This window comes from Lepidochelys kempii, chromosome 14 (assembly GCF_965140285.1).
Source record: "Lepidochelys kempii isolate rLepKem1 chromosome 14, rLepKem1.hap1, whole genome shotgun sequence".
Lineage (NCBI taxonomy): Eukaryota > Metazoa > Chordata > Testudines > Cheloniidae > Lepidochelys > Lepidochelys kempii.
Genome location: NC_136393.1, coordinates 16,285,240 through 16,819,292, shown reverse-complemented (window position 1 = coordinate 16,819,292; position 534,053 = coordinate 16,285,240). Strand labels below are relative to the sequence as shown.

The 534,053-nt window shown below is 48.1% G+C and overlaps 8 protein-coding genes and 4 long non-coding RNA genes across 23 annotated transcripts; 6 read left to right on the top strand and 6 right to left on the bottom strand.

The window, feature by feature from the left end:
- Positions 1 to 19,268: 19,268 nt before the first annotated feature.
- On the bottom strand, positions 19,269 to 44,188 carry LOC140897641 (uncharacterized). 2 transcript variants are annotated; one of them, XR_012154774.1, is made up of 5 exons: positions 43,829 to 44,188; positions 43,349 to 43,463; positions 20,793 to 20,849; positions 20,065 to 20,142; positions 19,269 to 19,714 (listed from the first exon to the last, which is right to left on the bottom strand). It is a non-coding gene; the product is annotated as an uncharacterized LOC140897641 (long non-coding RNA). The 2 variants fall into 2 exon arrangements; XR_012154773.1 differs by lacking the exon at positions 43,349 to 43,463 and having other exon boundaries at positions 43,829 to 44,184.
- Positions 43,508 to 80,834, top strand: CYGB (cytoglobin). Of its 2 annotated transcripts, none has more exons than XM_073310504.2 (4): positions 43,508 to 44,029; positions 65,918 to 66,149; positions 68,341 to 68,469; positions 80,394 to 80,834. In XM_073310504.2, the coding sequence occupies exons 1-4, from the start codon at positions 43,887 to 43,889 to the stop codon at positions 80,496 to 80,498; spliced, it is 609 nt and encodes a 202-aa protein (XP_073166605.1). In that variant the 5' UTR covers positions 43,508 to 43,886; the 3' UTR covers positions 80,499 to 80,834. The 2 variants fall into 2 exon arrangements, with proteins under 2 accessions (XP_073166605.1, XP_073166604.1); XM_073310503.2 differs by having other exon boundaries at positions 68,341 to 68,501.
- Positions 80,835 to 111,263: 30,429 nt separating this feature from the next.
- Positions 111,264 to 194,724, top strand: RHBDF2 (rhomboid 5 homolog 2). 4 transcript variants are annotated; one of them, XM_073310152.2, is made up of 18 exons: positions 111,264 to 111,410; positions 168,849 to 169,004; positions 169,742 to 169,869; positions 176,660 to 176,852; positions 177,019 to 177,231; positions 178,768 to 178,896; positions 180,113 to 180,243; positions 180,533 to 180,736; positions 181,355 to 181,466; positions 182,513 to 182,587; positions 183,202 to 183,363; positions 184,926 to 185,032; positions 185,812 to 185,875; positions 186,184 to 186,278; positions 186,944 to 187,019; positions 187,699 to 187,799; positions 188,278 to 188,431; positions 191,229 to 194,724. In XM_073310152.2, exons 2-18 carry the CDS (start codon positions 168,873 to 168,875, stop codon positions 191,646 to 191,648), a joined length of 2,496 nt encoding a protein of 831 aa, XP_073166253.2. In that variant the 5' UTR covers positions 111,264 to 111,410; positions 168,849 to 168,872; the 3' UTR covers positions 191,649 to 194,724. The 4 variants fall into 4 exon arrangements, with proteins under 4 accessions (XP_073166253.2, XP_073166254.2, XP_073166252.2 ...); XM_073310153.2 differs by lacking the exon at positions 111,264 to 111,410 and adding an exon at positions 112,402 to 112,492 and having other exon boundaries at positions 168,849 to 169,001; XM_073310151.2 differs by lacking the exon at positions 111,264 to 111,410 and adding an exon at positions 112,402 to 112,492.
- A 3,732-nt stretch (positions 194,725 to 198,456) lies between these two features.
- On the bottom strand, positions 198,457 to 221,404 carry AANAT (aralkylamine N-acetyltransferase). The gene is made up of 5 exons (XM_073310593.2): positions 219,707 to 221,404; positions 209,300 to 209,383; positions 203,055 to 203,332; positions 200,094 to 200,248; positions 198,457 to 198,762 (listed from the first exon to the last, which is right to left on the bottom strand). Exons 3-5 carry the CDS (start codon positions 203,209 to 203,211, stop codon positions 198,457 to 198,459), a joined length of 618 nt encoding a protein of 205 aa, XP_073166694.1. The 5' UTR covers positions 203,212 to 203,332; positions 209,300 to 209,383; positions 219,707 to 221,404.
- Positions 221,405 to 221,632: 228 nt separating this feature from the next.
- Positions 221,633 to 314,458, top strand: UBE2O (ubiquitin conjugating enzyme E2 O). The gene is made up of 18 exons (XM_073310945.2): positions 221,633 to 222,050; positions 273,859 to 273,918; positions 284,120 to 284,230; positions 285,359 to 285,456; positions 286,841 to 286,904; positions 289,067 to 289,210; positions 289,525 to 289,634; positions 290,591 to 290,741; positions 291,824 to 292,329; positions 296,751 to 296,905; positions 299,300 to 299,412; positions 301,360 to 301,488; positions 303,052 to 303,141; positions 305,163 to 305,823; positions 306,820 to 306,956; positions 307,601 to 307,804; positions 308,819 to 308,876; positions 310,499 to 314,458. Exons 1-18 carry the CDS (start codon positions 221,691 to 221,693, stop codon positions 311,275 to 311,277), a joined length of 3,930 nt encoding a protein of 1,309 aa, XP_073167046.1. The 5' UTR covers positions 221,633 to 221,690; the 3' UTR covers positions 311,278 to 314,458.
- A 4,688-nt stretch (positions 314,459 to 319,146) lies between these two features.
- Positions 319,147 to 350,566, bottom strand: SPHK1 (sphingosine kinase 1). 2 transcript variants are annotated; one of them, XM_073310947.2, is made up of 5 exons: positions 349,935 to 350,566; positions 327,097 to 327,246; positions 326,202 to 326,296; positions 325,187 to 325,365; positions 319,147 to 320,903 (listed from the first exon to the last, which is right to left on the bottom strand). In XM_073310947.2, exons 1-5 carry the CDS (start codon positions 350,539 to 350,541, stop codon positions 320,087 to 320,089), a joined length of 1,848 nt encoding a protein of 615 aa, XP_073167048.1. In that variant the 5' UTR covers positions 350,542 to 350,566; the 3' UTR covers positions 319,147 to 320,086. The 2 variants fall into 2 exon arrangements, with proteins under 2 accessions (XP_073167048.1, XP_073167049.1); XM_073310948.2 differs by having other exon boundaries at positions 325,187 to 325,302; positions 349,935 to 350,560.
- Positions 349,939 to 360,494, top strand: LOC140897835 (uncharacterized). Its single transcript, XR_012154825.2, has 3 exons — positions 349,939 to 350,666; positions 352,553 to 355,830; positions 358,208 to 360,494. It is a non-coding gene; the product is annotated as an uncharacterized LOC140897835 (long non-coding RNA).
- On the bottom strand, positions 355,628 to 380,909 carry LOC140897836 (uncharacterized). 2 transcript variants are annotated; one of them, XR_012154826.1, is made up of 3 exons: positions 379,789 to 380,909; positions 378,320 to 378,500; positions 355,628 to 355,878 (listed from the first exon to the last, which is right to left on the bottom strand). It is a non-coding gene; the product is annotated as an uncharacterized LOC140897836 (long non-coding RNA). The 2 variants fall into 2 exon arrangements; XR_013634540.1 differs by lacking the exon at positions 355,628 to 355,878 and adding an exon at positions 377,525 to 377,942.
- PRPSAP1 (phosphoribosyl pyrophosphate synthetase associated protein 1) lies at positions 379,866 to 422,016 on the top strand. Of its 5 annotated transcripts, none has more exons than XM_073310952.2 (11): positions 379,866 to 379,933; positions 381,220 to 381,331; positions 392,853 to 392,905; positions 395,215 to 395,281; positions 403,211 to 403,383; positions 403,851 to 403,966; positions 405,359 to 405,414; positions 406,099 to 406,244; positions 416,037 to 416,107; positions 416,920 to 417,066; positions 418,290 to 422,016. In XM_073310952.2, the coding sequence occupies exons 2-11, from the start codon at positions 381,249 to 381,251 to the stop codon at positions 418,446 to 418,448; spliced, it is 1,071 nt and encodes a 356-aa protein (XP_073167053.1). In that variant the 5' UTR covers positions 379,866 to 379,933; positions 381,220 to 381,248; the 3' UTR covers positions 418,449 to 422,016. The 5 variants fall into 5 exon arrangements, with proteins under 5 accessions (XP_073167053.1, XP_073167052.1, XP_073167051.1 ...); XM_073310951.2 differs by lacking the exon at positions 379,866 to 379,933 and adding an exon at positions 379,937 to 380,018; XM_073310950.2 differs by lacking the exon at positions 379,866 to 379,933 and adding an exon at positions 380,077 to 380,193.
- Positions 422,017 to 429,982: 7,966 nt separating this feature from the next.
- QRICH2 (glutamine rich 2) lies at positions 429,983 to 482,512 on the top strand. Its single transcript, XM_073310790.2, has 16 exons — positions 429,983 to 430,809; positions 438,268 to 438,372; positions 441,815 to 441,895; positions 443,077 to 443,193; positions 446,341 to 447,592; positions 452,196 to 452,290; positions 459,216 to 459,338; positions 460,043 to 460,117; positions 460,977 to 461,141; positions 463,239 to 463,360; positions 466,038 to 466,103; positions 468,115 to 468,216; positions 473,017 to 473,182; positions 477,778 to 477,865; positions 480,042 to 480,168; positions 482,017 to 482,512. Exons 1-16 carry the CDS (start codon positions 430,288 to 430,290, stop codon positions 482,204 to 482,206), a joined length of 3,396 nt encoding a protein of 1,131 aa, XP_073166891.2. The 5' UTR covers positions 429,983 to 430,287; the 3' UTR covers positions 482,207 to 482,512.
- A 15,202-nt stretch (positions 482,513 to 497,714) lies between these two features.
- Positions 497,715 to 500,778, bottom strand: LOC140897607 (uncharacterized). The gene is made up of 3 exons (XR_012154759.1): positions 499,859 to 500,778; positions 498,705 to 498,744; positions 497,715 to 498,240 (listed from the first exon to the last, which is right to left on the bottom strand). It is a non-coding gene; the product is annotated as an uncharacterized LOC140897607 (long non-coding RNA).
- An 8,736-nt stretch (positions 500,779 to 509,514) lies between these two features.
- On the bottom strand, positions 509,515 to 523,887 carry UBALD2 (UBA like domain containing 2). Its single transcript, XM_073310335.2, has 3 exons — positions 523,313 to 523,887; positions 521,816 to 521,878; positions 509,515 to 511,157 (listed from the first exon to the last, which is right to left on the bottom strand). The coding sequence occupies exons 1-3, from the start codon at positions 523,430 to 523,432 to the stop codon at positions 510,837 to 510,839; spliced, it is 504 nt and encodes a 167-aa protein (XP_073166436.1). The 5' UTR covers positions 523,433 to 523,887; the 3' UTR covers positions 509,515 to 510,836.
- Between the last annotated feature and the right edge of the window lie 10,166 nt (positions 523,888 to 534,053).

Here is a 534,053-nt window from a genome sequence, read left to right as displayed (position 1 = left end):
TGCTGTTAGACCAGGGCATTCAAGTGTACGTATTGTACAGCACCAAGGAGGGAAGCAGCCTGGAGAAGGCACTTGACAAGGGAGTTGGGAGATCCACATTCTATCCCCATCTCTGCCATTGACTCACTGTGTAGCTTCGGCTAAGTCATGGTGCAGCTCTGTGCCTCAGTTTCCCCATCTGTGTACTTCCCTTCTCTTTGTCAATTGTTTTGAGCTCTACAGATGGAAAGTGTTATCTAAAAGCTAAGAGCTAGATTTTTAAAGGTCTTTAGGTGCCTAACTCCCACTGCTTTCAATTGGAGTTAGGCACCTAATACTTTAAAAACCTTGGCCCTAAGTTTATTCGCAAATAGCAATTATCTTAGAGAGCCCATAGTGTGCTAGGTGTTGTGCAGAACAAACAAGATGGCTCAATACCTGCCCAGATGTGCGTACAATCTCCTTTTAGCCATGACGCAATGAAAAGGAGTAATAAAAAAACAGGGAGCATAATATATTAATACATTGCGTCTTGCCACACAGACTGAAGACGCTGGTCAGGGCTGGGCTGGCCCTTGAAACCCAGGCTGCTTTCTGTCCATTTCACGCTATCCATCATTAGCATCCATGTCATGTTTCGTGTCAGGCCACGGCAACGTCAATGGCACTGAATAATAGCAGTAATGATAATAAAGAGAAGCAGCAGCAGTTCAGTTTACTGGCTGGCTTTTCGTCTGTTGACCCTGAAACGCCTCCTCTGCATCTCAGCATCCTTTATCTCAAATGTGCAGGAATTCTTTCCTGTCAGGGCCTGGAAGGGATTTCAAACAAACAAACAGAGATTTGCAGCCAGTCAGATAATTAAAGTGAATCGGCCAAGTTCTAATTCCCTTTGTACTCGGAACAGACATCTAAAAAGAGGAAAACAAGAATGGAGGCTGCCAGTGGGGGAGGCCGGCCTGCTCTCTCCACTCCATCCCCCATCCAACCTAAGCGGTTTGAATTCTATTTTGTCTTCCTTCAGCCTCCCAGGGGGAGCGCTCGGTGCTCGGGTCCATATGCCTGCCCGATGGCCAGAGTCAGCTCATGCAGCCCATATTCTGGGCTACACTGGGAGTGGGACGATGGGCCTGAGTCAGGGTGTAAAAAACACCCTGACATGACACACCTATGCAGGCCATGCAGGCTTTGGGCCCCTGGGAGTACCTGGTATGAAGTGCCAGTTTACCCCTTTCTGGGGGCAGGTGGGAAGGGAATGGATGGACCCAGGGTCTCCCTCCCTCCTCCCCCCACCCCATGCACAAACTTTATGGCCAGTGCAACTGCGGTAGGGGGCATTATTACTGGAATAGGGCAGGTGCTAATTACTACTTCCCACACACACACAATTCCCCCTCGGGCAAGGAGGAATTGTAATTGACAGAGGTGTTTCCGAAGCATGTTTTCTGGGGAGTATTTCTTATGTATCACTCCTTTTCAGGCCTGTGTTGAAAGGCATAATCTAGCCCTATATAAATCAACAGTGGCCACTAAAGCAATATTATCCCTGGGGCATGGCCCAGTTTAATCTCTGAGGTGTAAGGATGGGATTTGTCACCACCTCCTAAGCCTGGTCTGAATGGGCCAAACTCAGGCCAGGTGTAAATGGGGGAAACTCCATAGACATTGCATTTGGTTACACCAGGTCTGAATGTGGGACATCTTTTCTCAACCCTTCTCCCGCACGTTGGGTCTAGCAGGGATCAAGGGAGGCAGAGAGCCCTCCCCCAACACCCCTACATAATGGCTCAGCTATGGCATTGCAGGAAAGCATCTCTCTGCTCCCCAGCATGCTGCAGCTGTGACGGGCTCTGCCCAATGAGCCAATGCCATGTGGGACTGTAAATGGGCCTAGTTTGCAGTGAGAGTGGCTGGCAGTGAGAATGAACCCATGACAGGTTTTGCCCCAGATGGTGGAGCCTGGAATTAATAGAGACTAAAAATTCAGTGCGGATGTCAGGAGTTGGCAGGTTTAGTGCAAACATCCACTTGGACTGGATGTCTGCACAGGCTTGAAACACCCACCCCTTGTCCCAGCCTTCCCTAGAGCCTCTGCCAAGGTGGGCAGGGGGCATTTGGGGGTGGTTTGTTTTATCCTGGTAAGGAACATGGAGGCGGATTTTCCAGGTCATTACTTCAAATTGCTCCTCTTTGGCCTCCCCAAGTCCCAGTTCTCCAGACTCTGTCATGTGCAGACCAGACAAAGTGTTCCATTCTCATCCTTACACACCACTGGTTTTCTGTTCATTGGGAAGGCTCCACTTCAAAACCGCCCTCCTTGCCTTTAAAGACTTCCCTGCACTCACCTACAGCTTATCTCATAAATGGAGTCTCTGTCTCTCTTCCTGCTTCCACCACTCACTGCTCACCCATCTCCTCTCTGTCCTTTTACTCGGACTTAGCAATTGTGCAAGAGCCTTCTCCTCTGCAGCTTTTGCAATCTGAAACAGCCTCCATGTCTCAGTAGCTCTCCGTCTCTTTCCAGATTTCAGCTGAAAACATATGAACCAAACCTGGGCTGCAAATCCACGGAGGTTTGCCCAGGACAGTTCAGGTGCTTCTCTTTCCAACTGAACTACAAACACATTTATTGTTGTTTTCTTGTTGATCTAATAACTCTGACATTGCTAAAGGCTGAACAGTCTTCAGATGCCTTTGTAGCTGCACATTGCAAGCACTCCCCTCCCCCCCCAAAAAAGCTGGCTCTAAAACAGTCTCTCTGCTGAAGGAGGATGGGAGAGGAACACATATATTATGCGAGATGGTTGATCTTTTATGGCAGTCGTGTTTACTTGTGAGGAGAGAGGGGATAACTCAGAAGTGGCATCCTCCTCTCCACACTCAGGGAGATAATGTCCCTAACAATCATCACTCAGCATGTGTTCTTGATGTAGACAGTACACTTCATGCTGGGTTTCTCAGCCCTTGCTCTCTTCCAGATGCTGCCGCTGACTTGCTGCGTGGCTTTATGGGAGTCACTTCACTTCTGCTTCCCCATCAGTAAAATGAGGATTATGCTACTTTATGTACCTTGTAGGACAGGGAGCTGTGAACCATTAGCTAATGGTTTTAAAGTATGTTGAGATCCTCAGGTGAAAGGAGCTAAAGAAGAACAAAGTATTTATTATTAGTAGCACTTAAGTACTTTTCATCTCAGCTCTCACAGCATTTTGTTAAGAGAAGTCAGAATTGCTGTATCCACTTTACAATAAGGGAAAATGAGGCAGGGAGAAATTAAGGGACTTGCCCAAGGCTCACAGTAACTCAGTAGCAGAGTCAGGAACAGGCTGCAGCTAACCTGCATGTTAGTTTAGTGTCCCAGCCATTGACTGTGCTGCCTTACACTTCCACAAGACCACAGTGCTGCTGAGTTAAGGTGTGATTAAACTGTGGGAGAAGCTGCAGATTGATTTGAGTGCCCCACAGTAATATAAAGAAGAGATTACAAGCTGGTAAATGCCCAGACTGCATGTAGAAAATCCATACATTGGGAGAGACTCCAGCTAAAAGGCTCATCTGGGACAAGCGTTTGTGGACACGTGTACCTGATCTGCATGGGAATTTACCTCCCAGAACTTCATACTCCCTCGAGTTATAATCTCTGCATCCGTGATCATCACAGCACTGCCTGAGCCCCTTACAAAGAAACACCAACCCAACAACAAGGATTTTTTTGTGAGAGAAAAAGGTGGGCTTTTTTTAATTGAAATTTTTAATGAAAATTTTGAATTATTTTCATTTTGAGGGGGAAAATGTGCAGTTTTAAAATATTTTTCAAACATTAAACAATTTTGATACTTTTTGCTATACATTTTTCAACAAATAGAGAAAGCACAAAAAATTTAAAAAGAGACGCCATTTTGAACACTTTGAAAGGAAAACAACATTGACATTTCAGCGTCACCAAAACAGGTTTTGGGTCCAGCCTGCATGCCCCACCAGGTAGTGGCTCAGAACTGCCAATGCACATTTGTGTATACCTGAGCTACTAACAGATACAATTTGGGGCAAGAACTGTCTTTTGTTGTGTGTTTGTACAGCGCCTAGCACAATGGGGTCCTGGCTCCTAGATGCTGTGGTTATACACATAATAATAATATAGGTAAACCACAGGATGCAAAGTGGTGGAAGCACCATAATTTAACTCACTTGGCTTTTTACTTTCAAGGACCTGGGTTCAAATCTTGATTAAGCCCCAGGATGAAATGGGTTTAGCAGTCTCAATGCCTAGCCTGTGCTGGAAAGATCATAGTTATGCAGCAAATCTGGTCACCTATTGGGGGCCTTAAGCAGGAATATTTGACACCCCCCCCACACACACACCAGACACAACACATACTAGTAATTAATAGGAGGGCCCCTTGAGCTGCTTGGGGCCTGAAGGAATTGCTTAGTCTGCTTATGCCTAGCGCTGGCTCTGCCCACAAGAACCTCAGGAAGCCCCAGGCCTTGGGGGAGGATTTATATTTTGCCAGCTGACCCTGTTGAGACTCTGTTCCCATTTCCTCCAGAAAACAGACCCTGTCCCAGGAAGACTCTGAGACTAAACTCCCTTCTCATCCTCCAGGTCGAATATCGATGAGGGAAACACCGGGGAAGCTTGTATGACAGTCACCATCCTAGTCAACCCCCAGGATCAAACCAGGGTGAGCCCGACTCATGATTTCTGAACATTTGGGGTTGGCAGTACTGGAGCACACCCTGACCAGTAGGTTACAGTTGTTCTGCCTGTTCCTGTTGTGTGGGCAGAGGGCTCATTCTCTGGGGATGGCCCCTCTCACTGGCACTGCGCTCAGCAAGCAAGAAAAAAAACACACACTTTCTTCTCTTGGCTTGAGAAGTTTTTAGACCAATGGCCTGAGCCGGGGCTGTGACATGCGGTGACAGTTTGGGAAAAACAAAACTGAAGAAACATACTGAGGCTGTCAGGAAACATGACAGGCAGGTTCACAGCCCCACCAGGCCTTTGGCTTCTTGTTTCCTTCTGCTGATCTAGGAAAGAAGTCATCTCTGATGACCGAGCTAGAGACACCAAGTGAATAATGCAGCGGTCCCGTTCAGACACCCGCTCAGTGGGTGGGGGAGCATGGATGGAGGCAGGGGCCTAACATTTTCAAAAGTGGCTCATCATTTTCGGGGCCTCAATTTTTGGATACTCAACCTAAGACAACTAAAAGAGGCCTGATGTTCCAAAAGGGCCAAGCACCTGGGCTTTGAAAATCAGGGCACTGGGATGTGTCTCAAGTCGGGCACTCACACTTTGCCACCCAGGCCCACTCTAGTGCTGGGCGGTGGAGAATGTGGCATAGCTTCCACCTAGCCTCAGATCATGCCCCCGTTGTGCGATGGCACTTGTTGCATGAGTGTCTCATTAGCACGGTGCAATCAGCTAAGCGCTCACTGCTGCCTAGCCCACACCCTCTGCTGCACAGTGAGCTCTTTCCCTCTGCTGTGACACGCACGGGAAGGGCCAGTGGGGCCCCAACAGTGTGGGCAAGTGAGGCAGAGACACTGGGACCCAAATCCTGCATTCCCGATGCACCTAAAATGCTCACTGGCTTCGATGGGGGTTTGGGGTGAGCCAGGAATGCAGGAAAGGGCTCTGGGGGAGGAGACAGAACCAGGCCTTGGCGACATTAGCAATGAGACACACAATTCACCGGGGTGCAGGTCTGCTACTGGTAGCAATGGTGGAGGCTGTAGTGCAGAGAGGGACCAGGCTTTTGCTATTTTGTTATTGCCTAACAGCTTGTTTACAGGCGGGTTTACTATGCACTGATTTGGGTTTGTGCTCACTGAAATGACCTGCATACACAAGCTGTAAACCCTTAAAAGTGTACTAGCTCCACCATTAAAGCGTAGTCTCTAGTACGTGTTGGCAGCGTAGCAAGTGCAATGCATACTGACGGATGTTCGCATGCACACATTGCTAATTCAGACTGGTCTGGCAGTGCTCCCGCTATTCCCCCACTGCTTTGCGTGGCTCTGTGACTGACTGGTCTGTTCACCTGCGTGCCCTCCCATGCTCTGGGGTCCAGCTGACCGGCTGTCACCTTCCTGTTTAAATGCTGGTGCGATGCCAGGATCGGGCTATTTGCTGCTGGATTCAAATCCCTCTGCATTACAGCAATAGTATTAGGGAGGCCGCAAAAAAAGCCACCTAATAAAAAACAAACCTTGCGTTGTTTCTGAACTGAAAGAAGGTGTTGTGCAACACAAAGATACAGCTGGTTCCTCCAGCATCATCCTGACCTGCGCATTAGCTATCAGGACAGTAACTTCATTGATGCTGGGCAATCTATTCACGCATGCATCCGGCTGATCAATTAAGTTCCTCAGCAGCTTCCTCCAGCATTCAGGCTTGGATGGTGGAAAGAGTTTGTTATTCTAGGCACTGCTGGAATGGCATAAACTCTATTGAAAGAAAATTGGTTGTGCTCTCCGTGCGCTGGCATTTCTCGCTTACGGCTTAGCAATCTGGTTTCCCCCGCAGTCTTCTCTCCATTCCCCCAGTCGACTCTGGGCACAGACCCTTCCCTTCCCACTATCATATTCCTCTTCAATAGGGCTGGCTTGATAAGCGTTGGGTCAGTGCTAGATTGTGGCCATTTATTTCTGGGACTGGGTGTCAGGGTTGCTAAATGTCCCAGCCAAAGGGAGAGGACACTGTGTATGGGGAGGGTAAATTTGACCATCACCTTTCTAGGGCTTAGCTCTTTGCATGCCCCCCCACTCAGTCCTGCAGCTCCTTCCTGAGCCATATGCAAATACTGATGATGTGCAATGACATCGGTTTAGTTAGAGACAATAAAAGTGGGAATGGTCCCAGGATCCACAGGCAACACAGTGGGGCAGGGAGTGGGTCTCAGAGCTCTGTGTCAGCAGACACAAAGCCCCCAAGATGACTTCCTTCAGCATTTCCTTCCTTCTCTGATGGGGGACCTTAAAAGACTGCCCCATGTGAAAGCTCACTGGTGGGAGCAAGGGAAGGATAGGCAAGAGGGCAGTGGGAGAGAGCAAGAGAGAAACTGGCCTACGATGCTCTGCAGAGTCACATGGGTTACTCTTGTCCCCTCACAGGAATGTGCCCCTGATTTGGCTCTCATTTACACCGGTGTCACTCCATTAACCTCACTCCTGATTCAGCCCAGCAGCAAAGGAGCACTGGGCCCTGAGGTCCTCTGCTACGCTCCCAGCCCCTGCCACCGGGTGGCAAATTCTCCCCTCGTCTCAGTTCATCCCTTTAGAACTGAACCTTTTCTGACCACTTTCTCTCTTCCTCCTTTTATTTTACTTTCTCTCCCTTGTAAGCTCTCTTCCTCGCAGAGCCAGAGCTGCGCATAAGCAGACTGAGCAATTGCGTCGGGCCCCGAGCAGCGCAAGGGGCCCCCTTATTTGCTGTTTTAGTATGTGTTGTGGGGGTTTTTTGTGGGGGGGGGGAGGGGAATGTACCTGCTTTGGGCCCCGATGGGCTAGCACCGCCTCTGCTGCCTTACCTTTCCCCTTTCCCACTGTATTTCACGCCCCTCTCCCCCGATCAGAAGTGGCAGCTGTTTGATTTACACGCTGCTGCCCGGAGATACTCCTCAATCTTTGTGCATACGAAATACAAGAATGTTAAGTGGAAGTGAAAGGATTCCATGCACAGGCGGGGGTCTGGGGGTGGAGGGAGGCAGAAGGACATGGAGAGGAGGGTGGGATGGGGAATTTGAGGTGTTCCTGGGAAGATTAATGGCTGACAGAGACGAACAGGAGCTTCTGCCAACTGGGCTGTAGCCTGGGTCTCTGCTAGCAGAAGTGGGGATATGTTTTCGTCTGTGTATAGCAACCCAATGGCTTGCGTATGGGAATAACAGGGCAGCTGGGGGTCAGGAGAGGCAGCCGAGGTTTAGCAGGAATTCAGCAAATTATACATAATGGTTCTTGCTCCCCAGACTCCTGCGTCTCTGTCTATCCTGTGACACACAGACACAAACACCACAGGCAGGCCTGGATCAAAGTACAGGATCCCCTGAGCATGGCCACTGCTTCTGTTGGCTGGGGGCTGGGTAGCCTAGCTCAGCGGGTGGGCAGACGAATACAGAGCCTTTCACTTCAAGGCCACTGGCTGGGATCCAGCTTAGGTTGGTAATGAGCGACCGTTCTTACCATCTGGTGGCCTCTGTGAAATAAGCCAGCGCTCTCTGTTTGGTTCCCAGTGGAAATACTGCAAAAAAGAATGCCACCTTCACGGGCAATATCAGCAGAAAGGCCAAAGATCAAGTGGCTGTAGAGAATGAACTACTCTCTTATCAGGGCACCTTTACAGAACAAGGCTGGTGCACAACGATAGGACCAAGTCCAACCGAGTGTACTCCTCTCATCTACGCTGACGCAGCCTTATTGCTGTCAATGGCATCACAGCTGTGAGCTAAGTACCAGGTCCATTTTACACAAGCATTCGTGGTGAAGCCAGGAACTAGAGCCCAGGAGTCTCCTGTTCCAACCATTACCTGACACGCTTTCTCCAGGTTTAAGCCAATGGGAGATGTCTGGCAACGCTGCAGCTTATTCAGGCTTGGGAAAAACGTAGCCGGAGAAAGTTTGAAGCAAGTAGCTTCAAAGACCGATTCTGTTAAGAAGCATTTGGAAAAGTCTGGAAATGAAAATGAGAGAAACAGCTACAGAGAGTGGGGAAGTATCACGAGAGGGCCAGGGAGAAGCTGAAATCCCCCAAGGAGCGAGTGACCGTCAGAATTGATGAGAACATCTCATTTCCCATTAAGCCATGAGACATTAGAAATTGCATTTGACTAAACAAGACTGCACAGGCTGGGGCTCCCAGTGGGAAGGGAGTCAAGGGAAAGACCACAAAGCTGCTTGGAAATTCCCCTCTGGAATGGAAACGCACATAAAGTGAATGGAACTGCAGTGCCAGCCCTCCAAGAATCCAGTGAAGGGCATGGCAAGGTCTGCAACAATGTGGCCGCATGCCTGCGTAGAGAAGAAATACCTGTTAATTCTAGGAGTGGATTTTGAAGGCTGTTGGACTTACAAAGGAAATACAGGGCTAAACTCATCATTGGCATCGTGCCTTTGGCTGCAGTGGCAATGCGTTAGGGAAGCATTTAGCCCATTGGTTTTGCTTTTGAGAACTGCAGAATACACATTTTTCCAGACCTGGCAAAGGTGGCCCAACTGAACTGGGAGGAATGAAGATGGGTCCCCGAAGTCTGGCTGTACAAACTCTATCAAGCTGGAGCCATTACGCGAATCTCACCTGGGTGGCACGTGGGGTTGACCTTGAGATGGAGTCTGTAAGCAAGGGAAACAGCCTCCGGCTGACTGCTGGGAGTATTGAGCAAGGAGGACACCCAGGCTGCATCTTGGCGCTGTCTGGAGTGCGCACGTGTACCAAGTTAAATGCAGTGCTCCCTCCTTAGGCACTGATCCCACGCTTCTGAATTCTCTTATGTACTGTTCCTGCTCGTCTCACAGATGGAGGAAAACTAGGCAGCTTCTCCGTAGGGATAAGCACGGGTGCAAATTCCCTCTTCCTCTTTTGTTATAACTAGGATGGCAAATTTGTCACATGGATTTTTGCCTTATGATCACTGGTGATTTATGGGGGCTTTATGGAAAAAAGCCACAGTCATCATGAGGCAACGCTGCCCTTCAGCAGTTTCCATTCCTCTCCCCCGGGCTCCTATATCACCTACTTCTGCTTCCTAGCTGCCAGCTTCTAGTCTCCCTCCCTTCCCCCACCCTGGGTTTTGCACACATGCCCGTCAGTCATTGCAAGAGCTGCTAAACTAACTCCCAGCAATTTCAAAATACCAGCTCCCCACCATATCTTTGGCCCAGATCTTCCAAATACCACCTGGGGAACAAAGTACTGGTGTGGATCTGAGTCCAAGCCTGCTGGTCCAGAGCTGGGCTTGGAACCACTTGCTAGAAGTGAAAAGGCTGGAGGAGGAAGGAGGAGAAAGGAGAAAAGGCAGCTGCCTCCCCTCGCAGGGACCATGCTTAAAGAACCATGGAATCTGTGGCTGCCACAGCATCTGTGACAAGTTGGCCTCCCTAGCTACCCTCGCAAATGAGAGCCGATATAAACCTCACACTCGATTATTTCCATGGAGTATTAGAGACTCTCATTTAGTATAAACATTTTCATCTCCAGTAGAGCATGAACAACAGTAAATGAGATAGTTTAAATGTTTCAGGCCAAATATAGCCCAGGGGTAACTCCAGTAGAGTTACACCAGGGACGAATTTGATCCGTTGAGCTCTACCTCCCTTCCTAAACTAGGATTCCAGTGCGGGTACATTATGTTCTGTCTCTGTAAATTCCTGCCCTTTTAATTGGATACCATGGACCAGAACCTCAGCTGGTGTAATTCAGTGTAACTCACATATGAGCTATGTTGATTTACACCAGCTCAAGATCTGGTGAAATATTATTGTTCATTTCCTAGCCTATTTTCCTGCATAGGGTTCCTGTGTACTATCAGACCACTCCTACCTTCCACCCCAGGGGCGGCTGCACTGATCCTATATATACACTATTGTTTGCAAAGCACTTTGCTGTTCTGGAGCTGAGAGATATTATTGATCTCTGTCACTTGGCTGATACTGACCCCAATTATCACTGTTATACAGTGCAGATCTGAAGCATCCATATATTCCAATATAATCTTTGGGATTTTTTCCCCTTGCTTTTCTCTCCTTCACGCTTAGAAATACTGCAGTGTTATCATGAAGAAAAGACCATTTCTTCCCCCATCCATTTTGCCCTCCGCTCTTAAGGAGAGATTTTGCCAGCGGAGACTGGTGATATTTGAAAGCACGTGGGTGAAAGTGATGCAGAAAAGGTTAACTCAACACCAGTTTACAGCAGAAGGTGAAGATCAGAAGGTATTTATTTCAAAACAGGCTAGGGCGTGCCCATGCTGCCTGCCTTGAGGAGCCTTCACAGAATTCTGGTCCCAGCAGCATCTCATGGGGCTGTGTGCGTTTAACTGAGAGTAGAACTTGGCTCCTGACCTGTTTCTAATCTGTTTACGCTAAATGCAGCGTCCTTTTGTAAACATCCTTGTCTATGGACCATCATTGTTGCTGGCGCAAGCAAGAGCACAGAACTCTAAGTGAGGGGCCTGGTTCCACGTTGCTATGCTACTTGGCCCAGATACTCAAGGATATTGAGGCATCAGGGCCCTTGTGTTGTCATTTATACCAGTGCACAGAGAGTGTAAAATGCAACCAAAGTTGTTGTTCTTAACGTATGTGCAACATGCCACAGGTGGCACATGACCAGACAGGATTCATCACGAAATTTGGTCCGCTGGTTGGATCATTAGCTTTCCCGGCTTGGACCGGGTACTGACGGAGAGTGCGATGTGAACACTGATCCATGCCCCCCACCAAAGTACTGTGCACTTGTGTAAATGATGACACCGAGTACCTCTACACTGCCTTCAGAGGTGTAACTGCAGCACAGGTAGGCATACTCATGTTCGCTTTAATTTAGCTAGTCCCACTACAAATAGCAGGGAAGACATGGCAGCAGGCCCCCCTGTGCAACATGAGTACATATCCAGGGTGCCAGGTGGGCTTGTATACTCCGCTCTACTGCGGCTTCACTGCTATTTTCCACTGTGCTAGCTAGATTAAAACTCACGTGGGGAAACCTACCCAAGCTGTGTAGATGTTACCGGCAAGGTGTGGGCCGCTGATGAATCAGGTGCAAAGAGCCTGGTTTTCAGGTGTGCCTTTCCTGCGTTTGGAGCAGGGATGGCTTTCAGTCATCTTTGCACTCCCCATAGTCCCCTTTGCTACCTCTTGCAATTTTATGACGAGTCGGGTGATACTCTGGGTTTATCAAAGCCACAGCCTTTGGAGACAGGTGATTAATGGAGAATCTCAGATTTCCTTTTTGTTAAAAAAACTATTTATTTCGGAAGTTTTAACAACTTTACAAATCCTTGCCAAGTAAATATCAGAAACAAAACAATCACCACAACAGTTAGCTTTTGTTTAAAGAGACATTGTACAGCAATCTAGTCATCAGATCTTTCTATTTAACAGGTTGATGCTATATTATTGAGTGAGTGTCATTACAACACCTATGTCATTTCTAATGATTTTATTAAATGGAGTAAAATCTCTATATACATATTTAATAGACCAGGTGTGTCTGTCAAATGTTAATATTCAAAAATAATTGGACAGGTATGCTGGGTTTTTTTTGCCAGAGAATGGGCTGTGTCTTGAGTACTGAATAAAAGATAAAGAAATATCTAAGTATCTATCTGTCCTTTGTCTATTTTGCTGGGTGCATAACTGGTATGTTAATTTTTCTATAACCACAACCTCCTATGGTTTTTTTTTTTTTTTTTGAACCATTCCTCTATGGTTGAGCTCTTTTTTCTTTTTCCAGATTTTAAGAAAAATCAGTTTCTAGCACTCGTGGTTGTAGAGGAAAAGTTGGGGTACATGGCCTAGGTGCTCCCCAAAAGGCTTAGAAACCAGAAGGCAAATAAAAATACCCCAAAATGTTTTTTTTTTTAAAAAACCTTTGTGATTTTTTAAGCCAATCTCATGATTTAAATGTTTGGGGTTGGCAGTAGAGCATATTCTAAGCTGTGCAGGGGCCTATGCAACTCCCCGTATGAGTTTTCACAGCCTCAGGGTTGCTCTGATTTACACTTTGCTTCTTGTAGCCCAGGAAGCAGAAAGTATCTGGGGTGCAGAGTGGCTCCAACGTGGCTCAAACCCAGCACAGTCTGTGAGCAGGGCTGGTGTAGAGCCCTTATGCCATCTCTGTGCTGGGCAAGGAGGCACCTGAACAGGGGTATTTTCAGGGTGCAGTTTACACATCCTTTTTAGTACCAGAATGGCATAAAGGGGCCTTAGCAGAACTGAGAATCAGGTGCCAAGTTTTTAACGTAACTGCTGCTATAAGCCATCAGAGGAAATGAAAGGATATGAGACAACTTGAGCCAAAGTCTGTCCATGGGATACAAGTCAGGGAGAACTGAGCTCTTTTTGAGTCAGTCCAACCCAAATTGTGAGCTAGTTATTTGCTTTGGTTAAAAAAATCCAGAAGATCTTCCCCACCATCCCGTTTATTACAATAGTAACATAGGTCAAATTTCAGATCTAACCTACTTCATTATAATCATGATACAGCCCCTACTTTTTAGACTCGCTAAATCCTGTGCAAAACTGTCCCTTCTGGCTACAGACTCTGACATCTCAAATGCAAACAGACAGGAGGTGAATAGTCCCTCACCTATGTGCGTGAATCAGAATCCTGGCTCCAGATTTACTGAGACAGGCAGCTGGAGCATCTCCCGATCTTACTGCCTGGCCCTCTTAATAAATCAGCATTAATTAGTGGTGTGCAACCCCCTCTCTCCCCAAAGCAGCCTGAAAGGGCATGCTTTGTTCCATGAAATACTGGGAAACTTGCAGTCAATCCCTTTCCCCGCACCCGCTTTAGCTTTTCGGCCCTAAGGAAACATATAGGAGGCAAGTTACCTTCAGAACACTGGGCCTAGAACACAGGCTGCAGTCTTCTAACTGGAGCAGGGGGAGGTAGCACCTAGGGTACGTCAGTCTGGATGGAGGTTCTCTGAGTAGGACCAGCTTTGCCACAGAGAGCAAGACATAGGCAGCACTGTAGTAGGAGCCATTCAGTGTGTGTGGGCTGGACTGGCACTTCCCCCTTGGCTAGAGCAGGAAAAGCTGCCACTAATCAGGACTTAAATTGATGGAGCCTCTTTGCTAAGATCAACCCCCTCTCCCTCCAAAGTCTGCATCAGAACATCTAGGAAAGAAACCAGGAAGACTAAGGGCCCAGTTCGACTCTCACTTGCACCTGTTTAACCTACATTGACCGGCGGGATGGAGGTGGGGAAGGGTGTCATGAGGTAGCAGAGCAGCATTCAGCCTTAATAGTGTCCTAAATAGCTGGCAAGCTAAGAAAAGGCCTTGTAATAGCGCCTCTCAGGGCTGCAGGAAGCTCAGCTCTTCCCAGGACAGCGCCTAGGGGTGTTTCTTCAGGCTCAGTTTGTGTGGGGTTTGCACCTCACCACTTTCATTCCCTCTTTGGGGGTTGAAAGAACTCTGAGAATTCCAGCCATAGAGGTTCACCTGCTTTTGTGAAGCTCACTGAGACGGCAACTGCTTTGTGAAGGCCCCCAGGCTCACTGGGCTCAGCGGCCCTAGAGTAGAGAGATGGATCTAAACTAGCCCTCCAACATGGGTGCCAGGCTTGTATAATTTTTGGTGGTGCCCAGAACGGGTCCAAGCAGAGCCATCCTGTCCATAGGACGGACCGGGGCAACCACCCTGGGCCCTGCACTTTGGGGAGCCCCGTGCTTCAGGGGGACACAGGGTCCAGGGTGGCCTGGGGGGCTAATGGGGGGGGTGGCACCAGCAGCAGCGAGCGACCTGGCCCCAGCCTGCCCCGCTCCGCTTTGCTGGCTCCCAGCGTCGCTCAGGGCAGGGGTGTGGAAGCTGGAAAGAGGTGGGGCTGGGGCAGGGGCTTGGGGGAAAGGGTGGAATGGGGGTGGGGAAAGAGCAGGGGCAGAAAGAGGCAGGGCGGGCTGGGGCTGGGTTGCTCACTGCTGCCAGTACCAGGCCCCCCCACTATCTCCCCAGGCTGCCCTGAACCCTGAGTCTCCCTGAAGCGCGGGGCCCAGGGTAGTTGCCCCAGTCCGTCCTATGGACAGGATGGCTCTGATTAAATATAAGCCCAAACACTGATGGAGCCCAGCCCATGTTCCTGAATGTTGGTGAAGCATGGGCACCACAGGCCCATATAACTCATCGCCTATCCAACCTTAAGCATCCTAGAACTCTGGGCTCCAACCCGAGGTTTGCCGCCAGCCCCTCTTGCTAATGAGCCTTATCCAAAACCCCCTGGAATCTGGATTCCCATATCTAGACTGGGCTGAACTCTGGATCCACATGCCCCTGGGATCTGAGGCAGTTCAGATTCAAAGAGGGAGGCAAATAGGCCTGAAGCCGTGGGAAACTGGTTGGCGTTTCAAACCCCAAAGCAGGCAAGTTTTGTGCAGTTCCAGATCTCATTATGAACACTTCTTTCCTGCTCTGCTATTTCTGCTCTTCCTTTAATGCCCTTGGGCAGAGGCCTCCAGGCCAAAGTATCACAGCTCTCTTTAATGAGATCTGCTGCATACTGGAGATGGCTCTTATTCTTTTTCCCAGAGGAACACATTGGCTGAGCTTCTGCACAGCTCTTCTCCCCATGTGGTGAAGAGAGGGAAGGAATTATAAAGGGAAAAGCCCAGCTGGCCCCAAAGAGACAGGGACCTTTCAGCCTCTAAGGAGAGGTTCTGAAGGGCAAGAAGTTTCTGTAGAAAAACCCCTGCCCCACACACACTTGGTTTCAGTCAACTGGCAGAACAATGATGAGCATGGCAAGGGGCTGAGGTCAGGTGCACATTGAGGGAGAAGCCTAAGGACTGAGGAGGAGATGAGACTTGGAGAGCATTCAGGGGAGAGGTGGACCAGTCGTGCATGGAGATAGGTGCCTTCCCTGCTGATTTCCTGGACTTTGTACTGCTGTATGGTCCCTTTATCTCTTCATAGGCACACTGGGAGAGATGATAAAGCAGCGGCACATCCACCAGTTCTGAAGTAAGCCAAAAATTCTTTCCTGGGAGCAGGTGCCAAGATCTGCCTTCCCACCATCATTGCCAGCTGCACAAGCAAGTTCTTCCCAGCCGACCCCATTGCCTCATCCCGCATCCACTCAGAACAAGATGGAGTCGTCTTTGCTGCATACTGGTTTCATTTCCCTTTGGCCCCAGGCACGTCTATTTTAAAGAGGTGGTGAGAGAAAAGAAGAAGAGAAAGTGAGTCACAACCCTTCTTTCCTCCCAGCACTCACAAGGGTCAGCCAGGAGCAGCCAGCAAGGGGAGGGGCCAGGATGGAGGACAGCGCTATGGCCGGGAAAAGAACTATCTTCTTCTCTAAAGGCGACGGCTGTGTAACATGGATGCCTTGACAAGGCTGCGGCCTGGCTCAGGACTTTGTTCCATCCACCTCAGGCCACCTCTGAGCTGCGGGCTGGAACGCATGTGACTGGGGCCGTGCCCCAGCTGAGCCTTTCCAGGCAGCATCTCAGTTCCAAAGAAGCTTGGTCGTTGTTAAATGCCAAAATGCAGAATGCCAGCGCAGCTGTGTCAGGCCAGGAAGGCTCCCAGAGGATTGGCAGTTCCAGTTTTGTTTTTCTTGCTAAGTGGAGTGTGGGTTTGGCCGGTAGTGAGGATGTGGATAATAAAATTACGCAAATTTCCCTCCAAACCATCAGGGGCCTTCTGAGAGCCACACAACTCTTAGCACAGACAGCAAATGCCTCATTGTGGGCCAGAAATCTTCAGTCAGCCATTCACTGAAAGCGGCTCCACCCATTATTAGCTCAGCTTCTGGCTGCAACTAATCAAGTAACTAAAGGGCTTCTCACGGAATGCACCTCCTTGGAGACTCCTAGGCAGGGAACTGGCCTTTCCCAAGACTCAGGGAAACGTCATGTCCAAAATCCACTATGCCCCACACACAGCCAGTGTTTGTTTACGAACCCATATCCCCATTCAGTAGTTCAGCAAGCCCGATCTCTCATATGCTTGGTGCCACAGCTGCCCATGTACTCCTCTCTTCTCACCTGTCAGTGCCCACTGCCCTCTTTAACTCCAGCTTATCCCACAATACTGCTTGCTAGACACTTTCATTACAGCCCTGAAGACTGAATGTAGAGATGGACTGGAGCTGCAACGTTCAGCTCCAGATCTGAATCCAGACTTTCCCAAAGTTCTGCACGTGGGGAGTAGGGATTCCAGTTCCAACTCATCTAGGGTCTACTGCTAATATGGTTGTGGTTACCTGAAATGTATCTCCCCTCCACACTGATACTGTAACTCTGTAATAGCACTGGTCCGAGAGCATCCTCCTCTGCAGCTCTTAACATTTGGGGCACCTCTGTCTCTGCCTCGCTGGCTCACCAGCTTTTTTGCAGCTCTTAACTGAAAATATATATTTCTTGGTCTAGCTATTAGCTTCTTCTTTGCCTCTCTTTTTACTGGAAGGAGAGAGTGGTTGGAGCAAGGGGCTGTGAATTCAGAGCTGTGCCTTGGGAGAACTGCCACTATCTCAACATTTGTCCTTGTGCAAGTTGCTTAGGCCCAGATTTTTAAAGATACTCAGTCACTGCTGCGCTCAATGCCTAAATGATTTAGGAGCCTGAGCTTATGCTACAAAATTAAGTCCACCTAAGTTAGGTCAACATACAGCCACCACAGTAATTAAAGTGGTGGTTCATGTCCACACTTGCTTCTTTTGTCAGCGGCGTGCGTCCTCACCAGGAGTGCTTCCACCGATTGACATGAGGCATTGTGGGGCATTGACAGCTGGACCCCTGAGGCTGACAGCCAAGTGCCCCATTGCCATCCCTTGATGAGGGACTGGGGGGGCTGGGAGAAGGCGAGTCCAAGTCCAGCAGCCTCCTAGTGAGGAATGTGGGGGGAGCAGCTCAAGCCTGGGAAGTGGCTGGGCTTGGGCTCTCCTCCCGCCACAAACCATCATTGGGAGGCAGCTACAGGGCTCTGGGCTGTGAGCCCAGTGCAGGGCTGACAGCTAACAGGCAATGTAAGTAATGCACTGTTGATGCAGACGCTGCATTGTCCCAGCTACGTGGACCTATGCACTATGCCTATCGCGGAGCTGGAGTGATTAGGTTTGTGTAATGGGCAACGTTCATAGGCGGACCCAACATGGTAGTGTAGACACACAGTGTTAGGCCGACATAAACTGCCTTACATCGGCCTGACTCTGTAGTGTAAACCAGGCCTTTTAAGTCTAATTTTCTAAAATCCCATTGATTCCTAAGTGCTAAAATCCCTTTGGAAAATGAGAGGCACAACAGCACCTAAATACCTTCAAACATGTGGGCCGACGCCTCTTTGTGCCTCAGTTTCCCCAGTTGTTTACAAAAGTAGGTGAGGATTTCTTTTTTAATGTACTTTGAGATGCTCAGCTAAAAGGGGCTCTGTAACGTATCCTGTAAAGTCTGTGTGAACCACGCTCTTATTGCACTAGAGCTAAATGTGATCATCAACGAGGTAACCCCGATACTGGCCATGGGTTTAAGCCCTGAGCTGATTAAAAATAAAAAAGCCAATACAACAAAAAATGTAAGGCCTCATAGAGCTAGGTCCTCAGCTGATGTAAATCTGCCTAGCTCTATTGAAATCAGTGGAGTCAAGCCAATTTACATGAACCCTCTGGGCCCTACTTGGGAAGCTCTAGTGTATTCTAGCTTCAGCAGAACAGTCCTTCGCTTCATCAGCTTTGCCCTCACTGAATGCACGGTGCTGCCGCTTCCTTTCACCTGATCCTTCTTATATCTAATTATCTGCACCTTCCATGTCCTCCTCTTTATTCCTAATCTGCTGTAAAAATGGAAACAGCTCCAGCTAAGCAATGACTTTCTTTGCCCCAAGGCCATTGTTATTTCCAGACAAAAAACCATCATTACGATTGAGCTGAGGTTATAAAGACTTAATTAAATGCTTCAGGGGAAAAAAAAATCCATTAGAAAACATTTTGCGGACATTAACAAAAGTCTAACTATGGAAACTAGGAAATTATTGTCTACATTAGAAAGTTTAGTTAAAGCACTACAACCCCTTAGTGTGGGTGCAGTTATATTAGTATAGCTCTTCTGTATAGTCAGGGGAATAAGCTAAACTGGGATAAGACACCTTTACACTGATATAATTGTGTCCACACCAGGGGTTGAATCGGTATAGCTATTTCAGTAAAAAAAAGCCACACCCCTAATTAAACTGATACTTTTGAGTGTAGACTAGGCCTAAGGTAGAATTAAGAACAAGTAAGTGTTTGAAAGTCTAGAAGTTCTAAGTGAAAGTTCCATAAATAACTTCAATTGGGCAGGTCAAAATTTTTCCATCAAAACTTTTTTTCAGTGGAAAACTGGGTTTTTAATTAAACAAAAGATGTCATGGAAAGTATCTGTTATCCTCAAAAACAAATAGATTTTTCATTGGAAAACCAAGAGCCTGAGCCATTTTGTCCAAAACCCAACTATTTCCCAGTTTTGGGCTGTTTTCAGGCCCTAAGTTTTGATGCAAAATATTCCCCACTGCAGTAACAAGGGTCTTGAACGCTGAACGTGATGGTCACTGCTGCTAATAGGCAAAATAAAACCACCAAGAGATTGACATTTAACAGAAGCAAATGCGCCTTTAATGCTATAGGCTAGAGTGAGCTGGACTTCAAAGTGATCTTTTATTAACATACTTATATAAAAGGAAACCCTCTCCAGGGCATGTATCCCTGATCACTGGGAGCAGGACTTTCTCCCAGGTGAACTGTGATCACTTCCTGGTTACCGCAGACCCTGAGGTTGCATCATGGCTTTTGGATGGCATTGCTGAGGTGACCTCCATGGGGCTGTCGGCCATCTTGTAGTTGCTGTATATTAAAGGCATGGTAACCTCTTCCCCTCAGCTCCAGCTGCCACAATAAGAGCCCTTGGTTGCATGGGGTTTGTCAGAAGTGTAGCTAGTTGTCTTGGCCAATATCTTCCAGCCACTGCTGCTTGTACCACGGCTGGTGTGAAGTGAAGGGCTGCTTCCAAACAAGCTGAGGTGATGACACGATCAGCACCTGCAGTCAGAGTGGGGGGAAGATCCAGAGATACTGAGAAACAAAATGCAACAAGATTTTATTTATTAAATAGCAGCATGTCCTGAGATAGGGAAGAAGCTTGGAGACCAACGTCCCCCCTATATACACTGAACAGGTGTTAGGTCCCTGTACGCTGCCAGGGTTTACAGAGAGTCCATTGTTGTGATCAAGCCAACTGTGAAATTTTGCTGTGGATCTGAGTGCACATACTGAGTGCCCATCCCCTACATACAACCCTGGTGTCCCCGGGTTATCCCGTCCCCTCCCCTCCCATGTGAGAGGGTCTCAGTTTTCTGCCAGTGGCTAGTAGCATGCAATGAGGTGCTTACTGTTCCTTTCCTGATCCTTGGATCAGAGCCGTGGGGGGACAGCCTCCTGCAGGGATGGGAGCTCACTTTCTGGTTTCCCTGCACAAAGCACAAAACCATGGGTCGTCCCCAATGTCCAATACAAATCTCCCTCCTACATACACACCTGCTGTGAATCATGCACACAGCACCTTCCTGGCTGGGCGGGATGTGTCCTGCTGCCAGGTTGAGTTGCTCCCTATGGCCTCTTGGAAGCCTGGGCACACTCACAGTCAAATGGCAGAAGTGGGCTGATTCTCCTGGAGGACCCAAATTACGACTAGGTATCCACAGAGAAAGGACTTTTGCTGGGAACTGAAGGAAACCTGCTGCTTTTCCTCAATGGTTACTTGAAACAGCAACAACAGGTTCAGGACAGGGTTACTCAATCTCCAGTGTGTCTTTTCCCCCCGTGAAAGGCCCATGTCATGAAGCTACCTCAAAAAGCGACATTTTATGGGCCCGAAATTGTTGTGAAAATTTCCATGGGAGAAAAAAGCCCTGTCACCATTTTGCACAGCCCTGGTACAAACACTCAGATCTGTCCCTGAAAAGACAGCGAGGAACAGAAATATAATGATCATACTCTATGCCAGGCTAGAGTTTTGCTTCCAAGATTTTCCCAACTCTGGGCTCGGAAGTCTCTCACGCCCACACGGCCTTCCTACACCCAGCCACCATGCCCTGCTTTTATTCTGAAGCAATGTTACCTTGTGAGGGAGTCCGAGCCAACCTCCTGCCTGGGCTCCTCAGCTCCCCCAGGGTGTCTGAAAGAGGGAAAAGAACAGGGTGAACCAGCATGTACTCACCTCCTGGGGCAGTGCCAGGGAACAGCCAGGCACCCAGCATTCCCTCTTTCCCCTCCAGCTGGCCAAAAGCTTTCTGCTGAAACTTTTTGACAGAAAATGGACTGAACTCATTTTGTGTGTGAAAAGTGTCTGCTTTCCACGGGACATTTCGGCTTCTCAGTGAAAAAACCCAGCTCCCAAATTTCAGACTGGAAATGCCACTGCAGTGCCTCCTGGGAGCTGTGATTTGGGGAACTCATGCCCCATTGATCTCTGTGGGCTGAGTTCCCTGCCTGGACAATGTGTCCGCTGGTGACCTGTGGCCAGGGACTCCCACGATTCACTGCAGTGGCTTGGCAAGAGAGGAGGCCGGGGTGCAGCGCAGGCGGTCCCGCCAGGAAGGCAATCTCATAGAGAATGGGGAAATGGTCCTATGAAGTGCTGCAGCATCATTTCTGAATCAAAATACGAGTTTTGGGGTGAAAAAAAGACATTTTTTTTCACCCAACCCGCATCCCCCCCATCGTTTTCCAACCAGTTCACCTTCTCACCCTTATCTCACTCAGCCCTTCACTGGGGCTTTTGGGCTAGAATTTTTAAAGGAAGCCCAAAGGAGTTGGGCTTCCACTGAAATTCAATGGGAGTTGGGCACCTTACTCCTTTAGGTGTGTTTGAAAACCTCAGCGGGCATATTTAACAGTACAGTGGGGTTAGAGTACAGGGCTTTCCTCTTTGAATAGGGCCCATTCCTCACGCCTTTACATTGCAGAGTGCATAGAGACTAATGATGGAGCAGGGTAGTAGGCACTGCCTAAGCAGGTCTTAATTTAGCTCTTGCATAATCCAAGAGAAAAGCAATCCTGCGACATCCTGCAGTACATTGTGGGCAGGCATGTAAAAATACTTAGCACTTACTCTCTTCAGAATGCTTTACAAGCACTTGCTAATTAATCCCAGTCCATCCCTGGAGAAGCAGGTCAGTAGTGTTACCTTCATTATTGAGATGGGAAAACTGAGGCACAGAGACTAAGATGTTTCAGGTTGGGTGCCTAAGAAGTGAGGTGCGCAGACTCAGTGGCCACATTTGAAAATGGAGGCATAAGCAAGTTGCCTTCAATTCTAGCGCGAGCCAGTGTGAGAGCCAGAATTAGAACTCAGGAGCTCCTGAGTTCAGAGCATTAGAGCAAAATTGCCTGTGAGGAAGGCAAGTTCAGGAATTAAATGGTTTTTTTTAAAATTTCTATTCTCATGTGGTACAGACTTTTTCACCTGTGTTGTGATCAAGAGCACTGCCTCCTGCGGAGAGGGTGAACCAGCCTGGGCAAATACAGGGTCCCCTTACCTTCTGCTCCCAACTCAAACCTTTCAGAACTTGAAACAGTTCACTTAACCTTTGTTTGTCCCCTTTATTTTTATTTTTGCTCTGCCCGGTCCTGACACAGCCAGCAGTCAATATGCTGCAAAAACCAAATCCGCTACAAAGTTAAGGATTTCATTTTGCAACATGCCAGATATTTGTTAAAGTGACACCAGCACACTGAAAGGGAGACAAAAGGGCCCCACGTGACCTTGAGTCCCCTCACCAAAGTCTGTGGTTTTACAGTCACATCTTTTAAAAAAATGTTTGTGTACCTGGATTGTAAATTCTCTAGGGCAAGGACCATCACTCACTGTGCACGTGTACAATGCTTAGTACAATTGGGGCCCTGATCTTGGTCGGGGCTTTTAGGTGCTATTGTAATACAATCAATGAATGAATAAAGAATGGCTTTGAAAACAGAGTTCCTTTGGGTGTAGTGGGTTCAGCATCATTCTCTGCCAAGTTACATCTGATAGTGGAGAGGAATAAATACTTATCTGTTATGGTCCAGATTTTCAGCTGCTGAACACCCATAATTGGGAACAAATTTTTCAGCGGATCAGCTTTCATTTAGGCACCTAAACAGGGCCAGATTTTCTGTAGTGCTCAGCAGCCAACCTATTCTTCAGAAAAATCTGGCTGCCTGTTAAATGAGAAACTAAGCACTTTTGAAAATCTGAGCTTTATTAGTTAAGTGTTGATGGAGGATTGAGCCCCATACAAGACACACACTATACAATAGTCCTTGCCCTGGAGAGTTGGCAATCGATCAGATACAGCAAACAAGAGGCACTGGGAACCAGAGAAGGGAATGGTTAGGGTTATTTACTGCTTTTAATGGTTGTTAGTGTTCTGGTAACTCAATCAAAATTAAAAGAAAAGAAAAAGTCGTAGACGATCAGGGAATTATTACTAGGAAATGCTAAGCTTCTTGATTGTGAATGAGGGATTAATTACATTCTACAAACAGAAGTTTTATCTGCATTGAAGGTAAAGAAAGCGGATTTTTATTCCAGTCCATGGTATGCTAGTAAACAGTGTTATGATAGATGTAAGAGTTTAGTCTTCTTGTCACTGTGGTTTAATCGTCAGAAAACCTCTTCTTTTCTAGTACAAGGTACATTGAGAATTCTTAATATTTACACACAAGCGGGGCTTACTTCTTTGTTGATATATTCTGTATTCACTTGCCAGGCTATTAATAAGCATTGGCTGGTATTAACTGTAAAATAAATTCTTTTAAAAACCTATAAAATAGAAAATAATCCAACAAAGAGAGGGCTAAACAAACATCTATCCAGTTTGAGAGATAGCACCCTCCTAACCAGCAGCTCTCGAAATGGCCTTCTGCACAGATTTTTCTCTAGACTAATTAAAAACAGGCGCGTGACAAAACATTAGTTGCAACCAGTGTATCATCACCAACTTCTGTTTGTTCACAGACATTTATACAAGAATTGTTATAATTAATCCACAGACTAACATGGAACTGGCCCTGCTGATGCTGCACTAAAACATGACAATAGTGGAAAGTGCGTATCTAGCAACCTAAATGGATACAAGAAACAACCCCGGGGGTGGGGAGGGGGGGGAGGAAGTCATTGCTTGACAGACATTCTAGGAGAAGGAGGCTTTTCGCTTAGTTGTGCCATTTGCATGCATAGTTGTTTTGAAATGTATTTTTGGCCTTGATAATTTGAGAATATTTAAAGTCATTCAGAAATGAACAATACAATTGTTGTCTGTGCCTTTCTGCTAATGCTGATTGCACTGTTTGTAGCTACAAGCTCCATAGCACGGTTGAAAGAAGCTGCTGCTCCTGTCTGCAGTTCAGCCAGCCATGCTTCAATGGTGGAAATTATCTGAGGTCATACCTCCATTTCCATATGGGACTGAGCTGCACAACTGTTAAAGCCAAGAGATGTAAAGCTATTGAGTCCATTTTCACTGACCTGGGGTTCTGAAGACCCCTTCTTTAGCAGCAGTTTAGCTCTCATGCTTGCAAGCGACTTCTCAGGTTCCCCCTCATTAGCCCACCGGCAAGACTAGGAGAACTTCTGTCCTTCTGAGATAACAGACATCCAAATGAGAGTCCAAGCCTTCCCCCGTCACCCCCACAGTCAGGATATGAGAGCCCTATACATCCTGCTGGACCCACTCCATCAAAGGGGAGCTCATGTCCCCCTTCCTCCCCAAGCGCCAACCTTGGCAACTGAGATAAAGAACAGGCAGCCTCCGAGGGGATGTCTACGCTGCAGAAAAAACCCCAAACCTGGCAGCAGCGAGTCTCCAAGCCCAGGGCAGCAGACTCAGGCTCACGGGGCTCGCATGACAGGGCTCAAAAAGCGGCATAGACATTCCCACTTGGGCTGAAGCCCAGGGTCTGAGATCCAGCCCAAGTGGGAACATCTACACTGCTATGTTTATGTAACACCAAATCTCACTCCTCCTCCCCCAAAGCTATGTCCTTTGCTCTGCTACCATCCAAGCACCCATCCAACAGGTCCAAAGTCTTTTCTCCTTCCCAAATCTCCCCTGTTCGGTTGGAAGCCTCCTTCTCATGCTACTTCCCACATTTCTTTCTAGCAGGCCTACAGTTCCCATGCAGTCTGGGAACTACAATTCCCAGAATTCCCCTGTTCCAAACTGGGACTAGGACCTTGTTGGACAGGTAGCCAGCCTTAAAGGGCTAGCATACCATCCTATAGCTTTCCTTCAGCCACATATCCGTCTACATAAAACAATGTATTATTAATAATTAACAGATAAACAGATATTACTGAAAGGCAGCGCCATCTAATGAGAACCAAGGAGGGGGTGCGAGAAACAAAGACAAAGCAGAAATACCCTCTGACATACAGCCTATAATCTCTATCATCTTCCCATCAACTATTGGCTAAAACTAAGAATACATCATAACTTATATAGAAAACAAAAGCTTTAAAGCCCAGGAAGTCACATTCCTGATCCCCTTTCCTTCCAGGGAAAGACTAGTTCAGCTTAGAATTTCAATTGGCTTTTATTTTCCCATGGACAGAAATCTCATGTGTACATTTGATCCATCCTGGCAAACACACCTGGTACCCTCACCCCTCTGGCAGCTGAGACCTGGAGGCAGGAGAGACTCAGCAAGGAGCAGAGGCAGGGCCACGCCAAGGCAGAAGAACAGTATCCACTCCACTCATGAGACTTTAAGCTGAGGACACCAGAAGCTCAAGGGCTGACCCCTGCAACCATCAAGTTGCATAAACCGCAGACAGTGTACAGAGAATCTTACATAAGTTAATCTTCACTCTGCTGCTCGTTTGTGTCTGCACTCATCCTTTCTCATAACACACGCTCTGATTTTTGGTGCATGGGCAGAGAAAGAGGAAGGCCCCTATGTAGCAGATATCAGAGGGGTAGCCGTGTTAGTCTATATCCACAAAAACAACAAGGAGTTCGGTGGCATCTTAAAGACTAACAGATTTATTTGGGCATAAGCTTTCATGGGTAAAAAACCCACTTCTTCAGATGCATGGAGTGACACTGCCTGGACACTCAATAACAGATTTAAAAGTAGCCATACTTCGACAAAAAAACTTCAAAAACAGACTTCCAAGAGAAACTGCTGAGCTACAATTCATTGCAAATTAAACACCATCAATCTGGGCTTGAATAGGGCCTGGGAGTGGCTGGCTCACTACAAAAGTAATTTCCCCTCTCTTGGTATTGACACCTCTTCATCAATTGATGGGAGTCGACTACATCCGCCCTGACTAAATTGGCCTTCAGCATTGGTTCTCCACTTGTAAGGTAACTCCCTTCTTGTCATGTGCCAATATATATTTATGCCTGTATCTGTAATTTTCACTCCATGCATCTGAAGAAGTGGTTTTTTTACCCACGAAAGCTTATGCCCAAATAAATCAGTTAGCCTCTAAAGTGCCACCAGACTCCTCGTTGTTTTTATGTAGCAGAGTGGCTTTTTTCCATGTCGTATTAGGTTGATGAGAGCTTTGCTTGACTATGGGATTGGTTTTCAGATGGGAACGTCTTCATCATGAGACGTATAATGACTAACCACCACAAGCATTGTGGCCCGCACTTTGCAAGTGGGTTACAGATGGAAAGCATGGTCTTGTGCCTTTGTATGGAATTGGAACCCCTGAATGTGAATCCTTCCTCTACTCTGGGCTAGCCCCGTGACTGACTTACTGGGGCTTAGTAGCTCAAACCTGGAGTAAGACTCAGGGAGATGTGGGTTTCATTCCAAAGACGTTATGGGCTGGATGCAGAAATTATCGGGTGAAGTTCTCTGGGCTCAGTTGTGCAGGACTTTAGACTCGATGATCACAATGCCCTCTTCTGGCCTTCAAATCTTCTGCTCCTGCTCCTATGACAACATCACACACACTTTGGAGTCTTTTCACCTCCTCACTGGCTCCTACTGAAGCAAGTTCAAACTTCACACTCTCACCCCAGACATCTTCGACCTACATTCCAACCCTGATCTCTACCTATTTCCCTCCCCATGCCTAGTGTTACGATTCATGTGTTGATTTAGGCCATGAGCTGAGAGCAGGGACCGGGTCTTCTTTTATTTTTTGTAACACCCCATGTACACTTACAGCTGCAGGGAGTAATAAATTATAACTGCAAGCCAGACTCTCTCTTTGCTTTGTCCCCCTGGGCTGTGAAACGAGCTGTGTTCTGGCTACCCACAAAGAATACTTGTGCCGAGAGTGGGAGTTCTCCAAGCAGAGTATCAGGGCGGTTGACACTCAAACCTACAGGCTACTGTAGTGACATCACCATGGTGGAACACACCCTTTGACAACCATCTACAGTGCAACTGGGAGGTGTGATTGCTGCACGTGTAGGCATGTCCCAGCTAGCTGTGATCTAGCTAGATCAGGGGTTCTCAAACTTTATTGCACTGCGACCCCCTTCTGACAACCAAAATTACTACATGACCCCAAGAGCGGGGACCAAAGCCTGAGCCCACCCAAGTCCCACCGCCCCAGGTGGGGAAGGGGTCAAAACCAAAGCCCAAGGGCTTCAGCCCCAGCCCGGGGGCCTGAAACTGACCCCGCCACCCAGGACTGAATCCCTCGGGCTTTGGCTTGGGCCCCGAGCCCCAGAAGTCTAAGCCAGCCCTGGTGACCCCACTAAAATGGGGTCACGACCCACTTTGGGGTCCCGACCCACAGTTTGAAAACTGCTGAGCTAGATGAACACTAGCTTGAGTAACAATAGCTGTGAAGACGCTGCAGCTGGCTACAAGGAGTAGCCATGCTGGCTTGGGACCCTGGGTACACACTCAAGTGGCCACTGGACCATGCTGCCACAGCTTCACTGCTGTTGTTACCAGGCAGTGTCCTACCCTTTGCAACTCAGCATGTGGAGGGCCTGCAGAATGTCAGCTGTGCAAGTTCCTCAGCCCTGTCTCCCTCCGTGCAAGGGCATTTCCCTTCCTGACCGGATAGCACAGAGCCAGCATGTGGGCTTTTATTTATAACATGTTTTCTCGGGCAACCAATTAGTCTTTAATTCTGTGTCTGCTACCGGCAGTCCAGGAGGCAGCTTGGACCATCCAGACCCTGCTTAGAATCAGACACTTTCTCGTCTCTGCCCTGACGGAAGCTGGCTCTTTAAATGCCAATTTCACCGACCTGCTTTCAGATGTCTCCAGTCTCCGGCGGTAAATAGATTTCAGTGTCTACAAGAGAAACCTCTTCAAGCTGAGTCTCTCTTTGAAGAGAACAGCTGCGCTCTCTGCAGAGGCTCCCCCACTCCAGCTCGGCCTGCTAGATTGCAGCGAAGCCATTTGGGGGCTTTCATCCCTCTCCGCTGCGAGCACGGTCCCATTAGCGCTGAGTTGTTTCCATCTGAGCCAAACTGGGGCAGGTGCTGACCGAGAGCTGAAAACCTCAGCCACCCACTAAGCCCTCCTCTGTGAGAGGCGATGGAGTCCAGCAGACAGGGCAGTCTGCTGTGAGTTCAGAAACCTGCTGCTGGGTGACCTTGGGCATGCTCTTTGGGGTGGGGACTGTCTCTTAGCGTGTGTTTGTACAGCACCTGACACAGCGATTGCAGGTGGGGCCTCTAGACGTGACTATAATACAAATAGCAATATTACTGAAATCAATAGGCTTTACAGGTGCTCAGTGCTGCATAGGCAGGTCCCGCTGTACAAAACAAACCCCTGCTGCATGTGTCCAGAGAACTACATAGTGACCCTCACATTTACTTGAGTGGGGCTACTCATGGAATACGTAAGAAAGTGCGGCAGCATCTCAGGCTTACCTATTAAATGCTCATTGCCAAATTCAGCCCCTTATAGAGACTGCCCTAAATCATAACCCTCCCTGCACAGAAGGGACATTTACATATTGCCAGAAAATGTTACAGAGCAGCACTAAAACTGGCAGCAGGATCTTGCACCTGCAGGGTTGCAGGTCTGCACTCCACAGGGCTTGCTCCTGTGAGATCCCTGAGAGCTCTCAGCTCTCGTTAACGTCAGGGGGCTTTGAGGGTGCACACTCAGCACTTCTGGACCACACACGGAGAACACAGATGAAGGCTCCTTTGGAAATGCGGTTCTGCTGGTATGTAATTAGCGGCAGAAGAATGTCATTCCCAATGCACACACAGAGTCGGGCTGTGTAGATTTCTCTAAACCGAGACACAAAATTTATATACACGGCAATGCTAGTCGCAGCTTTCCCAATCACAGTAAACAAGGGCAAATGCGGGTTAATGTCCATACAAAACCATCTGCGTTATCAGATACACTGAGTCATGGCATTGGGCATACACATTACGGAAAGGAAACAGCCTTACACTCTTGATCCGCAGACATTTCCCTAAGGTCTGAAAAGGGTTCAGGAGTGACGAGAACACAGCCCTGCCCCAAGCCCAAAGTTGTGCTAACAAGGCCCATAAAAGAGATTCAAGGATCCCGAAATGGGATTATAAGAGTCAGAGAAGGAAAAAGCTTGTTGGATAACAGAGGCCATGGATCTGCCAGGGCATGTATGGGACCTGATCCTGATCTCACACCAGTTATACAGCGGTGTGACTCTTGGTGGAGTCACTGATATAAGTGAAATCAAGCCTACCTCTGTATCAGGTGCCAGAGAGGTGCAGTCCCCCTGTGTCTGGTACAATAAATGGAAACTACCCATAACCTTAGATCAGGTGCTGAGCAGTAGCAATAACCACTGTCCCCTGTGGCTGCAGACCCATACATTTCAAGCACACTAGATAGTGCCGGTGCAGCCGGGTTTCTTAGAAAGAACCAGCTCCCGTGCCCCCTCCCCTCCCCACTGCCCACCACAAGGCAAAGAGAGACAAGGAAGGACGTACGGTTCGACCCTGTTGAAGAAGTGGCGCCGCAGCAGGATGGCCAGGGTGCTGATGACCAGGAGGGTAGTGCACATGGCTCTTCCTCCATCACCACAGAAAGCAGGAGGCCGGCCACATCCCTGGCACTACCGAGGGGGCCGTGGCAGAGCAACTCTGCTGCCCTCAGCCTGGTCCCGTCGGCTCCCACAGCTAGCGTGCGAGCCCAGCAGGTTGTTTCCCAGTCACTCAGTCACCTGCAGGTTCTCATGACCGGTTTTAGAGGGGATTAGAGCAGGATCAGATGTAATTAATGGGCAACAAATGAGGACACACTCCTCTGATCTTTGGGTAGGAAGGGGCTGGGCAGCCGGGCCATGAACCCTTTGGCTCTTAATTGGTTTAGGCTTTTCACCCCATTCTCATGTAATGGGCCAACCCCAGATACGTTAGGCCGGAGGCAAGTGTCCCCTCTGTGTAGTGATCCTGTCCTGCATGCACCCTTCCCCCATCACATTGGCCTCCCCTCCCCAACTTGCTGTCTCTGGCCATAAGGTTTCCATATGCTGCCTTCTGTCTTCTACCTACTTATCTCCTATCCTTCTGATCTGTCTGAATGCCCTACAGTGCTCATCACAGCCATCTGCAGGTACTCCACCCCTGCTTTCTCCCTCTCTCTGGGTACATGGCTCCAGACTCCTTTTCCATCCCTTGCCACCCCCCATTCCCGTGCTTACAAGGCTCTGAAGCCTGGTTTCACCCCTCTCTCCATAGCCGGCCCTCTCCCCACATCTCCCTCCCTCGCTGCTAATCTGACAAGCTGCAGACTACATATAATTCCCCATGGATTTGCTCCTGCAGCCGATCTGTTAACCCTCGTCCATCTCCACTCCCCTCCTCTTTTCTCTGTCCCCTCATGCAGGCTCGAAAGTGATGCAGGTGCCTTCCCCTCTGCAGCTCCTGTCCTCCGAAGGAGCCGTCTCCTCATCAGACCTTTGTCCCTTTTCAAATCTCATCTGAAAACCTGCTGCAACGTCTTCTCTCTTCCCCATACCTCTTCATTCTTTCCTTCCACTGTTGGCCTTCTGAGAGTGTGCTTAGCTTATGCACCATCCCATTTCACTTTCCCATGCAAACCATGTATATCCTAGGCAAGGTGACTTTTAGTTCAGGGTCAGGAGAGCAACCAAGAAAGACGTCTCCATGAGAAAGACAAAGGCAGGGTCCAGGACACACATGTTTAGGCTTTATTCTCACTGCTAAAAGAAGGCGCCTTTAACCACAGGCCGACTCACATGTGAGCTGTCCCACTGTAAAATCCTGGTGCAGACAAGCACAGTCGTTTTCACCAGAAGGAAAAGTCGTGAGGTCAGCCACGGGCAGAGGGATAGCACTGCCTCCTCTGGCTACCTCGCAGGAAACACTCCAGGTACCTTGTCTGCACCAGGATTTTACACTGAGATAACTGCTGCATGTTACTTATCTGGCTGAAAACCACTCGCCTTTTTGGTAGTAGCCACAGACCGACGGACCGACCGACAGATCACAGTGACTCAACCTGCCCCATTCTGCATCCTGAACTGATGGCAGCTCACAGCGGCCAAAGGGACTCCTCTGGGTTTAAAGGTCCAGCTTACACAAAGCAGAATGACCGCTTCCCCTTTCAAAAGCACATCTACATGCACTGCACGTACAGTGCCTTTACCCCACTGCTTTCATGTCCATATCTACATGCACCGCACAGTTCTGGGTGCCACATGTCAGGAAAAATGTGGACAAATTGGAGAAAGTCCAAAGAAGAGCAACAAAAATGATTAAAGATCTAGAAAACATGACCTAAGAGGGAAGATTTTAAAAACTGGGTTTGTTTAGTCTGGAGAAGGGAAGACTGAGCGGGGACATGATAACAGTTTTCAAGTACATAAAAGGTTGTTACAAGGAAGAGGGGAAAAATTATTCTCCTTAACCTCTGAGGAAAGGACAAGAAGCAATGGCTTAAATTACTGCCAAGGCAGTTTAGGTTGGATATTAGGAAAAACTTCCTAACTGTCAGGGTAGTTAAGCACTGGAATAAATTGCCCTGGGAGGTTGTGGAATCTCCATCATTGGAGATTTTTAAGAGCAGGTTAGAAAAACCCCTGTCAGGGATGGTCTAGATAATGCTTGGTCCTGCCATGAGTGCAGGGAACTGGACTAGATGACCTCTCGAGGTCCCTTCCAATCCTACAACTATATAAGTGTATGATTCTATAAAGTTAACAAAGCCATCAAACTAAACAAGCAGGGGGACTGCTTAGTGATCACACCAGCAGACAGTCTGCACCTCAGGAAACCTTCCTGGCTTTCGAAACAGAGGCCAAAGGCTTTGGGTAACATAAGGGGGGGCAGAGACATTTTAGTTATCCTTCTCTAAGGGGACAACAGGGCACAGCACCATTGCCCTATGAAAACTGGATCCTCTGGGTCTGGGAGGCAAGAGTTGCTGGAAATTTAACACAAGTGAAAAACTTGCTCAGACTCAGACTTTAACTGTCTGAAATGAAGTTTTACTCACCAGAGAGCAGGTTTTGTTTAGTTTCTAACCTGTCTGTCTCTTTTATTCTTGCTTAGCATCACTTAAAGCTCTGTTCTTTGTTAATAAACATATCCTTGTTTTATTACACAACCATCTGAGGGCTGTGTATTAAACTGGAGGGTGAGTCCTCAGCTAGCCAAAGAGACTGGTGTGTGTCTGTCTCTTTGGGGGCAGCAAACTCAGTAACTTCTGCAAGTGTCCAGTGAGAGGAACTGGGCACGGCAGAGAGACGTCTCTGGGGAACTCAGGGATTGGGGTGCACTCATTGTTACCTGCCAGGCAAGGCTTGGCTGAGCAGAGTGCTGAAGAGTTTGCTGGCCAGGCTGACGAACAGGTGTGTCAGGGAGCTGACACATATCTTAGCAGCATCAAAGCTCTCACTTGCTGAGGATGAGAGGGGTCACACAGGGGCTCACAGTTCTGAGTGTCGTGAGCAAGAAGTCGCACCTCCCAAAGAATCCAGTGCAGGACCTGAACTGTGGCTGGAATAGCTTCCCCAGTTACCGGGTCTTGATCTTCGGCTGGTATAAATTACCGTAGCTCATGGATTTGCACCAGTTTCCACCAGCTGAAGATCTGTGTTAATTGAACAGAGGGGATTTCTGGCCATTCTTTGGAATGACGAAACAGCACTTTTCCGCAGCCGGACTCAGCCCAGAGAGCTCAATGAACTCACTTTAGGACACATCTTGTCCTGGGATGTAGCCTATCAGTTCCAAATGAGCTTGACTGACATGGCGAGAGACCCAGTTCAAAAGCAAGGTGATGTAAGCAGCCTAGTTAATGCTTCCTGCCCTAGACCTCGAGAGCAGGGATGGAAGGGAAAGGCAGACTTAATGGGTTCTGAAGGCTTTTCCTTTTAAGATTTGAATCAATGAATCTTTCTGGGGAGCCTGGGTAATGTGATCTGAATAAGAAATGGGGCTTGTCTTTGAACCTGAGCTAGGTTCCTTGACAGTGTTTGCTTCATGCTCTGGCGCCAAATGCAAGACGACAGGAATCTCTGAGCAGGCTGGCTTTCCGGCGCTCCCCCTGCCACGAGCAGACCAGCTTCACAAAGTAAAGTTTCAACAAAGAGAATTCTGTTGAAAGTGTTGGCTTGTTTCCCAATAGCCCTGTCGCTGCGGCTGAGCTGCCTGCCCCTGACAAGGGTTGCATTTATGACCACTCTGGACTCGTGGTGGGGTCAGGCAGTAACATTTGGATCAGGTTCTTGAACATTGGCGCTTGGATCAGCTCAGGACCTTCCCTTCATTGTTCCACTAGGACTCCAGGAGGGGGCAGATTACCTGGCCTCACAAAGTACGGGGTGCCCTGCCAACACGGGGCATAGACCTAAGCGAATGCAGCAGGGCAGTAGTAACTGCGGAAGGACATTTGAGGGAAAGGCTTTGCATGGCAGCCTGGAGCCTGAGGTGAGGAAGGAGAAATAGGAGGCTGATCAGGGCCCAAGGAGGGTTAGCAGCACAGCCTGGGGTCACAATCCTGTCCCACATGGCCTTATCTAATCTATCTATCCAATGTGGAGTGTTTTTAAAGCACCCTCTTGGTTACCCCCTACTCTCACCTGCCGTGCTTAACCACAAAGTTTCAGTTCTCCAGATCTCCATCTGGGAAGTTGGTGGTTTCACTTCAGTTCTCCCAACGGGTGAGTTTTGCACCAGTCACAATAACACACACCCGGTTCCCCTCTCAGCTTCTCTGCCCTGTCTATGGAAATCTAACCTGCCACAAATCCAGAGGCATCCAGGGCTCTTCCTGCTATAGGGAGGGCAAGCAACCACTTACCCTGGCTCTCCATCACCCAGGGACCAGTCCACCATGCCTGCTTCAACACAAAGTGTGGCAGGGCCTCAGGCCCCCATCCATTTTCTTTTCTCCTCAAGACTTTCCATAGAGGCTCGAATACTCTTTTTTTACAAGCTGGCTAAGCCGTTAGTCTCCGTAATATCGGATGGCAGCTCATTCCAGGGGGGGATATTTTTTTTTATTTAAGAGTCACCAGCTCCCTAGATGCTCACACTTAAAGAGGTCAGCAGGATACTGTACTTCCCCAAAAAGAACAGGAGTACTTGTGACACCTTAGAGACTAACAAATGTACTAGAGCATAAGCTTTCGTGGGCATCGGATGGAGTGAGTTGTAGCCCACGAAAGCTTATGTTCTAATAAATTTGTTAGTCTCTAAGGTGCCACAAGTACTCCTGTTCTTTTTGCAGATACAGACTAACACGGCTGTTACTCTGAAACCTGTACTTCCCCAGACACTCTCTTCCATCCTTCCCAGCTGTACCTATGCTGCTGGTCTGGCGCTGGGTGTGACAGTACATTACCGGCTTCCCAGGGCCCTCGGGCTACTCTCCCCGCCTCCTCAGCACTACTCCCCCGTCTCTGCACCGTTTCTCTGTGATGCAGATGTGTGGCCGTTGTCATCTCCCAGATGGACCCTTGCAAGGACCTGCCTCAAGACCAGAAGCTGCAGCTAACTCAGGACGTGACTGCTGCCTCTTGGGGTATTCTCTGAAGCGGCACTGGCTTCCTGTTCAGGATTTCGCTATGGATTTCTAGAACCCTACATGGTCGAGATCCCTGCCATCTGTGAGATCTGCGCTCTCCCCAGAGCTGCGGGAAAGGCTGGTCACTCTTACTAATGGCACTTGACTTAAACATCTGGGCCTGGGAGCTGGGTGTTCTCACTGGAGGGGCGCTGGCTCTGGAATTTCCTGCCCCAGTTGATCCAACAGCGCCACAAGCCTTGTCTACATGGGAAAGTCACATTAGTTTTTAAACAGTTTAGTTAAACTGGTGCAAACCCCTGGGTGGACATTTCTATTTCAGTTTAACAGAGGCTTTTGTTTAAACCTGTTCCCAATTGACTATAGTCAGATTTCAAAAGGCCTGGTTTAAACCACAGTAAGAATGTTCACCCAGAGATTTGTGCTCCTCTAATTACATCAGTTTAAATTCATCCCTTAGGTTAAACCAGGGCTGCCATGTCATGTAGACAAGCCCTAAAGTTCTTGCCCTTCTGGCTCTTCTGTTGTGCCAGGCTCTTTCATGTGCAGGCAGTTGTGGGGGATGGGACTCCCCTACCCCCAGGAATGGGGGAGCGCATATGAAGATGGCCTGTGTTGGCAAACTCTGTATTTAGTATCTAAATTACCTAGTCGGATGGCTGAATAAATTAGCGGGGATCCTGTCACACTCCATGTCAGCCACTCCTCCTTGTGGCCCCTTCATCACCACCACAAGGCTCTCACACTCCTAGGGCTACAGCAACATAGAGTCCTGGAGTTCAAGGCCAGAAGGGAGTGTCACATCATCTCATCCGACCTCCTGCAAATCCCAGGCCACCCACCACCAGCCAGCACTTGCCCACTAAACCCAGCAACCAAAACAAGACCCAAGTATTACAGCCCACAGGAGGCCAAATGCAGAGAAAAGGAAGGAGAGAGGTGCACTGACATCCTGAGCAATGGCTGGGAAATGATTAAGTGACCCAGATAATCCTGGCAAGTGACCTGCACCCACATGCCTCAGAAGAAGGTGACCCCCCCGCCCCCGTTGTTGAACGGATTCAGATACCTGAAGGCTTTGAGCTTCTCTCTGATGGGTGTGTGTGTGTGTGATTTCCCCACCCTCCTGCACTAATCACACCCAGAAAGGAGTTCTTCTAATTGCTAGACAGGCAGCGTGCTCAGCTCTGCACTGGATAGGCCCTGTTTGCTGCCCAAGACAGGCACAGAAGTAGGACGCTCTGGGAAGCCCCCAGGACAGGGGTGAGTAGGATGTTTGTTTCCAGTTAAAATGTTTAACTTTTTGCGGGCCTCGCAGAAGGAGCGAGTCTTCAGGTGGGACCTCAAGGAGCTGAGGAGGGTGATTTGGTGGGCTGGGATGGAGAAGGATTTCTGGGCCTCCTTCCACTTTTATACCCACCTGGTACCTATTTCTTAGCCAGGCTGAGGAGCCCGTCAAAGCCACAGCATAACCTGTGTATGTTCCACGCCCTCCCATACTCTTCACGCTGCTCCCTGGGGCAGGGCTGCCTCCTGCAGGACAACCTCTGATGAGGGTTCTGCTCCCTGCTCCACAGGTGTAGCACACACAGGGCTCTGCAGAGCTGGCCCAGCAGCTAGGAAGCTGCAGGAAGAGCAAACTAGGGTGGGCATGAGCAGAGGAGGAAGCCAGCACAGAAAGATACCAGAGTGCTGCAGCAGAGCGAGGTTATCTCTGCAAAGAAAGGGAGAGCGAAGCAGCTAATGTCACAGCATTCGGCAGGCTCTGCAGGGCTTGCATTGGCTTTTGCATGTTGCTTTAACCTTTTCTTTGAAGCTCAAGCTTGTGCTGCGGTGTCAGAGACAACACACATACACACAGGCACATTCTGCATTTGGTTATACCCTCGAATCCCCACAGAGCTCAGTGTAAGCGAGGGCACAACTTAAGCTACAGTTTACACACAAATCTCTTGGTGCTCAGTAATGACGGAGGAAAGAAACCTACAATGAGTCCACAGCATTTAAATGGGCTTTAGGCAAAATCTCTCCCTCGCAGGGTGCCTGGCTGTGGTGAGAACTCGTTAAAGCCTCTCTCATTTCCTAAAGTCTTGTTAATTTCTTTTCACCCCAGGCCTTCCCAATCAACAGCAGGGTTATATTCAAGAGAGAGAGAAATTGCACTACACAGCACCGTGGGTAATGCGTGCAATCCGTTCTAGCAGCCAGAGGGCTTAGCCTCAGCAGCGTTAGAGGAGACAAGCTGAAAGATCCCAGAGCAAAAAGAGCAGCGACACTGAGCAGCGTTTTTTCCCTCCAGAGAATACAAGCACTGTCTAGGGTGGGCAGCAGGACCGAGATGGGCCCTGGGATTAGAAAGTCTACCCCTATACACACAAAAGGGTGCCCCCTCCTCCCAAAACACTCTTCAGGCACGCTGATTCCGATATGGGGTTGCATTCACACAGCATGCCTAACACACCATGCACACAGTGGAGAGTCCTCAAACACACACCCCCTTTCCTGGGGATTGCCTTGATTCTTAATTACAGTAACACAGGCCTAAGACAGGGCTGTACATACAGACACGAGCCCCAAAACTCTTTCCGGACAGGGCTGGTAGGATTTCTCCCTGCACGACCAATTGTCCCCCACCCCTTGAATTCTCTGTCACATCAAAGAGACTCTCTACCTTTAATGGAACTAATGAGACTCCCCTGTTCTGGCTGTCAGGGTGAGTCAGGAGAATGGCCCTACACTTCCATTCACGGACCTGAGACATGACAGCCAGTTGCAAGAAGTTACAAGGGAAAAGCAAGGGCTGGCACTTGTCATAAATATAAAGGGAAGGGTAAACACCTTTAAATCCCTCCTGGCCAGAGGAAAAACCCTTCACCTGTAAAGGGTTAAGAAGCTAAGATAACCTCGCAGGCACCTGACCAAAATGACCAATGAGGAGACAAGATACTTTCAAAGCTGGAGGGGGTGGGAAACAAAGGGTTCTGTCTGTCTGTGTGTTGCTTTTGCCAGGACCAGAGCAGGAATGCAGGGTCAGAACTCCTGTAAAGGGTTAATAAGCAATCTAGTTAGATATGCGTTAGATTCTGGTATGTTTAAATGGCTGATAAAATAAGCTGTGCTGAATGGAATGTATATTCCTGTTTTTGTGTCTTTTTGTGACTTAAGGTTTCGCCTAGAGGGATTCTCTACGTTTCGAATCTGATTACCCTCTAAGGTGTATTTACCATCCTGATTTTACAGAGGTGATTCTTTTACTTTCTCTTCAATTAAAATTCTTCTTTTAAGAACCTGATTGCTTTTCATTGTTCTTAAGATCCAAGGGTTTGGGTCTGTGTTCACCTATGCAAATTGGTGAGGATTTTTATCAAGCCTTCCCCAGGAAAGGGGGTGTAGGGCTTGGGGGGATTTTTGGGGGAAGGACGTTTCCAAGTGGGCTCTTTCCCCGTTATATTTGTTAGACGCTTGGCGGTGGCAGCAATAAAGTCCAGGGAGAAAAGGTAAAATAGTTTGTACCTTAGGGAAGTTTTAACCTAAGTTGGTAAAAATAAGCTTAGGGGGTTTTTCATGCAGGTCCCCACATCTGTACCCTAGAGTTCAGAGTGGGGAAGGAACCTTGACAGCACTCAAAGTCAGGACTGCAGCATCCACAAAAGAAGTGCTTCATCCTGAGAACTAGAATTAAAGGTTAAACTAGAAGGTTAAACTGAGAACTAGAGTTAAATCAAACTGGGCAGCAATGCACAGGAATATCTAATGGGCAGACTCAAAGCTTTTGGGAGTTGGAGGAGGTCTTGGTTTGAGCTTCCTTCCCCCTCTGAGACCAGGAGCTGAGTAAATGTCACATCTCTCCCAGCATATCAATGGAACAGGAGAGCAAAGGCAGTGGAAGAGGCAGTGGAACTGGGGCAGAAAAGGGAAGGGAGAGAGGCTAGAACATTAAAGCTGGGGAATTGGAAAGGGAACATGGGCTGAGGAGGAGCAATGGACAATGCATGGTAGCATCGCTTCAGCACCTCCTGTGGTGGGGAACATGAAGGATGTCCTAGCAAGCACTTGATCTTGTAGGGCTGTGCTGAAACGAAGCAAGGAGCCAGCACTGTCTGTCTCCAAAGCAGCTTGAAACTGACAAGACTCTGCTTTCTTCGCTCTCTGACTGGTGGCAGGTCAGCATCCTGTCATTTCCAGGACACTACAGAGGCAGCTGTGGTGGAATGGCTGGCAGAGCATGCTCTGGTTCAGAGGGGGGCAGGATGTGAAGATGGGAGACCGAGCAGAGAGGCAGAAAAGAGGGGCTGCCGAGGAAAGGAGACTAGAGTAACTGAAATGGAGAATGGCAGGGGCGGACAGAGAGAGAGAGAGACTGGGCCTGCCTAAAAAATTCAGAGGAGAGAGTGAATGAGACAAGGCAAATAGGAAGATAAATGATGCAGGAGGGAAAGTGACCAAACATAAATGGAACAAGGAAAAGCAAAGAAGGGAAGTGAAATGCCTGCAAAGAAAACAGGGGGGACCCCTCCCCCACAAGTAGTTTCAAACCCTCACACAAATACAAGCACACATATCTGGAACAACTCTTCCAGCCGACTGGCCCACCTCTGGCCTCGCCTGCCATCAGATCACCTCCAACTTTCTTTGCTCTGCCCGCGGTGCCAGCCTGGAGGCCTCACCTGTTTGTTTCATTCCAGGTCATTCTCATGTCTTTCTCCAGGCTGCCCTTTTCCCACCCCAAAGAGCCCTTTCCCTAGTCCAGCCCACCGCGTCACCACTCTCTCTCACTCACTTCTCCTACAATGCCCACAAGAAAAGAGTCCACAAATGACTGGCCATTCCCTCCTCTGGGCTTCCTGTCGTGAGCTGTCTACTCTGCCCGGTTTAGACTGTAGGCCCTTCAGGCAGAGACTGTGTATCTTGTGTTTCGTACAGTGCAAGGCACAGCAACAATCCATAACGATAAATATGAGGCCACCGAGGAACTTCATGGTTTGTACAGCACCTAACACAAAGGGATCCAATCCTGCTGGGGGCCTCTGGGTCCTACCATCATATAAATACTAAATAATAGGAAGGGAATTATATGAATAAATAGACCTGTCAGGTATTAGCTATCCAAACACACCTTTTTCACTAGTGTAGGCAGAGCCCTACACATTCAATAGCATCTCTGCCTATCTCAGGTACTTTTATTTAGCCCCCTTCACCGCAGTTTCAGAGCATCTCACAATCTGTAGTGTATTGATCCTCTCTGCACCCCTATCAGGGAGGGCAGTGCTCTTCTCCCTATTTTGCAGATGGGAAACTGAGGCACAGAGCAGCCAAGTGACTCTCCCAAGGTCACACAGAGAGTCAATGGCAGAGACAGAAACTGAAGCCAGGTCTCCAGCTAGCATGCTAACCTGTGAACCACCCTTCCCCTCATTTGGTACCTACTTTGCAAATATATACATATGATACCATGTGAGCTGATCTAACTCCTAATGAAGTGAATTGAAAGACTCCCATTGACTACACTGGGAGCTGGATTGGGCTCATAAGGGGACGAATCAGGCCCTGAAAGTACTGTACCGTGCTGTACGTATATTTCACACACAATACTAACTTTACCTACCTTGCAAAACAATATTGCAATGACACGTGACAATTAAATGAAAATGCTGATTGGATGGTAGCATGACCAAGGTCCAGGATTTTAAAGAGACAGTGTCATTTTGAACTCAATTTTTTAAAATGAGTTAAAAGTGATTCATGTACTGAACCTGCCCGGAGTGCCCTGTACCTGCCCGGAGTGCCCCGCCTGTTGTTGTAACAGTAGCCAATGGAAACCATGGAAAATGACCACTGCCGTGTGGCAAGAGGTACAACATGTTGTCCCCCTGACTCATGTCATGTGACCAGGGCCAGGCAATAAAGTTCAGGCCCTTACCAGCCCATCTGTGTGTCCCATCCTTATTACAGTGTTACAATCACATGCTCTTGTTTTTAAAAATGTGTCCTCTGTCCTGTTGCTGTGTGAGAGATTTGCTCATTGAAAAGTGGTTACTGCAGTATTGCCAACCCCAAATGCTCAAAAAACAAGTCGGATTCCCCCAAATAATGGGATTTAGATTGTAAATTCTTAAGGGCAGGGATCTGTCTTTTTGTTCTGTGTTCATACAACGCCTAGTACAATGGAGGAGTCCTGCTCCACAGTAATACAAATGAATAAATTAATACTAATAGTGAGATTGGCTTAAAAATCATGGGACCTTAAAAATATTTTTGAGCCTTTGAATGCTGTCAGGTCTCATTGTTAAGCTTTTCTCTCAACCAACGGGGCTAGACACTTTTTTTTTTTTTAATGAAAGGTAAGATTCTCACATCCTTGCCTCCAGAAGCTGGGGCTTTAAGTAAAACAGCCAATATTGCCAGATTTATGATCAAATCAAAAGTTGGCAACAATGTAACTGACTATACTTCGGAAACAGTGACTATACATTCATCCTAGATTATTTGCATGCACTTTCATATTTTCAGTAAGTGCAATTTCTCATTTTTCAGTAAGTTGAAGGTTGCCCTAATGTTTATTTCTCTCTCTAATTTGGAAATTGATTAGGTCATGATTTCCTATATTTTCAATGGGAAGATGTAATTACTGAAATTATGAATTTACTGAATTCTGCAGCCTTTTTATGCAGTGTTGCCAACTCATGATTTTGTCATGATTCATTTTGGTTAAGGCCCCAGCTCCCAGAGTCTTGTGATTTTGTGAAAATCTCAGATTCCCAGAAAGGGGGGCCAGGGGAAGAAAAAAGAAAAGTACGTTTCTAGCCCTCGTAGCTGTGGAGCAAAGCTTGAAAATGCAAACCCCAAAATCTCAAAAACCAGAAGGCAAATCAACCCCACCACAGTTTACGCCTTTCTTTTTAGAAATCTCGTTATTTTAAAGCCAATCTCGTGATTTTTGGAGGCCGGCCTGATTTTTTTATTTTTTTTGGGTTGGCAATATAGATCATGTGCAGTCGGGAGTCTCTCTTCCTGGGCAAATAAAATGCCCCTATAGTCTCCTTCTGATTGGCGAAAGAAAACACTTTGTCTCACCAAAATGGGGGAAAAGTTGCTCCACCACACCCATTCTTCTATCTTATAGAAGCATAAAATCATAGAACTGGAAGGGACCTCGAGAGGTCATCTAGTCCAGTCCCCTGCACTCTTCTCCCTGTTGCTGATCAGAAAAGCCCTGGTGGGAGGGGCAGGGGTCAGCAACAGAGACAGAAGTCAGGACCCAAAAGAGAAAAGGAAGAACATGAAACCCCACTGGAAGCAACAGGGAACTGCCAGTGCAACAAAGGGGGAAAGAAAGACATACAGTGACAACAAAGCACCATAGTACAGCCAAAGCAAATTGCTTTAGAGGGCATCTGCTGCTCTGGAGGATGGGCCAGTAGTGAGAGTGCTAGTCTAGGAGTCCCTAGCCATGAGTTCTATTTCCAGTGCTACCCTAGACTTCCTGTGTGTGACCTTGCATGAGCCACTTGGTCTCTGTGCCTCAGTCCCCTGCCTTTAGAATGGGGATAATAGCACTTTCCTCCCTCAGAGGGATGCACTGAAGATTGTCAGGTACTCAGATCCAATGGGGATCAAAAGATAGCACCGCCCACTTCACTCTGGATTCAGGCTGGAGTGCTGACTGCTAGCCCAGGTTCTGCTCTTCGCTCCTAAGTTATGGAGGTGATAGCAACTCCCAGAGTGCACTCCACGGGTACATGCTTGCTCCAGCAATGTCCCCTGTGCACAGCTGCGTTACAGGCACATGATACACGCTCTCTGCTTTGTGGTGCACGTGTGCTCCAGCAGCCCGCTGGGCTCAGCATGGACCTGGCTTCAGAAAACAAATCAGACTGCACTGTGTGGCTATCCTCATGTAGCACCAGTGGGCCTGTCTTTCATACTGGTTCTGTCTGTTTATCTGCCTGCTTGCTGCATCTGCCTCTCCCTCTATAGCATTGGCCTGTCCGTCAGTCTGTCTGATCTATCTCTCTCCCTGCAAGAGAACACACAGACAGGCAAACAGATGAAGGAGAAGAGAGAGAGAGACTGATATGTTTACACACTTTTTCAGTCTGTCTATTTCTCTGTCTCCGATCCCCATCTGGGTATTGTCTATTATTACACGTCCCTGTAGGATTTTCTCTCTATCTATGCAAATGTCTGTGCTGCAGGTACAATATTCCTGATTTTCAATTAGTTTGAAATGTCATTTGGTTAAAAAAAAGCCCAAACCCACAACACAAGTATTTCTCTTCTCTTCTAATTCAGTCTCCTTCCCTACCCGAGAGGTGGGGTGGGAATATCTGAACAATGCAATCTTCATTACAAAATTATTAACACTAATTAATAATAATACACCAATACACTTTCTCCCAGCGTGCCCTAAGCCTACCTTCCTCTACCACTGTGTTTGGAGAAAGGAAGACAAAGCAAAATCTTATCATTAAAAATATCCCCTTGGGACAGAAAATAATTTAGCTCATGTTGAAGTTAAACTTTGATTTAACAGGTATTTCTCTCCTTTGCCTTCCACCCGCAGCCTCAAACACACAGAGTAGAAATCAGAAGCAAGCAGGGATTTTCCCTTCAAAACACAATCTCCTGCACCATTAGGTAACGCAAGAGAGAGAAGAAAGAGAAAAGGCTAAGCCAGCTGTTGGGATAAGTTTAACTGCTCACTTTGGATGCTGCATTTCCTCAGAGTTGTTTACAAGGGCTGAAAAAAGACCTGTAGTCATAAAATCCCCTAAGCAGACGATCCTGATGTTCCACAGAACCTCTTTTTCATCTCTCCCTGTTCAAGGAGCGAGAGAGAGAGAGAGAGAGAGAGGAGGAGAGAGAGGGAGAGAAAGTGAGCTCACGTTCACACATTGGTAAAGAGGCTGGTCTTGCAATGCCTTTGAATATTTTACTTTTAGTCAGTTTCCCATCAGAGTCAGAATCATACACGCACACGCTGAGCTGAAGCAAACTACAGCTATGGACAGCACTAGAAGATTTGAAATCTAATCACATGCATTATACCTCTTGGATATATTTTTAATCACACACACACACACACACACACACATATATAGACACACAGATATAGACAGAGACAATATCATCCACACCACCACCAAACAAACACCTTTTTCTTTTCTCAGAGGATACACATACCCACACATCTCTCTTTATCTCCTCCTGGCTTCCTGGAGGATTGTGCCGGCTGTTTTTCATGGAGAAAGTCCAGGGAGAAATGGAGATTGAGAGATGGGAAAGGAGCGAAGAGCTGTCAGATGCCGAGAGAAAGGTGATTCAAGAGACCTGGAGCAGAGTGTACACGAACTGCGAGGATGTTGGGGTCTCCATACTGATCAGGTATTTTAAAAGAAAAGAAACAAACAAAAAAAAAAGAAAAAGAAAGAAAATGAAATGAAATGAGTGACAAATAGACAGGAACCATTCTCAGTCCCTATTGGCTCTGATCATGGACAATTTCGCAGCACTTCTCTGATTTCAACATATTGGGGGGGGAGCCTTATAATGTAGTTTGTGGGAATTGGTATTTCAGTTGGAAAGGTCACCTTATACCCTGTGTGCAGTGTTGGTGGGGGTGGGGAGGGTGTAGAAGGAGGAAATAGCTGTACACAGTTTTCTGCTCAGTGGTTTCTACTCACATCCCTGCTGATGGAATTATATGTACTAGGTTCCTGGGTGAAATAATGCAACTTACAAGCCAGGATGAAACCAAAACAGATCTGTCTCTGACAGCACCATCTGTTTGTCGGACGACAGTGTCAGTATAAAGGATAATGCTGAAGTTGCCTGCTAAGGCTGGTACGAAGGTCATGAGGCAGGAGGGGGGCATGTGGCAATAGCTAATGAGCATTGGAAGAATGAGGCATTATTGCATTGGGATTAGGATACGGAAACTACCTTACAGCACCATACTGTGTGTTGCACAGACCTTCAGGTAAAAGGAAAGATGCGTGTCTGTCCAGGGGTAAGAAAGGGGCAGGTTGCTACCTGGGTTTCTCATTCTAAAGTAGAAGGACTTGTTTTCTTTCGAAGAAGCTTGAACTGTTATTGAATGTTTATCTTGTTTTGTGCTTCTGAACCCTCTGGGTACGCCCGGATGAGCAGCACAGACTCCGGGACCGAGTCTCATCTCGCTCACACCAGTGTAAATCAGGAATAGCGCTGCTGAAGTCAGTGGAGTTACCCAAGTGCACCTCTGGTGTAGGTGGGATGGGAATCAGGCCTTAGGTGTAAAGGAGCATGCAGAAGAACTGTAGAAGGAGCTGGGGAGGGGAAGCTGGGGCTGTAGAATCATAGGGTTAGATGGGGCTGCAAGGTCATCTAGAGTAGACTAACCCCCTGCAGATAGAAGCAATGACCAGTTGCCACTTGATTTGAGCAAAAATGTTTGATTTAAGGATGGACCTGAACTTCAGCCTCCAGCTCCAACCCCCCATGATTGCTGAGAGAAAACTGAATCCAGATGCATATTTGGCCAATGCCCTCCTTCCCTTACAATGGTCCAGGATGAAACCCCAGACGGAGAAAGCTGGGGTGCTTGAAATCTGGCTGCAAATGTTGTTCCTTGAGATTAGCAGGTTGTGGTCTTGGGACTGATCTGTGTTATGAGAAACACTTGGATTGGTGCATTTCTCACTAGTAAGAATTACAACGTTTCCTTTAAGTTTGGGGGAGTGGCAGAGGTAGCAGAAACTGCCTCAGATGTGCAGATGACCCTTCTTGGCTTTCCCCTTGTCTGACTTATAGGAATTACTACAGGATTTCCTCACAGCATTCCTGTGCGGGGAACCGGTTTGGATAAAATACAAAGACGGCCTCATCCCACAGCCCTCCCTGAACCTCTCCCTACTCGTAGAGCTGGACATGGTTTGAGACGGAAATATTGAGGTTTAGTCACTGCTCAGAAGATCTCCTGCCTGAGTTCATAAACTCAAGAGGTTTAGCGAATTTAGGTAAACATCAGGGGTGAGAGCTTGGCTCCATTGAAGTCAGTTGGAGTTTTGCCATTGACTTCAATGGGGCCAGAATTTCACTCCAGGATTTCCAAGTGTCAGTCTAAACCAAACCTTCCCTGTTCCCTCTCCTTGCGGAAGATCACCTCCAGATCTAAATCATCCAGCTGCCTCTCCCTCCCCCTTTCTAAAATGGGCCAAGCACCAGCCCCACAAAACACTAGGCCCCACGCAAATCCAAACAGGACCTGAGATCTGGATACTGTTAGGTCCATTTTCTGTTAGTCTTCTGAGCCACAAGTAGGGGCAAGTGGAATTGCCAATGATCTGATCTGCGAAGAGGGGCCTCAAACCTGCTGCTGGGAATTTCCCTAGGGCCTCCCTACGGCTGATCATTCTTCCTCCCAATGTGCAACGAAACACCAAAAGAGTGCTCTGCTGGCCTACGCTCGTGCCCGACATGACTGGCAGCTGCCACCTGCTTGCTCACTAGTGCGCAGCCCGTCCAGCTGTGCCAGTCACAGGGGGAATCCAGACTGGATATTTAGTGCCACTTTTCTGATTGTTAGAGATGGAGCTGGAGTAATCTGAGCCCAATTGCTTGGGCAAATCTCTGCTGAAAGCAGGCTCTTGCCATGTTCCTGCTGTAGGGCTGTCTCCTTGGACATCTGCCCCCGCCTCTAGGAAAACTGCTGGTGGTGTTGTGTGCATGCGGGATGGGGGGGGGGTCAGTTCTTTGGTCCGGGGGAGGGGAGCAGCTGTGGACAAGTGATAGAAGTGGCACCCGACAGCCTATCCTGGGCACTTTAGCATGGTAAACACCCTGGATTCCTATCTGATATGAACCACATGAAGACAGAACGGATCCGGTCCATCGGTGGTTGCAGGGAGGGTGTAAGTGACGCATGGGATGGGGATGAGCCAGAACACAGCAGTGAATGGCTGGTATCGATGCTGGGCAGCATGTGTGCACAATGCGTGTCATGTACATGTTGAGGGGGCAGGAAAGGGCTGTAGCCTTCATAACAGGATGGTGGAAGATGGTGCAAGGAGAAGCCAATAGCAGACATGCACCGGGGAGCCAAGCTCATCTCTCTTGGAGTAGAGGTGCTAAAACAAAGTTATTTCCCAAGTAGATGCAGCAATTCCAGCGGGAAAAGCAGTGGCCATCTGGCATGTGTGGTCTGGGGTGTTACACAACAGACCGAAAACCAGACAGAAACGGGAACAGGAGAGGGTGTGAAAACAGCTGGCAGAGGGGCCCTGGCTGCAAAGTTCCAACCTGGAGCTGAACTTCCTCAAAGCTTGGGGTGGTTTCTGTTCCAGGGTGGTTTCTAAAGACCACTGCATTCTGGGATTTCCCTGTCATTGTGCCAAGAGGAAAGCACCACCTCGCAAAACCAGCGCCAGTCCCTGGCAGGAGTGCGGACTCCTGTGGAGATGGAAGAATTTGTTAGCTAACGCTTAGCACCTGGGATTTACCCAAGTACAGGCCACTGCCAGAGACGGCTGCTGGGCTAGACGGACCATTGGTCTGACCCAGTATGGCAGCTCGTAGGTTCTTAAACTCCAGCTGAGATCATTGCGTTTGTCTCCAGGAGTCCTGCAGGCAGAGGCGAAGGCAAGAGGCATTTAGGAAAGGATGAGGCAGTAGACAAGTGACCCATCCTTTCCCCTGGTGCAAAAGCAGCAGCTCACATTGTCACCCTGACATGACACGCTGCAGGTGACTCACTGCTCCTCTGCCACTGAAACCATGGAGGGAGGGGTGCTGAAGCACAGCCATAAGCCACTCACCCCGTGAATGCCAAGTAGTGAGCGGGAAGAGAGGCAGCCCCGGTCACAGGGGAACAGCAGAGCACAGGCTTGTCTCTGAATAGTGAGGACCGATCAAGAAGCTCTGAAATTGCATGTAAACCCTCCTTTGCTGGGAATGGATTCACTCTGCATAGCTCCCCACCATCCTCCCCGAGTTCATGCCAGAGCTCTCTGGGGAAATGCGGGCAGTGCAGAAACACGACAGCCCTGGTTTGAATTGTCAGTACCTGTGAGAACAGCTCTTGCCCAGCTGGCTCCTGCATGCCTTTACATTTCACAGCTGGCATCAGCAACAGCTCCCTCCAGGAGAACTAGGTCATGAGCAGAGGCTGTGGGGAGGCCCAGGAAGGGAAAAGGAGACGGACTCACACGCTGCTTTTACTTTCTTATAAATGATGCAGCAGCTCAGCAACTACAAAGGTCACTTTCTCGTTCGCTTTGCTGACCGCATGCAGACACACTTAGAACTATGTGTGCTGGGGAAAACAATCACGTCTGCCCATCACCCGCAACCACAATCCACCGGTATACACTGGGGTATAGAAAACCCTCCCCTGTAGGCATCATATGCTTTGCAGTGATACAGCCCCTTTCACCTGCAGGTCTCAAAGGGAGTTGCAAAGGAGGGGTAGTGTCATCATGAAACCGAGGCGCAACGTGACTTGCACAAGGTCATCCAGCGAGTTGGTGGCAGAAGTAAGGAAAATAGGCTGACTCAGGTCTCTTAACCACAAGCTCGAACCAAGTCAGAGCAAACCTGCACAAATGAGCAACTATACTTGTTGCCTGTCAATGTCAGGTTTGAGGAGTAACTCAGGAATCATCTTCATAGCCTATTTAAAGTTTATCTGTATGTATTTATGCATTTCTTGACATGCCTGTGTATATGTTGTACCCTTTCCCCCTGCCCTTTCCATTCAGTTCTCTGCCTGTAGATTGTGAGCTGGCCAGGGCAGGCAGGGCAGGGTGCCTTATTTTTTCCATTTGGAAAGAGCTTAGCACGTTGCACCCCTGGAAATAAATAATACTGATAAATATAGGGCCTGATCCTGTGCCCAACGAAGTCAATAGGAGCTTTGCTGCTGATTTCAACAAGAGCAGGAGCGGGCCTACAGGACAGGAAATCCAAGATCACCCAGCAAGGATAAGCACGTATCATATACAAACAGAGGCAAGATACACAAACACATGGCAACGGGAATATGTACAGCTGCATTGTGCAGTGAAACTGCATGCTGTATCAGCAACCAGACTCAAACAGCCCACAGGGAAATGCACAGTGCATGCCACCGTGCAGGCATTCTGATCAGTCACCACCAGACAGCTGCCCCTTTGCCATGCAGTAGCAGATTGTGGGTGGGTTAGTTTCCCATTGAAAGACACCGAGGTTCCTGGGAGCCAGGGTATTTTCTGGAGCACCGCATTTGCGCAAAAGTCCTGCTGATCTGGAAGAGAAGGGCCAAAACCGCAGCTAAGGCACCACTAAATCCAGCCCTGTTTCAAGGAACAGTTCCCTCCTCTCTCTCCTCCTTGGTCTATGTCCCTTTGATTCCAGCACATGCTGTCTGCTCCTATCTCCTGCCCGTACCCTGTATTTTATAATGGTCAGACTTAAACAAAAACCTCATGCTTCAGGATATAAACCCTACTCGTCTTTAAATGAAAGAAACTTTCCCTGGATCATAACCGCCTGGTGCAGGGGCTGGTACACAGGCTTGTTCAGGTACTGGGAGAGAATGGAACAGAGCACCCTGGTACGAGACAGTGGGTCAGTGGCAACTCAAGGGATTGGGCATGTGTTTGTGGCTCTGCGCTGGCCTGCTGTGTGGCCATGAGCAAGTCACCCCCATGTCTCAGTTTCCCCTCCCACTCATTGTGTCTTGTCTCTTTAGACTGTAAGTTCTTCAGAGCAGGGGCTCTCTCTTACTGTGCACGTGTGCAGTGCCTAACATCACATCTGGTACTCAGCTAGTCTGCACCCTCGTAGTAGCTGAGCACCTCACAATCTTTAGTGAATCTACCCTCCCAACATCCCTGCAAGGTAGGGCAGGGCAGTTATTCCTCTTGACCCGAGGCACAGAGAGGGTAAGTGACTTGCCCCTGGTCACACAGGAAGTCTGTGGCGGAGCAAGGAACGGGACTCTTGTGTCCTAGTCTGGTGGCCTAATCACTGGACCATCTTTCCTCTCTGAATCTTCCTTCAGGACAGGAAGGTTCCAGTCTTGGCTGGGGTCCCCAGGCACTACTGGAATATAACAATAATAATGCCATTTGGCTAAGTTATCCCTAGACTGTGGGAATAAAAGTTGTGTGGATAAAAGTATTTAAATAATTGATAGTTTCCTTTGCTGGGGAACCTCCTGCCTGAGGAAACACAATATCTTCATCTCACTCACCATCCTCCCCTGAGAAACCAGAGGTCTCTGCATTTAATATTATTATTATCTAACCATATGCTTAACTTTTAACAGAGCACAAGCGGAATCTAACTTAGGACCCAGCTGTGCCTTGGACAACCATAGATGCTGGAACTAGGGTTGCTGGGGGTGCTGCCACACTGCCTGGCTTGAAGTGGTTTCCATCATAGACAGGGTTTACAGTTTGGGTCAATGTCTCTTAGCACCCCCACTATAAAACTTGTTCCAGTGCCCCAGGGACAGCACTAAATAGCACCTTATTGGGGCAACCAGTTCCACAGATCCCAGTACCTGAACTTCAGTGGGATTGCTCACAGCTGTATGGGGAAGTAGGGTAGCCCCAGTAGATCAATCACGTCCCCTCTCTCTGCCTCAGTCTTCCCATCTGTAAAATAGGTTGGCTGATATCCTTTCTTTGTAAAGCATTCTGAGAGCTGTAGATGAAAAGCCTCAATGTAACTGCACAGATTTTGCCCTGCTTAGTAGATGTTTCCATTGATGGTGTATTTGTAGATCACAATTTATTCTTATTTCTGTAAAGCATCGGTCTATATTGTTCAGGGTTATTAATAATTCAAACTGAAACCTTGCAAAGTGAAACACATACACATGACACATATCCTCACAATACACGCACACAGGCAGTGCCCACCCCAGTGCAGCTAGGCTGGGAGTTTTAAAGACACCAAAGAAAATAAGGTGCCCGCTTCCATTACAAGTCGATGCGTCTGGAGGCCTAACTCCCTTAGGGACCTTGGAAATCCTACACCAATGCGCTTCTCATGGAAACACACACAAGGAATGCAAACACACGCATTCAGTGCATGTAACAATCACAAGGAATGCAAACACAGGCACTCAGTTCACATAGAACACACACACACTCAAACCTATGCCACATGCAGTTCATATGTGCCATCACCATGCATGTAGAAGATACACACGCAGGTGCTCCATGCTCGCAGGGCTAAGGCTCAAAGGCTGGAGCCCGCTGGATGCCCCTTCAAACGCTTTGGTGAAAAACTCAGATTCTTTCATTAGCTCCGTGCAGCAAAAGAGTAAATCAAAGATCGCATCCAATTTGACAGTTACACCCAGCAACAGAGCTGTCAAAACCATTGCAAGATGTACTGTCTCCTACTGAACCAGGTAGTAATTGTGTGTGTAAGGCCCTGGCATTTCTTCACTAACTTTCCATAGTTCAATGCCTCGTCTCTGACCTTGCAGGGAGACTTCTCCCACATGTTCACAGCTCTAGTTTTAACTTCTCAACCTCGGAACATCTTCCTCCCTGTTTACACACCCTTCTCTCTCCTACCCCCGCTCTGTCACACAAACCAGAGCAGTGTAAAGTGGAGTTAGTACACATGGAGAATCAGGTCCCATTGTTTTCAATAGGCGTTCTGTCTGAGCCAGTCCATCAGGGTTTGCCCTCCCCACCCCCACTTGTAAAGGGCGTTGAGCATGAAAAGCACTCAATGAGTGTTAGACTTGTTCGCATTATTAGGTGTCTGGGGTTTAAACACCAAGCAGCTTTACTAATGAGCGGACATGGTAAGGAAGCTTATGAAAACACGAGAAAGGTTAAGTGGTTGTTTTCTCCTGGTTTAACTAGTGTGTACAAGAAGTGGATCTTTTGTCTGAGCTTTGGGAAAGGCCCTTCAGAACAGGAGAGGCCAGAAAACAGCAAAACACAAACATGGTACGGTTTTACCTCGAATGCCCCAGTTCACCCATCAACGATCACTGTGGATGTTGGTCAGCAGCAGGGAGTCTCACTACGCCAGCGCTTTGCACCGTGTGGCTTGTGCAACACCTGCTGGCCTCATGCTACCAGTGGCCTCCTTTTCCTCTGCTGACCAGCTCTGGAAGATACTTAAGTGTGTTTTTAGCTGCCATTTTTCCTTGTGTGCGACTACTTTGAGGCTGTTATACGGTGGCAAACAGGAGACGGGAGGTCAATTTGATGGCCAATGGGAGGGAAGGTGTCTGCATAATGTGGAATGCTAAGGGAGGAGGTCTTAGTGATGGCCAATGGGAAAAGAAGTGGTTTGTGAGAAAGTGACTGAGAGAAGGCCTCCATGAGACACTCTTTCTATTAAGTTGTGACCCCCACTTTTATTATCAATCTGGTTTATTTATTTGTATTACAGCAGTACCTAGGCAGAGGCTGCAATTGAGATCTGGTCCCCATTGTGTTAGGCGCTGGACACACACAGAATAAGAGACATTTCCTGCCTCATGTGTTTACTAGCTAAGTAGACAAGACATAAGATTGGGAGGGGAAACAAAGTTGTAGAGAGGTGTAGTCGTGTGCCCGATATCACACAACAGGGCAGTGGCCCAGCAGGGAGCGGAGCACAGGTCACCTGACTCCCAGCCCAGTGTCCTATCCGGTAGACCCCTACCCTCACAGTCACATGTAACATTTCTGTTTTAAGCTGCCACCCCGAGATTACGCATCCAAATAATTCATATTACATGTAACTGTCAACCGATCAGCTTCATTTCAAAACAAGTGCCCACTGGGGAAGAAGAACACAGGACATTTTAAAGTTGGATGCTTCTCTTCTTCCTTCCCCATCCCCTTTGAGACCTTTGTTATAATGATTACTTTTAACTCTGATCTGCTGTCTATGAAAGTTTCCCCTCCTGCAAAGCTCCTTCTTTAAGAGACATTCTGATGAACCAGAACAATTGTGAGAACCCCGCAGGGACTATTTCTCAGACTCACACGTTTGCCACAAAAGGACAATTCAGCAGCAGCAGTTAAGAAATTAAATGTTAAAGATAACTATTGATCAGCATGTGACGCGTCCTTAGGTGAACTGATTTGTACCAGCCCACGAGAATCCCTCATTTAGAACAGGGTACGTGGGCCACCTTCTCTGCTCCATTAAAGTGCTCTGTTTAATGGGGATGCTGGGCTGTCACTGCGAAGAGCAGAATGTGGTTCTCGGCATCTATAAATGCATGTAACGTCTTTGCTGTGGGCTACAAAGTGCTCCTGTCTGTTGAGCTACAATGCTCATTAAAATCACTGAAAGGTAAGGACATTCCTTGTGGATTTGGCAGAAGCTCAGTGTTTCATACATTTGGTAGCAATGGGCAATGTTGATTAAACAGCATACATCTCTCAACCTTCAAAGTACAGGTTGACTGAAAAAGACACTCTTCCTAGGCTGAATCATCTACCTTGGCTGAAACATGCAGCCTTGGAATGTGGGTAACTGTCCAGGGTCCTTGGGCACCAAGGTATCAGACAGGACTTCTGAGCTGTGGAGCTGTCTATGGTATGTTGCCCATCCTTGAGGGTTTGAAAAGTCCTGAAGTATATCTAGTACTTGTGTGCTCCTGATGATCTGGGACCTGATGCGAAGTGTGAGGCACCCACTAAGCATATATTGCAGCGGATGTGGTTTGGGGATGTCAAGAACTCAGAGAAAATCGTGATCGTCAAAGGGCAAACCTCAGTCCCTTGCAGGGGTTGTGTGCCTCTTGAGAAATGCAAGTCTGAGCAAGGATGCATGCCACACGCATTACCATCATCTGGCAACTACAGCATACGCACTCTTAAGAGGCACAAGCAGGATGTAAGATCAACCTCATGAGCAATTGCCTCAGGTCTAAAAACGCCTAGCAGCGCGTGAGAGGAGAGTTATACAGGGAGCCTCGCACGCATGCCACCAACATTAACACAAAGCGAGTGACAGGCATGATGTATGTCTGCTGCACTGCAAAGGGGATGTATCGGCAACGCTCCCCATGCTGCTCAGAGACTACAGCAGACTTCCAGCATGCTTCAGAGAAAGGCCAGCTGCCTGCCTGCCCACTGCACCTAGCCGGCTGTCCCATGCGATGCTAGCGAGGGGCTGTCACAGAACTAGTCAAAGGCCCCTCCTTGGGTACTCACCAGACAGGTGTGGGGGAAGCAGCTGCTGCATCCCACATGTTTTAAACCTCCAGAGCCTGAAGAGAGTCCAGGCACTGCCCCTGGGCCAGCACCCACTCCCCACTCTTCCCTCCGTAGCTTAAACACACCGTCTCCCAGAACTCCACCTGTGTGGGTGTCTTGGGTCCACAGTTAGCTCTGCAAGGGACACGCGATAGGTGTCACATGTAACACGCAGACAGACTCCGCGCAGGATTCTAAGGCACCAATGCTCTAAACAGATCTAAACAAAAATCATAAAACCTACACACATGCCCCTGCCTCAGTTTTCTCACCTCCCCAGAGCATTCTTTGGGCGGGGGTCAGAGTCTTCCGGGGGCAGCCAGTGCCCTTCTGCTGCAGTGCCTGGCTTCTCAACCATGGAGCCCTCAGCCCCACCCACTCAGCCTGCTTTGACTTTGCTCAGCCCTGCAGCTAAACTGGGTCCCCCGCTACACAAGCCTGCCAGTCTCTTCCCACATCTTCTGCCCAAAAGCTTCCTGTGAGTCTTTCCTTCAAGTTTATACATCCCACCACCAAGACCTGGTTCTTTTGGCCTGCTGCTGATAATTTTGACTATTCAAACCCCAACCTCCTACTGACAAACAGGAGGAGTGGCTTCTCCCTGCTCCAGTAAACCTCCTTAGCATATCTATTCACAGGTCAGAGTACAGTGGTTACGGTTAACTATTGTCCATTGTATCTAGTCTGGGATGTTCATGCTACAGGCCCTGTCAGCCCAGAGCAGATAAACACAGGCATAGAGGCAGTCCATGAGACAGCAGGTTTCATAAGAACAACTTCCCAGTATCAGCCAGAATCCATAAATTGTACAGAAAAACTCCCCAAATTATCACAGACGGCAAGATTCCTTCCTGACCACTCCAATGAGCAGCTTACACTTTGCAGCATGGAGACTACATTCTGTTTAGGATAATTATTATTTAATATTATACTGCAGTACTGCCCAAGGCTCCATTCAGGATCAGGGTCCGACCCTGTGTGAGGAGGGGAACGTGCACATAATAAGAGACTGTCCCTACCTCCAAAAGCTTACAATTTCAATAGACCAAGCAGACAAACAGTAATTAAGAGACAGCAAACAAGCAAAATACTTGATGTGATGTCAGATATGCATGCAGGGCCCAACCCTGCAGGCAGCCCCAATGGATTTCAATTGTAGGATATGAACCCTAGTTATTTCTTTATTTCATCTTTACAGCTAATCATTAATAATTTCATTTTATGCTTAACTCTTATCTATACTATTCCTCCTTTTCTTTTGTTCAAGCCAATTTTTTCTTTCATTTTAGATTTTAAAACCATTGTCTATTTTTCATTTACCATTTCTTTAGGGAAATGGGAGAGCCTTGTGGATCAGGCCTTAGACTAAGCCTGTAGAAATCTGGGGTCAAAAACCTGGCTGTGCCACAGATTCCCTATGCTACCTCAGTCAAGTCCCTTAATCCCTCTTACAATAGGAAGAATACTACTTCTACCTTGTCTATTTAGACTGTGAGCTCCTGGGGCAGGGGCTGTTTTGTACAGCACCTAGCACAACAGAGTCCTGAGTTTGGTGGGGGCCTCTGTCATAAAAAATCATCTCTATTTTTCTGCTTTGTAACAGTATTAACTATGTTAATGTCATGGCTGCCCTTGCTGGCTTTCTCCTGAAACGTTCATTCATTTCCATTTCCTTCTGCAGCCCCCACCCCCCCGATTTGTTATCCCATTATTAGCCTTTCTCAAATGTCTCCCCCCTTTCAGTCTAAACCCTGACATCCTTGCCTCTCCCCATCTCAGCTGAGGCCCAGAGATCACTGCCCCCACTCTCCTGCGCGATCACCCTTCACTGACAATTCCCACCTATGGCTGTCTGAGAGTTGTGGGGAATCAGTGCCAAAGGTCTGACCTTAGGTGGGTCCTCACCCACTGCTCTTCCTCCTCGAAATCTCTCAGGGCCTGATCCAAAGGCCATTGGCCTTGCTGCCAGTGGGCTTTGGATCAGGCCTTCTGAGGGCGACACCTGCTCCTCTGGGTTGCGGAGCTTCTCACTGGAGCTGGGCTGGGGAGACAGGGCTAGAAGCTCCCTGCAGAGTCTCGCTTGCTCCCTCCCAAGGCAGGGAGCACCTCCGCAGGCCAGCTGCTTGGCTGGGAGCTGAGAAGAGGAAAGGCAGTAAGACAACCCTTTGGCCGGACGATTTGCAGAGCTGTGTTGCCGTAGCTCTGTGTCACTGGCAGCATGGCGGTGCAAGTCGATGGCTTGTGAAAACCAGCGCAGACAAGCTCTGTTCACAGAGAGAGAGAGGACTGAACAACGGGAAATGTATAAGTAATAATATTAAACAGCGCCAGCTGAAACCACAGCTCCAGTGAGACTTTTGGAAACAGGAATATGGGTTTCTTAGCGTGAGGCCAGATCACTTATGCCCGGAACTGAAGTAATTGCTATAATGGCTTTTGCAAGAAGACACTGCAGGAGCCATGTGCCTCCAAGAAAACCAAAATAGATACTGTCAGAATTAAGAGCTTGCAGAGCACTGAGTGGAAAGCTAGATTTATGCATCAAGGGGATGTTTGGGTCTCTGGCAATACCCACAGCTTTAATGAAGACAGAGTGAAGCTGAGGCCCATTATGCAGTGTAGCAGGATGAGCTGCCTGTGGTGGCGAAAAGACTATACATGGCCAGGGTTCACATTGTGAGGCTGGTAATTACTTCAGAGCACAGCAGTGGCCTCTGCTCTTTGAGGCGAGCCTCTTAGAAAGCCGCTGAGCAAGGAAAGCCAGAGCTGCTGAAATCTAGACAACAACATTACTAAGGACAGGCGGCTGTCTGCCGAAGGTCAACCGTGCAGTGTAATGCTGAGGAAGGGACGGAAGCAGTTCGTCAGTTGCTAGGTGTTCCTTATTTTGCTGCCCTTGGGGGAACGGCAGAAACCATGAAAAGACAAAGCGGGAGGGAGGGGGAAAATCCACCCCATTGGATTTTGCTTTTTACAGAAGCGGAGACGTTTGAAACAGGGAAGACCTATGAGGTCATCCCAGCTACTCCCTTCCCCTCTCCAGTCAGGGCAGAATATTTTATCAGGCTTTCCATGGTCCATTTCTAAATACCCAACCTCTTCCCTTGGGAGATTAGTCCCAGGGTTGCTTCGTGAAGAATTGCTGGGAGCTACGGCAAGCTCCACTTTGGCACCTGAGACCATCCAGTGGATCTTAGTTCGAATATTGTCACTTTGGGTCACTTTCTCTGACAACATCCTCGCCTTCCCTCTGAGGATTTGTCCTTTCTCGTGTTCAGTTATGTGTCCCTCTCCTCATATGGTGCGTTTCTGCAAAGTCTGGAATGGGCGAAGGGTGCTCAGCGCCTCATGGTAGCAGCCAGCAAGACAAGGCCCTTTGCTGAGATCTCTGTGCACACATGTTTAGTGGGGTGAAGCCAGTCTCCAAAGAGGCATCTTACTCTGAGACTCCCAGCAGCAGCAGTTTCTGACCAGGCCAGACTAATTTTCTGCCCTGTATAAAGGTGAAGCATTGAGGACGGTGAACTATTGCTTTGAGCAGAAACTGTTCAGTAATTTACTCTATGTGCCATCTCCTAAGTCACATGGTATTGTTTCCGCTCCTTGATCGGATGACTCACAAAGCGCTTTCAAGATGGCCATATGAGTGCTCCTGGTGCAGATACAACTTTGCACCTGCATTCAAGGGAGACTCTTGTAGCTGCTCCTGGACCTTGAGAGTGGCCTTTTCTCACCCCTGCAATCAGAATGGACCAGGAGGGGAGAGGAGGTCTTTAAAATTGTCCCCTTGCTGGGCCTGATCCCCAGTGCTGATGACAGTCCTCTGCAATGGGAGTAGAGGGTTCTCAGCACGCCACAAAATAGGGTGACTTTGATACTAGTGCTGCTCCTGGGTCCTGAGACTGGCAAGGCAGAGGGAGAAGTTTTGGTACCTCACAGTGAGCAGCATACTAACTGTAAGTTAGCTTTTAGCTTCAACTTTTGCAGCCGCTTTGTCCTTGGAGCAACTCTGTGGGCCTCGTAGCACATCCCCTTCCCACAGCTGTCACCACTCGTGGTGTTATGACTCATCCAGCCTGTGTTTTGTTGGGCTTGACGTCTAGGGATGAGCGGTTAAAAATATTTGCACCGCCAAACAAGATAGCCTGTGCGTATCTTCACAAAGAGCACAGCCTGAAGGAAATCTGTTGTATTTTATTATGTATTCCCGCTACTAATTAACTGTTGTAATGCCTGGGACCCCACCCTCATTTAGCTAGGCAATGTACACACATGCAACAAAGAGAGAGTCCCTGCCCCAAACAGATTACAGTCTAAGAATAAGACAACAGGGGAGAGCACCCGATAAAGAGTGAGACAATTATAAGTCATTTGCAGTGTTGCTATAGCTGTGCTGGTCCCAGGATATGAAAGACACAAGGAAGCTAAGGTAATATCTTTTATTGGAGCAACTTCCCCCAGTGGAAGGTACAAGTTTTAAACTACAGAGAGTTTTTCAGATGTGGGGAAAGAAATCAGTGTCCGGGCTAAATAGAAGTTGGGACAGATAGATGAGCATAAAGAGGTGACATGTTGTCAGAAGTCACTTGAAATGAGGTGAGCAAAAAGAGGTCTGAAGTGGGCCATTAAGGGTTAGCAGGCAGGCATGTGTTACGGCTCATTGTAATGAGCCATGAAATCAGTGTCCCTGTTCACGCCATGGTTTCTAGTGTCTAGTAGCATTATGAATTTAAGCCCCGGCTCATCTTTTGAAGGTGTTGTGCAGGCTTCCTTTGAGGATGAGTATTGCAAGATCACATGGAGTGATCCCTTTGTGAAAAGGGTTTGCCCATGGGGGACAGAGTGTTTTTGGTTTTTTATCATTTTTCTGTGTGAATTTTCTGAGTGTAGGGATTGTCTGGTTTCACCCACAGAGTTGTTATTGGGACATTTGATGCCCTGGATGAGGTATGTCACATGTTGCGATAGGCATATGTAGGACCCCTGGATCTTGAAAGGTGTATTGTGGGAGTGTTGATCATTGTAGCAGTGAGATTTCTGCAGGTTTGAGTCTGTTGTTCTGGCAGGGTCTGGTGCTGCTTTGAGTTGGTGGATCCTGATCTGATGAGAGCCTGGTGAGGTTGGGGGGTTGTCTGAAGGGCAGAAGAAGGGGTTCAGGAAAGCTTTCTTTCAGGATGTGGTCCTCATCAAATAGGGGTTGTAACTGTTTGATGATACCCCACATGGGTTCCAATGTGTGATGGTAGGTGACAACTAAGAATGTGTCGTCAGTGGGTTTTTTTCCCTGTACTGAAGCAGGTTCTCCTGGGGTATCTGGATGGTCCTTTCTATGATGCAATCTACTTCTCTGGTGGAGCGTCCTTGTTTAATGAAGGCAGTTTTAAGTGTGTTTAGATGAGTATCCCACATTTTCTCTTTGGAGCAAATTCTGTGGTATGAATACCAGGCTGTAGATAACAGATTTTTTGGTGTGTCTGGTATGATTGCTAGGGGCAGCAATGGAGAAAACACTGTGGGGCCTGTAGGAAACTTTAACAAATGGCTTCTAATGCTCAGTGCTTACGGGGCTCTTTTTATCTGTAGATCTCAAAGCACTTTACAGAGGAGGGGATCACTATTATCCACATTTTATAAATAGGGAAACTGAAGCAGGGGCACCAGAATGGGGGGGAACGGGGGGGCAGGGGCCAGGGTCCTCCCGCTTTTTACTGGCAATAAGGGCCAGCAATGGGGGAGGGGTGGAGAGGAACGAAGGGGGGGGTGGGGTCTTGAGGGGAAGAAGTGGCATGGGAGCAAGGCCTCAGGGGAAAAGGTGGCTCAGGGGCAGGGCCTTGAGGGGGATGGGTGGGTGCGAGGGTGGGGGCAGGGTCCTAAGTTCCCTCTAAGCTGTGCAGCCATGCAGCAGCCTATCAAGGGCCATGCAGGTGCTCAGGGCTGTGGCGGGGAGAGGTGAGGAGAGACGCTCCCCCACAGCCCGGGAGCTGCTGTGGCCAGGGAGAGGTGCCTCTCCCCCGGCCCCAGCCCCAAACCTGCTGTGGCAGGGAGAGGCAAAAAGAGATGCTCTCCCCCAGCCCTGAACCTTGCACGGCGGGGAGAGGTGCCTCTCCCCGACCCCAGCCCCAGATGGACCTGTCGCGGTGGGGGGAGGTGCCCTGCTCCAGCCCCGGGCTGCTGCAGGGAGAGAGGGCTGGGGGAGTCCTCTCTCCCTGTCACAGCCCCAGAGCAGCCTGCACCCCAAATCCCTCATCCCAGGTCCCACCCCAGAGCACGGACCCCTGGCCAGAGCCCTCACCCCCCTACACTCCAACCCTCTGCCCTCGCTCTGAGACCTCTCCCACACTTATGTGCCTGCTGGGTTGGGACTTCAGAGCAATAAAATGACACGTGCTGCTTCTTCAGGTGTGTGTTTTGCAGGCTGTTGAACTGAATGTGGATAAATCAGATACTCGTTCAAATTCACAGTCAGGCATTTGTAGGTCATTTTTTAAGGTCAATGATAGATATGAACTAAAGACCACCACATTGTCCAACCTCAGCTAGGTTGTCCTAAAGGGCCAGGCTCTGATAACTGCTCCCATTGAGTAGCAGGGGAGGCAAGCGCCCATCACCATAGTGTCTGACCACGTCACAGTCTTTCATGTATTCATCCTTGCAGCACCCCTGGGAGGGACAGCAACATTATGCCTAGTATACCGTTGGGAACCTGAGGCTCAGAAAGCCAGATTTACAAAGCATTTAGGCACCTCACTAAGGAAGAAAGTGGGGATTTACAACTAACTCCTGTTGACTTACATAGGCACTTTTTGTAAGCCCCACTAGGTTCCTAAATACCTTAGTAAATCCAGCCCCTGCCCAAGGTCTGTGACAAAGCAAGGGACTTGAACCGGGCTCACCAAAGTCCCGGGCTATCGCCGCAATCACTGGACCATCCTTTCTCCACTATCTTCCCCTGCAAGTTGCCCCATTGATTACAGCAGGGCTACTTGTTGAGTACCTTCTACTCGGTGTGAGTAGGGATATCAGAACATAGCTCAGAGCTGTAACAAATTCATGGATTCAAGAAAATACACCTTTCCCTAGAAGAACTGAAATTTCAGAAAACAACTCTCCCGCTGCTAAACAAGTGAGTATTGCAATTACTGGAAGGGGAATCACCTTCTAAATACTTTCCTCGATCAAATATTTTATAGAAAATTCACTCCTCCGCCAACATATTTCAGATTCCAAACAAATGAGAACAAAGAGCCGATTCCCAGTGCCTGCAGCCATCTTGCACTTTAATTATTTCCTTTAGTTCTGCTGCTGATAAAGGTCATGTACCTAAAATGGTTAAACGGGAAGAAGGAAAAAAATGACACTTAGGACATCCTGTCCATTTTGTCCAGATGTGTCTCATGCAATACAAATTAGGGGCGCAGAATCGAATCACTTACAAGGAATTTAATGAAATCGGCATGCAGGCCTCTGTTTTGTATCAATCGCCATTTTGCTTATGCAATGGTAAATATTATATTTGTAATGATCTTGGATGAATCAGAAAACAATATTCCAGACACTGAGATGTTTGAACTACAGGAAAAGATGCAACAGATAGAAAAAAGATCCCTATTCATCAGAATGTGTTATTTTTTTCTCTTCCTCCACCCCCTGCTTTTGTTTGTCCTTTATCAAAATGATAAATTAAACTTCTAAGTTAATTAACAACTACTGATGAACTGCTTTTTTTAAAAGTTTCTTGAGATTCAAGTGAATTTTTATTTAATATGCCTTTCTTGAATTTAACACTAGTGTTTTTCTTCTGGATATAGGCCAAAAGTTTCAGTTTTGAATGCCCAGCTTTATTCACCCAGAAACAATTTTGGTCCAGTGCTCAGGGTACTAGCTTGCAATTCAGGAGACCTGACTTCAATTCCCTGTCTTGTCACAGACTTCTTGTATGAGTCACATAGGCCATGTCTACACTACAATAGCACAGCTGTGGCGCTGTATTGTAGATGCATCCTACATTGACGGAAGGGGTTTTCCCGTGTATGTAGGTAATCCAGCTTTCTTAGAGGCAGTAGCTAGGTCAACAGAAAAATTCTTCCATCCACTTAGCTGCATCTACAGTGGGGGGTTAGGCTGATCTTTTTCTATCCTTCACTTTGAGAGAGGGGAGGTTCTGATTTCCTAGTCATGATACACATAGTGGCGGTTTCTTTCTACCCCCTTAGCCTCTTTCCCAGACACCATTTTTGCATTCGGAGCAAGTAATGCTTCCCAAGTACCTAAGAACATCACCAATTTCCAAGGGGGTTCCTCTTGATTTATATTGGCATGAGTGAGAGGAGAATCAGAACTTATGTGCTTTGAGTTGGACACACATTTCAGGATAGATGGTTTTCATCTTATGTGCCAGGTCAGCTATTCTTCTGGCTGCTGCTCCCCACTGCCCCTTCTCCGAGCCTGAATTCCCCTCATTCAGCCCTGTACAGAGGCAGTCGCTGCTGAGGGGACCAGATCTCTTTGTTAGCTGGGCTGCATGGGAGAAAGGCCGATCCTCTGATATTACAGCTTGCCATGATGGGTGAGACTCCAACACCCGGGATCCTCGAGAGGATGGTGCCATTAGCACTCACACTGGCCAAAGTGCCCCTGGCCCCACGAGGAGGAGAGATCTGCTAACGTGGGCATGGAGAAGACCAGCTCGGTCACAGAGAAGGACTTCTAGATATTGACATTGGGACTGATCCTTTCCTGTTGGCTCCGTTTTTTATGCTGAGTGCTGTAGCCTCTCTTATCTCCTGTGACAGCATGGTCAGGGGAAGGAAGAGAGAATGGGGGAAGAGAAAGAACTTCAGAATAATAGAGCCAGCAGGTATCCAGGCTTAGAAACCAGGGCTCAGGGTGAAGCAAGGATAACAAATGAAACCCTATTGCTATGGAGGGGGAATGTCTGTCCTGCTGGGAGACATTCTAGGCCGAATCCTTGGAACTCGGGGAAAAGGGGAACATTAATAGCGATGCTTCCATGTATATATAACAATAACCCAGACTGCTGCTTCTCCCCAGCCAGAGCTGCCCTGGCCTAATGAGACTCAGAGATCTCCCTAATGCTCTGTCAGAAGGATGCACGGGACCACAAGGCCTAGTTCCCGGGCCCTGGCACCGTGCGTATTCCACTTCAAAGCCCTTTCTCAGGCTCAGTCTCTCCCGGACAGCTGTGAACGGACAGAGATTGGCTAAAAGAGGCGGGACGGTGAGACCTGGGGTTCAGGAAAATGATTTCCTCTGGCAAGGAGCAGACATGCCGTGAGGAGCCACTTTAAGCTTCTGCCAGGAGAGGTTAAAAAATAATCCAAGGAGCTTGTTCGCGGCTCCCTCTCTGATGTTCAAACCGATGCCTTCCCCCCCCCCCACCTTCCCTCCTTCCCCCTGCTGCTCACTCTTCACACATTGAAACCTATTTTGGGCCCGCTGATGAATCCCAGATGCCTGAGGGAAGCAACAGAAGCGATGTACGTTCCATTCGCTGCTTTCTTGGCAGCCCCCCGGATCCTCCGGGAGCCAGTGGAGGGGTGGGGGGAGAGGACAATGAGGTGGCACTACGAAGAGCAGGCTCTTGTTTGTAATTGCTCACGGGCTGGTGGGTACAGAGGATGAACCCACCTGGCCCTGGAGGCAGTGTGTACATTGGCATGGGGCCGTGCAGTGCCTCCGAGGGGTTGCACCAACCTGGAAGAGGGAGGAGGCAGATGGCGGGAGGGAGGTGTTTGTCGGGAACTGCGGACAAAGAAGACATCGGGGGACAGCCCTGGGAGCTGAGTCTACCAGCTCCCGAGCAGCCTACGCTGGCTCCCAGCCAGTCTAATGTACACACATAAGGACGCAGAGAGAGCCCAGCTGCTCAAACCTTGGGCTGTTCGGAGTGGAGAGGATGGGCTGAATCCTGATCTCGCCCCCCCTCCCCCCCGTGTAAATCTGGAGCAATTTCACTGAAATCAATGGAGTTACAGACTGATGGAGGTGCCCCGCTGCAAGTGACAGCAGACTCTCACCTCTCATGCAGGGATTAAGTAACTCAGCAGAGATTTTTAGGATGTAGGTTCCTGCACACACACACACACACACACACACACACACACACACTCCTCCGGCCCCAGGCTTCTGCCTCTGTTACCAAGCGGTGTATGGGTTCACTAGCCTATCGTAACAGAGCCTTCGCCCCTCCTCAGCTTGGAGTGGGACCCCCTGTGCACACAGCAAGTGGACTCAGAGCTCAGCAAAAACTTCCCTTTCACTCACAGCATTTCAGATCCATGCCCCGGGGGTTCTGCCCCAGGCAAAAGGATACCTGTTCCCAGCACAGAGCAAAGCTGCCCTTTCTATGCAGGGCTGGGGCAGCCTCAGCAAATTTGGGGAGTGTGTGTGAGACTCTTAAACAACCACAGCAAAGACACATGGACTCCCCCCTCCCCAGCTCTTTTCCTACTGGGGAATGGAGAGGGAGTCGAGGTTTTAGCTCCAGGTGGCCAATTCAACCACAACCCCTTTTATTTCAGTTGTGATTAATTTGTCCCGTGGCTTTAATCCCATCAGATTTGAGGGTCTCCTGTACCCCTTTCCTGGGGTCCAGGAAAGAGGGTTGGCCCCAGAACCACTCCACTCTCCAACAGGGGATGAAGAAGACATCCCTGTAGGATGCAACTGTAACCCACACACCTTCTGTGTGTAGTGTTCTGTCCCATCTAGTGGCACCAAATCCACTTAGAGAGAGTTAAATGAGTCTGCTCTTCAGCCTTAGCTAAGAGCCAGTTGGCTTTTAGCTCACGTGGTAGAGGCTCATGCACTAAGCTCCAGAGGCCCCATGTTTGATCCCGCCCACCGACGACCGGGGTCTGTCGGCATTAAACAATAACCTAGGATCGGTACATTGGAGACCCAGAAGCCCTAGGGCTCAGCACCGCCCCCCAGCAGGAACATTGGGAGCACTGATTTAATTTCTCATTGTGAAGCCCAGCTGGATTCTCTGGGCCAAGTGCTGCCCTTGATTCCCCCTGTGAAAACTCAGGGGAATCACGGGGGTGGCCAAGGGCAGAATTATTCAATTTGTGTGGACGTGCAGGGGCAGAGTGCAGCTGTTTCATTCATGAAAGCCATTGGAAAGCTGCTGCCACTGAATGGGCTCTGGAGGAAGGAAAACCTGTCTGCTGGGGGCTTTGTACAGACGGGAGACGGGCTTTGCAAATATCAGATTGCAAGCTGTGTGGGGCAGGAAAAATCTTTCACGTTGTGTGCATCGAGTGCCCCGCACAAGGGGGCCATTAGCCACAGCAGTAATAATGACTATGACAAATTCAGCCCCCCCACTCTGCTAGGTGGATGAGTATTTACTGACAGGCCCCTGTTATAGCTGGGAAAGCTCCCAGAACATGGGTGGCAGATGGGCCACGCACCCCTGCCCCCACTGAATTACCGGGAGATGCAGATGCTCAGGACTAACGAAACCTCATGCCATTGCAAGCCAGGAGGTCACACAGAGAGTATGTGGCACAACTGGGAATAGATCCGAGCTCTCTTGCCTCACTGGGCTTTGCTCTAGCCCCATGGTCAGGGGCTCTCAACCTTTCCAGACTACCATACCCCCTTCAGGAGTCTTATTTGTCTTGCGTACCCCCAAGTTTCACCTCACTTAAAAATGACTTGCTTATAAAATCAGACATAAATATACAAAAGTGTCACAGCTCACTATTACTGACAAATTGCTGACTTTCTCATTTTTACCATGTAATTATAAAATAAATCAATGGGAATATAAATATTGTACTTACATTTCAGTGCATAGTATATAGAGCAGTATAAACAAGGCATTGTCTGTATGGAAGTTTAGTTTTTACTGACTTTGCTAGTGCTTTTTATGTAGCCTGTTGTAAAACTAGGCAAATATCTAGAGGAGCTGATGTGCCCCCTGGAAGACCTCTGCATACCCCCAGGGGTATGTGTACCCCCCGTTGAGAACCACTGCCCTAGGCCACTTTACCTCTCACTGAAATTCACGTGGCTTCTCTCTCTTTCCCTCTCCTTCTCTCCCAACTGCACTGTGCAGGTTTTTTGTCAAATTCCCATCTGCCAAGCAGTACTTCAGTCAGTTCAAGCACATGGAGGACCCCCTGGAGATGGAGAGGACCCCGCAGCTGCGCAAGCATGCCCGGCGGGTCATGGGCGCTGTTAACACCGTAGTGGAGAACATCAACGACTCCGAAAAGGTCTCGTCTGTTCTGGCCCTGGTAGGCAAGGCCCACGCCCTCAAGCACAAAGTGGAGCCTGTCTACTTCAAGGTAAAGGACTGGAGCGAAAGTCTCGGACACTAGATGGAAAGGGAAGGAGGGCATAAGGCCCACACTGATAAACGGGTGCTGGCAAGAGATGGTGGGGATGCACTGGTTTATTCTAGCCTCCAGGATGCTGGCCAGTCCTATGGATTTTTACATCAGGAGTAGTCAGCTTCCTGGGTATCCTGAAGGGGGTGCTATACAAGATAGGGTCTGCTGGCACTGGGAAGAGAGGCTGGAGTCGGTGCTACAAGTCAGCAAGTTCCCTCCCTGCTCATCTCCTCTCCTTACTCACTCAGCTGGGAGTTTTCTTTCGCTCCCGTTAGTAGCCAAGGGGCAGGTGGCACTGACAGGCAGCGAGAGAGCGAGGGAAGGGGTGAGGACTTCACAGGCTGCACCCCAGAAGCATCTCCATGCCCAAGAAACTCTATTGTAAGGCAGGTGCTTGCCAACAGTAGGGGCCTATTTTGGTGCTTCTGGAGGTGGGGGAGTGCAGGGGAGGGCTGTTACAGTGCCAGGGGGTGTGTCAAGTGAGTGGAAGGGGCTATGGGGCTGCATGCCAATGAGATGAAGAAGAGGGGAAAAGAGTTGGGATCCTCATTTGAGGGTTATCTCCTTTGCTGGGAATTGACCTGCCTTCAGATGGAAATGGCCAAAGGGTTAGCAGACAGAGCAATCAGCTGGCTAGTGTAAGTGCAGCCTCCGAGCACCTCCGCATCCTCCGCTGAAATGCAGCTCGCAGGAAACGACCATGCTCCTGCCAAGATGGGGGGAGAATTGCTTTCCAGCTTCCTCCAGGCACCATCCCCCCGCCCCGTGCCACACGGCGCCAATACCCAGTTCTGCTCTCACAGGCAGCACGGGTCCGCGGGATGGTTTTTAAGATGAACCTCAGGGGAAAAACCCCCGCCTCTGAGCCCATGAGGTCGGATTGAAAAGGGCTGTGGCCTACAGCCCTGGGAGCCTCGCCGCCATGGGCCACCTCCCCCAGCCATGGGCATCAGAACCCATCAGTGGAAGAGACGTTGGGTTTTCATTGTGAAACTGGGAGGGGTGGATTGTGGAAGAGAGAAAGCAGACAAGGGGCTAGCTCTGGACCAGGTCACCTACAGCTGTTTTATTTGCCATGGCAGTGGGGTACCGAGCTGCCCCAGCCCATGGAAGCCTGCCTTTCCCCCACAAGGAAGACGCAGGGAACTCCTTCTCCCACAGCTTCTGATGGAGGTAAAGGATTTCCTCCCACTACCAATTGCTAGCACTCCAGTGGGGGAATGGGATAAAGACCCTGGGAAGTAGGGGAAAGCCGCTCTGCCCCTGCACGGCCAAGCGTGTCAGAAAGCAGTACTGCAGAGCAAAGATGAGGCGACTCAGGGCAGGCAACTCCTACTGTGTCCGTGGGCAGCCGGCCAACGTTCTCCTCTGCCGCACCTGGAGAAGCAGAAAGGAGAGGAAGTTGCCGAGCGCCTAGAGAGTGCACCTGTCCAGAGCTCCACAGCTGTGCCGTTAGAGCAGAGGTGTGGGAGACAGGACACCGGGGTTCTATCCCTGGCTGACTTGTGGCGTGACCTCAGGCAAAACACATAGGCCAAACTTCTCAAAAGTGGCCCCTCCTTCTGGGCACCTGTGGGCGGGCAGCGCGAGATGCCTGGGGCCTCAGTACTGATTTTCAGTAGCGCTGACTCAGGAAGGCAGTGGGAGCTGTGGGCGGTTAACACCTCTGAAAAGCAAACACTATAGGACAGATTTCAAAGTGCCTAGTACCCAGCAACTCCCACCGTGACGCTTGTGACCTGATTTTCCAACCAGCTCCATACCTGCCGTACAGAGCTCTTTGGAAAGATCTGCCTTGGTCTCTAGTTGGGAACCCAAAAAGTGGGGCCCCTAAAATGAGCGGGCTCAAGACAATGTAGCTCACAACCTGCCTGGGGTTCAGTTTCCTCTCGGCACAGTGGGGCTAATAACACGGCTTTACATCTCCTGGAGCCTAATGAGCATCTGTCAATCTCTCAGAGCAATGGCTGGGGGTAATGCAAAGCAGAGTAAAGTATCCCTATGGACCTGCTCAGCAAGATGGCAGAAGCCCCCTGAACTCAGCCACAGTGTTGCTTTGGAAAAGGGGCTGCCCCAGTGGCCCCTGACCACCTCCCCTTGTTTCCCGGAGAATCTAAGAAACCTTTCCTGTCTCCCTCTCCCCCAGTTCTTCACCGGTGTCATGCTGGAGGTCATCGCTGAAGAATATGCCAACGACTTCACCCCAGAGGTGCAGAGAGCCTGGACCAAGATGAAGAGCCTCATCTACACCCACGTGACTGCCGCGTACAAGGAGGTGGGCTGGGTGCAGTATCCAAACTCCACCATGTGAGCGGACACAGGGGCAGGGAGGGGCGGGGAGGGACGTGCATCAAGACTTCACTTTGGTCTCCCCTCAAGAGCCTCACAAGCTGAGCAGCCTGGTAGGGTTAGCTCTGTAATGGCAGAGGACAAATTTGATCTCCCTGTGGCAAAAAAAGTGGGTTGGGAGTGGCAGAGGGTGGGAATGGGGAATCATTTCGCTCGGTGGCCCAGTCTTGTTCCAGAGGCCAGTAAATTATTGACCTCCCCAAACCCAGAGCCTGGCTTTGATTTGATCCCTGAGAACTGCATTGGCTCAAATTCTGCGGTGAGCCAGAGACACACTGCCCGAATTTACTGAAGAATTAAAAGCCCATCCTAACCCACTACAGTCTGCAGTGCCCCCCGCCATCCTGGGCTCCATACCCATGGGGTTTGTGATTTATCAGGGTCATGTCCTGCTCTCCTGTCTGGTTTGCAAAGGAAACACGTAACTGTTGCATTTTTTAAAGAAAAAGAACCCAGCTGGATAGACTCCAGCCCGGAATTCGTGTGGGATGCAGAGAACCTCCCACTAAACTATAAATCTCTGGTACAGGAGCAGCCCACCCCCTCGCCCATTCTCACCCCATCCCGAGGCAGCAGAATTTCATTGGCACAGAAACGCTTCTCCACGGCTGTCTGTTGCCCGTAGTCCTGGGGGCTCAGCCCACCTGCAAGGTGTGCTGCTGCATTTTCAGAAGCAGTTCCGGCACCACAGAGCATGTCATGGGATGCCATTTATAGGGCTTGTAGCACAGCCTCGTGGGTAGAGAGTATGCCTCCCGAGGCAAGGGGGAGGGGAGGAAATTAGCACAGGATCGGGGCCCTGCTCTCAGAGAAGTGGCAGCAGCAAGAGAACAGGCAGTAGGCAGCGGATTGCTGCTGGCCAGGGAAACGCAGGCTCCGGGGAAAAGGGGAGGCACTGCGGAACCAGGCTGTCTCCCTTCAACTCCCTCAGTCATCCCATAGGAGGTGTGAGAAGCTGGGACAGGCCCCTGAATTGACTTAGCCAGTAGGTTCTACTCACAGTGGCCATGACCCAGGGAGCTCGCAACTGGCATGTGTGCGTCTGCAGGAAGAATGGGGGGTTTAGTGCACCTAAGCCCTGGCTACTCTTAGCACCCTCTGGTTGGGGGAAGGGGAATTATGCAATGAGCAGGAAAGGGGTGAAAAGATGAACTGAACATATTAAGGGTCAAATCCTGAGTGTGATGAAAAGTCTCTACTCACTGGAAAAAAAGCTTTGCTCCTTGAAGCATACATTTGCCCTCAGAGTGAAACTGGGTTCCTCCATATAAAGTGCCTGATAAAAATCACTGCATGAAAGACACTGATTCCGTCCTCGTCAGTATCATGAGCACGTGATAAATCCCCACATTAATTTATAACAAATGACTCTCCAGCATCCCCCTCTGGGAGAGACACATAGTTTAGCACAGCAGTTCTCAAACTTTAGCAACCTGAGGACCCCCCATTTTGATTTAAACATTTTCATGGACCCCCAAGCTTCCCGCTCAGACCCAGGCCCTGCCCCTACTCCACCCCTACCTCCAAGGCCCCCCCACCTCTTCCCACCCCAACTCTGCCCCTCCTCTTCCCCACTTCTTTCCACCCCCTCCCCCATGTGTACCCCGTCCCCGCTCCTCCCCCTCCCTCTGAGCACCTCCTGCACACCACTGAACAGCTGTTCTGCAGCATGCAGGAGGCACTGGGAGGGAGGGGGAGGCATTGATCAGCGGGGCTGGCAGCCCTGGACATGACTCACAGACCCCCAGGGGTCCAGTGACCCCAGTTTGAGAAACCCTGGTCTAGCAGCAGGAGCTCCTTCTGCAGCCTTGGACAAGTCCCTTACCTTCTCTGTCTCAGTTTCCCCACTTGTCAAAAGGGATAGTAATACCCCCCATCCCAATGCACAGGGGTGTTGGAGGGATTAATCAGTGCATGTCTGTAAAGCAGTCTGGTGATGAAAAGCCAATCTGCTCAAATAACTCTCAGAGAAGCTTGGCATGTTTTTCATCCAATAATTATTTCCAAGTAGATGTCTCCCGGATACATCCAGCTCGAGTGGTAAGTGCTACTGCTCAAAGCAAGGGGCAGGGCTCTTTTCCTCGGAGGCTCCCATCTGCAGCAGACTACCCACAAACCTCAGATGTAGTCTGCACCTGGGGAGAGACCTGTTCTTATTCTGCTCGGCATGAGTGTCTCCAGTTATATTCCTCCCAGACATTCTCTGAGGAGCCGACAATGGTCAGTTCCTTGGGAGTGAGGCTGGGACTCTCCCGTTATCAGCCACATAAGAGGACCAAAAGCGTGGGGCTGGGCTGAGTGTGCTCCTTGTACCATGAGTGCCAGTCCTACCCCCTCCGCAGTAGCTCCCTCTTTCCAGCCGGTCCTAAGAAAGTGGCTGTTCTCACTAGGGCAACTCTGTTATACGATCTGTGCTGGCAGCGAGCCCAGGAGCTTTCCCCATGGGCTAAATCGATAGTTACACCAGGGATGGATTTGGCCCCATGCAGCCTCTATACCAGGGGGCTGCTCTGAGCAGGTCTGGAGCCAAATGACAGTTTTAAGTAGTAACTGAAGTGATGTCACTTCCCCAAAACTGCACCCAGTTTGTGAATTAACTTTCCTTACACCTCCCCTCATTTTGTCACTCCTCCAGCTCCTCCATTTGCCCCCGCCCCGCCCCGGCGTCTTTCTCCCTTTCATCTCCCTGTATGATTTACAGGATAAGTAATGTAGTTGGGCCAATAAGAGATATTACTTCACCCACCTTGTCTCTCTAACATCCTGGGACTCACATGGCTACAACAACACTGCATACAGAGTACCACAGAGTCTGCTACCACATGGGACTTCCCTTGAAAATGCCCTACCGGTTATGTGGTGCTCACCCAGCACAGTACATTGTTCTGCCTTTGTAAATAGCCTGCTGCTACATCATACTTCTATCGTAACTACCTGCCCTTGGATGGTACTTACTCCACACACGTTCTGCCTTGTTTGTCCCAGGCAGACCAGCTAGTAGACAAGCGAGTCAGAGAGCAAGAGTCCTATTGAGATTGGAAGCTCTTTGGGGCAGGGACTGTCTTCTCCTGGACTGAGTACTGTTGATGCGTAATTCACAATACTGAGTAATAAAGAGCTGCTGGTGCATGTTATAGGCCATGAAACTCAATGATGAAGTTTGACCAAACAGGCATTTATCGTTCTCTCACCATTTTCCACCAATGAAGAAGAGAGTAATTCTGCTGTGAGTTAAATCCTTCCCCTTGTGCATTGGCGGTGGCCGGGTCCCTTTCTGTGAGCGTGGCTGGTAGAGCACAAGTCTCTTCGCCTCTCACAGGGAGGAGCAGGGTGGAAAGGAGCAGAATGTTTTGTACGTGGGCCCTTGTTTATTGCGTTTCTCTGTAACCTTCCCCACAGGTTTGGAATTCCTTGGGAGACAGAGGGCTGGGGCAGGGGGGTCATGTATGGAGGAAGCTGGGGGCCACATTTCCCTGTCGCGCACAGTTCTCTAAGCTGCTCGTCTGGACTTGGGTCCTTCAAAGTTCTGAGCCCTCTAGCCCCAATCTGGCAGAGCATTTGAGCACCTGATTCACTTTAAGCACGAGTGGGCCTGATCCAGATGTCAGCGGGTCTGGAGTGCTCAGCATCTTGCAGGATTGAGCCCTTGGTGCCTCTCTTCTTTCTCAGCATCCCACAGCTATGAAATGGCAAATTCCAATAAGATTCCTAGTGAATCTAACCTCAGCTGAGCTGATCAGACACTAAACCCTTCTTAGGCTCTGGGGCAGGGCCCGGCCCTCCGTTCCTGTCTTCTTGTACCAATGGCTGTAACACCTCCGGTTTACAGACACCATCATGTCATTGTGTTACCCACAACCACCACCCTTCACCGTCTGTGCAGCAGCTCTGCTAGCAGACACATCCAAACCCCATCCTCTTCTGCCAGAAGGAAGCAATCTCTCCGCGCAGACCTCTCCCTTTACCCTGGGCCTACCCACCTTTCCCATTCTCTCTCATTCCCCCTTTGCCCTTCCTCCCCATGTGCCTTTCTACTCTTCCGGCTAATGGGTTAACTAGCTCTTTAGCACCCCGCAGCTCAGACTGATCTAGTAACTAGCCCCAGCTTCCCTGAACCAGGCCCTTCTCCGGGGAAACTAATTGAGCGTACAGTGACCAGAGTGCTGGTTCAGCTGTTGGCTCTCAGCACTGTCAGACCCGTCTGATCCCAGTGCCATAAAGTTCTAGGTACTATGGCTTGGATTTAGTCATGGGCTATGCCGAGATTTCGTAAAAGCCTATGGAGATGTCCTGGGATTGACACATCAGACCCATGGCTCCACTTGCTGAATGTTCCCCCCTGGCATTTTGAGCCAGTGTTTTCATTATGTGCAGTTTCTGAAGAGTCCAAGTGAAAACTGTGGGGATCAGAAAGAGGGTCTCTGCAGATTTTTGGCGTTATCCCCAACCCCAAGTTCATCTCCTTTCCTTGTCTAAAGAAGAGGGGGAATTTCTTATGCATGGGGAGAATGGTAGCAAAAAATTCCGATCCCAGATTTTGATCAGAATTGCCAATAAAAAAAAAAACATTCTCTTATCACCCACAGATAGGTCTCTTTCGGCCTTCTCTCTCACTCGCGAAGAACCTGCACTGTCTCCTTGAGCCAACCTGAGACTAACCCAGGGTCCTTTAAAACATATATAAATGTAGTGCTGGTGGAAGGTACTGGACAGACAGTCCTGGAGACTGAAGTCCTCTGCTGTATTTATCTATTGCAAAAGGACAGCATGGGGAGCAGCAATGCAAACTTCCCTGCACCATGCTACCAGAGCACCACCTTGACCTTGACTTGGAGGGACCGTCTTGAGCAGAGAGGCCAGTTCAGCCTCCTTCCTAGTCTCTCTGCTGAGAGCATCAGTTCAAGAGTTTAAGGCCAGAAGAGAGCATCAGATCATCTAGTCTGACCTCCAGTATATCACAGGCCACTACATTTCCCCCAGGTACACCTGCACTGAACCCAATAACTTGTGTTTGGCTAAAGCATCTCTTCCAGAAAGGCAGCCAGTGTTAATCTGAAGACATCAAGAGCTGGCAAATCCCCCAGTCCTCTTGGGAGCAAAGATGGCTCAGGGTATTCTAGGGCATGGAGCCCTTTACCTCAAAGTCAACGGTTGAAATCCCCACCAGCTTGGTGGAGACAGAGAGAATTTTTTAAAGGCACAAAGGGCATTTCAGCACCCAATCCTCATTAAAAGTCAGCGGGAACCAGACACCGATTTCCTATTGTGAACTTTGAAAATCTCCCCCAGAATTATTATCCTCTGATTGTTAGACAATGGCCTCTGTGGAATAGCTCAGTCTCAGCCCAGACTCTAGCAGACCGGTGTCCATGATGTCACAGTACCCACCACTGGTCTATCTTACCCCCAGCTGGCAGAAGAGAAACTCAGGAACAGAGGTCTGAGCCTGCTTAGGCTCTGTGCTGCTCTCCAAGCAGCGCACGGGGAGAGAGAACAGCTTTTTAGCTTCAGACATGACATGACTTAAGGGTAGCGAAAGGCCAATTTTTATATATATATAAAAAAATCCAAGCGGGTTGAAGAGAATTAAGCCGAATGAGGGAGTTTGTTCCAAGACCGAATGGAAGGCAAGCCTGTGATAAATACATTAACTCTCCCAGGGAATGATTTCTCCCCGGGTGGCAAGCAGCCAGACATTCCTGACTTCACTCACTAGCAGCCAGATTGATTTATTCTTTGAAATAGCTCAAAGGGTTTTTTTCTTCAGTGCATGAAATGCTCTGGCCTCTCTGTATTGGCTGCCCTAGGGCCAGGTTAGGGCATGTCTATTACGTACAGCACTGCAGCTGGACCAAAACAGCTTTGCTGCTGCCTGGTGAGGACACTCTGTGCCGATGGGAGAGCACTTTCTCGTTGGCGCTAAAAAGAAACAACCCACATCTGCGAGCGGCATAAGCTATGTCAGCGGGAGCAGCTCTCCCACCAACATAGCACGGGGCACACGAAAGCTTGGGTCGGTGTCGCTCAGGGGGGTGGAAGATTCACGCCGCTGAGTGACACAAGTTTTGCTGACATCGGTGTAGTGTAGATACAGCCTTAGTAAGAAGCCCAAAAAGCAACACGTGCACATTGCAGTCTTCCCAACCAAACACAGTGTCGGCAGCCTCTGCATTTGCACGACTCAGGAGACTTGAGAGTAAGAGGGACAGGGCTGCGAATGAGTCCCTCCACAGGGTTTTCATTAGGCACCTTCATGAGCACCCCTGCCTTTCCTGGCACTAATGGGGGTAAAGATATTAAATAGGATTCTCTACCTTGTTCACTAGCCAGGTGTGGGGTGCAGAAAGATCCCCATTCAAGGTCACCCCACTCTGATCCTACCAGATAGGAAATGGATCCTGCCAGGGATGTGTGCCATGCCCACTGAATTCTATTAAACAGAGCTGGTTGCTTTCTCCTCCCATCCTTTTCCCCTACAATCACCTTTCTCCCTCTCTGCTGCCTAAGACACTGAGAACCCCATAAGACTTCTAGGATCGCCCAGGAAAGGAATGCGAGCTGACACAATGTCCAGATGCGGAGAGAGCAGCCCCTGGGCCAAGGCCCAGTTAAAACAAGATAGAAATGGAAACATTATGAACAAATTTCTTTTCCCCCCCCTCTTTTTTGAGCCCTGGATTTTAGCCAGGGTTTGGGCTTATATAGATCATAGATCATTGCAGACTCTGGTGTAAACTAGCATTTGTGAAACATTATAAATCACCTGGCCTCTTTACACAGCCATTACTGTAGCACCCAATCATCCCCACTCTCCTGGATTAGCTTCATTCTGCCACATATGGCTCTGCTCACTGGCTGCAGCACTAATAGGGAACACCCAGCACAGGGGCCTTCAGACCTTTCAGGAAAGGTAGAGATTTGACAACCAGGAACACAGAATACAAATTTGTCCGGGAAAGGAACAAAGGATACTTTAAAAATCAAATAGCTAGAAGTAGGTCCACACCAGGCCACCAAATCTGATCCATCCCAGAGCACTGGAGAAGTTAGAGCCAGATCTCAAACTCAAAAGTGGACCATGTCAGGTCATTGGGGCGGAACCCCCAGGTGTGGGATGCTCTGGATTCATATCCCCTTCTAGAGCTGACCTTTGTGAATCAAACCCATGCCTAGAATGACAATAGCCCCATGAGTCATTTTGCTTGGTGCCTCTCTCATGGACAGTGCAGAGCTGCAACCACTCTGCTTTGCAGCTCTTTCCTCCAGAGCACAAAGGCAGAACGGATACGTTAAGAGATACCCTTCCAGACAGTGTGTGTCTAACCATTAATGGCCCTAGCAAAGGGTATTTCCTGGGGATAAATGACCAGTTGGATAGAAATAACCATCTGACCTGCCTACCTGTCTTTCCAGGTACTTGTCTGATCTCTGTCACTAGAGTATCTGAACCCCACATGGTCATAAATCCCCAGTGTGGAGGCTGTTATAAGATTAAAGGGTTTAAAAAAAACCCACAGGAACATGGATTTATAATTAGGGACAATGCAGGGTCACTTGGAACGTAATGGGCTTGATTTAGAGAATTAATACCCTGTATGTGCACAAACATCTCAACAGCTAAAATCTGAATGTCTATTCAGCTGCTAGCCATTTGTATGAACTTCAGGGACGTGTTCCACCTGTCAGCTAAGTTTGCAGCTGGGTCATTTCATAGCTAGGACCATATTAATTACAAATGGGGAAAGAAAGCTGTTAATTCATTGAGTTTATTCCCGTGGAAGGGCAAGGATAGGTATCTAACAGGTGATTTCAGATGTCGTCTACCTGGCCCCCAGGCGTGTAGTGTGGGTTAATGCATTAATTTTTGCAAAGCCCTTTGCAATCCTTGCCTGGAAGGTATTCTAGAAGCAGAAACCACAATCAATTAGCTCATGTTATCTAAGTGCTATGCAGACAGTGGACCAGATCCTCAGGTGATGTAAATCAGCATAGCTTCACATACTTCTACGGAGCAATGCTGATTTACAGCTGGCCCATTATGTGCTAGGTGTTGTTACAGTCTATGAGTAAGGTGAGTTAGTAAATATGTGTTTTCAATCATTGTCTCCTTGAGGGAATTACCCACCCCCATCAGACCTTTTCTCTCCATAAGACGTAATGGACCAAATTCCCCCTTGGTGTAATTGGGTGCAACTCCACTGACTTAAATCCAGTCACGGTCACTTACTCCAAGGCTAGATTTGGAGCTAGGACTTTGGTCCTGACACAACAGCCATTGAAATCAACAGAAAGACAGGTCAGTGGGAGTGAGCTTGGCTATGAAAGGCCCGGAGGATTGTGACTGTGGAGGTATGGAATTCATTGCAAAAGTCTGGCATGGGAGGTGCACAAAAGCCACAAGGTTCAAGCGCACAATCAGTCTGAGGGCTTCGGTTTCTTGATGGCCAACGGGAGACACCCAGGGCTGATTTTCAAAGGCGCTGAGCACCCACAACTCCAGCTGAAGTCAAGTTAGGTCTTCGTGTGGTTCAAGCTGTCCCCCACCAGGAAACTGTGACACCCAGAATTAGTGGACACTCAAAAATGTTGGTATTTTGTGTCCTGAGCAGATTGTCTGTAGCGTCTGGAACTCAGCGCAGCAATCACATTAGAAAGACACATCACAACTTGGCGTATTTTTTTTAAGATACATTTTTCTTAATAACATCCAGCTGTGCACAGCTGCTGTCCCTGGAGGATCCACCCAATAAGCCAAATCGCAGGCCACTCAAATACATGCAAACAAAAACGTTTATTTTTACCAGCGCTGTAGGAAGTAGAATGAATGGGGCCGTGCCAGAGAATAGACACAGATAAAGTCAACACCCCCTCTCCACCCCCAAAACAGAACAGGGCTTGCTTAGATCAGGAAAATCTCAGCAGAGAAGAGACAAAACCAAGTTGAACATTGGAAGGGAAATAATTCCTGAGCAAGACAGGAATGAGAAAGGCTGTGAGGGAGAGCAGAAGGGAAGAACTGGTCTTGGCTCTGAACGTGGTTTTCTCTTGCATGCACAAACATACGCGCACACACACAGCTGCTGCATGTTCCCGACAGCTCTGTTTCGTATCCCAAATGGTCTCCTTTCACCACCATCCAAAATTTTGAAATGGAGATTCTTGGAAACTGGACTTCATTTATCTCCAGCTCCATCTTCCCCTGCCCAGTGGATGTGCAGTACATTGCTTCTTGGCTTGTCTGCAAGCCGCCTGTTACGAAGGCATGTTCCAAAGCAAATGCAGGCTGAATATACTTCGGTTTGAATTAATGATGAAGTTGCCTAAGCCCACATAAGTAGGGGTAGCAGAATCTGGGCCTATGGCAAAGAGTATCTCACTCAGATTAGTCTATAGAAATCTGGGAGGCTACTTGCACAATAAGGTATTATTCATTGTAAGGGTAGCCAATTCAGGATCTTACGGCCTGCTCCAAACCCCACAGATGTCAACAGAGAGGATCCCATTGAACTTGGGATCAGGTCTCCTTTGCATTCCTCTGCTATCCCCCATCTGAGTCTTCCTGTCCCTTCACAACATGGCCATGTCTACCAGACCCAGGACACTACCTGTTCTTCTGGTTTACCGGGTCCATGGAGTCCTTCCCCTCCCATCAAAGTCTCACCGCTACCCTCTCTGCTCCAATAACTTCAGTTCACTAAATGCTCTTTAGTTCAACTTTAAAACCACTGATTGACATGCCAAGCTGTACCAGCGTTGCTGTGACAAGGGGAGCAGCTGCCTGGAAAGGATCCCTGCCTGTCACATAGCTGGGCATACAAGGAAGAAGCTGACTCCCAGAGGGGAAGGGTGTGTGCGCTTTTCCCATGGCTGGGGGCGGTAGGGAACCTTTAACCCTTTCCAGGCGACTGCCTCACTTTCTCAGAGGCCAAGGGTAAAAGTGAGAAAACACAGGGTATCAAGCACATGCCCAGCACATCGTTCACACTAGGTTTTGGGTTATATATCTATCCATTTCTGTTTCAATGGCAGGCTGCTCCATAGTGCAATACCACCTCAGCTGTCCCTTCCATCTCAGCGATACAGTTTTCTGCCCCACTTTTCAGTGGAAAGGCTTTGATAATCCTTTGAAGAACAGTTTCCCTCCTCTCCCTTCCTACACAGACAGACTAGAAAGGGCTTGTTTAGCCTCATCTCTCCTCTCACGTGGGTTGCACAGCTGTTACTCTCTGTGCTTGCACTTCTGCCTTGGGCCTTCCAGCTCCCACCTCTAGTGCAGCCCTGGGTCCGTATTTGGTAAGAGTCTGGTGCAGTTTGGCATGTTTTCCTGCTGGGGGGGTGGGGGGAGGTAGAGTCTTTCAGATGGAGGCTCTGTACAGGGGGGTGCAGCAGTCTAGGTTGTCTTTTTAACCTGTTCTCCCCAGTGGCTCCAGCAGAGTGGTTTGAGATTTGGGGCTGGTGATTTGGACGCTGTTCCAGGGTGGATGAGATTCAGGCTCCTCTGAAGTGACTTTGGCGCATTGAAAGTTTTTCCTTAGGACTCTTCCGTGGTGTAACCTTGACTCCATAGAGTGAGCGTGCCCTGACTAACAAAACCCAATACATGAGTGACATGGGTAGAGAGGAACTGTTGCAGTCTAACCCTCAGGTCTGAAACTCCCCACCATGTGCCCCACTCAAGGTACACACACCAGCCACCTGTTCCAGGGGTGCTGTGTCTATGATGCCCCTGTATTCCTAACTCAATAGAGGCAGTTCATGCTCCTTTTATTATCTCAAAACTGCCTCTGCCCCATCTGCTGCACCGTACAAGCCCTGGCAATGGCCTTCAGTTCTTCTCCTTCATGCATCAGTGTTGTTGCCAGAAAACTGAGCTGCCCAGCTTCATCCCTCGTTATGGGGCTATTGAGGAAGGAAGCTAGAGGAGCAGAGAATCCTCAACAGGGAGGGGTTCTGCACCATGAGAGCAATGATCAAACACAACAGATAGCCCGCATATGGATGTCATCTGTATTTATTTGTAGCCTATATACACACACATTTTTTATAGCTACAGAGGAGTTTCTGTATGAAAGCTAAATAGAATACCTGCATGCTAACTTCAGCATTATACATGCTAGTGGGCGAGCATAGAGATATATGAATATGTAGTACCCATGTAGCAGAAGTATAAAACATTGTGGCTGACATTTTTAAACCTCCCAAAACAATTTGGGTACAAACAAGGGAGCAAGCAGTGCCCACTGTACAGGTGGTATCTCGCACATGAAGTCCTGTCCTCTCCCAATGGAGGCAATACCACCCATTCCTTTTGCACAGGCTGCCAAAGAACCTTCAGAGGGAGTCTAGTTCACCTCAGTGCAAATTGGGGACCTGGACATGAAAGGTTTTGCAGCCTATGGCTTATCCCAGGATGAATGATGAGGATCTAGAAATTAGGTGCCGGGGGAACAAAAAACATGCTGCATAGGAAGTGGACAAGGCAAAGGTCCCATCTACCTGGTCTCCCCACCCTATGAGATTTGCTTTTGAAAACACAGATTTCAGAGCCAGCTAAGACCAGGACACCAAATCCCTTAGGGATCTTACAAAACTCTCAGCCCTACTCTACAGGCTATACTCAAGGGCCCAAGCCTGCAGCTTACAATAGCGATATGGCCACATTCAGACTGTTACAGTAGAATCCTGCTGTAGTTTGTTTTTTTTAGTTTTGGATCAAGGAGATCTTAGGTTCATTGAAATCTATGGCGGAATTCCCATTGACTGAAATGGGACCTGAATTTCCCCTCCAGAGCATGTCCTCCCTACTCACTGCTGTAGTGAAGCTGTGCGGTTGTGTTGGTGTCCGCGCAGGTGTTGCCATGGTCAACACAGGCGATGTCAGAAGAAGGTTGGATGCTCAGACAAGAGAGTGCGAAAAAAAGCTTCGACCAGCTTTATAAAGAAAGCGTGGGATAAATAAGTGTGAGTCTGAAATATTTAACGACCTGTAACGATACTATTTTCCATAGCTAAAGTTGTCTGTTAGTGTGTCCTTAGCTGGTCCCACGGTGACCTGCACTTGTGAACCCATTTGGTCAGATGTAATTCTGTGTCTTCAGTGTTAAGAATACTATAATGGGTACTGTTCATGTACGTGTTATCGGAGCTCATGTGCTTTTTTTCTACATGCCGTTTAGTGTACTATGGATGTAATTTTTCTTTTTGTAGGTTTTTAGTATGTTTGTAACAGGACAAAATTGTGTCATTAAACTGAACTTGTACCTTCCATCGATAAACCAATCAAACCCATTATCCTCAGACTCTTCCTGGTTTCTTTCATACTGGTGATAAATATAAGGTGGCTGCTAGATTTAAAGAGTCTTTGTTTAAATTTACCTAGCACAGCTACCCTACTGTGCTCCTCTCCAATCCTCAACCCTGCTAGTTCAGAGTTTAATTACACTGCAAGGCTCTGCCACTCCCTGAAGTATCTTCATCCCTTAGCACCTTGGCCAACTCCCATTGAAATAAATGGAAGTCTTTAGTTCATTTCAATGGGAACTGAACGGGTCCCTTGCAACAGTGGCGCTCAACCTTTTGGACTACTATACCCCTTTTCAGGAGTCTGATTTGTCCAAGTGTCACCTCACTTAAACTACTTCCTTACAAAAGTCAGATATAAAAATACAAAAGAGTGTCCACACTATTACTGACAAATTGCTGACTTCCTCATTTTTACCATTATAAAAAAAAAATCGATTGGAATATAAAGATTGTACTTGCATTTCATTGTATAGTCTATAGAGCAGTATAAACAAGTCATTGTCGGCATGAAATTTTAGTTTGTGCCGACTTCACTAGTGCTTTTTCTGTAGCCTGTTGTAAAACTAGGCAAATGAGTTGAGGTACCCCCTGGAAGACCTCTGCATACCCTCATTGCTACTGGGAGAAAGACTAGCCCCAGGCCACACAGCAAATCAGTAGCAGAGAAAGAATGAGAACCCAAGAGCTCCAGTATCTTAGGGCTTGTCTATGCTTGAAACACTATAGCAGGTAAACACTCATTACAGCGATAGGAGGGGTTCGCCCATCACTGTCGTTAATCCGCCTCCCCAAGATGTGGTAGCTAGGTTGATGCAAAAATTCTTCTGTCGACCTAGTGCTGTCTACACCAGAGCTTAGGTCAGCTTAACTACATTGCTCAGGCAGGGTTGGACTGTCACTCCCCTGAGCAATGTAGCTGAGCCAACTTAACTTCCGAGTGTAGACCTGGCCTTAGTCTGCTAGATCACACTACCTTTCCAACGTCTGACGCACACAAGCCCCGTCCCTAATAGTCTAGCAGAGTGACCAAAAATGAGCGTTGGCTCAGTGTGGAGACTGGGCTAACCTGTTCATGCCTTTCAGGGCTTCCTCCCAGACAGGGCTAGAGGCACCATGGTGGGGTGGCCTGGTGGTAGCTTGCACTGTGGTTGCATCTGCTCCCTAGACAAAGATCGATTCAGTCTGTGGGGCTGATGGACTAGCGCCAGCAGGACATTCACAAAAAGGAAGTGTTGGGCAATTTGAAACAAAATGAAAGGCACCAGGATCAATAGCAGCCTGGAAAGCTGTGGGGTTACCATGCAAAGAACCCACCACTGCCCTACATCAGCTTTACACTAAGGTAACTTAATGGAGTTACAGCAGCAAACTGGTGTAAGAGTGGGGAACTAGGCCGAGCTCCCAAAGTCACTAACCTACTACACCACAAGAAAAGGGATAACAGGAAGTGTGGGGTGGGGAGGGACATTTGTGTGCTAGTAATATGAGGGACTGCTGAGTGGGAAGTTATTTTTCCCTAAAGGACCCCTTTAGTATCGTGCTACGGTCATCCTTTTATTCATTTCTAGAGCTAACATACAGGGCTCTCCCCAACGCTCTCCTGCAAATAACCCCGGCCACCACTCAGCCTCCCACAAGTTATGCACAGACCCCAAATCTCCAGCCAGAGATTGTAGAGGGCCAGGCTCGGGCCCTCTATAATCATACCCCAAAACTAAACAGGTTCCCCTTCCTTTGTGAGCCGCATTGAGCTCTCCTTAATGAGATCTCCCCAGTGGCTAGGATAGGATCAACTTGCAGACACATTGTCCCCTCCCAGGTCAACCCTGCAGATGTGGAGTGCTGTGGGTATAAGCGCAGGTTAAAGAGTGAAGAGCAGGAAAAGGAGCACAGGGGGATACTAGGCTGCCACGTTACTGAGGCCTAGTAGCTCGAGTGGGGCCTAAATGCCTAGCTGACTATCCTCCTTGCAGGCAAAAGCTTGGTGTACTTGAGTGCAAGTGAGGGAGAATGTAGGAGGCCTGAGACTTGCATCCCCTCGGTGCAGAAGCAGTGCCGGGGTTTAACCTTTCTTGGGCCCACATAGCACCACTGGCAAGCGACCGCTTTGCTCTCCCTGCCATGCATTGCGCAAGGGCTGGGAGGGTCAATGCTGCTATGACACTACTTGTGTCAGCAGCTCATGGGGCCCTGTTGCCCTAGGCATAGTCTGCCTAAGAGGCCTTTGAATGCATTCCAGCAGTAAAGTTACCTCAGCAGCCATGGCGGCAGTTGAGAGCCTGTAAAACAGAGAGGGCAAAGACTTCTCCTCTGCAGCCTCAGTGCAGAACCGGTCTCCCGCCAGGCTGGTGGTGCGACAGTTCCTCGTCCCTGTGCCTGCGTGGAGAGATTAGGCCACATGCTGCTCAGCTCAGAGCGGCTAGAGCGACTTCCAAGTTCCACGCTTAATAGCCGCAAACAGCTCAGTGAGCCCCCCAAAATCCAAGTCCAATGAATTATGAATACTTCAGAGTTTGGTGCAGAAACAGTCTGCTAGGTAGCCTGCCTCCATCAGTGAGCCTCAGCTCCCTGCCTGGGTCCTAGCACCTCCCTTCATCACAGATTCAAGAAAAAGCTATTTTGAAAAAGGGAATGGGAAGAAACTACACAGAGAGGAGAACAATGGGAATACAAGAGGGAAACATTTGTAAATGGAATGAGATTTAAAACAAACAAACTGAGAAATAAGACAGAAAAAGATTTGGGCCAGAGAGACCTTTCCCTGACTGTAAAATGGGGAGAATATCATTTGTTATTGTTTTATTACAATAGCACCCAGAGGCCCCAGTGTGCCAGGCCCTGTGCAAACATTCAGGAAGAAATGGCCCTAAAGAGTCTGTGTAGCCCCTCCTTTAGAAAGCACTTGGATGAAAAGTACAACAGAGGCATTATTATTATTACTGGAACAGCAAGCAACAGTCTTCTTGAAAGTACTTGTGGGAGTTTGGAGTGGAGCCCTCCACTCCCAACAGAGAAGCACTCACTGCTGAGTCTTCAGAATAGGGCCCAATGGCTGGCAGCTCTGCCTCATCAGCAGGGGGTTTGCACATCCCCTAGTCCTGTTCAGCAATGCCTGTTTAGTTTGGGTGAATTTTCATGAACGTGTGCCATACTCCAGGCCTACCCCTGACTTCCACAGTTAGTGGTTACAATCAACTGGCTATTTTTTGCCAAAGAACATCATATACAGGAAATTTCTTGGGGTTCTCTGTATGAAGGTGGCTCTTTATTTAATGGCCTATTCCAAAGAGTGTGGGGGGTGGGGGAAAGGATGGCCTAGTGGGCAGAGTGCTAGCCTAGGACTTTGGACCTGGGTTCAGGGCCCTGCTCCACTACAAACTTCCTTGGGCAAGTCATTGAGTGTCTCTGTGGCTCGGTAGATAGACAACTATTCCTAATCTGTCGTCACTGGAAATGGGCCCCCCATCATTGCTCAGAGAGTTCACCTAGCTGGAAGAACGGGCATGGGTTTGTAGTGAGATGTGACCAATATTGTGGACTGCCTGCACATTTCTCATTCCCACCATACTTTGTGGTTAGCCCACTGAGGCTATGTCTATACCACAAAGAAAAACCCGCAGTACCGAGGCTCAGAGCCAGGGTCAGCTGGCTTGGGCTGGGGCTGGAGGGCTATGGAGAACAGTGTGGGCATTCCCATGTGGGCTGGATTGCGGGCACAGAGACTCTCCTTTCTCATCAGGCATCAGAACCTGGGCTCCAGCCCAAGCAGGAACACGTACATGGCTATTTTTAGTTCCACAGCCTGAGACAACTGACCCAGGTGCTGAAATGCAGTGCCAGGGGGTTTTCTTTGCAGTCTAGACTTACCTGGAGACCTTTCAATTAGAACCCAGTGTCTTCTCCACTCTAATGAGGAAGGACAATGCCAAGAGGATGGATTCTGCTGCCATAAGTGAATGGAAATAAGGCTTTTTTAAAAAAAAAAAAACAGTGAGTAATTAACCATTAGAACAATTTACTAAGGGTCATGGTGGATTCTCCATCCCAGGCCATTTAAAAAAGCAAGATTGGATGGTTTATTCTAAAACACCTGCTCTAGGAATTATTTGGGGGAAGTTCTGTAGCCTCTGTCATACAGGAGACCAGACTTGATGATCATGATGGTCCCTTCTGGCCTTAGAATCCATAAATTTCATTTATTTCTACCTTGGCTTCTGTTTCCTTCTTCTGTCCTTTTATTTCTGTATTTTTCCAGTTCTCTCTCTTCTCCACTATCATTTTCCTCTAACGTCTTTATTCTGCCACCCATCACTGTAGTACCTGAGCTTCTGCCATGCCCCCCCTCCCTTTTGTCTTTTCACCATCTCCCTTCTACCATTGCTTCTATCCTTTTCCTTCCAGCAGTACAAAAGGACAGACCAACGAACCAGTAACATCTGGTCCCTCCATTGGGACCACTGGCAATGCACTCAATTACTACTAGTAAAGTGCTGAGCCCTGCACAAAACAAAGACAGATGCTGCCCAAAGGAGGTTACAATCTAAGGCCTCAACTCAGGAAAGCTTCCTGTTCAGGGAGCATGGAACTGAACTGGGGTTTAAGAAGTGCTGTCAGACTGATTCCAAGGCATGGCTATTGCATTCAGCCTTCTAGGCCTGATTCTGAGCCCTCATACACTGCTGAAAATTAGGAGTCGCTCTGAAAACACTGGAATTACACCAGCATCAAACCAGCACCTGGGAGGTCACAACCAGACCACCCAGTGTCTTAAAACACTACAGCCAAGATTTTAAAAACTAAGTGTCCAAAGTTAGGCTCTGAAGTCCACATTGAGTTGCCTAAATGAGATGTCCAATTTTCAACAATGCTATTGACTACTGGGGGTTGGGGGAAGGATGCTAGGAGCTCTGCTGAAAGTCAGGCCACATGGTTAGCTTCCCACATATGAACTTGGAGCCTAAAATCTTAGGCTTAGGCTAGCATGCTGGCAAAAATCATTTAATAGTTTAGCAAGGATAGACACTAATTGGACCATTCTTTTAGACTAATATTTAAGTATGGAAATGAGTACTTGGCACACTGCAGAATGGAAGGAACCGACCAAAGCTCCTGATGTGAGCTTCTCATTATATGCCTGCAACAGGGGTCTTGGGGCAAACATCTTCCAACCATCAATGAAGTGCCAGGAGTTGCAAGCCACCCATTATATTACAGTAGCACCTGGAGGTATCAACAGAAGTTGTCAGCCCGTTGTGTTAGATGCTGCACAGATAAAGTGAGAGACTGTCTCTGCCCCAAAGAGCTTGCAAGTCAAAAAGAGAAACAGAGGCTCAGACAGGTGAAGTGATTTGGCCAAGGTCATCCAGCAAGTCAGTGGCAGAGCAAGGAATAGAACCCAGGTGTCTTAACTCCCAGTCTACCTCTTAGCCATTGGATCACATATTTGCCAGAGGTGGGATTTTTAAATGCTCTTAAGTCAGTTCAGAGCACGAGTCCTGCTGAGTTGAGGGACTTTTGAAAATCTCACCTTTTAGAGGAGGAAAAGAAGTTGTGAACTCTAAGTTAGATTTCTTCCAGGCTGATTCAAGTCACCACCTAGAACCACAATGGGGCAGAGCCTCAGCTGGCGTAAATCATCATAGATCCAGCAATAGAGTGGTGACACTTTACAACCTGCTGAGAATCTGTGCCTGTGCCCTATGTTTTTTTTCATGGAAGGGACTTGCTCTGTATTCAGACTGCAGGGACATCCATCCCCCCCACCTCCCTTGCAGTCAGCCCAGTATAAGTGGGTGCCAACATGGGATGAACACATTATGTTAAGTTGAAATAGTGTCTGTTCAGGATACTTGTTGATTCCCTCCCCCCACTTTTCTTTTCTCCAGTGTCTTTCACCCTCCCTATCAGCTGGTCCATTTTTTAAAGCCATATCCCCCAAAAGAAGGGTGGGCTCATCATTGGCACATCTCTTGTGGCTGGGCATGGTGTAGCAGCTCTTTCCTTTCTAGCGCCTCTAGTTCTGCAGCAGTTTGCCCAGCTCTCCACCAGGTCACAGGTTAGTCCCATTCTTTCCAAAGGGACAAAGTCCAACAAACAAGAGTCCTTATGTCAGATCTTCAGCACTCAACTCTGGGCCCCTGGGTCCCTACACCCCTTTGTCCAGGGTGTTCAGTCCTCCACCTCCCCATCTCAGAGGCCTCATGCCACCTTCCCCAGTGGCTAGTGGGGAACCCAGTCCTCCCACCATACTGGGTTCTAGTCCAAGGACCCTATAACCAAGCACTGAAGGTCTGCTCCACAAGACTCCTTGCGGTTTCCTCCCTGGATTTCTTCCCACCATTCACTTTTTCAGGCCTTCTCTGTAGCCCCTTTCCAGGCTTCTCTAGTGAAGAATGCCTCCCAAGGCTTCTCCCCAGTTCCTGCCCTAGGCCACACTCCCAATCCATCACAACCCTCATGTCAGGGCAAGCAGGCCTACTGCCTGGGCCACTGTGAGTCCAGCCCCTACCACACTCCAAGGTCACACTCCTGCTGTTGGCTGAGCTACTTCTTCCCCATCACCTCATAGCCCCACACAAGCCATCTACCCTAGAGGGTACACCAACCCCGGCTATCTCTTAGACCACCTTCCTGTTCCTCTACCCCCAACTGAGCTCTTCCTTTGCCTCCTGCTCCTTCCTTTATGAAGACCTACCTCCTTCCCAGCTGGGTTTGATCACCAATTATGCCTAGCACCCTGGACCAGGTGCCATCCTGCTTACCTGGGCTCAGGCTCCTGCTAACCCCTGGCTAACCAGGGTGGGGTTTGTACACCCCATCATATTCCCCTTCACTGGATTTTTTTCTCCTTCCCTCCCACAAGCTCAATAAAGCCAGAGTCAATCCTTTAAACCTAGGATGCTCCAAGCGGTTTGACACCAGCTGGGTTCCCCCAACCTCAAGCCTGGCATGATGATGTATCTGCTAACCCTGAGCTCACAAACAGGTACAGCTGGGCAGCTAGAATGAGGTGGATCCAAACTTCTGCCCAAACCATTCATCCAGCTCTCAGATTTGCCTGGCCTCCCTGTCCCATTAAAGTTATTATCATTAAGGTGACTTTATTTTTTTAGCTGTAAGGGCTCTCAGCCACTCTGTAGTGAAAGGCAGCTGTAATATGACTAAGGCAGGCTCCAGAGACAAGATAAATATATCACGCCATGCTCAAACACTCAGAAATTCATCTCCCACCCGGAGCAGCTTTCACTTCCAGAACTCAAAAACTTTTGACTCCCTCCTGCCCCGAAGGAGAACATGAATGGAAAAGTCCAGTTTAATGAATGGCTAAGACAAAGCCAAGTTCAGCTCTACACCTGTGCTCAGATCCTCAGCCCCCGCAGCTGTCCCAGTGCAAATTCCTCACACCAGTCTGCCATTGCGCCAGGACAGTTATCCAGCAAGCAACGTGCCACTGCCCATCCAGTCCTGCACCCTGGCGCGTCATTGCGAATCAGAGCTGGTCCAGGCAAATCTAGCCCTCTCTGCAGTGTCCTTTATTTGGGAACACGGCAAAGACCAAGAATCATTTTGCAAATTTCTTCTCCCTCCACCCCAGAAGGTGAATAGAAGATCATTTGAAACAGCTAACATGCCAACCAATAGAAATGCATGCAGAATCAATATTTCATTATTAATGTAATATGGATAGATAAATCCTGCAACCTCAAAGGAACTCTATCCCCTTTTCTTCATCTTCTCCTTTATTGTATTGAACCAGGCCCCCATTGTGTTAGGCGCTATACAAACACAGAACACAAAGCCCCAGCCCCAAAGAGCATACTTGCCTGATCTCAAGCCCCCATCTTTAGTGGCATCGTGCAGTGTTTTGGATGCTGATTAAGTTCTACTACACTTTATGAGCCAGGGCCCAGATCCTCAAAGATATTTAGGTGCCTAACTCCCATTGATTTCAGATGCCAATCTGGCGTAAGCTGAGACAACTCAATCAATTTCATTGAAGCTGCACTTGACTTACCCTAGCTGAGGATCTGGCTCTGTTTTCCCCTCAAAGAGCTTTGCTAGAAAGAAAGAAAGAAAGAAAGAAAGAAAGAAAGAAAGAAAGAAAGAAAGAAAGAAAGAAAGAAAGAAAGAAAGAAAGAAAGAAAGAAAGACTGTCCCAGCAATGATACTAACCACGAGTCCATTCCCATTCCCTGTCTTCTCTTCATCTGCGCTGGGTGATATGGTTTATCTGAACAGTACTTACTGTAAACTCTGTCAGCCCAGACCAAGATTAATTCTCTGCAGTTTGGCAGCAAAGAGATTAAATAACAAGGGGGGGAAATACACATCTGAAATTGAAAAATTCTTCAGGGCTAATTTACAATCAGGTTCCTCTTCTCCTCCCACATTTTCAAATGCTAACACAGGAGAGGGGAGGAAAGATAGGGAAGGAAAGGGTGTGGGGAGACTCTTTTGGTTGTACCCCCACCCAGTGAAATGGGAAAGCAGGGCAATGACCAGAACTTACACAGCACCAGGCTGCTGGTTTCACAAGAGAGATGAAGTGTGGAAAATTCCACTTCTCCCCTATGCACAGCCATGTCAATGGTCCCACAGGGGCCCTGGAGTCTCTCAGTATAATACAATCACCAGCTTGGAGCTCTCAGCTCGCCTTGAAGGATTGGAGTCCCCACCACCAATTGAAAGAAATATTCAGATTGCACCGTCTGGTTAGTAATAAATCCATCAGGCCCACTTGCCCCCAGTAAAGGAATTTATAAAGCACTAAGGAACATATGGTCCATCTAATGGCTCGATTGGCCGGCTGTCCTGGCCTTCTCATTTTGAATAGACAATGTTCTGTGCAGCCTGGGAGTTCAGTGTTACTCTCACTCGCACTGGTGTAAATCTGGACTAGCTCTGCTGCCGTCATTGGAGTTACTCCAGATCTGGATGGATAAAATGCCAAGCAGAATTCAGCCCCCTGTCCATATCCGTGAACGGTTCCGTTGGGCCTTCACAGAGGCCGGTTGGAGGGATACAGAGAAGGGAGATTCCCGGCTTTATTTAGGGTACAGATTGGGCCAAAACACAATGCCATCAGGAATCCTGATAACGTTGCCACCTCTGAGAGACAGAAAAAAAAAAAGCCACTGCCTCCCCCGCCCACCAGCCTGATCCTCCTCTTGCCCTCCCAGGCACCCCCCCAACAACCAGCCTGACCCTCCTCTTCCCCTCGCAGGCACCCCCCCAACAACCAGCCTGACCCTCCTCTTCCCCTCCCAGGCACCCCCCCAACAACCAGCCTGACCCTCCTCTTCCCCTCGCAGGCACCCCCCCAACCTTCCCCTCCTCTTCCCCTCCCAGGCACCCCGCCAACAACCAGCCTGACCCTCCTCTTCCCCTCCCAGGCACCCCGCCAACAACCAGCCTGACCCTCCTCTTCCCCTCCCAGGCACCCCGCCAACAACCAGCCTGACCCTCCTCTTCCCCTCCCAGGCACCCCCCCAACAACCAGCCTGAGCCTCCTCTTCCCCTCGCAGGCACCCCCCCCAACCTTCCCCTCCTCTTCCCCTCCCAGGCACCCCGCCAACAACCAGCCTGACCCTCCTCTTCCCCACCCAGGCACCCCCCCAACAACCAGCCTGACTCTCCTCTTCCCTTCCCAGGCACCCCCCCCAACAACCAGCCTGACCCTCCTCTTCCCCTCGCAGGCACCCCGCCAACAACCAGCCTGATCCTCCTCTTCCCTTCCCAGGCACCAACCCCGCAACCAGCCTGACCCTCCTCTTCCCCTCCCAGGCACCCCCCCCCAACAACCAGCCTGACCCTCCTCTTCCCCTCGCAGGCACCCCCCCCCAACAACCAGCCTGACCCTCCTCTTCCCCTCGCAGGCACCCCCCCAACAACCTGACCCTCCTCTTCCCCTCCCAGGCACCCCCGCAACAACCAGCCTGACCCTCCTCTTCCCCTCCCAGGCACCCCCCCAACCTTCCCCTCCTCTTCCCCTGCCAGGCACCCCGCCAACAACCTGACCCTCCTCTTCCCCTCGCAGGCACCCCCCCAACAACCTTACCCTCCTCTTCCCTTCCCAGGCACCAACCCCGCAACCAGCCTGACCCTCCTCTTCCCTTCCCAGGCACCCCCCCAACAACCAGCCTGACCCTCCTCTTCCCCTCCCAGGCACCCCCCCAACAACCAGCCTGACCCTCCTCTTACCCTCCCAGGCACCCCCCCAACAACCAGCCTGACCCTCCTCTTCCCCTCGCAGGCGCCCCGCCAACAACCTTCCCCTCCTCTTCCCCTCCCAGGCACCCCCCCAACAACCAGCCTGACCCTCCTCTTCCCTTCCCAGGCACCCCCCCCAACCTTCCCCTCCTCTTCCCCTCCCAGGCACCCCGCCAACAACCAGCCTGACCCTCCTCTTCCCCTCTCAGGCGCCCCGCCAACAACCAGCCTGATCCTCCTCTTCCCCTCGCAGGCACCCCCCCAACCTTACCCTCCTCTTCCCCTCGCAGACACCCCCCCAACAACCTGACCCTCCTCTTCCCCTCCCAGGCACCCCCCCCAACAACCAGCCTGACCCTCCTCTTCCCCTCGCAGGCACCCCCCCAACCTTACCCTCCTCTTCCCCTTGCAGGCACCCCCTCACAATGAGCTGGGGAGTCAGGCTGCTGAATCCCTTCACCATCCCCTCCCCCACCCCGGTCCCCACTATGTACTCCTCCCTGCTGGTGAGCCACGGGTCCATCTTACTTTCCAGCGCCATGAGGAACAGGAGCCTCAGCCCCCGTATTGGCATGCTGTGGGCCCGGCACATCGAGCAGCACCCGGATGCCATGCCAGCAGCTCTCCCAGGTGCCATGGGACCTGCGCTCTGTAATGGAAGCAGCCCCTGGCACCCCTGTACATGCACACGGAAGTTGTTGCCAGTTGCAGCTTGCCAGGGTATTTTCACTAGTGCCAAGTGAAGAAAACCCCAGCACACTGCAACCGGCAACAGAACTAAAACCAGCCAGGTTGGTTTAAAATCACCCAGGTGGCAATCTTAGGCCCAATCCTGGTTGGTGGCCCCTGAGATTGGGGGCCCCGTGCAAGCGAACAAAGTGCACACTGGTTCATCCAGGCTGGATCCAGAATCAGGATTCCTGACTCTGCCACTGACTAACTGCAGGACCTCAGGCAAGTCATTTATGGCCACATTTTCCAGAGCAGCCACTGCCTTTGGGTATTTTCATGGATGGCTGCCGAAGTTGGACTTCAGAAAATGTTGGTCCCAAGGGGCTGTATTGTGTTCTGTCTAGCAGGAGGCTACCAAAGGCCCTGGATCTGAACATGCCCAGGCTTTGGGAAGTCCAGAACCAGATCCAAATTTTGCAGCTATTATAATGGACCAAACCAAAACTCTGAGGAAATTCTAGATCTAAACTGTGCAGCCCAGGACCATCTCTACCTAAGAGCCCACCTAGTGTCTGGGAGCTGGGATGAGACACCTTGAACCAGCTCTTGCCAAGCACGGGGTTAGCTACAGGATGGACACGGACCATATGTTGGAGCAGTGCCACTCTAGCGGTCCCCCGGTTGCAGGATCAACCTTGCGAGCAGAAGAGAAGTTGAGCTGGTTGGTGCTTTTCTGCTCCCCCCTGGAGGCAGATCTTCAGGACAGAAGATTTAGCCCTTACACTGGGAGGGACGGGAATTACTGACAATATTTAAGGGGGCAATGAACTAGCAAGATGCATCCTCTGGTTTTTCAGGAGCCCCCTGGTGGCAGTGGTGGTGGCAGCAGCAACAAGGTGACAGAGACTCCACTGCCAACCTGAAACACTGCTGTCCATGAAGAGCAGCTTGCACTGAACCATAACAGTGCCCAAGGGAACTGCATCTGTCTCATTCAAAGTGATTATTCAGTATATGTATATTAGAATGTGGGAGAACCTCAGGGAATTCCTGTAACCAGACCAACAATGTTATACGCATGCATCAGCATTCCCCTGACTGTGCTGTGACTGGGAAAAACTAGCTTCCATTTCCTGATATGACCATTAGCAGAATGAGATCATCTGACTGTCATGAGACCTTCTATAGTTCCTGAGAATTAAGATGCTATCGGCCCTGCAGTGTGCGTTACATTGAACAAACACTGAGTTCTTTTAAAAAGAAATTCCAGCCTGGAAGAATGGGAAAGACCTTCAGATTGCAGAGCTCCTATCCTACAAACATTTACACAGATAAGTAACTTGACACCCAAACATACTCACATACAAAAAGTTATTCATGACCATCAGAGTTTTCAGGATCAAGACTGTATATGCATGATCCATTCTAGCAACATCCACATGATACAGCTGATCACAGCGAATCTGGTCTAGATCTCAACTCTTAACAGTGGACCTAATTCTGACCTTACTTAATCAATTTCCAAGTCGATTTCTTTTATTTACACTGGATTAGCATAAAGCAGAGTCAGACCCAGATTTTACATCATTTTCATGTTGTAATTCTTTTCCTTATGATTAGTATTGGAAGGATTTGACTTTTATCTCTGGTGAAACTCAAAAAGAAATATTGATGTTTATTTCTAAAGCTTTTACAAATGATTGACTAAAATGTTTGCATTAGTGGGAAATAAAGAAAAAAACAGGTACTAGTTATTCAAAAAATTAATGGTTTAGAAGCTGAGATTCAAAAACAGCTTCAGAAATAAAATCATGATCAGATTCCATGATGTGGACGTCCTTATATTTTATTTTTAAGCAGAGTAAATAGTGAATTTTTTAAATGAACACAAATTTTTTCATTTTTTCATTCATTTCAAATTTATTTTTTTCATTTTTTAAATGAACACAAATACTTATTAGCCTTTAAGCACTATTTTAAAATAATTAACTTTCCTTTTTTTGTACATTTTAATTAGTAACTACACATATTTTCTCTCTTCTTCTATTTATTTATTTATTGGTAGAAGGAAAGATTGACTCTACACAAAGAACAGCCATAAACTTTCAGGCTAAATTGCTTTTATTTTAGATTAAGGGAAACAACAAAAGAAGAAAGAACAAAAAGAAAGTTTCCCTGAGAGATCACAGTGAGTACTTCTCTCTAACAATCTGTACTAAAGTCTGAGAACAAAATAGCTGTTGTCTCTGCCTGCAGGCTGAGGTCTTAGATATTGTAAGATGCAGGACACAGAACAATGAAACATAGGCTACTTCTACCCTAGGGATGTAATTCCTAGCTCACATACATACATTTGCACTAGCTCTCAGCTCTCAGTGTAGCTGCAGTAGCCCTGGCGGAGGCAGCAGCGGCATGGGCTAGTCACCCCGAATACAAACCCGCACACATCCCATGGGTAAGTACTGGGGACATCTAACCCACACCGCCGCCTGTACTCCTGTGGCTTCACTACAATTTTAAGCATGCTAGCTTGATAAGAGCTAGTGCGAGTATGTTGGCTTGTGCTGGGAATCACGCCCCCAGCTCTAAGTGTAGACATAACTTTTGTTCCATAGCTACCAGCACCACACCATCTACTCAGCCAAACCTAATCCTTCCAGCCCTGTTCTAATCTGCAAAATCCACAACTCGTCTGTCATTTGATTTGTCTGTCAAGTGTCATGCACAACTATGGGGTTGTATAAATAATAAATCCATAAATATTATTATAATGTAATAGTATATTTTATAACAAAGTTGATTTCGGAACGTGTGGGATGCTTCATTCTGGGTATGATTCTCCTAATGAAAACACCCTCCTCTTCGCCGTCCTACATACTGGTGACCCCAACTGTACTTCTTCTCCCTTATGACCAGTGTTTGCACCCAGGACGCTGTCTTGTGGATTTGTTTCATCTTGATACATTTGTTCCTCGTCACACGGTGTCACAGCCTTGTGTGTGTTGGCGCTCAATACAGCATAGACAATGCCAAGCATTTAAAAATCCCAAGTCTGACCCCCAAAAATTCATGAGGAGCCAGAAGTCATGAGATTTTAAGAAATCATAAATGCTGGTTCTTTTCATTTGCATTCTGGTGCATGGGATTTCATTTTGATTTTGGCTTTTGGGTTTGTTGGTAGTTTTTTAACCTTTAGGGGTCCCCTTTTTCAAGATTTCTTTGCGGCCATGAGGGCTAGAAAGTCACTTTTTTTAAAAATAGAAGCTAAGATTTTTCCCATAACAACGTGACTCCAGCAGCTGGGATTTTACAAAAAAACACCGAATCTCACAAGATTCACAATGAATCACAAGAGCTGACACCACTTGGAATGCCCAGGAACCACTATCACCTGGAGGGGGGAAGGGGAGGCCTGGCAGCCGGAGGGGACCGAGTACAATGCTGGGTTGGTAAGAAACCAAAGGGCAGATGGTGGCCCTCACCCACATAAAACACTGAAGTCCAAGAGTCCATTGAGGGGCTGGAGTGAGGGGGAGCAATGCATTTTGGAAGCATATGGCGAGGGAGATCAAGGAATCCAGGACAGGGAGAAGCTAAGGTTTGGTAGTTCTGGGTCCCATTTTGTATTAAACACCTTTTAACAGGTTGCTCTGCCTTTTAAAGTGCTGGTGTGGGGGGTTGGGCCTTGACAGCCCTGTGCAATTATCAGAACCAGCTGGGAAGGGATCAGTCAGGTGTTTTCTAGAAAGGGCCGAGAGAGCCCAGTTGGCTGGGTGCTGTAGAAGGGAGGGTTGTGTGGAGTAGATGGATGGGTGCAGGGAAAAGGTCGCCACACCCTGGGTTGGTCTGGGGAATGGCTTTGTTTTGTGTTACTTGGTGTAGTTTTGATTTAATTAGTAACCTGGGCCCTGAGGAAAGGGCATGAAAGAGCCTTTGGGCCTGGTGTCAATAGTTCCTGGCCTAGGGAGAGGGCCAGCAGCCTACCGCCCACCCCACCCCCAATTGGTAGGTTAAAACATCCTCCCACTATTGATCCTGATTTGGGGCTACAAACTGCCCTGTTCTGTCGTCCTCGCTAAGATTAAGAATCCAGCCTGGTTTCTGCCATTTGAGCATGGGCCTCTTCCAAACCAAAGGGATTCTCATTAGCTCCTAGCAGTACAGCATCTATGACACACATAGAGGGCAGTGTTGCACAGACACATTAGCCAGCTCATAGGGGGAACAGGACATTCTGGATGGAATGTCTTTTGTGATGTGCTAGCTGCTCTGAAACAGCTGTTCCTGTCCCTGAGAAAATGACTGGCAAGTCACCTTTGAGAGAGTGAGAGCTGATGGTGATAACTATCACCTGTTACTACCGACTGGCACCTCAGCATTAGCCTAGACCAGGTAAAAGAGCATTGCAAAGGGCAGAAGCTGGTAATTCTGTGCAGTTTCTAATCAGCCCTCTAGGATACTAATTGCTATTCCTGACGTGCTGGGCGAAGAGGGAAATGCCTTGATTTTTTTCTGTGCTGATGCGACACCACTGCAAAGTGCCCGAAACGTAATTAATCCTCTGTTGACCCAGCTTGGTTCTACGGCTGCCCCTCTCCCATCACCTTCATGCTGGACCCAGAGAGACAGCCAGGGATAATCAGCTGTCAGAAGGGCACAGCACTGATTAGAGAGGGGGGAATCAAAGCCAAACAACAAAAGGATGTGGCTGAATGAAAGCATGGCTGTCTGTCTCCAGCCTCCTACCCACATCAGGCATGACTGGCTCAAGGACATTGGCATCTAAAGCCAAGGGGAAGCTAGAAACTGGTGCAGGAAAGGAACAGAGCGAGATCTTAATTCCAGCTCCAGCTGAGTTCTGCTGTGCTCATTTAACAAGACCCCTACCCACCTTCAGCCATGTTTAGTCCACACAATAGCAAAAGCAAGGGTGAGAATTCAGAACCCCCCGTGTCAGAAAGTCCTCACTCCTCTTATTCCTGGGGCAGGGTCACGATTTTTCTGGTATTGAAATACTGATAAAAAATAAAAAGGGAGGAAAATGCCAATCACATTGTTGTTAACTGTTTCCCCTATTTTTGACCAACCATCGAACAAAGGGAAACATTCTGAATTTAGACATTTCAAATTTCAACAACAAAAACCCAGGCATTTATTTTTAGACAAAATGTTCAATATTCCTTCCCCCACCCTGTGGTGTTTGAGTAGCCCTAATTATTTAAATTAACCTTAACTCTGCCCATTCAGAGCTTCCAGCCAACCTTCATTTATGAAGCCTCTTGATATGGGCCAGAGACTCTGACCTCACCTCAAAAGGGGCTCCAGATCCCAGTACTTTCCCCCCATTATTCATGTCTAGAAACTTTCCCACACATACTCTCTTTCAATTGCCACCATAGGTGCTGGAACTAGGGGTCCTGCTGCACGCCCAACTTGAAGTGGTTTCCATCATAGACAGGGTTTACAGTTTGGTTCAATGGCTCTCAGCACCCCCGCTACACACATTGTTCCAGCACCCCCGATTGCCACCCCAAGCTTCACCTTGCCCCTTCATTCATGAATTACAATGGTATGGTTTTTTTTCATTATTTGGTACTGTACAACCTTAACCCACCCTCTGGCCAATAATCCATGTAAGGAGGGGGATGGCGAGATGAACTATAAGTCTCCAACTAAAGTACATTGTAGTCAGGACCTTGGTCTTGAACCCCAGTCTCAAATTTAGATTCCCTGGGTTGAGGAAGCAGCCTTGGCCAACACATCACACCACACCACACCAACTGATCAAAGAAGTCATACACTTGAGTGGCCAACTTTCTGCATTCTGCAACCTGCTTCCTGATTGGCCACATAGTCTTGACCCTGATGGGCTGGTGACCATATATAAAATTCCTGCTTTCTTTCTGGCCTTGTCTGAACAACAAGCCATTGCCTGCTAGCTGCTACTTGGACCTGGCTTGACCTGGCCTTGCTGCCCCACCCAACCTCACCAGCTGCCCTGCTGTACCTTCCCCTTGGATTGGATCTCCTGGCTATCAGAACTTCTTGCATGAACTCCGACCACTGATATAGACTTCTCTTTGACCTGCCTGACCCCTGATATTACACTTTGACTGATTGGGGTTCAGAGCATGACAGGTGGACAAGGGCACAGGGTGCAATCTTCAACCCAAAGCAAAACTGTTACAAAGCTCAATATAAATCTGACCCCCGTCCAAGGTTATGCTCACAATGTGTCATCCTGGAGTTGGGTTTGCAAAGGGGTGGTCAAATCTACGGTGACCATAACCATCTAACGCATTTTAATAATTTCTGTCCCAGACTACATCCAGGACAAAATCATGCTTAGCTTACACATTTTAACTAACATGATGTTAACACATTTTCCAACATGGCACATTTCCCAGTGTAGACATGGCTACTGTGACAGTCACTCTGAATGAAATGTAAATGTTTAGGTTCATCCCAAACCCAGTCAAGCCATCTGCCCTGGAGCAATTAGATAGAACACTCTCAGCAAACCAGTCCGGGGGATGTCTCTTCAAAACCCAGTGCACACATTGGCCTAAATACAGACATAGCGTAATCCCGTGGATGGAAGCTAGGATAATAAGTCTACGTTTGGTCACCAATCTACATTCAGAACATGGCCAAGATCCAGCTCTCAGTTTCCATGGAATCTGATAGAATTATACCAGTGTGAATGAGAGCAAAACCTATGGTTCTTGTCCGACCTCCATTACTGTAGTATCTGAGCACTGGACAACCTTTGCTGTATGTATGCCCACAACTGCCCTGTGAGGTAGAGTAGTGCTGTTACCCCCATTGTACAGATGTGGAACTGAGGGACTAAGGCCAGATCCCCTAAGGTGGTAGGTGCCTAACCCCCACTGAAATTAATGGGAGTTGGGTGCCTCATCCTTTGAGGATCCGGGCCTGAGTGACTTGCCAAAGCAGCAAGAGCAGGGACACACTTCTCCTGGGTTCTAGCCTGTGGTCTTGCCACTGGACTATCCTTCCTTTCTGACCCTCTTAGCCTGAATCCACCTCTTTCAACACACAGTCCAGCTATTCACGGCAACCCTCTGAATAGTCATTCTAAACCCTGTGCAGATGGGTGGAGCCCCAGATCCATGCAGAGTGGGAGGGGAAGGAAAGGCAAGAAAACCGAAGGCACCAGAGCCCCCAGCCCAGACACGATGGGGGTGGGGAGAGGCCCTTTGCAATGTGTCAGACTGTAGCAGCGAGGTGGAAAGCACATAACGGGGGCGCCAGCCTTCGTTACATGCTTCCACCCCAGATGCACGGCAATCTCAGTTTGACTGGGGATTTCAGCACATTGTCATGTCACTGGCGTCATGCTGATCATTGTCTCGGCAGATCGGCTGCACGCTTATCTATTCCAGAAAGGCCGCTGACACTTTCTCTGCATGCTTGTCTGCCTCTGAGGTCTAAAGAGCTGTGAGAGCCCCGTAGCATTCTCATTAGCACCTTGATCACAATGTTTACCTTCAGCCATCTGTCAGGCAAAAATCAGATTTTTCATTTGAGAAAAGACAGCAGGAAAAGGAACCGCTGAAGTGTCTGGGAGCAGTGCACGTTATTTACACAGGGCACCTCTCCAAGTCCAGAGGGCTTTCCATCTCCGTCTCTCTCCCCCTTTCTTAGCCTTGCCTTGTTCACTAGTACAGGCCAGATTCAGAGTGGGTGGAGGAGAACAGAGCTCCATCAATTTCATCATCACACTCTGCATGTTGCCTGTTCCACGCTCTTTGCAGACACCCCCAGTGTATTAATCCCTCAGAGCTAGCCCCAGATATCATGTCATATTAGCCTCATTTTGTAAAAGCAGAAATGGAGGCTTGGAATGCTGAAATGGCACAAGGACACAACGCGAGTCAATGGCAAAGTCCTTGGTATTGACGTGGAGGGCTGGTGCCAGGACTAATTCCTTGCAATCTCTGCATAGATTGGGTAGGACTTTTCCAAATCCCCCTATGATGGGGTGGGACTCACCACTGTGGCACCTCCTACTGGCTCTCTTGGGAATTAGCTCTGCACCCTCTTCTGGTGGTGTCTCGCCTGCCATCACCTCTGCTCTGTCCAGGGTGCTGGCACTCCTTCCTCCTACTAGGAGCCTGATCTTCCCTCCTCAAGCTCCAGGCAGCTACCGAACTCTGCTCTGCCCTGCAGCCCTACTTATATGAGCCTACCGGGCCATGATTGGCTATTCCTCTCAACCCGTTTCTAATTGACTGTCTCCAGTCTGCCAGTGAGGTGCAGCCACCCCATCACACCTCCACAAAGGACAGCAGAGCGCACCAGGCAGGTGGAAAAACAGCTTTTAGGGCTTGGGTGGATGGGACAACAGGAAGGGTCCTTTATTAGCAGAGACAACAAGACAGTCCAATCTGAATGGCCTCAGGGTTCGAGACAGTTTGGCTCCAGGGCTCTGGTTTGCGCCCATTTCCATTTTTTACACATAACTCATGGACCGTTCCTATCCAGCAGTGAAGACTGGCCCTTCACCCTCCAGGGCAAGGACGTGCAAAGTCAGATGTTACTGGCCAAGAATGGCTCAAGCTCTATGGACCCCAAAGGCAGATGGAGCGCAAGTCAGTTCCAAGCACTGCTCTGGATTGCTGTGTAGGATCTCAGGGAACAGGGTCACTGATCCCAGCTATGAGGCAATCCCCATACTCTGTAACTACTGCAATAGGTGGCCCTCTCTGCAGGAGCTGGCTGAGCAGCTGGTTCTCTGGATGGAGGCAGCGAGGTTTGGTCTCTTGGTCAGCTACTGTGCTAACAATAAATGTTAGCTTAATCTCCACAGACTGGAGCACTCTTAAGCCACAAAACTGCTAAGAGACTGGCCCTGCACCAGGACAGGACAGAGGTAACATCTCCAATGTCCATAGGGTTGCTTGACCCAGGAAACACCTCCAGGGCTGAAGCCGAAGAGACATTATTTGCTGGGATCTCTTTTGGCTGTAACAGTGTCATAAAGTCAGTGACAGTTCTATGGTGTGAACTGCCCTCGTTTGTATTATTCCCACAGCAGCTGGAACTGCCGGCCCCTGGCCTCAGTGCATTCACGTGTGTTCTCCCTGGTCCGGGTATCCCAGAGAACCGGGAAGAGGAGCCTAATGGCAGCATTGTCTTGTGCACATAAGCTCAGGTACAGCATAATTAGTCACTGGGAATGGCAAGTCAATAACAAAGAGGGAGAAGGAAGGCCTTTCAAATGTCTTTGCCTTCTTAATGCCACCGTGAATTTGACCTGGATCTCCATGGCACTCACTCGTCACATAGCTATAATGCTCTGGCTTATTGTGATGCTTTGACACAACGTAGCCTTCTGCCAGCCCATTATTTATTTGTCTTACTGTAGTGCCCGAGAGCCCTCATCAGAGACCAGGAACCCATGTGCTAGGCGCTGTGCAACCACTGAACAAAAAGACAGTCCTCATGATGCAACACAGCGTCATCTCATCCCATCAAAATGTTGCCCTGGCACAGTATAACTTTGCAATACAATGACACTTCTTGACTAGGGCCCTAAAGTGAGGTCCTGTGAGCACATGGGATCTCCCTGTTACAAACGGGCTACCCCAGAACCGCTGGGATGGTATTTTTACCCATGGAGGAAGTCCCCTGAGCTCTCTCCAGCCCCATATTCACTTTCCCGCCCTTTCCACATATACAACCCTCCCTCCCCCCAACAGACATTGCTTGACAACTCCACCTGGGACCTTCAGAACTGATCAGTGCTGCTTTCATGATGGCCAGAGGGGTTGATACAGAACAACAAAGGAGAGGATCCTGCTCCAGTCAAGGGGTTCAGCTTGCCACGTCCTCAGCTGTCCCAGCCATTAGTATCGCCAGAGCGTGGGGCTGGCTTTGAGACTTCAGCTATGATGCCCCTATCCCCTGTCTGCCCCCAGGCCACCCACACAGCCCTCCCCCCGCACCGATCACACACTCCTGCACGTCAGAAAAGGGCTCCTTTGGTGTCTGGAAGAGGAGTCGTCGCTGCGAATGGTTTCCGGTGACTCCCACCCATGGCCCTCTGACCACGTGCACATTCCCCTTGTTCCCCGTTCAAGCTAATGGGAAGTAGCTGAGATTTCTTGCTTTCACACTCACAACCCAAGAGCAGACCCTCCCTAGCCAGCCTGCGTCAGAGTGAGTCTGGCCAGGCCCTCTCCCAGACAACCAGCCCCCTTTGCCTGACCTTGCCAGTGCTACCTGATGCCTCCCCCTAATCCTGCGAATGTGCCTTGCGGATTCCAGGCCAATGGGGGCAAGGCAGCCTTCTACGAGCAGGCCTGGGGGAGTCTATTTATAGCTTCAGCCTCTCACCGAGCAATCATTTATATGGGAATAAAACCCAGCCAATCTAAACTATCATCCGGCAAAACGTGCCGAAGGTAGCGTGCTGCTTCCCATCCCCTTGGCCTTTTCCTGTTTAACTAAATACTCCCAGACCTCTCGCAAATGTTTATTCTTTGGGAAAGCAATAAAAAAGCTCCCACCAGCCCGCTTTATTTTTAATACTTTCTTTCCACAGAACAAGTGGGAGGATAAAAATAATAGTTACCCAGAGAGACCTGTGGGTAGAAATGTCTAACAGTGCGCTGGGCCAGCCTTCCAGCCAAGGAGCTCTTGCTGAGCATCTCAACAGTCACTTGGGATGACGTGGCTTCTGGTTCCCACAGCAAAGCTCTCAGAGGCCGAGGGGCTTCTCAGGGGAACCTCGCCAAGTGTGGAATTCCCCACCCCAGGAGATCAGGATGAACATGAGTCTTCCCAGTTTTAGGGCCTGGTGCAAGACCCTAAAAGTTGCAAAGTTGTTACGGAGCTATAGAGAGTGCATCCAAACTTTAAGGTGAGACGTGCATTCACATGAGATTGCATTGGATTAGATCTATCCAGCTATCATCTGGAAGTCAGCCATCAAAATCAGCTCGTTGAGGACAGCGAGTGATTGAAGGGAAGGGTGAAAGAGGCAGGTCCTTTCCTTGAGCAGCATGTTTCTCTTGGTTTGGTAGAGAGGCTCTAGATACTATGGCAGCATCTCTCAAACTGGGATCTGCAGGCCCCACTGATCAACTCCTCCCTGTCCCTACCTCAACTGTTCAGTGGGGTGCAGGAGGCACTGGGAGGGAGGGAGGGGGAGGAGCAGGAACAGGGCACATTCGGTGGAGGGGGCGAAAGAGGCAGGGAAGAGGAGGGGCAGGGGTGGAGCAGGGGTGGGAAGAGGTGGGATGGGTGTGGGGCCCTGGGGGAAGGGGTGGAGTGGAGGCGGGGCCTGGGGCTGAGACGGGGGTTGGGGGGGAGTCCGCAAAAAATTGTAAATCAAAATGGGGGTCCTCGGGATGGTAAAGTTTGAGAACCGCTGTACTCTGGGATGAATGGGGTTGGAACGCAAGAAGATAAACACCGCGCTTGGTCGGTATTGTTATCCCCTTTTCACAGGTGGGGAAAAGGAAGCCCGGAGAAGCTGAGGGGTTTGGGCCAGGGCAGTGTCAGAGCCCGGTTGAGAGCCCAGAGCACAGCTTGGGTGCTGACCCCAGTTCCAAAATGTTCCTGTGGAAACATGGGTCTGAAGATCAACTTTCCCGCTGAAATGCTGGTTGGATGCAAAAGCCCCCTCGGTTCTTCTGTTGCTGTGGTGGCAGCACCCAGTCATGGCTCAGGGACCCCGGGAGAGGCGCTGGACAAACCCCAAACTGAAAGGTGGCATTTGCCCAAAAGAGCTTCCGATCTAAGTAAAAGCCAAGAGACAACAGGGCAATGCAACAGATGGAGGGGAGCGCAAGGAAAGGCTCATAGAAACGTAGGGACCTCAAGGAGTGATCATGCCCAGCCCCCTGCACTGAGACAGGACCAAGTAATCCTAGACGATACAATACAGATCAGCATGCTAGGCAGAGATCACACACTGACCTTCTGGGGTCAAAAAAACTGCAAATACATGCTCAAAGAATGGGCTGTTTTCTCCCAACCAGTTCTTACCCAGCTCCCTCCTCCCAGCGGCCCCTTTGACGCCAATGGGCCTGTTCTCCAGCCTGGAGGAGTCATCAGTTGGGATTGACTTTTCCCTCTTGTGGGGAATCAAAGAGCATTTGACTAACATGTTACACCAGAAAATCCCATTTGAGACCCTAGTGTCCCAGGGTAGGCAGTTTGGTTCTCAGGCCAATGGATCTGATTCTCAGAGGTGCTGAGTGCTCACAGCTCCCACTGACCTCAGCTGGAGATGAAGGTGCTCCAAACTGCTGAAAATCAGGCCCAGTAAGACTGCTAGTGTAAGGTGGGCGGGGTGTGCCCTGAGCTGTGGACCTGGTTCAGAAACGACAAGAGAATATTGCAGCAGGAATAATGTGGTGACACACACAAGCCAAGAGATCCACCGTTAACGCTGGCACTCATAAGCCCAGGCAAACACAAAGGCCAATGGCAGGAATTCAGGACAGACTATCACCAAAGCATCTCTACAGCGAGCAGTAAATAGCAGCTAAGAACTGAGGGGGCCATGGTGCCTGAACTCCTCTGTTCTCCCTCAAAGAGACCCCTGCCCCACCAGGATAGGTAAATGATCCGGGGCGGGGGGGGGGGGATCTCGCTCTGTCACTGCCCAGGGCTGTGCTTACTCTGTGGACAATCAGCTGATTTCAGTCGTCAGGGCTCTCTGTCCACACTGAATTCACTTGAAAACAGAAGACGAACAGAATCTAGGCAAGGAACTGGGATAATCAGTTTATCCGACTTCCTTGCCCAATTTTAAATGATTTCAAAATCCTTTTGTCTCTGTTTTCCCCCTTCATTGTTATTAAGTGTTTATCTGGAAGGGTCTGCAACCACTCTAAGTGGCTGGGCCAAATGTCTGACTCTAAAGGTTGGTCTACACCTGGACATTTACCAAAATAACTACTCCTGAATAATTATAAGTGCAGACAAGCTCTAAAACCTGGCAGTCTCACCCACCTCTGGTTGCTTATAAGTCCTTTGGCAGGGTAGGACATTTTTGATAAGAGACTGCAAGGTGGAGACACTCTGTAATATCAGACTTGCCATAGGCTGTATATCTAGGCTTTTATATCACATGTAGGCATTTATATCACTATGGTATAAGCATTTGACATTGGTCCTATGTTCTGGGTGGCCCCTCACTCAGTGGTGCTGGAAATAATCTTTACCGCTACTCCAACCAAGAACCAAAGTAGGCTCAGTCTGCCCTCTGCTGTTCAAGGTGAGAACACTGGCAAAATGAGGAGAGAGAAATGCCACAGGTATATTACCTAGAAAGACATCAGGGCATGCAAAATGCAATTGACATTACATGGGAACAGTAACAGACACACTGGAGAGAATAAGGAGTCTTATTTTGTTACTATACAGTGACAGAGAAGGCATCAGAGATATGGGGATTCCAACAAACGTATACAGAGAGTAAGCCCCAGAGGATATGGGAAACTGCATAGATATTATAGAGGACAAGATATTAGATGGTGCCCTGGGGTATCCTGCAGATGGTGCATAGAATTAAGAACAGCTGCCAAGATTCTATGGGCATGGGAAATCACCCAGCAGCTATAAAGGATAAAGTCAATACACCAGACATGTGAGGACTTCTAAAGGCTGAGTGCGAGGATGATAAAGGTTATATGCATTACTCCTGCATCTTTGGGCCTATTGTACATCATACTGCCTTGTGCTCTGAGCCTCCCAGATCTGAGGGCCAGGTCTGGACTTGGATGGGAGACTTTCAAGCAATCCCCTCTTGTTACAGGGAATGGTCAATTGGTGACACGCTTTCTTCTAGGTCAGTTCTGAACCTACTCCCTAGGCTGCTGTTAGTGGTTCTGAGCTGCCGTGTCTCACTGGCTGCACTATCAGACATTTGATCATGAAAGATGCCACAGCACTTTCCATAACAAAAGGGGTATGAACTGTATCATAGCCCTCATGTCCTGGCTGAAGTCCATTGAAGCTAATTACATACTGCTGACCTAAATTCCCTCTCTTGGTTAACTGGATTCTTCACTTCCGGTTCTAAGGAAGTGTTCTGTACTGTCACAGGGCATTGTTAAACAGGGGCTGTATTGTAGCGGTGGATTCACTGTGTCGTTGCGTGTTCTATCTCGAGAGCCGAGTACATTACTCATGCCCTTCGAATTCACAATATGACTTTCAAGGGATGAGAACAACATGAAGAGAACACAATAAAAATAGAAGTGAAGCTAGCCCGGTGAGTATGTTCTTACTTACCAGCCACAACCACCCTACTCCATTCTTAGGGCAAGTCTCCAATGCCAGCTGTGACCCCCTGCCACCCATCAAGTCCTTTGAATTTAGCCCTCCCAGAATGCTGCAGAGTCAGACCTCAAAAGTGCAGGCACCAAATATTTAAAGCTCCAGGCACTCCATTCAAGTGTCGGAGGAGCCTTAGGATGAAAGGCGCTAGCTAAATGTGAAATGATGAGGTTGCTACAATACCAGTAGGTAACATATGTCTGGGCTTGACCAATTAATACTCTAAAGGACAGTGGCTAGTAATATGGACACCAAGGCCCACAGTTTTCAAAAGCGTCCATTAATTTTAGGTGTCCACTTAGAGACACCCAAGACCACATTTCTGAGGGGCTGCTGAGGATCAATAGTTCCCATAAACTGCAGTGGGAGCTGTCAGTGCTGGACACCTCTAAACGTTAAGCAAATTGGGGCCCCCAAAACAGAGAGCTCCAAAATCAATAGCCACTTTTGAAAATTTGGCTGAGCTGGGGTTAGAATTCCAGAGTTTCTGGATCCTGGGCCTGTGCTCAGCCAACAAGGTTTGTTCCACCTTGCTCCTTGTAGGGCCTTGATCTCGTCTCATAATCACGTCCGTAATAATGACTCTTATAATCCAGAAGGAGAGAGAGTCTGACTCACTGCTGCAGGAATGTGTGCTATGGGTTTACGTTTTTAACAAGACTCTGGCAGAACAAAGGTTAAAGCTTGAAGAGAAACTTAGTGGGATGGTTACAATTATCCCTCAGATGTGTGAGATTGTGGTGCCCATCTCAGAGTTCAGGCAAATAGCTACCTTCCTTCCTCCATGTCACCTTTATTTAAAACTCTGTATTGGCACTGGCATGAAACACTCTTTTTCTGAGCTGATGAAACGTCAGTGAACTAAATCTTAACTAATCACAGAACATGTGAAGGGATGGTGCAGGGACTGCATTACCTAGCACTCCCAGTAGATGGTGACACTGTCTTATAATTGGCTCACAGGCCATCAGAGGAAACCGCTTGCGGGAGATGTTCAGAAAGTCAGTTTCGCTCTCAGCAACCAGATGATCTTCCTCTGCCTGCCGTGGCCAGCCATGGCTCAGGAATATTTATCTACCTAGGTTCTAACACCGTGTCCCTCAGCGTGGTGGTATCTAAGCACCTGTGGTGTCCCCTGTATGTGTCATTCATTCAAATATGGTGCTGACTTCTGAGCAACCTTAGCCTTCCTGTCCAGCCCTGGGAATCGGAGCAATAGGCATCCTGGAAAAGCTTGGCAAATGGGGCACCAACATTTGGAAGGTGAGAGCCTTTTCCCCCTTCCCGAGAGAGGGAAAATCCTGACGCAGCCCCTTCTGAACAGATGTCCCCTCTAATAAAACGGAGCATCTTCTTTCCCATAGGACCACCTGCAGCATGAGGAGTGCTCGAAAACCCATAAAATCCCATAAAAACCTGATATGAAACTGCAACAGGCAGGGTGAGCATGGAATAGTGCTGGATTTTATCCCTCCTCCTAAAATCACCCATTCATTACTCATTGGAGAGGAACCTGAACCAAAACCTTCTCCCCACCCCGCCTTGAGCCTTGGGGAAGTTTCAGAGCCCATGTGACCTTTGCAGCACAGCCCCCTCTCCAGTCCTAGTGCTCATGGTAGGAACATAGGACCTGCCACAGTGGATGAGGCCAACCATCCAGCTGGTCAGGTATCCTGACTCCAACAACCAATTCCAGACGCTTCAGAGGTAGGTGGGAGAACCCTATAATGGAGAAGGATACAATAGCCTGCTCCTGCAGTAGTTTGTTCCCCAAGCAGTTAGTGGTTGGAGTCTATCTTGAAGCAGGAGGGTTTCAACCCCAGCTAGTGTAACTGTGGATATTATTATTCATGGTAATCTCCTTCTCCAGGATATCTAGTGGCAGTGAGTCCCCCTGGTTAAATCCACGGTGGGCAATCGAGTGGCTTTCTTAGGCTGATGGTGCAGCCACCCCCACTCAGATTAAAGCTCTTCCACTGTACATCCTAGTTGCAGGGCTCTTTGCATTTTCCCAGCATCTATTTTCTGATCAGCTTTGCCACAATTACTTTGGCCTGCAGCCCAGCTGACACTTTATGGATCTTCGATCTAACTATGTTGCTGCAAAGGGCTGTTTTCAGATATTCAGTGGCCCATTCCCATTGCACTGCTGCGTGCACTAACCACTCCATGGTAGCCACATAATTAGCACTCAGGCACCTCAATGCAGCAGGATTATGACTTTGGCTGGGTATTTATCATGCTCCTTTATTGCCCAGCACACAGGACCTGCAGAGCCCTGCTATAGTTCCCCATTACACTCTCCCTGCTTTCCTGCTGCAAATGGGGACTGGTCTGAACACCCTCCTCCCCAAACTCTGGAAAAGGTCTGTTTAGATCCAAGCCTTGCGCCTACCCCTACGGTGGACCCTGCAGTGTCTCTAACAGTAAAAAAGAGACAGGACTCAACCAGAACGAATGTAAAAGAGATTCTCTAGTGAGGATACTGCAAACAGTCTGTCCCTTTGGTTCCCCAGCTCCCAGCCTGTGCTGTCACAAACGGCCTCCCTAAGCCTTGTTCGCACTGAACAGTCACATGAAGAATGACTGTTCCCACCACAGGCTGGTCTGAACACTTCCACACATGGGAAAAGTTGCATTTAGTCTTTGTGGCTCAGGCCCACAATACCCACCTGCAGATCGTTTCGTGTCCCAGCCTGCAGCTCTGTCTAGAGTGGTCTATTATACAGTCAGTGGCTGAAGACCATGCCTGGGATCATTTTGCCTTGCCCTGTAGGGGTCTGCCTGTTCCCACCACACTGGGTTATGAATGGAGCGAATACTGTACACTTGAACCATGCTGCATTCGGTGTCAGGATTTCACTGCTCAGTTTCACAGCCCAACAGGGCCAGGTTACAGCTCTTCCCAGCTATGAGAACATGAGCAGCAGCAGTAGGATCTTCGCAACCCCATCGCCCCCAAATAACGACGTTGATCAGGAGAGTTACGTTCTTAAGGTCTGTGACTTGGGGCTGGGCACCACAGGGTGAGACACAGGGTTTCCCTCAGGCAAGAGATGTTTATCTGGCTGGCTGGCTACTTGTAAACTGAGCATTGTATGGTTCACAAGGGATGCCCATTTCCAGCCTGAGCTGAATGCCAGTGAAGGGATTGTGAAATCCTCCAGAGAGGGATTTACAGGAAAAAATAAACTGGCAGGAGTGAGTACTGTTTATCAGTGAAGACATAGATTTTTGGGCTGCAGCTGTAGGTCCAGAGCTATGCTCTGCATCCTCTATCGAAGGGACAAGCTGAGAGCATGGTTTGTTTCATGACAAAGGGATCACAGCCCACCTGGCTGAGAAATGCAGCTGAGCGATACTAAGTTCTAGAAGGTGTGTTATGGTTTTATTTTATATGTAACTCTTTGTTTCCCATACTTCCTTCAACTTGCCATTACTTGCATCTCTGTTCATTGTTAAATACACATCTTGGTTTTATTACAAACATCTCTAAGCACCGTGTGTTGAGCGGAGTGGTGATTCGGAGGTGAAACAGGTAAGCTGGTGGGGTTACTCCTTTGGGCGTCTCAGAGCTATGAATTCTGTGAGTGCCCAAGGGAATGGGGGCTGGGCACTCTAGGTGGGATGCTTAGAGGACTCAGGGGCTGGGATGTACGGGCCATTCCCCTGTACAGAGAAAGCAGGGCCTGCAGTGACCTGGAAGGCAGTGGTTGTGTTGCCAGAGGTTGGTGGAATTGGGAAACTGACCCACAGCAGGCACAGACGTGGTTCCCTCTCTCTACCAACAGGTGGAAGTAAGGTGCCTCCCAACTCTGAGTACCCACAGGAAGTGTCTCACAGGCACTGAATAGGAGGATGTGGCTACAGCATGATGTCCCTGCATGATCTCATTATGATTAGAAGTCTAGATGGGGCCTAACTGTGTCCTGTAACTGGGCTAAAGCTTTGGACAACCCCACTTATAGTAGGTCCCATTTACACTATAGCTTTTAACCACTTTTCAACCAAGTCCCCCTTACTCAGGTATAATGGCATAATAGACTTAGCCTAAGGGCTTGTCTGCCCAGGGAAAGGTTTCAGAGTAGCAGCTGTGTTAGTCTGTATCCGCAAAAAGAAAAGGAGGACTTGTGGCACCTTAGAGACTAACAAATTTATTTGAGCATAAGCTTTCGTGAGCTACAGCTCACTTCATCGGATGCACAGGGAAAGTGACTGTCATAGCTATAGTGGAATAACTATAGACAAGCCCTAAGAGGAGAAATGGAGTTTGTTCTCCATGGCCCATTTGACCCACAGCCTCCCTGCTGAGACTGCCTAGCCAATGTAGACCCTCAAACTTGTTCCACACAGTCCTTTGAATGGCCCAGATGACAACAACTTGTAGCTATTACTGATCTGGGCTGAATGAACCTTACAGTTTCAGTGCCTACAGCTGGCCCTGAGGTTAAGGCACTGTTGCAGGACACAGAAGAGCTGTGTTCAGTTCACAGGTGTAACCTCCCTCAGTTCACCATCTGTAAAATGGGGAAATAATCCTTTCTTTGTCAGTTGTATGTAATTAAACTGTAAGCTCTTTTAAGGAGGGACTATCTCCCACTAAGTATATGTACACATCACAATGAAGCCCTGATCTTGGCAGGTGCCTTAAGGCACAGCTATAAGTAAAACTATTATATCACAGTCTAAGGCCAAGGTGCAAACTGTGGCGTGGGGTCAATTATTTACATCCCACAAGTTGTATGCCAAAACTGGGAAACAATTCATCAAATTAAAGACAGCCACAAGTAAAACCTGTACACAAATCTTAACTCAACAATGAAAGATTTCTGCTAGGAACCAACTTCATCTTTAGAAACTGAATCAGCTTAAATTTAGGATAAAAACAAACAAACCAAAAAAAAACCCCAAAACCATAAGCCTGTGTCCCATACACAGAGTATTTCCTACTCTTCAACTGATCCTCTTCTTTAAGCCATTTTTGCAAGAACAAACACTAATTGCTTTATAATCCAGCTCCCAGAGTAAACTTGGCTCCAGTATCTGAGGCTGACTTTGGAAGAAGCGTCACCTTACAAAGGAACAAAGCCCTGAATGCAATCAAACGTTGTATGATGATACTTGATGTGGCTCTGCATTGGCTGCCACCGAACATGCCTGGACATGAGCAGCTATTCCAATAAGCCCCACCCTACCCTGTCCCTGCTATTCACTTCCAGTCTCCCCAGCGCAGATCACCAACACCACACTCTGTGCTATGGAGAGGCAAACGTCTACAGGTCTCCTTTCCCCATCAAGCAGTTACATGGGACGTTCCTAAGAGAGGGTGGAAGCCACATAAAGGTCTTGAAGATGCAGACAAAGGTAACCTAAAATACTACTTAGCTCTTTTATTGGCTCAGTTCTAACATTAACCAAGTCATCCTCAGGACACCGGTGCAAGGTGAGTAAATAGCACATCATAATGTATTCGGTGAATGCTAATGCAGACCATTAAAACACAGAGACAAGATAAGAAAAATGTATTTCCTGGGGCTGAGGAGTTACTGACTTCTTGGAGCCATGGATAGATACTACAGAGGGCGTATGCATTCATGATTTCCTCTGCCTTTTGTCCTTCCAAATAACACTGCCCACTCTGTATTTCCAAAGCCCTGTACAAACATTAGCTAATTAAGCCTAATTGTACTTTGGCGAGGTAGAGCATAAGGATTATTATCCCCTTTCACAGACAGAAACAAATGATTAACTCCTTCTCTCAGTGCAGGATTATTCCTGTGGATTTACTAATGTAGTCCAGTTCCAACTTTCAGTAACGGAGCCCCCGGCTCCAGCATTTCCCGAAGGAGCCTAGGCTATCCCTCTTCCAGATTTAACTCTCTCCCGATCAGGAAGGTTTTCCAGGTATTCACTCTAAAATTCCCATTTCGTAACGTCACCCCCCTTGCTTGTAATTACCACTATGCTGGCCTCCTCCCATTTCCTAGATGGGTAAACGGAGGCAGGGAGAGGTGAAGCCCCAGAGCCTACTGCGGCCCCGAACTCCCACTGATGGCTGGGGGCAGAGCCCGACCCAAAGAGAGAAACGCCCCCCCGGGAGAGATGGCAATTCCCACAGCGTTTTCTGGGCCCCGTGAACCGGCTGGTCACAGACCGGGGAAGCGCTGCCCGGGATTGCGCGGAGGGGACATGTTTTAGGACTGGGGGAGGGGGAGAAGAGACTTTCTCCACCCCACGTGCCTCTCACCTGCCGCCGCTTAACAACCAATGTCCCGCCCGCCCCAATTAGCCTGGCCACGCCTCTCTCCTCCTCCCAGCGCAGCCCCGCCCCGTTCCCATTAGCCCCGCCCACCTCCCCAGGTAGAGGAAGGGAGGGTGGCGAGTTCCGCCCCGCTTCTGCCTTAGCCGGCCCGAGGGACAGGACGGATCCTGTGCGGGGCTGGGCGGTGAGTTGGGTTCCGCGGCCAAGGAGGGGTCACGGGGGCGGGCTGGGGAGGGGCGTGCAAGGGGCAACTAAGGGGGAGCGGCGCGGCGCGGCAGGAGTGGGAGTTGAAGGGGGGCAGGGCGAAGGGGGCAGAGAGAGGCGGCGAATGCAGGGGGCAGCTGAGGGGGAAGGGGGTTGCAAGGCAATAGAGAGAGGAAGGGGGAGTTCAAGGGGGGCAGGGACAGGAGGGCGGGGCAAGGCGGCGAATGGAGGGGGCAGCTGAGGGGGAAGGGGGTTGCAAGGCAATAGGGAGAGGAAGGGGGAGTTCAAGGGGGGCAGGGACAGGAGGGCGGGGCAAGGCGGCGAATGCAGGGGGCAGCTGAGGGGGAAGGGGGTTGCAAGGCAATAGGGAGAGGAAGGGGGAGTTCAAGGGGGGCAGGGACAGGAGGGCGGGGCAAGGCGGCGAATGCAGGGGGCAGCTGAGGGGGAAGGGGCTTGTAAGGGGGCTGGGAGAGGAAGGGGGAGTTCAAGGGGGGCAGGGACAGGAGGGCGGGGCAAGGCGGCGAATGCAGGGGGCAGCTGAGGGGGAAGGGGGTTGCAAGGCAGTAGGGAGAGGCGGGGGTTGCCAGGGGGAGCGGTGGGGCAGGCGGAGGAAGGCGTTTCCGGGGGCGGGGAGCGGGTAGAGTCCCGGCTCGCTGCACGTTGTGTCTGTAGCTACTTTGCTACTGAGCCTAGGCGCGCTGCTTCCTTCCTTGCTCGAACGGCTCCGGCCCGGCGCTTCCCTTCCCGGGGCCGGCTTTTCCCCTTCCGCCTCTTAGCCCTACTGAAACCAGCTTTTGGAATAGGTGGCTTTATTCTTTTCATAGTGATGCCATTCCTCTTCACACCCTTTTCCCCCACCAGGCTCTCAAATGAGGCTGTGAAGTGTGATCTTTTGGTGAAACGGCTCTTATTGGTGTCTTAATGTGTTACATAAAATTATCGATAATGTTTAAAGGCGCACAGTACAGTAGTTGCTGCGTAACTCTGGGCGTGAAGTAGGGTGACCAGACAGCAAGTGTGAAAAATCGGGACGGGGGTGGGGGGTAATAGGAGCCTATATAAGAAAAAGACCCAAAAATTCTGACTGTCTCTGTAGAGTCAGGACATCTGGTCACTCTAGTGTGAAGAAAGCTATTTTCTCTGATACTCATTCTACCCCCCCCCCCACACACACACACACCTTCTTATCAACTGTTTGAAATGGGCCACCCTGATTACCACTACAAATGTGACTTTTCCTCCTGTTAAAGTGGGCTATTATCGAATTTTCATTAGAATTGGTAAGGCAACTCATGTCTTTTCATGTACTAGGTATATATATCTTCCTACTGTATTTTCCACTCCATGCATCTGATGAAGTGGGTTGTAGCCCACGTAAGCTTATGCCCAGATAAATTTGTTAGTCTCTAAGGTGCCACAAGTGTAGGAACGCCAACTCCCTGAATGACGTTAGCTACCTCAACAGAAGCATTTTTTCAGTCAACCTAGCTGCGTCTACGCTGGGGGTCAGGTCACCATAGCTATGTCGATAAGGGATGTGATTTTTTTTTCACACCCCCTAACTGGCCGAGCTATATTGATCTAACTATTAAGTGTAGACTGAGCCTAGAAATGGCAGTGTTTTCACATCCACCTCAAACTGGTGTAAATGGCTATGCATAGTGCAGAGGCAATGGTGGGCAGGGTCCCACATCTTTTGAAATGTCAAGGCAACTTTTTAATCTCCCCATTTCTTACCAGCTCGCATGGGAAGGAGCACTCTGGGCTATGTGCACAAGTTTGTTTTGAAAATCTTTGAGCTAAACTGGCAACTTCCCCGCCCCCCCCTCCAACCCCGCCCCCGGGGAAGGATGCCAATGGTGGTGTGGTTTGTGCTAGCATGGTGAGTGCCTAATACGAGAGTTTAATCTAGCTTGTCTCTAGTATATTGCTGGGTATAAAAAATTTTTATTAGCAAGGGTTGTTAGATCAGAGGTTCTCAAACTGAGATCCGTGGACTACCAGTGGTCCACGAGCTCCATTCAGGTGGTCTGCAGAAAGTTCCCTCTAAGGTGCATGCCTGGGCAGCTGCACACAAGAGAATGAAGGGCCACCCACCTAATTAGTGGAGCCACACAGGTGTGGCTCCACTAATTAGGTGCCTGGACCCTTGAGAAGATGCACATGTAAGGTGAGGTGGGGGTCGGAGGGGGGGATAGTGGGTAGGGGACGGAGCAGTGGGGTGAGAAGAGGGGTGGGGGGAATTTGGGATGTGCAGGGCTGCAGTGGCCAGAAATAGAGGCAACTTTCCCCAGCTCCAGGGCTGTGGCTGCCAGAGAGACACCCTCCTCCTTCCCAGCCCCAGCTCAGGGGCTGCCGTGGTGGGGGAGAGACCCTCCTCCTTCCCAGGCCCAGCTCGGGGGCTGCTGCGGCAGGGGAGAGGGCACATCCATCACATTAGAAAGGTAAGACTACTGATATTAAAATGAGTTGAGTGCTTTTATTTGTAGAACAAACAAAAGTTTCAGGTTTTTTTATATATAGCGCTTTTATCCAAAATACTTTACAATAGTTAGCTAATGGTACAAACAACATTTGGAAAGATCATTAAGTGGACCATCAGCAATTTTCAAGTGGTCTGTGGGGGGAAAAAAAAAGAAGTTTGAGAACCACTGTGTTAGACAATAGCACCCTTCTGATGCTTCACCAATATTCAAATGAGGTACAAAATAGTACAGATGCTTAAATGGGTTTTCCTTATTGGTAGTGTCACACTTCAGCAAAACAGCTTCCCCAGCTGCAGACTTAGTTTTAATTGAAAACTATTTTTGACATTTGTATATGCTGTCTGCTTCTCTTCCCACTCCCTCTCAGCCTTCTCGATGTTGCATTGAGTAAACTGGGTGCAGCTTTTCTGTAAGGCTGGGTTTTACATGAATGCTATTGCGTAACAAAAAGACACAAACAGTTAGCACTTCCATGGTCATGCAAAGCAATTGAATCATCGGTGACAATTGGGAAAGGATCTGGAAAACTGGTTAGAGAAACACATGATGCCGCGAATGGAATTCCCACTTAAAGGGAAGAAATTGGTGAGAGAACCTATTTTATCCAGCAGTCTTTCTTTTCTTAGCAATACTGGTGCCAGACTTAAGAAATGTTACTTGTTTATTTGGATGTGTTGAGCAGACTCTTCTGGTCCTGGATGTAAACCGGTGCTGACTTGCCTAGCTAGAAAACTAGGGGTATGTCTACACTACGAAATCAGGTCAACTTTATAGAAGTCTCTTTTTTAGAAATCGGTTTTATATATTCGAGTGTGTGTCCCCACAGAAAATGCTCTAAGTGCATTAACTCGGCGGAGTGCTTCCACAGTACCGAGGCAAGCGTCAACTTCCGGAGCGTTGCACTGTGGGTAGCTATCCCGCAGTCTCCGCTGCCCATTGGAATTCTGGGTTGAGATCCCAGTGCCTGATGGGGCTAAAACATTGTCGTGGGTAGTTCTGGGTACATATCATCAGGCCCCCATTCCCTCCCTCCCTCCGTGAAAGCAAGGGCAGACAATCGTTTCGTGCCTTTTTTCCTGAGTTACCTGTGCAGACGCCATACCACGGCAAGCATGGAGCCTGCTCAGGTAACTGTCACCGTATGTCTCCTGGGTGCTGGCAGACACGGTACTGCATTGCTACACAGTAGCAGCAACCCATTGCCTTCTGGCAGCAGACAGTGCAATATGACTGGTAGCCGTCATAGTCATGTCCGAGGTGCTCCTGGCCGCATCGGCCGGGAGCGCCTGGACAGACATGGGCGCAGGGACTAAGTTTGGAGTGACTTGACCAGGTCATTCTCTTTAGTCCTGCAGTCAGTCCTATTGAACCGTCTTATGGTGAGCAGGCAGGCAATACGGATTGCTAGCATTCGTACTGTACCATCTTCTGCCCGGCAGGCAAGAGATGGGGATGGCTAGCAGTCATATTGCACCATCTTCTGCCGGGCAGCCATGAGATGTGGATAGTTTGCAGTCCTTCTGCACCATCTGCTGCCAGCCAAAGATCTAAAAGATAGATGGAGTGGATCAAAAAAAGAAATAGACCAGATTTGTTTTGTACTCATTTGCTTCCCCCCCTCCCCTGACTAGGGGACTCATTCCTCTAGGTCACACTGCAGTCACTCACAGAGAAGGTGCAGCAAGGTAAATCTAGCCATGTATCAATCAGAGGCCAGGCTAACCTCCTTGTTCCAATAAGAACAATAACTTAGGTGCACCATTTCTTATTGGAACCCTCCGTGAAGTCCTGCCTGAAATACTCCTTGATGTAAAGCCACCCCCTTTGTTGATTTTTAGCTCCCTGAAGCCAACCCTGTAAGCCGTGTCGTCAGTCGCCCCTCCCTCCGTCAGAGCAACGGCAGACAATTGTTCCGTGCCTTTTTTCTGTGCGGATGCCATACCAAGGCAAGCATGGAGACCGCTCAGCTCACTTTGGCAATTAGGAGCACATTAAATACCACACGCATTATCCAGCAGTATATGCAGCACCAGAACCTGGCAAAGCAATACCGGGTGAGGAGGCGACGTCAGTGCGGTCATGTGAGTGATCAGGACATGGACACAGATTTCTCTGAAAACATGGGCCCTGCCAATGCATGCATCATGGTGCTAATGGGGCAGGTTCATGCTGTGGAACGCCGATTCTGGGCACAGGAAACAAGCACAGACTGGTGGGACCGCATAGTGTTGCAGGTCTGGGACGATTCCCAGTTGCTGCAAAATTTTCGCATGCGTAGGGGCACTTTCATGGAACTTTGACTTGCTTTCCCCTGCCCTGAAGCGCATGAATACCAAGATGAGAGCAGCCCTCGCAGTTGAGAAGCGAGTGGCGATAGCCCTGTGGAAGCTTGCAACGCCAGACAGCTACCGGTCAGTTGGGAATCAATTTGGAGTGGGCAAATCTACTGTTGGAGCTGCTGTGATGCAAGTAGCCCACGCAATCAAAGATCTGCTGATATCAAGGGCAGTGACCCTGGGAAATGTGCAGGTCATAGTGGATGGCTTTGCTGCAATGGGATTCCCTAACTGTGGTGGGGCCATAGACGGAACCATTATCCCTATCTTGGCACTGGAGCACCAAGCTGGAGAGTACATAAACCACAAGGGGTACTTTTCAATAGTGCTGCAAGCTCTGGTGGATCACAAGGGACGTTTCACCAACATCAACGTGGGATGGCCGGGAAAGGTACATGACGCTCGCATCTTCAGGAACTCTGGTCTGTTTCTAAAGCTGCAGGAAGGGACTTTATTCCCAGACCAGAAAATAACTGTTGGGGATGTTGAAATGCCTATATGTATCCTTGGGGACCCAGCCTACCCCTTAATGCCATGGCTCATGAAGCCGTACACAGGCAGCCTGGACAGTAGTCAGGAGCTGTTCAACTACAGGCTGAACAAGTGCAGAATGGTGGTAGAATGTGCATTTGGACGTTTAAAGGCACGCTGGCGCAGTTTACTGACTCGCTTAGACCTCAGCGAAACCAATATTCCCACTGTTATTACTGCTTGCTGTGTGCTCCACAATATCTGTGAGAGTAAGGGGGAGACGTCTATGGCGGGGTGGGAGGTTGAGGCAAATCGCCTGGCTGCTGGTTATGCGCAGCCAGACACCAGGGCGGTTAGAAGAGCACAGTAGGGCGCGGTACGCATCAGAGAAGCTTTGAAAACCAGTTTCATGACTGGCCAGGCTACGGTGTGAAAGTTCTGTTTGTTTCTCCTTGATGAAACCCCCTGCCCCTTGGTTCACTCTACTTCCCTGCAAGCTAACCACCCTCCCCTCCTCCCTTTAATCATTGCTTGCAGAGGCAATAAAGTCATTGTTGCTTCACATTCATGCATTCTTTATTCATTCATCACACAAATAGGGGGATGACTACCAAGGTAGCCCAGGAGGGGTGGTGGAGGAGGGAAGGAAAATGCCACACAGCACTTTAAAAGTTTACAACTTTAAAATTTATTGAATGCCAGCCTTCTTTTTTTGAGCAATCCTCTGTGGCGGAGTGGCTGGTTGGCCGGTGGCCCCCCCACTGCGTTCTTGGGTGTCTGGGTGAGGAGGCTATGGAACTTGGGGAGGAGGGTGGTTGGTTACACAGGGGCTGTAGTGGCAGTCTGTGCTCCACCTGCCTTTGCTGCAGCTCAACCATACACTGGAGCATAGTGGTTTGGTTCTCCAGCAGCCTCAGCATTGAATCCTGCCTCCTCTCCTCACGCTGCCACCACATTTGAGCTTCAGTCCTGTCTTCAGCCCGCCACTTACTCTCTTCAGCCCGCCACCTCTCCTCCCGGTCATTTTGTGCTTTCCTGCACTCTGACATTATTTGCCTCCACGCATTCGTCTGTGCTCTGTCAGTGTGGGAGGACAGCATGAGCTTCACTAGCCGCTGGGAAGGAGAAGATCCTGTGATCATTGAAACACGTGCAGCTGGTGGAGGGAAAAAAAAGGGACAGCGGTATTTAAAAAGACACATTTTATAAAACAGTGGCTACACTCTTTCAGGGTAAACCTTGCTGTTAACATTACATACATAGCACATGTGCTTTCGTTACAAGGTCGCATTTTGCCTCCCACTACCGCATGGCTACCCCCTCAACCCTCCCCCCTCCCCGTGGCTAACAGTGGGGAACATTTCTGTTCAGCCACAGGTAAGCAGCCCAGCAGGAACGGGCTCCTCTAAGTGTCCCCTGAAGAAAAGCACCCTATTTCAACCAGGTGACCATGAATGATATCTCACTCTCCTGAGGATAACACAGAGAGAGAGAGAACGGATGTTGTTTGAACGCCAGCAAACATACACTGCAATGCTTTGTTGTGCAATGATTCCTGAGTATGTGTTACTGGCCTGGAGTGGTAAAGTATCCTACCATGGAGGACGCAATAAGGCTGCTCTCCCCAGAAACCTTTTGCAAAGGCTTTGGGAGTACATCTAGGAGAGCCGCGAATGCCAGGGCAAATGCTTTCACATGCTTGCTTTTAAACCATGTATAGTATTTTAAAAGGTACACTAACTGGAGGTCCCTTCTCCGCCTGCCGGGTCCAGGAGGCAGCCTTGGGTGGGTTCAGGGGGTACTGGCTCCAGGTCCAGGGTGAGAAACAGTTCCTGGCTGTCGGGAAAACCGGTTTCTCCGCTTGCTTGCTGTGAGCTATCTACAACCTCATCATCTTCTTCTTCTTCTTCGTCCCCAAAACCTGCTTCCGTGTTGCCTCCATCTCCATTGAAGGAGTCAAACAACACGGCTGGGGTAGTGATGGCTGAACGCCCTAAAATGGCATGCAGCTCATCATAGAAGCGGCATGTTTGGGGCTCTGACCCGGAGCGGCTGTTCGCATCTCTGGTTTTCTGGCAGGCTTGCCTCAGCTCCTTAAGTTTCACGCGGCACTGCTTCGGGTCCCTGTTATGGCCTCTGTCCTTCATGCCCTGGGAGATTTTGACAGAGGTTTTGGCATTTCGAAAACTGGAACGGAGTTCTGATAGCACGGATTCCTCTCCCCATACAGCGATCAGATCCCGTACCTCCCGTTCGGTCCATGCTGGAGCTCTTTTGCGATTCTGGGACTCCATCATGGTTACCTCTGCTGATGAGCTCTGCATGGTCACCTGCAGCTTGCCACGCTGGCCAAACAGGAAATGAGATTCAAAAGTTCGCGGTTCTTTTCCTGTCTACCTGGCCAGTGCATCTGAGTTGGGAGTGCTGTCCAGAGCGGTCACAATGGAGCACTCTGGGATAGCTCCCGGAGGCCAATGCCGTCGAATTGTGTCCACAGTACCCCAAATTCGACCCGGCAAGGCCGATTTAAGCGCTAATCCACTTGTTAGGGGTGGAGTAAGGAAATTGATTTTAAGAGCCCTTTAAGTCGAAATAAAAGGCTTCATCGTGTGGACGGGTGCAGGTTTACATCGATTTAACGCTGCTAAATTCGACCTAAAGTCCTAGTGTAGACCAGGGCTAGCATTGTTTGGCTGCACGAACTTCACTTGGTAAAATATCTCTGCAGACCTATTTCCTTTCCCTTTCTACTAGATAACAGTGGGGGCTAATGGCTGAAAACTTTTTTCTGTTTGGGTTTTTCAAGCTTTCACATGGGCTCGTAATTCTGAAGCCTGTCGGGAGCAAATCCCTTTACGTCTTGGGGGAAAAACTAAAACAAATAATGTAACTGTCACTTAAATGCAGGCACAGGGGAAGGAAAGAGGCTGGCTGTTCTCTTCCTCAGTGTGAATTTTGTCATTCTCCCCATCCCCCCCCCCATTACAATAAACTTGGAAGGCTGACCTTTAGCCGCCCACATCTTCCTACATGCCTTTGTGCTGTAATGGTCACTTCTCATGGGGATTTCCAAAGTGAGCTCATGAGCACATGCTGCTGGTCTAGGCTTGCAGAACCCTGTGGGCACAGAAGGAAACTCCCCATCCATTTGGACTGTCCCTGTAATTCCCTTCTAGTCTGGGAGGCGAAGAGCAATCTTGTCTTGGTTACAGGAGTACTACCCCATTCTTCCCTAATGGGTAGGCAGCGGGATAACTGCAGTGCTTTGCCCTCTCAGAGCCTTTTGTGTGTCCGTGAAGTCTAGGCTTCCTCTAAGCAGGGCTACCACTAAAGTCCTGTGTGGCCCTGTGTGAAACAATGCATGGAGGGCCCCATTCACCTCTTCCCCCCAGTTGCTCCCTGCTCTTTTTGCGGCTCTGCACGAAGTTGGTATAGCTTCCCAGTCTCTGACGATGCACTAAGCGGGGGGTGGGGGGGGTGTAGAATTGTCCCTGTTGGCTGCTTGTCTGACTCTCGTGAAGTTTCAGCCTTAAAGTTCTTTCCAGAATGGGCAAGTTCATGCCCTTGTCAAATACACACGACCTTTAACGGTAGGTAAGCCTCTTGCCGCTGATCCTTCACTGCGCGTGCCGAGTTGCTGTTGCCAATTAATCTTCCATCAGCTACCGTGGAACGTTAGTACATACTGCGCTTGTGCTTTCGCAGCTCAGCGGGTGGCTCCTCCCTGGCCGTTCCCGAAATATTCACTAGAATGCGGGTGGCTAAAAGGACAGTGTTCGTACGATGGGCTCTCTGTGTTCCGAGAGACAAGGACGCCTGTACTGATGCAGCAGTGCAAACGCTCAGCACAGATGTGCTGCGTGGCGCCGGTGTGCTTATGCCGGGGGCCGTCGCACCCTTGAACCTTGGGAGTTTGTGCTAGTATAACTATATTGCTGCAAACTCCACGCTAGAGACAAGCCCCGCCCTGTCTGACCCCCACATGCACCTCCCACCTTGTGAAGACAGACTACACGGTGCTGCATTTTCTGTGTAACAAGAAGTTGCCCTGGGATGCTCCACAGAGTGACACTGCAAAGGAACAATATATATCAGTTTATGCTTTCACTGCCTCAGCTCTTAAATTGAAAAGGCCATAGCTCACATGGCTGAGCCTAAATCTATACCTAGGAGATTTGGTTAGCCATGTCATTCTGCCTGCAGTGCTGCCCCTCAGCTCTGATTTGTGGGTCAGCAGGGTATTGCAATGTGAAAATTGTGGGAGGAAAAAGGGATAAGTAGGGAGGTGGCAAAGTTTGCCAGTGACACAGAATAGTTAAGTCCAAAGCAAACTGCAAAGAGTTACAAAGGGATCTCACAAAACTGGGTGACCGGCCGACAAAATGGCAGATGAAATTCAATATTGATAAATGCAAAGTAATGCACATTGGAAAACATAATCCCAACTCTACGTACAAAATTGATGGGCTCTAAATTAGCTATTGCCACTCAAAAAAAGAGATCTTTGAATCATTGTGGATAGTTCTTTGAAGACATCAACTCAATGGGCAGTGACAGTCAAAAAAGCAAACAATGTTAGAACCATTAGGAAAGAGAAGACGGAAAATATGATGATGCTGTAATATAAATACACTGTGAATACTGTGTGCGGTTCTGATCACCCCCATCTAAAAAAAATATACTGGAGATGGAAAAGATACAGAACAGTTTCCATATAAAGACTGGGACTTGTCAGCTTGGAAAAGAGATGACTATGTGAGGATACGCTAGAGGTCTATACAATCATAAGTGGCTTGGAGAAAGTAAATAAGGAAATGTTATTTACCCCTTCGTATAACACAACTAGAGGTCACCCCATTAAATTAATAGGCAGCAGGTTTAAAATAAACACAAAGTACTTTGTCACACAACTCAGTCAGCCTATAGAACTTGTTGCCAGGGGATGTTGTGGAGGCCAAAACTATAAGTGGGTTCAAAAAAGAATTAGATAATTCATGGAAGATGGGTCCATCAATGGTTATTAGCAAGCACGATCAGAAATGCAACCCCACGCTTATTAACCTTGATAGTTTCTGTATTAACCATTAGAGTCATCTATAGATTGGGACTAACTTTGTGCCTTAATGCAAGACTGTAGTTACTGACCTGGGGCTCTGTATATGGAGAGAAGAGGAAAAGAATTAGTCTCTAATCTAGACTCTGAATCCCACAACATGAAATGTTTCATTTTTGTTAAGGCTGCCTCTTGCTACAATTTAAAAAAAAAAAAATTGCTTTGGAAGCAAGTAATTGGGTTAGTTTGATCTTATTTAAAACCTCTTGCTTCTAATAACCAGCTACTCAGACGCTATAAATTTCCTGTCACAAAAACAAGATTGATAATACAGACTCAAGTGCTGCTCTGCAGCAGTCAGCCTCTCACAATGTGTATGTTTTCCTAGTTTTCCGATACTGCTCCTCACTTTGACATACAATTACCTGCTGTTCCAGTCATTGGCTTCTTCCAAGCAAGTTTTTCTGCTGGTGAATGGTGTGAATAAACTTTGATCGGGGACTAGACTGAGTTCACCTAAATTCAGTCCATTTGTGACTGCCAGGAATCCAAGGTGGTTCAGGTAGGAGGGTTTTTTTAATGGCTTTGCTTTCTATGCAACAACTGAGGATGTTGCAAACACCTAAAGCCATGCTTGAGGTGCATTTAATGGGAAAACAGAAGACTTCAACTGGAGGCCTGGTATGTGAAAAAGGAGCAATTATTTAATATTGATGTAATTACTCTGTGTGCACTGTTGTCTAGGGATCATAAACACTTTTACTTAATTAAAAGCTTTTCAGCTCATCACCAACAAGCCCCTGCTTCCCTGCCAGGTCAGTGTAGTGTTCACTTCATATGACACTAAATCTGTGCCTTTCTGAGAGGTATTGGACCAATTATTCTTGTAAATCAGAATCCAGGGCTCTAGGGGGACTTGCTAGCTTCCTGCTCACTGTTGTGGGAGCATTATGGTGCTTTGGTAACAATTTGCTATCCTCCATCATTCTAGTGAGTGCAGAAGGTGTCCTTTTAAAAATACCCTTTTCCTCTTTCTCTAAATAGCGCACCGACACCTGGTTTGCTGTCCTCTGACTTAATTTCTCATTTAGTCACTCACTTCAAAATATATACAGGGAAGGGGAGGAAAGAGCTAGCTCACTATTTCCCTGGAGTATTACCAGCAAGATCTGCATCTGAGGCTGAGAAAAAGGATGTCGGACTTAATCCCTGTGCAAGCTGGTTTTTTGTGATATGATAAGGAAGCTTTGTCTAGGGGCTGGACCATGACACTGCCAGCCAGGACTCCTGATTCTATTTCTGGCTTTGTCTGTCTTTTGCTATGTGGCCTTGGGCAAGTCCGTTAGGCTCAGATACTCGGAGATATCCTCCACTGAAGTAATTGGGAATTAGACACCTCAGGTTCTGGGCTTTAACCTCTCTCTTATCAGGCCTGCTTGATACTTAATATAGGAGTGTTTGTCACACTCCTGGTGTGAATGTGCTGTACAGGTGTAAAAAGTGAGTTGCAGTGGGGAGGCTCACCTCTGCTCTTAAGGTGGCACAGTGCATCTACACTAAGGGTTTGCACCAATACACCCCTCTTCTTCCCCCCCCCCCCCAAAAAAAATATCCCCAGTGCAGACAAGGCCTTGGCCTCTTCTGGTGCAAAGAGAGGCTGTGTGGGTTTTTTTTTTTTAAATCCATCTGGCAGGTGCATTGTGAGGCTTACTCTCCATAAAGCACTCTCAGATCTTCAGATACTTTGTGCTTATATAGTACATTTAATCATAATGTTTGCTGCTGGATCCGTGCCTGGTATCTCAGCAAAACCTTGATGCATTTCTATACTCTCCTTTTTCTTGATTTCAGCAGGCTGCTGTTCTTTCCCCAGTCTATACAGAGTGCCCTCTGGGGACTGTTGAGTAGGTGCTGTGGGGGCAGGGTGGGATGGATGTGCATTGTCCTTCTGCCATAGGTGTGCACACATACACTGCTCTGTGGGCAATCCACAGGAAGGTTGGAAAAGCCACCTTCTATGCTATCAAACCCACTTCTAAGAGAGGTTCCAGGGACATTTGCTGCTGGAAGAGTCCCTGGCAGTGTGGGGCAGGAAGCCCAGGTGCTGGGCCGATTTGTCTGCCTCCATGGGTCCCTCCTAACTGTAGGCCCAGCCTCTGAGAAGGACCCTCTCCCAAGAGAATTCAGAGGGCCCTGCACAGGATGGGGGCTCTCTTCCCCTGGGGTTCATCTGGCCCATAGAACAGCTGGAGTCTGAAGCACAGACCTGGCTTACTCTGTATGTTCCCAGTTCTGGCTTTTTGGAGTGGCTCAGGCTCTGAAGTTGCAAACTGGCAGCGTCTGTGAATGCAGCATTCGCTCCCCTGGGCAGCATGTTGGGGTGGATGAATGCCTCGGTGGGAAGCCTGGATTATAGTTTTCATATTGCTTCTTGTTTTACGAAGCTTTTCTCCATTGCAAAGGGATGTTGTGGGGAGGTTTTCTTTAAACCTTCGGTGAGGGACTGAGCGGAACGCAGTTCAGATGGAAACACTAGGACAAGCTTGGCAAGCAGCTCTCCCCTGAGGCTGTCAAAGGGCTCTCTTCATAGCACACAGATGGCTCGAGCAGAGAACTTTATCTTGGCTGCACTAATGCTCTGGGAAACCGTGCTGCTCACTAAAATGCTTGTGTAGAGGAGGGGAATGGCACCTTGCCAGCATGCAGGCAGATAGCAAGTGTCCATACAGAATTACACATGCTGCTTCTCTTCAAGTCTGCCTTCTAGCTGGATGCAGTAGCCTGCTTGTGCCAATACCTGCTGAAAGAATAGGGTACAGAGCAACACAATGCAAAGCTGGCTTTGAGGAAAATGAGAACACCCTTTCTGTGCATGAGCTAATGTACATCAAAGCTCTCTGTAAAATTGCGCTAACACTAGGCTGGAAGCAGGCATAATGTGTAACCTGCTCCAACCCAGCTCTGTCCTGAGCTCCGCTGCCCCGTGTTGTCCACTGAGTGTTGACTGTGTCTACACACAAGGAGTTGACGCCTTGTTCTAGCCCCTTCCTTTCCCCCAAGCTGCGTGTGAGCTTGGCGCAGCTAAATATTCCACCTACATTCTCTTGCTGGGCTGCAAACATTTCCCTGGGGTGTTTGCCACCCAAATGTTGCAGCATTGTGCTAATGTATGAGAGCCGCACCATGAGACTGTTTTCATTGGCAGATGGAATAAGCCGCAAGAAGTCAATTACATATTTAAGTCTTTAATGTCAATGATCCTGCTAGTGGCACGATGAGCACTTGTTTTAGGTGATGGCTTTTAACCAAACTGCCTCCCATAAAAGTCCGAGCTTTTCTCCCTGAATCCTTTGCGTTCAAGTGGCTCAGGTGAGAAGTGGTAATATGTTCATTGGTCTCCTGTCTCTGTTCCTAGTGGCCATCTGTTACCCATCTTGTGGTGATTTTTACTGTCACGATAGTACCAAGCGGGTGCTGACAAGATAGGGGATGGGATTAGGCAGGTTAGGGACTGGGCCCCAGGTCAGGAAACACGTGCTTGAGACCCCAATGATTTAAGCACGCGCTAAAGTGCTTTTGTCACTAGGGATGCTCTCCTGTTGGCCAGCTGCATGCAAGAAGCTTGCCTGTTGCCTGCCGGTGGTATCCATGGGCCAGTGCTGTTTAATTCTATGACTTTTTAAAGCTTTACTGTATGTATATGTTTGCTAGGGGAGTGATGGGTGCCCATAGTACAGGTCAAGAACCCCTCACCCTTCCTGATGCCCTTCAAGTGGCTTTCAGGCATGTTCCACCTTTATCTGAACGGGAGGGAGAACTGTTAGAAAAGGCATGATGAGAAATTGCTGGAGAATAAGCAACGTGCTAAGCCAGAGGGGCCTGGTGTGAAGCTGTCATGCAGCCAGCCAATTATTACGTGTGCTATATACTCTGGCCCCAAATGATCCACACAGGAAACCCCCCTGCATAAGTGCAGAGTCCCAAGGATGCCTGCACTGGAGTAGCAGGTAGGGTGCAGGACTGGGACTTGGGAGACTCCTGACTCTGGCCTTGACCTGCTTGGGTGACCATGAGCAAATCACTGCCCAGCTCTTTGCCTCAGTTTCCCCATCTGTCAAATGATGATACTTTATACTGACCTCCTTTTGTAAAGTGCGTTGAGCAATATGGATGAAAAGCGCTATACGACAACTAGGTCAGGGCTGTTTGCATGGGGCATTGTTATGGTCCCTCCTGTTCTGCTGATGACCCTTTTGGCTTAAATGAAAAAGTACAGGCGTAGGCCAGGACTTTCAAACAGCAAGTGGGGTGCTCTGTGCAGTCTGAAAATCCAGACAGTTATGTAGAGGGAGATTTTCAAAGGCACAAATGGGGAATGATGCACACTTATTATTTGCTTATGCACCTAATTCCTGGCATGGCATTTCAAAAATGTTGGTCCTAAAATATTTCAAATTATTTGGAAAAATGTACAAGGTGACACAACAAATCAGAGAGCTCAGCTTTAACCTGCAGTGTGATGAGTCAGAGTGGTGGAAGTGATTGTTTTTTCTTGTCAGGGTGACGCTTGTTTGGGAGAAGAGGGCTTGGCTACTGGGACAACGATTTTGCAGCTGTTAAGTCTTCAGTTTTTCAAAGCAGCAATTTGGGGACATTTTGGAAGGCTCCAGCAGGAAGGTGCCTTCTTGCCTGAAGTTAAAGCATCACTTTGAAACTGCAGAACTGGCTCCTCCTGCCTTTAAAATTGTACAGACTTGGCTTCTTCCTGGTACACGGACCGCTGCAAATCTTGAGGTGTAATTGAACTCTGTCTCATCAATGTTTTGTAATTTCACTTACTAACTGGTTTGGCAGCCTCTCTCAGAGCTGGAAGCCACTGTGCTAGCTTGTCTGCCTCCCATCCTGGGAAGCTTAAAAAAATCATTTGTTGGCAGTTCATCGGCTTAGGGACAGGAAGCTGGGTAGCTAGAGATGTCTCGGTGTGTAAACTGAGTTTCCCTGAAAGCAGGATAGTCAAGTGCGACACAGCACACCTTTACATGCTGACTGAGTGATCCCTGCCTTAGCATGGGTAAGCTGTTCAACTCCAGGCTTGTGTTGTGATTGTATCAAAAGGAGCAGTCTCTGCCAGGTGTACTTGTACTAAGCAGTACCGTTCACAGACCCAAGCAGCACACCCACAGAGTTCCCAGCCGATGTGTCTGTAATTGTGTGTGTAACTTTCCAGAGTGGGCGCTTCTCTGGCAAGCACAATACGTGGATCTGAAAACTTCCTTGCACGTTCACGTGCTGCCTCATGGCTTGGAAAAGTCCTAAGGTGACCTCTCTGATCTCATAGCTTGTGCATCAGTCCGGAGGATGGAGCTCAATGTTTTGTTTGTACTGATGCAGTGGGTTACAGTCATTCCTAAAAGCTTTGTAAACAGGGGATGTAGAAACTTGACTTGATCGTAGCAAAGGTGGTTTCTGCCCACTCAGTGGATTTTTGTCATGTTTTAAAAGGACATCATTAAAGAGTGTTTTGTTTTTTTTCTCTCACCCTGCTTATAACAGGATAAGTGCTTGATGTTGACGTGTTTCTTAACAGCGTGGCTTGACACCCAGGTTTGGAGGAAGGACCCTGAGCTGGCGGTGAGGTTCTGCAGCATGCCCTAATTAGCAGTTCTCACCCCAATAATCTGCAAACCTTTTGGTTCTTACAAAGGCACTAAAGCCAGCAGTCTGGCTCCACAGCTCAAAGCTTTAATAGCAGACTCCTGTAGCAAGGCTCTTATCACCATGACTGGCCTAGTAGAGAGAGCGCAGATTTGGGACTTGGAGACCTGAGTTCTGTTCCCACCTTGGCCTCCAGCCTGCTCGGTGACTTCCCTTCCCTGTGCTTCCATGTTCCCATCTGTAAAAGGGCAATAATGATGCAGATCTCTTTGGTAAAGCGCTTTGAGATTGACTGATGAAAAACTGTAGGGTTTCCTTTTATTAGCAGCACATTTGCAAAGCTCTCTACAGCAGACTTGCTAATATAGGCCCTAATCCTGCAATGAGATCCACCCCAGTGCCTGCACAGAATTCAGTGGGGCCTGGTACAGGCACTGGGGGCTGCTCACACGGGAGCTATAAGTAAGGCTACAATTTGTGTCAGAACCCGTGACTTCCAAAGACCTCTGACATTTTCTGCCCGGGGCTGGAGCTGTCAGTTGGCCGGCTACATAGCTCTCAGCTGCTGCTGGCGGTGGGCCCCTAGCAGCTCCCAGGCACCGAAGGTCCACACAGCTCCATCCGTCGCAGGCAGCAAGGGGATCCTGGAGCTCCCACTCCCCATGGGCAGTGGGGGGACCACAGAGCCCCCAGTTACTGTTGGTGCTGGACCTTCCTCGTCCCCATTTTCTCAGGGATATTTTTAGTAAAAATCACAGACAGGTCCCAGGCAATAAACAAAAATTCACAAAAGCCCAGGACCTGTCTCTGATTTTTACTAAAAATATCCCTGACAAAATAGGAGCCTTAGCTATAAGAAGTGTTGTCCCCACTCTAACCACTGGACTAAATGTCATGAGAGCTGGTTCTGCCAGTGACTCACTACCAGTATGTGATCTTGGACAAGTCACTGAGGCCAAAGGTTTCAAAAGTGGCCACTGATCTTTGGGTGCCTCCATGCCTGGGTGCCGGCAAAAATCACCGAGCTGGTGTTCCCTCTGTTTGGGTAACTTCCCTGATAGTGCCTTATTGCTTTCCGCATCTTTACTGCTCCGTGCTTCGGGTGAGATCAGTCTGATGAGAGGTGTCTGGGTCACTTATTGCTCCTGATGCAGATGTATGTGTGTGTATCAGTATTCTATTAGCATCATCTTAGCCTTGAAAGGGGCTGAATTAACCTCTTAAAACACCAGCTGAAGCCATGCACCTGTCTCAACCTCTTGCATACTGTGGTTTCAAGTAACACTTGAAATGCTAACACTTTTCTAGTTTATAAATCATGCTCACTGTCACCAGACCTGACACTAGTTTGTAGTCAGTATTCCCTGCTAATTGTGTGGTGTCTCTCACACTAATGGGGAAGAGACATGTTAACAAAGAGAAAAATGTGGTTGCTTGCTGTCACACGTTGGCAGAGGGAGTCTGAGACTGATCAAACACCTGAAATACTTCAAACTCTGTGAATTGCCCGGATTTCAGGCTGATGTTGCTCCTTTTAGCTTATTTGTGGCTTATTTTCCCACTAAAGGGTGCCCTTGTGAATAGGGCACTGACTTGGGACTCGGGTGATGTGAGTTCTAGTCCTAGTTCTGACCTGCACTTCCTGTGTGACACTGGGCAAGTTGCTCTAATGCTCTTGTGTCAGTTCCCCGTTTCTACGAACTGGTGTGTGCTAAAACTCCCTATAGTGAACACAGTTTTATTGGTATCGAGGTGCTCTCTGCCCATATAGCTTATTTCTGTACAGGAAGGGGAATAACTATACCAGTATAAGGCACATGTCTACTGTGTAACTGTTGTCCACAGTAGGGCTTTTACCAGTGTAACCATGTCGGTAAAAAAATCAACCCTAACCAAATAGTTCAACCACTACAAACTGCGTGTGTAGACCAGGCCAAACAATGGGGAGGTGGTCAAAAGCCACAGTGATTGCACTCTAGAGTACCCTAGATGTAACGCGCTTTCTCGGACTCTTGAATTTATTCATCTCAATGAGGGCTGGATTGAGCCATTTTTCAGAAATAGAATCAGAAATGTGCATTTTGGTGTTCCGGGCACTTCTGTCTCCAGTGGAATTGGTTGGAGATTCCTCTTGTTTCCCTCCAGACTGGCATCTTTCCTTCTTCATGGTACTTAGTGCTCCCATGGCCTAGTTTCCAGAGATGCTGAGCGCCCGTGACTCTGAAACCAACGGGAGTTCGGCACTTCAGGCTCCCTACCTCATTCCCTCTTCAAGAGGTTCCCAAGCCCCATGCCTGTTAATGACCCTGGGAGGTGGGTACATGTTGTTCCCATGTTACAAATGGGGAAACAACTGCCCAAAGCCACATGCACTGAGCTATTGGGAGAGGATGGATTAGCGCTTGGGAGCCCTTGACATCCAACCCTGTGATCACTCCTCAGTCTAGGCCATGCTGCTTCTCTGTTGTTTAGATGCAGTCTCATGTTCTGGGCAGCCATGTTCTCCCTTTGGTTGTGTCTTCATTGCAGAGTTAGCCTTAGCTAGCCTAGCCCTGGTGAGCATCCCCACTGCAAAGCACTACCTATGACAAACCCATGTAACTGCATCCATAATGGTGCTGTACTAACCTGTGTGCTGGGGTGGATGTCTGGTGGGGTATCCTGTGGTTCTTAAAGGTACATTAACCTAGGCTGCTCTATGAATTTGTTCTCTGGGTGCTCTTGCTTAGCATGGAGCTGTTGCCTGTGTCATTGACATGAAATACTGTTCTCAGGTCACTAACTTCCTAAGGGAGTGACTCATTACTACAGGCAGTTCTGAAGGCAAAAGCAAACTGCATTTGGCAGTAAGAATGTCTAATGAGAGTGCCATTAAGGAATTCAGTCTGCCAGCCAAAGTGTCATAGTGATCAATAGTGCACCCAGCTGACTGCTCTGCCTTGCCATTTCTTTCCTGTCCACTAAACAAAGAGGTCACTTTGCATACATTCCTCCCAAGTTCCTGGTCTTAGTGATCTCATTCTACCGGAAAGCTGGTGTCCGCTTCTGGCCAACTGGCAGCATGGGAGGTTTTCTTGGACTACATCTCTGTTCAAATGCTGTGCAAGTGCAGTGGAACTAGGGCAGGCAAACCTGGGTTCAAAAGTAGTGCGGAAGATTGGAGGGATTAGACAATGGCTGTCCCCAGTGGAATTCTGGGATAGCATTGGAGGACTAACAGCCCCCAGGCTTGGTAAGCCTGCTTGTTCTCATTGCGAAGTAGGCAGATTGAAAACCTTGGCTCAGCCAGTATTGCTAGTCCCAGGGCGTAAAGCACCTTCTAACTCGGGCCTGAAGTTTTTGTGTGTAAACAAAAGGGGGGATTAGGGGCAACAGCTGGGCTAGAGCCCAGACTCACTGCAGCAAAGACAGACCTTTTGATGGGCTTTTCCTTATGAAGCTGCTGGCTGATGGAAAGCTGCTGCCCTTTGACAGCCAAGTCGGTTACGCTGGATAACATGCACCAAATGCGATCAGCATAGAGCAAGAGAGCCTGGGAGCTGCTTGAGGGGGTTACCACTTACCTACCCATCTTCTCGAGTAAAAAATTTGCTTTATGGCACCACATTATGGTGTCCACTCTTGTGACTTCTTTTCATCACCCTCTGCTTCCAAAGCCTGTATGGTCCCCAACTGTAGCTGATGTTAGACATGCATCTATAACAGGTTGACTGGCTGTATTGGCTCTGTGCTTTTGTGACTTAAAAGTTGGCTTTGTTTTTAAGGTGCTGAAAAAGATTCTTGTCTCGTGAAGCTCAGTCGTGCAGTGGAATTGGTTACTCTTCCCTACCAAACTCCTGAATCCACCCGGCCCAGGGCAGTGGCATGCACAGAACTGCTCAATTCTGTGTCTGGCTCTCTGGTGCTGACTGTTATCAGCTTCTCCCATAGATGGTCAGATTTGTCACATCCCCATTACTTTCATTACCTTTCTTCACCAGCAACCGTGCTGAACAGTGGCCACTTCAATAAGCAAGCTAGCCTTCATCTAAGGTTCCTTCCATTTCAACACATCAAATGATCTCTCGGGTAGAGGGGCAGTGGCTGGGGATTTACTTTGGATTCTCCCTGTAATTTGCCAGTCAGCAGGAACAGTCGGAGAGTGACCTTACTCATAAGCATTGGCCTAAAAGTTGTATAATGCATTGCATGCAGCTCTAGCTAATTTTCCATAGCTAGAGCTACGCTCACCGTTGCTGTTCTCTCTCCTGAGATGAGCTTTTCGTACTGAGGCACCTGACTTCTAAGCATAGGCTAGAAGCAGAAGCTTTGCTAGAGGATGCACTTGAAGTGTGGCTTGGATGAGCAAGTACTGAAGCTGGGAACGAAAGCATGCTGGCATGTATGCAGCAAACTGCCTCTTATGAATCAGACTGTAACTGCGGCAAACTAACAAGCTGACGTCTGATGTGCTTTCTGACTATCCTCCATTTCTTTGGAGGCTTGCTGTGTCCAGATTTCTTGAGTGCTGCTGGGAGTGAGTTAATGAGGGTTTTATACATATTTCAGGTTCCTGACATTGGGGTCTGAAACTAGCTTGTTCTAGTTCAATTTAATGAAATTTCCCTTTAAAAATGCATGGGCCTTATGTATAATGTATATGGTCCAAGCGCTGTATGCCAGCCTCTGTCACGTGCAACAACAAGGAGGGTTTTTTTTCTAGTGGCTGAGCATGTAGAAGGCTCCCGGTTCTGGGAATTGGGGTCTGAGCCGGAGTCTGCTCCCAGGCTTTGGAATGGAGAGTTCCCGAAAGCTGGCAGCAGTTGGTTAACCCTTTGATCTTGGGTGTTGAATTCCTAGCATTGCAGGTGTTGCTGAGAACTGAGCTGCATCCAGTGCAAAGGAGTGAATTAAACAAAAGGGAAGGCTGAGACTACTGCTTTCTGGGGGAGGGGGAGGGCTGGAGCAGTTCACACTTGGGGACTCTGGTGTACGTCCATGCTGGTCAGGAGAAGGCTTGCCTGCTGGCTGCTGTTTTGGGTGTGAATAGGACCTGGGATTCTTGTATGGAGAAGATTCTTGTATTACTTTATGCTGTAAAACCCCTGACCATTCCAAGGGTAAAGCTGATCAGAGTGTGTGGGATTTCTGTGCCCAGATCCAAGCAATCTCTTGTTCCATTTGTAATGTACAGCACCAGCGTGTCACCCCCTGTGCCTAACAACTCCCGGACTGGTTTGGCCTATGTTCCTTCTTCATAGGAATGAGCTGGACATTGGAGGAGACTGTTCCTCCCATGGGTGCCTTATGGTGGCATCCTTTAAAGGGAGAACCAATGATCATGCTGCTCTTAATGCTAGGGACCAAATAGAGAGAAGTGTCTAGTCTCTTCTCCCTTCTCTTTCCCACTCCTCCTTACACAGAAATTCGGAGTGAGTGAAGCAGGGTCTCCAGACTTAAGCTGCAAATTCTCCCTCCGTAAGGGTCTATGGAAGGAGCAGCATCAAAGCCCAACGAGTCCTGGGTGGTCTGTGTATCCCACAAAGACCTTTCTACTTCTCACCTTGAGTGACCTCTTCCCCTTCTGCCTCCAGGATGACTCGCCGGGGTGTGTATGTGCGCATGCAAGACTCAGTGGGTTCTTTATCTCTCATGTTTCTTTGGCTCATATGGGCCAAATGGAGTTCAGCCAGATCAGTCCTAGACCTTCATAGAAAGCCCAGTTGCTGTGGGGAGTGGTGACTGCCCTGCAGCAGGAGGCGCTGGTCTGTCTGGGCTCACGTTGAACCCGTGCCCACTGTGAAGGGCGGGGATGCCTCCCAGGCAAAACCTAAAGCCCTGTGTTCTTGCAGCCAGTCGGACGCTCCCTCCTCTGACCTGGTTACAGCAGACGTGGTTGGTGTCCACTCAGCGGCCTCCCCTTTCGCGCCTCAGCCATGGCCGAGCAGTGCACTTTCCAAGCTGACTAGACAGGTTTGTATCTGTGCCTTCTGGGAAAACGTGGGCAACTGTTCCATGGTGCAGCAGCAAGGGGTTGTGTGCAAGTCCTCGGGCACTCTGCGTAGCCCAGCGGTCTCAGGGTAACCACACCTCTGTGTCTCTCCCAGGGCTCTGACCAGTGGATTGCCTGCAGTTACAAGTTACCCCACCCAGTTCCTAAGCAAACACATTTATTCTTAAGGTAAAAGCATTGCAGAGAAGGCATTGAAAAACAATAAAATAACCTACACACATGCTAAAAAGCTTACCAGAGGTCACCCTTAGCCCTAGCATAGGACTATGGCAAGGGTCAGGCCTTCAAACCCAACAACCGGGTTTTTCCTGTGTTTACAAGTTCATATCAGCCTTTAGATCAGGAGCCAGAGTCAGTTCAGGCTTGGGCTGTTTATCCAAAAGCCTTTCTCTGTTTGGTCTCTAGAAAATCCAGTTTGAGGCAGGATACATGAGCCTTCCCACCAGGCAGTAGCTCTCGGCAGGTGTTCTAGCCGGAGCAACTTGCCTCAGTCATCCCCTGCTGTGTTTTCACTCCCCTGGTGGAGTGCACACAATCCCTGGCCCACACTGCTACCTAAACCGTTCAGGGGTGTGGGCTCTGGGAGGGAGTTTGGGTGTAGTAGGGGGCACTGGGCTGGGGTTGGAGTGCAGGAGGGGTGCGAGCTCCAGTTGGGTGGCTACTGAGGTCTTCATGTGCTTCTGCCCCCGCAGCTCCCATTGGCTGCAGTTCACGGCTAATGGGAGCTGTGGAGTGGTCGCTCGGGGCAGGGGCAGCACGCAGAGACCCACTGCACCCCCCCACAGGGGGCTGGAGGGACATGCCAGCCGCTTCTGGGAGCGGCATGGAACCACGGCAGGCAGGGAGCCTGCCTTAGCCCCACTGTGCCACCAGACTTTTAATGCTTAAAATCTCCCAGTTTGGCTCCAGTAGCTTCTGGGAAACTCCTGGTGAAACCAGGAGGGCTGGCAACCCTCGACCAAAGTGGTTAGAGTCTTGGCTTGGAAACTGCTATGTGGATGGAGCTGAAGGTCAAAGTTCTGGCACTTGTGGTTGCTCGCATATGATGCCCTGAGACTTTCTGGTTTGCTGGTATAGACGTGGACTTAGCGACCCACTGTCCTGGCTTCATCCTACGTAGAGGAGCTGCCTGCTGCCGGCAAGTGCTCCCCGTGTAGTTTTGCTTGGATTCTTCCTTTCCTGCCCTGAAGTGCGCTATAGCATTCCTGCATCCTGCTCAGTAGCTGCCTAGGCCAGCCTCTGAGATGGCTGCATTTCGGTGGTGGGATGTAAACCCTAAATATATTGTGTAAAGTGTCTGGGTGATATTTCAGAATGCATGGCCCAACATAGATCTAAACCCTTCAACCTCCCTACTAGCTGTGGCCATGCCGTGTTGGGAACAGCTCTGGCTTACCCCGGAGCAGACGGTTTGTTTTACCCTGCCAGGGTGGGACAGAGCCATTTGCACTTTTCCCTTTCGCTTTTCACAAATCTGGGGGGTCAGATTCTGGGGGGATGAGCCAGCAACAGGACTGCAGTTTGCAGGTCACTTCTGTGGTGGCCTTGCACCAGAACAGCTCAGGATTCCTCTCCTGCTCTCTGCCCTCTACAGTCCTCATGGTCCCACTTCCTATTCCCCAGGCACAGGTGCTTCCCTGTTAGCCCCCTTGGGGCCACGTGCTGCTACAGAACAAAGCATAAACAAAGACACTTCCCCCTCCACCAAGAAACAGCAATCCTGGTACTTTTCTATTGGCTTCTGCTCCAGGGCCTGCAAGTGCATGGCAAACCAGCCTCCTCTCCCCTCTGAGGTGGTCTATATAGATGGGGAGACTGAGGCATGGATAGTGACTTGCCCAGTTCCACACACTGAGCCAGCAGGAAACCCCAGGCCTCCTGATGCCTTCCCACCCGAACAGCTGGACCATATATGATAGAGTGGCCAAAGCTCAGCAAAACTCTGCTTCCCCCTCCCCAATGCCCTCTCTGCCACACAGAGAAGAGCAATTCCGCCAGGAGCGTGTGTGTGTGTAGGGGGACAGTGGAGCTGGGAAGGCAGAGCCAGCAAGGGGAAAACTGGGAGAACAAAGCCACGTATCCCCCTCCCCAAAACATCCATGTGTCCTGGAGAGAGGACAAGGCCGCAGCTGAAGGGAAGGAGTGGCACTAGGACTATGCTCCCTTCTAGTACACAATGTGACTCATCCTCTGATGCGGCCAACTCCAAACGTGGCCTGATGCAATGCGAACATCTGCCCTGTGCTCCGCAACTCCCCTCCATGGAATCTGCCCTTGGTGAGGCCAGTGCGTCACGTGCAGAAGGGCTCTTGGTCCTGTCATGCCTGGAGATTCTGGGGGGTGAGGCAGACGTGGACGTCCCAGCCTTCAGCCCTCCATTCCCTTCTCCATCCCTGCCCCTTGCTCACTATGGACCAGGTCAATGGATGTTCGGGTGTCTAGCTCTGCTGGAGCTTGGTGGTATTTTTTCATTAGCGGATTCCCTTCCATGTGCCTTTGTGCAGCTGGTAACATAGGGGCCATCCTGGCTACACGCAGAACTAAAGTATGTGGGCACTCAGGTAAGCATTACTGATTGAGCCCAGATACCGGCCTCTTCCATGTGCGGGTTCCCTGCTGGTTGGATACCAAGAAAAGGAACAAACCTGCCCCTTGGGAGGTATCGAGCGTGGGAGTATCCCAACTCCTCAGGAATGTCCGCTGAAGGCTTGGCATTGCTGCCCTGAATGGGGATGCCAGATACTTGCGGCGTTATTTTTGTGCCAGGCAACGTAATCCTTTTACACAGACGTAGCAAGCAGAGCATAGCCTTTTTGCACTACAGCTCCCTCTCTGAGTTGTTTCCTGCCACACCCTTTCTAGGAAAACTTCCCCATAGGTCATTGTTAACACTGTCAAGCCCCAGCATGCAGCAGGCTCTTATCTGAACTTTTGTTTTGGTTTCTGTGCTTTCCTCCCACCCTTGCTCTAGGTTTTTTTTTTTTTTTTTAAAAACAGAAATTGCTTACCAGACAACAGTCCTTCTCCAGTGAGGACTGAGTGCAGGGGAAGGTGCCTCCGCTACGGAGTCTTATGTGGGAGTCTATGAAACTAAGTTCAAAGTTTTTGCTTGTCTGTCCCCCTCCCCAAGAAAACAAAACTTAAGACAACCACACTTCCCACACCTCTCCTACTCAGGCAATGATCTCACTGCCTTTTCCTGTGAATAGAGACACTGCAGTGTGGATTGCTACAGAGCATCGCTGTAAAGCAGTAATCAGCCAACATCTGTCCCTCCAGACTCTCCTCCAGTACCCCAGCCTTTTGGAACAGAGATGGGATTGCTTTAAGAGGAACTCTTCCTTCCAGCTCTCGTTAGAGTGAGGCAGGAAACAGCTTTCCCGTCCTGGGAAAGCTTTCAAAAGTTGGAAGAATTGTTCTGTTCTGAATTGGGACAAAATGTCAAATTGTCACAACCCAGTAGTGCAAAAACATTTTTGTTCGTGTCAATCACAACTTTTACATGAAAAGATTGAAATCAAAGCTAATTTTTTTAACTATAATTACCTTAAATCTTGTTACAAAAAGTGTTTCATTTAGGAAATGTTGACATGGGACACGCTGACCATTTTGAAACTTTTTTGACATAAGAAATTTTGTCAAAACTGACTTTTTCCTGCAAACAGTTTTGGTTGCTGATGAATTGGCATTTTCTCATCCAAGAAAGACTGGTGGGAAAAACTCCCAAGCAGCTTAGTTCTGACCTAGTGCATGTTTCTGCCCCAGCTGTCCCCGTTGTGGTGTACTGATAAGGGTGCTGTCTGACCCAGTGTACCCCCTGCTGACCCTCAAACCCATGGTGCTGTGCTGATGGAGACTGAGGGACTTTGCTTTTAATCTCATCTGAATAACTTAAAGATCCCGTGGTCTGTTTCCTTAAAGGACAGCTAACTCCAGAGTCCTGCACTCTTCCTCCTGAAATTCCCTCCTGTGGTTTCAGTTGGATTCAGTATTCCTCTGTGCTTTGGATCCTAAATTGTAGTGTAATAGCACATGGCACTGAACAGCTGGCATGGTTGACCCCAGAGAGAGCTGCATTTCAGAAAGGGATGATGCAAGTTGTGCATTTATCAATGTTTTAAAGTGACGTTGAGCTTAATAGAATTATCCAGCTGTTTTGCAAGCCAAACTGAAGCTCTGGTCTAATGTCTATTTACAGTAACTGGGGGCAGGACAGAATTCCTGAGAGGTGGTGAGCCCCAGCCACTCCCACTGAGATCAGTGCAGGCTTTGGCTGCTCAGCACCATTCTGGATCTGAAGATCTCTTTACCAGAGGGTTTGAGATGTTCACTAAAGCAGACTTTCAGCAAACTATCGAATCTGTGTGGTGCTCTGTAGCAATTAAAGGGAGACTCTTACATGCAGTAAGCCAGAAGCTCAGCAACACTGATGGTCAATATAAAGCCAGTTTTCTGAATGCGAGCAGTCAAAGGTTTGCAGAAACTCAGTACCCATGAATGTCCCCGTCCCTGGGAAAGAAGCTGTTTGACAGCAATTCCTAAGTCACCCTGTGGTACCTACCTCGCTTCTGCTGACAGACCAGTTCCTCCTGAAATAGAAAAACGAGAACAAGTCTCCAATAATACCAAAAGAAAAACCAGACAGTTCATGTGGGAGCCCAGAGATCATTAGCACTGATGTAGAAAAGGGGAGGCAGATGGCTGACACAGCAGAATGGCTTCTGCATGCCAGACCCTGGTCCCCTAGGGAACCAAAGGCTCTTTGAAAACAGGCTTGCAAATTCTTCTTCTTCTTTGGGTATCGTGAAGAGCCACGTAAAACAATACCATGGCACTTACACAGTGCCACCCTAACTAACCCTGGTTCCCTATACCACCCTCCCATGGAGGTAGGCAGGGATCACTCCCATTTTACAGATGGGAAACTGAAGCAAAGAGTCAGTCATTTGCCACAGTGACAAGTGGTAGAGTTCAGGGCCTTGTGCTTGACCCCTTAGAGCATGTGGTCTCCTATCCTGAATTTAAATGCTAATAGATTTTGGAAAGGGCATAAAACCTTCTGCTTGGGAGCTTAAAACAATCTCTAGCTTTGGGGGTTTGCAGTGGGGGGGGGGGGAGATTATCCCACTTTTGCTGCCTGTGGGGTTTCTTGCACATTCCTCTGACACATCTGGTGCCGGGCACTCAGACAGGATACAGGACTAGATGTGTGTGTGTGTGGGGGGGGGGGGGGGGTCCTAATCCAGTCTGGCAGTTCTTGTGTTCCTGACCCGCACAGGATCTGTTTAAAAGCGGATGTTCTCCGTTTTCTAACCAAATGTAATTTTGGGAAGACCAACTTAAAATGCTCTGGGACCTGGATGATAGTCTGCTGGGAAAGCATTTCAGCCTCTCGCATTTGACAAACGCGAGGCTGCCCCTCCCCAGTGTCTCTAATGACACAAGAGTCCCCTCTCACGTTTTGCTGCAGTGCACGTACCAGCAGCCTCAAGGATATGCACAGCTTCCAGGATGTCTTTTTGCCTTTGAGCCAGCCATGGAGCCCAATGGCTTGGAAAGCCTGCTCAGAACTGATCTCGGCACGCTCGCTGCCGCGATTGGGATTGTTTTCCAGCACTGTCAATAGCCTAGTCACAGTTCCTTGGAAACTCTTGCTGCAACTTAGACTCCTTTTCCATTTTTTTTTAAAGGAAACTTTTATTTCTAGCCAAAGGGCAACATATGTCTGGGGTTGGAGTGAGCATCCTGCTTGTCATCTCTCCTCTATGCCTGAAAAAGAGCAAGACTGGTGCACGTGGCTGGCCCGACACATAGTAGTTTGGTTTTCCATCCCTCTCCTCCATGTCACTCTCTCTTGGCCGGGATGCAAACCCAATAATATGGAAACTGAACTTTCCAACCTGCACTGCATAGCTGGCTTTTGAAAGCTGGTATAACAAGCTGGCTCTTTCCTAATCAGCACCCCATCTAGGAGGAGCTGCTCTGCTGCCAAGGCTCGGTGCATGGGGTGAGTTCAGGACACGGATGCAGTTATAGTGGAGTTGATCTCACTGCACCTGCCCAATGCATGATGTGCCCAGCCAGGTGTTCTCATGAAGGTTCCTCCAGAGTCGTCGCTGGTGGCTGCAGGGGGTCTGTGTGTTGCCAGCCAGCTAGATGCTGCTCTCCAGCCCAGCCCAACTCAAAACTTCAGGAGTGACCCCAGTTCCCGAGTGGGGTTCAGTCGATGTGCTCCTCCAGGTGTCCAGTTTCCCTGGAGTCCTTTCCCGGAGTAGTGAACTGCTCTCCCCGACGGGTTTGATTCATTACCCTCTGTGCCCAGAAGTTTCTGTTGCTAGAGACTTGTTTGCCTCAGCCAAGGGTGACTTGAATTTTGTTTTTATTCCTTTGAGGTTTTTCTACTTTGAATCAAATCCCTATGTGCACCTCCCTCTCCCACAAGGGGGATCAGAGCTAGAGAACATGGGTTGGTCTCAGTTTTACAGGGCCCTGAGCTGCGAGGAGCAGAGGTGTTGGCTAATCTATTCAGTTGCTTCCTCTGCTAGGGAAGGTTGGGCTGATCTGCAAGCGACAGGTCAGTCAAGGAGTTCAAGCAATAGCTGACTTCCATGCTTGGAATGGCCCTGGGGAAATGCTTAACCAAACCGCCAAAGGCCACACCTCTACCTGGGCTAGAACATGGGGCCGACCTACTCTGGCCTGGCCTGGCCAGCCAAAATATATTGCAACCTGGCTGGACTACAGTGGAATTTAAATCTGCTGTTAACTCAATCTGCAAGACCTGTGTAGATGGATAAAACCCCCTGCCACCACATAATAAAGTGTGTGTGTGTAAAAAAAAAAAAAAAAAAAGTGCTGCCATTAAAACGAGAAACCTTGGTGACCAGGACACACCTCACACTCTTGATTTGATCTCTTAAGGCTTCCTGGTTTAGTGGAAGCTTGTGCATAACCTCTTCCTTTCCCCCTCTCGTTCCCCAGGACTCATCCCTCCTCGTTAATCCGGGTTCTGCCGTTCCCAGTTCAAATGCTCTTTGGTTTTCTGAGCATCCCTTTTACCTTGTTCTCTGCTCGTCCTGTGTCCTGCTGTTTAACGACCTTGCTCTGGAAGGGCATCGCAGCTTCCCACTGTGTAGATTCCTTTGGTCAAGTGACTGGTGTTTGCAAGGTATTTTTGTAGCACGTTTACCCTTCTGGAAGGGAAGCGTGGCGAGGTCACTAGCTGGCCTTCATGGTCTGTACACAAAGCAGTGCCAGCCAAAGTGTGTGTGTGGGGGGGGGGGGGGGTCAATATTGGGGAGGGGAACAGCGTTCTTAGAGTACCATCCAATTTGCACAGCTACTAATTGTTCCTTCGCCAGCATGACACACAGAGGAAATGCATTCTGTCCCCAGAGTTGAGCCTGTGCAGGCAGTTGGGCATTTCAGATCTGCAGGCCTTCCTGGGGGCTCGGTGTCTGCAATGTGTAATGCAGATGCCCAGATCAGTTCTTGGAAGGAAACCAAACTCCTTAGGCATTGAATTACCGGCTGGCTGCAGTAACTCTGGGGTTAATCTTGACATGTCTGCCTTGTGGTTTCTGCACTGCCTGCGTGGGGTCTCTTCTTACCACTTCACTGTGCAGAAGGGAGTCTGCTGATACTGGATCATGCACGTCAGGCACCTAAAGAGCATAGCTTGAGCCAAGCACAATGCAGTAGTTTCTGTGAAAACTTCCCCCACCCCCAGCGCTCTTTCCATGCAATTCTAGTTTCATCCTCATCACTTCCTTCTGTTCCAGGCCTGGGCCTCCACTTATTTGAGTCAGTCAGTTATGTGGTGGGAACTGTGTGGTTTACACCATGCTCCTTTGAGGGACTCCCAGTTTACAACTTACACCAGCTGAGGATTTGCCCCCACATATCTTTGCTCTTGATCCATAGCAAGATTTGAACCAGTGTTTTCGAGAGTAGCTACTGCACTACCCCCTTGGGCCACCTGTTGCTGTACTAGTCTCTGGAAATAGTTCCAGGTGGTTAGTAGCTAGAGGCGTTACCCTGAGTCACAGAATAAAGTATGTCTAAACTGCAAAAAAAGGGTGTTCTCTCCTGTTACCTAACCCAGGTTCAAATAGCAGTGAAGACATGGCAGCTTGGCTTAGCGGTTCAAGATCAGCCCCAGGCTTCCCTGTAGGCTTTAACTCAAACAGCTAAGCAGAGTTAAAAGCTGAGTTCCTGTGTCTTCACTGCTATTTTAACTAGTTAGGTAATGTGAGTTAGTTAAGCCAAGTTAAGAACAGACCCTTTTCTGGCAGTGTGGACATACCCTTGGTCTTCCCTGGACAGTACTAGCCTCCCTTGATCTCGGGATACAAAGGAGCAGGTATCAACAGTCTTCAAGGCTGTATCTTGCCTAGGAACTTCCCCTCCCTGGACAACAGAAGCCTTTGTGGAAAAGAGACAGGGGGGAGGCTGTTAGGTTGAACTCTGTAACTGTATTCCCCCCCGGCCCCTCCCCCAATGGGGAAATAGAGGAATATGGGGAGTCAATGCTCATCTGAAGGGAGCAGTGAAAAATTGTAGTCAATTGTTTGACCACATTTTGGTTTGTTGGTTATTTGGTCAGTTTAATACCGACACCCTGAGAGCCCAGGGGTATAAGGTCCAGATCCATGCCCTGGGCATGTGGGACCCCCCAACAAGCAGGTGCTGAGTGTGCAGAGTCAGTCAATGCTACGCCCGGTTCATGAGACCACTCATGGTGTCAAACACCATCACGTGGTCCAGAGACACATACATAGCACATCACGGGACGCCATCCGTACCAGATCGAGTACGGTCAGGGAAATAACCCACTTCCTTTCTTCCCTGACGAAACAGGGGACGCACCCCACCCATGTACTTATTCACTACACCAATACTGACTTGGACTCTAAATACATTCTATGGGTGGTGTACCAGAGATCACTTATCCACTGATGTTTTAAAAAATCCCGTACCCCAATCTGGGTCTCTGCTGGTTATGTGCTATGTATGTATCTTGTGAACCCTGTAACTGACACTTGTAATCCCTCATAACTTAAGCCTGACCCCAGATGTAAGTACCTTCCTTCTTTGTGTACATTTGACTTTAAACATTAACTTTAGTAAAAAATGTTAATATTTCACATCAACCAGGTTCACTGCTAAAAGCCAGTAAGAATACAGTACAGTATGATACCAGTCTCTGGGAAGCTGTCTCATGCAGTATTGTTATGTTCACCTTACGTAGAAGGGGTGCTCCCAAAGCTACACATTTCAGCTGGGAGCATCTCTAGGGTGATTTTTAAAAGTTACAAAACTTTTAACCCCTCACAAAAATCCAGTCAGTTTGTCCCAGTTCCTTAACTTCTTGTTCTGTTCCTTCCTTATCTTCGTTTAGGACAGTAGTATTCTAAGTGCAGTGAGGGTCCCTTCCTAGCTTGTACTAAGACACAGAATGAATGTCTTGATTTTTGGCAAGTTTCCCATCTGTTTATGCCAAGTGCTGAGTTGTACTATTGCAGGGTATTGTAGGATGTAACTTGAACAGAACTCGGGGGAAACCCAGGGCAATTCAGCCCTTATAACCGCTAGGCATTCGTATAATGGGGTATATGCTAAACTAATATGTGCTGGCTAACTGTGATAGAGGGACTGTTGCCATATGCAGTAAGAGTGAAGAGGGACGTGGACATGAAGTGGTCACAACATGACACCCCATAATCCAGGGTGCAGCCAGCTGGGGTCTGAAATGGATGAGGGAGCAATATGGACACTTGCAAAGGAATCTTTTTGTTAGGGTGGGGTGAGACTGTCCCCTCCATGCCCCTCACTCCTTATCTGCCTCAACAGGGGCTGATCTCTCCTATTGTTCCCAGATACTGTGTTGTGGCGAACAGAGCCTTTGTGAAAGGGACACAAAGGAGGCTGGGTCTCCGAGATTAGCAAGAACCTCTTGTGCAATGGTGGCAAAGAGCTGAGTTGGTGTCAGCGAGTGCACTTGCTTCCTGTCTTCTTCCCACCCACCAGCTGATTTACTGACAGCGTGTTCATCCTGCTGTTTGCTCTAATTGCTACTTGTCACTGACGGGGTTAAAAGGCCTCGTGCCAATTTATCAGTAGCGTCCAGTTGGATTCTGCAGAAACAAAACATCATTATTTCCATTCTGCAGCCCTGCTTCCTTCTTGGGCTTATCGTGTTGTGCATGAAAACTAGGGGATCGACTAAAAATCCAGCATTTGATGGCCTAATACTTAATGACTGATTCATGAAAATGGGGGAAATAGTAGAGCTGAGCTGCTAACTCTGAATACTCATCTGACAAATATAGCTACTTCTGCTCATTGGCAAGTCACTCCCCTCCTCCTCATCCTCCTCCGTTATTCAGTGTAGCTTTTTTGGTTTTATTCTTGGTTGTTTCTGTTTTAAAGGAAAGCTGCATTGCTTAGTTGTGCTTGTCGGATAAGAATTATATGATGGATTTGTTTGATCAGACCAAAACGCAGCTGCTAGCTCACTGAATTAGAGCTGGGTGACAGAGTTTTGGGATAAGCAACTTGCTGAAAAATGCTTTTTTGGGGGGAGGGTACCAAATCTATTCGTGAATTTGGGTTGAATTCGGTGAATAGTTTCAACTGGGGGGGTGGAGGGCTGGGGGGAGATCAAATGTTGAAACATTTTGTTTTGACGCTTTCTAAATGAACCGTTTTGACGTTTTGTTTCAATTGGACACTTTCTGAAACACAATGTTTTTGAATTAACACTTGAAACCATTTTATTTGATCCAAACACAATTTTTGGTGGTCTTTTGGTTCAGCCACCAAACTGAAAAATTCTGAGATTACCTGTGTACATGGCTCTGTACTTCACAGTCCACAAACATTTGCCTTTAAAGCCGGATTGCACCAATGCCTGTACAAAGTGAACACAAGGGATAGCTGAAGCCCAGCCTAAGAAAATTCATTAAAAAACATACTAACTTTGAGTAGAAAATGTCTGGCTGCATTCACCCAGCTCTAGCAGATCTCAAAGTGATGAGCACAGAGATGCTGCACTGGATTTATTCTAACAAGTTTCCAATCCCTGGGCATAATTCTGCCCCTTGGAGTCCGTAAATCACTGACTTCAACAGAAGTAGGTACCAAATCGTTCTCTCCAAACTAAAATTGCCGAATGGAAAGACAAAATAAAAATTTTTTGCTTATTTCTGGAGATGAGTGAGGCTGAGTTTAGGTAAGGGTCCTTTCCACTGCCATGCTATGGAACTGGGTAGCTTGGATTGGGACAGTGGGTAAAATGTGTTTGAAAGTGTCTGGAGGCCAGTTTATAAAGGTAGTTAAGTTTTCAAAAGCCTCTAGGTGTCTCTAACTCATCGAAGTCTTTAAACCACGATTTGAGGACTTCAGTAGCTCAGACATGGGTTGGAGGTTTGTTATAGGAGTGGGTGGGTGAGATTCTGTGGCCTGCGTTGTGCAGGAGGGCAGTCTAGAGTAGACTATCATAATGGTCCCTTCTGACCTTAAAATCTATGATTTCAATGGGTATCAACTGCCTAGGTGCTCTGAGCACCTGACAATGACCATATGTCCCATTTTCAAAAGTGATTTAGGAGCCAAAAATCTCTGGTATTTTTTGGAAACTCGACCCATCGTCTTTAGCTGATGTGGGGTTTTCAAATCTTGAGGAGGTGCCAGGATTGGGGCAGTTTGCGGAAACACCCCTTTTATCGTAAATGGGGTTCACTGCCATCCACACCTGCTGCGTTGGGATTATCTAACTCTGATGGTCTCCACACTCCGCTTCATTCAGCTCCATCCAACCGAGGTTTTAATTAGCGCACGCATTTTCTACTTTATCTGATTTCTAAGAGTTAGTGTCTCACATGACCAACTTCCTGGTGACTGGATGGAGTGCTGGATCAGTGTACAAAGCACGGGGCTTCAAGGGGCTCTGGCTTAGAGCAGTGAAATTAGTCTGATGGCTTTAGTCTGATTCCTGGCGGTTTTAACCTACTTCCTGTTGGCAGTTTTATCTCCATGACAGAAACCCGGGCATATTTGAGTCTGCTCATATGACGATTTCTCCATAGGACTGCAAGAGCAGCATTGGCAGAGCTGTGAAGGTGGGAATTTGTATAGTACCTGCGTGAGGCAGGGCCTGTTTCAACTGCCATCCATTTCAATGAGGAATTGAATTGCACCGTAAAACTTAGCTTTAGCCAGTGCTATTGGCCAATTGCTTTCCTTTGTCATCTCTCCCCTTGAACGCTGTTTTGTAGGCGTTTAGGGCTTCACCCAGAGCTCTCTAGGCATTGGCATCCGTAACTTAAACATAATCTAATTTAACAGCATCATGTCCCCAGTAGCTGGGGGTAAAGTCTAGTTAGGAAATGGAGGGAGGGAAGAGGCTTTTGATTTTTCTAACCACTCATAAAAATCCCCCTTCTGCAGCGTTGCTGTAAATAAACACATTAAAAGTAGTTTTACACCAAAAACCAAGCAGAACTATTTGAACCATTAAAACACACATCACTGCTTTTATGATGGATAAAGGTCCCAGGGGTTCTTTTCCTGCTTTTCTTTTTCACTAGCAATTCAGGACTTTTTTTTTTCAGTGTAGCATGCTTGCATACTGTAAAATTTTAGTGTAGTAAACGTTACAGGCATTTATGAGCTGTCTACAGGTGGCATTTAATTGTGGACTCTTAGCCACACTTAGAAGCGGGTAATGGTTAATCAATTCCTAGAGTCCAGCAGGTCAATAGGCTGCTTTCTAACCATGGTTTATAATAACCTAGAACACTTTCCAACTGTCTGTGCTCAAACAATCTGTAAAACGCAGTACACATGTCTGTAACATGCTAATGACATTGATAATTTATAAACTATTTGTAAATGCGCCTTTAACATAGTGTGACGAGATTCTTTGCCTGATTAAAAACAAAATAAACAAAGCTTTCGCTTATTTGAATTTGGAGGTGGTTTACTTTCTGGTCTCTAATTCCCTAGAGCTTTTCTCTGTTTAATGTATTTGTTTACCGGATCTCAATAAGACACAAGTAATGTCACAGACAGTAAGACAGAAAGGGCTACTTTGTACCTGCTGCAGAGAAGGGGAGAGGTTGGCTGCACTTTGCCATTTGTGAATTAAGGGGGCTCTTCTGTTGGCCTTGGAGCTAAGCCCATGTTCACTGCTCCATAGAGAAGATGGCCTGCTGCAACCTTAAATTGTAAGGGTACAGCCCCTTGCTGCACAGCTCTCTGTAGGAAGCATGCACATGGGTTTACACAACTAGCCTGTCAGCAGACATTAATGCTGGTGGAAACCCAGGTGCCAGCCCCCTTTATTCAAGATGTCTGCCTCCACTGGAGAAAAGGTTTGATCCCAGTGTTCTACCTTCGGAGGGTGGCTACAGAGACTCCTGCCCTGTGGATTCAGAGGTTGTTATAAATTCTACCTCTTTGCAATACAAGGCTCCATCTCAGGCTGACAGCACCCGAATGTTCCTAGTAATGAGGTGGATTGTCAGCCAGGGACTAGAGCTCCTCCTCCTTGGGCTGAAAACTGTTCAGACCTGTCTGCCCCAACAACCCAGCTCCGTTCAGCCCTTGCTGGGATAGCGTTCATGTAGATAAGGCCTTGGTATAGCTTACTACACTACACAGGTGTGTCACTTGCAATGCCCTTTTCCTCCAGCCCCTGGTTTTTGGAAGTGCTGTCTTGGGTTGGTGTGTCTGTGATCTAGGAAGGATTTGTGGATTTTAAGGATAGAAGGGATTATCTAGTCTGGCCTCCTGAATAGCCAGGCCATTAAATTTCACCCTGTTACCCCAGCAACTTGTTTGCCTAAAGCATACCCTCCAGAAAGGCTGCCAGTCTTGATCTAAAGCCTTTCAAATGTGGAGCAACCATCACTTCCCTGGGTAGCTTGTTCCAGCCCTCCCTGTTAAAATTTAGGGCCTTATTTCTAACCTCAGTTGGTCTGGTTTTAACTTCCAGCCTTTGGTTCTTGATGTGCCTTGCTCCACTAAAGTGAAGAGCCTGTTAGTACCCAGTACTTTCTCCCTGTGGAGGGCAGTTATCTGCTAACTGTGTCACCTCTGTCTTTTGATAAGCTGAAAAGACTGAGCTCGAAAATGTTTTCTCCAGCCTTCAACTCACTTACCCCTCTTCTGCATCGTGCCTCGTCCTTCTTAGAATGTGGACATCCAAATGGGGCCTGGAGTTCTAGTCCCACTGGTGCCATATACAGAGTCAAATCCTATTCCTACTCCACCGTTTTATCTACCTGGGATCATATTGGCCTCTTTTGCCACAGCATGGCACCGGGAGCTCACATTGGGCTGCTCGTCCACTGTGACCCCTAAACCTTTTTCAGTCCCCACTTGCCAGGACACCATCCTCATCCTGTTGCGCATATCTGCGTTCCTTGTTGCCAGATATGACCTTGCCTGTGGCTGTATTGAAACACATTTGGTTTGAGTGGACCCGCTTTCCCCGTGATCCCGATCACTCTGTATATCTGCCCCGTCCTCCTCATTGTTTAATCTATGTCTCCTCTGCAAATCTACTAAGAGCTTTGTGCTGGCTGTGCCTGCCCTGATGGCCTGGTGGTGTTGAAAGGGGCATGTTGGGGATGTCTTGAAGCCACAACCATATCCTGTTGTTACCAGCTTTACTGGACAGTCCTCATCTCTACCAATCCTAGGCTGATGACTCCTATTCAGCACTCTGCCTGTTTGCACCCCAGTTCCAGGGGCTTGGAGGAGTTGGGCTTCACTGGGTGGTGAGAGCCAAAATAGTGGAGTCCTACTCCACATCTCCCTGTCCAACACAAAGACTGGTGGGCAGAGTCAAAGGGAGCCCTGGGAGTTTTGTTGTCCAGGGCAGAAAACCTTTTCAGACCTACCTCCCCAAATGGCCAAGCCAAAAAACCCCCCACACCTGATTTGGGGCCCCCAAGAGCTGAGGCACAGGTGACTGCCCTCATCACCTGCCCCTAAGCTGGCCCAGGTCAGAGTAGGGAAGATTCAAGTACCAATTGCACACAGGGAGGCACCAGTAAGGGGATGCTTCCCAGTGGGAGTGTATCGCTGGGGGTGGACTCTTCCACCAGCTCCGCCACCCCTTTGGCCATAGTCAAGCTGATCAAAGAGCAGTTCTCTCACTGGTGAGATTTTTATACCCTTCAATCGCTGCACTGCATAACGCTGGCAGCTCCACAATGTGGGTGAGCAGAGCGTGCCTCTGACACCTGAAACCAGCCTGGCTAGACCCTGGGATCCCCCAGTCAGTCACTCTCCCTCCCTGGCTTCTTTCCACACCATGGAGGCTTGCTCAGCACTTCTGCTGTGGGCTGAGAGAAAATATCAGTCGCCCCACGTGTTGGTTTTCCCCTACCTCTCCTGGTGCCTACTTGCCCTCTGGCTGAGCTAGCTCTGCAGACAGATGCAGCGTTGGCAGGCTGCTAGCACATGTGCGTGACACTTCTGTTGCAGTGCTTTTACTGCATCCCTAGGGAGGGTAAGTGTAACTAACCATACTTCCCTTGCGTGTGCCTGGGGCATGTGCCTTCTCTTGCTTTTAAAGAGGGGTGCCGAGGCCGTTCTCGGAGTAACTCTGCTGGCTTTGGTAGATCTGTACCAGCACTGAATATGGCCCATGCTTGCTTCTGTTCCCAAGCCTGCTGCCGCTCGGTTAAGAGGGCAGTTTTCCCTTTGTTTTAATCACTATTCAAGATCTTGGTTTCTTTTGGTATTGAATCGGTAGAGCCCTGCATGGATGCAAACTTTGTATCCACATCTGATCTGCAGCCATGGTCCACAGATAAAAGCAGGTAGGTGCAGCTTTGCAGGGCTCTAAGACTAGGTATGTTAGAGCTGTGGGGACTGGCTGCTTCGGGGGAAATGGCTAAAGAGCCTTTTGCCAGGTCAAATCCAGCTAGGCCAGTGCCTGAAATGGCTAACTCTGGATGGCTGCCTGCAGTAGCCAAGATACATTGGGCTGGTCTCAGGCTAGATCAGTGGTTCTCAAACTTTTTTGTATTGGTGACCCCTTTCACATAGCAAGCCTCTCAGTGTGAAACACCCCCCCCCCCCATTAAAAACACTTTTTTAAAAATATATTTAACACCCTTATAAATACTGGAGGCAAAATGGGGTTTGGGTTGGAGGCTGACAGCTCATGACCCCCCATGTAACAACCTCGTGACCCCCTGAGGGGTTCCGATCCTCAGTTTGAGAACCCCAGGCTAGATCCTAGCGGGCAGGAATTGGCATTGAATTGCCACTGTCACTGGCAGTTGCTGCAGAGAGGCAGAGGAGGGAATGGGCATGGGCACTGAACTGCTCACTGCCGCTGTGGGGCTGTACCTAGTGTGCTGATGAATAGGACTGCAGGCTCCAGGGGCCTGTCCCCAGCACTGAACTCCTTTTACTTGTCTCTACAGAGCTCGATCTCGGGAAGTTCTGGCTAACGAGCCAGCCTGGAAAGAACTGCCTAAACCATGGAGGGGAAGGGAGGAGAGAGGACGGGGGTGGGGGGGACTCAGTTTTCCAATGTTCCATCTCTGCTTATAAATTACCGTCCTTATAATTTGTCCTGTTTGTGAGTTGGTGTGGGGGAAGGGAGAGATGCATGAAACCCGTTGGCGCGTTCCAATGCCAGTCGGAATCTGGGTGTTTGGATGCCTTGTGAACAGCCCTTGCCCCACTCAGCTGGAGGTGACCAAAGGGGCAGAAGCTGTGACAGCGTGCCAGGCCCTGGCGTTTTAAGAGCCCCAGTGGTTTAGTGGTAGGAGGATAACACAATGCATTGCCACAGAAGTAAGCTGCAAACAAATATATACACACACACACAGTCTTGCTGTGCCCCCAGCAGACCTGCTGGGCATGGTGGAGAGGTGCAAACTCTTTAGATTGCTTAGCAGTGTGGTAGAAAGTCTGTAGTGATTTTAAAATAACTTCTCAGCATTTCCTAGGTGAAGTCCCTGGTGTGGCCTCTTCGCTGGTGTGTAGACAACTTAATCTTAGCTGCTGCCGTTGGTGCATGAATGTCACTTGGCACTGTAGTGGCTACTTGGGAAGCTTTGGGGGAATGGTCATTAAAATATTTTAGACCTTAACTGTGTATTTATGGATGTTCCCACAACAGCCCTGCAGAAACTGTCTCCCCCTCTCTCAAATTCAGAATGAGATTAGTTAGGCCTTTTGAGACTGCAAACCTGAAATGTTCTTTGCCCAGGGTGCTGTGTGACCGAAGGTGCAGGAGCCCTTCAGGTGAGCTAAGCCGGTGCAAAGTCCTTGCAAACTTGGATTCTGGGTGGATGGTTTCCAATGTGACTGCTGCAGTCCTGCCCCTGTGGAGCTGGGCATGGCTTCCCCGGCAGGCTCTTTGGCCTGCGCTTTTTTGCGTATAGCTGCTTGCTTCAAGAGCTGGTCCCAGTAGCTCTGAATACCTGTTGCTATCCATGCAGGGGGCAGTCAAGTGAAAACAGGATCCACCACCAACATAAACTGAGCACTTGAGGGTGCAAAACAGGCAATTCGGGCTTAACTTCAGCGGGCACCACAGTGTGACCCTGCTTTTTAATCCGTTTGAGGTCCTGCTCTTTCACCTTCCATCTGAGCTCCAAGGTTTGACTCTTGATCCCCAGTTGTGTGGTGGTAACATTTCCGTTGCTGTAACATCTGGGTTAGTGAATTACAGGTGTGGAAACGTCCGTTACTGGGGCCCTGTTGGACACCTGGCATTGGATGGGGAAATAAGAGAAGAGCATTGAATCTCCAATGCATTAACAGTGTTAGGCCCTTTGAAATCCTCAGATGGGAAGGTGCCATTAAAGTGCAAAGCCTTGTGTGTGTGTCTTGTTCAGTAGGAGGGGGATTTTTGGCAAGCTCAAAATTCCCCATATCTCATTCTGCTGCCCTGTGAAATCTCAGTTAGTCCTGTTGCTAAAAGTGCCCTGATGTCTCTACTCTAAGATGCAGCTTGGGTTTTTGCTTTGCCTCTTGTTTTACTTTGAAGTTGCTGAGTGTTCATTCACTCCCAGGCACCAGGGATCATGACTAGCTGCAGCTGGCATCCTCTGACTTGTTTGCTGTCTGCCCTGTTTGGGGAAAATAAAGTACCTCTCTCTAGGTCACTAGTGGAGAGAAACTTTCCACCCAGGGCTTAAAATATGCTTCCCTGGAATCCTTCCAAGCAAGCAGTTATTAAATAAGGAGTAAGCTGGTTGCATGGCTACACGTTTCCCAACTCTGCTCTCTGGCATCTCTGCAGTGGGGAGTTTTGGACGTAAGGGAGGATTGTTGTGTCTGGCAGAAGTCAATTAAAGAGACTTTGCCACATTAATGTAAAAGTTAAAGCAAAAAGTATCTAAAGGGAGTAAAGTCTGACTGCAGTGCCAAACGAGAACCAGTACATGCAGGAAGCGAGCGAGAACAGGGCTTTGTATTTCTGATAACGGGACGGGCACTCAGTGTAGGTTTCGAATCCCAGTTTGTGAGGCCATAGACTTTTCCTGCCCATACTCTGCAAATGAGAATCCTGATCTAACTTGACTCTGCCTTCAAAGGGCTGGGAGAAATCTACACAGTTTATTACAATATTTTCTTGGCGTAACATACGCTCTCCACCCTCCCACCCCACGGTCATGCAATGTACATACATACCCTTCCGCATAACATCAACGGTACTCCACTGTGTCATAGGCCCTATACTGCTAATCAGAAGGTCAGTTTCCCCAGTCGTGCTGCCGTGATGTACAGGCCCTAGCATTTGTTGCAGTAGCAGGGGGATCTGCACCCTGGCCTGGCCGCGGTCACACAGCAAATGGCCACGGCTCACAGCCTGACTGCCGGGAACTTGTACGTAGCGGCCATAGCTTTGTGCCAGTTTTCAGGCTCCGGCTGGGCAGCACCAGTGCTCTTGGGTGAGACGTAGCTCGCTAGATTGGTTGAGATGTAAGGAAGTCCAGTGCCTAGATTAGAACCCAAATCCTCCTAGTCCCCCTCCTTTTGCTGTCCCCTATAAACCACACAACTTCCTCTCTGGTATCTGAGCCACTCAGGGCAGGACCAGGCTGTCCAAGTGGGTAAAACTCCATGGCATGTGCTACTTGGGAGAAGTGTTGCAGAACAGCAACCGTTGGAGAACACATCCTGCCGTCACCAGGACATGCAAATCCAGCAGGTGCCGTGGAACCGGAAAAGTCAGTTCAGTGCTATTGTGAGGCAATCCCTGAGAAAACAAGTGCAGAACACGCTGTGCGTATTGTGAAAAGAGACGGCTAGTAGCTGTGGGAAAAACAGTGTTCCCCTAGGGTAATGCTGGCCTTACTGGCAGGTGGGGTTCAGTCACTGTTCATAGAGCATACATCTAAGCAGTTCTTTTTGCTTGACTGCTTAGTTGGTGTTGTCCTTTAAAGTAACCCCTCGAGGCCCCAGCTGAAGTCAGGGCCCCTTTGTGCTAGACACTGCATGAACCCCTGCTAAGAGACAGGCCCTGCATCCAAAGAGCTGAGCATCTCAATGGAGAGGAGGGGGTGGAAGATCGGATGTGTGCCCAGGGGGAGCCAAAGCTCAGAGAGGTTAAGTGTTTTGCCTAAGGTCTCCCCAGACTGTCAGTGCTCGGAACTGAATGAGGATCACCTAAGCCCCAGATCACCACTTTAACCACAAGACCACCTTCCCTCTTCCTTGAACAGCCCTGGGGGATGTGTTCTAAGCACTCAACACGTTAGTGCTCTGTCAATGCCGGATAAAGTAATCACAGGCGTGTCTCATGCTGCTCGCACTCCTGATTCCAGAAGTGAAGTTGATTTTTTCCCCCCAAGTCGTGTGGCTCTTGTCTCCATCCTAGTGCTACGTAGCTGCTTTTGTGCCGATTGTTACGGCACTGCTCTGACCCACTGCTCTGCTACTGGGAGCCTCTTGGGGCCCGGACATCTGGGGAAGCCATTGGCCAGATGCTGCGCGTGGCAGGACTGATGCTGAAGCACAGCAGGATCTTTCGAGGAAGATCAAGTCAGTTTCCTGCAGCATTGCCCCAGTTTTTTCATCGCTGAATCACTGTGTCTCCCAGACAAAGTGAGAGGGGGGTCACGCCGTGGTCTGGAGCCGCCCTTAGGCGACGGACAGAAGAGTAGGAGGGAAGCAGAGCACAAGCCCACGCCAGCGAGACGCTCCATGCGGGATCCTGGCTCTCTTATAAGGGAAGGACGCCAGCGTGGGAAGTGGAGTTCCTGCCAACGTGTTGTAACAGAGCCGGGAGATCAGACCAAACAGTGGTGTCTGCTCCATGATGTATCTGAGTCACCGGGGAGACTTCCCTGGGTAGTGCTGGGAGCTGGTGCTGGTGGTTACTACTCTGCTCTTGCCTTCTGCAGAAGGTCTGTGAGGTCCCTTCCCATTGCATGATGCTGATGGGCCATCAACCGTGCTTTCCCTTACACAAGAACTGTGCCGTTCTGGCCCAGCCTGACTGTCTCCAAGCTCACCTGGCACCAGGACGGCAGTTCCAGGGCTCACTCCGTTTCTTTAGGCCAGGGCCAGCCCTCCTGCTGGGAAGTGACCTTAAAAGAGCAGGAGCCTATAGAAATGGATAAACAGCTTTAGTGAATACTGACTTTCTGGAGGCGAGCTTCTCTGGGTAGAGGGTGGTTTGCCTTTCCCAGGCACTCCAATGAAAGAAAGTGTACGTAGCTGGGGATTCTGGATGCGCCTGCAGAGAACGGGGAAGGGCCTTTGTACAAAGGGTCAGAAGTGTCTAGCTCCCACAGGAGCACTAGAAACCCCAAAGAAGGCAGAGCTCTGGGTCCCCTCTAAACTCCCCAGCCCCTGGTTCACCCTCTTCAAGGGTGTGTGGTGCCCTGTGGCATTCTGCCTGCTTAGCACAATGCTGCTGGGCGTTGCCATCCGGTGCAGAGCCCCTTCACTCCTTCCAGTGCTCTGCAGCATAAAACCTCAGCATTTTAGGCTGAAATCGGAACATTTTAACCATTCAATCATTAGGCATAAGCAGAAAATAGTGTCCCAACTGCCCTCAGACCTTACAGGGCATGTTTAACTGTTACATGGTGACATTGAGGGGTTTTCCTGATGGCTGAGCCAGTGTCCAGCATAGGTCTCTTTGCATGGGAAGAAAGCAGCAGCAGCAAGGTATCCTCCAGTAAGTGTAGGGAGCTTGATTTGCCTTTGGTTATGCGTCAGGATGCTCCATTTCCTGTCCAGGCTGTTTACCTGATCAACTGAACTCCAGATGGCGCCTCAAGCGAAATCTTGGACTGGACTAATTGCATTTACGTAGGTGACTGCATCGTTCGTGGCCTGCCAGATCCCCAGTTAACGGATTTGTGGTAGCTGCCCCCATCAGAGTCAAGATGAGATGATTTAATTTTAGAATGGAAACTTGCTCATCAATCATCTATGGAGCAATTGGCATTTCCTGAGATTGGACTGTATACGTCACTGCAGCGTTTAGGAGTTTCATCTGCCTCTGCTTCCTTTCCTTCAGCCAGGTCTGCAAAGCGCTGTTGATGAAGTAAACGAGGAGAATGTAACGGGTTTCAAACCGGGGGTCTGAGAAATCGGCTGCTAGGGCGCTCAGGCTTATTTATTAAAATCCTTAAACTGGAGGTGGCACTTTCTTCTCCTGGTATTTATGGTCTCGTCTGCTGTGAGATGGGAACTGCGTGCATTTGGCTAAATAGACAAAGGGCCACTTTCCCAACTGCTCAGCGTCCAGCTGCTCCCATTGTTCCTGGTGCTGATTCTGGCCTAAAATATTTCACTGCAGCCAGCGTGTGTGAACCTAACCCGAAATCTATTGTCCCGAAGTAGGGCTTGGTGACCCACACAAACGTAGCCATGGTACAGCCTAATGCTGGCTGGCTGGGCACTGTGGCACAAAGGACATCCCCAAACCCCCATGCGGCCTTTCATTTACCAGCTGAGGTGCAAACCTCCTGTGGTACTTTCAGTGAGTTGTAATTGTTCATTGCCGAGCCTTCCGTTCAGAGCGGCGTACAGTGCTGGCTGCCCTGGGGAAGTAAGTCAGCTATCTCGTTCAGAGGTCTGTGCCGCATCTCTGGTGTGGTGTGTATGGCTTCTATTACCAATGAGCACCTAGCTATGTTAATGATTGTGATCCTCATTCCCTGTGCTGGAGGGAAATGCTGCCATTTTGCACATGAGACTTAAAGACCAAACAACTCACCCAAAGTCACCTGGGAAGTCTGTGGAAGAGGCAGGAATTGAACCCACATCGTCTCAGTCCTTGGCTAGTACCCTAACCGCTGCATCATCCTTCCTCTCTACTAAGCCTTTAAATGTATTCACCAAATGACCCTCTTTCTTTGCATGCACTTGACCATCCTTGCTCTGCTCCCTGCTTAGGGTGACCAGATGTCCCGATTTTATAGGGACAGCCCTGATTTTGGGGTTTTTTTTCTTATATAGGCAGCTATTACCCCCCCCCCCCATCCCAATTTTTTACACTTGCTGGCTGGTCACCCTATCCCTGCTGGTGAGAACCGCAGATTTCCCCCAGGCCAGTGGTGGTAGGCAGGGCTCCGGTTGTATTGATCAGTCTGTAGGGCATAACTTAGTCCTGCTTGTGCATGCACTCCTCCTCTCCCTGAGAGAGCTGTCTGCAGCACATCTGGTGTCTGAGCCAAGGCTTACGCACTGAGGACACAAAGGGATGCTGCTGTCCTCTGGTGGTCAAATTTATTCTAACTAGGTGTCTTGAGACAAGTCACATGGTTGAATGATTTAGCTCAGTGGTTTTCAACCAGGTGTCCGGGGCCGTGAGCAGGTTTTAGGGGGTCTGCCAAGCAGGACCAGTGTTAGACTCGCTGTGGCCCAGGGCAGAAAGCCTAAGCCCTGCTGCACAGGGTTGAAGCCCGGGGCCCGGAGCCCCACCACCCAGGGCTGAAGCAGAAGCCTGAGCAACTTAGCTTCACAGGGGGCCCTGTGGCATGGGGCCCAAGCAGTTTCCCTGCTTGTTACCCCCTAACGCTGACCCTGGTTTTTATATGCAGAAAACCGTTCTTGTGGCACAGGTGGGGCTTGGAGTTTTTATAGCCTATTGGGGGAGCCTCAGAAAGAAAAAGGTTGAAAACCCCTGATCTAGATGATGATGGTAAATTACCAGCACTATTCACCATCTTATGGCCTGCTTTCTTTGGAATGTGTTATGTCTTGGGAGAATAGGCCTGTAGCTCCAACTCAGGATTTGGAGTCAGGGACTCGGCAGAGCTGGGAGCAGAAATCCACTGAGTTACTACGGTCTTTAGGAAGACTCTTAACCTTTCCTGTGCCTGTCTTTCCACAGCTGTAAAAATAACACCCGCATCACAAGGGGGCAGTGAGTTCTTTCTTTCAGAAGGCGTGAAAGAGCCGTGGGTGAAAAACACCATAGAAAGGCAAAGGAATAGATACTCCAGGGAGAAATGGCCGGATCCTGTTTAAGCAGGATTCGTATAATTCTCCGCGTACCCGTTACAAATGGGATGGGGTGTGAAGAGTGCTATGTTCCAGCATGCAGTTCTGAGACCTGGCTTTCTAGGGTTTACTGTAGAAAGTTTTTGTAGGAGAAATGGCTTCAGGCCAATTGCTAAAGGGATTCCACTTAGACGAACATCTCCAGGGTGAAAGGTGTCGGGGGAGAGAAGGGCGAAGAGCTGAGACTCTATTTTCAGAGGGTATCTATCCTTTGGTGACTTCTTACCTTGAGTTAATTTATAACTTCTTCCAGATCAGCGGGGAACATGCTTGTAGTCTGGATGCTCTACAAGCCCCAGGGCTTGGGGGAGCTCCCAAATGTTCGTGCCCTGGAACAAACGTTAGGGGAGTCTCCAGGCTGGTCTTTGCAAGCATGTTAACGGCCTTGAGTTAAATGGCTATTGTTAACTCCTGGGTGTAAAACCCAATGCTGCGTAGACAAGTCCAGAGAGATTTTGGTCTGACTCCAGGATAAGTAGGGTTCTCTGTGTATAGAAGTGCACACGGGTAGGGGTGATGTTGCTGGCATCCAGCTGCTACAGCGATGAGTGTGTTAGAAATACAAGTAGCATCTCCTGGGAAGGCTTGTGTAGTGCATGTCCTGCTGCAGGGCTGAGGAAAAGACTCCGCATGAGGCTCAGGCTAGTGTGAGAGCCAAGATGCCATTTCGAAGGTGGTAGATCCATTGTGGAGCTGCAGGTCTAGAGCATGGCTCAGAGCGAGGGCTCCAAGACTGTCTGAACAGCTGGGGGGCCTCATCAGGAAGCAGCCAGGAGCATCATTGCTGCAGACAGGATTGCAGACTTTGAGGCTGCCCGGTCGTTGCCAGACGTGTGGGGACCTCTACAGCTTTCCCATGCTGCACTGGGGTCTCGGGCACTCCCTCTTCCCCAGAAACCCAACGCAGTGTTTGCCAAAGGCCCTCCTCTTCATAAGGTACTACTCGGATGAATTAGCAGATCTACGTGGTACATGTGTGGCTCTCAACCCACCCTAGAACTACTCAGCTTCAGGTGGAGGTGCTTGTGGCCCAGAGCCCTGGGGGTGATGGCACTACCCGAGCCCCCAAGCACTAAGGAACAACTGGTTCATGTAGGGGTGTCCCTGTGCTGGCATGGTGCCCTGTTGCTGGGTCTGTTGGGCCAGAGGCTGCTGGGCATGTCTGAGTTAGGCAGCTGCGTCTCTCTGGTTCCAACGACTTGTAGGCACCCTCCCCCTGGATTTATCCAAGTTTCTCCCTTTGCTTTTAGAGACAGCAGCGTGGCCAAAACTGAGGTTGGCTGCTATTCAAAAAAGCCTCTCTGAAACAAGGGGGTTGGTTGATTTCCCTCGGGATGCAAAGGGTGGGTGCCTGGTGCATCTTGGGTGCCTCTGTCCTTAATGCTAAGAGACAATAAAACCAGGTGCTTCCTGACTGGCGGTCGCTCTTTCTCTTGGTCGCTTACATTGTACCGTTCCATAGCAGTGCAGCCTTTGACACTGCACAGTCCTCCCCTCTCAGCGTTTGTGTGATCAGTCGGTGCCTTACGCTTGCCTGGCCAGCTGCCTTCCTGCTTCCTCTTTATGCTGCATTGTCACCTTCCTCAGAATCTGACCCTGCTGTTGTGAAATTCTCTCCAGCTCACTGCCTGGACTCTCGCTGCCCTGGGCTTTGCTGCTTGCAGGCTGGCTTTCCTCATGCAGCCTGCTGAGCGCTGCGAAACCCAAACTGCTTTAACAATACCTAGCATGTCTAAAGTACCTCTAATGTAGCGCTCTTCAAGCCCCTCCCAATTAAATGCCTCTTACGACCCCTCTGAGCTAGGGGAGAGCTGTTACTTCAGTGGTGAAATGTAGCAGGTATTCAATAACAGAGCGCTCTGCATGTTCCCCACTCCCTACATCAGTCATTCCCAGTGCACAGTTCCTGTGTGGCAGTTCAGGACGGGAAGTGAAGAATGCCATTAATGACAGAGAGTGCAGGAGGGTAGCACGTTCTTTGGAATTTGGCCAGCGTACTGGGTTGCACCCCTGCGCTTGCAGGAAGTGTTTTGGACTCTTCCACGACCTCAGTCACTCAGGACAGAGCACGAAGTAGAGGCCCTAATGAGATCAACGTCTTAGTGTGTCAGGGCATCAGAGCAGCACTAACTCTGAATGCCAGCTGCTGGATGGCTAGTGAGTGGGTGCTGTCTGGGGGCTCCTGGCCTAGCGCTGCTTATACTGTGAGTGCAGAGCAGGGTTCCGCTGGAGCCTGTTGATGCTTTAAGCAATGTAGACATTTCTGCGGGTGCAGGAGGGGCTCCTCCCATTTCAGACTGAATGGGCTGCCAGTGAGTAACAGAATGAACACCCCTGTTGGGGTCCGGGCACCAGGCAGCTACTCTGTTGTCTAGGAAGCAAACTGAGGTGCTCGCAGAGGGGGTAGGGGCTAGAGAAATGTGGGTAGAGTAACATCCCAAGCAGGCAGGCTCAGCGGGGGAAGGTGGGCATGCAGGTGTTGCACCAGGAACAGAGTAATGCGGACTAGAGCTGAGTAACTCTAGATCCATTGCATGTGCCCCAACAAGAACCAGGCTAGCCGTTGATTGGGCTGGTTCAAAGCAGATTCTGCAGCATCCTCCCTAGGTTAGTCTCTCTCATCAGGAGTCAAAAATCCCATGCGCGTCCATTTTCGTGATATGGATGAGTGCTGCTTTAGCACTACTGCGCATCTCCAGGCACCTTATAGGCACTAATAAATTCAGCAGCATCACAGCTCTATCAGGTGAATATTTATCCCTGTTTTACAATTGGGGAAACTGAGGCACAGTGACTTGTGAAAGCATGGTAGCAAACAGGACAACTCGGCACCTCTAAGAGCAGCCCTGCCCGGGGCTCTTCCGTTTCCGGCTGGCTGGCTGGAGGATGGGGTGAGTTACTGAGTAGCTTTGTTAGTGGAAGCTACGCTAATTGGGCAGAGCATTACCTCCTCCTCTTCGAGGCCTGAGCTCAGGTGTGCATGTGAGACTCGAGCATGTGCACGTGAGACTCGAGCGGTGAAGGTTTGCATCCCTTCCAGGTGCTGCATAATTTCCTAATAGGATCCATGCAATTACTTTTCTCTACTAAAACCGTGCTATTCTCTTTGCTCAGCTCTTAGTTTTCTCAACGCAATAGAGATGTTTCAGCTTGTGGAAAGTGTTAGCTTGAAGTATTAGTCCCCCCTGTTAAGCCTCTCTGCTCCCCGCATGAAATACCTGCAAAGCTTTTTGGTTTTGCGTGGCCTGATGCACGTGTTAGGGTGGCACGCTGGAAGCGCAGAGCTTCAGGGTTTCTCCTTCTCTCGTACTTCTGGTGTCCATCCTGATGCCGTTGCTGAACAGTAGGCAACAGATGAAAATAATTTGTTTTGCAAAATATTTCCCACTCTGATTAGAAGATCTAGCTTGGAACTGCATTTTATGTGAAATGAGGTGTCAGGCCTTGGTGCCTTTACCTCTCTTGGGGTGGGATTCTGCACTTCTTCCACTCTTACACCAGGCCTGGGGCTACAGTACCCAGCTGTGTATCAGCTGTTCTTAGCCAGCTGATTTGGCTGGGTTTAGCTCCTGTTGTTCTTCCCTTTGAGAGTCTGACCAACCGTGTACACAGTGATCAAAGAGCTTAAACAGTTGCATTGTTTTAACAGTAGGAACAACGCATTTGTGTGTGTGTGTGTGGGGGGGGGGGGTTAAAACAGTCTTGTGTGCATGTCTGTCTGTCTTACCTAATGCCCCAGCATCCTGCGATGGTGACCTGGGCAGGACTAGCATCTTTAGACACCTTCAGCATGTCCGTGTGCTGTCTGGTTCCCCTGGACAGTCGACTCTCCCCTCTCAAGAGAGTTCCTATTCCTACCTGCCAGAGTTCTTTCGATCTCCTTTGCTCTGGACCTCTTCCTGTCCTGGTTCAAACCAGGTTTGTAGGTTATCTGGAGAAGAGGCAAAAATCTCCGAACCTGGGAATCCTGGCATTTTCCCTTAACAACTCTCATGATTGCAGCGGGGTCATTTGTCTTAAAGACTCATAGACTTCAAGGTCAGAAGGGACTATCATGATGATCTAGTCTGACCTCCAGCACTTTGCAAGCCACAGAACCTCACCCACCCACTCTTGAGCCCTTCTTTTCCTTCCTGTTGTTCTCCCCCATCTCCAGTTGTTAGCCTGGTATAGTCGTACAGAAAACCTCTCAGTATCCCAGTGAACATACAATATTCATGCATTACTATAGAGTAGCTCCAAATCTGTCACTGCTAGTTCATAGCTCCAAACCTTCCTGGAAAATCACTGGTTTTAGCCCTTGTGGTTGCAGAGAAGCTTGAAAGCATGACCCCTACAGGCTCAAAAGTCAGAATATTGACAAAAACATCTCACCGTTTTGAAGCCAATCATTTTGGGGCTATTGTTTATGGTGGTTTTTGGATGGGGGACGTGACTCGTTATGTTTGAACTCCTGGGATTGTCTGGGCTGTAATAGACTCCACCCCCCACTGTCATAACATTTGCACCCAACATGGCAGAGGATGGGGGGTGGGGCGGAAAAATTTGTGAAGATCCAGGACTTCCAGCCTGTTTCTAAAGCAAGCTTGACCTGTGCAGCTTGTGGCGTGGGAGAGAGCTAATGAGAGTTTGGGTTAGATTTGCATCCCTGGAGGTGAACGGCATGCATTGCTAATTGAGCTGATGTGCAAAAAATTGTACATTGTAACCTGCCAGTGGAAAGAATGTTAGCGGCTGCCCTGCCAGGTGGAATATGCAAAACATGAAGCAAGTATTGCATCCGCCCCCATTGCAGGAAGGATGGAGGATGGTGAGATGTCAATAGCTGGGCTGAAGAAAGGGAGGTGCCCACATTACTTGACACTGAGGGCTAGATCCTGCAAGGCGCTGAACATGCAGGCAAAGCAGTGAGTGTCCTTGGGGGTGAATGGAGCCAAAGGGCTCTTCAACATACTAAGGTCGAGCTGTGCTGCGAGTCAGCTTGCAGTGAATACTAGGAAGTGATGGTTCTCTCCCCCACGCCAAACTCCATGCTGATTCATAGATTCATAGAATCTCAGGGTTGGAAGGGACCTCAGGAGGTCATCTAGTCCAACCCCCTGCTCAAAGCAGGACCAATCCCCAATTTTTGCCCCAGATCCCTAAATGGCCCCCTCAAGGATTGAACTCACAACCCTGGGTTTAGCAGGCCAATGCTCAAACCACTGAGCTATCCCCCACCCTGAGGTCCAGTTGCTCTCCCCATCCCTGGTAAATCCACGACCACTCTTATCTCTCCTGGACTCAAACTCCCATCATGTCTGGTGTGGAGCGAGGAGGGATCCTTGACCTCAGATTCCTTTTCCTGACAGACTCCGGTACCGCACCAAGGAGCAGGAGGGCAAGTATCCCAGTATTTAGAAACCAGCCCACCGAGGGGGGTTGGTTTTGCTTATGTGCCTTGTTTACTGGTTCAGGCAGCACAGCTTAAAAAGCCCAGCTCTTAAGCTTTGATAGCTTTGTGCCTCTGCTGTAAAACACCCCTTTTATAAGAGATTGGTGGTGCTTGGATACAGGCACGCAAAGCTGCTCTGATGCCCTCGTGTGCTAAAGTAAGCCAGGTGTGGGGAGTTCAGAGCCTCTTGCTCTACCTAGCTGCAAGGAGCGCTGTTTCCTCACAGTTCCCCCTCTTCCTCGGCTGTTGTGCAGTTCTCCCCTCCGGTTTGTTTCCTTTAGCTGCTCAACGCCTGCTGCATTTGACACTACCTGCAGTTCTGTGTAGTCATCCCCTTAACTTCATGAGTCATTCCTTTTGGAGCTGAAATGTGGGGGCGAGATCTTCAGTCTTGGTGGTTTTAGTCTGCATGTCATAGTGGTGCAAAGAAAGGCGTTGAGGTGGGAGGCAGGCTGTCTGAAGGGTAAGGCGTTTCACAGAAATGTGGGCCTGGAAGGGACCTGAAGGGACCTGCACGGAGGCAGGACCAAGTAAACCTAGAGCATCCCTGATGGGGGTTTGTCCAACCTGTTCCTAAAAACCTTCAATGAGGGGGATTCCACAATCTCCTTTGGAAGCCCATTTGAGAGCTTAACTTCCCTTAGAGCTAGGTTTAGAAAGTTTTTCCTAATATCTAAGTCTCCCTTGCTGCAGATTAAGCCCATTACTACTTATCCTACCTTCAATGGACATGGAGAACAATCGATCCCCATTCTCTTTATAACAGCCCTTAGCCCATCTGAAAACGTATCCCGTCCCCGCTCAGTCTTCTCAAAACTAAACCATGCCCAGTTCTGCTAAGGCCAGATCTACAACTATATCCATATAACTGTCACCCCATAGCAATGTAGTTCCACCGCTGACCTAACCCCCCATGTAGACAGCACTCTGTCGATGGGAGAGCTTCTCCTGTGCCAGTGTAGTGCGGCATGTGAAGACAAGCCCTAACTAGTGGAAGCCATTTCTAGTGGTCCTGTACTGGTTGGTCGTTAGTCTTAAAGCACCTTCACAAAAGAGGGTAAAAATCATCCCTATTTCAGAGAGGGGGGAAACAGAGGCACGCTGGGGAAGTGACTTTCCCAAGGCCAGGTCCTTGGCAGAGATGGTAACAGAACCCTGCTATGGTACCCCAGACAGTGCCTTTTCCATTTGACCATGCTGCCCATTCTCCTTCAGATCCTCATTTGTGCAAACCAACGTGCTGAAGACTTTGATCAGAGGGTCTTAATTTTTAAGACTCCTACGGTAACTAGGCTAATGTATTCAAAGGCACCCAACCAGCTGAGCGTCCCTGCATTTGTAGATCTGAGTGTTTGGGTTTGCAAGAGGTCAGGATGGAGGTAACACACAGTTGATCTGTTGGCTTTTAATTTGGTCTCTTGTCTCACCTTCCAGCTTCAACACTATTTTCTCTTCATTTCTCTCCCACGCACCCCCACCCCCGGCTCCCAAATCTCTCTGCTAGAGCCTTGTTTTTAAACATACAAGCTAAACTCCACCCTGCTGACATGACCCATGATGCTGCCAGGCATGAACAGAGCAGGCTTAGAACCCCCCTATTTGCTACGTGGTCCCCACTAGCACCATTCTAGCTATAAAGAGAGAAGAAGTGGATTTTAACCCTTGCCAGTCCCGCTTCAGATAGCGCTGGGCTTAGCCTGCCTGACCCAAATAGTTATATAAGCAGATGAGGAGACCACTTAAAAGCTGTACTGCAAATCCAGCTGACCCACTGCCCACAGCTTTCACCGCTAGTCCCTCCAGGGCACGTTTCCTTGCTTGGACTGAAGGGCTGAGGAAAGTCCCTTGTTATGACAGCTTACAGCCAGCCAGGCTGGGAGCTCTTTCATGCACTTGTGACTGCTCTCCCTGACCTGGCTGCTATCATTAACTATGCTTGGGTAAGTCTGCACCAGGCTGGGATTAGGAGTCTATCGTGTTTACATCAAGGGGGCCTGGGGCTAAATGAGTGCTAGGGTAACCCTTACATCCATCACACTTGCACGGGTATCCCCATCAAGTGGTATTCCACCAGCACGAACTGGAAGCAGTGGAGAATCCGTCCCATAGACGAGAAGATTTTGCTCTAAAGCATAGAATCCAAATACAGAATTCAGAAGGGCACAGCTGTTCTAGAGCTCCCTTGCTCACAGATTGGTGCAACAGCTCAGATGGAGCAGGCCCAATCTCCTGGAGGGACTGGGGGGTAATTCACTGCCCTCGTAATCAGCTGGGACAGCGGGCTTCCATTTCTCCGGTCTCCAAAAACGGGTTAACGGGGATGATGTCGCTGCAGCCTATTACTTTTCTGGCATGTTATATCAGGGTCAGAGAGGGGAGTTACGAAGCAGCGTCCGCTGGATGCTGAGTGTGCTCCCGTACGTCAAACGCAGAACCGCAGTGGGACCAGGCCAGAGCAGGGAAGGAGTGTTCTAGTGGACCAGGCGTTCTCTGCTAGCGAGAACAATGAGCCTGAACAATGAGCCAGCTGGCAATGCAGCAGCAGCAAACTGGCAAACACCTGGCTCATGCAGAAGGCAGAGCGAGGCCAACAGTGAATGCAAAATGTCTGGTCTCGAATGATCTGCTTTCAAGGCTACTGAACAGAGTTAGGATATTTGGGGGCGGGGCGAGGAGGAGAGAGAAATGAGGGGCTGGTAGCATTGACTCCAGTGTCGCTAATGCCATGTGTTCAAAAATAGTGAATCAGGCCCCCTTGCAAAATCATGAGATTTGTGGGGGAGGGAGGAACAAAATACAAATTCTCTAGTCTTTTGAATTTTTAGCCTTTGGGCTCATGCTTGGGTCACATTTTCAAGTTTTTCTCTGAAACCAGCAGGGCTAGAAACTTTTTCTGAATGCAGAGCTTCATAGTAATCCTGTGACTCCAGGAGCTGGGGCTTTAATTAAATCATCAAATGCCACATGACTCCTACGGATGGTAAAACTGTAATGCGTCTCTGCTGGTGCTCCTGAGTCCTACCCAGGGCATCCTCTGCTCACCTGGTCTCTGCCCAGAAGAAATTCAAATGAAGCAAAAGTGAGCCAATCCCTAATGAAGGCTCCATGTCTACTTGGTGCATGGAGGAAACCGACTAGCTCATTTCAGTCATGTCAGGGTTTGTGTGAGGTTTCTGTAGTAACCACTCCTGCTCCTCGGCCCTTTCGCTTACGTGGGTTTGATTTACAGTTCTGTAGTGTTGCTCAAAGTTCATTTTAATACTAGAGATTTTGCTACCAAGCTTCCCACTCATTGCTCTTCCTGGTGCTACTCACTTAAAGCTTCCCTTCTCCCCACCCCCTGCAGTGGGAGTGTTGGCTAGTTGGTGAGTGGCCTAAATGGCTGCCTATGTGCTTGTTGCTCCAGGGCACAAAGAGGAGATGTGAGCCCCTGCCCCTAAGAAGCAGCTTCCAATCTAAATAGACACCCCCAGCACTGCACTAGATGGGGAGAGGGGCAGAGAAGTGCTATTCCGTGAGTGCACTAAGGTTTATAGATTACAGCCAGGAGGGACCATTACATCCTAGGACAGCCTGTGCTGGTTACTAGCTGCCCCAAAGTCTACCCCCATCCTGGGCTTCAAAAGCAAGGGACGCTGACTGCAGAACTGTAAGTGCTTCCACTATGTTGCCTTTAGAGAACAGTCTCTGCAGAGGGAAATGCGCTCTTGTCTCCTAGACTAAACCTGAAGAGAGCTGGAGGGGATGGCACCAACCCCAGCAAAAAGGATGGCACAACTCCCCAGTGTTCGTAGCGAATGGAAATGGGCTGCTCAGTACGATGCCGTCTACTCGGCCGCCACTCCAGTGTAGCACCCACACTTGGGCTCTCCTCCTTGGGACTTCCTGAAGACGCTCTCCTAGCTGCCTTTGCTGTAGGGTTAGAGAGTCCCATTCCATGACTGTCTACACACTTAGCAGCCGTGGAACAGGATTAAATGCTAAATTGAAGTTGAAGGGATGTCTGGCTAAATCCTGTGGTGGTGTAGAGCTTTCTCTCCTGCGCACCCTTCCTTCCTTTCTCCCCCCGCTCTTCTCTCTGCCCCACCCCCACACACACAGTTTGAGAAGGGCAGGTGAGTGACAGTGACCTTGACCAGCCAGTTTGCTGAGGCTTCTGTTGAGCTGGGAAGAACTTCTACTGTGCCGCTGCCCCACCGACACCGTGCACCCAGTGCTGGGCTGGGTGATTTTAGCTAGACTGGGGCAGGAGAGACCATAATGAATCATGTTTTTTCACATTAGGTTGCTCCAGATAGGACCATGGTATAACCGCGCTCTCACTCCTATCCTGACTGACTAGTCCACAGGCCTTTAAATACCTTACAAACCAGAGACGGCCAAGACTTATGATGACCCACTCCCTTTCTCTACTTGTGCGCCGGCTCGTTCTCTACGGGACACTTTCTGGTGGGAATCTTGCTTTCGATGGCTGGAGAGTCCCACTGCTTCTCTGGGGAGACTATTCCAGAATGGAAATAGGTTTCATGGTCTGAAAATGTTTCTGCTCTTGGTTTCATCTCCTTCCACTGAGCTCAGCGCAACTGCCTAAGGTGGGGGTCATCGTTCTGGACCCACACCAGGTTAGTTCTTTGAAAATTGGAAGTCTGCTTTGAGTGGGTGTGACTTCCGACGGCTTTCCTGCTGCTGTGGTCAAGCTGCATGTACTGTAAGCTGGGCGTAGCCATCGGTCGACATTGCCGGGCATGTCTCTAACTCCACAAGCACCTTGGGCTGGAGGTGAACCTCTTCAAAGCCTTTGTCTTTGCTATGTTAAGCTGCAACGTCCAACCCTCCTGGGCAGCGTCACAAGTCAAAGCGCTTGATAGTGGTGGGAGATTTGCCGCATGGTTACGATGAAGAACAGCTTAGAGCAGGGGACTAGGAGGTGGGAATCTTGTTTTTTTGTTCTTATCTCTGCCGCTGAATTGCTGTGCTGGGCAAGTCCACTTGCTTTTTCCCCATCTGTTACGTGGGGATAGTGGTGCATGAGTCAGACCTGTTGTGATCTTTGGGTAGCACTTGAGGACTCTTGCATGGAAGTCCCTGTAGAAGTGTGAAATGTTGATCTCTAGTACCATATGGCTGAGGAGCGGGGGCTCCCGCTGGCCCTCTGGGAAGTGCTTAAAGGAAAGGATTCTGCATGTCTCTCCTTGCGACAAGCACTTAAAGAACTGATGTGCCTCCAGGGGGTCTCCGCGGTGCACAGACCCATTAGCGGTTATCTGCAGTAAATCCATGAAATGGCCATTACCTCACCTTCCCCCTAGAGAGGAAACCGATCAACCTCCTCCCCTGTGCAATCAGCAGTAAGGGCCAAGAAATCTAGGGTCTCACTTTTTTTTCCTCCCTCCTCCCCGTTTAGCCTGAGTAACTCCTCCTGTTTGAGATGTCGTCCAGCGATAAGAACGGGGGCAGCCGGTCGAGCACCAGCAGCAGCCGCCTGCAGAGCAGGAAGCCGCCTGACCTCTCCATCACCATTCCACCAGTGGAGCTAGAGGAGGAAAGCAGCCAAAAGGTGGTAAGAGGGGGATCCCCAACGTCCCAATGCCTGTTAATTCCCAGGGACCCTGGAGGGTGTGTTTGGGGGCACAGGGGGTTGTAACAGTGGTAAGGGACTAGGGAATGCTGCTCCTCTGGGAGCAGGGTCGAGCCCTGTTCCCCAGCCCAGCACTCATCTCCTGTCCCATTCTGCTGCTTGATTAGAGCCCTGAATGCTGCCATTTTCCAGGCTGCTGCCTAGCTGGCTGCTCAGAATGATGATGTGCATTGACGGCCCATCTCCAGGGGGTTAGTTGTTCCCCCATTAGCTGCCCATTATGAAATGGCTTTACAGAGCTCCCTCCCCACAGCATTGCTCTTCATCCCTTCTGCCAAGGGTTGGAAGCAGGAGCTGTCTAAGGGGCCTGGGATGCACCAAAGGGTAGGCAGATGGGGTGCTGGGGGTGGGGGGGCTCAGTTTTTCAATTGGAATTCTTGAAGCTACTCCTTGCTTCCCCATGCCAGCAGAACATCTGAATGTGGGACCCCTCTGTCAAGCTCTTAATTTAATTTAAGGTCAAACACAGGGCATGCCCTGCGAGAACCCAAACCTATCGGTAGGAGGTTGAGCCCTGGTGAGAAGTAGGTCAGTCTCTTGGCTGACCGGCTCTGTTCCCGCCGCCTCCCTGAACAGTGGGTTGCAGGGGGATCCCAGCTATACACAGAAATGTGTTCCCCTTCCCAGCTCTGCTCCTAACGGCTTGGCTCCCCTTCCAGCCTCTGAAAAACCCAGTGTATCAAAAGAGCGTGAGCCTACAGGAGCCCAGAGGGAAAAGGGATGAGAACATGTTGGAGAGACGTCCCGGCTTCCACAGACAGACCTCCCTGTCCCAGAGCATCCGCAAGTAAGGAGCGTGTGGCACTGGGTGTCACAGCACCATGTGTCGGACGCTGCAGCACCTGGCGCTAGGCTGTGGGGAGGGGAGCTGAACAGATTTGGCTCCCTGTTTTTCTGGTCTCTGCCTTGGCTGCAGCAGACGTGCTGCGGGACCAGGCGTGGAGGTCGAAGCTGTGTGTGTTTAGAATCAGGAAGTTGAAATAAGTTAACCAGGTCTTGTGTTGGGTTTTCATCTGTTGTGTTTTGCCCAGCTGTCCGCTTTTCCAGGAACAATGCCAGTCTCCTCCCTTAGAATTCGAACTCATGCTTTTCACAGACCTGCGTTTCTCTGTAGTATTTAATCACAGGCGCATTCACTTGTGCTTCTGTTTCAGCACCAAGCTAACAAGCCTGTTTCCAGTGCGGTGCAGGTACCGATGCTGTTGCCAAGAGGTTTGAATTCCTGGCATCCCCTGCTACTGCGGGCCTGGGCCCCTCCAGAGCCGAGGCTGACAACTGAGCTACATTATGGCCTGCGTCTGTGGGTGAAGTGGCTGGGATCAAAGAACTCCTTTCTCCTGTAGTGTGAACGCTTTGAACGTCATGTGCACCTTGCATGTTCTTGGACCATTAATGCCATGTCCACCCTGCCATTGTGTATTGCATTGCAGCGCAGGGAGGCACGTTGGTGCAAGCTGTCATCTAGCTAGCATGGCTAAAAGTAACTCTGAAGATGTGATGTTGCAGGCTTCAGCCAGGCTATAAAAGCACCCCGGACATACTTGCATTGCTAACCAAGTTCAGGGTCTGACCCACTGCATCTTCGCCGCTGTTTTCAGCGTGCTCGCACAATTAAAGCTAGCGTGGGTACGCCTGCCTGAGGCTATGTCTACACCGCAAACCACAATCAACGCAAGTTGCGGTGGCACGCGGCTGCTGCAGTTCGTATGTTGCTGAGGCAGGCGTGTCCTCGGCTGCTTGCGCCTGCACTGCGTGTAAAGTGTGATGCCAGCATGCTGTGCACCATCGTCCAGCGCAATGTTTTGTGTAACATTAGTAAGGGTTCACCCAGAGATCTCTGGGAGCAAGGGGCCAAGTACCCAGCGTGCAACTCTCTGGGTCCCATAAGCCCATCCGTTTCCCATCATTTTTGTGCCTTGGTTTAAAACTAATCCCACAAATCCACTCCATGCTTTTCAGGCTCTGGCAGAAACCCTGGAGCCCACAGAGTTCTGCACTGTTCTTGTGTACATCCTGCATGCGCTACGTTCAACTCGTCTGACTTTCAGACCCTCAGGAAGTACCCCAACAACCAGGGACATGAGGCTATCTCGGAGGACAGTTGGCTGATGGACATAGTGAGAAACAATTCAGGGTTGCTTGCCGTGTTCGCGAAACGAGCACTGAGCATTGGGATCACACTGTAATGTAGGTTTGGAATGACAAGCGGTGGCGGCGGAACCGTTGGATGTGACAGGTCACCTTCTTGGATCTGTGTGCAGAGCACTCCCCAGCACAGGGACACCAGAATAAGAGCTGCATTGACAGTAAGGAGCCTCGGGCTTGGTTCTGATCCAAACACAACGCGTGGTTAATTTTTCCACCACACAGTGGAGACACAAGTAACGATTGCGCTCTGTAAGTTTGCAATGGGAAAGCATTTTGGCATTGGGAAATTCACAGTGGCGACCACTCTCAGGCAAGTGTATAGCCCCATGAATCGTATCCTCTTACGCAGGACTGAGACTCTCGGCAACATGCAGGAGCTGCTAGTGGATGGATTTGCAGCAGTGGGGTTCCTGAGCTGCAGTGAGGTGATGGACAGCACTCGTATCCCTATTTTGGCACCAGCCCACCTTGCTACAGAGTACATCAACAGAAAGGGCTACTTTTCCATGATGATGCAAGCGTTGATCAATCACCAGGGATGCTTCACCAATATCCATGTAGGTTGGTCAGAGAAGGTGCATGATGCTCACCTCTTTAAGAACACGGGACTTTCCCAAAAGCTGCAGGCAGGGGCATTCTTTCCTAACTGGTGGATTACCGCTGGCGATGTTGACATGCCAGTGGTGATTCTGCGGGACACAGCCTATCCCTTTTGCTCCCATGGCTCGTGAAGCTGTACGCCAAGAGTTTGCTGTCTGAGGAGACCCATTATGTGCTGGTGCGTTTCCTGCTTCTTGGCCTGCTGGAATTCCCATGCCTTTTTCCTGTCCTCTCTATATCTTTCTCCATGTCGTTGGTCACGTTGGCTCTCCAACCCACTTCGTTGATGGGTGGATGCAGCATTGGCTTATAGGATCTCACAGAACATGTCCTCCCTGGTCCTCATCTGTCTTCTGCTCCTCCACACGGCCAGGCATTCTCCTTTTCTTTTTGGGAATACAGACTAACACGGCTACTACTCTGAAACCTGTCATTATGCAAGGCACTGAATTTAGCCATATGGAGTGGAAATCTATCCACTTCATGAAAAATCTCGTACAGATACAGACAGACATTATCTTCCTTTCCAAATGCAAACAGACGGACATCATACCAAAAGGACTGAAGGTAAAAAAAATCCATTACAATCTACATACCACACAGACTATGCTGACAGCTTGTGCCACACGCTCTCAAAGAAACTGCGGAACCGCCTGATCAACATCCTCTACAGCAAACAGGGAAAGATTAAGAATGAGCTCTCAAAACTGGATAATCTCATAAAAAACCAACCTTCCACACAAACTTCCTCATGGCTGGACTTTACAAAACTAGACAAGCCATTTACAACACACACTTTGCTTCTCTACAAAAGAAAAAGGACACTAAACTACTGCGTGCCACAAGGGGCCACAACAGTGGTTCCCTTAACCCACCCAGCAATATTGTTAATATATCCAACTATACTCTTAGGACAGATTCTTCTGCTGGGCTATCTCGGGGCCTCTCCTTCTGCCCCTCCACCCCCACGAACATGATACAGTTCTGTGGTGACCTAGAATCCTATTTTTGATGTCTCCGATTCAAGGAATATTTCCAACACACCTCTGAACAACATACTAACCCACAGAGACCTTCCTACCAAGACTACAAAAAGAAAGATTCTGCGTGGACTCCTCCTGAAGGTCGAGATAGCAGACTGGACTTCTACATAGAGTGCTTCCGCCGATGTGCACGGGCTGAAATTGTGGAAAAGCGGCATCACTTGCCCCATAACCTCAGCCATGCAGAACACAATGCCATCCACAGCCTCAGAAACAACTGACATCATAATCAAAAAGGCTGACAAAGGAGGTGCTGTCGTCGTCATGATTAGGTCGGAATATGAACAAGAGACGGCTAGGCAGCTCTCCAACACCACTTTCTACAAGCCATTACCCTCTGATCCCACTGAGGGTTACCAAAAGAAACTACAGCATTTGCTCAAGAAACTCCCTGAAAAAGCACAAGAACAAATCCGCACAGACACACCCCTGGAGCCCCGACCTGGGGTATTCTATCTGCTACCCAAGATCCATAAACCTGGGAATCCCGATGCCCCATCATCTCAGGCATTGGCACCCTGACAGCAGGATTGTCTGGCTATGTAGACTCCCTCCTCAGGCCCTACGCTACCAGCACTCCCAGCTACCTTCGAGACACCACTGACTTCCTGAGGAAACTACAATCCATCGGTGACCTTCCTGAAAACACCGTCCTGGCCACTATGGATGTAGAAGCCCTCTACATCAACATTCCACACAAAGATGGACTACAAGCCATCAGGAACAGTATCCCCGATAATGTCACGGCAAACCTGGTGGCTGAACTTTGTGACTTTGTCCTCATCCATAACTATTTCACATTTGGGTACAATGTATACCTTTAAATCAGTAGCACTGCTATGGGTACCCGCATGGCCCCACAGTATGCCAACATTTTTATGGCCGACTTAGAACAACGCTTCCTCAGCTCTCGTCCCCTAATGCCCCTACTCTACTTGAGCTACATTGATGACATCTTCATCATCTGGACCCATGGAAAAGAAGCCCTTGAGGAATTCTACCATGATTTCAACAATTTCCATCCCACCATCAACCTCAGTCTGGACCAGTCCACAAAAGAGATCCACTTCCTGGACACTAGCCCGCTAATAAGCGATGGTTACATAAACACCACCCTATACCGGAAACCTACTGACCGCTATTCCTACCTAGATGCCTCCAGCTTTCATCCAGACCACACCACACGATCCATTGTCTACAGCCAAGCTCTATGATACAACCGTATTTGCTCCAACCCCTCAGACAGAGACAAACACCTACAAGATCTTTGTCAAGCATTCTTACAACTACAATACCCACCTGCTGAAGTGAAGAAACAGATTGACAGAGCCAGAAGAGTACCCAGAAGTCACCTAGTACAGGACAGGCCCAACAAAGAAAATAACAGAATGCCACTAGCCATCACCTTCAGCCCCCAACTAAAACCTCTCCAGCGCATCATCAAGGATCTACAATCTATCCTGAAGGACGACCCATCACACTCAAAGATCTTGGGAGACAGGCCAGTCCTTGCCTACAGACAGCCCCCCAACCTGAAGCAAATACTCACCAACAACCACACAACAGAACCACTAACCCAGGAACCTATCCTTGCAACAAAGCCCGTTGCCAACTGTGTCCACATATCTATTCAGGGGACACCATCATAGGGCCTAATCACATCAGCCACGCTATCAGAGGCTCGTTCACCTGCACATCTACCAATGTGATATATGCCATCATGTGCCAGCAATGCCCCTCTGCCATGTACATTGGTCAAACTGGACAGTCTATACGCAAAAGAATAAATGGACACAAATCAGACGTCAAGAATTATAACATTCAAAAACCAGTCTGAGAACAGTTCAGTCTCTTTGGTCACTCAATTACAGACCTAAAAGTTGCAGTTCTTCAACAAAAAAAACTTCAGAAACAGACTCCAACGAGAGACTGCTGAATTGGAATTAATTTGCAAACTGGATACAATTAACTTAGGCTTGAATAGAGACTGGGAGTGGATGTGTCATTACACAAAGTAAAACTATTTCTCCATGTTTATTCCCCACCCCCCACTATTCCTCAGATGTTCTTGTCAACTGCTGGAAATGGCCCACCTTGGTTATCGCTACAAAAGGTTCCCACCCCCCGCTCTCCTGCTGGTAATAGCTCACCTTAAGTGATCACTCTCGTTACAGTGTGTATGGTAACACCCATTGTTTCATGTTCTCTATGTATATAAATCTCCCCACTGTGTATTCCACTGAATGCATCCGATGAAGTGAGCTGTAGCTCACAAAAGCTTATGCCCAAATAAATGTGTTAGTCTCTAAGGTGCCACAAGTACTCCTTTTCTGTGTGCCTCAGTTTCCCATATATGCTGCGTTGTTGCCCGGTGAGGGGAAAAGGACTGCTTGCTCTCAGGGCAGGCTCAGAGACATGGGTATTAATGCTGCCTGCCTGGCTGAGCTTGAAATGAGCCATTTTAAAAAAAAGACTAGTTGAGACCGACCTCCTGTCAATGGAAGATACAAGAAGAGGCTGGCAAATCCAATCACCCAGGGCATTGATACCTAGCCACCAAGGACCCAGCGGGAGGCAGATTTCCCCACCTCTCCTCAGGGAAGCTGAGCAACATTCCCAAGCTGGAGAACAAAGGACTGGAGAGGTGAGGGGGTAAAAGCTGGCTGCTGGAAAGAGTCTGGGCTCTAATCTGGAACCTGACCCAGGAGGTGAGACCAGAGCCTGAACAATGGCAGAGCTTGGCTGGGCTCTGGGCTAACCAGAACGGCCTACACTTTAACCTTCCTTTCCCTATACTACTCTAAGGACTTCACTGTGCTGCAGTTGACTAATAAACTCGACTGTTTCTTGACAACGCTGTGTGTGTGTGTCACTGTGAATGCTTGGGGAGGTGCATGAAACCCTGCAGAGTGGACAAGTCTCTAGCAGGGGCCTGTCTCAGCTGGACTTGTTGAACAGAGCTCATGGTGTGAAGCTGAAGCCCAGAGGTTCAGCAGTAGAAGGCAGTGAGGCCACATGGCTCACCCTGTAGGAAGAGAGACTCCTTGGGGGTCCGGCATGCTGAAGGGGTTTCTCCGAGGACTATTTCAAAGCTGGCAGCGTAGCACTCAATCTCTGGATCTATGATGCACACAACAAAGGTGATCAGCTAGGTTTGCTCATCCAGGTGGGCAATCAGGGAAAAATCAATTCAAAAATACTCAGTTTGTAAAGGGAATGTGGTGGGCTTCCGGTCTCTGAACCCTGGGCAGTGGAGTTTAAAATTGTGACCAGAGCAGTCACTGTTGCAGGGAATGGGGCATTGTGGGACAGCTGTTGGCAGATCTGTTAGGATCGACACAGGTCATGCAGTATCTACACTCTCGCTGCGTTGACCTAAGTAGGTCCACTAAGGCTCTACACGGTTGGGGGGAGGATAGTTTTACTGCATTGTCGTAATGGGGCACTTACATGAGTCAGAGACACATTTGAGTGTAGACATGCGCATAAAGAGGTCAATGCAAAGCGACTTATGTCAACCGAATTCAGTATTGTAGACCAGGCCCCAGTTGCAGTGTGGACAATATCCGAAGTTGTTTATAGCTCTGGAGGTGACAGTCGTGGTGTCTGAGATGTGTATGGTGTAAAAGGCTCAGAGATGGTCTATTTCAGATACTATTTTGCACTCCAATTCTGTATTTAAATGACTTGTCGCGTTCTCGGTCGTGTGGACTTAGTCCCTTTGCATGCAGTATTCCTCCAGTAGAGATGAGCACTGTGTGTTTCTCTCAACACTTGCTTTGGCAGGGGCACAGCCCAGTGGTTTGGTGTCAGCAGTGACTGGGAGGGAAAGCGGGAGCACTGGCAACGCAAGAGCCGGCAGCACTGCAGCCTGCGATATGGCAAGCTCAAGGCCCCCTACCGAGACATGGAGCTACCCAGTCAGGAGGTGCCCTCCTTCCAAGGCACCGAGTCACCGAAGCCATGCAAGATGCCCAAGGTAAAACTCTCAAGAGTGTGGCCGAAAACCCACTCACAGCAGGGTTCGCTTGCATAATGTGTATCTTTGTGTCTCCCTTTTCTGTCTCTTACGTTCATGTGCACATGGAGCTAAAAACCAAACCTAGTTCACTAACTTCTACCTCTCTGTCCATGTGACTCTTAAGATCGTAGACCCTTTGGCCAGAGGCCGTCCGTTCCGGCATCCGGATGAAGTCGATCGTCCTCGGACCCCTCATCCTGTTCTACCACCCCAGACGCCTGGAGTCCTCTCCCTAACATCTTTCACCAGTGTGCGGTCAGGCTACACCCGTTTGCCCCGTAGGAAGAGGGAGTCTGTCGCCCACATGAGCTTCAGGGCAGCTGCAGCTATAATCAAAGTGAGTTCTGCTTGTGAATGCATTCCCAGCTGAGCTGCTGCCTAGTGAACCTTCCTCCGAGACTTGTCCAGGGCACCCTTATGTCCTGTCACTTGTGCGTTCCCAAGCTCTGAACTGGAGCCCTTACTAAGGTTCTCCCAGGGCTCTACAAATGCAGTCATTTTTTCCCCCTCAACACTTAATGCAAGACAATTTTTCATTGCATTCTGGGACACTTTGCAGACCCCTACATGGTTTGATACTTTTGCAAGATGTTTTGGTTGGATGACGTACGCAATGCCTATCTACATATTGCAGTGCTTTATTTTAAGCAGAATTTTAGCTAGAAAAGCTCAGTGGTTTGAGGGAACCGTGCACTGTTTAAGAAAATCAGCACTGAATGGCAACCTTTAACATGTGGAGGTTTTCAGATTTCATTGCAAACGTTGCATGAAACCCTTGTCATGGCTGGTGTTGCTGCTGGGGCCCATTAACAGGCCTGCTCTGCACTAGAGAATAACCTGGTTTCACAGGCTGTATGAACCAGATGTGGCTCACCTTGTAGGCAGAGGTGGTTGAAAATTTTCTGACAAAACCGTTTTCCATCAGACCATGCTGATATGACAAAATCAAAACACGTTATCGGAATGTATTGATTTCACTGACCTGGGGAAATGATGAAGAACGTTACATTTTGAGAAGGCCAAAATGTTTAGACTTTGAATTTAGTATTGTAGTCAAAACCTCATAGACACCCACTGTTTTGTGTCTCACAAATTTGGAGATTTTGACTTTTGGGCCCGATTTGGGACAAAACCAGATTTCAGAATCTCTCTCAATTTTCTACAGGATGGAAAGGCCAGATTTTGATCGGCCCTAACCATCGAGTTTGGCAACACTGGCTTTTTGAGCTATGTTTTAACATGTTAATGTACATTTAATCTGCAGCAAGGGAGGTTTACGTCAGATGTTAGGGGGGCAACTTTCTAACTCTAAGGGCAGTTAAGCTCCGGAACAGACTTCCAAGGGAGGTTGTGGAATCCCCATCACTGGAGGTTTTCAAGAACAGATTGGACAAACACCGGTCAGGGATGGTCTAGGTTTGCTTGGTGCTGCTTCAGCACAGGTGGCTGGACCTGCTGACCTTGGAGGTCCATTCCAGCCCCACATTTCTCTGACCCTGACTGTGAATTCTAGTGTGGGCAGGACAAGCGTTGTGTTTAGCTCGAGGCTGGAGTTTGATGGCTGCACTTGCCTTTTTACTGAGTGTTCTAATAACTTAGTGTTATAATATGTTATAATATTTGATCCAATGCTTATGTACTGCTGGGTGCTGGTGGAGGTGCATGCAACACTTTGCAAACTTCCACAACAGAGATCTGAAATGCTGACGGATTCCTTCTTTGGGAAATCTGTGTGCAGATTCCCGGCCATGCAGGTTAATCAACTTGATGTTCAGCCCCAAAATGGCCTGCTGGTCCCCCACTACAGTAGGGCAAAGTACAGCTTTACTAGTGCATTTCATCACCCAGTGTTTTGCCTTTTCCTCAATGAAAGGGACGTTCAGTTTTGGAGCCCTCGCCATCGAAACACAGAGGCAACAAGCGGAGCTTCCTGTATCCCAGCTTCCTGGATGAGGACATGGTGGATGCTGCAGATACACTGGACTCCTCATTCTTCAGTAAGGCAAGCATGGTTCCATGATATCCTAGCTTCACCCCCTTTCCCCTGTGGCTTTTCCCTTGGGGCTGAGTCACCAGGTCTTGGAACCCCTGTGGCTGGTGATGCATTCTGTGAGACCCCAGGCTGGCCCTGTTGAGACTCCACTCTGAGCATGTTGATGGAAACTGGGGCTTCGCTTCCCTAGTGCTGATATTTTGATTGTTTTAAACCCAGTGTAAATTTTCCCTCTCTTCCCCCTTTTATTTTAAATCTTTCTGACACTGGTGCATGGCATCCCAGGCTGTTATCTTACAGGTCCCGTGCCCTAGAGAGCTTTTACTGCTTGAGACGTTGACCTTGCCTTCTATCGCCCAACACCAAATAATTCCCCTGCCATCCCAATCTCGCTCTGTTAAACTTGTTGCTTTTCACCGTTTTGGGGTGGGAGGGTTGCTTAATATGCTGGGAGCGAGTTCAGTTTTGAGTAGTAAGGGGCCGAGAGGCTACAGTCTCTATTCACAAGCAAAGTGGAAAATACACCTTAATTATTGTCACCGGTTTCTCCCTACGTACATCCTATCCCACAGCAGCAGCGCTTAGCCACATCTACACTGCGGGGACTATAGCAGCGTAGCTCTGGCGATGTAGCTATGCTGGCTCAACCTTGTCATGCAGACGACGCCAAGAGAATTCCTCCATCAGCCTAGCTGCATCTGCTCCAGGGGCTAGGTCAGCATCGTTATGGCGCTCAAGGATCTAGACTTTCATATCTCTGAATGGGGTAGCGAAGACAGCCTAAGCTTTGTGTGGCCCAGGCCTTCAGTCTGATTTAGATTGTAAGCTCTGCAAGGCTGGGACTTTTTGTGCAGCACCTAGCCCAAAGGAGCCTCAATCTCCGCTGGTTCTTAGACATAACTGTAATAAAAATGATTTTAATAGAGCATCTCCAGCACTGTAGAACCCAGATATGCTGTGAGTTCTTTGGGCAGGGAAAGCCATGGTCTTACAAATGGGACAGGAACTCTGTTGGTGCTCGGTGAATCAATGATCAGATACCACAATGCCGCGCTAAGCATAAATCTCTCCATTGAATTAATGGTTGATCATCCCACATTGTCTCACAAGACCCTGTCCTGAAGCCAGGTCTGAGCCAGGAGTAAGGTTGGTTGGGACGCCATCTGGATCACTTATCTGTCTGAACTAGTCCATCACGCACTTGTCTCTGCTGTGTCCCTCACAGATAGATGCGCACGAGGAAATGTATTCCATGCCGGATGACGTGTTCGAATCACCACCCCTCTCAGCTGCTTACTTCCAAGGGCTTTCTCACCTGGACGGCGCCCGATCCTCTGAGGTGGAACAGCCTGTTCTGTGAGTATTGATTCTGGCTCGGGGCTGTGCCACAGAGATTTGCCCAGTGCCTCAGACTTGACATGTGCTGTCCTAGATAGCTTCTGAGCTGACCCATTGCACTGAATGGTGCTGGGGGGCTGGAGTTGGGTTAGATATCCAGAAAGGACTTGTCCCCATCCCTTTCCCTGGCAACTCCTTTCACTTCAGGCAATACTGGCCATGCTGTGATGAGGCCATGCTCGAAAGGGAGTAAAGCATTTAACTCCACCTCTTTGAAGGGAATTGAATTAAATGCTTCTCGCTGCAGGAAGGAAGGTGTCGGGTTCTCGGTGTCCGCAGTCCCCGGCCCCAAGAGAGGCAAGCGGATTGCTTCCAAAGTGAAGCACTTCGCCTTTGACCGCAAGAAGCGATACTACGGGCTGGGGGTGGTGGGCAAGTGGCTGAACAGGACGTACCGCCGGAGCATCAGCAGCACGGTCCAGTCTCAGCTGGAGAACACAGACAGTCACAGGTGAGGGCCAGGCTCTGGCTGGCTGGGGCGGGTGTGGTTATAATGGGCTGGGCTGATACTGGATCCTCATGCTGCCCCATATGTAAACGCTGGGCCTGGTTCTTGATGTTGACTGGTATGGAGTTACTCCTGATTGACGCCAGGGGAGCGAGATCAGGGTCGGGGCCTGTCAGTTTAGCGTGGCCCACGCTGAGTGGTTCCAAACATACGCAGCAGGGGGGCTCTATTCGCTTCAGTTCCAGTGCCTTCGTGGGCCCCTCGTCTGAGCAGAGATCCTCCCAGACAAGGAGCTGTGTGGAGAGGCGGGTGGTCAGGGAAAGGGCTCTGATGACTTGACTTCTATTTTAGTGGTTATGGATGCAAAATATGCCTTGCACTGGGGTTGTGAAATACTAACTAAAGCAATCCCAACAGCAGCTCCGCCAAGGCACCTCCAAACCCAACCTACATATCCCTGTCCTGAGCCCCTCCTACATCTGACCTAATTTGCCATGTCCTGCTGCGTCGGATGTGGGCATCTCCAGCCTGCTGGTTTAATGCGAGTGAAGGTTGGCAGGGATGGAGCTGCTCAGTCTGTGAAGAGTGACCCTTGTTTGTGTTTCCCTTCCCCTCCCCTAGGCCGTATTTCACCTATTGGCTCACCTTTGTCCATATCATCATCACCCTGCTGGTTATCTGCACGTACGGCATCGCGCCAGTCGGGTTTGCCCAGCACGTGACGACAGAGTTAGTAAGTTTAATCGATACTGGCTGTGCCTATTGTGGGGTCTTGGTGCTGTCTAGCCTATCGAGTCCCTTGGGCTAATGGTACCTTTGGCACTGCCTGTCTCTCTGGGGAATCCTGTCTCCAATGCCAGGACTCCAGTAGCTGATTTAAAGCAAGTCTGTCGCCCCAGCTCTGCTGAATGCCAGCAAAATGGGGATTATCCCATGCAGGCTTAATTCTCCAGCATCTCTCCAGGCATACAGTTAGCCAGGTGGCTCCCTTTCTCTCCTAGGTACCCAGGCACTGAAAGGAAGGCAGGAATTAAGCTTCCTGGGAAGATGGCCAACATTTATTCTTTCCTGTAATCTTTTTTTCTTCTCTTAACCTCACACTCTGGAAAAAGCAGCCGTTGTACTACCTCCCACTGAACATGTACAGACAGACTTGGATTTCTTTCGGTTTTAAATGGCCTCAGGAGTGATGGGGTTACCATGTTTAGTGTCTTTGTGACTCCATATCAAACGTGCTCAGTTTCTGAGCAACAGGAATGTCTTTTCCCCCTCGCTGATCACCCTGAAATCCAGCCTGGGATCTCAGTAGCAAGGATGGTCCAGTGGATAAAGCACTGGACTGGACTTGGGAAACATGAGTCAAATTCCCAGCCCTGCCACTGTCTTCCAGTGTGACCTTGGGCAAGTTACTTGATCGTCCTGTTTCTCCTTCTGTAAAATGAGGTAGCACTGCCCTACCTTGTAGGGGTGCTGAGAGGCTCAAATCTAATCAAGATCATAAGGTGAGGCTGCATAAGTACATAGAAAGACTTGAAATGAAGCTGGTCTTCCCCTGTGGGCCAAGTTATTCTCTAAATTATACCTGGGCAACACAATGAAAGCTCCTATGTCGTTAAGGCCCTTCACTGCTCTATGAGACAAAGAGAAGCCAGCCTGACTCTTGGATCCCAGGCCGAGTTTGCAGGGCTGGCAGTTGGAAAAATCCATCTTGTTAAACCTTGGGTCCTTTTTGCTGTGAATTACACTGTGTGACTTTTAAACGTTGTGCCCTCTTGGCAGGTGCTGAGGAACAAAGGTGTGTATGAGAGTGTGAAGTACATCCAGCAGGAGAACTTCTGGATTGGCCCAGGCTCGGTAAGGGATATGTCTAGGTTGTTTTGTTCTGGTTTTTTTTTCCTCTCCTCCTTTGCCCTGCAGGAAGCAGAGAGGAACGTACCCTTTAGTGCAGAGGGAAGGAGAAACAAGGTTCTAACAGCTGCTGTCCAAACGTCTCTTGCACACAGCTTTATCCAGCAGGTCAGGCCTGACCTGTTGCAGCCCCATGCTGTTCCGTCTCTAGGCTCTCTTTCAACCCCCATCTGTGTTGCTGGTAACTTTTTGTGATGTGGCTCAGCCCACTGAGTGCTATAGACTGTGACTATTCTTGGGGTACCCCCGACTGAGAGCCACCTTGTTACCCCCTAGCCTTGCCTGGGGTGCCTGGCTGTTAGTTCCTCACCCCACCAGACTTTCAGCCACTCCAGCGCTCTCCCATCTGCCTTGCAGGATCACAGCAGGTGCACCCAAGTCCCTTGGAAGCACTCCCCTGTGATATCCAGCCTCTGAAACTGGCTACACGCAGAAATCCCAGATCCTCTGTCCCAAAGGTGCAGTGTACGCCAGTTTTCCCTTAAACCACCGCTTCTGTATAACCCACAGCACTTTAATGGCACAAAAGATGGCTTGTATTGAATTGTATTGTGTTTCAGATTGACCTGATCCACCTGGGAGCCAAGTTCTCCCCTTGCATCCGCAAGGACCAGCAGGTTGAGAAGCGCATTCAAAAAGAGAGAGAGCAGGAGCGTAACTCGGGCTGCTGCGTCCAAAACGACAACTCGGGCTGCATCCAGACTCAGCGAAAAGACTGTTCGGTGAGTGCGATAGGCTGCCTATCGGCTATGGGACAAGAAAACCTCCAGGAATCCCAAGGACAGCTGCAAGACTAATGCAGACAGGACTTTGGGGTGTGTACGATGTGGGGGAGGGGGAAGACTGTCTACTTGCTGTGATTAGGTCAGGGAAGGAACCAGGAAAGAAACCTGCTAGCGAAGAACCAAGAGAGTGGTTGAGGCAAGATGGGGTTCAAGTGTAAAGTGGTGCTAACCTCTGGCTTTGTCTCATGTACCATTTTAACTTGTTATAAGTCAAGCGTTAGGAATCAGGACCTCCCTTCTGATGGCTCCACTTAAGTTTCCATCTCTCTTTGTGCCTAATGGTCTCCGCAAGCTAAGACTCTTAAATATGAACAATGCTGGAATTCCACTGTGCTTACCTTATTCTTATGCTTCTGCGTATTAACACTACAGAGACCATTAGACACAAAGGAAACATAAGAGGAGCCCATCAGATGGTAAGTCATGATTCAGTTCACACCATCTCAGGGACCCAATGAACCTGAAAATTAAAACTAGACTGGATCTTTTATACCCCTGCTTTATGCAGCTCATGGGATATACATCATATTGAATCACTTTCCATGATCACAGCAAGATTAATATCTGCCTACTATGTGGCACTTTAGATCCTCTCTAATTGTGCTTCTAATTATTATCCCACATCACTTATTTCTTAATTCCTGTACCCATTCATGTGATGGGTTACTCTTTTAATGGAATCTTCCATGTTAGCTGCACCAGACATGATGAGAGAGCAGCAGGTGGTCCTTCCTACCAACTCTGCACCTGGTACTGCTCTTCCTGGCTGCATGCAGCAGAGATGACTTTAAACATTGTGCGTATAGATGCACAATGTTTACTGGTGGTCTTGCACAGCAACTGGCAGTGTGCAGGGCTCTGCACATGTGGGTGTCATGTCACATTGCTGTGCCACCAGGAGAGGCAAATTCAGTTGCTCTTTGAAGATGTTTTCTTCAAGTGGGCCCACTGGATGGATAACAGCTAATGTGTTAAGCAGGGTCAAACGCTGACAACAAAGTCATGAATGATACATGCAAGAAATTCAACACACTGTCGCTTCCGTTTAAATAATATGAATTATGACTAGGGTGTGCTGCCACAGATTCCAAGATTTGTGCAATGCTTAGGGGTGATTTCTTGCACCTGATTGCTTTCGCTCACTTTTTAGAGAACATCCTAAATAACACAAATTGATTTTAATACAATTGTTTTTCCCAATGTAAGTCTCTTTAATGTCGTGATAGCTACACAACATTAAAGAGAATTACAAAGGGAATTAGGGGGAGCTCACCCACAGGACAAGAAGCTCACTAAAACAGCCATCCAGGAGGCAATATATGATTCCAGGATGGCTCTTCCACCCAAGCGGGTGGATATTTGGAAGTGCAGAGAGGAATTGTGGGGTCTGACTGAATGGACCCATGTTCGAATGAGCTGGTTTGAACACATCAAATCTATGTATCTGTTTAACAACTAAAAAACCCCACACTCCAAATTCCCATTCTCTGGAACTGCAGGAGACGTTAGCAACTTTCACAAAGTGGCCAGATTCTAACTCCCCGACGATGCTCAGCAATTCCAGCTGGAAGCGAACATCCGGGGCTGTATGCCATCAGGACCCCAGGTATGGGCACCGCGCCGGAGAAAGGGGAGGGAACAGGAGGGGTAGTTGAATAGGAACGAGGCATTGGAGGCAGGCCGTGATAAGTCTCCATGTCTGCAGGGGGGGGCTTGGGAACCATATACCATGGGTGGAGGTGGGTGGGTCTTGGCTTTGCTATTTCCAGCTCTGCTATAAAAGGGTTGTACTGAGGGAGAATGTTCATGCCCATGGCACCTTGCATCTGAGGCTCTCACAGCACTTTTCCAAACACACGTGTTCCATTTTAAAGATAGGGAAGGAGAAACTGAGTGAACTGAAACCGACTTACCTGAGCTCTCACAGAAAGTCGGCATCAGCTAGAAGTAGAACCCAGAAGCCCTGACTGCCAGTCTTGTGCTGTAACCATGTCTGTCTGTCTGTCTTAATTCATGGGGTGAGACAGAGGAGAAATGCATTTACCCATTGGATGCTTACATTTGTGTGCATGTGACCCGGGCCGCTGGGCATGTGACATGGTCCACCCAAGAGCACATTAAACTGTCTGTGTTAGGGAGCGCACACAGTCCCCTTCCTTGTACTGCCGCAGTCAGCCCGGGCATGGTCCATAGTAAAGTCTGGCCCTCAGAGACCAAAGAGAATGAACTGGGGACTCTGCACTGAGGTGGGAGGAGAGAGAAGCTACCCAGACCCCTGTGAGTGCTCGTCCAGGACAGACAGCCCAGAGGGTTTCGCTGTCAGAGGGTCCCAGACAAAGGCTGCACCAGCAGAACCCTTCCTCACTGATTGCTCCACCCCCACAGGACGTGCGAGGAGCCAGCCTCCACCCCGCCTCACGTCTGGCCAGATGACATTACCAAGTGGCCGGTAAGGAGTCTCCTGGGAATATTTTGCTGTTTCCCTTCCCGTTCATCGCCAGAAAACGCCAGAAATGCCCATAGCGTTCTGGGAGAGGCCTCCTGGCCTAGAAAGACAGAGAAATAAAAGGCTGCTTTTGGACCAAGCTGGGGAACCCCTGTGACCAGAGAAGTGCCAGTGTGGATGTAACATACCCCAGCGTGATGGGTCTGGGTGGTGGAACTCCCCCTTGCCCGCTATCCATCTGCACTTGTGCACTTAGCTGCCATATGTGCATGTCTCCCGTCCTATAACCAGTTCTTTACTTTTCCTTTTAGATTTGCACCTATCAAGCCAAAAACAACCACACAGGCTTTTTGCACCTGGACTGTGAGATCAAAGGGAGACCGTGCTGTATCGGTACCAAAGGCAGGTAAGCTGCACCCATGCTCCTCCAGGCAGCATTCCTGATGCGACTGGACCTTGCCATGCCAGTGGTTAAGATCCCTAGTCTACTCATAGCATTAGTCTTGTGTTATACGGGTAAAGGAGAGGGGACAGAGCCAAGGGCTAATCTGAGACAACTGCTCTGGACCCAGTGGGGTAAAGCTCATTCCCACTGGCCTTGCATGCCTGACTCTGTCGTCATGTACCCAGAGGGATGTAGAATGTGCATGGAAGCTGCTACTGGACTACTGTGCCCTTGGGAGACCAGTGTCCTGGGGCTATGCCTTATCATAGGAGGGTTTGCTTCTTCAGTTAACTTCCTTGGGATCTTTCTTGGAAAAGATGCTTCCTTCTGGGACATCAGTCATTGACTTAAGGCCCCTGTAGGTCTGTTGTGATGGGCAGATAGCCCTTCTTGTGAAAGGCAGAAAATGCCCCAGGGCATTAATAAGCTGGGAGCTGCAAGTTTCAGCCAAACCCTGTAAATGCAGTGTGGAGTTAAGCAGCTAGGCCAGACTGAGCCTGGATAGACTCCTCCATCTTGTCCCTGGGCCGAGGGAAGAATAAATGAGGATCTGGGCTTTGAGCGCGCAGGGGAAGGGAAAGGGATCCCTGCATGAAGTGACCCCACCTTGTCCTCCTTTGAGCTAGCTGTGAGATCACCACACGGGAATACTGCGAGTTCATGCACGGCTACTTCCATGAGGAGGCAACTCTCTGCTCGCAGGTGAGCCGAGCCTGGGGCAGCTGGGCTAGAGAAATGCTGTGCGGGGGGGCCTAACGCTCAGTCTGTGCTTCCCTGAGCTGAATGCTTTGCGTGTTGGCCAATGGCCAGGCTGGCGGTGTATCTCCATGAAACCACCATCGGGGGCGGTCTGGCAGCTGCCTTGAGGAGCTGGATCAGCACACCGCTCGGTGGTGGCTGGGAATAAAAAGGGGTAGATCCTTGCTGGTCCCAGGCAGAGTAATCCTAGGGACGAGGGCATGCTCTGAGAATGATGAGCCTGATCAATAAAGCAGCATCCAGCCCTGAAGCAGCCTGCAATGGTGTATCAGCACCTACCAGGCAGAAAAATGCACTTCCTGGGTATAAGATTGGGCGCCAGAGAAGTCCACCCACCCTGTATCTCTGCTGGGCACCCACGCTGCCCTGGCGCTGTGCCCCTTAACCTGTGGGAGTCACACTCCCCTCTGACCTGACCCATTCATGGTGGGGTTTTCAATGAATGAGCCATGGGCAGGCCGAGGCTGCTTTGCTGGACCTGATAAATAGCCTGAGAACGTGCTTTGCTATGAGTTGGCTGTCACCTGTGCTCTCCCTCTCCAGCCTCCATTCGTCCCTCTGGGATGTGGCCGTGAGCCAGCGCTGCTCGTTGCACCCTGTAGCGCTTTCCCTTCCCTTTCAGGTCCATTGCTTGGATGATGTGTGTGGCCTCCTGCCCTTTCTGAACCCAGAAATCCCCGATCAGTTCTACAGACTCTGGCTGTCCCTTTTCCTTCACGCCGGGTAAGAAGCAGGGTGGGTGCGGGGAGGGGATCCTCCGTTTTTCCAAGAGCCTCCCTCTGCAGGCATGTCTCAGACAAGCCCACTGATGCTCATGCAATCAGACGAAGTGCCCCGGACCAGGGATGCGACTAGCCATTGGACGGTGGCATGCCCATTGGTTGATCCAGTCTCATTACTCCCTGACGTGACAGATGCTATGGCTAATGAAGAAGAGCATGAAACTGCATTTCCCCCACCCAGCCTCCAAGAATGAAAATGAGCTGTCCCTGCACCCAAACAGTCTCTTCCCATCCTCCCGTAGCTGCCAATCCAGACTCCTCTGCCGGGACAGTTCTTGTAGGAAATGAGTTTGGTTTTGATTTAGATGAAGCCCGAGTAGCTCTAATCCCCACTGTGAGTGAGCGATGAAGTGGGGTGAGAGGGAACGGGATAGGTGCAGAGGGTTGCAGACTAAGCATCTGTGTGTATATTTCCATAGGATAGTTCACTGCCTGGTATCAGTGATCTTCCAGATGACAATCCTCAGGGATTTGGAGAAGCTGGCAGGCTGGCATAGGATCTCGATCATCTTCATCCTCAGCGGCATCACTGGCAACCTGGCCAGTGCCATCTTCCTTCCATACCGGGCAGAGGTAAGGGTGCTCTGAGACCCAGGGGTGGGGTGTTTGCCGTTGTCGCTCTTTAGCCCTGCCAGCTTTCAGGCACTCTCGCCATCAGCCAGAGATCTAGGGCCTCGTGGGGGACTGACGTTAACAGCGTTGTTTAGTGCAGTTGCAAGGTGCTGGTTTGACGTCCCTGTGGGCTGAAGCCCTCTAGCTATTCCCAGAACAGGTACAGCACAGGCTCCAACAGCACCCCCTGCCCTGCCCTGCCCTGCCCTGCCCTGCTGATGGGCCTCAGGCTGCCCCTTCTCTGGGGACCGGCTGTGAGGGTGAAAAGGGCTTGGCCCCCCTGCTCAAGGCTCTGAGTCCGAAGCACATGGAGTAACCCAGAGACCCAGCCATGGCTTAATGTGCAGGAACTGCCTGGTGGTTCTGCATGGCAGGTCCCCCGTACGCTGGTCCATTCTGCCCTCCGTACAGTGTGTGATGCCGGGCTGCTCTCGGGTTGGTGGCCTGAGCTCATTTAACATTCTCTGTCGTGGGCATTCAGCCAGCAGCTGTTTTCCCTGGTACCCTTTGCCCTTTCTGTGCCTGATGCTGCTCGTCACACCACCGGGGGAATAGCTGAGAGGGCACCTCTGTCGGTTCCTTGTAACAAGCAACTTGGCCCCCGGGCTCCTGACCCAGACCCAGAATGTGGGCTCGGTAGCCTGTGATGCAAAGGAAATGGATAACGGGATTAACCACCACAGCAGGATGGAGAGAGGTAGGGGAGAAAATCAGTGGTAGCGGTCCAGCTTTCTCGACTTCTTAAACCAATTGCTCTAGTTCCTGAGCTGAGAAGGGAGGTTTTGGAGGGATTTATAGGTGACCCCAGTCTGCAAGGCAGCTGCTGCCTTTCACTCATTCTTCCTCCTTGCTGCTTCCACCCCACACTCCCTGACCTTGCGGGGGGGAGGGTCTCCCCACTGCACAGCCTTTTGCTCACTCAGAGGCACCTTCCCTGGAGCTGTCTGCTCATTTTGTTGCAGGAAAGGGGTGATTGATTGTAGAGATCAGATTAAAAAAAAAAAAACCCACGCTTTCTAGGCTCCAAGCCCCACACTGGGTAAAGGGGAGAAGAGACAGCAGCATCCCTCTGAGCCGTGTCCTGCAGGCTGGGCTTTTACAGCCCAGTGAGAGCTGGGGGTGCTTGGCATCTCAAACTCTAGTGCTTAGTGCTCAGTACCCCAGTTCAGGATTGGTTCCCCAGTGTGCTAGGTGCTGAAGGAGGCGATTACAGTTGTAGGATGATGATTTTTTAAGGATGTTCTGTAGCTATCTGCTTCGGCACTGACTTTCCAGGTGCAGCAGCCCCTCCAATGCAGGGGAGTTTATTCCTTCTACTCATGGCAGTCGGGAGTGGGGGGGCTTCCTGAGCTCTGAACTGCATTGGAGCAAACCTATGGTGATATGTATTAAATAGGGACAGTCGCCCACTGTGTGAACAACTAGGGGTATGGCTTAGAACTGGTTCCTTTTTGTAACCTGAGTTGACATTGACTGTAGACTAGTCGAAGGTAAGCAAAGGGCATAGTTCAGCTAAACTGCATAAATCTTAATCTTTCTCCAGACTCCTTGCTAGTGGGGATCGGGCCCTGATTTCTCTCCTCAGTCATAATCCAGGAGTCCTAGGTACAGTAGCCTGAGCAAAGAGAGAGAGTCCAAAAAAGTTTTCAGTCTGAGTTGTGGCTGACCCATGTGTCCTCGTTACTGGGGGTGCAGCCTGGCCGTAATCCACTTCTCTGTCTCATGTGCAGGGTTTGCACGTGCCACGCCATCTCATGTACCCGCACGTGAGCATGCATGCACCCTGCGGGTTTACGCACCAGGCAGATGGCTAATCTGTCAGCAGAATTCTGATGGGCTTTGCATTAGATCACACACACGTAATCCCTTTGATTTGTTTGAGTTAGCCTGTGGGGCGGGATGGCTGCTGAGACACCAAAAGTACTGACTTCTCTGGAAACCAAAGTACTGAACTCTCCTTTTCTATGGCCGCTTCCCAGCAGGTCTGAGCAGCCCTGGGCACCAGGGCTCTTGTCCCAAGCCGCCAATGGGAGCCTTTCCAGCTAGGAAACAGTGTCCAGTTCATTCTTCCTTCCCTGTCCTCGCTGTCCCTCTGCTTCACCTCTGTCATCCCTGCCCCTCTGGTGTGCCGGGAGTAGGGGGAGCATTGCTGGTCAGTCCCCTTTGCTGGGTCTCTTCCTGTCTCACCCACCTGCACCGGTAACAGGTTCTGCCCTTGGATGAATCAGGAGCCAGAACAGATTCCAACTCGCCCTCCGGTGGCTGTTTGCTGCCTGTGATAAATTAGTCGCGTCTTGGGAAAGCTGATGGCTGTGCTAGCTGGATGCACCGAAAGCGTCTGGAGTGCCATTGGCTCGAGCTGGATATTTGTCTTTAACTTGGCGCCTCTAGCGGTAAAGCAAAAGCAAGTGACGAGACAGAGCCCAGGTCACAGGGGAGCAGCTTATTGCTGTTTCACCTCGCCAGGATTTAAACGAAGGACAGCACGTGTCAAAATAGTTGAATGAGTCCATGACGGGGTTTACCTAGTCCCAGCCCTCTGTGTACAGGCTAGCAGACAAAGCCTTTGAGTAGAAAGAGAGGCACCAGGAGGGCAGTGACTTGCCCAAGGTCATCCAGCAAGTCAGTGGCGGACAGGGAATAGAACCCAGTTCTCCTAATTCCCATGATGCCCTAATCACTGGACCATGTTTTTACTCCTGTAACTGAACTAAGTTTGAGTGGGACTCACTGTAACTCCCATCTTTATCTCCCTCAGGTTGGCCCTGCTGGATCCCAGTTTGGCTTGCTGGCCTGCCTCTTCGTGGAGCTCTTTCAAAGCTGGCAGATCCTAGAGAAGCCCTGGAAGGCTTTTCTAAACCTCTTTGGGATCGTCCTCTTTCTGTTTCTGTGCGGCCTCCTGCCTTGGATTGACAATATCGCCCACATCTTCGGCTTTCTCAGCGGCCTCCTGCTGTCCTTCGCCTTCCTCCCCTACATCACCTTTGGCACCGGGGACAAGTACCGCAAGCGGGCCATGATCATTGTCTCCCTGCTGGTCTTTGTGGGTCTCTTTGCCTCCCTGGTGATCTGGCTCTACGTCTACCCCATCAACTGGCACTGGATCGAGTATCTCACCTGCCTGCCCTTCACCAGCAAGTTCTGCGAGAAGTATGACCTGGACCAGGTTTTGCACTGATCCCACAGCCTGGAGACAGGGCAGGATGGGGCAGAGGTTTTAACATGGAAAGTTGGCACCAGCTGGATTTTCTCAGTGACTGGGAAAGTGGCTTCAAATCAGGGTGCAGCGGAGAGGGGCGGACATTGCCGTTAAGTGCTCCCAATCCTCTTCTCTGCTGTCTAAAGCCATGCAGGATGTTCACTCAGGGCTAGGCCTGCCTCAGAGCCACAGTCTGTCCCTTAGCGCTGGTGCAGGGCACTGGGCAGGTGCTGTTATTTTGGGGACACGGGAGGGAACTGCCCTGGTTGATCACTGCTGGATGTGGGAAGGAGTGGAGCTGAACTGACCTGGTTTGCATTTGGTCCAGCCAACGTGGGACAGATCTGTCACCCCACATTGAAAAGCCATAATCCCCAGGTCCAGCTGCCGGCATGGGAGCCCAGCAGCCACTTCACATGGGAAAGACTCAAACCAAATTGGGAATGTGGGAGACTTTGGTGCTTTTGTTCCATGCTGGGGAAAGGCCTCCAGTGGTGGGCCGTGCTCTGAGGTGATGACCCTGTGCAGGGACTTGTGTTGCCAAACAGCCCTCACCAGTGCCTCTCCCTCTCGCCCTCAGTGAATCCTTCCATGGTGAAACTGCTGGATCCTTCCTTATGGGACTGAAGCCCCAAGAATGAGGCATTTCAGGGCTTGCCTTGAAAGCACCCAAATGACACCTGTTGAACTCTGTCAGCAAAATCTGCCTCTTTTCCCCACCTGCTGCATCTCTTTCAATGGTCTCCCTTTCCTGACCTGCACTGTACAGCCCTTCCTTCCTTGTGCCTAATGGCATGAGATGGGGCTTCCCATCCTGTAGCCCCATCCCATCTGAGTGCCTTGTGGGTACTGTGAATTGTACTGTGAAAACGAACCCCTTTTGCAGGGGGCACTTTTTATATGCCAATATTTCTTACCTCCATAAAGCTCTAGAGGAAAACACCAGTGATCAGCGATAGTGCCTGAACCAAATGCTCACTGGTAAGAGTCCTCGAGTGATCTTTGGGAATACTAGTCGTTCTAGCGGCTCCATTCAGTGAATGCTGGTGCCTGGCTCAGAGGAAACTGATCGGTTTTAATGACACTGCTCAGGCTGATGCAGAGTCTGATCTCCAGTGTGGTGCATAAGGGCTAATTCTGCCCACTTAAGTTGAGCAGTGCTTTGCTGTGAAAACTGCTCTGTTTGCATATTTAAGGTACCTCTTCAGCCCAAGGAGGGGTGGTGGAATTGGGCCATCAGCAACACTTATTTTTTCAGTCCCAAACTTTCTGTTTGCTCTTTAAAGTAGTGAAGGCCCCTTTTTAAAACCATTGGCGCTTGGGGATTACATGCAAGGAATAGGATTTTTGAGGCTGGAGTTTTCCTTGTGTAAGCACAGAGACGCAGACTTGCCTCCATCTGGCTTGCTACCGGAATCCGTGTGTTCCTCGCCAGGAAACTGTTGTAAAGATGAACTAACAGAGTAACATGCCGCTGACAGTTCTGGGTCAGTGTGCATGCGTTTGCTGAGGAAGGCACAAGAAGGGGAGGGCATGGGTTAGCTAGCAACTCTTACAGCCCCACCTTGCTTCAGACCCTTGGGGTTTCTAAATTCTCCTCTCACGATATGACTGCCAGAAGGTGATTCTCCACATTTGGCACAGTATTACCTCTTTTTTTTTTTTTTTAACCCACAAGGGGGGGGCGGGTAGATTTTGCGTGAAAGAGGAACTGCTGACCATCCCTTCAGTGTCCAAATCGTGATCTTGGAGAATGGACCAAAAAGCGCACAGAGAAATACCAAATCTTAGTTTATTCCTTATCTTCTAGTGCCCAAGGACAATAACTATCCAGTTAGTAAAAGCATGCCAGATACTATCCTATATGGTTCCTGTATATTAACTTGGCCATTCGACTCTTTAAGTTAACAAGTAATCCAATGTTTAATTATCTTGTAACTAGGAGACTGGATCTCATGATAAAGAGAAATAACAATTAAGCTCTTAAGCATGGTATTTGGACCAGGTAGAGCTGGGCTTTTGAAATTACACTGCTGCGTTACTGGCTGAGATCTTGTTTTAAAGAAGCAAATATAAGTTCTTTTTAAGTCCTCAGTAAATTAAAATGATTCCATCCATGAACCGAAGTGGAAAGTGCCTCCTTTAACACCGATTTTTGAAGCTTTAAGAGCGTGTTAATAATGGGAAGACAGAGGCATTCTCCTTGGGGTCCCTCGTTCTGAGACAGCCTGCGACGGACTGTGTTTACCTTCTGGCGGCTGTTCAGTATGTTGTGGGCCATGCGCTGAAGCGAAGGCTTGAATAATGGATGGAGACCAAACTGCTATCTCCTGCACAGATGTGGGCTGGGGTTGGGTCAACAATAAAGGAGGAAGCTTGCCCTGCTGCTGCCTATGCTGTACTTCCTCTCTGGCTAGGCAGGGATGTCAGTTAAAGATTGAATAATGAATGCCTGGCATTGCTCTCCTGAGCCCGGTGGCGCAGTCTGAGCCATGGCAGCATACGGTGTCAGTACATATTGCTCTAAGCACCCTAATGGCCTGTCTGGTTTATGATCAGCTGTCTCTGAAGCAGGGAGATGGGCCCCTTCAGCTCATACATTTCACACTGATTAAACAGCTTCTCCCATCACACTTGTGCATCTGGAAACTTCTCCCTGGGTTAGCAAAGATGAATTGTGCTGGTGCTGGGCCGCATGGTGTCCCAGTGCACTTGGGCTGGGTGGTTGGCTACATACAGGGTGTGCTTCGTTACTGCCTCCAGTCCCACTCTGACCCCCCTCCCGCTGCCCTTCCATGCTAGTTTATCCAAAAACTGGAGCGCTACCCTGTCATCACTGATGCTTTTCAGTACTGTTTCCTTTAATAAATGTCTGTATTTAATGAGAAGCGCACGAAGCCCATTTTCCAGGCTCAGCTGCTGCCGCTGGATGGATGACACTAGGTGGGGGTAGTGACACTTGTTTTGTGACCAGTTGGGGGAGGGAGGGTGAAATAAACAGAGCCATGGTTGACTCTAAAGCCGAAGCATAAATTAAATAATGGTGAAATACAAATTGTCTAAACTCTTCTTAATTAGCCTGGCTGTTGTCTTAATCTGTGGCCCCTGAAGGGTCTTGGGTCAGTTACCCTGTAGCAGAACCCACCAGTGCTTCCTTGGCTCTTCTCCCAAATGCAGTCAATCTCCTAGGCAGGTGCCCTCATACCACTGCCCAGTAAAGAGAGAACAGTGTGGTCTCATTACGACTTCATCTCTTTCGCAAATGTATTACCATGCGCTGCATAATTTGTATCGATGGCACTTAGCATCTGAGCACCTCTCACGCTAACGTGCCTGGGAGGTAGGGCCATGGGATTATCCCCATTTCACAGTTGGGGGAGCTGAGGCTCAGAGAGTCAGTTGCACAAGGTCTCTCAGGAAATCTGTGGTGGTGCAAGGAACTCAACCCAAGTGTTCAAAGATCATAGACTAGTGCTCTAACCACTGGACTATCCTTCCTCTCTAGTAGTGTGCTACACCAGCCTTCCATGCACTTTATATATGGCTAATGCTGTATCCTAACCCAAAGCTCGCTGGAGTCTCTTCATTGGTGCTAGATCAGATGCTATTTAATGGCACTTGGCACTTTCAAATGCCTATATCGTTTATTTCTCTAGTTGTGGGTTTCCTTACTGACTTGGTCATCTGCAATGGCCTCTTACGGCAGATTCAACAAGGTTTTGCTCTCTGTGAAACTTAAGAAGCTACTGAATCCTGGCGCTTGGAGACAATCAAGGGCATTCCAGTGACAAAACCCATGAGACTTCCACATGGCTTGTGGTGTTCCTGGACTCCATTCGGTGGTGTTTGCAGTCCCCGAACTCAAGTCTGCCTCGTGTGGTGATAAATGGAGCTGCACTGCCCATCACGCTGGCTAGTGCCAACTGCCTTTTCCTGCTGCTGCCATCTCCCCTTTCTCACATGAAGGCTTTAAATGCTGCCTGCTTTGACTGCCACTACAATAGCAGTCCCTCATGCTTCTGCAACAGCCTTCACTGGAACAGTCCTCTCCTACAGTGGAAGCTGTCCCGTGTAGTATTGGGACCAAGCAGGTGGCCAATTTTTGTACTGCTCAGAGCCAGGCCTATGTCCTGTCTGCATTCCATGCTGGTGCAAGTTCACATGCAGGCTCTGTGTTTGCTTCTTGGCCAAAGGCCCTCTTATGGGATTTTAAACAAGTGCCCGCATGTGGTAACAGACTGAGCAGCAGGAGCGGAGCTGCCCCTTTACGCAGGCCTAGTCGACGCTAGGAAAGGTTTGCCCATGTAGCTATACCAACCAATTCTCCCAGTGTCCTCACTGCTTATACTGGCAACAAATGCTTTTGCCAGTATAGCTTACACCAGGTCTCCAGACAACATATCCTGGCAAAAGGACTCCTCCATCCACGCTAGGGCTTTGGCTGGTCTATAAAAGGTTCACAAAAGCAACACCCCTACCCGACATTACGATAATGGCGACATTTTCTAGCATAGACCTGGGCGCAGTTCCCCTGCGAAGGACAGAGGGTGGGTTAACTCCAGACAGTGAGCAGAGTCCAGTGGGAGGGGCTGCAGCTGTGGAGCAGGAGTGGGGTGGATGGAAATCCTGTCCTTGCTGCTTTAAACTCAAACTGCCCCGATGGTGAGAATACACCAGACAGGCCTGGCCCTGGTGTGGGAGAGCCAGGTATGCTGGGAGTCCCATGTACAGCCTGCTGTATTTGTGGTGTGCTGACAGCAGCCAGGTCCTATTAGAGCGCTCTGATCTGTCCTTCCTTACGAGAGACGTTCCCGAAAGGTAGGACTGCATTTCCTCCATCCTGCACAAAACCACTCTCCCCTCCCTTCTGCTGTAACTTCCGAAGATGCTTTTTGGGAAAGGATTGATTTAAAAATTTGTTCTGAATGAAATCAAACTCCAGGCAGGCGAAACTGACCTTGATTTTCTTGCAAGGGGAGGCTAGGAAGGTGAGACAGGCTGGATATCTTTGGAAAGCGGACAGGGCTTCTGAAGATCAATGGAAAGGAAAGGCGGCACAATTCTCTTGTCAGTGACCACCTCCCAGGCTGCTTCAGAGGCCCAGACAGAAGGGAAGGCAGCAGACTTGAGAGTGAAGGACTGTCATCCTGCAGTATCCCTGCAGCAATCATCTTTCAGATTGGGGGTGGGGGTTACCTCCGTCCCTTTCGCACTCAATCTTTGCATCAAATGTTCCTTTGTGCAGCAGGCTGGATACTTCCAACCTTCCTGTAGCTTTTAGACTTAGCTAAAACAGCCAGGGAAAGATGCTTTGTGGCCCACTGGCTTTTTGATGTAACTTCTCAAGTGTGCAAACCAAACTCTGCGCCCTTCCCTTTGTTTACCGCTGTTACAGGCTGTTGAATTGTGTTCCAGGAAAAAACACGCTCATCAGAACCCAATTAGAAAACACAACAAATAAATCCTTTATTTGCTGATGAACAAAAGAACTGACAAACAGCACAGGGTGTTCCCAGGGTCTTTCAGATTTCCAATGAACTAGGATGGCATGAGCTAGGAGCTCAGGTCTGTACACAGCACTCACTGGTCCATGCGGTGAGTGAGGGAGAGTGGGCTGATATACCCTCTTGTTCTTAAGGAATAAACTAAATGGGGGTGCCACTTTTTTGGATTTTGGAAAACTTTGTGTGTGAGTATCAGATCAATCTGATAGGAATGACTTAATCTGTGATTCTCTGGAACCATTATAGCCGTGCTTTGGATTTCACTAGATGAGGACCACAAATATCTTAAAGGATCTGTTGAAAAAGCTACCCCTTAATGACCATTTGGGAGTGGATGGAAATGTCTATCCAGTGGTGTAGCCTCCTTGCTGGGCCCCTTAGAGAGCATTCAGTCCCATGTTATATTTTGCTCTCCCTCAGGCCTTGAGCGTGCTGTGGTTTGGGGACAGTATCTCCTATATTGGGTTGGAAGTTGGTGCCCTAGTCTGTTGGAGCAGGGGTAGCCATCACTGAGCCTACATTATTATGGGATTTCTCACACTTCCGTTGGTTGTCAACCTATACCAGCAGGAGGGCGAGGGAGGAAGGGGGAGACTTGCTGGAGCCTAGGGTAGCTGAATGTGTCTCACATATGTACAGAACACGCAAGCACGGATTCCACTGAATGCATCACAGCAGAACATGGCAGCGAACAACTAGCGTGAGAAGGCACAGATGGCTCTTCCCACCAGAGACCACCAGAGGTGTCTGCCTCATGTTACTGGCCTTGGAGCATTTGACAAAAAACAAAAACAGGGAATTGCTGAACTGATCCATGCGGTGCTGCTTCTCGAGCAATGTTTTTTTCCCCCCTCTCTAACTGCATAACATGCTCTCAGAGCTTTATTACCCCCACTGCTGCTTTTAAGCCAGGAGCTAAAGGGGAGGCCTCGGGCTAGCCAGAACTGACGTACCCCTGTCCTGGGGAGGTCAAACTCAACCGCTGTAGCCTTACGGAGCCTGCCTGTTGAGCCCTGGCCTGGAGAAGAGGCAGGGGTGCTTACTGTGGTTCTGCTGCCTTTTGCTCTGGGTCTGTAAGCTCGATGGCGGGGTCAGCGCTAGGACCAGTTGAGAGGCAAGTGGGCCGTGCCTGGAGCTACTAGTTAAAAGGCAGCCAGCTGGAACACCAGGCAGGCACAAAAGTCTGCAGTGAGTGCGGCTGCTGTTCATAAGCTGTCTCCCTGTACGCGGGGGCCCGCCCTAACAGCGCCTGAGAAGCGTGGAGGCTGGGGGAAGGCACCATCTCAGCAGCCGCTGTTTCTGCGCATGAAGGCGTGGCCGCACACTGGGTACTGCATCTCGACGAACGCCAGCGAGCCCACGGTGACCTCGCAGGGGCCCTGCACCTTGAAGCCGCACTTCCGGTAGAAGGGGACGAGGAAGTCCTCGCACATGAGCACGGCCCGCCGCACGTAGGGCAGGCAGCGGAGGTACTGCAGGTAGCGCCACATCAGGATGGAGCCCTTGCCCTGCTGGCGGAAGGTGCGGTGCACGGCCAGCGCGTGGATGTGCACGGTGGTGCCACCGGGCCTGTGCAGGGTCAGCGCGTCCTGCCGGGGGAGGGGAGACAGGAAAGCGTGTCAGCTGGCGGTTCGCTCCCGGCCGCAGGGCCCTCTAATTCTGTATCCAGAGCATTCGTTTGACTAGGCTGCCAATGCAATGGGCCAGATCCTCGGCTGGTGTGAATGAGCAGCTTCCATGGGAATAGGCAGACGCACACCAGCTGCGGCTCTCACCTGATCTATTGGAGGTGTTGTCCAAGTACAAAGTGCTTTGCAGACAGTACCCAAAGGCTCATAATACCCCTGCACCCTGAATAGGTGAAGTCATCCCCATTTCAGAGGGGGAAACTGAGGCACAGAACAGTTAGGACCTGATTGTTCAGAGGTGTTGAGCTCCTAGTCCCCACCTCCCCAATCTCCAAATGACTATAATTGGAGCTGTGGCTTCTGAGCCCCTTCCTGAAAATCAGGTCCTACCTGACTTGCCCAGGGTGCCAGAGAGGCAGTGACGCAGCCAGGCACACACCCCCAGAGTCCAGCCTCCTAGTTTCCTGCTCTAACTGATTATACGGTGCTCCCTCCCCTGCAAAGGCTTACAGGGCCCTTTTCAGTTTTAATTACTTATCATTGCGAAGAGTGGGTTTTTTTTAATATTAAACACGTGTTAATACCAAAGCAATAACTCAGTTTTTACTTATTTTTATCCTGTAGCAATTAATACTGCAAGAGATCTCTCTCCAGGAGTGAACTCGCTCTAGGTTGCTTGTAGAAATGGATTAGTTTGTAAAGTGCTTTGCAGAAGAGAGAGGCTGAATCAGCAGGAAGTATATCTGTCCCTAGGAGAACAGCCCTGTTTGTATTGCAGTTAATCATTTGATGGAAGTAACAATATGTTGAGTTTTGGGCTTTCAAGAGAAGCCACACTGTGAATGTGAATGACAGGTGCCAATGGGGAATTTTTTACTTCTCCGTTTCTAGTCCGTAAGGTGGCACTTAGCCAAAGCCCTGTTGCCCCAAGAGTTGTGGATGTCTCTGAAATGGAAAAGCCCTTTTGGCAGATAGGGCTGAACCGTGGCTGCAAAGCTGGAGGGGACTAAAGAATGGAGCCTCCCCTGCCCCTTTGAAATACATATAAAATGGGTGTCTTACAAACTGAACTAATTAGGTGCCTTGAGCAGCCCCCGCTCTCCTTCCCTGCACTTGGGGGCTCAGCTCAGCACCCGGGTCATATGCTCCCTTGGAGTAATCTCCAATAACTACAGTGATGCCTATGCACGTTGGACTCCAGCCTCTTGTCTCAAAGCTCCGTCATCGTTCTCTCCATCCCGAGCATGGAAAGGAAACGGAGACAAGATGCAGTAACAGGAGCTGGTTCTTACCTGGCTGAGTTTTTCCTGGTCCCAAAGGGACCCTATAATGAAAGCCACCAGCCGGCCTTCTTCAAACCAGCCAAGTGACAGCTCAGGGCACAGGTTCAGAAAGTGGCGGATCTCATCCAGGTGAAGGGGGCAGTCGCCCGAAACAGAAATAAATGCTAGAGAAGAATAAAAACAAAGCAATGTCAAGAGGGAACAGCCTCTCGGAACTACACTGCACCCTAGGCTGCGAGAACCTCAGGCTAATTGATGATGGGCTGGGAATTGGAATTTAACAAACATGAGGGGTTTGAACCAGGTACTCGCAGACTCTGGGGAAGTTTGAATCCAGATCTGAACTTTGTGGCTCAAGTCAATCTCTCCTTCCAGGAGGAGAAGCCAGAAAGGACTGGGATTCCCCTTCTCACCCATACATGTTCTGTAAGTTACTGCCTTTTAGGAGTTGGGCACTTCACACATGAGGAAGCAAAGCCCTCGGCTCTCCCAAGCAGGAGATCTGTTCTAGGAACCTGTGCCTGCTCTGTTCTCTGATCAGGACATCTCTGATCCTGGCCACTGCTTTAAGGCTCACTTGTTCGCTGTGCTCTCCCTGTGGGTTTTCTGGGTCATTCTTACAGCATTTAGCACTCCATTTAAAACCAGTCACAGATATTTATATAGTTTCAAAGTTCCTGCTAACTGATTTGGAAAACACTGGTCTTGAAATTTTAAGATTCTCTCTCCAGCTTGGGAAATGATCAATAAAAGGGAAAGCTGGTTAGCAGTAAAAGTAGTCTGGGTGGAATCTACAAAGGGACTTAGACGTTGCAACACTGAACCTCCCAGCACCTAACTTTTAGGCGCCTCGAAAAATCACAGGCACACCCGGCAATCCACACAGTCGAGTTAAGCACCGAGATTCCCGAGATAATGAACAGGGAGAGACCGGCTCCCTAGACTGGGATCCACAAAGCCAGCATGCTCCGAGCGGAGCTGCCTAAGGTAGTCAACAGGTGATTCTGATTAAAGGAGTGTGCGCTAAGCCCCTCTCCTCTAGGACACAGGTGCTCTGCAGCCCCGAGGTAGGTGCCTATCTCTGCTGGCGATCCCTGAACAGCAACAGGGCACCTGCCTTGCCCCATACCAAACAGCTGGAGGTCTCCCACCTCTCGGAGCGCTCTAACCACTGCGCTACAGAATCATTCTCTCTCTCTCTCTCTCTCTCTCTCTCTGGCCCAAGACTGAGAGAATGATTCTGCAGTCCAGTTATACAGTGGGCAGCACCATCATCTCCTCCAGCTGGATTTTGAATGGGACCAGATCTGGGAGGCAACCTCTGAGCATGCCCGCCGGATTGGGCGCCGAATGCCTGTCTTCCCCTGGTTCATGAATTGCTCTGGGGCTTAGGTGGGACATGCCTGGAGGAAGGCAGCAGTGCACATGCTTAGAGGCAGAGACACAGGTGCCTAGGGAACTTCTGCTCTGAAAACATAGGCCCTGAGTGAATTTAGGGAGTTTTGTGCCTCACAGTGGAGCCAAAACTGGGATTTAGGTGCCTAAGTCTTAAGTTTAGGCACCTCAGTATCTGGATCTGAGCCTTTGTGTTTAGGGTTTGAGAACATGGGAAGTGTATATTGCCTTCCGGTAAGAACTGTGGTAGTTGTCTCCCTCTGCTCTGGGCTCCTCCCAGCTTTCATTTCCAGCCTGGTTTTCCATTGCCCTGTATCTTGTGCAGTCATTTACACCTGTGTACAAAAGATCAGAATGGAAGTATTTACATCCACTTTGCTCTCCCTTTGCGCAGGTGTAAATGACATGATGGAAAATCTGATCTTGTTGTCACTAGTGGAAATCCCTCCCTTTTTTTACAGCAGGTGGCAAGTTCTCATTGGTTCTCATACAGGCTTATGCTAGGATGTCTCTTGCCATTGGCCATTGCGACTGTTGCACGGAAATTACTCCCCTTTCTCTAGCAGGTTTGCTGGCATTTCCTTCAAAATTTATCACAAGAGGGAACAAAGGGCCAGACTCAGCCCAGACCCAAGTGGTGATGCGGTTCATGGTTTGCAGGTCTTGCAGACCCAGAGAAATCTCATGAGAAAAACTAGGCTAGATACAAATGCTCTTGGCTCCAATGAGCACTTGATCTGTAACTCTCAGGTTTGAAGATTGAAAAATTGATTCTGACTAATCTGTTTGAATCCCAGCTGGCTTCAGTGTTCAGTGTCTGAAGCACACAGCAAGGAGGGAACACCCCACCTGGAGGAAAAGGGTTATTTGTTCCCAGTGGAAACTGGCCCTTCTGACCCTGCTATGGTGAAAAGCCCTTCCTAGGGCAGGATAAGAGGGCCAAGTGCTTTCTAATGTACCCCAAGGTGTAGGCTGCATTCCTGGCTGCAGGGAGCCTCTCTGGAGAGAAGTGCTGGTATGTGAATAAATGTGACTTCAGCGTGGCTCTGTGGAGTCTAAGCATTTTGCTATTGACTCCAATGGGACCAGGAACAGGCCCTTAAATGGGTTCCACCCTATAACACTAGGCTTCCAGCACACTTAAACCTGCCTCCACCTCTGATTCTCCCTATCCTTGTAGGAAGAGTGGGGAGTGCTGACTGGCTTTATCGGGGGAAGGTGAGTTTTCAAATACCCTCACAAAACAGATTGACTGGGGCTTGTAACAGATCTGACCCTGAAGACGCTGGGTGAGAGGTAAATGGGTTGCTCATTCTCTCTTTCCATTTGTCTCTCCATTGCTACTTGGTTAGCTCTGTAAAGCACTTTGGGCCCCAGCTTCCAAGACAGATGCCATAACAACTCTCAGCTGTTCCTGCCTGGGGTGCTCAGCCCTGGTCCCCTGCAGAAAGAGGGATATTTCCACTTGCATGCCAGCGCCGGGTGCATTTCTGAATTAAGGGCTGGGGCAGTACTGTGGTTTCTTTGATTGAGCAGGACTGAGGCAGATGGCTAGTGGGGAAGGAAGGCTCTTACCTTCTCTCTCAATCTCAAACACGCTGATTGCATCCTCGGGCGTGAGGCTCCGGAACTCGCTGGCGGGAAGCGTGTGGCGGCGTTGGCGTCCGGGCGAGCTCCGTGGAGGCCTCAGGTGAATGGGCTTCAGGAAAGGCAAGGCGCTGATCACGGACATCCTCCTCCTTTATTGCTGGCGTCCTCCGTAAACTTCTCCTCCGTTTGGCCACCGGTGTCGTCAGCGAGTCGCTATTTCAGTAAATCGTCTCCAGCGGGATCAGCCAACCGGCCAAAAATACCTGCCAAGCACATACTGGATTAGGCAACCTCTCTCCCTTGCTATATATGCATGCCGTGCCCTGCGTGAGCCTGCACAACCACCCAGCCTCTCAGTGCAAACGCGCTCAGGTTCTCGGAGGTAATCGCCGCCCCAATGCAAATGCGGGGCCTCCGCTCAGGGCAACGGGGCTCTGGCATGGGACAGGTCACACAAACCAACCCCACCTGCCAGGCAGCTGAAGCGGAGGAACAAAAGCCAGCCACCTGGCGGCTGAGGCTCTGAGCACTAATGACAGAGCGGAGGGACGAGAAATGGCTTTTAGAGCCTGGGGCCCAGCCAGCAGGGTTAAGTGGTGAGACGGGGGGGGGGTTAATGTGCTGACATGAGTGGGAGGGGGCGGGAGGAAGGGAAGGTGGCTCTAAGGTCACCAAAAAGCTGGATCTGGTGACTCAACAAAGCGCTTTTAGGGCCTGATCCTGTCTGGCGCTGAGTCTCTCCTGCTGGGTGTTGAGCACCCGCAACTCACTCTGGTTTGCATTGGAGTTCAACACCTCGCAGGAGACCCTGAGCAGCTTGCAGGATCGGGCCCTTAATGCTGTCAAGCCAATCTTCTGCTTTCTGGGAAGCTCTTATGGTAATCGTGTAATTAACGAGCTGGGCGGGGGGGAGGCTCAGAGCCCAGTTGCTTTTTCCCCTTTTGAGAAGAGGAGGAAGTTGGGGTCAAGGTGTGGGGGAGTGGCCTGCAGAGCGACTGAACTGTGGAGGCACTTTGGGAGAGAACTTGAGGGTTTGGAGAGGGTGTCGCTGAAAGAAGGAACCTCCTTCAGCCCATCAGAAAAGCCCCTTAGCAGGACAGAGCTCCTGCAAGCAGCTTTCTCAGCCTCAGCAGCTACTGGCAGAAAAATTGCCTAGCCGGAGTGTCCATGCCTGGATGAGAAGAGCCACCCCCAAGCAACTGCCTCTTCTGGAAGTGTAGGGCTGGCATTGCCTTCTTTCCTCTTGGGCGCACGCATTCTGATCTCTGCCCTCTCCTGGGCAGGGCTGCTGAGTGCCCTTTTGTGGGGCAGGTTTGCCCACCTGCTTCCAGACTGCCCCCAGCCACTTGTGTGCTCCAGTCTGGGTTAGTTAAGGTGGAGGAAATGCATTTCCTATGGTACAAATAAGCGGCAAATGGAGTGAGTATAAAGGCATGGGCCGAGAATACACTGGGAAGGGAACATTATGCACTGGTACAGGCTGTCTTCTGATTCCCCCGGCCTAGAGGTGACTATGCAATGTGTCCAGCATCTGGCCTGTCCAGTGTCTGTGTTCACAGGCTCCCTGGGTAGATTTGTCAGGAGGACGCGGAGTCCACAAATGACTCCATTAGTGAGGGCAGTTACGGTGCTGGCATTAGGTCTGTGGCTCTCAGTTGCCAGAGAGAAAAGGCTGATAGGAAGCATCAGCTGTTGCTCAGACTCTGGGAGAAATGCTGGAATTTATCTGCAGAAGCTGTTTAGCACTGGCTGTAATGATGCAGCAGCGGCTACAGCGGCTGCCACTGGGATGCACTGCAGGTTAGCAACAAAAGAAAAATCTCCAGCCAATGGTTCCTGTGGCTTCCTGGACTCTCTCTCTCCAAGCTCCTCAGAGGTTGCTCAGCTTTACAGATCTGTTTATCTATCTACACAGATTTCTTTCTCTAGAGATTACTGAGGTTCTCTGGTGTATACACAGTAGACAATCTGGGCCAAATTCAGGGATGAGCCTAAGCTGTTGTGATGTACATCTATTTCTAGCCCTTTCAGCTGATAAATTACACCATCGTAGACTCTGCTATGCTTTCTCTGGCTGTCTCTATGCTCAGAAAAAACAGTGGCTTACAACCAGAGAGCTAACACACACTAGCTAAGATGTTGCAACACCCTAATGTAGGGAGGACAAGTTGTAGTATTTTGAGGTAGCTGGTTGAGGTGAACCTTAGACACATCTTTACTCCTCATCTTTGTTTCCCTGGCTGAGAGTCTAATTTAGATACCAAGGGGTGGAAAGAGAGGAGTGCAGCAGGAAATGCATCTCACTGGAAGGTATATATGGAGGTAGGGGAGGCCATGTAGATATCCTAGATATCGGGCCTGGACTAGTAAATTCCTAGGATGGCTTTACAAGGCAGCTTCAGTGAGAGCAAATGCTATGTGTCTGAGCGAGCTATGCAAGGAATAGTAGAGCAGTGAGTGCCCACCTGGTGGGAGATTAGAAAAGCACAGCACCCCTGGCCGTAGCACCCCAGGTGATGGTGTGGCAGAAACTGCCAGCAGTGTGCTGCTCCACTCAGAGAGGGGAGATTTTGAAAATATGTTTAAGTGACTTTTGTTTCCTTCAGGAGATAAGGCCCTAAACTCAGCCCCTCCAAACTCTGAGGAAGTTGGGAGCTGGCTGCAGACACAGATCTGAACTTTGACACTGGCCCCCAACCCTTTTTATGGGCTTGTAATGTCTCTCCTAGAGGAGACAGGCTTGACTGTGGTGGATACAAAGGGAATTATTTGTTGAGGCTGCTGAACTCAGACCTTGTGATTATCTCTAACTCCCAAGTAACTAAACACAGCCAGTTCTGCCTGACTTATCAGGCAGGTCTACCCTATATGGCCCAACCAAATCCCTAGCTTGGAATAGCCCCAAACTTGGGGGTGGGGAGAGAGAGAGAGATCAAACCAAATCAATAAACTTATTTGTCAGATGGTACACTAGACACAAGTGTGCAGAAAGTTTGTGCAAATATCTGATAAATCATTTCTCCCGCAGGCAGAGATCATAGGTAACATTTCCCGAGAGCTGACCCTGTGTAATGCACTTTTATGCATTCTGAATCATTTGCCAGCTGAATATTATAACGGATTGCTACAACCCCAGTGATAAATATGAGACCAGGACACGAACTATTATTGTTCAACAGGTGCTGGCCTTCCCTTTCAGTTATAAGCTGGCAACAAGCTAATAGGATTTGCAGAAATAACAAAACAAAAGCGCTGCCAGCAGCCACAGTGCATCAGAACTAGGACTGCATGGTGGTATTAGCCCAGCGCTGCTATTTTCTCTAGTTATGGTGAATTGCTATATTTGCTATGCGGGGCCTGAGGGGTCTGTGGTGGTTTTATGCAATGCCTCCACAAATGTGCCAGCATCTGAGCTCTGGAAGCAAACTATGACGACGTGACATTCGTGCGTGTGCAGTGAGTGTGCTTTGCAGAGCGAAAGGGGAACTGGAGGAAAGAGATTAGGACATTAACTCTTAGATCCCGGAGGTCTTTTTAGACCTGACAGGAGACTGCTGGGTGGAAGCCTACAGTGATACCCCGACCACTCTGACTGCTGTGGACAAAGGGTGAAATCCAGGCTCTACAGAAATCAATGGCAAAACTCCCATTTTTATGGGAGGGGCCAGAATTCCACCCTCTGAATTTAATGTAAGAGAACTGCAAAAATGTTCATGTGCCACTGTCCTTTTTCTAATAGTCAGAACAATTTAACCCTTGACTCAGGCAATGTCTCTTCTCCAAGCACCTCAGATCTTTTAACTGTGCTCGTTTAAGCCAGGTGCCATCAGGTTTTATTTTAAAAATTCTTTAAAAAATCATTTTATTCCAATATTCACCTGATTCGCATTTTATTTATTATTGTCCTGATCAGCTATATTGGTGAGAGTTATTTTCTGTGAATAACTGCAGCTAGTTATTTAATGCCTCTGTTGTGCATGTCTTTAGGAGTTATTTCTATTCATTAAGATCTGAGTGTAATAAGGACTGTGAGCCTCTTTGTGCTAATTTAATTCACTCCAAAGATAATTTTACAAATGGATATTTCATGTTCCTTTGATGGATGGATCATAGACTAAGGGTGAAATATAGCAATGGCCAAACTACTAGGAGAGTAGTAATGTCTATGGTTTTAATAGTAGTTGTAAGATTTACTATTGAATCTTATGGAGTCAATCGTACTGCTGATTGGATTAACCATTTATGGTGATTAATGGTCCACTCAGATATACCCCAGAGGATGCAATAAGAGTTCCTTTAGACTGAAATATGCACACCAATGGCTTCATCCTGTGAGGTGCTGAGCTCCTGTAGCAGGTTCTCAGCGCAACCCCAGATCAAGCCCTAGAAAAATATTTAAGTAAATATATAAGGCTAGATTCTCATCCCCTTACTCACAGTGAGTAACACCTTATTCCGTGAGCAGTCCCGTTGACATCAATGGGATTTTTTGAAGAACAGGGAACTACTTAACGTGATTAAGGGTTTCAAAATATGGCCCAACAAATCATTAATATTGTATTGGGCCAATTTTGCAGCAGTCATAGGGACTATGGATGTGGGAATTCACTCCCTGTTAATCTCTCTCAATATCTGTGTCATGCTAAATTAATTTGTCAGTTATTGGTTTGATCATGCAAGGAACCACTCCATCAGAAATCTTTCCAGCTGTTCTTTGCCCAATACAGTAGAACCTCAGAGTTACAAACCCTTAAGGAATGAATGTTGTTCGTAACTCTGAAATGTTCGTAATGCCGAAAAAAAGTTCAGCTTGTTCTTTCAAAAGTTTACAACCGAACATTGACTTAATACAGCTTTGAAACTTTACTATGCAGGAGAAAAATGTGGATTTTTAACCATCTTAATTTAAATGAAACAAGAACAGAAGCAGTTTTCTTACTTTGTCAAATCTTTTTTTAACTTTTTCCCTTTATTTTTTTAGTAGTTTGTTTAACACAGTACTGTGTTTGTGGTTTTTAGGGGGTTATTTTGGTCTCTGCGGCTGCCTGATTGTGTACTTCCGGTTCCAAACAAGGTGTGTGGCTGACCAGTCAGTTGATAACTCTGGTATACATAACTCTGAGGTTCTACTGTACCATATAAAGACAGTATCACTAATGTTAGGATGTCTGAGCTGGAGACCTTTATACACAAGGGGTAGGATTTTTCAAAACCACCTAAGGGATTTGGACACTCAATTTTCAATAGAAATTAATGGGAATTTGGCATCTAAATCTGCCAGGCAGCTTTGGAAAGCCCACCCAAGATCACTACCGGGGACCATTTAGGGCAAAAGTCAGTGATACTGAGGAAAGGCTGCCCTTTTTTTGTTTTCCCTTTCATTCTCTGGTTTGAAATGACATTTTTTTGTTTTGAAATGTAAGTTAATTAGTGTAAATGGCTTTTGATAATTTCAAAATGTTTTGACCATTTTTAATTTTAAAAGTGAACATTTCCATTTTTTTTTAAGGACTTCCAGTTTGCTAACATTTTCACGAGTTTGATTTCTTAAAATTCAGGCTGGGAAAATTTGTCCATCTCAAATTTTCAAGGGATGGGGACACCATTTTCCACCCAGTTCTATCATTATCCCATTTCAACCTTGGGGAAACTGAGGCACACAGCGGTGAAGTGACTTGCCCAAGAACGAACATGTAAATGTTATATCTCTCCCTTACATTCATGTGCTGAAGGAATTTAAATGTTCATATAGTTCATGGAGATGCATGTGCTCATGTGTAAACAGACCAGTATGTTCATAATACACATTGACAGGCAACTCAAACCAAGGTTTACTTTATTGTGTACATCTATTTGGATTGGGATTTGAATGCTCGGACCTTTTAGAAACCTTGAGGGTTTGTTTGCATCACAAACCACAATTTTAGGTCTGAAAATTCTTCCTGCAGTAAAGCCCTGTCTATTCCCAGATCTAAAATGTGGGGTTTTCACTGCAGAGACTCATCACTCTCCGATTTTAAAAGAATGTGGGGGGGGGGAGGAGGAATATGGTGGGATCCACATTCTAATCAATGCCTATGCAAGCAAATTTTAATTTAGCAAAGCTCCATGCTCTAGAAGGCAATGCACCAAGTGCAATTATATGGAGAGTAGTATGGCCTCTTTAAAGGCTGCTTTCCACTCTAGAAAATCAGTACCACACATATTACAGTAGAAATGCAGACAATTACCTGTATGCGTGTGTGGAATAAGATTTCTTGTAAGCACTCCAAAAGTTGTTCCTCTGGATGGCGTGGTCTGGTCTTGCAGTCTTCCTGCCAGAGGAGGAAACAGACAGCAGTGAATTTTGACTTGCCTACTGCTTTTATTCTGCTGTGACTTACAAAGCTTTTGCTTATATATTTGTTATTTATAGAACACGTGATGAAATTGTAAGTAGTTTATTAACCCTGATGAGTCACAGAGAAAGGTGAGAGGCTTTAAGGTGACATGCCAGCAAAAGCATCCTCTGAGGCTTTTCTTTCCTGGTGTGATTGTCTGCAGAGGGATAAAGCATTTTAGCTGATTGCTAGATACTCAGTGCTGCTTGCATGTCTCAAGTATCCAGGTAGATAGAGCCAATGACTAGATCCATAGCTAGAAAATATGAAATAATACATCAATATGTAATACAATTAGGGTCTGATCTAGATTCATTTGAAGTCACTTTACAATTATTTAAACAGGCTTTGCACCCTTAAGTGAGCTCAATTCAGCCATGGTGAAAGCGGATGTAACTTTATTTCTTTTTGTGCAGCTGCACCCACTTACATCACCAACTGGGGCTGAATTTAACCTAGTGTGTTTAAGAAAAGTAGTGTTCTCTGCAGAGTTTTTAGCCATTAGTCCATCACTGTGTTTTGGCTGTAGGCAAATAGAAGTGGAAAAGCTTATCAATCCCCAGCAAAGCAAGAAATAGACTAGTGTGACTTACAAAATGAAATACAGGGAGTCCGAGTTTACTCACTTACGTGAAAAGATAACACTATTGAAGCCATGGCAGTCATGCTGGTGTAAAACCAGCATGAGAGAGATCAGGAAAGTAGAACCATGAACATGTTATCAGGCTTGGATTGTGAAAAGAGAAGCATCAGGAATTTACTAGCACTTGGGGGCAGGAGGGTTATTTTCAGACTAAAACTACTTATTAGTCTGCAAGATGCTTTACAAAACACAGAGAGAAACAGCCAGATGTGGCTCTCAACACTGGTGTCAACCTGGAGTAACTCGAATGATGTCAATAGAGTTACAATGATGTAAAATTTGTGGAATCAGACTTAAGGTTTCTGCCCTAAGGAGCTTACAATTTAAGGAGCAAGGCTGTAGTGAGATTTATTGCATGGGTAAAGCCGTCAGGATTTTGCCCTCCTAGAAGCAATACAAGATATAGAAAATATTTCAGACACAAGGTAGTATAAAGGAAGATACCAGCAAGGAGATCAGCAACAACTTATGGGCCAGATCCTGTTTGGAATTAGTTGATGTAAAAGTGAAGTGACTCCATTAAAGTCAATAGTGTAACACTAATGTAAAACAGGAGTAACAGAGAGCAGAACCTGGCTCCATATGTGCCTAAAGAAAAGCTGGAGGAGGTCAGGATGTGTTTAACTTCCAAGTCTCAACCAAAGTGACCCCCAGCATAAACCGTTTTTCTTCTTTTAGTATTTTTGATAGAATCCAAACAGAAATGCAACCGAACCAGTAGAAAACAAAACTTTCAGCAAATAGCACTAAAAATAATCAACCTACCCCCATTACAACCAAACAGAACAGGGCATGTTGGAATGTGGTTAAAGCTATCCTGCTTTCCATGGTATGGAGACAATTTGTATTTACCAGGGTATTTTGAACCAGTCCCTTTCTCCTTGTCGCTGTCTAGCAGCTGTGGAGGGGTCAAAAACTCTATTAGAATTGGAGCACTGGAAATGTACAGAGATTTACATATTTAGCAGCTCCCACAGCATCTTCAAAGGGCCCAGAGCTGTCATTTTTTGCATCTGTCTGCAACCATCCTTTGTCCATTGGTCTAGCCACTTAGCCAGCTGGCAGTTTTGTTTATAATTTGGGGTTGTGGGGGAGAAAGAGAGAATTACGTCACTTTCATTTTCATCACTTTGGAATTAACTGACCTATAAATTCAGCCTCCAGTCTCCAAGGGGTCTCATCTGCCATAATGATCTATGCAACTTTCTTCCCTTTTCTGTTGTAATGCATTATGATTATGACACCCATGAGGATTTAAGCAGCTTTTAAGAGTTGCAGTGTAACAGTAGCTTCCCGTAACAGGGCAGATCTGCCAGCGAGAGGGGTTCTGATGATGTAACATTTCTACCTTGCATTTCATTGGCCAGCGTGTTATTACTTTATAACCTGCGCAGATATAGAGAGTCTAGTTGGAATGAACCAACTATCCAGCTTTCCTGCTTGTGTAATTGAATTTAGCACCTATTAAAGCTGTGGGCTAAATTCTCTGCTGGTGTAAACTGATGCACTAGCATTGCTGTCAATGATGTGCCAGTTTATGCCAGTGGGGAATTTGCTCTGATTGTTTTTCTAACTCTCCTCCAGACTTTTAATGACCATTTCTCCAAAACACAGCATGGGGCTGTATCACTTGATTGCTTGTGGAAACTTAGAGACTAACAAATTTATTTGAGCATAAGCTTTTGTGAGCTACAGCTTACTTCATCGGGTGCATCCGATGAAGTGAGCTGTAGCTCACAAAAGCGTATGCTCAAATAAATGTTAGTCTCTAAGGTGCCACGCGTTCTCCTTTTCACAGCTGCTACTCTGAAACTTGATTGCTTGTTACGGCAGTAAATTCACAGCAGCACACCATGTTTGGCGTGCATTCAATGCATTTAAAGATTTCCTAGGATTGCTGCTTAGTAGTTGAAGAGGCTGCCCTGTGCCTTTAAGCTTTTTTTCTTGGCAGCACAATTGAAGCAGTCAAAGTATTTGATGCAGGAAAGTCAGAATTTCATTGGTCCGTATCTTTGGAGTCCAATTTGCTTAGTTGGATTCCACTTTCCAGAAGTTGCTTTCCTGCAGGCAAAAAGGGGGAGGTATGCACCCCATAAATCATTGTGCAGGGCACAGCTGAAGATCAGCCTAGGGAAGGGTCCAAATAGGGTTGTCAGTCCCTGTCTCCATTATTCTGGCTCAGCCTATGGGGTGGGGTTGGGGGCTCAGTTCTGGGTCTTACAACTAAACTTTCAAGATGTTTTTAAGTATTTCTTCTGGCTTGGAAATCCCTCCCTACCTCTTCCCTCTCTTTCAGTGGCCTGATTCACCATCTAATGCTCCAGGGTGAATTCCTAAGGAAGCCAACCCTAGTGGGGCAAGGGCAACTCAGTGACTGGGCTTTGCACCATTGTGCAGCAGACTCCTAGGTCTGAGTGGTAGTCCCTTGCTCTCTGCATAGGCAGAGACTGAGCTCTGTCCTGACCTAGGGTCAGTGAAAGGGTGGTATCGATGAACCAGAGAGAAGCCTATCCTGTCATCATTAACTGATCCAATGATGGTCATGATTCAGGGACAAGGGTCCAAAAATCAGGGGACAGTTTTGTCCATTTCTGCCTAAACTAAGCAAGGGAAGCAGCTTCACCACAAACCAATATCCAGTCCAGCTATCCTTCTTTGCAGGGCCCCAGTGAACTGGACTGAAAGCCTCTATTCTCTTCTCCCCAGACACTGACCGATTAGCTTCATTAGCTTTTCTCTCCCAGGCCAGAGTAGTTGAACTAGGTCATAGTGAACTCAAGGTCCAATCCAGGTAGTTAAGGAAGAGCGAGGTTGCTGCAGGCTGTAGAGGAACCCCTGGAGAGAAAGTAGAGAAGCGTTTCCAGCAGAGCTGGGCCATAAACCAAAACTCTGAATCTGAGCCCCCAAAACTTCAGGACAGTTTGGTTCTAAGTTGGAACTTTGGGACACGGACTTGGCTCTAATTATTACTGGGTCATCCTGCATCTTATACAAGCACAGCAGGTCACCTGCAGACAGTGCATGGGCCCAGTGTCAATGCACTTACTATTCTGAGTGAGCTGGATGCTGTAAGGAGGCAGATGAACTGGTACAGAGCACCACCTACTGGGGAAGCTAAATTCACCAGCAGGATTAAAACAAGTGACTATCCACAGTGATCCTATTTCCAGGGGTTTGTTTTATAAACTTTTCATCAGGCGTGCACACAAAAGTGTGTGTTTAAATCTATCCCTGGCCATGCATGAAGTAATACCCAACTGGGGAGACTTGGCTTTTACCGGTTTCAGAGTAGCAGCCGTGTTAGTCTGTATCTGCAAAAAGAAAAGGAGGACTTGTGGCACCTTAGAGACTAACAAATTTATTTGAGCATAAGCTTTCGTGAGCTACAGCTCACTTCATCGGATGCATAGAATGGAACGTATAGTAAGAAGAGAGAGAGAGATAGATATACAGAGAAGGTGGAAGTTGCCATACAAACTGTAGGAGGCTAATTTTACAGTGAATGTAGTCAGTGACTCAGGCTGGTAGGAGGTATCTGGCTGCAAGGGTATCAGTCTGAGTCTTTGAAACAAGCAAAGCATGAGCAGTGAAGTAAATGCAGCCTAACCCTACATCCCTCAACCAAGGCTCTCCGGGCCTTCAACCCTGACCCCCCAGGGTCGCTCTAACAGTAAGAGGAGAAATCTGTTCCATTGTCCACTCCGTCTTGGAGCGTTCTGCTGAACCTGCCAACCTTGGTACTAATGGTTTTCATACATAACATAGTGTGTAGTTCTGCTCACCTCATAGTAGTTCTGTCCTCAGCTACAGATCTCGAACCAGAGTCATAAGCGCCTGCTAAGCCAGTGCTTGTGAGTTGTGATGACTATGAGCCCATCAGTGCAGGAGGCATGGAGATGTTTATAATTTGCTTATATAGGCCAAAATCCTCCCCTCTCTTCCACTTTCACATCTGCTTTGCAGCAGGAGTTGGACAGAAAACACCACCAGGCAGTGCAGCATGAGCATGCCACAGAGTACAGGTCCATGCAGGTTCCTGGTGCAGTGGTCCTTGGGGATGGAGCCTGGGCTCTATGTAGCAGTAGAGTCTCCAGTTCATCCTCCTCCTACGGAGACTTCTCCAGCCATTAGGATGGAGTAGGGCTGCCGAGCAACTCTGTCCCCATTCTGCAACCTGGCACGGGACCCTTGTCATGTCCAGAATGTCACCATGGTGAGTCCAGCTACTCAGGCTGGTGCTGGGAAGACAATTTGGGCCATGGCCATGCACAGTGCTTTACAGGCATGGACCACAACAAAGTCCTTGCACCAAAGAGCTTCACGTTTGTATGTAGGCCTGTCTCTACTTCTATGAAGCCAATGAAAGTTGAACCACTTACTTCAATAGGAGCAAAATCAGACCCTAAACTACACCTGTGACCATCAAATACAGTGAACTGGTCCTGGCTGGGATGCTCTCTGAGGTGGCAATTTGAAGTTAAATGCCTGTCATCCTTACTGACAGGTTTCAGAGTAACAGCCGTGTTAGTCTGTATTCGCAAAAAGAAAAGGAGTACTTGTGGCACCTTAGAGACTAACCAATTTATTAGAGCATAAGCTTTCGTGAGCTACAGCTCACTTCATCGGATGCATATCGTGGAAACTGCAGCAGACTTTATATATACACAGAGAATATGAACCAATACCTCCTCCCACCCCACTGTCCTGCTGGTAATAGCTTATCACTTTAGATAAGCTATTAGCTATTACCAGCAGGACAGTGGGGTGGGAGGAGGTATTGGTTCATATTCTCTGTGTATATATAAAGTCTGCTGCAGTTTCCACGATATGCATCCGATGAAGTGAGCTGTAGCTCACGAAAGCTTATGCTCTAATAAATTGGTTAGTCTCTAAGGTGCCACAAGTACTCCTTTTCTTTTTGTGTCATCCTTACTGTAAGTGTGGATCCCTGTCCTCTGACATTTTCTTAAAATGCAGGCAATGGAACATCCAGGCAGGCAGATAATGTGACCTGTTATCTCTGATCGCTATTTATCCTACCACATTTTCCTGTATTGCTATAGGTGGCCATTGTAAATAGTTACAATGAACTGTCAATTTACACTGAATAGTCACAAGATGGCACAAGAGTGTTTCTTATGGTACAGATGATATCCATATAAGTTGCTCAGCAAGAGAAATAAGGAACAAAATCATTGCAAACATAAATTGGCTTTTCATTGCCTACTAATTATGCTCTTCATATAAGGCTACCCTGCCTTCAGAGTCCATTGTAAACTTCTTCTGTGAAATGCATACGTTGCTGTAACACAGAGAGAGAGAGAGAGAGAGAGAGAGAGAGACTGGTTCCCATGAACAGCCTTATAGAGGGAGGCCTGGGCTTTGTACACAGCCATTAATTTGACCTGCGGAACCAACACACGCAGTAATACTGTACTAAGTCTGGGTCAGATTCTCTACTGGTGCAAACTGAAGCAGATCCACTGAAGTCAGTTTACACCAGCAATATGCCAATTTACACCAACGGGAATCTGATCCACTCTTCCTAAGGGTAAATAAACCTCACATTTACTTAACTCTGTGTAACTATCTGCATTTCTAATGCACTCATCAGCGTAGTATCCAGGCTCCAGAAATATGAAGCCTGTCTTGATTTTACATGTCACCTTCGTGCAGAGGCCAACGATGGTGATAGCTTATATTCAAGGATCCAACAGCACTTTACAAACATTAGTCAACCACACCTTGATACCACCCCCATTGCATTAGGTAAGTATTTTAATAGAGGTGGGCGTGTTGAGCCACAACGAGGTTCTGGCCACATTTTCTAAAATGGCTACTGATTTCAAGGTGTCTCCATGTTTTAATGCCTACCTTTACATGCTTCGTTTTCAGAAATGCTGAGTGATCACAACTCCAGCTGAGGTATGTGGGCGCTGCAGGTCCTCAGCTGTTCTGAAAATTGGGCCTGAAGCAAATGTCTTAATGTGGGCACCTACAAAAGTGACACGCCTAAAATCAGTGGCCATTTTTTTACCACCTTGGTCTGACTTACCCAAGATTCTCTAGTAAATCATTGGCCGAGATAGGAATTGAGCCCAGGAGTCCTAATGCCTGATCTATTAGTGGGACACCCTTCTTGCACTGGTCTAGGACCAAGGAGGCCATTCAGCTGCACGGCATCTTTGAAGCAGCTCAAACATTGGACTATAGAATCACAAAGCAAAGGGGAGCTGCTCTTTACTGCCATGAGAAGTTCAATTCCAAATAAGAGCACCTCAGAGGCACACTTAAAAGTACAGTGCAGAAATCTGCATAGCCCTCAACTGCTATGTACATAAGTAAATTGTCCTGATTTGGTCCCTTTAAAATGCACATCTTGTTACTCGGGTTAGTTGCATAATTTGATTACTTGACTCAAATGGCTATTTGCAAGCTGAAGTCTGAAATCTGCTCTCCAGAATGTAATCGCTCAGCATAAGGGCAGAATCCAAACAGACACAAGATTTACGGCCATTCATTATTTTTTGTGTAATACAACCCTCAGTCTGTGCAGTAAATGGAAGCTGGGAAGTGTCACTGGGGTGGATAAAACGTCACAACATGAAAACCTTCGCTGCAATGGCAAGACTAATGTAAGCACAAGCTGGAGTGCAAACCCCTAACTAGGGGAGCAAGCGAGCATTTTTCACTCGTTAAAGGGCCTCATCCTGCTTCCTTTGACATCAAAGGCAAAGCCCCTGCTAATTTCAAAGGGAGCAGGATTGTCTCATAATTGTTCCATCTATGTGCCCATCAAGGGATGGCAAGAGGTCATGCTCAGGTGATGACCGCACTGTATATACAAGCCAGCAATACACTCCACTCCAATCCCTTTCCCACCCCTATCGCAATGGATTGATCTAGATGGGGCACTGTCAGCTCAAAGTGAGAGGCTTGGGAAATGTTAAAATGCTACATTCCTTCACGTTAGGGGACAGAAATTAGGCTCGAGTTTGGGGCCAGCAGAACTGTACATGGCACGGGACCTGAGGGGAAGTGGCTTTCCACCTTTGCAGCGCCCTGATTTTGAGACAGGTGGGGATCGTTTTGTCCCCAGGCATAAACTAGAGCAGACCAAAAGTAGGGGTTATTATTGTGACTGTTATTATCTATTTGTTATTATCTGTTATTGGAGCACTTAAAAGACAAAGCCAGTCCCTGCCTCAGAAGGCTTACCTTACAGCCTGCAGCCCATGTCCCCAGGGGCCATGCTGGCCCAGAGGGTGGAACTGCCTGTTTTGCAGGCCTACCCAAATATTCTAAAGCCACATTGGCAAGTGGAAACCTGTGCACCTTCCACAGTTAGGCCATTAAAATCCTTTATAGGACCTACTTAGTAGCGATTCCAATGAGCTCAGACATTGAATCCAAATATTGAACTCATTTACACACAATAATAAGACTTCTAAGAGCCATGAAACAACATAATGCTTCCCTATTGACTGGGGAGCTTCTGACCACCTATTAATGGCACATGAAAGCTCCAGAGGGCCCTGGACTCACACAGAGCTATTCTATTCTTTTCTTTTCTATTCTATTCTATTCTATTCTATTCTATGCTATGCAGGGTCTTACTGTAGTATGTACAGCATTAAGCAATGTTACTAACATCTCCCACATATTTTTTCTCAACCTCTCTTCAGGGAGAGAAGTGTGTACAATGGAGAGTTTTGGTTTGGAATTTATTGACTTACTATATGTTGCTATATGTTTATGTTAGAGAAGTCAAGGTCAAAGAAACTGGCCTGGCACTTGAAGCAGAAGATGGTGAGGTTTGGGATGGCCCTTAGTCCCTGAGGGGAGTTAATTCCACAGACTTCGGCCGGCCGATGAAAATGCTCTGTCTCCTGCACAGACGAGTTGAAACTAGGTGTAGGGAGTGCCATTGTGCCAGAGAAACAACCACAGTCTTCATCCCAGAGCTGTCGGCAAACTTTTAGGTACCCTGAACCCAGCCCACTGAGCACCTGGAAGTTAAGAGCCTGATCTAATCTCCTTTACAGTCAATGGAAAGACTCCCATTAGGCAGTGGAATTGTGGATAAGAGGGAGGAGACCTAGTTCTCATCCCAGCTCTGCTACCACTATCTAATCTCTCTATACCTCCCACCTTTTATCTACCTTGTCTAATTAGATAGTAAGCTCTGGCGGGAGGGGCTGTCTCTCACTATGGTGCTGGGTTTGTACAGCACCTAGTACATTGAGGCCTGGATCGCAGCTGTAGCCTCTAAATTCCAATGTAATACAAATAATAGATAATAATTACATTGGTTTTCTTTGCCTTGTTTCTGCAGGATCTGAGCAACCTCCCAGGCCATACGCCACTAGGAGGCTGCGTGGTGGAGAGGTTAGCTAGAGCTGGGGCTAATGTACAGAACATGGCTTTCTGGGAGAACCCCAAGAGCTGGGCTGGGGGTGGGAAGGGTGGCTCTAAGAGCAAATTTAACATACATTCGCAGAAAAAAATAAAACCTGTAGCTGCTTCTCACACCCACTCCTCAAAACAGAGCTCCCAACACCCGCCCTGCTCACAAACACCAGCCCTTGTCAATCCCCTTTCTCCCCCAAACCCAGATAAACTTCACAGTGCTGCTGAGGGTCAACAGATGTGGGATACTGCAGCTCAATGTACAGAGTAAATTCCAAAGGTGAGGGCTCCTCCTGGGGAGCTCCCGCAGTTAACTTGTGTCTGATCCGGCTTGCCCACCTCCATTAGCGCATCAGTGGCAGTAATGCTCATGGAGAGAGGCAGGCTCTCAAGCAGGAAAGTCCCAAGCTGTTTAGTGCTTGATAGCTCAAACATAACCTGTAAAGCTGCTCCCAGAGAGACCCAGAGTCAGTCACGCATGTCCTAGAGTACTGCTGTCAGGAGCTCACAGCGATTTGGAGCAGAGTAGCTATCGTCCAGCAGGCCAAGCCCAAGAGTTGGGCGCACCAGAGGCACAACACACCAGCCAGCCACAGATCACAAGGAAGCCTGCTTAGTGGAGCAGATGGGGCACTGACTCTACAACGGTATGCAGAGAGGGGGGGGCGAGAAGAGGAAAAGGATTGTAGAGCCAGGTTTCAGAGTAACAGCCGTGTTAGGCTGTATTTGCAAAAAGAAAAGGAGGACTTGTGGCACCTTAGAGACTAACCAATTTATTTGAGCATAAGCTTTCGTGAGCTACAGCTCACTTCATCGGATGCATACTGTGGAAAGTACAGAAGACGTTTTTATACACACAAACCATGAAAAAATGGGTGGTTATCACTACAAAAGGTTTTCTCTCCCCCCACCCCACTCTCCTGCTGGTAATAGCTTATGTAAAGTGATCACTCTCCTTACAATGTGTGTGATAATCAAGGTGGGCCATTTCCAGCACAAATCCAGGTTTTCTTCCCCCCCACCACCACACACACAAACCCTCTCCATAAACCCACTCTCCTGTTGCTAATAGCTTATCTAAAGTGATGACTCTCCTTACAATGTGTATGATAATCAAGGTGGGCCATTTCCAGCACAAATCCAGGGTTTAACAAGAACATCTTGGGGGGGGAGCGGGGTAGGAAAAACAAGGGGAAATAGGTTACCTTGCATAATGACTTAGCCACTCCCAGTCTCCATTCAAGCCTAAGTTAATTGTATCCAATTTGCAAATGAATTCCAATTCAGCAGTCTCTCGCTAGAGTCTGGATTTGAAGTTTTTCTGTTGTAATATCGCAACTTTCATGTCTGTAATCGCGTGACCAGAGAGATTGAAGTGTTCTCCGACTGGTTTATGAATAATTCTTGACGTCTGATTTGTGTCCATTTATTCTTTTACGTAGAGACTGTCCAGTTTGACCAATGTACATGGCAGAGGGACATTGCTGTCACATGATGGCATATATCACATTGGTAGATGTGCAGGTGAACGAGCCTCTGATAGTGTGGCTGATGTTATTAGGCCCTGTGATGGTGTCCCCTGAATAGATATGTGGGCACAGTTGGCAACGGGCTTTGTTGCAAGGATAGGTTCCTGGGTTAGTGGTTCTGTTGTGGTATGTGGTTGCTGGTGAGTATTCGCTTCAGGTTGGGGGGCTGTCTGTATGCAAGGACTGGCCTGTCTCCCAAGATTTGTGAGAGTGTTGGGTCATCCTTCAGGATAGGTTGTAGATTCTTGATAATGCGTTGGAGGGGTTTTAGTTGGGGGCTGAAGATTGTAGAGCCCTGACTGATCCCACCTCCCCTGCTGTCGGTAGGCTGGGAATCAGCAGAGGTAGGGAAGCTGCACATCAGGAGGTCAGGCCGATAGTGGAGAAGGATGGATAGGGTGCCCAGAGGAGCTCTTTGCATAGTGGTGGGCCAGCAGCAAGAAGCGGCTAGTCTCATAGGTAGGAGACCACAGTATGCTGGTACACGGCAGGACTCACCAGGAAAGGGGGCTAGAAAGGTGAGCGGGGCGGAGGACATAGATACACCTACCTGCCCATGTCTCATATTCCCATCCTATTTCCTTTCTGGTTTTGTGTTGCCAGTCTTTTTTATTTCCTTTTCCATTCAGTGTCATATATATACAGATGGAACATCAACATCTGAGTCTGTACAGCCTTACAATCGGGCTGCAAGGTGATGCCACAGATACCAAGGGACCAAAGCGGCAGGATAAAAAGACCCAGAGCTGCTCCCTTGACAACTTAGCTGAGGCCCTTTTCCTGCTTGAAACAAAATCTTAAGAACACTGAATTAGGGAAAGCAAAAAAATGCCTCTGAAGCCAATAGGTATAAGTGCTGCTTCCCTGAGGAGCTGTGGGGCAAGGAGAGGAGGAAATGGGCACTTTGCAGTAGACCCTAAAGCTAGAGTCACTCAGTTTCACTGGAATGCATTTAAACTTTGTGTGCTGGGTGCCTTGGCCTCTGGAAACTAGATGATGATCAGCATGGTTTTGAGGCCTTGCTCATGGGGTTGGTGACTAAGAGGCCTGGGTTCTAGTCCTGCCTCTGCCACTGACTTGCTGTGTCACCTTAGACAAGTTGCTTCAGGCCTTTGCTTCCCTTCCTGCCCTTTGCCTGTCTTTCAGAGGGTGAACTCTTTCAGGCCAGGCACGGTCTCTCACCCCGGGTACACACAGCACCTAGCACAAGGGGGCTTCAGTCTTGGTTGGGGCCTCTAGAGATAATTGTTAATAATTAATCCCCGGGAAGGCGGAGGAGAGGCTTAATTAGCTGTTTGGACTATCCGAAGCAGCAGCACCGTCATCTATCTTCCTTCCTCTCCTCTTCTTCCCGCTCTTTCCCTTCACTCCTCCCGGCTCCTACCCTTTTCCTTTCCCGCTCCATCCCCTTTCCTCTGTCCCCCGGCTCCCGTCCCCTTTCTCCTCGCCCCTTATTTCTCCTCCTCCCCCCTCCCTGCCCCCTCTCGCCGCATCCGGCTCCCCGGCGGGGGGCGGGGCCGGGCTGCCGGACCCCGCCCCCCGGGCAGTGACTGCGCCTCGGCCCGGGCGGCCTCCGCCTCCTCCTCCTCCCCCCTCCCTGCCCGCGCCGCTGCCGGCGGCCGCTCGCTCGCCAGCCCGCCCGCCCTGCTGCCCGAGCGCCATGGCGGACCAGCCCGCAGAGCCGGCCCCGGCCCCGGCGCCCGCCGCCCCGGCCCCGGCCCCGGCGCCCGCCGCCCCGGCCGGCGGCTCGCAGCGCCTGCTCTTCTCTCACGACCTGGTGTCGGGCCGCTACCGGGGCTCGGTGCGCTTCGGCCTGGTGCGCCTCATCCACGGCGAGGACTCCGACTCGGAGGAGGACGAGGGCGGCCGCGGCGCCGGGGCCGGCAGCTCGGGGGGCTCGGAGTGCGGGGGCCCCGGGGCCGGCGGGGCCGAGGAGAGCCGGGCCAGCCCCCTGCGTCGCGGCTACGTGCGGGTCCAGTGGTACCCGGAGGGCATCAAGCAGCACGTCAAGGAGACCAAGGTGAGCGGCTCCTCTGCGGCTCCCCTGCCTGGGCGAGGGGCTGCCGCGCCCCCCCCCCGGCTGGCCCGCGTGGAAACGGTGCAGCCCGGGGCCTGGCCCGGCAGGCCGCTCCCCGCGCGTGGGTGCGCTGCCACCCTGCCCGCCGCGGCCCGCTCGGGGGTCCCCGCTTCCCGGACCTCTGCGCCGGCTTCCCAGGGCTGTCGGTGGCAGGGAGATTTCCTCGCCACCATCATCGGCCCTGCCCTGGGCGGCTCCGTGGAGCTCCTCGGTCATGTGCGCCCCCCGGCCGCACAGGCATCCGCTCATGCAGGGGCGCTGGAACAGTGTGTACGGTCGGGGTGCTGAGAGCCCTGGAACCGAATTGTAACCCCTCTGTATGTGATGGAAACCACGTCGAGCCAGCAGGTGCGGCAGCACCCCTAGTTCCAGCTCCTGTGCGCTCCTGGCATTTGCCAATACAGTCTTTGCATAGCATACTCTGCCCAGGGACACCAGTGGTAACAACAAAGGGATTGTGACTTCCTAGGGGCAGGGGCCTTATCCACCAATTGTCACGCTCGCCTGTGGGGTTATGCAGATGGTAAGATACCAAGGGCACAGCTGTCTCTTAATGGGAAAACGTATCCTGCAATTATTCCTAGTATCAAGGGGCACTTTGGGATGGGATTGTTATTATTCCTTATTACTGTAATCTGTTCTCTCTTGTTGGAAGTTTCATTGGCCTCTTACGTATGCTAATTTTGTTGGGGTTGAAATATATTTCCCTTCTTTCAGGAGGCTTTAAAGGTAGTAATTAAATCTCCTTGCCTCTCTAACCTGGAGAGGATATGACTCTTACCTGCATCGAGGAGGTCAAAATATAGCTTACTCATTTGGATTTTGGTTTAATTTTAAAATAATCCTAAAAAGTCCAGAAAACTGGTAAAGGCCATTGTCTGTGAAGGTGAATTAAACAGTGCCCTGTAATAGATTCTCTGTTCTTTGGGGAGAAGTGGGTGCACTAGGTATTTTTTTAAAAACCTCAACATAGGGGAGTTAACTGCTAAGTATAATAGCTTTTAACGGTGAAAGATTTCAGTGTGACATAGTGGTGTACAGACATGAAGTGAATTAATAGATTTACACTTTTTTTTCTGAATTATTATTCCTATCAATCATGCACATGTTAATCTGTGACCTTGCATTATAGTTCAAAGGCTGCAAGGTGTGAGTGTTTGAGGTTTGGTTTGGAGTACTCCCACTTCCCAAAGTTAGTCTACTGCTGGGTTTTATGCACAGTGACTGATAATACATGGGAGACAAAAGAGAGAGAGGGCACTCTAACATAATACAAAGGGGCCTGGGATGAATGGGTGTCTCATAGAACCGAAGGCCTGTGCGAAACAGAAAGAGGCTGTATGCTATTTTATGGTGGTAAGTGAAGATATGAGTCTCTTAGCACAATCCTTTACCCGCCTCCTCAAAAATCATGCAACAGAAGTCTGTTGAAGAAAGCAATGCATTTGTAATTCAGTAGATATCACAACACTAATAAGTAGAACCAAATGTAGATTGTATTGTCACTAGGCATGTTGAATCTTGTTTAAAATATATGAAAAATGAATAAGATATATTCACAATATCTCTTTTTAAAAGAAAATCCAAAACCCTCATTTTGGATTTGTGGTCCTTAAGTGATAATGATTGCTTTTCAAATAAAATCTTCAGCCAAAATTTTTAAATTTGGTTCCTAAAGTTAACCTTTCAAATTCATTCAGAAGCTCCTAAAGCAGGGCTCTTGGAGTGTGTAAATATGGATTTAGGAGTCTAACATTAAGCTCTCAGATTTCAACATGTTATATTTTCAACAGATTTTATATTATATCACATTGCAATATGGAAAACACAGAAGTCCTGAATGTAACAGAATTCAAAGGAGACCACTTAAATGAGTAGCTCCTTTCCTTTCCCTTTTATAGTCATATAACTTCAGTTAGGGTGCAAGAAGCAGAAGTGCCTAAATTGTCCTGTTGACTTTCCATTTGAAAATCTGCCCCAATGACAAAATTGATGGGAACGTCAGGTACAAGATGGACTGAAATTTAATTTTAGTTAAAAACAGTATCTTTCAAAAACCTGAGGCCAATAGAAGTATAGCCATGAAATAATTTTTTTGCTACAAACAGCTTTTTAAATAATCTTCCCAGTATTTCTTCTGACTTAACCATTGCACTGTTAATAGGTGAGAACCGAAATGTGAAACTGACACATCAACTCTTTTTCGTTGTCTAAGATAAGAGATGCAGAATGTAAACGCCACATAATTGTGGTTGGGAGGAGAACATTAATTGCCATTTTAATAGTTTATGGTGTTAGTAACCAACTGTAGGCAAGGGTATCTATTTTTTAATACAACTTTGAGTCTGACTCTTGCAAAGGTACCTCTAGCTGTGAGATTGCAAATTTCACTTTCTTGGAAAGTATTTGACTTGATTACCTAAAGCCTGATAAAATTAAATCATGGATTTGTGATTAAAATTCTTTTCCACTCTCCTCCCAGTTCTTTTGAAAGCCTACTTTTCTTATTAGCTTATGCTCAAATAAACTCGTTAGTCTCTAAGGTGCCACAAGTACTCCTCATTCTTTTTACTTTTTCTTACTATTAGTCAGTTTTGCAATGGAGAGGGACTAGAGGTAGTCTCAAGGCTTAGAGTCAACAGACTGGATTCTTTTTTCCAGCTCTGCCATTGACCACTTACGACCATGAACGAGTCACTTGAGGCTTGTCTGCATGGAGTAGCCGTGAGCACTAGGGAGGTGTTTGAAACAGCACTACATAAAAGAAATGGGGTACCACAAGTACTCCTTTTCTTTTTGCGAATACAGACTAACACGGCTGCTACTCTGAAACACTACATAAAAGTGCACTAGGGAACTTTTAATGGGCAGTAGCAGGGGCCAAATGGTCGGATTAATGCACAGTGTGTTAATGTGCTTGAGAAATCATGCCCCCATAGTGCATTACCCTAGCATGTAGAAATGTTTTTGGTTTATGCCTCAGTGTCCTTATGTGGAAATGTGAACACTCCTCTACCTCACACAGGTGTTGTGAGGCTTAATTCATCGATGCGTGTAAAGCACTTTAAGATCTTTAGATAGGAGCTCTTTCAGCGTAAAATATTATTACTGGCAAGTGCATGCATTTAGCACCAAAGAGGGCCGAAATCCAGAAAAGGCTCTTGTAGCAACGTATAAGGATAGCAGAAAATAAATAACCACTAACTTCTTATGTAAATGTGGAAAGTTCCAATGCTTTTCTCTAAGCTACATAACCAGGCAACCTGAATTAGAAGCCTATCACCATTCCTAACTTGTCCTTCTAAAGCGATGTCATCCGGTTAAAAGTAAATCTTCCTAATACGTTAGGGAATGGACAGTGATAACAAGCTAATCTTTTCCATTCTTGATCCTAGCTAGCTTTTTGGCTTTCCTGTGCTTATATTTTGTGAGAGTAAATGTTGCAGACCAACGTTTGCTTGGATTTAAATGATTGCCTGTATTAATACAAAGTTTAATAAAATTATCCTCTTACAACAGAATGTAAATTTAGGACCTATGGTAATGGATGAAGACCCTTTGGCCCCACCATTGGAACAAGTACATTAAGCTTGCTTATTCCATATTTAGGAATCAAAATAAGTTTATTTTCCTAAATTGGTTCCATGAATAGTATCAGTAGCGAGGTTCTTCTCTGGTAGCATAGACTCTGGCATTCACTCCAGATTTTTATATTTTACCTCTTCATGCTCCTTTCAAACCTGCCTTCCTGTCCTCTGCACGTAATCTCAGACACTGAAACCATTTGAAAATCTTTATTGCTGAATAGCCCAAAAATCTGCTGTTTTGGGAGCGTGCATCTTATCTGTGTCCTGGCTTGTTCTTAAAATCCTAAATCTAAAACCCCTTTCTTAAAATCATGTAGCAAAACCTGAATTGCCTTCCTTGCTGATTTAAGATACACACGTACCGTCTTCGCATTGACTGGAATTCTTGCTCTGTGTATATTATATTTAATTTGCCATCCTACAGAGATGGAGCCATTGCTGACTGAATGTGTGTCTGAAAGTTGTGGCAGCCACTTTCCTAGCAAAAAGAACAGGAGTACTTGTGGCACCTTAGAGACTAACAAATGTACTTGAGCATAAGCTTTCGTAATTGTAAACACTTTGAACCCAGTCTAACTTTCATTTCAAGAGTTTCTCCCCCAATTTGCATTTAGGAAACGTAGTGAGCAAAAATGCATAAGTGTATTTAATGTTAATAGGTACTTTATGATCCATTTAAAAAATACTTTTCCCTTCTCTTATCTTTCATCCCAGAATCTCAAAACTTTTCACCCTCTGATCTTCACAAAGCCTGGTATTCCTGTTCTCTAGATGCAGAAAATGAGGCACAGTGGTTGAGTTCACAGGAGGTCAGATCTCCTGACTTCCAGTTCTATGCCCTAATCACTAGACAGTGCCTACTCCGTCAGTAGTAAAAGAGGCACACAACTGTCTTACTGCATCTACCTTCGTGCCAAGGGAGAAGGGTTAGTGCTGTTCTAGATTTTTTTTTTTTTTCCTCAAGTGACAGATACTATAGTGCTAGTTTGTTTTTTCAACTATCCCCCTCAGCATGACATACTGGCAATGGAAAAAAAAAATCCATTTCATTATTGCCTCGTAATAGCACTGGTACTGCATGTCCTTGCTGTGTAGGTCGGGAGTATGCAGATCAAGTTGCTTTGGCAAAAATGTTTGGGGATCCAGGACTGGAACAGCAGGGTCAAGGCACAGGGACAGAACTGTGTTGAAAGTTTGTGTTTTGGTGCTAGTGAAGGTAACGAGTTAGTACTGCAATTTGCTCTAAGTTTTTTGTTGTTGCTGCTGTTCCATCCAGAAAGCCTAACCAGCAAGCCTCTTCAGTGTTAATTCAGTGACTGATCAGCCTTGTTAATGTCAGATAACTTCTTGTTTTCTCTAGTTACTCCTGAAGTCTCATTGCAGATCCAGCTCTGCTTCCATCCCACACAGTTCTCCTGTTCCCTCCCACTATTTTTTACTATAATTGCTTGACCTCAAATGCTGAGTCATGAATATGAGGCAGGAAAACTTTTTTTTTTTAAAGAAATGAGTCTGATTTATTTCAAAACTTCTCTTTTTGTTTGGATTCTGTCCCTTAGTTATCTGTTTGATTTAAACTTTTAAACTACCATGGTTCCGTATTTGCACTGTGGGGAATAAAAGCTTCCTATTTAGTGAAGGTCTATGCTGTCGCTTCTCTTTATCCCTCTTGTAGCTGATATCAAACTTATCTTTTGAGACCCAAATACATAAGAATGGCCATACAGGTTCAGACTAATAGTCTATCCATCTAGCCCAGTATCCTGTCTTCCGACAGTGGCCGGTGCCAGATGCTTCAGAGGGAGTGAACCGAACAGGGCAACTTATCAAGCGATCCATCCCTGCAGGCTGGAATCTGTGCTTCTTACTGTAAATGAGTCAGTGGTAATGGTCTGGTCCTGTGAGGTTATGGGGTGCCATCAACTCCCATTAGCTTCAGTAGGAATTAAGGCTGCAGAGTATGGAACAGCCCTTGTGGGCTCTGTCCTAAATTCTGAGTAATGTGGCTAGTTGTAGAAAATGTACTTGCCATCCATTAGCAAGGGGCAACATGATGAGAAGGTGCCCAGTGATTCTTCTAGGCTAAATGTGCAACAACCCTCTTTTCTCTCCCCTTTCCTCCTTCCCCCACAGCATTCTGTGCTTTGCAGTTTTTCCAGCATTCTGTGCTTTGCAGTTTTTCTCTCCAGTCTAATTCAGATTATGCAGTATGGGTTAGTCAGGTGTTAATTGTAGCTAGAGAGTTTATATGTGATACATAACCATGATTGATGGATGAAAAATTAAGAGCCTGCAAAACCTTCCATCTGCAAAGGCAGCCAGCATGTTTTTTCTGTTTAGAAATTCATAGATGTAGAGTATTTAGCTTTTAACAGGTAAAGATGGATGGTTCTGGGTCACATAAGTATGATTTCTTGTCAGGCACCATGAATAAATGCTGATCGCTGTGCGGAATTGTAGTTTTGATGTGGTACGCAAATGTAATACCCTAAACCATTAATACTGGTTTTTATTGAGCAGGGGAAGCTGTATCTAACTCTCTCTTGCCTCTGACATTTCAGTTGGTCTCTCTGGGGATTTCGTAGGAACCACCTCACATTCACAGCAGTTAGAGAAGGCTTACTGGAATTTTTGCAGTTCTGGGAAAAATTGATTCACTTTAGTGGATAACCTGTTCCAACCCTCTGAATATCCACTGCAAAGTTATTTGCACTTGACTTGATTGTCCATTTTGCTCTGCAGGTTGAGGACTTTGATTCATATGACTCTGGTTATATAGACAAAAGGTATGTCTACACTATGGAGACTATGGCTGTATCTACGCTACAGCATAGCCATGTCCGCATAACTAGGCGGGCATAACCCCATAGTGTAGACGCAATTTCTCTGACAGAAGGGTTTTTTCTGTGGTGTAGGAACATCACATCCCCTAATGAAGTTAGCTATGTCGACAGATGCCCTCTTCAATAGCTGCTGTGGTCATGGCTGTGTGGTCAGGGGTGTAGTTTTTTTGACTGATGTAGCTATGCTGATAAAACTTTTCAATGTAGACCAGGCCTCAGGGATCATCACAAGTCATTTATAATAAAAATGAAACGTTGTGTAGCCTGCAATATCAAAACCACTTAAATAACAGAAAGAAAAGGAGTACTTGTGGCACCTTAGAGACTAACCAATTTATGTGAGCATGAGCATCTCTGTGTGTATATAATGTCTGCTGCAGTTTCCACGGTATGCATCCGATGAAGTGAGCTGTAGCTCACGAAAGCTCATGCTCAAATAAATTGGTTAGTCTCTAAGGTGCCACAAGTACTCCTTTTCTTTTTGCGAATACAGACTAACACGGCTGTTACTCTGAAACTTAAATAACAGCTAGCACTTATTTTGAGACATTAAGGATAGGAAAATAATATAGTATGAAGTGCATGGAAGTGATGGAATTATAGGCAAACCAAGAAATCCATGCTTAATTATGCAAACTGAATCCATTTTTATTTTTAATATTCATAAAATCTTTCATCAGGGAAATGCATTGAAATGCAGCATCTCTTTTCTAGTGTTGATTCTGCAGCAAATCAGCTGCATTCACCATGACCTACAGTTAACTGAAAAATAATAACCATTTGTTAAGTTCCCATAACTATTAAAAATAAAAAATAACTTAAACATTTGTTAAATGTCCAATGAGAAAAGAGAATGAAAATCCAGTCCAGCATTAAAGTACTTGCCTACGTGAGTGAGACTGTTGCTGCAACCCTCATAAGAAATCCTCCTTCATTTACATTATGCAAGTCAGAGAGCAGACAAACAGTTTAAAGCAGCTCTGAAAATTTAATTTTGTCATCTCTCCTGGAAGAATCTGCATTGAATTCAAACAGAATTTTTCTGACAGATGCTTTTGAGGACAAGATTTCACTTGTTTTCCTCCCCCTTCACCACCTTTCCATATCCCTCCCTCAGATCCCCCTTCTCGTCAAAGAAAAGAGACATAATTTTAATGTTTGGTGTCTGTGTTGGCGCTAGGAGCAATGTTAATAACTGACATTTGCAAAGCTAAAAGCCTCATCCCACTTGACTGTTTAATTACTTGAGGGATTTAAAAGGCTCTGAAGGTTGATAACACCTTCCTTAAATGCTGGCTAGGAAGAACCTGCTTCATTGTTTCCACTCTGCCTGTTCCCTCCCCAGCATGTGCTTCTTTTTTCTTAAAATGGAACATAATCAAAACAACATTCTTCTCTGAAATCTTTGAACCTACTATTACAGGACACACTTCCAGTTTCTAGAACTGAAAGACACAAGAGTATTTTTTTCAGTTTTGCTTTGTGCATTTGACAGAATTTGAATGTATAATTCAGTTTTGCTGTTTCTCCAGTACAGTTGTTCTCCCACTTGTGGACGTCTGTCTTTAACATAGTCATAAAGCGGGAAGAAAAACACTTTTAAAAATAGTATTATGTGATTCTGAAACCACAATAATTGTTAGGAGGCTCCTTTTAAAAATAAAAAAAAAAAAATTCAAGTTGACAGAGTTTAAATAGCAAATAAATGTAAATTTAAATAAATACTTTAAAAATCCTACAGGCCTAGTTTGATGGTGTCAGGTTTGCAAATTAATCCCATCACCATTTCACCTACATGTACGTTCGCAGCTTTTTGCCTGGACGTTTGCTCATATTTATCAGGGACTTCATTCTTTGACAAGTCAAGCTATTACAGCAGTTTTAAAAGGGACTCTATCAACTTGAATTTTGTGAAATTGACTCCAGAAAAAGTCACTTCCCCATATTTCACTCCTTTAAATATTGTTGTCCTTTTAAAATTCCATCTTTTTTGAGATGTGTAAGGGGTTTTTCTGCTCTCCTGTTGATGGTTATAACTAGGGCCATACCAAATTCATGATCCATTTTGGTCAATGTCACTGTTATAGGACTTTAAAAATCATAAATTTCATGATTTCAGATATTTAAATCAGCAATTTCATGGTGTTGTAACTATAGGGGTCCTGACCCAACTCTGAAGGCAGGAGCACAGAAGTAAGGGTGGCATTATATGGTATTGCCACCTTTACTTTTGTGCTGCTGCTGGCAGGGCGCTGCCTCCAGAACTGGGTGCCTGGCCAGTAGCTGCAGCTCTCCAACCACTCTGCTCTGAAGGCAGCACAGAAGTAAGGGTGGCAATACCACGACCCTCCTACAGTAACCTTCCAACCCCTCCCCCCATGACCCTCCTTTGGGTCAGGACCCCCAGTTTGAGAAATGCTGGTCTCCCCTATGAAATCTGTATAGTATAGTGTAAAAGTACAAAAAAGACCAGATTTCATGGTCCATGATGCGTTTTTCACTGCCGTGAATTTGGTGGGGCCCTAGTTATAATGGTATTCTCAGAAAGAAAGAAGCTGACTATTTAGGGGATACATCGAAATTGACTATAAAGAAAGCACTGTCAAATGCACCAAATAAACTGAAAAAATAAGGTTTGTTTCTGCTAACTTCTTTCAGCTATAGTGATCTTGGCGGTTACGGATAACTATAGTAGGTACAGGTTTCGGAGGGATAGCCATGTTAGTCTGTATCAGCAAAAAAAAACGAGGAGTCCTTGTAGCACCTTAGAGACTAACAAATTTATTTGGGCGTAAGCTTTCATGGGCTATAACCCACTTCATCAGATGCATGGAGTGAAAAATACAGTAGGCAGGCATATTCTACAGCATGTGAAAAGATGGGAGTTGCCTTACCCAGTGGGGGGTCCAGTTCTAACGAGGCCAGTTCAATCATGGTGGATGTAGCCCATTCCCAACAGTTGACAAGAAGGGGTGAATATCAACAGAGGGGAAAATTACTTTTTGTAGAGACCCAGCCACTCCCAGTCTTTATTCAGGCCTAGTTTGATGTTGTCAGGTTTGGAAATTAATTCCACTTCTGCAGTTCCTCGCTGAAGTCTGTTTTTGAAGTTTTTTTTGTTGAAGAATGGCCACTGCTAAGTCAGTTATTGAGTGTCCAAAGAGATTGAAGTGCTCTCCTACTGGTTTATGAATGTTACAATTCTTGATGTCTGATTTGTGTCCATTTATTCTTTTGTGTAGTGACTGTCCGATTTGGCCAATACACATAGCAGAGGGGCGTTGGTGGCACATGATGGCATATACAACATTTTCAGAAAAATGTGATTCTTCTTCCCTCCCCCCCCCCCGAGATTGTCAGGTTTCTCTTGAAAGGATTAATGCAATTAAACCCTAAGTGCTTTATAAACTTTACATGCAAGGATCACTGCAGCTACCTCTTGGGTAAAGTTGTTTAACAACAATTCTCCAACAGTTCAGGGAAAGAAGTGACAAATAATACCTGATTTAACATGAAACTGTGAAGGGGGATTTCTCCTATGCTGCATGTAATTACCCTAGTCAGAAAGTAGGATACCAGTTGGAAGTTAAAAACTGAGTGAAAATTTGTTCAAGTACAGCAGTGCTGAAATTTTCACATGGTGACTCTGAAAGTCCCTGTGACAGCCATGAGGCACAACCAGGATGCGACTGTGCCTCTTCAGTATTGTAGTACAGGAATCTAACGTCCTTGGTGTGTCTGTGGTTACCTTCATTCCTGAATTGAATGCAGAGTCAGAACTGGTTTCTGGGTTTGCTTTCCCCCTCTTAGGTTGTCTTGGATCTTCCTTCAGAACCCAGCTGTGCATTGAAACGAATAGGCCATAAAGCTATAATAATAACAAAGTTACAGTGTGTTGGCTATGTCTGTACTGCAGTGAAAGCTGTGCTGAGCCTTGTCTCCAGACTGCAGAGTTACGGGCTCATTGCTTTAAGACGTTGCTCAAGCTCCACAGAGAATCTGACAAAGTGAAACTCTCTTTGAAAGTTTAACCACTGGATGAAAATCTTCTCTATAAAAAATACTGGAAGAGACACCTCTGTAACTCCTACAAATCCATTTTGGACACTGACAAACCAGTTTGTAGCGGGGAAGAATGTAGAAATTTCTTTTGTTATGTGCAGTTTAGCTACTCTAAAGGAGATATGCTGGGTAAGCATTGAATTCAATATTTTTTCCCCTTTCACAGGATAGCCATTCTTACAAATAGGAAGGTTAAAAGCACAAGGCCAAGGCAGTCAGATTTTAAAAATAATAAAAATCTGTTAAAACTACAGATTTTTTTCCAAAGAAATCATCCATTTCATGTCTAATTTGTTTTCACTGTGGGTGCACATAGGTAAGTGTACATACATACTATTAACTTTCAAAAAGAAAAGGAGTACTTGTGGCACCTTAGAGACTAACCAATTTATTTGAGCATAAGCTTTCGTGAGCTTCGTAAATTGGTTAGTCTCTAAGGTGCCACAAGTACTCCTTTTCTTTTTGTGAATACAGACTAACCCGGCTGTTACTCTGAAACTATTAACTTTAAATACCTTAAGAGTATTCCTGTGTTCAGCATTATTGGCATCCTCTAGTGAAAGGAGTAATAACCTGTTGGAATGGGGACATTTATTGGCTAGTAAGCCACTTGAGGCAGTGAGCTCATCTCCTTCTGTGTCTTATACAAGGCCAGGCATTGGCATTTAATAACAAATGAATAATTAGAAATGAAATCAAATACTGCTTTGGACTCTGTATACCTTTCTTTATAGGACCTGCAGACTTTTATGAGGTTTTTGCCCTTTATGTGTCTAGTTTCCAGCACTTGTGTAACCCCAAATTAATTATGTGTAGGTGTATTTGGGGACAGATAAACACAAAGCTGAAAAGCTCATTTGTCTTGTGTATTTTTCAGCATTTGGCCAAGACTTTCAAAATTGGGTGCCTAAGGTTAGGCTCCTAAACAAGTGGCCCAGTTTTTGAAGGTTTTGAGCGTCCACCCACCCTTTGGGATCACAGGGAGCTGCTGGGTGCTGAGCCCTTTTGAAAATTGTGCTATTTATTTAGGGTCTTAAATGTGGATTTAGTCCCAATTTTAGGCCTCCATCTCTAAAAACCATGGCCTTTGTTTTCTTTGTCACAGTTCTGGGTGCCACTGCCCAGTATGAAATGGCCGAACACAGTATGAAAGCAACCAGAGACATGAAGATCAGGAACTGTGGGAAAGCTGGGGAGGGGAAGGGAGTAAACAGTATCACACTAAACCTGTTCAGTCTGAGCTTCTCTCCCCCCCCCCCCCCCCGTAGTAAATTTTAAAGGGAAAACTCTCTTCAGTTTGCATTTGCAATGCTATCATTCACAGCCTCCGTTCATGTCTCTTTTCTGAGATGAACAGAAACCAAATGGCTCTGGCATTGCTCCATTAAGCAGCAGCTATTTTATACCATAAAAATTGCACCGCTTGCAGTTCCTTATTCAGCACACATCAAACACTGCTTCGGTGATAAGTTCTTATCGTTGCTTGTGATGTTGATGCGCCTTTTGTGAAGGACAGGGCTCTGACTGGTAAGGAGGCTAGATAGGGAGAAGCAAAGACCAGGAGGGAAGAGGGCTAATTAATCGCCAGGTAAAAAAGAAGGCGTCAACTCTGTTCTTTAGATTGTAGCAGGGGATTTTCTACTGGCTTAGTTCATCATTTTTATTAAAAGTAACTGGGCAGGATTTCCATCGCATTCAGTGGAAGATGAAGCTTCTACTTAGAGTAAAATACATTCGTGCTAGAGGGGCTGGAATTAGTTCCATCATGACTTTTTTTTAACCTACTTTTCAAGACACTATTATAATTTTCTTGAGAATGAAAGAAGATTATATGTACAAATCATTTTTGTTTTAAGAAATAGGGTTCTGTTTCTCTGCTGATAATGATAACTTAACACTTACATTGCACTTTTAATCTTCAAAGCATTTTCCAAACATTAATATCGCAGGACCTCTGTGGCCATTTCTCCATTTGGGAAACATGACAGAAATTTCCCAGCATTGCTCATGCTACTTCTGTCAGGTGGTATTAGTGATATTGGGAGCCCTAATGAAGGTGGGCTGCTGTTGTGTTAAGTACTCTGTTCATTAGACCTGCTCTAAGCAGGTTAGACAGCATGTGAATAAAAACACCTGCAAAGCTGCACCTGAGCGTATTCATTTTAGGAAACTTTTTGAAAATCTTCAGTGCAGACACAGCCAGAGACTTCTGTTCTGGACATATTATCCCTCCTCATGACTTTCATATCACATTGGATCACATGCTATGTAGGTGCAGCATGTTGCCACTATACAATTACAATCTACATTCAGGTTTTAGGGATTATCCCTACTGATTCTGGAGCTTAGATCACCTTTGCAAAGGTCTGTTCGTTTGCTGTGATGAGTAACTTTTTAAGGCTAGCAAGTAAACTCTCATGATGATTGGTAATGGGAAAAATGCTAGAGAATAGGCAAGGATGCTTTTTTGTAATCTAGAAAACTTCTATGACAATTTTGGAAGGCTGTCTCAAACATTTTGTATTAGAAATGTGTTCAATAATCTGTAATAGGCCATTAACTTCTGGAATGATGTTTAATACCTTCAAGGTGTTTTATAGAATCCAAGAGGTATTAATAATCTATCTTAGTCACTGGTTAAATGAACTGATGATAGAGCTTAACCCTGAGTGGAAGTGTGGTGAAGCACAAGTATAACTATCCTACCTGTGATGACTTCTCTGACCGGAATGGACACTATTATTTTTCTTCATTCTGCTAAGGTCCACAGATCTGTTACAATGGGTTCTTCAGCTTGCTTGCCACGTAAGGGCAGAATCAAACCTGTCAGTCATGAGCAGCAGGGGAATGCCCCACCCTCCTGACTTCCTGGTCTTCTCCTCCCCCAGCAGCTCTGTCCATCTCCCCAGCTTCAGGCAGCTCAGCCAGAGCTTTTTTAAAAGGAAAGGTCAACATTTTATTTTAAATAGCCAACGTAACATTTTGCTGCCTCATTTATCTGTCCAATTTCCAGCGGTGTCCAGGACTGTTTGCCTTTTAGGGAGATTGTCCTCTCATCCCTCCTTCCCCTTCTGTTTTTGAAGTTGGGAGCTTTCTCTGAGATCCAGTATTGTACTCAGGACAGAGTAGTCATGTCTTCTGTACTGAGATCGGCCATGTAGCCATCGTCTATAAATTCACTAAATTCGAAATTTGGGTCCTTACTTTGAGTAATGATGTGCACAGATGCAGCCCACCCTGGAGACAAATGGATCATCCAGAATAAAGAGGGAAATTGACATCCAAAGATTTGGGGTTGGTTTGTTCGGGGGGGGGGGGGAGATTTCCCATGATTTGTAATAAGAGAAATCGTTGTGCTTTTTTTTCCTCAATGTATATTTAACACACATTCTATAGTTAGGGAAAGTAGATTTGAATGGTCCTGGCTGTGGAAATTATCTCAACTGGGAGAAACTTCAGGGGACAGGGCATTCCCCTGCTGCCAGTGGCTCGCAGGTCTAGGTCTGGTTCTGGCCCTGAGCTGCAAGCTGGCTGAAGTATCCATTGCAATGGATCTGTGGACCTTTATTGCTCAAAGAAGGGAAATTTTCAGGTAAGCTTAGATGAAATTTTCTTATTCCGAACCATAGTTTGTAGCCTTGTTTGGCAAGCATTCTTCAAAAGGGGGGACGGGGGGGACCCTGTCCATACTGCTCAGAGAAACTACTAGAACTGTACTTGACTAGCAAAAACAGTGGTTTTTAAAGGGATGTTGTCAGATTGCTTTTTAGGTATTATCGAATGTTGGACCCAAATCAATCTGCTTTCTCTCATACCTTCCCAATACTCAGTGGTGGTTGTGTGAGGTGCTGGAGTATTGATAGAGGATTGTAGTAGGTGAAGTGGGAATTCTGGGAAAATAATAGTTGGCGTATGTGCTCTTCATTTGTCTGCTCATCTTTGGGTATGATGCGCGCAGAGGGTCTGCGTGTGACTCCTCTTTGCTATCCTCCAGTCATTTCCTAGTTCTGTAATTAAAAAGGAGAGGGCAAAATGATGAAAGAAGGGAGTTAGCCATAAAGGACTACCCAAATGCAAGGGTAACTGGTGAGGTACCATGCTGCATCAGAGTGGGGGAGAATAATCAAACCCAATGCACAAATATTTACCCATACCTTAACCATCTCCATCCTAAACCACCACCTTAATACATTTGTTTAATTAAGATACCAAACTAATCTGCTAATCCTAGCTAAAAGACGTTTGGTATCTCTTTGCATATCCACCAAAGCTGTGAACCTGTTTCCATCTATCGTTGTTTCCATGAAAGCTACACAGATTTTTTTTTTTGGTAGTGGCTTATTGTATTGGTCGTACTGTTTTACAATAACAGAACATCTACTGACGTGTATTGCTGAATTAGTTTATCACCTGCTCTTTGGTCTCTCAGACTAGAAAGTTCCTCTGTTCAGTTTGATGTGGGGTTAGAAATTTGTCCTGTATCAGCACAAGATGTCCTTTAGTTCACAAAGTAAATCTGCCCTGTGATGACTGTCGTGGTAAAGCGTTAAGCACTGGATAGCTTATTCTGCTGTAACAAAATGATGAAAAGGGCTGCATTTTTTTTTATTTTTTGCTTGTGAATAATGGGTAGTCTTAATGCCTGATTCTGTGCTGCCTTCCACCTTGTATAAATTTGAATACCAGTGGAAAGTGGGCGTAAAATGCTACAGTGGATATAAATGAATGGAGAATTCTGATTTGATAGCATTTCACATCCTCTCTGCACTTGCAAGGCCGAGTAGAATTGGTCTCTTAAAGTATAAAGCTCAAATCGTTGAGATAGTTGATGCCACAGGGACTTGTGCAGCCTTCCATTTCCTGCACTTCTTTTCCTTTTGTCTAAGAACAAGTTGTTTCCAGTTCAGTATTCAACACCACTTCTGTCAGGGTAATATATCTTTATCGTCAAGAGGGATCGATTTGATGATCTAATAGATTTTGTGAGACAGTGCTCCTAAATGGAGGACTCTGATAACTAATATGGAATAAATAACAGGGACATGCTACCTCTTCAGAAACTCTGATCCTTGTTTGCATATCTAAAGCTCCTTAATTAGGTGAGAGAAGAAAAATGCAAAAAGTGTGAGAGACACTGTCTCATCCAAATCTTTCAGCATTGATGCTTTTAGGTTTGGGAAAAGTTCTGGCCTTTCCTTAATCAAGCTGTGGCTGTGTTTTCCATTCTCCATGGCATGAGTTAAAGCCAAAGAGTCAGCTCTGTATATTAGTCTCAATTCTCAATTTACTGGCTTTCTTTCACAATAGTTAAATAAATTTTTCACAGTTGAATTATGTCTTACATTAGCATAGTGAACGTGGCATTAGCATCCATGTCCTGTTAATTCAACATATTCTGTTATTTAATTGGCGTTCCTATGGAAAAAACACAATGTGCATTTAGACTTAATTTAATCTCTTCCACTATGATGCTTTGGCTTCTCCTTTTGTTTTTGTCCCACGCAGCTGCTTTCTCTTCACATTATTCGTCTTTGTGATTAAGGCATGCATGACCATGAAAGCAAGGCGGTTTTACAGAGAATATACTCTTACCTTTGAACTCCCATAGCGGGCTTATTCAGCACAAAGCGGATGGAATGAGGCTGGACTTTTTGTCAGTGTTCACATCCTGGGAGAGACTGTCAGAAGTTGCTGATGCAGTCAAAAAGGTTGTGATAGCCCTACCTGCCTAAATCTGGAAAGTATCTGAGATCCCTAGCAACAGCCAATGTGGTACACACCACAGATCACTCACCCCGTCTGGAGGAGTACAGTTGGTGTATGTGGCTCATCACGTAGAGAGAGATGCAATCAACATAAATTGACTTTTTTACCTTTTTTTCCCCTAATTTGTTAGCCTTGATCGCCTCTTAATCTGTCGTTGATGGATAGTGTTGGTTGCTACCTGCTGGCAGGAGAACTGCAGTGAGAAACTCAGTGGAAGTACTGAATGGGCTGGCCACTAGAGGTGATGATTACATGGCTGACTCCTTCCTCTTCCTGCTGCCATCCCATAAGAAAATCCACTAAAAACTCTCACTATTTTGCTTCTTTAATGGTGTATGTTTCCAGCTAAGTGCAGTTCATGGATTCAGTTGACCAGAGAGGGGTCACAAAAGCAGTGGAAAGAGCTCTCTCTCTAGAGACTTGGAAGTTGTCAAACATGAGTCTCTACCATTGATGAGGGCATTTTGTAATAACACTAAGGAGAAATTCCTCCAGCCTCACTTCTGTGCACTGCAGATCAATCTCTCCTCTATGCCAAAAGCAATGTGTTGGCTTAATGGCTGTATGTAACAGCCATGGGAATATAAAGGTCTTGGGACCTTTCAATACATTCTGTTTGTGCTGGAGGTTTTCTATGAGCTTTGTGGGAGAGCTGCATTTATAGGGTTCCATTCATTGATGCCGAGAACATTCCCTGAAAGGTTGGAATTAATCAGATCCAGTGTTCCAAAATTATTGCATTGCATCCAAATGGAGAAATGCTGTCAAGGTGAGCGTAGGGCTTTGGGTCACTTGGCCATTGAGGAGGCGGTGTGTGCAATCAGGCAATTCAATGGACAAATGCCCTTTTGGTTATTTTTCCTAATATATTTCCAGTCGTCTGGGTGAACTCTGCTTTCAAGTGTAGTAGTATTCAAGTGAACTTTGTTGTTCTGGGACAAGGTAAAGGTGGGGAATTTTTCATATTCTTCCCTGTGGGGCAGATGCTGTTCTGGGCAGGCTTCCCACACACTGCTGCTGTATCTCACTCATCCCTGACTCTCAGCACTGCTTCTGTTCCCAACCTGGGCCTCTCTGGAGAAGAGACTGCCTGTCATGTTAAGTTGTGCAGTGGTTTTGCAATATGAACAAATGTCTGCTAGGGACTAGGATGAAACAGTTACACGTATTTTCATTTATGACCTAAAAGCCATGATTTAAACTCTGGCCTTTAGAGGCAAAACATTAGTACATTAACCCATCTTGGCATCAATACATTTTAACAAAGGGGTGGGGGGGGAGGACACACCACTGAAATGTCAGTTGTGCGTAAACAGCATATAGAGTGTTTGTTCGAGAAGCTATAATGTGGCAGGAGCTGACCATCTATATGTTCTGTCAGATCAAGGGTGTTACCTTGCTTTGCATCATAGGTCTTCCAGACTATGCAGCTATTTATCAGTCTTCCTTTACGGATTCTGTTTTGAAACGTAAATACTTTCTTCATGCAGTTAAAGCCCTGTGCGGATACAAAATTTGTATCTGCATCTGGTCCGTGATATGGAAACATGGTGTGTGGATATCTGCGGATGTAAAGTGGATATCTGCAGATTTGCAGGACTCTACATGCAGTTGGAGCATCTGTGTTCCTTTCCCCAAAAATGCTTTTGTGCATCGTACTGATGGATATGGATTGATTTCCTATAGTAGATGGCTTATATTCTCGGGGAAAGCTAAACTTTTCCAATTCCACTATTTTGTGGTAAGTTCTAGGTTTTTTGTGAATCATGAAAGCGTTGTCTCTTTGCGTGCTCAGATTGTCAGTAATATCTGATGGTGTGCTTTTCAAGGCAGTATTATTTTCCATAATTATTCATCATTTCACAATTGCTCTCTGAAAATGGGTGCTAGGGTTTTATATTTTTTCCTTCATCATGTGAGCACACTGGTTCATTGTGGGATGGGCTACAGATGTTAAATTTTCTTTTCTTTTCTTTTTTCCAGGATGAGACTTGTAATTAGCCTTGGTTCATTCTACACTTCAGGTGTTACTTGGACTTTGCAAAAATATCCATGTGGTCAGTATGTGTGATGGAAGAGGAGGGGGACTGAGTTTTACGTTTTCTTGCTTTTTTGTTGCTATAGCTTTCTGAAATTACTAAAATACTTCAAGACAGAAGAGAAGGGTGCTAAATTTAGAATAATAAACAATATTAGAGGAAAAATAATGGCTTCAAATTGATTGTCACATTTAAAGTTGCCACATCAAAAGCTTCATCTGCTTAAAGTAACTTAGTTGGGGTTTTTTAAGATACAGGTTTCAGCTTTAAGCAAAATGTTGGTTTTGATTTTGAGTACTGCTGTTCAAAAATACTGTGCAACATTGTCTTAGCTATATTTTGTGTCTCAGGGAGCTAGAAGAGAACTTCAATGCATGGAGCATCTTTCTTCGATTGCAGTGATTGCAGACGGTGGACTTGTTAAACAGGCTGATAAGATACTAGCAAAGTCTCCAATGGGCTAAGCTAATTCATTTATGAAAATGTTTGGAAGTGTTTATGTTGTCCTAGTTGTGACTTGTCAAGAAAGCTTACCACTGACCGCTGTGCATGTAGCAACCATATTGTTTTGATAGGATTCTGGAACATTGTTATGGCAGACAATTTAACTTTGATTCAAGCACTGACAGACGAGCATATTCTGTATGGCCAGTGTTTCTTTTTATGTGTAGCTGAATCATAAGGGGCCAGTGTTTCTCTTTATGTGTAGCTGAATCATAACTTGTTATTAACAGAAATAACGTTATCTGTAGAAATTAACTCTGAACTGAAACTACCTCTAGGAGGAATTATGAACTTACTGTCAAAACAAACATTTTTTTGCATGGAGCTCCTAAAAAGGATAGAGTAGATTTGGAGGCTGTTTGTTTTCACACTGGCAAAGAAATTCAACATTTCTTGAAAGGCAGCTCAGCCAGACAGCTTGCTCTGTGGTAGGTAGAGGGTACAGCTCTTTACGTTAGAAATCTGTAAGACAGCGACTCCATGTTCAGTTCATAGTTTTGCTAAACTAGCATTCAAACATCAATTGATGCAGTGCTTTGAAGAGTGGTGTTAAAGGTGGCTGAGGTGTGCTACTGGTAATCTTCCCTAACCTTTCCAAGGTCCCAAGTGATGGTATAAGTAGGTCATAGATCAAACAGAGAGGGAGAAATTTTCCTTACTATGTCAATTTAAATTTGCCCCCAAATCTATACATTTTTAAAAGCTTGTTTTACAGTCTTACGGCCAATACAATATTACAATAGATTTTAATGTTCCGCTGTAGTGATTAGAAACCAAATGTTGCAAGGTTGAGAGCCTGAAAGTGAAACTAACTTTACATTTCAGTGATCATGCTGAAGGAAATGCAAAATGTAAACAAGCATAAATAGCAACTAGTAAATTTTGGGGTAAAAAACTTCCACCTCTCTTACTTTAAGATGGTGGTGTCTAGTAAATGCGTTACTTCACATTGTGGTTAAATTGACAGTACCCCTTGAATATATTGCACACCAGTTCAAGCTTCATTCCACAGTCTTCTCTAAAAGGTTAGATTGAAGTTTAATTATAAAGTTTGTTAATTATTTTCTATGTTCTGCTGCTTTGAACATTTATCTAAAAGCTCTGTGAGCTAGTTAATGCTTTACGCGCACCAGTTGATGCCTTTTTAAGATCCACGTGTATTGTCTCCTCCTGTTAGAGATCTTCCATACTGATCCAGATGCTTGGGTATCTCCAAAGAGAAAATGAAAAGGTAAGGAAAATTCCCCCTGTTTTTAGTGAGAAATAAAGGAAATGGCCACTTTCCTCGTTTATATCCTGTCCAGGCTGATGGTGCTTGGCATTCAGTGTCTGACCTGAAATGAACTGGTGACTCTCTGCAGTTCCTAGCAGACAGATACCCATATCACAAAGCCACCACCACAGCTGGCATTAATTAATATCTTGGTTGCAGTCCCAGTAAGGAGCCAAAGGATTTACTTGGTAATGTGTCGCACACCACTGAATGGTAGCCATATCCGTGTTGGCATTTCAGGTAGCTTAAATGAGGAAACACATACCCTCTGCTCCTCCTAGGTGAGAAAATTAAGAATTGCTTAGCCTTATCCTTCAGTTAAAATCTGAGTAAACTCCCTATCCAATTCAGAGTCCTTCAAGAAGACCTCCAGCAAAACCAGGGGAGACTTGATTTGATTGTTGTACCTTAAACTATCTGTGAGAGAGACTTTACATCCTAAAGAAACAAGGGGAGACAGACCCATTTCTTCTACTTTGTAACTCATCTTGAAGAATGATTTCCTTTAATCTCTTAATTATCGGTATGTCTTCACTTTACAGAGCTCTCCTAGTGCTGGAAAAAAACCCCACCCCCATGAGGGAGTAGCTACCAGTGCTGGGTGCACTGTCTATACTGCAACTTTAAAGCGCTGAAACTTGCAGCGCTCCGGGGGGTGTTTTTTCACACCCCTGAGTGAGAAAGTTGCAGTGCTGTAAAGTAGCAGTGTAGACAAGGCCTTAGTAACCCCTTGTTCTCATTCTAGGCCAGTATAAAAGGAGAGACAGATCACTTTTTAACTATACCCTTGATAATCTCATATCTGTTAAATCTCCCCAAACGCACTCATTTCTATGCAACATAATCTTAGTTTCTTTGCAGTCTCATTGTGTGCATGTCCTATTCCCTATTATCATCTGCTCTTTGCATATCTCCTGGTTTTATATGCTTAGTTTACTAACACAAACAAGGGTGGTTTTTACTGCTGTCAGTGCTGTTGAGTCCAAGCTGCGGCAGAGCTGTTATGCATCACGCATCAACAAAACTGCTAACAAGGTTCTGAAACGTCCAAAATCTTTATTGCTTGTGAGGGTGAGTGAGGCAGAAAAATGGTTTGTTTTACCTTGTAAAACCGGCTGTGTATAGGTGTCCTTTTTTGAGAGGTTTTTTTAAATCTATAAACTTGATACGAGATTGTAGCAATAGATTGGCCAACCTGTGTACATCTATCACTAGACTGAACAGATTGAAGAGCGAAATTTCTTAACTGCATCGTCTGTATCTCGTCAGCTTGTTAGTGCCACGTTGAAGCACTTGGGAATGAACCATTGTCCCTGCAGATCAGTGCATCATGGCCAGGCTGTTTCTCAGGGTTAGTGTGGGACTGATAGTGCAGGTGGAAGCATGCTGGGTTGGGTCTCTGCGTTAGATCCTTGATTGGGCCCAGTGACACTTTAGACCCTGAGAGTAGTTAGAAAGAAATGGCATCAAACTTGAGTCTGCTCTGCTTCCTTTATGCTGACTCCTATTGTGATGGAGGGTTTGTGAGGGGGTAGTCTGGTGTGGAGGTTACCAGCTGGGAAACCCAAACTAGCCCTCTGTCCCAGTAGCCAGAAACTCCTTATCCCTGTTGTTAATGCCCCCTATATGCACCTTAGTAACTTTAATTGGCGGGGAGGGGAAGCTGCTAATATATATACCCCTCCCCTCAGTGTCTGTGTTGATTATTTCCTCTCTGGATGTAGAAATGCTGCAACCCTCACTCTCCTAAATTTCTAGCAGTCCTTTCACATTGCAGTTCTATTGTCCTCTGTATTTGCAACCTTCCCTTCCTGCCACCTCCCACCCCCACCAGTTTTGGTGGTGTCCTCCTCCGATTTAAACCTGGTTGAATTTACACCCCCCAAAAAGTCAAGAAGCAGCCACACGGCGCAAAGAGGTGCTTGGCAGTTTTGTGTTTAGTTGATCAAAACAGCCTCAGCAGGTACCAGGAGAGTTTGGGAGTAGGCTACTGCTGCCCTAGAGCTTTCTTTGAAGACTTGCCAGCTGCTTAAATACTAAAGGAGTACTTGTGGCACCTTAGAGACTAACCAATTTATTAGAGCATAAGCTTTCGTGAGCTACAGCTCACTTCATCAGATATGCATCTGATGAAGTGAGCTGTAGCTCACGAAAGCTTATGCTCTAATAAATTGGTTAGTCTCTAAGGTGCCACAAGTACTGCTTTTCTTTTTGCGAATACAGACTAACACGGCTGTTACTCTGAAACCTGCTTAAACACTGTGACCTGGAAGTGCTTTAAGTAGCACTTTGTGTTGCTAAACATCATTGCTCACCTTGGAACCTTCAGGACAAGTCTGAGGACTGATTAAATCAGTGCTGCAGATTAGCGATTTTGGGAGTTAAGTACATAATCCTAGGGAAGTTCATAAAATAAAGGAGTTTTTAATAGATTTCAGTGTGATCACAGTCCAAAGTGTGGTGGCCTTTCATTGTGTTAATCCCTTGTGAGACCCTCCTTGCAAGGGAGAGACTGCTTTATACATGTTATTTAATACATCACAAATATACACAGTGAAGGCCAATCAGCTACGTCAGACTTTCAGTCTTGGCTACAACAAGCCAAAAATGGCACATGTGGTTCTTTTAAAGACTAGTTTCAGAGTAGCAGCCGTGTTAGTCTGTATTCACAAAAAGAAAAGGAGGACTTGTGGTACCTTAGAGACTAACCCATTTATTTGAGCATAAGCTTTCGTGAGCTACAGCATCCGATAAGTGAGCTATAGCTCACAAAAGCTTATGCTCAAATAAATTGGTTAGTCTCTAAGGTGCCACAAGTCCTCCTTTTCTTTTAAAGACTGTGGGAGTTAGTGTCCTAAAAAATGGTTCTCCTCATTTGCTGGCATCCCTGCACTTGTATTCCTAGCCTGTAGGTCTGATGGCAGGTCTCGGAAGGAAAGCAGTGAGGTGTGAAGCACCATTAAGTACCTTGCAGGATAAGCCTGGTGTAGCATGTATGGCTGGCTGTGTAACCTAGGCACGTTGCTCATGGGTAATGAGAAATGAATATGCGCTGATTAATAAAGTGGAAACAAAGCTGGTGTTGTGAGGGGGAGGGAATGGCTCTGTGTCCAAAGAATGAATCTATGATGCCCATAGCAGTATAATCTATAACGAGAGATCTTCTGATAAGAGGCATAAAAAAATGTCTGGCAGGATGACCACGATCTGTGTCAGCAGCGAGCCTAAGGCTGATAGTTATATTATGCTGGTATTCTCAGTCAAGAACCTGTCAATGCAGGAATTGCATCAGGAGACTTTTGCCTTTTGTGTGTAGTAGTCCTAGTAAAAAAGGCATTCTTGGTCATTACCTTTTGCATATGTACGCTGTTGCATACTTTTAAATCCTCAGTGCTGAGTGTCATGTGCAATATAATACTACTTCTATCGTATCTTCTGTTAGATTAGTGAGTATCTCAGTGCTGTACAAATTAAACCTCTCCTCAACCCACATGAGATAGTAAAGTGTTTCCACTTTTTTTTTAATAATGAGAAATCTGAGTTATGGGGATTGCCACGTGCAATGTCTTATAGGGATGGCCATGGTAGGGAGCTGAGAATAGGTGACTCAGTAGGTAACATTCTTGCCCAATCAGTACTGAACCAGTGCTCCTGACAGTGGTGCCATGGACCACTTAGCGCCCTTAGAGGCATGCTCTTTCAGACGAGAACAACAAAAGCCTTGACCTCCACAGTGTAAAGGGGGTTAGTCTGTGTATTCTGGCCAAATTCCACTTAGGTCATTATTTTCTGCCATCTTCTGTTCCTCCTCCTGTTTCAGATGGATATGACACTGTGTTCATCATGTCCTGTTGTTTAACAATGCACAAAAACACTGCACAGCTCCCACATTCCACCCCAGTGATGACTGCATGTCAGTGGCTGTGGAATTGGTTCCTTTGCATATGTTGTTAGTAAAGCATGCTGGGATGTTTCTGGATAAAAGGGGGCATATAAATGCAGCATGATGTTGATTGGGCTGGCTTGGCCTGCTTATTAGTTATTGTACTATATGATACCCAGGCCATATTTAAGAGCTTGAGAAAGCAGACCTACACAATGGTAGGAGTTTGTGGTGAAAATGTATTTCACATATACCTTAATAATGAGGGATGCACTCAGGAGTGACGCCCCATAAAACGCAGTTTGGGAATGACCAACATAGACCTTTCTAGAACACCGCTCAAGATTTGTATTGATGTACCTAACTCATCCTGCAGGTTTTTTTTGTTTTGTTTTGTTTTTTTACTGATGCAACTAAGTTTATGCTGTGGCCCTTCAAATGACCTTGAAACACACTATCCAATAATATGACTGCTTTTCCCCGTATGTTGTGACATCAGCAACTCTGTCAACCTCTCAAGCATTAGTAGGATGCTCATCACTGGAGCATTCAGATGCTGCCTTTAAACTACCCCTCATTCAATTCCACCCCATTGCACTTTGAGCAGAAGGTCCAGGGAGGAGATAGCAGAGCACTTCAACTGTTGGGTAGAGAGGACTTTCTTCATCTTCTCTTGTAAGGTTAATATTTATAAGTGTTTGTTATGGCTCAGATGCTTCAACTGGGTTGTGATGGTCTGAAATCCTTTACATGGCACCTGTATAACACATAATAATAAAGAAACTGGGCTTAAAGTACTCACTTTCCAACTGTGTGCATGCATAGTAGCATATCTTCATAAAATAAGTTACTTTAGAAAATATCAAGCTATTTATCTGTTCCAAGAAATATGCAACTTCCCCATCAAGGATAACTGACTCGGTTTAGGAAGGTGAAATGCATTTTGCAGAACATGGTTATTGATTAGTTGTTCTCCAGTGTGCTTTTATTCTTCATAGTGTGGATGCAAAGACATCCAGATACACAAAGCATATAGTTGGATGCATGTCACTGTAGGGGCATGGGATCAGGTGGCTTTGTAACTGATTAGTTGCATCATTTGTCTTTAGAAGCAGCTTTTATTTCTGGTTTAAAATATTCCTGGTCCCATGAGGGTGTAGCGCGGTTGTAATGCAAGACTGAGTATTGCAGCAGTACTAGGAATCAAGTACACTTCTGTTCTGAAAAGGGACTGTGTAAAAATGGCCCCTTTTTTACTGAATAGATCTGCTTCCTATGTGTATTTTGTGTCAGCTGCTGACTTCACTGACAAACAAGCTCTGGCTGCTTTTTACTCACGTTGCCTGCAGTGTGCACTTCTAAGGCATCAGCAACAGAATTGCTTACTAAGTTCCATGCAGGGGTGGTGTAGCTATGTTAGTCCCAGGATATTAGAGTGACCAGCTGGGTGAAGTAATACCTTCTGTCCAAGTTGGCATGGGTGGCGAGTCTTATGGGCCCATGGTGCCTGGGCACCAGGAATATTCCTGGCGCAGGGCCCAGCTCTAGCAATGTTTGGGGCCAGGTCTCTCCCTCAGCCCCACCTTCCGCGCACCCCACGCCCTGGGGCCATTTAAAACAGCCCGGGGCCCCCACTCACCACTGGCAGTGCAGTGGAACTGAGTGGCTTCCTCCCTGCTTGCTGCAGGTGTAGTGTATTAAACTGTTCCGCGTAGGAATGTGCTACTGGTAGCAGTTACTGATACGCTTTAGATGGTAAGAAACTGCCACTATAGTAAGCTGCTACCCGATGTAGCAAATGCCTAAAGGTAGCAGTTTCTTGCACTGTGGGGTATGTGAAATTGCTACATGTAGAAATGTGCTATCCATAGCAGTTACTTATACAAGTAGATTGTAAGAAACAGCTTTTGTAAAAAGATGGTACTTCCCTGATAGGTCACGTTTTCTAGACCTTAAATTTTTTTTCTCTCTCTGGACTCTCTCCAGTTTGTCCACATCTTTCCTGAAATGTGGTGTCCAGAACTGGACACAATACTCCAGTTGAGGCCTGAGTAGAGCGGACATCTGAGAGCGATGTTCTGTTTTTTTGCAGCAGCGTTACACCGTTCACTCATATTCAGCTAGTGGTCCACTAGGATCCCTAGATCCCTTTCCACAGTACTTCTTCCTAGGAAGTCATTTCCCATTTTGCATGCTTACAACTTATCATTCACAAACTTTATAATTGTACTCTCTGCCATTATCTCAATCATTGATTAAGATTTGAATAGAAACTTATCCAGAACTGATCCCTGGAGAATCCCACTCGTTATGCCCTTTCAGCCTGTGAATCACTGATAACTACTGTTGGAACTGTTTTCCAACTAGTTTTGCACCCATCTTATTTAGCTCCATCTAGGTTGCATTTCCATAGTTTGTTTATAAGAAGGTCATGGGAGAGACAGTATCAAAAGCCTTACTAAAGGCAAGTTAGACCATGTCAACCACTCTCCCCCCCCCCCAATCCACAAGGCTTGTTACACTGTTAAAGAAAGCTATCAGTTTGGTTTTACAGGTGAGACTGCTTGAATTAGCTACATCAGATGTCTTTTTTTAGTAAAGTAGGACCTGTCGGACCTGTTGCAGCTGCAAGCAGCCCAGTCCGACAGATAGCATTTTCATACACATGTGTAAGAGACTGCAACCTGTAGGGATGTGGTGCCTGTAAGACTGCAATCTGATGAAACTAATTTCTACAGATAGCAGTTTCTCACACCATAAGTAGGTGAAACTGCTATCTGTAGCAATTAGCTACATCAGATGGCCTTTTTTAGCAAAGTAGGACCTGTCGCTGCTACATACGTTTCTGGATGGTACAAGGCCCTGGAATCTAATCATAGAATCATCGCAATCCCCAACTAAATCATCCCTTTGTCAAGCCTGACCTTAAAAACCTCTCTAAGGAAGGAGATTCCACCACCTCCCTAGGTAACCCATTCCAGTGCTTCACCACCCTCCTAGTGAAAAAGTTTTTCCTAATATCCAACCTAAACCTCCCCCACTGCAACTTGAGACCATTACTCCTTGTTCTGTCATCTGCTACCACTGAGAACAGTCTAGATCCATCCTCAAATCCCCCCTCACTCTTCTCTTCTGCAGACTAAACAATCCCAGTTCCCTCATAAATCATGTGCTCCAGCCCCCTAATCATTTTTGTTGCCCTCCGCTGGACTCTTTCCAATTTTTCCACATCCTTCTTGTAGTGTGGGGCCCAAAACTGGACATAGTACTCCAGACGAGGCCTCACCAATGTCAAATAGAGGGGAATGATCACGTCCCTCCATCTGCTGGCAATGCCCCTATTTATACAGCCCGAAATGCCATTAGCCTTCTTGGCCCCAAGGGCACACTGTTGACTCTCGTCCAGCTTCTCGTCCACTGTAACTCCTAGGTCCTTTTCTGCAGAACTGCTGCCTAGCCTTTCGGTCCCTAGTCTGTAGCAGTACATGGGATTCTTCCGTCCTAAGTGCAGGACTCTGCACTTGTCCTTATTGAACCTCATCAGATTTCTTTTGGCCCAATCCTCTAATTTGTCTTGGTGCCTCTGTATCCTATCCCTACCCTCCAGTGTATCTACCTCTCTTCCCAGTTTAGTGTCATCTGCAAACTTGCTGAGGGTGCAGTTCACGCCATCTTCCAGAGCATTAATGAAGATACTGAACAAAACTGGCCTGAGGACCGACCCTTGGGGGACTCTGCTTGATACTGGCTGCCAACTAGACATGGAGCCATTGAGCACTACCCGCTGAGCCCGACAATCTAGCCAACTTTCTATCCACCTTATAGTCCATTCATCCAGCCCATGCTTCTTTAACTTGCTGGCAAGAATACTGTGGGAGACCGTATCAAAAGCTTTGCTAAAGTCAAGGAATAACACCTCCACTGCTTCCCCTCATCCACAAAGCCAGCTATCTCGTCATAGAAGGCAATTAGGTTAGTCAGGCATGACTTGCCCTTGGCGAATCCATGATGACTGTTCCTGATTACTTTCCTCTCCTCTGAATGCTTCAGAATTGATTCCTTGAGGACCTGCTCCATGATTTTTCCAGGGACTGAGGTGAGGCTGACTGGCCTGTAGTTCCCCAGATCCTCCTCCTTCCCTTTTTTAAAGATGGGCACTACATTAGTCTTTTTCTAGTCATCCAGGACCTCCCCCAATCGCCATGAGTTTTCAAGGATAATGGCCAGTGGCTCTGCAATCACATCCACCAACTCCTTTAGCACCCTTGGATGCAGCGCATCCGGCCCCGTGAACTTGTGCTCATCCAGCTTTTCTAACTAGTCCTGAACCACTTCTTTCTCCGCATAGGGCTGGTCACCTCCTCCCCATGCTGCACTGCCCAGTGCAGCAGTCTGGGAGCTGACCTTATTCGTGAAGATAGTCAAAAAAAGCATTGAGTACATTAGCTTTTTCCACATTCTCTGTCACTAGGTCGCCTCCCTCATTCATTAAGGGGTCCACGCTTTCCTTGACTTTCTTCTTGTTGCTAACATGCCTAATGTATACACATTAACCCTCACGGGGCACATCGCTATACAAAAAAAGTTGTCTGTGCCTGCAGTGGGGCGGCTTCCCCACTCCGAGAAGCCGGAGGTTAAAAGCAGCCAAGTTAGGCTGTTTGGAGGAAGCAGCCACAGCTGTGGCCAGCTCAGTTAGGGCCCAGCTGGCCCTGATAAGAGGGCTGTGGGCCAGAAGCTGGAGAAGTCTCTCTCTACCCTGGAGTGGGAAGGGGAGCAAGGTACCCAAAGTGGAGCAGTGCTGGGGAAGGGCAAGGGGAGCTAAGGAGCTCCAGCCTGGTAAACTCCCAGGCTGCAGGCCTTGATGAAGGCCTATGAAAAGGTACTGGGGCTGCAGAGGGGCAGACCGGGGATAGGCAAAGGCAGCAGGTCCTAACCCCTTGCCAATGATGTGTGGCCGTGACAGACTGCAGTCTGCCCCAGTGAGCAAGGGTTAGATGATGACTGGCAGTAGCCTCTGAGGCAAGGTGGGTTTAGAGGGTTGGGGGTAGACATAGTAACCATAGTGACTCTATGCTGACATAACTTGAGTTAACACACACTTAAAGTGTGGATATGGCCTTAGGTATATTAAATGTTTGGGAGAGGTAACAGGAACAGGATGAAAGTAGACTAAGATTCATTCAGGTGTTTAGGCTCAAGGCATTGGAACTAGCCTTACTGCACCATACAGGCTCAGGAACAAAAAGGCACATAAAAAGAAGATATTGTTTATTTATTAAAATTTCTTGACTTGAGGGTGTATAACTCATGATTTTAGAATTCTTGTGGTTGTAAAGGTATTTTGGGGTTGTAGATGTGTGCATTATATTTTGAAAGGCAAAACTATGAATGGGTTGAACAAAGAATTAGATTAGTCCCTTAGGATAAGTACATTGGCTAGTAGCCAAGGTAGTCAGGGATGCAGGCCCATGCTCTGCAAGTCCCTAAACAGTCCTTTGACTGCCAGATGCTGGGAGTGGACAGTTGGATGTTTCACCGAGTCATTGCCTGGTCTGATCATTCCCTTAGAAGCACCTGGCATTGGCCACTGTCACAACACAGGATACTAGATTAGGCAGACTATTAGTCTGACCCACGATGGCAGTTCTAATTTTCTGCAAAAATTACAATAGATGTATTTTCCAGGGAGAAAGACGTTATAGGAGATAGTATACTGCCTTTATTGAATATTTGAGAATCAAGTTGTACACAATGGCATGTGGAAAAACACTAAGGGCTAGATTGAGAGGCAAAATAACAGTTGCAAAAATGCAATCCCCATTGGTGGATTGACTCAAAACAAAGTTTTGACACCAGGCCAGAAATTGTCCGCTCTAAAATGAGAAGAAAAAATTAAATTTAAAAATTCAGGGAATCCCAGCAGCAGATAAAACAACTTGGGAAACTGCTTGGAGACTCTATGCAATTAGATACAGTGATAAGGGATTCTTTATTTCTGAGGGGATATATGTAAAATGTTTCACTGAATTAAGTCTCAGGGATTATCTACACTGGCAAGTTAAAGCACTCAACTTGCTAGCACAGGGGTGTGGAAAAATCCCCCCGGAGTGCAGCAAGTTTGAGCGCTTTGAAGTGCTGGTGTGGACAGGCTCAGCTCCCAGTGCTCAGAGCTAATCCCCTCGTCGAGGTGGATTGCCAGGAGCACTGGCACCCACGGCAGTGCTTTGAATTTTGTAGTGTAAACATAGCCTGACAGTAGGCTAGAGAAGACAGAGAAGTTGCATTCACTAGGCATTGGGATGCCTGTGCCTTTAAGAACCCAGCCCTGGGAAGCCAATGCTGAGAGGTGCTGTCCATGAGAGGGGAAATAATAAAAGCCCCTTTGCGCCCCCCCCCCCCCCACCATTTTTGCAAGTACTGGTGTCTCAGTCCCACTGGGGTAACTGTTACTCCCTGTGCCAGGTTTTGCCCTCTGTCAGCACCTCACCCTGAACTTCTCTCCTGCTCCACTCCCCGCCCCCAGCCCTGATTTTGTCCTTTAGCCCGTCTCCTAATCCTGCTTCCAGCTGCTTGACCCCCCTGAGCAGTCAATTTCCACCCCCTGCTCAGACCCTGGCCACCCCCCTGCTCCGATTCGCCCTCTCCCCCTTTTTAACCCATGTCAATAGCAGTCAGCAGATTTTTACAGCTAATAAGGGCAAGGTGAAGGGCTGTGGCTTCAGCAGATGTTACTGAGCATGCTCAGTTCGTGTGACCATACAAAAAAGCCACCTTGCTCAAATAAAAAAACCTCTCTTCCGCCCCCGCCCCACCAAAAACTATTTTGCAAACACTGGTGTCTCAGTCCCACTGGGGTAACTGCTACACCCTGTGTCCCTCCCGGCCTGCCCTGCCTAGGAGCCCCAGGTAAGCGCTGCACCACCACTTCCCCTCCCATCTCCAACCTCCCTCCCAGAGCCTGCACCCCCACCCCCAGCCTATACCCAAACTCCATTCCAGAGCCTGCACCCCTTCCCCCACCTAAACTTCCTCCCAGAGCCCAACCTCTCACCTGTCCTACATCCCAATCCCCTGCCCCAGCCCAGGGCCTGCACCCCAGACCTCCTCCCCCCCCACCCAAACTCCCTCCCAGAGCCTTAGGCGGGTGGGGGGCAGAGTTTTTGGGGTGGCGGGTTGTGGGCACCACCAAAATTTCTACAAACCTGCCACCCCTGCAAGTTGGTCCAGTAAAAGAGATTACCTCAGCCACCTTGTCTGTCTTACTAAATTCCAGTCAGTTACACCTGTGAAAATCTATGAAGGAAATGGGGTGCATAAAAAGGAAAGAACTCAGCTTGACTCAGATCTCAGGTTGCGTTTACAGGGACTGGCAGTTAAAAAATGCAAGCTGAGCACATTTGATACGGAACAATCGAGAGGCAATAAATGTGGGACCCCCGATGCTATTTTTAGTTGTCCGCAGAGTAGAACTGTACTTTAACATAAGGGGTAACGTTTAACTTTTTCTTTCCACCTTATAATGCAGTGAGCTCTGTTGCTGTAGGGGACAGCAAATGCAAATGTGATTAGCCTTCTAATGTCTGTTACTCAAGATTTATATACAAAAAATGCCTGTTCTAAGTGCTTAAAAAATTCTTATGAGTGCCCTGCTGGCCCATCAGGCAGATCATGTGAGTGAATTTAAGGTTTTAAGTGTGACACCATCCACCCTCAGTCTTAAAGTTAACTCCAGTCAGAAAATTCTGCAATCTAATCAAGTCTACTGTTGATAATTCTAGGAAGGTAATAAAGTGGGCAGCTCAGAGTCTCTACCTGAGGAAACCCACTCCTCTCTATTGCAAAGACTTTGACATGTCTCATTAAGAATGTAAGATTTCTGATTTCTCTCATGGCGTAGAAATCTGCTTCAACCTTAACCCTCACGTAACCCGTTAACAGACTTCCATGAGACGTAGGGCATGGCTATACTGCAGTCCCGGTGTGCAATTCCAGCTTGAGTAGACATACCTTAGCTGGCTTGGGTACCAGAGCCATGAAGCTGTGGCAGTACTAGCTTTAGCTCAGGCTGTATGTGCCCACCCAGAACCCTGGATAATTACTCGCAGGGCTAGAGCATGCTGAGATGCACATTGCTGCAGCCTCCGCGCTAGATCAAAGCTAGTGCAGGTATGTCTACACAAACTGCAGTTGTACCTCGGGACTGTACTGTAGACATGTCCCCTGCCTAAGTCACCTTTAAAAATCGGATTTAGGCCTTTTGGAAAATGTTACCCATGAGCTGCAAGTGCAGTGCTGTTGGTAGACTGCATTTCCATTAAAAAGAACAGGAGTACTTGTGGCACCTTAGAGACTAACAAATTTATTTGAGCATAAGCTTTTGTGGGCTACAGCCCACTTCATTGGATGCATAGAATGGAACGTATAGTAAGAATACACACACACACACAGAGAATGTGAAAAGGTGGAGTAAGAGGCTAATTAATTAAGATGAGCTATTATCAGCAGGAGGAAAAAAAACTTTTTTTGTAGTGACAGGTTTCAGAGTAACAGCCGTGTTAGTCTGTATTCGCAAAAAGAAAAGGAGGACTTGTGGCACCTTAGAGACTAACCAATTCGGCTCATGCTCAAATAAATTGGTTAGTCTCTAAGGTGCCACAAGTCCTCCTTTTCTTTTTTGTAGTGATAATCAAGATGGCCCATTTAGACAGTTGACAAGAAGGTGTGAGGATACTTAACACGGGGAAATAGATTCAATATGTGTAATGACCCAGCCACTCCCAGTCCCTATTCAAACCCAGGTTAATGGTATCTAGTTTGCATATTAATTAAAGCACAGCAGTTTCTCCTTGGAGTCTGTTTTTCAAAGTTTTTCTGTTGCAAAATTGCCACCTTTAAATCAGTTACTGAGTGGCCGAGAGGTTAAAGTGTTCTCCTACCAGTTGGAGCTCCCAGAAAGGGATTGAGGCTTAGTGTCTCCAGCAGCATTGCTTGCATGTGTATTTGGAGTTCCCTACTTCCCATGTACTGTGCACCGAGAGAAAAACAAGGTTGGCAGAAGTTAGCCTGCATTGGAGAGGTGTTTGTCATTATACTCTGGGTATACTGGAGGGGGGTTATTTAATATTTTAGCTTCAATTGCCTTGAAATTGGAACTGCAAGTACTTTGAATGGCTTCCAAGGATGTCTGAATTCATTGTTGCTTCTATGGTGCCCATGTCCCTTGGTAACTATTTACAGCAGTGTATGTCTTCACATTTTACTCCTGAGGACTGTCTTTCTCTCTGTATTTTCTTCTTGCAACTCTTTTAACCATCAGAAAGAGCTCCTTGAACCATAATTTTGAAAACCACTGTTCCATCTGGCACTCTGCTGAGTGACTTGGAGTGGATACCTTTTAGAATATCTGGGGAACGAGGATACTTTTCCCTTCTTTGTTGGAAGCACCACTGTGTGTAAATGGTATCTCTCATTGGAGTGTTAGCCTTTATGCAAATCTAAAAAGCTAGAGGTGAAATGGAAGAAAACTTGTAAGTCTAGAAGGCTCACCTGTAAGGTGAGTTGAGGCTGTCCCTTTAGCTTTCTAATGCAAAGCAGAAGCCTTTGGACTTTGGCTGTGAGAAGAAGAAACAGTCAAATTTACTGATATTATTAAAAGGGGGAGACAGCATCTTCCAACACTTGGATGTGTCCATCAGAAAGAAGCAGTCCATCGGAAGCTATTCAGTTTCATGGCCCTGTTGTAGCAGTGAAACATTTGTGGCATAATTGGGGACAATGCAGGAGAGGTTCAGGAGTTAGTAAGGGATGTTATAGGTCAGGATGGAGGTGCCCTGGCAGAGCTGTGATGGTTTAGGAATAGAACACTGAGGGGAGCTACAGGTCAGGATTGTGGTGTATTGGTAGAGCTGCCTGTGTGTGTACAGTACACACAATGGTTGGGGGACTCAGAACCAGAATGGCAAAGGTGGTGCAGATTGAGACCCTTCCTGCACTGTTACCTTGAGTCATTGCAGTCAGTACCTCTCTTCCATGAATATTAAAAATCACTGCCTAAAAGATTAAGAAACCTTGTGTGGCTGTTTCTATATTGTATCTCTTATGTTACCAGTTCCTGCGTTACTTGAGCCCCCCGGTTATTGCAGGGAACTTAATGCTGTTTTCTTCCTTAACATAACAGAAAAAGCACAAATGGACTGCTGGGGGATGGAGACAACGAATGAAAGCTCTATTTGTGAAAAACGTTTTCATCTTTCCTGAGCCAGTTCCCAGGTGGCAAATACATCTCCTGAGTACAAAGCAATGTAGCAGTGCAGGGGCTGCAGAACTTAAGTGCTGGATTTGGCAATTGAGCTTTTATAGCCCAGAAGTCCTGCCCATGGCTTAAATATTTTGTCCTCTTACGAATCTTTTCTTTTTCTTTCTTCCCTTTCATAACAGCCGGCACAGCATTTTGTGTGGGGGAGAGAGGAGAGTTGAAACTCTTTCAGTGAAGCAGCTGAGGTTTTTCCAGGCAATGATGCAATTGTGCTGCATTGTCCCAGTAGCTTTTACACACGAGTCTGCAGTGTGAGCTAGGGGAGTGGCTTTCTGTTTTTCCGGGAATTAGACACATGCATTGAGTATGCACATTGTCACTGGGCTTCATAGAGCTGCTGCGTGTAGGATTCCAGAGCTTGCTTGACATTTTTGTCTTTTAAAACTCATGAAAGGTTTGTTCTAACCTAATAGCTGCCTTTTGAATTCAGCCCCTTCTGTGCTACCTTTGCAGAAAGCCTCTAACAGAACATCTCTTTGGAAATCGCTGATGGAGGAAACTGTCTTACTGCTGCTATTATTAATTGACATTGCAGTAGCATTCTAAGGCACCTCTTAGGATTGGGGTCCATTTTTGCTCGGCATTGTACAAATAGGAGAGACCTGAGGGATGATCTTAGAGATCCTCAGTAGCTGCTATCTTTGGCCCCTACGCTGCCTGATGTGTACAATACAGCAGTGTCACACCTGCATTGCGAACTAGACTTCACCATGACCCGAAGCCAAGCTCTTAGGTTGTAAAAGCTAATGACTGTCATACAAAAGGAAATTTCTATTTTTAACCCAGAGAAGCTACCTTGATGCATGTGCACTTCATTGAGTGGATTGTTCTGCCCTAACTTGGGGTTTGTCAGCTTCTGTCCTAGTATGTAATTGAACAGCAAGACTGTGCAATGTGTTTTTGTGAGATGCTATGCTTCAATGGTGTGAGATACTAACCCAGAATAATTCCCTAGATATTCACTTGCTGGAGTGGCCTCATTTCTGAACAGGACTTTAGAAAAGAAACTGTCAGCCCCAAGTACTTGCTGCCCAGTATTGACTTTGCAGGCTGTAGCATGACACAGCTTTTGTTATGGTCTCAGCTAGAGCTATTTATATATTGCCTTTCAGTGTTACTGTTTCTCTCTCTCCCACCGGCTTCACAAAACAGTACTTCTAAAGAAATGAAAATGGTAACCCTAGCTGGGTATGCTAGTAACTAGACTAGTGTCCAGGTCAGAATTTGGTCTTTTAAGCAACACCAAAAGCCTAGATCCAAACATTGCTGAATGTGGAGGTTTGCAAGCAAGCAGTATCCATTCTTTCGGAATGTTAGGGGTGTTTGGATTCAACCCCGCTGAGGTTTGAGCTGCAAATAGGGTCTGAACCAGTTTGGAGTTTTGATTTAATTCTGTCTCTGAAGAACTTAAACCAGAATAAATTATTTAAATCAAATGCTGCTGTTTTTTCTTTGTGGGGTAAGAACTAAGGAGGTCAGGAAATGCAGAATGTGTGTGTTTGGGGAGCTGTTGATTCAGAGATATTCATGGGGCCCTAAGTGAAGGGGAAGGAACAGCAGGCTTTATTACACTAGCTCAGGGGTTCTCAAACTTAATTGCACCACGACCTTCTTCTGACAACAAAAATTACTACACAACCTCAGGAAGTGGTGGCCTGAGCCTGCCCAAGCCCCACTGCCCCAGGCAGGGGGGCCAAACCCCAAGGGCTTCAGCCCCAGACGGGGCCTGTAACCTGAGCCCCACCACCCAGGGCTGAAGCCCTCAGGCTTCGACTTCAGCTCCGGGCAGTTGGGCTGGGGCTTCGGCCCCACGCCCTACCAAGTCTAATGCCAGCCCTGGTGACCCCTTACAGGTGTGGCATTGCTGCCATCCAGCCAAAGAGCTCTGGGTGTGTTCAGAATTTTAAACCGTTTCATAAATAAAATGCTGTTCAGAAGGTCTGAATAAATGTACATCTTTCCTACCTTTCAAACATATACCACAGGAAATGGGCAGGGTGGAATCTAACCTAACTTGACATGCTGTCTCATTTCTAACTTCCACAGTCTCTGATCCTGATATGTTTGGTTTCAGAGTAGCAGCCGTTTTAGTCTGTATCCGATGAAGTGGGCTGTAGCCCACGAAAACTTATGCTCAAATAAATTTGTTAGTCTCTAAGGTGCCACAAGTACTCCTGTTCTTTTTGATATGTTTGGGAGGAGAACTGGGTAAATCTGCTGCTTAAAAAACAAACAAAACCCAAGCCATTCATTGCCTCTTTTCAATCTAGTATTACAGATTTGCTTCTGAAGCGTGATATATGTTCAGTAAAGTGTGTAAATCTCAAAATCTATGAGTGTGCGTACTGGAGGTAAGACATGCCTTGTAGCTGATGCTTCCAAGCAATGAGACTGGTAAACATGAATGTTTATATCTCATTAAGACATCCCAAGATCAGTCTGCCTCTCTGCTGACTTCTTGTTCTCGTATCGGCTGTTTGCAGCATGTGCTGCATTTGAATAATTGTTCACAATTAGAGGCTAATGTAAATGGCTCTTCTGTAGTCACCGCAGCAGCACATGAGCCAACCAATCTGAAAATGGACATGGTGGCTTTTCAGTTGACACATCTCCTTTTTGCTGTTCTGAAGCTGTTTGTAAGGTGGATTCTTGCTGCAAATTAGCAGTGAGTCTGCCCACGCAACGTTCACCTAATTGGGGGCATATCTTTCAAAATAACAGAACAGTTTAGCTTCCAAGTGCATGTGTGTACTGGGGGAGGGGAATTAATCACGAACAAAGTGATATGTTGGTTAAACAAAACCCTATCGTTTGTTTGAAAAAGGGTTTGGATGGAAATAATCACAAACATGGTTTGGGTAAAACATGTGTAAAGCAGGCCAGTGTTTTAGCAATATTTTTTATTTATGTAGCACTCTTTCCTCCATCTCTCAAAGGTGAGTAAACCTAATTAGCTGTACTGAACAGATGAGGTAAAATATTTAAATATCTGTCCATGTTGATCTGACCATCCAACTTTTGTGTTAACAGCTTTTCTTTGACTTGTCCTAGGAGGTAGATCAGTTCGGGTGCAGTTCAAATCACTTTCTTGCTGTGCTTTGCAATGGTGTCTCACTTGTCAGATGGGCAGATGCTAGATGACTTTTTATGATCAGATTTACTCACCAAACTGAGTGCCGGAATCAGAGCAATCCAGCACAAGGGTAGAAAGCCCTTGCATAATAACTGGCTGCTTCTCTCTCTGCTCTTAAGCCAGAGTGTATGTACTTCAAAATTCTTTTTTGCTTCAGGTTGATGGATGTGCTACAAGAAAAATTTGTCCACATCCCAAGGCAGAGTGATATTTAAACCATAAAGTAATAGCAAAGGTAATGAATCCAAAGAGTCAAGACTTCAGAGGCTGAAAAATTTCCCCAACTCGCTCTCAAAGCTCATGGCCAGATTTTCTCTTTTACAATAAATCTTCTCTGTTGTTCCAAAAATGTTTCCTAATACAATATCTGCAGATTGTCTCCCTGCCCTTCCCCATCCAGATTTTAATTGACACTGCCAAATAAATATTACCTTCACTTCTAGATGTTGACTCAGGTATCTGAACCAGACTTGAGGCTTCCACAGCTGTGTTCTTCAGTCCCATTCAAATCAGGATACTATTACCAAATTGGCCTGGGTTTCTGGGCTAAGTAGGTGGGGTGCAGTACCCTTTCCCTGTCTTTCGGTACCGTCTGATCAGTCGTGGTTGGGATGTCTAGCCTTTTTTTCAGAATAGGTTCTTGGTAGGTTCTGCTGTTGCTGTGCCAGTGTTGAGACAGCCTTACCGTGGAAAAAAGTGCTGACCCATATACAGGTGAAATGGTGTTTCTGCCTCTATACTAACCATCTTCTTCCTGTGTCTATCTTTGTAAACAGAAATGTTGTGTATATTTTTTTATCTTAGTTAAGTAACATAGTGCCATCTAGTGCTGGTCTTAAGAATTAAAGAGAACCATGATTAAAGAGAGCATGTAGGAGAGAGACGACTTCAGTTGCCCTGCTCTTTTAGGAGAACACTTGCTTCTTGAACCTGTCCCCTCCTAGCAGCAGGGCACTTGATAGGAAGAGATTCGTTAGGTCTGTTTTGATGTGGCTTGGGTGGCTAGGCAGTTGATTTCCCCTTCCTATTTTTCAAATAAAGAATAGCGCTTTCATGCTCTCGTGCTGTCACGTGTTCCCTTTGTACATGCTTGGAAGGATGGATTAGATTGGTATTGGTAAATGTCAGTAAACTTCCGTTTCACTGTATATACACACAAACTGGTGAAAAGACATTTTCATTGATGATTGAAATATACAGATAGGCAAACTAAGAAAAATGCTGCATGAGAACCTATTAAAGTTTAATTTAAGGATATTTACTTTGTGTATTTTTACATGTGATGTAGACAACTTGTGTTTTTAACAGTTATAAAACTTTAACTTTTTGAATCCCAGTGTCTTCTATCATTGAATACTTGTCTGACCCTCCCATAATTTCCTGCAACTGTGGAAATTTAAATTGCTAAAAATAAAAATGCTTACAAATATTGATGTTCTGTCAAAATTATAATATGAAAATACATTGAATTCTGCCAAATCTGTATTATATCTTCTTCTCTCCTCTCCCCCCCCCACCACACACATACAGAAATGTATGAATGTGTGTATGAATTAAAATATATAAACCCATATTTGGGGATGGGGAGGCAAGACTATATATAAAAATAGCAGGTCTTCAAAAGATCCATGTTTTCCTGGAGAAGAATGAATGTTTTTATAATCCTTTTTCTCCAGGAAAGCTCGATTTCCTTGCTATAGAGCGTGGCATGTACACAGTTTATAATTAAAACTGATGCGTGAACTTTCTCTCTTCTGAGCTGCTGCTATACAGTAGTCTGGAAAGGTTGAGAGCCCTAATGTAGAGTACTGATCAGTCTTGTTTGCCTTGCCTTTGAATAGTTGCAACTGAGAAGACCCAGAGAAAGACAGCAAAATGGTTACTGTACTATGGGTAATATGTTGATAGGAAAGACTGAGCTTGTTTAGTCTGAAGAGAAGAAGAAGAAGAAGGGACTTGAGCAACAGATACAATTTAAACCAATCACATGCTCCACGAATTTAAAACTTCCAGATATTTCTTCATGAAATGTGGAGGTCGCCTGTCAAGCATGCCATCTAGGGAGATTAGAAAGGCTGATGGTATGGCTGGAGTTTAAAAAGATCAGTCGAAGTGACCATCCTAGAACACTGGCAGTTATGTAAGCTAAAGACAGTATTATGGAGTTAGCTATTCAAATCTGTTTTTTCATAATATCTGCTGATCAGCAGTAAGTGTTAGGATTCCCTCATCTCAATTCCCTCCCCTCCCCTCTCTCCACTGCATGTTATTTCATAAATGACTCTTGGTAGGTAGGAAGTGTTATGGAGTGCATATGGAGGCAGAATACTAAACCAGGTGGGCCTATAATTTGATCTAACACAACTTGTGAGTGTTTCGTTGGGAGAATCCTTTTGCAAACTGTTCCATGTCTAAAATGTAAAACACAGTTCATACTGCTTTGTTGTAATTGGCATGTCTTGTGGCTTTCTTACTGAAAAATGCCTACTTTGTGATGCTGTTAGAAATTATAAACAGGTTCAGAGTCTGCTTCCCTAATGACTAGGGAAACTGTACTGTATTAAAGTCCATTTTTAGTGGGGATTTCATAATACAAAAAGGGAGGGAGGCAGTTGGGCTACCTAACTCCCCTGTATGCATTTTGAAAATCTCCTCTGTGGATTATCCAGTCATTATGGAATCTTTTTTTACATCTGTTAAAGAAGCCGCAAGTGGAGGCATGTTCTCTCATGTTCTCCCACAGTGCGTTTCAAGCTATGACACTTTTTGAGGTAGCTGTCCGCTGTCTCTGGGTGGGTGGGTGTTTTAAAACAACTGATCCTTGGGCACTTTGTAAATCTGTTTAATTTTAGCAGAGCTCCTTCGGAATGGGTCTGCTGGCCCTGAGCATCACCTGAAGTCTCTAGTGTGGCTCCAGGCTCAGCCACAGAAGAGAACATGTTTACATCTGTCTCAGCTCTTGCCCACCTGAGGTTACATTCCAGTGTCACCTCCTGTAAAACAGTGTTTTGCATTGTTCACTTGGCTTTCTGGCCAGCTCCTGTATGCTTTTGAATTGATTTGGAAAAAAAATGTAAAATCCCCTTGTGCTTTAGGAGAGTCGTAATGTTTGCCTGCTTTTCACTTAAACATGGAGTAAGCACTGTCTAGTGAAAACCACTTTAGGACTTAAGTAGGGAGCTGAGCATTCCCAGATGATGGACCCTGAGAAATAGTCAGTTGGAAGGTCCAGGATACCTTGTATGTGAGATCATTAATGCAGGATATCTCTGCCAAAGATTTTTGTGTTTAATAAAACAAACAAACCCTTCCTACATCTTTAACAAGAGGCTTTCGGTTACAGTACTTTGAGATACCTGGGTGAGAGGCACTTTGTAAAAGTGTAAAGTGTTCTCTGTCCCCACTTTGCAGATTAGACAAATTACTGTGCCTCAGTTTCCTAAAATCACACTAACCCAGAGTCAGAGGTGGGAACACAACTCAGATCTCCTGTTCTGTTCTGATCTCACACCTTGAATCAGGAAGCTGCCTCCTAGTGTCTTGTCAAACACTTAGGGCTTGCCTACACTTAAAATGCTGCAGCAGCACAGTTGTAGGGCTTCAGTGAACTCGCTACCTATGCTGACGGGAGTGGGTTCTCCTGTCAACATGGGCAACCCACCTCCCCGAGAGGCAGTAGGTAGGTTGATGGGAGAATTCTTCTAGCACTGTCTACACTAGGGTTTTAACTGCGTCGCTCAGGGGTGTGGATTTTTCATATTCCTGAGTAATGTAGTTATACTGACCTAATTTCCTAGTCTAGACCAGACCTTAATCAGGGAGCGATCTGGAGCCTTATTCCAGGAGGGTACAATATATTTCAAATAGACTGTGGTCCTTTCAACTTCCTGATAGTAGACCAGACTTTGAGCTTCTCACCTGGAATAGGTTGCAGGTGAGCCTCAGAGTAGATATTTGTGCCCTGTAGGAATAATCTGGAGATGCCACTGCCTATAACTCATCAATCAATCAATGGGGAGCATCATTGACTCTCTTGTGTAGTTTAATAGCTCCCAGCTTGTTATAATCTTCTGACTTCAGCCCCATTGGGTTATAAGATTCCAGTTTCAGGCAGTATTTGTTCTTTCCAGTGGTCTGATTAGCTTCCCTCCATAAACCCCTTTCCCCAACTACACAACCATCCACCCCTTCAGGACATGCTGTGTTAGGAGTGAAGCTAATCTGAACCACTTCTAGGATTGTACAGAACGCTGACCCAAAACCTGTGGGTGGTTGGTGACAGGAGGATTTCTGGTTGATCCTCTTAATGTTCAAAATTATCCACAAAATTTTCAGCTCTCCCAGTTTCTCCCATAGTCATGAAGTTGAAGGGCAGAAAGGGGACTTATCATCTAATCTGACCTCCTATGTATCATCGGCCTCTAAAGCCACCTAGCACTCACTCACTAAACTCACCTTTCTCCCTTTTCCCAAATTTTTTGGCAAATGTTTCCTATATGATACAGTAGGGTCCGTGTAACACAAGTGCCTCTCTGAAGCTTATGCTCAAATAAATTTGTTAGTCTCTAAGGTGCCACAAGTACTCCTGTTCTTTTTTTCTAAAGGGAAGTAACTTAAAGTACAAAGGGGGAAAATAGAGCATATGCCATGAAATAGAACACATGCTGTACAAGTATCTCTGACATAACATTACTAGCTACGCATTATTATTAAATCCCATTGGGAACTTCTGTTTCAGTAGCTCCTGATGCTTCAGACCAAACTTGGAATCTTCATTGTCTAACTTTATGCATTCAGACCTATGTTTCGGGCAGCTAAATAGCTGTGTTAAGCACTGAAGTGTTTAATTTAGGCACCTATATATGAATTTAAACACTTGGAACTAAAACAGCAGTTTAGCAGGATCAGTGTGGATTTTGGTGACTAAAGTTAGAAAATTTAAAGATTGGAAATTCAGTCCCAGTTGCTGCTCTATTTAGCATCTTTAAATTTGGATTTAGGAGTCTCATTTTAGTAGCCAAATTTTGAAAACATGGCCCTTACCTCCCACCCATCTTCTTGTGTGTCAAAGATGAGAAAATTATGGATCTAAGTGAGCAAGTCACCGTAAAGACTTGCAAGGAGACCCGCTCCTCCCATATTAGCCCAAAGACACAAAACCAAGGTCACTTATATTCAAGCATTGTTACCTGCCCAATTTAGGGCTCGCTCACGCGCGCGCTCTCTCTCTCTTCCTTCCCCTTTGGGTACAATGCCCCTCTATGGGTTAACGGGACCTTGTCCCAATAAAGGAGCCTTTATCACACAGTAAACATTCTTTAATTGTTGTTAAATGCATGTACAAGTTTATCAGCAGAATACACACACACCAAGCATCTAATGCTCACCACTCCTAATAGAGCAGACAGATGTCTCTCAATGTCCAGTCAGGATCCGATCTCGTCCAGGGTTGTGGCTTCCACAGTCTTTGGTCTTGAGCTGTATCCCAGAGTTAAGTTCCTACAAGCTTGTTTCCTGTCCCTCATTATATAGTTAACATGGCATTTCCCTTATCTATGCCATAACCAATTATTTTACTCAAAGCATAGCTATGCAAAAACACTAGCCAGTCATTTTCACTATATGAAAATTCACATGCCTAAGACTGCCTACTCATTAGCATTTGTGGTTTTCAAAGTTAGCAAAAACTTCTCAAGGTCTACTTATCTTTGTTTCATTAGTGGAATAAATTTGCACCAGCAAAACCTTATACTTTTTATTATTGGGAAGAAGCTGCAGAAACTCGATGATAACTTGTGCATTCTCTCCCATTCTCATGACATTATGAATATATATCTATCCCTGTTCGTAATGCTGCAGCTGATATTTTTCTATCTGTCTGTCAAGGCCGAATTCTCCTGACTCTGTAGTTTTTTGTTTTCAACTTATGGTGGCTAAACATAAAAGATGGCTGCAGGTTATATTAAGTCCATACACAAGAAGGCTGTGGGTCATGTCAAGGCCAGGCCTCTCGTTCTAACATTTGGTGACATCCACACACTTTAGAATAGTGATGTCTGAATTAAGATAGATTGGGGCGGGGGGGGGGATAGCTTTTTTTGGAGGGGAGGTTGGAAGAAAGGGGTGGAATGCATGTGCTCCAGTGGATTCTGGAATCTCATTAAGGATTTTTTTGGAAAGGCAGCAGATTGAGGAAGGAGGGTATTTATTTGCTATCCCTGTAGCACCTCACCAGCAGGGAGAAGAGGGTTAATTACATTGAATAGCTTCACAGCTGACTGTCAGAGTAGCTGCCTACTTGGGAAGGAAGCACTGCTTCTAGCACAACCCCTTTGGAAAAAGCTTGGCTTTCATGAATTTTTAACTGCGGAAGAGGCATCGTGTTTGGGGGATGGAGTTAATTGAAAAGTGGGGCAAGAGAGAGTTGGAGGATGGGGGTAAGGGGACTGAAAGAATGAACAAGGCAGATTCAGGTCCTCGTTCCCTGGTGTTATCAGGGAGAGCGCTGCAATACTTCATTACCTGTTGCTGCAGTAGACTCTTTCCCAAATCTTTGTTGCTAACTTGATTTTTTTTCTCTTCCCTAGCCTTGGAACTACAGGTTTCCATGGCAACTTCAGAGGTGCTGAGTATATGATACCCCTTAAAAATAGAAATGCAACATGGGGATGGTTGGCTATTTTCAACTGGGGCAGTGACCTGGAGAGACATCCAGAGGAAGCACATTAGTTTTTAATTTTTGATATGGGTACAACATGTTGATTTGTTAAGGTCTGCATTCCGTGCAGGAAACCCTGTTTGGAGGAGACTAAAACCATGGACATTAGAGCTAGGAAAAGTCAACAGACAATCCAAGCTCTCTCTCCCCGGTCAGGGCAGGACTGAATAAATAAAGATGAGGACTGAAATGGATGGTGACACAATAAAGCTACTTTATCCTCACTTAGCCTCAAGCTTTTCATGGAAAAGGAGATTCTGGAACAATGGTAAATTCTAAGTGTAACTGATTCTTTCTCTCCTCGTCTTTCATTTCACTAACAATGAAAGCTTATCATCCCCCCTGCCCCCCTGCACAAAATGTACTTGTCCACCCTTTCTTTAGGTGTCTGAGCAAGATTTACATGTATTTAGCAAGAGTGCTTGAAACTGATCTTTTAAAGGCCATGACACAAGATGATGGCGTGGGGTGGTGCAAAGCACCAGGCCATGTGAGAGGAAGGAGAAATAAATAGAGATAGCCATCAGGCCAGTGCAAGTCACAATTGGCTTACTAGCATTCTTGATGATAATATCATTTACTCAATTTCACTTCAGACCAAACTAATAGAAATAGTTGCAGTAAGATAAAAGTCGGATGGAAAGAACTGATTCACTCATCTAGCCCATCACCATGCCAGACAGAACGTAACTGTTCATATTTTCTAGAGTTTCTGCTAAAAGCAGGCAGTCTCTGCTTTGTTTTTCAGGTGTGGGAGGAAAATGCCTTGCATTTTCTTTTTATGAAAGGCTGCCATCTGCCCTTAGGTTCTAAAAAGGATCTTTCTTATTCTCTTCTCACTGCTGCTCCTCCATGTTAACATTTATATTGCCAGAGTTAATTCTCATTGCATATAATAAAATATGCATACTCAGACACTAACTAGTGGGTATAATCAAGACTGGTTATTTTCTCCCCACCTTTTTATTGCAGCACACTCCTGTTCTGGTCATATCTGCTAACTACATATTATGTTTGTGTTACCTGAATTTTTTTGCTGGTGAAAGGTGATGGACAGCCTTGGAGGCTGGAGTCTCAGCTTGGGTTGCGTACAGGGCAAGTTGCCTTCTTATTGTCATCCCTGCTAGTTTCCAAACTCCTAAATTGGAGAGCATCTCTGTAAGGGTATAGTTCAATCTCCAGGACCCATTTGGTCAGTGGCTCCTCTCCTCTGAGCCTACAAGAGGTGTAGCTGTGGTGCCTTTTTGTGATGTGGGTGCCCGTCCATTAGTAGCTGAAAAGAAACAATTAACTTCCCATAGGATACATTTGTTCTTAATACTGTTGCTTGTTTCTCCAGGTTAAGCTTGTTCTCTAGCTTGCAAATCTCACTTCATCCTGAGCAGAGAACAGACTATTATCATATGTGACAGTGTTGCCTGCTTATCCTGAAAACTTGCTCTGCAGCTGCCGCTCTTCATGGTTGTCTTTTTTTTTTTTTCCCCATGCAGAAATACTTTTCACTTTATTCCTGTGGAAACTGTGAAGTTAAAATATCCCATCACTGCCCCAAGGGGCGAAAAGGCAAATGTCATGTATTTGTGTATATATGTGTGCATGTATTTTCCCCTGTATTTTGATTAGATAACAAGTGACCACTTAGACTCCTCCTCTTCCCCCCCCCACCCCCCAAAAAAAAATCTGTGGAGAAAAAAGAAAAGGAGTACTTGTTTGTGGCACCTTAGAGACTAACCAATTTATTTGAGCATGAGCTTTCGTGAGCTACAGCTCACTTCATCGGATGCATACTGTGGAAACTGCAGAAAACATTATATATACACAGAGACCATGAAACAATACCTCCTCCCACCCCACTGTCCTGCTGGTAATAGCTTATCTAAAGTGATCATCAAGTTGGGCCATTTCCAGCACAAATCCAGGTTTTCTCCCCCTCCGCCCCCCAACACACAAACTCACTCTCCTGCTGGTAATAGCCCATCCAAAGTGACAACTCTCTACACAATGTGCATGATAATCAAGGTGGGCCATTTCCTGCACAAATCCAGGTTCTCTCACCCCCTCACCCCCTTCCAAAAACCACACACACAAACTCACTCTCCTGCTGGTAATAGCTCATCCAAAGTGACCACTCTCCCTACAATGTGCATGGTAATCAAGGTGGGCCGTGTCCAGCACAAATCCAGGCACACACACACAAACTCACTCTCCTGCTGGCAGTAGCTCATCCAAACTGACCACTCTCCAAGTTTAAATCCAAGTTTAACCAGAACGTCTGGGGGGGGGGGCGGGTAGGAAAAAACAAGGGGAAATAGGCTACCTTGCATAATGACTTAGCCACTCCCAGTCTCTATTTAAGCCTAAATTGATAGTATCCAATTTGCAAATGAATTCCAATTCAGCAGTTTCTCGCTGGAGTCTGGATTTGAAGTTTTTTTGTTTTAAGATAGCAACCTTCATGTCTATTTCCACCTTGATTATCATGCACATTTGTAGGGAGATTTCAGAGTAACAGCCGTGTTAGTCTGTATTCGCAAAAAGAAAAGGAGTACTTGTGGCACCTTTGGATGAGCTATTGCCAGCAGGAGAGTGAGTTTGTGTGTGTTTGTGTCCCCCGGGAAAAAGCGGGGGGTGCGTGAGAGAGCCTGGATTTGTGCTGGACATGGCCCACCTTGATTACCATGCACATTGTAGGGAGAGTGGTCACTTTGGATGAGCTATTACCAGCAGGAGAGTGAGTTTGTGTGTTGGGGGGCGGAGGGGGAGAAAACCTGGATTTGTGCTGGAAATGGCCCAACTTGATGATCACTTTAGATAAGCTATTACCAGCAGGAGAGTGGGGTGGGAGGAGGTATTGTTTCATGGTCTCTGTGTATATATAATGTTTTCTGCAGTTTCCACAGTATGCATCCGATAAAGTGAGCTGTAGCTCATGAAAGCTCATGCTCAAATAAATTGGTTAGTCTCTAAGGTGCCACAAGTACTCCTTTTCTTTTTGCGAATATAGACTAACACGGCTGTTACTCTGAAATCTGTGGAGAAAGTGTCTCATTCTGGTGGTGAAATTCCAAGCATAACCAAAGTACTAGCTTGAAAATTTAGTTATATTCAAAATGTAGACACTTGTTGATTTTAAGCATATGAGTGTGTGTCCTATTTCAGAGAACTCTCTGAGGACTTGTATTGCTGTTTTGTATAAAATAAACACACAGGTTATATTGTTTGAGTACCAACAGAGCTAGTTGTTCAAAAAACAATCTCAATAGCATTTCTGTTAAGGAAAGATTTGCCATTTATGGCTTCAAAATAGATTGCTACTTTACCTGACACAGTTCTTGGCACTTGTGACTATTCTGAATCATCCAAACAAATTGCTCTGCTTTGATCTGTAACATAGAGGGTGGCTGTCTGAGAGGAAATCTCATTAGCTTTAATGAGTTAAGTGGTTAAATCCCCATGTATCACAATGAGAATTTAACCCTTGCATATCCAGAATAGTCTACAAAGACCAGTAGAAAGAAAAGGAGTACTTGTGGCACCTTAGAGACTAACCAATTTATTAGAGCATAGATCACCAGTAGGTACTTTTTTAGAAGTTGTGCATATAGTAACAACTCCGGTTTTAAAACTGGAATAAATTGTTTCATAAATATCAGCTGTTAACTTGCTGCTAAAAGTAAGTGATTAAATGATTTGTATTCCTCCCACCCTATTGTCAGAAAGAAGGACAAAGTGTTATCAGACCTGGAAAGAGATGTTGCAAACTAACATTTCTCTGCTAAAATTAGGATGGTGCCTTTTTGGCTGTGGATTTGCTGCAAAGCTCAAAGTCAGGTATATTACACGATGCTGAGTGCTGTCAATCTGGGACAAAGCATCTGATTAGTGGAAAGACATGGCTGAATGCCACAGCTACTCAAGAATAGCAAAGCCAGGTGCCTATTCAAGGAATTGCGATTTCAGGTTCCTACCGGCATTATCAAGGCATGTGACTTGAATGCAGAAACCTCATCACGGTATTGATTTTCAAAGAGAAATATAGCAAATGAGATGTAGGTTTAAAAGTACTCTAAATATTTTGTTACATAGTTTTAACTGCGGGGCCTGTACTTCAGTTGAAGACAGCATTGGTCTGCTCGGCACAAACAGAGGAGGAGAAGGAGAGGAAACTTGAGTGAGTTGAATATTGGATATTCACGAAAAGGCACCCTATTTTTAATCTTTTTTTCTTTGATTTGGTTTTCTCTGGGATTTGGTAGCCTTCCGTGTAATGGCAGATTTTCTAAATATTATGATAGGATATCGGGTGCTGGAATCTTGCATGCAGATGTAGCACTGTTTTGCTCACTCATCCTGGCAACCAAACCAGGTGAATCTTATTGGCTGCACTAGAGACATATAAAATCGTTGAGTTTTGCTTAGGGCAGAGAGTTTTAGAATCCGGGACAGAGACAGGCTGCAGACAGCACCTCTAGTGCATTGCATTATAGGAAAAAGAAAAGGAGTACTTGTGGCACCTTAGAGACTAACCAATTTATTTGAGCATGAGCTTTCGTGAGCTACCAGCAGGAAAGTGAGTTTGTGTGTGTATGGGGGTGGGGGGGATGTGAGAACCTGGATTTGTGCTGGAAATGGCCCACCTTAATTATGCACATTGTAGGGAGAATGGTCACTTTGGATGAGTTATTACCAGCAGGATAGTGAGTTTGTGTGTGTGGTTTTTGGGAGGGGGGTGAGGGGGTGAGAGAACCTGGATTTGTGCAGGAAATGGCCCAACTTTATTATCATGCACATTGTGTAAAGAGTTGTCACTTTGGAAGGGCTATCACCAGCAGGAGAGTGAATTTGTGTGGGGGGGTGGAGGGTGAGAAAACCTGGATTTGTGCTGGAAATGGCCCACCTGATGATCACTTTAGATAAGCTATTACCAGCAGGACAGTGGGGTGGGAGGAGGTATTTTTTCATATTCTCTGTGTATAAATAAAGTCTGCTGCAGTTTCCATGGCATGCATCTGATGAAGTGAGCTGTAGCTCACGAAAGCTCATGCTCAAATAAATTGGTTAGTCTCTAAGGTGCCACAAGTACTCCTTTTCTTTTTGCGAATACAGACTAACACGGCTGTTACTCTGAAACCTGCATTATAGGAAGGCTCTGAAGATGAGGCTGTTTTTGTTTAAGTTAACAGTGAAGAAAAATCCCAGGAAAGGGTATATATTCAGGCCACTTTGTTCATGAGTTTGTGTGTGTAAACTGTTTGGAGCAGGCTGGGAACAATATTTGTTTACAACTTTTTATTGTAATAAGTTTCTGAAACGTTTAAGTTCAATCACTCTTGCTTGACATAACATCCTGTCACCATTAGGGATCCACCAGACACTATATTTATAACAAAGAAGTGTGATTTAGTAAGTAATGTTTAATTTATGTTATGGTGTTTTTCAACACCAGTGTCATTGCAATTAAATTATTCTAATGCATGTTAAAATATAAGCGTAAATGGTACACTTTGAATAACAGAATAAGTTAATTCTTTAGGATATCAGAGTGCAGTTTATGGCTGAGTATTTATTGGAATGTAAACACTGTAATCACCTGTGGTTTATTGTTAAAATAACTATGTACTTGTAGTACCTTTTCACTGAAGAATTTCTAACCGCTTTACAAAACTTAACCCTCACTACTCCTGAGAGTTTGGGGGAGGAGATGGAGGAAATATCACCAACAGACATAAGAAATTAACATGCTCAAAGATATACAGTGGTAGAGCGTTCTGACTCCCAGTCCCGTTTTAACCATTCAACTCATTATAGTTAATTGTGTGTGTTACTTTATGGGTTTTCAGTAAAATATGACCCTACATAGTAGGATGTTTGGTTCCAGCACTTGCCCTTAGATTACAAGTTTCTGACTAAATCGCTAATCCAAACCTCAGGCTACAGCTTGGATTTCCACCAAATGCCAATGAAGCAGTATTGAATTTTGGGATAGAGATTGATGGGGAAAAGCAGTTCATAGCTTCCAAGGTCAGAAGGGACCATTTGTCTGACCGCCTGTATAATTTAAGCCATAGAACATCCCAAAATAATTCCTTGAGCATATATTTTTAGAAAAACATCCAGTCTTGATTTTAAAGTTGTCCGTGAAAGGGAATCCCCAATAACCCTTGGCAAAAACAACGAGGAATCTGGTGGCACCTTAAAGACTAACAGATTTATTTGGGCATAAGCTTTCATGGGTAAAAAACCCCCACTTCTCCACGAAAGCTTATGCCCAAATATATCTGTTAGTCTTTAAGGACTCTTCATTGTTTTTGTGGATACAGACTAACACGCTACCCCTCTGATACTTGGAACCCTTGGCAAGTTTTTTCCAGTGTTTTGATAGATGATGCAGTGTTAAAAGTTTGTCTTGAAAGTAAGATGCTAATCAGTAGTTCTGTCCTCAATTCTTGTAGATCCCAGAACACTTGTCCAAAAGGGCTGTAATGGTATTTAACACATTTTCAGGGATGAAAATGCTGTACAGACAATAGTTAACATGCCTTTGCAACACCTCTGGAAACTACGTTGGTATTCCCGTGTTTAACTGAGATTGTGATCTGTCTAAGGCTGCATTAGATCATTGGCAGAACTGGGGTTAGAATTCAGAAGTACCTGTCTCTTACTACTACATTTTAGTCCGCCAAACCACGTTGCCTCATCCCCTCCCTGCCTCAGTTCAGTGAGTTCTGATGCCCAAGGCTGTGTGTGAACTATTGCTGAGCATGTAATGGTTGTTCAGCTACTCCATTTGCTGCCACAGTCGCTTTGGAAGTAATTTCTAACTCATTACTGTAAAGTGCTTTGAGAAGTTTGAAGGGGGATATACATGAACAAATCTTAGCCTCTGCTTTTAATGGTGTGTTCTGATACAAGAATTTTGTTTTGCCTGGACGATGGGACTGCTGAGTGAAACAGAAGGCATAAACAATGTCTCGTATATTGTAGATGATAACGTCTTAAAAATTTTTTGCTGCAGGGCTAGAGAATCTCTGCACTTGACTGGTTTTAAGGGGAGTGTGTGCTGTGATGGGAAAGCACAATAACACAAATCACGTCCCTAGCTAGTTAAGATGTGGCTTTCCAAGAGCTGCACAAGATGCTCTTGGCTAAAGGGGATTACCACAGAGTTTTGGGGTATTGTGTGTGATGCTTAACTGGTTAGATGAATAGTACAAGACAAAGGGAAACTAGCCTTTGTGATCCACTTTCACCTGTATCACCACACACACCGCCCTCCACCACAGGATACTGAAATGTGGATTGGCAGAGCCAGGAACTTAGTCAAGATTTCTGTGTCCTATTCCTGGTGTTGCAGCATAATTGATTTGCAGCAAAACTATGGACAGATCACTTAATTGCCATGTTTCAGAGCTACAAAATGGGTATAATGCCTGCCTTGAAAGGTGCTGAGAGGGTTAATCCAGTGCCTATAAAAGCACTTTGCAAGCCTCTGCTGAAATGCTCTATATTCCAGAAGCATGAAGTATTAACAGCTAAATAGACCATTTCACTCACTTTGTCCTAGTTTTTCATCAAATGTCATCTGAGGTCACTAAACCTGGTCTCTTTTTTTTCCTCTTTTCTCCTAGCTGAAGCTTGAGGATCGCTCGGTGGTCCCTCGGGATGTGGTCAGACACATGAGCTCAAATGTAAGTGCTGCTTTTAAAAGATCATGATACTGCTGCATGGATATCTAAGACTGGCCAAAACACCTAAGTTGAAGTCGGACACACCCAGAAAGCATCCAACAGCTTCATTTTTTAGTGTATTAACAGATAGCAAACTATGGTTAGAAATGCAGTATCAGTCATAGTGCGTAACTGGAAGAGATGGAAGCCTCTTGAGTAGGTGAGGCTGATAATCTCACATAATTGGACAAAAAGCTTGCCTATCCTCTGAACTTTAAATTTGAAGGACGAGTCTCCCTGCACCCATAATGGTGAAGCATCCCACATAGTTCATAACGATGGCCATACTGGGTAAGACCAAAGATCCAGCAAGCCCAGTATTCTGTCTCTGGCAGTGGCTTCAGAAGGAATGAACAGAACAGGGCAATTTATCAAGTGATCCATCCTCTGTCGTCCAGTCCCAGCTTCTGGCAGTTGGAGATGTAGGGACAGCTAGGGCATGGGGTTGCGTCCCATCTTGGCTAATAGGCTTTGACAGACCTGTTCTTCATGAACTTATCTAATTCTTTTTTGAACCCCAGTTATACTCTTGGTCTTCACAACTTCCCCTGGCAACAAGTTCCACAGGGTGACTGTGCATTGTGTGAAGAAATACTTCCTTTTGTTTGTTTTAAACCTGCTGTCTGTTATTCTCATCGGGTGACCCCTTAGTTGTTGTGTTATGTAAAAGGGTAAATAATACTTCCTTATGCACTTCCTCCACACTGTTTGTGATTTGATAGACCTCTATCAGATCCCTCCTTAGTCATCTCTTTTCTAAAATGAACGGTTCCAGGCGAGGTCTACACTACACATTTATTTCCATATAGCACGTCACTCGGGTGTGAAAAATCCGAACCCCTGAACGACGTAGTTATACCCACGTTAACCCCCACATGCACAGCACCGTGTTAGTGAGAGAGCTCCTGTCAACATAGCTACCGCCTCTCTGAGGTGGAGTTATTAAGCTGATGAGAGAGCTCTCTTCCATCAGCTTAGAGCGTCTTCATTAGAAGCACTACAGTGGTGCAGCTGCGATGAAGTTTGTAGTGTACACCTGCCCCCAGACTTTTTAATCTCTCCTCATACGGAAGCTGTTCCGTACCCCTAATAGTTTTTGTTGCCCTTCTCTGCACCTGTTCCATTTCTGATTTTTCTTTTTTTGTGATGAGGTGACCAAAACTGCGCGCAGTATTCAAGGTGTGGGCATGCCATGGATTTCTATAGTGGCATTATATTTCTGTCTTATCTATCTCTTTCTTAATGGTTCTTAACATTCTGTTGGCTTTTTTTGACTGCTGCTGCACACTGAGTGGATGTTTTCAGGGAATTATCCACAGTGACTCCAAGATCTTTTTCTTGAGTGATAACAGCTAATGTACACCCCCCCCATCATTTTGTATGTATACTTGGGGAATTGTTTTCCAAAGTGCGTTACTTTATTACTTATCAGCATTGAATTTAACCTGCCATTTTGTTGCCCAGTCACCCAGTTTTGTGAGATCCCTTTGTGACTCTTCAGTCAGCTTTGGACTTAACTATCTTGAGTAATATAGTATTGTCTGCACATTTTTCCATCTCACTTATGAATATGTTGAACAGCACTGGTCCCAGTACAGATCTCTGGGGGAACCCTGCTATTTACCTCTCTCCATTGTGAAAAATTACCATTTATTCCTCCTCTTTTGTTTTCCTATCTTTTAACCAGTTACTGATCCATGAGAGGACCTTCCCTCTTATTCCTATGACTGCTTACTTTGCTTAAGAGCCTTTGGTGATGCACCTTGTCAAAGGCTTTCTGAAAGTCCAGCTACACTATATCCACTGGATCACTCTTGGTCACATGCTTGTTGACTCCTTCAGAGAATTCTGATAGATTGGTGAGGCAATGATTTCCCTTTACAAAGCCATATTGACGTTTCCCCAGCATATTGTGTTTATCTATGTGTCTGATTTTGTTCTTTACTATAGTTTCAACCAATTGGCCTAGTGCTGAAGTTAAGTTTACTAAGCTGTAATTACCAGGATCACCTCTGAAGCCTTTTTTAAAAAATCAGCATTATATTAGCTACCCTCCAGTCATCTGGTACAGAGGCTGATTTAAGTAATAGGTTACCTACCATGGTTAGTAGTTCTGCAATTTCATATTAGAGTTCCTTCAGAACCCTTGGGTGAATACCATCTGGTCCTGGTGACTTATTACTGATTGCTTTATCGCTTTCCTCCAAAACCACCTCTACTGAAGCCTCAGTCTGGGACAGTTCCTCAGATTTGTCACCTAAAAAGAATGGCTCAGGCATGGGGATCTCCCCCATAACCTCTGCAGTGAACACTGATTCAAAGAAATCATGTAGCTTCTCTGCAACAGCCTGGTCTCTCTCAAGTGCTCTCTTAGCACCTTGATCGTCAAGTGGCCGCTTCGACTGTTTGGCAGGTATCCTGCTTCTGCTTTACTTAACAAAAAGGTTGCTGTCCGTTTTTGTGTGCTTGGCTAGTTGCTCTTCAGATTCTTTCTTGGTCTGCCTTATACTTTTACACTTGACTTGCCAGAGTTTAAGGTCCTTTCTATTTTCCTCTCCAGGATTTGATTTCCAATTTTAATGGATGCCTTTTTGCTTCTAACCACCTCTTTTACTCTGTTGTTTAGCCATGGTGGTATTTGTCTGGTCCTCTTGTTTTTGTTTTTTAATTTGCACTATACACTTAGTTTGAGCCTCTGTTTATGGTATTTTTAAATAGTATCCATGCCACTTGCAGGCATTTCACCCTTGTGATTGTTTCTTTACATTTGCGTTTAACTAGCTTTCTCTTTATGTAGTTCCCCTCTTTGAAGTTAAATGCAACCATGGTGGGTTTCTCTGCCATTTTTCCCCCTACAAGGATGTTAAATTTAATTACATTATGGTCACTATTACCAAGCATTTCAGCTCTGTGCACATCTTGGGCCCGATCCGGTGTTTCATTTAGGACTAAATCAAGAACTACCTCTCCCATTGTGGGTTGCAGGACAAGCTGCTCCACGAAGCAATCATTTAATGTGTCTAGAAATTTTATCTCTGCATTCCGTCCTGAGGAGACACATACCCAATCAATATGAGGATAGTTGAAAACCCCCATTATTATTGCATTTTCTGTTTTTGTGGGCTCTTCAATCTTGAGCATTTCATAGTCACTGCTCTGGTCATGTGGTCAGTAATCTATTCCTACTGCTAAACTCTTATTGTTCAAGCATGGAATTTCTATCCATAGAGATTCTATGGTAAAATTTGATTCATTTAAGATTTTGTTCTTTGACTTTAGGCTTTCTTTCACATATGGTGCCACTCCCACACCAGTGCAACCTAGTCTGTCATTCCTATGTGTATTGTACCCTGATATTACCATGTCCCATTGACTATCCTCATTCTACCAAGTTTTCATGATGCCTATTACATCAATTTCCTCATTTAATGCCAGGCACTCTAGTTCACCCATCTTAATATTTAGACTTCTAGCATTTGTATATAAGCACTTGTACATTTTGTCAGTGTTCAGTGGTTTGCCTTCATGTGTGATATTTAAGTGGGACTCTTTTACGCTCACCCATGGGGCGGCGGTGAAGGTGGTGCAGAATGCTTTTTGGAAGCAGCAGTTCGCTCGACACTTTGTCTTTACACCCACCTTGGTATGTGCTGGAGCATTAATTAGAGACTGTGCCATAGGAGCTGACCCAGCATTGGAGCAACATAAGAGCTCCCAATACCATGTTGAGGGTAAGGGGTGTGGCTCTTGCTTCTGGTGTCTGGACTTGAAAGGTTGGTGGGTTTTTTGTTGTGAGTGGGGGATGGGGCAAAGGTGAAGTGGGAGTCCCACACTGTATGAGGTTGGTACCAGAGGCTCTTCCATTTTCCCTGCTCACCTGAAGCTGGGTTGGTTGGCTATCTCATCTGCACATAGTTTCTTGCTTTTAAACCTGTATATATCCTGCCTTTTCACATTCTGGGCACAGAATTCGCGAGCAATGTGCCCGTGGATTTAGCTCAAGTCTTGTCCATCACATGCAACACTCCTGCTGTTTTGCAAGGGAAGACTTGTTTCATTATAAAGTTTAAGTCCATACAGTAGTTCCACATACTGGTTGAATCACCTCTCTAGGTACTGCAACTGAGCCTAGTTAAATTAAAATTCATCCTGTGCCTGGTACCTTTCTACAAGACTAGCAGAGTCCTCATTGGAGACATATTACCATAAAACTCTTTCATGACCCCAGCATTTAGCATGCCCATATACATGTAAAATATTCTCTTTATCCATTGGAAGTAAAATTTCCAAGGTCTAGTGTAGCACTTGCAAAGGAAACAGAGTTTTGTGGTGCAGTTAGCATAACTTCCCATATTCCTGAATGGGAAGAAGTGTCTCTTGAGAGATCTTTCAAAATAGATCTCCAGTGGGTGCTCTCTGTACATCTGACCTCGGAAAACAGGTGTGACAACTCCATGGGCTCTTGAGGCAAGACGTAGCTAAAAGTGTCCAGTATAGCCAATTCAGCAGAATGGAGCTGGTGCTTAAACAGCAGACCACAAGCTTTCCTCTTCCCCAATGTTGTTTTAAGTCCTAGTTGCGATGTTGTAGAATGTTACGGCATTAGCACTCAATCGGAGATGTGTGGATTTGATTGCATGAGGGGAATATCAAGGATGTTCAATATCTGTCCTCAAATGAAGCCATATGATCTCTTTAGGAATTTAGCTAGCCTGGCAGTATTTTGCAGTTGCAAACTCCGTCCCTACTTATTCTGACGTGTATTTTCTCCCAACTTCCTCTCCAATGTCAGACCCACTGGTGGTGCGGTGAGATAGACAGCTGGCCACTAACTTTATCACAAGTGGTATGACCTGTATGTGTAATAAAGGGGCGATTAAGGACGCATTCCAGTACCTGGCAGTAAATGGGCACTGTTGCATTTCATTTTTACTCTGAGGGACACTCACTGACAAGTTTTCCTTTTGTTTACCCTCCGTTGCCTTTCTTTTACTGTCTTCCTAGAAGGTTGAAATGATTTGTTTCTACTGGTATTTCTTCTCTTCTCCCCCTCCCTCCCTTGGCAAATGTTTTCTGTCCTTTCACACTTTCCTTTTTGAATGAGCTGAGGATAATATGCTGTCTCACTTATTTCATGTGTGTGCTAATGTGTGATGTCTTACTGTGCCAGAATTGCTATCTTGCACACTGTCACCTCAGGTGTAGATCTGAGCATTTAACTACCTGCCATCACTCGATCCTTTCCAATATGTGGCTGGTCTTAATTTTTCATTGATGGCATGGTGTGGTTTAAAAAAAATGCAACCAACACAAGTCATTTTCTTCTCTTCCTAGCCTTTCATACGGCTGTGTTTTGGATGGGACGGTGAACTGGACAAATGAAAGCTTCCCCATCCCAAACTTGGGCATTTCTCTGGCATGATATGTGCTGTGGGGACAATGATGGATGCACAGGAATGTTTTCATTGCAACAAAGGGTGCTTGACTCATCTAGCGCTCGGGACTCAATTAAGCTGTGATTGATCGTGTGCTAATGGGCATGGTGCTGGATTTCCAGTTCCATCCATTCATCACTGGCTCATGAGAAATTGATTTTAGAACGGAACAGTGAAATCTTGACTCTCCATTTTCCTGTGACCTTCCCCTTTATCTTGAATAGAATAGAACAGGGCACAGTTCCACCTGACTGAGGCTGACCGTGTGGAGGCTTCGGGGAAATCTATAGTTAAAACCCTGTATTATTGCACAAGACACATGCTGGCTTGGTCTCACTTTGAAAATGAATCACTCGGCCTCATTCTAACCTGGTGGAATGAATCAGCAGGAAAAGTTGTAGCCAGCAGGTTCTGCTCCTCAAGGATTAGTGTCTCTGTAACTGTGCCTTAGTGGGTCACAACTGAGGATGCCAAATTCAGGACAAACTGCTAGAAATAGGACAAACACAACCCAAAACTGGTGGTTATTCTTTTCTAAAGTATACCAAAGCAGCCATAAAAGTAAAGTCCTGTTTCACCACACTGGCTAACAAGAAAACATAAAGGCAGTTTCTTCAGGCATTCCAGTTCTTATATCACCACCAAGAAAACTGGATTCAGGGATGAGTGGTTCTTTACAACCAGTTTCAGCAGGCTCTTCTGATCCCAAAGCACCAGCCACACACCCAGGTCAATATATAACTTCGCTCTTACCCAAAAATAATGCTGGTGCCAATCCTTTAGTATCTAAAATCTAAAGGTTTATTCATAAAAAGAAAGAGAGGCTACAGTTGAAATTGGTTAAAGGAATCAATTACATATAGTAATGGCAAAGTTCTTGGTTCAGGCTTGTAGCAGTGATGGAATAAACTGCTGGCTTAAGTCAAGTCTCTGGAATACATCCACCACTTGGATGGGTCATTCAGTCCTTTGTTCAGAGCTTCAGTTTGTAGCAAAGTTCCTCCAGAGGTAAGAAGCAGGATTGAAGACAAAATGGAGGGGTTTCCAGGGCCTTTTATAGCTTTTGCAATGTGGAGGGCAAGCCATTGTTCTCACTGTGGGAAAATTACAGCAACAAGATGGAGTTTGGGTCACATGGGCAAGTCCTATGTCCATCATTTTGCCTGGTCACAGTAGGAAATTCCATTAAGTGTAGATGGGCATCTCCCATGGTCCATTGTCAGTTAAATGTTCTTTTGATGGGCCACTCCATTTGAATAGTCCCTCCAAGATGTACTGGCTAGCTACCTTGTGGCATTACCCCAAGAGCAAACAGTTGAAATCCAAGTATAAAGCCAATACTTATAACTTCAAATACAAAAACGATACATGCGTACAGATAGCATAATCATGACTAGCAAATCATAACCTTATCATAGACACCTCACTTGACAATCTTTGTACAATATTTGCTGCAGATATAGAACAGTGTTTGCAACAATGATCTATATGGTCATATTTTAATCAGATAACGTCACAGTCTCGTAATAAAATAAGTTAAGAACATCCAAGTAATTGGAGGGGAGGCACTGAGGAAGGGTGGCACAGATGGGGTGTCCTGGGGTGTAACCCCTGCATGTTCTCCAAAGTCACTCTCTCTCCCATACAATCACTTAGAGCCCTGCTTCTGAGCACCTGTCCAAGGGGAGGGACAAGCTGAACTAAGCCACACAGTGATTTAAAACGAGATCTGTAGATGACAGAATATGAAGGTTCCGAAGTGGGCCACCTTCAAATCTCTTATCTGCTAAAGCAAGGGGGCTTGCCCAGTTGGAGACTTGGGGTCTCATAACCCTAGGCCAGTGTGGACTGGAAGCGCTATGGGGGATGCATATTCACTTTAGATTAGCAGGAGCTTCCTGCTGACTGACCCAAGAACCATGACTGACTCCGAAAGGAGTCTCCACCAGAGAGGGGCTAGGGAAGAGGGGAATGGAAAACTGGAGCAGATAGGTGTAATAAAGTGGGAAGCTAGGGGAACCTCCCTGCTTGTCCTTGGCTGGAATTGTGTATGGAGAAATTCCAATTGAAAATACAAATTAAAAATTGAACAACTTGTTTTGAAGACACTTGTTTCTGTAATTTCTCTGCATCCAATGCAGCAGCAGCTTTTTGCCTCATCTCAGCAGAGCCGAGCAATAAGGTTGAGCCTACCTCTGTAACAAGCTCAGCACAAGACGGCTGCTAAGCAATCTCCACGCTTCATCTGCTGATCCTCTGTTCTTTCAATAGCAGTGTTAGTCATGAGACCCCTGGAAATAGGCAGGGAGCAGAGGCAGGGGACTAGGGCACATAGCCAGACACTGGCAGGCTTGCTGTATAATGCAGAGTCCCTGCTCTATACCACAGAGGCTCTTTCCTGTTCAGTATTTTAATGTGATGTGCCTTGGAAAGCTTTGGTCAGTGAGTGGGAAACGGACATGGTATGAGACAGACTAAACCAGCAGAGAATTCTCTGAACTACTTATGACGTGATTATTTTTTGGTGAGTGGCAGATAAATGCAAGTGCAGTGAAGGCATTTCTATGTCACCTATTGATAAGATGTTGAGTGTACTATTGTGCCTTTTCCATTAGAAATGAAGAACGGGGGAGGGGGACCCCGAGATCATTTGGTAGAAATTGCAGCCTCTAGAACATAATGCTTTGTTGGCTCCTAGAACTCTCCTAGCACTCACTGTCTGATGCACAGAAATCATATCTCCTGAGATGAGTGAAATTCTGAAATGTTCATCATAAACCAACATTTTCAGGTTCTTTTACCTGGAATTACAAAGTAAAAACTAGAAATAAAAGTATTAAATGATAAGGAACAATATCATGGGGTTTATCAAATCTAAGACCATTCTGGGGCAGACCAGAGGCAAGTAGTCGCATGCAAAGTAATGAGCCACTGCAGTTGACTTCCTAAAGGTGAGACTTGCTGTCCAGGTCTTGTTTGTCCTGTGGCTTGAAGTAAGCTAGCAGCTGCTGTCTGGGAAAATAGTTGAGCACGGCTCTGGCAAAGCTATGCTTAATCTTTGAATGCAGTTGTTGACAGCAGGGTTTCCCTGTCTATGGTAGTCAGGGTTTTTTGTTTCAGAGCTGTGCTATTCCAATCAAACTACAGAGCCCTACATTACTGAGTAATGCTGGCACCATTATGCTAGGGAGAAGAGCAGAGATGTGCTGTTGCCAACACACATTATAGGGGTGGGGGTAAATGAGCTTCCCTCTCTTGATCCCCCTCCTCTTGGCTGTCTGGAGGAGAACAGATGAATGATTTCTCTCCCTGCATCTCACTGCCTCAAGCCCTGTATTCTGCCTAGGAAGGATGAAGGGAATCCAGACAGCTCTGGTTCATTTGCTGAGCAATCTATTCAGATATTATCCTGGACAGTCCCCGTCTGTATTTGTGAAGTTCCTTCCTATGACTGGCTGTCCCTGAGACCAGGCAGAGTGAATTGAGCACCAAAAAACGTGTGGATTTTTAAAAAGCTGCATGTGGCTCTAGATGCAGGGCTTGAGTAAATAAATCTGTTAGAAAGGACAGAATGTTTATGTGGAATGAGCTAGCTCATTCAGTACTTGTACAGTGTCAGCTCTTCAAAGTGTGCGTTCTCTTATTTCCATTAATAGTAGACCTTGATGTTTGAGATCAGGACAGCTACTGAAGCCAATGAGAGCAATGCATTCTCCACACCATCCCTTAGTCCGGTTTTGTAATGGACTATGGTCATGAACATATAAAACTATTGATTGTGTCAGGAGGGCAGAGTAGCTGCCAGAGTCTGCTACCAGAATGTTTGGGTTAGCTTCTCTTCCTTGGAGAGCTAAACCGTATGTGTGTGTTTGTGAAATGTGTACGTGTTACTGTAGAACCCTTTCTAAAGGCTCACGTCTAAAGCTCAGCTTTTTTTAACTGAAGATTTGATCATTGGTCCCCACTAAAAAGTGAGCGACGGTAGATGATGTTTTTTGTTTGGACCAACAAGTAAGTTGTTCGGCTTGAAATCTTGTGACTTAATACATTTGGTCCAGTGAAAGATGCCAGCTTCTCTACTGCACTGGCTGCCAGCTGTAGGGTGAAGACAAATAAGTAAAGTGTGTTGAATAGGAAACTCTCAGAGTAAAAAGGCAACAAACTGTTTTATAGCTTCTTGGCATCTGGCACTCATGCTCTGCCCTCTGTTTGGAGCTTTACCTGTGGGAGGAAATCCTGTGGAGTCGTAGTGAATTGTTCCGTTGAGCGTGACAGTAACAGGACACCATTTATCTGGGAGCCAAGCTACAGGGGACTCAAGTGCTAAACTGGTGAACAAGCAGCAGCTGTTTTACGTTGCCAGCTGAACAAGCTGTCTCCTTACACAAGCAGAGGCAGGAATTCATAGGTTGCTGCAGCAACAGCCAGTTAAAATTATCACTGGGAAGAAGGGGTTTTTTAACCTAACACACACACCCCCCGCACTCAATCCTTGACTTCAGACTGCTTTACATTTCTGGGTGCAGTGATCCCTCCAGAACAGGGTTATTGGGGGAAGTTTGCACTGCTTCTGTCAGTGCTGTCTGCTCTGAGGATAAATAGAGGGTTTCACCCATCCAGGGCTGTCAGTTCTGCACCTTTCACCTGCGTGCAGTTGACCTATCACTTGAGAATTTTCCCTGGTTACTGACCCTTTTCCCCCACCCCCTCTCTCTTTGCATTTTCAGGACAGCCAGTGCGGGACTGTAATCGATGTAAACATAGAGTGTGCTGTGAAACTGGTAGGAACCAACTGTATCCTCTATCCTGTCAACAGCAAAGACCTACAGCATATCTGGGTGAGAACACAGCCACAATCCTTCTCCTCTCCTCCCAGGGGAGCTAGGGGTTTGGTACCTCGCAGGGATGGTGGTGTACCCCAGGCAAGCAGCGCCCCTTGCAAGATGGACACTTCAGTGTTTTGTTGTACACCTGTGACTTGGCTTTATTCTAAATCTACCAGAAATGTCCTTACTGCCGGAGGAAAGTGTAGCATCCAACCCCTTCCCTCCTGTGTTTCTGATCATACTGCTAGATCCCATTAGACTGAGAAGACTGTCAGTATCAAATGGTCTGAGACGCTTCTGCGTTGTGATTAGCTGATGGGATCACCTGACCCTGGCAGTCCCATGACAATGACACAGTCCTAAGCTGCAACACATAGTTACTATATCAACAGGTTACAGAAATGTTTAAAAGAGCAAATCTTTTTTTTTGGTCCGGCTGAAGCAGACTGAGGCATACCTGGTTTTGAGTGGGTGGGTGATTGCAAAACGATAAATTGAAGGCGAAGATTTTCCCTGTTTGTTTCCTTCACTGAGTTGAGAAAATAGACTGGAAACAAGCGTCTTTCCCTCCTTTCCCCCACCCCTCCATAAATGGCTGTAGTGTGAAGCCTTTCTAAAGTGATGAGGAATGTTGCAACCATTCTGCAGAGATATGTATTTGTGGGTGGCAGCTACAGGGAGGTTTTCCTGCAAAAGGACATAAGCGTCTCTTCTAGGGTTGGAATAACTGCCCATGAAGGTGAAACTGATCATACTCTGCACTGCTTTACCCAATGTATGCAGGTGCTGCACAAGATTTCCTTTGCACAGCTCTGGCCAGTCCACCTTATAAATAATGTGCAAAGCAATTTACAGATAGATTAAGACCGTTTTCTCTGTTTACGGTCTAAGAAAAAGTCAAGAAAGAGACCAAGCTGTTTTCATTACCTAGAGAATGTAGGTATCGATCGGGCCAATTTTTGCATGCAAAGCATGCACTTCTACAGTATATCTCAATTCCAACTTGCAGCAGCCCTGCTGTTTCAGTCCTGGGCCGTTTTGAGCAGAAGAGATTGCTGGGCAGTCTGCATTGTGTATTGTTTACGTGATATTTCAAGGAATTAGGTTGCATTTTACAGTTTGTTTTTGTTTTTTCCTTAGCCATTTATGTACGGCGACTACATAGCCTTTGACTGTTGGCTAGGGAAGGTCTATGACTTAAAGAACCAAGTCATCCTGAAGCTCTCCAATGGAGCCAGGTACGTTTCTGAAACAGAACATCCCCTTTACCTTTGGGCGTGGTAACTGTAGTCTCTTTTAAAAGTACTCTAAGCATACGTGGCATCTCACTCGTGCAGCCATTACTCTGGTGACAGCAGGTCTTGTGCTCACATTATTTTCAGCCACAGGTGATAACGCATTTTGGGCAAGAAGGGGTGTAAAAGTATATATTGGATAGCTGGCAGCTCTGTTACCCCTTAGACGAAGCAAAGCTAATCCCTGACAGTATGATTATGATCCAGAAATCACATAGTCCAGAAGAGGTTTGCGAGGTTGGTAGCTAAAAAAAAACCTCTTTTAAACTGAGCACATTTTGACATTTGAGTCTTTGAGAGACAATAAACAGAGAACCCCGCAGCCCCAATTTTGAGCCTCTTTTTCAGAGGAAAAGCAAATCATTCTGGAGATATTACAGATCACGTGATCTGTAATAAGCACCATCTTTTGCATAGCGTCTTGCTGTCAGTGAATTATTGGAAATGCCACCTTAGGTCTCATTTCAGAAAAGAGGTATGCCAAAACATTTGTTAGCTTTCTGGAGCCTGGGTTCCAGCACTGCTCTGAAACAGCTGTGAGTTATGAGTGTTCAGGTTACTAGTAGGCAAAAGACCTCCACCCAACAGCCCACTTCCCTCATAGATTTCATGTGCTCAGTTATGCTTTTTAAACTGGAGTAGTGTTTACCGAGTTCTTATCTAAAACCAGGGGATTTGCTTTACCCTGGAAAGGACCAGCAGTGTGCTGCAAACACACACATAGGTATTTCATAGAGTTTAAATCCAGAAAGGGACCTTTAGATAATCTAGTCCAGCGGTAGGCAACCTTTCAGAAGCGGTGTGCTGAGTCTTCATTTATTCACTCTAATTTAAGGGTTCGCGTGCCAGTAATACATTTTAATGTTTTTAGAAGGTCTCTTTCTATACGTCTATAGAACCTAAACTATTGTTGTATGTAAAGTAAAGAAGGTTTTTAATGTTTAAGAAGCTTCATTTAAAATTAAAATGCAGAGCCCCCCGGACTGGTGGCCAGGACCTGGGCAGTGTGAGTGCCACTGAAAAATCAGCTCACATGCCACCTTTGGCACACATGCCAAAGGTTGCCTACCCCGATCTAGTCTGAACTTCTGTACAACACAAGTCATTAACTTTCACCCAGATACCCTTATGTTAAACTCAAAGACTTCAGTTAAACATTCTAAACTGTGAGCCACAGGCAGAGGACGGGAAAAACCAAGATGCCACCAATTCCTGAGGCTCCTGCAGTGGCAGAGATGCCCAGATGATAGATCTATGTGGTGCTGTTGAGGTGGCTGACCTCACCATTGCATGGTCTGTCTCCCAGCTCTTCTCTTTGTTTTTCCAGGTGTTCTATGAGCACAGAAGATGGAGCAAAGCTCTATGATGTCTGCCCTCATGTCAGTGACTCAGTAAGTTTCTGGTCCTCTGCAGAATTTCTTTTAGAATCCGCCCAGAACTGGTCTTTTTTTTTTTTTTAATATAGGTTTCTGCAGGAAGAAAATGTGGCTTTGCCCAATAACTTGTATTTGCCCTACAACTTAAATAGCACGTTGCTGAAAATGTTTTGCTAGATTATTTTTTTTCACATGGAGGGAGCACTTGAGGAGGACACCAATTTAAAAGCACATTACCGTCTGTTAGTAGTCATACTTGTTAGTATTACAAGTAGCATGTGACAAGTATCAGGGGGTAGCTGTGTTAGTCTGTATCCACAAAAACAACGAGGAGTCCAGTGGCACTTTAAAGACTAACCGATTTATTTGGGCATAAGCTTTTGTGGACAAAAAACCCACTTCAGATGCATGGAGTAAAAAAAAAAAAAAGCAGCATGTGAGATCACTAACTGAAAGAAGCTAGTGGACAATACCTTTTCAAGGGTCTTACACAAAGTACAGGTGGTTTCACTGATCCTTGTTATAGTCACCCTGCTTGAAAAGACACTAATGAACATCAACAGAGGATGGAAGAACCCTTCTAAAAATGTTTGATGGAATAACAAAAAAGCATGCCATTTTAAGGGTGCTCTGTCAGAAATCAGAATGTTTCAAAATTAATTTTTAATAATAAAATTGATGGTATGCCTCTCTAATCCTGACCTGCATCAGCTTTTGCTATTTTAGTGGACACTGCTATTCTTGTCCCAGACTGTGCACTCTGGAGAGTTGTCTACTAATAACCAGGCTGAGAACACAAAATCTACTGTGTGATAGATTTAAACCTTCAGAAGTAATTGGCTTTTCCTCTTAGATCCTGTCATTCAATACTATTCTAAAGTTTCTTTATTGATGGGTATGGCTGTAGGAATTGCCTACAGTGTAAAGGCTCTTTATTTTGTTGATACAGTTGGCCTCATTCTATGGAAATTCTGCCAGCATCCTAGAATTAGGCAAAATCCTAGTGATCTGCCACCAGATTCCTTAAAGAATGTGATGTCTCCGCTGACGATCAAGTGATGTCAGTTTAATGTGGTGTCTTTTCCTGCAGGATTTCATTGTCCATGGATTGAGGAGAGTCTCAATCTAATTGCTGTCCAATATCTCTAACATCTGATCCCAAAGTGTAAATTGCTTCTCAATGCAGAACAAGTTCAGCCTCTTTACTGTATCGTGGCCTACATTTTTCAGAGGTGACTGGTGATTTTGGGTGCCCGACTTGAGATGCCCTTTAAAGGGGCAGGATTTCCAGAGCGTGGCTTTTTGTACTTTCTTAGAATTAGGTCTCTGAAGTTCAAGGTGTGTCCAGCTGAGGCATTCAATCACAAGTCGCTTTTGAAAACGTCTCTCCTTTTGTTCTTTCTCATTACCGTTAAGTTAGTGCTCAGTATTCCTATGTGTATTCTTGGCACTTATGATTTATATCCTACAGCACTAATCTTATGTACCCTTGACAAATTGCAAGATTTTAAATGATGATCAGTAGAAAAATTTGAACACATGAATCAGATTGCTATCTAAACCCCTGAGCCATGCCTCGTCCCCAGCTCGGTGTCACCCCAATTGTCATGAACAAAAGTTGCCCAGAAGGTAAATGGTTAGTTCCTAGAGCTTTATTTACAAAAATATGTGAGTATTAGGTAAATCTGCCTAACAGGGCCTTCAGGTACATGTGCAATATTACTCCCATTTTGCAACTGGGGAAGCAGGGGAAGAGAAGTTCAGTGGCTTGACAGAAGCCATTAATGTCCTTGTGAGAGCAGGTATAAGAAATCAGGGGTTCCTGTTGTCCACCCCGGTGCTTAGACCACACTATTTGTTACTAAAAACATTTGCATGAAATCAAGATAATTGTTCTTTGCGATTACCTCTGCCTCTTCCCCACTAAATTGAAATCCCTTGTTTGTGAATGTGTGATATTCAGTGTGTTGCTATAGAAACTGATGTGATGACTTCAGCAAAGGAATGATGCATAGAAGCAAGGGAACTTGCAAACAGGTCTCTTCGCTTAAAGATATCCTTAGTGATCAAGAACGAGGGAAGAGAAATGCAGAAATCCCATGTCATCACAACAGAATGTTTTCAGGCATTAGCTGCTCTCTGACGCACAGTACCCTTATGCTGCCGTTTTCTTTCAGGGCCTTTTCTTTGATGACTCATACGGCTTTTATCCTGGGCAAGTCCTCATTGGTCCCTCAAAAGTCTTCTCCAGTGTGCAGTGGCTTTCAGGTGTGAAGCCTGTCTTGAGCACAAAGAGCAAGTTCAGAGTGGTGGTGGAAGAGGTTAGTGAGCAGACACGTGGCTACTTACTATGGGAACAGGGACAATCTTCCTGAAAGAACTGGAACCCCCTGAGACAGTTGTTGTATTTGAGCACTATAGAAGCATGATGAATGCAATTAACTCTTAACCAGTGCGGAAGCACAATTAGAAGCAGACCATGGCTGTTTTTCTTAAAAATCCAGGGGCTAGGTCCAGCCATCTAGAAGTGAAAACCATTTTCCATGTTGAGAATCCATAAGCTTTGGAATCTGATTCAGTAAAGTTCCCAGAAAAAGTGATGTTCTCCTTCCCCTTCCTCTCCTTCATTTTTCAGGTACAAGTGGTGGAACTAAAGGTTACTTGGATCACTAAAAGTTTCTGTCCTGGAGGTACTGACAGTGTAAGTCCCCCACCTTCGGTAATCACGCAGGAGAACTTGTCCAGGTGAGATCTGCTTAAAGTACCCATGTTCCCCACCATCCTAAGATGCCAGGGCAGTCAGTGGATAACATGCCCTTCTTCCAGCAAATAGACATAAGAAATCCAACTTTGTCATCAGCACCCTACGTAGGGAGCTTTACTCCAGCCATTTCCTGTCTCCCAGCCTCAGGGAGCATCATCTAACTGGCTAGTGGAGGTTTTTAATTTAATGGTAGAAAGGCTGGCGTCACATGCTCTCCTCCAGTAGAAGTGCTCCCCAGCTGAACAGCAGGGAGAAAGCATCCAAATTCCTCTTCCCCTTCTGTCCCTCATTTAGCTGCAGTGGACTGAACCTTTGAATCCTACAGCTCCAAGCTCTATTTCAGAAGTGGGAGGGGAAGGCAGCTAACATTGCTTGGCCAGCCAAGGAGCAGTGCCAATGTTGCAGAGCATCTGATGCCCCTTGCAGGCCACAGGGTATGCATATTAGCCATAAGGTACTCTGTTGAAGTGAGGAAAGAGGGTAGGTGAGTTTTGGAACTCTGTAGGAGAACAGAGCCGTGCAATCCCATCTGAAGGTAGCTTCAGGAGCAGGAGTTCTCAGCCTATGGAAAGAAAAAGCAAAATTTTTAATTCTCTCTGGGAGGTTGACAAGAGTAACTAGGCCTTGTATGCGGAGGAGGTGGCTACTCTTCTCCTCCCAGTTCCCAGGTGGCCTGGAAATACTCTATAGCTCTTCCCTTACATCTCTGTGTGTGTATGAGAGAGACTAACCTAAAGAATTCTAGTCTCCTGGGAAATGTTAGTTGTAATGCAAAATTGGTCCCATTTTAATTAGTGCCACCCACATGGATCTCACATACATCAGCGTATGTACCCGCTAACTATGTGGAGGTACTACTTATCGCTAGGGTGTTCATTATCTCTTGCTCTGAGGCTGACTGGGGAGGTGACGGTTTTCATCTTCTCACTCTTAACAGAGTAAAGCGTCTGGGGTGCTTCGACCATGCACAGAGGCAGCTCGGGGAAAGATGCCTCTACGTATTTCCTGCCAAAGTGGAACCTGCAAAAATCACTTGTGAATGCCCAGAGAGAAACTGTGTTCTGGGGGAAGGATCAGTCGCCAAGAAGGTGTGTTCCTAGGAAAGTGATGGGCTAGCTTAGCTGGGAGTGTGAGAGGTGGGCACTTGGACGACTTGTATTCCCAACACATCTGCTTGAGTGGTTGGGATTCATGTAGGCTGAATTTTAAATGCTCCTTTTAAAACCTAAATCTTCCCATAAAAGTCATATGTTATACGAAATGTGACCCAGTAAAGTGTAACGGCTTGTTAGTGCTCACAGTCATGTCACCTTGTGCAATGATCCTGTCGCATAGAGCTGAGCAGGTTTTGGGCTGGATCAGTTACTTGGATGAGGCTCTCTGGGAATGCCTACATGGTGCAGGAAGTGGGGTTAGCCATACAGTTGGTGGCATTCTTTTCTCTGCATCACTGCAGAGCCAGTGCCATAGCAAAGTGCCAGCGGACAACTGTGGTGTTAGAGGTTCCATCTTTTCAGCATAATAATGAAGTCCTGACCACTTGGGCCATTAAAGAACCCCTATTTTTGCATAACTGTAGGGATGTTAAACTTGGTTTCCTAGCAGAGTCTTACTCTGTTCACTTAAATTTCCAGTACAGTAACACATTGGGAAAAGCATTCATTTCCTGTGCTGAACTGTCTTGTGTTGGCAAACAACTAAGTGCCATGTACCACCCAAGGGCAGCTGCATTTCAGCGACAAGGAGATGAGCCGCCTGTGTAGCTTTGTACATTCCATTTAGTTAATTTTGTAAAGAGGATCTTTCATAATAAAAGGCACTATATAAACTGAATATAGTTTTATTAAAGAGCCCTCGGACCTGGATTTTCCACCTGGACTCTTGCACAGTCATGCCAAAAGTTAATTACACAGTGGCCTAGCCAACATCCCCTGCTCTTTGTAAAACCATTTATATTCTCCCTGGCTGCTGCCTGTGCTAGCATGGTAACTCCATGAGCAATAGCTCATTGCTTTCTAAAATGCTCTGAGATAGGTGGAGTGTGAAAAGGGCCAAAGAGGGTCACATTCTAGTCAGTACATCGTCCCTCCTATTGGCCATGTAACGTGTTTGCTGTGTGTCCAGGCACCCAGACTCCTGTTTATTTACTGGCCAGCATTGCTCTCTCTAGGTGAGGAGATTGCTGAAAAAGCAGATCGTGAAGATCATGTCATGCACCCCAGATTCTCAGGGTACCAATGAACCGCCCGATGGAGAGTCTATTGCAGCTGCTGACCAAAAATCGGAAGAACTTAAAACCAGATCCAAATGTGAACTAGGGGACTCTGCCAATGGCACACTACACCTGGGAGAGTTAAAGGAGGAGCAGCCTGAAGAAATGGGAAAGGAGACTTCCTGCGCAGCAGCTGGGCGACAGCAGCAGCCACCTTTCCTGCTGAAAGACAATGGGTCACCTGACTACAGGCTCCAGTCAATGGAACAAGATGCTGATGATGAGGCAGCCGATGACACAGATGACACCAGCTCTGTGACCTCTTCGGCGAGCTCCACTGCCTCTTCCCAGAGTGGCAGTGGCATAGGGCGCAAGAAGAGCATTCCCCTCTCTATCAAAAACTTGAAGCGGAAGCATAAGAAGAAGAAGACTAAGATCTCCAGGGAGTTTAAACCAGGAGACAGGTAGGTTCAGATTTCCATCCCCAGTCAATCACCTTGCTAAACCTTCCCTTCTCTGAATTCTCAAATGCAAACCCAAGTTCGGGTAAGCACGGAGATCAGGCTGAGTGTCCTTTTGCATGTCACCTGAGAGCATGGCTCTGGAATAACGAACATCTGTTACCTTATAAGGGCTAAGGGCCCTTTGTGAAATGTGTTTGGTTTCAGTCCCCCTGCTGATGGAAAGGTGTCCACATCACATTAAATCGATATGGTCAGATTCCAGTAGTACCTAGAGGCCCCAACATGAGCGCAGGCCCCCGTGGTACCTGCTGCTCTGTGTGCAGAGAGGAAGAGGTGATACGGTTCCAAAGAGCTTTGTCTAAGTACAACATTAAATGATGCCCTTGTTGGCAGTTCAGCAAGGAGGGATGGAGATGGAGACTGAACTCTGTCCAGTCACTCTTAAATGATCCCTCTAGAACAGCACTGAGGTACGTTGTCACGTACTATACCTGTGCCGCAGTCTCAGGACTGTTGAATTAGCATCTTTCACTAGTACCAAATTCATATAAAAATTTAAAAAACCACAGCACAAGAGCACTGGGGAAATAAGTCTGTCAGCATCCAGGGATTTAGCATAACCCATGCTTCAGGTGCCCCTTTATGGCAGTAAGTGTAGATACTTAGATGAGAATCTTTTCAGAGAGGAGTAAGTGAGGATGAGGGAGATCTGGTAGCACAGAAGTAATGTGGGAAACAGTATACTTCAGTCACTGTTCATTCGATTATCTCCATTTGCTTCAGTATAAGTGGAGCACTGTTGCTCTGGAATACTTTCCCAAAGGCTGGGAGAAACGTCCAAAAGCATTGGAGCTCAGGGGAGCAGTGTTAAAGTGGGCAAGATGAAAGGCACCAAAAAGGAGTAGGATTTTGTGGAAACAGCATCAATAAGTATGTAGCCTCTATTTCCCTCACACACACAACTTCTATCTTTCTAATGCAATTGAAGGGGGTCCCAGATGGGCAGCTTTGATAGCTGATTGCAGTTGACATGAAGAAGGCAGTGGACAGGGACCTGTTTTTACCTAAGCTGAGGACAGATGGCTCCATTGCCAGGCAAACATATAGAACATAGTCCCTAAGGCTCTTTGAAGACATGACATCGAGAGTGTAAAAAGTTACTTTTTGTAGCGCATGAAACCCCAGATGGCACTTAAAGGGGTTATATGGCAGCTGGTCGTTAACCACCATGAAATGCCCTGGGTGCCTATTGCTTGAATAAGCAGACAGAAAACTGATGAGACTTTGTAGGCACAACAGCTGAAATACTGTTGGAAAGAGTGAAGTGAACGGAACGTACCAATTGAATTGGCTCGATGCAGCTGGAAGTACCAGATCTGATGGGTCAGCCACATGGGTGCCTCTAACTAACTGCATGAAAGCAATGCAGCCTGTAACGTTAGCTTAGTTTGTTAAATGGGAATGGCTTTACTGTGGCGGCACCTGCAGCCCTGGTAAATTCTTTTGGGGGTGCCACTAAGGGATTCCATTGCCACCTCCTTTCATTTCAAACAGCGATTGACTCACTTAAAGAGGTTAAAACTGTTTTCCCATTATAAACCTTCATCTCAACACCAACCCTCCAACTTCCCCATAAAGAAACAAGTCCCCCTGAAATGTCACATGCCACATATCTCCTCCCATGGTAGAATTTTTCTGAGACGTTCTGCTGTTGACTCTCTAAAAAAAGGAAATCCTATTGTATGTATTTGCCCATTACAGCTTCTAATATCTCCATACTTTTATTGGCTTTAATAAGGAGAGATGTTCAAAAGCCATAAAGATGTATCTGAAAAATAGCATGTGATTGAGTGTACTGGGCACTGTGGGAGGCAAGGATGGGGCTAACTAAGGGTTTGTTGGACTAGTGCTATAAAGAGGTATTGTACCGCTTCCCCTGTGGGGGAAGAAGAGGTACTTGCCCAGCCACGGGGTCCAGAAACAAGGAGAAACTGGGAAACTGCCCATCTTTCTATACTACTTGCAAGAGATTTTGTATGTTAAGGATGAATAAACCTAATCTCCTCAACAGTATAGATCCAGTAGTATATTGTCATTACTGAACAAAATGGGGGCAGAGTTAAGGCTTGATGGGATGATTGAGTGATTCTAGGGCAATGAGAACTTGGCTGGATCCCTTAACTGTTCATTTTCAGACTCTCACGTGTATTTGCCGGGAGAGGATTAACATGTAGAATTTTTGTGAAGTGTAACTTCTGGGGATGTTCACTGGATCCTGTTGGAACTTGCTTTCATTCTTAATTCTTCTTCAACGAAGGTTTCAGTTAGGGAATATTAAATGTAAATGTCCAGTAGCTTGGTCACTAATTTAATTTTTTATTAAAGGTCTGAGTATAGCCCCTAGCAAAAATAGCTTGGCACCTTTGCTCCATAGATTCTGCTAACCTGATCCAAATCAGGAATGCTGTTCAGTGTGGTTCTTTGTATGGCAGTATGTGCACCCATGAGTGTATTTAGGATGGAAGAATCCCATGCTCCGCTACAGACTAGGGACCGAGCGGCTAGGCAGCAGTTCTGCAAAAAAGGACTTAGGGGTTACAGTGGACGAGAAGCTGGATATGAGTCAACAGTGTGCCCTTGTGGCCAAGAAGGCTAACAGCATTTTGGGTTGTATAAGTTGGGGCATTGCCAGCAGATCAAGGGATGTGATCGTTCCCCTCTATTTGACATTGGTGAGGCCTCATCTGGAGTACTGTGTCCAGTTTTGGGCCCCACACTACAAGAAGGATGTGGAAAAATTGGAAAGCATCCAGCGGAGGGCAACAAAAATTATTAGGGGGCTGGAGCACGTGACTTATGAGGAGAGGTTGAGGGAACTGGGATTGTTTAGTCTGCAGAAGAGAAGAATGAAGGGGGATTTGATAGCTGCTTTCAACTACCTGAAAGGGGGTTCCAAAGAGGATGGCTCTAGACTGTTCTCAGTGGTAGCAGATGACAGAACAAGGAGTAATGGTCTCAAGCTGCAGTGTGGGAGGTTTAGGTTGGATATTAAGAAAAACTTTCACTAGGAGTGTGGTGAAGCACTGGAATGCGTTACCTAGGGAGGTGGTGGAATCTCCTTCCTTTGAGGGTTATAAGGTCAGGCTTGACAAAGCCCTGGCTGGGATGATTTAGTTGGGGATTGGTCCTGCTTTGAGCTGGGGGTTGGACTAGGTGACCTCCTGAGGTCCCTTTGAACCCTGATATTCTATGATTCGAGCTTATGAAAACTGTGGACTGTAGCAAATGCTTCTGGATTGGCGGTGGGAAGGGTACGTGTGATTAGGAGCCTTAAAAATGAAAGGGGCAGGAAGATGAGACCCTCGTGTCAAAAACAGGATTGTTCTATGCTTGGGTTTGTCTTTGTGCGGTAGAGGTGATCATATGTGAGAGTGGCCAGGAAGTAAAGTTTTTGTTGTCTTTAAACTGAACACCATCCTGCTTTTCAAAGGAAGAGGCAGTGTCGAACCTGTCTCCAAAGGGCTGAGATACAATATGCAGCTTTAGTCTTCCTTTTCATCCCCATGACCCCAGCTTCAAAGATTTCTCAGAACTTTCAGCAGAGCTCCAGACAGAAGGCACTTCAAGCCTTTGGAACCTAAGATTTTTCCCTACTGAAGTGGTTGGATGTGGCAGGGGTCCCAGGGAGGGCAGCCAGGAAGGGGGGGGGGAGGGTTGGGTGGGGTGGTGGGGAGCAGTCAGGGAGAAGGGGTGGTTGGATGGGGCAGGGATCCGGGGGGGGGGGGGGGGCAAATCAGGAATGAGAGGAGGGGTTGAATGGAGTGGGGGGGGCAGTTGGGGTGGGAGTTCCGGGGGCAGTCAGGAGACAGGGAAGGGGGGGGTGGATGGGGCGGGAGTTCCGGGGGGGCAGGGTTTGGATGGGGCAAGGGTCCCAGAGGGGGCAATCACAAATGAGAGGAGGGGTTGAATGGGGTGGCAGAGGGCAGTCGGGGGGGGGAAGTGGGGGCAGGGGGGCATCAAGCTGGGGTGGGTGGGAATCCGGGGCAGGGGCCAGGCCACGCCTGGCTGTTTGGGGAGGCCCTCCATACAATTTCCGAAACCTGATGCAGCCCTCAGGGCAAAATGTTTGCCCGCCCCTGGCCCACAGGCATAAGTGAACCCATTCAGCCTGAGTACTGGTTCCTGACCTTAAAATCCCATCTCTTGACTTACTACTGCCAGGTGTGAAACATGGGTACCCTTTTGAACTTAGAGTGCTTGGCAGCCCAGATTTTCCTACCATTGCTCTGTGCACTTAGCTTTGGCTTCTTGTGTTGGGGCAAGCCCCAAAATGGGTAAAGTCAGTTGGCAGAGGGGTCTGCTTATTTTCTTCTGCTCTCCACAGGTGGCAGCTTCATTAAAGCTCTCTCTCTTACGTTCAGAGTTGCTGTAGAAGTGGTGACCACGATGACTTCGGCTGATGTGATGTGGCAGGATGGCACTGTGGAGACCAATATTCGCTCCAACGAGTTGTTTCCAGTCCATCATCTGGACAACAATGAGTTTTGCCCTGGGGACTTCGTGGTGGACAAAAGAGGTACTGGGTGAAAAATATGCTCTGGGGGAAAAAGCAAATCATCATTTTTATTACAAGGAATAAGAGCTTTGCAATTGTCTATTTTGGTTTGGTGCATATGATGATGCAGGCGCCTGAGCAGTTAAAATCAATAACACTTACCCCAAAAGATCCAATGACTTTCATATCTGAAAAGCACTTTCAGAGTAGATTGATGAGTCTAGCCTCACAAGCCCTTCAGGAGGTGGGCAGAGTAGTGTCCAGGTTCTACAGTCTGGGATGCTGAGGCACAGAGCTTAAGTGACCTGCCCAAGGTCACACACTGAGTCAGTGATAGAGGTGGGAATAGAACCCAAATCTCCAGACTCCCCAGCCTATACTTTTGCCATGAGACCAACCTTTGCACTCCAGTGCTATCCTTTTGCTTTTTGTTTTCTAATATAAAATAAGTTATTGCACCCCTTCTATTTAAGTGCAAATGTGTAGTAAGAAACAAGTACTTAAATATGGCTCTGGTAACTCTACATATACATGGTTTGTAGGCTTTAAAAAGGTTTTATTGTATAGGGCTGAACCTGTGTGAAATAGTTGGGGATGAATTGGATTTGCCAACCTTTTGTTAGCACACAACCAACCTCCCCTTTCCCTGGGAATCTTAAAGGATCTCTCTTGATCTGAGGACACCCTTTTTACTTGCCTGCCCCAGCACCAGAGCGATGAAAGGAATGAATCGCACACAGTTTAGCTTTACCTGGATGCCATTCCCAACAAGATTCTCACACTACTATATTTATCTAAAAAGTTTTCTGTGATGAAAAGTGGCCTTTTTCTTCCCCTTTCCTGACAAGAAACAAATCACTCCAAAAGTATGTGAGCGTCTCACTTCTTGACTTTCCCAAGGCTTAGGAGCTAAGTAACGGTTCTAAGAGACCCAATTCTCTGCAGGAGTTTAGTGCTCATGAATGTGAAGGACGAATGGCACTTGGCCTAGCTTTAAACTACTGCATGCATCTCCCTCTTCCCTAGCAGCAGTTCAAGGCCTCATCTAATCTTAATTCTTTAGACAGTGATGAGCACAGCCTCAGAGTTTTTAAAAAAAAAATTTAAAACAAACAAAAAAAAACTTTGCTCTCTTCCCCCATAGGTAGGAGTAAATTGTTCTAATTGTAGGGCTTTTGTTTGGGGGCAAGGGATTGTTTCTGATTGTTGTGTTTATAATATATATAGTTGGAAAGCTAAGTCAGAGATGAGTGTTGTGCTCACTTTTACCAGTGGTCATTGTTAGAGCCCTGCGCGGATACTAACTTTGAATTGGCAGCCGATCCGTGATCTGCAAAAATGGTCCATGGATATAAAGCTGATTTCCGCAGATCTGTAGGTTCTAGTCATTGTTATCTCATCGGGGAGCTCGTTCCTTGGGCTGAAAGATGCTGTGGCCTTATGGGTTAGGCGTTGCTTGTGGAAGCAAGAGATGGAGGCTTAGACTTTCAAAGTTGCATAGGGGAAACGAGCATCTAGAGCTCATTAATGTCTAGTAAATTGTCAGGCCCAGGTTCTAGTTTTGTCTGACAAATTTTTAAGAATTCCTGCCTCCTCCTTCACCTCCCTTCTCTGCCAAATGCCGTCCAGAAAACCCTACAACCTGCTGCAGGCAAAGCTCTTTATAACCTGGAAAGAGAGAGGAATCAAACTCTTTAAAGCCCACTGGGGAGGTTTATTGCCAGTCAGTTTTACATGGAAGGCACTGATGGCAGATGCAGTCCAAGTCCAGCTTCTGTGAAAGGGTGTTCCCTGCACACAGGTCTCCCTTTATTGACTGACAGTTTCATTGTTCCAGTGGAACGTAGCCGTTGTGAGAAATCATGATCATGGAGGAAGAGACGCCTTGTAGCTACGGCCCATCCCAGGTAGCCCTCTTGGCCCATCAGTACCCACACTTGAAGTGGACTCTTTGGCTCTTCATTGAATAGTGTAGAGAGCAGAGCATCAAGGTGAAGTGGCCACTGATCTGGCACTGCAACTCCCTAAAGACAAGTGTGCCCACCTGGGATCTCTCTACCCACCCTCTGGCTAGATGGCCCTTTAAAGTTACATGACTCTTTCCTTACTTGCTCAGAACACCCCAGCTCCGTTGTTGCTTTCATCCTGGCATTGCACACAGGTGAAGGATGGGTTCACAATTTGACAGTTGGCAACCCTAGCTGCCATGTAACAAGATCCATTCTCCTGATTTCCCTGTCTCGAGTGGAGCTGCTGGGCTGTAATGCCTCGCAGTGAAGCCAGAGGTGACTTCCCCTGGTGCTGCTGCCAGAAAGATCAAACAAAGCTTATTGATCAGACTAAAGAGATGAGAACAGTCACTGTTGGTCCAGCTTTTCACTTGGATATTTTCCTCCCTTCCACCCTGACCAAAAGCTCAGACCTCCCAGGACCCTGCTGTGTACGGAGTGGTGCAGTCAGGTGACCACATCGGCCGCACCTGTGTAGTAAAATGGTTCAAGCTGAAGGCCAGCGGAAACGATGTTGAGGTAGGTGAAGCAGCCTGCTCCTCCTAGTTGGGGCTGTCTGAGAGGAGTGAAGTACACAACAGCGCTTACTCTGTATGCTTCCACCCTGAAATAAGTCACCTTTAGGATTAGCGGAGTGGGGCATGTTACTGCTCTGGTGTCAAGACTGGTTCTGGCGACATTTTTCTCTGTGGCTATGTCTACCCTGCACGCCTCTTGAGGCAGCGCAAAGTGTACGTGTAGCTACACGCAGCCGTGAAAAGCAGGCCACGTCCACGCTGGGGGTGTCACTACGCGTGTCGGTGAAAGGCTCTGGCAGAGGGGAAAGGCTTCAGCAGTTCCCCCCGCAGGGAGCTGGCAGAGCCCTGACCTGCAACTGGGGGAGGCTCCAGCAGTGGGGAGGCAGTGGGACACTGCATAGCTGAAAATAGCAGCATAGGCAGGAAGGTAGGGCTTGGGTGAGCAGAGAGCCATGCAGGGTATGTGCTCAGTGCATACCCGCTCCCTTCAGGTGTGTCTGTGTTCTGCTCTCCTGAGCTGTGACTCACTGTCCACGCTGCTAGTGTATACTCTACACACCACCACCAAAAGAAGCACGCAGTGTAGATGTAGCCTGTGTTTCTGCTGGTGGTGACCTGGCACAGAGCAGGCATGTTCAAAGATTTGCACACCCCATCATCCTGGAGCAGCTGGGTGTTTTTTTCCCCTCAGTTATCTATGAATTTCTGCCTTTGGCCAGGAGAGGGGCTGGTGCTGAAACAAGCAACCACAGTTGATTTCTTAAAGCTTTGGTGCTGGGCCTCTGACTTTTTCCACCTCTACTAGTTGGCAGAGAAGCCCATTGCTCAGTGGTTGTCCGAAACACCATGAGAGCGCTCTTGACCCGTCACTCTCATTTACAGACCACATCTTCCTCCCCCACCAAGTCCAGGAGCTCGGAGTATTTCATCTTGCCGGTTCCTGTTAGGCTGTGGGCAAGTTGGAGGAGTGCTGCCATGGCCCCTCTAAACCTGGCTCATTCTTCCTTTGTCCCCCCCTCAGGGTGGTGCATGTGGTATAAGTGACCAGGGCTAGTTCAGGCTTAGAACAAAATCTCAGGCTATGTCTACGCAACATCACTTACAGCGGCGCAACTGCACCGCTGTAGTGCTTCTGGTGAAGGTGCTTTAAGCTGATGGGAGAGAGCTCTAGGGGCGGCTTAATATCTCCTGCCTCCATGAGTGGTGGTAGCTGGGTTGGTGGGAGAAGCTCTGGGAGAAGCACTCTCCACACCTGCGCTTATGTCGGTATAACTTACTTTGCTCAGGTATAGCTTGCGTGACTTAGTCACACCCCGAATGACAGAAGTTACACCACAGTCATTTGTAGTGTAGACATAACCCAGGCTGCCCCAGAGACACATCCCTATGTCTAATACTAATTCCTCATGCTAGTAAATAGTGGTGCTTTTCTCAGAGCGAAAGCAAAGGTGATCCGCTTTGGCGGGGGGGATGCTATTTCCTATTAAGTCATGAGCCTTTTATCCAACCCTCCTACCAGCTGTGCTGGTTCGGAGATCATGGAACCTGTATCCAAAATAAATCCTGGCTCTGCTCAGCTCACCTTCTAGCTGTTTTTGAGAGAGCTGGATGTTCACAGGGGGTGTACCGTGGTTCCCATTGGCTCATGATTCATGCAGTGTAAAACCTAAGAGAAAAGGTGAGGATGAACTGGATGAAAAGGCAGGATGCCAATTTACCCCTTACACCTTTTCTGAGGTGACACACGTAATATCAAATAGCAGGTCAGAGGGCAGCAGCAGGCACCAGATGTATTAGCAGCGCATGGTCACAAGACGTCAAGTGGCCACGGGTGCTGGGAACCAAACTGCAGGTGCAGAAAGCATTTTAAGTGTCCAAAGCAGAATCTAGAAATCAGTTCAGTAGTTTGGAGCTAACCCGTGCACGTGTGTGTTCTCTTCAATGCCAGCTGATGGGGGAGGAGGAGGATGTGAGTGTGTATGATATTGCTGATCACCCCGACTTCCGCTTCCGAACCACCGACATTGTGATTCGCATTGGCAATGCTGAGGAGGGAGCGTTGGCCAAGGAAGATGAGGTGAGTCTGAGCCATGGTCATTTTGCCCGAAGCAGCCTGCAGTCATTTTAGCTGGGATTTCCTAAGGGTCCTAAGAGAGTTGGATTCCCCAAGTCCCATTTGGGTACCTAGTGCCCACAATCTTCTTTGAAAATCCCAGCCTCTCGTGTTGCCTGATACCGCTGTATTTTCTGCCCCCGGCTTAGCCTGAAAGGTCCCATGTGTACAAGACACTTGTCCACCCTGGACAGAGTCAAAGGGCACTGGAATGAAGATACAAACCTGGAGGCCTAAGTAGGCACCATCTCAGATTTTAACTGAGGTCACTCTGAAATCCTCTTTGCCAGGGTGAAAAGGGATTAAACCTGCCCTGAAAGTTGAAGCAACTAGAACCAAAAATGGAGAATGAAATTTGTTTGCCTTAATTTAAATCCAACAAGTATCTGTGTAGGGATTCCAAGTCGGGTTTTCAGTATAACTTCTAAGATGGAAAGTCCAGCGCAGCCCCAAACAGAGGGAGATTGAAGATCAGTTTATGTCTATAGCTAGTGACATTTGTTTTGCTTTGAGAAATAGGGCCGTTGTTGTTATAAACTGGATTTACATGCTTAAATTGGATTAAGGAGTCAGGAGGGGTCTGAGGGGGACCTCCCTTTTGGAAAGAATGCGAGCTGTTCACCGGTAGTGGACCTCCTTAAGGCTGCAGGTCTTGCAGACCCTAGAAGTGACTCTTACGCTAACAGAGGTCTGCAGGGTAGAAGTGTAAGAAGACGTCTCAGCTCTCTGATAGGCCAAGTAGCAGTAGCATGTCTAAGCTCCAGCAGCATGAAATACATGCCTAAAGCTGCTCACCTGGCCTGTGTAAACTTTATTCCAGTTTAAGAAGCTATTTATTCTGAATGCACTAAACGTGGGGTTTAAAAAGCTGAATGCGGCATGTTTGGCGTTTCAGCCTCAGAGCTTGAAGGCCAGCCTGAGCTGCAACTTCAGAGCACAGTCTACGCAGCTGTTTTTGGAGCATTAATGTGAGCCTCTCTACCCCGATTGTGTCAGCCTAGGCATGCCCTTCATATCCATGCCCTAGCTCTCACGGAAGTGCTGCGCTCCGGGAACAAACTGCAAAGTCTGTAGGTCTTCCTTCAGCTAAGCGGGCTCAAAATCAAAATTCTTAGAACTATCACTAGATGGCACCCTAAGTCAAAGAAATGGTGGTAGGATCCCATTTATAGTCATCTAAGCAATCAAAACTGCTTTCCATACTCATAGGTTGGAGCTTTAAAATGTTGATGTTGGTCAGAAGTAATCATATAATGTGGTTCACCGTTTCCCTAGGTGGTGACTTTCTGTAGTGTCCAAGGTAGTTTTTCATGGAAACATTTTCCCGCTAAATAGAATCTCAGCAGCCTGGTTGCTCCTGCTGCGGCCCACGGTCTCACTGCGTGAGGCATGCCAAAAGCTTGTCTTTGGACTTGATCCGTGTTTACATGCCTCAGTTACCTGGAGAAAAGCTGTTTCTCAAAGACTTCATTCTCTGTACTTGAGAAAGAGATTGTGATATTTTGTTTGCTGCTCTTGTTCCCATAGCCCTCGGTAGGACAGGTGGCTCGTGTTGATGTCAGCAGCAAAGTGGAAGTAGTCTGGGCTGATAACTCCAAGACCATTATTCTGCCTCAGGTAAGGTGCTCCTGTCTGGTCAGTGGGGCCACGGTACTTTCTGTAACTCAGTTTAATGACATGCAGTGTTCTTGGATCAAGGATGCAAAGATACTGCTGGAGCCTGTGTAACTGAATCTCAGGTTCTTTGAACTCTTTGAATGCCTGTCTTTGCCTATCTTTTAGTCCTGTTTCTCCTCTCCTCATCTCTTTTAGTGAAGACAGACCTTCTAAAGAAAATAGAATACCTGCCTTTGTAGGGTCCCATCCCCTATCAGAGCAGCACAGAACACATCACTCCTCTTGCTACAGAATCTCATTCATGTGCAGAAAGCAGTTGATGATCAAGACTTAAAAAAAAAAACCCACCAAAAAAAAAAAACCTCAAGCAGCTCTGCATTAATAACAGTAGAATGGTCAATGCCTGCACTATGGAAATGGAAGAGGATGTTACAAAGCAGTCTGCTGTCTCCCTTCCCCCCATTGTCACATGTGACCGGATCACAGGCAGAATCAAAGGTCTGGTGTATGCTCCACAAAGAGCTGCTCTCACAACGTGCCTCTGCAGCAAGCTGTGTCGCTCCGTTCCCTTGGATTCTGTCTGAACATGTAATTACAGGACTTTGGTGAATGTTGAGATCCTAAGTTATCTGTTGAGAACTGTAATTTTCGTTTCTGTGCGTGTGCCAGAGACTAGCTGGTTGGGCACTTTCAGTGGATCTAAAAATAACCATGAAGATGGCATAACTGGCTGACAAAGTAGCCTTTCAACTCAGATTTGGGATAGGCCACAAGGGCAGGAAGTCTGGTGGCCTTGGTCTAGCTCCCCAGGATCTAATCGCAGCTGGCAATCAGTTATTTAGTGGCCTGCAACTGGCATAACTGTGCTGGTGCAGGTGGGGATTTTGAGGCTCCTTTGCAGAGCTCTGTGTATGGAGAGCTTGTACATCTGCATGTCTGGCTTTTAGCTACTGTGATCAGTGTGTCTCTTTTTAGCAGCTGTATAGGTTTTATGCAACATCACTTGAACTTTCAGAAGTTCAGGATTAAACTTCCCATCGTACAAACCTCTTTAATACACCTTACAAGCTACTTCTTGTCCTGGAGCTATCCATTAGGCTTTGTTTCCCCCCACCCACATGACATATGGGGGGGCTAGATGAGTCGAATTTGTATCGGAGTTGGTAAATTTTCATGTCTGCTTTGCAAGGCTGTCTTTGAAAAATGTAACACACACAAAAGTCCCCTGAAATTTAGAGCTGCAAGAATGGGGGTGGAGGGGAGGGGTTGTGATGGAGTCTGGGGAAGCTAGACTCTCAGGGTAGGTAGTGAAGAGGGGTAGGGAGAAAGCACATTTATAAGAGTCAGGTCAGCAATTCTAGTAAGGCTTCCTTATCCCAATTAAACCTTAAAAAGTGGCAGTGAAGTACAGTGGTTGGAGACTGTTCATGGCAGAGTGCCGATAGCAGTTACAGTGTGCCACACAAGAAGATAGTGAAACATGCGCATTCTAGCTAGTTCAGGCATTGTTTTGTAGATGCGTGGAATGCAGACACAGCCAAGCTGGCATATTGTATTCACACAGCAGCTGGCTCAGTTGCAAAAACAGAAATACAAATTTGACACGTTAAAAACTGCAAAATTTGTGTGGGGTTCAGAAAGCTGGGACTTCAGTCTTGCAGTTCTAGCATGCATGCTCTCTCTGGTCTGCAATGGAAGCCCCAGCTTTTGGGACAGCTGTTTTCTTTTTAAAACTGACCCTGCTATTCCCAAACACCTGTTTTCGGGGGGGCGGGAATGCTGATTCAGAACCCAGCTCACAGGAGCTTCATAAGTGCAGGACTCAGCTCAGATAGAATCCACCTTAGATAAAGAAAAAATAGCCTTTTGGGGAGATTTTGGTGTTGCTAGGATCACTGTTTTTAACTGTCCGTTTCCTTTTAACAGTAGAGACTGATTTATCTCCATCCAAGATGACCGTAAATAAAGCATGTGTATTTCGGCCCTATACCACCTCACTTCTTTGTTTTTGATTCCTTTAGCACTTATACAACATAGAATCGGAGATTGAAGAATCTGACTATGATTCTGTAGATGGCAGCACCAGTGGGGCATCCTCTGATGAGTGGGAGGATGAGAGCGATAGCTGGGAGACGGACAACGGCCTTATGGAAGACGACCACCCGAAAACTGAAGAGCCGGAGCCTGAGGAGCCTGTAGCGGAAGAGGTGAAAAAGGTAGAGGAACAAGTGCAGGGTGCCGTGGCAATGGCGGTTGCTGATCTAACTGCAGAGAAAGCTGGGAAAGAGGGAGCACCAAAGAGTTTCCGAGAGCTGAAGGAGGCCATCAAGATCTTAGAGAGCCTGAAGAACATGACTGTGGAGCAGCTGCTGACGGGCTCTCCCACTTCGCCGACAGTAGAGCCCGAAAAGCCCACCCGGGAGAAGAAGTTCTTGGATGACATCAAAAAGCTGCAGGAGAATCTGAAGAAGACCCTGGATAACGTTGCCATTGTGGAGGAGGAGAAGATGGAAGCTATGGTGGAGACGGAGAAGAAAGAAGAAAAACCTGAGGCACAGACGCCAGTGAGGTCGGAGTGGCCTAGTGAGACCCCAGTGCTCTGCCAGCAGAGCGGAGGCAAGCCTGGAGTCACCTTCACAAGTGCCAAGGGGGAGGTCTTCTCTGTGCTGGAATATGCCCCAGGTGAGTGTGACACCTCGGGGCTGGACTAACTCTTCCACTGCCTTCCCCATTGAGACTCCTGTACCCCAGCAGGAGTCCCCTGCAGTCACTCCCCCCTCTCTTAACGGCCCTGCTTCTAGGAGAAGGGGAGAGATGTTACCCACCTGGAACTCATAAGTCACTTGGGAAGGGGCAATTAAAGAGGGCTCCTATCCGTAGAGGGGTCTGGTCTGGGAAATGACCCTGGGTGTCTTGCATGTACTCAGAGCGCTGTCCCATGTGATGTGGCTGTGGTAGAGGTTCCCTTTCTTTCCCCTTTTGGCTGTTCTGACTTGGACGCTCTGCAGCAGTGTGTGGGGTAGGAATCCCTTGCCTCAAAGATTGGCACTCCAGCTTTGCTAAGGGCTGTTGCGATCCACAACCTACCAGCATGAAAACCCTGTTGCAACCAAGTTTGAAACGAGCTTTTCTTGACTGGGGGACGGTGGAGGGCTGGAGGGTGAGAGGCAGAATGGAAATGGAGACAGCTGATGTTCTTGTATCGATTGTGCCTCCTCTGAGTGCAGTGACCTTGTTAACACAAACCAACTTTCACCTGCCAGAAATAAACAAGAGTGCCTGGTTCTGGGGTGCATCGGTGACAGCACAGCTTCAGATATCTGGCAAACAGATCATCCTGGACAGGTCAGCTGGGAAAACGTACCCAACCTCTGCTTTGAGCCTGTAGCTGTGAAGAAAGAGGCTATTAACACAGCTCTTTGGCTGAGGTGTAAATTCTTGCCCAGATGTGGTCCCAACGTAGTTGCTTTAGCGCCTTGCTGCTAACTCGTGGCTTGAGATCTCAAATAACAATACAGCCATGTTTCCCCAGCTTCACTGACCAGTATCTTCTCTTTCTCCTCCCCACAATACTGGGCGCAATTGTTGAGGGGGGGAAAAAACTTCCCTTTGAAGGCGTTTGATTTTGGAGGACGATTTTCTGTAATCTGATGGGTTGTAACGCCCCTTGCTCCTTAGATACCCATGCCTTTAAGAAAATGGAGTTCCAGCCACCAGAAGCCAAGAAGTTCTTCAGCACAGTGAGGAAAGAAATGGCATTGCTGGCGACCTCTCTGCCTGATGGCATCATGGTCAAGACGTTTGAAGACAGAATGGCAAGTCCGTATGCTCCAGTCTGTTTGTGTGTTAGCACGGTGACTGGGCGTAACCTGAGAGTTGAAGGCTCAGGAGGGAGTTCCAGACTTAATCCCCTATTCTGAGCTGTCAAGGCATCTACACTTGGCTGAAGTTTATAATTACAGTAAATTGGCTCCCCTTTACATTTCCAAGAACCCTGGTAATAAACAATGAGTATGTGGGAATCTGATACTAGAATTACTTCACCAAATAAACCTGGGCTGTGTAATTCGGCTAAGCAGGGAGCGTGAGCGGGTGGAGAGCCAACAAGGCAGTGGGCGTAGCCAGTCGTGGAGTGGAACCATGCACCAGCCCCGTCTGAAATCCTGTTTCAGATCACTCATCCAGGCCTGAAGGGTGGAAGTGTGGTGGGTGAAGTTCAGTCTCAGGTGAAAGAGCACAGCCCAAAGCTAGCACCCACTGGAGATCTGCAAGGCTTGAGCTAGTTCTCCCAAGTCCCCAGTTAGTGTTAAGCTAATTAAAGCCTCTATCTCTTCCTCCTCCACTCCCCAAACTCAATCTGCCTTGTTACCAGGGCTTGCCTCTTTTCCTTGGACAGAGGGCAGCCCTGGCTTTCACTCTAGCCCATGCCTATTTGTGCTCACATCTCCTCTCTTCACAGGATCTCTTTTCAGCACTTATTAAAGGACCCACACGCACTCCTTACGAAGACGGCCTCTTCTTGTTCGATATCCAGTTACCCAACATCTACCCAGCTGTCCCCCCTCTCTTCCGCTACCTCTCCCAGTGCAGCGGGAGACTGAACCCCAACCTGTACGACAATGGCAAGGTTTGCGTCAGCCTTCTGGGAACCTGGATAGGAAAGGTAATGCTGTCTTCAATCCCTTTGCACAGCACATGGCTTTTAAACGGAGCCAGACTTTCGCAACTAGGGAGCGGTGTTTGCTGCTTCCCGCTGGCCCCAGAAGCCTGACAGTTTTCCAGTTCAGAGAGCAAACTGGGGAATGAGCATCCAAGCTTTGTGCTGGCCCTGTCTGCATTGGGCTTGAACCGGCCCTAATAGTCTGGGTTTGAATTCTGGATAGATGGATGGAGTAGACAGAGCCAAAGGGTAGTGTTCAAGAGAGGTTTTGAAAGAGTGTCTCAAAACCCACGTTTGTCCCTGGAAGATGAGCTGTGGGTAGTATTAGCCACAGGCCCTTGTCGGGGCTGATAAGAGCTGAGGGTGTGCGCAGGGATCATAGTGTGAACAGGGATCATTCTCCTACCCTTTGGGACTTGGTCTTTCTGGCCTTTTTTTGCCTTCTCTGTGGTGAGCAGCCAAGGCATGCTGGAAACAGGCTTAGCAAAGACGTAGGGGGCACAGTGAGTTGGGAGAACCCTCACTCTTAACTTCTGGACAGCTAGGTTCAAGGGAGGTTGTGGGTAGCGATGAATGACTTTGTGGGGTGGGAGGGTGTCTCATTCCTGTTTGGGCACCACAATAAATATCCACCCATTGACACAATCAGCAGGGCTGGAGTGGGCCCCACCTGTGACCCCAGTTCTGGAGCAGCGAGGCAGGTGCTGCATACCTGGATTAAGGTGTACAAGCTTCCACAGTATCTGCCCAGGCCATGTCCAGCCTGAAGCCAGCGCAGTAGGCCCATAATTTTACCCAAGCCTGAATTGTACTCACAGACCTTTAAAATAGGTGTGCACAAACGCAGCTGGGGTTGGGCCCAGGCAGTAAATGTTGGCATGCGCCTTGGTCACTATTAGCTGCAGTCTGAAGGCTGTCGCCTCCCTTGTTTTCTGTGTTAAATGCTGACCAGGACGGATGCTGCGTTCGCTGTTGCTCATGACAAGCTGTCTGTGATAACTTCTGTGTGTGTTCCAGGGCACAGAAAGGTGGACCAGCAAATCCAGCCTTCTCCAGGTGCTCATCTCCATCCAAGGTAAATGCAGCTGCAGAGCCGGTGGGGCGTGGAGGGACACTGGAGGCCCCCTCACTTGCCTTGCTGGGCTGTGTGAAGGAGCACACTTTCCCATCTCAACGCAGCAGGGGCAAGCTGTTACCCATCCCTCTGTTCTTGGCTGCCTTCCATCCCTGTAACTTTCCTTCGCCCCTTTCCCCTCTCTGCAAGAGCAGGCCTTACTAGCCTTTTGCTTGTTGCCCTGTGCCTGGGAAGGTGAACCACAGCCACCTCCAGCCAGCTGCTAACGCCTAAAAAAGCTACTAAGAGGAAGGTCCTGAAGTTGCTGCTGAGCCTGGGTCCTTCTCTTTATAGGCAGTGAGTCACCAGCCTTGCTAGCATCTGGTTTATTTTTGCACACATCAGTTGTGTTTACACTGGTTCCTAAACTGCTCTGTGGGCTTTGGAAAGGAAGCACAGGTGTGCCCAAGCCCTGCAGCACTGACTTGCCTGACCAAGACAGCCAGTAATGCTAAACCCTGCTTGGAAACTCTCTAGCAAGCAGTCTGCTGTCCAGAAAGGCCAGGGCCTGACTTGGGAGTATTTGGTCTATGGTATTTGATCTCTCAGCCCTCGGGGTGTCTTTTCCCAGAACAGAGAGGCTGTTTCTTGTCTACAGAACCGATAATCCCCATTTAGAGGCTAAAATATCAACTTCTTCTTGCAAACTTCTCTGGATTACCAGAGAGATTTGTTAATGCTGAGAGCTCAGCCTTAGACCTCTCCCTTCTGTTGCCTGGTCATGGGAGAAATGTCATGACCCCACCGTCAGGAGCATTAAAGCAGTTGGGGGCATTGCCAGCAGGGTGGCATTGACCATGTCAACATCACACCCAGGCAGAACAACCAGCCTAAAATGTCAACCGGCGAGAACTCAGTGTGGGTGGCTTGCCCGCGGCTGTGCCAGAGACAGTGGCTGGAAAGGAAAAGGGCAAAAGTAAATGTGGCCCAGTCGGCGCTAAAAGCAGCTTTGGGTGTCACTTCAAGGAATGGCTTGATTCTGTTACAACACTTTTTTCATGTGTTTGGCCCTGAAAAGTGGGCAGCTAACCATAGCACAGGCAAGGCCTGTGAAATATTTCCCCCTTCACTCACTCTTCCAGTGCCCCTCTGTCCCGGCAGTGCACCTTGTCCCTCACCCCATGCTGAGCTAGCAACTGTACCTGTTACTAGTCCAGTCATGGGCTTCTACAGTGAGTGGCGTCCACCTGGGAGGTGTTTCTGTAGTCTGAAAAATGACCACCGGCCCCTGCCAGGAGGCCACCAGGCCTGTTCTCACAAGTGTCCCAAGCAGAGTCAGAGGCCGGATGAAATGCTGGTGCAGCCGCTAGACATGCACCTGCCTGGATTACCTCCTGTTACCAGTCCAGCATGGCAACCTTGCTCTGCTGCTCCCTCTGCCTGCGCCCCTGCTTGCGATCTTTGTGCTGTAGGGGTCAATATGGCAGCAGCCCAAGCTGGAGGGAGCTCCCTAGTGGGGAGGGCAGTTATAGATTGAGGCCTCAGCACCCTTCAGCAAAGGCAGAGCCCAGCAGATCCCCCTGTAGGTCGCAGGTCAGTGTGAGGTTTCCGTTTAACTCTTTGCTCTCCCTCTCTCCTGGCAGGACTGATCCTAGTGAATGAGCCCTATTACAACGAGGCAGGGTTCGACAGCGACCGGGGCCTTCAGGAGGGCTACGAGAACAGCCGCTGCTACAACGAGATGGCCTTGATCCGTGTGGTCCAATCGATGATGCAGATGCTGCGCAAGCCGGTGGAGGTCTTCGAGCACGAGATCCGCGAGCACTTCCGCTGCAACGGCTGGCGCCTGGTCTACCGGATAGAGTCTTGGCTAGAGACCAGCGAGCTGGTGGAAAGGAGCCACGAGCACCCCAACGGGGCCGATTCCTCCTCTCTCCTTTCTGTGTGCGACACCCTGGCCGAGAGCCCGGTTGACAGCAGGGGATTTCAGGGCGAGTACAGCAGCCCCTTGGAGCAGGAGCTGGGGGCAGCAGCGGCTGCGGCGGAATTTTCCGACCTGGCGCTAGAAGGGCAGGAGGAGCTGGAAGACTCTGGATGTGGAGCCTCGACGCTCGCGGCCAGCGACGGCCATCAGTATTCAGACTCCGAGAGCACGGGCCACACCAGAGAGCTCCCCCTGGCGAGAGACCTAACGGACGAGTGTAAAGCCGCGCAGGACTCTGCCTCGCAGCCTAGTGTGAAACCAAAGAAAAGGAGAAAGAGCTACAGGAGTTTCCTCCCCGAGAAGAGTGGTTACCCTGACATCGGCTTTCCCCTCTTCCCCCTGTCCAAGGGGTTCATTAAAAGCATTCGTGGTGTCTTGCAGCAGTACCGGGCTGCCTTAGTAGAGGCCAATATCCCTGAGTGGAGAGAGGACAAGTGAAACGTCAGGTTAGGGGCAGACAGATGCAGAAGAGAAGGGGAAAGCAGCAAGGAAATCAGCAAACGCTGTTCCCAATAAACTGGCTTTGCTCGTTCCCGGCTCTCTTCCGCTGCTTGGTGTGTTTATAAAAAGGCAGTAGCCCAAATAGCTCATTCCTCGCTCTTTACTTCCCCCAGCCTCTCCCCCATTCCTCATGCTCCTTTGATCCTGAAGCGTAAGGAGTTGTGAGCCTTCCAAAGCAGTCTTGCAGCTGGGACCCTCTGTGCTCTTTCGTCCCCGGGCGCCTCTGTGTGCAAAGTGGGCTCCGCTCCCTGGCTGCTATGTCTGACCCCAGCGTTGCACTTGGGATTCAGCCCTAAAGGTATGGTTGCTGTGGTATCCGATGCTGAGTGGCTGTGTCCTCCCAGTCCTTCCATTTCCCTTCACTACCACGTCTTGTGGCTTTCTTGAAGTCTGTTCCAGCTTGAGAATACTTTGACATTAGATTCTGGTTGCATCTAAGTCTCCTGCTCCCTATAGGGCTGCCTTCCCATAGCTGGTCACTGACAGATTCTCAGCTCACCCACTCCTTTGTTTGGTACTTACGGTGCAGAGATGAAGTTCTAGATAGGCTCCTGTTCAGCCCTGGGCAATACCCTGGGGTTTCCCTGTGGTCCTAGCCCTCTGATCTCTCTCCTGGAAGTAATTTCTCCAAAATAGTAAACACATTTCCACTCCCCATCCTCACCAGACCTGCTTGCACTTTGCAAACTTACAGGAGTCAGCTTCCTGCTGGCACTATTCCATCCAGCAGGAGCCTGGGAGCCCCATGTGCACTGCTTCAGCCCAAGTCCAACTGATCAGCAGCAAAGGTAGATCTAGGGTAGATGATGTAGCTTCTGTGTGGATATTAAACTTAGTGCCGCTGATGCTTCTGCACCACTTCAGCTGTTGATAAATTTCTCAGGCTGCAGCTGTTCCTGAGGCTAGCTCAGCAAGTACAGACCTGTACCTGTGGGGGTGTGACTTCACTCCTGCTGCGGCAGGACGGACATTGCATCTTTAACAAACACAGCTTTCACTGTGTGAGCCCCTGCTCATCCCCAGCCCTGCACAGTCCAGAAGCCAGCAGCACTGGAGACCTTGCATGTACATCCTTAATCCCATCAACAGTGCTGCCGGGTAGCTATAGGAAAGGGCTAGTGGGACATGTGCGTTAGTGGAAAGGGGTTGACACTGAGTACTTTGAAGGGGTATGATGAAAGCAGTGATTATCTGGGGGCATCCTATTCAGGATGTCTGCAGCTTGCTTTCAGGGCTTTCTGTGCACTGCTGGAGACCCCCGATCAAGCCCTGCTAGATTTGTCAGGAGTTGAGCCTGACAACAAGCTCCCATCCACGCCGATGCCCGTTTTCTGCCACAGAGGCAGCCCAGCTGTGTCCTTCCCAGCTGATGAAATGAGCTAGCGAAGCCAGGCTTCCACATGGAAGGAATAGCAAGGCTTGTCATTCAGCGTGGCTAGTAAACGAGGCTAATTCCTCACAGGAAACCAAACCAAATTCCTCCTTGCCAGCTCTCCCACCACCGCTAGCCCTGCCAGAGCCAGCGGCTGTTGGGGTTCTAAATTCAAAGCTGAGGGCGGAAGTGTCAGCAGGCTGTCTTGCCTGTTTGCAAAGTGCTCCCAGCTGCCTGGATGGCTTTGGTGCACAACTGCCCATTATCCACTGGAAGAAATTTTATAAGGGCTGTCTCCTGGTCCCATTGACTACACCCAACCTGGGGTTGGACTTGCCCCCTGGAGAAGGGTGCCACTGGGACTGGGTCTCTCTCACACTGACTCTGGTCTCCACGTTAGCACTGCAGAATCCTTCACACTAGCTGCCACGATTGCTCAGGAGAGCTGCAGGTCTGGAATCGAGAGCTGCGGGGGAGTCCGCATGTTGGGCTTGAGCGGCAGTAGCATTGTGGGGGTGGGTCTGGTGCAGTAGTTCCTGGCTATCCTCGATGCTAGCCAGCATTTCATGAGCAAGAAAATTGACTCCAGTGTAAAAGGGCAGGGGTGGGATGCTAACTGACGTTGTCCTTTGGGAGTGAATGAGGCATCTGGTGCAGGGGGTTGTTCCACACATTGTTAGACGCCTTATTCACTGTACTGAAGGCCAGTCTGTAACTTAGACTCATTTCCTTTGGTGTATCACTTCATTCCTCTCTCTGCAAAGGAACGGGGGAGGAGGAGTTGACAAGCTGCTTATTAGAAAGACACAAGTAGAGAACAGAATCTGCTCATGTGCCTGGGGGTCTCTAGCATTGCCCACCCACACAACTCTCTCTCTCTAGTTGTTTCTCTTTATCTTCTCCTGGAAGGGTAGAGGGAACTAGAGTAGCCACAGCAAAAGCCAGCTGTAGGAGCTGATCTGCTTTGAGGAAGGTGGTGGGAGAAGAGGTGCCATTGTGAGAGCCGGCCTGACTGTATGCCAGATGATTCCTTCCCCCTCCCAAGAAGTCTGCCTCTCTAATCATAACCAAGAGCTTTGTACAGGATCCTGGAGTTTTCAGCTGAGAAAGCTCTTGCTTATTGGCCTTGGGGAGGCTCTCCTGTCCCTTAACAGCATTGCTGGAGCTCTCCTAGCTCTTCAGAGCTGTCTGTCCCTAACTGAGATGCGCACAGAGGTTTACAAGTTTTCTAAGCTTTTGATCATGTGAAGCTCCGGGTCTGAGATTGCTGTTGAGCACACTGCAGCTATGTAATTTTTTTGGTGTACGTATGTAATATTTAAAGGTTAAAAACAAAATTTAAAAAGGCAAAACCTTTAAAAAAAAATAAAATAAAAAAACCCACAAAAAGCCAAAGCATGATGCATATTGTTAGCCTTAAAACTGGCTACTTGACACTGCGATGTACAAATAAGAACAGCCTGTAACTGTTTTAAGTGCTGGGGTGGGGTGGGGCGGGGAAGAAATATTACAAAATCAGTTTGTAGCCTTGATTCTGTACAGTATTTAAAAACAATGGAATTATTACTGAGGCCATGCTTAGAGGTGTGTTGTTCACGTGCAGATGTGAATGCTGGGTTGCTTACCATATATGTATAAAGTGCTGTGTGACTTACTTTTTTTTACTTGCGAATTTTTTTTTTGGCTAATTAGGATGTAATAAAGGAGAAAAAGTTGATTTGCCATTAAATTTTGCCTCTGTGAATAGCTCTGGTTGTGCTTTTTTTTTCTTTTCTTTCCTGTGTGGTGAGTATATCACCTGCAAGAGAACTGAACATCCTGCCACCTTTATTCAGACTGAGGAGGTTCTTGCTCTGCTCTGAATCAATACCACTGCCAGTGGGCTGCACATGAACTGGGACTCGGGAGACCTGAGTTCTGCTGGCTCACTCACTGGTCTGCTTGGGTGACTTTGGGCAAGTCACTTCCCCTCTTTGTACCTCAGTTTCTCCATCTGTGAAGTGCTTTGACATCTACTGATGAAAAGTGCTACGTAAGAGCTAGGTTTTACTGTCCTCAGTGGAGCCAGTGAGGAAAGGTGGCAGAATCTAGCCCTGAGGAAGCTTAGTTAACTGCTCTGTAGCTGACTGGTGCACCTAGGGGCCGATTGAAAGCCCTCTGAGGACAATGGGCATCTTTCGAAGGGCTTTGGATAAGGCTCTTCATTTATACAAGGTTCAGGAAGAGCAGCTTTTCTGTCCAGTAGTCAAGGTAACACCAGGATCCAGCAACCTCACACAAGTTCAGCTAGTCTGGTAATGGGGTCTGAGATGCCAGCTTGTCACCCCTAGCTGGCTTGTTCAGATCTAACTTAAACTTGCAGTAACCTGAAACCTACCATGTCAGCTGTTTACGGACTGATGTGAAATGAGGTTTGCCCACCTGCCAGTGGACATCTGCCCACATCCTAAACTGCCATTATGGATAGCATCTCGGGGTGACCTTATCAAAGAGGCCACGGACAGAACGGCCATAAGAGTGTGAGGAGGCCCTTCAGAGCAGTGAGATCAGGCAGCAGAGTCAGGAGAAGCTTGCACCTCTTTGGAAAGAAGGTTTCAGCCATCAGTGCTGCTCTTCCAACCCTTTCATGATGCCAACAATCAACCTGCCTTTTGCCAAGCTGACCTTTCAGTCCCTAGGACAATGTAGGAGCTGTGTTTAGAGACCTTGGTACTGCTTGGGCACAGTGCGGTGAACTGAGGCTGAACGACTCAAACCTTCTGATCTAATGGAATGGGGTGACATCTTGGCTCCCACCACCAAAAAAGGGAAGCTGAGAGGGGCTGGTGGATGGTGCTCAGGCCTGGAATTTAGAAACTCCTCGGTTCTAATCCTGGCTGTTCTGTTGATTCTGAGACTTTGGGAGCAAATCACTGAATCTTGCGAGGCTTCAGTTTCCCCCATGTTGCAGAATGGGAATAAGGCATTCTGCTCTAGGATGGTGGTGGACTTAGGTGCTCTGTGTAAGTACCATTTTTAAGGGGTAATGACAGAACAGGTATGGTTAGAAAAGATTTAAAGGGACAGCACCAGGGACAAGGGTCAAGGATGTGAGGAGAAACCAAAGCAGAAATGAAGTAAATGTGAACCTTAATGACTGCCGTGAGACTTCAGAGCACCCTTTAACAGCTCTGCATTCATTGCTCAGATCATATTAAGTGTAGGATGCTCTGGAAGCTATGGCAGGAGCTGGAGTGCTGCAGGTTAATGGCATTTGCTGTAGGCTGTAACTGCAAAAGCAAGACTAGTTTAGTTAGCCATGCTCGGAGAGGAGGGAGGCCTGTTCCCAGGCAGTTAGTGCCAGGGGCTTACCTTAATGAATGAACCAGGGCCAGGGTGGGTGTACACAAGCATGCCCCAGGGAGCAGGAGGCTCCAATGGCTCTCTTCTTGTAAAGATAACAGCAGGGGTATTACGGGGGGAGGGGAGAGGGGGAGCTACTCCAGGGGGGCCAGGAATCCTCCAGGGAGTTGGTGAGTAACTTTGATATGCACTAGGACATAAGTCTCCCTTTTTTTGGTACCTCACAGCCTGACAGCTTGGCTCTGAGACAATGAGCTGCTGCCAGGGCTGGGTTAACCTTTTGTGGGCCTGGTGCCAAACATGTATGTGGGCCCCCATGGAGGTTATGGAGCTTGGGGGGGGGGGGGGGGGGAATGTCACTCCCTAGAGTGAGGAGCCACCCAGAGGCAATGTGGCATGGTAGGGACAGCCCTGCCCCACCCAGCCCAGTGCGAGGGCACTATTTACAAACCGGTAGTTGCCAGATGCACAGTGGCCTGCACAGCCCTGTGCTGCCAGCATGTCCCTTCCCCTCAGGGGTGGGTCCATGCTGTGCCACACAGCCCCCCCCCCATTCCCTATGGCCAGAGCTCCCCGGACCCGCTATGCCCGGCACCCCCGGACCCCTCACCCACAAATGCACATCACCCTGCCTAGCACCCCCCCTGCCCACAGCCCCACCACAACTGCCCAGCACCCTCCACAGAACCCCCAATCCCTAGTGTCTCAACACACACAGATCTTCCCTGCCCCCTCACAGCCCGCACCCTCCAGGGACCCACCCCCTGCCTCCCAGCTGCTGGGAGGTGACTGTGTCTGCTGGCCTGAGCTGGTCCTGGGGCTGGGAATCACTCCGGCCCCTCAGGAGTGGCAGGATCATCTAGGTCAGGGCCTGCCCTGGCTGGGCTGTCTCAAAACACACTTGCCAGGAGAGGCCCAGACAAGCTCCTCCACCCCCACTGGCCAAGACTGGCCAGGCTTCTGCACCAGTCCCAGGTGGCTCAGCTCCAGGGAGACAGGCAGGGCCCCACAGGTGGTGGGAAGCAGAGACTGCCCGGAGCCGGAGGTGCACTGGGGTCCAGCCAGGCGGCAGAGAGGAGCCGGGCAGTGGGGCTAGGGGCAGGAGAGGAGCCCTCAGCCTGAGGAGCAAGTGATGGGCGGCCGGGAGCTAGTGGGCTGGCGGGGTCTTGGGCCGCAGTGCAAGCAGAGCAGGCCCGGCTCCCTTCTGAGCCTGGGCCACGCTCCCTTCTGAGCCTGGGCCCGGCTCCCTGGAGCCACTGGCGCTATTATAAACCCAGCACTGGCTGCTGCTTCTGCAGGTAAGGAGCTTTATGCTTCTGAAGCAGAGAACTCAGAGTGGATGCAAATGGCTGGTTGTTCTTAGTAGGCACTCACAAATGGGGAACACAATGCTGATGGCCTTAAGCCTCATGGCTTTGCCTGCAGTAGCATGCACTACCATTTAAGAGGAGTTTGCACAGTCTCAATTGCCAACTGTGTTGGTTACCAAATTCCAGGCAATTGACTAGGCTAAAAGACAAGGGTGCTCGATTAGCAGGCCTAGGGGACAGGATGGCTGCTGTAAAACCAGACTCAAACCACCTGGCCCAAACTTTGGAGACCTGTAGGTGCTGGAATGCAATCTGCAGAGAAGCTGCAGCTGTAGAATTCTAGGCCAGGCAAGTGCCCATGAAGGGCTCCCTTGAAAATCAAATCCTCCTGCAGAAAAATCAAGGGTTCAGGAATCCAGGAACTTCCTGAAAAACTTGTGGATTTACAAAATAAAATTCCAGAGCTGCTGGAGCTGGACATGCAGGAAAAGCCGGTATGTGCCTATGTGGTGGAATTCTCCAGCGAGAATCTTTCAGACACTGAACCAGAACTAAGACTGCAACACTGGTGAAAGGGAGACATTTCTGCAGGCAGACCTCCTGATCATCTGTTGAAGGGCCCATGCTATTGATTGTCACCTGACAATGGACGAAGGAATTAGATGCAGTTAAAGTGTTAGGCCAGAGTATCACTGTATCCATTTGTACACCTGGCCCAATGCCATACAGAAAGATACCTTCCCCCCTACCCCTTATTTTGGGATATGGGTCCTGGTTGTTACCTATCTTGTTGGAGTGAAAATAAATCTGAGCTCTGTATGATCCGGACTGGCTGGCAAACAATTAGGCTTTTCTTTCCCTTCTTTGGGATCCTAATTGCATAATTTTCAGCTGAATAAACGTGAACAGCAGCTGCTGTCTATGGTTCCTCTGTCATGGCTGAACATTCTAAATCTGGCTTCGTTACTCTCGCTTTAGATCCAAAATTAGTGGCAACCAAAAAAATGGTGTCACTGTATGAAATGGGTAGAATCAGCACTTGGTGGCTGCTCAGGCTGCCTGTACAGCCAGCCCTTTCCCACAAGCTTTTGTCTGTTTAGATTGCATGCCTGCACTGGTGCTGGAAGTCTCGGCATGCTTCAGCTGGCCTGTGGATGTGATGAGTGTGTTCTTTACAGCTATTGCTATCTACCACAACCTATGCAATGTGGGCCATGGACATGAATGCTGTCTAGGTTTTCATAGGGCTGCCCATCCCTCTGGTATCTGACCGCCAAAGAATGCTATGCAGTTTGATTTTATAAAGATTATTGTAACATTTCTGATTTTCTTTTTAGCCTATTTTTCCAAAATGTTTCTAAAGAAACTGCTGTTGGACTAGATTGGTGGTTTCCCCCTCTACAGTTAAAACATATAAACTCAATGGACCCTGCAAAATTAAATGTTTAATACCTTGGATTAGGGTGACACTACTTCTCCCAGCTCTTGGCCCCCCATGAGTCATCATAGCCAGGCCCTAGAATGGAGAATAAAGGGATTTTCTAGCAGGCTGACTGGGATTCTGTGCAAATGCCAAGAGGCATTGCATTTTGGAGCAATCAACCCACAACCCCTTGCTGGCGAAATCTGAAAGCAATAACCCCTGAGATGCTGCTGCTCCAAGAAACTTTGCTTATTACACCACAGCAATCCCAGGGAGGAAACCATCCAAGCTGGGACTTCCGGGTGCTTAGGTTTGCAATGAAATCACAGTGCCCACCATATAACAGCCAAGGCCTCCTGTTTTGGAAAAGCTAGATCTTTATTGTCTCATTTTAAGGATAAACTCTGTCTCCATGGAGCTTTTGGTAGATATATTTTTCTTTAAAAAAAAAATTGGTTAATTATAACAAATGTTGGCCCTAGAAGTTTAGAGTTTATGGTGGAGCCAGTTCTCATTTCCCCACCGGCCCCAGGGGCTTGGTGCCCATTGTATCTGCTGGTGCTGAGGCAGTGCTCGGTCTCTGTGGCACTCTGCTCATGGGGGAAAGGGTAGCAGCGCTCTTGTGCCTTCAGTGTATTGTTGAGCTGTGGGAAGGGAGCAGACTGGCTTTGTCCTGTGGGGAACCAAGCAGCAGAAATGCAGAAGGCCTATACTGCAGAGAGCCTGGGTTTGGCGAATCACCTGGCTTCAGCTGCGGAGTCCCTTGCAAAGACAGGCCGATCTGGAAGCAGAGAAGAGAAGAAGCCCAGCACTTGGGGGTGGTGGGAGAAATATCCTTGCAGCTGCTAAGATGACCTGGAAAGAGCTGTGCCTGTATTCGGGTACCATCACCTGCCACCCACGGCTCAGGAGTCCCCTCTCGCTAGGGATCGCTGTGTCCCATAGAGCTTCCTGACTCGGGGGGTGGGAAGGGGGCAGGCCAGGCTGTGAGTGTCCCTCCCCTGCCCTCAAACTTACTAACCAAACCTCTTAGCAGTTGGCCCTTAGTGCCTGTGATCAGGCAGGAAAAGAACTGTGCTGGGAGTGGGACTCGGGAGGTTGGGCAGAGCAAGGGGAACAAGAGACCCCTGTGAACTATTCCAGAGGAGGAGAGGCACGCGGGCTGGAGAAGACACTGAGTAGCAGGAGGTGTAAGCGTTCCCTGCAGTCGTCCTTGCCTGTCCTCCCACACTGCACCCCAGGGATGCACATGGTCAAAACCCTTTTTGAAGTGGTTTATTTGTCAGGCTGGCAGGTGGCTCAGGAGCCACTGATGATGCTGCAGAATTGGTTGTGCACCTGGCCCTGCACTGGCTCGCATGCCAGTGGCTCGCCATCCACCGTCATGAGCCCGGTGGAAGTGAAGGGCTCAAGCCGGAAGGCCCTCACGGGGACATAGTGAAGGTGGGGACAGTTCAGGTCCAGGTGGGTCCCCTTCTCCATTGCTAGGAAGATTCTGAGCAGCCCCAGCCGGGAGACCCCAGCTTTCAGGTAGAAGAGGTGCATGGAGCCGTCATGAAGCTTGGCCGTGGGGGCCATGGTGAAGTCAGCGCCCACGTGCGACTGGTAGATGGCGAAAATGGAGATAAACTCTTCCTCAGGCACAGTGGTCCAGTGCTTTGGGACTGGCTGGTCGAAGGGGACCAGGAGAGGGTCCTCTGGCCAGGACCCCTTGTGAGGGGGCTCTGGCGCCCCTGGTGCAGGCTGAGGGAGGATATGGAGGGGGTGACCATTGCTGCATGGCACATGGTGGCTATTCTGCTCTGAAGGGCTGCCAGGGGCTGAGGAGACCGAGGATGACGTCTCCATGGGCAGGTAGGAGAGGCGGCCCTTGTAGACCTTCAGCCCAGCCAGCTGCTGGATGGTGCCCACAGTGAAGCGGGCATTGCCCAGTTGGCGGTACTTCTCGCTGGCGATGTCCACGTCAGAGATGAAGCCCCAGCCGAAGCTGAGGAAGGAGAAGAGGCGCTTGCCGGAGGCCGTGCTCAGGGAGACCAGGTCCATGGGGGCATACAGGCCTTTGCAGAGGAAATAGGTGCAATTGGTCAGTAGCTCCTTCCTGAAGGCCTGCGTGTTGCTGTAACAGAGACAAAAGCAGGCAGATCTGTTGAGCTGGGACCCTCACCTTGTCCGAGGCACACTCCAGTGGTCGGAGCGGGGGAGGGACTCTCGGGACCCCCCCAGGGGCCTGCTGGGAGACTCCAGACAAGTCCCTGCAGCTCCAGGGTGCACCCTTTGGCTGAGGAAGACACTGCAATTGCAAAATGTCTCTTAAGTATTATTGGAATGTGACTAGAGCCACTGGGAGTTTCAAAGATCCCCACCTGCTTGGAATCAACATGATCCTGTCTACCACCAGAAGAAAAGTCTCCTAGAAACTCCACGGGAGGGGTTTAAAACCTAGCTCCCTGGGCTTGTGCCCGTTTTCTCAGACTCAGCTAGTGCTTCCACCTGTCCTTTTCCTGTCCAACCAGCCTGGAATCACCCCTCTTGGGCTGACCAGCTGACAATGCTCCACAAACGGAAGCATCACTGACCCCCATTTGCTCCCCTGCTATGCTCTCCTTGGAGAAGCCTTTCTCCGTAGGCTGCACCCCGCTTTGTTCGAAGCTCCAGCAGCGGGAGGGGGAGGCAGAATAACCCAGAGGGGCAATTGGCCAGGCACAGGGTTTGCTTGGTGCCTTTGTTTGCAAGGCCCTGCAGCCCAGCCTGGCAGAGGCACGGCCCTAGATAACCAGATGCAAGAGGCGCATTGCTGTTGTCAGACTGTCAGGAGCGATCTGCCAGCACGAGAGTGAGGCAGCCAAGCTCAGGGGCATGGCAGACAAGAAGCCCCATGGGACACCGGCACGTGTAACCTCGGTTGTCATTGACTCTGTCCAGGCCACTGGTTTCGTCTGGCTCGGGGAACCGAAGGGCCTGTCCCCCAATGACAGCGACTGGGAGCGAACCATTGGTATGGACAGATTTGGAGTGGCAGCCGCCCTGCCTAGAACAGCAGAGCTCTGCCTAACAGCTCTTGTTCTGGCTCTGCCTGAGCCAGACTGCCCTCGCGCCATGGCCAGGACGTGCCCTGGCCACTGGAGAACAAGGTCGCCTGTCTCAGGGGGCTCGGCTATTTACACACGCACCACGGTAGCAGCTGGGCAATGGGGGCCGGGCAAGGTCTCATCATTTTAGGTATCCTTTGCTCCCCTCCACCATGGCCCAAATCCACGTCGTTAGGGGCCCAATGGCCACTCTCTGATACCCCGGGGTGGCTCAGCCAGGAGCTAGCTGACTGCCAGGGGGCAGAGGGTTTGCAGCTCCTGGGAGATGGAATCAGCTCAGAGCCAGCAGATGGAGCAAGTTGCATCTGCCCTCATTTCTGCTGGGAACCCCCTTCCACTAACTCCTGCACTGGGCCGAGCCAGGCCAGGGACCAGCTAGTGGGGAGGCCAGGCGCAGCTGGGCCGTGGGCGTGAAGCTCAGAGCAGCTTTGCACAGGAAGCCAGCCCAGGCGGCAGCAGAGAAAAGGCAGATGCGGAGTGTCCCACCTTCCCTTGCTGGTGGAGGAGGGAGCATGGCTAGGGAGAGGGGCAGGGTCTCACTCTGGGAATGCAAGTGATTCCCTGTGGGTCTTTTGGGCGTATCAGCTCCTGGCTCCTGCTGCAGGCTGTTCTGCCTCCAGGCGCAGCAGCTGCAGGGGCATGGCGGATGCTGTAGATCCCAGGCAGGGCTCTGGGGGACCGGGAGAGGGGGGCTGTACGCGCCGCTGGTGAACACCGGGCGGGAGGGGCTGAGCTCTTTGGAAGCTCAGGTTTTAAGTGTTACAATGGTGGGTGCTGGGCACCTCGGCAAATCTGGCCTTTATGCAGGTGTCTAGCGTGGAGTTGGGCCATGAATGGCGCCCCAGGGGCGCGGGTTGCTGCAGGAAAGCGGCTGGCTAGGAAGTGGTTTATGTTGAAGTGAGAGCAAAACTTCCATTTTTTAAAATGTATTTGAATGGGTTTTGACCATTTTAAAAACCACCATTATTGAAATGGCAACGGCCACACTTGCTTTGGGCTTTTTGTTCAAAGGGGGCGAGTGATTGGCCCAACCCAACCTGTTACAAAACTTCTGCCCAGTCTGATCTCGGCCCCGGAACGGACTGTGATTGCGGCACGCTCCCCGCAGCTGTTGCCGCCACACACACAGCTTAGCGTTGTTCTTGAAGGAAGGCAGAACTTGCCCCTGGGCTAGTGAGCAGAACTTGGCCCAAACCCCTCTGTACTCTCTGTGCTGCTTCTGCTGCATGCCCAGCTCAGCCTGCTCTGGGCAGCAGCTCCCCGGTGCGTCTCACCCAGTGACGCCAAGCACTTGGCAGGGCATAGGCAAATATCACCTCCAGTCTACTAGGGGAAACTGAGGCAGAGTGGTTAAAGTAACTTGTCCAGGATTCTGCACTGGGAATGCAACTCTTCTGCCTCCCCGAGCAGGGGCTGGAAGGAAAGTCCAGATGGGGAAACAGAGAGAGCAGGGCCCAGGGTTAAGGAGATCTGTCGCCACACTAGGGCGAGTCTCCTCTGCGCAGTCAGCTAAACACAGTGCCAGTCTGGGAATTGCTCGGTGCTGGGGGGAGAGCCATTCCCAGGGGACTTTCGGAGGCAGCATGAGGCTCGGCTGGCTTTATTGCTTGTCTTCCTGAGCCCATGCACCCCCCCTGACTGGAGGGAGCAGAGGGGGGCAGGGGCAGAAGGGTCTATAACCACTAGATCACACTGCTCTCCAGAACCTATAATTGAAGCCGGGATTCCTGAGCCCAAGCACCCCCCTCTGACTGGAGGGAGGGGGGCCCATGTGTTCTCAGGAGCACCTATCTACTTTGCTCAAAGCTTCAGAGACCAGTGAGCTGGGGCCGGGCAATGTCTGGGAGCAGTCAGATGGCTGAGCATTGTGGCTGTGAAATCAAAGCCGCCCGTTTGTGCCCCCACCCGGAGCACTGTGCAGCGGGAGCTGGGATTAGCCTCGCAGCAGCAGGGCCGAGCCAACCGCGCAGGGGCAAAGGCCAGCGCTGAGACTGGCAATTTCATCACGAGATGAGAAACGTGAGCCAAGGGCTTCCAGTTAAACTGCCTCTGCGTGCCCCTCCCCCTGCCCTTCTCTGTGCCCCAGCTATGCCAGGAGCCGGAGCTACTCCACCCCATCACGCCCCGTTTTGCTGTGCAGCCTAGGTAGAGTGCAGACTCTCGGGGGCTTGTCGGACTCTCCCTGTGCATGTGAGTAGCGCTGAGCCCAGCAGGAACAATAATCCCAAGCTCTCTTACCCCACTTTTCATCCATAGCTCTCCACACACTTTTCAAAGGAGGAGCATTATCCCCGTTTTACAGATGGGTAAACTGAGGCACGGGGCAGTGAAGTGACTTGCCCAAGGTCACCCAGCAGGCCGGTGGCAGAGCCAGGCATAGGACCCAGGTCTGTTGAGTCCTGTGGTCCATCCATGTGGCCACGCTGCTTCAAAGGCCCCCTGCTCTGAATGGGGACCTCCCTCTAGCTGCTACTGAAATGCAAATAATTAGGAGTAGCAGGGAGGCTGAAGCATGCAGCCATTCTGTGATGCTGTTAGCAGAGCAGGAAGGGCTGGGTGACTTTGTGCGGGGGGGGAGGGGAGGGGGGTTTGGATGGTAACATCTCTGCATCCGGAGCAAGCCCTGTCTGTGCTCTCCTTGCACGTGGGGACAAAAATAGTGATCACACCCTATGAGGGAGACATCAGCTGCTGCGTAGCTCTTGGACATGGCTCTAACCTGGCTTTTCTGTCCACGCATGCCCCAGGAATGCCCAGCTGGGCCACCTGCCTGCGAAGATGGCAATTGCTGCAGGGGGCCTTAGCTTTGCACTCTGCTTTTCGCAGGGGCAGGGCTCAACTCTGCCCTCTCGCTCACCTACACAACCTCACTGGGCAGAATTCAGCCCTCACTAGCTGCCTTAGCCAGGCTCCAGCAGCCCAGGTCTGCTAGGAATGGTGCCAGCCATGTGGCAGATAGCACCGGAGACTGGGACGTGGGGGTAGCTCTTGCCACTGGACAGTCCCTGTGGTTAGACAGGCTGCCCTTGGTGTGGGGGAGTCCTTTGCAGTCATTCATTTGAACTAGTTTCCTGTCGACTGAAGTCAGCGTCAATGGTGTAAGGTGGTTTACAAGGTCTCGGGTGAACCTGACTGCCCCTGGCAAGCCAGTCAGTGCCCCTCTGTCAGCGGGCTTCCCTGCCAGGGGCCTGCTCCACCTCTCCACTGTGTGCCCCTTCCCCAAGGAGCCAGTGGTGACAGCTCAGTGAGCAGGTCCTGGGCCGGCGGCTGGCTGAACCCTCTGTGCTCTCTGTGGCTGAGAAGCCCTTACCCGGCGTAGTGGTTGATGGAAGCGGACAGGGCATTCCCAGAGCCCCCAGGCAGGGTGCAGAGAGGCTTCTTGATGGCGGCCTGCCAGTCCTCACGCTCCATCAGGCCGTTCACCACCTGCAGGGACAGAGCCACACAGCTGGCAGCTTCCCAGAGAGCGCAGCCCCATCCTTTCCCTGGCTGCTCTAGGGGAAGGGAATGGATCAGAGGGAGCCAGTACGGTCCCAAGGTCTCTGCTCGGGGGGGGGGGGGGGGGCAATGCAGCCCCCTGCTCTGGCTGCTCATGCCCCACCCCCACCCCACCCCCCCCACACACACACAGGCCAGGGAAGCCTGAGGAGGTTTTGGGTGCCACCTCCTCTCCTTTGGTGCTTCTGGAAGCTGCCCAGCTTGGCTCCAGGGCACAAGCAGCAGACCCAGGAGCTATTTGTCCCTGGTGTCTTTTCTCCTTCTTAGCCTTTGACAGCGTCGGGGAGGGCAGCGTGAGAGCGTGCCCCAGCCAGGCCCAGCGACCATCCAGCCCACATCCCGCTGCTGCTCCTCCGTCCTGCCCTGCCACGCCACCTGCTGCTCCAGCCATGTGCCCCACATGCGCACACACCTCGCCCCATGACCTGCAGCTCCCTCTTCTTCCAGGCCTATCCTTCCCTCCCGCCCCCCAGCTCTGCCGCCGCTTCAGTCCTGACCTACTTCCCCGCCCCATTCCAGGCCTGGAGCTCCCAGGGCTGCCTGTGCTGTTTGGGATGCAGGCTGCTGCCCAGAGACTCACCCCCGTTGGGATCTGAGCCGCCACCCATGCCCGGCTCTCTCTTCTCCACCTATGCTCCCACTTCAAACTCTGGGGAGGCGCAGCACCAAGCTCTGCACCCCCAGCCTCTGCAGGGGGGCAGTGGCTGGAGACACCCACACTCCCTTTGCCCAACTGCCACAGTGTAAAGGAAGGCCAGGCCTGAGGGACTGGCTCGTCTCCTAGTTGCCAGCAAAACAGCTGCCTGGCTTCCTGGCTGTCTCCTCACCTCATAAAGCAGGCCATCCCCAGCCAGGACAGCCACAGCATCCCACTGGGATAAGTCTCCAGCCCGCACCAGCTCACGGGCATGATTCGGCCTCTCTGGGGAGAGAAATACAGAGCTGCTGGCAGTGGGGGTGGCATGGCCTCACGTAAGCATGGGCTGCCAGGAATCGCCATGGTTGCCTCTCCCTGCACAACCCTTGCAGACAGGAGGGCCCAGCCTTCCTGGGTGCGAGAGGAATAAGCCACAGGATGTCCCTTGGGCTTCCCAACCCAGGCTCCCAGAATCGGATCCAGTTGGCAAGAGCCTAGCCCGGCCCAGGAGCAGGAGAGAGACCCACCAAGACAAGAGAAGGAGTTCTCATGGCCAAGGGCACACGAACCATTGCTCCTAAGCGGTGGTTCCCTGTAGGCCCCCAGGAAGGCTTCACGGGTGCATGGGAGAAGGACACTCCCAGCAGCTCCCCCTGCCCAGCTCGCCTCCTTCCGCTGCCACCCTTCCGTTCTCCTTGCCGCAAGGTGGGATTGCAAAGCCAGAGGGGAAGGTGCCCCCTTCTCCTGCTTCTTGCCCCCTTCTGTCCATTTGAATACTATGCATCCATTGGTCAAATTTAAATGAGTTGCACTTTATTTGCATATTACAAGGCAGGACTGGTTGAGAGGCTCCCAGCTGGAGAGTTCCTAATGTTACCTGGCAGCCATGGTGGGCAGAGAGGTAGAAATGAAGGGCTATCAGCTACTATCCCAGGCTGCACAGCCAGCCATGCAGGGAGAGCTCAGCCAGACAGCAGTCCCCTACCCAGCGAAATGCCTTCCCCTAAGCCTGGCAGCGAGGGGCCCCTAGGAGGCAGCCTGGGCGAGGCAGAACTCGCTGGGCCCTGCAGCGGGAGCAGACTTACCGGTCACAAAGAGGGTGAAGGCTACGTCGGCCTCAGCCAGCATCGGCTGCACTAGGGAGTGGAACAGCTGCAGCGCGTGCCCTGTTCCGCTCTGGGGGTTCAGCAGCACCAGGATGTGGCAGGGCCGCGGCAAGAGCCCCCACGTCACCCCTGAACAGAGACGAGAGAGGAGAGACTCAGCATCGGCGGTGCCTCTCCTGAGCTTGCTGTGTTGGCCGAACCCGGCACAGCTCCCCTGGCCAGGCTGGGAATGGGCCGGATGGGACCTGAGGAAGCTTCCTCACCCTGAGTTTTCAGGAACCTAACACAGCTGTCCCCAGCCTGGGGGGGAGCCCCATGCCCTAGCACCTCAGCCCGACTAACAAGCTGGCTGCTTGGTACTGGCAGCTGAAAGGCTGCTCTGACCTGACACCCAGTTCCACAGACCCCCAGCAAAGCCTTTTCTCCTCCCTCACGGCTGGCCCCAGTCCCTCCTCAGCCGGCGTAGGGGGGCAGTCAGCCCCCATGCAGTCCTGAGCCAGCCAGTCAGTGCCAGGTGGTTCAAATCTAGTCAAACAAAATGAGGAGGGAGGGGCTTGTGTTACTGCTGGGAGAGTTGGCTGGCTGGGCTCTGCTTGGGGGGGTTATTTGTTTTCTGCTGGCTGGTTTCCTTCTCTTATCTCCCTGTAGGAGGCTGAGGCAGATGGAGTCTAGGCCCATCCCCAGAGGGAAGAGATCCCTCCACAGAGCCCAGCTGGCTCCCCATCCCTAGGCTTATGCAGTGGAGCACGTACAGCTCATCCCCCAGGGTCAGAACCTCTGGGCCATGGGCAGGTGAGTCACGAACGGGGATTTACCATCGTGGTGGATTGAGGGTAATGGTTGTGGGGCAGGTGGGGGGAGGGCTGGGACTAATTGAGGTGTGTATGTTACTGTGAACGTCCCATACCTCGCAGGAGCTTGGGAAAGGTAGCCACCTCCCCACAGCACTAGCCCCAGCCAGTGGCATGGTCAGAACATTGATGGCTTGTGGGGGGGTGTTTAGGTGCCATGTGATGGGCGCCCTCGCTAACCTGTCTGTGCTGCGTGGGGACTGCCGGAGGTGAGGAGCCACGCATCAGACACTGTGAAACTGCTGGTAAAAGTTTTTATTGTGTAAAGAAAACAAGTCTGAATGAAACTTGATTTGGGATGGAGTTCCTGTGTCTTTGTGAAGCGGGGGGAGGGGTGCAGGGCATGGCAGGGACCAGCTGAGTATCACTGGAGCCGCTCTGGGGCCTGCGAGGAAGTGGTTTGATAGACGGTGCTCTGAGCAGTCAGCGATTGGTGGGCAGCACGGCTGGGGGACAGTGCTAGGGGCATTGGTTGAACTGGTGCAGCCACGATGCCGGCTTTGCTCCTCTAGGCGAGGGGTGCAGGCTGGCAGAGTTAGGAGACCGGCTGGGGACTAGTGCACTTGTACCGGCAGGTGGAGTGTCTGAACTATTAAAAGCTCTTGTGGGTGAGAGCATCTTACAAGTATGGCAGAGGCCCAAAGCAGTGGACCAGATCACGCCTGCTCTAGTGTAGACAAGGCTCAGCAGCAGAGTTACCATGGTCACTGAGGGCCAGGGAGAATAGGGTCCCTTGTTGCGTTTTTGATTTATTTGATTTCATATGGACGCAAAAGGGTGGCCTGGAAGACAGCCTTCCCACACAGATGCCTGGGTGACCACCCTTGGCTGTGAAAAGTCCTCCCTTACACCAGCAACTCTGCCTTCCCCATTTCAGAACCCCAGCTCGTTCCCTTTGGTTGGAGTTACAGAGCGAGGGTGTGCCCAGCTATTTTATCAGTGGTAGGACTGAGAGCAGCACTGTCCTCTTCCCCCAACCTGGAGTGATGCTAGGCAGAGGGAAGTAATGTGCAATGCTGGCTGAGCCATCTCCATGATGCTGCAGGCATTTTAGGGTTGTCTTTGATCCCCTGCAGTTCCCCTCTTCCAGGTGAGCAGCATGCGTTGCCATGGCCAGAGAAGAAAACACTCCTAAAACCCTGGAGCTGCTGAATGCGGCCTTCCTACTATGCGTTCACTCTCTCTCTCTCTCTCACACACACACTTTTCTGCACATCCTGCAAGAGCCACAATTGGACACTAGACCAATGTTCACAACTCCTTGTGTTCCCTGGGGCTCAGGAGACAGGTTGCAAATCAAAAGCTGCAGCCAGGTCAGCACTAGACACCCAAGTTCTTCTTCCCTCCCCTCGGCCTGTGGCCAGGAACAGCTCCCACCTGCTGCACACTTGGCAAGCAGAAGAGGAAGGAAGGCGGGAGAGTGAGAAGGCTTTTGTTTGCTTAAAGCTTGCTGGGGGCCGCTCTGGGCCTAGTGAGCTCAGTAGCCATAGGGAAGAGAGCAGCGATGAAAGCTGCCATTTGTATGCATCCCCAGCAATTTCCCAGTCTTGTTCCCAATGGAATAGGTCTGGAGAGAGAGGGACCCATGGCAGATGCTTATCGTTCACCTCGTAGTTATCAGTTATTAGTCTCTCATGCTTCAGTTCCATGAGCTAAGGCCCCACCTACACTGTAATTACACCTGAGTGAGGAGATGCAATTGTATCGGACCATTGTCATCTGTCCTGCTCACCACACTGTTTCAGCATGGAGTCGGACCTTAAACGTGGCACTAACTAAGCTCAGCGAGTAGGATTGGCGTGACTTTACCTGGGGTCTCTCAGCGCATTACTGTCTCATAAGGCCCACACTTCAGGTGCTGTCCTCATTACAGATTGCAACAGCGTCGTAAGCAGGTCAGGAGACAGCCACCCTGTCACTGTGGTCTGGAGGGCTTGTAAAGCCCTTACTAAACATAAATGACACTTGAAATGTGTCTGTGAAATCTGGGCAAGAAAAAGGTGTTAGAACATGGCAGGGTGAACACGGGGTGGACAGGAAAAGAGACTCAGGTGGAGAAGCCACGTTTCGGCCCTAGGTGATATCTAGGTCTCTGCCAGAGCTTAAACACAGTTATAACACAGATGGGCCACAGTCGTGTTTCACCAGAGACTGGGAATGTTTGTACAGAGTAGGCTGCCAGAGATGGATAAATGAACAGACCAAATGCAGCCTCTGTGGCTGCCTCTAAACAAAAGCATTGTTTGGGATATTTCACACCTGGGCATGACTGATGGAAACAAAGGGAGTGCTAGAGTAAACAGAACTGGGGTGGTTTTGCCACCTTCTGTCCTCGACCTGTAGGGAGCAGGCCTAAATACTATGTGGGGTTAAGAGTTCCCAAGCCCGGTTCTCTAACGCTCCTGCTGTTGCTATCACAGGTGAGAGTTTACGCAAGGACATGAGTGTAATTCAGGCTTGTGGCTTGTCCTGGTCAAAGGCCACCAGGACAGTGGATGCACTGCTGACCCCCAGAACTCTCCAGCTCCTCCTGGCCCCATCCATACCAGGGGTGGTAATCATCGCTCTCCACTGCCTGTCCCGGCTACGGATATAAACAGTGTCTCTCCTAACAGACTGACAAACCAACCTAGGGTAGAGCCATTGCCCACCTGCCATGTAATCTGGCACAAGCCTTTGGCTGGCAATTTACAAAACATAAGCCCCTGTCCTCTCTTGAATGCGGAATCCGTGCCACTAACCACAGCATTGTGGAAAAGGGTGGTCATGCCCAGTTAAATGTGCATGCTGTCGACCGAGTTTCCAAGCCGTTGGCTGCTAGCCCTGTTTGAGCTGTACCTCAGACAGGCTTTCTGTGTGTGAATTAGAGAGCATGAGACATGTACACGGTTCAGAAATAGCAGGCAATGTTAACAATTAAGACGAGCCAGGCTGTCGTTTTCTGCCTTTGAATGCATCTGCCTCCAAAGGAAACTTTCAGCTACCCTGGCAAGGAATGAAATCCTCCCCTGAATTCCTCTCCCACAGCAGTTTTGGAGAAGTCTCGCACGTTAACCTGCAGCCACTCTGCCCTCGCGCGGTCGATCCCCAGGGAGGGGTGCTGCAGGGGAAGGAGGATGGAAGAGGAGAGGCTGTGAGTGTGTTGGGGACATTACACAACTCCAGGAAGGGTACAAGGAAGCTGGGGGACTTGCACTAATTTGATGCAAATCCTAGACAAATTGGAGGATTGGGCCAAAAGAAATCTGATGGGGTTCAACAAGGACAAGTGCAGAGTCCTGCACTTAGGACGGAAGAATCCAATGCACCGCTACAGACTAGGGACCGAATGCCTCGGCAGCAGTTCTGCAGAGAAGGACCTAGGGGTGACAGTGGACGAGAAGCTAGATATGAGTCAACAAGTGTGCCCTTGTTGTCAAGAAGGCCAATGGCATTTTGGGGTGTATAAGTAGGGGCATTGCCAGCAGATCGAGGGACGTGATCATTCCCCTCTATTCAACATTGGTGAGGCCTCATCTGGAGTACTGTGTCCAGTTTTGGGTCCCACACTACAAGAAAGATGTGGAGACATTGGAGAGAGTCCAGCGAAGGGCAACAAAAATGATTAGGGGTCTGGAACACATGACTTATGAGGAGAGGCTGAGGGAACTGGGATTGTTTAGTCTACAGAAGAGAAGAATGAGGGGGGATTTGATAGCTGCTTTTAACTACCTGAAAGGTGGATCCAAAGAGGATGGATCTAGACTATTCCCAGTGATAGCAGATGACAGGACAAGGAGTAATGGTCTCCAGTTGCAGTGGGAGAGATTTAGGTTGGATATTAGGAAAAACTTTTTCACTAGGAGAGTGGTGAAACACTGGAATGCGTTACCTACGGAGGTGGTTGAATCCCCTTCCTTAGAAGTTTTTAAGGTCAGGCTTGACAAAGCCCTGGCTGGGATGATTTAGTTGGGATTGGTCCTGCTCTGGGCAGGGGGTTGGACTAGATGACCTCCAGAGGTCTCTTCCAACTCTGATATTCTATAATTCTATGATGATGGTTAGTAAGGAGGAAGGATGGTCCTGTACTTAAGGCCTCCAGTTAGGAGTCAGGACTAGTGGGGTGAAATCCTGGCCCCACTGAAGTCACTAGCAACAGGATGCTATTCCCACTCTCCCACAAACTCTGGGATCTTGGGTGAGTCACTTCCAGCTTGGCTGGCAGAGGTTCTGAGCAGCAACAGCTGCCCTTGGAGCCAAGGGGAACTATAAATGCTCTCCTTTTCTTCTTAGAAATCAGGCCACTAAATCCTCTGGGCCTCAGGGTCTTCATCTGTATAAAGGGAACAATCGAGGCATTGGCAGACCTGGTCTTTGCAGCTTCGCTCGTGAGCTCTGCAGGGCCCAGACCTGTCGTCCTTTGCCTGAAAAGCACCATGCTGTGCGTGTATGGGGCCAGATAATAAGAGAAACACCCTTTGGGGATAGGGCTGTCTCATTTGGTATCTTCCACAGCGCCAGCCACGCTGCCTGTCGGAAACAAAACCACCTCCCAGGGCAGGGGTGAGGCAGAATTCGCTGATGATAGTGAGCAGCTCTGGGCTCCTGCGGTGCAAGGTGGCACAGAAGGGCAGAGTGATTTAATAATTTTTATTAAGATGATGTTAAAATAAAAAAAAATGGTAAAGAGTTTAAGTGTAGAAGTTTCTGGTTATCAGGGAATAAGGTACAGATTATCAAGGGGTGCAAAGTTCGGTTTAGGATCAGGTGGCGTAAGGAATACATAATCGGCAATATCCCCAATTGGGGATAAAAGGTTAATGGGTCAAAGTACAGACATTGAGATATGAGGGTATGTTGTTCATATAATGGCTATGTTCAGGTGTGGAGTATAATGAGCGGATACGATGATGGGGATGGATTTACCCCTCATTTGGTGAGATTTAATGTTCAGTGAGTTTATGGTTCCAGTTCATATGGTCCAATGGAAATAGTCTCTCGGTCCCTTTCTCATAGTTGATGTCATTCTGGCTCACACCTCCTGGTACTGTCGGTGGCCGGTGATGTGTTCGATGTAGATGCTATTACACCGAGCTCTTAGCACTGTTCATCTGCAGATCGTACAGTGCTTTACAAAGGAGTTAAGTATCATCATCCCCATTGCACACATGGGCAACTGAGGCACAGGAAGGCCAAGTGACTTACCCATGGTCACCCAGCAGGCCATGGCAGAGCTGGGACTAGAACCCAGGCCTCTTGACTCCCAGGCCAATGCTGCATCTGCTTGGCCTCTGGCACTTATTGGGGGTACCCAAAGGGGGGGAAAAGTATTGCTCTCACTTTGGTAGAGGGGGAAATAGGCCAAGAGGGGAAGGGGCTGGTTTTCAGCAGTGCTGAACAACTTCAAGTGGCTTCACTGGGAATGGAGAGGGTTCAGTACGCCCACACCTTGACTCCGGTGTGCAGTTCTGGTTGCCCCATCTCCAAAAAGATATCCTAGAATTGGACAAGGTACAGAGAAGGGCCACAAATGACTAGGGGGTCTGGAACAGCTCCCAGATAAGGAGCAATTAAAGACTGGAACTTTTCAGCTTGGAAAAGAGATGACTCGGGGGCGGGCGGGGGGGATATGATAGAGGTCTATAAAATCTTGACTAGTGTGGAGAAAGTAAATAAGGAAGTGTTATTTACCCCTTCACATAACACAAGTACTAGGGAGTCACCCAATGAAATTAATAGGCAGCAAGTTTAAAACAAACACAAGGAAGTATTTCTTCACACAACGCACAGTCAACCTGTGGAACTCCTTGCCAGAGGATGTTGTGAAGGCAAAAACTGGAATGGGGTTCAAAAAAGTACTAGATAAGTTCATGGAGGATAGGTCCATCAATGGCTATTGGCCAGGATGGGCAGGGCTGCAATCCCATGCTCTGGGTGTCTGATTGCCAGAAGCTGGGAGTGGATGACAGGGGATGGTTCACTTGATGATTGCCCTGTTCTATTCGTTCTCTCCAGGCACCTGGCACTGGCCACTGCTGGAAGACAGGCTACTGGGCTAGATGGACCATTGGTCTGACCCAGTATGGCCATTCTTATGTTCAGTTCCTCTGAAAATCAGGCCCTCAGTGATCTTGCTGAAGGTCACACAGTAAGTCAGTGGCAAACCGTGTCCTGCCTTTAATTTCCTGCTCTCTCCTCCAGTCCTTGTTGCTGTGCAGGTCTGGGCTGAGTGTTGTATGGTGTGGAGGCTGGATGGGCAGCCTTCAGGCTCCAGTTTAAGCCCTGCAGGACCAATCTACTGTTAACTAACGCAACACCCTCGTTTTCCCCCCATGACTCCATCACTGCTGCCCTGTACCATCTCTGGCTGCAGGCTCAGGCCTTCGCAGAGGGCCATAAAGTCCAGCAGAGACTTGAGTGATTCAAGCCGCAGAATAGATCAAGTGCTGGGAGATCCTAACCCTAGTCTGTGGAGCGGCTTCAGATCAGTGCACCCTGGAGGAGGGGAAGGTGGTTTAACCTATGAGAATGGTCAGTGCTGATGGGCCAGGCTGAAGCACAGCTGGGGCTGGCCAGCATGGATAGGCCAGCTGGGGATACAGGGTGCTTTAAGCCAAAAGGGTGAACAAAGCTGGAATGTGGTTTTTAACCTAGCCACACTAGCTAGGCCAGCTATGCCCCAGCCCCATGCCACCACCACACTAAGCCCTGCATAAGCATGTTTGAAAGTCCTATGGCTGTGGAGCTAAGCTGTTCATTACACAGAGGTTATCCTCTTCCTCCTCCAGGCAGGCACTTCCCTCCTCTCTGCTCTGCATTCTCCCCTCCAGCACAGGAATAACTCCCATGGACCCACTGAATCCTGGGGGAGGGGCTCATCGGGTCCCCAGGGGTCCAGCTCTAGGATCTAGTTTACAAAGCTGCGACAATGCATTTATCTCTGGGAGTCCAGAGAAGTTGGGGCAGGGGGAGGTCAGGGGAGCTGCTGCTGATGGTGTAGCGTGGCTAAACTTGGAAGCCAGCAAATTCAAGACAGTTTAGGGTGATAAAGTGAAAAGCAGCATGAACTGGCATGTCTTGGCCCCCTTCTCTCCCCTGATAAGCTGCTCAGGAGGCTGTGATAGGATCTGTGAAATCTCCTCCACCCCAAGGGGAGAAACTCAAAGGAAAGAGAGCAACAAGGTAACACCTTCCATTAAGCACCTGACATTTGCATTTAACCTAGATGAACAAGATGCTGTAAATACCAGTGAATAACTAAACAAAGGAAACCAAGCATTTGACAACTGAGCTTGGAGATGGACAGAGACAGCCAGGAAGCTTCTGCAAACAGGTCACATTTCAGAGTGAATTCACTGGAGCTGGGATGACTCTCCTATTGAGTTTGCTTTCCTTAAACATGGTTAGTGTATGGGCGGGGCCCCATCTACCCTACAAACCCCAACTATCTACTAACCATGGCCCGAGTGCGGGGTAGGGAAACCGGCCATATTGGCCCTGCGTCTCTGAACATGGTAGAAATGGCAGTGTCGATCTGTATAGCTAGGTACTTATATCCCCATTTTACAGATGGGGAGATGAGACTGAGAGATCAAGGCAGAGTTGTTCAGAGCTCCTGGGGATTTAGACACTCCACTTTCTGAAGTTAATAGGAATAGTGTGTCTAAATCCCTTGGGTGGCTTTGGAAAAAGTCTCAGCCTAACTGACTTGCCCCAAGGCACACAAGGAGTCTGTGGCAGAGCTGTGGGTTGAATCTAGATCTCCTGAGTCTCAGTCGCTGCCTTAACCACTAAGCCCTCCTCTCCCCTCCCAGAAAGCCATTCTCCACAGCAAGCGCTGTAGGATAGGGACACGTGGCTCATAGTTCTCTGACTCAAGCTCAGATTTCCTGACCCCACCAGAGAGAGAGAAGGCTGTTATTGCCAGAAATATTTGCTTGGTCATGTTCTGTGAAAACTAGTCACCAAGGAAGCAGCCCAGTTGCACAGCTGGGGAACTCAGGCATGGTTCTGTACAAACAAATCCCGCAACCTTACGGACCTGTCTGCACTCTGGACACAGTGTCAGCCAGGGGAAAGAGCGTTTAAAGCAGGCCTGGGCAGCCCTGGCGTTCCAGCATTAGGGGTAGAAGGCCTCTCCCCCCCCCACCCCCAGACAAGGCCGGCGCTAGTTGACGCCGTGTTGATGGGGTGGGTGTCTAATACAGATTTACAATTTCTCTCTCATCTCCTCACCCCTGAGCCCTTTCTCACCGCGTCTCCTTAGCGAGACACGGCAGCGACTGCGTTCCGGTTTGGGACAAACTTGTGCAAGTGGCTTGACAGACGGTGACGCTCCCAGGCGTGGGATTCCCATACAACGCACGCTCGTGATCTCAAGGGGGAGATCAGCTCTGCTCCAAAACACTTGCGGCACAATAACTGAAGCCCCTCTATGGCAGATTCATGGCAGCAGGCCCACCTGTCGGGGCCAGAGCTGGGGTGGTCTGCCCTCCGGGTTGTGTCGGAGGTGCCTTTCGTTTATACGCAGTGGGTGAAATCCTGGCCCCACTGAAGCCTAAGGGAGTTTTGCTGTGCATGTCACTGGGGCTAAGATTTGACTCTGGGGCCTTCTCTACAGTGCGGACATGGCTCTAGTGCTATTAAAGTGCTTATACCAATCCAGCTTGTGCCGGCTCAGGGCACTGGCATAAGCATTGCTGGTATAAGTTATACTAATAACTGCATCCACATGAGGCTTTTACCAGCATTGCTCCGTCGGTAAAGCTTTTTCAGTGTGGCCCAGGTTTGAGACGAATTTGCAATTTACAGACTTCTGCTGGCACAGCAATGTGGGTCCGGGGCATTGGGGGGGTGATCCCTGACCCACAGAGCGGGGCTAGCAGAAGGCCCTTGGTTAGATGCAGTAATACTGGCAAATTGCCACTGCTCCAGCTTGTTCTGCTCATGGTGGTGGTTTTACTGGATGGAAGCACTGTCAGCATAGGTGTGTGTCCACATAGGGGCTCCTTGGCGGGAGAGCACATCCGTGTTCCTGTACCGGTGCAGCACTCTTAGTGCAGTCACGGGCTTACAGGCAAAAACTAAGCTTTTGGGGGTAGGCAACAGGCGCCCCTGTACAGCGCACAACGGGACAACCAGCTCAGTTAGCATCTCTCGCCACTACAATCAAAGCCTGAATGTCTGAGTGCGTTCCTAAGCGACTGGGTGCCCTATGTGACAGCACGCGTTCAGTTATTCATGCCTGCTGCTGGGGCTGGGGGACAGTGCTGCGAGTACCCTGTGCAGACAAAGGCAGAACGAGGAGGATAGAACCCACCACCGTGCACATGCCAGTCCTCAACTGTGCCGTCCTGGGGGGAGACTCCCTCTTGATCAGCTGCCTCTGCACAGCCGGAGACTTGGTGACCCTTGTTACAGAGAGCGCTCTCCAAGGCTGGCTCATAAACAGCAGCCCCACCATGCCTCTACCCCGCCCAGGCTTGTGCCAAGGGATTTTGGGAAGCAGCTGGTTGGCCCCACCCTCCGGCGCTCATTATCAGTTCTGAACAGACACACTTCTGCATAGAAGAGGTGCAGAGACCAATATGCTTTCCCCTTTGTTGGGGCCCCTAAGCAGCCTCCGCAGAGCGGAATATAACCCCATCAGAATAGGAAGAGGACTCCATTACAGCTAGTCAAATACACTAAATTTATGACCCCAGCTTTTTCCCCTGTAAATTTGATTTTGCTTTTTCCTCAGAGTGGTTTTGCTTTGCCTCTCTTGAAAATGAGGTTCCATTAGCACTGGTCCAGCACTGTCAAAGCTCATGATATTTGGTGTCTTCATAAAGCCCCAGCTCCTGGAGTCAGGTGATTGAGAATCTCAACATTCATTGACAGAGTGAGTTTAGCTCCTGTGGCTGTGGAGAAATGCTAGGAAATGTGAAGCGACGACACCGTAAAGGCTCAGAAACCAGAAGGCCAAGAAAAAGAGCCCACATACTTAGAATCATAGAAGATTAGGGATGGAAGAGACCTCAGGAGCTCATCTAGTCCAACCCCCTGCTCAAAGCAGGACCAACCCCAACTAAATCATCCCAGCCAGGGCTTTGTCAAACCAGGTCTTACTTCTCATTTTAAAAAAATCTTATGATTCTGTGGGGCCTGATTCATGCTCATTGAACGCATGGGCTTGGCAATGCTGCTGCTTCGATTCAAGCATTCGGCTCCATTAGTCCAGCCCTCCCTGCAGCATGAGGTGCCTACCTGTGTCAAATCGGGGGTAGCTTGGTGACATGCCCAGGAGGAGACCCCACAGGTTTTGAAGGAGTGGACCTGTTCACAATTGGCTCTTAGGTGTCCACAAGGGAAAGCTGGGCAGTGGGGGTAGAAAAGAGGTGGCCAGGGTCCTAGGCAGCCTGTGTTCTGATCTTGCTGTTGTCGTACTTGTGGAACTTGCTTTCACCCAGACCGCAGCGTCCTGAGCCTCTTAGCACTTGCCTGGGGGAAACTGCAACAGCAAAGCCCCCATGCTGGTAGAAGAACGGCCAAGGTGGGAGGTGGCCAGGACCCCTCTGCTAAGCCCTTCCAGGGCATGAGAGAAGAATGTGGCCATGACGAGCAGCTAGAAGGTACTTCCAGAGTCACTGGCATGGGGGTCTGGCTATTGATGGGCTTTGCCAGCCCAGCAGCAGACCGTAGAGGGACATTACAGGTATATCAGATTGTGGAGGCCTCTGCATATCCCTCCCATCTATCCCTCAGAAGGCAGGGCCGGTGAAAGATGCCAGGACTTGATATGAAGAGACTACCCCAGCAGGACACTTCGGCACACCAAGATCTAAGAGATGCTCACAGGAAACTACAAGATTTCGACAGCCTCCCTTTCTCTTGAGTAACTCTGGGACAAAGGGCATATCTGATGTCCCAGCGGGACAGACACATACATCTGGCAGCCTGGTTCCTCTTTCAGGGATCAGATTAGAATAACAGCCGGCAAGCTGAGTGTGCATCAGCAGAGAGAGGCTGAGGCAGGGGAGGGACGTCTGCCCTTTCAGAGAGCTGGCTGATTTTCCTTCACCCCCTTCAATCACAACCCTCACACTGAGAAACCACTGGGTGCAAAGTTCAGCCTGACTCCCTTTCTCCGAAATAAACTGGCTTCTATGTGTAAGAAGTAAATGAACTGCTAGGCTCACCAGCGGGCAGCAATGCCCCTACTGAGATCCTCGTGCGGCCCCATCTCCGCAGTAGGAGAGCGCCAGTGATCTAGCGTTTAAAGTATCTACCACAAAAATAACTCCACAACAGAGTGTGAAACGCTGCAGGGTGGAGAATGAGAATCAAAGCAACGATCTGGCACGTCAATGTCACAGCGATGGTCGCAGTGAGGTGCCTGGATTAGATAGGAATTGGGACCAGAGTATAGATTGTTTCACTTCTCCATTGCTGATTCCAATCCATCCCCAACCAATACTGAATGTTGTTACCATCTTGAAGAGTAATGACCCTTATTACTACTTGTGTGAATAGAGCAGCTGGTCTCAGTTCTGATCCCCGGCCTGCATCACATTAGAAATCACTACCACAGCTGGCAAGCTCGAGCAAGGACAGAATAGGTCCCAAAGATGGAGCTGCCTTCTACTCTTTGAGATGGCCTCCCCAGGCTAAGCCGGAGGCAAGCTTGCCCTGCTCATGCCTCTGCTGTATCTCTGCTGGGGAGAGTGTTGTCTCCACTCCAGCATCCTTCATTACAGCGAAGTTCATGAACTTTTTAAAGGCAGGGGAGAGACACCATGGCCACATTTCTTAGAGACCTAGTGTTAAAGCAGCCGCGTAAGCACCCATGAGCAAGCGGTCTGCTCAGTCCTTGGTCACTCAGCGGAGACCGACTGATGTGGGGTTGGTTCTGCGATGTGGATGCTTGTCCACTAGGAGCTGATGGTGACCCATCAACTCATTTCACACAGGCCAAAGAGCAGCCGTGCTGGGGATCCCACGCTAAGGCCATGTCTACGCTACAGGGACTGGTGGAATAGGTACAGCACTGTAGCTCTGCCAGCATCGTTCCATTGTGTAGCTGCAGCCTACAGAGGTGGAAAGGTGCTTGCATGGCTGTAGGAACATCTCCTCCCCAAGCAACGGTAACTAGGTCAACAGAAGCATTCTTCCATTGAGCTTGCCGCATCCACAGGGGGGGATGGGGTCAGCGTAGCTATGGCACTCGGAGTGTGGATTTTTCACATCCCTGAGCGCTCTAACGATGTCAACCTACATTTTACAGGTAGACCAGTCCCCACATCTTGTTACCAAGTCCCTGAGCGGCCCAACCCCAGTTAAACTCCAGACACTTCCATAAGGAACAGCATGCTCAAGGAAGTGCCGTCAGCTTGCTCCAGCCGACGGAATGATTCTCAGGCGCTTGTGAAATGTTTTCTCTCCTCTGGGTTTTTGGCCTCTGGCAGCTCCCGTGCCCCAAGCCAGCAGGTCCCATCTGACCGTGCCACATGCTAGGGGAGCCTGTGCTAGAGAATACGATCAAAGACTTTCTGCTTCCCACACCGTCCTCCAGAGGCAGAGGGCAAATCACTGACGGGGCTCCGGTTGCCATGCTCTTCCTTCCTGTGGCCTCCCACTAGAAGCTGAGTTCTGGACGCAATGTAACATTAAAGAGGTCCCTGTGCCTACCTGCAGGCCAGTGGCATTTCTAGGAGTCCATTTTAAACAGCTGGGAAAAAATGCTAATTATAATCCAAACTTAATTAGCATCTGGGCACTTCATCGGCACCTCGGGGATTCTTGGAACAAATACACCACCAGGCAAAGCAGGGGCTGATTCAAGCAGGATGCTTGGAACATTAGGGACCAGGCCCTGTAGTCAGAGTGGGCCTGGAGGCACCAGTTAGGGTGACCAAATGTTCCATTTTTATAGGGATAGTCCCGTTTTTTGGAACTTTTTCTTATATAGGCGCCTATTACCCCCCACCCCCGTCCCAATTTTTCACAGTTGCTATCTGGTCACCCTAGCACCAACGAAGCAGAGGCCAGGCAGCAGCTGAGCCATGCCTGCCTGCTGGGGGAGGCCATCTTCTCCCTCCTAGTAGAGGGCCCCCATGATTAGGAGGAGGAGGAAGGAAAGAATGAAAGCTGGGCACTGGGAGGAAGGGGTGATGGGCGGGAGGAAGACTCTGGTATCATTGTACTTAAGATGGGGAAAGGGTGGATCCAGCCAGTCCTTTCACCTGACTCTACCTCCTCCAGCTAAATAAGAACAAAGCAAGCAGGAGAGTGATGTTCGGAAGCTTTCTCCAGCCTGAAGAAGAATGCTTCCATCAGCATAGCTACCGTTGCTCGGGCAGGGGGTCCTACAGTGACAGAAACCCCCCCTTCCTTCTCTGGAGGCTGCTCCTATGCTATGGGCTTGTGCCAGCTTAGCCATGGCGACCTAGCTGGGCTGCTATAGTCTCCGTAGTGTAGACATGCCCTAAGGCCGTGACGACACTGAGCTCTCTGAAAGTATCCTCTTGCTCCGGGAGCAGCCACGTAGACCAGCACCTGGTGTTTTCATCACCCCGTCCTCTAGCCCTGCTCAGACTGTTCCTCCCAGCACTCTGGGCTGGATTCTCCTTCCAGCTGCTCCTGATCCCTGGAACTTTCTGCCAAGTGAGATAGTGTAACTTCCCCCAGCAGGCAGGTATGAGTCAGCTGGGGGTTTCACTGCTGCTCCCCCCGGCTGAGCAGGGTCACATGGCACAGTGGTTACAATGCTGGTAGGTAGCCTGGTACTTATTTGTATTATGAGCGCTCCTAGGACCCCATTGCGCTAGGTGCTGTACGAACACTAATCAAAAAGACAGGCCCTGCCCAAAGTCCTGACGGTCTACTGCTAGCTGGAGCAGCACCAGGGGAAAGGGGGAGACTTTCTGAGAAAAGCTGGGGCCCTGACTCAGCAAAGGATTTCAGCATCCATCTAAGCACGTGAGTCATCCCCAAAGCCACGTGCTTAAATGCCTTGCTGAGTTGGCTGTCGCTGTAAAACCAGCGAGAAACGATCCTGGCCAGAGTTTTCAGGCGTGACTAGTGATTGGGGGGGGCCAGTTTTCAGAGCAAGCGGGTGAGCACTCGGCACTGTCTGAAAATCAGTCCCCGTTTGGATGTCTGGTTGAGCACCCAAAGTCACTTTGGCCACTTTTCAAAATCTTGGCATCTGTATTTAAGAAACATGTTAAAACACAGCTCAGACACTGTTCCCACTGATCTAGTAGGGGGCAGACTGGGCCAAATCCTGATGGAAGGGGATTCGGAGGGAGAAGCATCCGATGAACTGAGCTTGGGTGCAGCTTTGAGCCCAGCTCCCTTGCTTACGTAGCCAGGGCTGCGGTGGGAACGTGCTAGAATAGGGAGCACCGCCTCCCCTCCCCCATCACCTCCATTGTTAATTTGGGAGCATTCAGCCTCTTGTCACTCAGCGATGACAGCAGGGGGACTGGAAAGCTCCTGAAGAGCTGCCACTCGCTGCAGATCACCGGCATTTTAACCGTAAGTGGATTGGGGCAGGGACTGTTTTTGTCTGGGCATGTTTGTGTGCAGAAAGTGAGCCTGATCTGTGAGCGGAGCAGCTGGGCACTATAAACAAACACCAAGCCAGCTCCTGACCCAAAAGCGGAGCTTGTGAGCAGTTCGCGAATCCCCCAAGTCACAGTCGGGGCTAGTGAAATACCATCACCTTGCACCAAGGCACTGCGCCGCAAGGACGTCTGAATGCAACATCGCTGCATCTCGCGAGTGGTTTCAGACCCTGGCATTGGGCCAGCGGGTCTCACTGCTAACACCTCCGAGTTATCAAGGTGGAGTTTGCTCCACCAGGCAGTGCAGGGCGGTGGCACTCCCTGGGAACATGTGATTTCACTATCTAAAGCTGTTTTGTCAGAGGACTTTTGTACTTGGGAGAGATTTTTTTAATGGCCTGTTTTCTTTAACAATAAAGTGCACCCTTGCCCCTTCTGCAGCCCTCAGGTCTGTGCCACGTCCAAAGAGGTCAATTAAAGGAATTATAAATGTTGGGGAAATGCCAGTTTTCTCTGTTCTGTGGGGGTGAAGTTCACCCCTGTGCTGAGAGTGCTGGCTTCCTGCATGGGCGTGGGAGGTAACCTCACCCTGAGAGAGCCTCATGGGCTCTCATGACAGGAGGAGAGCCGTCCAGTCCAGTCACACCCTAATACTGCTCAGTGCAAAAATCGCATACTATTCAGGAGTTGTGTGCCACTAGCCTTATCTTTCCCAGCAGTCCAAGGTGCAAACTTCCAGATATACACGCGTGCGTCTGTGAATGACAACATGTTGTAGCACGGGGCACCCCCTGTCATTTTTAGATGGTTGTTCTCAAAGCGGCGAGGTTTGCAACTCCTAGAGCAGGGGTCGGCAACCTTTGAGAAGTGGCGTGCCAAGTCTTCATTAATTTAAGGTTTCGCGTGCCAGCAATAAATTTTACATTTACAGGGCCCCCCCCGAAGGAACCCCAGACTGGCAGCAGACTGAGCAGTGCCAGCAGCCAGGCCCGCAGCTGGCAGGGGCTGGTGGACAGAACCCCAGACTGGCAGCAGACTGAGCAGTGCCAGCAGCCAGGCCCGCAGCTGGCAGGGGCTGGTGGACAGAACCCCAGACTGGCAGCAGACTGAGCAGTGCCAGCAGCCAGGCCCGCAGCTGGCAGGGGCTGGTGGACAGAACCCCAGACTGGCAGCAGACTGAGCAGCTCAGTGCGCTGCCGGTCTAGGGTTCCGTCTGCCACCCGCTCTGCCAGTCTGGGGTCCCGGCTGCCGGCACCGCTCCTCCTGCTGCCGGCCTGGATGGACAGAACCCCGGGCCAGCAGCGGGCTGAGTGGGGCTGGCAGCTGGGACCCCGCCTGGCAGGGGCCGGCGGACAAAACCCCACACCGGCAGGGCGGGTGGCCGACGGAACCCCAGACTGGCAGCGGGCTGAGTTGCTCAGCCCGCTGCCAGTCTGGGGTTCTGTCTGTCAGCCCCTGCCAGCTGGGGTCCCGGCCGCTGGCCCCGGGTTCCGTCCATCCAGGCTGGCAATGGGCTCAGCGGGGCCGGTGGCCGGGACCCTGGCTAGCAGCAGAGTGCCACTAAAAATCAGCTTGCCGCCTTTGGTATGTGTGCCGCAGGTTGCCGACCCCTGTCCTAGAGGCTCTCGTCAAATAATTTAAAAATCCATTGATTTCTTAGCCCTTTTCTATACATTTCCCTTCAGTGTTTGACACTGAGCCCCTGCTCCTGCAGTGATCTCCAAACAGTATCACACTGGTATGTAGGAACCACAAATTGGCAGGATCATGTTACTTGCTAGTACAATGGGGCTCTCAGCCCTGTTTGGGTTCCCTCGGTGTTGCTGGAACAGAAATCCTCAATAGGAAGTGAAATCAGCCTATTTGGTTTCTCTGTCGAAGCCGGGTGAAAGATACACAGTAAATAAACAGCACAAACAACAAGAGGTAAATTACCATTTTGAAAAACCTTGTCCCTAAGAAAAAGGTGTTACGGAAGGAATTGTTTTTAAATGTGTTCTCATTTGAAAATGTCTTCTTAAAAATATTCACACTGTTCTTTTTTTTAGAAATCACACATTAAACACCCTCTCCCCTTAGGCTACTAATGACACCTCTAATTATTAAGAAGGGGGAAAAAGTTTTAAAACTTTTACTCAGTTTACTTTGGGCTGTATAAGCCAATGAAATCTGGTTCTTAAAGCTGCAGTGTTTGGACAACAAACAGCAGGGGAACTGCTTTAACAAACATTTCCACTGGAATTTTGTGTATCTCTTTTTATAGCTCAGGAAATATTTGCTTTTAGACTTTTTAGGTTTTGGAAAAGATGCTTTTGGAAAAGATGCTTTTTGAAATACAAATCTAACCATTGGGCCAAATATGAGTTGATGTGTCCCTTTAAACACCCTTCAAAGTTTGATCATTGTGACTGGATATGTAAATAAATGAACTGGTGCATATAACTGAATCTCTGATCAGAGTGTCAGATTTACACAGATCTAGCCAAATTCATCCCTGATGTAACTTCAGTGAAGAGAATGGAATTAAGCCAGGAATGGATGTGCCTTTCATATTCCTGAGATTTGGATTTAAATGGATCCAGCACACATCTCTTTGGCATCTGATCATCATAGCAAACTGAAAACAAAACCTAGGAGTGGCAGGTAATGTATTCCTAACAAACAACGTGCTGTTGGCCATCCCTGGGCCCTGCCACACAGATCCCACCCAGTGGCATGCCCGCTCGGGAGGGACATGCTTGATTAAATACATGTCTCGCAACATGCACCGAAGGTCCCCAAATTTGGGAGCAGACAGATCCAGAGCAGATGACCCTCCGTTGAGAATCCCTGGCTACAAGTGCTTATGCGTTCAATGCTGGAATCTGACAACAAGAGGGCCCCAGGCCACTGGGGTGAAAAGAAATTCACTCGGGAAAAGCATTAAAGCCCCTTTATGGGAGCAAACTCCAAGTTATAGCTTACAGAGCAACAGTTACTCTATCACGTTACTTCTACCCATTAAACGTATGGCGTGTGCAAGGACGGACAAACAAACTCTATGTGTGCACAAGGGATTCAACGTACATCTGTTGGGACAACCAGAGCCAGAATAAACCATGCCTCACCTATTCAATCCCCACCCCTCCAGCTTTGGAGGGTGGGAGACACTTCAGAGAGACAGAAACGAAAAGATCCCACCCGCATCGCCAGCTCCAAAGCGGTGACTACCTTTGGATTCTCTCGCTTTCACAGCAGAAAGGTCAATACAAGAAACCTCTATCCCCCAGTCCATCACTTCAGGAACTGAATTACAGCCAAGTGTTCTGGGCACAGAATCAGCTGCCATCCCTCTCTGTCTGTCGCTCCCTTTCACCGTCTCCCCTCGCACACGCGTCCCCTCAGGGAGATCTGTCGCAACGGCCAAGGCAGTGATAGCATCACCGCCCACGCGGGAGGGGAGGTAAAGCCGGGGCCTCCTAACTAGAGTTAGGAACAGTTCACCGCCACAGCTGAGCAAGAGGCACATCTTATACACACCAGCCAGTCTGTCCTTCTGGCCCCCATGGAGCCAGGGGAGAGGCAGTGCTCAGAAATACAGAGTCGTGAAATTAAGAACTTGGCCGTGGTCTTTAAACAGCCGCAGGAATTCAGGGATTCCTCCTGCTCCATCAGCTTCTGCGGGGTCTTTCAGCATGGCTCTGTCCCATGTTGCACCCTTCGATGGGTGGGCTCGCTGATGAGCAGTGGCGCCAAGCTAACCTTTCATCGGGGACAGCTCTGGCACCAACAAGCGTGCCATTTAACCCGGAAAGGTAAGGGCCCGATCCTGCATGCTGCTGAGCACCCGCACCTCATTTGACTTTAAGTGGAGCGTGGGAGGCAGCCTGGCACCTTTCAGGATCAGGGCCTGATTTCTATGTGATTTCTATTGTACAAACTTCAGCCAGCGTAGCCCGTAGACATGATGCTCGCTTATGTTCTATAGAAATGTGTTGACATGTAAGTAGGCCCAAAAATCTAGTTCCTAACGATAGGCTTGACAATAGCTGGTAAAGTTGGAGTGAAGTGAAGTGAGATAATTTAGAGGCCAGTTACAGATAAGTTCAGCCATAACCCCAGGGCCTGTCATAAACATGTTTTGGTCCTCGCTGGTTTTTTTACAAGTGTTTTGGAAAGTGCTATCTGTATTGGGCTGGCATTTACTGGGCTGGCATTTACGCAGATGTTAATTAGGACGGTGCTCAATGTTAAATAGCCAGTGAGGAAGTAGCAATATTTAAGGATGGCAGCGGAAATACAGATATGGTAAAAGGTGGATTTAATGTTAACTCATGGGGGGCATGAGTAGAATTGATTATGCAAAGGGTAGCACGCTCATTTGAGATAGGCATGCCTGGCCACCATCACAGTACTGTTAGAGAAAGGGCTGTCCTCACTTTCCATCCAGGGACTGATCACCCCTGGGTGCACTGTTCATCTCAGAGTGGGAGTATCAAGCCAGTGTGTGGGGATGCTGTGATGCTTGTTCACTTTATTTTATTTTAAATAAAGTCTTTAATTTTATCACTCGTCATGTCAGCCTCAGTCCTTCGCTAAATTTAACAGGAGTACTTGTGGCACCTTAGAGACTAACAAATTTATTAGAGCATAAGCTTTTGTGGGCTACAGCCCACTTCATCGGATGCATAGAATGGAACATAGATATATCTATCTATCTTACTATATGTTCCATTCTATGCATCCGATGAAGTGGGCTGTAGCCCACAAAAGCTTATGCTCTAATAAATTTGTTAGTCTCTAAGATGCTACAAGTACTCCTGTTCTTTTTGCAGATATAGACTAACATGGCCGCAAATTTAGTTATCTGGAACCGCCTAGAGGCTCAGATGCTAAAGAATTCCAGTTGGATTCATCCCTTATCTTTGAACTATGAACACATAAATCAAGGGTTATTCATGGGCCCTGCAGGAAAAACTCCAAGAGCAGAAGGAACCTGCTCTGTGTTGGCTTCCAAACTCCCTCTCTGGAGGAGGTTTTTGTGTTAACCAGCTGCAGAGCCACCTCATGCCCCCACTTCTTTAAGTGCTGATGGAAGGTGCTGGATTAGCAGTCCTGGAAAGCCAAGGCCCCTCTCCCTATAGCACTGATGGCAACAGCCTGCTTTTCCCTCACTGCCCCTGCCCCTCAGCTGTGCTTCTTGCTCCCTGGCTGAGACCGCCAGCTGGGCAGCCAATTGCAGCGATGGTGTTCGGAGGTGGACACTTGCCCATTAGGAATTGGCCTGAGACCATGAATCCGATTTCACCTGGGCCACTCAACAGCCTTCGTATGTCTTGATCGCTGCTAATCTAGGCTGGATTTGTGCCAGTGACCTAGAACTGAGAGGCTCATTTCTATTAATAGCCCTGAGCTAGGCACCGTGCCCTTCCCCCTCCCAGCAAGCATGCAGTTTGCAAAAGAACGAGACCGGGACCGTGACAGATCCTAGGGAACTATTGTGAAAGGGAGAGACCTGGGATTAGCACCCTGTATGGATGGCTATGTGGGACACCCCCTCTGGGAGGAGAATTTGCTGACACTGGCAAAAGGCAGCTGCTGGCCTCTCCCTTTCCAGCCTCGTCATACAATGGATGTCATACAAAATTAGACCCTGAGGGAGATAAGATAGGCGAAAGCCCAGAAGAATTAAGTGAAGGCAACGCTCCTCAATGTCACAACTAGTGTGTAGTTTAGTGCACCAGACAAGCCCACTTAGACACATGGAGGCTTCCAGTGGGCCCCAGCCTCTCGAGATGGCATCCATGTATGTGGTGTCCAGCTGGGAAAACAAAGGTGCTTGGAGAATAGCCTTGCGGGGCAGAGGAAGGTAGCCAAGTGTGGTGCTAGCCCAACAAATTTTGCTGTAATCTGCACAATCATTCAGCCCATCTGCAGTCGCTAGGTGAACACTGCACTGCCCTGGGTAGATTAGCAATTGCAAGTGTTACAACTTTCTAGAGAGTGTCTGAGGCTCCGTTTGGAGGCTCACACTACGGGGAGTTGATAAGACTCAAGAAGAGGATGAGGAGCTGCATTTCCCAGGCCCGAGAGGGGCAGGAAGGTGGCTGGAAGATCAGGCAGCAGCCCTTTTTCCAGAGGCTCTCACAGAGGTTTTAATGGTCATGAGATCATGGGGGTTACTTTAGCCCCCTGAGTCATGTGGAAATGGGGACTTTGTCCCAGGACAAGCTGTCAGCAGAGCTCACTGCTGCTTGCTCTCTATGCTTCTAGAATACCTGTTGTCCGAGTGGATCCCAAAGCATTTGACACCCATGAATGAGGCGATTGTCCAGGCACATATATTGAACACGGGTCCAAGCTGCAAAGTTTGGATCCAGATCCAAACTATTCCAGAAAATAGCACTGACTCCCTCAGGCCAACGCTTTGAGCAGCAGTCTCTGTGCTATACAATGTGAAATCTGGATCGCCGAGAGAAGATTCGTCCCCTTACCCCAGCCCCTGTGTACCTAAGTAGGTGCAACACAACTTTGAATCAAGCAGGGGCGAGAGAAGGGGAGAGGAGTTGTTTTTCTACCTCTCTAGTTCCCTACAGAGGAAACCAGCATCACTTTAAACATACCCCTGGTGCTGGATGCAAAGCAGCAAGCGATGGAAGCCTAATAAGTAGGAACAAGAGGACAAGGCAAATTGACACCCACAGCCCACTCATCTCCTGGGCACACTGGCTAGGCTGGTCAGACTGGTTTGGGGCCAGGAGAGGACAAGGCTGAGGCTCACCCATTGGGTGTTACACCTCTTTCTAGCCCTTCCTCTTTCTCCCCTGCGCCCCGGGGAACCCAGAAAATGGGCCCACCCAGTAAAAGCGGTGGGGGTGGGGCTTGCACCTGTCTGTTCCCTCAGCCCCCCCCCCGACGCGCCACCTGCCAGGCAGACGCGGAGCTGAGTTGCCAAGCGACACACTGCGGGCTCTGCTCGTTCATCAGGCCGGGGCCCCACTTCCCAAGCCCCGCGAGGCCCCTGTCTAGGCGGGCCCAGCTGCTCGGGCGCCCTGCACCAGCCGCCCGGGCGCCCTGCACCGGGCGCCCTGCACCAGCCGCCCGGGCGCAGGGCAGGCAAAGCCCAGCGGGACACGTGCTAGAACCAAGGGGGAGAGTTGGGGGGGGGGGGGGGGAAGCCAACTTCCGAAAGGGGCGCTGGAGCAGCCGGCAAAGCCCTGGGGCCTGCAGGGGCGGGGGAAAGCCCCCGAGTGCAACTTCATTTACTTTTGCTCGACTTTTGAGTCGAGTTCACAAGCGATAAACCGGGGGGAGGAGGGGGAGGGGGGCCTTTCCCCCCACAGAAACCCGCGCAGAGAGCAGCGGTCGCTCATACTCCGCACGCCCAGGGAAGCCGGGGTCCCTAGAAAGTGGGGGGTGACTCCGCCCCCGCCCTTGCTCTCCTTCCCCAGGCACTTACCTTCCTGCCGGGGTATCCTGGGCGCAGCCAGCTCCCGAATCTTCCCAGCCCACGTCTCCGCCAGCTTCAGGTTGTCCTCCGCCTCCTGGGCCGCGCACACGCGGAACGTCCTGGCGAGGCGCTGCCTGGAGGGCGAGGCGTCCCACCAGCCCTTGCGGAAGGGGTAGCAGAAGACGGAGAAGTAGGCGGCCGGCCCCGGCCGGGGCTCCCGGCCGGCGGCGCAGCCGATGCAGTCCGCCAGGTCCAGCGCGGCGCTCGGGCCGGCCGGCGCGGAGCCGACCCGCTGCATGCGCAGCTCCCGGCCGCGCGTGAGGCTCAGCGCGTAGCTCGCCTTGGGAGCGGCGCCCAGCAGGGCGAACACCCCGTGGAGCAAAACTTCGGCGGAGTCGCTGTGCGGGGGGCTCGCCCCGGGGCCCGGCTGCGCGCCCTCCATCGCCGGCTCATTTAGCGGCCGGTCCAGCGGCACCTGACGGGGCAGAGCGAGAGCTAGAGCGAGAGAGGCACCCGCAGGGACGGCCCCGGCTGCTGGAGCGCGGCTCCGGCAGCGGCGCGAAGGGCTCCGCGCGCCCTGCCCTCTGCTGACACCCGGCGGCGTCTCTGGTTTCATTCACAGAGAACTGGGGGCCCCGCCGCGCAGGGACCATTTACCGGGCGTGGAACTGAGTCCCAGCAGCCGCTTGGACCAGCGCCACCAATAGCCTCGTAAGCTGCCTCTTCAGACGAGTGGCGCAGGTGCGATCTACGGGGTGGAAGTGCAGGGCCGGGTGTCAGGGGAGCCGGGCTGCCTTCCTGCTTCTGATTTGCTGTGGTACCCTGTTCAAGTGACTGCATTGCTCTGTGCCTCAGTTTCCCTCTATGTAAAGGGGGGGAGAATATTATTTATTCATGTATTTGCGTTGCGGTAGCACCTAGGCGCCCCAGTCAGGGACCCCCATTGTGCGAGGCGCTGTACAAAAAGACAAAAATCCCTGCCCTCCAAAAGCTTTCAGCAATACCTGCCTTTCTCAAGTACTATGAGAAAGTGCAGGGCACATTTTAAGAGATTCAGCATGTGATGCATGTTTGCAGGCACTGGAAGGGAAAACTGAGGGCAGAGGTATGCAAGGCAGAAAAAGAAGAGCTGTGATGGATGATGGGGTGTCCTGGGTGGACCAAAAGGACTATTCATCCCCAAAGAAATTAGCAGGGGATCATACAAAATGGCTGCAAACCTCCAGTAACGGAGATGCCACATAAAAAGATGAGAGTCTCACCTTTCTATAGACAAAGAGCAACCATAAAGGTTATGCTCTGTGGCTTTGATTTTACGTTAAGGGGACCAACAGCAAAGTCGCACTAGGAGAGAACACAGTGTGAGTGTCTCCTCTGCAGCCGTCTGCACTGCTCACAAAACAGTTGCCAGTCTCAGGGCAAGTCTACACCTAAAATGCTGCATCGATGCCTCTGCACTGATGCAGCTGAGGTGCGTTCATGAAGATGCTCTGAGCCGACTGGAGAGAGCTCTCCTGTCAGCGTAGTTAATCCACCTCTCCCAGAGGCGGTAGCACCCCATCGGCTGGAGAAGTTCTCCTGCCAACATAGCACTGTCTACACAGCAGGGAAGGTCAGTATAACTCTGTTGCTCAGAGGGGTGTGGCTTTTGCACACCCCGTGCAATGTGGTTATTACTGATATAGGTCTGTAGTGTAGACCACATCTCAGGAGGCAGCGTCCTTAGTGATTTAAAGGTGCAGTACACAGAAATATAGTCACAACAATGATGCCGCTAAAATCCCCACAAAGGCCTGGGGTTAGGAAGCATTGTACAAATGACATAGAATTATTGTCCTCTTCCTTGCCTGTGCAGTGCGTAGCACAACAGGGTTCTGGGCCAAGGGCTCCCAGGCACTACACAATACAAGTAATAAACAATAATGGTGATGTCAGAGACTAGGTCCTGCATGGATTGGTTGGTGCCCAAGAAATACCTAGGATAGCAGGATGAGTGAGCCCCCCCAAATGGCTGTGGAACAATATGACCCTTTTGCCTTTCACTGGGTGTTCCTCGGCTGCTGGGCAAAGTTTTTGCTGTTTAGTTTTTGTGGGACTTGGCATTTTTTAATCAAGGAAGAGTTTGTGAATCAAGAGTGTGTGTAATCAAGTTTCGGGATTTGTGTGCCCTGAGAAAGGGAGCCTAAGTGACATGGTTGGCTGAGTTTGTGAGGCCTTACACTCAGTTCCAGGCCATTTCTCTCTTTATTTTTTTTTTTTCGTCTGTCTGTCTGACAATAACATTTGAATGCTGCATCCAATCACTTCCAAAATTTCAGGGCTTGTGCTAGGCATCAGTAGCGAGAACCCTACTGGTTTGGGGGATAATTGGTACATCAAAAGAGAGGAAAATGGGAGACACATGGAGCCTCTGTTAACACCCTCCAGCAGAACAATGCCCCTACTCACCCTCCCAAGAGAGTTTAACAGGTTGACACCCTGACTGACTGACAGAAGAGAAATAGGTTTCAGAGTAACAGCCGTGTTAGTCTGTATTCGCAAAAAGAAAAGGAGGACTTGTGGCACCTTAGAGACTAACCAATTGGTTAGTCTCTAAGGTGCCACAAGTCCTCCTTTTCTTTTTGAAGAGAAATAATAGCTCTTCCTGCTGGGAGACGGATGGGCCTCAGGCTTGGCCAGAAGGAGAGGAGGCTCTTCCAAGCCTGTTCCAGGTGAGGCAGAGACGGCACCACCCACCCACACCAGTCTGCAGGGGAAGGAAGGTACTTTGGCACACACAGGGCTCCTGATGTGATGTGGATGATGGGGGACATTGGCTGGGGGGGGAGACAGCCCCTGGTATCATGGGGAAAATAGAGCAACTATCAGGGAGGGGAAAGGTGAAGAGAGGCCCTGGTTTGGTGGAAAGAATGGGGATCCAGGGGAAAATGGGAGAACAGAGCCCCTGTCATGGTGGGGAGATTGGGTCCCTGGTGTGGGGGGAATGAGGGTGCACATAGCTCCCTGGCACGAGGGAGAGAAGAGGGGACCCTGGTGTGAGCAGGGGGGAAGAGGGGCACACAGAGCCCCTGAGAGATTGGCAGCAGCTGCAGGGAGTCCTGCAAAGGGAGGGTGGCCCACCACGCAATGGGGGGATGCAAAGAGCCTCTGGTGTGTGCAGGGAGCTCCGCCAACACAGGCTGCGAAGTGTGCGACACCCCCAGGGTTAACAATACTGCTGCTGGAGGAGGCATCTCAGGCCGAGCTTGGGATGTCTTGTCCAGCAGTGACTGAGTGGGGGGGGGGGCTGGCTGAGCACGTCTGTTGCCAAGGAAGAGGAAAGCAGGACAGTCGAGGCAGCTGGAGCTTTTGAGGATCCTGAGCTGCTGCAGGTTGGTTAACAGCCCGTGTCACTGAAGGGGGCGTGAAGAACACGGGGGAGTGCTGGGGTTGTTACTGAGGCAAAGGGCTTTCTCCCACCTGCATCTTCAAGCCTCCTGTTCCCCCGGCAGCTCCTTCCTTTCTATACAGCTGCCTGTTTCCTTTTCCCTATAGAGCCCCTCTGGGGGCTTCCAGCACTTTCTGGATTGCAGTCTCTGGGGCCCCTCTGATTCTGATGTGCTTGCGCATCAAAACCCTGGTTTCAATGCAGTCCGTTGGGACCCCTGAAAAACCAGGACGTTCCTGGGGAAGCAGCGTCAGTGCCCGGAGGCCGGAGAGCTGTTGATTTCCCCCATGGAAACCCACCCCAGGGAGGGAGTGTGCTCAGCTGGTGCTGCTATTAACAATACAGGAGTCGTTTAGGACAGAGCAGGGACAGAGAGTTGGCACAGAAGACCTCGGTGATTGGGCAGGGGGGAGGAGGGGTAGTGGCTGACAGATTTTAAAAAAAGCTGGAAAGAAGCAAACTTCCCTAAGCGGAGCCGTATGGGTGTGACCCAGAGAACAGCGTGATGGGCTGGGATCCTGCAGCAAGAGGCTATGTCCCGATCCAGACAGGTAGAGCACAAGTGCCGGTGACCAGGGGAAATTAACCCAGGGCAAATGGAATGAAACCGGGCGGAGGGAGTGACTGAAAAACGATCAGGACTAGTATGTTAATTGTCATCCCAGGGCACCCATCCCTCTAATTATTACCCAGAGGAGGAAGGAGAGAGATTGTCAGTTGGCCTGATTCTGATCTCGCCTACACCTGTAACTCCACTGGCTCTGTGGTGTAAACAGATGTGAGAAGAGAACCAGCCTCCAAGGAGTCTCTGTGTGAGGGCATTTCTGAGCTTAGAGTGAGGATATAGAGTAGGGTGCTCTGCCTCTGCTAAAGGGAACTCCCTGTATCGTGAGAGCAGTTTGGGCTTTAAAGGAAGAATGGACAGTGTTGTAAGACTGGTGACCACAGGGTATTTTACACTGCAGTGTAAGCCCACGGTTAGTGGGACTCCAGTCAGCTGCCCTGTGTTAGGGAACTCTGTGCTTGAGCGTCTACATTGTGTTTTAACCCTATGTTAAGACTTTTCTAACCTGTGCTTGAATGTAGGCCTCTGGCATCCACACTGGAGCGTGCAGACCAGTGGCCCTGGTGCCCCACCTCCACCCCAAATGTGGCCACTCTAGCCCGAGGACTGTGGTGCACTGTGGGAACACTTCACTGCGTGCTGTGCATGCTACAGGAAGTTGGAAGCAGCTGGCTTTGCAAAAGGCTTCATGGTTCGCTCTCCCTTGCAAACCCTAAGGCTCTAGAACCTGTGAAGTAGGAGGGCCCCGGTGCTCGGGCTGCAGTCCAAGCCCAGAAGTCTACATAGCAATGAAACGGCCCCACAGCCTGAGCCCTGCGAGCTCGAGTTTGCAGATGTCTAGTTGCTGTTTCGACATAGCCTAAGACTCCTATACCCAAGTCTCATTGTTAGTGAGCTCTCTCTCTTCCCTGCCCCCCAAGGCCCAGATCCCAGGGGCATTACCTTTCTAAATACCTTTGTGGATATGGGCCTGAGTCCGTACGCGAGATGGATTCCAGCTAGCCCTGTGCCTCTGACCTTCTTTCAAGGTAACAAGTCCTATGTGCTCAACATGAAACTGCTCCAGTTTTATTTTGATCCTAATCTCTGGCTGCAGTTCCCACCAGTAAGATTTTCCAGCCTTCGCAGGCTATTTGATGTTAACAGATCCTCTGGCTTGTTACAGTTGGGGAATTTTTCCCACTTTAAAAGTGGAGCAGGTTATGCTGTCTCACTGCTCTGGTAGGAAAATGTGCTTGGAGGTAGCTACATAAATATAGGAGAGACCCTCTCATTTGGAGGACTGTACTTTTCAAATAGCCTGTTTGGTGCCATCAGGCAAAGTACCAGCAAACTTAATAAACAAATAAACCAATCCAAGGTAAGATAAAGATAGGAAATCTCTCCTGCTGATCTTCCTCTGTCTGATGCTTTCATATGAGGGAATCTAGGCTAGTGATTAAGTGCAGACAACTGGGAACCATGGCTTCTGGGTTGCATTCTGCCCCGATTTTGAGCATGTCACTTAACCTACCCATCTGGTAAATAAGGGATAATGTACATCTCTGGGGAGTGTTGTCAGGCTGAAGTGTTTGTAAAATACTCTGAGATCCTCTGTAAAGTCTTAGCAGCATAAGCTCTTGAGAAAGGAAACATCCTAAGAATTGATTATGCAGAGAGACAAATTTTTTCTGATCCCTTAAAAATGACTGAACAGTTTTTTTTGCTTCCTCTCAGGAAATTCTCCAAGCCTTACGGGAGGAAACGGTGTAACCTTTATAAATATTTCCAGCAGGTGTTGCACTGTGATTGAGGGTGTTTACTTTGGTTTTGGTTTTTCTCTTATTACCATTTTACGTACATATTTCTGCAGCTTTGGAATTCCCTGTTTCCTGTCTGTGCCGGTACTGTCCCTAAGTGTAGCCAGCTGACAGGTAAGTCTCTATTGAGTAGCCAGTTTGTTGTGTTCTGGCACCAGTTCCCTGTGTGGGGAAGAAGAAAATGTCATTAGTGACTTCACCACGTACCCTGTCTAAACAACTAAGCCTAAAGACTATTAGGTGCAGTACAAACTTTTTAGTGATCAGTTAGCAGCCTGATGTGATTTAACCAGTTACTGTCATTGGGGTTGAACCAGGGTCCAAATCCATCCTCTAGTTTGGGTTGCTTCTACCCAGAACAAGATGAAATTTTTTGGCCAAAAACGTCAGCTTCTGGTCCCCCGAAACATTTTGTAAATTCATGTGGAATTTGCCAAATTGTTTCAGTTAAAAAAAAAAACCTGGAAAAAATCTAAATGTTTCATTTTGACATTTTCGAAACAAGCTGTTTTGATATTTTGATCTGAAATTACTTTTTGTTTTGAAATTTACGTCCATTTTTTTGAGTTAAACTCAAAAACGAAACCAAACATTTTGTTTCAGGTCAAGCAAAATGTTCTGTTGGACCCGAAACAATTTTTTCCTCCATCTTCAATTTCCTGAAAAATCCAGGAAACAAACCTTGTTTTTGGTTGACCTGAAATGAGGTTGGTTTGTTTGGGCAGCAAACTGAAAATCAGACATTCACACTGCTCTGCTCCGACCTGGAATTGCTTTAGGAAAGGGGGAGGGGATGGTCTTATGGCTAAAACACCGGACTGGGGATTTGGGTTCTGCCATTGACTGGTTTCTGCCATGTGACCATGAGCTGCCCTGTGCCTTACATTTCCCAATTGTAAAATGGGGTTAATAGCTTCCTCTCAGTATTAATATGAGTTTAAAGTTTAAAGTGACCTGCAAAGGGTTTTTAAAAACACGGAGCCTGTGACCTTTTTTTGCCGCTTTATAGGAAAGAAGTTGGAGGTCAGGCAGGCATGGGACAGATTCGGAAAGGGACAGGCAAGGAGGAAAAGGAAGTAGGATGCAGCAAATCAGTGAGCCAGTGGAGGAGAAAATGGCCACACAGAGGCAAGAGAGGACGGGAGGCAGTAGCCAGTTTGCTGCAGTCAGGTGTCCCAGACAGTGAAGAAGGCTCAGCAATGTGAGGGAAACAGTTTATATGGGCATACAGACCTGATTCAAAAGTTAATTATTTTTATTCCTTAAGTGAGTTCCATCCTGATAAGCTTTTAAAGTAAGTTTTTTTTTCTATCCAGATGAAAACTCTCAAGAGAAGCTGTCTCAGTTATGTCTGCCTAGTTCCTAAATATAAAGATAATTAAACTGCCATCTGTGAGACGAGATTACTAAATTGTCTCATTTGTGAGACAACAATGACATCTGGTTATAAACTGTCCAACTTATTTTGAATTTTGCAGGTGAATTAATGTTGCGTGGCTGCTGGTTGCTAAAACAACAAGGAGTCCTTGTGACACCTTAGAGACTAATAAATGTATTTGGGCATAAGCTTTCATGGGCTAAAACCCACTTCATCAGATGCATGGAGTGAAAAATACAGTAGGCAGGTATAAATATACAGCACATGAAAAGATGGGAGTTGCCTTACCAGTGGGGGGTCCAGTGCTAACAAGGTCAATTCAATCAGGGTGGATGTGGCCTATTTCCAACAGTTGACAAGAAGGGGTGAATATCAACAGAGGGATATTGCTAAAGTCTTTTAAATCTGTTATTTTTCTAGGATTTGCGTTACATTTGGGGTAAGCTGGTGATATAATGTCATCTTGAGACCTTTACACGTAGGCAAGCCCATGCCAGCTTCCTTAACAGTGATCTCTGTTCTGCATTTTTGATATTTTGGGGGAGAGTTCGCAAATGTATAGTCTCAGTGTGCATACACCCAATACTATATTTAGTAACTGCTGGCTTAAGCAGGATTTTTCCAAGGTGATGCTAGCTAGTGATGATTTAAATGGACCCTGATTGGACCAAGTTGCCTGGTTCCAAGGTAGACCTCACACCTGACTTGTCTGAAGGCCAAGGAAGGCGCTGAAAGGCAGAGTGACCAAAGCTTGCAAACCATAAGAGTCGAGGGTGAGGCTGAAAAGCCTTTGGGGTCAACGAGCCCCCTTTGGGACGCTTGACCCTAGAACCCTAAGGCTGATCGCTTCTGGGGCAGAAAGTCATGACATCCATGAAAGGGCCACGCCAGCCTTTGACCAGTCTCCCGGTACCCAAGATAGCCAGCTAGTGAGAAGGGCTGTGTCCGCAACATCACCAGCTGGCTCTTTGATTGCAGTCCTAGCTCCTAATGTGTGCAAGCGCGGAAGATTGCAAAAGCTGAAGCGTTTGCAAACCCTCCCTCCCCGCTTAGCTTAAGTATCTTATTTTTCCTTTTCTTGTTTTTTAAATGTGTATCTTTTGTTTTTATTAGCTGCCTTTTTACTCCCTAATTGTTCGAAAGTTTGGTTGTGAGTGAGCTCCTGTAGAGTCTCCAAGGAGAAGGTTTCAGAAAGAAGGTGCGCCCGAGTTTAAAGAGCCCTGAACCATCTGACAAAGCTACTCAGGAAAGCGTGCTCAGTGTTCTAACAGTCCTAAGAAACTCAGACTGTCTCATGCACATTTTGGTATGTAAGAGCTGCCTACACTCTGCTTCTCCGAGTTCTTTAGGGCCTGTATTGTGACATCTCTGTTCGTGGGCGGGGGAGAAGGGTTAGCCACCACAGAGGAATTGAAATTGAGGGAGGCAGCTTTGTAATTGGCTGGGAGGTTGTGGTACAGAGAGTGAACAATCATTTGGTTTCGGTATCAAAATACTTAACCAGCTCCAAATGGCAGATTGGACTGACTTGGGTAAACATATTTAATTGGGGGTTACTAACAAGTGGGCAGCCACCTCCTTAAATTGCTTCTTAGGAGCTGTAAGGGTTCTATTCGACATAGGTTCTTACACGGCGCCCATCACCGTGGTGTCTGAGCACCTGCCGGTAGTGCGTTAAGCAATGGGACTAATGTCTGTCACAAGTTTGTTGTTCTGAATTGATGGTTATTTGTATTGATTTAATTCCAACCCAGTATGCTGCTAACGTGTGGAATTGACCTTGATTCATTAGCTCTGTTGTTTTAGTCTTCATTTAGTATTGTGAACAGTATCTTAGCTTGGGTGAAAAGTTCTCAAGTTTATTTTCATTTAATAGCTTTAATAAAACATGTTTCTTTCACTACTTACCATGGGCTCAGGATCCTTGAGGAGCCGGGGGGGTATTAGCCAGTCAACCAAAAAGCCTAACCAGCCTCCATTGGTTACTCTTTGGCTCTCCCAGCATGCAGCTCCTCCCAGGCCCTTACTTCCTTAGCAAGACAGCAACAGCAGACTTCTCCATGCCAGGGCAAACCACATAGGGCACCTTTTCCTCACTGCCCTAGACTGTGAGAGCGCACCAGGCCACCCCCATGGCATGCCACCTGGGAACAACATCAACTCTTTCTGGGCCCAGTCCTGCCAACTCTTTCTGGGCCCAGCTGAGTGCCCTCAGGAGAGCTGCTCAGAGCTTTGCTGCAGGTACTTGGTGCCTTGCAGCCTTGGGCCCACGACTCTCTGCTGCCTTGCACCTGTTTGCTATCATGCTGCCCTGTGCAAAGTGGGTGTAAAATGCTTCTGCTGGTGTGAGTGAGCAGAAAATTCTGACCTGCTTGTGCGTCATGCTTTCTTTGCTCCAGGGTAAATAGCGATGCATAGTGCAAGGCAGCACAGAACCTGGCCCATGGTCTTCTCCTCCCTGCCAGCTGAATAGAGCAGTGGAAGGAGATAAACAATTAACTAATCCCTTCTGGAATACAGCACCTGCACTGGGATCATTGCTGCATTCCTGACAGACAGAGCCCAGCTAGGTTCCACTTTAGGCTGGGAAGATTAGCTACCTTTGATGCCATTGTATCTACTAGGGCTCCCCCTTAACCCAAAGCACAATGGTGGTTGTCTTACTGGTACGGAATGGGGTCAGAGGAGCGGACTGCAAGTAGCAGTGAGTGGTCAACCCCTGGCTCCTCTAGTGGGGGCCTTCCCACGCTGTGCAGCAGCAGACATTGATCTCAGTGGATCCTCTCCACACCAGTGTGATAACCCTTTTAAATGCAGATTGAGGTGGGGAGCTGGGGGAAAGCCGTGGTTCTGGCCACGGTCACATCAGGGCAGGATTTTCTATTGCAGACACCACCTTAGAAGAGCAAAAATCCATTGAAGTGCACTGAATCGTGCTGGGGTTTTCACTGCCATCACTACCTGTGAAATTTCTCTGTAGTTTCACTGTAAAGACCCATAGGAAGGAATGGCGCTCTAATGTGGTATGTGTGCTTGCCCTCTCGTGGGCAGGCCAGGTAGAGGATAAGGGTCTTACTACTTTTGACTGAGGGAGATAGAGCTCTCTTCTAGCTCAAGTTACAGGCTGGTGGTTTGGGAACTGCAGGACCTAGCTCCTCCAAAAGCATAGGTTTATACAGCTGTTGTATCTTATCTGCTGTGTGTGGTATATGTAAATGTAAGACATTGCATAGGGGAGGGAGTTTGCAAAGGCCAGAAATTATTTCCATAATAAACTCTGTCTAGATTCTTTCAGTGGTAGCTCTCAAAGTGCTTTACAGAGGAGGTGAAGCATCCTTTCCATTTTGCCGATGGGAAAATGGAGGCACAAGGGGTGAAATGACTTGCCCAAAGTCATGCAAGAGGTCAGAGGTGGAATTTGACAGCTCCTTCCTCCCCAGTGTCTTCTAACCCCCAAATCCGGTGGATAGGACACTGACCGCACTGCCTGCTAGTGACAAACTGACCCCACCACGTGGAAGTGTTCCAAGGCGTGGGTATTGAATTCACAGTTCTCTAAAGGAGAGTGCAGGGGGGCATCTCTCGCTGAGAGGGCTTTCTACGGACTCCCCTTGCCACTGCCTTCACTCTTAACCCCTTAGCGTTCCAGATTGCTTAGACTGCTCTGACAAAATCTGTCTGCTGACGCATCTTGGCTCCTCTTGTGACTTGTGTCTCTCGCTATCCAGCTGGGTGCCAGATTGCTGGAGACAGTTGATTGTGCAATTGCACACTGGAGCTTGGGGCAGGATTGCCCTAGAGAAGGAGGTGTGCATAGGGACAGGGTCCCTCGTGCAGCCTCCTTCAGCTTGAGATGAAACGTTTCCGTTGCCTCTGCTTTGAGCAGGGAACTGAGATCGCAAGCGCTGCCATCATCTTTTTCATGCTCTGTAGGTCTCTCAAGGTAGAGCCTAAACAATTTGAACTTTGCCTTGATGATTTGGTGGCTGGGGAGGGCTTGCGCGGCTGAGCAGGAAGCAGAAGCCAGCTGCAGTAGTCGAAACTTTCCAGCATAGATTGCAGCCCCCCACCAGAACTTTGCCCTCCCCCCCCAAAGCCTCATGCCCACCAGCAGGCCCCACTGATCAGCACCTCCCCCTCCTTCCCAGCGCCTACCACCTGCTGCGGATCAGCTGTTTCGTGGTGTCAGGAGGCGCTGGGGGGTAGAGGGGAGGAGCAAGGGTGCAGCATGCTGGGAGGAGGGGGCAGGGTTGGGAAGAGGCAGGGTGGAGTGGGGATGGGAAGAAGCAGGGTGGGGCCATGGGGGAAGGGGTGGAGTGGGGCAGGGCCTGGGCAGAACCCGGGGGACACCCCCTGGCAGATTAGAAACTCGGCACCTATCAGAAGAATAGTCTTGTGACTAAGACACAAGGCCTGGAATCAGGACACTTGAGCTCTATTGCTGACTCTGCCACTGATCTGCTGTGTGACCTTGGTCAACTCACTTTGCTGCTCTGTCGCCGGTTCTTCCATCTGTCCAAGAAGGGATGATAGCTCCCTGGAGCAGTGTGAGGTCACTATGGTGAAAAGTGTCATTGTGCTACCCATAGACAATATATAAAATAACTAGTCCATTTTGAATGTGCATAGGGACAGGCAGGGGACAAGGGGCAAGTCCCAGGGTTGGAGTGTGCGTGTCCTGATCAGACACAGTCCTCGGAAGCAGAGATGAATGGGAACACTTCTCTGGCTCCCTACATTGAAGCCAGGTTCTGCAGCTGCAACTGTAAATCCCACCCTGCTTTAAGTCATGTCCCGGACACACCCCACCTAGCAGATTAATTCATTGTGGCTTTGACATTCTCCAGAGCATGAAGCCCAGAACAGGACATCAGAAGTGCCGGTAGCTATAGAAAGCCTAGCTGGTTCTTCCTGGTTAACGAGTTACTCAGGAATCTTTGTGGGGTCAGTCTCAAACCATGGAAATACTACAACTCCGCGTTCCAAAGCCCAGGCACGTCTGTTTTGTCTTTGGTAACCGACCTCACACACTCTCATTCACTCATAGGACCCTGCTTATTAGCCACTGTGGCTCACCCCACACGTCAAACGAATGAATAAACCTTGTAGTCAGAGGCCAGAGCTGCTAAGCCCACATGATCCCTAGAGACATTTTCCTTATGCAAAACAGAAACTTTCTATAGAGACGTTGCATGTGATTTTCCTGTAACTGTTTCCTTTTATGGTACAAATCGAGAGCTGAACTGTACGTATACTTCAGGGCTGAGTCAGAGAGCAAAGATCTCCAGCAGCACGAACCACCTGGCTTTCCCAGGGTTTGTTGGTTCCAAGCATATGTTTTGTATGGCCCAGTTCTTGCAAACCTGAATACTGCTGCAGTGTTTCCAGTGGAAATTTAACAGCAATGCCCCACTTGTAACCCAAAGGAAGAGACAGACCCAGGTGACTACCAGTCTAGGTGCTGGTGTGGCTGGGGGCTGGTGGGTGTAAGTGATGCCTTTCTTCTCTTTTGTTTCACATGGGTCCTTTGCATTTGGTTTTGCATTTTAGGGTCAAACGACAAATTCTATGTGACACTCAGCCACACGCACTAAGCCTGGTCTGTTCGCAGTGTGACCTATAACTCAGGCCAAGCTTGTTCAAAGCATGACCTGGATCTGCTGAAAGGGGTGAGAAGCTGCTTACAGGGTGAACCTGGCCTGCGTTTCATGAGCGATTCCAGATCCAGGGATCTGGATAAAGTGCCTGCCCTCCCCACCAGGAGAAGCACAAAAGAACCAGCGGCATCTAGGTACAAAGCCATCCCCATACACAGAATAAAAAAGCAAACCCTACAGTCAAACTCTTACTGACTTCACTGGGATTTTAACTTGGGCCAGCAGGGCACAATTTGACCCATTGAAAAGTATTAAGAGGTGTGGGGTTACAGGAAACTACTCTGCAAGATTCGTTGACATGAAATTCAATGAAAGAGGCTTTCCCCCCCCCTCTGTGAACTCCTTAATATTCTAAAAATCCCCAAACTCCCCCAACCAGCATGTGTCTGTTCAGTAAATAATTCCACCCCCAACCAGTCAGCGACACAGAACCCAGATAAGCCTCCTTCAAAGGAGCTAAACCTGCTTAAATCTAGTCCTGCTACCTGATCTCCCCCTCCTAATCCTGCTTGTCTGATAAGGAAAGAATAAACTCTTGTGAATCTCAGCATTGCTTTCCATGCTGGTGGTGCTGAGGAGGAGGTCTCTGCATTGTACAAGGCAGGGAACTTGGAGAATAAATAACCTGTAAGGAAACAGAATCACTTCTTGAGTTGACCACAGAGGTAAACCATGATCATCCCAATTTCCAGAAAGAAAGGAATGAAGCTGATGTCCTCCCATTTTTTCCAGGGGGCAGCACAAAAGTGACTGACTCTATGAAATGCTCACATTGGCTTTCCCACCAGCTCAGCAGTGGGAACTCTAACGTAGGGGACCCAAGGATGTTTTAAAGCCACATCTCACCTGCTCAGAGCAAATCAGTACAACATGGTGCTTAAAATGCTGCCGGCTGCTGCCCCCTTGTTTATGCTAGGGCTCCTGGCTGTGAAAATGAAGCAGTAGTAGTAAGGGTGGGGAAATTTTAGCAAAGAAATCCCAGTGTAGACACAGCTGAAGGTCGTGCAGCCTCTCTGACCCAATTAGTGGCCCAGTGGAGCCTCCGCCCTGTACTGAGTCTGCTGTCACAGTGGTGCCAATTACTGCTCGTTACCATAATGGGCTCCTTGGCGTGATGTGGCTGCCCCTCCCCTGGGGACTGAAACCACCAATTAATTTCACATAGAGCCTGATCCAAGTCCAATGGGAGTTAATGGGAGTCAGTTCATTGGCTTGATGGGACGGAGGATCCAGTCCCATCCAGAAAGGCACAAAGAAATGGTGATCTAGAGGTAAAATACAATCACAAATCTTAAAATAAACAATGGAAGGTTCTGAGTGTTTTAATTTCCAGTCTAGTGTTCCACTAACCCTTGCTCCCAGCAAACAAAAGGGGTATTTAGTCATCATGGCATTTGGATATATGAATCCAGATAGTCCAAACTGATCCAGGAAAATCTTCAGTTGGGGTGACATTAATCTCTGTCTGCAGTGGAAATAGCAAGGGCAGCGGTGTGAGGGAGAGGTCAGTGCCACCTTTCCTATGGGCAGCCCCTGTGAGATGTGCCGTGCCTGTGGTGGGTGTAGGCAGCTAATCTGAGGGCAAAGTCCAATGAGTCAGTTGGGAGCCAGCAAATCAGACAGTTAAATGAAGGAAGCTGTTGGTAGTAAAATGGCTGCCCTGTAACTGCTGCATGGGAGAGCCCTGGATCATCCCATGGCACTGTAAGTCCCTGTTGCTGTCTTTTCCCTATAAGAGTCTTGGAACGGTACCAGCCACAAAGGGTTGGGGAAAGCTGAGAAGGAGAAAATTCCCCTGAGAGGAGGAAGTTGTTCTGTTCCTTTGCTGCTCACTGTGACTACCATTACACAAGGCACTGGGGAGACCTCATCTGGACTCCTGTGTGCAGTTCTGGTCTCTCATGTTTAAGAAAGATGAAATCAAACTGGAACAGGTGTAGCGAAGGGCTACTGGGATGATCCGAGGAACGGAAAACCTACCTTATGAGAAGAGACTCAAAGAGCTTGGCTTGTTTAGCCTAACCAAATGAAGGCTGAGGACAGAGAATATTGCTCTTTATAAATTCATCAGTGGGACAGACACCAGGGAGAGAGAGGAGTTATTTAAGTTAAGCACCGATATGGACACAAGAACAAATGCATATAAACTGGTCATCAGCAAGTTTAGGCTCAACATTAGGCGAAGGTTTCTAACCATTAGAGGAGCGAAGTTCTGGATCAGCTTCCCAAGAGGAGCAGTGGGGGCAAAAAACCTCCGATGTGGGTCAGAATTGAACCAGCAATCTCTGGGGGAAAGTCTCCCAATCCTATAACCAAACTGCAGCTGTTTTAGCTGAACATTTCACCCAACAATGGGACCAAAGAGCCCTTGTGACAGGAGAGTCTATATTGGTTAGAGGCTTCTTCATTCATGAATCTTGGACTCAAGGGCCTACACAGGAGCCACATGTGCTTAGGAGCTCTTCATCCTAAACTGCTGTTTGAAATGATCCTAAAGAAAACCTCCAGCTGGTGCCTACCAACCAGGGGAGTTTACAGCAGAGAAAGGCTTGCTTTAGTTTGTAACTGAAAAAAAAAAAAAGAGAGATCCATGGGGACAGACAGCCATATTTAAAATAAGATAAAAATCGGAGCCCATCTTAACCTATTTGTAAATAATTTGGTGGTGCGGGTGGTTTTTGTTTCCACAAGTTTGGTTAACGCCAAAATGCCAAACAGTTTGGAAACTCTGGTGACAGAAATTTGCTCTTGACCAAGAATCAAAGGACCAGATTCTGCAACCCTTACTCAAGGGAGTATCCTCTTTGATGTCAATGACACTGCTTGCCTTAGTGAGGGCTACTCAGCACGAGTAGGGGTTGCAGAAATTGGTCCAGCATGAAAAGACTATGATGATGCTGAACAAGCCTTAACTACAGTAACCCCATATCTGTACATCGTGTAAACAGTATTTGAGGAAATGGAGTGCCTCTGGTATAAAATGTATTTATAGGCACCAGGTGCTGAGGTGAATATAAATAGAGATGAGCTTTAATCACAAAGCTTGGATCTGAAACTGAATCAAAATTTCAACTTTTGCCTAGTTGGTCTGAGGTTGAGTGGTGGATCCAGTCTTGCAATCCAACGCCCTATAAAAATAAACCAGAGTTGCAGCATTTGGATCCTGAATGAAACTCCCTCAAAGTCCAGGGGATTGGGATCTCTGGTTCTAATTTGGGAATTGACCGATTCTGAAGGGAATGGCAACGAACCATTACTGTGCAGTGCTTGAAGATGAAGGTTTCCCAGAGGGACAAGATATTTGCTCGCTATCACCTTCAATGCCAGTAGGGATTTCACATCATCTCCCTTGAAATTACTCTAAGAAACAAGGAGATCCAGAGCTCTGTATGTCACCAGCTTCATTAAATATGGAGAGTCAAAGGTGATTTATTAGCCTGGTTCCACTTTGGGGGTGGTTCTGGTATCTGTGATATGTATTCTGATGGAAAAGGAGTACTTGTGGCACCTTAGAGACTAACCAATTTATTTGAGCATGAGCTTTCGTTATTTATTTATTTAGCTTTATTTATGCTCAAATAAATTGGTTAGTCTCTAAGGTGCCACAAGTACTCCTTTTCTTTTTGCGAATACAGACTAACACGGCTGTTACTCTGAAACCTGTATTCTGATGGGTTTTGCTTTTTAGATCAAACTTATGCACAGAGCAGAATCATAGAATATCAGGGTTGGAAGGGACCCCAGAAGGTCATCTAGTCCAACCCCCTGCTCAAAGCAGGACCAATTCCCAGTTAAATCATCCCAGCCAGGGCTTTGTCAAGCCTGACCTTAAAAACCTCTAAGAAAGGAGATTCTACCACCTCCCTAGGCAACGCATTCCAGTGTTTCACCACCCTCTTAGTGAAAAAGTTTTTCCTAATATCCAATCTAAACCTCCCCCACTGCAACTTGAGACCATTACTCCTCGTTCTGTCATCTGGTACCATTGAGAACAGTCTAGAGCCATCCTCTTTGGAACCCCCTTTCAGGTAGTTGAAAGCAGCTATCAAATCCCCCCTCATTCTTCTCTTCTGCAGGCTAAACAATCCCAGCTCCCTCAGCCTCTCCTCATAACTCATGTGTTCCAGTCCCCTAATCATTTTTGTTGCCCTTCGCTGGACTCTCTCCAATTTATCCACATCCTTCTTGAAGTGTGGGGCCCAAAACTGGACACAGTACTCCAGATGAGGCCTCACCAATGTCGAATACAGAGTATTTCCTGAACTGGCACCCATGACAGTGAGGGTGGGGTTGATGTGGCTCTTTGAATTGCCAGTTCAGGGCCATTCAGTGTCACTGCAGACACCGAAAGAGAATGGGGAAAGCAAGGGATATTGGATTTTAGGAGTTGGTACTCCCAGCTGCTGGCAGTCACTTCTATCTATCACAGGTGCCCATGGTGCCCATTGATACTGTTGTATCTGAGCACTGTTACCCGTTCAATGTAATGAAGAGGGAGGAGGCAGGCTTGGGGGGGGAACATCAGGCATATAATAGGGTCCCTTGCTATGTAGTCTAGCTCCCCTTGGTGGCTGTTGAGGAGAAACAGCATTGCTTACTTAAGGTCACATGATCTGGTTTAAAACCAGTGGCATTGTCTAGATTTAAAAAAATTGAGGGTTTAACTACATAGAGAGACAATGTTCCCTAGTGGACAGAGCCCTGAGCTGGGACTTGGGAGTTCTAGCGTGTCTTTCTGGCTCTGCCCCTGGCCTGCTTGGGAAGATCACTTTCCCTTCCTGGGCCTCAGTTTCCCCACCTGTATAATAAAAATGCTGCTGCTTACCTCTCTTCTTAAAGTGCTTTGAGATCTGCTGCTAAAAAGTGCTAGGTATTAGTTCTACATGTCTGTTAGACTTAACCCTTATAGCACTGTTCATGTCAAAGCACTTTGCAAAGGTGGGTAGGAATTATTGGCCCCACTTTATGGATTGGGAAACCAAGGCACAGAAAGCTAAGTGACTTGCCCACGGTCATCAAGCACTCCTTGGTAGAGCTGGGAATGGATGCTAGGACTTCTGGCTCCCAGTCCTAATCCATTAGACCATGTCACTTCCTATTTTAAATATAAAAAGAAAAGGAGGACTTGTGGCACCTTAGAGACTAACCAATTTATTTGAGCATAAGCTTTCGTGAGCTACAGCTCACTTCATCGGATATATATACAACATGCCAAATCCATCCCAAGGGTAATTCCACGGGCTTTACAGGTGCTCATTTGGCTCCATACTGTGCGTTTTAAATGAAACATGGGTATCCCTCTTCTGAGGGCGAATTCAGACCCTTCGTCTTGGCTTTTGGGCTAAAATCAAGCCTAATATCCATGTGATGTGTCTAGGGGATGATGTGTCTGTCCTGCCCCAGGGGAAAAATCGCCTAGTTCATCTTGGTGCATCTACAACCATGATATCCTTTCCTATGTGCAGTTGCTGGGGCCTATTTTTGAGGCATGCTGCTGCCCCCTTGAGGAAGTTCTGTGCAGCTGCTTCTTGAAGTTCCTTTATGGGAAGAAGATGCATGAAGACATCCTGGGGGAAAAAAAATCAGCTTTCCAAAAGCTTATGCAAAAATACTTGGTTTATTTTCTAATTTGTGTTCCTAAAATAACTTGCTCCCCTCCCCCTCCCCGAGCTCTTCCTTTTGAAGGGCAACATTTGCAACTTAGCGATGCTCTTCATGGCAGCTTCTTAGCCACAAAGTGACCATGACTGATGTTAGATGATTGTGTCCCTCAGCAAGGGGAGAGGACACTGAGGGTTGCTATTATTGTAACATTCAGGAGCTCAACTCTCTGTATGCAGAAGGGGGAGAATACTGGGAGCAAGGGGGATTTCTGTGACCTGTCAAGCAGAGAGTGCAATGATTCAGACTGGGTTTGAGGGTTCTCATTGCTTGTTGCCCTAAAGCCCAGATTAATGTAGCATGCCTGGCTGCATTAGAACAAGTTATTAAAAATGCTATTTTCTCCTTCAAGACAATCAGCAAATCCAGGCAGCTGATCCCCTTGGCTTTCTTTTTTTAAACCTACAATCTGAAAACAAATCAGCGTGTGAAGCCGAGATTTCCATGTCTCTCTCTCAATATATGGAGGGATAAGCAGGGATAAAATAACCTGATCAAGTGATGCCTGCGTGAAAGACCCGAAACAATATCTTGGGTAAGGGAAGAGAAGGCAGAGGTGCTCCTAGGAAACTTTAGGGGACACAGCAGAAGGGACATTGCTGGAACAATCATCTCTGTGATTGCAGGTTTCTGACTGCAGTGTGAAAGAGGCATCTTGGGCCACAGGCAAAGATGTGAGGTCAAGGGTTTCACTGTACAGCTATCAATGCCTATTTCTGTTACACCAAAGTATTTAAAATGCTAGCAGATCTGTAACCCCTTCAGTGGCTCGAGCCGATGTTTAAAGTATTGGTATTTCCAAAAAAGTGCCTCTATAAAAACGGACCTTCTCACTCAGTTGCCTGTGTGTCTTTGAGTCACATCAGCTCATTTTATTGACACAACTAAACTGTTACTCTTCTTAGCATCACAAGGGAAGATGATTTTGTGGTTAAGGCACTAGACTGGGTTGATCTCCATTCCTGGCTCTGCCACTGACTTCTTGTGTGACCTTGGGCAAGTCATTTTAATCTCTCTGGGTCTCCGCTTCCTATATATAAAATAGGGACGATAAGCCTTCCTTTGTCTGTCTTGTCTGTTTAGACTGTAATCTCTTTGGGGCAGCACTGCTTCCTATTATGTGTCTGTACGGTGCCTAGGACAATGGGGCCAGGCCTCCAGACGTGGTGGTAACAATACAAACAAAAAGCTGATGCTGCTAGAGGAAAGTGAGTGAGCTGGAGTCTGTCCTGACTTGTACAACGATAACCCAGCTACTGAGTCCTAATCATGGGACGTTTCTTACCAAGGATGATGGAAGGGGGAAAATGAGCCTGGCTCAGGGTCAGATTCTAGGTTATCTGTCTTGGAATGGTAGTACAGTACATAGCTGGCTGGGATGCAGTAAGCTGGAAAGGGGGAGGACTTGCACTGGTGGTGTAGTTACAGTTAAATTCCACCAGATGTCACAATGAGGGGAAACGTGATGTAATTGCCCGAGAGACCTGTAATCCCACTGCCTGGGGCAGGGAGAAGTGGGGGAAGATCTGCCTTGATTATCCCAGTCAGTCAACATACCCTTCCTGAGAGCTGGCTTCATTAGGGGCTATGTCCCCCAGGGATCACCTTACTGCATCTGATCACACTCCAGTGTCTAGGACCCTTAGGACATTTTCAAGCCTCTATGCACCGTTTAAACCTATGGCTAGTACCATATAGATCCTCCTCATCCTCCCCTTGGGATCAGGGAAGCATGGCACCTCCTCCTTGTACATCGTATTCACGTTATTTCCAAGGAAGACTCAACACCTCTCACTGTGGACTTTAAAATGCTCCATAAAGCCTGCGCCGGGGATTGAGCGCTCACACTCTGGGGAAGGGAGGGTCTCATGTCATGTCACCTTCCAGGTGACTAAACAGTGTTGACAGATGCCAAAGGGAATCCAGCCCTCCTCAGAGCTTCACGAGTTGAGAGCCGGTCCCTGCCCTGAGGAGTCTACAGTTTGGTTCAGGAATAACAGATTGAAGAATGGCAACAGACAAAATGGGGAAACTGGCAAAACAAGGGTTGCAATGGTAGGAGAGCATTATTATTATTATTTATTTACTGTGTGTATTATTGGAGCACCTAGAAGCCCCAGTCCTGGAGCAGGACCCCATTGTGCTAAGCGCTGTACAAACAGAACCAAAAGACTGTCTCTGCCCCAAGGAGCTTCCAGTCTAACTACAAGACAAGAGATACCAGATGGATATAGACAGACGGGGAGTTCAAGTGGACAACAGGACGATATTGGTCAGCATGGCAGGCAGTGTAATTACTGTAAAGTCCCAGCACTAAGGGTTGAGGGGACAAAATGGGATAAGAGGGCAGCAGAAAATGGGGATCATCAAGGCACAGAACAGACTCTTTATTCTGTACACGTTTCTACACTGTGCTCCTCTGAGCAGCTTAGTCCTTGGGGTGGTTTTTCTAGTGGTGGTATTAAGCCCCTGTGTGATGGGACATGCCCCCCTCCCACTGATAGGAAGGTTAACAAGTGTGCCTGCACTGGGGCAGTGCCCATTAGGCACACCTGCTGGACATGCACCACATGGCGAAGGCGAGTGTAAAAAGGTGAAACTGGCCCTGGAAAGGGGGAGTTTGCTTAGGCATAAGGAGGCTGCTGGGGAGCCTCAGTAGAAGGGGAGCCTAGCTAGAGGCAATAGCTAGTTTTTCCTCCCCATCTCCACTTTGGATGGGGCAAACTGACACTACAAGGGGCCTGGGAGGGCTGCTTCCCGCCTGTGGTGGAACTGGGGAATGCCTCCAGGGACTACATGCAGATGAGCTGTAACTGGACTCTGAAAAGACCCTGGAAGTCAGCTGAACTCCTGCGGGGAACAATGAGAGTACCCAGGAGTGGCAAGTGACTCAACGAGACCACGACCAAGCCCAGGCTGATGGTTGGTCAACTTCATCTTGGAATGCCATGTTCGAAACCCATGGCAGGGGAAAGAGTGACCAATGCTTTGTAAAACTAGAGAAAAATGAAGATAAAATGTAGCCTGGATCAACAACAAAACCAAACCCCTCATGTGCTCTTGGACTGAAATTGGGAGAAGGAGATGCTCCACAAACACTACAGAAGATTGCAGGTGACATGTATTATCAGGAGATTTCTGGCAAGAAATGAGCTGGCCTCCTTGGAGCGTGAGGCCCCGATTGGCTGATCCATCACTCTCTCAGGTTCAACTCCCTGGACTGACGATACATCAGATAACTGAGCACCTGGCAGGCCACCGGCCATATATGTCTGAGTACCATAGACTTAGTGGGGTGGAGAGCTCTAAGCACCATGCAGGACCAGGACCATGGCTTGGCTTGCAAGGATACATTTAAAAAATGAATTTCAAAGGGCCCTGTTGACATTTGTTCCCAACATTTCCTTTGATTTCTATCATCTGACGCTCTTCATAGAATATCAGGGTTGGAAGGGACCTCGGGAATGACCAGAAAATTAAAACCATTTAAGCTAGTAAATAGTTTAGAGCCCCGGCTAAAAATTCATTTGTCAGGGTCTGAAAATGAATATTATAAAATCTAGAGAGACAAGGTGGGTGAGGTTAGGTAATACCTTTGATTGGACCTGGTGAGAGAGACAAGCTTCCAAGCTACACAGAGTTTTTCTTCAGGTCTGGGAAACATATTCAGAGTGTCACAACCATATAGAAGGTGGAACAGACTGTTCAGCATAAGTAGTTAGCATGTATTGCATGGGACCATTCAAGGTGAGGCTTGGTGTAAGTTCCAAAGCTTGTCTCTCTCACCAACAGAAGTTGGTCCAATAAAAAATATGACCTAATATCCTGGGATCAGCACAGCTACAACAACACCACATGCATTGTAAAATCTATTTCTGAAACTCGACTTTTCCACTCATTACAGCTTCGAACAAACTCCCGAGCCTGGTTCTCTGTGGGAGATTCACTGCATGCATGCAAATTCTCAAAACAGGCTTGGCAGTGGGCCTTGGGTGGCTTCTCTGCTGAGGGTTAATGTCATCCACTATTCGCCCACAAGTAGCGTAAAAAACCCCAAGCTTCCCCCTCTCTGTAATATTTGATTTAACCATTGGTACCCCTCTCCCCCAATAGGTTTTTAGGTGGAGGGAGAAATTGATTATTATTGATACTTAAAATCTAATCCAGGTATAGTCAATAGGTGGACTATGGGCCAAATCTGACCCACCAAACACTTTTGAATGGACCCCAAAATCTTTTTATTTACTATTTATTATTTATTATTATTATCATCATCGTTATCATTTTTATTATTATTCTGTCTGGAGTCTTGACCTTGACTATGCCTTGACCAAGACATTTGAACTTTGACCTAGAGATGGAGCATGCTAGCAGTATTTGGAGAGAAACAGCATTTAACTAACCAGCAATAATGCATGTCCACTCCAGGGAACCTGAGACTGGAAGAGAAGCTGCAGCTACTGGCTAAATATAGTGTTCCTGAAAAGAGACGATGCTGTGGAAAGCAGAGACACAATGGCCTGTAATGGGGCTGTTCTGCATCCCAACCCTTAGGACGCCAGCACTTTCCACGCTGCCCACTGCACGAATACTTAGGAGGATGTTCTCCAAAGAGTCTTAAAAGAATACTGGCAAAGTTGGCAGGTCCTGAATGAGACCCCTCTTTTCAATTCTTGTGTAGCTGCAAAACCATGCTGTAATTGTCTGCATGTTGTCCAGAAAAATAGGCCAGTAGCTAACAGGCCCAACTGTATAATAATGAACTTACCTAATGGCTGTCTTGGAAAACGGTCAGGAAAACCTACTGCCCAGGAAAAAAACATTTGGCGCTACCCCTCCAATGAGGATAATAAAATTAATGCTCTTTTACTTGCCCATCAACTGAAAAACAATTACTTGCCCTGGAGAAGTGGGGGGGGGGGGGGGTAGAATTGTGTGAGGCTCTACTGCAATAGAAAATTTACCATGCATACTTAATTATCAAATAAATCCTTCAGGGCCCAATCCTGTGACAGGTTGAGTCCCTTGATCTACCCCCAGGGGAGCTGAGGGTACCTGGTACTTTGCAGTATCTGATGTTTCTCAGGCCAGTTCCCGAGAGAGGAACATACACAACACATAAATCAATGCCCCAACTGGCAGTTTACATTGTTGGCAGCCTCAGCACAGAGGCCAAGAATTGAAAGAGACCTGGAGACTGGTACGGAGACCAATTATAGTGTTTCAAGGTTTTGTAGCCTGCAGGTCAGGATTGAGACAGGGCAGCAATGGCAAAAGTCAAGGATAGAGAGAGGTTATTCTACAGGGACCCGTGGGACTGGCAACCTTCAGGACTGTCCTTTAGTTCCTCTCACAGCGCTAATCTCCTATGGGAAAGTGATTCAGAGGAACAAACAAATCATCCCAGCAGGACAGGCCAATCTGCACCCGCCCCTGAACTCCTTTATTGGCTGCCCATTAAACAAGGCATCACATTTAAATTCCTCAAAGCCCACAAATTCTGCATGTCTATATCTTGGATGCTGTCTCCTATTCCATCCCTCCCTTGACCCATCTTCTCCTGCCACTGTTTGAACCCAAGCTGCTAGGCCAGGGGTGGGCAAACTATGACCTGCGGGCCAGATCTGGCCCGCCACCCATTTTAATCTGGCCCTTGAGCTCCCAGAAGGGTCGGGGGGCACTCCATGTGGCTCCTGGAAGCAGCGGCATGTCCTTTACCTCAAACGGCTCCCAGAAACAGCGGCATGTCCCCTCTCCAGAGCTAGAGGCCCTCTTTGCTTTCTGCCTCAGCCTCTCTCTCGGTTCTTGTCTGTTCTCAGTTTGTGTCATTCCTCTCGCACGCACAGTCATTGCACCTGGTCACAATACCCAGTACTAGTTTCTAGGCAGACTCTATTAGGCTTTGTTTTAAGTATGGCCTCCTTAACTGTCCCGGATGTCTATCTTAACTGAAGGTCTTGTGTGCACACGTCAGTTTGAATGTGGTTTCAACTCAACCCCTAACAAGGTTTCACGGGCTGACCAGTCTTGAATCCCTGCTCTTTCTCTGTCCCATTCCTATCTCCCTACACTTTACCGTGCTGTACCCTAGGTGTGGCATACCAATCCCTGTTCAAGGCTGTTAATCCCACTCTTCACTGATTTCCTCTTAAAAACGCACTTCTTCTCCAAAGACCACAAAAACCAGTTCATCTCTATACAAGGAAGAACCCAAAAGCCCTACTAGGGCTCTGAATTCCCTCTTCTAAATTCCCCAGTATATACAACCCTCAGGGTTGCTGAGCTCTTCAGAGAAGGGTTGCTCTTTGTGTCTTGTACAGCACCAAGCATATTATGGACACTAAACAGCCATCAACAATAGGGAAATCTTTCCTCAGAGTCCAGTCTGACACATTGTGGCAGGACTTCACCATCCAGACAGGCTCAATCAGATCAACTTTGCTTCCCAGGACAAATTATCACTATTTCCAGCCTTCCAGAGTCACCTCAGCTTCTGCATGCTAGGCTGCCAGCAAACAGTTTCAGACATCACCTTCTCCATGGGTCCCCCTGCTCTCATCCCCCTCTCACTCACACTCACATAGCAATAATTAGCATGGAGTCTGCACTCACTCCCTGTGTCTGAATGAAACAAGGCCTGGTATAGTTTCACAGCAAACCTACCCCATAGTGCAGAGTGAGCAACAGAACCCTGTATTTTGGGCTTGCAAACTGAAGCAGCTGTCTCCAGGAAGATGTGCAAGCGTATCAGTACCGCTTTGCTGCATGCAAATAAAGAGCGCTACAGATGTAGAAGAGCATTTTGTATAGACTCTGGAGCTGTGTGGGACCTGGCGTCCTTTGGGAGTGCCTTTCTCCTGGTGTGAAGAATAATAACAAGCTCTGACCACGTGCTTTTCAGCAGTAGATGTGTATGACTTCTACACATCTACATTATCAATAACAATACCTCGCTTTCATAGAGTGTTATTCAGCAGTGCTTTAAAGGAAGCCGAGAGGGGAAGAGACTTGCTGCCAGCCGCTGACCGGCTGGGTGAGCTTGGGCACAGCTGCAAATAGTTCTCCAGAGCCCCAGCTCCGTGCTCTGTTTCCCAGGTCTCTTTACCTCCACGGGTGACACCCGAGCAGCGGAAGCACTCAAGCTGGCAGACCCTCTGCTTTAAATGGAAGGGCATTGTCTGGGGGGGGACACTTCAACTCTGGAACTCATTTCCCACTCTTGGTCTGACAGAGCCTGGGTCTGTTGACCTTCAAGGCACACTGCCCAGCCTAGCTATGCTCCCAGGTTTTGGGGAAAGGGGTGGAATTGAAGAAATCAAGAGTGGGCAATTCCAAACCCTGAATGGGTGAAGAGTTCTTAAATCTCTGATGCACAGAGAGCAATGGTGGCTGGAAAATTCAGAGAAAGCTGAGCCAAGCCATCATTGGAGAGACACTTGAAAGAGCAGTTACTGGAGTCTTTTGCTACCACAGTCTCAGAGACCCATCATTAAAATCATGTGCAATTAAGGATTTAAAGAAATAGGGACCACACCCTTTGCTACTTCTTTAAGATGCAGGCTGTGGGGTCTGCCCCTTTGCTAACCTTTGCCCTTAGACCTAGCTCAGGCACAGCTAATGAGGGGCCAGAACACCCAGAGACAATGACCCTTCCTAGTGTAGGAGATCTTCCAAACAAATTTTTTTGAAAACCCAGTGTGAGGACTAGAGCCTTCACTAGAACTGCGTTTCCAAAAAATGTAGCTTTTCTATGGGTACGTCTACACTACAACAAAACCCCCGCAGCAGCGAGTCAGAGCCCAGGTCAAGTGACTCGGGCTCATGGAGCTTGCACTTACAGGGTGAAAAAAAGGAGTGTATATATTCCAGCTCGGGCTGGAACGTGAGCTCCAAGACCACCTCCCGTCGCTGGGTTTCACAGCCTGGGCTCCAGCCCAAGTAGGAATGTCTACCCTGCTATTTTCAGCCTCAGAGGGTGAGCCCGAGCAGTTGACCTGGACTTTGACACTTGCTGCCGTGTGTTTGTTTGTTTTTTGGCAGTTGCGATCCTTCGTCAAAGGGACGTTTGCTCAGTGGGAACTTAGTAGTGCTGACAGAGCAGAAGTCATATAGGGAGAAAGTTGGGCATGCTCTCCTGCAGTAACATATTTGGAGGGGAAGGTCAGTGTGGAGTTACCTAATACCCATCCTCATTCCTGCCTTCCAGCCCTCAACAGTTCCTCCCTGATCAGTGGAAGGAACATCAAGTCTCTGTCCTGCCCCAACCAGGCTACTGCTTCTAAAGAAGGGAGGGCGGAGCAGTGCAGGAGAGTGTGGGGAGGAAAAGAGGGGTCAAAGCTGTGTAGGGTTGCAATTGTCTAATCGCACAAACCGAAACACCCTCAACCTGCCCCTTCTCCGAGGCCCTGCCCCCACTCCAACCCCCTACCTCTGTCGCTCGGTCTCCCCCACACTCACTCACTTTCACCAGGCTGGGGCAAAGGTTGGGGTGTGGAAGGGCGGTTGGGGTGCAGCCTCCAAGAAGGAGTTTGGGTGCAGGAGGGGGCTCAGGGCTGAGGCAGAGGGTTAGGATGCAGGAGGGGGTTCAGGTGCAGGAGGGGGTTCTGACCTGGGGCAGGAGTTTCAGGGTGCAGGCTCTGGGAAGGAGTTTGGGTGCGTGAGGGGGCTCAGGACTGGGGGCTGGTGTGCAGGGTGGGTTCGGGATCTGGGAGAGAGTTTGAGTGCGAGAGGGGACTCAGAGCTGGGGCAGGGGTTTGGGTTGTGGCAGGGGGTTTGGGGTGCAGACTCTGGCTGGGTGGCACTTACCTCAGGTAGCTCCTAGAAGCGGTGGCATGTCTGGCAGCGGCTCCTACGCTCACAGGTGGCCAGGTGCGCTGCCCCTGCCTGCAAGCACCACCCCCGCAGCTCCCATTGGCCACAGTTCCCCATTCCTGGCCAATGGAGCTGCTGAGGCAGCGTGCAGAGATGCCCTGGCTGCGCCTCCACCTAGGAGCCTTTGCCGGACATGTCGCTGTTTCCAGGAGCAGTATGGAGTCAGGGCAAGTAGGAAGCCTGCCTTAGCCCCTTTGTGCCGCTGGATTTTTAGTGGCCTAAAATCTCCCAGATTGTCTTCACTAGCCTCCAGGAGATCGAGCCCAATTTTGGGAGACTCCTGGCCAAACCGAGAGGTTGGCAACCTAAACCTGCGTGGTGTGGGAAGTAAAGAGGGCTACAGCTCTGTCCCTCCAAGCCTTTCCCCATATCTATATCCTGCAACGTTTGTTCCCTCTTCAAAACATGCCTCAACTGATTCCACGTTAGTGCCTGCGTTCTCTGTCCAGCTCCTCAATCTGTGGGCCTCCACCAAAACCAGCTCTGCCCATGGGACAGAGGACAAGGCTGGGCAGGAAGGATCTGTGCAGGCCAGACCAGCAGCTGGGAGGCGAAGGGGTGATGCAGAGGCAATGAAAGGACTAACGTGCATCCAGTGCCTTCTGTGGCAGGTCCAGTCATGGCCAAGGAGCCAGAGGCAGTGGAGGAGGACACCTTGGCTGTGGTAAATGAATGAGGTGAGAAATTATTTAAAACAAACAAACAAACAATCCCAAGGAAATTAACTGCCCCAGAACTTTGTGAATGCAGAGTTAGAGCTCAAACCTCTGAAACCAGAAAGTAAAGGGTTAAGGTAACACAAATGTAAACCCCTGAAAACCAGGAAATACAGAGACAAGGCACATATCAGCCCTGCAATGCAACCTTAACTCTGCCCTCCTCAAGCCATGCCCCAATATGCCAGTAACACCCATATGATCACTCTGCCCTTACAGACGCTACAGCCCATCCTGGGAACAAAGCACAGCTGCTCCACCAGGGCAACCTCCTTCACCCTCGCCCTGAGGATTTCTTCTGAGACATTCATTTCACTTACCCTCTCATTGATCCCTGGAGACCGCTGACATTTATGTCACCAGACTGACGGCAATCCCTGAGGCAAGATCACCTCTCATCTTTCACAGCAACAACTCTACCAATCTGCTCCAGCTACTCCCTCCACCTAATGGCAGTTGGAGCACATGTAGGTGAGTGCTGGAATTCAGAGCTGTAGAACACTGGACAAACAATGGAACATTCTCTTAGTCATTCCTTGTGTCTACTTATTATGGCAAGCCCCCTCACTGAGCATATGGAGGAAGGATGGGCCAGTGGTTAGGGGCCTCACGTAGGACTTGGGAGACCCAGGTTCAATGCTGGAGCAAAGCGGCTCAGGTTAAGGGGCTGTTTAATTGTAGTGTAGACTTCTGGGCTTGGGCTGGAGCCTGTGCGGAGGGAGGGTCTCAGAGCTTGGGCTGCATCCTGAGCCCGAACACGTACCCTGTAGCAAAACAGGCTGGGAACCTGAGTCAGCTGGCACAAGCCAGCCGCAAGTTTTCATTGCAATGTACCTGAGTCTCTCTGTGCCTCAGGTCGTAGTGCTGGGGGCACAGAAAGTAGTGCCTCGGGGGGTAGTAGTGTTGCCCTATTCCACAGAGGCAGTGTGAGGACAACTGAATCAAAGATTGTGAGGTGCTCACATAGCCTGAGGGGGCACCTTGACGGACAGAACCCCTCAGTGGCCCTGGCAGGAAGTTCAGTTTATATTGTGGAGGTGATGTGTGCATTTTAACTTTGCATGTCCTGGTTTTCAGAGGTTTGAGTGTAGCTGAACGTGCTGTTCTGGAAGGGGATGAGACACCACCTGGCAACTTTGACTCTGGGTTAATGAAACTTTGGGACAGTTTATAACTGGGAACAGCTAGTACAAACAATTTTAAAACCAAAGGGGATGGGACTAGATAAGTCAGGGAAGCCTTGCACAATACTTTTCGTGCAAGATTGAACATTCTCTTTGTACAGGACTGAACAGATTTATTTCCTGCTATTCTTCCTTCTGCTACAGGCACCCAGGGAGATTTTGCATCACTCAGTCTCACGACAGGCTGCGGGAGTGGATCTTTACGGTGATCGTCGAGGTGGGAGTACGTTTTCTGGAGGGGATCTGGGCTGGCACCTTTCCCAAGAGGATGGAGGGTGGGATGAGAATTCTGTCCTCTCCCTTCAGTGTTGCAGGTTCTAATCCAATGCAGGACCAGGGCACACACATGCCTTCCCCGCTGGGTGGCTCTTTGGTGGGTGGGTGTGATGATGAGTTTGGTGGGTCTCAGGCCAGTCCCCCCAGCGGGCAGCGTTAGCTGCAAGGTAAGCCCCCAGCCAGGGCAGGGCACTGAGCCCAGGAACCCCAGCGAGGTCTCCCTCCCCTGCTACCCCAACCCCTCACAGTCTGCAGACAGGTCAGCCCATCCAGAGACACCCAGACCCAGCCCATGCCCCGCCTCCTCCCCCACAGCCCGCTGCCTTTACCATAGAGGCTGCGGTGAGCGTGATTACAGAGCGTCTGCTCCCTCCCTTCCGTTGAGCCTCCAGGCCGGCGGCCATCTTGGATCCGGGAAGCGAAGCCATAGCCACAAGGCGGGGAAATAAAAGGCCCCACCTGCGCCGCCCGGAGGTAGAACTCAGCCTAGGCTTCTTCCTATCTTATCTTCGCCTTAGGTGCCGGTCACGTGGAGGATAACTGCGCTCCACCTCCATCGGTATCGATAATAGTTTAATGCCCTCACTCAAGATGATTGCGCGGAAGGGGGAGGGGGAGGGCTGGAGGTCTAATTAGAAAATGGCTGCCGAAGGCGGGCGGCGCTCTAGCTTGGCAGCTCGGTGATCGTGCCAGCAACTTGGTGGAGCAAGCGAGCGGGCGGGCGGGCGCGCGCAGTGAGTCGGGGTCGGACGTGATCCTCCAGGCGGTTGCGGGCGGCGGCGGGTCGGGCTCGCGGGGCGGCCGCAGCAGCGCCGGATCTGCCTGAGGGGACCCTCCCAGCCTGGCCTTAAAGGGACTCGCTCGCCTGACTGCCCCTCGGCAGCCCCCCTGAGCCTCGGGGCCCCTCCCTCTTACTGCCCCCAGCTCCTCCTAGGATCCTCCGCTCCCGCCACCCTATTGCTTCCCCCCCACCCCCTTGGCGGCCTAAGCGGCGCCTCACCTCGTTGCCCCTCTTAGGCGCCTCACACGCTGCCCTTTTCCTATCGGGGGGGCCTCCTGTGCTCTACTGCCCACGCTTTGGGGGTTGTTTGTGGGCTCCCTGGGGCTGTACCCCCCTCCCCCAAGGTCCCTTGGCCTTTATTGTCCGCGGGCATCTCAGCTGCCTCGGCTGAGACGCTTCCCCCCCCCCCCCCGCGTCGGCTTCTCCGGGCTTGCCCCAGGGGACGCGGCCTCTCCCGCTCTCCCCCTGTCACTTGGATTTAACCCCCCGGGAGCTGCGAACTCCTCACCCTGCAGCCGCTCCCTCGGGGCGCTGTTTTCGCCTCTCCCCCCGCCCGTGTCTTGCTCCCAGCTCCAGTCCACCCATCAAAACTGGAAGCAAAAGGCCGAGCTTTCGGCTGCTCCGCGTGTTGAGTTGGGCCCCTGTACGCAAAGGGAGGAATTATTTCTTCTCCCACAGGTGGCGGGTTTTAGGGGTGGTGGACAAAAAGTTAACCTTGGGCTGCCTGGTCCCTTTTTGAGCTCCCTTTGGAGACTGCCAAGGTGGCCATCCGAGCCTGCTGCAGCTGCTGCTTTTTTATTTTATTTCCCCCCCTTTCTTTTATACGTCAAGAGCAGCGGGCTGTGGAGATCCTGGCTTGCTGAGGGCTCACCTTTCTCCCCTCCCACCCCCTAAGGGGCGGTGATAGCGGTGGTGAGGTGGAAAAGGATGCCAAGAAAGCTGTTGTTGCCTTACAAATCTGTTTTTTCTCACTTTCGAGCTCCAAGGGGTTTGCATGATTCCTTGGCAATGAATGCAGCCAGAAGTGGCTACCGGGTCTTCTCGGCGAATTCCACAGCAGCTTGCACCGAGCTGGCAAAGACGATCACAGAGTAAGTTTCCTATTTCAACTTTGTTTCTTTTCCCCCTAGTGCTCGCCATTAGTTGGGAGAGGCTTGCTTCAAATTAGTTCAAAAGGACATCCTGTTAAAAATCACATTACAAAAAATCCCTTCCTTAACTAGGTTACTAATCCCTCCTTACATGATTAAAACTGCCATCATTTAAAAAAATCTAATTTACTTTTCCTTGTTGATGCTGACTGTTGGCAACTAAGTTTAAATAAGGAAAGTAGACCAGTTGGTTTAACTCCTTGTAGTTAATTTCACTTTCAGGTTCCTATCACCCTGCTGCAAAGGTTGGACTGCAGCCAAGAAATACTGAGAATTTTGCGTAGACTTAATTGAAATTTGTGATGTGTGTAACTGATTTGTGGGATGCTTTTTAAAAAATATCTACTGAATTCTTTTTTGAGATACATAATTATGATTTTGCTAGTTGAAATCTTCAGCATTTACTAGAATGAGCAGTGTGCTCTGAGCTCATTCCTATTTCTTTACTAAACCCAGTAGGACGCTGGAGTGTATGCTAATAAAAAGTCAGCTACACCCACTTTTAGGAGGAGTGGAAGAGGTGGCAATGTATGCTACCCAAAAAAAAAAAAAGTTTAAGGACAGGTGTGTGCTTGTTCCTTAAGCCCACTTTCTAGACAGAATTTGGCCTTGATTTAGTGGAGAAATATTTTTAACTCCTGTTTGCTGGGATATTTAGAAGTTTATCAAAACCTAGCTACAAAATGTGCTTTTGAATATGACTGGTTTATAAAACGTAACACACACACATTTATACTTCTTTCTGTCATTTGCTTTGAGTGAAGTTGGGTTGAAATAGGATACAGTGCGTGGGAGCTTTCTGATATCATAGTGGCTTTCCTAAAGAGTGGGCATTTGTTTATAGTTGAGCAGGGTGCAGCTGTCATCATCAAATCGGTTTTGATCTCTTCCCCACTTACTCTTAGGTTCCATTCCACAATTTATAACAAACTCAAAATTGTATGGTGGGACCCAGTGCTTGTTTTTTCAGTAATAGTGTCTTCACTAATGCACAGAGGCAGCTGGTACACCAATACTTATCTCTAGGGGATATATAACACAGAGATATTGGCAAATGAAGGCGTGCTGTGAACTTGGAGTACTGACAGACATGGTAGTGGCTAGTTGAATGGCTTGTCTAGCTTGTTAAATAAACCTTGTACTGTACTTAACACAAAAAATCTCCTTTAAACTGAACGTATGGTGTGTTTGGGGTCAATGATCTTGGGTGTTCCAGGGGTGGGTGGAGATGTTGGCTTGTGTATATTTATGGGTGGAGTGCATCTTTTAAAAAGAAAAAGGTGAAATGCTTAATTTTCTCTCCACAAAGCTGTTTCTAATATTCTCAAGCATGTAGCTATACAATTCTGAGTATAAAGGTTTTGAATACTTTTTATCCTTACAAACTTTATTTTAGTGCAACGAATCGATCATGCTTTTACCAATGCCTATTCTCTTATCTTAAAAATCTCTCTCTTGAACATGGTATTCTGCAACAGCTCCTGAAGGGTGAGGAAGCAGCTTCCAAAGTCTTCAGTATTTGAATAGTAAGCAGCTGACTTGCTTCACCAGGTCTTTGGGCTTTCTTTTTTCTTTTAACAACTGAACTTTCACTGAAAGATGTAGTGGGGGATAATATAGGACCTTTCACCTTTGCAGGATTATGGCTTCCAAAGGTCAGGAAGCATAACTGTGTATGTAGCACACACTTACCAAGTTCACTTTCATCGGCTTTCTTATCTTATTTGATCAGGCAGAGATGGATGTGAGGATTTAAAGATGTCTGGAACTTCATCCTTGGATATAGGAACATAGCTGCCCCCCGAGACTATATAACCATAATCCACTGGATGGCTTCCAGTGACATTTTGAATAAAAGCCCCCTCCTTTTGTGCCTCAGCCTAACTGTATTAAATCACAGAGGTTGAGCTGTTGGTGGTATGAAGTCAATATTCTTATATGCATTCATTGTTTAAAGTGACAATCCCAAAACATATAGGTAACCCTAGGAGGAAATAGGCTCAGAGTAGTTAGAGATGGCAAAGATCTGCTGGAGTTAAGTAATAATTTTCAAAGGCAATTTCCAAGTATTCTGTACTGACTTCCCCCAATAGGTCGTGGGACCACTTCAGTATACTTGTAACATTTACCTTGTTTTTTCAGGTTCAAAAGATGCATTGCTGCTGGCTTTTCACTCACTGTGATATCCCAGCAGGCAGTCTGCTGGGAATGTCAGTCACCTTTGAATAGGGTTGGAGCAGGCTTATAAGGGTGAGTTTGTCATCTAATATTGTGTGTTTTCTTTAAAGTTTTTTTTTTGTGTGTGTGTGGCCCTTTAGAATAAGATCTAAAAGAACTTTAAAACAACACGCAATATTAGGAAAGAGTGACTTAACTGTACTCCCCATATGCAAGCTCTGTCACTCTTCATTTGTGCAGAGAATGAGCCCAGCAGAATTGATTATCATGCTGGATTATCACACTAAGTGGGAGCCAGCAATTAAAATTGGACTTGGGGGGAGGGGGAGGTAGATGGTCTGGGAAGTGTGTGGAGTCTGCATATTGCAACCGGTAAAATCAGGAGGTAAGTGAACTTTGGAAATGTGGTGAAATATCCCTTGAATCTATTCAGGGCATTCAGTACCTAATCTACAAATTAAGATGTATTTAACCTGCAAATATTCACCTTAGGATCTATGTTTTAACTCTTCCACTAAGAGTAGTGGAAGTACATGAGTAGTCCCACTTTATATTCTCCTGCAGTTTAGAAAATGTGAGGAATATTTCAAAAGATTAAATGTTAAGCATCTGGCTATTTCTCTCAAGAATGAAACTCTCAAGGTTCAAATACCCACTTTATGCACTCCTAGCAAGTTTAGAGTTTTAAGATCCTCCGCTACTGACACCTACATTGCTAATGTATGATGGGTGAGTAAATGACAGATTTAGCTTTAACTTTGAATTTCCATAACTTTTGATTGGCTTATGTTTGACAGTGCTGGAGCTAAGCATATGCTGTATCATGAATGACTTAATATCTTGCAAAACTTCCTTTTTAAACAACACAGACACTTCAGTTACATAGCACAACTCTGCCCTCCCTTCCCTCCCCAAGCTATCCCATAGACTCTCCTGCATCTCAGATAAACTTGTGGGTTTTTTTTTTACTGTTGGGTTTGTTGTTGTTTTTTTTTTTTAATCCCTTTCCCTTACTGATGTCACATTGTTGCTAGGAGGATCTGTGTAGCCTGATTATAAGCCTCCTTTGGAAAATACCAATTTTTGTAAGACAGACGGTTCCTTGACCATTGCAGCTCTAGTGGGCACTGCATTCAGATGTAGTAACATCTGCTCTGCGAACAAAACAGTTTAAATATAGGAGCAGCACAGATGCACTTGGATCTCGTTCTCTGATTGCAGAATGTATTTCATACAGAGGATACAAATGCTATGTACCACTCACCACGCTTAGCTGAGAGGAGGAGTTGAAGTCTACTAATGCCTACCAAATGCATGAGAATGCCAGTGTGTTCTGGAACATGGTACTACTATTAACCTTGTGCATACTGCAGGAGGGTGTGTGTGTGTAATATAAAATATATAAGCATTCATTTGGCTCGAAGTATGGAAAATAATGGGGATCTAAAGATGGAAAGAAAATTGTGAGCATAAACAGAATGGACTAATAAGGATAGGATTAAAAATGGGCGTTCTGATCTTTGTGTGATCATAATGAGCCCTGTACACCACTCCTTTAAACCAGAGAAGTGCTCCTAGCTCATGAGAAACTCTCTTTAGCTGAAGAAGGAGGCAGTACTATTGGGTTCCTGGAAAAAGCTGTGTCCAGCCCTCCTTGCAGGGATCTCTTGGAGAAGACCAAAGCAAAAGAGTGGATGATGTGAGGGAATCGGAGTACAGACCCACAGGGCTGCTAGTTTCATGCTCCCTGGCCTCTGTGTGCCGCCTGTCTTTATATGTCCCAGAGTGGAAGGAGTAGGGAACAGCACGCACTCTCCTTCATGCTAAAACATGAAGACTCACTGCAGGACAGTACCAAATCTTGAAGAATAAAACTGCATTGGAGCCCTGGACAAAAGGAGGTAAACTCATAACTGAAGGATGGCAGGTGGTGTCAGGAAAGAATATAAAATGAGTGCAGCATTGTTTTTTGCTGGAATGTTGTCACTGCACAGCCTGGAGTATAGGATTTTGAGGCACCTTGAGAGGGAGTTTCTGGGTGACTTGGGTGGAGTTAGTAGTTTTACCAAACAGGAATTTATTTTGGATAATGTCTCTCTGCTTGCTTTCTCTCTCACATTAGAGGAGATTCACTCATAAGTAATAGACTGGAAAAGGTAAGGGAGTATCTGCATAACATATGCTAATGGTTCAACTGTTTGATTATCATCCTGACTAGAACGAATGATGCCCGCAAGGCTTCATACTGAGAGGTGCTGAGCACCTGCAGCTTCTGATATTTGAGTGGAAGTTGCAGGTGCTTAGCTTCTTTCAAGTCTGCAGTTATGTATAGAGCCCTGTGGAGATACAAAAATTTGGATCCACACCAGCACCCTCTAGAGCAGCAGTTCTCAAACTGTGGGTTGGGACCCTGTTTTAATGGGGTCATCGGGGCTGGCATTAGACTTGCTGGGTCCTGGGGCTGAAGCCCAAGCCCCACTGCCTGGGGTGGAAGGGCTCACGTTATAGGCCCCCTGCCCGGGGCTGAAACCCTTGGGCTTTGGCCCCGGGGCGGTGGGGCTTGGGTGGGCTCAGACTTCGGTCCCTCCTCCTGGGGTCGTGCAGTAATTTTTGTTGTCAGATGTGTGTCACGGTGCAATGAAGTTTGAGAACTGCTGCTCTAGAGGGCATGCTCAACAGGGCATCAGTAGTTTCAGGGGCTCCATGGGCCCTGTGGGGCAGAAACCTGGAGCCCTGGTGTAGGGGTGGGGCTGGAGCCCTACGGGAGGACCCCCTGAAATGACCCCAATTAAGACCTGCTGTGCTAGAGCTGTGCATGGATTAAAAAATATTGGATTGGATCTGCAAAGATGGTAAACAATACAGCTGCATCCATGGATATAAAGCAGATATCTGTGAATTTGCTAGGCTCTAGTTATGTGAGGGGGGAAAAGCCAGGTTTGTATCCTTGATAATAGGCCTTACTCAGATATGTGAGCTGCTCACATGAAACCTAATCTCTGTGTGTATAGTAGGAAAAGTATCTACTGTTTGTCCTTCCCCTTTCACCCATTCAAAATCAAGAGAAATCAGACAACTTGTTGCAGGGTTGCTGTTGCACTAGGAAGAATGGCTGACTGTAGAGTGTATTTAAAAGTTTTACAGGAGGCAGCTCATGCCCAGGCTATGGTTTCTTTGCCCTTGCTATCGTGGTCGTAGGGCACAGTCACTCCTATTCAGTCAGCCCAAGCATGGTCTACAACCCATAGTGTAGCACTCCAGGCAATTTTGAACAAACTGTTGCCTTTTTTGGTGTCTCACTGAGTAGAGGCTAATGAAGAAGTGGTGTCACCAGAAGGTCAATGCCAGGATGAAATTATATCCTGGTTGGGAGGTTTCAACTGCAAATATAAACAGCATTTTCTGTTTAATTTCAGTGTTAAATCCTGATTTTTCATTGAGGCTTGAATGTAAATTATGTTGAGATAATTTTGCATGTGCATTTGGTATCTGGCATAGAGTGGAGGAAGCAAATGTAGTAGGTATAATCTTCACCATGCTAACTCATCTGTGAAGAGTCTTTGTACACCTAATTATAAAAAATGAAGAAAACTCCCAATTATAACCTGTTGCTAGTGGTAAGAACCTGTATTGTTTTGCCTGGTCATATAGATGAAGTACCATCAAGCCAAGGCTATATTTTCTTGTCTCAGTCGTTACTGTTTTATCGGGCACAATTGTGCAGGGTGCTTCACAGAAGACAGCTACAACCTCTGCCTGAAAGAGTTTAAAATCTGAATTGTAAGTAAGACTGTACGAAATGTGTGGAGAGGAGTCCACCATGCTGTTAGTTTAAAATATCTTCAGTACACTCTAGAAAGAAAGGGAAATTTGTACTCTGCAGTGCTGCAGAATTCATCCCGTGCTGCAGAGTTGTTCTCCAGAATCTCAGCTCTCACTTTAAAAACAAAACAAAAAACCCTCAAATGTGAACCTAGCATAAACCAATGTGATGGTGTCTGCCTGAGTTTGGAGAAGTCCTGAAACAGCTGAGAGGTGTGAACTGCCACATTCTATCTCAGTCAGGGCTCCATGGACTCCATGATACTCTGGTTGTGCAATTCGACATTTTCCTACAATTCCACAAAGATCAGTGTCTTCGTTGCAGAATTTGCCATTTTGCTGTAACCAGGCATCTAACATCTTGTTTTGTGTGTCTGCCCTTCTGGGATCTGCTCTCCATCTTCCAGCACAAGGGGGAATTAACTGGATTACTGCATGCTCCCTGCACTGTTCCATGGAGCGAGGCAGCAGAGGTTCACCTTGTAGCCAAGAACTGGGGAGCCAAAATTGTAGGCTGATGAGTTGAATTGCTTGGAGAAATGTGCAGCAGCCAAGGCAGGGACCCGGGGAGGTGAGCTGCTGATGCTGGCTACAAGATTCTTGCTTCCCTGACGCATCTTGGGAGGGAGGTTGTGCGACGAGTAACCTGGACAACACTGGGGGAGCTGATGCCTGGAAAATGGGCCAGGCCACCTGCACAGCATAGCAAAGAAGCCCATTCTTAAAAATAATAACATCATCAATGAATATTTTCAATTCTGAGCCGTTGAGGATGAGAATGGAGGGTATTCCAGAGTATTGGAATAAATTCACATTGCTACTAAAAGTAGGGGTTGTTGTCACAAAGTTGTAGATGGGGGATTTGGTACCGTCTTGTCATGGAGTTAACAGGGCCTTGACTGTAGCATTTACACTGCAATTAAACACCATGGCTGTCCTCTGTCAGCTGGCTTGGGCTATGGGGGCTGTAAAATTGAGGTGTAGATGTTCAGGCTCATGCTGGAGCCTGTGCTTTGGGACCTCAACAACCCTGCATCTCCAAGTGCCTTTCCCCCTTATGACTGGAGGGGTGTTAATGAGCTACTTCACCTTGAATGGTCCCTTGAAATGTATTATCTACTTATGCTAAACAATCTGTTCTACTTTGTATTTAGCTGTGACACTGAGTATGTTTCCCAGGCCTGAAGAAGAGCTCTGTATAAGCTCAGAAACTTGTCTATCTCACCGACACAAGTTGGTCCAGTAAAAGATATTACCTCACCCACCTTGTCTTTCTAACTATAAGTTTATTCCGTAAGGCCATATTCTACCCTGGACCTTTGTGCAAACCTCCTGTTGACATAAATGATAGTAAGTAATTCTGTGGAATTCAGTCTTCTCCAGAGGGAATCTGACATCGCCCTTGCCCCGCCTCTGCCTTTAAGGGGTAAACAAGCAACTGATAGAACCCTGATCTAGTCAAGGCTGTTATCAGCATCCTTTTAGGACAGAGCTGAAAACTGAGGTTTTAACTACACAAGTGTGCACAAACTGATTTTAGTAAATCAGTGTAACTCCTTTGTGTAGAAACACTTAAACCAATTTAGAGTACTTTATATCAACTCGGTTTAAGTAATAAAGGCCTGAATCTGCCTGAACTGCCTAGATTTTATGAAACCATTGGCTGGTGGGCTCTGTACACAATCACTGCAGATCAGGTGTCTGTCTACTGAGAAAAAGCTGTACAAATAATAATCCATGTATAAAAAAAGGTAACTTGAAATGCAACTCTTGCTTTCTCCAGTGTTTTTGAGCAGTCAGTGCTTTAGGGCAGGGATCAGCAACCTTTGGCCCACGGCCCACAAGGGTAAGCCCCCGGCGAGCTGGGCCAGTTTGTTTACCTGCCGCGTCCGCAGGTTTGGCCGATTGCAGCTCCCACTGGCTGTGGTTCTTCGCTCCAGGCCAATGGGGGCTGTGGGAAGTGGCGCAGCCCGAGGGGTGTTCTGGCTGCCGCTTCCCACAGTCCCCGATGGCCTGGGACAGCGAACTGTGGCCAGTGGGAGCCATGATCGGCCGGACGTGGCAGGTAGACAAACCGGCCCAGCCTGCTGGGGGCTTACCCTGGCAGGCTGCGAGCCAAAGTTTGCCGATCCCTGCTTTGGGGTTTGTGGGCTGATGACAGTATCCACAAGTGTGTTCTCAATACTTTTACTTGTCCTGTTATCTAAACCCGAGCTGCGCCAATTCAGTTACACTGAAAGTTGACTCTATGGCCTTCACTTGTTCAGAGAAGTAACTTGCCTTCTTTTAGCCTCTTATTTCAGCAGCACAGAACCTAGCTTGCATCGTCTACTCTATTATTAATTCTGAAGCATCAGGCTCTTGTTTCCTGCTCTGCGTAACTGGGTTCTTGCCAGTGCAATCTCTCAAAGCATTGCAGACCTTCTCTTTATTTATCTTACACTATGCAGTGTTGAATCTGCCACTTTCCAAATGGCATTTTGCTAAGATCTTTCCAGCTAAAGTATTTTAAAGGCTTCCCGTAAGCTTAGATTGCTCACTGTCCTTAGATCAGTGGTTGGCTACAGGTGTCTGGGTGACAGTCTCTTTTAGCAGAACACCTTTTCCAAATGGAGAAAGCAGAATAAATTGCCTGCTTGTGAAGTTGGAATTTATGTATCTCCAAAAAATGGTTAAGAATTTCTGTGTGCTCATGGAGGAAAGAGCTTGCATTTTTAGGCATCTTTTTTTTCCAATGCTTTGTGTTTGTTTTTGGTTTTTTTGTTCTCTAGATTTTGAGCTGAATCTCTCAGTAGCAGGCCAAACTTCCATGGTTTTACGTTTCTGGCTTTGTGGTCAGGAGGGCTGCAGAATCCCATCAGGCTACAAAATGGAAGCTAATGCTCTTCAGGCCTTTCAACTGAAGGACTTGCATTTGCTGTGACAGCCTGACAGCGATCCGTTCAGGTTTATCAGAGCTTGGCTGTGCATAGCAAGCTGCCGGCTTTCATTTGAAGCAGTGATACTTAGAAGGGAGCTACCTTGTTATTGGGTGACAGACTTTGCTAGGTGACTGTAGGCTGCTGTGTCCCTTCCACTAGGAGTCGGGTCCTATGTCTTGTCTGCCTGCACTCTTAAGCAGTTAGCATACCCCACTGGATAGGACAAGGAACTGGGATTAATCTCTGGATTCTATTCCTGGTTCTGCTTCTGACTAGTACTAAGAGTGCCATGGGAAAGTTACTTAAACTCTCTGCCTCAGTTTCCCAATCTGTAAAATAGAGATAAGGGATATCTTCTTTGTAAAGTACTTCAATATGCATGGTTGAAAAGCAATGTAATAGCAATACGTGTGGACCCTCGGCAGTAATAAAAAGTGGAGACATTCACCTTCCTTTTCTACCCTTTAATAATACTACAGACTGATAGTACCACCTAGTGTCCTTCAAATGAGATAGTAAACAGAACTCCCTTGTGCCCAATGCAGGTGGCAGTTTAAAATCCAAATAACAGCCACAGAGTAGGTGAAAACCACAGTATCCTAGCCACCAGCTCCTTTTCAGTACATTTCTGGCTATATGTGACCTTTTGCAGACTAAGCCATTTTTAGACACTTGAGCCACCTTATAAATGAATGTCTGCACCATCACTGCACTTAGCTGTGTAGGATGAGGTGGTGGTTAATTATGGTATCTTTTCTAGCTGTAGGTCAGTTGCAATAAAAATTGTGGCTAGAACAGGCTTGTAACACAAGGTGAGGATAATTATATGTTCTCAAAAATAAGCTTTATTTTGAGGTTTGTTTCCTAACTGAAATATTTATGCATGTGCCTACGTTCTTTGTATTTATATAAGGATCCATGAAACTAACAGGAAAACCCATGTGTTAAAAGAATGTATTTACTAGACTCAAAACTACAACTGGTAATTCAGTGAATAATCCTTTTAATTGAAAAGGCTATGAATATTCGGGGCTCAATCTAACTACCCTGTGACTCAGCTGAGATGAAACACACACTTGTGCAGAATAGAGCATCTACATGTCATTGAGATCTTAGCTGAACATTCTAGATGAATTACATCTGTAATCAGATATCTTTTAAACAAATTATCTTTTAGTATAGTTAAATTTTAAATACAGCAAATTAATTTGGAAATATGTTAAATACACACACACAATGTAATGAAACCTACTTCATAAAACAGTGGAGTCCTTTAAGGGTATGTCTACACTGCAGTAAAAACTTGCCACACAGCAGCTGCTGGTTTGGGTTAGCTGTCTGGGGTGTGAGGCTGTAAAATTGCAGTATAGACACTTGATTTTTGGCTGGAGACCAGGCTCTAAGGCACTGACGGGGAGAGTGCCAGGGCCTGGGCTCTAGCCCAAGCCCAAACATCTACACTCCAGTTTTGTGGCCCCACAGCCTGAGCCAGCTGGCCCAGGCCAACCGCAGGTCTTTTACTGCAGTGTCAACATACCCCAAGAGGCTTGTTAAAAGGATCTTTATTATATAACAGTAGGTAGAATTCTAACAGTTATGCTTTGTATTCTGTGTATCTGTACATAAAAAATAGATGCCTTTAATTGACTACTTCTTCTTGCTAATGGACGGTTTTAGTTTTATGTATTTCTGACATCAGAAAAATGTAAAAAGTAATCTGAAAAATCAAAAAACTTGATTTGAAAATGAAACCAATCCAGACAGGTGAGTGGGACCCTAGAAGGATGGCAAGGGAAGATGAGAGACGCTGGGTCAGTGGGGTGAATTTTTAAAAGTGTGTTAATGTGTTGCGAAGAAGCACATAAACTCAATGTACAGTTCTATTCTGAGATTCAAATCTCCTAACTCTGGGTTTTTTCATAGACCCCAGTGTGGGTATTGATCTTATGTGCAGTTGGGGCAGGTATAGTAGGTCAGTAATAAGGAATGTGTACAAAACTCTTGCAGTCATTTGGGTTCTATCCCATTTTATTTTAAAATATGTATTTTCTGGCTGAGAGTACACTTTATTCTATACCATTGGAGATATAGCATCTGATCTGAAAAGACTGACTATTCTTGGTATATCATTAATCTGCAGCCAAACAGTCTGCCCCAGTACTGCTTCTGCCTCCTACCACACTGTATAATATTAAAGTAAACAAGTTACTTGGCAGGGGAATGATGGTAGCATTCTTGAAGAGACTAGATAATTTGTATAGCCTTTTTTAATACTTTCACAAGTAAAGAGCTTTGAGTCACACTTAATACACTTGGCTTTTAAAATGAATGTCTTAATTTGAACATTGCAGCTTGCATTTTTGTACTAAATTCTCCATTTGGTAATTTGATAAATGATTTACACATGCTGTAATTTTTATTTGACACTGTATAAGGCGAAGCTTCATATGGTGAGCCATTTAATGCCTCAGAACACCAGTGCTTTAGAAAACAAACCAATTTAATCTATTTTTAACCCTCTCCTCCCCCCTTTTTATCAGGCGTCTTGGTGTTGAGTTGGGAAAATCTGCGGTGTACCAGGAAACCAATGGAGGTGAGTCAGTGTTACTGTGCTTGCAAGCCTGTCTCACTATTACATTTAGAAATCTGCTGACCAAACTTGTGTAATAAGGGACTAGGTAACAGAGAAATATTATAGGGAAAAGGATGATCGTGTGTTTTTAAGTCAGGAGATCATTCCTGTTCCTGCCTCTGCTAAACTTCCTGTATGACCTTAGGCAAGTCATTAAATTGGTCCGTGCCTCAGTTTCCCCATCTATACAAGACTGGATGATCTCTCTACCAGCGCTGTCATCTCAGTCTAGAGAATGCAAATTCAAAGAGTTACTCAAAGAGGGCCCTAGAAGTTGCATAAGAATGGCCATTCTGGGTGAGACCGATGATCCATTTAGCCCAGTATCCTGTCTTCCCACAGTGGCCAATGCCAGGTGCTTCAGAGGGAATGAACAGAACAGGTAATCGTTAAGTGGTCCATCCCCTGTCACCCATTCCCAGCTTCTGGCAAGTAGAGGCTAGGCATTAGGAACACTTCAGAGCATGGTTTTGCATTCCTGCCCATCCTGGCTAATAGACCTTGCTGGACCTGTCCTCTGTGAATTATCTAGTTCTTCTTTGAACCATGTTCAACTTTATCTCTTATTTAAATGTATTTGAGCACCTGTCTTCAGATATCTGAGTGCTTTGTTGAAACAAATGTGTGTGTTGGCTGAAAACAGCCCAATGGCCTAGCTGTAATTTCAGTTCTCCACTGCCATTTGTACAGAGGAGTAAGTAGTAACAGGAGGAATGACTGAAGTGGAAGTCTATACAATGAATTTCAAAACAGGCAAGGGACTCTGATGGACAGTTACAAAAAAGGATCCCATCTGAAAATTACTTGTCTGTTAGGGAGCCTGGCCCAAACCAGATTGAAATGGAGCAAGGACCACCCAGCAGACCTCAGTTGCCTTGTGGTACATAGAATGATATACAGTGTTATAGCTACCTCCAGTCCTAGGACAATTAAATGTTTTATATGTCAGCAATAAGACCTTGCCGCCTGTCTGTTGGCTTGCTTATTTGCCACAACAGTGAAGAATGTTCAGCCAGTTTTGCATTGAAACGCCCCAAGAAGAGGTTATCATCACTGGGTGCTGATTCAGTCCTGAGCAGTCAAAATATGGATATTTTAAGCTATTGGGATTTTAGTTGCTGCCCTTATACAGTTATAGAGCATCATCCGGAACACCTTGTGCTTTCAGGTTTTGCTCTTCAATCTGTGCAGTCTGCCATTCTAACTTATGGAGACTGATTGAGTCTTTCTGCATGAGTCTTGGCTCATGCTCGCTGTCTTTTGAGTTTACTGTGATATAACCTTTTAAATCGGGACATTTGCTTCAGGGTACAGATCCATCCTTCATCACTGCACTGCAAATCATTAATCTCTTTGAGCTAAATCCCTTTAAGTTATCACAATTGCCCAAATAATTGGACTTTGAATTTCACAACCTGCTGAATCTGCCCCATCTTTCTCTCCCCTTCCCACCAACTTAGCCTCTTATTTTATCATGAATGTATGGAAACGGAATGCTTGAAAAGTCTTCATACCCTAGTAGTATTGTTCTGGCTTGAAGAGCTGGTTCACTAGTTGGCTTATTGTAACTTGAAACTTGAGTGGCGAGGGAGAAATGGTTTAAGTGGAGACTCTGATTTCTGACCTGAAACTCTCTCTCTCCAATTGGGGGAGAGTGTCTGCTTGCTTCAAAAGCAAAACAAAAGATACATTCTGACTTTGAATTCTGCACTGCATGCTATTGTTTACTAGCCTGTAAGCACAGAGCTGATCTCGCCCTAAGATATAGAAGGGCTTATTCCCCGTTCATAAAATGCTGTAGACTGTTACATGTTTGATATTTCTTTGTTCACTGAGTGTGGTGTTGACAGCGATCATCAGCAAGAGAAAGGAAATAGAAAACCTCCTTACAGATTTATGCTGCTTTGGAGGTGAAACAACCTGTAGGAGTTGAGTAGTTCTCTGCCTGCCTCCCCCCACTCCCATGTAAAGTTATTGCAGTTCAGTCTAATTCTCCGTCTATTTTTACATCCCATTGTAACTACAAATATCTCATTGCTACATCATGCAAACTCCTTGGTTCCCAAGAGCAGCCTTCTGGAAAATCCAGCCGACTCACTTGTTTATGATATGTAAATTTTCTCTGGGTAGATTGAGTGGGTTTTAAAACTCCATTGCTTTATCTGGCCCTTATTCCTGACCTGCTGGAAAAAGGTGCGATTAATGTGCTCCGTTATCTGCTTCATTCCCAAGCAGCAGCTTAGGGCTGACTATTTTTCTGTCATCTTCAGAAACAAGAGTTGAAATAAAAGAATCTGTCCGGGGCCAAGATATCTTCATTATACAGACAATACCCAGGTAGGTACTTTCTGGCTTAATTTAAATCTGTGATCATGAGGATCCCGTCCACTGGAGTGTGCTTTGAATTTCCAGCTTAGCAGATTTGTTCTGAGGTTTTGTATCTACTTGCCACCATAATCGTGTGTTTTTTACCAGTGCTGCTGCCTTGATGTCCATTGCTGTTGGGAGGGTGGTGTTTTGCTGTCAAAATTCCCAGTGGATCGCACCACAATCAGCTGAGAAGCTTTTAATTGGATAGGCTAAGTGTGCCACTTCAGGCAACAACAAATAAAACTGATGGCTGTGAATGAAAACTTCTCTGTTCTGTGCTATGTAGTCCCTACAGACTCTATTGCTCAGTGATTTTGATTGGAACTTCCATTTCAGGATGTGTAATTTCCTCTGCCTTCCAATTACCAAGCAGCAGAGCTAGCAACGAAAGGGGCTGTTGCTTTCGTTACAAGTAGAATTACTCTTTCCTTTCCTTTGATTGTAATGATATGAAACTGAATTCATGTTGAAGCTCTGACTGCTTCCTGTGCTTCCACGCCACTGTACCATTCCATTCTGGCTCTTAGGTAGACCTTAGGGTAGCGGTGGCAAACTATGGCCAGGGGGCTGCATCCAGCCCTTCAGACGTTTTAATCCGGCCCTGGAGCTCCTGCCAGGGAGTGGGGTCCAGGGCTTGCCCCTGCTCTGCACGGCTCCCAGAAGCAGCAGTATGTCCCCGCTCTGGCTCCTACATGTAGGGGCAGCCAGGGGGCTCCGCACAGCAGCCCCTGCAGCTCCCATTGGCAGAGCCGCCTGGCTGCGCCTCCACGTAGGAGCCGGAGCCAGAACATGCCGCTGTTTCCTGGAGCTGCTTGAGGTAAGTGCTGCCTGGAGCCTGCGCCCCTTACCCCCTCCAGTGCCCCACCCTCTGTCCCAGCCCTGATCCCCCTCCTGCCCTCCGAACCCCTCAGTCTCACCCTTCTGCACCCCAGAGCCCGCACCACCAGCCGGAGCCCCTACCCCCCGACCCACACCCCTGCCACAGTCTGGAGCTCCCTCCTGCACACTGAACTCCTCATTTCTGGCCTCACCCCAGAGCCCGCACCCCCAGCTGGAGCCCTCAACCCCTCCCGCACCCCAACCCCCAATTTCGTGAGCATTTATGGCCTGCCATACAATTTCCATACCCAGATGTGGCCCTTGGGCCAAAAGTTTGCCCACCCCTGCCTTGGGGCATGCCTCCTCAGGTCAGTCTACTTGTTCTCTAGGTTGGGCTGTACTGGCTTTGGGTTAGGAGGGCAAAGAAATACTGAAAGTCATGATGGGCTTAGAAAACCATCCGCTACCCTGAGAATCTTGCTTGATTCTGGTAGAATAGGTGGATAGATGAAGTGTCAGCGAAGGCAAAGAGCTGAGTTTGAAAGTGGGCACTCATTGCTGGTTTCTTGCCAAATGATTAATGCAGTCAGTGAAAATCAGTGCTGGAGTATTAAAAACAAGTAGTTGCAGCTAGGTCTCATACTAATCTTTAAAGATGCAAAATTACCAGAGGTGAATATTGCATTGTTATTGGCTAGCAAAGTGAGAAAACTCATGTGCTTTCAGGGCTTTTCCCCAAGTTGCACATTCTGTTATTGCTCTGCTCACCAGCACTTAAGAACAAATTGATGGTGGAACATCTTGTGAGCAGAAGCCTTTTCCAGTCTTCTCTGCAAACACAGTCCATGTACTAAACAAGTCCAAACTCATCCCCTTCCTAAGGCTTGGCTTCATTAATAAAAATATCAATGACAATATAAGATCAGCTTGAATCTTTTTCCCAGGATTGGCTGCTCTGAGGGGTCCTTTCTCAAAACTATTCAGCCTATACCTTAGATAGTCTATTCCCAGAAAAACTATTCTCACATCACATACATACAGGTGAAGAAATGTCTCCTCTCCGATTGATTGATCAGACCCCCTGTTTTTCCCCAGCAGGATCAAAACCTGCTAATAGAATGGGGGTGTTCGGGCAAACACTGCTGATTATGTAAATCTGAGACAGATGAGGGATTTTAGTCAGGGAAATGATAAATCAAAATTTGAGTAGGCAGTAAATTTAGGAGAAAACACGAATGTCTCACTAATTGCTGTCAAGTTGTTCAGAATTTTGCCCTTCCCCAGACCTGACTTGATCATTCCTGTCTAAAAAATCTCTGCTCTTTTATCTTTGAATGAGTGTTGAAAGGGCTTGGCCTCCAAATGAGCAGCCACTGTGATGCAGACAAGGTTCTTTATTCTTCAGCTTCATGTGTGCTTCACTGCATTGCTTAGAGAGGACAAGCTGAAGGTTGTCTCCATTCTGCAGTAGATTTTAAGTCGGCCAACTGGAGTGTGAGGAGAGGAAGTGAATGGATTATTGTTTTGCAACTTCCCATCTTGACAGACTCTTCAGCAGCACAAAACTTGATATTAAAATATTGTTCAACTACTATGGAATCATGCTGTAAGCAGTAAAGATGGAAGAGTTGATAATAAATTGAGATACCAGAAGTGAAGGTAGTGGGGTGTGAATGGAATGAGCTCCCTGGCTCCAAGAATGTTGTTAAATGTTGCATAGTAGAATCTCTCTTCTGTTGAGCCAGTTGTTTAGCCATGTCACTGGGTGCTCTGATCCTCCGCCTCCTGGCTGCATCTGGGGATTAGCTCTGCCAGGCCAACATCCCTTCCTGCAGCTGCACTCTGTCACTCTGTGTTTTGTGCTTTCGGGACACAACTTGTCCTGCTTCGTGGCTTGACTCGCTGGCCAGGTCCCTGTAGTTTTCCCTTCCAGGGCAGGCTGCGTTCTCAAAGTCTCTTGAGACCCACTGTCCCAGACAGTCTTCCCTTTCACTGCCCCATAATGGTGCCACTTCCCCAGTGTCTGGCAGAGGAAGCCAGGCCTGCCAACTACACTGGGTTCCACCCTACAGACTCTGCACAGACCTTGACTACTTGTTGTTGTAATCTTAAGCCTTGCTGCTGTATCTCTGGGCTGCTTCCTACCTTGCCTTCTTTCACCCTGAGTGTGACTGCACCCTCTCTGCAGCCCCCTTTTACTCTCAGCTATTGGGCTTTATACAGGCCCTCTTGTTCCTGTGCAGCTGAAGGTGCTCTTTATTGCTCCCTGGCTCTTCCTCCAGGAGCAGCCTGTGCAGTTAGTTGGCCCACCTTAACCCCATCAGGCCTTGTGTGGGATGGACACCCCAACACAAACTGCTAGAATAAATAACTTTGTGAATTTCGCAAGGAAAGGTTGGAAAATCGCAAAGGCTCCAGACTGCAGGAATAATGGTGCAAGATAAAATACACTGTAAACAGGGAAACTGTTTAGATATAGAGAAGCCATTCAGGAGCAGGTATGTAGGCTAAGGTCTAAGAGCTGAGTGCATAAATATGATTCAGGGTGATAATCAAACAATCCAGGGGTAATACAGTTTGTTGAACAACTTTGGTGTAGGCCCTTAGGGAACGAATAGTTGTGCAGTACTTCTTCCGGAAAGGAGGGATGACATAGACATAAGGAGGCAAAGGTGACAAGCCATGTAAATAAGTTTATTGCTTTTGTGCAATCTACTAAATTATGTACTCCCCACAGTGGTTTTTCTTCTCCTTCCTCAGTTCTGTGATGTTTGTCATATATGGGTTGGTTTCCTGAAAAGGAGAACCTAGCCACTGTCATGGAAGCCTTCAAAATTACTGGTACTCAGCCCTCATCTGTGTGTGTGTTTGTTTGTTTTTCCAGTGATGTAAAAGTATAATTCAGGAGAAGGTGGAATAAAACAAAGTTCCAAAGTGACCTTTAAACATTTTTTTTTTTAAGCCAAAAATGTAACATTGATAGCATCTTTCTCTCACCTCCCAGCCCCACTGACATGGCTATGCCCCTGAAGGAAATAAATGGTTCTTTGTTTGCCTTCCTGAGAGGCAGGGGGTTTTTATATAATTCTTGGCTGGGTGTTTCATAGCAAACAAAGCTTTCTTGTGTCTAAGTACCATTGTGTATGCAGGCTGATGGAGCCAGCAGACTAACACTCAGAATGTTCACGAAGAAACACAAATAGAGGTTCATTTCCAGAGGATGGGGGAAGTAATGAAGATAAAGAAATGGGACTAGTTAGTTGTAGAACACTTGACAAGCAAGAAAAAATCAGAAGTTGAATGGACAACTCTTGGTCTCAGTGCTCTCAGGGACATTACCCTGTTGTTCAGGGGGAAAGCGGAACCCAGTGTGGTCAGAATGCTGTGACTGGATGAAGGGCAGTAATCGGTAGCCTGAGATGCCGGCAGTGGCTTCTGAGGAGCTGCAATAGACTTGTGGAAGACAGCACTTCATGGGTAGAGCCCTGCGCAGATACAAAAATGTGGATCCGCATCCGCCAGGATCAACCTACAATCCGCTAGCCGGCTTTTACCTGTATCCACAGTAGCAAGCCATCTCACAAGGGCTAGCAAGGGGGAGGGGAGGGGTTTTGCAGGGAAGTGGCAGCTTGAGATTGGGGACTGGGGATAAGGGATAGTGCTGGAGTGGGCTCTCAAGGAGAAGGGGCCGCGCAGGGAGGAGGGGCTGGGGGGAAGGGGCATCACGTGCTGCTGCTGGGGCTCACAAGCGATGGCACATGGTGGCAGCAGCAGTGCATGTTGCATCACAGTGGGGTGGAGGGGTGGGGCGGGCCCTGCTGACCAGGAGCTGACGGGCCGGGCCTGGGACTGGGAACATGGCCAGTGCTGCCAGGGTGGGTCATGATGGGGAAGCTGGCACTGCCCGAGGGCCCTGAGCTGCTGGACAGGAAGCAGTGCAGTGAGCGGGTGCTGGACAGCCCCAACTCTGACCTGCCGCCCAACCCCAGCCACTGGCTCTGCTGCCAGCCCTGAGTGCCTGTGCCCCCTGGGCTGCCCGAGCTGGACGCTGCAGCCCAGGCACCGCCTGTGAGTAGAACCCTGCGCAGTGGTAAGTGCATCCGATCCACTATCCACAAAAGTGGTCTGCGGATCTGAAGCGGATATCTGCAGATTTGCAGGACTATATTCATGGGAGTCTCAGAGTTGAGGTTTTACCATGACGTTCCTCTTGCCCAGCATAGCTGCAATGTGCAGGAGGTCAGACTAGATTATCATGATGGTCCCTTATGACCCTAATGACAGCCGGCTCACTTAGCTTTACTTGTTTAGGCTCTGTCACCAAATGACTACACAACTGTTCTGTCCCCCCAACAAAAGCAGGCATATATGGGGTTACGTTGACGTATCAGTGAAGGTTGGTGACCTGTTGCAGGACTGATTTATAATTTGAGAATTTGCCCATGATCGCTGGTATAATAGGGTGAGTAAGGTTGTCTTTGTTCTGAGGATATTACTGGATTTTCCACCCTGTGGTGCATATATTTTCCACAGGCTCTAAATTGTCTTTCAATCCTGAGTAGCTGAGTCAAAGCTTATTGGCAGGATAGGATAGAATGTTTGGTGAACAAGCCCACCATATTCAGTTGAAAGCAACACAGTGCTAGAATGTCTCCTCATCCAAACTGGGTTCAAGGAAAGATTTGTGTAGTTAAAGCACAGCTGTCCAGTCAACATGGCAAAAGTTAGGCAAGGTGAGTCTTTCTCACCGACCTCTGCCATGATCTGTGTATGTTTCACATACTGTACACCACTTTTTCCATGGGTCTACCCAATAGAAGCTGTTGCTTGGGCTTTTAGCACTGATAGGGTGATTTGATGCAGCCTGCCTGTCATTTCCTGCAAACATGAGTAGTGCGGTGATGCTGGCCTCCAAGCAAAATAGAAGGCCTGCACTTTATGCTATGCTCTTTTTTGGAGCTGGGCAAGGGAGGGGAAGTCACTTGTTTCCTTAAAACGTTCAATGTAAATGTTCCATGATTCAGATCTTAACTTAACTATACAGACTGCAAAGGATGAGCTGTATTAGTTAAAAAGTAATTTCCCTCTAAAATGTTCAGTGTGAAATGTTGGTGGTTGCAACGGTAATGGAATGCATCTTGTTTCTGGGCAGTGATGGGATTGAGGGGAAAAATCCCCAAAAGGATATATTACAACAGGGGTATTAGACTTGAGATAGAAAATCTGATCTGCAAAACTTGAGATTCAAGGTCTTGTTCCTTGCATGCATGTTAGTTCCTATGTGTAGAGCTCTGCAAATCTGCGGATATCCTTTTAATATCCGCAGACCATTTTGGCAGATAATGGATTGGATGCAGATACAACCATGCAGAGCTCTACTCAATGGCGGTGCCTGGCCCACGGTGCCTGGCTCGAGCAGCCTGGGAGGCGCAGTGCACTCGGGGCTGGGCAGCAGGTCAGAGTCAGGGCTGTCCAGCACCCGCTTGCCGTGCTGCTTCCTGTCCAGCAGCTCGGGCCCCTCAGGCAGCACTGGCTGCGTTCCCAGGCCCATCCTGCAGGCTCCTGGGTGGCAGGGCCCGCCCCCGGCCGGCCCAGCACCCCATCCCTCTGCCCCACTGGGATGCAACACACACTGCTGCTGCCGTGTGCCATTGCTTGTGAGCCCAAGGGAGCAGCACATGATGCAATGCTCCTTCTCCAGCCCCACACTGCCCTTTCTCCTCAAGACCCCACCCCCACGCTGCCCCTTACCCTCAGTCCCCACCCTTGCGTTGCTTCTTCCCTGCAAGACCCTGCCCCCTTACTCATTCCTTCCCCCGCCCCTGCTAGCTAGCCCTTGTGAGACTTCTGAGAGCCTGCCGCTGAGGGTGCGGATGCAGATACAGGTAAAAGTCGGATTGCAGATCGGATCGTGGGTTGATCCTGGCTGATGCACATCCACATTTTTATATCCACGCAGGGCTCTACCTATGTCTTTTGGTCCTTAAGAAGGAGTTTGTAATTATGATCCAGTTCTTACTGTGTATACTGCTGGCACACTCTTTCTTTGGTGGGAAAATAGATATTATAGATACTAAGACTAAATGAGACCACCTTGATCTAGTCTGACCTCCTGTATAACATAGGCCACAGAACTTCCCCAAAATAGTATCTGTTTGAAATAGAGCATATATATTAGAAAAAATCACGTTGGAGGGAGTTTGTTAAATATATGCTGTCAGAACTTGTGGCCTAAGACCTGATCTCTCTTATTTGCGAGTATCTCAAGAGGCACTGGTTCATGGGATCTACAAACACTGCTGTGGCCAGAAGACCCAACTTCCTTATCATGGTCCTCTGTAGTGCAGTTTGAGCCTTCAGAGCTTCCTGTTTCTCACAGTAAAGCTCATTTACATTTTCACCTCTAACAGTGAGCAAAACAAAATACTAGCATAGAGATCAATGAAGTATTCGAGAAAGATATCACTTTGATACTTTCTGGAAGAAACTTTTTCTTCCAGAAAAAGTTGCAGCAGGGTGTGTTGATCTAAGATGATTTGTTTCTATGTAAAACCAACTGCCACATGTCGAACAAATTCCTTCCTCTTAAGCACCTTGACAAGCATTGAGTTGTTAAACCACTCAATTCCGTAGCAAAAATAGCATAAATAGTAACAATGAACTTCTGCATAAGAGAGCTTGATCTGTTGTTAAAGTTGATTGAAGGTCTGTGGTTTTACGTATATTTAACTCAACAAATGCCAGAAGAGCAGAACCTCAATTTCCCTATAGCTGGCAACCTGAACAGTAAAAGGTCTGGAAGGATGTAAACAAGAAAAAGGAAGGGATGAGAGTTAAGTGTGGGAAGTGCTAGCTCTCAATTAGCCTTTAGTAGCTCAGTGGGCTACTGAGCTACAAGCAAGTCTGCTTAGCTTTATCAAATCACATGTGACATAGCAAAGATTGAGGGTTTATCCAAAAAGGCTCAAAGCAAATTACTTTTTGAACACTAAGCAAAGAAGCTAGAGACTGGGGGAGGGAAGTGTTATGAGAGTTCTTCTACACTAATATTTGGAATGGTTTTCAAACCTCTCTTAGAGATGTGAACACTGCTGTAATGGAATTGTTGATAATGGCTTATGCACTGAAGACTTCCTGCGCCAGGAATATTATTGGGGTCATCCCTTACTTCCCCTATAGCAAACAAAGCAAAATGAGGAAGAGGGGCTCCATAGTCTGCAAACTGCTAGCTTCTATGCTGGCCAAAGCAGGTGAGTGTGTCGTGCAAGGAGGCAGCAGGAATTTTAGCCTCTAACTTGTTCAATTGCTATGCACCCCTGGGAATCAAATGCCCTTCCCTACCTCCCCCCTCACTCTTGGGGACTTGTCCCCAGGTCTTCGGCCTACGTTGGGGGAAACTAACATTTGTTCAGCTGTCTTTTACAGTTGTATCTGGGGATGATCCACAAATATCTGATTAGGGATGCTGTATTGATCTGCCTATGCTATGCTCTTTCTGGTGCTGTGTTTTTTATAATAGTGTGGCTGGTTGTCAGTACTTGCTTCAAAGCTTTTTCTTCTACCAGCTTATACATCTGTTAAAATGTGGCACACAATATATTGACATAGGATAATTTAGAGACCATGAAATTTGGACACACACAGATCATATATTCCAGAAATTGTATCAGAGGATAGGAGAGGCTATTTGGTGATTCACTCTTTTTTGCGTTTTTAGGTTTAACACACATTATCACTATGGATCTTCATCAAAAGGAAATCCAAGGCTTCTTCAGCTTTCCAGTAGACAACTTAAGGGCATCCCCTTTCTTGCTTCAGTATATACAGGAAGAAGTAAGGTTTCTCTAGTTTTATCTATACTTGTTTGCATTTAACCTGTACTTGACATGATATAGCATTGTTCATGCGGGTGCTTACACAAGAATTGTTTTGTTGGGCTAGACTGGTGGTCAGTCTGTTCCTGGAGTCTGTCTCTGAACGAGAACAATACCAGTGCTTTCCAGGAAAGTGTGAAATACTGTAGCAGGTTGGAAACTATTTCCTGATCAAAACTGGAGATTAGGCCATGCTCTGAAGTGTGAATTTCATTGTTTTGTTTTCTCAGTATCATTTGAAATACTATTCTTACTCATGCCTTTTAGTCATTTTTAAATCCTATTGAGTTGTTTGTCTCAATGTGAAGTGGATGTTTTGGTGACCTAAATTATAGCTGGACTTTATGCTATAATGTTTCCAGCAGTGCTATGCAAAGGTGGGGAGGCAATTTGTTTTATTTAGATGTTCAGAAAGTATTATTTGGATCCCAGCAAAATCATGCAGACTGCAAGAAATTATGCTTTTTAGCAGAGTGCCCAGGATCTCTGGAACTGCACATTTAAATGCTGGCAGAATCAACTCATCCCTTCATTCAGGATTGATGGAGTACAGTGCATCTTCCCATGTCTGGCCCTTTCTTAAAAAGTGAGGTTGGTCCCACTTGTCTTTGGACAACAAAAAAATCTTTCCCCATCTCTTCCCCCCCCAGTTCTCATGCAGTATATGCTGTGAACCACTTGGCTCCTGCCCTCCATTTCAGGGTATGTCTACACTGGAGCTGGAAGTGTAACTTCTATCTCTGGTAGATACACTCATGCTTGCTGTGATCAAGCTAGTGCACTTCTATTTCTAGTGCATCTGCTTGTGCTGGGACAGGCTTGCCAACCCTAAGTATTCAAGTGATTAGCCTATCTTGCCGCTTGTGCCACCATGGCTACACTTCTGTCTTTAGCATGTTAGCTCGCTCAGAGCTAGTGTAAGTATGTCTGCATCCAATATAGATGTACCCAAAGAAGTAGCTGCGTTTGGCAGTGTGCACCTTGTACAGTTGTTGAAGCCAATAATGAAAGGTGTTGTAGAACTGCAAAATGTCTTTAGTAGTGAGTTGCATGACCTAATTGTATTGCATGAATAATTCTGAGTATTAAACTTTAATTTGAGTACTGTGTTCTGTTCTGGGGCAGGTTATATACAAATGTCCGACTGCCCTTCTTTATATCACTGGTGTTAGAATGGAATTATCTCCTTTTTATTAGTACTACGGCATGAGGTTCTCCAAGTGTTGCACTTGATTGTAAAGATGTTGACACAATTATTGTTCACCCAAATTGTAAGGAGTTAGCAACAAGTACTGTACCTAGTACTAGACTCGCTACTTACATTTTAGTGACCTTTTTCTTTTTAATCCAGATTCCAGATTACAGAAATGCAGTTATTGTAGCCAAATCCCCTGATGCAGCGAAAAGGTAAATAGACTCTTCCTAGCTGTGTGGGTGTACATTTGATAAAACCTGCTGTGATCTGGTAGTTGGAGTGCATGTCAAAATGCAGCGTCCTAACTGAGACAATAAACTTGTCTGTCAAACTGTTTTGCAGTAAAATGCTGGATTCAAACTTAGTGCTACCAACCTGTGAGGTGCAGGTGTCTGGATTGTCACAACTGACCCTTGTACTTGAGGGGTCGGGGGTTGGGAGGAATGCCCAGACTTAGAGCTCCCAACAGCTGGAGTATTGAGCAGTTTCTATTTACCTGGGTATTAGAGGATGTCTGAGCTTCTCACACATTTAAGGGGTCATAGAGCCAGTACTGGGCACAGTCAGAATACATAGTCACACCTGTTGCCTCTATCCAGTGCTAATGGGAGATTGCCATTAGGAGGAATGGAGGGGTAGAGAAGAGGGGAGGTATTGGACATTGGGGTGTTTGAAGAGGATGGATTTGAAAAGGCAGTTCTTCCCTAGCAACAATTCTACACTTTTTAGATAGGAAGTGGAAGGAGCTTGTCAGGAAGTTGAGTGGCACAGTCCTAAATTCCCCTGTTGATTGTAGGCAAGGATTAAAGACGTGTGATTAAAAAGTATACCAAACCAGAGGGCCTTTCCAGAGGTGTTCTGATGCATCCCCCTAACCTGCTCTGGTTTTCATGCAGGGCCCAGTCTTATGCTGAGAGACTGCGTCTGGGACTAGCGGTGATCCACGGAGAGGCTCAGTGTACAGAGCAGGACATGGATGATGGCCGCCACTCTCCCCCAACTGTCAAAAATGCCACTGTGCACTCTGGCCTAGAGCTGCCCTGTAAGATTGGCACACTATCTCCCTTTAACTTTTGATCGGGGGGAGGCATGGTGATGGGAGCTCGCTGTCTGCTTCATTTTACTGATATAAACCAGGGGTTCTCAAACTGGGGGTCAGGACTCCTCAGGGGGTTGCAAGGTTATTACATGGGGGGTTGCAAGCTGTCAGCCTCCACCCCAAACCCCGCTTTGCCTCCAGCATTTATAAATGTGTTAAATTCATAAAACAGTGTTTTTAATTTATAAGGGGGTGGTCACACTCAAAGGCTTGCTATGTGAAAGGGGTCACCAGTACAGAAGTTTGAGAACCACTGATTTAAACTATACCAGTGCAACTTCTCATGTAGACAAGGCTGAAGTTAGATCTGAAGACCTTGTCTATGCTGAGGTCTTTTTCAAATCTCCCACTGTTACACTAGCCCCAGTGCAGCTTCAGCTGGCGTTAGTGCCAAAAGAATTTGACAAACATCAATGTAGAGACAGCATTTATTCATTAGTGAGTGGCAAAATTATTCATGTTAATGAAATAAACTTGACTTCTAACCATCTTATTGAAATACCAAAGGGAAATTTGCCAGGGAAAAGCCACTGAGCAGCGAGATTGTTTGGTGGGTAGTCCTTTTCTCCTTTTGGGTGCAGTCTTTTTTTTGTTTTTGGCTCCTGTCCTCTGAATGTGGAAGCTATGCCCTAGAACTACAGCAGCCTTTCCAATAGCCTTTCCTTTTGTTCCATACTGGGAACAAAACTCTGCTAGTTAGTCTAATTTAGATATTGTTTTGGGGAGCAGTCTAATGTGACTTGTTTGGTCAGTATAAATAAGGGTCTTTCTAAGAACTTTTGAAACTCAGAATGTTACCTTGTATGCTCTTTATCCTCACCCTTGTATTAGCCTGCAGCACAGGTTTATAATGTTGTTTTTAGGTCCAAAATCCTAAAACCTGTTCTAAGGAACTGTGCTGCTATCCTGCTAGCAACATCGGGATTCAAACAGTAGTAGCAGTACTGATAAGGAGAAAAATCCAGCTGGCTTCCCTTCCCTCTTAGCTGTCCAGGTACATATTTTGGGCCTTAAAGTTAGGTTTTAGTCATGGATGCATTGTGTGTGTGTGTGAGGCTAGAGCAAGGTGTGGGGGAAGACCTGGAATGTTGCTTTCTGCAGCTGAGGTACCTGTCCATCAAGCAGATTAACTCAGTGATAGCTGTCTCTGCAGAGGTTACCAATAGCATATATGGTCCAGTGCTTGCAGAATGGTAATGAACACGTAACCAAGAGTCTGTGTTCCTCCCTTGTCCTGACGTGATGTTTAGAGATCAACATCCTTCATGCATTACCTAGTTGTGATGCTGAGACAAAGTGGGTACAAAGGAAATTGTCATCGTCACAAGTGTTAGTATAACAAGTGCACACTTAAAGGACAAATTGAAGCTAGCAGGAGTCTCTACTTGGTTTCTGACAGCAAATGTTAGTCTATGATTTTTGTCCTCTTGTAAGCATTTTTCCCTCCTGTTTCTAATGGGAACTGAAATTTAACATAGCTGCTTTGGTCTGTTTCCTTCATTCCGAGGTATGGGTGGAATTTTTTTGCTCTTTAGTGTAACTAGAACATTATTCCTGAGGGATTTCTGTCCCTAAAAAATTATGCACACATTATTTTAAAACTCTGGAAATTTTATCTGTCAGTAAATAAATGTGGCTCCAGCATGGCAGTGGCGAGCACAGGCCACTGGCTGCATTGTGGTGGGAGATCACCCTAATCCCCCACTTCCCACAGTATAGGGTCTTGGCAGTGAGGTTGCACATGACCCTGACACTGTGCAAGGGCTGGGCCTGCCCCAGAAACACCCCGGGACCCTGCCCCTCTGCATCAGGTATGGGTGGGCAGGCTCATCACAGCAGGATCCAAGTGTGGAGGGGCTTAGTGTGGGGGGGATCCAGGTGTGGGGTGAGAGGTTTCTGTGTGGGGCAGTCTGGGTGCAGGCATTTCAGTGGGAGATTTGGATGCACAGAGGCTTGTTGTGGGGTTCTGGGTGCAGGGGCAATGGGACTTGGCAGGGGATCCAGGTGAAGGTGGTTGGGGCTCCGGGGGGCTGGGTATGGGGCAATGGGTCTCCGCAGGGGGTCCTGGGTGTGGGAGGTTCAGTGGGGGGGTCCTGGTACTGAGGGGAATGGGGCTTGATGGGGTGGGGGTCCAGGTGCAGCTGGCTGGGGGATCAGTGGGGTGGTGGTCTGGGTGTGGGGGACTCATCAGAGGGGTCCAGGTGTAGAGTCTGTCAGGGTGAGAGTTCAATGGGCCTGCTTAACGGGGAGCCCCAGCTGCTGCTGAGGAGATGCCATATGCTGGGCTCCCACTTCCTGTGATGCCCCTATTCCCTTTTCTTCTCCATCCCCCTCCCCTCATGCCCACATTCCTCTCCCCCTTCCCTATTCCCCCTCCCCCTTTACCCAGCCCCACTGCAGGTACTCACCGTTGCACAGAATAGAAAACAGGAAGGCTCCCAGCACACAGAAGGGAAGCATGACTGGCACAGGACCCAGGAGGCAGCTTTCAGCTGCAGAGTCATCTGTGCAGGGACACAGACTGCCTCTCAACTGGGCAGTTCTCTGCTTGCAGAATGAGAGGGGGCAGTGGCATGTAACCCTGTGTGCCCTCTGAAAGACTGTGCTCATGGTCCCCACCCACCCCCACATGGCTTTCCTGCTGTTTTCTGCAGGGAAACTTAGGAAATCTGCAGGGGGTGGGAGTTTTCTGCAGGCTCGCAGTCCGGTAGAATCCCCCCAGGGGTAGAGCATGTAGATCTTGTGTCAAGGCTTACGTTGATGGTGATTGCAGATTTTCAAGTACTTTAAAATCCAGAAGAAATTCTTTATTAGATAATAAGTCTTCAGATACTTAAAGGCTGTTGTAAACACGACTGGTCAGTTGTTCACCATGTCCACTGAAGGTAGGACAGGAAGTAATGGGTGTAATCTGCAGCAAGGGAGAATTAGGTTAGATATTAAGAAAAATTTTCTAACTATAAGGGTAGTTAAGCTCTGGAATAGGTTGCCTGGGGAGATTGTGGAATCCCCCTCATTGGAGGTTTTTAGGATCAGGTTGGACAAACACCTGTCAGGGATGGTCTAGGTTTACTTAGTCTTGTCTCCATGCGAGGGGCTGGACTTGATGACCTCCCTAGGTCCCTTTCAGCCCTATATTTGTGAGTCTATAACAACAGATTTAGGGTAGATCAGATTTGGGGCTTAAATTGAGTGCGCCTTAATGGTAGCCTGCACATAGATTTGTCCAATCCAGTGTAGTTTACAGTTTCAGGGGAGAAATACTTTCAGTCCACTGTTCTCAAGACATGAGCTCAGCTGGTGTCTCACCTTCCTCCTTATCCTTCCTAGAAATTTGATGAATGACTAATTACCTTGCAGTCTTCAGTGCCTGAAACACAAATGTTAAACAATCAAATTATGCTACTCTGAAGTTGACTAAAGGGAAAAAACAGGGTAAATTTCTGGGGTGAGCCTTGCTTCTTGCCAGTAGTGCTTCTATGTAAATTATTTGTTGTTTCTCTGCAGCCTTTGAGTCTTACTTGCTACCTGGTTTTGAGCAAGTGTTACCTAGGCTACAAAACATGAAAGAAGTGTCTGTTTCAAGAAAAATCCATAAAGTCTGTAATTTGTAGTGAGTACCCTGTATTTGCTCTTCACTGTGCTAAAATTAAAGTGCAGTTGGGGTTAGGAGAAGTGACACTATGAGGTCCTGTATCGATCCTCTGACTTCCTGATCCAGTTAGTTCAGTTTACAAGTCGAGATTTTTCCAAAACGCCACTTCAGCAAGACCCTTAGGGTCTGAGTCCATGCTGGATTCTTTCTTCCTCTTGCACCAGTAACAAAAATAACCGGAAGTGGAAGTTTCCTGCTAGTTTTGATGGTGAAGCAGAATAGAATCTAACTAGTTCTCCTACAGTGTTATAAAACATAGCATACGGTACTAACGTAGAACTTGGGTTCCCTTGAACCAAAAGGGGCAGAAAATTCCTCAGTTGCCAAAGGAGGGAGCAAAGTCTCCTGAATTACACCCTTGATTCTATAGAAACCCTTCTGGATATAAGGTAGGCACTAGAAAGTTGGGGTATTCCTGGGAAGGAGCTGCCCACCTGGGCATATGCTCCTTTCTGTAGAGCGTGGATTTCCCAGCAGAAGTCTGTGCAGAACTTCCAGTTGTGTGAGCTAGAGTGGTAGTTGAACAGACAGGTGGCTGTGTCCACGGCTATATCTATACTGCAGCTGGGAAGTGTAATGCCTAGCTCAGGTAGACGTACATGAACTGGCTGTGATAGAGCTAGTGCTCTAAAAATAGCCATGTGCTCACTGCAGCTCAGACTAGCCATGCAAGTACAACCCTGTCTGAGGTACTAGATATGTAGTCAGGGGCTAGCCCAAGCTGCTGCCTGGGCCTCCACAGTTGTGCTGCTGTTTTTAGTGCATGAGCTTGAACAGAACTAGCGTGCGAATGTCTGCCCAAGCTGGGAATTATGCCTCGCAGCTGCAGTGTAGATGTGACCTAAGTGGAAGTAGGAATCAGAGACCTACATGGAGATGGATGGCCTTCTGCAAAGATAACTATGGTCCATGCAGTTGTGGGTGGGTTTCCCAGTGGGTCAGCTGGCTTTAGCCACATTCTACTCTTGGCCCAAACACCAGCTCCTATGGGATTATTTGCCTTTCATTCATGGGCCCTGCTCCTGGAGTAGGTGTTCATGTTTTACCCTCCTGCCAGAGAGCATTGCAGGGCCCTGCTATCTGTTTGACCCAACGACTTATGGGAAAGGTATATTGCATTAAAGTGCCATAGTTGGACATTTTTGACTGCACTTCTTAAACTGCTCTGCTAAAAATTCAAAATACCAGGCATCTTTGAGCCCTTAATACAGGACATCCCTATAAAATTGTTCTGTTTTATATTTGTAGCTGTTTATGGAGCCTTTGTGTTCAAGCTTTCAGCTGACTATGTTGTGCTTTAACAAACGCACATAAGTTTGTGCTTGCTGACTCTCCCTTCTGAAAATGTGGGTAACATGTTAAATCATTCACACAGCCTTTTGTCTTGCTATCAGATGTATGTAAGCAATATGCCACTCAAACCAATAACCAAACAGGCTGTCCTAAGGAAAGGCACTAGGATAAAAAAACTGAGTGAACTTGTGGGGCTTTTTCCTCTTCTGTATTTAGGATGGGGGCGTAAAAAAATAAAAATCTGTACTTATCTAGATGCATCACTTTGCATAACTATTTGTCATTGGTTCTTCTGTTGTCTTGTTGTAAATACAGCATTATTTTACTTGGTGAATGTACGTTTAACACACACAAACTGTGATAACTTTTTGTCGCCTGTGAACTGAAGCCACCACAATGTTCCTTAAAAAGTATTGGCCACTGAATGGGAAAAGCAAGTTTGAGCACAGGTTAATGCCATTTCCTTATGCCACATTAAATGATTTTTTTTAAACTCTTAATGAGGTGTGATAACTGTATCAAGCAGTTAAATCAGAGGAATAAGGCTTTACAAAGATAAGGGCTTTTTGCTGAGCAATTGGGTTTTTCCACCCATTCTCTGAAACGTTTTTCATGTTCCTATTTATAAAAATGACTACTCTTCATTTGGTGTATGACCCTTTTAAAAAAAACAACAAAAAAACCCTAGAAATGCTAAAACCAGCTTCGTGACTCTTCAGAAGCAGTTGCAGTCCTTGGACCAGATTTTGATCTTGGTTACATCCCTGTAAATCTAATTGATTAGAGTGACTCTGGGCTTACACCAGAGTAACTGATATCCAAGTCTGGCCAACTTTTTAAATTTTGTTTCTCTTTCAGCTACATAGAAACAAAGGTTTTGCACCTGGGAGGAAAATGTTCACTTACTATTTAGAGCAATTTTTCAAGCCACCATCTCCCAGCAGTTCTGACTTGTAAAGGTCAATATGACTGAGGTTTTTGGAGAGGGAGAAACTGACCACAATGACTTCGGCATGTGTTTTACCTCACATTGGAGCAATCGAAGTTCTTTTGAGATTTGATGTGGTTATGGGTGGATATTGGCTTGCAATTTTTTTTCTTTTCTTTACAGAGATAATTGATCAAGAAAAAGGGAGAACAGCTCTTTAGGAATCGGGTAGGTCTACATGCTGCCTACCCTACTTTAAAAAAAAAAAAAAGAGAGAGAGGATTAAATATAGCATTTAAATGTAGAGAAGGAAGGAAGGACACTAATTGCTGCTAATATTGGTAGCTGACTGTCAAAACTCTGAGCATAGTTTGGAGATGAAAGTACTGGTAAGGAATACTTTGTTATATAATGCAAAAGTGCAAACTCCAGATGAAGAGTTACGTTTGCCAATAAAATAGTGCTGAATTTCAACTCCAAGATCCATTCACCATCCCTCTGAAAAAAGAAAAGGAGTACTTGTGGCACCTTAGAGACTAACAAATTTATTTGAGCATAAGCTTTTGTGATGCATGTGATGAAGTGAGCTGTAGCTCACGAAAGCTTATGCTCAAATAAATTTGTTAGCCTCTAAGGTGCCACAAGTACTCCTTTTCTTTTTGCGAATACAGACTAACACGACTGCTACTCTGACACCTGTCATCCTTCTAAAAGGAATTCTCCCTGGCCTGTCTGCTGTAAACAGAACCCTGTTCATCTGTAAAATGTATGTTAAGGTTGGGATGGGAGCCAGATGTAATCCTTTGGGTATTAGATAACTCAGTGCTTCCTACAAGAGTTTTATTATCTAAACTAGATTAATAATTTAATCAAAACTGGTAGGTAGGGCCTGCAGTGGAAATAGTTCAGCCTGCTCATCTCTTGTGAAGTTTAATCCTGGTTTATTAAAAGGTATCCTTCCTCCTGTTCTCCCTTTACATGAGAACTGTTTTTTTCCCTTTACACTTATGTGTCTCTATGTATTGGCAAGCAAGCTGTAGAAAACTGTTCTCGAGCACTAAGGAATCTCTGCTTCAAAGAGCACTTCAGTTAGGACTGAAGCTAGCTGCCTAACTGAGACTTTAAACTAAAATTCAGCACTGACTGACTTATTCTGTTCAAAACATAATTCTTCAGCTTTTTAAAATTTGAGTAAGGTTTAAAGGAAAATTAGTCCTTTACATATGATTCTTTACACTGTGCTGTTTTATATGCTTCATGTAATAGTCGTATACGTTTGAAACTGTGGTCCCCATAAATCATATTTATCGTACACTTTTTCTTTGCCACATATCCATCTCTGCCAAAGCTACTAACATTCCAAACTACAGAGTATCTTAGACATCATTTTAAGAGTATTCTATTAGTCTGTGCAAGAGGGGTATTTTCAGTCAGTTTAAGGTGAGATCTTCTGATCCAGTATGACTAAAAGTGATTTTCTTACCATTAGATTAAAATCCCCTTTTTTGGTAATAGGATAAGGCTTTTCTTTCTGCCCTAGTAGAATGCTAGGTATTAGACAAGTGCATACATTTTGTAACAATCTATTCAAAAACATTATTTTTTAGGTGTCTGAAATTTCTTAAATTTTCTGAAGCCTGTACAGTTGAATCATAGTAATTGAAGCACCTGTCTTTACAGTGGGAGGCTATGAAAGAGTATCAGTGAAGTTTTATTTTAAAATACTGTAATCCCCTCAATAATTTCTAAAGGAGTTATGTAAAAGGTGTCACATATGTAGAATCCTAAATGGGGTAATATGAAAGCTTACATGATGGGCTTGCTTGGACGGATATGCATCACTTCCTTACTACTGCATTTGAGCAATGATTCATGCCATTTAAATCCATTCACCAGATTCATGCAATTTAAAATAAAAAGAAAAGGAGTACTTGTGGCACCTTAGAGACTAACCAGTTTATTTGAGCATAAGCTTTCGTGAGCTACAGCTCACTTCATCGGATCCTCTTTGTGTCATACACATGCCCCGAGACTTTTGTGTTATAAATCAAAATGTTCATTGTCAGGGGAGGGACTTTTTAAATATACTTGGCTCAAGGGTGGCCAATCCTTGCCCAGGTGAGGGATTTATTAACAACTTGCCAGCAGTCTGAGGGGCCACATCCAGTTTGTGGAGCAGATGGCTGTCTGGCTTGTCTTTAAATACAAAGTATAAGTGCAAAGTAGACAGTACGTAACTGATGATCCACCTTGATATTGAGACTGCTTGCCTCAAGATGGAGTGTTTCCTGTTGGTACATGTAGTTTCTGCATGCCAAGGATCCATTTGAAAGTACAGCTCTTGGAAGTGGGGGGGGGAGGGGAGGGGAAGAGGGCGAGGGTGGAGAGGGAATGGCACCTTCTTGCTCAACAGATTTGATCCTTTTATATGTCATTTACAGAATTTAGCAATAAGTGTATTTACTGCTTTTTACTCCTGTGTTTGGTTTGTAGTGCTAAGATTGAGCTGGATTCTTAGTCCTTCTTTCAAACACTAATTACAAAATTCCAGTCACCTATGCCACTGAAAGCAATGAACATATGCAGGGCCGTCCTTAAGATTTATGGGGCTCTATGCACGACAGCAACCTGGGCTCGCAAGTGTATAAGGGTGGTCTTTTGAAGGATTTATTTTAAAAACTATGTCTGAAGATCCAAGCATTTAAGGCTAAAGATGAATATCAATTGTGCATCTAAAAATCGATACAAGGAATTCTTAGAGATGTGATTTTATAATCTTCAGCAACACACTGAGATATTTTTAAAGCAAATGTTAAATTAAGGTCCTGTAGACTAACATGTTCTGAGTAAAAATGACAGTAATGCACAACGGTTTTGGTCAGTAAATTCAGAAATTGAGAGTATATACCTGGGGATTGGCAAATGCCTGTTAAATGGCTTCATTACCACTTGAATGGTTCTTTAACAGTTTTAATGTTGTGCTAATAGGTCTGGTGGGCTGGAAGCCTTTTTCACTTTTAAGTACTAGATCCCCTTCAGAGGAAGACTGGCCAGGCTGTAGCAGTGGTGGGAGCCTGCAGGAAGGGTTTGAACAGGGATAGGAAGAGGTAGGAGGCTGGACACGAAGACCCAGGGGTACCCCAAATTTTCAGGTGCCTTACGCAGCTATGTATACTGCATATGCCTAAAGACGGCCCTGAACATATGCAGGTGTCATAAAGGGTCTTTTCTGGTCTGCAGGACACTTTATTGGGGATAGAGTAGGAGAAGGAAAGAACCCAGCTTGAGTCTCAGATCCCCAGATCAGTTTGCATGGCTAGCAATTAGTAAACTACCTCTTGCAAACCAGGGACATTTGTTAATATCCTTTAAGGAAGCTAAATGTGGAAGCCCACAACACCATTTTTAGTCACTCTTTGGAGCAGAAGTGCTCTTTAAGATGAGAGCAGCACCACTGCTTGAGCTGCACTTGGACCAACAGCGGCATCACAGCTGCCATGACATGAGGAATTTTAAGATCCTTAAAGGGGAAAAAAATGCTAAGCACCAGCTGGTTCAGTTGAAATGAGTGTGAGATGCAGGTGCTTGATGCTTCTGGAAATCAGACTCTTAATTTCTTATTAAGCTCTTCTACTTCTCCCTTTTTAAAGTGATTGCTAAAATTGAAGTTCTGTGGGTCTTATGGAGTATATACGTATAAATTGCAAGAATTCATGCACGTGTATATTAAACTTGATGCACCAAGGTTTAATTGAAAAAAGTGGGAGCCTGTCGTGCAGTGCAATAAATAGATATATATGCATGTAGCAATACTGCCATGTATGGAATCTAACTGGGCTTGGCTTTGCTTTGTTTGTAGTGATGATGGCCAAAGAGAAGCCACCAATAACTGTAGTTGGAGATGTTGGGGGAAGAATCGCCATCATTGTGGTACGAGACTGAAAAAGCAGTGCGGTGGGATCTTTTTCTCCTTCCATCTCTAAATATTTATGTTTCCATGTAGCTGGGATTTCTGTTCTGGAGTAGAAATGACACAACATGATCGTGTCGGGACATGAATGTTCACATTCCATCCTCTCCTCAACTCTCTCCAGCTTTCCTGTGTATCTGAATAGGAAAGACAGACAGACACCCTGTTAGTATACAGCATTCAGCCCTGTGCCCAAAACATGGGGATGTGGACCCTCAAATTTTCCTGCCCAGTTACACCAGAACCCAAAAATAAATACCTCAGAATGGAAATCACTTGCTGCTGGTCTCCTTTCACCCTTCTGAACTGCTGTTGAGATGGGTGGCATGGGGTTTTGGTATCATAGAGAGGATGGATAGTCTTCTCCTTTAGATACAAGACTGAAAGTCCAAGACCCTTCTGGGTTCTCGTCCCATTTTTGCCACAAACGTCCTGTCTGATCTTGAGTAAGTCAGAATCTCAGTGCCTCACATTTCCCTTTCTTTAAAATGGGACTCCTATATCTCACATTGGGGCTGAGATTTAAATCATTATATGAGAGGCACTCAGATACTACAGTGGTAAGAACTATAGAAATATCAGCAAATAAATAAAATTACATTAATTATCAGAGCTGGTGTATAAAGGATCTTCAGCAGTAGTCAAGGTAGACCCTAACTTCCTCAAATATGTATGGATTCTGCTGCTAGAGATGTGAAGAGATCAAAGTCTGTCGTCTTTCAAGTGGTAACTTCCTGGTTCTGATTGTGGGGTTTGTTTGTGTTTCTCTCAGGATGATATTATTGATGATGTGGAAAGCTTTGTAGCAGCTGCAGAAATCCTGAAAGAGCGTGGTGCTTACAAGATTTTTGTGATGGCCACTCATGGAATCTTATCTGCAGATGCACCCCGTCTAATCGAGGAATCTGCAGTTGATGAGGTATGTCACTGCTGCTTGTCTTGTGGAGATTGGAAAAGGTTGGATGGTGGCCACATGGATTCACACACTAGCTTTTTGCCTCTAGACAGCAAGGTTCCAGTCGGTTTTAGGTCACAATTGTAAAATGACTTTCATCACAGACTGTTACCTAGTAAAAATTGTTCCTCAACCAACCAACCAACATACAATTCAGCATGCAATTAATGTTACCTATTCTGACTGGGACTGGGTTTGGGATGATTTTTTCAAAGCTTTATTTGGGTTAAGTTTAGCCTCTGCTTGCACTGAATAGCTTTTACCTGTGACTAATGCTCATTTTTCCATGAGTGAAACAATTAATCAAATGTACATATATTTATGAGAGGACAATAAAGCTGGCCTTCACTAGATGACAAAGATCCAGGAGTGAGTGTAATGGGGACGTAAAATGAGGCTTCTAATATAGTTATCAGAAATGGGTTGTTATCCATTTTTGAGAATGGAAAATCTCATTTAACTCAGAGGCATATGGCCACTTAAGAGTCTGTCCTCCTATGTAGATTTCCCATCTACATATAAACTTAACACCTATCTGGATGGAGGGTCTAAAGCACAGCCACCATTGGAAATTATGCTGAGTTACCTTAGTAAAGGAGCCTTTGGCACCAGACACTCTGGGAGAGAAACTCTGTTTAGGGGACAGTCCCGCTCTGAATTTTATGGCATTTGTTTTAATAGCCACACTTCTCCAAAGGGCAGACTTCACCTATTTTATTGGTACAGTGAGCTAGATTATGTCTGCATCCTTTGCTATCCTCTAGCAAAACCATTCACATGGATGCTTCTCCATCACATCCCATGTGCATGTGTTTGCTTTCCTATAATATTTATTTTACTTTTCTCTGCCTCTCCTGTCTGCCCATGGACTTTGTGGGGCATTATTGGATCAAGCCATCAAATATTCCACCCTGAGTGGTCAAGAACCTGTGATGTAATCAGACTTGCTAGTCCACGTGGAGGAACTTCATGCAGAGCATCACTGATGTTGGCCCTTTCTTCAAATGGTCAGCCTTGCAAGATCTGTCATTTCAATCATGTAATATTAGTGATACTTACACCTGCCCCAAGTCCTCTAACTACCCAGAGAAACTTCAGATACACCTGATTTTCAGAGTTATTCTTAGGTAGCTGTTAAATCTGAATTGATGTGTTGGTAATGTTCTTTCCTTTCTATCTCGCTGCAGGTGGTGGTGACCAACACAGTTCCTCATGAAGTTCAGAAGCTGCAATGCCCCAAAATAAAGACTGTGGATATCAGTTTGATCCTCTCTGAAGCCATCCGACGAATCCACAATGGGGAGTCCATGGCTTATCTCTTCCGCAACATCACCGTGGATGACTAGATTGCAATGTTGCCCTTGTCCTGGGTTTCCTGAAGAGAAGGGAGAAGGAAATGTGCATGAAAATGCAATGCCATAAATTATAGACATAACACAACTGTTTCTTCTGCTAGGGGGAAGGTGTAGGATGTTTAAGGACTGAAGCCACGGGATTGAATAGCAAAAGTAAAATTGAACAGCCCTGATACAGCCTCTTCTGTTCACCTTGCAGGGAGGATTACATTTTAGTTCTGATCAGGAAATAGGCTTTGAATTGTAAGTAAAAGTTGCCTGAGAGCTATTTAGTGTCTGCCTCTCACCCTTTAAAACAAAGCTGTAGCCTCATGAGAGGGGAATCTGGAAGTCTTGTTGCCGCACATGGACTGATGAAGTAAGGATTTTCATGCTGCTTTTAGTCTATGAATTGACTATAGAATACAGAAGGGAACACTTCATTTAAGCTGCCTGGGCAAGTAGGGTGCTGCCTGTAGTGTTGATGGCACGGGGGTTTCTGCACAACTTTTGTAGCCTTTTCTAATTTCATGTGTTCAGCATAGGTTTATTTTTATGAAATTATTGGCTGTAAGTATGTTCAACAGTGGCAACCTAGAATGACCCAGTGGCAGCTAAATCCTTAAATTAGATTTGTAGGTCTTTGTAACAACTTAAATATATTTATCTCAGCAGGAGTGGAAACCTAGTAGTAGAATATGTCAACCTTTATATCTAGAGCCTTGGATTCTTGTCACAACTCCGTGAATTTGATCCTTGCTGGAACACCTGTCTACATTGAAAATTAAGCACAATTTGTGATTTTTGGCTGTTGGCTCAGAAGTTGCCTGGGATTGGTGTACCCTGGCAGAATTGTATGGGGGAAACTTTGCATGTCTGCCTCGAAGATGACTATACTTTCTGAAATTCTAATGTTCAAGCAGCTAAAAAGCATAGGATTTTTATTTTGGACCTTTTCCCTGTGGACAGCTGCCATTTTGGTCTGTTATTGTAAATATGTTAAATACATTTCCGGGGCAGCCCTGTAAAGTAAAAGAAAATGTAGATGCTTTAAAACTGCTTTCTGCAACAGACAGGCCTTGTTGCTTTTTTTCCAAGTGACAAAAATCCTTGGCTGTTGGCAAGGAGAATATGGCTGGGAAAGCAATCCTAGTGAATTGTGATGAGTTTTGCTGGGCTGTAATAAGATCCCAGGGCATATTCCAAAAACATCCGCCATGTAGGAGGACAGGTCAATATGCATGCCACCAAAACCTAGAATATTTTCAACTTGGCTCTGTGAGCAATAGTTTGAGGCTATTGCTTGGGAGAGGACAGTGCAGATTGATTGCTCTGTCCAACAGGGGTTTGTTTTACAGTATTACTTGCCCTTCAACTTCTACCTACATATTTCACTCCCACCTCAATGTACAACAAATTCTAAAAGTGTCAAAGAGCATATGTTGATGCTGGGAGTCCAGGAAGAGCCTTGAATGTTCAGCAAACAAAAAGTCCTCAGTAGAGTGAAGTGCATGTTATAGAACTAGCTTCCTATCTCATAGCCACTGAGCATGTATGGAACTATGGATTCAGGAGGACCTTGTCTTCTCTCTGGAATCCAGCTGCTGATCTGTACCTCAAGACTGAATCTTCTTGTAAGCAATATACGGGACTCTTCCTAATTTAGTGGCTTTGTTCAATGGAGTATAAAAAATGGACTTTTTTATACTCCATTACCATGACTTTATGTATGTGACTCCTCAGGGCTGCTGCCAGTTATATTTTAACATGGTACCGTACTTTTAAGTATTACTGAAGGGACTGACTGACAAGCATGTATGTGAAGAAATCACAAATACTCATGTCCCCTTGTTCTTAATTTGTACTAGGCTACAACTGTTCATAGTGATAGCCAGTTTTACAAACATGAGAACATTCTCTCCTCATATCCCTTTTTAATTACTTTAAGGTAGACCCTATCCTGGGTGAAGTGGCCCAGTTCATTAGTCTGCTACCCTCTTGCCTCAGATTAGTCTCTGTTCAAATCTTGTTGTGGGACACAAGTCAGAATGAATTTGGTTGGGCCATAGTCCCAAATCGTTCACATAACAAAATCCCCAACCAGTTTGGCCCAATTGGCAGCCTGTGCTCACAAGGCCCAGAATTGCAATGAGAAAGATTGAAAATCGGATTAAAATGCATCAGAAGAGCTATGTGGAAGCTTGCAGTGCATCTGCCTGAACTACAGCTGGCTTGGCATTGAACTTGCTGGGTTTTTTTTTCTTTCTTTCATGGAATCCAGCCCTGGTGGCTGTCATCATTACAGGGTGTGCTGTCAGGTTCTTTTTTTTTTTAGATGAAGGCCTCTCCCACCTAGTTTCCTCTGCCTTTTGGAAGACTTGATTATCTTTATGGCTTTGCCAGTTATGAGAGTTGGGGTATAGGGGGCCTTGTAGGATTTAGTTTCTTATAGCAGTGGTGCCATTCAGAAAGTCTTGGTCTATCTGCCCATGTCATCTCTCTTCCCATCCCATCTCCCATTTCCTGTGTGTTCTCTCTCTAACTCAGTTCTGATATTCAAAAGCAATAAATTTAGATTTCCTGTTTAGGTTTTAAACTCCTGAAAATTTAAATGTTCTATTCTTGTAAAATGGAAAATTGGCATATTCTTTTCTCAACCCACCATCTGCCACCTTTCTCAGAACTTATCTTGGCTGAGAGTGCCTGACTGGGGGAAGAGGTTAATGATCTAAATAGCTACATGATGGGATTACTTTGAGAGTTGATTTTAAGGGGGGGGAAAGAGTTCTCGTTTGTTTGCTGATAGATCACTTAGGTTTTAAACAGTCTTCCCAAGATTCTTGGAGTAATTTACTTTTGAGAATTATTTAGCAGCATGTATAAAATATATACATTTACGATCCCCTCCTACATTTTACCACATTGACATGGCTTTTTACTTTAGGATGTCATGGAATTCCTAGAAGTCAATTTAGTAATGTGTTTAGCATCCACTTTCTGAACCCACCCTCAGCTGAGGCCATAGGAAGAGTGAAGATTCTTCATGCTCTTGTTTGATGTCTCAGAAAAAGGAGAGAAGCTCAGTTTAAATTGCACAGTACTAGAGAGGAAGCAGTTTAAACTGAGCTTCTGTTATCTCCCAAACTTTCAAAATGGTCTTGGTGACTTATAAATGTCTGCTTTCTGCACGTGGTTTAAGTCTCCGTTAGGGCTGTAGTTTGATAATCTCTAACAAAGAGCCTTTCCAAATTGAATCTCTGTGTGCAAGTTGCTTTAAAACTATACTTATGTCTTTGCAGTCTGAATTGAAGTGAGTAAAGGACACAGGAGAAAGTAATGAAAGCCCTGGAGCACCTCTTTCTTGCAGATGTATTTATGTTCATGCATTTTTCCTGTCCAGGGCAGAGTGAAAACAGCTGTGTGGTTGGCATATGTGTATAGCGTTCATAAAATCTGCTTGATCTAGATTATGCTGTTAGCTAATTCCTTTGGAAAAAGGGACATAAGCGCTCATGCCTGTGTCTGTTAGAAAGCCGTAGAGGAATCCCAGAGTGGATGCTAATAAACTCTACATTTTCAACTGAGTGTTTCTCTGAATTTTATTGCAAAAAGCACTCCAATGGCCCAGACACAAGCCTGCTGAATGTGCACAGTATCACTATTTGCATTGCACATTTCTTGGTCCTTTAGCTCTGTGACACAAGAAGCTTATGATCACCATTAGAGCTCCTTTGAGCTGCTGTTCCTGTTTAAAGGCAGATCGTAGTGCAAAGCAATGGGGACAACTCTTACAAAGCAAAATATTCAATAACAGATCAAATTCAGGACGACTATAGCATATATCCCTTACTAAATTTCATGGTCACAGCTGTCTAATCCTCTACAGGGTCAAAGTCCAGTTAACTTATTTTAAGTCAGTAGGGTGGAAAGTATTTTCTACATCTTTTGTGCCTTTGCAAAGAACTGTACTGCCCTCCTTGCAATGGTGCCTGTATTAAGTCATCTGTGCTAGCATGTGTAATGCCTGTCAAATGACTGAAATTTATTTCGGTCATGGCTTTTCTTTTTGATCCTAGAGCAAGGAATTCTGCCTGAGGTTTGAACCTCCAGCCAATCAAATGTCTTAATGTTTATGCTGGATGAGCTGCCCGAGATGGAAACTGGCCTCTGCTACAGCAACAACAGCATTAGTAGAGACAGTTGCAGTTCAGGGTTTGTCGCCTTCCTTGCCTCTGACAAAAGGTGCTAATTTTTAATCACTACATACAACCATGCAGATAAGCCTGGCTGAGTCATGTGGGCATGATTCTGAACCCTTTGCTTGCACTGAGTAGTGTTCACTCAAGCAATAGTCCCTTTGACTTGAACAGGGACCATTCAAAAGTTCAGTATACATAATGGATTGCAGAACAAGGCTCTCTAATGGTACAGCAGCATGGCAAGCAGAAACCTACGGTAGCAAGTCTGAGCCTGGGGCTATACACTCAGGCTCCTGCTATGGTGTTAAAAATTGCTGTATAGACACATGGGCTCTGAAGAGCATCACATGAGCTGGAGTCTGTAGACCCATCTCTGAGACTTCCTTGCTGTAGATCAGGGGTAGGCAACCTATGGCACACGTGCCAAAGGCGGCACACAAGCTGATTTTCAGTGGCGCTCACACTGCCTGGGTCCTGGCCACCGGTCCAGGGGGGCTCTGCGTTTTAATTTTAAATGAAGTTTCTTAAACATTTTAAAAACATTTACTATACATACAATAGTTTAGTTATATATTATAGACGTATAGAAAGAGACCTTCTAAAAAAGTTAAAATGTATTACTGGCACGCAAACCCTTAAATTAGCGTGAATAAATGAAGACTCGGCCCACCCCTTCTGAAAGGTTGCCAACTCCTGTAGATTCACACCTTGGCTGGCTATGCACTAACTCGCCGTGTAGACAAGCCCTAAAAGTTAGTTACCCCAGGGACTACATGCCACTTAAACTTTTAATACAGATGTTATGTGGTGCAAAGGGCCCTGGGTGGCTTCTTTGCACTAGGTTAAACTTCACCCTAATGTTGACAATCACTTCTGTACTTTTATTTTGATTTCATTGCTAGTAATAAGCCTTTCCTGTACCTGCATGTCTATTGGAAAGGTGGGTAGCTTTGAGTAATTTCCATAAATGTATGCAGGAAAAAAACTCATGAGGGTGAATGCATATGGCTTATACTATACTATGCTAAGGCTTGTGTAACCTCCTGCTGTAGAGCTGTAAGTTAAGCTGATATGGCATGATCCTGCATTTGTTAGCATATCTGGGTTAGGAGCCTTAAGCCTTTTCCATTTTTAAAGGGGACGGGGGGGAATATGTTTTCCTTTGAACAAGACTTGGCTACTGCTCTCTCCTACTAATGGTCATCCTTGAGAACTTCCAGTTCAGTGACTAAGCAAATACCAAGACCATGGAGGGGAGAAGGGAAGGAGCTCACTGCAGTAATTCTCCCTGTTATAAAAGGGGCTTTGTTTAAATGAGTGCAGTAGCAGAGGAGCCTGCCTTGGGTTTGTCTCCACAGCCAGCTCTGTAGTATATGGAAGTGGTGAGCCTGAACCTTCGGGAGAGGAAACCTGGCTTATTTTAGTTTTTATTAAGGCATGGCAATAGTGATGCCTAGAACAGAGTCTGATATTTGGGAAGGTGATAGAAGCACTATTTTATCTCCACAAGCTTTGTGCATGGTCCCTGAACACCTGTTTCTGCTAAAATTACCATGATAAATGACAGTTTCAGAGGGTAGCCGTGTTAGTCTGTATCAGAAAAAATAACGAGGAGTCTTTGTGGCACCTTAGAGACTTACAAATTTATTTGGGCATAAGCTTTTGTGGGCTAAAACCCACTTCATCACTCCAATTTTCACTCCATGCATCTGATGAAGTGGGTTTTAGCCCACAAAAGCTTATGCCCAAATAAATTTGTAAGTCTGTCTAAGGTGCCATGATAAATGAGTGATATTGATGCTCAAATTGTTGTCATTTAAACTACAGAATTAATGCCTTCTTCAGAGGGAGGTACTTACTTATTTCTATAAACTGCACCAAGAGGCCCCAATCAGGAGTCATGGTTTTGTTGCATTTGGCACAGTATAAGTAGTAAAGAGGCTGTCCTAAAGTTCTTATGATCTTGGTTAATGACAAGATGCCACAGGTGCATGAAACAAATGGCGGTGGGTGGGGTACTGGAGGATGAGGCAACAATATGAGCATGACCAGCTGTGCCTGCAATGCAGCTCTTTGCCTGCCTAGCCACCAAATGGCAGTAAGGAGACTTTGCTGTGCCTGCAGATCTACTGCATGGAGGATGTGCAGAAAAAACAACACGGTAGGGCTCAGGGGTGTGATTTGTGCTCACTGTTACCATGTGCTAAGGCATAGGCAAGTGGCAGAAGTCTGAAGTCACCTTCCAAGTGATTGTTCCAGGGAGGTTGGTTTCCAACCTTAGGAAGAGGACTTGGTGTTGGATGACTGGGAAGTTTTTCTACAAACAGCAATGCCTGAAAAATGCCTTCTAATGAAAGGGTAAATCGTATAAAAGCAGATGGGCCTATCCCCAAAGTGGTGGTATATGTATTGTGAGCTATCCTTTCAATCTGCCCAGGGAGATCTGCTTGGGGAACTTTTCCTAACTGAATACCCTGAGTTAATGCTATTTTAATGACTGCACGTTATATGGTCCCTGTCCCAAAGCATTTTATTTTTTACTTCTGTAAAGCAAGTTAAAACGGGACGGCTCATCCTGAGGTTTAGGGCCCTGCACTAAGAATTGTGACTTTGGGCAAGACACTGAATCTCTATACCTCCATTCCCCTTTGGTGAAATGAGGATTGCCTTACCTGTGACTGCTGTGAGAACCAGTTCATTAACATTAGTGTGGTGCTCAGATATTATCGTGAGGACGGGCCATAGACCCATGGTGATAGTGAAATTCAGATCAAACGGTTGAATCTAGCAAAATCTCGGTTGTAGGGGTGGGAGAGATGTCCAGATGGCTGTTTTTGGCTCAGTCTGTTATAAACCTGCCCATGGGTTTGGAGAGAGTAACACCTGCCACTCACACACACTCCCCATTAAACTTCAGTTTGCGCTCAAGCACTTCTGCATTGAGGACTAGGTGAGGTTGGTTTTTTAAATATCCTTAGTATAGTCTCATTTGTAGAAAAGATTAGTTCCTCCTTCTACTTCTCTGCGACCTCTCTGTGCTCTGGATGACCAGTCTTGTTAGAAGAACAGAAAACACAGAAGCCTCGGTATCCCCTGTCCCCTCTCTTTTGGGAGCAGCTGTCGGAACTCAACATTACTCTACAATGGATGTTCGTAAGTGGGGGAAAGTGCTTTCCCTCACTGAGTATAGACCGTCATGGGGAGATGTTCACCTCCATTTCATGTGGTATGCTGACATCTGCTGGATGTTGAGGCTCTGTCCTATAAAACCACTGACTTTATTTTTAAATGCATTGAAAATAATAACCTGGCTGAGATCTATTTTAGCCTGAAGGTCCTTGAGACAGTATGGAATTGAGATTTAAAGAGCACTTCATGTAATACCTCTATGCAGGGGAGTTTCTTAAGCTAGAACCTGGCTGACTCCTTGCATGTGCAGTAGGGCCAGAATGTTTGGCTTGCATTAATTTCCTAATACTCCATGTGAGTGAGGCTGGAATCTGTGCATCTTTCATTCAGTGTTGAAACTATTGGGTTCTAGTCTTGGGGAAAACGGAAAATGGAAGCCCCTTTCCTATTGGTATTTATGGCCCTAGCTCTGTTAATCCATGTGTACGCAGAATAACAGTTCCCTGCCTTGGGCCTGGGTTGAGCGATGTAAAAACACTCATTCTGTCACAACTCCTCGGCCTTGCTCTTACCTAATAACCCAAAGGGACAATGACTCATGAAGACTGTCGTAAGGTTAAAATGACTACAAGTGGGATTGGAGCCAGAAAAATAGCTGGAATGTGTGTGAAAATATTTTTCCCATCGCACTACTAAATGCATCATTTTCACTGTCCAAGAGAATGGCCTTGCTGGAAGAAACTGAACTACACTATCCAGCCTTGTGTGGGAAGGGCCTGAGCCAAAGCTCATGGAAGTCAATAATAAAACTTTAGTTGACTTCAAGTGGTATAAGATCAGGCCTTTACCCTTGGAGGATTCCCATCCAGGGGAAAAACCGTCATGCTGGAGAAAGTTGTGCTGGGGTACAAGCACAGGAACACTACCACTGACTGAGGTTTGGGAGCACTGTCCTAAAAACAGGTGCCAAGTTATAGCTGGTTCAGAACAATAGGGTAACAGTCCTCACAGTGCCTGGGGGGAGGCCATGGCTTCTCTCATAAGAGTAACCCATTAACATCACTGTCCTGGCCAAATTGTAATTTTGGTGATTTCAATCTGTTTACCTAAACTAATATCCTTTGCTTTCAAATGGTTATAGTTACAGCATTTACTTCCTGTCCTAAATTGATCTGCCCTGCTAGACAGCTGCTGTGTTCCAGTGCAGAGCTGACTATACTGCAGCAGTGATGAAGTGATATTTTTTACTAGTGTAGAAAATACTTTGAGACAAAATACACAGGTTTGAAGGATGGCTACTGATGTGATGCTGTGAATCCTACATGCGTGGCATAATGGAGAAACTCTCAAAGCACATTTTCTGAAAATACAGTATATTCGTCACTTGGCACAAAATTACTGTGGGACTCATTACTACAGGATCTCATAAGGCCAAGAGCTCAGCAACATTCAGAAAAGGACTGGGCATTTATGTGGTACAGGGGCATAGTTACAATATTAAACAACAACAAGATGTTTAAAGAACATATAAACACTTTGAATTTTGGGGTATCAGCCAGCCTCTTGAGGACTAGGAGGAAACTTTCCCTGAGGAAGAGTTAGCCCTACAGTAAGGCGTTAGGGGTTATTTCCTGTGATGTAGCTGGTACTGGCCCCCGTTGGAGACAGTATGTTGGCCTAGATCGGGGATTCTCAACCTTTTTCTTTCTGACACCCCACCACCATAAAAAGTCCACGGCCCACATGTGCCACAGTAACTGGTTTTCTATGTATAAAAGGCAGGGCTGGAGTTAAGGGGCAGCACCCAGGGCAACTGCCTGGGTCCCCATGCCCCAGAGGCCCCCATGAAGCTACATTGCTCAGGCTTTGGCTTCAGTTTTCTACCCTGGGCCCTAGCAAGTCTAATGCTGGCCGTGCTTGGTGGCCCCACCGGGGGCCTCGGACCACAGTTGCTGACTTTCACAATAAGCCAAAAATCAAGCTACTCCTATTTCAAAAAAAGGCCAAAACAAGCTAATCCCTAAGAACCCCATCACTCTGTGACTAGATTCCCCCTGGTGTGCAATCTCAGACTGTGGTGAGCCCGCTGTGCACACCACCTCTCCCCCTCACTTGCCCATCCCACCTCTCTCCCCCCCCCCCCCCCCGGCCCCTGCTTCCCAGGAGCTGATTTTAAAAAAAAGCTACAAGCCAAAAACTAGCCAACAAGCAACTCACAAGCCAATTAAGCCAAAAACAAGCTCAAGTTTTGAGTTTTTTCCCCCCACAGGTTTGGCATGTCAGCCCTGGACCCCTAGTTGAGAACCACTAGCCTAGCTGAACTGCTGGTCTGACCCAGTCTGGCAATTCCTATTTTAAACAAGGTTTTCATTAATTGGATTTACATTTGCAGAGTTTCTACTCTGCTGCACCTGAGAAACATGCACCAACCTTTGACTTTGATCAAATTAGCTGAGGGTGAGTTGTATGATTACCCACCCCCTCCCCACCCTTAGTTTTTAAAACAGCACACTTTAAGGAGGAAGGGATGGTCTAGTGGTTAATGCACTGACTGGGAGGCAGGAGACTGGGATTTAATTTCCAGCTCTGCCACTGGCTCTCTGTGACCTTGGGGTAGTCACTAACTTCATCTCTCTTTCCCTCTGTTGCCAGTCTTACGCTCATATTTTGTATCCCTTTCTCCCACCTTCTGACTCTTGTCTTATTAGAGTATAAACTCTTTGAGGCAGAGGCTTTCTAATTGTGTTTGTGTAGTGCCTAGCGCAATGGGGTTGGGCTCAGTAAATTCTACTGCAATGGAAAATAATAAAAAAAAAATTAAACATACGGTTTTGCTTGTGTATGAATAACCCTAGCTTATTGACACACCAAGTATTTCTAAAATGAGTGAAAAATAAAATACCTTATACTCTGTTTACTTGCATTTCCCTCAATGTGGGTAATAAGCTGCTGCAGTCACGATAGTCAGGTTCCCAGTGCTGCACCGTCAGGGTTGCAAATGAGCCAGGATTGTGTTTTACTGAGTAACAACTAGCTTCCATTAATTTTTTTTGGGGGGAAGAGGGGAAATCAGCAGACCAGATTTCTGTTGGCCTTTGATTGTGTGAATTTGTCACAGAAACTGAACGTTGAACCACCTATGAATTTATTGTGGCCTTTTTAAGGCTAGTTCCTTCACTTTTGTTTTTGCAAGCTCACACCAAGCCCTCTGGGCCGTTCAGGAGGCAGTTCGTATTCAGGAGCCGGTAGGGAGGAGCAGTTCAGGTCTGTGGGTAAAGGCTGGCATGCTCAGCAATTTCAGGCTAAGGTCACCCTCCATAACAGCCTGCTGTGCTGTCCTTAAAATGAGGAGAGGCTGACGAGTTTTACCGAAGGGTGGCCCTGCAGCTAAACCAGCTAGGGCCCTGCTTCCTGCAGCCCCAGCTAGCCCATGCCCCTAGGTGCTGGCAATGGCTTGAAGTGGTTTCCATCAGCGACAGGGTTTACAGTTCGGTTGGCTCTCAGTACCACCCCCCCCCCCAATTGTACAGATTGCTCCAGCGCCCCTGCCCACTCCTCCAGAGCCTCTCCACCGCCTACCCAACGCCCCTTCTGTCCTCCAGCTGCCATGGCCCATTCTTCCCAGCTCAGCAGCCAGGCTGCCCCCGCCGCCCCCCCCCCTCCAGCCAGCCCATTCCCTGGATTAACTCCCTCCCTACCCATGTGTTTCTGGAGGCAGGCAGAGGCAAAGGCCCACTGCAACCCAGTAGCCCTAGCCTTTCAAATCCGGCCAGGAGTGGGGCCAGGCCAGAATCCAGCCCTTCTCCCTGCCTTTCAGAGCCGCTTCAGTTCAGCCTTGGATTGTGGGGGGGGACTACTTCCCCAGGCGCAATGAGCCACAGAACGTCTAGGGGGCGCTGCGTCCCTGCCTAGCAACTCCAGACGCTACAATGTAACTATCAGAACCCGCTGATGTAAACAAAGGCACATGGGCAGCCGCTGTGGCCAATCCGACGGTGGGCCGGTGTGTGCGGTAACCAATGGAAGGGCGAAAGGGGCGGGTTCGAGACCAAGGGTTTGGTGTGTGCCAGTGGAGATGGGTCTGCTGGGCTGCCAGCAGCCTGAGCTCTGCTTCTGTCCATAGTCAGGCATGGCAGCGGCAAGCGTCTGAGACCGGGGCATTAGCCCAGGAGGGAGGGGGCGGGGGGCAAGAGCATCAGGCCTAGAGAGGTCGAGGGAAATTTAAGTCAATAAATAAATAACTTTAAAAAGGCCGGGGGGGGGGGGTCCCTGGAAGGAAAATTCCTCCCGGGAAATTGCTATTCGATGGAGTGTGCAGCTGAGCTGGGCTTGTGGGAAGAAGATCGAGCAGCCTGGATTGATTTTAACTATTTGCTTAGTAACTCGCAAGGTGAAGAAGAGAAACTTATTTGAGCCCATGGGCTCAAGTCATTAGATCTATTTGGGGGGGGAAAAAACAGCTTTATTTTTGAATGAGAAGGTAACGGCATCAGATACCAGGCAGGAGTTAAAGTCCGGGGGCAATGGCTCTGATCAGCTTGTTGGAATTGGCTGACCTCTCCATAGGGACGCCAGAGATCGGGGTGGTCAATTTTAATGCCCTCCACACTTTGCTCCATGCCATCATTAGACAACTCAACCTGCAGGATGTCAAAACCGAGATGCTTGATGAGAAACCTAAGCCCCCGGAACCTGTGCCTTTGCAGGAGAAAGAGACAAAGGGCCAGTGTGATGCGTCAGAAGACTTCCCCTATGCTGACTTAGAGAAGAAGGTCATTGGGGTGGCTGCTCAGGTGCATGGCATGGAGGCCAAGGTGGTTGGGGTGGCGACTCAGGTGCATGGAGTGGAGGCTCAGGTCCATGGGATAGGGGAACAAGTTCAAGGGCTTGAGAAGCAAATGGCTGCCCTGGAAAAATTGCCTTCTGGGACAGACCTGCTGGAGAGGACCAAGAGCGGCTCTCCGAATGGATCTGCGGTGGCTGACATGTGGCAAATGATGCAGATGAAGAAAAAGATAGAAGCTAATGAGACTGGCATCTCCAAGGTAAATCTTTCCATTCCTTAAGTTGTGAGGAGGCAACATGTCCAGTGGCGAGAACCCAGATCTGAGAATCAGCAAATATATGCTGTAGCCTTGCCTCTGCCACTGACTTGCTGTGCAACTTTGAGCAAGCCACTCACTTTACCCCTTTGTGCCTCAGTTTCCCCACCTAGAAAAGTTGGTTAATATTCACCCTTCTAAAGGGTCCTGAGCCATTTGAAAGAAAAGTAGTAGATAATTGCTCTAAGTTCCTTATATAGCACTCATTACCAGACCTGTGTTCTGTATTAGTGGTTGGTGGTATTATTTTATTTATTTTATAGTTTGATATAAATAATTTCCAATAATAAGCAATGACTCCAAATTTGTGCAAAATGACAGTAAATTAGTGTCTGAAGTGAAGGACATTGAGAGGTTAGTGGACCTATGAAAGAAACTAGGAAATCATGACCTGAAGAAGAGCTCGTGTAACTAGAAAGCTTCTCTTTCACCAACAGATGTTGAGCCCAGAAAAGATATTCCCTCTCCCACCTTGTCTCTCATGTAGAAATCCAGTCATTTTTAAGACTCTCACTGTGTTAGGATTAGAGCTAAACTACAAGAAGGGAAATATTTACTGAATCCCCAAGGCCAGCCTCCAATTATCTTTTACATGTTTCCTCCAGTGTTATTTACGTTGCATGTTGTTATGGGGGTTGTGATCTGTCATGTATTTTCAAGGCTGGATAACAGGGAAAACCATGACCAGGTGTTACGCAGTTCGTATTACAGCTGTGACTTGTTGCATGAATTTTACAAGAGCATCTCTGCGCCGATTTCTCTAAGGTTGCAAGAGAAATAAAGTCCTGATTGCTGCTACCCATTTAATTAAAGTGCTGGATGGGGATGATCGGGGGTTGCTCATCTAATGCATGCCATAGTTTTAACAAAGGGTGTATTCTTGTTTTCATTCATCTTATCTTCAGTCTAGGGAATGTAGAGCCCGAGTTCTTCTTTGTGACCTTTCATTGTCCTTTGTCAGCAATCTGTGTAGACCTCCCTTAGACGGTGTTGACAAATGAGCTACTCCTGAACTGGGAGCAGGCCCATCAAGAGAAGTTTGGGGGCCCGGTACATCATGTTTGTTGGGGCTCCACCCCTCCCATTTCTTTATTTACACAGACATTAGTCATTTGCGGGGGGGGGCTGAGTTTGGAGCCCCAGTACAATTGTTCCCTCTCTCCCTCCCTCTTGTGAGAGCCCTGATTGCCAGTTGCACTGTATGCTTTAAAGGGGCAGAACGGTTTCATGCACTGAGAGGTGGGATCTCTGTGCTCTGTTTCCAGCTTTGCTACAGTCTTCACATACAGTCTATGTGACCGCTAGCAAATCTTCAAGGACCTGATGCTTTCAAAAGTGCTGAGACCCTGCAGCTCCTCTTCACTTCAGTTGAACTGGGTTCTCAGCACCTCTAAAAATCCAGCCCTTGGCTGAGCCGTGCCTCAGTTTCCCCATCCAGAACTTGTAGGTGATCTCACTTACCTAGTTCACAGGTAGTTGGGGTGCTTAGTTTAATGTAGTGAAATGCTTTGATGTCCTTGATCACAAGGAAACTATAGACATGAACAGTGGAAGGGAGGGAGAAAAGCTCCCTGCAAATGGGGGGCAGAGGGACAAGAGGGGGAGTGAGGAGAGGGTACTGACACTTGGCAGGGTGGGGGCAAGCAGCTGGCTCTAAGCTGGGAAGGAGGGTCCCAGCCCAGGGGTTCCTACCTGCTCCCTGACTCACTCCAGCCCCGATGGGTCCCAATACTTGCTTCCCGGCTCCCAGGCCTCATGGCAGCTGCTTCCACAATATTTCCCTGTTCCTGCTCCCCACCTGCACCCCCATTTCTGCCGCCCCTCGTGCAAGTGGCATTTTCTATTCAAGAACTCCAATAGCGTTCAAAGAAATTGGACCTGTGCCTCTCTGAGGGGTCATACCCTGTGGTCAGATCACACACACAGTTTCCGTTGGAGTCGGGGCAGAGGGAAGGGAGGGGTTGCATTGAAATCATGGCAGATGTATTGCCAGATATGCTTTCGCCTGATGAAGTTAGTGCCATGTGATGCTGTAGGTTTCTGGGCGAGGAAGTAATATTTCTCCCCATCTCTGTCCCCTGACTTACCTCTGCCCCTGGATCCTTTCCCCACTCCATGTGCATTAGTGGCAGATCTACCACGGCACAGATACCGCCGGGGGCTGCCTGAGATTGTACAGCTGTTCTGTCTGAGTTACTAGGAATAATGTAAAATGCTGTTGTTTTTACCCTTCCTCTTGTAGGAAAATAGCATCACCTCCAGGATGTCTGCTATCCCCCTTATAGCCTGGGGCTCCCTGAAGGCGGTTTGAGTTCAGATTCTAGCTTTTTTTTCTTCTCCTCCTCTCTGTCAGGATGAGTTGTAATGTTGCCAAGTTAAGTCTTGCCATTCCAAGAGGCGGGAGGCTGGCTAAGGAGCTGAAGTGGTGTGCAGGAGAGACCCACGGTTCTGTTCTAAGACCAAGGATACCAGCATGTTGCACAGGTTCAATAGGGGAAAGTCCTGGGGATTTTCCCCACCAGAAGGGGAGTGTCTGTGCTGCAATCGAAAATCGGGGCAGGGGGAGTAAAAAGAGGGGAGAAAAGTGGCCTCTTATGCGGGCACAAGGAATAACTTGTTCTTCTTAGAGCAGCCTCTGCACATTCCAACTCATGGGATGCCCTGGCAGTGCAGCCTGGACCAATCAATATGATGTGACCATAGAAAGGACAAAGGTGTCATGGAACAGGGAGGTGTAATATTCCCCCCCTAGGCAGCAGTAGCACAACTGAGATACTAGGGTCAGCTTTGGGTTCCTTAGTCCCAGAAGGACAGTTACAAACTAGGGGGAATTGGGAGAACAAAAAACCGACCCATGGCCTGGAGGAGCTGGCTCAGAAGGAAGATGTATAGAGCTAAATGTGTAGGGTTGGCTGAGTGATAATTAAATGTATGTGGAGCGGTGATGAAGGGGAGGTAATATTCAAATGGGGGAGGGCAATTGGGGGCATTGGGCCTGTTTTGCTTGCTTAGTATGGATAAAGAAGATCTGAAGGGTTGGGGGCGAGGGGAGGGGGGTGAAAAGTGAGTTTTTCTGCTTGCCGTCCTCTTAGAAATTTCAAACATGTTTAAGTCTGTGCTTTTGTGAGAGGATTCATTGGAGGTCCTCAGTGTGGATTATGACCTTTCTAAGTCCTTCATCGAAGGGTTTAAGGGTTTGACTCTTTAGCAGAGACCTCTTGTTCTCCCAGGTAGTTCTCATGCATCTGAGTTAAACAGATATTAACAAAAGATGGACACAGGTGCTGTGTGCCCTCATTTCCCACGGCTTTCAGCGTCTCACAGGATCAGGTGCTGGTTATCCTACTGTTTCTGTCTTGCATATTCAGCAGGATACTGACTATGGTAGTTTGGAGGTGCTCTGCCCTTCCAGCTCCCATCACAGTCCAAAATTCATGCAGCATGAGTCAGGGTAGGATTTAGGGTTTGCGGGGAGCTCAACAAGGTGGTTATTGCAGTCCCTACATTCCACACACAACCCCTCGCCCCCCGCGGCCGATCCCTCCTCCTTTTCTCCATCGTGACTGGACAATGGATTTCCCCTTCCTTTCTCCTGTACAGGGTGCTTGGGAGGGGGAGGACCTGGTTGTTAGGTCTCATCCCAGAACAGGTCAACAGGGCTCTCCCTGTTCTGTGCTCAGCTGGTTCTGCCTAGGGACCAGATCGATGCACCTGGATGGTCCTTGGCCTCACAGTTCCATGTTATGCCTAGGACAATTCCACAAAATTGGGACTCTTCCAAGTCCTCCACTGAACTGGGGAGCCTGCTGGGCTGTGGCCTTGGCAGGTCTAAACAATGCTTTGGCATAGGTGAAGAAGGTGTGACACAATGGGCGGCGGGGGATGTTAATTTCCTAAGTACTGCCTCTTAATCAGAGCTGTGAGCGTTTGCCACACAGAGGGAGCTCCTGGTGCAGATAGCATGTCTACAAGGGTAACACATTGTGATAGGTGAACCTCCTTCTCTGTTCCCTGCCGTGCAAAATGAGTACCTCATATTTTATACATCTGTTTGTGTGATCTAAACACAGCAGCCGTTCCCTGATGGAGAAAGTTATGAACATGCTCTGAGGAGGCAACTGGCCCTTGTGCAGTGGGACTAGCCTCGCTTATGTTGAGGACGTGGGTGATGCGCAGGCCTCGTGTGGCATGGAGAACGCCGCCCCTATTCATTAGCAGTGTTTGCTGATGGAACGGTTGGCTGAAATGGACAGTCTCGGAAGTGGGTAGGGTGACCAGATAGCAAATATGAAAAATCGGGACAGAGTGTGGGGGGTAATAGGCACCTATATAAGAAAAATCCCCAAATGTTGGGACTGTCCCTATAAAATCAGGACATCTGGTCACCCTAGAAGCGGGGACTGTCTGCTCTAGACCAGCATGGGGAGCAGACCTTGTCGTGGAGGCCGGCCAGCGTGTATCTTGCACGTACCCAGCAGAGCCTAGCGAGCCGTGCTTCAGGAGCTAGCTGGCTGTCTTTAGGATAGCGATCAAATGTGAAAGGAAAAGCCATGCCCAAAGAATGCCTCCAAAGCAGGAGCAATTGCAGTGGTCGTAGAGAAAGAGTTGAGCCACAAGATTAAAGCAAGTCCCGGCTGAATTATTCATCCCTTCGTGGAGCATAGTGGGAGGGAAATAGAACTGCTTTGATGAGAGAATGAGCCTTTTCTGCTCCTTCTCAGGGCATTACATCAGCGCCCAGGCTCACGTAGCACAGCTCCTGCAGTCCAATGTGGCAGGCCGTAAATGTTCAATGATTTGCCAGTGCTGCTTCGGGAGGGGTCATGTTAAATAAAAAACCGAAGCATCCCCATTGTGATCTGTGGGAGCTGGGCTCTGGTTTCCAATTCATCTCCTGAACGATCAAATATTTGCGAGAGAGTCGATGTTTCCCGTCAGTTTGAGTACAGCGCCGATATCTTAAGCCATCTAAGTGTAAACCGGGCTTGCCGCTGGTTTGATCCAAGAGCAATATTTCAGCTAGGAAATAAGGGCCCCATTCTGTGAGACACAGAGAGCTGGCAGCTGGCTGCTGAGTGAGCATCCTCAGTGAAGCCAATGAGAATTGTGAATGCTCAGCACCTTGTAGGATGGGGTCTGACCTTTTTTTAAATGGTTTTGTGGATTGTGCTGAGTTAATGGAAATAAAACATCAGTGTGAGTGCTGGGTGACAGCACAGAACACCAAGATAAAAGAAAACAAATTTTCTGGTCAAGAGATTGGAATTTCCAGGTGTTGCGAGGCCAGTTCATAAGCCCCATACAATGGGGTGGAACTCAAGCCCGTGCAGCAGACCCAGCACAAGACCGATGTACAACTTAAGTTTTATTTTGAGAGTTTAAGTGGGACTGCAAAGGATGAATAGCTTTTGTGCTGGCTCTGCCGGGGGTGAATTGGCTACCCACATGGGTAACTGCTCACCACTTTGAGTAAGTGGATCTCCCTTCAGCCCCAGGGAATGTAACTCTCCAGTTGCTCCTGTTGTTTAATCATCTTTTTTTGTCATAGGTGTGTATCTAATACCTGGCCATTTTAATCTTCAGAAGTGCTCAGCATTAATTGGGAGACGGGGGCGGGGGGGCTCTAATAGTTAGAACGTGTGTCTGGACACCTGGGTTCCATTCCTGCTTTTGCTGTTGAGTCATCATGTGACCTTGAGCAAGTCACTTGACCCTCTTGTTGCTTCATTTTGCCCATCTGTAAAATGGAGTATAATATCCTCTGCGCTTGGCAGGGTTGAGATGAGGCTGTTTGTAAATCCCTGGGAGACACCGCACTGAGCAATGCTATGTGGATGCACAGTGTTGTTGTAGAACTTTGCTTGTTAATAACAGGGCCAGCGGAGTGGTTGATCCCTGATCAATGTCCTACTAAAGATCTGCACGGCTGAGAGCCTCGGTTAATGGGATTCAAAGGGAACAACCCTCTAACGCTGGAGCTCCAAGGAGAGGCGGGCATCCAGTCCACTGGCAGAGGGAAAGCGGGACAGTGCCAACAACACTGTGGCCTGGGTCATTTATTATCCAGGTCGGAGGTGGTGAGGTGAGGGCAACTCACGTAACTTGGCATATCTTATACTGAGAACAGCTTCCAGCTGTGAGCGGCTTAGCACAGTCTGCTTCTATACTTTGCAACATCCCCAGCAGCTTCCAGCTGATCTCAAAGTGCTTTCCAAACATCTTTGCCTCGGGTGGCTGTAGGTAAATATCACTATCCCCGTTTTACAGATGAAGAAACTGAGGCACGAGGAGATTGTGTGGCCTTTGGCAAGCTGTTTGGTGAGTCAGTGGCATAGCCCAAATCTCCTGTCCCCCTGCTCTAACCATGAGATGGAGCTACTGTAGCAGACGTTGTCTGTTTACCATGAGAGTCCTGGTTTGAGTCTGCTATGGTCAAGTGCACTGTGTGAACAGGCTAAGTCCAGCTAATGAATAGTTAAGCCGTTCACTGGTATTTGGCACCAGCTGTTGAGCACAGCATCAGTGAAGTTTTTATCCCACTATTTGTATATCAGAGGCAGGTTTTTTGGCAAAAGCTATAGAATAAGGGTATTGTGTGGGCATAACAACAGTGCCAGAGGGAGAAGCATATAGTACCCAAATCTGGAAGGAGAAGTCTTCAGAGTCCAAGCTAAAATAGGAAGGCAGCAAGCTAATGAACAGTGAATGCTCACACATCACGGTCTCCTGGCATAGACCTCAGGGCATGTCTGCACTTGATCTGGTCACACTCAGTTAGGTATCCAATGCAATGATATTAACCCCCTGTCAAGAAATGTGCTGATGGGGGGAGAGTGGGGGGAGAGGGCCAGGCTGGCACTTTCATTTAACCCTTTCGGTTAATCTAGCAGATCCTTGGTCTGCCTGGAGGTGTGAAGCTGCCAGGCTTAATTAATGTATGCATTATAAGCTGTTATTTACTTGGGGAGTAAAAGGAGAAGTTCTGCTGAGCCCCTCCCTGTGTCCAGCTCCCTGTTGGGAAGGATGCTCTGGGTGGAGCTGCTGTGTTCTGTTCTGGAAGCTTATGGCCCCAACTCCTACCTGTTTAAGCTGGCTCCCTGGCAAGCCCCTTGCCACCATCCACACTCCGTTGGCAGCTGGAGCTCGCCTAACAGGGTCCATCTCCTGGCTCTCTGTCAGATAGGTGGGCATTATTCTCCCTGCTAATTATAAAGCTAAGGAAACTGAGACAGACAGGGGAGTGCCTTGCCACAGGTTACACAGCCAGTCAGTGGCAGAGCCGGGAATGATAGCTCCCTGCCCCTTGTCCGATTTGCTAGACCCCGCTGCCCCTCCGAGCATCCTCACTGTGGCATACTAGGTATTCTTGTGGCCCTAAATTCACTCCCCTCTCTGTTCCAGGCCATGGCTCTGTTCCAGGATCTGCTGAATGAGGTCAACGGCGTGAAGATGGCTAATTTCCATATGAACGAGGGCCTCCAAAACATCAAGGAGAAACTTGACTCGGTGAGTGTGGCCCTTGCCCACAGAACAGAGCTGGCCTGGTCACACTCTCTGGTGAGGGGAGTGCCAAGCCTTCTCCTTCCACCCCTGAGGTACCGACATCCCCTAGTCCCTCTTGCTGTATGTGCCATGTACCCTCAGCGGGGCTCTCCCTCCTGCCACAAGCAGCACTCAACTCCAAGGGGAGTTAACGCAGTCCCCGTCCCCTTGATTTCTCTTCTCGCTACTCCCCAGGCCTTTATGAGCTAGTATTCCCCACCCCTCCTGTGTTTTGGGGGTAACTTAGAGTACAAACTGCTTGGGCCGGGTCTGTGCCTGGCTTATGTGCAGCAGATCAGCATGCTCTAAGGGAAGTGTCCCATAAGAGCACACTGTTCCCCCTCTGCACATGTAGGGGAGAATGTCTCCTCTCCCTCCCTCTCTTGTCTGTCTGCGGTAATGCTGGTCAGAGCAGACAGAGGGGACTGGCTGACCTTTCCTCTCCTGTGGGAATTGCACTGAAGACCAGCTTGTACCCTTAGGGCTGCTCCCTATTACTCTAATACCAGGAAAGGGCAGGCAGGGGGTTGCTCTGGGGAGAGAAGAGGGGGTAGAATCCATAGTTCACCATGTAAAATATCTCATTTTGCTTGCACATTGGCCTCCTCAATTAAAATACCCGCACGATGTCTGTGGCATGGGACAAGGGGAAGGAGCAGGAGATGCTGCCAGAGGACAGATGCTCTGCGCGTGCAAAAACAGCCAATAGCTAAGCTGGCCAGGGATGGCAGGAGGCATTGGGACTGAGACGCATCGGCAGAGCTAGGAAGGGAATAGCAGGGGATGCTGGGGCTGAAGTCCGTCGACAGTGTGGCTCATGGGGAGCCCAGGCCTGGGACAGCAGGGCGGGATGCAAGTCAGAACTGAGCTGAGCATGGGCACTGGGGAGTTGGCTATTCAGACAGAGCTGTGTGCCAGTCCCCCACACCAACCGCGTGGTTGAGTCGATCTGGCTGGGGAGTAACGGGTGGGGGAGTCGTGCACTGGGCTCACCTGCACTCTCAGGCCTTCCCTTCCCTAGAGCCTTGTTACTGTTCCTGAGCACTCCGCCCAGGAGTTAACCAGCGCCAGAGCAGAGGGAATGGGGTTTGTACTCCCAAGGCCTGGGGAAACCAAGCTGGGCGGCCAGGCCTGTAACAGCAGAGCCAACTGCCTGGCTCAGGTAACATGAGCTGATGCTGCAGCCAGGAGGTAAAAATTCAGCGCTCAGGACCTCCACAAGGGATCCCAGCGAGGTGACAAACACAGCTGATGGGTGTGAAGTGAGTCTGCGGAGTTCCCGTCTCCAGGTGCCCATGGGGCAGGTGGGATTGAGAAGCATTCACCTTTGTGTCACCGCTGCCTTCTCCTGCCAGTTCCACCAAGGCGGGGAAGCTTTAGAATCCATCCAGGGGCTCAGGAGGAGCCCCACTGGCAGAGGGGCTGAGAAAGAACATTGAAATGTGAGGGGGTATTGAGCACAGGGAAGGGGTGAGGAAGAGCCAATCCCCTGTTAACTGCTGGAGGAGTTAGATAGATAAAGGAGCCCAGCATGGGATCCAGGACAGGGCATCTGCCCACGCCCCTTGAAGGACTAAGACAGGGAGCCATCATTCCATGTCAATGGTGAGCGAGAACTCTCAGCAGGTAAATCATTCTAGCAAGGCCTGGGGGAGCTCCCACCTGCCTCGTGCCAGCCATAGGTCTCTGCCAACCGAGGGATTGTTGCCAGGTGGGGGAGAGTTTGAATCCTGTGATGCCGCCCACAGGGAGGCAGCAGAGCTTGGCAGTGCCCAGCTTACTCCTTGTACCTTCAGGGATCCTCAGGGTGGCCATCTGCAGGAACGCTTGCAAAACATGCTAGCTCCCCCGAGGATCTAGCCAGCCGCAAGAGCTTATTCCTTTTGCAACTTGGCAAGCTGCCTTTTCCCATGAGCCTTGGGGGAACGGAGGGGGGCTGTGGGGAAGCAGTAAACATCTCGTTTCCTAGAGTACAGGGAAACAAAAGCTAAGTGGATGCCAAGGCTGCGCCTTTACTGTGTGTGTTCAGCCCCAAAAGCATGCTTTACCCGAGAGAATAGGCAGTTGCCTCCCAGACCCCACCCTGTGTGCCTGGGGCCAGCCCAGCCTACCTCACTGACCTAGTCCCTTATCACAACCCCCTCTGATTTGCCACTGATGTGCCCAGCCTCAGTGTCCCCCACAACACAGGACTGGAACACCCTTCCTATTCCGCTTCCCCAGCCCACCCCCTCTTGCCTTTCCAGTCTCTTCTGAACACTTGCTCCTTCAGGTCCAACAAGTGGGGCTTGAAAAACCCACTTTCCTGTGATAAGTAGGAAACTGATCTATGGGGGTCTTTCTATTGACTTCAGTGGGCTGTGGATCAGACCCATAGTGCTGGGCTTTCAGGGTTTTTCATGGTGACCTTTTCCATTTAATTGGTGCCCACCCCAACTCCCATCATATACAACACAATAAACTGAGGTCAGAGCTAGTTTCAAGTGTTTTACTTGTATGCTGTGCTTAAAGGGATATGACCAAGACAGAAAACCATATTTATAAATATCACACTCTTTTCTGGGTTTTTAATACCACTTTAGATGATCAAAACTGAAAGATCTTTACAAATCAGAGACCTGATTCTGCAAACATTCGCTCACATCAGCCCCTTCACTTGCCTGAAGAAGGCTTTGTCAGACTGGGTTCTTAATCTGTTTTTCAGAACATAAGCTCTTTAATTAAGGTGAGTGATGTGCAAAAAATAATATTCTCAGTTTCGCTTTCTGTTTATGGCCCGTTTGATGCACTGGAACAAAGTTCTTGTGTTGAGTTTCCGGTACTGGAGGAAGAAATATTTAAAGGCACACCACCAACTTAAGCATCCCATTCCTGTCAGAATTTGATGGACCCTTTCCAGTTAACAATAACTCCCAAGATTACTAGTATTGAAATAGACTACAGCAAAGTGGGTTTTTTTGCTTGCTCCTTCAGTTTGTTTATTTTGTATAGTCAAACTTTCCCCCACTCCATAAGAACAAACAGTCAGTTTCTTCCCTTCTTGCTTGCATGACTTTCACAGAGCAACAGCAGAGAGGGAAAACATTTAAAAGATAGGAAAATGGGATTGCAAACCCACAATTTGGCAGGGGCACCAAAGGGCATGTCACTCAGGTTTTGAAACAGACTGTATTGCAAGCTGATGCCACTGCCTTTTGAAATACAAATAAAAGGAAAATAGATATTGGAGGGGGCAATATAAACGCACACACACGGTGTGGGTGTGCCAGTGTGCACTTGCACATGTGTGCTCACACAACCCCCCCTACATTTTGGATCTAAGTCTGAATTGGCCATCTTCCTTTTTAAAGGCAATCACACACACACCAGACTGTAGGAGATTAACTAAACTCTCTTCTCTTGCAAGAATTTACAACTGGATACCCAGGAGATTGGCAATCGACTGCAGACCTGCATCGCTGATCAGAAGAACTTGGATAGTGATGTGGTATGTCTCTGAGGGGAACGATTTGCATATGAATTGCCAAGGCACCCCCGGGGCCCCAATTCTCATTCTCTGACTCCTCCTTTTCAGGTGCTGATCTTCACTGAAATCCCTAGCTTCTCCTCCTTTATTTCTTCCCCGCAGGTCTTCTGCTCTGAGTCAAGATCTCAGCTACTTGGACCAGGAAGGACCTGATCCTGAGTATAGGCACAAACTCAGTGGGTGCTCCAGGGCTGGAGCACCCACGGGGAAAAATTAGTGGGTGCTCTGCATCCACCAGCAGCCAAGCTCCCCTCCCAGCCCCTCCCTCACCTCCGCCTCCTCCCCTGAGTGCGCCACATCCCCGCTCCTCCGCCTCCTCATCCGTGTTTGCTCCGGGAGGGAGAGAGGAGGAGTGGGAACGTGGCGTACGGAGGCGGGGAAGAGGCGGGACCGGGGCAGGGATTTGGGGAACGAGTCGGAATAGGGTCAGGGAGAGGGTAGAGTTGGGGTGGGAACTTTGGGGAAGGTGTTGGAATGGGGGTGGGGCTGATGTGAGAGGGGGCAGGGGAGGGTGGAGTTGGGGCAAGGTCAGGGGCAGGGTGGGGGGTCGAGCACGCACCAGCGATAGCAGAAGTCAGCACCTATGATCCTGAGAGGTGCTGATCAACTCATTCCCTGTGACTTCAGTGCTCAGCATGTCCCATGGTCAGGCCCTAAGCAGCACTAAGTGTCCCAAACCACCTCCAGTAGGAACAGGAATTACACATATATTGAGGGGCAAGGCACATGAGTCTCTTCCTGAGTTTCTGTGGTCCTCCTTCCTCCTGACACACCAGGAAACACCCCAATCCATCCAGCTTCCTCTCTTGCTAGAGGATTCTTTAGGGACAGGAAATGCCAGTGCTTCTATTAGGAGGAGTTAAAGCCTCCACTTCTCCACTAGGAAGGCTTAGGTGTCCGTCCCTAGTACTCCATGATCGCAGAAGTGGTGGTATGGGCATCTGGGGAGGGTCTGCACCATCGTGGAACCAAGGATGCTACTCAGTTGGGGAACATACATTCTCTGTCGAGCTATCTTCTTGGGTGATCCCTGGGCTGCTAGTCTCTGAAGAGTTAATGGAGGAGAGAATGAAGTCCCTTCCTAGACATGCACCACAGAAATACAGTCATCTCTGTTTGGTTTTGGTTTGCTTTCTTTCCAGAGGAACCTAGAGCAAAGGATAAACCTCTATCCTTCCCCCGAAGAAATGTATAACATGGTGCGCTGGGAAGTTCTGGAGGACTGTCTTGTGACAGGCAAAGACAAGAGCCCATCCACTGTGAGTGTGACTTCAATTAGGGGTGGCAGGGGGGAGCGGAGAGCTTAATATGTTTGCTCCCTTCCTCTTCCTCTGCTGAGACATCCCCATAATAGAGTGAGGCGGGAGATCTTGTGAATCTGGACCTTTTCCAGTCTTTGTGCGGCTTGACACGGTCTGAGACACTCTTCTCTGGGGCAGGATGTCCGGAACTGGCTTTGAGGGATCAGCCTGTACCTCTGTCAAGTTTCACATTTCTAGGCCCCAGTGCCATGCAAGGTTCCACTTGATCAGGCTCTCGTCCAAGGCTTCTCTCTCTAAATGTGGCCTTTTCTGATGTATGAGAGAGCCGGGCCTTTTCCCTCCGCCTGCCCTCTGACCCCATGTTGTGATGGCACCTTGTGATTGCCATTCCTCTGACACCAAGGGGCCATGCCTGAGCCTGGAAATCCTTGTATGACTCCTACCCAGGGCTTCCCAGTGCAGGGGTGCCGGAACGGGGGGTGTCCAAGGGGCCATGGACCTCCCACTTTTTGCCTGTCCGCTTTTCACCACCAGCCCCACCCCTGTCCCTCCGCGTCCCCCTGAGGCTCCGCCTCCCAGCCAGGCTGGAAGTGGAGCCTAGCTCAGGGAGCCTGGGCAACTGTGGGGTGCTGCCAACCCTCCATCTGCCCTGGGTGGAGGAATCCGGGGGTTGGGGACATGGGCTTGGGCTGCTCTCCACCACCCCCCCACCCCCCCGCCACCATGGGCAGGTGGAGGGGCCCAGGCTCTTCAGGGGGAAGAGGGTTACAGGAGTGGGGCCACGGAGGGGGCCACTTTGGGGAAGGCTCCACCACCCCTGTCACAGTGTCTAACTAGCACAGTATGAGAAGGGTAATTTGTGTCATTTGGAGGTCTCACATTCTTGGAATTGATGCACTTACAGGATTTTACAGTGGCCACTGGACTAAATTAACCACTGGTGTAACCCCATCAACTTTACTCAGTGCATGAATTTGGTCCTTTCTTTCCGTGCATGGTAAACATGTCTTATAGATGGGCTAACTGATCTGGTTCTTTCCCTTTTCTTGTCTCCAGGGTGCAGGCCTAGGGCAGCTTCCTGTTGCATTTAACTGTCTAGGGAAGTCACTGCTGAATCTTCATGATTAGATAGCAGTGATGTCACCATGTCTTATAGGGGTTGATTGGAAAGCTAGTCCTGAGAGAAGATGAATTTGGTGGCAGTTGCCAGGGGATGGCTGCCAGCCTCAGAAAATAGCCACACAGTGAGACACAACTGGTAGCTTATGGTCAAGCTGGAGGAATGCTAGAGTGGAGTAAGCCAAGGTGTTGTGGGTCAGGATGGAGATGCATTTGGCAGAGAATTGGAAGGTGCAGAGGAACTTACACAGTGTTTCCGTGTACCATACGTAGCTCGAGCCATTGTGCTAGCAGGACTGAGTACTTTACACAAGTGGGACTAAACCCTGCTCTTTTCCAAGAGGTTCATCAGAGCAGATCTCCACTTCTCCCCCTCCGGCTTAAGCCCCGTTTCTCTCCCAGAATGCATACATTCCGTTACTCTAATTCACAGGCAAACACCCTCCCCTTCGCTTTGACCTCCTCCTTCATCATGTCCAAATAGCACATTGCACACTTTACCAGCGCACTTGCATCTGTGGAGGATATATCAGTTTAGCTGCGGTCAGAGTTATAGTTATACGCTTGGGAGTGGGTTAGAGTAGTTGCATGTGTCTATTGCGATGGGTACTCATTGGAGGTGCAAGGGAACTTGCAGTGGAGGTGAGGGCCTGTGAGCGTGTTTGCACAGGAAGGCTTGTGGGTGAAGATTGGTTTAACTGGGGACTTCAACTTGTAGCGATCACCTTGGCGGGGTTTGTACTTCAGCAACCGTAAATCCAAGCTAATGAAGGAATGTGCCTGATTGAACACATCTGTAATACACCCCTACCTCCATGAACAGGCTGTGAGGGAAGGTCAGGGGCAGCATTTGGCTCATAGCATGCCTGTCAAACAATTAACTTCATATAGCATCATACAAGGTGGCAACTTCATGACTGTACCATTCTGTGGGAGTCATAGATTAGCTACTGAGATCCCCCTGTGGGTATGGAGTAGATAGAAAAATAGAGACACTCACAGGGCACAGGAGGTGATGTCCTATAGGGCAAATAAACCCATGGGAATTCAACAAGTTAATTGATCAATTGGGAACTTCTGTTCCAGTGCTAATCTCTGTAGTAAGCAACTATATTGCAACATGATATTCCTAACACATGCTATTCTTGTTCTGTGTCAGAAACTCTATAAAGTTACCCATGCATGCAGGATGCATGCAGGTGGCATAGTTTCCAAAAGAAATCATTTATTTCCTTACCATGGAATGACATTTCATATTTATGTGACTGCTAATTCCCAGAATTAGTCATTCCAAAGACAGTCCCTGGAATGTATTGGTGCTATTAGGAGGTGAAGAAGGTGATCAGACCTTCTCAGAATGGGATAGGCCTGAGCCACCAGATCTAGAGTTGGATGAGGATTTCCAGCTCCTGAGAGTGGACCTAGGTTCTGGTTTGGCCTGGGGACCCCCCTACAGAATTATGCTTAGGATCCTGATACCAACTACTCCCCCCACCTCAGCCTCACACATTTTAGCTCAAGTGTGCTTCAGTCCAGGGTTTCAGTTCTGGCTCATGTGATTTTCATGCATACACAATGCTTGTTGTTCCTATGGAGGGCGTTTTGGCAGACAGAGTAACTGTAATACCTGGTGGAAAGTAGCTGGTGTGTCTGGCAGGGGCAAGCGTACACAATTGAGAGGGAGGGGCAGATATCTGCTAGGAATCCCATCCCAGAGACTCCTCTAGAAAGCAGGCTCCTAGGAAACACTTGGCCACTAGTGGAATTGATTTAGCAACCAGCAAGGTCTTCAGAGGGCGTTTTGTGATTGCTGCTTCCTTTCAGTATAAAGGCCGGTTGGGGGCACGTCCTGTCCCATTGCCCATTCTGTCCAAATAGGCCTGTCTGATTTGATGGTAGTGTTACTTCCAGTTGAAGTGCAGAAATAGAAGAGGGTAGTTTTGAATATCCCAGCTCCCCCCCCCCCCCCAATTTACTTTGAACTAGTGCCCATCAGTAAATTGCTCCCATTCCATTGGTTTCCAGGAAGCCCAGTCTGGGGATCCCAGCCTAGGCCAGCCCTCTCCAGCCGAGCAACCAGCTTCAGTTATGGACACCCAAGCCAGAAAACCCTCTGTAACCTGGGCAGGGGCTCCAGGGAGCCAGCCTGGCTCTCCCAGCAGCAGACCTGGTACTCCAGGGATGCAGGCAGGGACCAGGGCAGGCATGCCAGTGGTCCAGCCAGCAGCCCAGGCAGGCACTCCTGGAACTAGGGCAGGCACACCAGAAGCCCAAGCAATCACTCCAGCAGCCCAGGCAGGCTCCCCCAGGACCCAGGCAGGCTCCCCCAGGACCCAGGCAGGGGCCCAGGCAGGCATCCCCGGGGCTCAGCCAGGGTCACCTGGGGCCCAGGCAGTCTCCCCCGGGGCTCAGCCAGGGACCCAGGCAGTCTCCCCCGGGGCTCAGCCAGGGACCCAGGCAGTCTCCCCCGGGACACAGCCAGGGGCCCAGGCAGTCTTCCCCAGGACACAGCCAGGGGCCCAGCCAGGCTTCCCCGGGGCCCAGCCAGGGGCCCAGCCAGGCTTCCCCGGGGCCCAGCCAGGGGCCCAGCCAGGCTTCCCCGGGGCCCAGCCAGGGGCCCAGCCAGGCTTCCCCGGGGCCCAGCCAGGGGCCCAGCCAGGCTTCCCCGGGGCCCAGCCAGGGGCCCAGCCAGGCTTCCCCGGGGCCCAGCCAGGGGCCCAGCCAGGCTCGCCAGGGGCCCAGCCAGGTTCCCCCTGGGCCCAGCCCGGGGCCCAGCCAGGTTCCCCCGGGGCCCAGCCCAGGGCCCAGGCAGGCTTCCCTGGGGCCAAGGCAGGTGCTCCAGGAATCCAGCCAAGCTTCCCTGGCACCTGGCCCAGTTCCCCAGGGACCCAAGTGGGACCTCCTGGAGCTCCAGGGACCCAGGCAGGCTACCTTGGGACCCCAGCAGGTGCTTCAGCATTGCAGCCCACATCACCTACAGCAGGTCCCTCAGCTCTAGCAGCCCAGCTTGCAATTCCACGTGGACCTTACTCTGCCGTTACATCCCCGGCATCACCTTTACAAGAGAAGGACAAACGCCTAACCTCATCCACCCCGCGAGAGTCCTCCAGGTCCAGCAGTGCCTCCAGCCGCTACTCAGATACCGTGGAAGCGCTACGCCAGATCGGGCAGCTGACTGACCTCTACACCACCTTGAAGGAGCAGATAAACTACCTGGAGCAATTCAAGTGTAGCCACGCCGACCTCAACAAGCTGCGACAATTCCTCTCGGATGCAGGTAGGGACTTACCCATCAGCCAGTGTCTTCATCACATCCTTTTGGGAGGGGGCAATGCAGGCAGCTTCCTGGGTATGGCTCCTCAGGTATGGCTTCCCAGAGTGATGCTGACTGTAGCCTTGTGCTGGATCCTCAGGGGTGTCTGGGTGAGCAGTGGGGCTCTTGGCTGGGGCCTGGATCCCTTCTCATGGTTCCTCAGTGACTGGCACACTGCTCATACCTTTGGGCTGACTCCCCAGTGAGACGCGCTCGGTGGAATGGGAGCAGCTTACTTTGACTGGGCTGTCATTTAAGGGCATAAATATCCAGAGTGGTACACTTAACGGTCATAAATATTCCACCTTGGGACTCTTGCCCTGACTTTGACAGGGGTCTAGGGTTCACTCCCAAGGTACCATTTTGAAAAGGGGCCTTTTATCACATTTGGATCATTTTATGGTTCATTTCAAAGTATCTTGTTGCATCTCCATCCCCCATCCTGAAACAATACAAAATATCCCAGTGCGGGGCACTGATGAGGGCCGTTGGGGTAAATGGGGGTGCAGGGAGTGCAATTCCATTCTTAGGGGAGCTTCATATCTCTGCTTGTGTTGGTTTGGAGGCTATAGCTGGTAATCTGCTTTCAGGGTCTGCTTCTGAGCTAAGCCATAGATTTATTAAAGGGGGCCTTCTGTATCCTGGTAAAGAGGAGAGGGATAGAAGCTGATAAAGTGCAGGTAGGAACTGAAGAGAAACAATCAAACAAAATAATCCAATTCAGTTACATCACACAAAGGCAGACAGCTGAATACAGACACAAACGCTAGAAGTCTAAATACTGAGGTTGGTGAACTTGAGTGCGTGGTATTAAATGAGGATATTGCCATAACAGGCATCATAGAAATTTGGTGAAAAGATGATAATCAATGGGACACAGTAGTACTAGTGTACAAAATACATAGGAAAGACAGAGTAAGTCATGCTGGTGAGGGAGTGACATTATATGTGAAAGAAAGCAGAGTCAAATATACTAAAATTTTAAATGCTCAAACTGTACCATAGACTCTCTGTGGATTAAAAATTCCATGCTTGAATAGTAAGAGTATAGCCATAGGAATATACTACAAACCACCTGACCAGGATGGTGATGGTGATTGTGAAATACTACAAAAACAGAACAGCCAGTAATAATGGGGATGTCCCCCATATTTACAGGGAACATGTCACCTAAGGACGGGATGCAGAGATAAAATTACTAGACACCATTAATAAGTGCTTCTTGGCGCAGCTAGTCCTGGAACCCACAAAGGGAGAGGCAGTTCCTGATTTAATCCTAAATGGAAAGCAGGATCTGGTACAAGATGTGCATATGATTGAACTACTTAGTAATACCATAATGTGATTAAATTTAATATTCCTATAGGGGGGAAATACCAAAGAAACCCACCACAGTAGCATTTAGCTTCAAAAAGGGGAACTACACAAAAATAAGGAAACTAGTTAAATGGAAATTAAATTAAAAGGAACAGCCACAAGAGTGAAATGCCTGCAAGCCGCATGGAAACGCTTTAAAAACACCATAAAGGCTCCAATTAAATGTATATACCCCAAATTAAAAAAAAAACCAAAAACCAGTACGAGGACAAAAAAAATTGCCACCATGGCAAAAATGCCACTCAATAGAGTGAGTAAAAGAGGCAGTCGAGGCAAAAAGACATCCTCTAAAAATTGGAAGTCAAATCATAGTGAGGAAAATAGAAGGGAGCAAAAACTCTGGCAAGTCCAGCAAGTGTAAAAGCATAATTGGGCACGCCGAAAAAGAATTTGAAGAGCAACTAGCAAAGGACACACAAACTAGCAGCAAATTTTTAAGTACATCAGAAGCAAGAAGCTTGCCAAACAATCAGTGTTGCCACTAGATGATTGAGGTGCTAAAGGAGCACTCAGGGAAGACAAGGCTGTGGCAGAGAAGCTAAATTAGTTCTTTGCTACAGAGAGTGTGAGGGAGATTCCCGTACCTGAACCATTCTCTTTAAGGTGATAGATCTGAGGAACTGTCCCAGACTTAGGTGACAATAAGGAGGTTTTGGAACAAATTGATAAATTAAACAATAAGAAGTCACCAGGACCTGATGGAATTCACCCAGGAGTTCTGAAGGAACTCAGATCTGATATTGCAGAACTACTAACTGTGATGTGTAACCTGTCGCTTAAATCTCTGTACCAGAGACTGGAGGATAGCTAATGTGACACTGATTTTTAAAAGAGGTTCCAGAGATGATCCTGGCAATTATAGGCTGGTAAGCCTAACTTCAGTACCGGGCAAACTGGCTGAAACTATTGTAAAGCACAGAATTACCAGACACAGAAATGAACACGATATGTTGGGGAAGAGTCAAAGTGGCTTTTGTAAAGGGAAATCATGCCTCCCCAATCTATCAGAATTGTTTGAGGGAGTCAATAAGCATGACAGGGGTGATCTAGTGGATATAGTGTACTTGCACGTTCAGAAAGCCTTTGACAAAGTCCCTCACCCAAGGCTGTCAAACAAAGTAATCAGTCTTGGGATAAGAGGGAAGGTCCTCTTCTGGATCAGTAACTGGTTAAAAGATAGGAAACAAAGGGTAGGAATAAATGATCAGTTTTCACAGCGGAGAGAGGTAAATAACAGTGTTGTCCCCCCCGTCCCCCCCCCCATGGTTCTCTACTGGGATCAGTATTGTTTAACATATTCGTAAATTATCAGGAAAAGGGGGTAAACAGGGAGGTGGCAAAATTTGCAGATGATATAAAATTACTCAAGATAGTTAAGTCCAAAGCCGACTGTGAAGAGTTACAAAGGGATCTCACAAAACTGGGTGACTGGGCAACAAAATGGCAGATGAAATTCAGTGTTGCTAAATACAAGGTAGTGCACTTTGGAAGAAGTAATCCCAACTAAGCATACAAAATGATGGGGTCTGTCATAACCATACAGCTAAGGGTAGCCTAGAATACCTCCTTACCTGTAAGGGATTTAGAAGCTCAAATAACCTGGGTTGGCACCTGACCAAAAGGACCAATGGGGAAAAAAGATACTTTCAAATTGGGGGGCTTTGTTTGTGCTCTTTGTTTGTGTGTTCTCTGGGGAAGCAGAGAAGCATCAGATCAGAAAAATCCCCCTAAAATCATCCTAAAATGAGCCTCAATATTGTAAAAAGAGTAAGTAAATAAGGCAAGGCATGTTAGATTATCTTTTGTTTTTAGCTTGTGAATTTTCCCTTTGCTAGAAGGAGGTTTATTCCTGTTTTTTGTAATTTTGAAACTAAGCCTAGAGGGAGCTCCTCTGTGTTTGTGAATCTTTTGTTACCCTGTAAAGTTATCTTCCATCCTGATTTTGCAGAGGTGATTCTTTCACCTTTTCTTTAAATAAAATTCTTCTTTTAAGAACCAGATTGATTTTTCAGTGTCCTGTAGACCCAAGGGGTTGGGTCTGTGCTCACTTTGTAACCAATTGGTTAGGATATTATTCTCAAGCCTCCCCAGGGAAGGGGGTATAAGGGCTAGGGAGGATATTTTGGGGGAGATAAGGCTCCAAGTGGCCCTTCCTGAATGTTTGTTTAAATCACTTGGTGGTGGCAGCACACCGTTCGAGAACAAAAGGAATTTGTGCCTTGGGGAAGTTTTTAACCTAAGCTAGTAGAAATAAGCTTAGGGGGTCTTTCATGCGGGTCCCCACATCTGTGCCCTAGAGTTCAGAGTGGGGAGGGAACCCTGACAGGGTCTAAATGAGCTGTTACCACTCAAGAAAGAGATCTTGGAGTCATTGTGGATAGTTTTCTGAACATATCTGCTGAATGTGCACTAACAGTCAAAAAAACTAACAGGATGTTATGAACGATTAAGAAAGGGATAGATAATAAGACAGAAAATATAATAATGCCACTATATAAATCCATGGCATGCACACATGTTGAATACTGCATGCAGTTCTGGTTGCCCCATCTCAAAAACATGTATTAGAATTGGAAAAGGTACAGAGTAGGGCAACAAATATTATTGGGGTATGGAACAACTTTGGTACAAGGAGAGAGAAAAAATCTGGGACTGGTCATCTTAGAAAAGAGACGATATGATAGAGGTCTATAAAGTGACAAATAGTGTGGAGAAAGTGAATGGAGGAAGTGTTATTTACCCCTTCCCAGGGGTCACCCAATGAAATTAATAAGCAGCAGGTTTAAAATAAACAAAAGGAAGTACTTCTTCACACAACGCACAGTCAACCTGTGGAACTCGTTGACAGAGAATGTTGTGAAGGTCACAAGTATAACTGGGTTCAAAAAAGGGTTAGGTAAGTTCATGGAGGGCAGCTCTATCAATGGCTATTAGCCAAGGTGGTCAGGATGCAACCCCATGTTCCAAGTGTCACTAAATCTCTGACAGCCAGAAGCTGGGACTGGACAACAGGGCTCACTTGATAATTGCCCTGTTCTGTTCATTCCCTCTGAAGCATCTGGCAGTGGCACTGGCCACTGTCGGAAGACAGGATACTGGGCTAGATGGACCATTGGTCTGACCCAGTATGGCTGTCCTTACGTACACAATCAATTGAGTGCTTCCTTTGTATTTTCATGGTGGTGTCTAGTCCCTAAGAACCTCTCCAGCATGCCTGCTGACCTCATGGACCAGCTGTCTTCCCTGAAGGCTACGGCAGAAGACATGAAAGATGTAAAGGCCAAGGTGAGCAGCTGGTGTGCCATCTTGTAACCTAACCATGGAATCAGCGATGGTAACAAGGCCACTGTGGTTGGCTGGGATGGCGTGCAAGACAGGGACTTTGATACTGTATCATCCAGGGTCCGAACATGTGCTGTAGGCTGTGGAGTTGTGGTATCAGCATTAGTGGTGAACGTCCCTGCTCTTTGGTATTGTGGTGAAGGCTCTGAACTGAGACTTTGGAGACCTGGGTTCAGTTTCATACTCTGCCACAGACTTAGGATCTTAAGCAAGTCACTTAGGGTTTGATTCCCTCAAGGACATTACACCAGTGAAAAATCAGGTGGAGTTGAGCCTGGATCTACTATGACCCCTTGCCAGCCCTAACACACCTGCTCCCTTCCCAGGCGTTAGAAGGGGGATGCCAGTGCAGGAGTTTTACACTGGTGGAGAGTCCCCCTACAGAGGGAGAATTAATCAGGGGCTGCTTAATCTGGAGAACCCAGCCCTTAAACTGTTCCCCGAATTATCCGTGTACAATGGTTAATTCATCCCCCCACCTTTGTCTGGCTTGTCTGTCTAGACTGTGAGCTCTTAAGGGCAGAGACTCTCTTACGGTGTCTTAGTAAAGTGCCTAACACAACGGTTCCCTGAACTCATTGGCTTCTCGGCATGCTCAGAATATTAAGAACAATAATAAGATCAGTGTGAGGTGAGGGAGAAACCGCTGGGAAAGGAAAGGGGGTGGGAGATTGGCCCTTGTATCCCTCAGAACAGGTTGCACCAGGCTTCCTCCTCATCTAGCCCCCTTCCAAAGAGAGCCGCAGATTCTTCAGCAATCCTGCCCAAACCCACCTCTGCTCTACGTCTTGCCAAGGATTATTTTCCATCACAATGTACACTAGATCACCCTGTTGCTTTCTGTGCTCAGGGCAGTTTTGAATGGGGAGGACAGCTGGGTGAGTGGGACAGTGTGCAGATTCCTAGCTACTGAATAGGTTAGTCCAAGATCCCCTCTAATTGAGATTCACTCCAAAAAGGGTGTGTGTGGGTGTGGGTGTAACAAATTTTTGTGCTTAATGCACTGAGCTAAATTCAGTGAATACAAATCCTTTGAAATAATGAGTGTCATCTGTTTACATCAGGGCTGCATTTAGCTGTATTTGAACCCAGCACAGGCACTGGGGCCGAGGGGTGGGGAGTTATTCAGCCAGTTTGAGGGAAGTCCTTGCAGGCAGATGAATGCCTGAGGTCCTCACTCTTCATGGTTGTCATGGTTCTAGGTAAGGAAGCTGCAGAATGTCCTTGAAGCAGAGGTGGCAACAGAAGCAGATCAGAAAGTGGAGGGATCCAGTCAGATTAACCTGCAGTTAGGTTACCTCAGGTAAAAAGAGAAGAGAGCTGTGGATGTGTGCATCTCTGCTGCTAATGCAACAAGCTCCAACAACAAGCCTCAGTCCCACAGGATTCACCCGAGCTATAGATCTGGCCTCTGACAAAAGAGGGGCCTGTTATCAGACAGGTTACATTATTTAGTTGGTGTTGGTCCTGCTTTGAGCAGGGGGTTGGACTAGATGACCTCCTGAAGTCTCTTCCATCCTAATATTCTATGATTCTATAATAAATCTGGACTCTAATACTGGTCCAGACTCCATTGGATTCGTACCTAGGCTATAGAGCTGAATTCCAGTGCCTCATTTGTTATACTTTCATACAATCTACGGTTTCTGATCTGAATCCCTCATGGAGACCTGAGCCATGATAACTAGTTCTGTCTCACCCGGTTCAGACCCGAGTTGATGCAGAACTGAACTACAGTTAACTACTCATGATCCCAAGTAGTTCATCATGACCAAGACTGCCATCCGTATTCCATTCCCTGGGATGGGGCTGAACTGTAACATCTGGCCCATGTTCTGGAGGACTTATACAGAACTGAACTGCATAACCTATAGGGCTCATCCATGCTAACTAGCCCGCATCCCTCTAGGGCTGGCTTAAAAATGAGCTAGGCTCATTCCCAGCCTCCCAAAGGGTTTGGTGCATGTAGAAGTGTTTTGTAACAGGTGCCCCATTTGCCATGGTTCGTAGAACAGAACTACCTGCAGGGCAGCCATGGTTCCACTTGGTTAATATACTGCAGGGAGCAGCCATGTATCCCTCCTGGACCAATCAGAGACTTGGACTGTGTTAAATCTGCGTATACGCCACTGGGCTTGCTTTAAGGCAGGGCTGTCGTAGAATTAGTAACTGAAGGGCTCCAGGCCCTGATTCTAGGTTTTGCTGTGCCAGGCCAATATCTATAACCTGAATAGCACACCTATGGGTGGGGCATTGGGCAGGGCAGGGAGGTACATTGCTAAGTGGCTGTGAGAGGGTTTTGGCACCCAGGGCAGAGGAGTTGGGGGGGAAGTAGGGTGACCAGATGTCCCAATTTTATAGGGACAGTCCGGATTTTTGGGTCTTTTTCTTATAAAGGCTCCTGTTACTCCCCCCACCCACCCCACCCCTCCTGTCCTGATTTTTCACATTTGCTGTCTGGTCAGCCTAGAGGAAAGGGGTTTGCCATTACTGAGTGGGAGGGAATGTCAAGATCCAGCTGGTTTGAGGAGTGGATTGTTGTTCACCAGTTCATCTTTCAAGAAGGAGTGAGGGAAACACTGGGACATTATGCTGGAGGGGAGGGGTTCCTAGGAGAACGCTGGGAAGGGGGGAAGAGAGTCTAACAGTGCAAGACCTCTCTCCTCCTCGCCTCTCCTCAAAGCAGAGGGACCCGTGGAGCTGGTCTTCACATGTGCCTCAGGCTGGCTTTACATTCCCACCTCACCCACATCAAAGAAGCTGGACAGAGCCCGTAAGAATGGCTGCATTCCTTGTATGGACTTTGTGTTGCTATGTGATTTGATGGCATCTAAACCACAGAGTTACCACCCAGCAACCATGGCAGGGGCCAAATTCAGCCCTGGGGTAAACAGGCTGACTTCAGGGGAGCTGCATTTGGCCCTGTCTCCATGCTCCAAGGCCCATGGCAGCACCTCTGCTCAGCAAATGACCCTTTCTGTTGTTGGCTCTGTGGTCCAGATCGACAGTGCATGACATAGAGAAAGAGCTGCAGGAGCTGAGGGAGCAGCAGGATCACGGCAAGGCCAAGCTGGAGCAGTCGGTGACTGACACAGCCCTCTACCTGCAGGAACAGGTCAGGTGGTTTGAGGCGAGAGGTCGGGCTGCTCGCTGGCTTGCTGCGAAACAGCTGCCCTTTTGGGGTTGGCGCAATGGTTACTCTGGGTATCTCTGCTTGCCTAGTTCCCCTGTGGTGTCGGACAGTTGCTCAGCACAAAGGTCCCCAGATTTCCTCCTCTTGGAGCCAGTGCGCTAGCCTCGTGGAGCGGGTCAAAGCAGTTAGCTGGGCTCCAAAGGGGCCTCACTAACTGCTGCCTCCCTCCCTGGATCCTGCAGGGGAAGGAAGGGGCATTTGAGCCCAGCAGGATGCTTCCTCCAGAGCCAGGGAAGTGTTTTTCATTGGAGATGGCAGATGGTAGGAGATGACAACTCTGGGTAGCGCCCCAAGGAGGCGCTTATCCACAGGCCATTGCGTCCCGGAATGCAGCAGGGTTTGTAAAAGCTCGCAGTAGGCTAAAGCTTTGCTCTGCTATGAGGGGAAGCAGGGTAGAGACCCAACCGTTTCTTAACTTGTCCTGGTGGCAGTTCAGTGGGCCGCCTTGTGCAGTCGAGCCAGACCGACTCCTTGGTCTGGCAGCAATAAGATGCTTTGCTCAGGTACCAGTCAGTACATCTTCTGCAATACTTCTAGAGCTCCACTCCACACTGACTGGCCCAAGATAAGGACCTTAATGACAGACTCCAAGGCAGTTAGGTCTGGCCTCGAGGGGGAGCACTACTTCAGCTGCTGCTAACTGGAGAAGATCGCCTAGTACCCATCCATCCATGGGCAAATCCTTGGAGTCTTGGCCAGAATGTATTGCCTCGAGCATTGCCAATATCCCTGCTGGCCAGCAGCAATGGGGTGCTGGAGACACCTCTCTGATAGAGCTCAGCACCCCTCGCCTGGGTGCCTTGCATCCAGAGAAATTCTGCTGGGAGGTGCCTGTTTCAAACCTGACTCCTTCTCTCCCCTGCCTACAGTTAGACAAGCTTAGATCTATCATAGAGAACATGATGGCCTCCTCCTCTGCCTTGCTATCCATGAGTATGCCCACTAGCCCGGAGCCTGGGGAGGCAGCGCCGGATGGCACATGCCCAGCCTGCAGCCTAGACGTCAGCGAGCAGGTTAGCCAGCTGTTCAAACGCTACGAACAGCTGCAGGATTTAATTAGCAGCTTCATGAGGAGGCATGTGGAAAGCAAGCCAGCAAAGAGGCCACAGCTGAGGAGCCAGGTAAGGCCAGCCAAAGGGAAACACCCTGCTTTATTACCCAGACTTCCAGGCTAAAGCTGTGAACGTAATGCAGTACCTGGGGGGAACGGAGGATGGAGGATTTCAGTGGTTCTGTGAGGGGATGGTTCAGACTGGATCCTTTGGGATCTGGGTCCACAGCCCAGTGCAGCAGTGAATTGGAGCAGCAGGCGGGAAGAGCTGCACATGGGAGTCATGTGACTGTGACCAATTCCGCCCCTCAACACTGCACACCACGCGGGAGCAGATCACTGCCGGCTCCCTGGGAAGCCCCTCGTTGTTCTGGCTCCTCGTTTAGCCTTGGTTTACACCTGCTGTCTGGCCTGGCGGGTGGATGCCTTGACCCCTCATCTCGAGGCCTGGTGTCAAATCCTGATTTTAGGGGTCACATGTCAGAGTGAGTTTTGTGTGTCTTCCCACTGCCTAGTGGGCTCATGCCTAGCCCTACAAAGTCATCCCAGTGGTCAGCATGGCTCGTGGTTTCTGCCCCAGAGAAGCTGCAAACTGGAATAGCAGGGGTGGTGGAGGCCAGGACCGAGGCATATCGGCAGAGCTGTGTGAAGTCCCAAGACTGCAGTAGATGGGGGTGCAGGTCAGGGCTTGGGTGCATCGGCAGAGCTGTGTGAACGGTGTGCTCTCGGGCTGACATAGCAGGGGATGCTGCATTTTGGGGCTGAGGTGCCTTGGTAGAGCTGTGGGGGGGATTCTAAGGCTGGATTAGCAGAGTGTGCTGCAGGTTATGATCAGCAGAGGTCTGAGTGTGATGCAGCTTGCTCATTACCTGCTGTCCTGTGCCAGGCTGAGGGCAGTGCAGTCGCTCTCTTCCAGTCGCACTCAGCTTCACCAAAATGGTGAAGAAGAAAAGGAGGTGGGGATTTGAACAGGGAGGTTGGTGTAGCAGTTTGGATCCAGTGCAAATCACAAGGGTTCCATTCCTCCATTTGCTCTGCGGTCTGTAGCTCTAGCTTTGCACAGGTTCCCACCCTGCCCTCAGACACATGTTGCACTCAGTTTGATGTGCAACTTGCAAGCCAGACAGTCCAGCCCGCCTCTCTCCTGCCCCTTCCAACCGTGCACCCGTGTCATAAAGGGAATATCCCATCTCTGGCTTGACGCCGTTCAGATCAGCACTTGTCCAGAGCAGAGCTGGAAGAAGACCCTAGTTTGTGACTGAACAGGGAATTGGGCTCCACTTGACCCCATGTGGCATCAGTAAATCCCACAGAACATCTGCCATTAAATGATGAACCTGAGATTAGAGAGGAGAACGAGGCCAGCCCGGTCCTTGTGTGGATGCGGGTGGCACAGTTATGTTCCTGCCACTCTTGGCGTTTGATCTCCTGTGTGGGACAACATAGTGGCCTTATGACACTTATACCGTAACATTCTTCACTGTGTCAGAGCCCCATTATGATGAACTAATGCAATGTTATGATCTGTCTAGGGATCTACGCATGAGATTGGGGCCAGAACTCCTGAGTTCTCTTCCTATCACTGTTTTGGCACATAACCTCTCCGTGCCTTAGTTTCCTGTTTGGTAAAATGGGGACAAAAATACTTATTTCTTGGGGGTGGGAGTTGTGAGCCTTGCTCACTTGCTCAACGTATGGAAAATGTTTTGGGAGATGGAAGGTTTCTGGTCGTGTTTCAGCAGTCCATGTCTAGCTGATCTGAATGGCAGGGTATGGCAGCGCCTTCACCTAGCTGAGTGGACCCCAGGAGATGCTGGAATGATTCCTAGGGTCAAATATTCAGCTGCAGCTTCTCTTTCACGTTAAAAGTCACAGTAGCTGATTGTGTCTGCAAAAGTGGGCACAGGCTCATTTTGCACAAACTGATCTGAGACTAGGGTGAGCAGCAATAGTCCACACACACAGGTGCTGGCTTTGCATGTCTGGAGTATGCACCCTCTTTTGGAAGCAGAGTCTGCAAAAACAATAGCCAGCACTAGGCATGTTTTAAATATCACTCCTAAAAGGAAGGCTCAGGGAATCAAACAGATTCATACTTAGCCAGTTCCAGTACAACCCGTGAGTGCTGGCACAGAACTCTAGACTCTCCACTGACACTGGGAACCACTTTTTATCCAGACTGTGTCCAGCAGGATACCCCATATATCATGCTGCCCGAGGGGGACTGGGGATTGGTGAAGAGTTGTCTATGGAGCCTGTCACCTTGAGGTCACTCATTTGAATTGACTAGTAGTGGCTGAAAATCTTTGCCAGGGATGCCATGTAAGTGACTTGTTCAGTGGTCTGTGTGATACATGCTGTTGATCCAGATCTCCATGTGCAAGTGAACAGGTGTCCGTATCACCAAAAGCACATCCACGGCTGGCAGCCTCAGAAGTGAAGCCAAGCACTGGCGGGGCCCTGGAGAACGGCTCTCCCAGCTGTAGCGGAGAGCCCTCCAAGGGAGGGATGAGGCATCGTACCTCTTGCCCATGCCAGGCCTGCTCTGTGGTTCGAAGGCGTTGTGTCTGGCAGTAATTATCTGCTACAGAGCTTCACTTTCCCTTCCGTTGCCCTTGAATCAGGATGAAGAGCTGCTGAGTCGCATCCAAAACACCATCCTCCAGGTGCAAGGAGACTGTGAGAATCTCAATGCCACCACAGGGAATCTCATAGAAGACCATCGGCAGAAACAGAAAGATATCGCTGTAAGTGACAGCAGGGGCCTGGCTAGAGGCCTGTACTCGCCAAGGGTTTGGGTTGCTTGGTAATCAGGGATGCTCTTAGACCTATGCATCCTCATCATGGACGCTCCTTAGCAAGGAAAACAAAGGGACGGGCAGAGGAAATCCTCTCTCCTGCCCTGGGAGAACCCAACACATCTGAGGCTCTACATAGCACAGAGTATAGGTAGGTGGCTCTGGACTCGTTAGCCCCTGAGCTGAGCTCTCCTAGTCCCACATCCAGTACTGCAGGAGACTGAGTCATGCCACTGAGTCGCCTGTTATGATACACCGGGGTTTGCTAAGGCTGTCATCAGAGACCGACCCCAGAGATATAACACCCACCACAGGCATTAAAACACGAGGGGCCTGATGCACAGTGAGTCTCTGCTAGGTGAGCGCCCTCTTGAGAGAGAGAGGGGATCAAAGGGCAGATGGGGAATATCCACATGGACAGCCCTCCTGTCTGCAGGTCCTTACACCGACTAGGCCTAGATGTGCCCCCTTCACCACCCTGCTGTTGTGTTTAGTGATGACTCAAGATATCTGAGCCCCAGGAGGCCTCAGGCCACCAGGGAGCATGTGCAGGTGTTGCAGGTGGTCTGGGAGATGACAAGTACTGTACAGGAATCTCAGCCTCCCCATTCTCTGACTGGTTTTCATCGCCACCTCTTCTGTGTTCTGTAAAGCTTCTCTTCCAGTCACTGGAGAAGTTGGAAAAGGAGAAAGCAGACAAGGAGCATCTGGAGACAGAAATTGACGTGGTAAGGGGGTGTGCAGCACCGGCTTGGGTGGGACATGGTTTCTTCCGCAGGCACAGGAGATGTACGTTTAGGCTCCCTATTCAGTGGGAGGTGGTGTTGTCCCCTGGCTAGGATCCCAGGCTGGAGAGCTGGGATCTGTTCCTGGCTGTTCTGTGTGGGACTTGAGCAAGTCCCTTCGCCTCTCTGTGGCTCTTTTAAATGGGGCTAGTGACACCCATCTTGTAAATTGCTGTGAGATCTACTGATGAAAAGTGCTAACCATGATTACTTAGCATTTTACATCCTCTAAATGCAACATTAAGGAGACTCTCCCTGTCACGCACATGCTGTTACTCTTATATTACCTACACAGAAGCCAGAATTGTCAGTGGTGGCCCCTTATTTTGCTGCCTCAGCTGCTCAGTGTCTGAATGAGACACCTTGAGCTTTCAAGGTGCTCAGAGGTGCTGAGTACCCGCAGCTCCAATTGCAGATACTCCTGACCTATACCAGAGTACGCAAGAGGAGGATCCATGCTAGAGTCCTCCTGGGGTATTGGTGAGGAGCCGTCCCAGGCCAGCCATCTGTGGCAGCATCTGCTTTGATGAGGAAGGGCCTGATCTAAGTGGGCAAAGGGGAGGGGGGAGAAAGAAAATGGATAGAGTTGAAGGATGGAGCCCTTACTCAGAGCACCAGAGCCTTGACAGTGAAGGGAGGGAGGCGTTTCTTTCTGGGAAGTAGAGAGGGGAAGCTCTATGCTCACATGGGGCCCTGTGGAACAGGAATGCTGGGTGGAATGCCTCTCTTGTGCCCCAGATCAAACTAAGGTTCTTACTCCCCCCGCCCCCACCCAATCACTCTCCTTTCTCCCCCTGCCCAGAAAGCAGACAAGATTGCCCTGGCTGGCAAAGTCAGCTGCACCCAGTTTGATGCCACCATGGAGCAGCTGAATAAGATGATGCAGGATCTGGTGAACAAGATGAGCGGGCAGGAGCAGGACTGGCACAAAGTGCTCGACAAAATCTTGATGGAGATGGACTCCAAGGTAAGCTGGAGACGTGCCTTCTGCATGGCTCACAGAAGAGCCACAGGAAAGGCAGACGGGAAGGGACTTGGCCCAGTTTATGGCAAGGTGGGATGAGGAGCTTGGTCTGCTCTAAACACTGTATCTGCTATAACTGCTGGGGTTTTCATGCAGGGCCTGGGTCCTATTCTCCCTAGGGTCCCTTTACATTACTCTGGGGCCTTCAAGTGAACAAAAGTTATGCTTGAGGCCCTTTCACGCTGCCAGACCACTGCAAAGGGGCCGTGGTGTACATGGGAACCTGGCCACAGTGTTTTATTTTTAATTCTCATTTCCTTCTGCCTCCTGTAATGGATGCAGACCTGAGCCCTGGAGCAAGGGGGCTTTGTCATGCATGCTAGGAGTGCTCTGGGAACAGATTGCCATGTCACACACTACAAGCCAGATCTGGGACACCTGGCATGCAGGGCCAGATCTCATCCAGCTGCTGCTGGCCTCACAGAGGGTGCAGGAGATGTGACCCAAGGTGTCCTGCCTCCTATCATTTAGCCCTTAAACCAGGAGCACCTTGGGGCAGGGATTCTGTGACAATGCTGAGCATGCTGGTGCTAAAGCGGGCATGACTTTTTGTTTTCCCCTGTTCCTGTTTCACCTGGTTCTGTGTTCCCCAGCACTCACAGATGTATCCCCTGTAACAGAATGACCGTTCCCTGCAATATCCTCAATGAACTTCACTGAATTAAGTTAATTCGTTGGGGTCTATTGTACTAAAAATGCAGTTGTGTATGTATTGTGGTGGGTTTGTATGTATTTCCATCATGGGAAGGGTAAATAGGAGACCAGCAGTGAGTGATTAGGCAAATTCACTCAGGTTGTAACATCCCCAGAGAAACCACCTGCCTGGACAGGCTGATGTGTACTAGTTCAAACTCCAGGGATCTACAGACAAAGAAAGGGATTTGGGGTAAATAGCCTGATTTTTAAACTGGCTCAGGGCCTTTTTCCTGATCCAGCCACTGGACAGGACTCCTGGTCCATGGAGGTCCCCGATCGTTAGGGGAGGGTTGGAAGGACTGGGCCTGTTGAGGCCCCATAAGACTGGGTGCTTGTTCTGAGCTGAAGCTATGATGAACTTGAAACCACAAGGCAGCCCCTTGGCGGGGTGCTGAAGGACTGCTCCTGCCTGAGCCCATGTTAGGGTTGGGGTGGTCTCTGGTAAGCTTCTTAGTGTACGTGGAGGTTTCTTTGTTTTTAACATGTTTTCTCTGTAATGCTTTTTACCTCAAGAATCAAAGAGGCTTGCATAGAAAGAGCTGTGTGGTGCTCATAACCAGAGCAATTACACCTGTTAACCAAACCAACTCTGAAGAGAAAGCAAAAGGGTGCCCTGGGGCAACCTGTCTGTGCTGGGAAGTAAACAGTGAAGGCAGGGAATGGTCAGTCTGGAAATACCCTGGTCAGAAGGGAATGAGAGGCAGGTCTCCACCCAAGAAGAAGCAACAGCTGGGGAGCTGGAAGCCAGAGAGCCACTAAGGGGAAATACAGGTGTCGTTGCCCTGAATTGTGACACCCCCTGACTGTGGGCTGAGCAGAATTGCCCACCTTATTTGTGCTGCCTGCGTGGCTTTAGTTAGTGCCCTGCTGCTGCCCCGTCACTTAGAGATGATCTGTGGACACTCGGTGGGTCTAGGAACCTTAGGAGGTAAAGATGGAAAGGCCCCATTCAGTGTTAGATCACTCCCAGCAATACAAGATTGTTCTTTGCAGTACATTTCCTAACACTTCGTGCCATCTTATTCCAAATGACCCAAGTGATGGAGCTTCCACCACTTTTCTTAAGAGACTGTTCCAATCTGAATAGCAGGGGAAATTTCCCAGGGTGAGATAGGACAGTCTATGATTTCCTTTGCCTAGCTTCATCCCACAGCTCCTGCTTCTACCTCCATGTCTCCCTTTAGAAAGCATCTCTCTTCTCCTGGGTGTTCACTGCCTTTGAACACATCATCATGTCTCATTATTATCTCATGTCTCGGTTATGGTGTTAATCATTGGTGAGCCATTTGTACTCACGCATACAAATGGGCACACAGCTTTTATGAACTGTGCATTACCTTGCAGCTGGACCGCCTGGAATTAGATCCCTTCAGACAGCAGCTGGAAGAGCGTTGGAAGGCCATCCGGAAACAGCTGAAGGAGAGGTCTCCCCAGTATGAAGCAAACGATGCTGCTGGAATTAGGAAGTAAGAACATCTGGAGATGGACAGCTACAGCTTTAGGGAAACAAGTTAGACTGAGGGATTGGTCTCTCTGACTTCCTGGGATAACCTCAGTCAGGTTGACTTCTCTTGGGGTTTATCTACACACAGAAGTTGTACCACTTTAACCATGCTAGGATAGTTAAAACACTACAACCCCCTAGTGTGGATGTAATTATACCAATATAAATATGCTTAGACCAGTATAGCTGCTCCATACAGGAAGGGGAATAACTATAAGGCAACTTTATCCTGGTATAACTGCATCCACACTAAAGCTTGCACTATAACACAGTCGGTTTAAAAAAAAAAATCACCCTCCTAGACAACATAGCTATACTGGTACAAAAAATGTGTGCAGACCAGGCCTTAGGATTTTTCTAGTGCTCCCCTATTCAAATACTCTTGCAACTTTCCTGGCCTAAAGATGTTTCCAGCTTCTTTGCTCCTGTCGTTCTGTTGTAGGCAGAAGCTCGGTTGCAGAACAGGGAGGCTGTTAATGAAGGTGGAGATTTTCAAAGCTGCCTAAGGGATTGGAAAGGAACAGGCATCTAAATCCCTTACACAGGTTTGAAAAATCCTGTCCTGAAACCTTAAGAATGAAAATCTAAGAGCTGGTAGCTCTTGAAGTGCACTAGGGACTTCACCGTTGCTACTGATTTTACGTGGAAGGCCATCAGATACTATGGTAGTACAAAGAGAGATTATATATATATATAAGAGAGATTGCTGCCTCTTCGGACAGAGCCATTTGGAGGAATATGTGAGGGAGGGCGTATGGTTCAGTGATTACAGCGGGAGATTGGGACTCATGGCTTTTATTCCTAGCTCTGGCCAGATTTATTGTGTCTTCTGGGGAAGCCCCTTAATGCTTCTCTCTGCCTCAGTTTACTCATGTCATATCTACTTAAGAACTTCACAGGGATTTGCTCCTCAAGGCGTGTCAACATTCACAGTGTTTGGCGATCCTAGGATGAAAGACGTGAAGTGAAACTTTCCCATGAGTTTTACCAACACGGTGAATTGCCACCAGTTGTTAGTTGTCCCCTACGTAGGGCCACCAAAGGGCACCTGTGCTCAACGTGTAGGTCCAAGGCACGGGCCCACACACTGCAGGGGCTGCCGGAGAAATGAAACCTGGCGCACCCTGTTAGCCAGATGACACAATAACAGTCTTGTATGGCTCACGTGTTCTGTAAGTTACAGATTGGGTCTGACATCCAGAGTCCTCTTTCCAGCCCACACATGTACTTTCGTGCTCTCTCCCATGGGCCACCTGTTTATTTTTATCCTTTATTGAACCTAACATCAGATCCACTGGGAGGGGTGGAAAATAAAAGCGAACAAACTCTGATGAGATGAGTCAGGTTTTCCCCAGCATCAGGCAACATCTCAGGGGAAGGCAGGGTGCCTGTTTGGTTGATTTCAGTTGTGCCTATAGGGTTATCTTTACACAAATGGGCAGGTTCAGAGCTGTCATTCAGTCCCTGCAAGAGAGATTGCGCTTTCCTATCAATTCAGGGCAGATTTTCAGTAATGCCTGTTGCTGATTCATGACCCTATCCTTGCTTTATTAATGTAACGAGTGATTAGGAGCAGGATTGTTCTGGGGGTTCGGGTTCTTAGCTACCTGCTCTCTGAAGGTGCAGATCTGGGTCCTGGTTCTGGGCCCTCTTCCCCCCCCATACCCCCGCAGCTTTAATAGGGTTGCCTAAGGTTTATGTGGGTATAGAATTCCACCCCTTCATCACAGTTCTGTGCCAAGTTACATGTGCTTTTACGCAAATTTTTCCTGGTGTGTTTAGTGCTGATAGAACTGCAGACTGGGTGTAGTGTGTAAAAGGCTAATGTGTATGGTAAGTGTGAACGTGGGTGTAAATTTCGTATCCATCGATACGTGACACCCAGTGCCTCACAGCAGTTATAGGTGCTAGGTTTATGTATACGACAAAACTTAATCACACCAGCAATGACAGCTAGTGGTTAGCGCAGGAGAGTTGGAGTCAAGACCGCTGAGCCTGCCTCTGATTTGCGATGTGACCTTGGGCAAGTCACTTCCCCACCTGTACACTGAGGATAATGACATTGGCCCACCTCACAGGGGATGTGGAAGGAGTTAATGCATCACTTTGCCCTTGGTGTTTATTATTTGTGTTACTGTATCGCCTCAGAGCCCTAGTCATGGCCCAGGACCCCATTGTGCTAGGCGCTGTACAAACACAGCACAAAAAGAGTCCCTGCCCCAAAGTGCTCATAAGCCAAGTATAGCCCCTTTCATCTGAGTAACTCCGAGTATTATTATCATTATATATTAAAAATAACTGGCCAGATCCTCAGCTGGTCTAGGTAGTTCCATTGAAGTCAATGGAGCTGGGCTCATTCACACTAGCTGTGGATCTGGCCCAATACATAGAAATACCTTGTATAAAATTAGTTCCCTGGCCAGTGTTTTGCTGATATGGTCACACAATGGAAACTATGGAAATATTTCATGTCCCAGGTCACCGTTCTTAGCGCTCTCTGTGGCTACTCAGTGGTCCTCTAGGCTTGGGGCTCTGTAGCTTCTTATTCAGTCCTATTGTCCTTAGCACAGATCCAAAGAAACCGTTCACCCCTGGGCCCAAGCCTGTAATGATTCCCATGTCTGGTTTCATCCCAACAGAAGACTGATGGCTCATTTCCACTGCATTTCCTGCGACAGACCTCTGAAAATGGTGGTGCCCGGCCCGTAAGTACTGCACTGTGTTTCCAGATGCCTGCAAATGTTTTATTGGCGTAAACGTGGCTCTCCAGAGTGCTGCAGCCTTTTACAGGTGGGGCTCGTGGGCAGCCGCTGCTCATGGTCTCTTGAGTTCCTGAGGGGAAACAACATGCCTCCCCCCACATCCACGTACACAGGTTTCACACTGCTGTGCGCCTTAGCATGGTGAGTCAAACACTGGTGACATGTCCCCAAGGTTGGTTTGGAAGCTGCTTTTTGGGGGCACCCCTCAAACTTCCTATTGGATCTTAAGCAAGTGTCTAACCCTTAGGTGCAGAAACCTTCCCAAATGTGACTAGCTGCAGTAATTAGGTTACTGGCTACAGCTCACAGGAACCACTTTAGCAGATCAAACCAACTGGGTCACAGGAGACAAAAGGGGGTGGTTTGGGTGCCACCCTTGCTCCAGTGGTGTGAGCATAGAGCTGGAAGCCAGGACTTCCTGTGTCGTCATCCCAGCACTGCCATTGGTCGAACTTGTTGGATATTTTCCAGGGGAACGTCTTTCTGTCGGAAAATGCCAGTTCTTGGACAGTAGAACATGTAGATGCTGACAAAAAATCTGTTTGAAAAAGCCCCTGATACAAAGCGTTCCGATGATGTCGGAGCATTCCATGGCTACAGTTTCAGAAGGGAATGTTTTTGTTTTTGTTTTGATATTTCTTTTATATTACAAAGGAATACAAATTTAAAACCACAAAATCAGAACAAAAAATGGAATTTTGTTTTGCGGGAGTTTTCTAATCCCCCCACCCCCATTTTGGAACAGAATTTTTTTTTCATTGTGTGGAATTTCACACAAAATGGAAAATCTGGGTCCCGTCCAGCTCTGCCACTGACTCTGTATGTGGTCTTGGGCAAGTCATTTAATAGCTCCATGTTCTTGGCTGTAAAATTGGGATGATAATATTTTATTGATCTCTTAGGAGGCTAGTAAATCAATGACTATGCAGAGCTTTATCCACAGAAAATGCTACAAAGGGAGGATTATAAAGTAACCATTTTCAGGAGTTCATCCTCCCCTGACCCTTGCTGTGAGACACTTGCTGTGTGGTGCTATCTCCAATCCCCTGTGCTAGGAACGAATGTTTCATAGCACCTGCAAACTTGGAAGAGCGGAGATCAAATTAGATAAAGCCTTAATCTCTTTAACTCTGGCATATCAGCTGCTAGAATCTGATTGACCCTGAAGTGGGAAAGCAAGGACAATCACCATAAAAGTTACAAGTTTCAGAGTGTAAACTTCAGATGCAGTTGGCCCGATATTAATTATTCCATTCCTGTGCTGTGGCTGGGGGTGGTGAGGTGTGGAAGGGGGCAGGGGCAAAGATAAATTGAAATTCCTTTTGCGTGCCCCACATTCTAGAGCCTTGCACAGACCTGCCCAAACCCCAGTGTAAATTAGAGCAGCTCTTAGGCTGCTCTAACTTAAGCTCTGCTTCCCATGTCCTTAGGAAGTAGGGAATAGCTTTAGTGCAGTGCACTCTGGCCATCCCCCCAACGTGACTCTGACCCCGCCCCTGTGCCAGGGCTGGCATGGAGCCCCAGGCCCAGCTCTTCACTGGTCAGGGAGGCCCCTTGCCCAAGAGATTTTCTCAGGGGCCATTTCTGCCCACTTTCAGACCCCTTTACACTGCCAGAGGGGCATGAAGGTGTTACTGCAGGGATTAGAGTCTCTGTGGTGCTGACCCCCATCCATGCTTTAGGGCCCAGTAAACGTCTCCTAGCACTGGCCCTGGAGCAGTAATGGGAGAGGTCAATTCAATCCATGACTCATTCTCCAGGCTTCGCGTACACCCCCTGCTGGAGGGCAGCTCCAATGCCATGTGATCATGCACCATGTATAAATGAGGGGCTGAGATCTCCCTCCTGGGACACTTGGCAAACCCCAGACATGCCAGGCAGTGGATTTAATAACCAGGGATGTTCGGATTTTCTCCTCTTCTTCCCCTGACCCCTTTGCTTATTGACTCGCCAGGACCATCATGACCGTACCCTCCGTGCCGGGGTTACCATCTCACCGCTCCATCCGGCCTTACACCGTCTACGAACTGGAGCAAGTCAGGCAGCACACCCGCAGGTATGGTGTATGCGGGAGGGAGGGGCCTTTATTCCTAGTGTTGGGATTCACGTGTGGGTGGGGACCAGAGAACGGGGGATGAGGGGAGAGAGCTCTCCATCGCCGCTGGGAGTGGTGGCAGTACAGAGGTTCCTCTGCTAGCAGAAGCTTCTGGTGTTGACCGGGTTGGAGCAACAACTGCAGCTCGGACCAGCCAGCCAGGCAGGGCCCTTCCCAGGCCTGCCTTCCATTTCCGGCTGTCTTGGAATTAGCAGGGTGGGGATGGTTCCCCCCAACCCCCTTTCCCCAATGTGGCAGCTGTAGGTGTCACCCTACTGCAGGCCTGCTCTTCCTAGCAGAGGGCTGACTGCCTTCTCCTAGGGAGAATGGCCACTCTCCTGCCCCGGGTTTCAGTGCACCAAAGCCTTGTCCTGCTGCCGTTTGCTAGTTAAATGAACGCAGCTTCCTTTCGCTCCATGCTTCCTGAAGCCCAGAGCTGGAATCCCTACACCTGCCCGGGTCATCGAGAGGAGGGAGGGGAATTTATCCACGCTGTTATGAATGGTATAGGGGCCAGTGCTGCTCTCAAGGACACCTGTGTGTTATGTCCCAGATTACGGGACTGCCCCATAAATCAAGGCACTGAGGTGAGGTACCTAAATGTCTGCACTGCATGAGTATGTAGGCAGCAGTCATTGAACTCCCAAGGTCCTGCCCCAGCACAGGTTGGGCTCAGTGTAAACTCTGGGATGGCTTCTCTAGGGACCGCTGCTTTGGTTGTTCGAAAGTCCTGGTCAGGAATCGAATGGGGATGTCCCTAGGATCTTACATGGAGCAACCCCATTGATCTCGTTGGGGGTGGCACTGGTGTCAGTGAGAGCAGACTTTGGCCTTGCAGACATTTGCAAGAAGTTAACTGACCCTTTCTCTGCTCGGCCTCACAACCCTGCACAATAAAACCTTTGTAAATCCTCCAGCTGAGACAATAGCAGGTTGTGGGCATGAGCCCAGCTGCAAACTCACTGCTGGGTGATGCCCAGCCCCATGTCACACGAACAGGGAAACCCAAAACTCTCTTCTGTGGGAGAGAACAAATCACTTCAGCCAGGGTGCAATGAGTTTTGTGGGATCTCAGCCCCGTGGAATGTATCCACAGGAGAGAACCCCGCACAAGTGGCCCCATCTGGTTGACGTCTCCTCCAGGAGGTAAAGGGCTGAGTAAGTCTTGGAGAGTGAAATACCCTCTCAGATCTGAGGGGTCGCGGCTGCACAGGGCTGCATCTGCATGGGGGAAGCCTGCTCCGCTGCTAACACTGCTTTGCAGATGACTAGAGGACTTCAGTTTCCAGTGCGGTCAGTCTGTGGCTCCGCCCCCACCCGAGGGGTGAGGCTTCAGCCACCTTTCTCAGGATTCAAATGGGCTGGTACAGCCCGGCTCACCTGTCCTCGGGGTCCTCATCCAACTCCCCAAACAGTGTAATGGCCCGATCTTGCCTCCCTTCCGCATGTGAGCAGCCCCCATTAAGCCCACGGGACTAGTCGTGTGAGCAAGGCTGGGGGATTAGCTCTAACAGCATCCCCGCTCCTTTCCTTTCCTCTCACTGAATGCATCTCCTCCTCCGCCCCAGTCTGAAGTTAGGGCTTAGCCCCTACCCTCGCTTGGATGCGCTCCAGCTGGAGAAGAGCGCGGGCCTTGGCAAGCTGCGCAGCATCCACTCCAAGATGCTCATGGACATAGAGAAGGTGCAGATCCACTTCGGGGGCTCGGCGAAGGCCAGCAGCCAGATGATCAGGGAGATAATGCAGTCGCAGTGTCTCAGCCCAGACCAGTATAACAAACGGTAGGAGAGCAGGTCTGAGTAGTGAGTATCTAGACAGAGACATGCGGGGGAGGGGGGCTCTTATCCCTGCCCACACGAAGAGCTCGGGCACATCTGCATTCACCACAGGGATTGCTGACAGGCTAATGTCATACGTGCTGCGTACAGAGCCAGGAGAGCCTCAGGCGATGGGCGGTCATCAGTCCGGCCCCAGTCATTACGCAATATAGAGCCTGTGGAGGGAGCATCTGGGAGGGACTCTCACCCTCTTTCCTGGCTAGTTGAGCACGGCTGGACGTATCTTACTTCCCTTGGTGGAGTGTCTTGACCTTTCTGTAGTGCTGCTCTCAGATACAGACAAGCTGTACCCGCCGAGGAAGATCTCTCCCCCCAGGCCGCCCCGAGGAGAGGGTACCATGCTGCAGGAGAGTCCTAGGGCCGAGGAGGGTTAGCTATTCAGCAAAGCAAGCAATGTGACCAGCCAGGGGTCAGGCCCTCTTTTGCATTGTAGGTACACAGGACTTGCCCTAGTGGGTCAGACCAATGGTCCGGCTAGTCCAGTATCTTGTCTCCAGCTGTGGCAAGTACCGGATTCTCCAAAAGAAATTGCAAGAACCCTCCAGTGGACTGGTGCATGGACAGTTCCTTCCTAAGTAATCCTGAACGGTTAGCAGTTGGCTTCTGCCCCGAAGCATGACCGTTGATATCTCTTATAGACTTTTATCCTAGGTGGCGTGCATACTAATCATGGTACAAACGGGGTCCAGTCTGGTCATAGGGGATAGCATGTGAGGGTGGGGGCTGATAAATACATAAAGCATTGGGGGGGCACACACACTCAGAAACAGCCTCTCGTAGTCAAACTGGCCTTTAGACACCAGAAGAGTTTGAGGGGGGGAATATTTGTTTGGCTCTGGAGCCAAGCTTCACAGCCCCATCTCCAGCAGTTGTGATGAAGCCCGTTCTGGATCTGTTTTCATGGCAGCTACTCACATGGATCTTCCTCTTGTGAGAGAGCCTGGGTGCTTTTAACTGCTGTATTAGAGATTGGCCAGGTTCTGCCCCAGACCTACTCCCTTACCCCCACTCCGGATTGACAGCGCCGATCATTAGACCCTCGCTATGGCAGACAGCACCAGACACGCACTACAGGGCTGGCACACAACATCAGTTACCATCAATAAGGCGGGCCTCAGACTCCAGCCTCCTCTGCCGCTGGGACCCTGGATCTGTGTGTCTGTCACTGCCTTTGGTGTTTGCCATGTGGTTTGTGCTGCTATCAACCCAGACTGGGGACTGAGCCTGGGCCTGCGAGTTGGGGGTGTCCCCAGGCTGCGCCCCGCTCTGAACATCGCACTGTGGGACTTCTTGGCGTGTGTAGGTCTCCCTTTGCTGCAGTTCAGCAGCCTGATGATGAGCAAACCTCACCGACCCCAGTGCTGTAGCGATGATGACTCCCTGGCTCAGGGAAATGGGCCTTTCTCCTCCGGAGGCCCCGGCCTGAGTTATTCAGGCACAAATGAAAATGAGTCTGAGTTCGTCCCATCTGCACACGGGGTCCCTCGCAAAGGGCCTGATCCTGGGAGGGGCTGATGGTTTCTTGTCCCCAATTCCCATTTCAAATAGTGGGAGCTGAGGGTGCAGAGCATGTCAGGACTGAGCCATCCCCATAGTGTGGAATGACTGGTGGGGTCTGCTTGGGAGATGCCCAGGTTTGGAGTGAAGTGTGTGTGGGAGGAGTTTGTTTGGCACCTACCCATGTTGCATCTGGCTCCAGCCAGAGGGTTTGGCCCTCACAAATCCAGACCTGAACACACTGGATTCTGGAGCAGTTCGGATCTGGAGCCAAGCTTCACAGCCCCATCTCCAGCAGGCTGAGCTGAAAACCTGGATCCAGACTTTGGGGAAAGTTTTGAATTTGGATCCAACTTGGCAGCTTGGGCCCCTCTCTATAGGTCAGAGGAGAATAAGAGGAGACCCAAAGAGTCCAAAGGGCTGTCCCGAGGGGTAAGTGTTTCTCTTTGCCTAATACCCAGGCCTTGAGTCCCAGCTGTGTCAGGCCCCTCTCCCCACTGCTACCGTGTTACCGTATGGATGCACAGGCAGTTGCAAGAACTGCCTGCTACTAGAAGGTTGTCGCTCCCACCTCAAGTCTCCTTGTCCCTTCCTCAGCTCCCTCTCCAGTCTCTTCTTTTCCCTGTCTCTGTGGTCTTCATGGAGTTCACAGCTAGCTCAGTGTCCATGTGTGGGGTTCCAGCAGTAGCAGCCAGGAGAGCTATGCTCATGGTAGCATCCCTGAAAGGGGTCACTTTCAACATCCTTTGAAGGTGACCTGCAAGGAGAAGCTAGTGCCTGAAAAGATTTTTTTGTTTGTTTGTTCTTTCTCCTTAGAAAGATCAGGAATGTCAAGTCCCTAGTTTTGTTGGAGGGACTTGTTTGGGATCTCAGAGGGCCTGCGAGCTTTCTCAGCACATAAATGAGGGGCTGAGAGGAAGGTGTTGAGACTTTAACAAAGACCACTTCCCCCCAAGTGTTTGTCAGGATTTGCGTTAAATGGACGCTAACAAAAATGTGCCCATTGTTCTAAGTAGGCTGCACAAAAGTAACGTCCTCTCACCAATCAAGCATCAGTTTCATGGTGTCTCCGCTGTCAGGATCTTACCAGATCTCCAGTTGTCCACAGCAAAAACAGGATAGGCAAGCTAGCAATGTCTAGTTTACAGACGTGCAGAATGTTTTTTAAGAGCCATACCCCTTTCAGGCTTTCTTTGTCCCTCTTAAAGTAGCAATAAAGGCCACACACCCAGTTACTTCCCCGTCACAGGTAACACAGGGGCGTGGCAGCAGGAGGCTTTTGTTTCTATGGTAACTTACAAAGATGGAAAGCCTGGACTCCAGAAGCCAGCTCGGTTTTGCAGTGTGCCCTGGACCTTGGCTGTCGGGGAGGCTTTCTGCTGTTTACCTGGCTGAGTTTGCAGCATTGCTGTTCACTGTCCCACAGTGACAAGATGGCGGAGATGGCGGAATATGGTTACCTGTCCATGCCTCGGCGCTGCGGCGGCAGCCACACCCTCACCTACCCCTACAGGCGCTACACACGGCTGCAGCAAATCGCCCAGTGTGTGCCTGTGCATCCCGAGGAGACTGCCATGCTGACAGTGATGAAGGTATCAGTGGCTGGGATGGCAGGGAGGGAGAGAGACCAGGAACACAGCTGGCCTGACTCTGCACTGGCCCACCCCTCGTGTGACCATTGACACCAGTGCAAAGCAGGTGTCAAACAATACCTGGTCACGACAGAAATGTACAGTGCTCTCGCTTTGCACTGGGCTCCGGGGATATGCAAGGCAAGGGAGAACCAGACCCAGAGGTTCCCCACCTGGAGTCTGCAGTGTGCTTGCTGGTGGTACCCAGAGAGCTGTCCAGGACATGGGGCTGGCCCCTCCACCTCGGTTCCAGCTGTTGGATCATAAGAAAATCAGTTTTATATTCCTAGCTACAATCCCAGGTCAGATGGCCCCAGAGCCAATCTGGATCTTGTATACAAGATGCTAATAATTTTGAGTCAATAAAATGTATCTGCTTTTTAAGCCTTGACTACACATGGGACGTGTTGCAAAGACGTCCCTTGGTTGCTAACACCACTTCAGCTCCATGGTAGCAGTAATGTTGAGCCATAGATGGGGCTGCTGCCAGAATTTTCAGTCCCAGGTCATCTTACCCTGCTCAGAGCAGGTCTAAAGGAAACATTACTTAAACCACAGCAACCCGGCTTTTGCTACCAGTGTTGCTAATCGCAGTGGAAAAGTCTCTGACTTGACCCAAACAGGCTGTTGTGATTTCCACTGGGAAATTTAACTTTTGAATCATCTGGCAACATAAGGCTTTTTAGAAATCTTCCTTTAGCCAGTGCCCTGTGTGTATCTGCAGCTGTTGGACGAGAAACAGTGGTCAGGGCTGGTAAGTGTGAGTATTAGCCGGGCCTTTTTAATCACCAGCTCTTCCAGGAATAGGAGATGCAGGAAATGTTGTGGGAAGGAAACCCTTTGGGCCAGGTCTCAGCTTCATGAAAGCCTTTTTGTGTGTGTGTGTGTGTGCTGCCCTGGTACTGTCAGGGTGACCAGATGTCCCAATTTTATAGGGACAGTCCCGATTTTTGGGTCTTTTTCTTATATAGGCTCCTATTACCCCCCACCCTCGTCCTGATTTTTCACATTTGCAGTCTGGTCACCCTAGGTACTGTAAAGGGGCCTTACACAGGCTGGAAACACCCCCATAGAATTCCCTATGGGGAGCAGGAGGCCTTCTGGCTGGTGCAGAGCTGGTGTGAAGTTTCTACACTGACAAGAGGCTTGCCTGGGGTACACCACACTGTCTGCTCTTGGTTTCGTAGGGGCTGTGGGAAGTAGAAGTCAGAGGAGCTCTGAGGCTGCTCCAGTTTATACTGGGGACGAGGCAGACCCAGCAATAGCCCCAGAATAAGGGGAACATGAAGCTACATTATCCCCCAAATCCCAGCCCCGAGTACGGGACTGCAGTAGTTGAGAATCCAACTGTTTGTTCCTAACCAAGTACCTCCTGAATACAGAGGGGCTTGGAGTATCTGAACTTTCCAGAATCCCCAGTACCCAGAGACTCTGAGCACCAGAGCTTGTTTTCTAGCTTCTCTTGCAGTTTCTAAAGAAATTCCACCCTTCCCCACCCCAGTCTTGGATGCAGAATAACCCTCTACTGGCTTCCCCAGTGAGTCAGGGACAGCAGATGCTCCAGCCTCTCATTCCCAGGTCCACCTGCTCCTGACCAGGGAGGTCCCCAGAGGTCAGACTAGACAGTTAGGATGATCCCTTTGGCAAAGATGGCAGCACTGAGAGTGAAGCAGGAAGCAATACAGTGCCTCCCCTCTGCCCCCCATGAACCCTGCTTCCACATCTCCCCAGCTGCTCATTGATATGAACCTGCCTCCCAGATACGTCACCCCTCTGCAGTGCTTTTACCTCCAGCGCTTTGCACGAAGGCCGTTGCCGGGCCTGTTGTCATGGCTGGCCAAGTGGCTAGAACACTGGACTGGGACTCAGGAGAGCTGAGGGTTCAGGGGGGGGTTCAGAGGGTTCCCGGGCTCAGGGTGTCCTTGGGCAAGTTATGTCACCTCCCTGTGCCTCAGTTTCCCTATCTGTTAAATGGGGGCAATGATCCTGTGGAGCGCTTTGAGATCTATTAATTGAAGAGTGCTATGTAAGAGCTCTAGGGGTGGTTGTTCTTATTGCTCCTACTGCTTTTCAGGAGACCTTTTCCATTGCAGGCCTGGCCACCCCGTAAAGTCCAAATTGGTCAGAGACGTCTCAGTCCCTGCATCCCCTATTAATAGTGCGTGTACAAGCCCACAGTTAATTCCCTGTGGGGGTGGGGGCAGAGAAAGAAAGGCATGATTGGAAACACCCCAGACATGGGGTTGGCGCCTGTTGCAAAAGGGACACAAAGTCAGGGCGTTCCCAGGTGCCTACAGCCCCCCCCCAAGGCACTGCACGGTGTGCTGACATGCCCGGTTCCTGCACACTGCCGTCTGTCAGAGCCGGCTCAGCCCTGGGAATGCGCATCGGAGCCTCCTCACACACGCTTCACCTCCCCTGGCCTGTCGCTGTCAGATCTGAGCAAACAGAGCAGTGTGATGGAGGGGGATGGGGTAACAGTGCAAGGTTGGGCTAGGAGGACATGGTAACAGCGATAGAGAATTGGGGTGGGGGGAAAGATGGGCTATCCAGGACTCTCAAAGAGAAGGGGCTTGGAGGGGGAGGGAGGAATTAATGGGCGGAGTAGCGACCTGGGCCCTGCCTCATTAAGGAAATTCCTACTATCTCAATGTGGTTACATGAGTTAGCGACGCTGCACTGAGTCAAAGCTGGGCATGTACCCATGTAGCTTGAGCCCATCTTTCAGTGATGTTCTTTACAGCGAGTGCAAAGCCCGCTCTGCATCGGTGCAGCACATCCACACTCGGGCTTGATACTACCTCGACGTATTGTCGCATGTGTGGATTTCCTTCCTGTGGACGGTGCCCTAGGTACAGAGGGGTCAGCGCAGGGCAGCATTCCTGAGCGATACTGATGTTTTCTAGTAAATACGTGAGAGCATTGCAGAAGGGAAAGAAGGTGACTGCAGGGTGTTGAACCTGTTCGCTCTGCTGTGTGGGGGTCTGGAACAGGTATTCTTCTTTGCCTGAATGGAGGTTAGAAATGCTAATAACCCTCTGGGGTTGGAGCCAACTCCATTCTGTTTAGGTGCCTGTATTGTGCCCATCCCTAAGATATTTGAGCATCTTCCAGAGTTAAGAATAAACCAAGCAGTATCTGTCATGAGACATTTCCCCTCCCTTCCGCCTGCCAAAGGGAAAGGTTTTGTTCCTGCGTCTTTACAATGAAATATTAACACCCCCTTTCCAATATGCCACATGTTGCTTTGTGGAGACAGCAAGATTGAAGCAGCAGATCTAGGATAACCTTCTCAAACATGCCTAGGTGAGTTAGCAGTGAGTTCGGAGCCTAAGACCCCCTGAAAATCAACATGATGTTGGCTCCTAAGTGGTTTAGGAACTCTTAAGTCCCCAGGTCTCAGTTTCAGCAGCGTAAATCCAGAATACCTCCATTAACCTTTTCGGATCCAAGACCAGAATCTGGCCACCTGGGTGTAATTTCCTTTAATGTACATTTCAGACCCTGATGTCTCTGATGCCTGTTCACCTTTTGGTAGAATATTGTTTGCTCTTCTGTGGCCAGCTCCAGACACCAGCAAATCAAGCAGGTGCCAGGGGCGGCAGGAGGTTGGGCTCTGGGGCGGCAATCCGACCTCGGCGGTGACGGGAATTCGGCAGCCACTCCGTCACAGCGCAATTTGCGCTTGGCGGGAATTCGGCAGCAGGGACACGACTCTTCTTCAGTCGGAGGCCGCACCATCACTCCGCCTCTGTGTTCGGCGGGCAAGATTCCGCCTCCCTGTTCGGCGGCAAGTTGGTTTTTTTTGCTGCTTGGTGTGGCAAAAACGCTGGAGCGGGCCCTGGGCAGGACTCCTCTCAGAGAACAGATCAGGGTTTGTATGGAACTATGGGAACCATGGTCACCCTCTCTCTAATACCAGTGTCATGACTGTGAAGACCATGCGTACACAGAGCGTGGGATGGATATGTGTTGCCCCACTCTGGACAGTGACTACATACAAATAGCCCCTTCTTACTCAACACATCTGCCCCCCAGGTGCATTGAGAGTCGGATCTGCTGACTTCAGTGTCTGAAACAGGTTGTGACTGCTGTTAGACCTGGAGAGCCAGCATAGCTCTGGGAGCAGGAGCTGGATTCTCTTTTGTCTCATCAGCACACCCGTTAACAAAGTTCTTTGACCAAGGATGGAAAAGAACCCAGCTTGACTCTCAGATCCCAAATGGAGTTTGGAGGGCAAGTGGTTAGAGAAGCTAGCGTTTTACTTGCAAACTGAGCAGATTGATCTGGAGCCACTGAGAAGCAATAGCTGGGGGCCCCAGCGATGCTGTTCTTACCAAGTCACTGGTCTGCGTTGAACCCCACCTTGAAATGACGTTTCAATACAGGATGGTAGATAAACGACCACTGAGCCAATCTTTCCCTGGGCCAATGCCAGCCAGCTCGTTCCCAGGGGTTTTCACTCTTGTTTTCTGTAAAAAGCAAGACCTCTGTCCCCAAGTCAGATATTAACCACCGACGCCAACGCCAGTTCTGTCTTTGCGCTTCCTTCCTAGCATGAGGAGGTGGATATCCTGGGCCTGGATGGACACATCTACAAAGGGCGGATGGACGCTCGGCTCCCATCAATTTCAGTCAAGGAAGGTAAGTCTCGGATGCCTGGTTTGTTTTCTTTGGGGAGCCTTTGTTCACGTCCTGCCTGTTTTTGATGGAATGCAACTGTTTCTTCATCATGCTGGCCGGAGCCGGAGGAATGTGGGATTGAGAGCAGAGAAGGGTGTTCCCTCTTTTGTCCATTCCTCCAAAATGGATCTGCTGTCCACGTAGCACCCCGAAAAGGGTCACTGTATGATGGGAGGCCTTTGTCTGTCTATATTAGGTAATTATATTGGCCCCCAGCACCTCGGTATCCGAGCAGCTCACAATCTTTAATGTATTTCTGTCCTCAACCAGGCTATGAGGCAGGGCCGTGTTGTTATCCCCATTATACAGAGGGGAACTCAGGCACACAGAGTGACTTGCCCAAGGTCACACAGGAAGTCTGTGGCAGGGTTTGTCCCAAGTCCCAGGCTAGCACCTGAACCACAGGATCGTCCTTCATCTTGATTCCTTGGGTGGAATTTGCTGCTCACATGATCTCCGGCCCTCTCCTCAACCCCTGTAAATACAGTATCCTTAAAACAACAGTGTGGGAAGTGGTAGGTATGATCTCCCTCGGAGCCTGCTTCAGCGCTCTGCTGGTCTCTGACCTATCCGTTGGGTAGTTCCCATCCTGGGTCCAGTGGGGGCATGGAAGCTGTACCCGGTGCCCTTTGTCTAGAGTGCAAGGTAGCTCTGTGCCTGCTAACTGGCAGGCAGTAGGGATTGTCACGAGGGATACAGGGGAGACTCAGTCCCCACCAATGTTCTGGGATACCCCATTGAAGAGGGCAAGAGTGGCTACCTAGGGAGCACCGCTGAGTACCCAGAATGCTTGCCATGGTGCATTAACCCTTCCTGTTCCTCTAGCCCATGACTGAAATGTTGCCCCCTCCACACAAACACAGCGCACCAAGGCTAGAGGCAAGATGTGAAGAATGTGCCCCTACTGCCCCCTGTTGGCTGCCGTGGGAATGGCTCCCAAATTCTTCAGAGATTGGCCAAACTTCAGCCTATGCAAGAATGCATAGGGCAGTGGTGTCCTGCCACTGAGTAAGGGGGAGCAGCCAATAGGACAGCGGGAGGGGAGGGGTCAGAGAGCAGCCAATGGGGCTCATGGGGTGCTGGGGATCCCCCCAGTAGCCAAGGCACCGCACCAGAGCATGTGACTGAGCCAATCAAAAATAGGAGATAACTGGGTCAACAGTCAAGCGCTCCCCGTCTGGCGCTTTTGTGCATCATTCCTCTCTTGGAATCACTGCCAGGTGACAGCAGCAGCTTGAATGAACTTGTCCTTCCCTTTCAGTCCTGGTAGCTCATCTGTTCTCCTGGTAGACTTTGCCAGTTACATAACAACGTGCCCAAGGTGGGTGGCGGTTTTGGCAGGACAGAGCAGTGTGTGCATGTTCAGATCTGCATGCTAATCCCCAGGAATAAGGAGAGTACCCAAGGGGCTCAGCAAATGCATCAGGTCAAACCTTTCCCCAAGGAAATGAAGGGGCAAGAACTCTGGGGTCTTTTCCTACTTCTGCTACAGGCTGGGGAAATTGCACGCTCGCTGCCTCAGTTTCCTCATTTGTAAAATGGGGATAATAAAGCTTCCTAGTGGGGTGGAGGCAGGGGGATTGTCTGAGGCTTGGCTCATTAATGTATGTGAAGAGCTTTGAGATCCTGGGTTAGAGGACACTGTAACAGCACCAGGCAGTATTGCAGCACTGATTCCATGTGAGCAGGGGATGCAGCCCCCTCTCAACTAGCTGCTCCCTAGCACTGAGTGCTGATAAACTCCCCACGAGGCATTGTGTTATTTCTCCTGTACGCTTTTCTGCAAGGTGCACTGTACTTGGTGAAATACACTGTGATCTGCTATTTTCCACTCATCCCAGCTTTCTGTTCTCTGGGTGGCTTCCCACTGTGTGGCCCCACGCAATGGGGTCCCACAGAGACTCCACCATGAAAGGTCCTTACACAGTAGATTCTCAGGTCACTGACTTGAATGGAGGTCCACTAGGTCTAGGAGTTTCCATCAGGGATGTATGTAGCCTAGAATGTCTAAAGCTAACACCCATCTCAGATCTGTGCAGCTCTCTCATGGGCAATCCTCTGCGGTAGCTGAGCCACCATTACCTTGTGGCTCCAGGAACTGTTGAAACCCTCCACTTACACATATGCTTCCCATCAGGTCCTTTGAAGACCAAACCCAAGCTCTCCCGGTCTTCATCACAACGGCAGTCGACCCTGATGGACACAGCCGGCCTCCCAGCACGCCCACAGAGCGCCAAACTGTCTTCCCCCTGCAATTCAGGTACCTCGCTTGGGTTTAGATGGGAGCTGGAACCCCCTGAGAATTTACTCTCTGATGAGCATGTGCTACTGAGAGGCTCCTAGAGGAATCCCCTGTCTCGCTCCCTTTGTTCCTAGCAGAGACTCCCCCCACCTGGAGCTGGGGTAGGTTATGCCAGGCTCTGTGTAGGCGCTGTGGTGAGGAGGGTTCAAGGAGGCTTTTCTCCCGCACCCCCAAGGGACAAGACACACCAGTCTGCCTCTGGAGTCCCCACTAACCACGGTTAGCTTTGGAGTATTTGTGCCCAGCTGCTGCAGAGGCAGCCAGCAGAGGGGGCATGAGGTAAAGAACAAACCCACTTCCCATCACAGGGCTGAGGCTGTTTGCCGGAACATCAGCGATGACAAAAGCCAACCAGGAAATAAAAGCACCCCTGGGATACCGACAGGCTCTGTAAACAAATAGGGGGTGCGGGGGGGGGGAGAATCACTGGGGCCCTTGCTCCCACCATGGGGAAAACCCACGGAGGGACAAGGAACAGTCACATGCGAAGCTTCCCCCTCTGCCGTTCCATCAGGGATGTGGCTGGGTTGCCCAGCCCCATGCAGGTGTTCCAGCCCACCCACCTGAGATCTGCAGGTGGGAACCTCCCCAGCGCCCTGTGCTGCTCCTCATCCTCCCGAGTCCCCCAGGCAGTTGCTCCAACACCCCACCCAGTGGGGATGCTTGCTGCAAAGAAGGGGAGACGCTGCTGGTTCAATCCACTCCGACTGGAGGGGAAGCTGCTCTCTGGTCCATCCACCCTGAAAAGGGCCACATATGGAAGCTAGAGAGATGGGCCGTGGGGAAATGCAGCAGCGCTCCCCACCCCAGATGCAGGGCCTTTCCTGCCGACCCCTCAATGCCACATGGCCGAGGGCAGCCTGCAGCCCAAAGCAAGAAGGAAAGTCGTGTTCTTGATTCCAAGCTTCTTACTGGTGCTGGGGACCAACATTGCAGACTCTTCTAAACTAGCATTCAGTGGCGTCCTTTATAAAAACGCCCTGATGATGGATGGATTTGGGGTCTCTTGGCAGTCCCTGTGTCAGCCCATCCATCTGTTCATTTTGGTAAGGGTGAGCTGCGTGGTGCTGCAGAATCATGTGATCTGAGCCGTGATTTAAAACACAATCGGCTAGAACAACTGTAGTAGAATCTGGACTGAGTGAAGAGCTTGCCGGGAAAGCGCAGAATCTCTCAGCACAGCTGACAGCAATATTCCCCTCCCACCATTAAAACAGAGGCACATAGCATTTGACAACATACATGCCTTCAGCAGGAAGAACACGTGTTTAGCTTGGTAGAATTGGGTATGGAAAGAAAGAAGGCAAAAAAGTTTGATTGGGCAAATGGATTGAAAGCAGCAAGGATGGAGGAAAAGATCCATCAATAGATGTGTGAAATAACAGATTGCATTGGGGTGAACTTCACTCAGAGGGACAAATTCTCTGCTTCACTGAAGCCCCACACTTAATTTGCACTTCAGCGGGGTCTCAATAAACAAACATGGAGTGGATGTCAAGAGCAGGCTTAGGATGTGATGGAAAGTAGGGGAGATGGATGAATTTGTAGAAGAGCGTGTCGATGAATGGGTGGACAGAGGCATAACAACTGATAGTTGAAGGATAGAAGCAAGGTAGGCGAATGGAGGGTGGCTGGATGTAAGAATGGATGGAAAAGTGGCTGGATGGGAAAGGATCAGGAAGTGAGGGACGGGGAAAGCAGGCTGGATGGATGATGAGTGCAGAAACAGAGACATGCCCAGGATGCACGGAGAATCAGACAGCTGGATAATCCGTCAGTTAAATCGTCTGCAATGTTTCCCTGTAGGTACAGCTAGGTCGCTAAAGGACAGGCCCGTGTCATCGGAGGGTCGACTGTCCCGGGTGGACCTGACCCATCTATCAACCTCAACATCTCCCCCTGGGGAGGCAAGAGAGGATTCTCCCATGCAGGAGAAAGAAACGCTAGAGCTTCACCTGGACCTTTCCATGCGCCGGCGATCGGCTGAGCAGTTACAGTGACTGCAAGGGCAGGAAAGCAGCGCTCGCTGACGGAAGCCAGGCAATAAAGAGTGAGCAGAACAGAGAGGAGGCTGTGTACATGTGTCGCGGCGATAGGAACAGGGAGCTTTTTGTGCGGTGCCTGCGGCAAACAGGACCCAGGGCTGTTCCACGCAGCAGCACTGTTAAAAGGAGGAGGTGGGCAGCACGTTCATTCAGGAAAACGGTTCATCCCTGGCCTTTGCAAATCCTCCCCTCGCTGCTGCTAGCTTTGCCTGAGTAGAGTTTGCAAAGACCAGATCTTCTGCATAAGCCAGTTTGACACTGGCTCATTTCAGCCCCGGGGATCTTGTACTGTCCTTCGTATCACAGAGCCCGACGCACCTCATGTGCATGAAGGGGGATCTTTGAAACCGGACTATGGTTGACTTGTTTGAGTGAAAAGCACCAGGGCAGAATGCAGCCCAAAGTTCTCCTTCCACGGCCAACTGTCCTCCTCGGTGGAGAGCTGTGGCTCGCCATGGGCCCTAAGTAGCTACTTGGAACGCTGCATGCTGGGATCGGTAGTCTTCATAAGCTGCACCTTAGTACTGAAGAGGAGGGTAGGTTACAGTCTGCTCTATTCTGTACACCTTGGCGGTGGCCCTTGGGGAGCCCCCTAGCAAACAACTAGTGCGGCCCTCATGCAGGAAAAGCCTGAACTCCGTATCAAGTAAGGACTGGTCCCTCTAGAAGTCTAATCAGGGTTTGTGGGGCAGGCAGGGAGGGGATTGTGCACCAGGTAGCTGCCTCCCCTCTGCCCTTTCCCAACCCCTTCCCACCGTGCTTGATCCAGCGTGGGCTTCTTGCAGCTGTGCTCAGACTGGAGTTGGCAAGAGAGGTTTCTAAGCAAGGGGCTACGTGCTTTGTCTTTCCTACAGCAGGGCAGTGCCTGTGCTCCAGGAGTCATTAGAAAAGAATCTGGTGCTCTGTCATTTCCTCATCCGGTGCACACAAAGGCCTCTCCGATCAGAACTGCTCTTTCCCCCACGCAGGTCTTTGCTTCCCAGAGCACCTGGCCCTCAGACTGGGGAACAAGGTGAAGGGCGCCCACCCCAGCTAATGTAATCTAAACTTCCCAGCCCTTTGTTTTCTTTTGTCGGTGAGGAGGAAGGGAGGGAGGGAGGTGATAGTGCTGAGTGATTTGAGGAGGACGGGTGGCCTGTGAATAAGGCACAAGACTGAATGTCAAAGCCAGGTTCAATTCTTTGCTCTGCCACTGACTCACTGTGTGACCTTGGGTGGACCCCTCCGCTCTTGTATGCCTTCATTTCCACCATCTGTAAAAGTCCCTGTTGTGAGGTCTACTTCATCCATGCATGAAGCCCTTTGAGATCCCTTGATCTGTGGAGCTGTACAAATGCAAGGGAATACTATGAAGGGTTACAAATAATTCCAAAGCTGGGGAGACAGATGTCTAGAAAACAGACAGGAAAACCCCACCTTTTAATCCTCCTGGCTTGCATCTAGGTTCTTGCACTATTGTCCCCATTCCTTGATTCAGTCTCATGCACTTTTTGCCTGCTGCATTTAACCTAGCTGCCTGCTTTTCATTTTCATCCTCTCCATGGCTCTGGTGCTGGTTTGATCCTCATTTGGAGCTATCGTTGTGAGAGAGAGAGAGGACTTTTATTCCACTTGCTTTAATGCTGCCTCAGAGTGCCTTGGACTGCCCTAGCAAAACAAGACAAACCAAAGTCCAGACGGCGGGTAGCATTTCATAGTCAAGGAAGGGCTGAGCAGTAAAGATGCCACGATGCAGCTTGATTTCAATTCTCTGCTCACTCACACCTTTTGTGTGTCTAGCAAAGCCAGAAGGCTTTCACTGGGGTGAGGGACAGCAGGTTTCAGCAGGCTGTGTTTAGAGAACTGTCAGTGTAACCAATACTAGACAGGTCACATGGCACAATTATTGTGTAAGTCCTCCTAACTGGGTTAGTAATTACATAGGCTTTGATTAATGCCCCGTAGCTACTTCCTTGCATGCTCCCAACATTGTTTTGTCGTTACACTTGGCCGATGGCATCTGTGGTGTGATGTAGATATCAGAAATCATCACACGCTTGCAATGTAACATGACCCATTGCCTGCCACCAACCCTGCAAATAACCAAGACACACTCCCAGTGAATACATGGCACATGCTCTAATGCCACTTGCCCTGTTACTCAATGGCCATCCCCTGGCACTTGTCGTATGAACATCCCGCCACTACCTGTTCTGTCGTAGTTGTTAACCTGTAAATATCCTGCTGCTGCAGTGTTTACCCCTGTGATGATGGTGGACGCTTCTCACGAGGAGGGACAGTTCAGGACCATTGTCCCTGCATTCTGAAAGCTCCTGCCAGTGCACAACGAAAGCAACAATGTTTCTGTGAGGGGAAAACTTGAATGAAGTTTATAGTATGGGCTGGCTCCAGCTCCCATTACAGTCAATGGCAAAACCCCCTTTGACTTGGATGGGAACCAGGCTGGGCGCTGAATGATTTAATGTGAAGGATGTGACGGTGTGGAGCGGAGACCAGCTGGGAGAGGAGGGACCAGCAAGAGTGCCTTCGCAGGGGAAGATTCACCCCTGTGCAGAGGGCCTGGACACAGCCTATGCACCTCTTACAGGTAGGTCCCGTGGGAGCTCTATTTTGAGGGTATCTGTGGGGCTCAAGTGGTGCCTAGGCCCGGGCCTCTCATGCCAAGTGGATTAAACTTGGGCAAGTTTTGGCCCCACATATTCGACACACCCACTGCAAGTGAACACAGTATGTGACGTGCTTGGTGTAGGGCTCCAGTGTGCGACAGTACAGTGTAGACATGCTGTCTGTTCTGTGTGGTTGACCCAGAGCCATGCCAGGGTTGAATCTGTCCGTAGCGGGCCGAGTTTTTGCCTTTCATTCATACCCCACGCTGGACACCTGCTGGGCTTGCTGGCAGCACATGGACGCTGCCTGGCGGCTGGCGACAAGCATATGCCATGCTCTGTAGGCAGGCGGCACACGTGTGCTGCACTCACGAGCCGTATACTGCACGCCGGCCACACGTGCTGCATGGTGGGTGGCTACAAATGCTGCACGCTGCACTTACAGGCCATGGACTGCCCAAGGCCTGCTGGCAGCACCGGTGCGGCTGGCTCTGCGTGCTGCATGCTGGTTTCCTGCAGTCACATGGAGATGACCGCATCCTGCACGGTGCTGACATTTAAAGTTAAATTAACCATAGAGAATGATACACCCCTCAGTCCTGTGTTCTCCGTGTATACCCTCCCCCGCATGCCGAGGCCCGGTAACAACGGGGTGTTCCACAGGGAATGTTGGAGGAGGAATTCTGTACGGCCTCTTCTGCTCCAGCACCCTGGTGGATCTCTGGAGAGCAGGGGCCACCCTCACCGTCCTCCCTTGGCCTGCTCCTGCCCCTGTCCCCAGGCCTCACTGTGCATGCTGTCTTCACAAGCTCCCCAAGCCCTGTCTCTCCCCTCCGCTGCATCTGGGGCTCTCCATGCCTGCTGCAGAAGGGGCAGGATGTGCTCTGGAGAGAATGCCAGTGCTAGGTCCATCGAGTCCCAGCTGTGCCCAGCTGGTGCCATGGCTGCCTACTGCACGTTCTGCACGGGCTGCGCTTGCCGACGTGGGCGAGAGAGTCGGAGAGCAGATCCGCAGCACAGCTGTGACGGGCGGCTGGGATCCGACAGCACCAGTTTGGCCCAAGCTTGAAAAGCGGCAAACAGCTCGTTGCATCCCAGGTGCGGGAACCCACCTGCTGTGCTGCCCCTCCCCACTGACTGTAGAGCCACTGAACGTGGGCTCTGGCCTTTGGAAACCAGCAACTTTGGACGTACTGAAGCAGGCTATTAAAATATTCCCTCCCACCTCCGTTGTATCGTTCCCCAGGACGAGGGAGAACCTTTTGAAACAAACCAGTTTTAAGCAATGTTTGCCTGATCCGCCTTTCCCGGGCTTGTCAAAGGAATGATCGTGACTTCTTAGACATTATTAACCACATCAGAAGAGGTGGGTTTATTTACTTAAATAGCATTGTATGGGCCCTAACTAGTCATTGCCGTGAGCTGTGCCTGCTTCTTCCAATGGGAAATTGCTCCTCATATGTTTGTTCAAAACAACTTAGGATCGTTTTATTGTCCTTGGAGTGAAGGGGGAGGATGTGAACACTTCTGATGTGATGTGCTGCTCAAGCGGGCGTGTTCTAATTCACTCGGATCTGTACAGCTCCCCCGTTAATTCACTCATTCACACTTCATGCTGTGCCCCTGCCTCTAAGATGCAAATTTCTCATCTGAAAGAGAATGCAACATGTATAGGCTGCACTCACAGTTTCCACTATGCGCTTCTTGTCTTGGCTGCTTCCAGTGACAGGATTAAGCATTTTAGCCTATGTGAGAGTAGTCGCTTAGCGCTTGTCTACACTATGGATGCTAGAGTGGCGAAGCGTCATAGTGTAGACACTTGCTTCATCAACAGAAGGGGTTCTTCCATCTGTAGTTAACCCACCCCCACCAACAGGCACTAGGTTGGTCGATGCTATGACGGGTTGTGTCACAGAAATCCCCTTGGGACAGCCACCTGATGTGCTGAGACTACCTCTGAGCCTATTTTCCCTGCCAGCTTGGGACTTCAGTACCCTGTCTTGTTGAGCCAGACACGCCAGCCTGCTGCAAACACAGACCCAGATCTGAACCACGTCCCCAAAAGCTGCAGGCTTAACTGAAAACAGCTTAAGAAGTGCTTCTGTCTCCAGCACCTAGATACCTAGTTCCCAATGGGGTCCAAACCCCAAATAAATCCATTTTACCCTGTACAAAGCTTATACAGGGTAAACTCATAGATTGTTTGCCCTCTATAACACTGATAGAGAGATATGCACAGTTGTTTGCTCCCCCAAGTATTAATACTTGCTCTGGGTTAATTAATAAGCAAAACGTGATTTTATTAAATATAAAAAGTAGGGTTTAAGTGGTTCCAAGTAATAACAGACAGAACAAAGTAAATTACCAAGCAAAATAAAACAAAAACACGCAAGTCTATGCCTCATACAGTAGGAAACTAAATGCAGGTAAATCTCACCCTCAGAGATGTTCCAATAAGCTTCTTTCACAGACTAGATGCCTTTCTAGTCTGGGCCCAATCCTTTCCCCTGGTACAGTCCTCGTTCCAGCTCAGGTGGCAGCTAGGGGATTTCTCATGACTGCAGCCCCCTTTGTTCTGTTCCACCCCCTTCTATAGCTTTGGCACAAGGTGAGAATCTTTTGTCTCTTTGGGTCCCGACCCCTCCTTCTAAATGGAAAAGCACCAGGTTTAAGATGGATTTCCAGTACCACGTGACATGGTCACATGTCTTGTGAGACCCCAAGCCTTCATTCTTCCCAGCCTGACTCACAGGAAGGCTTGCAAGTAAACAGAGCCATCTACAGTCAGTTGTCCTAGTTGATGGAAACCATTGAGATTCTAAACCACCATTAATGGCCCACTCTTTGCATAACTACCATAGGACCTCAGAGTTATATTCTATATTCCTAGTTTCAGATACAGGACTGATACATTCATACAAATAGGATGAACGCACTCAGTAGATAGATAAGCTTTGTAATGATAACTTACAAGAGACCTTTTGCATGAAACATATTCCAGTTACATTATATTCACACTTATCAGCATATTTTCATAAAATCCTATGGAGTGCAATGTCACAGATGCAACCAGCAGTGTCTATACTGTGGCTCAGGTCGGCTGAACTGCATCTTTCAGGGTGTGAATTTTTCACCCCGTGAGCAAAGTAGCTAGGTTGACCTAAGTTTTTGGTGTAGACCAGGTAGGGTGACCAGATAGCAAGTGTGAAAGATCGGGACAGGGGGTGAGGGGTAATAGGAAACAATATAAAAATAAGCCCCAAATATTGGAATTGTCCCTATAAAAGCAGGACATCTGGTCACCCTAAGACCAGGCCGTAGACTGTCTGTCAGTCTCTGGGATTTGCAAGCAGACAAACAATTTTTTCTCCAGAGATCTGTAGCCAGAGATACACAGGCCCTAATGCTGGTCCCTTTGAAATCAGGAAGCTGGGCAAAAACGTCAAATGAAACCTAAAACTAGGTGCCATTCGCCTGGTTTCTTGTTTCGTTACAGAACCAAGGCTGGGACCAGATACCCACAAACCTTCACTGGAGTGTCCTAAATCTAGTTAAACTGGGCAGAGTGCTCAGTGAGGCCAGGCCTTGATGCTTCTGTTGGTGGGGCACTGCCCCCCAGAAAGAAAATGCCGTCAACTTGAAATAAATGTACCGCCATCTCAACTCTGTGTGCTACGTACAGTGGTAAAACTCCTCCACTGGAAGCATCAATGGAAATCAGCTGCTTCAGGAACCCAGGCTGCAGCCTGCACATGTGTAATTTCCAGTAGGAAGTGCTGAAACAGCAGGAGACGAACACTGCCTGTCCTTGCAGCTTTGTAATGCTATCTGAACTGCTGGAAGTTACTGAGCACGTGGTTGGCTATTGGGAACTGCCAGGCAATAGGTCTAGAACAAAGCTCGTTTCACGCTGTTTCAGCCTGAATCCAGGCAAAAGATGAGGGTTTCAACTGAGTTTTTGGGGGAGTTGTTGGGCCCTACTTCACAGCATGCGGGGGAGGAGGAGAATCTGTTTTACAGAAACTGTAAACTTTTGGTAGCTTCTCCCTGAGAAGATGAATTGTTCTGAAGTTTATCACTTATCCTGAAGGCTGGTGCAATTCTGATCTGTCAACCCTTTCTTTCGGCTTTGCCTCTTACAAAACAGCCCATGCTGCTTCCCTCCCCCCCCCCCCCCCCACGCACAGCTGAAAGCCAAAGCTTTGCTAGGTTGGAACGGAAGATGGGGCTTATCTTTCTTTGCTTCTAACCAAGAATCCTGGGTTGTGGCAGCTAATGCAACAGTAACTATCAGCCCAAAGAGTCAGCAGCCTTGTTGCAACATGGTTTCCTGTCTTTAGAAAAAGAAACTAACCCCCTACTCTGTTCTGGGGAGGGCATGAGGTTGGATTTCTTGTTTCCCTCGCTGTTGCTATCACTTTGCATATCCTCCCTCTCACCCTCATTTGCCTTTCCAAGCTCCCTTTGCCGCAAATTGCCAACCAACCGACGCCTCCCTGCTTCATTTCAAAAGAGCTCTGGAGTGTGCTGAGGCTATTGCAGCACTCCAGCTGGGAACACCCTGTTACCATTGGAAAGGCATCCACAGGGCAACCATTGGCACTATGAGTAACACAATGGGGGGATGTGGCTTTTGCCACCCTCTTTAGGTGAAGACTCAGCACCAGAATGGAGATAGGCAGTGGCAAAATGCTTCCCCTCTTCAATGGCTGCAACATGCTATCTGCAGATGGGACATCAAACCCAGCTTGGCCCATCTGGGACCCATTCTGCTTTCCCTAAGAAGAGGGCTGATAACCCCAGTATCCTGGTCAAACCGAAATTGGGGTGATTACAGTCTATCACCCTAAATCCCCCCCCCCCCCGCAGCTTCAGCGAACAGATATAGGGTTCTTGGTACTTTTTGCTCTAAACCACCATGAACCTGCAGCTGCCTTCCACCCTAGAGGTGGCTGCATTTCAGTGGTGGGCTGGGGTGTGTGTGGGGGGGGTGTGTGTGTGAGTGAGAGAGAGAGAGAGATAAATGCATAGAGACATGCACATCCTAGAAGGGCCTAAGGTGCAAAGTTTAGTGGAATGTAGTGCCAACCTCCTCCAACATTTAGGGATAACAACAATAGGTCAAAAGGCTCAGGTAGACCCACTCCCTCTGACATCTTCCCCCTCCACCTCATTGTGAACTCTGTTGGCGGGGACTGCCTGTTACTTGGCTCTACAGCTAGCCCTGATCCTTCGCTGGGGCTCCTACATCAATCTACTGAGCCTGGTCCAGTCCCATTGTTCCACAATCTGTGTCTTCATGGGATTGACATCAGGAGAAGGGATCGGAGGAAAACCACCTCCGAGCAGGACTCTGGTTGCTCCCCACCCTGTCTCGCACTGTGCTAATCCTGGCCAACCCAGAGGAGTTCTGAGTGCAATCCTTGCAGCACCAAGGCTTAAGACAGGCTCCTCAGACTTTCTTGTCAACTGCTGGAAATGGCCCACCTTGATTATTACTTATAAAAGGTCCCCGTCCCCCTCCCCCCGCTCTCCTGCTGGTAATAGCTCACCTTAAGTGATCACTCTTGTTACAGTGTGTATGATAACACCCATTGTTTCATGTTCTCTATGTATATAAATCTCCCCACTGTATTTTCCACTGAATGCATCCGATGAAGTGAGCTGTAGCTCATGAAAGCTTATGCTCAAATAAATGGGTTAGTCTCTAAGGTGCCACAAGTACTCCTTTTCTTTTTGCGGATACAGACTAACACGGCTGCTACTCTGAATCCCCTCCCACTGCTGCTGCAGAACCGCATTAGACAGAGTCTGTTCCCAGCCCCAAGGCGCTGACTCGCTGCTGGTTGAAAGGTGATAAGAGGAGCTTAGTGCAGGCCGTTTACAGGAACAATTTGTTGACTGGCAAGAGGGCTCCTCGTCCTCCCACGACAAAGCTTCCAGCGATGTGCTTGGTGCTAGTCGTTGCCACAGGAATGGGTGTGTGTGTTTGGGTACGTAGGCGGGGGGTGCGTGGGAAAGTAAGGAGTGGGGGGTGTCACACCAGTGGGGTAGATGTCGGGCGTTCAGGGGCATGTCATGGAGCAGGGTGTATGGATGTTGTGAGTGTGAATGAGCAGAGGTGAGCATGGGCATAGACCACTGCGCACTTGGGGGGCTTCAGCCCCCCTCACCCTGCAAGGACTGCATTCATCAACAAAACCCCGAGGTTGGAAGAGAAGCTCGTTTAGCTCACTTGAGTAAAAGTGGACACATTTAGGCGTGGGCCAAAGCTACTCGCTAAGGGACTATTCAAGAGCTAGTGTTTTTTAACTCCTAGACCCCTTTCCCACTTCAGAGTGGTCTGTGCCCCTGTAGTGTTTGGGTGAGTATGGGGGGCAAGCAGGGGTAGTGTGAGAGGATGGGGGTGGAGACCCTGGGTACGGGGGAGCAGGGGTTAGTGTGTGCGTGTACAGTGGGATGCGTGTGTAAGTGCCAGGGGATTTTACTGGGCTGGGGAAAAGAGTGCAGAAGGGCTCAGGCTGCTGAGGCTGACATGGGGGCACAGCTCCATCTCTACAGCGCTCGGGAATGGAGCTGGTCCTGCCTGAGCCCAGCGGGAAGCACCAAGCGGATATTGACAGGGTTACTCACCCCAGGCTGCCCAGCCCAGCCCACCACAGCAAGCACAGAGCTGCTGGGAACTTTAGAAGCCTGGGGAGCTGTGAAGTGAACCAACTTCTGGGGAGAAAGTGACAATGTGGGCGGACTGAGATCATTCAGCCACAGCGCAGAGCTCCACCGGGGGCATCTCCCGTCCATCACGTGCTGCCTACACACCCACCCTTAGCATTGCCCAGGGCTGACTCTTTAGGTGTGCAAGGATAGCTCAGCTTCCAGGCCATTCATCCCTTGGCTTCTCTTTGAATCCCTCCAACGGCTCCCCCGTCTCTCTCGCATCACACCTAAGTTGCTTGTTTTCACTTTCCAAGGCCTTTCAGCCTGTCCTCACCCTACCTCTCATCTCCCATTCACCCATCGAGATGACTCCCAAGTCCGACTGGCCCAGGATGTCTGCTTCCATCCCCACTTGTTTAATTTTCAAACACGCACCTTTGTGCTTTTCCCCATAAACCTCTGCAAAGCTTCCTCATGATCCTCCTGCAAATCCCTCCTTCAAACTTTCCTTTGCCTTGGAACCTGCCAAAAAACTAGATGGCAGTTAGACTGCTAGTGGGACTGTTATCACGTCCCATCATGCTGACCAATTCAGTCTCATTGGTCACTTGTGCGCCCCAATCTGTCTGTATCCATCTGTTGTCTCTTGTCCTATACTTGGATTGTAAGGGCTTTGGGGCAGGGACCAGCGTTTGGTTCTGGGTTTATACAGGGCCTAGCACTGTGAGCCCTGATCCTCGACTAGGCTTCCTAGATGCTGCTGCAGTGCAAATAATGCCGGGTGCACTGGGCGGAGTCAGTCATTTGGTTTCTCAGAACCAGACCCCAGGCTGCCACACCCCTTACACCAGGCAGAATCTGCCAGTTTCAGCTGCTCGCAAACTTTTAAGCAAATGTTCGTCAAAAGGGGGGGGGAGGCTTGTTGAAAATGAGTTTTGCAAAGAAAGTTGGGATGGAAATATGGGGATTTTTTGTTGAAAAACTTTTCATGGACATTCTGTTGGAAATGACATCCCCTCCTCCCCCTCGTTTTGGTTGAAAGGTTTTGTAGTAAAACCCCTAATCCCCCAAGCAGTTCTCCTAGTGCTCGGCTTCCCGATGCTGGAAACAGTTAGGGCCTGATTCTCATTGCACCAGGGCCTTAAGTGTAAGTAAGAACAGGCCCAGAGTGTACAGCCTTCGCTTGGGCTCATTGGGCACAGGAAGCCGGGTAGAACCATGGAGAGGAGGCCTGGGAACATCATGAGCCCCGGAACTGAGTCAGCTGTGGGAAGAGATGATTTTATAGTACCCAAAGAGAGGGAGACTCCAGCAACATGCAGGGAGGCCTCTCCTTTACTATGGAAGATTGAGAAGCTCCTGAAAGCTTCCTCCTGCACTGACTAGGTTTGCCAAAGAGCTCAGCTCCTAAAGGAAGCTGCCAGATTTTCAAGTGCTCAGCACCCAGAAGATCGTGGCAGACCAAAAACATCATGGATGCTGCTGGGGACTGTGCTGTTTTGAAAACCTGGCTCCTTTGCTAATTCCTACCATCAGCTGGCAGGCAGCAGAATGCCAGGGGGTCCTGGGGTGGGGGAAGAGCTGCATGGGAGAGCGTGATTCTATTTCATGGAAGTCTTCTAAAGCCAGGGCAGCTGGGGCTGCAGTAAAACCCCCCTGTCACCTGCCCAGCAAAACTTTCACAGGCTCCAGGCCAGGCACGAGTGGGTGGTGTGAAGAGGTAGGGCTTGCTCTGGCAGCTCCCCAGAGTCTCAAACAGAGGGTGGGAATAACCAGCAAGTGCTAAGTGAGTACAGCAGAGTGGGTGGGGGAAAAGGGGCAGCCCCCCAGGGATATCCCCCTGTGCCCCAGCTGTATGTGAAGCTCATGGCTGCAGTCCCTAGGGGTTGCTTGTCCTTCTGCCAAAGGCAAACCACCTGCTGGCCTCGCTTTCCCCTCCCTGCCAAATGCTAAAAGGTCACAGTCATCTCAACTTCCTCTTTCTCCGAAATCCAAGATTATCACAGCGCGCGGAACAGAAACAGCCAGGGAGTGACGGCTGCAGCAGGGGCTGGGCTGCACAGAAACGGGGTTGGCCCCATGCCAGGAGGCTGGCCTGCTGCATTACAGCATAAACAATCACACACAGTCACCCCCACTCCCACACGCCCCTGCACAGCCCATGCGGGTGAGCTAACGCTTCGACACAAGGGGACTGGTTTTCGACACAAGGGGACTGGTTTTCGGCACCTGTGCAGCTTGCCATGTAGCCTGGGGGCCGCTGCTCAGGTACAGAGGAATGCTGACAAATTGTTCTCATGGCAACCTGGCCAGGAATTAGGGCTTGTTTACATGGGACAGTTGCACCCGTATAATGTAAATGGATTGTTAAACCGGTGCAAAGGGCATTCTGACTGCAGTACAGGAGAGGTTGATTTTCAGTTTAGCTTCAGTGGATCGGGACCCGGTTTAATTGAACTAGTCCAAGCTGATATGGAAATAAGGGTGTTCACTGCTAGCAATCTGTCAGTGTAAATTCACACCTTCAGGTATATTGGTGCAGCTTTCCCATGCAGATGAGCCTTAAACACACACACAAACACTCAGAGTCAAACATACACATTCCTGCTCCCAGCCTCCCACTTGTGCTCTCTCTCTCTCTCACCCACACACTCACGCTAATGCATTCTCTCGCTTACACAGTCACACGTGGCCTCCACACCCACGCCGTAGCCCGGAACCACCCAACGTTATATACGTGCACAGGGACCAGCCGACAACACCCCTTCAAAATGCAAAGCACTCCTTCCAGCTTCTGCTGCATCTCCCACAAACCCACCCTAAGCCGCTTCTGTGCTCACTCCTAAGGGGTCCATTGTCACCGATACCCCCAGCCTCCCCCCTCAGAGCCCCACTCCTGATAACGCTGTACACCAGTACTCATTAACATGCTGCCCTCAGATCCCAGCCACGTGGGCTGCTCTCTGCCCTAGTGTTCACCCAACCTCAGTCCCCCTCGCATGGCTACCATCCTTCTGGCCCAGGATCAGTCTCCCTTTGGAGGCTGCTTTCAGCCCACCCGGGCTGCTCCTTCAAGGCCCAGAAGTCATTGCTGGAGTGGAAACCAGCATGTGGTGCTGGGCTGCTGTGGGAAGCCATCTCCTGTGAGCGCCGGTGAGACGTGCCTGTGAACAAGGAAGCGACTGGGCAGAGGACAGGATCTTCTAGGAGCTGGGAAGCAAGTCTCCGTGAGGCCCATGGCCCAGTGGTGGGAAGCCACAGTTGAATGACTGAAGCTGGTGACTCTCAGGTTTCTGTGCTGGAAGGGGCCAACCCAGGGAGGTTTCATTTTCTTCTCTCCTGGGCAGGCTGCATGGTGGCTGCTGCGGGCACCATGTGGGGAAGAGTGGGTGGGGAGCGATGGTGACAGGAACCCCGAGCACGCCAAGGAAGAGCACCATCCGCTGAGTTTTGTTCTCAGAAACCCAGCAGGAGGAGGGTCGGTTTCGCCATCTCCTCTAACGTTTGACGCGGGGGGCAGCTCCTGCTCCTGCCCCCGGATATGCTGAAAGGCCCTTTTGCTGGCCACATTGCGACCACTCGCACTGATTCCCCCCGGGCTGTCCCACAGCACCACTGAAATGCAGGTGCCTTAAAGGTGGGGTGGAGATATTTGGGCAAAGCCCTGCCTTAGGGAAAGGGCCTCAGGAGCCAGTGGCCCCGCACGAGCCCGGTCTCAAGAGACCCTCATGTGGAGTAAAGTGCATGGAGCCCAGTTTAGCTAATGGGGAATGAGAGGCTGGCTCAAGCCTGCAAATCCCAGGGAGGGTCAGTTCCCAAGCTGAGGCTTGTCAGCTCCCAAGGCTTCGGCTGCAGCCGTGGATTGTACCACAGTTCCTCTAGGTTATTAGCAAACATTAGAGTTAACCCTCGCAGCACCCCAGTGAGCCAGGTTAATATCACTCACCTCCACCCTACCCCCTCACAGCTAGGGTCATAGGTGCCGACTCCGTGAGTGCCCCAGGGCTGGACCACTCACAGGGGAAAAATGGTGGGTGCTGAGCACCCACCAGCAGCCCCCCCTATTGCTCCCCTCCTTCCCTTCCCCAGCACCTCCCACCTGCTTGTGGGCCCCCCGATGACCAGCGCCTCCCCCTCCCTCCTCATGCCTCCTGCCCACCACGGTCAGCTGTTTTGTGGCATGCAGGAGGCTCTGGGAGGGGAAGGGGAGAGTAATGAGGATGTGGCATGCTCGGGGGAGGAGGCCGAATGGGGTGGGAAGAGGCAGGGTAGGGGACTTGGAGGAAGGGGTGCGGTGGGGGCAGGGCCTGGGGCAGAGCTGGTGGTCCAGCACTCCCGGCACATTGGAAAGTCAATGCCTGTGGCTGGGGTTAAGGACCAGCTCAGGGACACAGCAACATACTTGGGCGTGGAACCCTGGGATCCGGACTCCCAGTCTCTCTCGCTCTCCCTCTCTGCCCAAACACACTCACTAGCAAAGTAAGCTCTCCCCACCCAACCTGTTCTTTAGCCCCATCTCCTGTCTTTTTATACCTCCCTGTCCAGGTTTTTCTCTTTCACACCCTTGCTCTGGCCATCCCTGTCCTCTCTCCTCAGCTCTCTCACCTTCCTTTGTAAGCTCGCCCACTTTTGTATTTCCCCCCTGTTCATTGGGAAATGCTTGTCTTGTTGGCCCGTGGGATACTTTTGGCCAGCTCCCAGAGCATGAGTCCAGTGGGCTGTGTCTACACTAAAAAGCAACAGGGCTTCAATCCTGGATCCCAGCTTGACTCAGGCTCAGACCTGCCACACCTGTGTAGACACAAGGTGGGGTTAGGCTTGAGCCAGAGTTCAAGCCCTGGGTTTACACTGCCGTGTGGACACCCCCCACCCCCCGACACTACCACTGTACAAATTAATAATCCCATTTATCTACCTTCCTTTTAAGGGCCATGAGACAGGAGTTGTTCCCAAGATGGGAGGCAGGGGGATCATGATGTGGGGCACTCTTGCTGGGGAGTAGAGAAGAGGTATCTCCAAGGGACTAAGTGCCCTGTATTCCCTAGCCTGTGTGTCTGCGATCCCAGTTCCCCTCCAGCCCTGCAATAGGAACAGGACAGAGAGGTCAGCTGAGCTCTGAGCACGGAAGGACAGTTTTTCAGCGCTCTGTCAGTGACTCGCCTCTCTCCCTTTCCGGAGTGCCTGAGGTCAAGCACATCCTTAAGGGATTGGGTCAGGGGCTGCCAAAGCTACAGGAAGCCAAGAGAAGGGGAACAGCCTTGGGAAGGGGCTGCTGAGCCACGTGAACAGGGGCAGGAACGAACCCCAGGGTGTCATCTCAGAACAGGCCGAGCCGCAGAAAAACGATCTAGAAAACGGAAGTGCCTAAGTGCTCATTTCTAATCCCCAGAAGAGCAGGGGATGATTTTCATCTTAGAGCCACCCCACGTCCCTCCAGAAGTACCAGAGAGGGAGGTGTGTCCTGGATCTAGTCCTGAGCCTCCTGAAATCAGCCGGAGGTGTCCCCTTGGGTTCAGTGGGAGCAGGAACACGTGCTGGGCATAGGGCTCTATGAAGACACTCTCCCAAAGGATGCTAGTAGTGGTCTTGCTCGCTGAGCGTTTGTGGCACTTTCTGTCCTGAGATCTCCATGCACTTTTCTTTGCACAGACCCTTTGGGCTCTGTGATCATGGAGGATCTAGCCAGGGCTCCAGCTAGAGCCTGAATATCTGCAGTACTAGTTTTAGCCCTGCAGCCCGAGCCCCATGACCTTGAGTTAGCTGAGCCAGGCTCTGAGACTCAGTGCTGCCAGTTTTTTAATCACAGTGTAGATATAGCCTTAATCTCCTGCTCCTGATTCCTGCAGTTTAGCCATCTTGGGTGTGAGATCCCTAGACTTTCTGGAACCACAGGCTCAAATCCTGCCAGAACTGTCTCAGCCCTTCAGCATCAAGTAGGCAGAGCTGCAGCAGTAGCAGGTAGTTCACTGTGTGGGCGTGTGATGAAAGGGCGATAAACCTTACACAAAGGCAGATGGGATTAGCTCCTAGACCTAGCACATGCAGTTACCTTTCACCAAGATCCCAGACCCTCAAAGAGAAGAAATCAACCCCCTTGCCCACAGAGTTCATTGCCCACGGACACCTCACAGTACCTGCCAGGGTGCTGAGACCTTCTGAACTCTGCCCATGAGAGGCCCAATGGAAACAGAGCACTTTGCAAAACCCAGCCCTTAGTTAAGGGCCAGAACAGGAGCTGAATACCTTTGGAAAACCGAGCCCCAGTTATAGGCATTGACCATTTGAAAAGCTAATCCCATAAATTCTCTTCTTCCTCACTACCTAGCCAGTCACAGAACTCCCTACCGCTGGCTATCATCTTCCAGGAGCCTTTCCCAGCATGCTCTCCTGGTGCCTGGCCCTTTAAATCTGGGCTGGTGAACCAGCTGCAGCCCTATGGTAGTCCTCTGGCTGCTGAGTGCTGCAGGTTGAAACCCCGGCCTTTCTCGCTGGTAAGTGAGCCAATTGACATTGTTTTCTCCTGGCTTTTCCCCTTTATCTGTGCAGATGTGGAACATCCTCCTGGGGAGTCTTTCAGACGACACAGGTTCCCCTCTGGGCTTTGCAGGGCTGTTAAAGGCCTTTTCTGTGCAAGCCAGAGGACTGCACAGAGATGCGCTCTTCATATCAGTTTCTCTCTGACTTTGGATCTCTTTTGGTTCCTGCTGGGCAGTCTAGTTCCTTTTCCTGTTAATATTTAAAGCAGCTGTTTGTATTGCATCATTTTCCATCCATGGGCTCGTTTAGAGCTGTGTTTATAATCCCAGCAATTAGCGATGAGAAAAGACCTCCTGGGTCACTCAGCCTGTCTCCCTTCCAGTGCAGGCTTGGCCCTGTATTCATCTCCGAGTGCTTCGGCCAGACTAGTACTAAGAATCCCAAGCGAGGAGGCCTCCACCACTTCCCTTAGGAGCCAGATTAACACAGCTGGTGGGTAGTGAAACGTATCTTTCCCTGTAGACACCTGTATTCACTGAGTGCCTAAAGTTTTCTGTAAAAGTTCTCTCGGGACCTAAATTTCCACCTCCGGGCACATGGGCTGCTAAGAGCCTGGACACCTATTTCCCGCCTAAGCCCCAGCATGCTCCAGGCCCTGGGGGAAGAAAGGCAGGGGAACGCCTATCTCCCCTGCGGGGCCAGAGGTCACCTACCACATTCAGGTTTCAGAGTAGCAGCCGTGTCAGTCTGTATCTGCAAAAAGAAAAGGAGGACTTGTGGCACCTTAGAGACTAACCAATTTATTAGAGCATAAGCTTTCATGAGCTACAGCCCACTTCACTTCCTTTGAGGTCACACGAAAGGCTCCCTGTTCTCGGTCCAGGTGCCTGGACCTGATACAGGGGCTGCAATTGCAGACAGATGGTCAGACTCTGCCTGTGGCTGGAGCATGCTCAGTGCAGACAGAATCTTCAGAGTTTTTAGCTGCAAAGCTCGAGCAAAGAGCTGTCCCACTGGAGGTGGATTTTCACAGGGATAGCAAAAGGCACATCCCTAATGCAAAGGGACAAGTTTCAAGTCCCTGCTCTAAAGGGGGGCCTAGAGATTCTCAAAGGAAAGGTCCCCAGAATTTTTTAACGTGAACAAAACCATGCATTTTTTCTCTACGCTGTTTTTTGGAAGTGGCTGGACCATTTGGGCTGAAATTTTCCCGAAATTCTCAGCCTGAGGCAGACACCCAGCATGGAACAGTTACAGTCTGGCAAAGTTATGAGCAACTGAAAACAAAGTCTTACGATGGGAAGAGTAGGGCAACCCTATTCTTAGGCACTGCAGCCGTGAAAAGCTGTGCTGGGAAGAGCACGGAGAGGAGACTTGCAAAGGTTAATGTGTTGTCTGGTATCCCAGGCTTGTGAATGAACAGAGAACTTCAGTTTCCAGGGCCGGCAGCCCCTCTCGCTGCCTGAACAGAGAGGGCATTGAAAGGGTTTTAGTACACAGTGTGAGAGCAGCTCTCTGAACTGGCCCATTCGCCACGCTGCCTTCCAGACCTGAGCATCGCTGGAGGGTGGAAGCGGAAGTGGAACCCAGCGACCCCTGCCAGACGAACACCGTGAGGCCCCCTGCAGTGAGGCCAGCAAAAGCTTTCACTACAGAGCCCTCCCCACGCCCTTCCCTTGCTCTGACCTATTACGGGGCTGTAGAGTTCAGTTTCACCGGCTCACTGCAGCGTCTCACAATGCAGAATTATTGGAGAAGGAAACCCTCCCCCGACAAACTCCAGTGTATCTCCCACTCCAGGAACAGTCTCACCACATCTTAGCCACCCAGCGCCCTCTTTTCCTTCATTAGGCTCCACCTCCCTCACCTGTACTGCTGTCCTGGGTTTTATCTTGTTGGAGTCAGGGCACAAGACTGACTGTTTTGGTGGTGTTATTTGTATCACAATAGCACTGAGGCACACCAACCAAGATCGGGGCTCCATTGCGCTAGGTGCTGTACGAACTAACGGAGAGTCACCACCCTGAAGTGCTTGTAATGTAAATAGATAAGACAAGCAAAGGGCTGCAGTGGAGAGATATAACTTGCAAGCAGAGTGATTGTCTCTGCAGATAGGCCCATGTTATGGAATCATGCTACAGCCCTGGTCTTTGCTGAATTGTCACATGGTTCTAACCACACAGACCAGACCAGCAAGCTGCCTTGGCATCGAACATTTTGTCACGTGCACGAGTCTATGGACCATAAACTGTTTGGGGCAGGATTTTTTGCATGCTCTGTAAATCACCCTGTACGGTGTAGGAAAGCTCTGTAAGAACAGCAGTGTGAGGTTCTGTGTTTGGCGCATCTCATGGACTCCCAGCAAAAACGCTCAGTGCACATGTAAAAAGAGATGGGGGTTGTAACTAGGGTGACCAGATGTCCCGATTTTATAGGGACAGTCCTGATATTTGGGGCTTTTTCTTAGATAGGCTCCTATTACCTCCCACCCTGTCCCAATTTTTCACACTTGCTATCTGGTCACCCTAGTTGTAACTACCAGCCCGGCTAACTCAGCCTGGGATCTGAGAGTCAAGCTGGGCTCTTTGTTTCTCAGATGTCCCCGCCTGTGAGAGGTTATCCAGGCTAAATTAGGCCCTCAGTGACACGTGTGCAGTCCCCTTGTCTTTGGACACCTGCCCTGCTCCGTTGCCATCAATGTCCTTGCACAGAAGTAACTGATTGAAATTTAATACACATCTGTTGATGATGCCCCAGAAGGAAGGGAATCCATCTTGCATTCTCAGCTGTGCTGGCTCCACACCCCCAGCAGAAGCAGAAAGTAGTAAAGAACCTCACAGTATAGTAGTCACTTGAGTCAGCAGCTGGTATTCTGATACACCCAGGGGGGATGAGCTGATGAGTTAAGGTGGCTTTTTTGTATTGTTTTACTGTCTCTCTTTTCAGAGAAAAGCCAAATGTGTCGTCATCTCTCCACTATAGCGAGTGATGGTGCGAGTTGTCAGCATGAAATTACACGTTGATCTCGTCTCTTTGTGTCTGTGAAACCTGTGCCCTGTGCTTGGAATGTTCACTAGTGAAATGATCAGCTTGGCTGGGCTCTTGATAATAGAGGATGTCACGTTTTTTACTTGTTGCAGGATCAAATCCAAATCTGGGTCAATAATTTTTACCATCATGTGAGATGAATTTGGTGGTTTCTATCCAGTTACTAATAAGCAGATATTGCTTAAATCAGCCTCTGTACCAGATGACTGGAGGGTAGCTAATGTAATGGCTGTTTTTAAACAAGGCTCCAGAGGTGATCCTGGCAATTACCGCCCAGTAAGCCTAACCTCAGTAGCAGGCCAATTGATTGAAACTATAGTAAAGAACAGAATGATCAGACACATAGATAAACACGATATGCTGGGGAAGAGTTAACATGGCTTTTGTAAAGGGAAATCATGCCTCACCAGTCTATTAGAATTCTTTGAGAGGGTCAACAAGCATGTGGACAAGGGGGATCCAATGGATACAGTGTACTGTGACTTTCAGAAAGCCTTTTACGAGGTCCCTCACCAAAGGCACTTAAGCAAAGTAGGCAGTCATGGGATAAGAGGGAAGATCCTCTCATGGATCAATAACTAGTTAAAAGATAGGAAACAAAGGGTAGGAATAAATGGTCAGTTTTCACAGCGGAGAGAGGTAATTAGAAGGGTCCCCCAAGGATCTGTAGTGGGACCAGCTCTGTTCAGTGTATTCATAAATGATCTGGAAAAAGAGATGAACAGTAAGGTTGCAAAATTTGCAGATGATACAAAATTACTCAAGATAGTTAAGTTCAAAGCTGACTGCGAAGAGTTACAAAGGGATCTCACAGAACTGGGTGACTGGGCAACAAAATGGCAGATAGAAAAGGAGTACTTGTGGCACCTTAGAGACTAACCAATTTATTTGAGCATGAGCTTTCGTGAGCTACAGCTCACTTCATCAGATGTTTACCGTGGAAACTGCAGCAGACTTTATATACACACAGAAATCATGAAACAATACCTCCTCCCACCCCACTGTCCTGCTGGTAATAGCTTATCTAAAGTGATCAACAGGTGGGCCATTTCCAGCACAAATCCAGGTTTTCTCACCCTCCACCCCCCCACACAAATTCACTCTCCTGCTGGTGCTAGCCCATCCAAAGTGACAACTCTTTACCTAATCAAGTCGGGCTATTTCCTGCATAGATCAAGGTTTTCTCACATCCCCCCCACCCCCATACACACACAAACTCACTCTCCTGCTGGTAATAGCTCATCTAAACTGACCATTCTCCAGGTTTAAATCCAAGTTAAACCAGAACATCTGGGGGGGGGGGGGGTAGGAAAAAACAAGAGGAAACAGGCTACCTTGCATAATGACTTAGCCACTCCCAGTCTCTATTTAAGCCTAAATTAATAGTATCCAATTTGCAAATGAATTCCAATTCAGCAGTTTCTCGCTGGAGTCTGGATTTGAAGTTTTTTTGTTTTAAGATAGCGACCTTCATGTCTGTGATTGCGTGACCAGAGAGATTGAAGTGTTCTCCGACTGGTTTATGAATGTTATAATTCTTGACATCTGATTTGTGTCCATTTATTCTTTTACGTAGAGACTGTCCAGTTTGACCAATGTACATGGCAGAGGGGCATTGCTGGCACATGATGGCATAGATCACATTGGTGGATGTGCAGGTGAACGAGCCTCTGATAGTGTGGCTGATGTTATTAGGCCCTGTGATGGTGTCCCCTGAATAGATATGTGGGCACAATTGGCAACGGGCTTTGTTGCAAGGATAAGTTCCTGGGTTAGTGGTTCTGTTGTGTGGTATGTGGTTGTTGGTGAGTATTTGCTTCAGGTTGCGGGGCTGTCTGTAGGCAAGGACTGGCCTGTCTCCCAAGACTTGTGAGAGTGTTGGGTCATCCTTTAGGATAGGTTGTAGATCCTTAATAATGCGTTGGAGGGGTTTTAGTTGGGGGCTGAAGGTGACGGCTAGTGGCGTTCTGTTATTTTCTTTGTTAGGCCTGTCCTGTAGTAGGTAACTTCTGGGAACTCTTCTGGCTCTATCAATCTGTTTCTTTACTTCTGCAGGTGGGTATTGTAGTTGTAAGAAAGCTTGACAGAGATCTTGTAGGTGTTTGTCTCTGTCTGAGGGGTTGGAGCAAATGCGGTTGTATCGCAGAGCTTGGCTGTAGACGATGGATCGTGTGGTGTGGTCAGGGTGAAAGCTGGAGGCATGCAGGTAGGAATAGCGGTCAGTAGGTTTCCGGTATAGGGTGGTGTTTATGTGGCCATTGTTTATTAGCACTGTAGTGTCCAGGAAGTGGATCTCTTGTGTGGACTGGACCAGGCTGAGGTTGGTGGTGGGATGGAAATTGTTGAAATCATGGTGGAATTCCTCAAGGGCTTCTTTTCCATGGGTCCAGATGATGAAGATGTCATCAATATAGCGCAAGTAGAGTAGGGGCTTTAGGGGACGAGAGCTGAGGAAGCGTTGTTCTAAATCAGCCATAAAAATGTTGGCATACTGTGGGGCCATGCGGGTACCCATAGCAGTGCCGCTGATCTGAAGGTATACATTGTCCCCAAATGTGAAATAACAGAACGCCACTAGCCGTCACCTTCAGCCCCCAACTAAAACCCCTCCAACGCATTATTAAGGATCTACAACCTATCCTAAAGGATGACCCAACACTCTCACAAGTCTTGGGAGACAGGCCAGTCCTTGCCTACAGACAGCCCCGCAACCTGAAGCAAATACTCACCAACAACCACATACCACACAACAGAACCACTAACCCAGGAACTTATCCTTGCAACAAAGCCCGTTGCCAATTGTGCCCACATATCTATTCAGGGGACACCATCACAGGGCCTAATAACATCAGCCACACTATCAGAGGCTCGTTCACCTGCACATCCACCAATGTGATCTATGCCATCATGTGCCAGCAATGCCCCTCTGCCATGTACATTGGTCAAACTGGACAGTCTCTACGTAAAAGAATAAATGGACACAAATCAGATGTCAAGAATTATAACATTCATAAACCAGTCGGAGAACACTTCAATCTCTCTGGTCACGCAATCACAGACATGAAGGTCGCTATCTTAAAACAAAAAAACTTCAAATCCAGACTCCAGCGAGAAACTGCTGAATTGGAATTCATTTGCAAATTGGATACTATTAATTTAGGCTTAAATAGAGACTGGGAGTGGCTAAGTCATTATGCAAGGTAGCCTGTTTCCTCTTGTTTTTTCCTACCCCCCCCCCCCCAGATGTTCTGGTTTAACTTGGATTTAAACCTGGAGAATGGTCAGTTTAGATGAGCTATTACCAGCAGGAGAGTGAGTTTGTGTGTGTATGGGGGTGGGGGGGATGTGAGAAAACCTTGATCTATGCAGGAAATAGCCCGACTTGATTATGTAAAGAGTTGTCACTTTGGATGGGCTAGCACCAGCAGGAGAGTGAATTTGTGTGGGGGGGTGGAGGGTGAGAAAACCTGGATTTGTGCTGGAAATGGCCCACCTGTTGATCACTTTAGATAAGCTATTACCAGCAGGACAGTGGGGTGGGAGGAGGTATTGTTTCATGATTTCTGTGTGTATATAAAGTCTGCTGCAGTTTCCACGGTAAACATCTGATGAAGTGAGCTGTAGCTCACGAAAGCTCATGCTCAAATAAATTGGTTAGTCTCTAAGGTGCCACAAGTACTCCTTTTCTTTTTGCGAATACAGACTAACACGGCTGTTCCTCTGAAACCTGTCAAAATGGCAGATGGAATTCTGTTGGTAAATACAAAATAATGCACACTGGAAAAATATAACCCCAGCTATACATACAAAATGAGGGGGTTTAAAGTAGCTGTTCCCACTCAAGAAAGAGATCTTGGCGTCATTGTGGATAGTCCTTTGAAAATATCTGCTCCGTGTGCAGTCAAAAAATCTGACAGAATATTAGGAACAAATTCGGAAAGGGATAAATAATAAAACAGAAAACGTCATAATGCTACTTTCTAAATCCATGGTACACCCACACCTTGAATACTGTGTGGTTTCCCCATTTCAAAAAAAAAATATATATATATATAAAATTGGAAAAGGGCAACAAGAGTGATTACGGGTACGGAACAACTTCCATACAAGGAGATTAAAAAGCTTGTTCAGTTTAGAAAAGGGATGATGGAGGGGGGGTATATGATAGAGGTCTAGCAATCATGAATGGTGCAGAGAAAGTGAATAGGTATTTACCCCTTCACACAACACAAGAGCTAGGAGTCACCCAATGAAATCACTAGTCAGCAGATTTAAAACAAACATAAGTACTTCTTCACACAACACAGAGTCAACCTGTGGAACTCATTGCCAGGGGATGCTGTGAAGGCCAAAAGTATTAAAAAAAATAATTCGGTAAATTTGTGGAGGATAGGTCCAGCGATGGCTATTAGCCAACGTGATTAGGGCTGCAATCCCATGCTCTGGGTATCCCTAAACCTCCCACTGCCAGATGCCGGGGCTGAATGACAGGGGACTGATCGTTCAAAGTTGCCTTGTTCTGTTCATCTCTGAAGCATCTGGCACTGGCCACTGTTAGAGACAAGATACTGGGCTGGATGGACCCAGTACAGCCGTTCTTATATCCACGCCAAGGAAACCACAACTCCAGCTGGCAGTCTGAGCAAGTGAGCCAAGGATTTGAATAGACACTGAACAACCCTCTCCACCCTAGAGGTGACCCTCCCAGATCAGGGCATGTTGGTACAGCAATCTGGGGCTTGAACTGTGGATACATTATGGCTGGAATAGTCAGCGGGATTGAGCACCTACAACTGGAGCCAGTTTTTCAAAGGAGCTCAGCACCCTGGGTGCAGGGCTCTCCTGAAAAATTTGGCTCTGCATGGATCAAGGAATTCATTTTCCTAGGTTGTCAATCCAGCACCTTCCACCAGTATTAAACTGCAAAACTGCAAGTCCGTCTTGTGCTTCATGCCAGCAGGAATGGCTCATGCGCAGCTCCTAGGACACGTTCTCCTCTGGCGCAGGGGGATTGACGGCTCTGGCGCATTCAGAAATAGGCAAGCATGGATGCAACAAGGCAGTTTTCACCTGTATCAAAAGACTGACAGTCCCCCCTGCAGGACACACACCAGACAGCGGTGACACAAGATAGCAGGGCTGAACTGGCAGGCAGCAGGCCAAGCCAACAAGACCCACGCAGTGAACAGCATATTTAATGACAGCAATGAAGGGAGTGCTGACTACTGGGGGCTTAATCACTCAATGGTTTGGGGCATTGGCTGCCTCACTGCTCTGTTACGTGCTGGCTGATATTCTGGAGGGCTAACTTCAGCATTATTCCCAAAATGTAGCTGTCTTCATTTTCAGCCTCCTACGGCTCCCCCACCCCAAAGCCCCTCAAAGACGCTGCAAGTCCAACCCTGTTTCTAGTCCCACGGGGTCATGTGCCAGCTGAATTGGTGACAACACACATGGCTTTTTATCCCAATGCAAATGTGCCCCAAAGGAGTCGTGGTTGCCCCAGTTTGCTCTGGGAACGCAGTGGGGACAGAGTCCAGGGGACATGCATGCAGAGGGGCACGAGTGGCATAGAGGGCAGTGAATGTATTCTGATGCCAACTAGTGCATTGGTGCAAGAACTTTTGCAGGATCATGACTGAGCTGGCAGGGGCTTGCAATACAGGTGCTGTAGAATGGACGCAGAGTTTATGCATCTAGATTTTCAGCTAGACAGTGCGGCAACGAACATGGGGCTTCTTGTAGTGAGTGACGTCTTCGTGTGTGTTACTGGTATGGAAAAGTGGGAGCGGCTCCTTGGAAAAAGGAACAGAATTTTGTAACGTTCTGGTAATTTACTTTGATCTTTTGCGTGGATTGTAGTAAATTCTAGGAGGCAGGATGAGCTCTCACTACACACGTGTACCGGACCCCACTGTGCTGGGCACCAGTCTGGGGTGGGCCCTCTGGGTGCTACTGAAAGACAAATAAGTTTGATTTGGGCAGGCCATAGGCCTTGAGCTGGCCCTCTCCAAAGAGGTGAACTTCAGCCATAGTGATGAATTATGTTAGCACACTTTTCACGCTCGGCTGGTCCGTTGCCTGGTGGAAGGGGCTTAATTGCAGGGAATGCACAAATCTCTGAATTCAGATCCTGCCTCTGGAGGAAACAAGGAACTTACTTAGAGCCAGGGCCAAAGAAGCAAAAGTCTGACTGTAATTTGAGCTTGCATCCCATTTACACCCTTATGGATTTTAGTGGAACTTTCCTACCCCCAGATTGTTGGTTTTTAAAGCCCCCAGTGAAAAGCTTTTCAGTTTCAAGATTTTGCCCAATTAAAGAGCAAGAGCAGGAATTCAGAAGCCAAGCACCTGGAAAACAATAACTGGCTTGACCCTCCCATGGAGTTATTTCCCAGCAGTTCCCGAGTCGCTCCTGGCAGCTTTCAGGAAACACACATTGTAGGATGTTTCCCGCAGTTGCGCAGCTAGCTGTCTGCACTCAGCACTTTCTCACAATTCAGCTCAGTGGCCTGCTGACCAGGGTGACGGACCTGCTCAGGGGTTGGGAGTAGACCATGGAGGGGAAGGATTCCTTGGGGGAGGGGAGGAAGTGGGGCAGCTCTAGCCATACATCACCCCCTGCCCATATCCCCCCTCTACAGAAGGGCATAAGGTGAAGCAGCTGTGTGGAAAAACCTCTGTCCATGGCCCAGAATCTTGGTGGCCCAGATTACCCACCCTTTCCAGGGAGCTGACTGAGGGCCCCAAACCGGCCCCTCCAACTCAGGTGACTTCTTCCCAGGAAAAACCAAGAAGGCTTCCATATTATCAACCTTCATCCTCCTCCTCATCAGCACACACCACCACCTGTGTAGTGTCTCATCAAAACAGACTGGGCCCTGAGGCCCATCTTACAGACTGACCTGCCCTAGGTTTCAGGTGGGGATGCTGGAGCCCCACTGCATAGGAGCCAGTGATGCCCAGTTCTAACTTGTTGACTCTGTTAAGACTCATTCCTAGAGACAATGAGCACAAGCTGCTCCTCACTGTCACGGAGCACCTCTGAGCCATACCTGGAGTAGCACTTTGCTCAAGTGACCAGCCCCCATCTCCCCCCTTCACCACAGGCCTCAAGGAAACTCCTCAGCTAAGCTCCAGGGTAGGCTGTGAGCACTTGAACTAGCACTTCTGCAGAATTTAAGCTTCCTGTTTGCTAAAAACCTTCCCTAGTAAAATGCACATGGTGCTGGCTTCCTGAGGCTGCAGGCAGCTTGGGTGCTGCTGTTCTAGCTAGAGGGGCTAAGCTTCACTGATGCTATAGCAAGCAAAGGGAGAAGAATCTGAATTTGAGCTGGGGAAAGCTGAGCACCATGGCAGGGGAGGTCAGTGCAGGGGGACACTGAGGGAGCGGCGGAGTGGAAGAGGAGCCCTCCCCTTTCCAGCAGCCAGGCTTTGGGGGCAAAGGGAGAAGAGGGCTGGGAAAGAGTTGCTTTTCCACTTCTATCAGTCCAAGAGGCGTAGACTTAACCTGTCTCCATACTCCCACTTGCCAGAGATGAACACAAAAGAGGGATTCTCTGTAGGGTTGAGATGGGCCCCTGGCAAGAAGCCCAGCCCCATCCCATTTCCCGGCAGTCTGTTTCACCAGGGCGTTGCCTTTCATACCTGCCTCTGGCTAGCAGGCAGCTGTCAACTTTTCAAGCCCTGCCTTGAAGAGGCTCAGGAAAATCCTTAGTCACCCCTGGCAGAATAGCGGCTTGGGAGTTCAAGTGAGATCAAGAGGACCAAGCGGGGCAGGGGCAGAATTCTCAGCCAGGCAAAGGACTCGTCTGCACCCTGTTGATGCAGCATTTTAGCCACGTGTTTGAGACCAGTCTCGTGAAAGCAGCACAATGCTGATATTCTGGCGTGAGGCACCGTGATGCTGGTATGCCAGTAAATTAGGAGAATGGTGTTAGGCACCTTTATAACTGTGTCCACATTAGGCGTTGCACCAATTTAGTACAAAATGCAAAACCATGCTCTGAAGTGTCCCTAGCCTCTGTTAGCCAGAAGCTGGGAATAGGCGACTGGGGACGAATCACTCGTTGATTGCCGGTTCTGCCCATTCCCTCTGAAGCACCTGGTGTTGGAAGACAGGATAGTGGGCTAGATACACCACTGGTCTGATCCAGTATGGCTGTCCTATGTTCTTAAATCAGACAGTTAAGTCAGTACAAAATTCTGAGCCTAGACCCACCCTAACACCCCTTGGCCAGAGGGATGCAGTACAAAGAGGCGTTCGTACTCTTTCAGCCACCCCAAGGCCCCTTTACCCTGCCAGACTGGTGAGAGTGAGAATCCAGACCAGAGTGCACAGAAGGGGGAGCTGTGGGGGGACGTGCCCCTTGGCCTCCCTCATTGGCCCTGGTGTGGCGCTCACCATTATCAGGGCACTGGCTTGTTTTTAAGCTACCCAGCAACAGCGCAGAGAAAAGGCAGGGAGCCGTTAGGTTAAAAAAGTGATTTTTTTTTTTTAATTTTTAAATTAATAAAAAACCTTCAACCTGTTTAAGCAAGATTCTGATTTGGAAACTAAAGCCCAAAAGCTGCAGCCCCTCCCTGTTGCCCTGGCTGGACGGAGCCCCTGGCCCCTGCCGCTGAGCTGGGTGGGGGAGGATGGTCCTTTACACAACTGCCCTTCCAGCTCGGCCTCCCCATGCGGAGCATTGTCTGGTGTAGGAACAGGGCCAGTGCAGGATGGTGAAGGAGACCAACTGTTCCCCAGGGTGAAGGGGGCAAAAGGGTGCATCCCGGGGCCTGGGCACGGTGAGATTTAATTAGCATGAATCCCAGGCTCGCTTGTTTTCGGGGGGATGTGCCGCAGACATGGATGATTTTCAACAGAGGCCAAAGGAGGAGGGCTTTACCACGCCCAGCAAGGATGTCCAGGAAATCCAGACCCCCAGCTCCACCCCCGAATCCTCTCGCTGACCTACAGTGGACTGGTCTACCTAGTATCTTGGAGTCACACTGTCCTTTGGGAGCTTCTGATGCCCGTTTCCTGGGCCTGCCAAAACGCAGCCAGGTGTTACCGAGAGGGCAGAGGTGTTGGCAATGTGCCATGCTCCTCCTGGCCCAAGTTGTTCCGGCAGGGAAGCTGAATGCGCAGCCATACATTTCCTTCCCCAATCATGATCCTGCAGCACGGGAGCTCCGGGTTCAAGGAGCACATTACATCCCTGCGTGGGACGCTTTCCAACAGTGGCCACGTTTCAGTGGGTGCATCTCCCCCTCCTCCCTCACTTGGTAAGAGCAGATTTCAGGCAAGCCACAGGTCCGAGTCATACAGCCTTCTGACGGCCAACCCCGTCTCATCTAGGGGCACCCCAGCAGCAGCTGCCAAAGAACAGGGGAGGGGGGAAGCGAAGCCAATGACAACAGCTTCTGAGCCACCCCCTCCTCTGCGCAAGGGAAGCGCTCAGTGTCCAGCAATGTCCTCTTCAGCCAAGCGGTGTCGTCACCATCCTGCGATTGCCCACCAGGCTGCCAGTCTCTTTCCATTGCTCTCATTCTCTCTGGATTTATATACATTAGATATTTATATATTATATAGTTATATATTAAAAAAGAAGACCAGTTATTGACTCTCCGGAAGGGAAAAACCACACGGGCTGACAACTATCCCAGCAGAGTTACAAAAAGAATTATAAAATATTCCAGTGCGATCTTCGGGAACCCCCTCCCCTACCGCCCTGATCTCCTGCACCTCTTCTCTGTTCTCCCCCCTGTCCACCCCCAGCCTCCCTCCCCCGCCACTTCAATGTTAACCAGTCTTATCTCTGCCCATCCATTGCAGCCATAGCTTTCTGCTGGGAGCCTCCTTGCTGAGACACGGGTGGCCACATGGGCTGCTGATGGTGGAGATGATGGTGGAGGTTGTGGCTGGTTGGAGAGGACGGTGGCATCCAGGCGGGTTGGTGGTTGGGAGGTGAGGAGGCCCAAAAGGGACTGAAGTTCCCCGGTGGAGAGCAGGCCATCGATGTGATGGGGCTGTTGCTGCTCTGTAGGTTCTCTGAGGTCCGCAGCTTAGAAAACATAGCGAGCGCGTCCGGGAAGTTGGGAGGAGTGGCTGGAGTATTGCTAGGTGTGCACATCTGCAGGGAGAGAAAGGAGAGAGCATCAGACAGATTGTACACCAGCGACCACCACCACACCATGCGAGAAAGGCAGAGCCCATCATGGTCAGCTGGGAACTACCCAGATTAAGCCATTTCAGTCTCAAGGAAGGACGACACCAGCCCTCTCACTGCGACTTTTCTCCTGCCGTGACGTTTGGAAGGCCACCAGCGATGGCCACCTACAGTAGGGCTGCTCAGAACTGATCCTGCTGCAGCCACCACAACATCTAGCCCTGATCAGAGCAGGCCTCAGATGCGGCGGCCACAACGGTGGCTGGTGTAACTAGGGCTCCCAGTGATGGTGGAGCTGAACTGATGTTCGCAACTGACTGTACAGACAGGGCAACAGAGACTGGTTCCTTGCCCAAGGTCACAACAAATGCCTCAAGCGGGAGTCCCGCTCCATTTCCCTGTCCACTGGGCTGGAGTCCTCCGATTGTAAGCCTCGGGCCCAGGGTATCCTGGGCTCTAATTCCACTGGTGACACCAACTTGGTTTGGCCTTGGAAAAGTTACTCAGCCTCTCTGCACCTCTACCGGGGGGATGTAAAGCCACTGACATCAGAGATGGAGGAGAGCCATTGCTGTAATGGCGTTCAGACCACCCCACTGGGGTCCATTCAGGATCGTGGTCTCTGTCCTATTCCAGTATCAAAGGAACCCCGCCCTTAGATTCCTCTACCACGTCTTGCCCTGCTGCTTGTCCCCATCCCCTGCTGGCCTTGGGCACCTGATGAACCTCACACTACACCTTTGCTAGCCTGCCAGACACCGGCTCCCTACAATACCACTTTCTAACCGCTGCAAAGCACGCCAATGAAACAGCAGAACGTCCTCACTGCTCTGCCTCGGAAGGAGGGTGCCGTCTTCTGACTGATGCTACCAGTAAAGCCCAACTTTTCTGCAACTGCACGGCCTCCCTCAGCGGGAGGGGGACCCGTGTCCATGCCACAGAAATCTAAGGCCTCTCAGTTTGGACATCCCAAAGTCGCAGATCACGTTGGAAGATCTTGGCATTTACCTGCCATCCAGCCTCAGAACAGGCTGAAACCAATCTACCCCTCCTCCACCCACCTCCCAAAGGCACCGGGATCTGAATCTCTGCAGTCAGCTCCTCCCTTTGCAGCACCCAGGATTCTCTCAGCAAGCTGCAGCCCCTCCTGGCACAGCCTCTTCCCAACACTGGCTTTAAAAAGCTCCAGGGCTTAAGGTGCGGCTGTGCAAGGCTCTCCCCCTTCACCGGCCTTCAGGTGAAATTCACCGAGGCTCTGCCCTGGGCTCAGCCTGTTCTCTTGTGTTTTGCCTGGCTTTGTTTTGAGGCTGGTGCTGGCTCTGTACACAGAACTTCATTGCCGGATTCTCTTGCTGCTGTGCATCAAGATCTTAAAGGGGCGCTAGCAGGTTAAAATATGTAAAGCTATTTTAAAGGGATGCAACTGAAATGAAATCTAGTCAGTTATGAAGGAGATTATTTAGTAGCAATATGGTAGTACTTAGGAACCCCAAGGTCAGGGCCTGCTGCACTTGGTACTCAGAGTTAGGAGTAGTTTTGGGTGCTCCAGCTGTCCCTGAACAATTCCCCCCCCCCCACCAGTCAATCTCTGTGGTCATAGTCACATTTTCCTATTTAAAACCTTTCACGCAACAGCAAAGGACAGAGACACCCAGGCAAAGAGGGGAAACTGACTAACTGATTTCACGGGGGGAAAAGGATGAAACTGGCTATATGCAAAATGCTGCCAAATGAACAAACCAGCCAAAAAGGGAATGTTTCAAATAACTGTTCAGTTCCAGTATCCTAGGAGTTACTGTAACAATATGTGTAAACAAACAAAAAACAATCCCCAGACAAATCTGACTTGGAGGTTGGGGTCCGATTAGTCGAATACTAACGGTACTTGAAATTGAGAGATTTTGAAAGTCCAGTTGGCATTTATTCTTTCAAACGTGTTGTGATAGTAAAAATAAACTAGCCATTTCACTCCCTGCTTTAATCGCAACCCCCTGCAGGGGAAATTTTACTTTAAAAGCCCAACTCCAAGCAACAGAGTTTTTAAAGGTCCCAGAAACATTTCTAGGGTTTTTTGTTTTTATTTTTTAAAGCCTAACTTTTGGGTCAAATCAATGGAGAGTCCCTTTAATTTACTACAAGAAACAACCCTAAAAAGAGTCAACCAGAAGGTCGTGAAAAAGGTGACAAACCAGTTCCAGGTGCCTCCCTGAAAGACTGTCCCAATATTCTGATAAAGTGCCTCCTATTCTGCCCTTGTGATCTGTTTTGCAAGTTGCAGGTATTTTCAAAAGTTATAACTGACATGACAAAAATCTAGAAACTCAATTTCCAAAAGCACATGAATGGATCTCCACATCCAGGGTCTGACAACAAATCCAGCATTGTAGTCAGCATAATTTAGGACGTGAACATAACCAAAGTAGCTCTATGGTTCCTCCTCATGCCTTTCCAAGGCAATCAGGCCTGTATTATTTCTTCCTCTGATCTATTACCACTTCTTTTTTGCAAGGCATCACTAGTGTGAGAGAAGCTGGATCTACCTGAGTTTCCAGCCTCTGCTCTAAAACTCACAGGCTCCCTTTGGGTTAAGTCCAAGAGCGTATGTTGCAGATATCAGAGCAGTGCCATGTCTGCCTATAGCCAGTGGAGGGGAATGAAGAGGGTGAAAGGAAATTTCAGCTCTTACAGGAGTAAAGGGTCTTGCAAACCACAACCTTCCCCACACATCTCTCCAAACAGTTTCCATGAAAACCATGGATCTAGTACAAGAGATCTGATCTCCCGCCTAACCCGTGGCTGGACTCGGGTTCAGTTTTTCCCATTCACTAGGAGTTAAAGGTTCCAATGGAAAAAATGTGATTCAGAGGCTATAAAGCAGCCCCTGAACACATGGCAGTGAGTGTCTGCCTGATCAGCGGTCTCGTTGGGGGGAGGGAGGGGGAGGAGACGTGTGTACATGCAGTGCTACTCCTGCTGCTGAACAAGTGTCCAGATTGTGGGTCCCCTCTCTGGACTCACCAGGGCCTCATGTTAACAATATCCCAGCGACCCAGGGTAGCAACCGAGACAGGAGCGTTACCACAACAAACAGAACTTGCAGGATGAGCGGCTGCCTCTGTGGTCTCACTGAGGACTTTGCTCTGATTGGGTTACTGCCACTCTGCTCCTCAATCCCCAGGCTCTACCCCCCCCCCCCCAGCACCGAGGACACTGGGGGATGGCAAATGCCCTCAGCACAGTCTGATTGGCTCAGCTTGTCCCACCTTCATAATCTGTGAATCTTTCAAAGGCGTGTTTAAGAGGTGAAACAGAGAGGTTTGTTTGGGATTTTTTAAAGGCAAAATCAGAGAGGCCCCCCAACCCCCCATCTGACATTTCCACCCACTATAAATAGACCGGGAGAAACAATGTGTTCAGAAGGACAGAATATGCCATAGGTTTGGGAGAGTGAAGGGGAGGAACCTGACTGGGGAGCAGGGAAGTGCATTAGAGGCCGCAGAAGCACCCTCTAGGACTGGCAGGCCCCGTGCACAACTCATATAAAGCGAAGAGGAAGGAGAAGTCATCAGATCGTTACAGCCATCTCAGGGGACAAAACCTCGGGGGGGGGGGGGGGACTAGCTATGCAACCGTTTGCAGAAGTGAAGCAATCTTTGTACACTCAGACCACTGGTGTGGGTGGTGCCAGAGAGACAGACAGGAGAGGTCTTTGCACCAAAGATTTTACACGATCTAACTTTTTTCAGGTCTCCCTTGCAGAACTCTACCAGCCCCCAGCAAGCAATGCTGGACAGATGAGGAAGTTCTCCCTTGAGGCCCCTAGCTGCTACTGTAATGCAAATAAACTTCCCTCCATTATAATCCAGGTGAAGGGTGGATGAGTAAATTTTGTGCTGGGGCTAGTGGTCCTTTGCAAGACTGTTCTTGGCTATTTAGATGATCTCACCTTCTAACTATCCCCCAGTCACAATTTACCCAGCTCTAAGGGAGTGAGAAAGAAGTGGATTTATACACGCCCCCAAAAACTTCAGAGAGGACAAACACAACAGCCACTGTGAAAAGCAACTTATCAGCTTTTTTCCATTTCCTGGTAAACCAGGATAGTTCTGTGCATTCGTTCTAATTTTAGTCTCAAGTGCCCTCCCCCTCCCGCCGTGCCGCGCCCCCCCCTCCTTTCTAGGCCGTCCCCAGGGCTCCAGCTTAGTCTTGTGATAGGTCTTTATATTTTTGTAATCAGTGTCACACCCTCTCTGTGCAACGGCGGTGAGAGAGAAAACTCCAACTCCGAGACCAGCCCACGAGAGACGGAGCAAGCTAGCTAAAGCTAGTGCACAGAGCGCACGCCACCAAGTCTATGGAGCAGCAGAATGGATGTGAAAAAAACCATAACTAGCAGAGGCAGAAAACCGGATAGCCTGGGATGTACGGAGAGCAGGCAGCAGCCTGTATCATCATCAGGCTCTGACGTCTGTGGGGGGTCAATCAACTTCGATGCACTTGGCTGGAGGCAAAAAAGCTGATAAGATGCAGTCCCCTGCTCGAGACAGGTCCTGATTCAGCAAAGACTTTGGCACGTGCTTAACTTTAAGCACGTGGGTGAGTGCTTTGCCAAATCAGGGCCTCGATCAGCACAGTAACAAAAGGGGGATGCTTCACAGAAAATCGCATGGTTGCGCCTGGATAAAGAGAAGTTAGGAACACAGCCCACAAAGGTCACACCCTTGTGATTCAAAGGAAAGGTTCAGGAAGTCACTAGTGGAATCAGTCCCTCCTGCTACAAGAGGGACAAACCCAGAGAGGGAGACTGTCCCAGCTGCTCCCCTCTAGCGGCCCAGGGCAGAACGGCAAGCCCAGAACTTAAGAAATACCAACACTGGCCAAAATAATGAATGGGGGAGGGTGCAGGCATGAGGGAAGGGAAGGCATTGCAACACACACACACACACACACACAGTGACTCACCCTTCCTAACCGCCCCCTTCAACAACAACAAACAAAAGCTGCAGAATGAATCCTATAGCTCAGCAACCGGAAGCAGAGTTGCTAGTTTTAGTCTTGGGCATAATCTCCAAAATCGCTACCTGGCGTGAGACTCCATTACCGACCTTCCGGAAAACACCCTCTTTATAAACAGTCTTGTAAGAACAATTCCCAGAGTCTGCCTCCAAGCGGTTCGGAAAGCATGTTTTAAAAAGGACAAGGGGTTTGCTGGGTTTTTACAAAGGACAAGATCTGTATGTGTCTTCCCCTTAAAGAGAAGCACTGCACCAAAACCTTGTCCACACACAGACGTTGCACCAGTTTAAAAACTGATTCAGTTGCTCTAGTGCAAACCTGAGTGTGTGGACTCTCTGAACTCGTTTTATTGCAGCTTGAAGCTCCACTCGTAAAAGTCAGGTTTAAATTGAACTAAGTGTCCACAAAGGGATCCGCATTGGTTTAAGAAATCAGATCAAACACTTATTGTGTTCAACTTTGTGAGTAAACCAGGCCTAAGTTAACTTCTAAACATTGTACTTGTTCTTCATGTATGTTCTACTCATCTAGAAAGGAAGAGCTGCCACAATCCTCCTGCAGGTCATTGAGACTTGGGTATAGCTAAGTCCTTTAAAAACCTATCTTAATTAAACCCATCTTATATGAAATATTATGTGTCAAGTTTCTAAGAAGCCTCTTTCTTTGTACCCTCAAAATTTGTGCCTGCAAACAGGCTCTTTCATACAGCTGCCTTGTGTGCTGGGAGGGAGTGAAGAGGCAGAATTTTGTAACTGGTGCCAATTCTATGGGAGTGAAGTTGCAGTAAACCTGATTCACTCCCCCACCATACACAGTTGCCCATATCGGTTTGGGGAGGAGAAGGGTGAGTGCGTTCAAGATCTTAAGACTCATGTCTAAGGTTTTTTGTTTTGTTTTTTTAAGTGTTTGCCACACAACCTAACAGGCAATCTAACTGATTTTCCCAGCCTAATGATTTCTTATCTAATTAGACTGTGGAATTCATTGCCACAGGAGGTCAGTAGTGCTAAAAACGTATTCATATAAGTGCCCAATCTTTTACTCTTGATAATAATATCCAGAGTTGCTATAGGTAGCGCTAATTAATTTTGGACGAGACAAAACCTCATGCTTCAAGGTTTAAGACAATCTTTAATTATTAAGTACTAGACAGAAATCTTTGGTGGGAGGATTAGGGAGCATCTATCTCCTGTGGGATTCTTACACTGGCCTCTGTCACAGCTGGAATACTGAACTAGATAGATCTTGGGTCTGATCCAGTCTGGCTATTCCTATGTAGTGAATACACTAACAGAGAGTTTCAGGATTTACCTTCTTCTTCCCACATAACTTTTGTATCTTCTCTTGGTGATTCTTGGTGACAGCTGGGATTATGCAAAGCGCTCCAATAACGTAGTTTGAAAGCATCCCTAAATGGTGCAGCCAAAAGGAATCTAGGTGGGTTGTCCTCATCTCACCTTAGTTTAAAGACAGCAGGCCCAATTCTGCCATGTTACCCACACAGAGTAGTTCTCATCACCTGGGGTTAGGGCGGTACAAATTACTGAACGCAAACCAGGTCATGTGCAAAGTGGCCTGAGTGCCTAAATCTTCCGTCAAAGAGAAAGGCAGAAGAAATGATCATCGTTTCGGGAGAAGTGACAGCCAGCAGAAAGTGATTTGCAATACATAGCTACAGGTCCCCAGATGCTCTGTTGGTTGCGGGGAGCAATAGGAGAGAAATATCACAACTTGCAGGCTCTGGCTACGCAAGTCCTATTCCACTTCCTCTGTTGGACCAGCAGAGCCTGAGTTTGTTTGTGAACTTCAAGAGATGGTGTAAGGGCCATTTATTCCCTAAGGGGCTAGATTCTGATCTCAGCTACACTTGGGGTAGCAGGATCAGTCCCAGCTGATTTCAGTGGAGTTACTCCAGGTGTACCCCAGAGTAACAGGATGCTGCCCCTCAGACTTCTGCCTGAAAAATGGAGGAAAAGAGGTGGGTTTGATCCCCAAATTCCCCTGGGTCCTTTTCATTCAGACACCATCAATAACTTGAATTGCTTTTTATTCTTTGGTGCTCAGCTGCCTTCAGGACAAGCCCATTTGACAGGTTGAATAAATAAGTTAATCTCGTTTGTGCTCAGAAGACACGACCCCACGTGACAGCATGAAAAAACTGGAGGGATGGGGCTTCTGAGCTGCTGGACTTTTGTGCATTGGCTGGATATTGCAGGTTTAACGAAAACACTGGCCAGAGAAACGCACTCCATCGGGAGCTGAACCTTCACCCCAGGGGCAGGAGGAGAATTATTTTTTTTTTTTAAACAAAGTGATTAAAACAAACAAAAAGCAACAAGGACAAATGGGCTCCTCTTTTCTGGCTGGTTTGCTTTACAGGACCCAAACCTTTCAGGGTATCAGCTCCTTGCCACAGAGGCATTTGCTGCTTTAAGGACTGACTTCTGTACATCCAAGGGCAGGGAAAGGTGGGTCTCAAACCTGCCTCATTTGGATCCTTAATACACCAGCCCGTGCTTGAGAAAACAGCTGGAACACCGGAACACAAGGGGGGATATTTTGCTTGCATTCTGCAGGCACCTTTTTGCTCCTGTGATTTTTCCCAACGCACCATGGCGTGGGGAGAGGAACGGAACAGACAGCAGCAGAAGACAGGGGCCAAAGGGGGGTGATCGGGGCGTCTGTATGCAGGGACAGAGACCCTCCTTGTTGCAGGCAAGGACCTGCAGTTTTATCAGGAGGGCTGATTAACTTCCCATCCAGCTATGTCAATATCAATATCCCCTACATTTTACTGCAACTAATCAGATCCAGTAAAAAGCTAGAGCAGATTCCACTGTCAGTTTATCCATCCAGTTAAAAACAAAAACCACCCCAAAACCAAACAATTCAACAACTTAGAGCCGCTTTAGAATCTGGACACTCACAGTTTGAGTCTATCCTTCAACAAGTGAAATCTGGCTATTAGACATTTCTGTTCTGGAAATTATATGGAACTTTCAGTTACCAGGTAAAAGGCCCCAATCTGGCAATGAATTTCAGGCAGCCAGACTCCAGTTGAGCTCCCTGGGGGTGTTGCCAGGCTGAGCAGTCTGCAGGACTGGGGACTAAAAAGCACCCCATTTGCTACATGACTTTTCTCCTGTCCACAAAGAATACTTTTTTTTTTTTAAACTGATGAAGTTACCCTTGGGTGTCCCAAGAAATTCTTCACTTAGAAGGTTCAGATCGCATTTCAGATGGGTGTATCGACAGGCTGGAAATAGGATAATATGAGCGACTTATGTATAAGGTTAATGGCATGTAAGAATTTGTGATCTGGGGAGTATCCCTTATCTAAAGAGAAACAGGTACATCTGTGAGATGGTGCACAGCTGCTCACTTTGTGTGATTTTGTTGGGGTTTGCTCATAGCTTTACTTGTACAATTGTGTTTCAGAACAAATCAAGATACCGTAAAAGCTCTCCTCTTACTCTCCATTCTCTCAGTGATCAGAATTGTTCATGGCATTTAAGTTTGAGCAGAAATCTCAAGACATTAGGGCAGGGAACGCCACCCAACAACAAAAATGTGGCACAAAAGTCAGACTAGTATCTGGGAACAAGAGATGAATAACATTTGGCAAACAGAAGGGTCACATTGCGGATCATGACATGTATACCAGTTTCCTGATTAATGTGTAACTGGTTATAAAAAGAGGGAGGGGTGAAGCTAGCCTACCAAGCAGCCAAGATTTCCTTTGCTTGGAAATACTATTAAGCCGCTTTTAGGGAATCCAGCATTTGTAAGCTTATAATGAAGAGGGTGAAAGCTGGACAGCACTGAGAGGTTCTAAAGCATTCAGGGACAGGCTCCTCTGCCTTTTTATTTTGATGAGACAACGTCATAACTGAAGATCTGCTTAGAACTGAGTGTCGAATCATTTTATGAGTAATGGGACAAGCATGCCAGTGTCACTGCTCCTGCATCTGACTAAGTATCAGGGTTCAAAGATTTTTAGAACACCAGAAATGAGCGTTCAGCGTTGAATGTCAGTGATTTTTTTAAGCTATTGGCTAAAATGTTGGCCTCCCTTATTTAAAAAAAAAAAAAAAAAAAAGAGAGAGAGAGAGAGAGCTTGGAGGGAGATTTCACTTCTGTTCATATTCCAGTTTGGGGTTTCTAATACTCTGGTGTAAACCAGCCTGATTAAAACTCATTAAGCTTCCTGTAGCAACCAGGCATTAAATGATTCAGATTGGTAAGGAATCACTCCTGCTGTGAGTTAAGCATTTGAAACACCTTGAATCACCTCTGCATCTTCAGAGTTTGATCCGGGTTTGTAAACTAGTAACTGCAACCTCTAGCTTTAGTGAAAGCTTGCCCTCAATCAAGCCACCCAAGGACGGTGCCTATGAATTTCCAAGCTCATTTACAAATACAAGATAGGATAAATCTAGTGTTAGGCCTAGGAGTAAAGGAACAAGATAAATCTAGTTCCTTTTCTGAAGGCTTTCCTAGTGTGCTAGCAAGAAATCCTGAGACTCAGTCCAGTGCCTATCTGACTTCTATGTCCAGCTCAGCCACTAGCTTGCTGCATGACCTTGGGCAAGTAATTTAATCTGTGCCTCAGTTTCCCCTCCCACAATCAGTCTTGTCTATTTAGATGGCAAGCTCTTCAGGGTAGGGCTGTTTGCACAGCACCTAGCACAATAGGGAACTGTTTCTGCTGAGGCTTCTAGGTGCTACCATAATACTCTAATGCTGGGGAGAAATTTTGTGCCAGGAAGGGAAAAAATAAGTGAGGAAATAAGAGCATTAATACAAAGTTCCCAAGAGCCATTTTTCTGTTTTATTCCAAATCTTTTAGAACTGGCCGCAGGTTTTAACAATGGCAAGTACAGGAAAAGAAAAATCTATGACTTAGCCTCCATCTACTATTATCCTCATACACAGCACTGGTTTAGTTTCCTAAAAAAACTTCCTCTGTTTCGCTAAAGAGACTTGCCCTCAGCCAAGGTCAAGTAAAGTTTTGCTGAAAGTTCTAAGGAAACATTCAAGGGAAAGGGCCTGCCCCCTTTCCCATCCCAATTCACTTAGATCTTTTACTTGTTATAACTATCTAGATCTATGTGAAGACAAACTATTTCCTGGCAGACATTTTGGCTCCTGTTTACATTTTCAGTCTGTGTATTTCTCTTGTTGCAGACCAATATGGCTGTCACGAGGACTGACAGTTTTGAATGCACAACCACTTCTGCTTGCAGCCTCATGTTCCCCTCCCCAGTATCAAAAGTGGCCTCTAAAAATGCAGACCCTGCCTGTGCAAAAGGAGGGAATCCCTCCCCTTGGTTCCATATTTTTATATGGCTTTTCACAAGAAAACTTTAACAGGTAAGGGGATGGGTAAGAGTGGCATCTGATGAAGCATTTGTAGCTGCTTTTATGAGGCTATCAGAGATAAGAAATAACCTCTTCGGATTTCATTTATTCATGAGATTAAGGAATGGGGCAGGGGAGGGGGGGAGGGAAGAGAGTAAAGACACCACTGTAAATTTCATTCTAGCCCACAGGAAGTGAAGATACCATAGGGAACAGCACGTGTCTGTGAAGTTTGGGTCACTTACCATTTGATGGTGGTGATGATTGTTGGGAATGTTAGTTTCTTGAAAAAATGCACTCAAAGCAGTCTGCAAAAAACAACAATTAGTTAATTCCAGCAGCCAGACAGAGCAAAGGGGGAAATGCAAACACACAGGATAGGGGCTAGTGTTAGTAAAGACCCTGGAAATGTTTTGTTTTATAAAACAAGTGATTGGATCTTGTTTTTCCTCCCTTAAAGTACGTTTCAACTGTAAACAAATCATTTGAGACAACAAACAAACACGACTGATCTAGCCCTTTGCATTTCACAACACAGGCATAGACTGGCTTTGAAATGCTAATTTTCTCCCTCGCAAAAGGAGGAATGAAGCTACAAAGGAATCCAAAACAAGAACACAGCCCCGAGCCCTTCCCCAACTGGATTGATCCCATGCCTCCCTAATCCAGAAACACAAAACACTGCAGGCAAGGAAGAATCCGGCCGAAGTACCAGCAAAGCGCTTCAGTAAAATCTGGCCAAGAGACCCCATGTCGGTTTCGTTAACACGAGTGACATTAAATCAGGGAAGGAAAAGGGGCAGTGTAATGAAGTCTCCCCAGGAATGTAAGCCTTCGCCCACAGGCCAGCAAGAAATTGACAAAGCCCCACGTGTAATTATTTCCTTTGATGTGAACAGTTTTGTTTTTTTTAAACTACACTTGTCATCCGCTTCCTCCCCCCGTCTTTATCCACGTGTAGGGAGTTAAAGCCGTTCTCACCTTACATAACATCCCCCCGTTTAAAAAAAAAAAACACAACCGAAAAACGGGTACACCGCATTTTACTACACAGGCTTTCTCCGTATTCATCAGCTCCGTGTGGGGCTGGGAAGGGGTTCACTCCGTAGTGAATCCTCTCCCCAGCTCTGGAGCAAGCTTCCCCTATGAATTCTCTCCCCCACCACAGAAATCGGGGCGAAGAGAGACCAGACCACGTTCCTATGCTTCATTCCACGGCCCAGGAGAGCCACAGATTTAGTTACAGCGCAATACATAAATTGGTACCAGGAGATCTGCAAGCCAGTTCCCCCCGCCAGGAAATTACATGAATAAAATGTACTCTCCCCTCTTCCCACAACAGCAGCAACAGACATTACGTGCGAGGCCTCGTGAGTTGCTGGCCCCTGAAGGCACTTGCTGCAATAGGTAATCGTAATGAAGTCCTAGTAAAAGGATGGTTTATGTGCAGCTTGCCATTCAGCGGCGGCGCCAGGGCCCCGTGTGGCACGGCCGGCCGGGTGTCCCAGCTCTGTTGTTATTTAAAGCCGCGTACACACACACATTCCACCCCCACAACTGTTTCCAAGGCCAACTGTTTTAGCGAGAAAGGAGAAGCGATGAGGCGGAGGAAAGGGGTGAATCCGAGGGTGGAAGGAAAGGCAGGAGGAGCGGCACGCGAGGCTCCCACGGACCCTGCGCCCCCGTGGGGTGTCGTCCGTCCCCCCCCCCCCCGCCTGGTCAAGCCACGCCACGCCACGCACCTCGAACTGCCAGTGAGCCGCCTGCAGCAATTGCTTCGCCTGGTCGGCCGCGCAGCCCGCGGCCAGCACGAACTGGTTGATCATGACCTGGTGCCTCAGCTCCTCCATATTCACCGACATGGCGAGAGAAACGAAACCACAACAACGGGGGAAGCGGGGCAGAACACACACACACACACACGGTGCCGCTGCGGCGTGCGTGGGGAGGAGAAATCCACAAAGGCCCTTCCCTCCTTCTCCTCCGCCCCACACTCGGCTCCCCCTGGCCCCTCGGATCGGCCAAGCCACCCCTGCTTCCCCCCGCCTGCTTCAGTCGGCACCGAGCCGGTTATGCTGTGCTCCCCCCTGCCCCGGCTCCTCGGCTGCTTGAGCACCACAAACAACAGCAGCAGGGGAGGAGCATGTGGGGAACGATGGGGGGGGGGGGAGACCGGAGGTGTCTCAACGTTCAGTTCCCGGCGTTCCGAGCCCGCTGATTGGCCACCGCGGTGTTCTTCACATGTATGAACGTTCGATTCGAATCTTCCAGCTCCCCAGGCTGTGGCTGTTTCTCTCGCTCCCTTCCCCCCCAGCTCATGCTTCATTGGGGGAGAATGAGCCATCGGGCTCTTTCCCCATTGGATGGCTGCTGTGTTTTGGATCGGGAGAGGTCCATCATTGGCCTCTGTCTTTCCAGGGGCGGGGTGAGGCTGTGGTCTTGTGCGAACTGAGCTGGAAAGCACGGCCGGCTTGTTGATTGGCTGTCACTCCTTTCTGTTTTTCTCTGGTTGAAAAAAAAAATGTTTGTAAAGCCAAGTTCATTCAGGAGCTTCATTGAAACCAACATGCTCAGCTGGAAAAGCAGGACTCGACTGAGCAAGAGCAGAAACAGCTCTGACTCATTTCCTTTGAAAGAACGAGTGATCCTGAGAACCAAATTTATCACAATAGAAAGCACATTTGCAACTTCCGATTCTTGCAGTTTATTTAATCCTGGGGGTTGAGGGTTGTTATTTATTTATTTTTGATTAGTTTTGAGACATGGCCAAACAACGGCAGCCAATTTCCGCCCTGGTAAAAAGCTGCAATGTCACAACTCTGCATTTCTGTAACACCTCAAACCTTCGTGCCCTTTGAGGGCATGGGAAGGATTTAGAATCAGCCCCTTGGATAGATGTGTGTGAGAATCCCACTTCCAGTGAAAAGTTAATTCTGCAGGGCCCTGTTATCCCACCAGTTGCATATGTGGAATTCCCACTGGCTTCTGCCTATAACTGCCAAGACAATCAGGCCCCAGGTCTCTATGGTGTCAAAGCTGGGCTGTGTTCCTGGCTCTGCTACAGGCTCACGGTGTGACCTTGAGCAAGTGACATTGCTGCTCTGTGCCTCAGTTTACCTATCTGCAAAATGCCTTTAATTATAGTTTCTCACAGACTTCAAGTTTTTGAAGCACGCAGACAATAAACTGTTGAGTGCCATAGAAATGTCTGTTAGTCTATAAGGTGCCACCAGACTCTTTGCCGCTTTTACAGAAGTGATGACAAACCAAATTCTGACAGAGGGTCTTAATGAGGCATAAATGAATGAAGATGCACACAGTCCACGTGGGACAGGTAAGTGTCATACTTGTTTTACAGATGTGGAACTGAGGTAGAGAGAGGTCAAGTAATGTGAGATCACACACAACGTATTTGGAGCGCTAATATTAGGGCTTAGGAATTCCTGACTTCCAGCACCTTGCTCAGTCCACTAGCCTCTATTGGCTCTCTTGCTGAATTTGTGTGAGGAGCCATTCATTTTTCCTGAATGAGTTTCCCACCGGGACCATCCTTAGGGGCAAGCGATCAGGGTAATCACCCTGCACAGCAACACCTGAGGGTGCACTCGGGTGTTCTCCTCACACACACTTTTTTTTTTTTTTTTGTTCAGCTGCTCAGGAAGCGACAGAAACATTTTCTGCCCTGGGTAGCAGAATGCCTAGGGTTGGTCCTGCTTGCCACAGTCAGGTGAAGATGACCTGCAGAGGCTTTGTACTTGCCAAGATCTGAATTTAGAGCTCTAATTGGTGTTTTTCCAAGAGCAGACAGTGTCAGGCACTTTCAACAGTGTATGAGAGCTGCTCACAGGGGCAAACGCTGCTTCCAACTGCATAGAGCATCCTGCAGGAGTGGATCCATCCAGGCATTTCTGCTGGGGCAGGAGTGGGATCCAGGTTGCTAGGAGCGTGTGGCTCATTGTGCACTGCCTGAAAGGTGGGATTTGGGGAAAGGGTAAGACAAGGGAGGTCTCAGGGCAGAGCTAGTAGTTCCATGACTGTGCAGCTCCATCATGCTTCCCATATTGGCAACGTAATCTGTGGCCAGCTCCATGGACCCAGGGGTGAGAATTCCTCCTATTCCAGCAGAAATCCCCAGCATGTAGCCCAATTACCCAGATTCTGTGATAGGCTTTGCTTCCGCCTATGCAGCATTAGGTGTTAGTGAGGTGATCGACTTTTGAAGAAGAAACAGACTCATCACCAGCTTCCCTCTTCTCATACTTTTAGGCCCCTGCACTCCACCAATTCTATTTCCCTCAAGGGCCCCTCTGTTTCCTTTCAGGCAAGCACTTCTGTACTTTCACTCTACACCGGCAACATCCTCCCTGCCATGTTATTGTCCTCCCCTTCAGATCCTGCCTTTAACCCCACCTTTTATTACATTCCTTCAAACACCCCCCCCCCCCCAGAGGGAACAGCTAAAAAATGTAACCACCACAATGTAAGCCACCTTAGCACCCACCCAATCTTATTTTATGTACTCTCACCCTTCCCCATTCAAGGGTCCCAGGTTTGTCATTTGATATTAAAGCCTAACTTTGCAGATGCTGGTCCAGCTTTTCAGGTGGTATACATTGGTGTAAATCAATTACATCTGCTGAGAATCTGACCCAGAGTCTGTGTTACTGCTGTAAGCAATTAAATCAGTCACAGGAGTAAGCACTACACTTGGTAGTAAGTGTGTGGGCCTTACAGTCTGATCCAGTACCAGTGGGAGTCCTACTGACTTCAGTGGCAGCAAAACATGGGCTCGGCACCTGCCAGCTACTCTGCAAGGGCAGATCCCTGGACGTGTATGCAGACCCACTGAAGTCAATGATGCTCCATTCAGAAGCAGGGGATTGCCCAAGGGATTCTCATTGCAGGATTGGAGCCATAAACTTGTGAAGGCAGGGACCATTCCTCCCAGCTTCTCTGCGGAGCATCAAGCACACCTGTGGCGCTAACATAGGAAAGTTAAGTATAAGGAGGAACTGAATGTCAAATACACCATTAATCTAACAGGTAACTCCAGATGGAGTTGACATTTAAAACACTAACATTTTAATAAATTGTTGTTTACCTACAAAATGCCTTTCCCTGAATTTCCAGCCTCCCCCTGGCTGATTTTGCCAAGAACTTTGGCCCAGATTCTGAAAGGTTCTTAGGTGCCTGAGTGCCATTGAGTTCAATGGTTGTTGAGCACGTAAATGCCTTTGAGGATCTGGGCCTTTGTGTTTCTGAAAATAGCCAGGTACCTGCTTGCTGTTATTAATACAAGTGTCAAATCTGCCTGCTTCCAGGCCCAATACTTTCAGGGATGTCACAATCCAATTTGTGATATTATAGTTCCCTATCATGAAATCACGTCTCAGGAATGGTGAAGCCATTGAGCAGAAAGCTGAAATTTACAACTATCTTCCCCATCAGCAAGGACAGGCAAGGGAAATATGCAGAGAGGACAGGGGAGTTTAAAAGACACCGTCTGGGCTTACGTGTTTTGCTTCCCCCCACCCCCGTCAATGTTATAATACATTTGACTCAGTGTACTAACCAGTGAGAAATTTGAGACAGAAATCTCTTTCGTGATCCAGTCATTCTTGCCTTCACCTCACACACATTGATTGGTTGTTGTAGGGTTGTTCATCACAGAGTAGCCTGCCTGCTGCTATTTTTTTAAACTGCTTTGAAGCACATAACTAAACAGAGAAACAAGTGTTGTCCAAAGAACTGCCTGGACTGTGCAAACAGACACAGTGAAAATAATTGATTTAAGATGAAAAGAGCCTACAGAGACTGAGACACTATGGTTGATGGCAATTGTACTAATCATGAGGAGGACAATATAAATAGACAGCTATGTATGGATTTTACCATGATGTCATCTAGTGGGTAAATTCAATTGGAATATCAGCTCTTGTTCAGGCTGTGGGAGACTGTATTCTTTGGAGCAACATTTTGATCCAAATTATCCAGAACTGGCCTTGCCCTACTTTTGCTTTCTGTAATTCGGTAACCCCAGAAGTACGAAAACCCAAACCAAAGGAACTCGACTGACATTCAAAAAATTGTTTCTATACGATCTGGAGTTTCCTGCTTTGCTAACGTTTGCTGTGGTTCAAAATGTGACCATTTCTTCTACATTGTAAAGGTCAGATTCTCGTGAACAAATAGGCATGATTATTCTCTTTGTACAGTGATTCATCCCCTCCCGCGCCTCCTCTCCAAAATATAATGCCTTCTCCTATTCAGATCAGAAACATCCCTCATACTTTCAGTCCCTGAGGCTCTATCCTCCTGTCCAGCACATCACTCCCATTCATGTTGAAGGTGAAGAGAAAAAGCTCACATTCCAAATCAGTAAAGGCCAGCACCAAGCCTATATACCACTCAGGTCCCACTGAGATAACAGGCATTGGTGAGGTGTAGGACTTTGAGCTGGCCCATATTTTCCACTGAATGCATCTGATGAAGTGAGCTGTAGCTCACGAAAGCTTCTGCTCAAATAAATTTGTTAGTCTCTAAGATGCCACAAGTACTCCTTTTCTTTTTTCTCTGAAGAGGGATGATTGTAATGCAATGGATTGGTTACATTAGTCATCCAATCCGGGAAAAGAAACCAGACCATGTGGCTGATGTAACACAGCACAATTTATGGGTGTTCACACTGAATTGTTAGTGAAGAATTATTTGTTGAAGACGTGCGGAATAATTCAAAATAATGAACCAATCAGAGACTTGTCTAATGTGTTCAAACTCACCAAAAAAAGGCAGGGTGGGGAGAGGTAATGGTCAAACAATGGTTGCTTCAGTGTCCAGGTAGCTAAATGAGATGGGGCATAACTAGTTGACTGTTGGAAGAGATTGTACACGGATTCAGCAGCCATTCATCCAGTCAGGCTGCCTTTGATTAACAAAGCCGTGTGACATGGTAATAAACGTTTGATTAGCAGCTTACTATTTGTATTACAGTAGCACCTAGAGATCAGAGCTTTATTGTGCCAGGTGCTGTATGTAAACATAATAAGATATAGTCCCCGTCCTGAAGAGCTCACACCCTAAATATGGAAGACATACTAAGTGTGGGAGAAAGGAAGTATAACCCCATTTTAGAGACGGGGGTCTGAAGCACAGAGAGACTACATGATTTGCTCAAAGTCACACAGGAAGTTTGTAGCAGAGCCAGGAATTGAACCTAGACCTCCTGAGTTACTCTCTGGTGCCTTAGCAAGAGGACCAGCATTACCCTCTGTGATCAGTCAGTCCCTCCCCCCGAGGGCGACAAGCTGTAGACAAAACTAGATTTTATTCCTCTCCCAAAAACCACACTTTGTTTTCCAAAACCTTCTGGCAAATTGTGGATTGCAGCCTGCTTTCCCCTGATGACAGTTAGAAAGCAAGGCAAGGAAGGGTGCTGAGAATTATCGGGCCAGATTCTGACCTCAGTCACACCAATGGGAATCCAGAATAACCACACTGCAGTCAGAGGGTTCTAGATTTCCCCCAATGTGACTGAGATTAGAATCTGGCCCTTGATGTCTAGGCTCCCCCATGCTGCAAGGTGATCGTCATGGATAGTCCCCTGCTCCTATGCAAAAATCCCACAGACGTGTTTGCATGCCTATGTGGAGCTGCTTGCGGGATTAGGGCCTTGGTATGGTAGCCCACAAACAAGTGGGGTCATAACAATGTTTAGTCCTGGACTAGTCTGTAACAAACTCCATCGTCATCTGTTTCCATGGAGGTAAAAGAATCACTTGCAATAGCCCAATGGGCAATTAAGAAGTAAGTTTATTACGCTGACACCATCAGGAACCCAGCTGCCTCTGGGCTCGGTTTCCTAGCAATCCCATGAGCTCACTGGGGTGCAACAAACCCTCAGTATGGCCAGGTCTACACTAAAAAGTTAGGTCGTTCCAGCTACGTCGTGCAGGGGTGTGAAAAATCCACAGCCCTGAGCATTATGTCATGCTGAACTGATCTCCAGCAAAGACAGTGCTCAGTCCAGGGAAGAATTCTGCCATCAACCTAGCTACTGCCTCTCTGGGAGGTGGATTAATTACAGTGATGGGAGAACCCTCCCGTTGCTGTAGTGAGTGTCTACTCTGAAGCAGCTGCAGCTGTGCCCCTGTAGCAGCTTAAGTGTAGACAGAGCTTAAGTGACTCCCTTATTAGCCAGAAGAGCCATCAGTTAAGCCCTGTAGCAACAGCAGCCCAGTGGCTGCTCAATGTGTTCCATGCCTGCAGCTGTGCCAGACCTGCTCCCCGTCCAGCCTGCTCCAACCCATGCCTGCTCCAGCCCTAGGCCTTGTCTCCCTCTGAACTCCTGACTCCGACCATTGGCTTGCCGCCCAACCATGCCTTCGCTTCTGCACTCTGCTCCGATCGCACGGCCTACATCTCAGTACGTCACAGACACATTTCACAACCTTCCTTCCACATACCTTATTGGGCTAGTAAAACAAAGACAAGAAGTTATTACTGGTTATATCAATTCCCCCAAGTAACCCAAAATGTTGTGCCGAAAGCATTGTGGTGATCTAGAAGGTTTGAGGCATATGACTCTGCCACGCTGGGATATATATAGAATAAGTTATTCTTTTCTCCTAGTAATTATCATTGGCCAGATTCTCCACTCACTCACACCAGTGTAAATCAGGAGTAACTGTACTGCAGTCAATGACTTTATACTGGTGCCAAACTGGTGTAAGTGGGAGAAGAACTAGTTCTCTTGTCTTTATATTGTTAACACTAGCTTGTATATTGTCCAAAAATGTTATTAAAACAAGGATGTTTAAAATAAGTATCTCAAGGCAATGGGAGGCATTTCTGGTCAGGTTGTACATCAATAAGTATATTGATTTCTATCTGCCTAGCTAAGGTTTTGGTTGCTGTCTTAGCCTTCCTGGGAAAAAAACTCTCTCTCAAAGCCATACATATCTGTAGCAGTTCCATCCAGCTGGCCCGTCTCTGGGGCAGATTTATTTGAGTTTCTAAATAATGTAAGGAGGTGTGATCCATTCAAACTATAGAATGCCTTTCTTAAAGGCATTTTGGCTTCTTTACATACATTACGATCGTCAATCATTCCTTTTCAGAAGTAGCATAAATTTGTTCAGCCAGTGTAAACTGTCCAAACTCTGAAACCAATGGTTGGACTTGACTCAAGCCAGCTCTCTCTGCCTTAGCAGAATCATCTGTCATAACTATATAAGGCAAATGTGGGGAATCACAAAGAAAGGCTTATTTTGGTCTACAGCAAGTCTTTGCTTTTTACTCACCGTCAAAAATGTGCATTTATCTTTCATTAGAGATGGACCCAAGACATGAAGTTCCAGATCTGGACCAGAACTTTCCTCAAGTTCAGTGGTGTTCAGACCTTGGAGGTTCCAGTTCAAGGTCCTTTATGGAGATCAGATTAATCCATGCAGTCTGGATCTGAATTTTCTCAAAGTTTGAAGAGATTGTGTGGTGTACTGAGGATCGCGTTGAAAATGCAAACTATCACTTTAAGAGTGAGGGGAGGGAGGAGGGAAGAGTTCCTGGTCCTGTTTGCAGGCTAGATGGCTCTGTAGGGAAGCATGTGACCTAGAAGGTGCAGCGGTCAGTCTGCACTGCAGATAGCCAGCCTAGAGGAAGGTGGGGTGAGTTGTGCCTCCCTGTTTTAGGGAGCAGCTTGCTTTGTCTGTCTCTTTGGTTTTGGTTCTCGTGTGTTATTGTTCTGAATTCTAAGAAATAATGCAGTGTTACATTGCGACCTTCCAGCAAGAGTATTTTGTTTTCATCTACCTTCTCTGTGTGTATGCCATGAACATTACAGTTTGTGTCTGGGGTTCTGGTTCAGGTGCATTGCTGCTTTTAAACACTTTGAGTAAGACAAAGGCAATTTAGGCAAAATCTTGCAACATATTTCCTGTAGTAACTTGGAAGTGGAAGAAAAGTTCTTACACCTACAACACAAGTTAAATGTGGCCAGTTCAAGGCGGATGTGACTTTCCATTGGCTCCTAGATAGATACACCGCTACTGGACACAATAAACCTTAGGAACAGTACTGGATCTCCTGCTTGCTGAAAATCCAATTTGCTGTACTGACTGGTTTGTAGAAGGATATACAAAGCTGCCTTTAACTGTTGTTTATGAGCTGCCAATTTCTTACCTGTAAACTGACTTTAAATGCTGTTTATGATCTGCCTGTGTTTTACTTGCAAACCAACAGGTCATCTAGGTAGACAATAAATATCTGAGGACCTCTTGAAATACCCCATTCCCTACATTAATAAAAGCAGCCAGTGTAGTAGTCTGTCCAAAATGAAACACATTCATATAACCCAGTGGTTTTCAAACCGGCTCTGCACTCCCATTAGCTGGGAGCAACTCCGCTGTGTCACGGGCATCAACAATTTTCTTCAACTGGGTCGCCAGAAAAAAAGTTTGAAACCCACGGATTTAATCCAGATTTATATCGAAAAGCTGTTTTCAACCCATTCCCGCTTTTGACTGCGAGTGCAGCATGCAACAGCTTTTGAAAATATTTTAGCCCCATGCAGCCAAACAATTCACCTATCAGTTATTGGAGCAGGGGATACTTGTCTTTAACAGCTCTGTAGTTCACACACGTTCAGAATGGCCCAATCTCTTCATTAATAGCAGACAAGACTAGTGTAGCAAAAGGGTGACCTTTTTCTAATGAGGCCACTTAACTGGCTTTGTAACTCATCTTATTCAGCAACATTTTTGTTAATAGTGTTTTGGTAGTGCCTAGAGGCCTCAGCTGAGATTGGGATCTCATTGTGCCAGGCGCTGTACAAACATGGAGTAAGAGACAACCCCTGCCCTAAAGAGCTTATAGGAGGAGAAGAAGGAGAGGAGAAGAAACAGAGCAGATGTGACTTGCCCAAGGTCACAGTGCACTAGTTGAATTAGGACTCGCCCTCTTGACTCCTAAACCAGTATGCTACCTGCTAGACTAAACTGACCAATAGGGTGAGTTTTGATGCTGGTTCCAGTTCAGCAGCAATGCCTATCAGTCTGCAAAACACATCTGTGTTCAACAGAATCTCACCGAACTGATGTTTTGAGCCAGGGGTGAAAGTAATACGAAACACTTACTGGTACGGGGGCCCAGCTCTGGGCCCTCGGAAGGGGCAGGGCCTTGGGTGGAAAGGGCGGGGCTCAGGGTCAGCCTCCCCCAGCTAGCCCATCTGCACTGCCTGTCCTGCACCGCCTGGGGCCTCCGGTGGCGATTTAAAAGGGCCAGGAGCTCTGGCTGCTGTCGTGGTAGCAGTGGTGGCCGGGAGCCCTGGGCCACTTTAAATCGCCGGCCCCGGGGCAGCTGCCGTTGGCAGCCTGAGGGGGGCAAAAGGGGCAACGATGTTAAAGCACTGCTGCGGCAATGCTTTAAGGAGGGTCCTTTGCTGCAGCAGCGCTGTAAGGAGGGTCCCCACTGGCAGGGCCGCTGCCGGGGGCGGCAAAAGGGGCAGCGATGGCTGCGTACAGGCCGGTCCCGGCTTCTTACCAGTACGCCGTATCGGCCTGTACCGGCCCACTTTCACCTCTGTTTTGAGCCCACATTGAGTTCCCTGTGACATGCAGCAGACCCTGCAATAGGACTGGGGAGCTGTTCCTAGGTTTTTTTCCTTGCATAGGCAAAACGATGTCTGGGTTGTTGGATGAGGGCACAAGTTGTTGGTGTAACTAGTCTTGGGTGCGCACCTGGACAGCGTTATACAGCTAGCCTGTTTTGCCTTTACATTGTGTTAGCCAGGACTGACGAAGTGCTCCAGCATGGGCCCAATCTTTCTTCCGTTAAAGCAGTGGTAGAAGACCCAGTGGTTTCACTGGATTCAACATCAGACTCCATACATCCTAGGGTTCGCTAGAAAAAGATTCCCCAGCTCCACTACACTGCTTAGTCTGTATGGGGGATGCTTTTGCATGCCACAATAGGCTCATTAATCAATTTTGCTTGTTTACTTGCATTCACCCTTTCCATTGTTAGATGAGAGAGGCCAGCAAAATCATCAGACATTAAGTGTTTTGTAGCTCCACTGTCCAAAAGAATCTGAGCTTCTCAGTCAGATTATTGATCCGATTATTGATCCCTTAAAATCTCAAATCTTCAGTGGCATGAGCAATATTACCGAGGTGAAAAGTGAATAAAGTTTCCATGGGTAATTTTGATGGAGTGCATAGACTCTAACCTTGGCCTGAGCAGGAAGGGATAGATTAACAAATTGTCCTGAATCCAGGACATTTATTAAGACAACCATGCAACACCTGCCACAGTGGTGGACAGAGGACCTTCCAGTGGTAATCAATAAGCAGCGGAAGGGCTGGTAATTAAAAGGTAGAGGCAAGTGTAACTATGGGCAGTTTCAGGCAGAGAGAAAACTGGAACTCCACTCGGTGGGAAGGATGCGGGTAGACTAATCCCAGTCTATGAACTCTTTGTAGGCATAGTGGG

Bases quoted from the DNA above. Each gene is read 5' to 3' on its own strand.
- SPHK1 (XM_073310947.2), bottom strand. From the start codon at position 350,541: ATGAAACCAGAGACGCCGCCGGGTGTCAGCAGAGGGCAGGGCGCGCGG. The intron at 327,247-349,934 runs GTAAGTGCCTGG...GTCTCTGTTCAG, and splicing joins CAGGATACCCCGGCAGGAAG to GGGTGACGTGGGGGCTCTTG. The intron at 320,904-325,186 runs GTAAGGGCTTCT...TCTCTGTTACAG, and splicing joins TCCATCAACCACTACGCCGG to CAACACGCAGGCCTTCAGGA.
- RHBDF2 (XM_073310152.2), top strand. From the start codon at position 168,873: ATGTCGTCCAGCGATAAGAACGGGGGCAGCCGGTCGAGCACCAGCAGC. The intron at 182,588-183,201 runs GTAAGGGATATG...ATTGTGTTTCAG, and splicing joins TCTGGATTGGCCCAGGCTCG to ATTGACCTGATCCACCTGGG. The intron at 183,364-184,925 runs GTGAGTGCGATA...CTGGAACTGCAG, and splicing joins CTCAGCGAAAAGACTGTTCG to GAGACGTTAGCAACTTTCAC.
- AANAT (XM_073310593.2), bottom strand. From the start codon at position 203,211: ATGTCCGTGATCAGCGCCTTGCCTTTCCTGAAGCCCATTCACCTGAGG. The intron at 200,249-203,054 runs GTAAGAGCCTTC...ATTCTTCTCTAG, and splicing joins GTTTGAGATTGAGAGAGAAG to CATTTATTTCTGTTTCGGGC. The intron at 198,763-200,093 runs GTAAGAACCAGC...CTCCCCCGGCAG, and splicing joins ACCAGGAAAAACTCAGCCAG to GACGCGCTGACCCTGCACAG.
- QRICH2 (XM_073310790.2), top strand. From the start codon at position 430,288: ATGGCTCTGATCAGCTTGTTGGAATTGGCTGACCTCTCCATAGGGACG. The intron at 468,217-473,016 runs GTATGGTGTATG...ACTGTCCCACAG, and splicing joins GTCAGGCAGCACACCCGCAG to TGACAAGATGGCGGAGATGG. The intron at 480,169-482,016 runs CTCGCTTGGGTT...CCCTGTAGGTAC, and splicing joins TCCCCCTGCAATTCAGGTAC to AGCTAGGTCGCTAAAGGACA.
- UBE2O (XM_073310945.2), top strand. From the start codon at position 221,691: ATGGCGGACCAGCCCGCAGAGCCGGCCCCGGCCCCGGCGCCCGCCGCC. The intron at 222,051-273,858 runs GTGAGCGGCTCC...CTTTTCTCCTAG, and splicing joins AGCACGTCAAGGAGACCAAG to CTGAAGCTTGAGGATCGCTC. The intron at 299,413-301,359 runs GTAGGTGAAGCA...CTTCAATGCCAG, and splicing joins CCAGCGGAAACGATGTTGAG to CTGATGGGGGAGGAGGAGGA.
- PRPSAP1 (XM_073310949.2), top strand. From the start codon at position 381,168: ATGCCAAGAAAGCTGTTGTTGCCTTACAAATCTGTTTTTTCTCACTTT. The intron at 381,332-392,852 runs GTAAGTTTCCTA...CCTTTTTATCAG, and splicing joins CTGGCAAAGACGATCACAGA to GCGTCTTGGTGTTGAGTTGG. The intron at 403,384-403,850 runs GTGAGTGTGTCG...TTGCGTTTTTAG, and splicing joins TTCTATGCTGGCCAAAGCAG to GTTTAACACACATTATCACT.
- UBALD2 (XM_073310335.2), bottom strand. From the start codon at position 523,432: ATGTCGGTGAATATGGAGGAGCTGAGGCACCAGGTCATGATCAACCAG. The intron at 521,879-523,312 runs GTGCGTGGCGTG...TGTTTTTTGCAG, and splicing joins CGGCTCACTGGCAGTTCGAG to ACTGCTTTGAGTGCATTTTT. The intron at 511,158-521,815 runs GTAAGTGACCCA...CTCTCCCTGCAG, and splicing joins ATCATCACCACCATCAAATG to ATGTGCACACCTAGCAATAC.
- CYGB (XM_073310503.2), top strand. From the start codon at position 43,887: ATGGAGAAAGTCCAGGGAGAAATGGAGATTGAGAGATGGGAAAGGAGC. The intron at 44,030-65,917 runs GTATTTTAAAAG...TGCACTGTGCAG, and splicing joins GGGGTCTCCATACTGATCAG to GTTTTTTGTCAAATTCCCAT. The intron at 68,502-80,393 runs GTGAGCGGACAC...GTGTCCGCGCAG, and splicing joins CAGTATCCAAACTCCACCAT to GTGTTGCCATGGTCAACACA.